This window comes from Lissotriton helveticus, chromosome 7, assembly GCF_964261635.1.
Source record: "Lissotriton helveticus chromosome 7, aLisHel1.1, whole genome shotgun sequence".
Taxonomy (NCBI): Eukaryota; Metazoa; Chordata; class Amphibia; order Caudata; family Salamandridae; genus Lissotriton; species Lissotriton helveticus.
In genome coordinates, this window is record NC_136068.1 from 1,088,055,078 (window position 1) to 1,088,631,793 (window position 576,716).

Consider the following 576,716-nt stretch of genomic DNA (forward strand, 5'->3'; position numbering starts at 1 on the left):
CTGCCCCGAAATCCGGGTGTAGATTACATAAAACCCCGCACAGCATCGGTCTGACATACCTTAAGGGAACCGGACGGCCTCCCTGTCATCAAGTGTGGGTACAGCTTCCTGGTGTGTGAAGAGCCCCGTTCTATCTGCTTTTTAAGCTCACGCCGTGATCTGTCCTATATATTGACCAACTAATTTGGCACCACTTTACGCCCCAATATCAGAAAATATAGAATTGATGATATACAAAGGAAAAAGCTGAATCGCATCAAGACTGGTTTAATATATGGTTTATTTATACTTTTTAGAAGCTAAATAGAAGAAGCATCGAGGTTTTCATTAAATTTTCATCACATAGACATTGTTGACAATATTTTACTGGTAATTTCGTTGAACAGTAGTGACAATATATCAAATCAAAATCTTGTTCACATATTTCCACCATATACTTTATTTGCACACACCCAGCCCAGTCGGTTAAATCATTAAAAGAATGCTAACAACATCCTGGACTTATTAAGAATAGGCTATCGAACCCACATGAATGTATCCTGCAGACATATTACATATTAATGTGGCTAATAATGCTTTAGGTAGTGATGTCAATTGGATAAATAAAACAACAACATTTGTTTGATAAAACATATTTTTACTACAATGGTTTGAAAGTGAGTCATGTTCATTGTTTAATTCCATGGCATGTCTACATATATTGTGAATTAAAGAGCTCTGTTTTGTTTTGATCATTTTGGGAATAAATACCCTTAGTTTTAACGCATTCCATAGCTCTTCCACCTCACACGATCAATAAACTAGGTTCAAATATCCAACATATCAACTCCATAAAAATAGTATGCAGGCAGTTTATGTGTAATAATCTGTTTGTTTGTCTATTGTCCTTTATTATGTCCTTAATCAAATGCCCCTATCATTCTCTCATAATGATAGCCACAAATAATAATGGGGCTTGTTTTATGGCATTTTCTTGGAATCAAATAGTTAGACTTTGGCGAAAAAGTGTATATTTCTGCACTTTGCAGAACTCCTAAAATTCTCTAAGAAATTTGGGGGCTCATTAGGATGCTGGGCAGACCTGAGTCCGCCTGCCATGCCCACAGTGTTTTGACCGGCCGCCAGACATGCAAAATATTGGGAGGTACCGTAGGTACCCCCCAAGTGCACCCCACTTCCCCCAGACACAAGAGGGGCCCGCAACGGACCCCTAGACACAATCCCCGCCTGCCTTTCCATGGTGGCAATGCCACCATGGAAAGGCCTTTCATTCCCACATCCTAATATGGCGGATGGTGCCTGCTAGACACCGCCACCATATTAGTCGCCCTGCTCTGCCAGCCAAGCAATTGTTACGATTGTCACCGGTGGTAAAGCGGCGGACGGACTTTGGGTCTGCCGCGATACCCACCGCCATCCTAATTTGGCAGGGCGTAAATCTCATTCCGACGGCAGAACGATCACCACCGCCGGACCGACGGTGGCGATCGTTCCGCTATCATAATGAGCCCCTTACTTCCCATTGTTTGTAGCTTCACTATAATGAGTGACCTCACATGAGAGCCAGATTTTGGAAAATACCTTTCCTCCTGGCAACAGATTACTTCAGTATAATCTTGTAGTGCTGGCAGAGTGGAACATTGTACCATTTTTTGGTGACATCTCAACCGCTATTCTGTCAACGTGGTTCTCCCATGCTACGGAATACCTAAGTTGTAAGTTTTTATTTTTACCAGGGGAGGTCATCTTTTTTTGCTTCTTATATCTGGACCCAAAAAATTAATATTTATGATTTTGTGGTATCATTTTGATAAATCATGGGCTGCTCTACATTCTACCAAACGTTGCAGACCGAGAAAGGTGCTGGACATTAGAAGAGTTGTTTGAATGTAGTGAATCACTTTTATATGTATGTCCATAGCTGAGGAATTTTCATACTGAACACAAACATGAATCATCCCTCTACTGGTTGCAAATAATTCAGTTATCTCCTGTCTTGGGCCTTTTCTCTTAAGGCACTGATATTAATTTGCAGTTGCAGTTGTTTGATTACATCTAACAGGTTTTTTCGCAATGCTGGGCAAAAAAAGGTAAACATTAAGTCTGGGCGGTGAACTCTGTTCCGCTCCGCTCGTGGAACTTGAGGAGATTTCTGTACTTCGCGTTACGCAAGTTGGCAAGCGCAAGCGTGGAAAATCAACCTCCCGGCGAGATTTCTCAACACAGGCAGTCAGATTTCCCTTTGCAAGTGGTCGCTTATGTTCGCGACCGCTTGCGCTGATAAACTGTTCGAGTTGAGAAAGCTGCCACTCGAGTCAAAATCTACTTGAGCGGCAGAAAGGAAGCAGCTCCTGCCTGCGCTGTGCATGGTGCCGTTTGCGATGATTGCACGGTGCAGACAAGCACCTGGCACTGAAAATCACTGCAATCAATGCAAACAGCATTTATCCAATGCATTCTGCCGCTTGCGGAGCTCCGCGTAGCGAGGCAGAGGTTTTTTTTGCACTTTGCGGAGTTCCACGTAGCAGTAAACATACCTAGGGTGCTATAAAGAAGCCTTCAGATTGCCAAAGAATCTTAGAAGCAAACTTATTGTAAAGAGAATATTACACATGCATATGTTGCTACTCTTGAGGAAGATTTTGTTAGGGAAAAGTATTATTAATACATAGTTTCTTTTACTTTGTGCTTTCTAAAAAGCTCCATTCCCAGCACAGGTCAATATTCATTTGAGCCACTGCTTACAATGGAATAACATCCCTGCTTGTGTTACCAAATGTTGGTATCTGTCCACAACTCGGTATAAAACACAAGACGGCTACAGGAAATAAGCAGAAAATAAAAAAGGCTTAAGATGTTTTTGACTTGGGTACCCATCTTAAATTATGTTGCCTGACCTTTAGCAAACATTTATAACGATAGTGATCTGCTGCAAACAGTGAATGAATGCCATCTCGTCTACAACGAGCTACTCTTACTTCAGGGTGACAGTAACAACGCATCCCTAACTGGACCCTCATGATTATTTATGTACACTTTGAAAGAATGGCTCACAGCAGAGGCGCAACTAGAGCCAAATTTCGGGGGGGGGGCTAAGAAAAAATTTCGGGGGGGGGGGCTGAACCTTTAATCTGTAGGCGGAGTGGAGCTGCAGGGGCTCTTAGAAGGGGTGAAACAAGTGCAAGGCCTAATTAACATTCAAATGGTCCTTTAAGGAACTGTGAAACGTTCGGGTGCGGCTCTGTGTGTGCCCGGGATCTGTCTCATCCCGGGCTGCCACACACAAGGGGGGGGGGGGGGGCTGAAGCCCGGTGAGTTCAATGGGTGTTGCGCGCCTGGCTCACAGGCATTAAAAAGATAATACTCTCCTAAGGTAGAAGCACTGTATAAGAGGAGCGATGAAAAGAGCGTGGAAGACACATTGGATTGGCCTGCTGTCGAGGTTGATTCATCAAAAGCCACCAGGAGCTTGTCCCGTTCACCGCTCAGCGTTGTCCAATGCGTTGCACGGAGACTAAGCTGTGCGTAAGGAATTACAACCAGAGAAAGTGGACATGGTTGTTTGAGCTAATGGATACGAAAGTATGCTTTTCTTTATGAAATTGTGTGAAAATGGCATGCAGTTTTGCAAAATTAATACAACATAACGCAAAGTGACTGTTTCAAGGCAAAATGTCGTCTGCAGGACATTTCTGCTGTAACCAGTCTCCGACAGAATACAATATGCAACATTTCACAAATTTAAAAAGCAAAAATGTGCCACTTTTGTGGTCATAGTAAAGAAATTGCATGGACCTCTTAGAGCTCTATTTACTTTCTATTCCTGCTGCTGCCTTCATGACAGCGGGGACAAGGGGTAGCAAGGACAGTGCCGGGGGTACCAAATTGAAAGCTTGAGGTAGAGGCTGGTACCCCTGGCTACGCCTACTTTAGTCAATGGACGGCGCTGACAGGGTCAGTTGCAGATTGTAGGAGATGTATGCGAAAAGCATCTGCAAACATACTACGACATTAATGCAAGGTAAATGATGTGCAGAAAAATAGGACAAGGCATGATGCGGAGAAACTGGGAAGAGGAAAAGTGGAAGCCTGGTCTACCGCATCCAAAAGAGACTGCTTTATTTGTCAGTCCTAACTGCTGACTCGCTTCCGCATACTGGACACTCACGTGACCTTGTGCGAGATGATGCAATGCCACAATTTGCATGAACTTATTGACCTTTGACAGAGCAGCAGTACGCAACTCTTTCCGAGATCAGCTATACACCTGAGCTATCAGTAGTTAACCAATAGTAGTGAAACGATAAACCAGAACTCCCAAAGTTTGGCCCAACGAACCCCGCACTGCCACCAGTCAGTCAGAGGGCATGTCTGCAACCACTTCACACACAACAAAACAATAGTAGAGCAACTGCACATAGGACCTCAAAATCGACAGAAGCCAACATATTGACTATTGCACACAATAAGTCCTCCAAACAATTATTGTGAAACTCTCCAGGTCACTAATTGCATGGTATCAGTAAACCAAACCTCTCGTAAGCACTTACAGTCAGCGAGTTGCCTCCTCACAGGATAATCATGCACAGTTCCTACCGCCAGGGATCTATGCAGCACTCAACATCGAACCACTGCCTAGCAGGAAAAAAAGTGTGTAGCGCAACCACATCCAACTTCTAATAAGCAGGTGATATTTGCAGAGATGAACACACGTGCATGCTTAGATACACCACCAACTCATTTTAGGGCATTTTCATTCCATGCCCACACCTAGTTAACATCTAGTGTTAGAGGCCACACCTAGTCAACATCTAGTGTTACCTGCTCACCACACTCATTTAAACGCTAGTAATTGGGAGGGCACATGTACTTTACAAAAGATCTGACTATTGCTCAGCAGAAGGCAGTTGCACTTGTTGTCTGCAACTACTTCACAGGTAGGTGGTTTGCTACCAGAAAGGTGATTTGTTCTTTATTAAAACATCCTTAATATATCCTCTTGTTGGTATGCTGTGTTGCTGAGCACCATGTCCTCCTTTGCTGAATTCCTTCATTTGAATACCAGGGATCGGGATGGGAGCTGGTGTCTGGCCCACAGTACCTGGGATTCTTGGTTTACCAGTTTTTCATAGTTGTTCTCATGACCTGCTGTACAGTTTTATGATCCCTTGTTTGTGCAACACCTGCCACAACTGCTTTTCTATCTCGTAGTCGTGATTCAAATAGAAATACACCTCTTTCTTCGTCTTGTCGTAATAATGATTGGAATAATTCTGATAGTCAGGCGTGAGGAATCCATAGGCACTGACCTAAGGGGAAACAGGGATGTAGAAAAATAAAGCAAAAAGCGTTACTCAGAATTCTTACTTTTTTTTGTAGCTTTATCAATTACTAGGGAATTAGTTCTGATCATTCCCGATGCGTTTTCTGAATCAGATTTCCTAGGAACAGATCTGTCATAGGCGTTATCTCTAGAATGGCCTAAGGAAACTGGAACATCTTTGCCAGTAGCATTATGTCCAAAAAAGCCTGTCAGGGCAGACACTTACATGTCATGTTGTGCCTGTGTCTATTATGCAACCAGTCAAGGTCCTGACCTGCCCGCCTTCCAGATGAGGTAGCCTGTTGAGGAAAAGTTTCAGCTACCAGTCCATTTTGCCCCTCATTCAGTTAGCTGCCATGGTAAATGTATAGAGATGGCGAAATAATAGCATATGTTACTGACTTGCACGCCAAGGCAAGCAAGTGAGAGATACACAGAGCAGAGCTACTTCAGATATCTGTGGTTTAAGAAATGTATCAGTTCATATATACCTGAAGGCCTGCCTGGGAGAGTGGTTGTAAGAAGCATGCTAGTGCCAGGAGAAGGGGAAGTGGATGGAAAAGGGCAGCCTTGAGCTCTTCCCTGAAGGTCAAGTGAAGGGCCATGGACATGCAAACATCCACCTACCGAGTGTTGGCGAACGAACAATCTACAATGGCATCTGATTCGTGCTGCGGTGGTGTTGTTCAGGCAGCAAAGGCTAGTTTCTCAGTTATGAAGTTAAACTAGGCGGTGAGAGTGTCCTTGCAAATGAGGCAGAGTGGTTGTCATCTGATGTGTGTCATACGTGCACCGGCTACAGGACAGGTGGTTAGCAGCAAGAGTTCTAAAGAGGGGGATTGTGGGGTCTGGAAGGACAGTTAACAGGACGTTACCTTAAGCAAGATGGGTCAAGACCAGAGCTTGGACGGTGGAGTAGAATGTATGAGCTGGGAGGAATGCCTTGATCCTGTAAAGGAGGCTGGTTTGGTGCCAACATGCTTGGGACATTTTAGGCAAATTATTGAAGGAGTTACACCGGCCAATGTAGAAGCAAAGAGATATGGCATGGGTGGTGAGGGTGTGGTAAAAGAAAACAGGGGATTATGGAGTTGAGCCATCTTTCATCTATTGTTGATGCTTTCCCTTTTAAATAAGCTCAGCCTTAGTAGGAGTTAACTTGATACAGACTGCGGACATCCAGCCTTTGGTGGTGTCCAAGCTGTGTTTCAGGTGCAGAATATCTGTTGTCATGACACCCGTTTGTTGTGTGACATTCCCATACTGGTGTGGAGTGGCACGTTGCTAAACAGTCTGACCCCTAAAGGCACCAGGCAGAAATTAAAATGAAACGCAGTTGAGTCAACTGTGCAGCAGTAGGACTCTCTATGCTTTGACAGATGGAAAGAGGCATTTGGAAACCTAAAAATGATGGGAACTAGTTGAGAACTCTTTCAGAGATGCTCATGTAGGTGGAGAGATTGTCAACTACAAGCTAGTGATCAACGATGTTGAAGACCTTCAAAAAATCAAGGAGGAGAAAGGACGGAAGGTGACCTTTACCTGTGATTTGAGGGCATCAGCAAAGATTTTTAGGTTTATTGCTTCAGTGGTTATGTGAGGTAAGAATCTGCGTAGATACAAGTTGAGAGCTATGGCAGATGGAGAGAGCATACAAGAAAAGAGGATAGGATTTGACTTTGGGAGATTGGCTAATGCTAGCCAAGCAGTCACTGGTGAGGAGTTGGAGAGAGTACCAGGGTATGTTGTGGCATTTGGTGTTTATTTTGTTCATAACAAGTGGTAAAAGTTGGATGATTTTGCAACGGAATGGAGGGTGATGGGTAGTGGATTAACATGGTCTTTACCTGCCTTGGTTGCTAGTGTTGTTGGCTTACTGGATGATTTTAGTGCAGCAGTCAAATTTTGCTTTGCATTAGGAACATCTGCATGCAGGCCAAGCATCTTTTAGGGTTATTGAGGGGTGCCTGCTGGAGCTGGAGAGCACCAGGTTTTCTCACTGCAGTTATTAAGGACTTGCGAGTTACAAGGGGCCTAACAGACATTTTATTATATACAAAATACTTTTATTAAAATATAATGTGCAGAATTTACATTTAAATATGAAGTAGGTGTAATGCCAACATTGTAGTATACAACCATACTTAGGACCTATAGGCCTTTAAACTAGTAATAAGGCCTTGATTTTAAATTAAGTTGACATATGTACTCACACCATCTATTAATTTGATTGCTCATTCATGTTTTTCACTTTAACCCACAAATGTGCACATTATTTTTCTTCTTTTGCGGAAGACGTTGCACATTTTAAAGCTACTGTTTATTAGTTAATGACTAGAAAGTTGTTGTATTAAACAACTGATAGTGAGGTTCACACTACAGAGCATGTGGCTGACAGGAAATATGATTCATGGGAAGACGATATTACAGCAACACAAAAAGATGATGGACGGAATGCTAAACATTGTCTAAAGTTCAGCCCCCGAACAGAGATCTGGGCCTAAATCCATTGTTTTGTTGCTAGTCATTCCAGTTTGGACCCAGTCAAATGCAAATCAGTCTTGACCCTGTCCCCATGGGAACAGATCAGCCTGAACTGCCAGGCCGGGTCCTCCCTGGACCGGTAGCAAGCATCCTGGGACCGCTTTCGGACTATCACCCCTTATGAGCTAGACTAGCTTGAATCCAAAAGTATAGTGAGCATGGGACTCACTTCTGGGCATATCCTTCCTATTTGGGGTGACTATACCAACACAAACAAAAGATTGATGAAATGGTGAACCTTGGCAAACACTCACCCCCTGTACAGAGATATGGGCAAAATCTATTGTTATTTTGCTCACCGTGCATTCCAGTTTGAACTCAGCCAAAAAACGATGGATTTAACCCAGATCCGTGACTGGGAGATGAATGTTTGACAATGTTCAGCATTTCCTCCCACATTTTTTTGTGTTGCTAAGATGATATTACAAACAAGAAAATATATGGTCCCAACATTCAAGGACACATGGTTGAAAGACGATTGTACTCAGGTGAGAAGATGGGGAGTGGACCTGTGAGCAGGAGAGTGCTGGAATCTCATTGGTCAATGTGACGGAAAAATAACATTTGTTTTGCAATAGTGAACACATGTTTTATATTAGTGCATGTTCCTAGTTAGTGAAGAGAGAAGCAGATGAGATTCTTCCACCCTTTGATGCAGAGTAGACGGATTTCCTTTTCCCTGACTCTCGGAGAGAAGACTGTAATGAATTTCTTGGACATCTCTTTATGAGAAGTCTTAGTCATTCCTTGATAAGGAGTTATTTGAGCTGAGAATCCATTACACCCTATTCTGCTAAAGATTTATGCCTATGCTCCATTCTCTCAAAAGAACTTTTCATGAGTTACTGTACTGACCCCTTTATCCCTTTTTGAAAACAATTTTGACTTAGCTTAGCATAGGGACAACCTTGTTACCTTTTTTGTATTAATGTTAAAATTTGATTCACTAACTTGATTCGTTATCAAATATTGATTTGTTGATTGTTAATCTGTATAGAAAACATTTAGAGAATAATACTCTAACTAAAAGAATGAATAACAAAAATCTTTCAAATAAAACCCTTTAACTGAAATCAACTCTATTTATTGACTGAACTAAAGTAATGATAATTGATATTGGTTTATGCTGAGATTTAACTTTCACGTCTCAGCTGACAACAAATACCCATCAACCTGAGATTGTACGTGGGGTTCTTGTGCACGAGTAAGTGATTAACTGAATGAAACCTGTGCTCCAACAGGGGCATGGGTTTTGCTTTGACTTTCGTAGTGTAGGGGTGGCTGGGCATCCGTGAGGGTTTTGTGGGTGTAGTTAAGAGGCAAGTAGGAGTGACACATGTTGGACATAAGTGAAAAGCAGTTAGGTCCTAAAAGTATTGGGAGATGATGGGCAACAGTTTGTGTGGTACAATGTTAATTTATTAAGGTTAGTTTATACATAAGCTTATGAAGATTAAAAGGTCTTACAAATCAACAAGGTATTTAACAAATATATACAATATTTGTCTTATAAGTCACATTTACAGAATCCGTGAAAGTACATGTATTTCGCTTTGCAAATATTCTATGTTCAATAAATATTATTGCATTACATCAAATAGGTAATACATGCATCAGTTCTTGTATAGGACTTCTACATGACGAGATTTAGTTTTGTTCTATCAAGAGCAAGGGAGTCCCCACAGAGGGAGGATTTTTGCTTTAAAATTGATGTACAGTCTGGAATTTGCAGCCAAATAAAATTGCTTTAAACCAAGGACTGCACAAACTGCCATTGAAGGTCTAACAATAATGCAGCTGTAATAATCATACTCAACAGAATGTGCCCTTACATCATTTTTCACCATAATTTCAACAGAGATCCATCACCTTTCTGAATTGCATCCAGTGATTCTATATTTAATATAACTAATTCAAATGTCTCCATTCTGCTACATAAACATTGTTTACATGTATCATAGCTATCTTTTGTCAGTGTACTACCTCCAAAACTGGAAACACAATCAGTTCATTAGTACCTCATCGCAGGAGTGGACAGCAGCCAGCAGCATGGTTGCCCCAGTGGATGGGCGGTAGACGTCTCGCATTGTTGTTCCTAAGGTGCTTGACAGAAGAAACCTAAAATGGAAGACAATGCAATTATTTTCTCTTCTCCAGTTATTTCTATCCCTCTTCTACCATGGAACCTTTAACTGCTGTGCCCTTTCACTGCGATTTTAAAACTGAGTAATAAAACAGACCCATAAAACACATGCTGTGTGAACAGCTGTGGCGTACACATATAAAACACTAAAGTGGCATCTCTGAAGCGCCATCCAATCAGAGTACAAATGTAGTAGGTGATAGGCAAAAAGAGGAATCCCTATTCATTGATATACCAAAAACGGGAATGGCCTTTATATTTTCTGCTCTCTTTATAGAAAGCTACTGATGCCAAGTCTTGACTAAGGTCAGGCAGGAATCTAAAGTTCAGTAAAGAAAGCTCCTGTCTGGTTAGCAGAGCAAATATTCAATCATATATGTGTCCCTCTATCAGATTCAATATTGAGAAGACCAAAGCATACAGGGTTACTTCAAACTATTGTACATTGCATCATATAGATGAACTAAGATGCATACAGGATCAGGGTAGCTCTGCCACTCTGATCCTGCTGGATCTATCGGGGGCATTCAGTATGGTAGACCTCACCAACCTTCCGACCGACTTAGAGAAGCAATTTGTTCTGGTTCAGTTAGAGTATGGTTTGCCTCAATCTTAGAAGATCGGATGCAAGTAGTTGCTTTGCCGCACTGTGTTCTATAACTATGCCACAGACTTCTTATTTTTCACTCATGCTTTTCAACCTTTCCATGTGCCCGCTATCCCAATTAATCAGATTATAACTATGCTTCGCAATTTCCTATGCCAATGATAGACGGCTGATTGTCCGGCTGCACTAAGTAGCTCCTGTGCCAGAGACTAATCTCACAGATTGTCGAGTGGGGGTTAAGGCGTGGATGTCAAAAGCTTTTCTCAAGATGAATTCTTCTGACCATCCTCTCTGGGAGAGGTACCTTCACCTGTCAAAAAAGAAAACTCTCTTATTGTTAGTCTTGACAATGTGCTCCCAGGTCAGTGCAGAGTCGACATTATGTCTTACACCTTAAATTACTGGAATACATTCTACCCTTCTTGCCACAGGAAAACAATGATCAGGTAGTATCAGCATTTGCCATGTCGTAATTTCACTCCCTTAATATCCTTTATCCAGACTCACCCAAAGTCGTGTTAACCAAACTACAAATAATTCAGAATTAGATTGACTGGGAAGTAGCCTGGTTGAGAAGATTTGATCATGTTTCGTTAGCACTTGATCACTGGCACTTGCTGCCCATTAAACAAAGATGACATTTTAAGACACTAATGGCCTCAATTAGAGTTGTGGGGGCAGCCAGTTGTCCACCCGAGGAGTGGGGGGCGATAAACGCCACTCTGGTGGCAGACTACTATGCAGTATCTGCTTGTGGTGGGAGTGCTGCGGGACGGGGAAGGAGCAGGATAGGGGGTAGTAAACTACGGCATACGGACGAACAGAGGTAAGTTAACAAATAAATAAATAAAACAAATTTCATTGCGTTCGCTGCATTGCCAAATGGGATGTACCACGCGCAACGAAATTCGTTTTATTTATTTATTTGTTTACTTACCTCTGTTCGGCAGTATTCCGTAGTTTACTACCCCCACCCTGCTCCTCCCCGTCCCGCCCCACTGCCCGCCGTACTCCCACCAGGAGCCGCTACTGCTACTATCTGCCATATTTAGGGATCTTGTGGAGACCTGTGTCTGAAAGCACTAAAAGTTTGCGGAGCAGCCGCTGTGTTTGATGTGGCTGCAAAGCAATCTTTTTATTTTAGAAAAACAAGTATTAAATGTGGGAGTTTGTTTTGTGAAACAAAATACTGAAGATGTCCTTGGAGTTTTCTTTCAGGGTGGGGTTTTCAATTTTGTTTTTTACTGCTCTGAATCGATTGCCTGATTGTCAAAAATGGAAAAAAGTAGACCGTCTGCCTTAAATAGGATAGATGCTCTACTGTACCTACACCAACAGCTCCAAGTTAGTCACTGTAAGTACAGTTAAATGTTCACCAGTGGAACCAGCGTAGACTTTGCTGGTAGAAACATGATACTTTGCTGACTCTAAATAGAGTGGGCGGGCCATCAGTTTGGCCGACAGGATACTCCTCCTCGTGCCCTTTCCACCAAAATGTTAGTAATACCCTGTGCCTTACGCATAGAACTTTCTACTTGATGTGGCAAATCTGGCCTGCAAGAAAAGCCCTTTTATTATACCTTTTGCCAAAATTCTTTTTGCAATTCATGGCTTCTGAATAATCTCTAAATATCATATACGTCCAATCATAATGAAGTGTATGGAAAGCTTTTAAAACCTATATTTGTTAAAGCTATCAGAGTTTTTTTGTCTTTCAGAGGTTTAAAGTTTCTAGAATTTCTTCCTGTCCTAGCATTCTTTTAGTATCCTTCTGGTTCTGCTCTTTTTAAGATTAAATATAAACAGAAATAGAAATGTTCTTGCCTCGAAGTAGGTTGCAGAACAGATGGCAAGTTAGGAGTAACTTGATAATTATAAGCCAAGTCCTAATATTAACTAATTAACTTATTTAAAAATGTCAAAATGGTATATAATATTAAAAACATTATCATACATAAAGAAACACAAAGAACTTCTAGACAAGTGCAGACACACACCAATCCACTAGACATTTAGTACAATTGCATTAACAGTGCAGTTCAGTGTGGTTCATTTTCAAGGACTTCATCAGGCACTCTGTGAGTAAGTGAACATTTCAGTTTGCATATGATGGGGAACATGATGAGACCATTTTAAGGTAAGAGTCTTTCCACTCCCCTTTTTTTGCAGCTAACTTGTATTCTGCACAAATACTTCAGAGAAATCAACCCCATCTGTATCTCACTCATCGTAAGGATATGTGAGTTGTTTGTATCAACATCATAGGCATACCCACTTACCACAGTTAACTTTGGAGGGTGTGTGAGCTTTTACATTTTCCCAACAGTTAAGGATTAAGGGGCTGATTACGATGACGGTTGGACTGGCTTCCGCAGTCCTTTCGGAGGCTTTCGGACCATCAAAGGTCTCTTCGAAAGCGGTTGGTCTGACGACCGGATTACGATGCATCGTGTACTTCGACTGACCATTGAAAGACCGCCGACTTCGGCATCTTTGCTTTGACCGCTGAGATAGTGGTCAGAGACATACTCCATCTATGGAGTGGTAGAAGGATCTCCGACTGCAGTCTGATAATAATGTGGGTTTCAGACGATCCAACCATTGAGGTATGACAGGCTGCCTCGAGTCGTCAGAAATTAAGGATTTGGCGTGCATACTCACCCCAATCTGCTTCTCTCCAGCAGTGTCCACTATGGATCGTTTCCTCCAGGTCCCCCCTACACCTCAGAAGCTGAATGCCGATGACAATGATCCTGTGGACGCCGGAATCCAGGTAAGTCCTTCTGCGGTATGAATTCCCATAGACTGGGCTGTGCACATTACGCCACACTCCAGCAATGGGATACGGAGTGCACAAGGCATAGCCCCACATATATTATGCATGTGTGTACATATCACGTTTTCTGTGAGTTTTGTACACATTTGCAGCAACATATTTGGGGATATGTGCTCTGCTGTATCTGGGACCGCAGTGGTAGCAGGGGTTGCATCTTAATTCGGTGGGGAGAAGCTTCCCGGCCTCATCGGTCGGAAAGGGCTCACAAAGACGATAGTCAGACGGTCAGTCTGAAGGCATCATAATGAGGCCCTAAGTGTGTTGATTCTTTCGCTGAGTTATCTAAACATGCTAATGGAACCCACCTTACTCTACCAACTTTCATCCCATTGATTAGTCTTCCGTTGATTACTCTTCCTCCACCATACATGTATGAAGTGGCAGTTTCCACCCATTGGAGGCCTTGTGCAAAGTAATATTACAATACCTTGATTATCTGATAGTGAGCTTTCCACTTTTGTTTAATTAATACAACAATCACAAAGAGTGTCTGTTTAAGACATTTGTTTGCATCATAGACTTCTTTTGTACAGTGTTTGACTTGCAATACCTAACGGCACTTAATGAAAAAGCTGTTGGATACATTTCTTGTTTAGAATTTTTTCTAAATTTTGACAAATATATCAAACTTAACAAGCTCTAGACAGGTAAAAGGCCATTCTGAAGAAGTCAGAGTCCCACTCTGCGTTAATGGACTATCACTTGAGGAATCAGTAACTACTGATCTGCCGGTGAGCACTCTGTTTTTTCCTAGTACTGTGGTTGCATACTAGGGTTTTTTATTTTCAAAAGTAAATTATCACTGTCTGAACTGCAACCTCATTGTCTGCAGCCTTCCTGGGGTGCAATGACAAAGATGGATATTGTCACTCAGCAGTATCCTAAGGTTGCTGCAAACTGTAAGGAAGAGCAATGCATGATGCCATATTACAGGAGTCCACTTGGGCTGTTATCACTCAATGCTGCCTTATGCAGTGAAAAATCAGTCTTTCTCAGCACATGCTCAGTCTATAGGAGCATCCTAAGGGCAGCACTAAGTAAGCAATGCTCCCTATGCCTTTCTTGTTGGGCGTTAACAAGCTCAGTAGACAGTCACAGGGCTAGTCTGTGATGGTATTTGGAGTCCTTTAAATCTGTTCAGGTATTCCGTTCCTAGTAAATTACATGGTTTAATACGAGCTGAGGTGCAGTCTTGTGAGACGATGTGGTCTGGCGAGGAACTGCTGTGTAGGGAGGAGATGCCATCTAGTAAAAGAGAAATGTGTGTTCCGAGTGGGTATGGTGAAGGAGGGAGAAGGTTGGTATAGACCTATATCTTTATCTGAATTGTTGCAATGTCATCCACCCTATTATTGTTTAACCCTGCGCCTCTAAACTAGCCCTGACAAAAGACATATTTTGTAGAGAAGAGTAAGAGACAAACATCTTGTAGACAAATTTTTCAAATTAGGAGAGATGATAAATTTTCGGTACAACCCATCCCCTCCCATCCTAACCCAACCCAACCTCATCTAATCCAATCCAATCCAATCATAATTCTAAAGTACCCAGCCACATTTCCGAGTGATCTAGCACCAGTGGCATAGTCCGACCTTTGTCTGGCCATGGCGGCCCCTGAGTTTGCCATACCGTGATGGCCGCAGGTTAGAGCAGGGAGGGAGGTTGGCGATGCCCTGCATGACAGCCACAGTTAGGAGTGGGGGTGTTGGCGATCCCCCCGTTTGCTGTGACTGCCACAGGTAAGAGTGGGGAGGAGAGGAGGCTGGTGCCCACAAAACTCAACTTGTGCCGCTCGGGCAGGTCTGTTTCACCATCCTCTTGCTACGCCACTGTCTAGCACTACTGAAACAAACACCATTCATAAAAAGTGGATTTGTATAAATATTCTGTATCTCAAATATTCATCCACTTTCTAAGTGTCAGGTGATTTCAACAATGTATTGGACATTTTATTAAAAAAGGGTTATGTGGCTGTAGAAAAAAAATCTTTACATTTTTAAAATGCACAACAGCTATGAGAATACCAATGTCTTGATATGGAGTGGGTGGTATACTGGGTAAATGAAAAACGTATATGTAGGTTAAGTTAAAGTAGTGTTGAAAACATCTTTGAAGCGCACTATGCCCTTGCATTTCTAGATTCTGGTCAAACACCACCTTATCCAGAATCCATAGAAAATGAGGACTAGGCAAACAACAAGTTATTAATAATTGATTTGAATGTGCTCTTAGAAGGCTGTAAACTTCACTCTGCCTGTAAAAAGTTCCAGCACTTTGTGCCGTGGCTTAAGAGCCTGTTTCCTCCTCATAGAATTGATGCAAAAGGGAACTTGGGCCCAGATTTTCGAAATGTTCCGGCAATGCTGAGCAACAACTAAAGGTGCAGCACTGTGTTCCGTGAAAAAAAGACGAAGAGTGCAAACTCTATTAGGAAACGGCGCTGTTTTCCTCTTTCCCTGCTCTGGAGCACTTTAAGCTGCCATGTGCCAACACATTGCGCCATAGTGTGTGAATTCTGTAAGGAATAATTAGTGTACTGGAAGGGGACCATTCCAGTACAAAAAATATTCTTTCACTTTTCCTGCATTGTATGTATGCTGTACAATGCAAGACACATTCAAAGTAGAAAAAGAAAATCCACTCGCCTCGGGGAATTTGTAAGATTTTTACACAAGTCCCTGTCTACGAATGTTCGTAGATATGGATTTACATCAAAACACTTGGGTGATGGCATGAGAATGCCCATGTGCCATCCATGGAACTCCTCCGTGGCGTAAAGTAATGCAAAGCAACAAATACTGCAACATTGCATTACGTTGGGAAACTATCCCAAGCTAATCCTGATTTGTGTTCAATAGTAAATCCCAGAATAACAATTTGTTTTGGGTTTGCATTACAAAAGTAATTCAAACACGGCACAAAGCAATTGTAAATTTGGGCCTTAGAGTAGAACCCCAACACTTATAATCTCAGGAATTTTAACGACAGAGGCATTACAACATTTTCCTTACAAATAACATGGCAGATCCCAGTAGGTAACGGTGAAGAGAACTGATATATTGGAAATGTATTCTGTCCTTCAACATGAGCCAGTACAATTGAATCCCTGAAAGCACATAAACTCTCTGTTCAGTCCACTACACTTTATGCAATTTGTAGTTTTCTTGTGGGAGGCAACAGGGACGAATATACTACTTATAATTAATCTGTCGCTTCAGGATGAGAGTTGAGTCAGGATAACTGTGCTATGGTCGCGCCTCAGTATTTTTGTGGTGGTGCAAGTTGGAAATGGGTTCACATGAGTGAAAGTGGAGTGGTTGCCATGGGGAAATGGTTTAAAGGAGTTGTAGAAGTTGGAGGTTGTGCCTAGCTGCTGCTTCTGTAAACAATAAAGTACCTACAGCAGTGACAAGGAGCAGCAGAGCCACTGCCCTAGGCCTCACATGCAGTGAACTTGTGTATTGCAAAACTGTGTCATACCTCCAATGCATGGCGGATGTTTCTGCCACAAGATGTGTTTTTTTTACTTCAGTCACTTTTTACACTTTCCCAGTGTCTATACTTTACGACCACAATACCTATCATTGCAATGTTTACAGTAACTGTGAGGATGTGTTGCAGTCCAGCCGGTGTCAACTCCTATCATGCGCATCAAAGGAGTTTATAAGGGTACGTCCTCCTCACTAAGCATCAGGTCGGCAGTGATGCACTCAACTGCACATGCTTACATGACACCCTCTGTACTGTCAGATGCCTTCAGCTGGTCCATCAGATCCTTCAGTGGACACACTGTACAATGTGCAGACCTTTTAGAGAATACAGTCTATAATGGAAATAGGAGCATGGTGTGTGAATGGTAATGCACTCATCTGGAACCAAAACATACAGGGTCACCAGCACCATCATTACTCTACTGCAGTGTGCAAAGAGGTAACCTTTGAAGCAGTATACCTAACAAGTCAGTCATATCGTGTTATTTCTAAATTACACTGTGAATGCGTAAGAAGACTATTATGGATAGTTCCTTTCATGGTGACTATGAAATGATGTAACCATATTGATGTGCACAGCCTATTGCATCATGTGACTTTTTGTACTTAGTGAATTTAATTTATTGTGATGATTTTCAGTCAGTAATTACTCCTAGTTTTCTGAAGTTCACATAGTGGAGAAGGTCACTGCAAGTTATGCCATTTCCTATCTGGATGATGTGTTCTGTAGAGATGGGTTGCCAAAACAATAATTTCTGACAATGGTCTGCAATTCGCCGTTCCAAGTGTTTTTGAAAAAATATGCCAACATACATTAGAGTTGAAAAAACAAGGAGTCAGGTCCTGGGACATGTAGTCGGTTGGACCATGGGTAACTATTATAGAATGAAAATTACCAACTACACACTTCTCTAGATCCTCAAATTTAATGAGAACAAACCAGTAATAGTCCTAGGTTTGATGGATATATTTTATTCTTACCCTTTTATTCTATTGTTTTCATCTTTTTCAGTATTTCATGTGTGAAAAGAATACTAGACATTTTGACAGTTTACACATAACTACAATACATTTCTACAACATATATAATATACAAAATGTTACCATTATATACATAAAACAATTCGTATTTGTACAGTGTATTTACTACTCACACTCCCTTCAAGACAAAGTCACGTTTGACTAAAGGTTTATATAAACAACAACTAAATATGAGAAAAGTTTTTCAATAGACTATAAATCAATTCCTTGGTCTATTAAACAATAGATGTCTATTCCCTTTATGTGCCGACGTGTTTCGAACCCGATATTATCACTTCTCAGGTTCTCCTCAGGGCTCTGTCTTTTGAGTTTGTCTAAAAATGTATATAAAGCAAATGGGGACATATTGTCATTCTCTGTGACTCATGACAGTCAGGCAGCATCTAAGCGCAAGCTACACCTAGACATACCTGGGTGTGTCTCTTTCTCTGTCCTGACACTCTTCCCTTTTCCTTATTTTTTATTTTTTGGCACTCGTCCTTGCATGTTGTTTGTGTTCACGACCTGAAAGTGATAAAACACTCCTGTAATTCTCAGGTGTATTGGCCTCTAACTCTGTTCCTAACGTTCACCATACGGAAGGCATACCTGTTTAATTCTGATTCTCCCTCGTGTGCTGCAAAAACTGTGCGTTTCTGTCCTCGAGCGGCTGTGTATGCTTCAAGCCGTCTTTGAGTTTTCCTGTATATGTAGGATCGTTTTTAGTTTAAAGGTTTTTAAGATTAAACATGGTAATCTTTTTACTTCCCACTTCCCACTTGTGCCGCATCATACCTGCTTCTGCGGCGATCCGGTGACTGCTGCATCAATCTATGGATGCCTCAGCCATCTTGTGATGTGTTTTTAAACATCGCCGTGCATAGCCCTCACAAGCGCGATTGATGGCGGCCATCTTTTAGTTGGTAAAAATGCGGCAGCTGTGCGGCATGTGGAAATACAATGGAAGGAAATTAATTTCAACACAGAACTTTGAGGTGGAAACATTTGTGTTTTTCAAATTGTAAAACACGCAATGTCGTGTACGTCATTGTTTGTCCATGCTCCAAAATGTATATTGGCAAAACAACTCAGCAAGCCAATATACGCATAACTCAACATAAATCACGGATAAAGAACAAAGTTATAACTGCCCCTATGGTAGAACACTTTGTTGAAAACCACCATAACGAAAATGACTTTAAGTGGTCTATTTTATTCAGTCTGCAACAATCAAAAACTAGGATGGACCCTGACAAGACCCTGCTACAGAAAGAGGCGTACTTGATATTAAAATTTAACAGTGCGCTTACTGGTCTAAATACGCTATCTGAAATATCAAGGCTGTAAAACTACACTAACTGAGAATCTACACACATAAACTCAGAGGGGTAGCAATTACATAAGTCACCAGGAACACACTAAAAGATGGCCACCACAGCCCCAGAATGATCGATCACACACACAACAGTTTGAGAATTAATTTGTGTATAACCGGTGGTTCATCACATGAACTCAAAATAAAAAGAGAATTACGAGTATAACATTGTTAAATCCTGAAATTTTTTTTAATAGAATACAGGACGAAACCCTTTGTGGTGTCCCTCAATGGGTTTCATCCCCCACTGTGACAATAAATCACTTTTAGGCTTTGGTAATGCTATGTCCGCCCGCACAAGTTGTTGGCCTATGCTTCTATTTTTCTTGTACGCAAAAAGCGGACGAGGAAATGGACAGTTCAGATTTTCTAATAGGTGCCAGTTTTTTAGGACCGCCTGCCTGATCTTGTTAGTGTCTGGCCCAAATATGGTCACACATACTTGTCTGTCTAATTCAGGTTTTGTTTTAGTCTGCAGAAGGCATTCCCGAGGTGTAAATCGTGCCCTCTTGTATGAGTGTTTTAACAGTTTACGGGGATACCCTCTATCTTTCATTTCTTCACAGAATGCTTCAGCATGTTGCTCGTAGTCAGACACCTCCTTACAATTTCTTCTTATACGGAGCAGTTGGCCATATGGTAAATTGACCTTGAGGTTTCTTGGGTGGGCACTTTGATGGTGCAACATCGTATTCTTATCAGTATTTTTCCTATAGAGGGAAGATTTTAGCCGCCCCTCTATACATTTAATTTCCACATCTTGGAACGTCATTTTAGTATCACTAGATTCCATGGAAAATTTGATATCTTGATGTTTTGCATTGAGCCATAAATGAAACTCCATCAACTCAGTGTGGCTCCCCTGCCACAGGAGCCACACGTCGTCGATGTAGCGTAGCCACTGTTTTATGTGCTCACTGTATGGGTTGTTGCTATCAATAAACCTTCTTTCATACTCGGCCATGTACAGTATGGCCATCTCTGGGGCATAGGGACATCCCATAGCCGTACCTTTTGTTTGCATAAAGAATTGCTCGTTGAAACTGAAATAATTCTTCTTCAGGGCAACTTCTGCTAGCTTTAAAATGAATATTGTGGTAACTCGGTGTGGTCTCTCCCGAGCTTCCAGATACAGTTCTATTACCTCCAGTGCCTCGTCCTGGGGGATCTGGGTATATAAGGACGTAACGTCCATTGTCACTAGTAATTGCAAGGTTGGATTGAATTCAGTTCCCTCTACTTTTACCAGAAAATCCATAGTGTCTTTCAAGTAAGATTTCACTGTGCTCACAAATCGTTTTAGAAAAAAATCTACGTATTTGGCCAGCGGTTCCAAGCAGGAATCACACCCAGAAACGATGGGCCGTCCTGGGGGTTCATTCAGATTTTTATGAATTTTTGGGAGGAAATATAGGATCGGGGTCCTTGGGAATTTTTTGATTAAATATTCGCCTTCTTTTGGGCCCACAAAGCCCTAGTTTGACAATATCTGCTATTGTTCCTTGTATGCTTTTTACAGGATCTTCGTGAAGTATTCTATACCAAACTTGATTGTCGACCTGTGACTATGCTTCAGCTAAATATTTGTCTCTTGGCCAGAGGACAACCGCACCGCTTTTATCGGCCTGCTTGATGGCTATTGAGTGATCTTCTTTCAGGTTTTTTAACGCGGTTCTTTGCCCTTTACTTATGTTTTGTTGGATGTATTTTTTGTTCTTTTCCATTTTGTCTATTGATGACAGCATAATCTGCTCAAAGGCATAGATCTGCTTTGGAATCTTCTGGGTCGGTACGAAATTTGATTTGTTTCGTAACCCAGTGGTCTCTTTTTCAACTGTGGGTGGTTGGTTTGCGAAAAAAGCCCTGAGTCTGATCTTTCGACAAAACTCAATCGTTTCAAGTTTGATTTGAGTGAAGTCCATTTGTTGAGGTGGGACGAATTTTAGTCCCAAATTTAATACAGACTCTTCATCCTTCGTTAATATTTTAGGGGATAGGTTAACTACAGTGGTGGTTCCTCCTACGATTTGTAGAAATTTCTCCTTGTCCGCATCTCCCATGGCACCTTGAATCTTGCTTTTGATTGCTGATCCTTCTCTAAAAAAGACACCTGCTTTTTATTAGTGTTCCCACGTGTATCTGAGCCTGATGAATCGGAAGAAGAAGTCTCAGAAAAAGTTTTAAATCTATTGCGAGATCTGAAATATCAAGGCTGTAAAACTACACTAACTGAGAATCTACACACATAAACTCAGAGGGGTAGCAATTACATAAGGCACCAGGAACACACTAAAAGATGGCCACCACAGCCCCAGAATGATCGATCACACACACAACAGTTTGAGAATTCATTTGTGTATAACCGGTGGTTCATCACATGAACTCAAAATAAAAAGAGAATTACGAGTATAACATTGTTAAATCCCGAAAAAATGTTTAATAGAATACAGGACGAAACCCTTTTTATCCACTAAAAGATGGCCGCCATCGATCGGGCTTGTGAGGGCTATGCGCGGCGATGTTTAAAAACACATCACAAGATGGCTGAGGCATCCATAGATTGATGCAGCAGTCACCGGATCACCGCAGAAGCCGGTATGATGCGGCACAAGTGGGAAGTGGGAAGTAAAAAGATTACCATGTTTAATCTTAAAAACCTTTAAACTAAAAACGATCTTCCATATACAGGAAAACTCAAAGACGGCTTGAAGCATACACAGCCGCTCGAGGACAGAAATGCACAGTTTTTGCAGCACACGAGGGAGAATCAGAATTAAACAGGTATGCCTTCCGTATGGTAAACGTTAGGAACAGAGTTAGAGGCCAATACACCTGAGAATTACAGGAGTGTTTTATCACTTTCAGGTCGTGAACACAAACAACATGCAAGGACGAGTGCCAAAAAATAAAAAATAAGGAAAAGGGAAGAGTGTCAGGACAGAGAAAGAGACACACCCAGGAATGTCCAGGTGTAGCTTGCGCTTAGATGCGCTTAGATGCTGCCTGACTGTCATGAGTCACAGAGAATGACAATATGTCCCATTTTGGTTATAGGAACAAAGACCAAGATAATTAGTTGAGTGAAAAATAAACCTGCAGACCGGCGACAGCTGGAAAACAGGTAAAAATAGCGACAACATGATTTAATGGAGGAGATCGAATGAAGTATAGTCAAGTATAGTCAACTAAAACAAAAATTCTTTTTGCTTTATATAAATTTTTAGACAAACTCAAAAGACAGAGCCCTGAGGAGAACCTGAGAAGTGATATCATCGGGTTCGAAACGCGTCGGCACATAAAGGGAATAGACATCTATTGTTTAATAGACCAGGGAATTGATTTATGATCTCTTGAAAAACTTTTCTCATATTTAGTTTATTTAACCTTTAGTCCAAACGTGACTTTGTCTTGAAGGGAGTGTGAGTAGTATATACACTGTACAAATACGAAATGTTTTATGTATTTAATGGTAAAATTTTGTATATTATATATGTTGTAGAAATGTATTGTAGTTATGTGGAAACTGTCCATATGTCTAGTATTCTTTTCACACATGAAATACTGAAAAAGATGAAAACAATAGAATAAAAGGGTACGAATAAAATATACCCAACAAACCTGGGAGTATTACTGGTTTGTTCTCCTTAAATTTGAGGATCTAGAGAAGTGTGTAGTTGGTAATTTTCATTCTATAATATCAAACATTAGAGAGCAGCTTTGTTCCACCCTTCTACCAATGGACAAGGCGAAACTTTCAGCAACATTGTTAAGGAGTAAAATACAATAGAGAAACAAAAGTGGATTGAACTGGAGAAAAGCGCTTCAAGATACCGTTTTGACCTACTGGGTCACTCCTAATAAAATCTTTCTGTAAACCTTAGTTTGAGTTGTCAAGAATTCGGGTCTATGGCCTAAACATGTTTACTTGATAGCTGAGGAATATTGTGAAGAAGAACGATTTGGAAGTTGATCATACAGACATTTAGCTGAAGGGTTGAGAAGTCTAAGAGTAGGATTAAATTAAAAAAGGTGTCATACCATGGTAAAGTTACGCAATTTGTCAGTGTCAAGAAATTCAAGGATTCTGGTGAGGGGTCTGATCCTATTAAGATCACCGCCGTTTGCTGAATTTCTGTGAGAGTCGAAGGGGGGAACTCAAATTTGTGCTACATGTCTGTTTATGGGGGTGAATGCAATGGTGGGTGAGAAGATAGAGAGATTTATCAGGATAGTGCTGATGGTGACTTTTCCAAAATCATGTGTTGGGGACGTAGATGAGAAGAAGGCAGCAACCCCTTCTTTGATGTTCAGGTTGATGAGTTCAGTAGTGAGAGGGTTCAATGAAGAGATATTCGAAATGCTCCTCAGTGAAATGGGCTACTTTCCAAAAAAGGAAAGAGGGTTATCTTCACAAGGTTGTTCAGAAGGTAGCATTCTTGTAAGCAGTGTTTCTGTGAACAATAGCTTTGGAGTGGTGGTGATTTAAGTGTGGATCCTACTGCAGGTGTATTTTTACTGTTCCACAAAGTCATAGTCAAAGGGAAATGGTTTTGCTGGTTGTTATATGATTTTATTGTATAGGGTCTTTAATACCTTGCATGCTCATGACGAGCTCTGCTCGTCATGAGGCAAGGTGCTCCTGATGTGGAATGCTCACACGCGGGGATAATTCCCCTGCTGTGCTGAACATGCCACGAAAACGGGTGCGGCTGTGACGAGCTCAGCTCGTCAGGAGCACTGTGCCTCATGACGGGCTGAGCTTGTCATGAGCATGGGGGCGCTGTGCGCGCCACCCCGCCCCCCAGCACAGCGGGGGAATTACCCCCGCAGCGAAGGGGTCATAATGAGTGTGTAGTTTCCTGGTTCTTGTGTTCACTTTTAGCGTTACTTCCTTGTTCTGTGTAAGTTGCAATTTTCTAGCAGTTCTCCATAAAGGTGATTCCTTTTCTTAATGTTTCTGAAGGGAACGACTCCCATCTATCTAGAGCTATCCCAACAATGCAAGGCTTAAAGCAGGGTCGGTTGATGGCGGGACTCCCATTGACTCTGAACATCAACTGCACTGAAATGGGACAGTCTGAAGCCCTCAAACCTACTCTATGCAGAAGATTTAGTACTAGTCAGCAGGACTAAGGTGAGGCTGAAATGGCTCTTAGATGCCACATTGGGCCACTCAAACACCAACAGCTTGACTATTAATATGAGGAAGACCAAACCACTAACAATTCAAGGAAAAGGACTGAAGAAACACATGTGGTCCTAGGTAGGGACAGGATAGAGACTGTAAATGGCCAATAGAAGGTTCACTGACCATTTAGACGAGATTAAAGCAAAGGAAATGCATTGCAGATGGCCTAGGGCAACTATACAGGAAGTTGAAGGGTCCAACACTAAATCCTGTACTATAATTGGCTCAAGCCAAGGTAATCCCTACATTGACCTACAGGAGTGAAGCCCTGAGGGGCAGAGACAGCACAACCCTGGACAAAACAATACTGAAATCTAGAAGTCAATTTTTCAACTGCCACCATACACATCACCTGCTCAAATTAGACTGGAGCTTGGCCTAGCAAAGCAAGTCTTGGCACGGCAATCTGCATATGTGAACTGCTGCTATGGACTAAAACTCACTCCGGAGGGCTCCCAGGGGCATAACCTCTGGATGGAAATACAAGGCAGGGCGCGAGCTCCTGGAAAAGCCTACATACACCTGGCCCTATCCACCCTTGATCTTTCTTCTGTTTAGGCCTTACCTCTAAGTCATTACGAACCTAAAAAAATGACCTACTGTAACACTCAAGCATTGTCAATTTTTAGAGGTCAAAGTTAACCTGGCAATGCACAGCCATGGCTGGATGACTCTCTGTACTTACACCAAGTTCAAACCTCAAAGTTGTTTAGGAGAACTCTACAGCAACTAGACCAAGGAAAGGTTCCTGGAATACAGGCTGGGGGTACTGCCTGTCCTAAACCACTATCCTCCTTGGAAATGAATTGAAGGAAATGGAACCTACAGACATCGTGGCCAACAATCTCAAGACATCCTATTTGCTTTATGCCTGTGCAAATCTGCTGTGGATGATCGCTGGGTATTCCTGCGCAGGAAACTAAATTAGTGGGACAATCATATTTTGTATCTAATTTTAGAATGATGTTTGTTGCATGATCCTCATTTGTATTTCACATTTTCTCATCAATGTGAGTATCTTTTGATGAGGTCATTTGATAAAAAGTTTTTTTCTGTGATGCAGTATGTGAAGTGTGTTTTTATTCCAATAAACATTGGCACAATTGAAACTCTTAAGAACCCTTCAAAAAAGGATAGGTTGCTTGGTACCCAGATAATTAACTTTCGATGATGTGGTGGTGAACACTGCATAAGTACAAATCATGCACTGGTCTAACAAAAACATATAGGATTAAACAACTAAATAAGACTATGTCCACCATTACGAGTGCCCTTTAAAACCCCCATAACCCGCAGACTCCCAGAGTTACCATTTTTTGGAGTCTTGATAAGTACAGAGGAGGCAAACTCTCAGTGGCGGCCCATGTAGGTAAGAGCAGTGGGGAGGGAGGGGGGGTGAAAGGGATAAACGGCGAGATAGGGAAAGTAAAATAAATAAATAAAAGCATTTACATTGCACTCGTCAAAAGCGGCAAGAGCAAGGTAAGTGGTTTTATTTATTTATTGAATTTACTTTCCCTTTCCATCATTTGTTACTTTCACCCCTCCCCACCATCTCAACGTGCTTACCTGCACAGGCCGCCACTGCAAACTATTGCGATTATACATGTGGGAATGAGACCTACTGTGCTACCTCCTGCGTTTGTCTCGACATTTTTTTCAGAGACTTCTCCTGTTGGTTCAGATGTATTCTTCAGATCAAATAACACTCACCGGTGGTGTTCCAGCTGAACTTATCATTCTGATGATGCTCTCTTTACCCGACCCCTAAGAATTAACGGACCACATGGAATTTGTGGATCATCTGCCTTTGCCTAGAGAATTGAGAATAGCCTAATGTTGCCCTTTTATGGATATATCTGACAGTCGTGATTTGGGAAATGCATCCCTTTTAGTAGATTGTAGCAATCAATTTCAAGATTGAACTTGCACTAATTCAAGGTTGGGCGAGTAAGGTTTGAGTGACAGATCTTAATCAGTCTTAGGCAAGAAGTTTCAGATGTTCCGCCTGCTTTTTCCGATGAAGTTGTTCAACAATATTAGAGAGTTTATGTGGATATCAATGGTCACCCACAGACCATTCACATTTTTGGTTTTGTGAATCTCCTGACTGAGATGGATGCGTTATGTGCAGATATTATTGAATCTATGGAAAATGAAGAATGTATCATGGTGAGGAATTTCATTTTCAAGATTTTAGGGCAAAATATGTTATTCAATCAAAAAATGTGTCACGTTTGAGGAAGACAGTTAACAACGTCAAAAGTCGAGATGGACCTTCAACAGCCCTAAGAGAATGGAGAGTCCCAAACGGTAGCACTGTGAATAAGCTTACAATGTGACAATCACTTGCCTGTTTATTATATCGAACTTTGTGTTTGTTCCCTCATACCATTAAAATAACCTATAGTTTATTTGACTATGGATATGTTTACGATTTAATAAACTTGGCACTCAAGTGGTTAAAGAGAGACTTCCTGAAAAGGTTACATTTTACCAAACACAAAGAATGATTTTAGCATGTATTTGATTGATACTAGTACATTTTAATTTTTTTAAAGGTCTGTCATGCCTTTTGATTTTGTCTGTTCTATCCCACTCATAGAAATTTGTTTCCAATATGCTTGCTTTGCCCAGATGTAATAGGGTTAAGTACTCACCCTAGCTCACTGTGTTATCATTTATCTAATTTTTCATTGAGTTTAATATTTTGGCTAACATAGATTTCATATAAATCTTTGTCTAATGGCTAGTGTACAACTGTATGTGGAGGCTTCATCCGAAAGAGCAAACAAAATCCCTGATGGGTTAAATCTTGATTTTGACCTGAGAGAGAGAAGATGACTACCTAAGGAAGTAGAAGGAGCTAAGAAACATTTCATGATGGCTGAATGATTCATTTAGTGTAAGAAATTGAGTATTTGTTGAAGGAAGTCAGAACCCACTCCAAGAAATGATCACAATCCTTGCCACAGGTAATTCCAAATGTCAAATAATAAACCTGTGCTTAACCCATTGGTGGCTTGGCACAAAGCAGTGAGGCTCAACATAGACACAATGTATAAAGTATTTTTGCAACACTCAAACAGACATAAATTAAGCCTGGATGTTAAACTCCACTCTGTTCGCGGAGTTGGTGGAGTGGAGCGGAGTTTTTTTCCTCACTCACCAACATTAATGTGGCGAGCGGGGAAAATCCAGTGCTTTACCACTTTACTGCAAGATTTCTCAACGTGAGCGGATGGTCGCTAACGCTTGCTTTTAGAAACCTTCCGTACACATTGAGGAAGCTATCACTCAAGTAGGACTTCTACTCGAGCAACAGAAAGAAGCAGCATCCTCTTGCACTGTGCAAGATGCTGTTCGCACTGAATTTCACAGTGCGGGACAAACACCTGCAACTGAAAATCATTGCAAGTGGCACGAAGTTACCCACTCCACCGCTCGCGGAATTCCTCGTAGCTTGACAGAGTTTTTTGTCACTTCACTCACGCGGAACTCCACCCAGGCCTAACATAAAGTAAAAAGACAACAAAGGAAAATCCCAAACCACTTTGGAATGATAGGGAATATTTTAATAAATAAACTGACAACAATTCTATAATTTGAACCAAAGTTATGAATTTCAAAGTTTGAATTAAAAATAGTGCAAAAAAGGTGCAAAGTATGTGACACAAGCAGTTATCTGGTCACACTATACCTGGTCAAAAGTTATGGCCGCCCGCGATGGAGCGTGAGTTTGAGACAGGTACCAGGTGCATCCTAGTGGATAGTTTATCTTCGCACTTAAAAACTTTTTTTGAGAAAAGTTCTCGCTGGCAGAGTCGGCGGTAGGTTGGGCTGCAGGCTGGATCTGAAGAGGGGCTCGATGACAGCGGCCGGATTGAACAGCAAGACTTCAGTGGGAGACTCAGCTTTGATGGGAAGGTAAAGGCTCTCAACATTGACAGTGGGAAAGCTTCAAGCAAGTGAAGTGCGAAGTCAGGGCCCAAAAAGGCATCATCGTAGCCACTCGGCGATGGTCTCAGTGAATTGGTTGGACTTAAAAACCTTTCTGAAAGTTGAGAGCCCTTCAGTGTTGCAAATCAAAAAGTTAAATCCGACCGGCAATTCGTTGTCGGCATCAGCGGCTCAGCAGCTGTCCCGCAGAAGCCTCTTGGTTCTTTTGGAGAAAAGTGTCCATTTTGCAGTTTTTAGACAGAAAGAGTACACACTAACATCAACCAAGGGTCCAGAACTGGGGGGCACCTCTTGGGGGTTAAGACTCACTCCAGCAAAGGCCAGTAGCAGGGTCCAGGGCAATTCCAGTTGTTACTGGTCAGCAGGAAAAGCAGGAAAGTTGCAGAAGATGACATCTGAAAGCCTGTGGTGTCCCTGTAGCTTACACAGGGGGTCTTCCAACTGAATCTTGGGGTCACTTCTAGGGAGCTGAGTTCAGTGCAAGCAAGTCCATTCTTCCTTTACATTTCAGACCACAGGCAGTCCTTCTTCTGAGTCTTCACAGGTCCAGCAGTGTTCTGATTTCAGGTTCTGGGGTTGTCACTTTTATATCCAGTCCAGCCTGTGGGTGTGGGATAATGCTTTGCCTATCCCCAAAACCAATCCTGGTAAGTTCTTCCCTCTTCCCTGGGGTTGGCTCCAGCTTGGCTAGGGAAACAGAAGGCAGGAGCAGGTCTTGGGTCAGGTCTATTTGTGTGTACTGGGGCAGGTCCCTTTGAAGTGAAATCAAGGCCTTTCCTCGCCAGCCAACCTGCCAGGACAACTCACTCCTTTCTACTCCCTTTGTCTACTGTCTGACTCCAATACACATGTATCAACAGTCCAAGGCATCTGGCCACTCACAGAAAGGCCACAGAAACTTTAGGAAGGGAAAAGCCAACTTCTTAACAGTGGAGGATGACTCAATTATTGCTGCAACCCACTAGTAGCACTTAATTTACAAGCTCTTCGTAAGGGTGGTACCATAAGTAAATTAATGGTGCCAATAACATATTTGCCAATGTTATCATGTTTAAATGGAAGACTTTTCACACTTGGCCATTGGTTAGCAGGGGTAAAGTGCCCAGAGTCAGAACGAAAACAAAAATGAGTTCTGCTGCAGAAGGCAAAGATCTGTAGAACCACCAAACAAAAATATGGTCAAATGTAGCACTTAGAAGGATAGAGTCAAGATATCTAAGTGAAGTGTCAGATGTGTTATTGATGGAGTGAAAGCATTAGAGCAGAGGTTAATGGTCCACAGCTTCAAAAGCTGATAGATTCAGAAGTTCAAATATACTCCAGTCATGATGGTCTTCCAAAGGAAGGTGATCAGGCATGACAAAGGTTATTACATTCACCATACCTTGTCTAAAGAATACTTTGGAAGATTTGTTAAGTTTTGTGTTTATTTATTCATGCTTGTCTCCTGGCAGAATCTACCGGACTGGTTGGAAAATAAATTCTCATTAAAATCATGTTGTTTTGTTACATTATGTGTAATTCCTACAAATAATTCCCCGGAACATCTTAGCCACTCAGGGCTGCCTCGGGACACGTGTCCAGCAGCAGAAAAACTCATGTTTCACTCAGCTAGTGACAGAAGAAAATTATTACGTGGGGACACTCTGCTGCATGTATCCAGTCATCAGGCAATTTACTCCTCTGTTCCAGCTCTTAAGTGTGATGGTCTCGAATGCGAGACTAGCCTTAAGACAAATGAGGATATTTCCAGAAAGTGATTTCTCCTGAAAGGCTCGAAGGCATGTCTTGATTATGACTGATTCTTTCCCCTTCTCGAGTATTGATCAGTTGGGAAAAGTTTCAGTTTCCTTGTAGGCCACCCCATCCTGAATGCAATTAATGCCCTTAAACTCCATCCCCCGGGTGATAACGCTTTACTTTAATCTATGTTAGAAGGCCCAGTCATTTATGTTTTCCCACTCACTTGAGGATATTGTGATACTTGTAATCTATTCTTAGCATGTGTTTTCAATTTGACCTGCAGCAAAACCCATAGCTAGTACCAATCCAGGCCCTGAATATAAAATCTGATTTCTTGATATGTGCAATAAAGTAATTGATTCTTGTCACTAAGAAGCAGATCAGTTTTTCTTGAAGGTAACAGATGTTTGGATATCAATCCTTTATAGATGAGCAGACAAAATGGGACTCTTCAGGGTGGAATTTAAAATGTCCTTACCTGTTCCTCAGGTATCGCATGAAATCTGGATGCATTATCTTGAATTGCTCAGTTGTGTAGTTTTCACCAAACAATGTTGAAGGCCTGGACATGAAGATTGAGAAATGTATGAATATTACTAGAAAATCTTAGCGAAATTGTCCTGTATAAATACTGGAAAAGTAAATAGTTAACTGCACAAATAAGGATAAGTAATGAGTTCTAAATATCAAGGCTGTACCGTCCAGAAGACAGCAGATATGGCAAATGCTTTTACTATTCCTCTCGAAGGAATGGGTGAGGGAAATGTAGACTAGGATCTGGCTTTGTCCTCAGAAACTCTTAGCTATTCCAGCAGATTTGTTTGGATGAAGGTGCTCTGTGGCAGTTACCCTGTTCAGGATTTCCTTAACAAGAGGAACAGTTTAGTAATTTCACTATATGTGCAAATGAGGAAAGACATAAGAAATAACAGTTGAACACTTTTTTCCTTTAATTGTAAACTACTAATGATCTATGTGGAGGGTAAGCCATTCAGAGCAATTAATTTATTGTACTTCTTATGGGGCCATTAAATGACATTAATGACTGGGGACATTACTGCTTATTACTAGCTGGAGAAATTTATGGCCACTGCTATCTAGGGACATTGGTGTTCATTCCTGTGAGGGTCAATTACTGTTCAGTACTCGAAGGAGTCATTGATTTTCATTAATGCCATTAACGCTGTTGCTGACTGCTTAGGGACTTGGAAGGTTATTACCGCCTGGGCCCACTTTTGTCCATTACTGCGTGGAGCCATTAATGCCCATTAATGTTTGAGACAATTTGACTTTTGTTGATGCCCAAATCTTGTAAGCTTTATTGGTGTGTGGGAACTTTAATAATCATTACTGTGTGAGACCTATAATGGTACTCCTCAATGGCTAAGTAAATCTATCCCAATTATTGACTAGCACAATTGAGACTCACTACTGCTTTGGGACATTGAAGCACATTGCAGCTTGGGCCCATTTATGCTAAATAATACAGTGGACATTAAAGCTAATTACAGGCTTGAGTAATTAATGCTTAGTAATTACAGGTGTAACTCAGGTTCTTTACTGGTGGGGCCATTGATACTCATTGCAAGAACCCTTTAGTGCTTGGGGCCAACAATGCTAATCAATATGTAGCTCCATTAAGGTTAATTTCTACTGGGCCATCATTAAAATCTGGGTCAGTGACAGTATTCGATGTATTCTGAAACACAAAAAATCAGTGAAAGTCTAGTTAAGGATGAGCTGAGTATCAGCGACTCTTTTCACTGTATCTATCTTGCATTTGCAACCCAACAGAATCGAGAGATCCAGACAACAATACTCCTGCGCCTCCCATCTTTGGGTATGCAGTCGAATGTGTAACTTCACCCAAATTAGGCCTTTCTCTGCACCAACACAGAGCATGACCTGAAACTAAGTCTAGAAAAGATCAGTACAAAATGGTCCTTCTGAGCAGATCCGTTTGGAAAGAAATGAGTATAGTGCCCAGAAAGAAAATATAATTTAATTAGTGCTAGAGCACATGACCTAGCACATACATTTATGCACCCAACCATGCACCCACTTCTATTCATGTCTTCGCTCTCCAGCTGTGTGAATCGATCCTCTACGGGTGACATTCACGTCGAGATTTTGGTTTTCATGGTCAATGTCTTGATTAATATTTTGGATCACCTAATAACCATGGGAGGGGGGGCATCATAGTCAGTCTTTTTCCAGGACACGACTCTCACTTTGCACCTCAGTACAGGGGCTGCTTGACTAATGTACAGGATGCAGGAAATGATTTCAGTAATGAACACATGGTGTACATAGCTCAGCATGAGCTCCTCCTCTCCTATTTCTGTTTCCCATATCCGTCCCATAGGACCTCACACTTTCCAGCCCGACAACAAACATACATGATCATCAGAGATCTTAGAATTAATGAAGCAGTGTGCTTCAAATTCCATAACATCTCATAGCACTCCTGGTCTTGTGAGTAAAAGCACAGTACCATGTATGTATGAGATGTAGGATGCTAAGCCACGCTCCCACTCCAACCTTGTAATCTTTGACTGGACTTCTCCACCTCATGAAATATCTATTCAAAGAGTATCATAGCTTTCAAGAAGTATTGTTACAGTAATACCACTGTAGTTATTAAAGCTTCTACTAAATGATGCAAAGCTTCACCTTTGAAAAGTAGTGAAACTCCTATTTATTAATATCCCACACTATTTTCAAGAATAGCTTTATAATGAAACTGAGTTGTGTTTGTGCACAAGCTTCATATGTGTTTACATATGCCTTAACTGCCCAACTCGTAGCATGCTTGCAGAACATCTTTGAAGTAAATGAGTAGGCATCTGGTCCCAGGGTGCTTCGCATCAAGTCATCATGTTCTCACTTCAAAATATGACTGCATTTCCTGAACTTGAGGCTTGGGATATGGATAAGGAGGTACAACGGGCCCATCGATTTCCCTTGATGCTACCCAAATATTCTCAGAAGTCACCGCAATATCCGAGGGTTATGTTAATTAATTTCGGAAATTTTCTCCTCAGAGAAGCTATATATGATATCGCAAGACCAACCAACCAGCGGGAACATAAAGGATTTAAATTTTTTGTAAGACCGGATTTTGCACATCCGACGGTTGAAAGAAGATGGAGAATGCGTCAACTGTTTAAACCATTTGAAAACCATTTGAAAACCTTGGAGCTACTGTTTATCTCCAGAACCCAGAACCCAGCGAGACTGAAAATTATATATAAAGGACAAACGCGAAGCTTTACTAGTGAGGTTCTAGCCCAAGATTACCTGAGAGAAATAACAGAAGCTGGGGCAAGGAAGCCTGGGAAAAACTAGCTGCAGCACAAATATGGACTGATAACGTACATCGAGTATTGTGAACTCTGTGACTCTAACATAAGCACACTTTGGGGAGAAACAGCGTATGGGGGATGATAAATGCAATAACTGTCGAATTTGTTAACTACATAACCACTTAAAGTTTATCTAGCACACCTTAGAAACACAGGGTTAGGACGGGGATAGGGTGCTAACATGGGCGGATCACATGGACACTCACACCCGGGTACCAATGCACCTGGGGTGCCTCATTGGATGGAAAGGGGGGTGGGGGTTTTTTTGGGTGGGAAGGGGAGGGTGAGTGTGCAGGGACAACCAGGTAGGGGGGGCAGAACAGGTTGGGGGAAAGGAAGGGAGGGAGGAGAACTAAAGGCAAACGGAAAACAAAAAAAAACAAAAAAAAATTTACCCTTATGATATACATGGAGTATATTAACCTTAGCACTTTGGAAAGAACTAACAAAGTAGGAGGTTTATCTATCAGAGTTTATAAAGAAAAACTTTAATGGCTAGGATCAGTATATTATCACTGAATATATGCGGCCTCAATGATATTAAAAAAAGACAAAAAAACGCAGAAGGCCTAAGAACTTCCGGGCCGAATATCGTTTGTCTCCAAGAGACACATATCGAAGGGTCGCAACAATATTTACTAAAATCTTTAGGATACCGACTTATTGCAGCTACATCACAGGGGAGACGTACCAGGGGGGTCGCAATTTTAGCCAAGGGTGGGGGGCTACAATTTCCCCGCACAAAAGCGGATACTTTAGGTAGATATGCAATTACCGAATGCAATTTCAATAACGGGGCAAGCAAATTCACGATATGTACAATTTATGTGGATATCACTGATAACCCGGAGGTACTGATTAAGGTGTCTAACGAGCTATTTCACTGGCCCCTTCCCTTGATTCTCTGTGGAGATTTTAATATTCATTTACCCTGTAATTGGTCCACAGATCCTGGGTTTACTTATCAAGGCAGGAAACCAAAAGTTTTTATTGCTCTTAAAGATCTATGCTTACAACACGGCCTTTTAGATGGCTGGGCCATGGATCATCCGGGCGACCCTGGCTATACCTATTATTCTTTTCCACACTCAAAACATGTAAGACTAGACTATCTGTTTCTCTCAAATAGCTTGCGCTCTACATGTCAAATCAACAAAATGCCCAGAATTCTGTCAGACCACAACCCGCTTAAGATTAATCTAATGAAGGGCCCTGAAAAATCTAACATAAATACATGGACTTTCGAAAGAGCTTTACTATTTAATAATGCATATAAGTCACACATGAGAACTTGGATCCCCGCTTTCATATCAGATAATATCGGGTCGACCGCCATCGACATTGTGTGGGACGCTCTGAAGGCCGGGGTTCGGGGCGAAACCATGAAATTCTCCTTTCACCACAATAAAATCGAAAAAATAAAAATAATATCAATACAAGAAGATCTATGTAAAGCAGAAGAAGGACTTATTAAATCGATTCAGGAAGGTAGTCCAATTGCTAATGCGGAGCGCAAAGTCGCTATTGTTAAAAATAAAATCTTGTCAATTTTAATTGATAGAGCAGCTATTAAAGCTAATATCAACAAGGGTAAAATCTACGAGCTGGGGGAAAAAATGGGCCACCAACTAGCTGTCAGAACTCGCGAAGAAACATCTTTTGCTCTAATTAAAGAAATTAGTGACCCGGATTTAGGCCTAAGATCAGATCCATCTGAAATAAGAACATCGTTTCAAAAGTTCTATAAGAACCTCTATCATGAGGATAACATCGAATGTGGTGATCCCATTATGTATTTGGAATCATTTACCCCACCACACCTGGAAACGATTGAGCAGGAGATGTTAGATGGCCCAATCACCTATGATGAAATACTCTTGGCAATTAAGGGCCTGGCTACCGGAAAGGCAGCAGGCATGGATGGAATTCCAACTGATTTTTATCTTACATTCGCCCCTCAACTTGAGAATATTGTAACTCCCCTCTTTCAAAATATCTTTTCCGGGGGGAACCCGCCCAGGTCATGGTCCATTGCCAAGATTATAGTATTTCCTAAAAAAAACAAAGATGTGAAAGAATTGGGCTCATATCGACCAATTACACTGATTAATGGGGATTCTAAAATCTATTCAAAAATACTAGCAGATCGATTGGCACCCGTAATTCACAATATTGTATCGGAAAAACAACATGGCTTTGTTCCAGGCAGGTCCACGACTGATCATATTCAAAGGGTTATTTCCCTTTTTGATTATACGGGTGTCACAGGAGACCCTATGGCCCTCATACTGCTCGACGCGGAGAAAGCATTTGATAGGGTCTCCTGGAAATTCCTGTGGGCGGCCCTATCCAACTGTGGGATTGGCGGACATTATCTAACAGCAATTCAACAGCTCCATGTAAACCCCAGTGCGCATGTTTTAATTAATGGGGCTTTATCTGAAAGCTTCGCCATAACGCGGGGTACAAGACAGGGCTGCCCTTGCTCGCCCCTTCTCTTTGCTATTTATATTGATGTGTTTATTAACAATTTGGAAAATAACAACTCAATTCCCTCAATTCAAGTCCATAATGTAAAAACTAAATGTCTAGCATATGCTGACGATATAGCTATTACTACAGGTGACCCTATTAACGCCATTATGTGGATAGAACGAGAAGCCCATGCCTTTGGTAAAGTTTCAGGCTATAAATTAAACAGTAGTAAAACCCAGATCATTATTAAAAACAAAATCACAATGCAAGACCCAAGAATAATTAATAAAGCAATCTACTTAGGTGTGAGTATTGATGCTAATATCACAAACATAGTCGACGATAATATTAACCCTCTCATAAGTCGCTCTAAGAAAGAACTACAGCGCCTTCATAATCTACAGCTTACTATTGGGGGGAGAGTTAATGTCGTTAAAATGCTATTCTTCCCGAAGTTTCTCTATTATTTTCGTTCAATTAACCTTGAATTCTCCGAAGCAGTTTTTAAAAATATACATAATTTGTTTTCACGATTTATATGGGGATATCACAATCCGCGAAGAGCACTTAGGTGGCTTACTTTACCTAGAGATCGAGGGGGATTGACACTTCCAAAATTTATATTGTATTATTGGGAAACAGTGCTGCGATACAGCGCATACCTTATAAAAGGAGACATAGACGTCCATAACATTCCCACCCCGCAAGAACTGATTCTGGGTGACGGTTGTGCAGGTTGCTTATGGCGGCACCTAAACGATGATTACTTTAAAAAGGTGAAATTCAAGACTATCTCTAGCACCATTAAAGTATGGCGGAATGTAAACAAATTAGCGGGGTTAGGCCGGTATTCTTTTTATACACCTATAACGCAGAATTTAGATCTACCGGAAATATTTCAAGATTTAGTTTTGAATAGATGGGCCGTATTGGGGATAACACAACTCGGGTGCTTTTTCTCGGTGAATGGTATAAAGTCGTTCGAGGAACTAAAAACCGAATTTAAATTATCTAACAGAGATTTCTTTAAATATCTCCAAGTGTGGGATTTTATTTTAAAGAAAGGGGGCGGACGCATTAAATTCCAACCATGGCAAATTATGGATAAATTGCTATCTATAAAAACCCCTAAAATTGGTGAGATTTATGAAGGGCTTAATCTACTGTTGCCGGACGATTTGGAGAAACATACGGCGGCATGGCAGAGTAGACTTGGCATCTCTCCTCAAACCGCTCTGGAGGCCTTAGAGATGTCAATATCAACCCTAATGTCCATGAATCTCCAAGCACAATTTTATAAAACATTTTTTTCACTTTATTATACCCCAGGCAAATTAGCAAAATGGGGGGACGGGTCTAAGACACACTGTCCGAGGTGCTCCCTTCCATCAGCAGATTCAATTCACATGTTTGCTACTTGTCCTTTACTAGTGAATATCATATCGACAATCTCTGACTTTCTTTCCCTCCTCGCACATTGCCGTATTAATATTTCAACTGAAGAAATTCTATTAGGTACATCAAACACACATCGACCCCATTCAATGCACAGGCTTATCTTCATTGTTATGGCTGTTTTCAGATTGTGCATTGCGTCAGCCTGGATAGATCCTTTAGCACCATCGTTTGTAGAATGGAGAACTGTTTGCAACTTGCAACATAGAAGTAGCGATCTATAGAAACAAAGGGAGGATAAAGCGGAATAAGGGTTTGTTGATTTGGGCTCCTTTGCTAGATTGGATGCATGAGGAGTGAAATGGTTCAACCGCGCTGGTTTTATATCTAATGTCTCCCTCTCTTCCTGTTTATACTTTGTTCTCAGTTTGTTAGCGTAAATGTTCATTGTACAAATTTATTTACTTTTCTCCATGTCTGCTAAAAATTAACAGTAAGCTAGATTGTGCTACCTGTCCCGTTGGGGTGGGGGGGTGGGGTGTAACGATGGTATATAAAATTTAAATGCAAATAAAAATTGTTAAAAAAAAATATATATATGATTCAAGCAGCACCTTCCAATGGAGTTAAAGACAACAACTCAGCTCTACTCTTTTGGATCAGAACTGCTATCACCAAATAAGATTGATTAGATTAATCAACCCACATCCCTCCAAGCCTTCTGAATATATAATGAAAGCGATCTTCCACCCCTTGAATATCTCCTGCTAAACTTATACCATGCTCAAAGCTTCCAACCTATTGGGCGCTATCTGTCCCCTTAAGCTCTCAAATCATTCATTCATTCATTTGAAACTTTATTTCGGTTTGTTTATGAACCATAAAAGTACAACAGAAGAAAAATACATTTAAAACAGTAGGCTAATGCAAAAGTTACATCTCATTTCATATATACAATCAATAGGTTAACATATGGTTTATGGAGTAACAATTAAAATATTAAGACAATAATTTATGTATGCACAGATTTAAAAAAAAAAAAAAAAAATGTAGAACAGAATGGAAGCCCAAGTTTTCCTGAGACGAGTTGTCTAACTACAATCAGGGTACCTTGTTGCTACCGAATCATTCGCCGTCTGGTTAACCACATGGAAAACAAAAATTTAGCAATAGCTGTAACTATTAATGCATTAGTGTCTGATTTTAAAATTCTAAAAAACTCTAAGTAGTTCCTAACTCCTAAATTCACACATAGCTGTATAATCCATTTCTTTCTGCTAGTGGAATAAGCAGGACAGAACAAAATCACGTGCATTAGAGACTCATTTGGATCCTCACAACCTGGGCAAGGGCGGACTGGACCCATTTTCCATTTATCTGTGTGAGAGTGCAGGGGTAATGTACCGTATCTGAACTGTAAATACAGTTTCTTTGCTAAAACCGGTTCTATAGTGTCTAGTTCCTTCTCAAAGCTATAGACACTCTTGAAGTCTAGGAAGCTATCAGTGAGACTAGAGGGCCTGGCTAATCGTAGAGCTTCTTGTAAGTTATGATGTTTTATGGTCTCTGCCAGGGTTCGCCTCGAAATGACTTGGCACGCAGCCTCCGGATTGGACCAGAGATTCTCCATGCCAATCCTGGACGCCTGCCCCCTTATAAATGATAGCCACTTTATCCTCCCTACACCTGGACATGCCATCACAATCTTCAGTTCTTCTCTGTAGCACTCAAGCTCCGGGACACTCCACAATCTTCGCCAGTAGAGAAGCGGGCGTGAGGCAATTGCTTCTGCAATTGGCCTCAGGTTTAAGTCCAGCCTTAGTGGAATTAGTGGAGTATTTTTTGGTAAAGAGAGCAACTGTCTAATGAAGTTGTTCTCAGTAATGCTAATCTCACTCGCTGGTTGGTGCCCCCAGAGTTCCGCCCCGTAGAGAGTGGAAGATCTGGCTTGAACCTTGTATATTTCCAGCGGTGCGCTCACTATTTTATGCACACAGGATTTCTGCACTTTAAGAATCCCCCCAGCGGACTGAGAAAGCCCTAGATTAGCCTTGGACATTTGGGTATCCCAACACATTTTATCATTTAATGTCAGACCTAGGTAGGTGAAATTATTTACCCTTTCCAGGGCTCGTCCATCCATTTTCGGGCGAGGGCAATTAATTGTGCTGGCATTAAACACCATGTACTTTGTTTTGTCTATATTAATCACCAAATTCCTTTTCTTACAGAATTCGGTGAATTGGTCTAACACCCGCTGCATCCCCATTGATGTTTCTGAAAGCAGCAGGGTGTCGTCCGCAAACATAAGCGCAGGAAATTTACCGCCAGCTAAATTGGGTGCGTCAATATTATTTACACTAGTCAGGTCATCAACAAGGCCATTTAGGAAAAGGGAAAATAGAGTAGGGGCAAGTACGCATCCCTGCCTGACTCCCTTCTCAATTGGAAAAGCTCTTGTCAACTGGCCAAATTTGCCATATCGAACCTTCGCATAGGTTCCTTCGTGGAGTCTTTTAAATTGGTGACACAAGTAGGGAGGATTCCCCATTGTAGTTAGTAAGCTCCACAGTTGGTTCCTGTCCACCATATCAAAGGCGGATTTGAGGTCCACAAATGTAAGGTAGAGGCTGCCCCCTTCCAAGACCACATGCTTCCAGTAAAGTACCTGGAGCCGTAGTAATTGGTCGATGGTTGATGTTTTAGCTCTAAACCCTGCTTGCAGGTGGGAGAGGATCTTATTCTCAATAATTCAATCTTGCAAGCGTTGTAAAAGCAGTCTGGCATAGATTTTTTGAGTAACGTCAATAAGGCTAATTGGCCTATAGTTTGACGGGGCCAAAGGAGAGCCCTTTTTGTAGATCGGGATGATTTCAGCCCCCAGCCAGGTACTTGGAACTTGTTGGCCGTCAAGAATAGCATTAAATAGAACGGTCAAGTAGGGGACCCAGATCTTCGGCTCATCTCTAAAAAGATCACCAGGGATCTTATCCAGCCCTGGAGCCTTATTACATTTCAATGCTTGTACTGCTAGTGTAACTTCCAGCAGGGTAAATGAGGGAGGGTGACAACCGGGGACCAATCTCAAGGACGAGCTTGATAAGACTTTATTTTGGGAAGCAGGACTAGAATAAAGATCACTGAAGTAGGCACACCAGGCTTCCTCAGCAATGTTAGGATCGATCTTTGCCTTGCCCTCTGGCTTCCCAGTGTGAACCAAATTCCAAAAGGTTCTGGCATCTTTCGCAGTTAATGCCTGTTTAATAGCATACCATCTCTCTGTTTCCCATTCAGATTTTGCATGGGAAAGGAGATTCTTGTAGGCATTCCTTGCAATCATAATGGGGGTTCTATTGCCTAGCTTAAGAGCGGAAACTAAAGTGGTTTTCGCCCTCCTACAAGACTGATTATACCAGGGGTTGGTGTCCCGTATCTGTCGTTGGGACTGATTTGATTGTTTGTAAAAGCTATCCGCCAGGGCCTTTATTAATTCTTTATGAATGACTAAGGTTTTAGCGCCTTTGTCATGATTTTGGACGCTCTCGTGCAGTGCTATCAGCCGCTCAAGCTGAGGAGTGACACTTTTATACAATAAGGCCAGATTGTCTGGCGAAGACTTAATAGAGGCCCATCGGATTCTTTTACCACCCTGTATGATCCTGATGTTACTAGAGACCATATCATCCCCTTGATACGGCCCATCGGGAAGTGGCAAATCCAAGTCTGCTACCAAGGGGTTGTGGTCACTTTCCGAATGGTCATGTACGTGGAATTGTCGGATCAATGGCCATAGGGACAAGCTAGCCATGAGATAGTCTATTATTGATGAGTGGCCCATTCCATAATAAGTACTCCTTCCTGGGCTATCCCCCGGGAAGCGACCATTACAGGCTCTGAGCGAGAATGTGTACGTCAATGAGGTGAGCTGCATGACCATAGGTGTCCAAGATTTGGTTTGGTAGACATTGGGGGGTGGGATCCGACAAGCGTCATCCTCATCTGTTGTTATCTGAGAAACCCCCCCAAGTGGCTCATAATGGCAGTTGAAGTCTCCCCCATTAACACCTTGGTCTCGCTTGAGAAGCTGTTCAATAAAACGATTAAGGACTCTAGAGTCTGTGAAGCCCCTCCCCCCTGAACAGGGCGTAGGTAGATGTTGATAATTGCTATTTTGGGTGTGTTTGGGCGAGTTAAGAGGATACATAATATGTCACGGTTATTGGTGTTTATCCTTTTAACCGAAAACCCAAGGTGGACACCCACCCATATGGTCAGACCACCAGATGGTCTACCTCTAGGTCCCTTATTTGCAAGCTCAGCATAAGTAGCAAAACCCGTTCTGTGATGTGTAGTCATGGCCCGTGTTTCTTGAAATATACAGATGCCATGGTTATCCACAAAGTCACACCAATCGGTGCTGTCTAGTTTTGCAGCCAAGCCCGCCACATTCCATGATAGGAGTACTAAATTTCTGTTTTTGCAAGTCAGTTGGTCAGTTGGCTGATTGGAGAGTGTGGCAGATTCTACAGTTGGGTCACCCACTTCAGGGCTCGTCTGTCCATTGAAGGTATCATGGCTAGATACGGGGCGGTTGGCCTTATGTATGCTAGAGGGGGAAGTGCCAAATAGGGAGGGTGTGGGTGAGAACCTTGTCCCACTCAGAATGTCCTCCCTTGCTAGCTCCCCTCCACCCGCACTTGGGCCAGATGTAGGAGGGATAGCAAGAGCGGGAAGTCAGTCGCAACCATCAAAGCAAGAAAGGACGCCATATCTGTTGGAAGCTTCCAGTGGAGTAAAAGGGATCAAATGCTCCATGTTCCTACTCCCATGCAAGTAGTCCAGCCCCCCAGGAGGCATACTACGGCCACTAGTAGGGACTGTGTTCCACCCCAAGGTATTCCTGGTAGACAGGGGCCTGGGGAAGTGGCTCATATAGCTATTGTGTGAGGGCATGTGCACATTCCTGATACATTGGGGTCGGCTAACCCCCCAGGGAAGAGGGCAGGAGTCGCATACGATCTTGGATAAAAATAGGTTAGATCGTATGGGGCTATAGCAGTATTCAGGTTCCCAAAGGACCCTGTTAGTATACATCTAACAGCGTCTGGGTTCCTAAAATTAATAACAACAATGTCTCCCTCTATGTTTTTTTCCCTGCTGCCCAGCCAGGGCAAGCGCCTGACATGGACTATCTCCCCATCAATGTAATATGGGAGTGGTCTGTTTTGTCCTAGCCAATGCAGAATCTTATTTTTGAGTTGGGGATGGCCCTCCTTTTTGCCTGCTTCTAGGGGGGGGACACCTGTGAGTACAACTACAAAAGGTAGGGCCTCGGGGGGTAATTCAACATTATGACCCTGTGGTTTGTCATTAATGGGCAAGCTCAACCTCCCCCTTCCCAGTTGCTGGCTCTTAGTACTGGGATTTGCACCACCCTTCTGGGATTCTCTTACAACCTGGGCTATAGATTTTACCGCTGTTACCACAGGTGCCTGGGCCGATTGGGGAACCAAGTTTTTCTGCTGGATGTTGCTAGGGGGCTTGCTAGTTACAGTATTAGCCTTAGCGGAGCTCTTAGGAGGATCTACAGATCTCGATATATTGCTGTCAGAGGGTTTAGTAGCTCCGTTATTGCCACTATTAGAGCCGTTTGGAGCAGCCAGGATAGGAGCAGGGACGATTGGAATCTGTGGTAGAGTTGTCGACAAGATAGTAGACCTTATAGTGGTCATAGGAAGGCTTGTCCTATCTTTGTCAGCAAACAATGCCTCCAGATTACCTAGTCGGTGCTCCACCCTCTTTAAAATATCCAGTATGGGAAGCATAAAGGACCTAAGCAGCTGCTCAACAGTGTTCTGCTCAATATCAGTAGAGGGAGAAATTTCTTGGCATGGAACGGAAGCAACCCCAATTCCGCTCCCTTTATTATTATCAGGCAGTGTAACATATGGGTCTAGGGTTGGTACTGCAATAGACACTAAATCAGTTGGTACTGGGGCCTTAATTACAGTTGCGCCAGTAGTCTTAATTTTTTATGACTTGCCAAACTCGGAATGGCTAAGCTTGCCCCTTTGGGGAGCACCTAACCCCCTCCTCTTTTTAGTTGGAGGCGGTCCGAGAGCTTTGGACGCATTAGTTAGCCTGCCCAGCCTTTTAGGCAACTCCCTAGAAGGAAGACAAGATGCATTATCTACATTTGGACCTGGACTGGGAACACATGAAGGCAAAACATTGGATGGAGAAACAATAAATAGAAGGCCAGTGGGCGGTGGAGTACTTCTAAGGAGTAGGGGGAATTTGTCCAGGGACAATGGATCTTCATTCAGGGTGTCAGTGGTAGTGTCCGACAGGATAGGTGTAGATGCCAGATCAATCAGTGGTCTATTTTTCAAGGACTCAATAGAGCGGCGACGTTCAATCCTACGCTCAAATAGTGAGTCATCTTTGTCCAAGTCCACGGTGGCCCTAGTGAAGTAATTGTCTAGTGTTCTTTTGCTGGTCCCCACAATACTAGAATTATCACAGATTGATGCCATAGTGTTGGAATCCTACCTTCGAGCCTCAGTTGTAAGTGTTAAGGGGGTGGCCCGTCCCGTCCTCGGGCGTCCCCGGACGGCCACAGACGGTCCCGCCCTTGTCCCGGGCTTCTCCCGGCGTGCTCCCGCTCGCTCCCGGGAAGCGGTAGCACTGGTCACCTATAAGCAAGGATACAACAGTCTCATATGCTGATAGGCGGGGGGCGTGGCCAGCGGGGAGAGCAGCCCAGGTGTGGCAAATTGGGCGCGCAGGGACTCCTGGACACTGAAGTCCCTGCCTGTGCTCGCAGCCCCGCCGACGCTCTTACCTACCCCGCACTCCTCTCCGTGGAGCTCCCAACTGCAAGCAGCTTCTGCTGGTGATAGGCGCTGCGGGACCCGCGAAGCGGGTCCGGCGAGGCGCTGGCGATCTCCTCACTGGGCAGGCACCAGGGCGGTTTCAAGGAGCCAAGTAGCAGGTAGGTGCTGGGTCAAAACGCCAAAGAGAGTCCCAAAAGGCAGCTGGCAGGGTCCGTTTTTCAGTTCGATTGGCGGGGGCGCGGCCAGCGGGGAGAGCAGCCCAGGTGTGGCAAATTGGGCGCGCAGGGACTCCTGGACACTGGAGTCCCTGCCTGTGCTCGCAGCCCCGCCGACGCTCTTACCTACCCCGCACTCCTCTCCGAGGAGCTCCCAACTGCAAGCAGCTACTGCTGGTGATAGGCGCTGTGGGACCCGCGAAGCGGGTCCGGCGAGGCGCTGGCGATCTCCTCACTGGGCAGGCACGCAGGGCGGTTTCAAGGAGCCAAGTAGCAGGTAGGTGCTGGGTCAAAACGCCAAAGAGAGTCCCAAAAGGCAGCTGGCAGGGTCCGTTTTTCAGTTCGATTGGCGGGGGGCGTGGCCAGCGGGGAGAGCAGCCCAGGTGTGGCAAATTGGGCGCGCAGGGACTCCTGGACACTGGAGTCCCTGCCTGTGCTCGCAGCCCCGCCGACGCTCTTCCCTACCCCGCACTCCTCTCCGAGGAGCTCCCAACTGCAAGCAGCTTCTGCTGGTGATAGGCGCTGTGGGACCCGCGAAGCGGGTCCGGTGAGGCGCTGGCGATCTCCTCACTGGGCAGGCACGCAGGGCGGTTTCAAGGAGCCAAGTAGCAGGTAGGTGCTGGGTCAAAACGCCAAAGAGAGTCATTATATCCATGGCTCTAGTCTGGTCTGCCACAACATCTCAGTTTAATCACTCTTTAGTTATATCCCTATTAACAAAGTGCCATTGCAGACCCTTCAGCCACTGCTAACTACTATTCTATCTTTCTACTCCCATTTGTCTTCAAAATTCTGGAAAAACTGGTGTTTAATCTACTCAGTACCCTCCTCACTACTTATAAACTGCTTGACCCTCTTGATCCTGGTTTCCGTATGATGCATCTCACATACACTTTCCATTCCTATGGGTCCATCTCCAGGACCTCTGCCCATACCCGCTAGTTTGTTCTCATACTTCTTGATCTCTCTGTGCGTTTCATCCTGTCGAAGACCAAACTCCGCAACCTGCCCTATACAATCTTGATATTACAGACTTGTCATTCAACTGGTCTTCATCCCATCTCTGATCATTCTGGCTTGGTCTCTTGGTGCGCATCCTCATCTCTTTCGGTACGTACCCCACAAGAGTTGCCTCCTCTTTTCTCTATGTACCGGGTAGTCATATCATCTTATTAGATGATACTTCATCCTTTCTCTCCTTCCTTGTATTCACTCTCCACCTACAGGCACAGGTGTCCAACTACCTCCCACCTATTCATCCCTGGCTGGTTATCAGATAACTTATGCTTAACTGTCCCAAAAATTTACACAATCTAGTCACCTGTCGCTTCCATACCTTCTTCTCCCTACCACCTTATCTACTTCCCTAGATATCATAACTTCAGCACCCGCAACCACAAACGTGAGAGGAACTTCAATCTTTATAGGAGTATTAAAACATTCCTACAGGAGCTAGATTTCAATGATTTAATATTTGAAAAATCTGCCTTTACTTTTTATTCATCACAGTCAAGACAACGGTATCCTCACCTATACTTAGCAGACTCCACTACTTTCATAGTCTTCTGGTTGGTCGCACTCCATACTTCTTTGCTACTTTAGAAAAAGTTCTAAACTTTGCACTAGGAGTTTCTGAAATCCTCCCAAATGCACTCCAACCTAAGCACTGTCAGCAAGCCAGTCGGCTATCACCTAAGACTAGAGCTCTTTACAACCTATTGATCCCAATTTTCATAGCTATAAACAGGTCCAATCTTGAGCCATAGTGTCCCATATTGAAACTTAGGCTCAGTTAACCGAAATCTTCTTGTCACACAAACATCCAGCATTAGAAGAGAGTGAGCCACCAAGAAAGAACTCCTTTAAAAAATGTGCCAAACAATGCATTTCACAGCACAATATTTCAAAATCTGTCGAAAAGCCATTTGCTTTGCAGACAGTTCTTATGAAAAACTCATGAAATATTACAATACTGCAGGTGTCAGGATCAGTACGAACGAACAATATTTATTTGCAGCGACATCATGCAGGCACCTATAACACGTTTATGTTTGCTTCCTGCTCAACTTGCAAAGCACGAGAGCAGCCGGGTGTTCTCTGGCTTTCATGGGGGTTTTCAATAAGCGCATTGCGTTGTTTTCTTCTTTCTAAATACCTTGTTGCTGGATAACGTGGCTGGCAGCAGGGTCGGATTGGGATCACAATTCGGCCCGGGCACTGACGAAAAAAGTGGCCCACATTCAAGAGGCGTGGCCCATATTTAAGGGGCGTGGCCCACATTCAAGGGGCATGCCCTTTCATGAAGCACCATTTGCACAGACAAGGAATGAAAGTGGGAGGATACTGTTCTTGCAAAGGACACAGGGCCAAGGTGACAATGGCCTACATGCTGAGCAACTAAAAAAAATAGCAAGGACCCTTTCTGTCACAAAATTCTTCCAGCCCTCCAGCACAGGAGCACCTGAAAAGCAGCAAAGCCCCTGCATTACTAACCTACTTACCCCTCCCCAGACCTTCAGCTCAGGAGCACATGAACAGAGGTAAGGCCACTGCAATTAGTAAATTAATCAGCCCTCCAGGCCTCAGGAAAATGTCCTGGCAGGGGAGCACAAAACAGCTTTCTGGGTCATCCAAGGTAGCCAGGGGGAGGCTGAGGTGAAGCTGGAGCATGGGAAGTGCCTTCCCAGTGTGTTCTGGCAGTTTAAGTGTTTACCATTTACTGTAGTATTACCCTTGTACCTGTGTATGGTACCCTTTTGTAAATTGCACACGTCACTTTTCTCTGGTATCACACGGTATGCTACCTCTCACTTTTGTTTGCTTTTGATACTTGCACAAGTGCCACCATTGCCTACGTAACGTTTGTTCTTGTGTTTGAGTGTCCTCTATTTATTGGAGTATTATACATCTACCTGTACTTTGTACGCTTTTGTAACTTGCACACATATCACTTTTTCCTCCTGTAATGTACCAATTGCTACCTCATGTATTTTGGTTGCTCACTATTGTCACGTTTGATTCATGTAACTTAACGTTTGCTTTTTTAATTTGTCCACTTGTAATTTTTCTCCTCATGTATTATTGCTGTTCCTAGTGTGAAGTGCTCTGACACCTTCGGGTAAAATCCGCGCTATATAAAATTGCATAAATAAATAAATAACATTAAAAAATTCCATACATCACCTGGCCCCCACAGCAAGACCCATTCTTCCTCACCCACTATGCCCTGAATGTGAAGGGCTGTGGGCGAGATGTTAAGACTAACACCGTTTCTGGGCTGCATGGGCCCCAGGGGGGCCGAGGTGCAAATGGCTCAAAGGCCTGAGAAGCACCTGGCCCCCAGGGAGGCCGATTCTTGCAAACAATCACCCCTCCCCAGCCCAGCCTCAACTTGATTGCTTGGCAGGGCAGGGGTGAAGGAGAGGCCACAGCTGACAATCGCTGTCGGCCGCACAGCCAGGCTGCTTTCATTTCTCTGTCTGTCTCCGTGCCCTCTGTGGGCCGTTTTTTTTTCTCCCCTTTCCTAGTCTACTCTCTGTGGACTGGGACAGGGGAGAAAAAAACGGCCCACAGAGGGCACTGAGACACCGGCCCTTCGGCCCATGCCCGAATGCCCGCCTTGCCAATCCGCCCCTGGCTGGCAGAAGGCTTCAGTTTTGCTAAAGTTATCAGCTTCGCTGTGTGCGACACATCAACGACTACGCTGGCTCACGCAATTAAAATACATATTTTTTCAGAATGGACACCACTGAAAAATAAGGCACATCCTTCAGGAGCCAGGCATACTCACAGTGTACCGTTCTCATCACCGCGATCCACAGGCCTGCGAGTAAGAGCTGCCCTCGCCATGTAATAATCCCGGCTGTTGTCTGGTATGAAGACGTAGCTTACTTTCTATTAGGAACAAAGGAGAGGGTAAGGAAGGAGAAAACATACATTCAGATTGGCGGTGAAGGTTACAGGAACTGACAGTATGGAGAGCAGGAAGGAAAGAATACGTTGTCATGTAGTCACATCACCCAACAGCCACAGTGTCGATGCAAGCTGGTATGGCCCAAAAGTTAACACCAAGGCATGTGAAATGCAAAAAGGATGAGAATCCTGTAAAAGGAAAGGGGAAGGTGTATACTCAATCCCTCAAAATGCTCAGAAATGTATAGGAGCCAGGAGAAATACGGGAAATATTGTTTAGACTCGGGTAACTAGGGATTTCGGGGACAGGGTTAGCTTGGTTTCACTCCTTCCTTGAGGGACGAGTCCAAAGAATAAGGCTGCAACCGTATGTCTCATCACCCTGCCCTCTGATCGGCGGAGTCCCCCAGGGTTCGGCTCTCAGCCCCACCCTTTTTAACATTTACCTTGCCCCCCTGGCCCCACTTATTGAGCAATACGACGTCAGTGTCATTTCATATGCTGATGACATACAGCTGATGTTCTCTTTTAAAGACCATTAAGAGGCAGCTTTCACCAAATTTCAGCATTGTCTGACAAATATCTCTGACTACCAACTGCTTGCGGCTTAATGCCGATAAAACTAAAGTATTGTTTTTTAATCAACCTTCACCCCCTTGAACTGACCTTTGGTGGCCTTCAGTGCTCAATCCACCCCCTTGCCCTGTCTCATCAGCCAGGAATCTGGGATTTAAAATCGACAATACATTGTCCTGCAAAACCCAGATAGGACATGTTTCCTCTACATCTTTCTAGAAACTAAAGGCACTGGGTAAATCCCTCCACCGTCTACCTATGGAGTGCAGAAAACCTATTGTTCACGCACTAGTGATATCCCAACTAGACTATGCTAATAGTCTATATTTGGGCCTACCAGTCTATCTGTTCAGAAAGCTGAAAACAATACAGAACGCAGCTGCAAGGCTTATAAGAAATATCCCCCTACGACATCACATCTCACCTCCTCTGTGCAGCCTTCATTGGTTACCAGTAGGAAAACAAACAGAATTCAAGGCACTCACCCTTGCTTACAGAGCAATAAATGGCATTGGCCTCCATTACCTAAGGAATAGAATTCAAAAATCACACCAAACAAGAAATCTAAGTTCAAATCATCAAAAACTTCTTGTCACCCCTCGTTTTGCTAAGGCCAGACTGGGCGGACACTCATTCTCAGTCAAAGTAGCCATCCTCTGGAATTCCCTTCCCCTACAAATCAGGAAGGCCTCATCGGAGCCTTGCTTTCGCAAGTTACTGAAAACATGGCTCTTCAGTCTCCCTTAGACTCTTGCGGGCCCCTCGCTGCTGATTCACTTTCTCCATCTTTTTCCGCGTAGCGCCGGGACACTCCGGTGGGGGTAGCTGTGCACTCTATAAGATACATATTATTATTAGTTTTGACGCAGAAGATCTCGGTCGACTTTCCAACCAGGGCTTCAGATCGGTGTCTTACTCAATTAAATCAGGCGGCTATTTCCAACATAAAAATACAGACTAAAAATGTTACTAATCAAAGGAAAAGCCCACCACCTGCTTTCGACCAGCCTTCTCTGTTGACCAGAAAAACTGGCAGTTAAGGAAGCCACAATGGAGTGCTCTAGAAGAGCTCCGCAAATGCTATTGCTCGAGGCGAGTCACGCAAGGTTACAAAACACCCTATCTTTACCAATAATTACCTAGCTACCATATATATGAATTATCAAAAAAGAGCTAGAAAGGGTAACTTCTTCATTATTAGCTAGAGCTATCCTAGCCATTAGCGCAAAGTCCTAAGAAGTCCTAAGAAATATTGTCTACTCTTGATTGGTAGAAATTTACAAAATACATTGAAAAGCCCATTTTAGGGTAAAACAGTAGCTTATTCTGATTCAAGCACACCTACGAACAGCACCTAACCAGCTAAATTACTGGAAAAAGTCATAACACTGCACCCAGATGCTGCAACATTTGGTGTTGCACTCTAGATGTAAGCCTGGGTAGCAGCACCCATCGCAGGTGTCCAGGCTTACTTCTAGAAATGGTTAGTGAATTCCTTTTTCTCAGGCAGCAATATACACTTAGCTGCTAAGTTTTCAGATTGCTTATGTGTGACATTTCTATGGTTTCTGTGTGGGAATCAGGGCCGGACTGGCCATAGCGGGCACCAGGCGTTTCCCTGGTGGGCTGCCAGGGTGGGGGCCGCTTTTCGGCCCCTAGGGGGCTGTTTTTGTTACCGGGGGCCGGTAATATCGGACCCCTGTAACAAAATCAGCCGAAACCATCCCTAGCTAACAGCTCAGCCGCACTCCCTGCCCCCTGGAGGGCGGGCCGGCTGAGCAGTTTGCCAGGGCCGATTTCGGTTCTCAATCCAGCCCTTGTGGGAATGAGCGACATTCTACTGTTAAATGTGTAATAGTTTAAGTCACACTTTATCACTTGTAAATGCCCAGTATTTGGGTGCATATTGGTAAGTTCTCGTTTGTTGTATCCAGAAGTATCAGACAACAGTAAACATACACCAATTGGCATTGTCAATGCTTGTTAGCCGTATCTGATAAATTAGTAAAACAATGATTGTGTTGTTCTGAATAATTACGATTGAGAATGTTTCAATTCTGAAAATAGTAGATCGTGAATTAAATATTACTAAGGTCGGTGGAAGGTGTATAGCTCTTCAGAGGGCCTTAATCACTCACATTCGTTCTTTTTAATAACTTTCCTTTGCTGTCTGTCATGGTTAGCCCCTTATGCTCTTTTTCTCGCTACATTTTTCTGAAATCTCTCATCTGCATATCTCATTCAACTTCATCAATGTTTTTTCAATCAGTCCTATGTTTACGTTCTTACGCTGCCAACCCCCTTTACTGCACACTCATCCATTCTCTCTCTCTCCACCTGTAAGCACAGCACGTTTCTTTTCCTTTGGCACTGTCAATATTTTACAGTTGTGAACCTCCTTCACACACTTTTTCATAAAATGATAATTACAACTGACACATATGTGACTCACTGCAGCTAGGCCAAGGTTTTGATGAGTGTAGAACATAATCTTCAGCCAGAACCCATCTCTGAGGGAATCCACCTGGTGGCTGACAGAGCTAGGACCAACACCAGGAACCTTGATATCGACTACAAACTCAGCATGATCCTCCAAGTCAACACTGTCATTGCCTTATGCTGCCACACCCTGAAGATACTGAAAAAGGTCTTTAAATGGCTACAAATAAACACCTGGAAAACCGTTATTCATGCCCTTGTCACAAGTAAGCTGGACTACGAAACACCCTCTACGTGATGATCTGTAAGCAACTCATAAGGACACCATTTAGAACTCAGCGGCCAGAGTCACTCTCAACCTCTCACATCACAAACACATCACACCTCTCCTCATAAAGCTATAATGATTATCCATACACAAATAAGCACACTTCAAAGTCTTCACCCATACTTTCAAGGCAGTACACAACTGTCCCAGCATATCTCAATAATCGCATCTGCTTTCACAAACCTTTGAGATACCCCTGCTCGGCTAGACTCCTACTCCCACACATCCCATGCATACTGAGAACTGATATTGTGTTCAAGCCTTCTCCTACATAGCTCCTTCGATGTGGAATGATCTGCTGCTACACATCTGAGCTCCCTCCTCACTTCTTGAATTGTGCAAGTAGCTGAAGACCTGTCTTTTCCAGTGGTAGCTCTTGGCTCTACATTGGGTAGAAACATTTAATGAAACAACCACTAAAAGTTTACATTTTTTTCTACTTCTTTTCCTTACTTTTTACATTTTATGAAACAAGAAAAGAAAAACACCACAACACGCAGCACATTGGGTCCCCGCTAACAAATCATTTATATGAGTGAGAAATTTGAAGTAGATCAACACACAGGAAGACACATAAGTACGGCAAGATGGCGGTCTGTCCTTAGACCGTGTAAGCAGCACCGTGTCTGAGCTCCGCTTCACTCCGCTTGTAAACCGGCATTCTGAAGGATTCATGGATTCATGGATTGATTAATGGACTCTCTGGACTGAAGCTATTCGTTCTGCTTAATACGGGCTAGCTTTTCTAAATCATCGGTTGCTGAAGTGTCTGGTTTTGTGGGGAAAGAAAAAACCTTATGCTCACGTTTGAAGTTTACGTTCACCCTGAGCGGCTCTTGTCTCCCTCAGTGCCGGAGGCTTCACTCGGCTCTGCTGCAGCACCGCGACCGCTCTCGCTGACTCTCCCTGTCACAGCTGTAGTGTGTTCTTCGAGCGCGGAGCAGCAGGATGGGGTTCCGGTTCAGGGATCAAGTTTGAGCTCCGCGCAGCAACATTGTTTCAGATACCGCGGCAACATTGTAGCATCAGGTCCCTCTGCTCACGGTAACAGCGGAACGGAAAAAGCTGAATCTGGAAGGCTTTTTTTAGTACAATTCGTCGAAGCACAGAGTGAGAAGGAAACACCCGTTTTTGACCCACGTTCATCTAAAAAAATGCCAGCAAAGTCTTCTGCGTCAGCTGCAGCAACCAGAGCGAGGGTCGCCAAGGCTGCTAGGATTTTACGCAAAGAGGCCGAGCGGCAACAGCATGAACAGCACGAACAACTAGAGGAACCTGACAGAAGTGAAAGAACACGTTTACTGTCTAACATGGATAAAACTAAGACCCGAAGTCAACAGGCTCTATTGGATTCTACAGCAAGGCAGGAGCTTCACGCGGCACGCAGGAAACTAAACTCAACTGGGGGCACAGTTCTTGATTTATTTCTCAAGAAAGGACTTCTCAGTGGCTCCAACAAACAAATCTCAGTGAATGAGATCCCCGCTTTGTCTCCCACTACCACTAATAACACTGATGTAGAATCAGGACAGTTAACTACAGAAACTACAGAAACTTGTCCTGCTCCTGAGCTACAACATTCTACATCAAACATCGAAACTGTAAGTAATGTCAATGAATCTATTCAGACCCCTGTCCTACATATTTCTGAGGTCCCGACTAGCGCAAGCCATGTTTCGGAGCCTGTACGACAAACTATGTCTTTTTCTGGAGTAGGGGGAAACATTTTGGGGGTGCAACTAGACTCAACTTCACCAGGGATGGCTCAATCTAGTCAATTGACCCCTAGCAGACTCTCAACCACTCTTACTGAGTTTTCAAATATAGCTACACCCCCTATACAACAAACAGTTGTCTCTGCAGATTCAGATTTGTTAGAGGGGGGCCACGCACCAACTCAAATAATTGCAGGGGGAGGCATATTAAAAAATCAGGCTCTTGAGGAGAAGGAGAAGGAGAAGGAGAAAGAATCTAGTGAGTTTTATTCATTCTCTGATGAAAATGGCTTAAATGTACTGGCGGAGTGGTCAGACGAAACTGACTCGCTGGAGGGTCTTGAAGATTCTGAACTGCAGTTCAGCTCATATGACGAAAGTACAGATGAGCAAGATTCTAACATTAACACGATTAGAGCCAGATCTAAAACCACTACCAGAATACAGGAAAAGGGCGCTAAGGATATACAGACAACTCCTAACCCGCCTCCGCAGCTAGCAACAACATCAAATACCCAAGCAATCTCAGGGCTTTCTCATTCAGCCGTAGAGACTATCCTACAAGCTATAGCGGCTCACAGAGAAGAGACTGCACAAGATAGTAAAAAATCCAGAGCTGCACTTCAAAAAATGCAAGGAGTAGTCAGAAAACTCTCCAAATCCTGTAACCTGATAGGTGAAAGAGTCACCGAGATGGAGGCTAGAGTTATGTCCAATGAAAAAGAAACTACGTTGAATGCCGAGCGCATCAAACTTCAAGATGCTGAATTAGTAGATATCAAATGGAAGCTAGAGGAATTTGAAAACCGGCAACGTCGGAACAATCTTCGTATTTTAGGTGTCCCGGAGAAACTTGAAGGGGCTGATACCCAAGCATTCGTGGTTAAACTATTAGAAGATTTTATCCCTGCACTTAAAGACTGGAACCTGAATGTAGAGGTCCAACGGGCCCACCTGATGCCATTTAATATTCCAACAAAACCTGGCATATATCCTAGAGCCATTTTGGTTTATTTTGGAAACTTCTTAGTAAGACAGACTGTAGCCGAGAAAGCTAGGCCAGATCATAAAGTGCAATATAATGACTTTGCATATTTCTCAAGACCAGATTTCTGCCATGTAACGGTGGAAAGACGTTGGCAGCTTCGTTCTCTGATCAAATCTTTTCAAGACAACAGTGCACAAGCATATCTTAATAACCCCGCAAAGCTAAAAGTTGTACATGGCGGCCTTACTAAATTTTTTCTTTCAGAGATCAAAGCAAAGGCGTACTTAGATCAGATTCCTTAATTTGTTTATTAGGATGTGAATTAAATTGAAAAACTACTTTGTTTAATTAATGCCTTATACACTCCTATACATGTTTAGATGATGCGTCATCTCTGTTAAATATTTGTATCATTATGGGGGTATCTCACGTCATATATTGCACTGTTACTGATTAATTGTCCCTGTTTATTTTTGATTCTCCTCTTATTAATCTTTTTCTTACCCATTTCCTTCTTATCTAATGTTTTTTTGAAGCGGCTGCTCCAACACAATGTTGTGATCACATCACTCAGACTCTGGTTGAGTCTGATTGCCCACTGAATGGGGCGGGGGGCTCAAGGGGAAGGGGGGTTGGTTTGCCGGGGGGGGCACGGGTGGGTCACCTAGGGAGGTGAAAACTAAAAAAGGAAAAAATGAACCAGTTTTCTTATCAGAGGAAATACATAAAAAGAGATTAAACAGTACAGTGACAGAATTAGAACATTATTTTATAATAAAGATGTATTTGCTTGAGGCACTGCTACAATCATTTTCTATTAATAATGGGTAGGTTAAATGTTCAGACTTGGAATGTTGGTGGTTTATTAACAGGAGACAAACGAAGACGAATGGCTGAATTGCTCAAATTAACTCCAGTAGATATACTTTGTCTCCAAGAAACCCATCTGCCATGGGATAAAAAAGCTTGGTTAAATATTAACGGGTACAACATATTGGCTGTCTCTACGCATACCTCGAATATAAGGGGGGTTGCAATACTCGGGAAAAAAAACCTGGGACTAAGTGTACGACATCTATCAGATCCCCATGGCAGATGGGCCATTTCAAAACTTGCCTGTGGTATTAACATCTGTACAGTTTATGGCTCAAATCTAGACGATTCCACAATTTTTGAAGAACTAGAGATCGAGCTGCCTACATGGCAGGGCCCGTTAATCCTATGTGGAGATTTTAATATTTCATCAATACCACCTGTATCTAATATTCCCTCTAAAATAAAATACAAAGGACGTAAACCCAGAGTTTACAAAACCCTTAGTAGACTTATCAATAATCTTGGATTAATAGATATGTGGCTACACAACAACCCACACGATCAAGGTTTTACCTACTTCTCTCATACGCATCAAAAGCAGGTTCGAATTGATTACATATTTGCAACCGCAGAACTCGTCCCACTCTCAACTATTAAAAAAATTCCAAGAATAATCTCAGACCACAACGCATTAATCTATGCAATTACATTTATTCCTCTTTCTACTCAACAGAGGTCTTGGTCATTTGACCGGAAACTACTTTCTAATACTTAATTTATAATTTTACATATTAAAAATTGGACTGAGGAGTTTTTCAATATAAATCGCTTTAGTGCGTTCAGAAATATAGTCTGGGATTCATATAAATCTGCTTTAAGAGGAGAGATTTCTAGTTTTCAATATGCAGCACGAATCCAAGCTAGAAAATGTTATGAAATAAAGTTAATGGATCTAACGAAAGCTGAATTAGAGCACACCTGTTTGATAGAACAGAACAAAGATTCTAATAATCAATGGCTTCGGGTTGCGGTTTTAAAAGCCGAGCTTAATACTGAGCTAAGTCAAAAAGCTGCTCAAACTTATAGAGCTTATAGAAAGAAGGTCTACGAGACAGGGGAAAAAATAGGTAAACAACTGGCTTTGCGTACGCGTAAAAAAAATGTTTATAATAACATTACTTCTATTGTAGATGGCGGACGCACATACGTTCAGCCTATAGATATTATTACCCAATTTCAACAGTACTATCAAAATTTATACTCCGAGGAAGGGAATAATTCTGAAAAAGACATCGATATGTTTTTGTCTCGCTTTCTTAACAATACGGCAGCCATTAACCTGCTAGATGATGGGATGAGAGAAGTACTTGAGGCGGAGATTAAACTTGGTGAAGTTGTAGAAGCTCTCTTACTTTTATCTTCGGGCAAAGCAGCAGGCCCGGATAAATTGCCAATTGAAATCTACAAAATTCTTAGCTCCCTACTAAGCCCCTTATTATTGGATCTATTTCTCGGTGTACAGTACAATGGCATTCCCCCACCTTCTTAGGATGAGGCTAGCATTATAGTATTTCCTAAAAAGGGAAAATCACCCGAACAGTTGACCTCTTATCGACCTATCTCATTGATAAATTCGGACTCCAATTTATACGCCAAAGTGATGGCTCTCAGACTCAGCAGGGTCATTGGACATCTGGTCTCTCCGTGGCAACATGGCTTTGTTCCGGGTAAGGGGACAACTGATCATATTCGCCGTACTATCGCTTTATTCGATGCCATGTCGGTCACGGGATATCAGATGTCTATGATCCTGCTTGATGCTGAGAAAGCCTTTGACCGTGTCTCGTGGAGCTTTTTATGGGTCGCTATGGCGCGTCTTAATTTCGGCCCCAAATTTCTTAAATCTATAAAATCTATGTATCATCAACCCAAAGCAAAAGTCTCAATATTAGGCTTGGAATCAGGTTTCATTAATATAACAAGAGGCACAAGACAAGGCTGTCCTTGCTCTCCTTTACTTTTCGCCCTTTATATTAATCCCCTTATCTTAAAATTAATAGAAAATAATAATATAAGGCCGATCTTATGTAACCAGTATGAAACCAAAGTTCTGGCATATGCTGATGACATCGCGGTATTAACATCCCACCCGATCGAAGCGCTACATGAAATCGAACTGCACTCTCTCCAATATGGTAAATATTCGGGTTATTCTCTGAATAGGGGAAAGACCATTGTACTGTGCACCGACAACACTATATGCTTAGATACGAGAAGAGCAAAAACTGCGTCATATCTCGGTGTGATTCTTTCCGCTGATATAAAGACTTTAGCTAAAAACAATTTTGACCCTCTTGTACACAAAATTAAAATAGACCTGGATAGGGTAAACGGATTACATCTTTCCATTATAGGCAGAGTGAACTATCTAAAGATGAATATATTACCAAAATGTCTGTACCTCTTTCGCTCTATCCCTTTAATTATAGACTCTAAGATAATTAATTCAATTAATAAACTCACTTCTAAATTTGTGTGGCAACATGGGAAGATTAGACGATCTCTACCTTATCTATCCATTCCGCTCAACAGAGGGGGGCTTACAGCACCGAATATTATTTTGTACCATTGGGCAGCCTTTTTAAAACACCTAAAACCAATGATTCTAGAAATACCCTCTGCCACCGATACTATTAACACTACCATTCCTACAATTTATGAACTAATGCTTGGGTAGGAAGCTTACGGTATGCTATTAAGAAAAACTGAAAATGCCCATTATAAGCAAATCAAGGGTGAGATTATTAAAAGCGTTTGGCTAATCTGGAATCAGATACTTAAACATATACAGATCGGTAAAATTAACCGATATACGCCCCTATTTCAATCGACCATTACCTCTGATCTTGATTTTGAACATACAGCCAAGAAATGGTATAGCCTGGGCATAAGAACTATTAATGAGGTTTGGATAAATGGCCCACAGACTACATTTCAAGATGTAAAAATAAAATTTGGTCTCCCGGAAGGGGATTTCCTCAAATTTGCTCAATTGCATGCAAAATTAAAAGCTAAAAAAGATCTAATCAATCTTCAGAAGAACGACCTAATAGAAGCATGCTACCTTGCAAAAACTAGGATAGGAACATTATACAATATTCTATTAATAAATGTCAATGATGATATCGAGAAAACAGAAACCAAATGGGCGGTAAAGTTAAATAATCCCGATATTGATATAGATAAAACACTAGAAATGAGCAATAATTTATTTATGGCTAGTAATTTAAGGGCACAATTGTACAAAACCATTTATGATTTATATTTTACCCCTGCCAAACTTTTTGCATGGGGCAAGAGGGAAAACGACTTATGCCCACGCTGTTCACAAGGTCCAGCAACGTTAAATCACCTGTTCAGCAGCTGCCCCGTGTTACTTCTATTAAAAAATATGATTGCCTCATTTTGGGAGAAAGTCTTTCATCATAAACTTCCAGAGTCTGATACCTTATATGTTTTGGGATATGACAGCTCGCTAAAGCTAAGTAAATCGGAACAAAGATTATTATTTATAGGTACAGCTGTACTGAGATTAATTTTGTCTGCGCGTTGGAAGGATAGTTTGCCCCCTAGCTTCCAAATGTGGCTAGCTCGCCTTCTCGCTGTCTTTAATTTTGAATCTGCAATATATGCGACTAGGGGAATCAAAACAAAACTTCGTGGCAAGGAACTGTGGCGCCCTATGTCTACCTGGAAAGAAGGTTTATGTCCTAGTGGAATCGGTTAAATTAAATTGGAATCCCTATTTTGTATTCTCTGTTAACGTTTTTTTTTTTTTTTTTTTTTTTTGGCCTTCCTTTTTTTTTCTTTTTCTTTATGATCGCTACGGCATGTATTGCATTACGTTTTACTGAATTTAAATGTAAACACTGAATGTATTGTACTTTACGGAATATGTATTATCCTTTGTTATTGCTGGTTCTAATAAAAAAAAAAAAAAAGGAAGACACATAAGTACATCATTCAGAAGTCCACTCCAGATGGAGCTATCAGCCCTATGGATCAATTGGTAGATAAGATGAACTGAAAATAATCCAACTACTTACTCCATGCTTTTGTTTATTTTCCAGGGCAAACCTGCTTTTTGTAAATTGACCCTTCTGCTAACATACACAAGTCAATACTCCTGCCCCATTCAGAGAGAGCACTTTGGAACATGTTGAACGCTCTGGTATGTAGTGATGTCCCTTTTAGCCACATGTATTCCATTTTCAACAGCAATTTGTCCCCCCAAAACCATTCCAATGAGGATGAATGCCCACTATAGTATTGTTAGGGCTTAGTATAAAGGAATACCAATCACTCTCTGGAAAGTGTGGAAAATTTGAGTCTACCATGCCTTGATGACTGGGTAATCCTAGATTATGTGCAGAAACATTCCTGCTGTCATGTTGCATCTTAAACCTATGGGGGTAATGCCCCACCCCTTCTTACACAGTATTATGGGCCTGTAATAAACCCGATGGAAATGTTTAAACTGGATAAGCCACATCTTAGCCGAAATTGCAGTCACACATGCAGCCATTTCGGCTATCAGTCATTCTTCACCCTCAATCCCACCCAAGTCCCTATCCCACATGTCTCTGAGGGCCGCAAGAAGGCGATATATTTTCTATGATAGTAGAGATAAACCGTAATATCCTCTTTTGAATAGCTTCCAACATGAGCTTGGACTCCAAAAGGTTAAAATCTGGTATGTGGTTCAGTACATCTTTGTAACCATCTAATGCATGCCTGAGATGTAGGAATCGAAAAAATTTGGACATGTGTAGATCGAATTCCTTACTAAGGTCTTCATGGCATCCTAGAACCCTTGCAAATTTGTAACAATGGGGATGAAATTAACGGCCCGCAACAGTGTTTCCTTAGTTAGTGTTCTATCCCAAGCAATCTATTTTAAAGCTCTTTTCTGCCACTCCAAGAGTGTTTTAGTGATGGCTGGCAGGAATTCTTCAGGCCTCTAACCATATAGCTGTGATAACAAACCACATTCCTTAAGATATCTTAACTCCCGGTGGATGGCCGGGCCAATTCTTGTACAGTACAGCCAGTCGTTAATGGGGATCATTTAGCTTGCCCAGTAATGTTTAAGATCCGCTAAACCAGGCTCACTGTTGTAACACATTTGTTGGATGCGACCAAAGGTGCACTTGCTGGAGAAATGGCCAGGAGATCAAATCAAATGCCTTTTCAAGGTCAACTAAAGCCAAAGAAATTGACATTTCAACCTTTCTGAGGTTAGACAGGTTAGACAGGTTAGACAGGATCTCTTACATCCACTTAATAATGTACCTGGTCACTCTCTGTGGTTTGAAGCCATTTTGGTCGCGGTTGAATGGTGATCTTATAACTTCTGTAAGTATGGTAGCATAGGACTGTTGCCATGATCTTCATCTCTGTATTAATTAATGGTATAGGCCTATATGAGGAATAGTAGGGTGGAGGCTTAGCAGACTTAGAAATTACGACAATGGTAGCTCCACAGAGGTCATATGACCAAGTGCTAGTCTCTAAAGATTCCTGAAACATGTCCCTCAGGAGTTCTACCACATTAGTGGCAATAAACAGTTTAGGGGAAGCTGTTAGAACCAGTGTTTTTTCCTGAGGGCATCTGAGCGATTGCTTTCAAAATGTCTTCTTCCAATATTGGATGGTCTAAATCCACCCTGTGAGAACACTGGGGTTTTAGTACTGGGAAGTGGGTATTAATTGGGTTCTCAGTTTCTGCCATAGGAGTGGGTGACTTACGGATCAGTTTTCTATTGTATGCAGCAAAGGCTTCTACAATGTCAACAGATAGCGTAGCCACACCAAGATCAGGGTTGTGAATTTGAGCAATAAATCTAGACTCCATGTTGTGGTTGGCCAACCAAAACAATAATTTTCCTGTTTTGGCCCCCATGTCGTAGAGTCAGTACTGTGAAGAAGCCTTTTTTGCCATGTTATGTAGTCTTTCCTTAAAGAATGTTTGTGCAGCTTCAAGTTTTCTCTGGTTTTCTGCATGAAGACTCAGGGCGAATTCAGCCTCTAATGATTAAATTGAGAATTTCAGAAATTTTTTCTCCCTATTCCTGTTTCTTTTTTTTGTTTTTTTTTAATATTCGTAATTTTTATTGAAATGAAAAATATATGCAAAGAAATACACACAAGAAATAGCAGATACATGAAAGAGAGAATAAATGAAGAAGTGAAGAAAGCAAACAATATAATACAAAACAATATATTACAGTATAATACAAAGTAATACAAAGTAATACAAAATAAAATAAAGGGTCCGACTAAAAGACATACAAATTGACTGATATACAAATTTCCATGCGCAAGCACCTATTGGTAGCACTCAGTTTCAACATTAAAAACAGCCAATGCGGGTATGGCAGTGTATGGACCCATGTATTGCCAATTATCACAAATTATTACAAATTATTGTAAGCGACCTGTACACAAATAGTGCAGTTAAAGTCAGGATAGTGGGGTCCCCATGGCAATACAGACAGTACTATAAGAGTAGGAGGTCACGGGGGATCAAACGAGAGTGACGAGGCATCTAGGGATTTCCAGAGTTTTGTATGGGATATACGCCATAGAGAGAAATGTAACGCCGGATTGTCAGCTCCTCTTAGGAAAGCCAGCCACTCTTGCCAAATTTTAAAGGACACCTCTTTAGCATTCTTCCATTTATATAGTATGACTTTGCAAGCTAGGTTGAGCAAGAGATCCAGCAGCTGGCGGTCATTATCGTTAACTAGATTCGGATCAAGTACGCCCAAGATGAAGTTATGAAAATTCCCTAGGGGGTTTGAAATTAAAAATGTGTTCTATACATTCATAAACTTTTCCCCAATATAACTGTAAGGATGGGCAAGTAAAGAGCATGTGGGCCAGATCTCCGGTGGCTGATTTACAATTCCAGCATGTTGGGTTATCTCTTAAGCGCTGTTTAAAAAGCCTTTCTTGGGTCCAGTATGTTCTATTGAGTAACATATATTAGGTTTGAGACAGGATAGGGGACATTTTATTTGAGAAGGCTGTACTATAAATTCTTTCCCAGTCGAACGAGAGGTTGGTAGAGTTGGTTTCCACTTCCCATTTATGTTCATTTAGTGTGTGCGATTTCCTAGGGAGAGGTAGAAGGAGTTTATATACTTTTGAGACAAAATGGCCTGCTTCCATAATACGTGGTACTTGAAGCGTGAGCCACGGGTCATAGGACTTAATAATGTGCGCCGAAAGGAGAGCTTTCAATTTCAGGAAATCATAGAAATCCATAGGAGTTAAATTGTGTAGGATCTGAAGTGTCGAGAAAGGCAATGGATGGGATCATTCATAGAGGTCTCTTACTAGGTTTATGCCTTTTCTAGACCAGGGTTCCCAGTGGAGCAATTTTCCTTCCAGTTTAAGCAAGGGATTCCCCCACAGGGAGACTATATTAGACCTATTGATTCTTAGGTTAGATTTGTGTGTCTGTTCTAGTCTCAGTAGGGCACGCCTAGTGTTAAGGAGAATGTATCTAGAGTGAGGCAGATGGGAGAGATCCATAGTGAGCAGAGCAGGTAAAGGCACTCTGTCGATGAGTGTTTTCTCTATTTCTAACCATATCGGAGTGTAATCCGGATTCACAGTCAGCCAGTTTGCTCCTTGTTTGCACAAAAACGCTGTCTGGTAATTCCTGAAGTTGGGGAGACCCGGACCGCCTTTCACTTTAGATAGCTGCAGCTTAGTCAGAGATATTCTGGGCTTCTTCCCCTGCCAAAGGAAGTTATTAAAAAGCTTATCCATCTTACTCAAGAAATCAGAGGAGAAAGTCATCGGCAACATGCTTGCAAGATAATTCACTAATGGAGTCACCATCATTTTCAATGTTTCAACCCTACCCCACCATGAGGTGGGTTGGAGATTTTTTTGAAGGTCAGATTTTCGTTAATGTGCAGGGTAGAGATTAAGTCTTTGTCAAAATCCAGCCCCAGATATTTAAAGCATTTAGGCTGCCAAGTCAGGCCCGAATCACCCAACACCTCTTTATTGCCCAGGTTGTTTAGAAGTTTTACTTCAGTTTTATCTTTGTTCAATTTGTACCCTGAAACACAGGAGAAGTTTTCAATAGTGGACATGAGAGCAGGGATGGCCTCTTCAGCCTTTTCCGAGACGACCAAAACGTCGTCCGCAAAGGCAGTGATTTTTACTGTATAATCATTAAAGTGGACACCTGAGATACGATCATTATTCCTTATGTGGAATAAGAACGGTTCAATTGCCAGTAAAAATAATGAGGGAGAGAGGGGACACCCCTGCCTGGTTCCTTGTTGTAACTGAAAGGATGAGGAGAACGAGCCTCCCACTCAGACCTTAGCTGAAGGGCTGAAATATAGGGACATTTCCATCTTTGTATAGTTTCTTTCTAGCCCAAACCTATTCAACACCGCTTCCAGGTACGCCCAGTCAACTTTATCAAAGGCCTTCTCTGCATCAAGCGTTATCGCTACCTTGGGAGTTCTGGTCCCCTATCCCTGTTTCTAAGTGAGATTATCTTGCCTCTGATTGTAGTTTTTAGCCACTATGAAGCTGATATGGTTGGAGGGATTTCAATCCAAGTAATTCACTATACCATCCCTGACACAGTGCGACAAATGCCCATCTGGCAGCCACAGAGAATTGAGGCACCATTGGTAATCTGCCAACTCAGGGGATCTTCAAAATATTATTTCAACCATGGAGTGGTCTCATAGGCACCTGGGCAGGGCAGTATAGTAGCCCCAGTGACTCTTGTTAGCTCCAGTGCTGAAAGAAAAACATGGTATGGACTAGTTTGGGACCTATGAGATGCAGAGTTGAAAGTAAACTTGTATTGATACGCAGCAGTCAATCTAGGAAGCGTAGTCTGCTGTATAGCATCGCCAGCTCTCTAGTGTTATCCTGGGAGTCCATTATTGAACTGAAATCTGCTCCCATTAGCAACATTCCAGGGCTGCCAATGCAAGTTCAGTAAGGAGCTGTAATGTACACTGAATAAGGCTAGGTGGGACATACACGTAAATAATGGTCCAAGGAAAGCCCTCCATCTGGCTGAGACTACCATATATCTACCCATAGCATCATTATGCACCTCTGTTCTCACCATTATGAATGTCGTGTGTAGTGATACAGTATAGTGTAGTATAGTAGTTAGTCTCTCTAGTGAATGCGGAATGACACACCCCACTATAACGAAACAGCCACGGTATTGGCATTGGGTGCCTGCCTAATGAGCGTTTTTCTGCCAGAGGACCACTCCCAGTGTTTGTATTTTATAACTAGGGCTCCTGGTTTTACGGTATTTATTTGTTTGACATTTCTGTCTATAATTATCCGTATTTATTTTTAGCTGATGTTGTCTGTATGTATCCCTATTTATTTTAGAAACAGTGAAAAAATGAAGCACAAATTAGTATATTTCCACACTTATTCACCGAAGTAATGTACACTCATACGTGGTCACCTGGCCGATTTCAATGACACAACTACACCTAAATGATAAATGAGTATACAGGTATGAAAACATGTATACATATACAGCTGTTTAAGTCTCAGTAAGAAACTTTCTTTCTTTTTTTGACTACCTTACTTGTCAATCTGCACAGCTGTTGTCCTTGCAGTCATGACTGACATCATTTAGAATTACTCAAAAACCAACCAAATTTCTGTTTTTATCCATATTTAAAATATACACAGACAAGAAAATAGTTAGTTTCCTGTTTATCTGTAAAAATCAGCAAAAATGGAAAACTGGAAACCTTATTTATAACATATTGTAGCACAGCACTTCTCTTAACCTTATTGTTTAGGCTGTTGAGAACCCTAAGCTCAGAGTATGTGTGTGCCTGATTGTAAAATGGTCCATTATGTAGCATCCCACCCTGACCTTTAGAAAACTCCTCTGCTTCAGCTTAACTGTAGTCAACCATCCCCAACACCCAGATCCCCTACCCCATACTTCCCAACACGAAGGACCTGTCACACTTAACATGCATACTTCAATATACATTGCAGGCCCTTCTAGCCTCACTGTGAAGTACATCTGCTATGTACTCCAATGTATTATTTCCGTGCCACTAACAGCTACGCCTGTGTCCAGGCACATGGTTGTCTATTTTGCTGTACACATATAAGTAATAACTGCCAATTCTGCACTGCCCTGGGCGCCTTGCCACTGAATGGTTCCCTGCTCTCCAACATCGCTGGAACCAGTGCAAGAGAAAGAGCCAGCGCCCTCTTTTAAAACGTTTCAAGTCCACACAGTGTCTTCTTCTCCTCTGCTGTCTAACCTTTTTATGTTGCACAAGCAAACCAGCCTCAGCAAAACCTATCTCCCCAGTCCCAATGCCATCTGGTCACACAAAAACATCTACCCCTCCTCCACCCACTCCCAGGCACTTCCTGGTATCTCAAATAAATACAATCCCCCTTGATGTAGAACCTTGAGATTTGCTGGATATAACAGAATGTATTGCACTTGCATCATTCTTAGTTTTTAGTTTTACTTAAAAAGATTTACGTTTTTGCTGCAACTTTGCCATATAGTGCGAGAAGATTAGTACCTCGGAGGACTTCCAACATACATCCTTATGTTATGTTATCTTGTGAGTTGAAGTATAGTGTCACTGGGATCAGTGCTTGGTGTGTTGTTTCACTAGCATTTCAGTAGCTCTGTAATGGATGTGAGAGCTGTCATTTAGCTTTTTAAGCAGCAACTCGATCGCTCCCTGGCATACAACACTACTCAAATAGCAGCAAATCAGCGTTATTGGTGAAATGAACATATTCGGGCAGTAGTTGGCAGTATGGGAACCTTTTAAATGATTATATCATTAACTCAGCAGTTAATGAATAGTGCAGGAAACAGGCTAGCAAAACAGCTGCAATCTGCTCTGAGCAGACCTCTGCTGCCCGTCGACTGTCACACAACTGACAAACTTGCAACTGCCTGGGTCCCAGCGTTTGTGCGTGATGCAGATGAAAATTATGATATACTTTACTTTATAATCTTTATTCATGTTGACCGACTTCAATATGACTGCCGCCTAGGGATGCCTACGTCTAACCTCGGCCTTGCCTGACCCTAAAATGGCCGCTGGTGTGTAAAGTGAAAGTTCCTAACACTCCTGTTTCACTACCTACTATCACTTTACCAGCAAGTCACCACTAAGAGACTAGTGCCATATAATATCTTCCCTGCGGCAAACTACCTACAGGCCACAGCGAGTACAGATTACCAGCTCCTCTACAAGATCCGTGTAAGGAAAGAAAGATTACTTCCTGCGACCTACTGCCTGCAAAGTTTAGAGCCTGCAGCCTGTAGCCTACAAACTACATAAGTAATATGACCATCACATACTTGCAACATGGGAGAAAAAGAAGCTAAAAACATCAAGAGACTCAAGGCCGACCCACCGAACCCTGACTCACCTACTAAAGGCAAGCGGGACATTAACGTGACAATGGACACAATATTGAACAAGCTGGAAGAGGTTCATGATTTGGCAAAATCAACAAAGGAGGAAATCTCTGCAATCAGACAAGACATCCGAGATACCAATATCAGGCTATCCGAAAGGGAGAACAGAATAAGCCATTTGGAAGACACAGAGACTAAAGTCTGTAAATCCCTCAAACATCTGTCTACCACAACGGACTCTCTGACAAAAAGACTGGCTGAACTTGAAGATAGAAATCGAAGAGGGAACCTGTGTATTTTTGGAATTCCAGAGGGATCAGAGGATCCCGATGGTTCATGCATCTCCTTCCTGGAATCCTGGTTCACACAAGCAACTAACCTGTCCTTCAGCAATCCTTTGGAGTTTGTTCGGGCCCACAGGGTCCCATCAAGAATTACACCAAACCAAAAAGGTCCAAGACCAATTGTATGCAAACCTCTCCGCTACCAACATGTTGAGCAGATCCTGGCCTTCATGCACAAGAACAATCATATTCTTTGGAAAACCAACAAAATCTTTATCTCACAGGACTACAGTAAAGAGACGGTGGATGTTAGGAAAGGTTTCCTTGCTCTCAGGCATAGGCTACGCTCCTTGAACTACCAATTTGGAGTTGCAGGCCCAGCAAGATTCCGGGTGATGATTCAAGGGGTCCCGCAAGTCTTCACGGACCCTCTGCAATTGAAAAGATTTCTCGACGGCCCAGACGATCCCTCAATGGACACCGCAATGCCAGGTTCATCCAGAACAGTCACCTAAATGCCTTTCCAAGCGCCTCTCTTAGTTAATCTAAGTACTTGTCTACTGGTCTAATGTTTTGTAAAAGGTTCATATCACTGTTCATTCGCAGCAGTTTCCTAATGCACGATGCAGCTCGTTAATGGTTCAAATAGGATATTTATCCGCAAATGTACCTGTTCAGTTTAACCATATGCCGCATCTGTTATCTAATTCACAGTATACATGTTCAACTCGTCAGCGGGCCAATACTAACTTCTGACTACCTGCTCACTAATGGCTTATGGCCCTTTACTAGCTCACTTCTAGATTAGTTCTAGCTCGTCAGCTTTTAGTCTAATATCTTAGTAAACGTTTAAATGTCTTATATTGTGTAAATGTTCATATTAACGCTCAAATGGGACAGCCTTAGAAGTTAGCGTAATAGTGACTGTACAATAGGAGTACCCTGAACCGCTCATGAGACAAATTCAGCTCTTATCAAGCACTTAAATTTAGCTCTAGTTATGTAGTTAGAGTTCGCTGTTCTCGGAATAAGAATTGGTTCCATATGTTTAACAAGACTTCGTTAGCTGCCATGGGAGGGGAGCTATTTTCCCCTTGTCACCATGTCTACTGAGTACTTTCAGGGTGGGGTGGGAGGCAGTGGGGAGGGGGTGGGTCAGTAGGGATGGGGTTTTGATCGTGACTTCTCGTTCTTTTTTTCTTTTTATGGCTTGTTGCTTGATTTTTCCCATGTGTTATTGTTTTCCATGCTCTAGTGCCAGACTTCAATTCTTGACTGTACTTTTGTGCATTGAATCAAAAGTATTTACCAACACACATGATATTTTCACGGTTGTCAAGAGAATACATATAGTACTAACGTTGCTACATGTGGTTTTATACATTCATCACGTGAGACTGCTTAATAGCAAATCACTCAGTGCCTTTTTGCGGCGAGGCCCACACTCCGAAATTCTACTAACTATACTCTGGTATACAGTACTCCACTCATGGCTCACTACGAGGTCGGTATCACATACTACATGTACACAACGATCTCCTGTCAATGCTACCCTCACCTGGTGCCTTGGCACACAAAAACAATTGTCTAAAAGTTGTTTCACTGAATGTAAAAGGCATAAACCATCCAGTCAAATGGAGGAAGATGCTTGATTACCTCCAAAAACAAAAAGGAGACATTATTTTACTCCAGGAGACGAAAATCGACTCAACACAATTCAATTCACTTAGAAACAGATCATACAGCGACGTTGTGGGCTCTGAGGCCTTAGGGAAAACGAACGGGGTTCTGGCCTTAATAGCAAAGAAATCTAATTTTGAGACACTAAATAGTACTTCCAACACTAAAAGGAGATGGATCTCCACAAAGTTATCAAAGGTCAATAAAGAATTATATGTCACTAACACATATGCCCCTAACAAGGACGACCCAGACTTTTGGAATGAGTTGTGTGAACACATCTGCACGATCCCTGATAATGCAATACACATAATGGCCGGCAATTTCAACTTACCTTTGGACCCGTCATTAGACAGGGATTCCCACTGTCCTTTCCACCCAAACAACTCTCACAAAACCCTTCTCAATCTTTGTTCACGTTTTAAGTTGATAGACTTATGGAGACTACAAAACCCCACAGGGAGAGACTACACTTTCTTCTCGACACCGCACAATTCCTACTCACGCATTGATTATATACTCATCTCTGGGAACGCTTCCACTAGCATCGAGGTAACATCGATTGAACCAAGAGTGATGTCGGATCATTCATGTATCACATTATCATTAGCCTTGGTGGATAATGTCAAGAGAACAAATCTTTGGAGACTTAATAATGCAGTGTTAGAAAAAGACACCAATAAGCAAGCCATTGAAAATGCAATACAGGATTACCTTGTGTCCAATAAAGTGGGCGAAACATCTGACCTTACACGTTGGGAAGCTCTTAAATGTACCATCAGAGGCGAGGTCATAAAAATAAGGGTGGCAATGAACAGAGACGCAAACAGCAACCTTACACGTTTGGAACAAGAAATTGCTACACTAGAGAAGAACATACACATAAATGAAGTCAGCAAGAGATTATGAAAGGAAAGGAAAAATACATTATTCTAACAATTCATGACCAGCAACTATTCCACAGTAATACAAAAATGACAAATACCAAAATGAAAATATATATATCCTAAGAGTTTTAACACAATTTCTCCGGAATAGAAGAGAAAGTCGACGTTTCGGTGTTGTGGCTTCCGTCCTTCAGACCATCATCAGGACAATAGTCTTTGCTAGATCAAAACTCTTGTGTATAAACATAAGATGCAGCCTTGAGCCAAAGGGTAAGTCAATGGTCTAAGCGCCAAACTAAATAATGTCTGGCGTCTATGGTACGCATAGGTACTCAAGAAATCTTCTGAATCATGCGTTGTAGGCAGGAGAGCAATCTTCCATATTTAATATCCTTTTTAACAATTACGATACATAAATACTTTTTTAGTCTTGGTTCTCCCGTGTTTTTTACTTTTTTACTATTTGTGCTAAACAGTTACATTGAATGAAGTTGTCTTTTGACACATTGAGGTTTGTTCCAGATGAACTAATCCGACAAATAATCTAATATTTAATTGAGTCACTAGCAAACAAATTCCCTTGTTGGCACCCCTTACTTTTCTATTTTATTGCCCAAGCCTCCAAGGGTTTATTGGGTTTCCCATTCTATTGATCACACTAGGGAAGAGACATCACTAGAGATACCCTTGTCCTGAATGAAATTATGAATAAAAAGTATGAATAGAATAAGATAGTCAGTGAAAGAGCGGGGATATGGCTGAAAACTCAAAGAAATACCAAGTTATGTGAATCCAATAAAACAGGCAAGAGCCTTGCCTCTTACCTGAAGTTTAAACTGCAGAAATCCATGATAAAGAGCTTAACAGACCATTCTGGGGTGTCTCACTCTGACCCCGTCAAAATCTCAGACGTTTTTAAGGATTTTTATAACACTTTGTACAGCAAAAACAAAGATCTTGACAGCTCTAAAACACATGATTATCTGAACAATTGCTCGCTTCCCTCGTTATCGGCCCAAGATCAATTAGAACTTAATAATCCGATCACTGCCCCAGAAATGGAAATCGTGATATAAGCACTTAAATCTGGAAAAGCCCCCGCCCAGATGGGTTTAAAGCAAAGTTCTGCAAATGCTTCACTCCGTTACTCACTCAGCTTCTACTCAGTCTATATAATGAATTCGCACATACCGGTCAAGTTAGCGGTTCTACAGCTGAAGCCATCATAGTAGTGATTCCCAAAGAAGGGAAAGACCCGTCACTCCCGAAAAATTACAGGCCATTATCGCTAATAAATTTAGATTGTAAAATCTATGCTATGATTCCCGCGAAACGTATCCAGAAATTCTTACCCAAACTCATCCACCCGTGACAAGGGGGCTTCTTAAAAAACAGGCTTTCTAGCGACAATACGCGCATCTTAGCTCATACACTAGAAAAGGCTAAATTCACCAACTCCCCAATGGTTGCAATCACCCTAGACGCCGAAAAGGCCTTTGATAAAGTGGACTGGTCCTACCTGAAAGCAGAGCTAGATAAATTCAAATTAGGGGGTAATTTCATTCGTATGGTGATGGCACTCTACTCCAATCCCTCAGCCAGAGTTAGAGCGGGTGGCTGCCTCTCATCCTCCTTTAAGCTAGAACAAGGCACTAGGCAAGGCTGTCCCCTTTCCCCCTCTCTATTCCTGCTTGCTATTGAACCCTTCCTTTACCATTTTAGGAATAATGATTGGATTAAAGAGATATGTTTTGACGATTGCACGGTCAAAATAACGGCCTACGCCGACGATGTCTTAGTGATATCTGAAAATGCCGAGACCGCAATACCAGCTCTAATGTCCTCAATAGTGGACTTTGCCATAGTTTCTGGTTACAAATTAAATAAAGATAAGACGGAAGTGAAACTCCTGAACAACATTGGTGACAAAGACATTATTGGTGACTCAGACTTACTTTGGCAACCTAAGTGCTTAAAGTACCTGGGCCGGGACTTCGAGAAAGACCTAATCACCACCTTAAAAACTAATGAGAATTCCCTACACAAAAAGATATCTAATCTGTTGGATGGGTGGTCCCCGAAAATCTTATCATGGTGGGATAGGGCGGAGACATTGAAAATGATGATAACCCCTCTAATTAATTACCTTGCCAGCATGCTCCCAATGTTACTATCGAATGACTTCCTGAAGAAGGTTTATAAACTCTTTAATACGTTTCTGTGGCAGGGCAAGAAACCCAGAATCTCACTGAGTAAACTTCAACTGCCCAAGGAAAAAGGAGGTATAGGTCTCCCGAACTTTAGAAACTATCAGACTGCATATTTATGTAAACAGGGATCTAACTGGCTACTCCCACAAACAGACTATACCCCTGTATGGTTGGATATAGAAAGATCGATCATTAATAACATGCCTCTCTCCCCTCTTCTAACAGCTGATGTTTCTGCTTTTCCTCACTCAAAATATATTCTGCTCAATACTAAGAGAGCCCTGCCGAGATTAGAATGGGTATCCAAAGCCAAAATCAAAATTAATAAATCCAACTTAGCCTCCTTATGGTACAACCTGATTTTAAAGATAGATGGAAGATCACTTTACTGGGATCACTGGTCTAAAAACGGAGTAAATCTAGTCAAAAATCTCTTTACAGGTTCATTACCTCTTCCCTTCTCCGACCTACAGAACCGACATGGGCTTAAACCTTTAGACTTCTATAAATTCCTAAAACTCAAATCGCTCCTTTCATTATGCTCCATTACACCCTCTGACCCTTCGATAGCTGGCAAGCTAGCACAACTCATGAAATCTGGGCACACCGTCTCCAAGATATATAAACTCCTTTCTCCTAACTCACGAAAATCACATAGGAAATGTGAGACGACATGGGAAAATGAGGTAAACTCCACCAAGATCCCATTTGATTGGGAAAAGATTCACCTGACCCCATTTTCTAACACAATTATGCCTATACTCTCACAAACCAAGATAATGTTAATAAATAGATCGTACTGGACACCAGAGAAAAATGTTAAGCTTAAACTCAGTGATAGCCCCACATGCTGGAACTGTAAATCTCACACAGGTAACTTTTCCCACCTGCTCTTTATTGCTCTTCCTTACAATCCGACTGGGACAAGATCCATAATTATTTACACAAAACCTTTCACTACTTACCTCCAAGATATTTCTCCTACATTTTATTGGGGGCTCCATATCCTCACCTTGTAAACATAGAGGACCGGCATTTGATGGACCTCATGCGCACTCTAGCATGCAAAGTCATTCTAAAAAAATGGAAAAGTGCCGGTGAAGTCTCCTTTGGAATGTGGCAAGACTGGCTATTCTCTTTGAGAGGTGCTAATAATGAATCTCTCCATTCTTCTCCATGGTGTAAATCGCACAGAAAACTGTGGGGTTCCCTTGACTCTTATTACTCATGTTATGACCCTCCATAAGCTTGCATTCACTGTTATGCCTAGAAGACCTCATACTCCTCATGAATTGGAGTACTACTTTGCTTTTGCCCACTGTGTGAATTGGCGGTCCTGACCACTTAGATGCTATGCATGCGCTCGGCGAAGAAGTCTTATTTGGCACTAGAGCACAGTCATTATTGTTATTATTATTATTATTGTCAATGTTATTATTGTTATTATTATTATTATTATCATTATAATTTTATTTTTACTGTCATCATTTAGGAATCATTTTATTGTCATTATTGTCATGTATTGCGTTACTGTGATTATCACTATGTTTATTACTGTCACCACTTTACGGATGCTAAATTGGCCATGAAATTTCCCAGGCACATAGGTGGCCATAAACGTGCAGCCAAGTCGACAGCAGGTGTCCTCTCAGATGCCGAACTCAGTGACAATGTCTGAATTGCAGTGCCTTACACTGCCAGGTATTGTTGAGAACATTCTACCTGAAAGCGTGGGCTGCCCTTTGTTTTTAAGTATCAGCAGCTCCATGAGGCAATTATAATGATCATGTGGTTATAGGCTGAAACTGTATCTAAAGCACCATTTATGTTGTATGTGTAAGCTCTCATACACTCGGGCTGCCACCCCACCGCAAGGCAGGGCTGTACGCGGGTGTAGTCCTGCCCCTAGGGAGAACTCCCACCAGTTGTCCCAAAACTGAAGCCTGGGATACAACACTGAGTTTGTTTGATGGGGAGGGATTCTGTGCTCAACCTGATTGGGGATTGGTGTGGGTGGGGTGAGGGATGGGATTGTTAACTTAGATGTTATGTTATGTTATGTTATGTTAATTTTGATTTCTATAGCGCACGGCTACTCCATTGGAGTGTTCCGGTGCTTTTATTGGCGGCTCATAAGAGAAAAACATAACACAGAAAAAATAAGAGCATCGACAGACAGCGAAGGAAGCATATTAAAGGGTAAAAAGCCAAGTTTTAAGGCCCCTCCTAAAGGACAGCAGGTTAGAGGTACAACGTAAGGCCAATGGCAGAGCGTTCCAGAGCTGTGGTGCCCTTAGCCTGAAGGAACGCCCCCCAATACGGGCCTTCTTTATTCGGGGGACCATCGCAAGAAACAAAGATTCAGATCGCAAAGCACGGACCGGGCGATAAAAGCCAAGCCTGCGTTGAAGGTATTTTGCTCCTGAACCGAAGAGCGCCTTATGAGCCAGAGTCAACGTCTTAAAAACTATCCGCTTCCGGATAGGCAGCCAATGGAGCGACTGCAGAAGGCCGGACACTCTGGCTCGCCTGTGAAGGCCAAAGATGGCACGTGCAGCGGAATTCTGCACCACCTGAAGCCGCTGTACAAGATATTCTGGAAGACCCAGATAAAGGACGTTGGAGTAGTCCAATCTGGCGCCAATTAAGGCTTGCACCGTAATTCTCCTATGCTCTTCCGAGAGCAGAGGGAGAAACTTCCGGAGCATCTTGAGGATGCCGAAACATGTGCCCGTAAGACCGAGAATCTGAGATCTCATTGTCAGACCATTATCGATCTTAATTCCCAGATTTTTTGCCAGCTGGGACGCATGAGCTGGGGGGAACATATTGGTCGGCCACCATGTCTGCCAGTCAGGGTCTGAGGCACAGCCAAAAAACAGTACCTCCGACTTGTCTGAGTTACATTTGAGGCTGTTCAGATGGAACCACCTGAAGACAGCCCCAAGACACTCCCGAATACTCTCTCCGTCAAACTCCTCTCCTTTCCCGCTCGTAAAGAGGAGCTGGGTATCATCGGCGTAGGAAACGATCTGGGCCCCAAAGGACTCAACCAGTGCCACCAAGGGAGTCATAAAGATGTTAAAAAGAGTCGGGCTCAACACAGAACCCTGCGGGACTCCGACTCCCAGCGGCGGCATCTCAGCAGAGCTAGAAGAGGCCCATACCGTTTGTCGACGGCCCACTAAGAAAGATGTAAACCAGCTGAGCACCGTCCCCCTCAGACCGATGTCATGAAGTCTGGCGAGGGGCCCCTCGTGGGGGACGGTGTCAAAGGCCGCCGACAGATCTAGCATGACAAGCATGACTTTGCCGCCTGAATCCAGAGCCTCCTTAATGGCTTCTGACACCTCCAAAAGCGCTGTCTCAGTTAGACAGGACAGCAAAATACGTTATCAATTGATAGCAGGAAGCAACGTGTTTAGACCACCTAAGTGCCTTACTGAGAACCTACTCTCACAGTACACTGACAGCACATACAAGTACGTATCTATCCCTTAGCAGCCCAGTGAAACAAAGCTGGCTATCGAAGCATTTACACATTAAAATCACGCAACATGACATCCTACAATCTCTTTAAATGGAACATTAGGGGGCTGAACAATCACAGAAAGACCAGACTCATACATTCCAATTTAGCAAGACACAATATCGACATATGTTTCATACAGGAAACACACTTAAATAGCACCTCACAAATGAAGGTAAATAATAAATGCTGGGGCTCCATTCATTCTAACTTTGCCAGAGGGGTGTCCATACTAATCAGACGTGGGGTGGCCTGGTGAGCAACCATGACACATGTCGATCCGGAAGGGAGGTTTGTTATACTAGGCGACCATGCCTGATTTCTTTCACACAGTATGGGCTAAAATAAGCACAGTGGGGAACAACACTATTATTTGGGTTGGCGACTTCAACGTGCTGGTTGACAACATCATGGACAGGAACGGAGGGTCCCGAAATCTCCACCCAAGATGTAACACAGCACTCAACGCCATCATAGCAGAGGGCAAATTGATGCATATTTGGCAGAAATGCCATCCTGACACGACTGAGGGCACTTGCATCACAGCTCACCATAATGTCTGGTCAAGGTTAGATTACTGACTAGTGTCCCCAGATATAGCAGCCTGGACAACAGATATCAAACACCAAGCCAGGACTCTGTGGTCATGCTCCTGTCCGACTACAGCTGAAAATACCTGAGGAGCAACCAAGAGTAATTAGCTGGAGGCTTCGCTTACCTCACATGCACTCACAGATACGGCCTTTCAGGAAGAAATCAGAAACGATATAGGAGAATATTTTGCTACCAACACAGGCACGGTGCAAACGCAGGCTACTCTATAGGAAGCCTTTAAGGCTATAATCCGAGGGAAATGCATATCCAGACAGAAAGGGGTACTGAAATCTATTAGGCAATCCCTCTGAAAATTGGAAACCAACATCAGAAACCAGGAACTACAATATTATAGTACTGAAGATACAAAACTACTGGGAGCAATAAGGGACATTATCTTAGAATATGAGGGGGAGTCACTGAGGGAGGTGGCATTTCTGGGAAAATATGTCCAAGCTAGACAGTATAGAGAAGGGGACAGGCCGAGCAGAACCCTAGCTCACACGCAACACACACCTAATAATGCCACGTTCATTTCAGAGATCCTAGATGATAATCGTGAAGCAGTCAGGGGATCCCAGGAAATACTGGACCAATTCACAAAATTCTCTACCACATTGTATGCTTCCTCTTCTTGTACAATTTCTGAAGACTTGCTGGCCTATCCATTGAGCTGAGGTGGCTGAGCAGTGGGCACAGGGCCTATTTAGATGAATCCTACACTGTAGAAGATATCACACAACTAATAAACGGCCTCCCCTCTGACAAAGCCCCGGGCTCTGACGGCCTTACTGCTGCCTTTTACAAAAGTTATGCAGACCTGATAGTGCCCCAACTCCTGGCACTGTATGGGGAAGCACAGGATTCTGGGATCTTTCCCCCAACAATGCGGGAAGCAATCATATTGTCATTCCTCAAGCGAGGGAAACCACCCAAGAGGGACTCATATCATCCCCTCTCTTTTATAAATACTGATACAAGAACTTAGACTAAGTTACTAGCAAACAGAATGCAGCCCCTACTCCCCCTGATCACAAGGCATGACCAGTCTGGCTTTATTTCAGGCAGATCTACGGAACACAACCTATGCACCTTCTTTGCGGTGTTACATTATTTAGACACCCGACTCACATGCCCAGGCGGTGCTCCTAGATGCCACTAAGGCCTTTGATTAATTGGAGTGGCAATATCTGTTCACTATGGGGTCGATTATGATGGCGGTGAATCCGCATCCTCCGGGACAGTGGGTCCCTGACAACACCACCCGCCAGATTAGGATGGCGGTGGGATCAGCGGCGGACGGCAGGTCCGTCCGCCGCTGATCTGCGGGGTGTAGACCGCTATTTGGTGGCAGTGTCTGCAAGACACCACCAGCCAAATTAGGAAGCATGTGTAAACATGCTTTTCCTCTGCGGTTTTTCTGCCGTGGAAAAGCATGTGGACCTTTGCTTCTGGGGGGCCCTTGTGGGCCCCCAGGGTGAAGGGGGGGTGGGAGTGCACATGGGGGGTACCTATGGTACTCCCCTGCATGTGCATGCACAACGGCAGGCACCACGCAGTGCCTGTCGCTTTGTACATGCAAATGCACTGCATGCATTTTTAACATTGCGGCGCGTGCTGCTTGACGCAGCACCCGCCGCAATGTTATGGATACAGGATGTGACCGCCAGGGTAGTGTTCACATCCTAATTGGCATGGAGGGAACGCCGCTGCCCTTGCGGACGGTCCCTCCACCTCGGGGGTGGCGGACGGACGCAAGTCCGTCCGCCATCCTAATCAACACATATATTAGCAAGACTGGGATTCAGCCCGACTTACATAAACAAGATAAAATTGCTGTACAGATGTCCCACTGCCAGACTTAGATTAAATGGATTGGTCTCCCCGCAGCTACCAATTACTCGTGGCACAAGGCAGGGATGTCCCCTATCCCCCCTGATTTTTTCTATCGCTATGGCAGGGTGATGACATGGTTGGAGGGCAAGGTAGAGACTTGGTCTAGGTTACCGCTGTCCCTGGCAGTACGAATTGCTATAGGTAAAATAATTATTGTGCCTAAATTTCTATATTTGTTCATCAATCTCCCACTCTCACTCACACAGGCCTTCTTTAAAACAATGCGCTCCTTGTTGGTATCTTTGAGGTGGACATGGAAACAAGCACGCGTATCATGGGAACTCATGACACTTCCCTTGTCGCAAGGAGGACTGGGCGCGCCGGATATCCCACTATATACATATTGCACACAAGCCCAGTTCCTACATTATTGGATTTACACTGTCCAGTTCCAGCCACATGTTGCGGTGGAGACAGACAGGGCTGTGACCCCACTCCGAGTTGCACTATATCAGCCATATAAACCCCCCCAAATGAAGTTGATACAGTAGAGACATTTTGATGGGGATGGGAAGGCCTGAGGAATAGAACCAAGCTAGAGGTCCTACATGCCCCTTCCATGCCATAAGCAATCAACCCTCACATACCTCCACTGTAAGATACAGGGAATGTAACTTTAGTGCGAGGGCTAGGCATGAATACATTTATTGATTTATATCCCGAGAACAACTTTTGCCCGCCTCCAATAGAGCCAGCAGGGGCAACGCCTTCTTACTCAGAATTGTTCTTATATTAACGTGTCCAAGCGTCATGTCAACAGGTGAACACTACATTCCCTAGCCCCCAGCCCACACTGAACGCCTTGAACATATAGTGTCAGGTCCGTTGCCGCGCAGGTTCATCACACGCCTATACAATACCATGCGGAATACATTTCCGGTGACAATACCTAAAGCACTACATGATTGGAACACTGAAATTAACCCCCCACTCTTGGAGGAGCAATTGAAGTTCTGCTGCGGCCAATTGCGGATACCGTCTCCTAATTACAAGCTAAGACTAATCCATTTCAAATTCCTGCACAGATTTTACAGAACCCCCCCACCCCCCCAGCTAAACCATATGGGACTAAGGCCCAATGCTAGCTGCTGAAGATACGGGGCAACACCAGCAACAGTCTTACACCTAGCTTGGAATTGTCCTTCCACAGTGAAATACTGGGTAGACATATTCAACACGATTGGGGGGGTTCTGGGGACATCAGCTGAACCCACACCGTTGATAGGAATATTAGGCTATGCGAAGGAGACCCCAGCGTACACAAGGAAACTACATGCCATGCTATTTCTACTGGCAAAGCAATGGGTGGTTATGCATTGGGGGAAACCCAATGCCCTGTCGGTTAAGATCTGGTTACAGGATGTCATTTACTGTGAGACCCAGCTCTCAACATTTTGGGAACTAATGCCCACCGCCTCCAGGCCAAAAGACATCTGGGGTTCAATACTAGAATGGATAGGCACAAACCAATCTGAGGATAACAAAGCACCCAGCCCCGGTACAACCGTAGTATCCACCCAGCCTCACATGCAGTCCATATGTGTTCTGAGCAATGAGTGGTACAAATAGATCAGAGATGGGAGAGTTAAAGGGGTAGAACATAACAGCACTATTATAAGGGAAGAATACACTGTTAAGATAATTATGTGTAGATGCTTCTAAGTAATCATTTCTGCGATGCTGTCCTATGTTTTGATCATTAAGTTTGTTGTAAAGGTTTAACTACAATGCATGCTGTGCACTGGCACCAAGCAAATTATATAATTTGATATAATGCGTGAAAAAATGCCAATAAACAAAAAGAAAAAAAAAAGTGGGAATTTGCTGTTCTTGGTACAGTCATTACACACTCCTGCAGGCTATACTACAAATATGGAGCTCAGCTTGCTCACTCGTCATGCCTCTGTGCACTTTCCATTGGTTCAGGCGATGCAGTGGTATGGGACCCAGAACCGCAAGGGGCCCATTGAACCCTGTAAATTACTGTATACTAGCAGTCCAACAACAGTCAAATTGTTTTTTTTCTTTGCTTGCACCTGTGCTCATGGTATCCTTATTATGCTACTGGCTTTTACCACTATGCACTCTCCATCCTGATTTTTCCAAAAATATGCATAAACCATAGCTAGGTGTTACTGCTAGCACTGATGGTGGTACGTTTTGGAAAGAGAGTCGATTTGCTCAGGACCATGCACGGATCAAATAATAAGAGTCACTGCAACTTCAATACCTGAGCAGAAGCGAACCCTTCGTCTACCTCTTCTTGGTTCATGCAGAATTTCATTGTCACTAAAATAGGTTTTCCATGTGTTTTATTTAACAACACAGTTTGCTTCCTAAATGTAACAGTAACATTAGATTTTAGTGTGTTGAACAGTACATACGATTATAACTGCAAGCGTTTTGGAAATACAAAACAGACACACACACAAATGAACCTTTTTTAAATGCCCACGCTCTGTATCCAGTAAATTCTAATATAGGGGGCAGATTATAAATGTCATTAAGAAGGGCTCCGGATGGGATTCGGTATTGCAAAATCTGATTCTGAACCCTTGTTTCCTACTGAATCGTACAGTTTTCCCAACAACCGATGTCTGGAAACTGTACGAGCTGTCCGAATCGGTTTTGAAAGGCATTGGGTCGGTCCGAGTCTTTCGGAGCCGAATCGTTCAGCTCAATGGGCACTGTCTCTGATCGAGCAATGAAGTTGACTGATTCGGACAGCTGTTCCGACTCCGTTTGCCTGAGATGAAATGGCTTTCAGAATCCGTCTTTGGGGGCCTGTTGCAGGGCTCCCTTCACCCAGAGGTGACCAAATGTGGCCTGTGGGGGTACCCAAGGGACTCATCTTCCCAACCATGCACAATGTGACAGACATCATGAGGTGCTCGCTAAAGGGTGCAAGGGTTTCCCCAAACACACCTTTTTCCAATGGTAGTCTGTGTTCTCAGTCAGAACACAGGCTTGTATTGGAATCAATGTGAGTCCGACCGAACGATGTTCAGAAGCATCGTAATTGGTCATCCGGACTAGCGGGGCCCGATTCGGTAGGAAACGAGTCTGAAACCGATTCGTACAGGACAGTTTCCTAACGGAATCGTAATCGGGCCCTAAGTGTTGTTTAGGATTCTCAAGCATAGGAAGAGGATGCCTTTACAAAAAGAAGGGTCAAGGATGTTTTGCATTTTAAAAGGCATACAAACAGTAGCAATCTTTAAGCCTGTGATCTGCATGCTGCAGATGTCTGCAATGGATGTGTTAGCCATCAGTGCTATCGCACATATTTACTAAGACACAAGAATAATGGTGTATGTGTGTTAACTCAAAATGAGGATCATCAAACGTTTGATTTAGAGGATCACCTAAACCTTTTGGTTTAGTAGCTAAAAGCACTTTTTTTCTTTAGCACATTGTACTGTGCATTTTGTGTTCATTGTGTTGTAGCTCACCATAGGAAAAGCTGTGATTCATTCACTGCCCATGGCTCCTGTCACTCCAACCAGTCCACTTAAAACAAAACACACTGAGGTACATGAATACTTCACATAATATTTCATCCTGAATTTTATAAAAGGATTTGTTTTTCCAAATGTTTTGTAGTAGTTTTGTGTTTTGTATACAACATATGACACTTGTGCAGTGCATACCACAAACTGAACTGCACCCAGGTGTGTTACTGAGTAGAAATTTTGTATGTGTGATTATGATGGGATGTGATTGTTAGCTTTGGATTTGAGGCAGAATGCAGGGTCAGTTTCGCACAGGGCCTATCAGTGGGTCCTACAGGTGTTCAGACTACATGCACCTCCATTCTTTGACCTCTCAACAGGCCACAGTGAGTGATGGTCCCATGTGCAAATTGTAACTGTGGGAAAGTGTTTGGAAGAGTTACACAACAGTGTCAAAGGTAACAAATGTTTAGAATGATAATGGCCACTGATTTATGTAGCTGGGCTCGCATGCATGGTCAGTTTCTTTGCGCACATACCCTTGGCTGCAGTGCACAGAGATCTTGCACTGCCGCACATAGAGGAAACAAATTAGAGTGAACATTGGTCATAACTCCAAACATTTAAACATGGTCCTTCTATTGGTTCAGAGTACATTAATCTTCATTGTCATATACCTAGTTTTGTTCTATCATCTCCGGACCACATTAGCTTAAAGGTGGCTGATTAATTATTCATGTGGTAAGTGGCATAAAAAGACATTAGGTCTCCCGCAGCCTCCAGATCCAGTCAGCAGCTCTCAGGCCAGGGGCCCAACAACTGTGCCCTGTGCCAGAGGGGCCCCCCTGGAGCTAAAGCCACTGCGCACTGCAGGGACTGCGGGGGCTTTTGTTACGCCACTTCAGGTAATCAGCTAGTGCTTAGATGTTAAGAAAATATGACATTTATTTTTCATGTGCTCTAATTTGCTGACAAAATATTAGATTTGCTCACAACACCATGAGTCTGCAGATTCTGTGAATTCATGTGGGAAAATAATGTATAAAAATCCTCGCCTCGATTTGTGGGGGGGTGCCAGAGAACACGTTCCTATTCTGCTAGGAATGCTGTCTGTTACTTTCTGGATTTTGCTACCCATATGGGACTTGAAATAATTTCAAATTTTTGCATTCTCCGTATAGCCTTACACTAACATCCTTTATGGGATTGGCGCTGCTTTATTTTTTAATTCTGTAATAGAAAGGTTTAATTGTTTCTATTCATCTAGAACTCAATTATTGAGTAAGCCCATTTATTTAATGAAATTGTATTTTCTGATTTTTTATGCTTTTGGAGGTGCCTTAAATCAGGCACACATTACCTCATGAAATTGAGCTTTATCGCCATCTCCAATCCAGAAAATGTGGGAACTCTAATTCAGGTAAATTTTTGGGTATCCAATATTTCGGAGTACCCCTTAACTATGTGTGGGGACGGATGTGTGTGATGTAAATTTGGAGTAAGGTCGAGTAAGTGGCCATTATTTTTTTGTGAACACATTTTGCGGGGAAACATTTTGATTTGACAAATATATTTCATTGATTTTCAGGGTTATTATTTTGACTGCAGTTTCGCAGGGTAAAGAAAATATCTAGAAAACTAAACTGTGGAGGGTGTGACATTCAACTTCCCGGAAAGACGACTCATTCCCATAATCTTAAAAATGTTTGCAGATGGAGTTTTTCACAATATTGAGAAGAATTTCACGAGGGTAATATTTTAAACCCTTATTCCAATGTTATTTATTATTGTAACCTCTGAAACGAAATTGTGATTGTAAGTGTATTGGCTCTTTATACCTGAGCATATTTCTTTCCTAAATGAATCGCATGACCCTATATGATCTAGTTTGTGTATGAGTGGTTTAGTCTAAAACTCTTGATATAATACTGGAATGAAATGAAAAGCATTGAATACAACGAAAAATAGAACTTAGCTGATGACAAACACTGAATAACCATTATATTTCAGTAGGTCTTCTGTTTTAGTATTCAGCAGCAGCTCACACAGAGAAATTCTGATCTCTTTGCACAACTTTAATGCAACGAAAAAACAAAACAGGTGTGCTGCCCCATCACGTTCCCATGGGGCTCATTTCTACTAACAATTTTGAAATCATCCACTTCAGCACTGTCCCTGGCAGTCATCTGTGGTCTTCAGCTGACATCTGCAGCCCACCTTAAAAAAGTCATAGACTTACACACCAGAATCTTCAAAATCAAAACAGCAACCTCAAAACTGCTGCCCAGCCTCTGTCCTGTCACAACGTGACTAGTGGTAGAGTTATTGACCTATCAGCACTTCAGTTGTTCAAAACTCAGCAGTGAGAAAAGAGCCTTAATTCCACAGTGTCGAAGCACCACTTGCTTACAGTTCAATTCAAGTCAATAACATCTTTATTCGGTCTCTTTAAACAGATCATAAAAGCACAATTTTAATTAAAGACCCCATAAAATAAACTAGTACACAAGATAATTAAGATCATTTAAAATCACATAAAATTTCAATTAAATACCCCATAAAATAAACTAGTACAAAAGATAATTAAGATAATTTAAAATCATTTAAAATTAAGATGGGCTTTGAGTACCTCATGAACCGGGATCACTTAATAAAAGTACTTATAGTTCTTGCTTACAAAATGTATACCATCAAACAGCTTTGCACCTTTCTCCTACTCATACAGGCCCACAAGAAGATAGCAACCGAAAAACAGAACAAAAGGGTCAGGAAGAGATTAAAAAAATACAGTTCACAGGTCAAATTAAAACACTTATTAATGTATTGTATTACCTTAGATTGTGGGATACGGCGAAAACCATCAATTTCATAGTTGTATAAGGAATTCATCATGGTGTTCACTGAGAAGAAGTAGAACGAGGTGCGGTTGCCAACATCTTCAACATAGTCGTCCAGAATGGCCCCATTAACTCTTCAAAAGAAAAAAGGCAGAACTCATAGCTCAGAAATCTGTTTAAGGTGTATACTAGTGTGGAAAAGTTAAGTAAATAAAGATATGAAATAAAAAACAAACATTTAAGCAGGAACGGAACGAGAAAAACAAAAAAACACAGTATAGATAAACGGAAAAATTGTACAATATTCATGTTAGTAATTTACACAGTCTTGTATATCCCAGGCCATTGAGATGACAAGTATAATGGCCTGTCATCTAATTTTAATGTAGTAAAGTTCATATCACATTTAGAAACAAAATAAGCATTTAATTAGTGGCTCTTGCCATGCTCTAGCCTCACCCCCTTCCTTGCCTCGATCTTGCACGTCTGTACTTAAGCCCATCTTTCTCTAAGTAAAGGGCAGAATATACTGTTTATTTGTGTATGTGTTTATGTATGCATCTGTCCCAGTAATTCTTGCTCGCTAATAAAACAAGGAAGATTTTTTCAAACAAGACCTTCCACAAGAGTCCTTGAAATTTACAGCACAACTGAAATCATGCTAAAAACCTGAGGATGTTTATTTCAAAAACATTTAATCCTGCCTAAACACTCTGAAGGGGACATCCCTTATAAGGGTACTAAATTATTTTGAGGTTAGACTGTGACTACTGGGTCTATCATGGGCTTCACTTCTAGTCCAGCATCATTCTGCCAGACTACACTGAAAAGCACTTATTTCTACCCCTCATTAATATTCATTGGCTCCCACTAAACGATTTAGTTTTGGATCTGATGAATCTTTGAGAACAGTTAACCTTGATCAACCACAAAAGAAGAACATTTTAGTTGATAGAAATCTGTAAAGTAAAAAAAATCTAAAGCGCTAGGACTAGACAATCACTCAGTAAATTCCAACACTCAGGAATTCTGATTGATTTACTGAGACACTACGCACCTTTCCCTGCCAACTTCGCCTTTTCAGAGAAATATGATAACTTAGATCATCAAGACATGCCTCATACTGGAATAACTTGATCATTCTGCCTTTTTTCCGCTATTGCAATCTGGTACTTTATCTTTTTGTTATCCTTTTGTTCTTGTTCCTACACTATTTCCCCTGGTTCTATTGTAATTTTTTCAGTCACTGTCTTCAGGCCAGGATCGTATTCATAAATAAAGCATATCCCATCCGATCTCCTTTGCTGTCCTTTTGGTTCCCTGCACCCCTCATATCACGTGTTCCTTGTCACCTGTGGTACAAGTTGAAGAAATGATCATCACATGGTGTTGAGCTGAACAGAATGCATCATCCCTTCCCCGGAACAGGGAAGGGCTTACTTGGATCTTTTGAATAGATTTTCCACTACTGCAGGAGATTTCCTTGAAGTGAGTAAGGTTAATGTTACAACAAAACCCTCCAAGTGAGGAATTGTGCAAAGCTAGGGCTTGCACATTTTTCCTTCTCTCAGGTGCCTTTGCGTTCCACCTCACTATCATAATTAGATCAAATTTATTTGACCACACAAAGCTATCCAATAATAAATAACTTCTCCATTTCGCTTGTTCCAGACCATAAGCGGTTCTGGCAATACTCACCGCCACAGACGACATCCGCACCCTCCTCGACCAAGGCCACACCATGGCCCTGATCCTACTTGACCTCTCTGCAGCGTTTAACACCGTCTTCCACTGCACACTCACCACCTGACTCCACGGCACCAGCATACAGGGAACCGCCCTCGACTGGATTCGCTCCTTCTTCACTGGCAGAACCCAAAGAATCAGACTCCCGCCCTTCGTCTCCGAACTCACTGAAATCAACCACGGAGTACAACGAGGATCATCGCTCAGCCCCACGCTCTTCAACATCGACATGGCTCCCCTCGCCACCATCGTCAGACAGCACGGAATCAGCATAGTATCCTACACCAATGACACACAGTTCATTCTCTCCCTCACCAAGGACCCCGTCACCACCAAACTCAACTTCCAGGAATTAATGAAGGATGTTGCATCCTGCCTGAAGCTCAACTCGGAGAAGACAGTGGTCCTTGTCCTAGGACCCTCCCCTTGTGCATGGGACAACAACTAGTGGCCGACCTCCCTCAGCAGCCCTCCCATCACCATGGACCACGCCCAAAACCTCGGCATCTTACTCGACTCCTCCCTCCCCATGCACTAACAGGTCAACGCCTCGCCTCCAGCTGCTTCAACACCCTCCGCATCCTCAAAAGACCTTTAAATGGATCCCCCCGAATCAAGGAAGACAGTCACTCACGCACTCATAACATGCAGACTGGACTAAGGAAACACCCTCTATGCCGGGATCAACAAGTCTCTGCTCCGCAAACTCCAGACCATTCAGAACACCACAGCCAGACTCGTCCTCAGCATCCCTCGACACAAACACATCACCCAACACCTGCGGAACATCCACTGGCTCCCCTTTGAGAAGAAAGTAACCTTCAAGATACTCACCCACACCTACAAATGCCTCGACAACACCGGACTCTAATACCTCAACAAGAGACTCTCCTTATACATACCTAAAAGAAACCTCCGATCCGCCGACCTCGCCCTCACCAAAACACCGCGCATCCGCAGAGCCAAAATAGGTAGAAGAGCCTTCTCCTACATTGCGGCCATGACCTGGAACGAGCTCCCGATCGATATCAGATGGGCCCCCTCCCTGAACATCTTCAGGAATACGCTCAAAGACCTAGCTCTTCGACTGAACGGAGCTGCTTACCCCCTGCCCCCCCCTGCACCTTGAGACCCTCACGGGTGAGTTGCACGCTTTATAACACTCTGATTGATTGATTGATTGATATTAGGATTTAATTTCCGGTGTCAATAATATTTTACATTCATATGCATTTAATGACTGTTTTGACTTGATTGATTAACCAATGCCTCTCTGCTTTCTTTGAGGACTTCTAGCTTTTAAAATAAGGCTTCATGATTTGTACTTTGAACCTTGTCTTGTGTAGATTTTCCTGTGTGGATTGTTTGTTAGAACTGACATCCTTGGCGTGGTATTCCCCCAGACATTTTGCCATCACATTTTTTAGCTGAACTAGTTTTAGTTGGCATTGTGACTGTGCATTTTCCCCCTGCTAAACAGTGGCAAAGTGTTGTCTTTAAACTTGATCAAATTGGCATGCACCCAACTGGCACATTTAATTTATTTATAAGTCCCTAGTAAATGGTACTACCTGTACCCAGGGCATATAAGTTAAATGCTACGAGTGGCCTGCAGCACATATTGTGCCACCCACTAAAGTAGCACTGTAAAACATGCCTCAGGCTTCCCACAGCAGCCTGTAATGCAATTTTAAACTGCCATTTCGACATGGCAAGATAAACCCTGACGTTGTGTGGGGTCCCTAAAGTTAAGAGAGAAAAACAAAGAAGAGGAGAAAAAGGATGAAAGGAACAAGAAAAGAAAGGTGTATGAGGAACTAAGGATTGCCAACATGGCACATTTCGCAGTGCGTTTGGTTGGGGCGTATGACGCCCCACTTTACAGAAAGATAAACCTTTTGCCAGGCCTGAACCTTCCTTTTCAATACATATAAGTCACCCCTAATGTAGGCCTTAGAGCCTCATAGGGCGAGCTGCATGGTATTTAAAATGTAGGACATTGTTCACTGATAGAATATCGATGACAAAAACATCCATGTTAAAAATATCAGAAAAAAATATAGAACACAAATATATTTACTACCATACCTACACAAGTAGGTACAACAATATAGATATAAACATATAGATGTAAAAAATATCGATTTAATAGATATATAAAATAAAATAATATATATTAATTTTAACAATATTAATTACATTTAATAATCATTATTGCAAAATATTGTAAATAAAATAAACACACAAACATTAATTTATACATATATATATATTTACTTTAAAATAGTTAATATACTAAAATCTTTAATATATTTTACAACTTTAGAATTATATAAAAATAAAATATATATATATAAATAATTTAAAATAAAAAAACATTCTATAAAAAATGAAAACATTAAACTATGAAAACATATTTAAACTTAAATTGCCCAATACAATCAGTGCAACAGTAGGAAACATTTTGGATAGAAAAATAATAAAATGTACTATTCCAACTCCAGTGTGTGCAACAGTAGGGGAAGTGTTGGATAGCGGAGGAGTAAAAATTACAATTTCCACTCCAAGCAGTGCCACAGTAGGTAAAGTGTTGGATAGCGGAGGGGTAAAATTTACTATTCCCACTCCGGTCGGTGTAACAGTAAGGAAAGTATTGGATAGCTGAAGGGTAAAAATTACTATTCCCACTCCAGTGAGACCAATAGTAGGGAAAGTGTTGGATAGCGGAGAGGCAAAAATTACTATTTCCACTCCACTGAGTGCAACAGTAGGATAAGTGTTGAATAGCGGAGAGGTAGAAAATGTATTCCTACTCCAATGAGTGAAACAGTAGGGAAAGTGTTGGATAGCGGAGGGGTAAAAATTACTATTCCCACTCCAGAGAGTGAAACAGTAGGGAAAGTGTTGGATAGCGGAGAGGTAACAATTACTATTCCAACTCAAGTGAGTCCAACAGTAAGGAAAGTGCAGAATAGCAGAGAGATAAAAATTATTATTCCCACTCCGGTCAGTGCAACAGTAGGGAAAGTGCTGTATAGTGGAGGGGTAAAAATTGCTATTCCAACTCCAGCGAGTGCAGGAGTAGAGAAAGTGCTGGATAGCAGAGGGGTAAAAATTACTATTCCATTCGGATTGAGTGCAAGAGTAGGGAAAGTGCTGGATAGCGGAGGGGTAAAAATTACTATACTGACTCCAGTGAGTGCAACGGGGGAAAGTGCTGGATAGCGGAGGGGTAAAAATTACTATTCCCATTCCAGTAAATGCAACAGTAAGGAAAGTGTTGGATACCGGAGGAAAAAAAATACTATTCACACTCAAACACTTAAAAAATATATATATATTTAATAAAAAGGAAAGAAATAATAAACAATATTTAAAATTATATATATATTAAACATAGAAAAAGAACATTTATTATATTAATGACATATAACAAAAACATACAAATATTATGTAAAATAAAATAATAAATACATGTACAATAAAATTATTCTTTTAAACTAAAAAATATTTACAAACAAAAAAATAACTAAAGCAAACATAAATGTAATTATTTTATTTCCTACCCTATAACACCACACCAATAACAAAACACTTCAACATTTTTATTTAAATGTTTTAAATAATTAATATAAATAATAATCAATTAAGCAAATATTATTAATAACAAACTAATAAACATTAATTGACTACACACACTTTGACACTAAAATTATCCACAACACACACCTAAATTAAACTAGGAAATAATAAAACACAATTAAAACTTATTTTAACATTAAAAAATATTACTATTAACAACTAATAATTAAATATTTAAAATGTCTTTAATACCCACTCTTCCCCCTTTAAAAGTAAAAACAACACATAAAAAGATAAACAATAACCCAAAATAAATTTCAAATAATTAACATTAATTAACAACTATATATTAATTATTTAACAACAAATTACTTCCCACCCTTCACTACTATAAACACAACATTCACCTAAAATAATTACACAATTACCATAATTAATTACCAAATAATTAAGATTAGTTAACAATCACTTATTAATTCATCAATTAAAAATAAATTACTCCCCACCCTTTACACCTATAAAAACCACAACACACACCTAAAATTAATTACACAATTACCCACATTATTTACAAATAATTAAGTACATTTAATTAACAACCAATTATGAATTCATACATTAAAAATAAAATACTTTCCACCATTTACACCCATAAACACCACAACACACACTTAACATTAATAAGAAAATTACCAAAATTAATAACCAATTAATAATTAAAATTAACAACCAATTACTAATTCATGAATCAAAAATACATTACTTCCCACCCTTTACCACTATAAACACCATAAAACACATCTAACATTTATTTCACAATTACCATAATTAATTACCAATTAATTATTTAGAATTAATTGACCACTTATTAATTAATAAAAAACTACTTTACACATTTAACACTGTAACATCTCAATTAAACAAATATTAATAAATATAAATTATTCAATAAATGTAATATAATTAAATTACTTCTCACCCAATTCCCCTATAAACATACAACCTGCTATGGAACTAAAAATGCAAAATTTAAATAATAAATATTTAAAAAATATGATAATTAAATTACTTCCCACCCTATGCCCCTATAAACCCACAACCTGCTACTGAACTAAATTCTAATAAAAAAATGTGTAACTACTAAATATCTGCAGCGTAGGACATGTGTGTTTAACTTTTGGATGTCCTGGCGGGGAAAAAGTCCCAAAATTGTTTTTCACTACTGTATGGCTATCTCTCCGTAAGTTAATACTGAGTTTTTTTATCACACTTAATAAGTGCTAACTTCAGTTTGGGACAAGATAGAGCAATGCTGTTTCCACTGGAATTAATTGTAAATTAAAATCTCCTTTAGTGGTAAAGTCTCATTTAAAGCTACACTTCTAAAAGTGCCACTTTTACAAAGTTGCCTCTCCCGAAGATTAGACAGAGGGAGTAGTGAGTTGTCGTTATTGTATTGGTTACAGCTAGATAGCTTTTGTGACACAGTGCACCAGCCATCCAATTTAAAATTCTTGTGAAGTTTCTCTTTCGGTTCTCTACAAGACAGGTATTTTCACAAGCTCAAGTCCTGAGGAGAACTCTTAGGGTGAGAGGTTGAAATACATTGAAGGTAGCAGGATCAAGGAACTTGGACTTTAAACTTTCCTAAAGAATTTTTGGAAGGGACATATGATTGATTATTAAGGCCCAAGCATAACTTGTTGTCCACACCTTGCCCACTTTCACATCTAAAATGGGAATCTAATTATTGTGAGGGATTCATTGTCTTATGAGTATAATAGTTTGGACTGGTGATTTACTTCAATGCTGTTTGTTACCAAAAAACATTGAAAGGTTTTTTAATGTATTTGCTTCATCTTGCAACAATATGCTATCATAAATATTTGGAGAGATGCACGTATGGTTATTCACTTTGGTGAGAGCATGTCATTTAAAAGCTCGAAGGGGCACAGGCTCCATGCAATGTTATTCACCGTTTACAAGATTACAGTAATGTTGAATTCATAGGTGCTGCTCCCTGATTCTTATACGTAAGATAATAGATTTTTTGAATATTTCATGTAATTTATATTTACACGGATTTGTGTCCTCCCAGGTTTTGGCTCCTTGGCTGTCACCTGAGGGCACTCCAACTAAAGAAAAGTTGAAGATACATAAGTTTTGGGCTCCTTGTGGCTGCAAAGTGACATATTTTTGCAGACAATTGACCGCCCGCAATGACTGTCACCGTGAAGCCCCACTGTGACCTGCTATTTGCACCGACAGTGAAAGCCTGTGTTGAAAGCCGAGGCCAGACTGGCCGTACCAGGGATCGGGTGTTTCCTCAGGAGGCTGGAAGGGTGGGCCCAGTTTTGTTACGGGGGGCCATTTGAAGCAATGCAGCAGGTTTAAAAACACCTGCTTCAGAGTTCATTGTATATAATGCAGTTTCCAGGCAACAATGAAAGTCTCAAGTTAGCCCTGTGGTTAATGTACCTGGTGGAAAGAGATCAGCGTTTTGTCTGGTGGCAGTTTTGACTGATCTAAGGTAGCACAGAGGGTTAATATGCCTGCTGCAAAGAACATGTACCATGCAAATCACAGAACAGTATTTTATGTGCATTGCTTAGTGGGTTACTGCTTTTGTCACAGAGATCCTTTTGTCACTGTGATGTTAATAACTTACAATTGTAATCTAGCACAGTGAACTATGAACTGCCATCAAAGAGCTGTATCCAAACTGCTTGGTTCAGGATAGAAAGTTTGTTTTAGTACCCAGTCTTTCATTATCCTAATGTTGTCAAAAATGGTTTGTTTGAGTAGAAATACATTTTTATTAGTAAAGTCAATCCCAACCACTGTGTTACATTCTGAATTCTGAATTTGTGCTTCTCCACACCAAGCACACTTAAAAGATATAGATGAAATGTGAATCCTACACATTGTCTTATGGAACATTTTCTATAAACTGATTTACACACATATGATTTATTGTCTCTGTATCTGTGTGATGTGAAGCACTCCAACACCACAGACTGGTATGAGCCTCTATAAAACACATGAAATACATGTGAAAGAGGGGCTCTGATGAGATGAGAGGCTATGTTGGAAAGTGATAGTAAGGGTATCACTGAAGAGCCCCAACAAAGAATGTTAAATCCTGGTGCAATGTAGGGTCATCCTTTACTAATACAATTGAATATATAATGAAGAATGTGTTGGAGAATGCACCATTATTGCCATTTTTCTCCACATTTTCTTGGGGGAGAACCCACCCAAAAGCACCTTGTAGAGGTTGTACTTGCTCGCTCTCTATGCACCGTATGGGGTCTGACAAAATTTGACAGGACTGCTTTGGGTTTCCAGTCTGGCCCTTCAGACCACCAACGCGAATCTCCAGCGACGACCATCTTCTCATGCTACAACAGTGACCATCCTCGTTCCAGACCTGCTCCTAGAATGACAACCTGCAGGTGGCCTAGCCATGGAAATGGCATCTCTTTGAGCGGATCTGAGAAGATAACACTTCAGCGGGATGGACCTAGTCCTTGTATCCGACCCAAGAATCATTGGGGCCGGCCTGAAGCTGTGACTTTTCCCTGTCCAGTGCGCCCAGATACCTTTGTGCTTCTTGGTGTTGTTTTCACCTAATACTTAAAAAACGTATATCTCCAGTTCTACTGAACTGGGCTTTTGTCTTTTTTGGTGCCATTTTATTTGTTTAAATTTACTCTATTTTTTTTAATTGGTATGGAATTTTTTTTGAGCTGTGTTTTAACTTTATTAATGTTTGAATGCTACATAAATACTTTACATATTGCCTCTAAGTAAGCCTGAATGCTTTTGTGCGAAGCTACCAGAGGAATAGGCACAGGTTCATTTCGAGACTTATTTGTTCACCTTGACAAGGATTGTGTTCATTATTTGAATGGGGCTTGCACCCCTCTCAACAAATAACCAAATTACTTGCACTCTTCCTATGTGATTTCTCTGGATTTACATGATTTATGTTTAGGGCTCTCGTTTTTAAAGACTCACACATAACCCTGATCCAGCAATGAGCTGTTTTGAGGTAAAAAGTACTGAAACTAGCCTGAAGGAGTCATGAGGCAGCTGCTGGAACAAAATGAACACTGAGCTCTCATTCCGCTCTCATTCCACTTCTCACCTGCTGATTAATGCATTAGCACAAATAGAAAGCTGTACATGGGATATATATTAGACAAGGAGTCAACCCTATCATCCCATCTGTATTTCGGGGCTCTCACCAGCTCCCAAGAGAAAGAAGTCTCCAGCTCCCCAGGACCATGATAGTGGAATTGTTTTTCTTTTGTGGCCTGGGCCAGGAGTTTCACATAGCTTTCCTAGGTGCATTGTTCGATCAGGATATTCACTCTATGAGAAATCCTGGTTGGTCTGCGGGGGCCTCCCTAAGGTTGGGCTGTGTAGGCCATGCCATGCGCATACACCACGAAATAACCGTTGAAAGAAATGTGAGGTCTGCTTGCTCATTCTCTCAGGGAACAGTCAGGCTAATGAGGATGTGGAAAGAGGCAGATCAATCGTGCTACAACCAAAAAGATTGCATGTCCGCATTATGGAGGAGAGGATTAAAGAATTGAGAGTGGTAAGATTTATTGGCTCACCTGTGCAGCAGTGCTAAGTGGCACACATCTGTGTGGCAATCTCCAATCTTTGCCCATACTTAGGGCCATTATCAAAGTGTGTAATTCTAATATGAGATGCATGGCACTTGGTAGGCCTGGATCAACATCCAGCACATCACCTTTCATGATCTATGCTAATACGCTTTTGTGGACAGTACTTGTTTTGTATTCTATGGTGGAGGTGTTCATGAGGATACTCTTTGGTTGCTGGGAATGATTGTTGGTGACTTGGGACAGCCTGGAGCCTTGATTGTTTCAAGATTTTGTGAGAACTCATAAGAGGATGCCTCATAAGCCGCTGTTGCTTTACAACACCACTTGTACAATACACTAAGGGGTCCATTAGGATGTCGGGCGGATTGCCCCCGCCAGAGTGGCGGTGGCTACCGCCAGCCTGGCGGGGGCAATCCGCCCGACATCCTTCCCTGAATTCCCCCCCCGCCATATTAAAATGGCAGGGGGACCGCAGTGGACCAAAACACCGCCCGCCACTTTTCCGCCCCGGTCGCCTTGCGGCCGGGTCGGAAAATTTTTAATATGGTGGCGGTGTCTATTAGACACCGCCAGCCATATTACAATGGGCATTGTGAGATGCCTTTCCGCGGCGGCGCTGCCGCCACGGAAAGGCATGCGTTCTTCACTCTGGGGGCCCCCTGCGGGCCCCCTGAGTGAAGTACAGGTGGGGGGTTGCACATGGGGGGTACCTGTGATACCCCCCTTCATTGTCATTTGCAAAGAGGCAGGCACCGCGTGGTGCCTGCCGCTTTGCAAATGAAAATGTGAAAGTGCATTTTCAGCATTGTGGTGGGTGGTGCAGAGAGCACCGCCCGCCACAATGCTGAAAATACAGGATGTGCCCGCCACTGTGGCGGGGACATCCTAATGGCACCCCCGGGACCCCCGCCCTTATGTCGGGCGGTCCCGATTTACGATAGGATGACGGGCGGGCAAAGTCCGCCCGTCATCCTAATGGACCCCTAAGCCTTGGCAGAGTTCTGCTATGCGGAACTTCGCGAAGTGACAAGAAATATGTGTCTCGAGCAGCATAGTTCCTCGGGTCATGCTGTTCTCGGTGATTTTGAGCGCCAGGTGTTTGGCCTGCGCTGTAAAATTGTGTATGGCACCATGCGCAGCACAAAAGGGCGCACTTTCTTTTCTGCTGCTTGAGTAGGTTTTCCACTCGAGCTGCAGCTTTCTCAACGCGAACGGAAGGTTTCTCAATGCGAATGGTCACGACCTGCCACGATCACGCTTAGTGAGAAATCCTACCACTGGCGTTCAGAAATCTCGCCAGGAGGTTGATTTTCCCCGCTCATGCTCGGCAACTACTAGACCTTGGCGAGCGTGAGCAAGGAATGATCTTGCTGGGAGGTGGATTTTCCTCTCTCGTGCTTGCCAACTTGACGTTGGCGAGTTCAAACAAGGAAAAAACTCTGTTCTGCTTTGCGTACCGAAGTTTTTGGGAACTCCGTGTGCTTCGCGGACCGTGGAGTGCGGACAACTCTGCAAACTCTGTGAACGGAACGGAGCTTGATGGACAGTCAAAATATCGATTTTTAAATATCGAAGCAGTTATCTCGAGTTTTAAATATCCTAGGGACAAAATATCAAAGTCAAGAATATCTACAACCAGAATATCGAAGTTAAGGTAAGAAATATCGATGTTGCAAATATTGATGTTAGTAATATCAATAGTTAAATTATCGATGTTAATAATATCGATATTTATATGAGTGTTATGTATGTAGTATGTATTTAATATTTATGTGTTCTATATTTTTTGTTAAGTGTTGTAATATTTTTTTTAATATATGTATAAATTGTTTAGAAATTAGTAATTTTAAAAAAAGTAAATTTTACATTTTAGTACCGTAGTGGGTTTATAGGGGAATAGGGTGGGAAGTAATTTAATTATAGTAAATTAAATAATAATTTTTAGGAATTATTAATTTATTTCAATTACATTTTGTGTTTTATTTCTGTAGCAGGTTGTAGGTTTATAGGGGAATAGGGTGGGAAGTAATTTCATTTTAATTAAGTAATTATTAATTTGTAATTATTGTTATTAATAATTACTTTATTGTTAATTCATTAATAATTGGTAATTGATTATTATTAACTGATAATTATTTTGTTTGTATTCATTTATTATTGGAGTGGGTTGTGTGTTTTTAGGGGAATAGGGTGGTAAGTAAATTATTTGTAATAAAGTAATTAATTTAGAAAGATTGAGTATTGAGAATCATGTTTTCTGTTAATTAATTGTTAATTCGTTATGAATTTTTAATAAATATTATTGATTGGTATTGATTTTTTGATAATTAATTGTTAATTTGTTATACATTTTCATTATGTATTGTTTATTGGTATTGATAATTACACTTTTTGTTAATTAATTATTAATTGGTTATTACTTTTTATTACGTTATTTATTGTTATTGATAATTTTTTTTAAATGTAATTATTAATTGTAAAATATTTTTATTAATTGATTAATTGAAAATTATTAGTATTTTTTATTATTTTTTTATTAGAATTAAAGCACAGAGTCATCAGTACAGTATCACATTACAGTTCAATTTACGTGCCCCATAGTACCTTGTTATACATAAATTAAAATTATTTGAAGATTTGGAGGGTTACTGTTTCAATTTTCTCTCATTGCCATATCTTCTGATAGAAAGATTTAGATCTCCCCTTGAATGCTGTTCAATATACATAGACGACAAATATTTAAAAATTGGGCAGATCAGTGTTTCTATTGCTCTTCATCGCCATATCTTCTGTTGGAGAGGTACAGATCTCCCCCGGTATGCATTCCACTCACCCCATTTCCTATCCCACTTCTTGGGGCAGCCCAATGCTTGTAAACCTCCTTCTCTGCAATCATGCAGAGATCCATCTCTGCCACCCATCCCACTGTTAATGGCCGTGTGTTGGAACCTCAGCATTGCTATAACTTGCTTCACCAGCAAGTATCCCAGTGCCACCCATTGTTGCTCTAAGTCTGTCATGTCGGTGGCTTCCAATATGTCCAGAAGCCCCATTCGTGGTGACAGCTGAAGGGGCTTACCCAGTGTGTCTCTCATTTTGTTAGTGGTGCTGTCCCACAGAGGACGTATGATGGGACATTCCCAAAGGACGTGGTAAAAGGTGCTGTCTTGGCCACATCCTGTAAGGCATAACGCATCTGTTCAGCTTCCTATTTTGGCCAGGAGTACCCCGGAGAGATAAGACCTGTGAAGTATTTTTATTTGTAAGAGGTGAGAACGATGGTTTATTACAGTCTCCCTTGGGGACATTAATGCAGTTTGCCAATCTTGGCCGTCTAATGGCCCTATGTCTGTTTGCCAGCATTCTCGAAGAGCCTGAAAAGAGTCAGACAATTTATTACTGAGTTTACGGTATGTACACGAGACAGCCCCCTTCAAGAGTGGTTCCGAGAGCAGGCGGTCCTCCAAGGGGGAGGAATCCGGCAAAGAGGACAATTCTGGAACGCAAGTGAGAAGGGCTTGCCTGATCTGCAAGTATCGGAAAACCTCACCTGGTGCTAGGTCATATTTTGTCTGTAAGTCCTTAAATGTGAGGAGCTTTCCCCTACCGATCAAGTATCCTATGTTGGTTATGCCGTTGGTGTCCCATTTATCGAACCCCGCATGGTTACAAAGTGATCCTAACCTCTGAGAGGACCAAACCGGTGTAGCTTTCGTGAATTTATCCGCCCATCCCAGGCGCTTAGTAGCCTTATGCCAGATGGCCACTGTTTGTGACATGGGTCCCAGAGATCTGCCTCTTCGAACCTTACTGTAAAGAGCACCCAGATATCCCTCCCGCCCTGTGTGGTCTTGTTCTAGGTGGAATGCCGGGTTCGGCGGAGAACCATAAATCCAATGGTTGACAGCTACTATTTGCGAGGCCCAATAGTAGAGTCGTAGGTGTGGGAGGGCAATACCACTGTTGTGCCACCCCTTTTTTAGCTTCCGGAGGGCGATGCAAGGTGCTTTCCCGTCCCATGATAATGTACGGAGTTCTCCTTCAATGGTGGTAAAATAAACATCAGCGAGTGGGAATGGGAAGTTTTGGAGTATGTATGCCCTCCCCATGAGAGATAAGGGTAGCGGCCTCCAGTGTTTGACAACTTCTTGTAATCGCTTGAGGGTGCCCTGCAGGTTGTGATAAGAAAACCTTTTAGGGTTTGGTGTGATATAAACGCCCAAGTACTTAAAACCATTGGTGGCCAATTCTATCGTATAGCCGCGAGGTAGTCGGGGCGGGGGGCCGTGTAAAACAGATAATACAGATTTGGACCAATTGATGGTATATCCTGCATAGTTAACATTAAATAAGCTATTAACAGAAGCTCGAGGGGATGCCAAATATATTAAGATATCATCAGCGTCTAACAATATTTTGTCCTCTTTATCTTCGCTCCATCTCAGTCCCCGTATTGAGACATCCCGACGTATCCAGTGTGCTAAAGGTTCCAGGGTCAGTGCAAACAGAAGGGGGGACAGGGACATCTCTGCCCAGTTCCCCTCTGTAAAGCAAATATACGTCACGTGTGATTGTTAACTCTAACTTGACCCAACAGTTCGGTATAGAGCAATGCCACCCATTGTCGGAATCACGTACCAAAATCGAATCTTGTCAATGCTTCGAAAAGGTAAGGCCACTCTATTGAATCAAACGCCATTGTGACGTCTAACGATAATGTAACTGAGTCTTCTTGCAAGTATGGCTGTCTGCCGAGGACGTTGTGGACACGGCGAATATTTAAGGCTGTATTCCGGCCAGGTACAAACCCTGATAGGTCTTCGTGGACCAGGGATGGGAGAACTGCAATAAGACGAGATGCGAAAAGTTTAGCTTTTACCTTGGCTTCTGAACCGAATAAGGAGATGGGCCTATATGAGTTACAGTGAGATGCTGGTTTACCTGGTTTCCGTATGACAACTATAGAGGCCAGCCTTTGATCTAAAGGAAGAACTCCCCGCTTCAGACTTTCGTCATACATGTTTTGAGGTGAGAAGCAACTTTAAAGGCCACTTTAGAGGCCCTTGAGGAATTCAATTGGAATACCGTCGGGCCCCATTGCCTTCCCGAAATAATGGCAAAGATGGCCTTGCAGATCTCTTCTGCTGTTAGGTCTGCGTCTAGGGCATCCCTATCGCTTTCTGAAAGTGTAGGTAAGTTCATTTCTTCCAATAGTTGACGTGAGTCGTCAGAGGAGGTGGTGGTCTTGGAGGTATAGACAGCCTCAAGGTGATCTGCAAATGCTTTTGCTCCTGCCCGGGGGACTGCTACTTGCCTTCCATCTTCAAGCAAGATCTCGGGGACCCATCGTATCTCCTGATCTCGCCGTTCCAGCCATGCTAACATCTTGCCCGCTCTTTCACCGAGTTCGGAGACTCGATGGCCTGTATGAAGAAGTTTCACCTGGGGTTTTTCGCCCGCTAGGGCCTTGTATTCTAGCTGCTTGTTTTGGAGTTTGTGGGCTGTGGTCTCAGTGGGAGAGGTATTGTGCTCTGTCTCTAAGAGGAGCAAGTCGCTTTCCAGTTGGGTCAATTGTTCATTTTGTTTGCGGATATATCAGATCCTAAGTGCCAGAGCTCACCCCTTAATTACTGCCTTGTAGGCTTCCCAAATAGTGTTTGTTGAATCAACAGATCCAACATTTTCAGTGAAGTAATGATCTGTATGCTCAGCAATGTCCTCTTTGATGTATGGGATAGTAAGAATCCAGGGATTGATGATTATGTAAATGTACATGTATTTATATAGCGCAAATCACCGACCCGGTATCTAAGCGCTTGCTTAGGGAACCCGTCCTGGTATTCCCCTGTGAGGTACCCCGGCAGGGTATCCACAAGGTGAAAGCCAGGCATCCCGCCGCTAGGGGCCGTAGTGGAGATTAAGCAAGCTATTGCCCAGAGTCGCAGAGTGTGACCCCATGAGTTGAGTAGGCACCGGAGCGAGAATTGTCGAGTCCGTGGAATTTTTGAGCCCGAGACCCGCCGAGGCGGGGAATCGAACCCTGGTCCACGGCCGATCTCAGCTTCCGGGTCTGCCGACTCTAACCACTGAGCCACGCTTCCCCACAATTATGGGGCCTCGAGTATTTGGCTGGTGAAAGGTAAGGTCAGCCTTGAGGGGAGAGTGGTCAGAGATGCTTCTTGGGAGCCCCTGGGGATGTTGGAAATGGCCTATGTCTGTGAGGGACGTGGAGAAACAGTCAATACAGGACTGACTTTTATGTGCGTTGGAATAGTGTGTGAAGTGAGCCTTATCAGGATTCAGTACCCGCCAGATGTCCACAATTCCCAATAGCCTGGGAGAAGTCAGCCAGGTATGTACTATGCCGGGGGACGGTTTTGGGGGTTGTCTGTTGATTATTTAGTCCATTATCATATTGAATTCTCCTCCCAGTATGAGAGTGCCAGGGGGGAGATCTATCAATATTTTGCACAGGTCTTGCAGTGCAGTTTTTCCCAGTGTAGTGTAGTTCCTATCTTCCCAATAGGCTCTGCGCATTGGAATAATACCTACAGCAGTAAAGGCCTAGGCCAGACGTTAACTAGGTCTACTACTGTCGATACTAGACTTAAGTTTTGGGTTTGCCAGCGTAGCTCAGAGTTCGCTAGAAACTTTCTCGAATGTTCAGGAAAGAATTAACTCCCCTGATTAGACAAGAAGGGATTTAGTTTCTGACAACCATAGAACATGACAACTTTGCTCTCCCCTAATCAAGAGTGTATCTCCAGAGTCGTGTGAGCACAAGGCAATTATTTTACTCAGTCAGTACGTGCATTCTTAGTCTCATCAGATTGTAGAGAAAAGGAAGAGACGGGCGTGTTCAATAAAAAGGTGTTATTTATTGATCAGTCTCTTTTCTCGTACAAGAGAAATGGATCGATATTATTGCAATACTTATAGTTAAGTAAAGTGCATACATTAAAAGCAATAGTATAAAATAATACTGTAAAAACATTGATATGGTTTCTGAGCCATATGATGTTTAAAATGATTAAAATATATTTACATACACATATACATTTGACTAAACGTACTCAACTGGTGTTTCTAAATACGCCTACCCCGTGTACCTGACCTAAGTCTAATGCGTGGGCGGGAATAGAAAGTTACAGTTTAAGTTAAGTTTGTCTTTGCCAAGTGAATAACTAAAGAATTCTCTGTGAGGGGTTATTCAGTTCTGTACCTGGAAGTTAGGATGAATGAGGAATGGTATCTCTTTCTCTGGTCTCGATATTCCAGGCTGCCTGCGAGGGCTGCCCGAAAGCGCCGGTGCTGGGTCTCTCGGTAGGAGATAGCAGCGCGTCTCTCAGCGCGTCAGGAAGATGGGGCTGCTGCCAGCGGGGTCTGCTCTGCTTCTGGGCTTCGGCAAGTATGGCTGCTCCGTCTCGTCACCACGCGTGTGTTTGCATAGGGCAAGATCGGCAATATTTATACCTTAAAGGTGCCGAGATTGACGTAAGGATGGACATAGATACGTCAATAAAGATGTCATACGACTTGCTCGTTAGCACATTCTTTTACTGAAGTTCTCTGTGAAATCAAAACAATGGCCGCACGGATTTTCCAGGTTGTCATAGGTTTGATTTGTTATGAGAACGTCGTATGCCTTATCAGGGGCTGGAGGAATGTCGCTTGTCTAATTAGATCTCAAGCGTTATGACCTAATCAGATAACACGTTCCTGTGCCGTAGTGTGACTGCGTCAGATAACGGTATCTGCATCATGGGGGCTTTTCTTGCCTCATGGGCTGACTGTTAGTTAACTTGATAGTTAGTTTAACCAGAATAGGGTCAGGAATAGGGGGATCGATTCAGAACCTATAGGAATACATGACACCCACTCCACGCTAACTATGGTCATATTTACTAATCTATGCATAGTATAACATAGTACAACATACTATAGAGTATAGTGTATACCTCACCACCCCAAAATACATAAATGCATTTTGAAATTTTCAAATATACTGAAAAATTGCAGTCATATATATTGTATGCACTTAAGCTATGAATTAAACGCTAAAGTAAACACGCATTTGTAGACATTATTGCTCATTTGGTATATGAGAAATACACATGAAATGGCTCTTAACATGGCTATACAGAAAGAAAGTTCGAGACCATTTCATCACATAATAAAATATTTGTGAACATACCATCGGGCAACTAAAGTTTATAAAGTATCTAAAAATAGAAATCTTAGTTCTCTAGGAATAGTTTCTTACTTTAAGCAGAAGATAAGTGTCCCGAAAATTTTGTAAAAAATAATTTGGGGCTGCTAAAAAATTGTTGTCCGTGAACTGGTGGGAAAAATTGTTCATGTGACTTTATTTTTAAAGTTGAAGGCCGAATTCAGGGAACGCCGTGTGCGAGCTTGCTCAAAAGTCTCTATTTCTGTTCTGGAGAGAACATCATATCATTAAGGCTTTCGAAAAAACTGTCAACAGCTTCATGGGAAAGTTCCACTAAGTCGGAAATAGGTGTAACCATGCATTCGTGCGCATGATTCGCATTGCTGACAGAAGGTCGTACCTGATTAATGCTGCTTTCATCTTGAACTTCACTACTCTTCAATCGCAGTGGTGAAGACTCCACGAATGCCGTCATCAGGATTGGCAGCCTTTGAGGGCAGCACAAAGCGTGAACCTTGGTAGGAACCAACAATGTATCTGCATCCACTGGCGCATCCGATTGTAGCGTCAGACAGGTGTCTAACACGCATTCTTCTCCGCATAGCAGACATCTCAATACAGGTAAAACACATCTTTGCCACATTGGTCGAAATGATAGAAACCAAGTCATGTTCAGGTCTCTAAGCCGGGAGAGTCCCAGGATTTTTGATATCCGGTCCCGGTATCCAATGGCTAGGATTGTATCTTCCATTGTCGCGAGAGTTTGATCTGTGACATGGGTTGCCATAACGAAAAATAAGGACTAAGAATAGGATTCCTGCAATTAGTCCCAGTATCAGGGGAAGTCCGCCAAAAATCGAATGGACGAAATCTGGAAAAATACCCAGTATGGCTTTGAATGGTGTTAATGCCATCGAAAATACTGTCTTAAATACCTTTGAGACCCCAGTGGTATCAGAAATATTTAAGATTTCGCTCAGGATTTCCGCAAAATGTACGGGTGAATTAATTGATAATAATGTATGTATCTCTGCAGTCGTCCTTGCGACTTGTAGATCATACGTTTCTTTTGATGACGTGAGCCTTGTAGGCGTCTGAAGAAGCACTGTTTTCATTCTGCTTAAAGTATCTATTCGAATAGAAGTAATTTTCAAATTGGGCCATGCCCTTGCCTCCCTGTCTGGAAAGGAGCTGGGGAACAAAGAACGTCCACAGCACTTGACCTTCGCAGTCGTAGTGACTAGATAAGGAGTCCCGGGCATAAGACTACAACATTTGCGGTCTACAATAAGAATGTAACTCCCATTATAGAGTCTTTGAAAGAATGGTTCTATTTCGGTTGCAGGTGCGCCTTGCTGGTGACATGAAAGGTTGTATGAATTCCCTTCACAGGCTCCATGCAAACTAATTCCGTTACACAGAAGCGTGCCGCTTAGTGACATAGCACAATTGTTGCCACTAAGAAACACTTTCTGTCCTTTATTACTGACACATGCATGCGAATAGGGCAGGTTCCAAGTTGTTTTAAGGTACCCCTTTCCCAATTTCTCGTACATGCCAGCCTGTATATATTTTTGGCAGTATTGAAACCTGAAGGTTGAGATTGGAATATTTATGATTCCGTGGATTATCCATTCACTGACAGGTCGTTCTGACATTGTCATTGGTAATCTTTCTAGTTTTTCAATGCTCAAGATTGTATAATCAGCACCCTTTTGCGCCATACCGATTTGTCTATCAGTAAGGTTAAAGATTTGGAACAGTGACGTTGTGTTGATTAAACGCCAAGGCACATAGCCTGAACGCAGATTTTGTAACGTCCAGCCAAGCTGTACAATAGAACGCAATTGTGACTGACCATGTTGTAATAATAGTAAGTCTTGCGATAATATATCGATTGCTGACGACACAATGCTGTCCAAAGAAAAAATTCTGGAGGACAGAGTCATTAACCCATTGTCCACTACAGAAAGTGATTTTTCCAAATTAATACGGTCAATTTCCCTTATTCTCTCTGCTGTTTCAATTTGATTAACCTTCCAGGCCTCATTGTATGCTGTATATACAGAGGCTGCTATGAAACGCTTTTGACGCTGTTTGCGTGGTCCCATTATGAAATCACGCAAGTCAGCACCATCAGTAAGTAAAGTTAGGTGTTGCTTAATTTCAGGCAGTGTGAAAGTTTGTAGCCATTGAAGGCATAATTTGCCCACACTGTAGGTTGTTATTATCCCTGGGTGATGTCTTTGGGGATATCTAGGGTCTGGCCTGGTCATTTTGAACCCCTGTGTTTTATTCAGGAATCTGTCTTGACAGTTATTTGTATCTGTGGGCCAGATTAACCATTGTTTCCAATCAGGATGTGTTCTGTTTTGGTTTAATATATGGTTTACGTCTATCTCTTCATCTGTATCAGAGTTATTGCTAAACATTGTTGGCTTTGGAATAGACGGTTTATTTAAATCTTTGATTTTGGCTAGGCCAAGACAGGTGGTTTGTTGAACAGTGTCATTTAAAAATATCATTTGTTCTGGGATCATGCAAGCTCTAAACAAAGCTTCTAAACCCTGTACTTGCCATTCTTTTGTACCCCAAACACTTTTCAAATCAACATTTTTGTCCCAATAATTAAATACTAAAGTATTCATTTCTTCGAAGAATGAATCTGAATATATCAACTTTGTGTTGGTTATCATGGTTTTCATCCCTGTCTTGTTTGACAATTTATAATAAAATGTTTCAGCATTACTTGTGTTAAAACCTGAAAAATATGAATATTTGTCGTAAACAGTTCTTGAGCTCCCTTTTGGAGGTGTTGCACAATGTTCCCATTGATTATAATTTAACACATTTCTAGGTTGTGCAGATCTATGTAAAAAGTGATTACCATAGTGGTTATAGCAATACATACTGTCATAATTTGTAGAACCCTGCAAATAATCATGTTTGGTAAATTTAGCAGACATTACTAAATCAGACATCATGTTATTAATGCTTTCGAAGTCCCAATCATCAGCAAATGAGTTTGGTTTTACAAAGTCACTCAAGGAGATCTTAATTTGGTGTGGATATTTCAGGATTTCGACCGGACCATAAATTTCATAGTCAGTGTTGTCCCAGGCTACCCCACCAGGTATCGGATTGGCTGTGAAGTTGGCTGAAGAAAGTTCTCTTTTCTCGACGTGTGAAGATGTGTGTGGTTTGAGGATCAAGTTGATGTTCTGACTTGCTGTGTCCATTTTAGCATATTTTCCCTCAATGAAGCGTCCCAAAGTTAATACCATGATGAGCCAAAGTATGAGGATAAATGCACCAAAACCCACCCAAAATACAATCCATGGAGAAATCAGATATGTTTCTTTCAGTTGGTTCAAAAGTTCATTAGCTTTTTCTTTAAAGGTTTTTGATGATGGCTGTGTCTTTGATTCACTGAGGCTTTCAGAGGAATCATCGAAGTTTATGAAGTAGCCGGATGCAGTTCTGTCAATTGTTCCAATTGCTTCAGGATTTTTGTTTCTTGCATTTTCACTTGGTACTTCATTATAGATTGGTGTGTCTCTGCTAAATGTTCTTATTTGGGTTTTCAGAGGTCTGAGTTCTATTGCATCGTTGCATAGTCCTTGTTGTTCTTCTGTAGGCGTTTCGAATGTGATGAGCCTCTTTGTTAGGACCTCTGTACTGGTAGCAAACCTTGGTGTTCTGCTACTTATTGGGAGTCCACTTGGCCTACTGTTTGTTATCGGCCACATGTTGTGGTTTTACCAGGTCGATGGATACAACTTGGTTCTCCTTTTTACCAGCAAGTGGCGGTAGTACAACTGATCTTGTCCCGTTGACAGACAAGACAGGAACTGCTTTTCTGTAAGAAGGCCCAAATTCCTTCTTTACCGCGATCTTCTCCCTGACTAGATCCCCGACTTTTGGAATCCAGACAGGTCTTGCTGGGACAGGTGGTGATTCTTCAGTGGTTGTTGGCTGTTGTTTCAACTGTATGTTGCTCAGGTCTTTTCTTGTTTTGTTTAAGTCCTGCAAAATAGCCAAATGGTCTTTGACATCAAAGCTTTTTTCTTTAACCACTGAAGTCTGACTGTCGAGGTCAGAGATAATCATTCTAGTTCCAAATAATAATTCGTACGGACTGAATCCCTTCAGAGAATTTCTTGGCAAGTTATTTAGACTACGTTGGACACTTATTAGATGTTTGACCCACCCAGCTCCCGAACCTAATATCCTTTCAATTATAGATTGCTTTCTGCCTTGGTTTTTTCTTTACACCATCCCGTACCCTCAGGAAGGAAGTGAGAAGATTCCCGCTGGGCTGTGCTCATTTGGCCATGTTTCCCCCCGGCCGGAGGGCTTGAGTGAAAACAATGGTCGAACGTAGCATGCTCTTAGCGTATATGCCATTTAGACTCGCAAATCTTTGTATAACAGTCCGGACGTCAGCCGAGTGCTGAGGATCGACATTATAAGTGGAAACTAGCCTGTATATGTTAATCGCAAGCCCTGCTTTTTATTGGTCATATTATCTGCCTTGATACGACGAGGTATTAAACTGTTTCTCTCCCCACTGCGATCTCTGTTGCAGTTTGGGCAGTTTTTTACAAACATGGTGTAATGCAGGCTCATGCCTGGCCATCAGTACCGTGATTGTAATTCTTCCAGAGAATCTTTTAATTTAAGGTGTCTGAGACCCTCGCCCATGTGTGCGTCTGCGATTAACAAGTTTCTCCTGTCCATGTTTGGAATCACTCTATCCCCCACTCCAGGGATTCGAGCAAAAGGGACGGAGTTTGCATCGATTATGTATGTATAATTGAGTGGATAGTTGATCGGTAACACTGAGCAGTCGCCTTTTGATGACGTTTTCACCGCCAGCATTGTTTCACCGTCAATGTATTTTAATGTACGCTTTTTTCGATCTACGGGAGCCGGTTTAGTGGCTGCCGCTGCGGCTGTTTCAGCCAATGAATTCCCTACAACGTGAACGCCATCACGTTGATGACTCAGTGAGTGTGTCACGTGAGTCTTTGGTAGTTCTTTTTGTAAAAGAGCTATTTGTTCCCAGAGCAATTTCTGCTTTATTGGTGCATCTGTGTCATCTTTGTAACCGTTCTGAATCCATTTCTGCAAATCCTTGTTATATGCTTTGACGCAGTAATATGAATCTGACACTATAAGTGTCGGGAATTCGCGATCCGCATTATCTAGCGCCATTTTTAATGCTATTATTTCAGTTTGTAGTTCTGAATTAGTTTCAACTGAGTGTGTTTTTGTTAATAGAGGTCTTAGTTTACCTCCGCGCCACACTTCTTTTGTAATCTCACATGTGGGGTTGTATGCATATTCTCCCCAAACGGAGGGTTGAGCATGTCCGTCTGTATAGATTACACAGGCGTAATGTCGTAGAGGCAGAATGTCGATTGGCAGAGGATACGTCTTTTCATATTTTAGATTTTTTAATTCTTCGAGTTCTGGATCAAAGTAGTAGTATACTTTGTCCGTTGTGATTGAATTCACCCATTGTATCCATTCCGGATTCAATGTTGTTGTTGGTAAATTACACGGTGTTGTTAGTGCCTCAAAGGCTGATTCTGCTGTTCTGACTGTGATATGTCTACCGTCAGCTATATCTTTTTCTCCAGCTATTGCGGTTTGAACTGCACGAATGATTTTTTCTGTATTACTGAATTTCTGTTCAGCTTCTGTATACAAGTGTGATTTGAATGCAATTGGTACCTTTTCTCCCTCATTAGAGGTCAGGTATGTGAATCCGCATCTCCCTGGGATGACTCGAATCACAAGATTGCGTGTGTTATCACGTGTTTCTAATTTTGTTTTATTTAGCATGTCTGTTTGTAAGGATCTCAAAATTTCTGTGTGTGTTTGAGTCCAATTGGATCTTTTAAAGTCTGGTTTAATTAGATCATAAAGGGGTTTGACCCTTTCTGCGTAATTTGCAATGTATGTTCTTCCGAAATTTAGGAAGCCTAGAATTGACTGTCGGTTTTTTAGTGTTTTAGGAGCTTGGATTACGGCACATTTCTCTAGGAAATTGTCTGCCAAGCTTTTACCTTCACTTGATAACTCATATCCTAAGAACAGGACTGTCAGATGGGCAATTCTGGACTTTTTAAAGTTGAATTTGTAACCCTCTGCTGCGAACCCAAGTATTATGGTGTTCACTCTTTTCAAGTGAGTATCCAAGTCATCATCTGTTAAGTAAATGTCATCGACATAAGATAATGCTTCATCATCATATAGATGTAGTAATTCTGTTACTCTCGCTGAGAATACCCCCGGGCTGTTCTTGTACCCCTGGGCTAACCGACAGAATTGCTTTTGAGTGCCATTTGCTGAGAATGCAGTTAAATATCTGCTCTCTGGTGCTATGTTTTGACAAAAGAATCCATTGGAGATGTCCAAGGTTGTTTTGTATTTTTTGCGCACTATGTTATTCATTAGTGCAGCACTGTGTGAGTTTTGCACTGCAAAGGTTTTGCAACATGTGTTAAGGTGTCGGTAATCCAAAACTAGACGATATGAATTGTCTGGTTTGGAGACCGGAAACAAAGGATTGTTCATTTGTGAGGTGCAAGTTTCAATCACCCCCTGGTATTCTAGCTGATCTAGTATTTCATTTACCTGGTTTTTAGCTTCTTGCTTAATTGGGTACTGCCTTTGTGCAGTAGGTTGTGATTTTAACTGGATTTTGTGAGGAGGAGAATCCTCATCCCATCCTACATGATTTTTATATAAAGCAGGTGCTAAGGCCACTGCCCACTTTCTAGCAAGTGTGTATTTTTTATGAATCGGGATTTGATTCGAGAAGGCAGGCATAATTACTTCTTCGCCATGAGGGCACTCCCTGACAAACTCTGGTGGCCAGTCTTTTTCAGCTAGAAGGATATCATAGCCCTTGGAGAGATTATCCCAAAATAGTCCCCTTATTTTCCTAGTCTTATCTCCCTCTATACGTAATGTTATCTCGTATATCTTGTGGGGTTTGCTAACTCTGGTGTCTGCAGTTTCCACTTGAAGATATTCATTCGTGTCCACTGTCTCCAGATGATTCATAAGGACTTTGCGAGCTATGCTCACTTCTGCTGCGCTGTCTAGCATTGTCTGAGCCCACTCTCCGTTTTTCAGTTGTGTCCTCAGTATTCTCGGCATTGTTAACTACCTTGATACTGGCTACCTTCTTTTTTGGAAATTGTAATTTCTTTTTTTGTTGAGCAGGTTCCTTGTCTTTGGACTTGGCGTGCTCTTCTCTTTGTTCTGATCGTCCTCTTCTTTCCGATTTCTGCGAGGAAGTCTGAAAAGATTGAGAGGGACGTGTATCAATGTCTTGATATCTATCAGGTTTTTTAATATTATCCCTATTTCTAAGGTTATATCTTTTCCCAGAGGGGTCACTCTGGGGTGACCTGTGTCTCTGGTTCGGCGATTTCTCCCTTCGCCTAGGAGACCTTCCTCGGGACTGGAATTTCTTTTCTTTTGGATTGGATTGTTTGTTTCCATCCCAGTTCTTTTTTGGTGAATTATTATTAAAAAATATTTTTTCTGGACTTTCAGTCAGTTGCGGTTTTACTGGTATTCCACCTAAACTATCTCTACCTAGTTCTTCATAAGATTTTTCTATGATTCTGGCAATTTCAGCTGGTTGGTCTGCTATATCTGTCTCTTTTAACCTCTGGCGGATCGCCACGTTTGCTGCTTCACCTTTTATATTGGCTAATAATATAGCCGAGACCTGCTTGAAGTCTTTCAGTAATTTCATACCAAGAGTTAAAGCTGGTTCTGGACCGTATTCATCTTGAATTTGTTTTAGCACATCTGGTATTACCGAAATGGATGGAACACTGTGCGTTTTTGTGTAGATTGAAGCAAAGACTGTACCCCAAGTGTCACAGTCCTCTATGTGTGGTGCGATTCCCATTGGGAGACATATAGTCAGAATCCTGTGTTTTTCTAGCGGGGTGGTGTCAGGAAACACCGCCTCTATTTGGGTGATTTTCTGTGCCAACCAGAATGGTATCTGTTCCCGTTTAGCCGGAACTTTACCTAGGCAGGATTGGATGTTCTGTGGTGTGATTTTATTTGTGTTCCCCTGGTGAGGGGTCAGCTGTGGAAGTTTAATCGCTGGCTGAATTGTTGAAGTCCGCATTACATACTGGACTAATTGTCTATGAATTTTTAGTAATTGTTTTAGCTGTATTAACAGCTCTCCTGTAGACATTCCTTCGATGTCTGGGTGTGGTGTGTATCCGGCTAAGACCGGCCACGTTGCTCCTGGTCTACCTAAAGGACCGAGCCTGGTGATGTGATTATTATGTATTAGGGCGCCATCAAATAAGAGCAAATGCTCTTGGAATTTGAGTGGTACTTCCGCCTCCTCGAAAGGAGTGTAAATGTCGGGTGGAACCTCTATTTTGTAATAGTGGAAGTACTTTGTTACAGCATTTGCTGCTGGAAAATGTATCCATGTATAGTATACCTCTGTCTGCCGATATTCGTGTGCCTCAATTACGAATATGACTGTGCCACCTCTAGGTGTCAGTCCATTTTCTATAAGTTTTAAGGTTATAGATTTCCTTTTGCTGACCGGAATGAGTATTATATCCGCGTCTGCATCCTTTAGTGCAGTATCTGCTGCTGCTATTTCAGCTGCTAATCTAACTGCCTCTCTTTCATCATCACTGTCTGACATTTTACCGACAGGATGGTTATTTTGTTTGTTTGCAGATCAGGTTTCTTATGGAACAAAGATTAGATGCACAATATTTTGGAACAGTGTATCCTTCAACGTTGACTAAACCAAGAACCTTACATAGGAGTTCCCTCCTGCGAGGTTTTGGAGGATATTACCTTTCACCCACTCCAGACGTCTTTGGAGAATTTGGGAAAAGGGGTCTGAGTGAGAAAGCACGACTGAGTTACTCTAAATGTCTTACGTTAGTTTTATCGCCCTTTCCAAACACGTTGGGCGCCATGTAGTGTAGTTCCTATCTTCCCAATAGGCTCTGCACATTGGAATAATACCTACAGCAGTAAAGGCCTAGGCCAGACGTTAACTAGGTCTACTACTGTCGATACTAGACTTAAGTTTTGGGTATGCCAGCGTAGCTCAGAGTTCGCTAGAAACTTTCTCGAATGTTCAGGAAAGAATTAACTCCCCTGATTAGACAAGAAGGGATTTAGTTTCTGACAACCATAGAACATGACAACTTTGCTCTCCCCTAATCAAGAGTGTATCTCCAGAGTCGTGTGAGCACAAGGCAATTATTTTACTCAGTCAGTACGTGCATTCTTAGTCTCATCAGATTGTAGAGAAAAGGAAGAGACGGGCGTGTTCAATAAAAAGGTGTTATTTATTGATCAGTCTCTTTTCTCGTACAAGAGAAATGGATCGATATTATTGCAATACTTATAGTTAAGTAAAGTGCATACATTAAAAGCAATAGTATAAAATAATACTGTAAAAACATTGATATGGTTTCTGAGCCATATGATGTTTAAAATGATTAAAATATATTTACATACACATATACATTTGACTAAACTTACTCAACTGGTGTTTCTAAATACGCCTACCCCGTGTACCTGACCTAAGTCTAATGCGTGGGCGGGAATAGAAAGTTACAGTTTAAGTTAAGTTTGTTTTTGCCAAGTGAATAACTAAAGAATTCTCTGTGAGGGGTTATTCAGTTCTGTACCTGGAAGTTAGGATGAATGAGGAATGGTATCTCTTTCTCTGGTCTCGATATTCCAGGCTGCCTGCGAGGGCTGCCCGAAAGCGCCGGTGCTGGGTCTCTCGGTAGGAGATAGCAGCGCGTCTCTCAGCGCGTCAGGAAGGCGGGGCTGCTGCCAGCGGGGTCTGCTCTGCTTCTGGGCTTCGGCATGTATGGCTGCTCCGTCTCGTCACCACGCGTGTGTTTGCATAGGGCAAGATCGGCAATATTTATACCTTAAAGGTGCCGAGATTGACGTAAGGATGGACATAGATACGTCAATAAAGATGTCATACGACTTGTTCGTTAGCACATTCTTTTACTGAAGTTCTCTGTGAAATCAAAACAATGGCCGCACGGATTTTCCAGGTTGTCATAGGTTTGATTTGTTATGAGAACGTCGTATGCCTTATCAGGGGCTGGAGGAATGTCGCTTGTCTAATTAGATATCAAGCGTTATGACCTAATCAGATAACACGTTCCTGTGCCGTAGTGTGACTGCGTCAGATAACGGTATCTGCATCATGGGGGCTTTTCTTGCCTCATGGGCTGACTGTTAGTTAACTTGATAGTTAGTTTAACCAGAATAGGGTCAGGAATAGGGGGATCGATTCAGAACCTATAGGAATACATGACACCAGAGCCAGTGGAAGATAGGCCGATAATATATTCAATGATATACCCTCATAAAGTGCCTCCAATACCGCAAATCTACCCTGTGGGTCAGTCCATATACGGGTAGGTGTAAGGGCTAAGCTTTTACTAATGAGAATGCCTGTGCCCCAGGACCTTGATGTATACCCTGCATGGGCCACAAGCTTTTATGCTCATCTGTGGAGAGCTTACACAACTGTTACCCACCAAGTGGGTTTCTTGTAGGAGTATTAAATCTGGTGATTGTCTCTTGAGGTATTTCAGAACCACTCCCCTCTTTATTTTACTGCCCAGGCCGTTAACATTCCATGTCAATATTGATAACCTCACGTCTTTTAAGTCTTCCATTCCCTGATAGTTGAAAAGAGCAAAAAGAAGGGGAATCGCTGTACCACTATTGCTAGCATATATGACCAACCTCTATTCGAGAAATGACAGTAATGGCGGAACCTCCACAGTTCCACCTCCCCAGATACATCAATGATAGCAGCAGTCTAGTCTTTAGGTGTGGCAGAGGCAAGTTCACTGGAATGCTCTTTGCAAAAAAACAAATAACGATGAAAACCTCAACTACCCCACATCCCCCCCTCTGAACTCCCCCTCCCTGCCCCCTGCCGGTGGAATTCAAACTTTCCACTTCTCAACAAGGCAGAGTGCCTGTCTCCCCCCCTTCCCTGTGTGAGGTGACTGGCTAACCACCTCCACCCCCCTCCTTACCAGCTTGACATGTTCATGGTATATTTAGAGGCAATTAATTCTAGTCCCATCCTCATGTTAACTTCTGGTCGGTTTTAAGACTGTGAGGCGTATGCCTGATACGAACAGTTCCGCCTTGAAGATAGTGTCGATATTTACCAAAAGTGTTGTAGTACTTAGGTTGCTTAGTCTCTGGACAGAAAGGGAGCATATATGACTAAAGAAAACCAGCAAGAGTTGCGAAATCACGCAGCTCGAGTCAGTATGCCCCGTCTGAGTCTCCCTCCGGAAGCCGCTCTCTGGGTGCAGAAGGGGCATGTTGACTATTGCTGGGGTTTCGGTTGTTGCGACCAGCTGATGGCCTCCCTATTTGTCGCCATCCGTCCAGCCACTCCCAAGCCTCCTCCGGGGATAGGAAAAACCAAGTCTTACCTTCAGATTCTATCCGAAGTTTTGCCAGGAACAGCATGGGATATTTGATGGTTTTATCTCGAAGTGCTTTTTTAACTGCTGTAAAGCTGTGTCTTTGTGCCTGGACTTTGACTGTGATTTCCAGGAAAAAGGTGATGTTTGCATTGTTGATTTTTAGTGAAGGCCTGGCTCGTGCAGTCTGCAAGATGACATCCCTGTCGTGGAAATTGAAGACTCTTGCAATTAGGGGGTGTAGAGGAGACCCCGGCTTTGGACGTCCTCTGGGAACCCTGTGGGCCTGTTCGATGGAAAAATAGCTGGTGAGCCGTTTAGGTTGGAGTTTATTGAGCGCTAGGTCTTCCACAAAGAGGTCTCGGCCGGTCCCTCCATCCATTCAGGGACTCCAAGGATACGGATGTTGTTGAGTCTTGCCCTCCCTTCATAGTCGTCCAGGAGCTCTTCCATCTGTTTCTGTTGATCCTGGAGTTTAGTAACTTGCCGCTGCAGCGTAGAGGTGTCGGAAACGAGAGCCGTTGCTGTGGATTCAACATCGTTGACCCTAGAGTCCATTTTATTAAGGTCCGCCCGCAGGAGGGTTACTTCAATATCTATTGAGTCAATTCACGTCCCTAAAAATGTCTGTACTCCCGCTATTGCCTCCATGACGTCCTCAAGGGTAAGATTCTTAGCTGGTGGGCGAGGCTGTGTGGTTTTGGGATCACCCTCAGGTGTCGCAGCGATGTCCTCACCTTGCCTGGTTCAGGCACATTTTGCCAGTTACTTTTGTGTTTGGGATTTTAGTCCTTTTGTGCTAGCCATGTTGAATGTGTAGGAGATAGAAGAGACGTAACTATACGAAGAAACACACCTGTTGTTGCCTCCGCCTACCCGGAGGAAAGGACTACCCTCCGTCGGCCTGTTGGTGTTTCAGGTGGGTCCACAAAGTAAACAGGAAGTCAAATCGTCTCCAGCTCGCAGCAGAGTCACTATTTGGCCAAGATGTCTGCCTCTGACTACTCAGTGATGTCCAAGGTAGCCATTGCAGGGAGCAACAAATTGACACACAACCATGCAGTCTCAATAGATGGGACCCCCACTTCCTTCGCTCCTTGGACCCTCGGGAAATCAGGCAGTCCTGGGTCTGTATCGTTTCTCCTACTGCGGCGGCCCTTAGAGGGAGTCCATAGGAGGCCGGAGGACAGCGGGACTAGACGTCAAATAATACCCCCTGGCACAGTCGTGAATATAGATCAGGGAGGTGAGCTCCGCTGAAGTCTTTTGGGCTGCAGTTTCTTTAGCCAGCTGAGACTTCGGGTGGGTAATGCCGCTCAATCACCACCTGGTTATACCATCCCACACCTCTGTCGGGGCTCAAGAGAATGATGCGGGCCTGGTGTCTGCTAGTGCCGCAAAGCGGTGCCCACGTTCCAATTGCGGATCTGGAATCAGAGGGAGCCACAGTCTCTCTGCGGGGTAGGTGTTTCAGTTGCGTGTTCCCCCTTCTGATGCTCCCAGCCAGCCCCTTCTCACCTCACCTTCCTGGTTATCTCTGAGGACTCTGTGATGCACTGGGTGCTCCGGCGGCCCCGCGGGCAGGCCCTAAAGCCGGGGCCTAAATTTAGTTGACTCTCGGCCTATGTTCAGTTTACGCAGGCCACAGGTGCACCCTACTCCTGTTTTCTGCAGCAGTGTTGTTCGGCTGCTCCTGCACCTGTGCCGCTTACCAGCAACCCCCAAGGGTGGTGGGGTCCACCCACTTCTAGTAGCGCGGATCGCGAAGTGCAGGTATGTGCCGCAGGGTTTAGTCTGAGCTAGCGCAATTATTTTCCGGCCGCCATCTTGACTCCCTCGGAGCGTTGCAAGTCGGCTGCCTCTCCCAGCTCAAAACTCGGGCGGAACTCTTCTCCAGGCAACACCTTCAAGCTGGATAAGGTCTTGCTAAGATTCCCGGTGTGATCGAGAAATCTACAGTTGGTTAGTCGAAGAAATGCTCGGATAGTTCGGCAAGATGCTGCGGAGCTGCTTTAGAGAGCCACCATTACCGTCGGCTGCTAGCCACGCCGAAAATTAATTTAATTGTGTGAGATTTTATGTGGAGTGTGTTGAGTGTTTATTGGGGAATAGGGTGGGAAGTATTTAATATAATTAAAGTAATTATTATTTTTGATATATTTGTAGTTTTTGTCTTTTCTTAATTTATTAATAAATCATTATTTAATTACAAAATTTATTTTGTTTATAACTATGTTATTTTTAACATCTACCTTGTCAAACGCTTTCCCTACTGTGGCACTCTCTGGAGTGGAAATAGTAATTTTTACCCCTCCGCTATCCAACGCTTTCCCTAATGTTGCACTCTCTGGAGTGGGAATAGTAATTCTAACCCCTACGCAATCCAACGCTTTCCCTACTGTTGCACTCACTGGAGTGGGAATAGTCATTTTTACGCCAACGCTTTCCAGCGCTTACTCTACTGTTGTGCTCTCTGGAGTGGGAATAGTCATTTTTACCCCTACGGTATCCAATGCTTTCCCTACTGTTGGACTCACTGGAGTGGGAATAGTCATTTTTACCCCTACGCTATCCAGCGCTTTCCCTACTGTTGCACTCTCTCGAGTGGGAATAGTACTTTTTTACCCCTACGCTATCAAACGCTTTCCCTACTGTTGGACTCACTGGAGTGGTAATAGTCATTTTTACCCCTACGCTATCCAGCGCTTTCCCTATTGTTGCACTGTGTGGAGCAAGTATATATATTAATTTATCTGGAGTGGGAATAATAATTTTTACCCCTTTGCTATCCAGCGCTTTCCAATCTGTTGCACTCTCTGGAGTGGTAATAGTAACTTTTACCCCTACGCTATCCAGCGATTTCCCTACTGTTGCACTCACTGGAGTGGGAATAGTAATTTTTACCCCTACGCTATCCAGCGCTTTTCCCACTGTTGCACTCTCTGGAGTGGGAATAGTAATTTTTACTCCTACGCTATCCAATGCTTTCCCTATTGTTGTACTCACTGGAGTGGGAATAGTAATTTTTACCCCTACTCTATCCAGCGCTTTCCCTACTGTTGCACTATGTGGAGTAAGTATATATATATATATATTAATTTATATGTATACGTTTAATTTATTTTAACATTTAATGTATTAGTTGTTATTTTAAAATATATTTTAATATTTTTAACTATATTTCTTTTTTTTTTTTCACAACAGATTTTTATTGATTGAATTAGGCAGAGCAATAAATGTGGCACCCCACAGTCAGGAGAAACCACCAGGCATCTTGATACAATTTACAACACAGGGCCAGAGTCCAATCAAGAATTATAGTTAAACACGAACAATAGGAACTTCCCCCCCCTCACCCCTACCCCCCGAACTCCCACCACCCATTTTCCTGTTCCCTCCCCATTATCCCTCCCTAACCCTGTGCACGTGTGTAGAAGGAGCAACATCGTTCGGTCATGGTGTGGCAAATATGACGCATTTCACAGGCCCATTTGAAGGTGCATGCCTAGGGATCCTCCTCAGGTTCCACTGGGGGATCTAGTGTCAATTCCCTATAGTCAGCCCACCTCTTCCATATCTTGAAGTGCTTGCGGGGGCACCCTCGTGCTTCGAATATTGGCCGTTCCAGACCCATACAAAAGTCCAATCCGGCTCTCCATGCACACAAGGGAGGGGCCCTCTCGTCCTTCCAAGCACGTGCCAAATCCCTTTTGGCCAGTACCAGCCCCAATAGTAATAAGTGGCGTTTATATACGTTCCCACCAACCCCTTCAAGGATGTGCAGTAGCCCCAGGCGATGAGTGCGTGGGAGTTCCCAATCCAGTACTTTAGACAGGCAATTCCACACACCCCTCCAGAAACCAGCTATTCTCGGGCACAACCATACAGTATGGAGCAGCGTACCCACCTCCGCCCCACAGCGCAAACATTCCGGCGATTCAATCAGTCCTGCCTTCCACAGCCGCTCACAGGTATAGTAAGCCCTGTGGAGAATTTTGAATTGGATTAACCTGAGCCGTATTGCGATGGCAGTCCCTCGCGGGGACTCCAGGGCCTCCCGCCAATCATCCTCATCCATGGGGCCAATGTCAGCCTCCCAGGCCATCCGCAGGGGAAGAAGGGTAGAGGAGCAGTGAGTGACCATCGTTTGGTATATACGGGATACCTTTTTATCCCCGAGGTCGCCCATGAACACCTTCGCCTCCAGTGGGCTAAATTCAGGAAGTGAGTCTAGATTGGCAATGCTGGGCGCCAGTGCATGTCTAAGCTGCAGATAGCGAAAGAACTGGGTCCGGGGCATGTGGAACTCTGCGCTGAGCTCCTGGAACGATTTGAGTGTAACTCCGGACATCACATGTCCCAGCAACGAGATCCCAATTGTGTCCAAGCCGTCAAATCCTGGCAGTGAGGCAAGTTCGGGGAGTCGTCCATTATGCCACAACGGTGTTTCTCCAGTTAGTCTACCCCACCAGCCCATGCGACGTAACGCCTGTCGCCATACAACGAAGACAGTTTTCGTAACTCTAGGCAATGTCCGCCGCAGCCGGGCTGAGTAGAGGAGTGTGTGGAGCGTATTATCGCCCATCAATGCGCGCTCTAGAGCGTAAGCCGGATCACTACTGTCGCTGTACCACCAGTCATTTAGGATGAGCAGGTGGGAAGCTTGATAATAGGACAGAAGGTCCGAGGTGGCAAGCCCTCCGCAATATGTAGATAAGAAGCACGTACGCAGCGCCACCCTGGCAGCCCCCCCAGCCCACAGGAAGCGTCCCAGGACAGAGTTAACCTGCCGAAACCACTGGGGTGTGATGGGGTGGGGATAATTCTGTAGATGATATAGGAGGCGTGGAAGCGCAACCATCTTGAAAATCGCAGACCGACCAAAGATATTGAGGGGCATCCGAGACCACGTTTTCACATCTGCTTGAACCCGCTCCCAAACAGGCAGTACGGTGCGTTCCCATGTAAGGCTCACCGATTCCGACAGGAACACCCCCAGATACTTCAAACCTCCAGCTGCTACCTGCAGTTCCGATGTCCAGGGGTCCGTCACAGCACCACCCCCAAGGACCCACAGGGTAGATTTGCGCAGGTTCAGGTAAAGGCCGAGACCTCCCCAAATACCCGCATTATTTCCAACACCCGCGGCACTGAGCGTCGCAGGTCAGTAAGAAAGAATAGGACATTGTCCGCGTACAACGCGATTCTATCAGAGAGGTCCCCGGTCCACACAAAGCCTCGCATCTGTGCATCTATGCGCACCCAAGCGGCCAGAGGCTCCATTGCAAGGGCGAACAAGTAAGGGGATAGAGGACACCCCTGTCGGGTTCCTCGTCCAATGCGAAAGGTCTCTGACACCGCCCCCGCGACTCGCACCGCAGCCGTGATATCAGTATAGAGCAGCTTGACATATGATAGAAATATCGGGCCGAGATTGAGGCGGAGCAGGAGCGCAAAAAGGTATGTCCAGCTCACCGAGTCAAAGGCTTTATTTATGTCAGCTAGCAACAAAGCCGCCTGCTCACCCGTGGCCCCCATAGCATCCACCGCGGCCCATGCGCGCCGGATATTATGACGCGTTGCCCTGCGAGGCATGAAGCCAGCCTGATCCGGGTGGACTAGGTCTGTTATATAAGGGAGCAACCGATTCGCCAGGGCCTTTGCCAGTATCTTAGCCTCTACATTAAGTAAGGAAATTGGCCGGTAGGAGTCATGTTTATCCGGGGGCCTACCCGGTTTCTGAAAGACCACTACTTCGGCATGGCGCCAATCCGGGGGCAGCTTGCCCCGTTCACGTGCCGTTTCAAGTGCACAACGGTAGTGGGATCCTAGTTGTACATGAAATTTCTTGTAAAACTCACATGGGTAGCCGCTCGGCCCGGGGGCCTTACCTACATTGAGCTGTCCCAGGGCCTCCCCCAGTTCCTCCGCCGTAAGGGGAGCATCCAGGGTCCTCCTGGTCTCATCTGACACCGCTTTAGGCGGCAAATCGTCTATGAATTTAGCTATTCGTCAACAGATAAACGGTCACACGGGGCATATTGTGTCGTGAAGTAGCTAGCAAAGCTCGCCGCCAATTCGTTCGGGTCAGTAATAACCACCCCGTCGTCAGCAGTAAGGCCCGGCAGCGTGATGGGTTGAAGGCTGCGTTGACAAAGTCTATGGAGTAGTGTGCACGATTTATCTCCCCACTGGTATATTCTACTCCGCGTGGCCAGCCACGCCTGTTTGGCCTCATCCATTAAGACCGACGCATAGGATTGCTGTGCTTGGAGAAGCAGCCGTATTCCGACTTCATCTCTTCCTCCCCGACTCTGCTGCTCTAAAGTTTCTACCAGCGCGGCCGCCGCCGTGATTGTCTCTCGACGCCCACGACGGGCCGCAGTACACCACGCAATGTCCACCCCCGTATAGTGGGTTTCAAGGCCTCCCATACCACTACTGCGTCAACGTCATTCACCAGGTTTTCTCGCCAATAGTGGTCTATAGCCTCCCGAAGATGTTTGATATAGCCAGGCTGCTGGAGATGCCACGAGGACATCCTCCACCTGAAGGGTTGACGTTTTCTAAGGAGTTCCACCCTAATCGACACTGGGGAATGATCAGACAGTCCCCTTGGTAAGATCTCTGCCGCTCGCACCCTGCACATGCATACTCTGGGCACAAACACATAATCCAATCGTGAGAAGGAGCCATGCACAGCAGATACAAATGTGTACTCGCGCGCTGTAGGGTGTATGTGTCGCCATGCATCCACCCAGCCCATTTCTTCACTCATAGCATGCAGCCTAGTAGGGGGGGGAGGGGCTGGCCCAAGCATCTCCTGACGCCTCTGACGGTCCATACATACATCCATTACCTCATTCCAGTCCCCCCCGACCACCGCCAGGGACTCCGGGATGTCCTCCCACACTGTGAACAGCCTCTCAGCCAGGGCCCACTGCAGAGGGGGGGGGGCATAGACACTCCCAAAGACCACGGGCTCTGTGCCCACCAATCCCTTGACAAAGAGATAGCGACCCTGCGGGTCCACCCACTGCTTCTCATGGACATAGGCCACCCTGCGATGAATTAAAATAGCCACCCCTCTGGACCCCCTGGAAAATCCAGCGTGGAAAACCTGATGATAGCCAAACCTCTGCAGACTGAGCACCTTTGATCCCATCATGTGAGTTTCTTGGAGCAAGAGCACATCAGCGACCTCTCTCTTTCCCCAGCGCAAGACTGCCCCACGTTTAACCTTGTCCAGCATCCCCCTAACATTCCATGTAATTACTCGCAGGGACTCCTCAGGGAGTCTATGTAACGCATTAGCCATAATCAAGGGGGACCCACCAAGGAGGCCCTCTGCGCCAACACCACCCATCGCGCACCAACATCAGCATTATTGTAAATAACACGTGCAATCCCCCCCACCTACCCCAGAACCCAAATACAACTAGAAAGGCAACATCCGCTTTCTCCCATACCCCCCAAACCCCCCCTCCTCAACCTTTCCTTTCCCCGCTACCCCCACCCCACCTCTCCCCCCCTATACCTCATGGAACTATGAAGTACCTGTCGCGGCATGGGCAACCCCGAGCCCAAAACGGAGGGCCCAAGACCAACCATGCCAATGGATCCCAACTCCCCGAAACCCAGCAGTCACATCCCCCCCTCCCCTAACAACTCCCACCTTAGTAGGAGAGTGGCAGCCCCTGATAGGTCGTCCCCGAGCCACACTTCACCACCCCACTCATGTTCAATAACTCAGTCTCGAGTTGACGCTGAGGCATCAACAATGCATCCAGTTCGCCGGGCCCCAACCGCACCGTCTCCAGCCAACGGGAACTACACCACCAAACCGGGAGCTTAGAGTACCTGAGACCTTCAGTGATCTTTCCCAGATTGGTCTGAGTCCTCAGTTCTGCCGCTATCTTGTGTACCGGTAACGGAGACTGACCGCTTCCGTGATCTGGACCTCCGGTTTCTCCTACTCTTGGCCGTTCGGTCTCCTCATTCCTGCGATGACCCCCTCGAAGAGCCCGGGTTCAGTCCCGGCTGGGCATGCGGCCTGAGCGCCACCGTTTCGTCAGTCCATTTAAAAAGTTCCTCCGGAGAATCAAAAAACAGCGTTTTGGACTGGAAAATCACCCTCAGACGAGCCGGGTACAGCAGAGAGTATTGGAGATTCAAACCTCGCAGCTTCGCCTTTCCGTTCATGAAGGATTGGCGCCGTTGCTGTACGAGCTTAGTATAGTCCGGAAAAATCATGATCTTTCGGTTCTCGTATAGGATAGCATCTCTGGTTCTTGCTTCCTTCAAAATGACATCCCGATCGTGATAATTCAACAGTCTTGCTATCACTGCCCTGGGCCGTTCACCTTCCGGCGGCCTCTGTGTCAGGGAACGATGTGCGCTCTCAACAACGAAAAAGTTGGACAGAGCCCCAGGGGGCAGCCAGCTCATCAGCCACTGAGTAAGAAACTGTTCCATGTTCCCCTTCTCACAGCGTTCCGGAAAACCGATGAAACGGAGGTTGTTACGACGTGCGCGTCCCTCCGCATCTTCCGCCCTGAGTGCTAGGCCCTTTTGCGCAGATTCCATCGCCGCCATCCTCTTCTTTAGGGAGCCCACGTCGTCCTCCACCACCAAAATTCTGGATTCCGCTTCCGTAATCCGCGCCACTGCATTCCGCAAGTCTTGGCGTAGCAAGGTGACATCTGCACCCACCGCGCCTATCTTGGCGTCCAGCATATCCCTGGATTGGGTGATGGCTGCCATAAGTGCTGCGTTGTCCGCCCCCCCCTGCTGCTGTCCTCCTCCCGAGGGTCCGGGGCCCCCACCGGGTCCTGTAAATTTATCGATGGTCGGCTGTTTGGTGGGGCCACCACCCCCCCTCTGGTCATGGTTGCAGACTACCAGTGGGCCACCGATAGTAAACGCAGTCGCGGCAGTACAGGGTCCTTTATTCCGACTGCCCAGCCTAATGGAGCCCACACAGCAGTTCTCCCCCCGCCGCGGGTTCGGACACCCGTACCTCTGATCCAGTGCTGTTGCTCGGGCAGGCCAAGGCAGGCCCCGGGATCCACTCCCTAGTCGTCAGCGGCCTGCACGTCCCTCACTCCACTGGTTGGACCATGCCTCACCTCCTTGTGCTGCAGGCCCGGTGGCGCCGGTCACTCGCCACCAGCCCTGGCCACCACTCCTGCAAATGTCCGGGACCCAGGCGGGGGTACTCACAGTTCGCCGTCCGTCACGGGGCAACGCCAGAACCGGGTCGGCCCACAGGCTGCCGTCCTGCCACACTCCGGTCTGCCACCTAGAAAGGATCAGCAGGGAAGACTCCCCCCAATCGCAGCTTTGAGGTACCGTCAAGGCCCAGCTGTGTCAACGGCCCGCGGCGAGCCCCGGGCGGGGGCCACGAAACTCGAGGCCCCGGCTGCGCTGGGTCTACAAGGCCGCCGTGTCCCGCCAGATGGGCCCACGGCCTCTAGGCTCTCCAAGCCCCCAGCCGGGTTCTTGGAGGATAGCGCTGGTTGTCTCTTGTCCCTCAGTGCAGTCCAGGTGCCGGACAATCGACGGGTCGGCCGAGCCAAGCGGACACCCCCCGGCCGGGAGGCGCCAAAATCGAGGCCCCCGCTTCCTCACCGCGTGCTAGGCCGCGCTCTCTTCTCCGCTGCCCAGCCGCATCCGATGAATCGGGAGCTCCGCGGACCACACCGGAGGATCCCAGGCACCCTCAGCAACAATCGCCTCAGTCGGGCTGCGGTGTGTAGGCTCGGGGCCAGGATAATCTGCCGGATGATTCACGGGCCGGCGGGAGCTCTAGGAAGCTGCGACCGCCATCACCGCTTGCGAAGCCACGCCCCCAACTATATTTCTTTTAATTATGTGTATTATTTACTTAATTTTACATTATTATTAAAACATTTAAAAAAGAAACATATTTTTAACTTTGATATTTTTGACAATATATTTTTTCAATATTTTTTTACTTATCTTTATGTAGATTGGACTTCGATATTTTTTACTTCTATTTTTCTGTGTTGATATTTTTGTAGGTCAATTTTCTGTCCGTCAATATTCTGTCACACATTCCGGAGATCACCTGCCATGCTTACAATAAACCACTATGAACAATTGCGAGTCTCCATCACAAACTGCTGTGCTAGGACCAGCCACAATTCATGCATACGGTTCTCTGACACTTAGGGCCTGATTACGAGTTTTTTGCCTGAGCAGTGGCGCGGTGGTGCAAAACGCTGTGCCACCGTTCTGCCAAAGCTCGCGCCGCTCGCCCACAAGATTAGGACTTTTTAGGGGCAGCATGGCGGTCCATAGAGGTGACTCTTTTAAAGGCAGCACTGCCATTAAAAAAGGCACCACAATGGGACCGCTCTAGAAGGTTCCTGCATGGCATGGAGGTACCTATGTGCATGCACACGGGGGGGCACAAGCTATGCCCCCCTGTTTGCATCCATATAGGTTTTCATGACAGTGGAACCGGCATAAAAAGCCTGGCTGAAAGGAAACTCATAACATGCTTGGCGGGGCCGTGGTGGTCCCACCACACATATTGCGGCCTCTGACCACTGCTCCTCTGCCAGGGGACAGCAGTTCCCTGGCAAAGCTGTTGGTCCCAGGAAGGTCCGACTGCTCGAGGCATAATTGGGTGGTAGGACCACTGGTGTGGCGGTGGCGGATCGGCATCACCATCACAAGTCTTGTGGTCCTCAGACCGAAAGACTCTTAAAAGGATCCTAAGGGGGTCATTAGAATGGCGGGCGGACTTAGTCCACCCGCCATCCTATCAGTTATTGGGACCACCCGCCATAAGGGCGGGGGTCCCGTGAGGGATATTAGGATGCGCCCGCAACTGTGGCGGGCGCATCCTGCATTTTTAACATTGTGGCGGGCAGTGCTCTCAACACCGCCTGCCACAATGCTAAAAATGCACGTATGCATTTGCATAAACAAAGCGGCAGGTACCGCGCGGTGCCTGCCGCTTTGTTTATGCAAATGCAGGGGGGTACCACAGGTACCCCCCTGTGTGCACCCCCACATCTCCTTCACTCTGAGGGCCCGCAGGGGGCTCCCAAAGTGAAGACCGCAAGCCCCGCCACGGAAAGGCATCTAAACAAGCCCATGCTAATATGGCTGGTGGTGTCTATTAGACACCGCCACCATATTAAACATTTTCCACCCCGGTCGCAAGGCGATCGGGGTGGAAAATCAGCGGACGGTCTTTCCGTCCGCCGCGGTCCCCCGCCATAGTAATATGGCGGGCGGTCATATAGGTGAGGATGGCGGCGGATTGCCCCCGCCAGTCCGGCGGTTGTTACCGCTAGCCTGGCGAGGGCAATCCACCCGCCATCCTAATGGGCTCCTAAGTGTGCATGTCACTACCAGCATGGTGACACAGGAGATCTCCCAATGCAGACACATCTGAGCCTCTTTAGTGACAAATTTGTAATACCCACTGTGGGCACACAACAAGTGTGTGTGGTTTGGTCAAGCAACCAGTGCCAGGGATCTTGGGCCGCTCCAGCACTAAGTTTTACAGTAGAGAGTGAGACTATGGATTATTACATATCAGTTTGAGAATGCTCCAGACTCATAACTTTGGTGAACTACGGATTGGAGTAGTAATGAACCAGTTGACATTTCACTAGTGCTTTAAGTGGAAATATAGAAGTATGGGTGCTCACTATTTATAGTATCTGCTTGCTTCTGAGAAGTACCAGTATTCTCCCATTACATGTAGTGCAACAGCACTGAGGTACACTTGAAAGAAGTGCAGGTACTCAGTACAGGACAGAACCTGCCCATTTAAAGCACTGCATACCACACTAACAAAAACAAGGTTCAAATAGTGATTACAGGTGATAGGGGGTCCTACATAACTCATGCAATCACCTGAGCAAAGGCTACAGAGCAGGCATTGGTTTGGCTAAGGTTTATATCCTAGGATAAAGCTGTCACACATCTTCACTCCTGCATCACACCCATCATCAACAGAGGCTACTTGGCTCCCTCCACCCACCAGGGTCCCATTCACATGAGATCCCCCTCCCTCAGTTATCAGGCTTTTGGTACACAATCTGTATTGTCTCCTCATCATGTTGCATGGTGCTCTAATTCTACACATACCAATGGGTAGATACAGACATGCGTAAAGGGATAGAGTGAGAAAGAGGTATAAAAGAGATAGAGACAGCATCTTAGTCACCTGAAAACATAGTCATGTTCGTCTATTTCTTTTCCTTTCTTCGATCCATTCAGGATACCACCATTGCCTACTACTGCACAGCGGATACAGGGCGACCCAGCTTTGGGCTTCCAGTTCCAATCACTGAACATGTAGCCATTGGCCGAGGTATTGAGCAGAGACAGTGTTTGCTTCAAATCTGAAAACAAGAAGACAGATGGGGTAGGTTTATAGAAGTGTACTGATAGAGCCTGCTACCATTACTCCTGCTCCAGTATGAATATAATAGTCCATATTTTTCTTTCACCTGATCAGGATCGCTTCCGTGCTTCTCCTGTTCATACTGAGAAACTTGGAGACAGGATGGCACCTTCCCTTAAAACGACACTAGTAGTTCCCAGTACAAAGTGATTACCAGATCATCGGACTGGGACATCCAGCCTTTAAAGTTAGAATCCAACACATTCAAAGAATGTCCTACAATCCTGTTTTACCCCACCAGGAACCCTGTTTCCCCTTCATCTATAATCGTAAATGGATTCTAGTGCTCTGCCTTGAACTTTAAAGGATGCACTGAAATTTCCCTGCTCTTATCCTGGGCAGGAGAGAGGAGAAAGGTGGGGTGTTTTGAGTGAGAGAGTGCACAGGTGTGTGTACGTATCTGTATGTGTTTGTGTTGGAAATTCGGTTATTAGTCGTGGTAAATATGTATCTACCATTAGCAATAAGACCACTGACACAGTCTAGGGCTCACTGCAGGTCTCACCAAATTATTCCCATGCTCAAACCTGGGTAGCTTGACTGCGAGCAGGCAGGCTTAACTTAGGAGCCAGAAATGTAAAGTAATTAAAAACAGCAATTCAGTAAATAATTAAGACACAACACACAATATAAACCCCACACCAAAATCCAGTGTAGGGAATTGGAGTTATGAATTTGTAAAGATTTAGCACATTATAGAATTTAGAAACCTATAGCGCCACTCTGGGACATTTGGTCGCGATTGACCGGGACAAAGTCAAAGTTTCATGCCGATTGTGATGGAGCCCTGCTCAGATACCCCTTGCTGTAGGCCCGGGTCGAGATTTTACCTTCTGACCTGGAAACGTTTCTGGAGGTTTTTCTGCTGTGATGCTCCTCACCAGTCCGGATTCGGTGAGGGTTCATTGGCTTGCTTTGCAGGGAGCTCCTGGTCAAACTCAGGAAGTTGGACCTCCGAAGCTTTTCAGTGGGATGAACCAGTAGGGCAGGCCAGCTCGCGGCTGTAGCTGGCCGGCTTGGCTCTCGCGGTTGAGTCAGTCCCCTTATTGAGATTTTTTCCAAATTTGCTCCAAACTTCTCCAAACATCTGGAACTTCTTAGTGAAGTTGCTCTCGGTGGTCCAAAGTGTCCAAAGCACAATCCAAGGGTCTGGAATATCCAAGATGGTCCTTGGAAGTTTAGGACCACAATTCCCACATTGCAGCTGGACAAAACCCTTACAAATCCACTGGACGCACACCAGGCAGGGTATTCGTGGTGGTGATGGTCAAAGTGATCCTAATTCTTGGGCTGGAACCGACGACTGGAGGTTGTTCGGTACCAGTTCCAGAACGAGTTCTTCTCCCAAGAACACGTTAGAATTTTAACAAGGTTTCCCTTTAATTCACGAGCATATACAGTAATTTAAGGACAGAATATACACAATATCATTTGATTCTCTTTTTTCATGCTTTATTCTGTTGATTTCAGCCACAGCCAACACGTGTTTCGTCGTAATCAGGGCGTGATCCCACAACTTCCTCAAGGCTGTACAAACATAAACATACAGAAATCCACTGTATTTATTACTGCATCATCAGCTAATTTCAACATAACTAATCTTACACAAGTATTGGCCAATCATGTTCAAGACAATGTGAAGCCCAGCATTCTTAATTTCTTTTAAAGAAAAGTGCAGGTGCCCAAGTATGGAGAAAACATATCAAGATAAAGTAAACGATGGAGAGAGCGGAGAACCATTCAAATAACCAGACGCCACTGAACGTGCCACCTTATTGCCCAAGTATATTCAAGAAAATAGCCATGAGAGAGTGAACGTGAACAACAACCACCAGTGGAAATGCTAGTGGTTAGGTTAGCATAGCCAATACGTTAAGTCTCAAAATCCGGTCAGTACATCACACATACCGGTGTTCACCAATTCCATTATTACCCTGTGCTCAGATCGTGTCATGAACCATTGAGTAAATACCTATACTTTCCAAGTTTTGAGATCTGTATTTCAAAATAAATAAAGAGGGGCGCGAATGAGTCAATATCTGGCTAGTCAGCTAAGATGGTCTTTTAAGCACCAATCACGTTGATATTTCAATTAAATTTCACAAAATTAACCTACTTTCCATGTGGTGATAATTCCAACCCACAAGGGGGTTCTAAGGAGTATCGCAATCGTCCAGAGTATGGTTCCTTTCAATATCCACTGAAAGTTGTCACCGTAAATCTCGTTGTCTGAAACCCATTATACAAAACCATCAGGGCTAAGTCCTATAATTTATTCAAACATAACTAATCGTACTGACACGTAAAAAAATCCCTTTATTCTAATAATATATTCAAACTGTCCCGAGTCACGCACTAATCAAATCAATAGTGTCCACTGACTCAAAGCGTTCTGTAAAGCATGACTCCAAACATTTATAAATCAGCAATTCTCTTACCCCACTATGTTCAATAAAGTGTTTGTGCGAAGTAAATCCTTAGTCCCATTCGGAAAATGCACATGTAAGAACCAATATCTTAACCTTAACTCAAGACACTCGCACTCAGTCAGTCAGAGTATCTTTATTCGACTCAATTACAAGTCATACAAAGAATTTAAAAATATTTCATACAGGAAGTTAAAAACATTTCATACATATTAACATATGACCATAAAAACCATTCACATACCATTAAATCTAGGCATGCACATTTTTTTTAAAAAGGAGTGACAGAGGATCTAATGGGAATATTTTTTCATCCTAGCTGCTGCTACCAAGAAATTAGCTATACAAAAAGTAGTGTGTATGTTGGTCAATGCTTGTAAAAAAAGCAGAGCCGGTCTCACTTGTGTAATACCAGCCTCCTTCAGAACTGGTACCAAATATTTTTTCCTTGGCTCAACGTAAAAACGACAAAACATAACAAAATGCATAGTATCTTGGGGTGAAAGGTAATCACAGCTGCATGGTAAAGCTAATTCCGGATTTTCCCGTGTTTTAAAAGTGCCTAAATAAAAATGTAACAAGTTAAACCTAAATTTGGTTAGAAGAAACCTATGAAACGGGATTGTAACAAAACCAAGATACGGTGCTAAGGAAAATGAATTGACAAGTAAATAATGACCCATCACTGACGGTTTCATTAATTCCCTTTCCTCACGGGATGCTCTTGCCCTCCCCATAAAGTTCTTTTTTACAAGATCGATGTCTTGGACCTTGATATCTTGAGGGGAAGTAAAGAGCTCAGGTCGTCCCAATTCTGAGAATGCCTTAAACAGATAGGCAAGCCAAGGAATCTTTTTATAATGATCTAGGGACAGAACGTCGGACATGATCTTATGGTTTAGTGGGAGGTCTTCATTAAGCCACGTCTTTAACCAAAAGATCAGGGGAGCCATGTTCAACCCATCATTGAGGTAATCTAAGCCCACCTCCATGTGTATGGAGTAAGTTGGAGTGGACTGCGGCACAGAGAGGAGTGTCCTTATGAATCTGTTCTCCGCTCTCTGGATTGGTTCCATGTTTACATAGCCCCAGAGTGGTGACCCATATGACGCGTGAGCAACAGATTTACTCCTATGAATTTTTAACAATGCTTTCATGGGCCTAGCGCCTAACCTACCCGCAAAGCCCATGAGGGCGGACGATGATCTAGTGACCGCAAACTTCTTCGCCCTCACCTGAGGACCCCAAGTTCCTCTTTGATCAAAAAGGACCCCCAGGTAGGGAAAAGTGGAGACTCTAGATACCGTGTCCCCTCTACTCATGAAGGTTTTTGTTCTCCTTTTATAGCTTTCTCGGCCCACCACCATGGTATGCGACTTACTGGCATTTATTTTTAAATCAAGATGTTCCATGAATATGCCGAAGGCATTTAAGAGGCGTTGAAGGCCGACACCCGTGCGCGCGATTAGCACAGCGTCATCCGCGTACAGGAGCGCTGGGATCTTAACTGCTCCTGCACGTGGAATGTCGACTTCCTTCTCCTCCAAATGTGCACCCAGACCGTTAATGTAAATGGTGAAGAGCAGTGGGGCCAATATACAGCCCTGCCTAACCCCCTTCAGGGATTTGAAAAGAGACGTACACCTACCCTCATTTGTGACCCGTACGGCCGCAAAAAGCTCCTGGTGTAGGGAGGCCATGAATCTCACTAATGCCTCATCTATTCCCATCTCCAACAAAGTCTTCCATAACTTGGCCCTGTTAACCAAATCGAAGGCCGAGGAGAGGTCCATGAATGCTAAAAACAAGGACCCCTCCTTGGCCACCGTGTATTTTGATATGAGCAGGTGTAGGTTAGAGCATTGTTCAATTGTACCTTTCCTTTCTCTAAACCCATACTGGATCTCTGACAACCCTCCGCAGCTCTCAACATTATCCCTCAATCTGGACAGAAGGACTCTGCCTAAGATCTTCACCGACGAGTCCAAAAGGGATATGGGCCTATAACACCCGGGATCATCCCTTTGGCCCTTTTTAAAAATGGGGACGATGGTAGAAATGTCCCAGGAGGATGGTGTAGGGTTGCTATTAACGGCGGTAAATACATTAGCCAGTACCTCTGCCCACAGCTTTGGGGAGTGTATGAAAAAATCGACTGGCACCCCATCGGGGCCCGGGGCCTTGTGCTTAGTTGTAGCCACAATAGCTTTCTCCACTTCTGCGCTATAGAACTGTATTGGGGTAGCGTCTAAGCTGGCCAACGACATGCCTTTGGTTGCTCCAACATTATCCCCATACACATTTTTAAAGTGAGTCAACCACTTGTCATCTGGGATGACACAGTCCATGGCCTCGTTATTTTGGTCGGAGAAGAATGGTTGTTTGATTATTTCCCAGAATTTGTGGCTGTCCTTCAAGACGGCCACGGAAAGGAGATTTTCCCAAGCTTCCCGTTTAATGCTATCTTGACTTGACTTATAGATTTTCCTCAATCTAACAATCTCGCCCCTTACCCTAGGTGTTTGTTTCAGAGCTACCAACAGAGACCTGTGAGCATTTGAACATGCGGTGTCAAACCAGCGCCTCTTGTTTGGTGCCCCTTTCTTTGGTTTAACCAGGAGATCCTGCGATACCTGCCCACATATTGACTCGAAAGCCCCTATAATTTCATACCCTGGGACACTGGAGTTCTGACAAACCTCGACCTGTTCCTTAATTTTCGGGAAGACCTCTGCATAAACGTTTTCTGGGGCCACCTTGGCCCACTTGACTCTCCTACCCTGATCAGAGGTACGCAAGGTATGGTGCGGCCTCTCTTTCCCCGGGTTTGGTCCCATGTGGTTTCCCCATGCCACTTCTAGTAAAACAGGATTGTGGTCACTGTGATGGGATGGCACAGTGCAGTAGGAAATCACCCGGTTTAAAATACCCTGTGTAATGAAAATATAATCAATTATGGTTCCGGGATTAGTGCCAGTGAAGGTAACTATTCTTAGGCCTCCCTCTGGTTCGTACAGGTTAAAATGTACCAATAGGTCTTCTAGCTCCTCTCCTTCTGTGGAATGTTCAAAATGCGGTACCTAGGGACCTTCGCCCCAATCCTGGTTAGTTAGACTGCATACTAACATGCAGGGATGGATATTAAAATCACCTAATAATATATACTCTGTATCAAACTGAGTGTTCTGACTGCTTAACCTTAATATAGCGTCTAAGGTAGCTATATTGCTGCCACTAACATCCCTGTTCTGAGAATTATAAAAATTAATGTACAAGGACCTCTTAGTGGGGTTAATAACTCTCTCTATAATAAGGATGTTATGCGAGTCAGTGCTAATCTGTTTTAGAGAGCCCTTCAGTTCCAAGGAAAACAACATCAACAAACCTCCCTTGGCTCTGCCAGAGCGGCTAGGAATAGCCGCCTTGGCAAAGCTAGTAAACCCATCACACCAAAAACTAACAGTTGTATCCCAAGTTTCCTGGAGGGCAATGATATTATGACCCACAACAAAGCTTAACCACTCCTTATCATCCCGTTTGGAGTTGAGTCCTGCTACATTCCAACTTAATATTTTGCAGGTTCCAATGGTTCTCTTCTCCACAAAATCGGTCAAGGGGGCCCCATTTTCTGCTCGCAGATGGGGGGTTCCATTACCCGATGGGTTACCCACTAGCTCTACTACATTTAACTGTTCCCGAAAAATATCGTTTCCGTTAACATTCTCATTAAAAGAGCCGCCGACATTCTCAGCCAGAGTTTGGTCAGGAGGAGTTTCCCTTTCTATGGCAACCTGCGTTTTGTGGTCTTCCAAACTGATTGTCTCGTGCCTATTTGTGCCTATTGTAAATCCTCTACCCCTATCCCTGGGGTTAGTTATTATACCTGAGAACTTGATCCATTTTGTGAGGTATTTGGTCCCCCCGTACGTCATTTAGATTGGCCAAAACCCCATACCTATTTGCTGTGCCAAACCCCCACTCCTGTGGTGTAGCCCCCAGTCCCCATCCATTTGTTGCTACATTCCACCTGGGTAATGGTGTATTAGGATGCATCGAGAACTGCTCATCACCGAACCAGGCTCCAAACTCATTTCCACAACTCCCCTGGTCAGTCACCGGGCCACCCACCCCCCACCAATTCGTTGTATACCGATTTGGTCTAGGGGTTTTGGAGAACAACGCATTCTGTTGATAATCGCATGACCCTATACCAAATCTATCTACTGCGCCAATGCCATGTTCATTGTATATAGGTCTACGACCCCCCCATCTGTTACTACTTGTAGCCCACCCTGATCTTGGCATATTTGAGTGGTTCGCATGTTGCTGCTCACTGTAGAAAAATGTTAGTGTAAGGGGGATTATGGATCCACTTCTTCGTTGGGACGGGAATATGTTGGACAGGACATTTGGGAGCACTGCCGCGTTTGCAAAATCTAACACTATGCAGTCCCCCTTAAACTTTTTTTGCCTGTTCCCTATCCTTGACATCCTCCTTGCCGTTACAATTTCCCCAGCCAACTGCTCTACAGGTACATTTGCTAGGACCAGTACCACTGGTGAGGCTTCCACTATAAATTGTGGTGAGTCGTCATCTAAAGATGGCAATGTTGGTACAGTGGGTGGAAGTATAGGGGCCTCCCTCACCGCTTCTTGGCTAGGTGCATCTAATGGTGCCTGTCCAGGCGGGATAGTCTCTAATAGGCCTTCATCTGCTACTATATCTCCCCCATTGATGTTATTATTTTCCTTCACAATATCTATTGGTCTGGAGACGATGGTTACTACGTTCTCAATTTCTTCTACAACTTTACGTTGCAGACCGCCCATCCTTTTCACCTCTACAGTAAGCTTATCAATTTTTCCAATCAGTGGCTTGATAATGGTCTTTATTTTTAGATCTATCATATCCGCTATCCTGTTGAAAAGGTCATCATCTATAATTTGTCTAAGGGTATCCTCCTCATACTCCGATTTATTTCCCTTAAGCTTTGGTGGGGAAGTGACCCTTTTCCTCCCTGCCCGTGACCCCCCTCGTTTTGGCTGGATTCTTCTGCAGGTTCTCACCGCCCTAGTCACGGGCGCAGAGGATGATGATTCATCTGCTACGAGTTCCACATGGGGCTCGGGGTCAAATTCTGCATTTGTCTCTAGGTCGACCAGCAGGTCTGCACTTTGGTCAAGGCTTCCAATGTCAGGGAGGTTAGTGTCAGAAATGTTCATGCTGGGATCTTGCAATGGAACATCAATCATTTGCACACTGGCGGGAGGACTCCCTAGGTGAAGAACAGGGGATTGGCTCAATCCTAGCGATTGCCTTCTTTCGCTGTTTATTTTATTTACCACTTGAACTAGATAATTATCTAGGGTATTAAGTGTATCTGGTACACCCGGGACAATTTTCTTAGGCATATTAACAGATGGTAATAAACACTGTGATAGAACACAAACGAGTGTCAATCAGACCAGGTGCGCGCTGAAAACAAGCCCAAGGACACAGCTTTTCTACAATAGATGTTATAGTCTTACTGTAGTCAACTAACTTAGATGGTTATATGAACAGGGTGAATTCCGGGACGCTCGACCAAAGGATCTGGCCCAGTCCAGTCTCCTCAGGCCTCTGAGGGCCTAAGAGGGCCGCCCTTAGCCCGGGCTTTGCCCAGGGCTACGACCCGCGCGCGTCCCGCGGTGCGCGTTAACAGTCCTGCTTAGGATGGACAAGGAGGCGTGGCACTGGGAGGGGGCCCGGCTCGGCCGGGAAGATTCCGTTTAACCACTCCATACCATTTCCGGTTTTCGCCAGTATATAACGATCGTTTCTTACCTTATCTCAGTCTGCAGAGTACAGCAAACAGATCCAGGGCATTACGCATCCACCATGTACGGTAGGCCAGCTCCCGACTGCCGGAGCCGGTGTCATTTAAAACAATCCTTCACAGAAACTTCCTTCCTTATTCTGACTGCTTCCGGTTTCAAAGTGGTAAGCACAAACGACGGACTATCGCGGATTAAGCACAACGGCTGACATTTTGGAGCAGTACTCAAGGTTTATAACTAGAGAAAAGTTAGCTTGATTCCTTGTTAGGCCAAGTGTTGATCGATAGTGTCCAAATAAATAAATAAAATAAAACACGGTTTGAGTAGTGATCGTGATAACTAAAAGTGCTAATATTTTGCTCCTGAACCATATGGAAATGCTTATAGAAATGGTGGAACTTATCTTGGATAACAATATATTTTTATTCCAAGACAAGTGGTTCAGACAAAAACAAGGAATCGTTATGGGCTCCAGGTTCTCTCCCTCGTACGCTAATCTCTTTATGGGATGGCTAGAGGAGAGGAGAATCTGGGGTCCAGAAGGCAAACAATGGAATAACTCTATTTTGTACTACGACCCCCCCATCTGTTACTACTTGTAGCCCACCCTGATCTTGGCATATTTGAGTGGTTCGCATGTTGCTGCTCACTGTAGAAAAATTTTAGTGTAAGGGGGATTATGGATCCACTTCTTCGTTGGGGCGGGAATATGTTGGACAGGACATTTGGGAGCACTGCCGCGTTTGCAAAATCTAACACTATGCAGTCCCCCTTAAACTTTTTTTGCCTGTTCCCTATCCTTGACATCCTCCTTGCCGTTACAATTTCCCCAGCCAACTGCTCTACAGGTACATTTGCTAGGACCAGTACCACTGGTGAGGCTTCCACTATAAATTGTGGTGAGTCGTCATCTAAAGATGGCAATGTTGGTACAGTGGGTGGAAGTATAGGGGCCTCCCTCACCGCTTCTTGGCTAGGTGCATCTAATGGTGCCTGTCCAGGCGGGATAGTCTCTAATAGGCCTTCATCTGCTACTATATCTCCCCCATTGATGTTATTATTTTCCTTCACAATATCTATTGGTCTGGAGACGATGGTTACTACGTTCTCAATTTCTTCTACAACTTTACGTTGCAGACCGCCCATCCTTTTCACCTCTACAGTAAGCTTATCAATTTTTCCAATCTGTGGCTTGATAATGGTCTTTATTTTTAGATCTATCATATCCGCTATCCTGTTGAAAAGGTCATCATCTATAATTTGTCTAAGGGTATCCTCCTCATACTCCGATTTATTTCCCTTAAGCTTTGGTGGGGAAGTGACCCTTTTCCTCCCTGCCCGTGACCCCCCTCGTTTTGGCTGGATTCTTCTGCAGGTTCTCACCGCCCTAGTCACGGGCGCAGAGGATGATGATTCATCTGCTACGAGTTCCACATGGGGCTCGGGGTCAAATTCTGCATTTGTCTCTAGGTCGACCAGCAGGTCTGCACTTTGGTCAAGGCTTCCAATGTCAGGGAGGTTAGTGTCAGAAATGTTCATGCTGGGATCTTGCAATGGAACATCAATCATTTGCACACTGGCGGGAGGACTCCCTAGGTGAAGAACAGGGGATTGGCTCAATCCTAGCGATTGCCTTCTTTCGCTGTTTATTTTATTTACCACTTGAACTAGATAATTATCTAGGGTATTAAGTGTATCTGGTACACCCGGGACAATTTTCTTAGGCATATTAACAGATGGTAATAAACACTGTGATAGAACACAAACGAGTGTCAATCAGACCAGGTGCGCGCTGAAAACAAGCCCAAGGACACAGCTTTTCTACAATAGATGTTATAGTCTTACTGTAGTCAACTAACTTAGATGGTTATATGAACAGGGTGAATTCCGGGACGCTCGACCAAAGGATCTGGCCCAGTCCAGTCTCCTCAGGCCTCTGAGGGCCTAAGAGGGCCGCCCTTAGCCCGGGCTTTGCCCAGGGCTACGACCCGCGCGCGTCCCGCGGTGCGCGTTAACAGTCCTGCTTAGGATGGACAAGGAGGCGTGGCACTGGGAGGGGGCCCGGCTCGGCCGGGAAGATTCCGTTTAACCACTCCATACCATTTCCGGTTTTCGCCAGTATATAACGATCGTTTCTTACCTTATCTCAGTCTGCAGAGTACAGCAAACAGATCCAGGGCATTACGCATCCACCATGTACGGTAGGCCAGCTCCCGACTGCCGGAGCCGGTGTCATTTAAAACAATCCTTCACAGAAACTTCCTTCCTTATTCTGACTGCTTCCGGTTTCAAAGTGGTAAGCACAAACGACGGACTATCGCGGATTAAGCACAACGGCTGACATTTTGGAGCAGTACTCAAGGTTTATAACTAGAGAAAAGTAAGCTTGATTCCTTTTAAGGCCAAGTGTTGATCGATAGTGTCCAAATAAATAAAATATAACGCGGATTGAGTAGTGATCGTGATAACTAAAAGTGCTAATATTTTGCTCCTGAATAATGTGATATATGTGAAGTTGTGTTCAAATTTAGAGCATGAGATTGTGGTATGGTACATTTAGAAATCCAAAACCGTCTCTCCATCACTTCATTTAACAGGAAAATTAAATCAAATACTGTACATTTAAAAAAAAAACATTCTCATGATATCCACTAGACATGTGTATTCAGTGGAAATCATGCGGAGTTAAAATCGCTACGTTGCAGATATGCATAGTATTCAAATCGCCAATCCAATTACATAATATAAAAATTAAGTGGTCATAGATTATAAGAATCTTATTACATTTAACAATCTATGTCCATTGTCTATTAATACATAATGTTGGGTGTCTGGGTGTACAATCAATGCCATAGAACTCAAAACGTCTATTTGTCGCCTGTAACGGGCATATAGACATGTGCGCTGCTAGGGGATATCTCATATCACCCTGTTTTACCGCACGTATGTGCTCACCAATCCTTTCTCTTAAAGGTCTAATAGTGCTGCCTATGTAAACTTTTTTGCACTTACATTCTATCGCGTAGACAACATATTTGGACATGCAGTTAATGTTGGTTCTAATTTCATATCTTTTGCCATTAGGACCATTGAAATATGTCTTCTTAGGTGTTGCCCATTTGCATGCCATGCATTGTTTACAGCCATGAAACCCTTTAGCATGTTGTGTTAGCCAATTCTCATTGCGTGGGGATGTGGGGTAACTGGGGCTCAACATATTCCTCAACGTGAGGCCTCTTCTATTTGTAATAGCTGTTTTTTTTATGTACTTCTCTAAAAGTTTGTCTGCGTGTAACAGGTGCAAATGTTTTGACATGCTGCGCCTCAAAACCTCTGACCAATTGGTATATCCAGTAATCAACTGGATTGTGTTAGTCTCCTTATCAGTTTTTCTCAAGTCCCTCAGCATGTCCTTACGTTTTATCTTGTCAATTCTAGATTCTGCCTTTTTCAGAGTAATTCCATCATAGCCTCTTTTGGGAAATCTATTCAAAGACCCTTTTTTCAGTTCCTCAAATTCCGTGTCTACACTACAATTGCGTCTTACTCTCATTAATTCACCATACGGGATGGCATGTATTCGGTGAAGTGGATGCGCACTGGAGGCATGCAATAGTGAGTTACACGTGGTTCTTTTCCGAAAAATCCTACTCTCAATTTTTCCTTCTTTTACAAAGAATTCAACATCCAAGAAGGAAATGTTGGATTTGCTAAGTTCTGAGGTGAAGTGAATGTTGCAGTCATTGTCGTTCATATAGTCAATGAAGCCTGCCAGCTTGATCTGTGTGCCTTTCCATATCATTATGCAGTCATCTATGTATCGTCCCCAGTACAAAATAGAGTTATTCCATTGTTTGCCTTCTGGACCCCAGATTCTCCTCTCCTCTAGCCATCCCATAAAGAGATTAGCGTACGAGGGAGAGAACCTGGAGCCCATAACGATTCCTTGTTTTTGTCTGAACCACTTGTCTTGGAATAAAAATATATTGTTATCCAAGATAAGTTCCACCATTTCTATAAGCATTTCCATATGGTTCAGGAGCAAAATATTAGCACTTTTAGTTATCACGATCACTACTCAAACCGTGTTTTATTTTATTTATTTATTTGGACACTATCGATCAACACTTGGCCTAACAAGGAATCAAGCTAACTTTTCTCTAGTTATAAACCTTGAGTACTGCTCCAAAATGTCAGCCAGTGTGCTTAATCCACGATAGTCCGTCGTTTATACTTACCACTTTGAAACCGGAAGCAGTCAGAATAAGGAAGGAGGTTTCTGTGGAGGGTTGTTTTAAATGACACCGGCTCCAGCAGTCGGGAGCTGGCCTATCATACATGGTAGATGCGTAATGCCCTGGATCTGTTTGCTGTACTCAGCAGCCTGAGATAAGGTAAGAAACGATCATTATATACTGGCGATAACCGGAAATGGTATGTAGTGGTTAAACGGAATCATGCTGAGTGCGAGTGTCTTGAGTTAAGGTTAAGATATTGGTTCTTACATGTCCATTTTCCGAATAGGACTAAGGATTTACTTCAGACGAACACTTTATTGAACATAGCGGGGTAAGAGAATTGCTGATTTATAAATGTTTGGAGTCATGTTTTACAGAACGCTTTGAGTCAGTGGACACTATTGATTTGATTAGTGCGTGACTCGGGACAGTTTGAATATATTAGTAGAATAAGGGGATTTTTTTACGTTTCAGTACGATTAGTTATGTTTGAATAAATTATAGGACTTAGCCCTGATGGTTTTGTATATTGGGTTTCAGACAACGAGATTTACGGTGAAAACTTTGAGTGGATATTGAAAGTGACCATACTCTGGACGATTGCGATACTCCTTAGAACCCCATTGTGGGTTGGAATTATCACCACATGGAAAGTAGGTTAATTTTGTGAAATTTAATTGAAATATGAACGTGATTTGTGCTTAAAAGACCATCTTAGCTGACTAGCCAGATATTGACTCATTTGTGCCCCTTTTTATTTATTTTGAAATACAGATCGCAAAACTTGGAAAGTATAGGTATTTACTCAATGGTTCATGACACGATCTGAGCACGGGGTAATAATGGAATTGGTGAACACCGGTATGTGTGATGTACTGACCGGATTTTAAGACTTAACATATTGGCTACGTTAACCTAACCACTCGTATTTCCACTGGTGGTTGTTGTTCACGTTCTCTCTCTCATGGCTATTTTCTTGAATATACTTGGGCAATAAGGTGGCACGTTCAGTGGCGTCTGGTTATTTGAATGGTTCTCCTCTCTCTCCATTGTTTACTTTATCTTGATATGTTTTCTCCATACTGGGGCACCTGCACTTTTCTTTAAAAGAAATTAAGAATGCTGGACTTCACATTGTCTTAAACATGATTGGCCAATACTTGTGTAAGATTAGCTATGTTGAAATTAGCTGATGATGCAGTAATAAAGACAGGGGATTTCTGTATGTTTATGTTTGTACAGCCTTGAGGAAGTTGTGGGATCACGCCCCGATTACGACGAAACACGTGTTGGCTATGGCTTAAATCAACAGAAGAAAGCATGAAAAAAAGAGAATCAAATGATATTGTGTATATTCTGTTCTTAAATTACTGTATATGCTCGTGAATAACAGGGAAACCTCGTTAAATATCTAACGTGTGCTTGGGAGAAGAATTTGTGTTTTGAGAGCTTTGCTTTCGCTTAGTGGAGGTTAGTGGTTTCCCACACCTTTGAGCACCGTTAATTTAAATTGCTTACACTCCGTATAACTAGTGCAAATCAACCGTGAGGTGCCAAAATCCCTATACAAATTGCCACGTTCTTTGGGTTTCAGTTCAAGAACGATGCCGGGCTAACTAGTGTCCGTCCGGCATCGTAATCAGCCCCTTAGTTTACACTAATGCAAATGAGTGTTTTCACTGGCTGTTTTCAACATAGCACTGGCCCTTGGGCCTGCCCAGGGCACTCTCAGAGTCAGACAACTAGCAACCAGGGGTCTCAAATGGGGCAAAAAGTGAGGGGACATTGCAATCAGGTCCTGATTTCCAACAGTGTGTGTGTGTGAGTGTATATTTATATATATATATATATATATGTGTCATGAGTCATGTTATATGTGAGGTCATAAGCAGTGCATTTCAGGGGTGTAGGTTATAGTTAGTTCAGGTAACTATAACTGCTGAAATTCATTGGAAATCTGAGCCTAACTCTAACATCCCAGTAACCTTTGTTTTTTTCAGTGGATATATATTTATATATGTGTATGTATGTACATATGTATATATATAACCACAAGTTGCCTCCAAATGATGAGGCCACATCCCAGCGTTTTGGATCCATTTTATTTTAAGGATTGTCTCAACCAAGTAGCAAAACACAAATATTGCCAAACGCGTTTCAGGCATATGGACGCCCTTGATCACTGGCTAAAGATATTTCCTTACCTTATTTAGACTTACCTGCGTGGCAAAGGCATAAGAATGGTAAATGCATGTGTTGTAAAACATACATGAGAAAGGCATGCATGGTAAAAGCATCCGTGTAATGTTGTGCAACCCACTCATGTGCACAGTTGTACAGACCATTCAGAAGTATCAGGTTTACTTATAAAGATAGGGTTAGCCTTGTCATCAAATATGAGTGAAAGTGGTTACTCACAGTCCCAACTGATTACATCCCATCCAAAGCAGCCGTTGTACTTTCGGAGTCTCGTGTACTCCTCTGGTGTGGCATGCGATCCCCATTGCAGGAGAGGAAGCTTCTCCAAATAGATACGTTGAAAATCTGAACCAACCATTTTTTTCATTAAACTGCTGGGACAGTCCTGAAGAGGGGTGAACATGTGAAAGAAAGTAAGGAAATGTAAGTTAAAATTGCAATGCAACATTCTTGCCCGGTCAGCACATTATTATATAATAAATATAATAATAAGAGCAGCAATATTGCAATTTCTCCTCTAAAATTCAATCTCGCTGAATGAAGAGTTCTCTATCATAAGATAATAACTTTTACAAATTGTTCGTTTCATTTGGTTTTGCTACTTGTACAAATTTTACAAACTAATGGGACATCATTCCCGCAATATAGTATATTTTGTAGTTATGGTCGATGGTACTGTATTACACTTTCTTTTTAAATAAACATACTCAATTTATACTTTTGCAGAAACAATTCATGAATATGCGTGTTTAACCAAATATATTTTGCATGTTCACATTAAAGAAATGTCTTGGCAGTTAACATTATGTTTTGTTATTTTATAGTAGCTTTCATGCCCCTACAGGTATGTTATGTTTTTGTACAGTGTAGAATTGTATTAGATCATTTGTATAGCTCTTAATATACTGTAGCTTATGTTTGCTGAATCAAATTAAGTTAATTCTTATTATGAGCTACTAAACAAATATTAATTCGGACATTTAATCAACTTGTTACAGAAACGTTAGATGCATTAGTGCACTTTATTTGGTGTGAATTGCTTTAATTTGTCAAATTTGCATTTTGCTGGTGAAGTTTAAGAACACATTGTGAATTTGGAGCACATTTGGACAACCCTACTTCCCAAATCTGTTGCAGTAAATGTTATGGGTGTAGAATAATGAGCTGATTTCTTACTGTTGGTGTTCAAAACACTGAGAATGACTCCTATTCTCCCTCATCATAGTCCTCGCTACTGAGAGTGGCAGCTCACCTTATATGGAAAGACAGGAAACATTCTTTACTTAATAGAAAATGCAGTCCCTAGTTTCCCTAATCTAACATTCAGTAGCTCCATGGACCCCCTCTTTGTCCAAGCCCTTGCGTCTCAGTTGGAATTCACCCCAGAAATAGGGAACTCTCCTACAATCACACAATCATCTTCGATTTATTTTCTTTAATCCTTCAGCAGAAGAGTTATTCAGTCAGCTTGATGTAAGAAATGAAACTGATCTTCATGGGATTCATGTACACAATATAGTGATAAACAATATTGCTACGAAAAATATTGACTAAAAAATATTGTTCAACACAATATCATGCTCCTCTTTATACAGGTAAGTACCAAAATATTGGACTAAAATTATTGTTGACACCAATATTGCCAAAATATATACAAAAATAATTTTTATGATAGAGTTTAAAGTAGCAAATGTTAAATATTGTAATATATAAATGTTTATTAAATAAATTCCACTAATATGTAATACTATATATATATATATATATATATATATATATATATAAAATATATAGTTATATAAACACACAAACACATTTGTAAATGTAAATATACGTTTATGTTTATTTAAATATATATATAAAAAGTGCAAAATAATGAATGAACAATATTTATTTGACATTGTATTCATTTTTATTCAACATTTATTACTATGCATATATTTATAGTTTCATAGAAATAATGTTAAAATGCTAAACATTTCTATAATGTAAAATAAATATTTTTTTAAATTATGTTACAATATATATATATAAATATATATATATACATACTTATATAATACGTACACAATAAAACAATACAAAAATGAACAATTCAATAAGAATAAATATATTAATTAATGTAGACAATATATAAACTATTAAACTGTAAAACCAGTAAAAAACCTTTACTGAAAATACTAGAAACATTCAAATAAATGTATAACTACAAACAAAAAATATAAAATAAACAACCAATTAATGCTATATAATCTATTTAACCAATTATATGAAAACTATTGGTGTCTAACAATAAGAAGCCTAAGAAAGTTTTCAACTTAGATTTAATGTTCCTTCTCCACTCACCGCAATAGTGAGGAAAGTGTTGGACTTTGGAGGACTTAAATTTACTATCCATGCTCCCGTCAATGCAACAGTAGGAAAAGTTTTGGACTTCAGAGGGGTTAAGTTTACTAGTCCCACTCCAGTCTAAACAACGGTGGGGAAAACGTGGGACTTCTGAAAGGATTCAGATTTAATATTCCCACTCCAAACAGTGCAACAGTAGGGGAACTATTGGACTTCGGATGGGTTACATTTATCCTTCCCACTCCAAACACTGCAACAGTAGGGAAAGTGTTGGACTTCCAAGGGGGAATTTACTATTCACACTTCAGTTCTGTGCGACAGTAGGGGAAGCTTTGGATTTCAGAGCGTTGAAATTTACTATTCCTAATGCAAACTGTGTAACATTAGGGAAAGCGTTTGGACTTTGGAGGGGTTAATTTTACTATACCTTCTGCTGTCTAAAGAGAGTAGGCAAAGTACTTCTATTCAAGCACATTACATATATGAGTAATGCCATGAGTGTAGAAATAAAATAAACTCTTAATAGAGAAATTATTAACATGAAATATACATATATACACACACACACATATATATATATATATGTATTAAAAATAAGTTCTATTAATCAATTTACACAATTACTATCACAAAAGTATCAATTAATAAACATTTGTTATTTAAAATCATATAATTAATTAGCAATTATGAATTTACCTGATGAACTTCGCACCCTAGACCCCTTCAAACCTAGCAGGTCTACCTAAAATATCATTAAAATTGATAAGCTTTCCATAATTTGCACGTTTAAAATTCAATTAAATAATTCATTTAGAAATAATACCTAATAGCCAATTAGTCATTACTTAACTAACTTCCCACCCTCCTACAACCCTAGCATCCTGCAACTAAAGTATAAGTAATATAAATCAGTATTCCATATTATACATAATTAAAAATGTAAATTTAAATAATTACTTAACAATTAATAATAGATTGTTAATGAATTAATACTTATTTAAATCCCCACCTTTGACCCCTACAAATCTAGCAGCCCTCAAATAAAATAGAATAAAAAAATATATATTTAATAAATGACTTAATTAAAAAGCAATTAAATAATTAATTAAGATTTATTAAATAATTCATGATTAATTTTTGCCTAGTTAACTTTCCAGACTTTCCCTACAAACCCAACAACCTGCTAAGACACTATGAATTACTTACTATTAAAAGTTCAATAAAATCACTTAAAATGATGTGCTCTATTTTTAATATAATAATACCATTTATATATTCTTTAGTAACACATAAAATTATCATAGCAGCTAAAACACATTAAAATAATTATATACAATATTTCTAACCACTGTATTACAGAAAACAATATTAAAAACATCAATATTTATTATTTAAAATTATATTACTTACCTTAAAAAACGATATTCTTGTCAACGATATTCTTGCTTCACAACATGTATGTATCACGATATTTTATTTCGGATATTTCTGCCTCCTGATATTTACAATTCAATATTTTTTCCAAACGTCCTTCGTGAAGGTGCTCATGTCACTTTTGGTAATTCCTATCGAGATTGTAAGGCATTTATGGTTTCCCAGACTTGATAAATTAATTTATTTACTATCTATCTTATCTTACCTTTTGGACAAAGCATTGGCCAGTGCTACATGGGAGATGGAAATCTCCGTGTTGAGATCTGTTGAGATCTCCGTGTTGAGTCTTTTGGAGCACATCTTTCTATTGCTGCAGGATGGGTTGTACCCTTGTCTTTGTACAGCATTGCTAATTTCATACAAATGAGCCCCGGACCTCCAGGTTTTTGATCAATGTACTAGAAGCTGCTCCAATGTGAATTCAGAATTGAGGTTGTGCAGCAGTGTTTCCTTTGTTGTAATTTTCTGTGTTCATCCTAAGCTTTGCCATGCTATGATGTGTCTCAAATCTTAATAAAGAGTTGATTAAAATCATTGACGAAGTAAATCCAGGATTACTTTTTGGAATTTCCAAATATTCGTAGTGTTATACTTCGTTGCTGCAGTTCTTACACCTGACCTGCGTTCCAGATGATTAGAGCTTCAGTTATCTAGACAATGTCTGCTAAATGACAGCTGAATTATTGGATGCCTTATACTTTAGTTAAAATCCCCTAGAAGTGCACACAAACATCAACTTAGAAATTACTTGCAGCAGACTTTTCTGTCCATGGATCGGTTTACTTTTCATAAATAAGGACTGTGACAATGAAGAATAGCTCTAGGAAGTAAGGAGGTTACCAGCAATCAATCTAGGCTTCTTGTTCTGATGCCCAATTTTTATTGGGCATGTTGAAGAACGCAGTACCCTGTGGAAGGCCATGTAGGAATGCTAGGATTTTACAGGGAAAAGAAGGACATTGAGTGAACATTACCAGTAAGTCATTATATCATTATCTTTTCATCCTGGACCAAATCACTGTTGAAGACCTGCAACTACAGAAAAACACTTGGACAACATGTAAATCTCCAGTGTCCCAATAAAAGGTAAGTAGCAAGAGTCCTCCAGTGGAGTTTCAACCATGAGTATTTTTTTTTATTAATAAACAAACGTGTGCAGAGAATACCAGGTAGAAGCATCACGTGTTCACTGATGATTTTGAGAAGTTTACATCCAGAAATCACACTTCTGTTCACAAATCTATTTGTAATGTCTAATATTTGACTATTCAACATCGATCCATGAACTAGAGATAGCCATTGCCACATTAAAAACAGAACCAAGGGTCATCAACACAATGCTGCAAGTCATGACTACTATCGAAAAATCAAGATATATCCAAGGGGTCCTCAATGTATGTATTTACAGTTCTACAGAAAATGAAGGACTGGTGTAGAATCATGTCATTGGTTACAGTGAAATGGAGATACTGCGTTAGGAATGAAGGATGAACTAGAACGCACAACAATTTTGCATGTAGGAATTTCAGGAATGGTGCATTAATTTGTGGCAAATTGTACAAATCTTTGTGACCAAAGAAATGACAACTAATAACAAAGCGCTAAGGTACAATTCTCTCCCTGATAAAAGATAAAGATATAGTGGCAAAAAGAAAACATGCATGGCCAATCATAAATGGATTCATGAAAAAAAAGTCCAAGAATATCTCGAAACACCATGGTCGCAGAAAAATAAACATATCTTTATGAAAGCACGATTTGGCCTACTGCCGGGATTAGGTCATTTACCTCCCTGGAGAAAATCAGAAGAGAATCCCCAATGTAGGTTATGCAAATCCGGGCAAGATAACATTATACATTTATTGTGTCTTTGTCCTGAAATAGAAAATGAAAGGAAAATTATTCTTAGGAGTCTATTTAATGATCGAGGAGTATGGACATGTTGGCAAGCACTGATAGAATATCTAAACCCAGAAGATATATTTCTGAATTCTGCATTTGTAAAGTGTTTGTGTATCATTGGAAAAAAATTGGAGGAATATACTTTGAATTGCTAATTGATTGTATTAATATATATTGCATATTTTAAATTATGATAACAATTTTATATTTTTTTATTTCATTTAAAACTTTTATATTTGATGTTTTTTAGTAACTTTTGTAAGATTTAAATTATTCAAACAAAATAAAATAAACTTGATACTTGAAACTAAGGTACAATTCTTCAATCAATCAATTAATCAATCAATCAGGGTTTTATTTAGCGGGCTACTCACCCGTGAGGGTCTCAAGGCATGGGTGGGGGGGCAGCTAGGAATCAGTTGAAGAGCCAGGTCTTGAGGTCCTTCCTGAACATGTGCAGGGTCTGGGAGCATCTGATGATCATAGGGAGCTAGTTCCAGGTCTTGGCTGCGATGTGGGAGAATGCTCTCCCACCTGTTCTGTTTCTCCGGATGCGGGGGACCTCTGCCAAGGCAAGGTCGGCAGATAGGAGGCTCCTCTTGGGTGCGTGAAAGGATAATCTTGCGTTGAGGTATTTGGGTCCGATGTTGTTGAGTGATTTGTAGGCATGGTTGTGGAGTTTGAAGGTGATCCTCTTCTCGATGGGGAGCCAGTGGAGGTCTCGTAGGTGTTGGGTCTTGTGTTTGTGACGTGGTGTCCCGAAGATGAGTCTGGCTGCAGTGTTCTGGATGGTTTGGAGTTTGTGTAGAAGGGTTCTGTTGATACCGGCGTATAGGGTGTTTCCAACGTCAAGTCTGCTGGTTATGAGTGCGTGGTTGATGGTTCTCCTGCAGTCGGGGGGGGATCTATTCGAAACTCTTGCAGAGGATACTTAGGCAGTTGAAACTGGTGGAGGCTATGGCGTTGATCTGGCGGTTCATGGAGAGGGAGGAGTCGAGGATGATGCTGAGGTTTCGTGCGTGGTCGGTGGAGGTCAGCGGGCTACCGAGTGCGACGGGCCACCAGGTGTTGTCCCAGCGGAGGTGAAAGGTCCGAGGATGAGGACCTCGGTCTTCTCCGAGTTGAGCTTCAAGCAACTGTCCTTCATTCAGGCTGGCATGTTCTTCATTCCTTCCTGGACACAGAGTCTGGTGTCTTTGGGCTCCTTCGTGAGTGAGAGGATAAGCTGCGTATCGTTGGCTTAGGATACAATGCTGAGCCCATGCTGTCTGACGATGGCAGCGAGGGGGGCCATGTAGATGTTAAAGAGCGTGGGGCTGAGCGATGATCCTTGGGGAACTCCGCAGTTGGTATGGGTGGGTTCGGAGAGGAAGGGAGGGAGTCTGATCCTTTGGGTTCGGCCGGAGAGGAAAGATTGTATCCAGTCGAGGGCGGTTCCTTGTATCCCCGCATCGTGAAGTCTGGCTGTGAGTGTACGATGTGAAACTGTGTTGAAGGCTGCGGAGAGGTCAAGAGGATGAGAGCCGCGGTGTGCCCCTGGTTGAGTAGCATGCCGATGTCGTCAGTGGCGGAGAGGAGGGTGTGGTTACTGCGGAATCCGGACTAGGAGGCATCCAGGAAGGAGTTTTCTTTGATGAAGGCGGTCAGTTGGGTGTTTACTATTCTCTCTGTGACTTTGGCAGTGAAGGGGAGGAGAGAGAAGGCCAGTAGTTTTTCAGGTCCGTTGAGTCAGCCGATGGTTTCTTGAGGAGGGGTTTGATCTCTGCCTGCTTCCAGTCATCTGGGAAGATGCCGGATCTGAAGGAAGCGTTAATGGTCAGTCCTAGTTCGGGTGCGATGGCAGCAGTGGCAATGTGGAATATGTACGGTGGGCAGGGGTCCGATGGGGCTCCTGAGTGGGTTTTCTTCATGGTCGCGGTGATGTGTTCTATGGTGGTGGGATTCCAGGTCGTGATGGATGGCTTATTGGTGGTGAGGGGGGGAGGCGTGGTATCCGGCATCTGTTTGTTGAAGTTGTCGTGGAGAACCTTAATCTTCAGATGGAAGTAGTAGCTGAGCTTGTCGCAGATTTCATGGTAGGGTATGATGTTGGTGGCTTCGCTGGGTGGTTTTGTGGACTGCTGAATGATGTTGAACAGTTCCTTGGTGTTGGCTGCGTTCCTGTGGACTTTGTCTCTTATGAAGGTTCATTTGGTGTTTCTTATGCGCTGGTGGTATTCCTTCATGGCGCTCCTGTGATTGTTCCATGCTTCCGTGCTTTTCAGGTTTCACCAGGTTCTCTCTAGGCGTCTGCAGGAGCCACTGGCTTTTTGGAGTTCTGTGTTGAACCAGGAGGCCTTCAGGGGGCGTTGTCAGGCGGGGTGGCAGAGGGGTGCAATTTGTCGGTGCAGCAGGAGATCCATCGCTGAAATTCCTTGGCTGCGGAGTTGGGCGTGGTGGTGGGGGGTTCTTGGAGGAGGGTGCTGTTGAGGTGCTCCTCTGTGACCTTGCTCCAGGTTCCTTCACGGCTAGCGCAGGCTTAGGTGCCATGGTGGTGTTGAAGATGAAATGGACACAGTGGTGGTCCGTCCAGAGGGGCTGGGTGGTGTGGCTGAAGTGGATGTTGGTCCCCCCTGCAAAGATAAGGTCGAGAGTGTGTCCAGCCTTGTGCATGGGCGTGTTGACCAGCTGCTTCAGTCCGAGGTTGGCAAGGTTGTCGAGGAGAGTGGTGGAGTCTGGGTCGTCGAGGTGGAAATTCAGGTACCCGAGCAGGATGTAGTCCAAGGAGGTGATGGTGGTGGGTGCCGCGAGTTTGGTCTGGATCTGGAAGTGGAGGTTTCTGTGTTAGAGTGGGGGTCACTCGTGCTGGATGTGGCGCGTCAAAGGAGGGTCTTGTGTGCGATGGTGAGTCCTCCTCCTGGCCAGTGGGGCCGGTCCTTTCTCTCGATTTTGTAGCCATCGGGGATGGCAGTGGTGATGTCGGGCTGGAGGAGGCGTTGGTCCAAGTTTCCATGAAGAAAGTGACCGTGCAGAAGCCGCCATTATGTAGGGGAGGGGGGCGGGACGTGAAGCTGGGAGGCGGGAGAGGGGCAGACAGGGGGAGGGGTCACAGGAGAAAGCGGTGGCGGGAATGGGGGAAAATAGCAGGAAAACGAGTAGAAAATGGGGGAAAAACGAGCACAACAGTGAGGTACATTATCACAGATTAAACACCAGTCAGGCACAAAACATATGGAGAATGGGGAGGAAAATGAGCACAACAATGAGGCACAGTACCAAGTTTAACAGCAGTCAGGCAACAGAATGTATGGAGAAAGGGGAAGAAAACAGGCAGCAACAGTGAGGCACAAAACCAAGATTAAACAGCAGTCAGGCAACTAAGAGGCACAGAGCGGAAAGAAGACAAGACCAGAATCAGGGTAGATCCGAACCCTGCAACGGTGGGGCTGGCAGGTGACGCAGAGCACAGCAGAGCTGCAGGGGAGAGTGCGAGCCAGGGACCGAAGTCAGAGGTCTCATTCTTGAGGCATTTTGTTAAGGAGGAACTGCAAATCCTCTAATTCAAAGGCAATATGTTGTGGTAGCAAAGTAAATGTTAGTTGGGCAGTAAAAAAAGTAATTAGTACAGAAGTTGCATCACGTAAGGTCAGTTTCAGAATAATTCATCCATTTGTGTGCCCTTACAAGTGTTCATCTGCACTCTGCAGACAGCCCAAATATAAACTATCTCATAAGAAGCCAATTTTTAAAAGAGGTCACCCAATTCCAAACCAAGGAAGAAAACCAGCACAAAACCTAATATTAGTGGTTAGAACAGACTGTCAACATTGACTGTCTGTGGGCATCCTGTATGATACTTATCAGCTCAATTGAACAACCTATTTTGTGTAGCCTTATCCTCTTAACTTTCGATAGGGAAAGACGGCGGACCAAGATAGTGGAGGAAGAGATGTTTGACAACAGAAAAAGTGGGATGATCCTTTTGTGTTGGCTGTGCCAAAAACCACCAATGCATTACTAGAAGCTTTTAGATAAGGTTAGATTAATAGTTTCAGTAGTGACGTCCTTTTCTATGCTTATTGCCATTTTAAATTGTCTATCTGAAATTTTAGCTTCTCCTCGGACTACAGTCGTGGTTGCTGTACCATCCTATGTTGATTGTTGAGAACTGATCATTGAGAAATGTCATATATATTCTGTGGTGTTGTTCAGATGTGAACTGATGCAAGGTGAAAGGAACAATGATTTAGAGGTATTTGAGGCGATAAGTATTTCGTCATCCTGGACGCTCTTTTTTTCAATTCGTGTCGATTAGGTCTTTCCAATAAATATAGTTGACTGCCACGTCTTTAGGAGAGAAGAATGGACCACAACACAATACATTCCTCCCTGTTTTTTGTGTAAAATGTTACCACTGCATTGTTGATAAGAATGAGGATCATTCACCCTATTGTTTCAGTTATATTTATATACATCTTCACTTTTTTATAAAAACTTTTTTTTGGCAACTTTTTCTACAGGTTCAGAAGACACTGTATGAGTTTAGTGTTATTAAATTGTTTTGTTTTATTTTGTTTGTTATAATCAACTGATAAAACAAGTCTATTAAATAACTGTGACTGTTGTATTATTGAATTTGTCCCTAATAAATAAATGAATACAAAAATAACACACAAATAAATTAGAAAACAGCTGAAACTGAAACTACTTGATTCAAATTCACCATGAAACAATGAAGATCAGATACCTCTACTGATGGTGAAGCATTCACAACACCTTGAGAACTAGAGAAAAGCCAATCATCAGCTCTACTGGTTAGGGCATGATGAAAATATCAGTCGCTCATATAGTAAAGTGCCCAATTGCAATGGTGTGAGAGAAGAGGTTTAGCGCCTGATGCAAAAAACTCCACTGTAGGGCAGGGATGGGGCATACTAAAGCCCAGAATGACTAAGCTGTTTTAGCCCTGTTTGTGTTAGCTGAGCGCGCTGCGCTGGTGAATCTGCATAGCTTGCCTAATTGTAGGCTTTTAATATTTCCGTTTTTGATATTTGTGTTTTACTTTCTTTTGCCTTTGACCCCTTTTAATTTTAGTAATTTGCACTGCCCACTTACCTGCAGCATAATAGTTCAAAGCACCGCTGTTTGGCGGGTCCCGTTCCCGGCACTCCCGAGTTAGTTGCTTTTGGCGGCCATATTGGGGGGTAAAGGTACGCCCGGCGGCGCCTTTCAGACGCGGTGACGGTCTAGTGGTCACCAGGCCGCTAGGCGTGTACTTAAGCAGGTCACATTGACGCGCAGCGGAATCGCGCAGCGGGGTCACCGGATTTTTGCTGGAGTTATGCCAGAGTTCTGCCCGTCTGCGCCCGTCCGCGCTGAGGACGCGCTGCTGGACGAGCCTCGCGGGGAGGATGATGTCTCTTCGGCAGCCGGTCAGGTAGTCCGTTTTTATTCCCCTGATGATCTGACAGCTCTGAAACCCTCTCCCCTACCCTCTCACCATAAATCTACTCATGAGAACCTGGTTAGCTCTTCCATCTGCCGTATTTGTTATAGTGACCCTCCACCTATCTCTTCTTTCGGAAGTTTATAAGCCCCCTCCATTGATGGGGTCCCCCTCTACTCGGAAAGGGGCTTTTTAATTAATGCTCGATCACTCATCAAAAATAATATCGCTTTCCATGACTTTGTCTCGGCTAGGAACCCTTCCTGGGTTTTTATAACGGAAACCTGGGGTTCGGATTCGTCATGTCCGGATCTTTTGAATGCTATCCCGGAAGGTTATGCGCTACATAGATCTGATAGAGTAAAATGTAGAGGGAGGACTGGCGATTCTTTAGAAAACCTCTCTTGTATGTCGCATTAAAGTCCTCTCTGAGCCCTCTGACCCCTTCCAGGCCCTGTATTTTTGCATATCTTCCTCGCCTTCGATATCCTTTACGGGTCTTCTAATCTATAGACCCCCGGGTCCTAGATCTAATTTCTGTCATGATTTGTTTAGAATTTTGGAACCTTACTTCGGTAAACCTCACTTTACCATTTTAGGGGATTTAAATTTCCATCTTGATGACCTGAATTCTAAAGACACTCTCTCTTTGACGGACCCTCTTACGGCATGTGGTCTTCTTCAGCTTGTGACCAGCCCCACCCACCTGACAGGGCATATCCTGGACGGGGTGTTTTCCAACGACCCCAGGCTTTCCTCCGGCCCCCCGTACCACTGGTTTGGTCTGATCATCTGGCCGTGCCCTTAGAGTTGATTTTCTCTCCAGGACCTCTGACTTCCCAGGCTTCCGCTAACAGAATCCCCAAGAGATGCCTTAGGAATATTACCAATGAGGCATTTGCCCCCTTACTAGGATCTGTAGCCGATCTGGCTTCCAGAGTCGCCGGTGCTGCTGCACAGGAGCTCGACAATTCCATCTTGAGAGCAGTTGATGTTTTAGCCCCAGCATCCCTTTGCTTCTCAGCAAGGGCTAAACCCTCTGCCCCCTGGTTCACAGAGTCCTTGAGACTCCTGAGGCAGAAGTGTAGGAGGCAGGAGAGGAAATGGCGGAAATCCTGGTAGCCGGCTGAAAGAGATTGCCACAAGCGGTTACTGGGAGAGTATAAGGCCATGATCATCAAGAAAAAACAGGACTTCTTCTCAAAACGCACGATGTCCCTTACCTCACCTAGGGAGCTCTTTAAGATTGTCGATTCCCTGTGCTCCTTACAGGAACCAGACCCAGTCGTAGGCTCGCAAGATCTCTGCGACAGGATCTCTGAATTCTTCCACTCTAAAATTGTGGATATTTACATCATGTTAGAAGCACAGAGAAAGACTCTTGATGGTAACTCCAGTTCTACCCAAGATAGTATAGAGCCCTGGTCCAGAGACTCGGCTAGGACCCTTATGGCCTTTCCCCTCCTTACCATCGAAGACCTTGATTCCTTGTTGAACAAAACGAAGTCGGGCTCTCCTCTGGACCCCTGCCCTTTAAATGTTCTGAGGGACTGTAAGGATACCTTGTTACCACCATTACTGGAGGTGATGAACGGCGCTATCCTTCAGGGTACCTTCCCGGCAGCTTGGAAAAAGGCGATTGTTAAGCCCCTGCTTAAAAAGCCCTACCCTGGACCCAGAAAACCTCAAAAATTTTAGGCCCATCTCCCTGCTCCCTGCCCCTGCTAAGATGCTGGAATCTCACCTTAATTCCCATCTCACCGCTTTTCTTGATTCCTCTGGCTACCTGGACCAGTCCCAACATGGGTTCAGGAAATCACACAGTACGTAATCAGCACTTACTGTGGTGATGAACAATATCCGAACTAAGGTTGATCAAGGACAGTCCACCCTGCTAGTCCTTTTAGATCTGACGGCAGCGTTTGATACCCTATCTCCCTCGACTCTAACAACTCGTCTGAGGGAGGTAGAGTTGCGGGTCCCAGCGCTTAGCCTGTTGTCTTCCTTTTTAGAACTCAGGGAGCAGAGGGTTAAGCTTGGAGAGTTCCTCTCCCCTGCTAAACCGTTGCAATGTGGGGTTCTTCAAGGGTCGGCGTTAAGTCCGACCCTGTTTAATATCTATGTGGCCCCACTTGCTAGGTTAGTTAAATCGCAGGGAATGGAGGTTGTATCATACGCAGATGATACACAAATTATGGTGTCCTTGGCCCACTCGGTCAGCACCACTGAATCCAGCTTCAGGAACTGCATGCAAGTAGTTGCAGAATGGATGATTCGAAATTCCCTGAAGTTGAATGGCGACAAAACTGAGGTGCTGATCTTTGGTAAGGACCAGGACGTTTGGTCCAGTGAGTGGTGGCCCTCATCATTGGGAGCTTGTCCTACACCATCGCTTTCTGCCAGGAATCTTGGTGTCATCTTTGACACCTCGTTGACCATGAACCTTCAGGTAAATCGAACTGTGGCCACCTGTTGGGGACTCATCAGGATTCTGAGGAGAATCGTCCACTATCTCTCCCCTCAGGCACGTAAACAGACCGAAGTCGCGTTGGTGTCTTCCCGACTAGATTACTGCAACTCTCTGTATGCAGATATCAATAAGGGCCTTAGTCAACGCCTTCAGCGCGTGCAGAACGCTGCGGCGAGATTTGTGCTGGATGTCCCTAAGTCTTTCTCTGCTACCCTAGCCAGGAAGAGTCTCCATTGGCTCCCGATCCAGCACAGAATTGTGTTTAAAATTCTGTGCCTGGTTTTTGGAGCGCTTCAGGCAGGACCTTCAGATGCCTTAGGCTCCCTCCTAACTTCCTATTCTCCTAGTAGGAGCCTTCGTTCCTCCCATATGAATCTTCTATGCATCCCGCGTAGTAAGAAAGTCAGATGGGGAGGCAGGGCCTTTGCCACCGTGGCCCCCGTCTGTGGAATGCCCTCCCCTCGGACATTAAGGTGCAACCCTTGTTGTCTCTTTTCACAAAGACATTAAAAACGTGGTGCTTTATTAAGGCTTACCAATAAGCTTGCTCTGTGGATATTTTTGGACTAGGCGCCTTGACGCCCTTTGGCTAAGAAGCGCAATATAAGTCGGATTTCATTCATTCATTCATTCAGGTGTGCATAATATTTAAGAAAGCGTGAAATGTCCAACTGAAATGAGCTGCCCAAAAATTCACCTTCCTTGGGACACAACACGTCAAAGATGCAGATAGATGCAACTCTGCCCGCAAACAAATTGTCTTTGCTCATTCTGCCAAGGACTAATATGTCATAACTACCTGTCTGCTTATGTAAGTTTTTCCTAACAGTTTTTTTGGAAAAGACGAGGACACATTAATCATTTATAGGAACAGCGCAAACCTGGAGATCTTTGTGGATTTCTGTCAATTCACCCCAGAAGGCTTTGCCTAGAGAAATGCTCAAAGGTCCTGGGCCACCAATAATTCCTGAGGCACAGTTAAATCAAAATCTGGTGTTCATGTACCTCACCAATGTAATGAGCTCCACGGCTACGCTGCTTTGTCTTGCAGCCAAACTGCATGACCTCCATCTGTAGAGAAGAGGACACTAAAAAAGGTAAGTTGTTAACATGGACTCAAGTGGGATCTCTTGGCGTAGACTATGATAGCATCCTACAGACCAGCACAAGTAATTAGGCTGTTTGCATCTGCGAAGAAACATATTGGAGGAAGTCAACAAAGTATGGATGTATGTGTAATAACCCCAGCAAAGAGGGAAAAATATTTGTGAACATTAGTGGGGCTTATGTTAATCCAAGAGAAAGAATCTTGATTTGGAATTGATTTATCATAAAAGAGACATTTTCTGCAGCTGCTCAGCATTAGGACTACGTAGATAGGAAATGTGTAGGCCCAATAAGGAGATGTGGAATAGATTTAATTATTTGCCAACAATTACCAATTTTGAAGAGGCATTTGATGATAAGTCTGTTTAACTTCAACAAATCAATCACTGGCCAAACAACCAGCCACAGGTTTGAGTAGAACCCTTTACCCTTTGACTTGCTGGGAATTTCCAAACTGCTCTTATGCCAGATGATCTGAATTACTTCTTTTAGTGTCTTTAGAATTACAGCTTTAGAGAGAACTGGTAACACAAAGAGACTAACGCGTTCAGCTAACTAAACAAATGATAGGATGTACCCTTTTGTCAATGTTTACGAACAAAGCTTTTATTATTTACTTCTAGCAAACTGACAAAGATTGAGATAGACGAACATCCAAATGAGAAACTATGACTGTATATGGAGCATGATAGTTATATTTTAGAATTTATGAAATCCGAGAATATGATGACTGTTTGCTTTAAAAAGGCAACAGCAGCATGTCATGATGGGTTTCCCCCAAAAGGGCCTTAGGATGATGAAAATGCTTATTTAGTAGTTATAGGTGATGTTGCCCTAAAATAAGTCCCTGTCACTTTCCTTGCTATGGGGGTGATTATGATGACGGACAGACTGAAGTCCATCCACCATCGCCACGGGGTTTGGAACCGCCCGCCTATATGGCGGCGGTCCCGCACAACAAATTACAATGCGGCCGCCACTACGGCAGCCGCAAAAGGCATTATTAACATTGAGGCGGGTGCTGCTGGCTGCAGCACCCGCCGCAATTTTAATAATGCTTGTTGTGCATTTCCCTGCACTATGTGGCAGGCACCATGCAGTGCCTGCCACCTGGTGCAGGGAAGTGTAAGGGGGCCCACAGGTGGCCCCCAAGTGAAGTGCAAAATGCACATGCCACTGCACAAGGTGGTCCCGCAGCGGGCCCCCAAAGTACATCCCCGCCAGCCTTTCAATGGCAGTTGAACCGCCAATGACAAGTTGGCAGGGATGCAGCATCCAAATCTGGCTGACAGTGCCTGCTAGTTACCATTTTTTGGATGCGGGGTAGGTCCGCCAGGCAATCATAACGACTGCCTCTGTTGGACCGGTGGCAGACGGACTATCCGTCCGCCAGGCACACCGCCCGCCATCCTGATATGGCAGGTGGAAAAAGGCCTTACGATGGCGGTGAACCACTATAATAATCTCCCCATATGTCATCTAGTTAGGATCCAAACCACCTGTAGTTCAGTAATAGAAAATGCAGTAGAACGGGTTCCTGAGCCATTTCTGACTTTACATCTTCAGTGACATAGTGAGCCCCCAAAAGATGAGACAACTGATTCCGGAGTGTTGAAGGTGATATCAGTGATGGACTACAATTGCTTTTCCATCATTGCAAAGATGTAGGAGCAGTTAACATTCTCAACCATTGCTGCAAATAATCTCTGTAAATCCATATTCAATGATTGGTCTACATAAACTGAATAAATTCCTGTTTTTCTTGCTTACTGATTCTTTTGTCCATCCACGTTAAGGAACTAACTTCATCACCAAAACCTGTTGAAAAAAGCTTTACAGTATCAAATACACTTGCACAAATGCCAGAAATTACACCTCAAATCCCCATGCTTTGTCAGCTTGTGTGATGGGAGACTTTGTCCATCTTCTGATCCTAAATGATAACATTTCTGATGCTCAGGTAAAAAAGCATACTGTAAAAAGAGGTTGAAGATGCTTAAGGAGAAATCCAAATCCACTTGCATATGGATGAATACTTCCCAAATGTATTGTTGCAGATACACAAAACTATGCACAGGATTATGGGACCTCAGTGTATAGGGGCTAAGCCTTCCTAAGCCTTCCTACCACCTTAGTACCCACAAGCCCAGGACCAACTAGCTATAGTGTCTCACTCGTTCTCCTACTCACAAATGGAGAAACCAATGATAAGACACCCCAGAACACAACACTCCCGGATTTCTCAGGAATTGCGGTAACAAGACTCACCTTTCGCTCACATTCTCGTACTTGTCCACAATAGGATAACACAGAGACACGAAAATTGTTTAAAATATTTATTTGAACTAACGTGTTATAAAATGCAGTATAAAAGCCCCCGCCAGCAGCAAAATGCATAATATCAATACAGGTAGCATTGCAGCAGGGCAATATAACATAAAGGGAGATATCATTTTATAAAGACAGTGGATAAAAAGGACTATAAGGACTTAGTACCTCTATCGGTACGCCGCCGCCCACAGCACCAACAACATTCACACAATAATATACAGACACAGTGTTATTTGGAAAAGGGAGCTGCAGGTTTATTTGATATACAAATAAAAGGTGGGTTATCTTACAGGCGATCCCATCCGCCCCGCAACCCCTCGTTGCAGGGCACCTGAAGTTTAGCCAAAGAAACACCAGCGGCCATAGCCCGGTATTGTACCTGGGAGGATCACTCCTCCCACCGGTGAACCTATCGTCCACCAACTCCGCCCTCTGAACAAGGGAGAGTGACTCACACCTTACCCAGCCGGGCGGAGCGCTATATGGCAAGCCCCCGGTTGCTCAGGTTTACAACTGCCCTAAGGACTAACGGGGCGCCGTCGTACTCCAAGTTCCCAAAAAGGACCCCTTGGAGCATGTATGACTTATGCACGGTGCGCTCTGCACTGGAGGCTTCAGGTCCTGTTCCTGCGCCTTTCCCGTTTTTGGGATCGCCCTGTAACTCCTCCTGCAACAAGAGACAAACATTAATAGCGGTCCCCCCCACCCCACTTCCCACCCTTCCATCGGGTGAGCGGTACGGATGGGAATTGGTAAGGTGTTGGATCTAAGGGTCCTGGAAGGGGAGGGGGACTACCTACGGCCAGAGCGGCTGCGGAGGCCTGGGAGCAACCTGGGACACGACCTGGCTGGAGAGGGGCAGCAGCAAAGAGAGTGCGTGGGAGGAGGGGCCACCCCTATATACCCACAGCCCCGCCCCTCCCCAGCAGCTCACTCGCGCCGCCCCCAAGGATGTGCTGCCTGGCTGCCCTCAGCGATACTACGGGGCCTGCCCTCCTATGGGGTCCCTTGCAGGGACCACGGCCATCCTGCATAGTACCTCTATCGGTACGCCGCCGCCCACAGCACCCCACAACATTCACACAATAATATACAGACACAGTGTTATTTGGAAAAAGGAGCTGCAGGTTTATTTGATATACAAATAAAAGGTGGGTTATCTTACAGGCGATCCTGTCCGCCCCGCAACCCCTCGTTGCAGGGCACCTGAAGTTTAGCCAAAGAAACACCAGCGGCCATAGCCCGGTATTGTACCTGGGAGGATCACTCCTCCCACTGGAGAACCTATCGTCCACCAACTCCGTCCTCTGAACAAGGGAGAGTGACTCGCACCTTACCCAGCCGGGCGGAGCGCTATATGGCAAGCCCCCGGTTGCTCAGGTTTACAACCCCCCTAAGGACTAACGGGGTGCCGTCGTACTCCAAGTTCCCAAGAAGGACCCCTTGGAGCATGTATGACTTATGCACGGTGCGCTCTGCACTGGAGGCTTCAGGTCCTGTACCTGCGCCTTTTCTGTTTTGGGGATCGCTCTGTAACTCCTCCACATCCCTGGGTGTGGCCTCCGCTGCACCCAGAGCCCCCACCACTTAGCTCCCCGATTCTCATCTATTTGCAATCCGCTGCCTCTAGAGCTTCCCCCAGGTCTAGCGAGAATATCGCCATGCCTACCTTGGACCAGTGCACCCTGTCTGTTTCCCAGTATTCAACGGATTTCGCATGCAGCAGGCCGTGCCTTATGAATCCCTACCCCCGCATCTGCATGAATTTCGCATGGCTGTGTTTACGCGCTTGTGGGCTACATCCCACGCTTCCTGGGATCTAGCCCCGTGCCATGTGGGTCTAGGTGTCATCTCTGACCACCAGAGGCCACACGATCCCAGCTCTCTGCTCCATGTACTTAGGTCCCCCCTCATTGCTTCCAGCAGTCGCCTCTTGCCCTCTGGGCCCCTATGAAATCCAAACCCCCCCCCCGGGGGCTCCAGCGAGGGGATGCTTGGCCCAGACTCCCCCGACTGAGGTTCTAACCTTTCTCTCCTCTACCTGCTCCAGATGGTGAGAATGGCTATCCCTGTCCTGGCGAAGCCAAGATTGGCCATTCCTGAGTACCGGTGTTGCCAAACACTCCTACATCCATCATTGAGGCCAAGGAAAGCTCTGACCCCATGCTCCCCTCAGAGTCTAGCCCCCTAAATGTCTGGCAGCTAGCTACTGCCCGTGTCTTGGATAGGGACTGGAGTGTTTGTCTGTCCTGGATAGTCCTACTTCTAGTGCATGCCTGCAACCTGTCCTGGAGGTCTCGAGGATCCTACCCTCGCTAGTGCGAGCAGACTAGTCTGACTCCCTCGGCACCCCGTCCCTTTACACCAGGATTACTACTTTTTAGTCCTGCTGGTAAGTGTCCTCCTTAAGCGAAAAGGCTGGTATGAGCCCGCATAGCCAGCAACCGTTTGACTACCCTGCCGTAACTTTACCTATTATGTCTCACACGTCCCCCCGTTGGGGCGCTCATTGGACCTAGGTGGCTGAAGCAATTGCCCTAACCAAGAGCCTATACCATGTTGGGCAGCTGTGGGACACTATTAATTTTTTGCCTACGTCCTTCCCTACCTAAAATTATTGTCTAAGCTCTCCTTCTCGAGACAGACTAACCCCCACTTAAATACTGCCTCAGGTCAACCATTGTGGACCAGAAATTAATATAAATAAATATATTTATTTTGAAAACTACACTTCTTCTGTACCGCTTCCAGCTGATGTTATAATTTCCGATAAGCTGGTGCGAGGTATTGTTATGGACTAGGATGTTAATACACTAGATACGCCAGGTGGAGACGTGTTTTGAAATACTTCAAATGGTTGGCAAAGTACTTGAAAAGTTTAATGAATTTATTTTATACCACTCAAGTTTGTTTTGCACCATATAATTTTCCCATGTGCATTTTAGTCCTGATGAATATTAAAAGGAGGGACATGCTGTACCAGATTTAATAATGTATCTATTAACTATGTGTTGCTTGTTTAGGGTTAGGAACGTGCTCGGTGTTCATAAATAGGTTTTATAATGTATGAGTGTTATAATTGAAAGGACTACTGGTGGTTGAGAAGAAAGCCAGCAGAAGAGACAGCACTATCATCCTAGCTGTTATTCCTCCGAGTGGGCTTTTATTCTCTGTAAATAAAAGAAGAAAGCCCTTGTACTGGCCTCGTATTATGTTTTGAGCTGTACTCCCTTTTTTTTCACTGCCCTTTTTAGTACATTTGTTGGTTTATTCAATTCTTTACTTGCAGCAAAATCCTGTTCACAAATTCCCGCCAGATTTTGTGACAAGTGATTCAAACATCTGGCCCTTCATTTACAGAGAAGGTTCAGCAGTGACACTTTGTTGATCCAGATAACAGGACCGAGCGTCCAAAGGCATGAACTGTGAGGGTTTTGCACCAAAAGATATTACTTTAGAAGAAACATGTTCACTGTATGAGATCCCAAATTATCTCCCTCAGTTAACCATGAAGGACAAAAATTAACAAGCACTATTCACCAGGGTAGACCTACGCAGTGAACTAAAGACAAACTCTTGAAATTGCTATGCAAAAATTATTCTTTAAAAATTGGCAAACCTAAAAGACGCTGCAGGGTGGCCCACCTGGAAATTGGAAACTTCCTCACAGCCCGGAGCAGCCAGTCACATTTTCTCTGAAAGCTAGATAGAAGAGGCATTATTCGGGTGAGATGATAGCTATGCAAAAATTATTCTTTAAAAATTGGCAAACCTAAAAGACGCTGCAGGGTGGACCGCCTGGAAATTGGAAACTTCCTCACAGCCCGGAGCAGCCCGTCACATTTTCTCTGAAAGCTACATAGAAGAGGAATTATTTGGGTGAGATGATAGCTATGCAAAAATTATTCTTTAAAAATTGGCAAACCTAAAAGACGCTGCAGGGTGGCCCGCCTGGAAATTGGAAACTTCCTCACAGCCCGGAGCAGCCAGTCACATTTTCTCTGAAAGCTACATAGAAGAGGCATTATTCGGGTGAGATGATAGCTCTTTTGAGTGGCACGAGGGCCAGTGAACTAAAGACAAACTCTTCAAATTGCTATGCAAAATTATTCTTTTAAAATTGGTAAACCTAAAGACACTGCAGGGAGGCCCGCCTGGATGGCAGTGTTAGTTTTTTCCCACATGCCAGTGTGAACATTGTTTTAATTTTTCTTATGCTCCTAATGTGCAAAATCAGGAGTGCTGGCAAAATTGAAATTGTACTGTCTTTCAATTTAAAATGACGTCGCGATACCACATAATTGTTGTTGCCCTTGCTCTAATAATTGAAAGCTTCCCGTGGAAAGATTGAAGGTTTCCTAGTCTTTGTAACTAAGCTGCCCCTATAAAAGACAACCTATCAGTCCCAGACCGCTCAGTAAACAGTCCTACGATCACGTCACCTGGATACATTCTGAGGACCCCTAAATCCAATGTATTGGTCTTATGAGAAACCGCTCAGTAAACAGTACTACGATCACGTCACCTGGATTCATTCTGAGGACCCCTAAATCCAATGTATTGGTCTTATGAGAAAATCCTTGAATATATTTTAAAGTAAAATGTTTCTTGTCGCCTGTTGATCATTGATGCATAGCCTGCGAACTATGTACTTGTGTAGTAATGTGTGAAATCCTTAGTCTGAAGTCCTATAAAAGGACAGTTTTTTTTTCACCTTGACGGAACCCTCTTTCTCACTTTTATCAGGCAGTTCTATGCTGGATTTGCTATTGAACTTTACTGAGTTCTTTGTACTTATGATCAGGATGCATTGAGGCTAACTTTACTTATGATATATGTTATGTATTTCGCCTTACTAATTCTTTAAATACGCCCTTAAAACTGTGGCAAGTGTCTATCCTTCTTACTGCTAATGTTACAATGTAATATAATTACTAGAACTTCCAAAAGATAGAGACGGTGACCAAGGTACGAGCCTCAGGGTCGCGGCCACCTCCTGTGATTCTGGGCAAGACACTCAATCTCCCCGTGCCTACAACAAATATAATGGGTCCTTGTGTAACGCAACTAGTGTTCATGTGGGCGCTCCAAAACTTTTGGGTCATGTTTGCTATATAAATCTGCAAAATATAGTAATAAATAAAGTGTTATTTTAAATGCATATAGATGCATGATATGGTTACCTGATGACGCCAAGGCAAAGTGTTCAGTCTTGGCTTTCCTATGGCAACCTGTTTGTAGGATTGTTGTTTAAATTGGGTTAACTGAAGTAAATCAATACTACAACACCTCTAATGCATGTTTTTTCCATTCCTTCTGCTTTCCTCCGGTCATTCCTCCGTAGAAGCGAGGAAAACACTTCCTGCAAGTACACACATGTTAGGCTCATAACATACATTTTGAACGTTGTCTGCGGTGTCTCCCCCTTGCATATTACCCCTGAACGCCCCAAATAGGTGAGACCCTCAATGGCCTGGGCAAATCTCAGTGCTGGTGCTAATATCCTTCTGACGTCCCGCACCGCCCGCCCCAGTGGAATTGATCCCGGACCGGGGGGAAGGGAACCCGCACCCAGCCTGGTCGGTCTCTAAACCGCTTTGGGGAAAGCGGAGAGTCTGCGAGCTTCTGCAAAACTGCTAGTTTTGTCATTGCCTTGACCTTCTGCCCATGTTTCCCCAGTGCCTTTTTAGAACTCTCACTTCCAATAACTCCTTCTAACTGCCGAGATCTAATCTGATGCACTAGGTGGACGCTTAAGCGTGTTAAAGCATTATACTTTTTTGATTTTTGAAGACACTTTATTACATTAGAGCATGAACTTTGTTGCATGATTTGCATGTCAAATATTTTCGAGACTTGCCTTTCCCCGCTAGGTAGAGAGGATGTTCTATAGCTGTTTGATTCATTAACAACATGGAAGAGGCAAAGGGGGTGGGGGTGGTTCCCTGCCTTCCTAATGGCAAATGGTATTCAGCCACCTTCTCTCCTTGCTGGCCAGCCCCCTAGTCCGATTCAGACAAGAAGTAGAATCTTTGTCTGATACACCCCGAGCGGTGTAACATGTGCTTGTTAGGTCTTTATTTGGGATGGAAAACTGGGTGGTCTCTAAAAGTGGTGCGGCCCCTGTGAGTAAGGGTGTGGCCTACACTGATATTTTGCTGCCTATGTCACTGCATCCAGATATATAATACAACAAGTAGCATTACACCTACAACTAGTCAGGGCTATTGGCCTTATTGTGGTTGTTAGCTGCATAATACAAATAGGCAACAACTATGGCGAAGTTGGTATAATATTTCGAATGCTTCAGGTCTTAAGTGGTAAGACTGTGAACGAACTTTAACGGGTCTCGTTGACTGAAATCAGAGGCAGAGAAGGGGTCAGGGGCAGAGGAGGGAGGCACTGTGGCAGAGTTAAGATACCCCGATCGTGAGGACAAAATTATAGAGCCAGATAGGTACCCGTCTCAGCCCTGCTTCCAACCCGGCCCACTTAAATCCCCGACTTTATATCTTAATTTTTTGTTTAATAAATAATAAGTGTTGCGGTCTCATACTAGCCGGGTTCTGCGACAAGCTTGCTATCGATGTATTTGACACTAACACGTGTATTTGTTGCTTTTTCCAACATGAAAAATTGGGCGTTGTGTTGATAGGGCATCTATGATACATTTGACCGCACTGGCACGCTGTGTTTCTTTATGCGTGCGTGCATCCGCTAAATGCATGTACTGCGTCTGCCTTAAAGTCTGCTTTGTCAATTGGTTGCACTAATCCAGTAAACGTAAACACAGCTTTGAAATTATAACATTATTAGGGGGTTAACGCAGGCCCATTCTCACACCTGTTCTGTTTATTACTTTGTTCAATGGTTAGACAAAGAGAAATACACCCCAAGGTCTCAAGGATGAAATCGCGTAAAGCCCGGTCGAAGCTTTAATTTCAAAACACCAACTTGCATTAATTGTATCACCTTTCTATTTGCGGTTTATGAGCTTTCAATTACAGGTGTAATTGCAGGATCTCCTTTTCAGGTCAAGGGAGCGTAGCTTAAATATAATTAATTTGATATGGAATTTGATTGGTGAAAGATTTTGTTGAGCCCTCAAGTATTAGCTGCGTCCAAGCTACGCCTCCGCAGAGCCCGTTATCACAATGGGACACCCACCCCCGAGAGTTTAGCTCATCCTCGGTGAGAAAGCGGGATAACATCAGTTCAAGTTATAATCCATCTAATGATGGAAGGAGCTTTTGTTACCAAACACTTAAGGGAAACGATGTCACCGGAACAGTCCTTTCCATGCTAAAAGTGCCTTTTCAAAGATGTACTTGGTTATAGATTAAGGGTAATGAGCGTTTGCGTGTGTACCCCTGCTGCCCCAATAACTGTGTCATGGGGGGCCGGCCTGGTGATGCCCGGGCGCTAGTGCAGTCGCCGTAGGCCCTGCACGGGTGCGATCCGTAAATAAGTACCGCCATTGCCTGCCCCTACCCCTATCTTTGCTAGCGATAAATAGATACAGCCCGGCATGCCCTTACCCTTGACCCTATCATATTAACGCGCTGAGAGGGAGGGGGGGGGGGTTGTACTTGGGGACTTCTGTTCTGGGGCCTCCCCTGAATCCTCAGGACCTCGTCTACCTCTTACTCTGCAGCCAGCTAGCCGCTCTGGACAGCGGTCAACCCGGCCCAAGATTATTTTTTCCCGAATTGCCTGGAGGTTGATGGTGCTGTTGTGGGGGAGGGGGAGGCCACATGGCTGGCGGTGGTGGGTAAAATTGGTTTTCTCCCTACAGCTTTCGCTTCCTGAATCCCTTCTTGTAAACCCTTGGGGAGTAAGATACCCATTGTTGCAAAGCTGTCAGGGAGCGACAATTCAGGCGCACCCACCTAAAAGGACGATTGGGAGCGAGGCAGGCTTTCTGCCAGACGAGTGAGGCCTTACTGCTTGGACTGGCGCTTGGGGCGCTGCCACGGAGGCAAGTTGAAATAAGTTGTGGCATATGCATTCACGTCGACTACCTTTTCCTTTCATAAATCCGAGAGGCGCTGTGGGGGAGCGGGGACGTCGGACAGAAGTCCAGGTCGCCAGGGTGCGCGACTGCCACCATTGAGGCCCAGTAGCCACGCTCTACCGCGGGCCCTGCACGTATGGATCATGGAGCAATTGCGGCTAAACTCACACACTGCGGCCCACCACAACAACCCTCCATCTGGCAGCCCGACCGCGTGGCGGCCATCGCGTGGCCCTCTCAATGAAAAAGGAAACAGGACCATACAGCACTCACAAAAGTTTTTTACGTTAGATCTATTCATATAGAGTGTCTTGAGCTAATATCGTAGATCTATCAATCAAAGATCATATATTTTGAGTTGTTTCTCACTTATTGATATGTAATATTAAATTTTTTGCAACAGACTCCAAATTATGGATCCAGACCAAATGTTAGACTTCCAATTCTTTATTTTCATAAGCATAAAAAACTTTCCAGTTCACACCGCCGACACGTGTTTCGTCTCAAGGAGACTTTTTCAAGGCAAGACTATTGAATTTGAAGACGTGGTATTGGGTATCTTGGTCAAATGACTCGTGCCGCTCAAAGGAAAGTAAAATGATACTATTGGTCACATCAACCACCTGGGTACATTCCCCCAATTATCTGAAGAAAACAGAGTTGTATCCGGCTACCACTAGTCACCTACTGGATATCAACTTGACGTTAGGTAATAGATTTCAATATTCTCAGTTTTTAATAAATTAATCACTATTTCTGCGTGGAGGTTGTTCTTCTGTGTTACGAAGACAATCAGAAGACCCTGATAAGTCTCTCTTCATAAGCCGACCGTCTACGGACCTCCACTGCCTGCGACCCTGTGGCCTAAGCGCACCCCCCCCCCGCATTGCGGCAACCCTTTGCTGCTCCCAGCCGGTCGATCCGTAACAGTCTGTCGTGGCTTTGCCGACCACCCAACCGGGGTGTCGATCAACCTTCGGGTACCCTAATGCCAGCACAGCTTCGGCATGCCCCGCGCCCGATATTCCAAAGCTCCCAGCCACTTGCTATATTACAGGCCCCCACACGACCCCCACTGCCTCCTCTGTATTCTCACCCCTTCACGGGCGCCTCCACCTCCCCGTGGTATCTGACCACGGAGCCCCTGTGCAACTTGGGTTTAGCCCAAGGACGGGACCCGGGGGGAGGCGAGAGAGCGTCACCCTTACCTTGCGCACGACGTTCGGACGATATCCCAGAATTGGTAAGGTGTTGGATCTAAGGGTCCTGGAAGGGGAGGGGGACTACCTACGGCCGGAGCGGCTGCGGAGGCCTGGGAGCAACCTGGGACGTGACCTGGCTGGAGAGGGGCAGCAGCAAAGAGAGCGCGTGGTAGGAGGGGCCACCCCTCCTAGTGTGGCTCACTGGTTAGAGGCGGCAGGCCTGAGAGCAGAAGTCAGCCTGGGACCAGGGTTCAATTCCTGACACGGCAGGGTCGTGGACCTTGGTCAGCGGACTCGATAATTCTCGCTTCGGTGCTTACTCTAATCAGGGGTTCCACTCGGCAACTCTGGGCATTAGCTTGCCTAATCTCCACAACGGCCCCACCAATTCCGGGGATGCCTGGCTCCACCTTGGGGACTCCCAGCAAGGGACCATCCCACAGGGAAAGCCAGGACGGGTTTCCCAGAGTTATACAGCGCCGGGACGCCCCGTTGCTGGGGCAGCTGTGCGCTGTACAAGTATACTACATATACCCGCATCCCCGCCCCCTCCCCAGCAGCTCGCTCGCGCCACCCCAAAGGATGTGCTGCCTGGCTGCCCTCAGCGATACTACAGGGCCTGCCCTCCTATGGGGTCCCTTGCAGGGACCACGGGCATCCTGCAAACCACCTTCCCCTTGGTAAGCAGAAGTACATGCAGTGTCATGCACAAAAGCAGCATCATGGCTACCGGGCTCATGCTATCTTAAAGACAATAAGTCTAGCATTTCCTATTGAAGTTTCTTTCCCTTTGCATCTGCATTCCAGAATCCTGCTCCTCACCTGGTCTATTTATCTGGACAATTTCTTGCCCTTGCCTTTCGTATGGAAATCGACACACTCATTGTAAGAAATTAGGTTATTAGTTGAGAGAGGTGGAACCTTCACTCAATTAATTGGCCCGGTTTTAAAGTAGGGCAAGATGGCGTCCGCCGGGTTGAACGTATAACCAGCAGCTCCAGGCTCCCCCTCTCCTCCTCCATAAGCGAATACGGCTCTGAGTGCGTTTTATACAATACCGGGCTCCCGTGTTCTATGGCCATGCGGCTTAGGAGGCTTCTGTGATGGCTGGTGGCTATCCCCGTTTGTCTCCAGTTTGTGATATTGGGAGATTTGGTTTGACTGGTGTGGTCTCTCCTTCACGGCTCTGGTGGCTGTTGCCGGACTCTGGTGGGTGGGGTCACTACATTCCCGGACACGCCCTTTCTCACAATGTCACCCAAATCGACAGGAGGAGGAACATCGTGTGCAGCCTCAAATGCTGCTTGATCAGGCAGAGGTAGCTCCGGTTTCGGAGTACACCGCAAAGGTGCAGGCTTGCTAGATGGAGCACGCAAAAAAGCTGTCAAACCGGATGAACTGCTTGGAGGTGAGCAGGGGGGGAGGGAAAAAAAAACTGTGTTGTTTATGCCTGCCAATAATAGGAAATCGGTGCTTTCTCGGGAATGAAGACAAGCAGATTGGAAACAGCCTGAGGTATTCTCACAAGCTCAGAGCAGTGATTGTTCTTTGACAAAAATATTGTCGGCTGACAGTTGTGCTCAGGAGGATCTGAGACCATTGGAGAAGTCCAGCCAAAGCGAACTTAACTGGAACTCTAAGAAAGAGGGGAGGACTGGCAATATGTCGGGACTGGTGGAAAATCAAAGCATATCCTCCCCGTACCCTTGAAGCATTAATGACATCTCCAAGAGGCACACTGACCCCTGGGAACCAATAATCGATGTACAATCGGGAACTCCTCTGGGTTTACGTGCAGGGGGAGGAACACCAAAGGCTACCGGGGGAGGGGCAAGCTCTTCTGATAATCCTCGGGATATCAGGGAAGAAAGTGACTCTGGGGAAAACAATTCACTGTATGACCCCTCTGATTCGTCAGATGATGATGTTGATGTGGACTCTAGAACACACTCAGGAGGTGAATCACTAGGCAGTGGCGGCAGCGACCTGAGTAGTATGCAGCTTGAGGAGGATGTCAGTGGCAATTCAGATACCGGTCCGATGACTGCATGTAAAAAACAGGCAACCACAGAAATGATGGGAGAAACAGAGGATACAACCACTTTGTTATGGGATCACTCTCTTTTGTTAGGGTCGGCGTTGGATTACTGGCGCTGGCTACCGGGAAAGTTCCATTGGAAAAACGTGATGAACAGATTTCCCTGGCGGTGATCTATCATGGAACGATGGATCACAGAGCCGAGACTCGTATGGAAAGCCAGAAGACACAGGGAGCCTGTCGGAAATTGCAGAACATGATTATGGATATCTCCCCTTTTTGAAGTTAATAACAATAAGTACTATGCTTGCTTGGAGGCTTAGTTATAGATATACAGTACCCCTTGGCCCCGAATTTCAAGTAGTGAAATCAACAATAGAAATGGAGTTAGTGAGTCCAGTACTCTAAATGTTCTAATTGTATTAGACTTATTTTCACTGTCGGTTCACTTGAACAAAACTACGAACAAAGCTACTATTTCCAAAACTAGTGACCTCATTCCGTAGTTACGAGCTTTTTAGAGTCGTAAACGGTGAGCAGTTTTTTTGCCACGTAGTGATATTGCCCCCAATTTTAATTAAATTGACCTGAGATTCAGTTATGAATTTTACATTGACGTGAGTTCATAATGTTTACTGAAATGGAACTGCTACTTCCGGGTCCTTTGATGTGATGTCATGTCATTCTGTAGTTCATTTCCCCTGTGGGTCTTGCGCCATCTGTCCTCAAACGAGACAATCTAAATACATAGACATTGGTACCACCAGACCATGGATTCAAAAAAGGTTCACTAATTGCAATAGTGAAAATCTAATATATTTAATCACATGCCCATGCAAGTCCCAATATGTGGGAATGATGACTCGAAAAGTAAAATTACAAATGTTGGAGCACAAATGCACATTCAGGTGCAAGAAAACAACGACAAAGCTAACAAGACATTTTGTGGACCTAGCCCATAATGCAGAAGATTTTGTGTGGACGGAACTTGAAAAACCACATATTCCTCCACATATTAGTGATGTGTCCAACTTTCTCTATTTACGAGAACAAAAATGGGTGTACAAACTGTCGAGTGATACATCAGGCCTGAATGATGCAATACCTTGGGTCTCTCTTCATTCATAAACAATGATATCCAGATGAAATGATGACGAGAACAGATAATAGAGAACTAGATCTGGTTTTCGAGTGACTATGAACTCATCATGAGAGGGCTGTAGCTACATATATTTACACACTGCACTAGCATTTCAATTGCAAGTAGGTTTACATATAAAAACATTATGTTACAATCCTCACAGACCTCTAAAGATTGTGTAACAGAAGAATAGTCACATATATATTTGATACATCATGAATATACGAGTCCATTTTTCTGGAATAATATCAATTATCAATAAGGTCATGTTTAAGTTGTCCTTACTGTCGAATAGACTTTTAAAGTGTAACTTCAGATACTAACAAAGGTCTATTGACAGATGTTTAAAAGCCTAGATAAGTTGGAAGAAAGGCGTAAAGAGAACGATGGTACTTAAGTAATACAACTTAAACTCCACTTGACATTTATCAAAAGTATAGATATCTCCCCTTTTTGAAGTTCATAACGATAAGTACTATGCTGGCTTGGAAGTTTAGTTATAGATATACAGTACCCCTTGGCCCGCCTTTCACGTAATGAAATGAACGATAGAAATGGAGTTAGTGAGTCCAGTACACTAAATGTTCTAATTGTATTAGACTTATTTTCAATGTCAGTTCACTTGAACAAAACTACGAACAAAACTACTATTTCCAGTACTAGTGACGTCATTTTGTAGCTAAAAGCTTTTTAGAGTCGTAAACGGTGAGCAATTTTTTTGCCACGTAGTGATATTGCCGCCAATTTAAATTAAATTGACCTGAGATTCAGTTATGAATTTTACAATGACACGAGTTCATAAGTGTTAGTCACATACATACATGGCTGTTTACTGGGTGCACAGTCAAAATATCGAGTCAACAATGTCGATTTGCACTAATATCGAGTCAGAAAAATCGAAGGTAAGAAATATCGATGTTCTAAATATCGTTGTCTAAAAAATCGATTTGAATGTATATTCATTAATATCGAGATAAGTAATGTCGATGATAGAAATATCGACATATATAATGTCGAAATGTCAAAATATCGACATTTTTAAATATATGTTTCTAATATATTAATAATAAAAAATGTTATATAAATGTGCTATAATATTTAATTATAATATAAATTATTTATATAAAGTATTATAAATTTTAGGAGCGGGATGTTGGGTTTATAGGGGATAAGGGTGGGGAGTGTATTAAAAATATAAATATTAAAAATATAAATGTTAAAAAATATGTTAGAGAAATTAGAATGCGAAATTAAATATTAGAAATTCGAAATATGAAAATAGAAATTATATAAATTTTTTAGCAGCGGGATTTTGGGTTTATAGGGGATAAGGGTGGGGAGTGTATGAAAAATATAAATAAAAATAAATAATTTATCAAATACATTTTTTTAAAATAGATGTCCAAATTTAAAATTTGAAATCAGAAAATTAAATTTTTAAATCTGAAATTTGAAATTAGAAAATTATTTAAAAATTCTGCAGCGGGATGTTGGGTTTATAGGGGATAAGGGTGGGGAGTGTATGAAAAATATAAAATAAAATATTTATTTTAGGAAATAAATTTATATAAAATAGATTTCGAAATTTTAATTTTGAAATATGAAATTTTAAATTTTAAATCTGAAATTTGAAATTAGAAAATTTTAAAATATTTTTGCAGCGGGATGTTGGGTTTTTAGGGGATAAGGGTGGGGAGTGTATGAAAATTATAAAATAAAAAAAATTTTAGGAAATAAATTTATATAAAATAGATTTCGAAATTTGAAATTTTAAATATGAAATTTTACATTTTAAATATGAAATGTTAAATTAAAAAATTGAAATAAAAGTCAGACATTTATTTAATTTGGGTTTTGGGGTACAGGAGTATTTTTAGGTTTCAGGGCTAGGTTTGAGTTTTGGGGTAGAGGGGTATTTTTAGTTTTCAGGGCTAGGTTTGGGTTTTGGGGTAGAGGGGTATTTTTAGGTTTCAGGGCTAGGTTTGGGTTTTGGGGTAGAGGGGTATTGTTAGTTTTCAGGGCTAGGTTTGGGTTTTGGGGTAGAGGGGTATTGTTAGTTTTCAGGGCTAGGTTTGGGTTTTGGGGTAGAGGGGTATCTTTAGGTTTCTGGGCTAGGTTTGGGTTTTAGGGTACAGGGGTATTTTTAGGTTTCAGGGCTAGGTTTGAGTTTTGGGGTAGAGGGGTATTTTTAGTTTTCAGGGCTAGGTTTGGGTTTTGGGGTAGAGGGGTATTTTTAGGTTTCAGGGCTATGTTTTAGTTTTGGGGTAGAGGGGTATTTTTAGGTTTCAGGGCTAGGTTTGGGTTTTGGGCTAGAGGGGTATTTTTAGTTTTCAGGCGTAGGTTTGGGTTTTGGGGTAGAGGGGTATTTTTAGGTTTCAGGGCTAGGTTTGGGTTTTGGTGTAGAGGGGTATTGTTAGTTTTCAGGGCTAGGTTTGGGTTTTGGGGTAGAGGGGTATTTTTAGGTTTCAGGGCTATGTTTGGGTTTTGGGGTAGAGGGGTATTTTTAAGTTTCAGGGCTAGGTTTGGGTTTTGGGGTAGAGGGGTATTTTTAGGTTTCAGGGCTAGGTTTGGGTTTTGGGGTACAGGGGTATTTTTAGTTTTCAGGCGTAGGTTTGGGTTTTGGGGTAGAGGGGTATTTTTAGGTTTCAGGGCTAGGTTTGGGTTTTGGGGTAGAGGGGTATTGTTAGTTTTCAGGGCTAGGTTTGGGTTTTGGGGTAGAGGGGTTTCTTTAGGTTTCAGGGCTAGGTTTGGGTTTTGGGGTACAGGGGTATTTTTAGGTGTTAGACATAGGTTGAGTGTCCAGCATATATCCTAATTAAATGTAGATAGCAGTTGGCATAGTAAATTAAATAGGTTCTGTGTACAGCAAATACCCTAATTAAATGTATATTTGAGTTACAAGTGTTAATTTGATAGTTTAAGTGTTTATTATTAATAATAAAAAAATTTATTTTGGATTTGGAAAAGTAAATGTTTAATGTTAAGTGTCCAGTATCGATTTTAATAAATTGTATATTTATGTGTGAATAGTAAATTGATAGTAATAGTTTATTATATATGTAAAATAATTATAAAAATAATTATATATTGTAAACATTTTTACAAATTTATATATTGTGATTAATTATTTAATAATGGGTAGTAGATAAAAATGACACAGTTTTCAACACATTTTTTCTTTATTTGTTCATATAGTAATTAAAGCAAATAATACATGTATAAAAAATTATTTTATACAATTTAAACACAATAATATATCTAATTTTGCACCAATTTCTTTTTTATTTCGATATCTTTGCAGTAATTTACATTTGTGGTATATGTAAATTATATAGTAAAACATAAAACATTGAACATTATACTATATAGAGTATATACATTTTAAGAGAAATTACAATACATCACAATTGTTAATAAATGATATAGTAATATTTTTGTTACATATACATGTGAACTTCAATATATGTTATATATGTAGATATATTTGGAATTAATAACATTGATAATATTTATAGTTCATATCATACAATGTATATTTTACAAACATGTTAAATTATAATATCTGTTATATATTTTTAATGTATTAATATTAATTTTATAATATTAATATTAATATATTAAACATATTAGTCACAATTTGTATATAAGTAATGAAAAATAACACTTTTTATTTTCTATAATTTTAAGTAAATATTGTTTGTTTTATTATAAAATTAAATATTAATATATTTTAATAATTAATGTAATAATAAAAACATTAAATAAAATTAACATTTTTGTAGAAAAATGAATAATACATGGGATAAATACAGCCGAAATAATTATACAGTTTTAACAAATTTCTATTACTAAAACAAATTAAGTTGACATTTATTTAACTGTTATTTGGATAATAGTATCATTTGGGAGTTTCATTTTGTAACCGCTCTTAGTCTTTTTGGGTCATTTTGGAAGATTCAAGCTCGCGGTTGGAAGCTACTTCACGTCTGAGAAGGTAAGAGTGCTATTTGTTATATTTTAACTAATTTAAGGTAATTTTGAAGGTAGTACTTTGTTATTTGTTGTTTGTGGAATACTATGTTAGGGTTAAGTTCTTATGTAGTTCGTTATTAATGTTTTTACATTTTCTTAGCGTATTCTCAGTAACGGCCTTGGAGTTATTGTGTTTGTGGCTTTTTATGATTTTTTCGTTACATATATGTATGTTCTAGTTATTAATAATGTGTTATTCTAAGTTTTATGTAGGTGGGTATTATTTTTTTTCGCTTGTACGTTTTTGGAAACACCCATTTCCGTTTCCGAGTTGTTACGTTTTTAAAAAAAAATAAGTGCATTTCAGTTGTTGTAACTGCTATGTGTTTTAGACTTCGTTGATTTATTTGTGTTTCTGGAGCGTTTCATACATTCTAGAGCCTTTTTCGGGAATCAGAGTTATCTAATAATTGGGATTTCAGATGTATTTCGAACAGTAGTATTTTAGCATTGTATTGGGCCCCTTTTTTTTATATGCTGTGGATTTATTATAGCATGGATTGTAATGGATCATTGGATTTGCTAATTACGTTGTTGTCAAAAGGTAAATGCATTTATGTTATTAAATGTTGTGTGTTGGGAAATGTTCAATTTAAAAAAAAAAAGGTTGAGTTACATATTTTATTTGTCTAAAAATTATTATATATTTATAATTTTTAGAAAATAATAATATCTTATAATTTGTGAATAAGATGGTTTCATTACATTTAAGGCTTTTTTAAATGTTCAGATTTTTTGTGACTCATTATTTTTAGATGAGTGTTTTGGCTATCATTTTTAAGTATTCTAGTCCTCTTGTTGTGGGGTAAAGTTGTACTTGTTGTTGTAAATATTGGTACATTTGGGCTGTTTGTCTTGATAGTTTGGGTTTTAATTGTAGAACGGATTGCTCCATTCTTAACTCTTGGAAACTTTGTTCTTTTTGTATTGCTGTTAGTAGCTTGTGTAGTGTAGGAGTTGTTCGCCCAGTTGAAGATAGAAAGGCATTATGCCAACCCTCCACTGCGTTGTTTGTTTTGGCCTCTTGATTTAGGGTTGGTAGATATACATTCCACCAAGGAATTAGGAATTTAGGCTGTCGTCTGTGGCCTGACCGATGTAGTCTCCCCACCCAGGTATCCTCAAAATAATCCAAAAGTGGAGACAATTTTTGTTCATTTTGTGTATAGAAAGGACTTTCTATTAAAAGATTATAGTGTTCAGCCACATCGGTTATTGGCACGTATGCTAGGGCAATGAGGTGTTTTATTTGGTATGCAAAGGTAATATTGGTTGCATATTCAACACTCAGGGCAACCTTAGGATAGCGGGCGGAAAACCACCCCGCCCGCCATGGAGGCGGAAAACATCCGCCCGCCATGGAGGCGGTGCAACCGGCAGACAAATTAGGATCGACCGCCACTAAAGACCGACCGCGGCGGTAGCGGTGAAAATGAAACCGCCCGACGTGTGCGGTGATGACAAAACTCCGACCGCGGCGGTCGGAAAAGCTGCGGAAAATACAAAACCGCCCACAGGGAAAGCGGAGACACCGCACAGGAAATTACGATATCCCCGAGGGTGGCGCGTGCGGAACCGCAGGCACCGTCCGCCGCGGTCGAAGGCAGGATTGCATGGGATAAATGGCGGACAAGCACCAGCAAAGTCACCGCAGCGGACGAACATGAAATCCATGGCGGTCGATGTCAAAGCACCGCAGTAATGCCAAATACTGCATAAACAAAGTAGCCCAGCCTCAAATACATACAACACACACACACAGATACAGAAATGGCAAAAAAAATACAATACTACATAACCACACCCACAACACACCTGACAACCACTATCCAATTGGACACACCCACACAGCTGAGTACAAAGCCACCCCCTCCACTCACCATAATCCTTTACATCTTTCCAGAACAGAAGGCCACACACCACATCTGAGAGGAGAGGCAAAATCGCACACCACACCCACCCACCCACCACCACCATCAACACCACCATCACAATCAAACCCCCAGCACATAACACACCTCATCACCACACCCCTGCACCCACACACCCCTGTACCCACAAACACCTCAACACCCCCACACCATGACATCACAAAAAATGCCAAAATTCACAGAGAGTGAGTTGACAGTCATGGTCAACGAGATTGTGAGAGTAGAACCACAACTATTTGAGAACCTAGTCCAACAGACACCATTAGCCACCAGGACACAAATGGGGGAAAGGATTGTCCAAAGGGTGAATGCAGTTGGGGCCACCCCAAGATCCAAGAAGGAGATCATGAAGCGGTGGCATGATCTCAAGAGGGTTGTCAAGGAGAAGAGGAGCAAGAACTGGACGCTGGCTGAGAAGACTGGCAGTGGCCCTCCCATCCCACTGAAGACATTCACACCATGGGAGGAGAAGGTGCTTGCTATCCTGCTACCTGAGAGTTACACAGGAGTAGCCGGGGGAGCGGAGGCTGGTAAGTACAGACAAATGTTTAACACCACATTGACTTTTACCTCCTTGCAATACCCAACCACCAATACACTGTCCATCCCTAAGCAAGATGTAGCCAGCCATTCTGCTGAGGAGGCCTGTATGGGGCCGGAATGTCAGTACAACAACTCCCACCATAGCCCCTGTCCCACAGCCCAGCAGCATGGAGGCCTCCCCCACCCAGGAGCAAGTGTCAGCCATTGCACTGTTTAACAAACAAACTTACAGGTTGGTAGCCATCTTCACTTGGAGCCTGTTTGTGGGTGTGAGGGAGGGAGGCCAGTCTCACTACTCCCAGCATGCCCCCCTGTCTCACAGCCCAGCAGCATGGAGGCCTGCCCCACCCAGGAGCAAGTGTCAGCCATTGCACTATTTAACAAACAAACTTACAGGTTGGTAGCCATCTTCACTTGGAGCCTGTTTGTGGGTGTGAGGGAGGGAGGCCAGTCTCACTACTCCCAGCATGCCCCCCTGTCCCACAGCCCAGCAGCATGGAGGCCTCCCCCACCCAGGAGCAAGTGTCAGCCATTGCACTGTTTAACAAACAAACTTACAGGTTGGTAGCCATCTTCACTTGGAGCCTGTTTGTGGGTGTGAGGGAGGGAGGCCAGTCTCACTACTCCCAGCATGCCCCCCTGTCCCACAGCCCAGCAGCATGGAGGCCTCCCCGCCCACCCAGGAGCAAGTGTCAGCCATTGCACTGTTTAACAAACAAACTTACAGGTTGGTAGCCATCTTCACTTGGAGCCTGTTTGTGGGTGTGAGGGAGGGAGGCCTGTCTCACTACTCCCAGCATGCCCCCCTGTCCCACAGCCCAGCAGCATGGAGGCCTCCCCCATCCAGGAGCAAGTGTCAGCCATTGCACTGTTTAACAAACAAACTTACAGGTTGGTAGCCATCTTCACTTGGAGCCTGTTTGTGGGTGTGAGGGAGGGAGGCCTGTCTCACTACTCCCAGCATGCCCCCCTGTCCCACAGCCCAGCAGCATGGAGGCCTCCCCCACCCAGGAGCAAGTGTCAGCCATTGTACCCTGCACGCTCACCTTACAGGTATGTAACTACCGTATATCTTCATGAAGTGTGTGTGTGTATTAATCTATTTACTATTGTACTAAATGCATAGACAATCAACCTTTAGGACACCATGATGTAACTCTCCACTATGTAATGTAACACGGTGTTGCCATGATTTGTACAACTGATGACAGCAAAATGCACTAGTGTACAGACAGCTGATGATACACAGATGACACAAACACTGACCACTCCCCATCTACTCCACAGGTGATGAAGAACTCACTGCTGGGGACAACACCAACGACCAGCAGAGCCAGTCTCCACCTCCGGCACATGGACTCACAGATGCAGACTCCCAGGACAGTTTGGACGATGAGCTCCAGGCCGGCCCATCCGGTGTTCCACAGACCCAGAGGTCCCAGGCCCCCATCCTCCCCACCACCACCTCTGCTGCAACAACAATGCAGCAGACCCCTGCTGTCACGGCCTGTGCCTCCACCTCAACCACCACCGCAGCCACTGCCACCAACACCACCACTACCACCAGTACCACCTGCAGCACCCTCCCTGTCCCTAGGGATGACCAGCCCACACCAACAACTGTGGAGGGCAGGGAGCCAGTGCGTGGCGCACCAGTGGCGAGGGAAGAGGTCCGTGGCAGCAGAGCAGGTGGGAGGGCCAGGGCCAACACCAGACCTCGGGAGGAGTGGACACCATCCCTGGACCACTTCACCAGAGTTGTGGACGCCTACCAAGAGGTCCAGGGACAAAGTGGCCGGTCGGATGAATTTTTAAGGGAGCTCATCCTGCTGATGAGGTCCATCGATAACCGCCTGGGACAGATGGTGGACCTCATGGGCCAGCAAGTGGCGTTGCAGAGGGACAGGCCTGTGTCCCAACCATCACCGTCGTCCCCTCCTGTTGTGCAGCAGGATGACAGTCCACCATCCTCCCCTGCGCCAACAGAGAGGGGCGAGTCCTCTGACGCCGCTGGCCATTCAGCAGGCCCCCCACCGCCAAAAAGATCTAGGGGGCGTCCGAAGAAGAGCCTGGGACTCTCTGGAAGCCAAGCACCTGCCACACGCCAGTCACGGAGCCAGCCTTGAAGACAACCCTCTCCCCAACTGCATTGACTTTTTGGACTATCTTTCCCCACATTGCCTTGGCAATGGCACCTGTCTGTTGGACTGGGTCACCACATTCATGTGGTGTCTACTCTTGCATCTTAGCGACCATGACTGTCAACTCACTGCTCATTCCCCAACTTCATGTAAATATTCACGCACAATTCACATGTCCACCCCGTAAATAAAATACCTTACAATCCAGATTTTGTGTATTGAATTCTTTAGTGCATTATTTACAATGATGATAATGTCCATGATATGTACACATGATGTACAGTATGCAGGGCAGGAACACTCTGGAGCACCTAGGGAGACACAACAGAACTACAGTCACTGGTCTCATCGTGGCAACACACACAGATCACTGATCCACAAATATCCTAACTATCACAGGTACCCTACACAGTGTCTATCTGATATGCACAAATACCGTCCATAATACATCTCCGGACGTAACGTCCATTCCAACAATACCATACATAGGTGACAGAACATGTGGCTATTGGGAACATCTGCGCATATCCATTCACAACATCAGCTAACACACTAGACTATGTAGACGTTGTACCTCGTCACACACCTTCAAGTGAAGTAGCGTTGGATTAGCTGCTGCCGTTGGTCAACTCCTTCCTCCTCTCCACTCTCCTCATCACTGGATTCAGGTCCCTGAGCAGGTTGTGGCCTTGGTTCCTCACCATCGTCCAGGAGCAGGAGGACCCCCTTGTGGATGGCCAGGTTGTGTAGCATACAGCATGCCACAACGATCTTGCACACCTTCCCAGGCGAGTATGCGAGTGCGCCTCCAGTCCTGTCAAGGCACCGGAACCTTGACTTCAGCAGCCCAAAAGTACGTTCAATTACCCGTCATGTCCTGCCATGGGCCTCATTGTATCGGATCTCTGCTGGTGTCTGGGGATTACGGAGTGGGCTCAACAGCCATGGCCTACTGGGATAAGCAGAGTCCCCTGTGAATAAAAAACACACATTGCAATGTTGTACGGCCACAGTAAAGCCAGTGACACACAGCACGTGATAGCAGTAGTGTAACTCACCCACAATCCAGGCACGTTCGGGATGCAGATTCTCCATCATCCGTGGCCCCATGCTGTTCCTCATAATGAAAGAGTCATGTGCCGAACCGGGATACTTAGCACACACATGTGAAATTGTCATGTCTGCAAGGCACACCACCTGCACATTCATGGAGTGGTAGTGTTTCCGGTTCCGATAAATGTGCTCCGTCGCCTGCGGTGCCACCAGAGCCACATGGGTGCAATCGATCGCACCGACTACATGTGGGATGTGCCCAAGTGGATAGAAGTCCCCCTTAACGGCAGCCAATTCACGTCCCCGGGGAAAATGGATGTAGCGATTGCGATAGATCATCATGGCCTCGAGTACATCCCTCAGCACCATGCTGAACACGGGCTGCGACATTCCCCCAGCGTTAGCCACGGTCTCCTGGAAGGAACCAGTCGCAAAGAAGTGTAGTGCTGCCATTACCTTGTAGGTGGGTGTGAATGCCGTAGGATAGTGACGGCGAGGCTGCAGGTGGGGCTCCAATAGATCACACACGATCTTCAATGTCGGTCTGTCCAGCCTGAATTTCCTGATGATAGCCTCATTCTCCATGTCCTCAAGCACAATCAACTGACGTAGGAGATTTGGCCTCCTCCTAGTTTAGGATTAAAAACAATAGGTCAATGACAAGCATCATGAGATGGCCATAGAACAAAGCATCAATGATGTAATGGGAAAACAACAAGCGCCAGAGAGATGCATGGTACCTCTGGTTACATGGCTGGCCAATAGCTACACACAGAGGGGCAGGCCTCTCCAGTGACAATACCCAAGTGACATTAATGTGGATACAATGATGGAACTTGTGACATGCGCAGACATGGAGCTACAAGAGCCACAAAGCTAATGTGACTTAACATGTCTGTCATACCCATCTGCCGTACCTGCCAGACCTCAATGCATCATGTACATTGTGGAAGCATTCATCAACACAATGATCATAATAGCAGGGACACTTCTGGTTGTGTGCATGATCAGTTCTGAATGCACAAGTCAGGTACGATACAATGCAGTGCCACCAGCCCGGTCAAGGTCTGCACTGACCAACAACACATTAAACCTCACGACATCTATGTGGAGCACCTGACGTCTGTCAATCATCACCCATCAAAACCCTTACTAAAATGGCACAAACACATGCTAAAGTGGCTCAGACTGAACGTGCGTCCTCCTGTGGATGCAATGGCTCTGTGGCATAGTGTGTACAATGATGCGCCCTACACCATGTAGCTGCATGGTACTGATACATTGTCCATGATTGACATACACAGCAATGTGTACGAAAATGCCAGAACCTACCGCCGGTCCCCAGCGGTGTGACCCCAGCACCACCATCTACCCAGCCAAGGTAGCCATTGGCACATGGACTTGTGTACATGCCGCTGGCTAGGCTCCGCCGCATCAGTCGCGGTACCTACCGCCGGTCCCCAGCGGTGTGACCCCAGCACCACCATCTACCCAGCCAAGGTAGCCATTGGGACATGGACTTGTGTACATGCCGCTGGCTAGGCTCCGCCGCATCAGTCGCGGTACCTACCGCCGGTCCCCAGCGGTGTGACCCCAGCACCACCATCTACCCAGCCAAGGTAGCCATTGGCACATGGACTTGTGTACATGCCGCTGGCTAGGCTCCGCCGCATCAGTCGCGGTACCTACCGCCGGTCCCCAGCGGAGCGTCACCGCCGTGGAGCATTGCATACAGCCAATGGCATGGGTGTTGTATGTGGCATGATGCAGATTTGAAAAATGCGGAAGCGGTGCGCCGCCGCCGCGGAGGCGGTCATTGGATGCTTTTGAATGATGCACCATCGCGGTAGCGCACCCCGGACACCCGCGGTGCGTCACCGCCATGGTGCATTGCATACAGCCAATGGCATGGGTGTTGTATGTGGCATGATGCAGATTTGAAAAATGCGGAAGCGGTGCGCCGCCGCCGCGGAGGCGGTCATTGGATGCTTTTGAATAAGGCTGACCCAGACAACCAATTGTAGCACCTTATCAGCTTCCTAACGACCCCATGGGCCTATAAATCTGTGGGAGTGAGCCACACATTCCCACTGCTCACAGAGCCTGCTGCCTGGGACCCTCTACTGCTGCTGCCTGAGACCCTCTCCTGCTGCTCACAGAGCCTGCTGCCTGGGACCCTCTCCTGCTGCTGCCTGAGACCCTCTCCTGCTGCTCACAGAGCTTGCTGCCTGAGACCCTCTCCTGCTGCTCACAGAGCCTGCTGCCTGAGACCCTCTCCTGCTGCTCACAGAGCCTGCTGCCTGAGACCCTCTCCTGCTGCTCACAGAGCCTGCTGCCTGGGACCCTCTCCTGCTGCTGCCTGAGACCCTCTCCTGCTGCTCACAGAGCCTGCTGCCTGGGACCCTCTCCTGCTGCTGCCTGAGACCCTCTCCTGCTGCTCACAGAGCCTGCTGCCTGAGACCCTCTCCTGCTGCTCACAGAGCCTGCTGCCTGGGACCCTCTCCTGCTGCTGCCTGAGACCCTCTCCTGCTGCTCACAGAGCCTGCTGCCTGAGACCCTCTCCTGCTGCTCACAGAGCCTGCTGCCTGGGACCCTCTCCTGCTGCTGCCTGAGACCCTCTCCTGCTGCTCACAGAGCCTGCTGCCTGGGACACCTCAGAACTCACTTCCGCCACAGGTCTGCCATATCCACAGGGATGTCAAGAACAGATAAGATCCGTGCCAGTCCATTCACGAGTGAGGAGCTGGATGTCCTTGTGAACGAGGTGCTGGCACAGTACCCACGGCTGTTTGGCGGCCCCAATGTCGTGGTAAGTCACCATGTAGGGAGCAGTAGGGCAGGGTGGTGTCAGACGTGTATTCATGATGCTGCAGTATGTTATTTTGGATGTGGGGTGCAGACAAACACTGACAGACAAGATGTTTCCAGGTGGTGGGAGTGTGTGTTTTGCATTGTGACTCTGTCCTAGGCCTATACTTGTATGTGTGAGTGGGATGTGCTACTTTTTGGGGCAGACATGACCAACGGTTGTTTGCCTTGAAGCTGGTTGGACAGTGTTCGCTTGTGATGTAATTTCAGGGTGCCCCTGTAGTCATAGTCAGTGTGCCCCACAGAGTAGGTTCAGTGGCTGCCCTGCCAAAGTTTGTCCATCAGCCAACTTACATGCTACAGTTGCTGCACACTGATTAGTGGATATGCCACATCAATGCCCTGTACAATTTCTGATTTACACAGTGCTGTCGATGCATTTGTGTTGAATCATCATTCTTCTGTGTGATAATCATGGAGACTACGAAGCTCAATGTGTGCATGCATTCACTAATGTTTATGCCATGCAGAGTGGCCTTGTGAGGGTACCCCCAGTTCTGGAGGGAGGTCGGTCACTGTGCGTCCAGAATCAGTGTCTGGCTGCTGTACTGATAGATACTGACATATGACAATGTGTAAATGTTCATTTGTCCTTCTTTACTCTCATACCTGCAGCTCAAAGTACACCAACGTAAGGCTGTCTGGAGGGCCATAGCAGCAAAGGTGCGAGCCCTGGGGGTATCAAACAGACGACACACACACTGTCACAAGAGGTGGGACGACATCAGCCGGCTGGCTAAGCAAGTGGCAGAGATGAACTTGGGGATGGTACCACGCACAGGGCGTGTGGCACGGCGCAGCATGACTCCGCTGATGGCACGCATACTGGCAGTGACCTATCCAGACCTGGATGCACGTCTGAAGGGGCTTCAGCAGCAAGACAGAGATGGTGAGTATCCGGGGAGGGAGAGTTTGTCTGGGAGTGGATGCATGTGTAGAGTGCCTGTGTCTGCGGTGACACATGTGATGTGCGTGTGCTGCCATGCTGTGATATGTGATGTGAGTGGCAACTGTGATGTGTGTCTGTATGAGGCATTGGCCCACCATGGCCTTACTCTGCAGCTCCTGGCTGCAGTTTTCAGTCCTTGACATATATTTTGTTGTCCACATGGTCACTCTTCTTTGTGATGGTGGGTGTAGTCCCTATTATGCTGTACAGCTGTGTCCACTTAATGAGTGTTACACCATGTCAGTCTACTTTGCATGCACCTGCATGGTAGTGGCCCACACATCTGACAACAATGTGAACCCACATTGGCACATGGTGATTGTAATGGCCTATTTGACAATGTGGCATGTGTAGACAAAACAGGTGTGTGTATTCCCCTCTGGATCCCTTTAGGGTCTGTAAGTGGTGATGTTAGTTGTGGCTACATCATGTCCATGGGGCAGGTCAATGTGGGCTGGGGGAACACCATCCATGGGCAGGGTGTAGTGCTGTGTGTCATCGACATTGGTCCACTCCTGGCTGTTTGTCCGCATGACAGCCACAGTTGTGGTCTAAATGGTGTGTAGCTGCACAATGATTTGAGGGTGTGGTGGTTACCATGTAGCTCTAGGCCTCTCATGTGCTGCATTGCTCTGATATCGTGTGACCAGACAATGACACTTATACAACCATGTTTCTGTCGCTAATGCAGATTCGCAAGACACCACGGCGGAACATGATCCTGAAAGTGGTGGCGAGACCAGCACGACAGCGGCAGCAGAGCAGGGTGAGACGGAGGAAAGTGACACTGACCACACCAGCGCTGATGAGGGTGACAGGAGTATGCATGAGGAATCTGTGGCTGAGACACAGAGTACCACTTCATCTGATGGCAGGGGGGATGAGTCCCTGTTAGCAGCCACAGGGGATGGGGACTCTGCTGCTGCATCTGACTACCAACGGACAATGCCCACCCTCCCATCCACTTCCTCTGGGGCTGGCCGTATTCGTGTCACTAAAAGGGGACGTGTGACATTCACACATGGTACCGCAGCACCTGCACCTCTCCCCCCTGCTGCCCTCAGTGCAGAGTGCGTAGAGCTCCTGCGGCAACTTTGCGTGGGCCAGACCGCCCTGCTGAATGCCTTCAGTGCACACGATAACAAATTAGGCCAGGTTCTGGCATTCATGGAGGGCATACACTCTGACGTGGGTGGCCTACATCGTACACTCCTGTCATTGTCAGGTACAGTGACGTCAGCCCTCCAACAAGCACATGCCCCCTTTGCAGCTCAGGTGCCTGTGACGTCCACCCAGTCAGTGGCCACATCAGATGACAGTGAGCACTTGGGACATACATCAAGTAAACGTTACAACACTAGGAGCACAGGTCAGACCCAAAGCAAACAATCCCGTCCACAGACTCCATCCCCAAAGAAGAGCAGGGACCCCCCAATATGCACAGACAAGGTGAAGTCACAGAAGAGCAAGGCCAGAAGAGCATTGTGTCAGACATCAGGCTCACATGCTGCTGAGCCATCACCAGAAATTGACTCTGCTATGCCCACAGAGGATGTGTGGGATGTCATGACTACACCTGGGGAGAACACAGGGACACACCCACCTACCACATCAACCCCAGAACAATGTACATCGAGGCAGGTGGAGGGAAGCCCTGTCGTGACCAGCCCAGTCATTGTGGCAGTGGAGACCCCTGTCGTGACCAACCCAGTCATTATGGCAAAGAAGGGCAGTGTAGTGGCCATCCCTGGCAAGAAGGGACAGGAGGGCAGTGTAGACACCACCCCTGGGGTAAGTGGGAAGGTGGTCAGTGTGGGGGGTACACCTTCCAGAGAGGGTAAAGTGGTCCGGAGGCGTAGCCAGCCCAAGCGTACTGCAGGATCAAGCACTTCTCCAGAGGGAGTGGCAGTGTCTGCCCCTGATGTGGGACAGTTGGGGGGTGTGCAGGTGGTGTCAATGCCACTTCCCATCAACCCCATGACAGGGAAGCAAATTCATATTCCAAAGAAGTGGAAGGGCACCCCTCCTACCTCTCCCACCCACACTGTGTCAAGGGCGTGCATGACTCCACCTCCACGTGCCACGGTGCCACCTGGTCCGCACAGCCCTCCACCTTGCAGGCCCTCTGTTATAGCCACATCACATGTCCCTCTGTCATACCAGTCAAGTGGACCTGCTGTCCCTGACACACAGCCAGGTCCCACTCCACATGACAGCCAGGAGTGAGTTGTCAACACCCTCAGACGCCTGTGCCACACATAGGTGTGCTACAGTAGACCATTGTTAGCGATGTGGGTGTGTTCCTGGGCCTGTTGCTCTGATGTGCTGTACCCTGCCAAGGACTCTGGGCCTGTTGCTCTGATGTGCTCTCCCCTGCCCTGCCAAGGACTCTGGGCCTGTTGCTCTGATGTGTTCTCCCCTGCCAAGGACTCTGGGCCTGTTGCTCTGATGTGCTCTCCCCTGCCAAGGACTCTGGGCCTGTTTCTATGATGTGCTGTACCCTGCCAAGGACTCTGGCCCTGTTGCTCTGATGTGCTGTACCCTGCCAAGGACTCTGGGCCTGTTGCTCTGATGTGCTCTCCCCTCCCCTGCCAAGGACTCTGGGCCTGTTGCTCTGATGTGCTGTACCCTGCCAAGGACTCTGGGCCTGTTGCTCTGATGTGCTCTCCCCTGCCCTGCCAAGGACTCTGGGCCTGTTGCTCTGATGTGCTGTACCCTGCCAAGGACTCTGGGCCTGTTGCTCTGATGTGCTCTCCCCTGCCAAGGACTCTGGGCCTGTTGCTCTGATGTGCTCTCCCCTGCCAAGGACTCTGGGCCTGTTGCTCTGATGTGCTCTCCCCTGCCCTGCCAAGGACTCTGGGCATGTTGCTCTGACGTGCTCTCCCCTGCCAAGGACTCTGGGCCTGTTGCTCTGATGTGCTGTACCCTGCCAAGGACTCTGGGCCTGTTGCTCTGATGTGCTGTACCCTGCCAAGGACTCTGGGCCTGTTGCTCTGATGTGCTCTCCCCTGCCCTGCCAAGGACTCTGGGCCTGTTGCTCTGATGTGCTTTACCCTGCCAAGGACTCTGGGCCTGTTGCTCTGATGTGCTCTCCCCTGCCCTGCCAAGGACTCTGGGCCTGTTGCTCTGATGTGCTGTACCCTGCCAAGGACTCTGGGCCTGTTGCTCTGATGTGCTCTCCCCTGCCAAGGACTCTGGGCCTGTTGCTCTGATGTGCTCTCCCCTGCCCTGCCAAGGACTCTGGGCCTGTTGCTCTGATGTGCTGTACCCTGCCAAGGACTCTGGGCCTGTTGCTCTGATGTGCTCTCCCCTGCCAAGGACTCTGGGCCTGTTGCTCTGATGTGCTCTCCCCTGCCCTGCCAAGGACTCTGGGCCTGTTGCTCTGATGTGCTCTCCCCTGCCAAGGACTCTGGGCCTGTTGCTCTGATGTGCTCTGCCCTGCCAAGGACTCTGGGCCTGTTGCTCTGATGTGCTGTACCCTGCTAAGGACTCTGGGCCTGTTGCTCTGATGTGCTCTCCCCTGCCCTGCCAAGGACTCTGGGCCTGTTGCTCTGATGTACCCTGCCCTGCCAAGGACTCTGGGCCTGTTGCTCTGATGTGCTCTCCCCTGCCAAGGACTCTGGGCCTGTTGCTCTGATGTGCTCTCCCCTGCCCTGCCAAGGACTTTGCACTTCCCGATTGTGATTCACCAGTGCATAGTCTATGGCATTTGTACATGATTTTGAGACTTGCTGGTGTCTACTTATGTTGTGTAGCTACATCTGTGCAATATGTGAATAAATACAGTACATTATGGTGTGTTTTCTCTGTCTCCTTACTGATTAAAGTCATTTTCTTGTTTGACTGAGTTCCATGGTCTATTTTGTACATCACCATTGCAAGGTTCTATGTGGCCATATGAATTTTAGACAGGGGGACAGGGTCTTCAGTCCATTGTGGCCCTGCTGATGTTGTACTCTGTGATGGTTATTTGGCAGGCCATGCAGTTTTCGTGTGGGTGAATTGCTATTGCTGCATTCACTGTTCACAGGTCACCTTGGGGGACACTGGCAGCACAGGGTGTGCAGCTGTGCTGTGGTGTAGTCGATGTTTATGATGTGATGAGGTGTGTGTTTTCCTTTCTGTGTGCCCAGGCGTGTATGTGTATGGTCGTCTTGTGTTGGCCCTTGGTCCTGGTGGCATGGCTTAGATGGCATGTGTGGTGTTGGGTGTGGCAGAGGTGTGCAGTGTGAAGGGCGTTAGTTTGTAGTGTATGTATGTGTGCCCCTGAATGGTGTGAGACACACATGTGTCAGGCAGGAGTTGTATGCCTGTTGTATGTTTTGTCTTGCCCTGTGTGGATGTTTGTATACAATTGTGTGGGCTGTGGGGAGTGCACTGGTGTTGTGTGTCCATTGTCAGGCAATCCTGCTGTGCCTTTGTCCCTGGTTGTGTGTCGCAGTGTGTGTGTATTGTGCTTGTTGTTACAGTGCTTGTTGATGTGCATGGGGGTGCACGGGATAGGCACCTGGCCTGTGACTACTTCGGGTGGTGTGCAGTGTTGGTCGGGGTGGTGTGTCGCTGTGATGTTTGGAAACTGTCCATGCCTTGGTGTTGCCCTGCCTTCTGCATAGTGCGCATGTGTTGACCGCGGCGGTGACGTGTCCGTGACGTTGCTGCAGGTTGGCCGATGTTGTGTGTTCCGGATGCCGTGGGGTGCCTTGTTGTGAGGTGGGTGATGTGTGGGTGCCCATGTGGATGTGTTGTGCCCCCCAGCAGGATGCCAGTGTGGTGCTTGGGCCCTGTGTCGGCATGTGAGATGTGTGGTGCATATGTGTAGTGGCGTACCTGCGGCGGCGTCCGCGGCGGCCCATCTGGCGATAGTGTTGCAGCAGGTACATGACCGGATGCATGTGGAGGGCTGGGTCCATGGGGTTCATGTCGGGTCTCGGCGTGCGTGCTCCGCTGTCGACTTTCCGCCTGCTAGAGCTGTGCGGTGTCTCCGCTGCGGTGCGTCTGCTTGTTTGGCCCATCCTAATTTGTCGAGCGGGGCGGACGTCATCGGCCGCGGCGGAGGGTCTCGATTGGCTGCAGCCGCCGCGGTGGCGGGCGCACCTTGATGGCGGAGCGCGGCGCTCCTCGGCGGACGGGAAATGACCTGTGTTTACATATTCTAATGTGGCGGACGTGAATTCCACTGCTCGCGGGCGGTAAAAGCTGTTTTTCCGCCCCGCCATCGTTGCGGTGGTGCCACCGCCCGACATCCTAATGGACCCTTAAGTGTTAATTTTTGCAAATTTTTCCATATACATTGGTTAAAATGGAAGTAACATCCTTGTATGGATGTGTGTGGATATATTTTAAGGATGGAATTTATCATAGCTTGTTCAAAGTCAATTATAATTTTTAGGGGAAAGAAGTCTCTTGTTTCTTCTTTGATTTTGTTTAATATTTCAGTGTATGTAGAAGTTTGTTTGTTTGGTAACAAACAATAAATGAATGGTATGCAGGTATTGTGGAATTGGCCATGTATAGTATATAATTGATAGAATGGTTTAGGGCATATGCTAAAAGTGCCATCCATCATCCATGTTTGACTATCAGTTAATTTTTTGAGGTTGGTGTTTGTTGCAAACATTATTATCCTTTTATCTTTGTTGTTGTTGTCGTAGAAGATAAAAGGTTCATCATTATGAGTTATGCTAAGCTCAGGTGGCATTATGACCTCTTCAAAAGTTTTTGGTGTTGCTATTGTTGGTCTACTAGATTTTTTGGTTCTAGCAATAGTTCTTTTTATAGCAGCTATCGTTGGTAACTGACCTCTTGCCTCTCTAGGTACTCTAGGTATTAATTCCTTAAGTATTACACTAGTCGGTAAGTCAGAGGTTTTGCTTAATTCCTTAATATTGTCTAGGGTAGATCTAACCTCTATTTCTGAGATATTAGGTGGATGGTTATGTTCAGTAGTATTAATCACACTTGTTTCTCTAGTTGTTGCACGACCATAACATTTGTTGGAATAATACTTAGTACATTTCCAGTTAACTTTAAGGTGTTTTTGTTTTTCCTAAGTATAAGTATACCCCATATAGCATAACAAATATTTCCCTTTCTGAGATGAGATAAATCTTGCATCTTCTGTCATTGTTGGTTTCTTAAATCTAGAAAAGGTGTATTAAATATTATTAGAAATAGTCATTTTATTAGAAGAGGGAAAAAAATACATATGTAACATTTGTGGGTAATTACCTATTCTAAAGTAGTATATTTTCAAAGGAGATCTTTTTGTTGATTGATGCTTTAATAGATTGTAGTGGTCTGTTGAAAGAAAATGAAGAATATTTTAGTGAATGTTTATATGTGTATTTTTATAACACATTTGCTAAGGTACAATGTTTTATTATCAAAATGTTAGCAACATTTATTCAGATGTATATATCATTTAAAGAAAAAACTGTTTTAAATATACAAACAGTTAAATCTAAACATTGTGAGTGTTTAAAATACAAATATTAGTACTTGGGCATGTTTTCGATGCTTACCTATTTTTTATTTTTAGTTGTTGATGGTAGAATGTTTGTTGTTATGTTGCAGCTTTAATTAGTAAAGGTATCTGTGGAAAAAAGTAATAGTATGATGAAATTTTAGTTTCGCTTTTATAATATAAGTAACAATTTTTTAAACAAGCATTTCACATTGTAAGTCTTTGAAAACTGTGTTTAATAAAAAACAAAAATTAGACATTTAAGTAGGAATGTATGAGTTAGTTATAACATGTTTTACTATTGATTTGGCATTTATTTAGTGTTTAAAAAGGTCATTTAATAAACTTACTTATCAAATTAGTTGTTGTACTTTTCTTGAAAATGTTCATCTGTTTGTTAACCTTGAATCTGTTTGGGATATATGTAGAGATAGATAGAAAAGCAGTTTTAGATATTTAGAATGAACGGCAGGTTGCAAATAATGTAACTTTTTATACTGAAACATAAAATTACTTACTTTTTGTTGATTTGTAGTATATTTGTTTGAGAGCAATATTTAGAGTAGTAGAAATAAGTGCATTTCTCCTTGAAGCTGAATAATTTCTGCTGGTTTTTGAGTCTTAATTGTAGCTGTTTTTATAGGGTATGTTTAATTAGTGTTAGTTTGTGATTGGTTAGAAGCATAGAAAACAGTTCCTATTGGTTAGTTTGAATTTCTTTTATTTTTAATAGTTTAATTTGTTGAATTCGAAATGTTTGTTTAGAGAGTTTGTGTATTAGTAAGTATTTTAAATATAATATAATTAAATAGTATAGCTTTAAAACATTTATAATATAAAATAAATATGTGTATATATAAGAAATGTAATATGTGATTGTTACCATAGATTTCGTAATTTAATAATATTTTTTTAGAGATATATAGTTATTTAATAGTATAATTTTAATATATTTAATGTGTATAATGTTTATATAAACTGTAAGAATGATTTTGAAAAGTCGATATTTAGGTAATGTCGATATTATTGGTCTATATTTTGGTAATCGATGTTTTTGTATAGTGGTATGTATATTAATGATTGTCGATATTTTGTATTTCGATATAAGTGTAATCGAAATTAGTGTACTCGAGATTTTTGTATATCGATATAGTGAGATCGATGTTTTAGTAAATTTATAAATAAATATAGGATGTCGATGTAATTGTAATCTATATTTAAGACACAATATTTGTGTAGGTCGATTTTAGTGAAATCGAAATTTTGTCAGAGATTCTGTTTACTGAAATGGAGGTACTACTTCCGTGTCCTGTGATGTCATTCTGAAGTTCCGGACCTTAGTAGTTGTAAACGGCTAGCTTTTTTCCTGTTCTCCAACTAAGTATAGCTCAATATGAGAAAGAAATATAAACGAGAGTTTATTAACACAAAGAACGAGTATACAGATGAGAATGGTCAGTACTGTAAGAATATTGACATATGAGAATATTTAGTATCGTTTTTTAGAGTTTTTCTCCTAAATACAATCAACACTTGTATTTACAGAAAGAAACTTAAACCGATTTGCCAAGCTTAAAGTGTAAAGCTCAAAATAATTTGAATCAGGATATCAAAACTACATTTCCCATCGACCTAGACGCAAACTGGCAGCTCGGCGTAACGTGATCATTTTGCGATGCAGTAACTTTAACACATTTCAGCTGCAAGAGGGACAACATATAAAAAGAGGTTTACTTCCCTGGTCTGTTGCCTTCTTCCCAGCTTAGTCCAAGCGTGAGATAACGACGGACAGGCAAGGCAAAACTTGTCAGTACTATGATGATTTCTAAAACGAACGAGAAATCCTCTTTACATCGAGGTTAATCGTAACTAGAAATGAAGAGTAAAGCAGTTATGTTTAAGAATCCTAATGTTTGCCTACTTAAGCTTTTTTGGCGACGTACTATGTGTAACAAAGAACTTCGAATACACGGGTAGAGTGCTTGGTTAATTTACATCTTGCCCGTAGTATGTCAAGATACGAGCTCAACTTACTAGCGCGTATCCACATTCGCGTGGATATGTGCAAGACATGAAGGTTTTAGTTATGTCTACACAACAGTGCAAGACAAATAGAGTGAGGTATATATAAGACATTATTAGGATTGTTTTTTCAGTCCGGGTGTCTCTCTCCACTCCCACTTGTTCTTCGGTCTTGGTCAATACGTTCTGGACTAAGTGGGTTAGTTTAACAACAAACGAGGAAAGCTGACAACATTTGGTACAGACTTCGAAGTAGGTTATGAACTAGCAACTTCAGAAGAGACAAGTTAATTATGTAACTCAGTATTTACTGACAGAAGGGTCTCTTTTGATACAAGCCCACTATAATACTACTGTGATTGACTGTAAGCCATCTAGATGCCAGTCCCAAAAATGTGAATCAAAGAGTGGTCCTGCACACCATATGTTAAACTAATATATCCAAACTGTGTGACATAATGTATGCAATTTATAACACTATGATGCGTGCATTCACGTGTAGAAGGGATTTAGCCATTTGTCCCTGTGTAATATAAGAAGAGAGGAGGCCGTGGTAAACCACTGCCTACGTGCGGCACAGCTGTAGACAATAAATGTCTCTAAAAATGTCAACAGACTCCAGTATTGATAAACATAACATTTATAAATTCTTGTCAGTAATAAGTGTGTTTTTTGAATAAAGAAACAAAAAGATTATGCATGACAAAGTGCAGAATTATTGTCATTCTTAATAATTCAAGCTATATCCGAAACGATTTAGAACATCATTAGTTATAGTTTTTGTAAATGAACATGAATCAATGTACTGCCTATGTTACAGAAAAAGTAAAACTTCAATCCCAATGCATTTCGGGTTCTACTGAACCCTTCTTCAGAGGATATACAATAAGCAAATGATAAACATTTATCCATAATTCGGTGTACTCCTCCTGGGTCTACAACACAATGTTAAAAAAGGCCAGTCAGAAAAACAGGTGAACATCTTTTAAATACATATGAAATACATGTAAAAGTACTGATAGGATTTGCACTCAGAACAAGACAAAGATAAAGAGAAGGAAAAGAACGTGAAGCCTGACCCATGTTTCATATTGAGACACCTAAAAAAACGGAATCTATGCTAAAATCAGCATGTGAAAACAAGGAAAGAAACTGTCATCCTGACACGTGCTGCCTACTCAAGAACACAAAGAAAGAACTCCAAGCAGTGGAAAATGCAACGTATACAGTGGTAATATGTGTGATGTGGAATGCCCAAGTGAACACCACAGCCTCAAACTTCCCTGTGCAGGTGAAAGTCTAATGCCTGCAAAAGCAGCTTACCCCAACCGAATGTCAAAAGTGAGCAAAATTGTCCGAAGCGAAATGGGACTGAAAGTAACAAGTACGCAAGTGGTTGAGAATCTAAACCTTCAGTCCACTTAGGATACATTACTCTTGTCGCCCAGTAAACAGGCGTCTTACCTGTGTCGAACTTGCGCCATGATACAATATAGGTTTTAATTGGAATTGGTATGATACACTTTTGTCGACATAGCACTAATGAATAAGCAATCCATTTGATATTTTGAAACATAGAAATACATAAAGCATGTTTTAAATGAAATCTCATGTACATTTTATTTTTGGGTGCTTGATGGATGCTTGATAGAGCAGGGCCTCATTGACTGGAGTTAGTGCTGTGTGAGATGAGGTCTAGTCCTCATACTCTACGGGTGAGCATTTGAGTTTTTAATCAATTATAATGAATTCTCTTGAAGTAAAGCTGCTGTGTTGGCGTAATAATATTTGGATGTATTATCATTAAAGTTGCAACTTTTTTACAGATGTCCTATACATCTTGTAGAGACAGAGGATCAGCATAAGAAAACTAGGGTATAGTGAAACCCAATTTGTATGTATATTTACAATTATTTTTCATGTTAAAATAATGCCGTAGCAAATAAATTTATGATAAGGTCTTGAAGAAACCCACGGACAGTTGTCTAATTGGCTGAAACATGTCGACCGTTAAGAAGCAGTGAAAACTCTTTGAACTGCTATTTTTGTTTGCACTGATTTTACTTAGGAAGGCAATTGAAGTGATTGACGAGATACATTTCTTTTTCTCTTGCAAATCTTATTTTAATTATGCACTTTTTCTTTTTTGCACTGCACTTTCTGATTGGAAGTATCCCCAGGGGTTGATACAAGCTCTAAACTGACTCTACGCTCCCCTCTTGTCTTCTCTGAAAGGACCCAGTAGAGGATACAATTCACCCAATATTCCTCTATGAACAGTGAGGATAAATGGGAGGTTGGTTGGAACCCAAATGATGACAATGGTCACGTTAGTGAAATGATGGGATTCCAATAATCCTGAATAGGTTCTTTCTTTTCACAATTCTTTTCACAATTTTTCCTCTTGTTTTCTGTACTCCTTTTTGATTTTGCTTGGTTGTACTTAGTTTGAAAGAATATTTCTGTGCACTTTGTCCCAGAAATGTATACACCCATTAAAGCAGCTCATTTTACAGGTCACGGATTATATGTAGTCTTTGTGTTTGGGGGTAGTCATTGGTGCGTCTATGTCTACCTGCTACCTTGTTGTTTTTTACGCCTTATTACTGTTTTCTTCTCTTCTGTATTCATTATTGGATAGGATGGGTCATTTCTATTTGTGTATATTTACCCATTGCTTCCTCTTCGTTTTCTTCCATCAATCCCTTCGCTCTTTCCTATTTGTTCAGTTGTTTTACATTTATTCTGCTGCATCCGTGTTCCTCTCATTTATTCCTTATTTGGGTTCTTATTGTTATATCTTATTTTAGGTACAGGACCTATGCTTCTGTTGTATAAGAAAGGGGGATATGTAGTATCCTGCTCATGTTATTGTTCTGCCATTTTCACCCCTGCTCAGCCAGTGTGAATGTGCTGCGTTCTGCATGTTGGGTGCCTTTGAGGTGAAGCCTGACAGTTGAGAATGGGCTGAGCAGCAGGCAGGCTGCTCCTGGTGGGGCTGCTTTACAGAACTTAACTACATGCTTCACAGGAACTTATCTACATGTAACTATCTTCAATAAAACTTCATAAACTACATCCTACCTGGTTGGACTTCATTACTACATATATACTGAGAGCAATCTCAATGGTCGAAAGGGGGAGGGGCTGTTATAAAGTCTAAATACTGCAGTGCTAGGTCTGGAAGAATAGAAAATATTGAATTCCCCCATCACGGTGGAGTAGCTAGAAGAGAAAATTCATGTGTTAGCCAGTGGAAATGCTGCAGGCCCAGATAAGCTTCCTCTAGAAGTTTACAAAACCTTTTTGCAGGAGTTAAAATCTGATATGTTGGCTACCCTACAAGAGGCACAGTGTGGAAATGCTCCACCCTCTTGGAATGACGCAAATATTATTGTTTTTATAAAAAAAGAGATAAGCTCCCAGCTTTACCGAGCTATAGACCGATATCCCTACTAAATTGTGATGGGAAAATCTATGCCAAAATTCTGGCAACAAGATTGGCATGGGTTATTACTCCTTTGGTTTCTATTTACCAGTATGGCTTAATCCCAGGCAGGTTCACAGTCAATCATATCAATAGGATAGTTACCCCGCTGGATCTTGCAAAGGTGCATCATACTACTATGGGCCTGGTATTGTTAGATGCTGAAAAGGCATTTGACTGTGTCTCCTGGGGATTTTTTGGGCGGTATTAGGCAGGTTGGGGTTTGGGCCAGGTTTTATTAAGACAATTCAAATCATGTACTCCTACTTCCAGGATATGTATAATGGGTAAGGAGTCCAAACCTGTCTGGATAACGAGGGGGACAAGGCAGGGTTGTCCGTGCTCCCCGCTCCTCTTCGCCTTGTATATCAATCCTTTTATAACCATGTTGGAAAGTAGAAACAAGATCAGCTCTGAAATTTGCAGGCAGCACCAGTTCCGGGTGTTGGCTTATGAGGAAGACTTGGTGGTGGTGACCTCAGATCCAGGTGTAGCCACCACTGAGATAGAATGGCTTGATAATAATTTTGGAACTGTATCAGGGTATAAACTCAGTTGGACTAAAACACACATCATCTGTACCAGCAATGACTATCAAGGCGACCCAAGAGTAACTGATGAGATTACATACTTGGGGGTTAAAATGAGGGTGTGTCTGAAGAAAGTGGTTAAGACCAATTGAGCCTCTATACTTGCTGGAATTAAGCAAGAATTAGAAAGCGTGGAATGTCTGCATCTGTCATTGGTGCGGAGGTGTAACGTCCTAAAAATGAACATTCTACCTAAAGTCTTGTATTTCTTTAGTCCAGTTCCGCTTGAGGTAACACGGGTACAGTTGCAAAGTTTACACTCTATTGGTGCCAAGTTTATTTGGGGGCAGAGCAAATCCCACATAGCACTCAAATACATGACACTACCTCGCAGGAGGGGGGTCGGCAGTCCTTAATTTTACATTTTATTATTTCACATGTATTTTACAAAATATGCTCATTTTGTTAACAGGGGAGGAGGTGGGCAACGAAGCTGAAGCACCATCAATATATCAGATTCTATTCGGTCACCACCTAAGAACTATTTATTCGGGTTTTTGGAACAAAGGTACTATTGAAAAAAACTGGTTTAACGTCCTGATAACAGCATTTAAGGTTTGGAAGGCTGTTTGGAGTAGCTTTCATATCAAGAGGATATGTTTTTATATACCTACGGATGCTTCAGCTTTATTACCAGCTGTCTTTTGGGACCTGATAACGGATAGATGGAGATCCAAGGGAATAAAGTGAATCAGTGACTTTTGGGATAATGGAGGTCTCGCCTCTTTTTCTTCTCTGACTGAAAAATATGCATTGATAAGAACTGATTTTTTGAAATATTTACAGGTCAGGGACTTTCTATATAGAAGTCAGAAGCTGAAAGGGGTAGAAACTGATCTCTTGGTTGAGGCTATAAGGGGTTTAGCCAAGATAGGTGTACTATACAATTGCTTGTTAGATACTCAGCAGAATGATTAAATGGCTCAATATTTTAAATGGAGCAATCGGTTGGGGCGGCATGGTGTATGTATGGAGCCTGCTATTGACGTGGCCGAAAGAATCTTGGTATCTGCCAAGCAAAGAGCACAACATTATAAGAAGATATTCAGTCTGCATTATACCCCAGGGAAAATGTTAAAATGGGGTGGCACGATTGATGGGAAATGCTTTTGATATGGGATGGAGGAGGCTGACATAGAACATATATTTTATGCGTGCCCCCACCTAGCATAATTGCTGTTACACATTGAAGGGTTTATGACTGAGATAATGGGGATTGGTATCAATATCTTATCTGAAGAAATGCTTTTAGGGGTTGGGGACACCTTCTTACAGGGGCAAGGGGTCCATAAATTTCAGTATTGAATTTTTATGGCCACAGCAGTGGCAAGGTTATGTATTGCTTCAGCTTGGTTACAGAAAGATGCCTCTACGCTTGAACTACATTTTATGCAGTGTATAATTTGGAGTATAGCTTCTATTCTTTAAAGGGTGTACAAAGACGGAAACTAGGTTTCCAGATATGGTGCCCCATGATTGAGCATATGAATTTGTAATATCAAAAGTATTTTTATAGTTTTTATTTTTGTTCTAATGGGCATTATTGTTTATTTAACTCCTGGTTATTATCAGTACTGTATATTTTGTGTTCCTTATTTGCCTCAAGTATTGATGAGCATGGTATGATGATTCATGTTATGGATTGAAATAAAAAATAAAAATAAAAAACAATTAATAGGCTCAATCCTTGTCAGAGTGATCATCAAAAGTCACTAAATATATCTGTGCTTAACCCTATGGTAGCGTGGCACTAAAGCCGTCAGGATTAACTTAGAGTCAATATGTAAAGTATTTATGCAGCATTCAAACAGTGATTTAGTGAAAACACAACAAAAATCTCAAATCAATTTGGAAAAATAGAATAAATTCACACCAAAATAACAAAAAAACACTAATCAGTAGAACCAATGAGCTGAGTTTGTAAAGCTTTAGGGAAAAATGGTGCCAAAAAATCACAAAGTGCCACTCACAGTTATCTGTTGCGATAGACCGGGGGAAATCACAAGTTCAGGCCGCCCACAATGGAGTGTAGGCCAGATACAAGGACCAGGCTAGTCCCACTTGAGAGTTATCTTCTAAAATCTGTGCGAGGATGTGCTGTTTCGCGTTAGAAGGGGCTGCCAAGAGGTAGTTGTCAGCACAAGGAGCGGTTTGGGCGTCGTGGATGGTCACTGTTATGGCATGAAGAGCCAGTTATTGCTGGAGCTCTTTGTTAGTGACCAAAGTGCGCTATTACTGTCAGCACGAAGTGCAGGTCTTGTTGGAGCCTTTCATTGTCATACGCCATAGATGGGTGCTGTCGGCAATAAGAGAAGGTCCTTCCTGAGCTTTGGATTGGAGGTCGTCGCAGGCAGTGGATTTTTGTGCCAATATGTCACTTTGCAGTCACAAGAATCCCAAAACCTCTGTATATTCACCTTTACTTCAGATGTACACACAGATGACAGCCAAGGGTCCAGAACCTGGGGGCACCTCATGGAGACCTTGCCTCACTCTAGCATCTCCAGTTGGTGCTTGACTGCTGGACAAATGCAGGGAAGCCTCTGGAAGCTTGATTTGTTCCTGTAGCTCAAACAGGAAATCCATCTGACCCTTGGAGCCACTTCTGGGGAGGCTGAGTTCAAGGAGAGTAAGTCAATCTTCCTTTTTGAGACAGCAGGGCAGTATTGCTTTCGAATCTTCCACAGGCCCAGGAGTATTCTGAGAGGTTCTGAAGTGCCACTTGTTTACTTGGTTCCAGACTTTGTGTGCGGTAATTCCCTAACCTACAACCAAAACTGGTTCTGGTTAGGTCTTCCTCTTCCCCAGGTTCTGGCTCCAAACTGCCTAGGTTGACAAAGGCAAGGGGAGGCCTGTTGTCAGGTTTCTTTGTGTATGCTCCTTCATGTAATGTTAATATAGCCAGTTTTATTGCTTTGTAGAATTGAAAAGATTGGTTTAATTTTGGAATTCAGATTGGTGCAGCTTAGTCAGAGGTGGGCCATCTGCCTAGGGGAGAATATGTAATCAGTAGAATAGGCCGCAGTTTGGTGTATAAAAGTTCAACCTTTGAGACTGAAAGAAGAGTAGATTTTTTTAAAGGATCTTGTTGACAAGACACATGGGCATATGTTCATCCTTCTATAGGCAACCATTACAAGGCAGCCAAGGACAGACATACATAGGGGCTTATTATGATTTTGACGGAGTAGCTGCGAGCTGCCATGCCAGTGCCCCGCTGCCACACCTCCTAAGCCATAATGATACCGCCCGCCAGATTCCGACTGGAATCCAGGTTGGGCGGTCCTGCAGGGGCTGGCCCATGGCGGTGCAGTGCTAAGGCAGATACATAAGCCTCAGCAAGGTACCACAACAGGAACACCATTTCACGTTCCTGCAGGGAATGGACTGTTAAGTCCATGCCCTGCAGGGACAGGTGGTGCATGCATACAGGGGGGCACAACATGTGCTCCCCTGCATGCATCCACTGGCACAGAGGCAACAGGGGGGCCTGTAGGGACCCCTTTGTTTCCTCACCGCCACACTTTTCACAGGGGCTCCCCATCATGAAAACTGTGATAGTGAGGAAACTCCTAATATACTTGGCAGTGCCGCAGGGGCACCGCCAGTTTATAAGGGGCCTCAGACCACTGCAAGACTACCAGGGATCATGGATCCCTGGTGCCAGCAGTAGTCCCATAGCAGTCCAACCACCCTACTTGAAATAGGGCGGTCGGACAACCAACGCCGCACCGCCACCGTATGTTTGACGGTCCAAAATGCATAATAAGGCCCATAATCTCTGTGACCAGGTTTTAGTAGGATATGGGCTGCTGCATTTGGTATCAATTGCAAGTGGCTTCCATGAGTCTCGCTGACCCTGGTAATGTGCATTTCCATAATCCAGGAAGGAAGAGACATATATTTTAATAATATGTATCATTTGCTAAATAATTTGGTAGCTGAAGTGTTTTTTGTTGCCTTTGTCTTACTCCAGAGAGCTGACTTACTTTATAACAGTGTTTCCTAAACTGTCAGTCGTGACTCACTAGTAGGTCGCAAGCCGATTTTTGGTGGTTCGTGAAAGTCCAAGCAATAAATATTATTGCTTTTAAGTTATGTATTTATCTTGTCACATTTGCTTCACTTAAAAGACAGAGGTCAATGTCATGCTATGGGGCTTATTACGATCTCAATCGTAAAGACTCTGACCTTAGGTCGTGGCTTTACGACGAGATCGTCGGTTTCCATTCCGACCAGCTGATTACAATGCAGCCAGTCGGAAATGAAACAGGCCGGTCATTCAGGTATGCCTCCAACTGGCTCAAGGAGTCCGTTGGTCACTCGGAACCAGCCCGTAATCCATATGGACGGCGTTTTACGCAGTCTGGATTATGATGCAAGGTTTCCTGAAGACTTTCCACACCAGGATTTCTGATATGGCAAGCCTGTCGGAAAGCATGTTTGGGGCCCCTGGCAGGGACCCCTTCTGTTTTTGGCCTCTGGCTGGGGCCCGGGGGCACCATGCCCCTTGTTGATCCTGACACCTTGTGCCAGGCACCTTGAGTTGCCTACCACAGGGTGCAGGGATTAACACATCCTCCCATTTCTCTATGGGAGCTTGTGCTATGGCTGGTTTACGGCCGTAACACATGCTCCCATAGGGAAATGTGAGAATGTGATCGCAACATGTGCTGTCACATCATAATTAGGCGATGGGACCGCTGACTAGAGGTGGGTCAGTCCTGTTTACGCTACGGTGTCGGTTAGAGGAAAGTCTGATCGACATAGTAATAAGCCCTTATGTCTTCTGCTGCTTATTTTTGTGTCATGAGGGCCTATGTTTACTCATTTCTCTCACCTTGCAGGCAGAGAAAGAAAATAAAATCCAATCTTACTGCAGTACAGGGAGTGTGAAAGGGAAGGTTGTAATTTTTTCATAACACACAACAAAATGTAAGTACCTTTAAATCATCTGTACTCATTCTGTAGTTAGAAAAGCAAACATGAAGCACATTTGTTTGTAGTTCTGAAGTGTGATGGAAACAAAGATTTTAACAGAATCAGAACAAATCAAGACACTTTGGGGGTCATTAGGATGGCGGGCGGACTTAGTCCGCCCACCATCCTATCGGTAATTGGGACCACCCGCCATCACCCGCCATAAGGGCAGGGATCCCGTGGGGGGTGTTAGGATGCACCCGTGCAAATGCTAAAAATGCACGTATGCATTTGCATAAACAAAGCGTCAGGCACCGCACGGTGCCTGCCGCTTTGTTTATGTAAATGCAGGGGGGTACCACAGGTACCCCCCTGTGGGAGGTACCAGCCTGGCGGGAGCAATCCGCCCGCCATCCTAATGGGCCCCTTTGCGTGGTGATGCTAAAATAATTAATATTGACTGAAACCTAATTTCCACACATTATCATTGCCTGGGCACATTTAGCAGCCATTTTAATGGAAAATATGCTGTCTGTAAATGACAGTGCGCCACCACACAATGCTTAAGACACATAAAATTGCCTATGTCATGTCCATTAAAGCTAGGTGAGTCACAAAGCTTGTAGTAGTAAAAAGTGGGTCGTGGTTCCAAAAGGTTTGGGAAGCATTGCTTAAAAAGAATGGAAGCAGTTACTTCAAGACTCAAAGTGGGAAAAGTAGTCCTGCACGATGGTCTTAATCTGAAGTATTATAGGTAGGCTTGAGTTACACTAACTCCCAGTTTGTTTGTCACATAGACTATGGTGGTTGGTTCACTACAGTGTTTGAGCATGTTGAGGTTTCATAGTAAGGTAGCATCCTCACTGCCATTTAGTTAAAACGTTTACTGCGGCGGAATGTCTGCCGCGGTGCGAGCGATCAACTGAGTGGGCGGGGTTGCGTCGGCCAACGGTTGTTCACAGCACCCGCGAGGTAGTGCTCGTGTTGGCCTCTAGCCGACGCGAGCACGGAAGGGGTTAAGGAGTTTATACAAATCTATATATCGACAGAAAGATAGCAAGCCTGAAAATTAACAGTGCTGGATCCAAGAGGTGCCACGGCCTTTAAGCCAAAGAATTAAATCCAGACTCTCAAACGATAAACCTAGATATTAAAATAAGATGGGGATAGGGCAGAGCCTTGAGGAACTCCCACAGAAGTAGTAGTTTGAATATGTTTTATGGTGGAATATCTACCGTTTGAGAATAATCTGCTAAAAATGCCTCCATCCAAATAACTGCATTATCATGAATTTCCACTGATAGCGAAAAAGGACCAGCATAGTCACACCACCTTCCCACAGATGTAATCCAGTTAATTCAGTATAGTTTTTACCAACTATGACCCCATCCTATGCAAGAAGCCGACTGAGAGATTAAAGTGTTTTCCAGGCAAACGTGGTATAAATAATAACAAGGCTCTCCAAATAAGTGTGCAAACCTGTGGACTACTCATTTATGCTTTGAAATTCAGTCTCCACTTTAAAGATTTCCATAGTATATATAGCTGAATTTTAGATGACTGAAATACTGCCTCTGTGTAAATAGATGTGCTTAGCGTTTGTATTTATGGGATTATGTAAATCAGTTTGGCTTAGAAGACCAAAGTGAACCCTTTGTTGATCACTGTCGTGGAATTTATAATGACTTTGTTTGTAGGAGCTATTCTATCAGAAGCGGCTAAAAAAACAAGAATTTCGGACATGTAGGATTAAATTAGGATCTGAATCAATAGTCAGGAGAAGAAAGTTAAAAAGTGCTCAAATAATTTGGGGTGATATTCTTCTAGCACGAAGATCAATTCAATAACCTCGATAATAGGAGTGCCTGACTGTCTCAGGACACTAGACAGTAAAGGGCATAAATAAACTATCCGACAAAAGCAGTACTATTGATCTAATCTAGGAATACTATTATTAGTATTAGTATTTACTAGTATTAGTAAATACTATGGGGCTCATTTACAAGCCCCTTGTGCCACCCGTAGGTCACTTTTCCCATGTTAAAATTGACGCAAAAGTGCCGCAAGAGGTTTGTAAATAAGCCCCTTTGTTGGGATGACCTTTCTCCTGAGTGTAGACAACCACAAGCTGTGCCGTTCCAATCACAAATGATGTCTCTCTCACATGCACAGTCAGCAAAAGGTAAGAGTTGAACCGCATATTAGTCATCCAAATCATCTAAAATGCAGCTGCCCGCTGTAACAGAAGAGATGGTATCCATCAAAATATTAGTAGTGGAGCCAACAAATAGATAAGTCTATTAATCTTTTGGAGAACTGTGCAACTTTAACAATTTTAACTTAATGGACTGATAGTATCTCAAGTAGTCTGGATGGGATACAACTCTTGAGTTTTAACGCCTGCTCACCATCCTTCTTGCATGCTATCTTTGGTAGATTTGCAGGATAATGGACTGGTAGACTGCTAGGATTAGATCTGATAATCTCGGATCACAGACTGGGGCAAACCAAGCTTTCATGATACCTACTACAAGTTACTGGCAGGCGAGCTGTAAAAGAAATGAGAAAATGTAATTTTTAACATTAAAGTTCTGAATAGAAATTTGTGAAAAGGCAAGTAGTGTAGTATGATATAGGTTTTCTCCTTTTATAAAGTATAACTACTGTAAAAGCAGGGAGGTAGTTACAGGACAAAAGAGTGTCAGGATTCAGGTGAAAGGCTTAACTTCAGGCACAAGATATTCAGGCAGTGGTGGCAGGTGACTATTAAACATGGTGAGGCATAATTAGGGCTCCCGGTTTTATGGTATTTATTTTGCCATTTCGGTCTTTATTTATTCGTTTTTATTTTTTGCTAATTTTATCTGTATTTATCCATATTTATTTTGGGTTTTGCGGAAAAATGAAGCTGAAATTAGCATATTTCCACATTTATTTAACCAATAAATATGCACTCATGCTTGAATATCTGCCAGGTTTCTGTGTTGTGAACACCTGCAGAAGTTAAATCAGTGCACCTATATGAAATATGCACATTTCAGTATCAACCTGGTGCATATCCACTGCTGTTAAAGCCTCTTTACTAAAATTAATTTCTTTTTTAACCCCCTTTTCTATCAATCCACACATCTATTGGCTTGGCCGTCATGACAGGCAGTATTTAGAATTACTCAAAAAGCAACCCAATTTCTGTTTTTATCCACATTTAAAAATAAATACAGACAAGAAAATGAATGTTTTCTGACTATTTATATGTAATAATCTGTAAAAATCAGTAAAAACGGAAAACAGAGAGCCTTAGGCATAATACTTGTCTGAATTCCAGTGAGCAAGACTGACTTACTTACTTTGAGGGCTTCGGGGGTTCCCTCGCACTTGCATGCACTCTGCCTTAATCTCTCACTCATTCTCATTCCCGTATTCTCATTCACACTTAATCACTTTCTCTGACTCAGCATCATTCATTCTCACTCTGGCCCACTGAGTCTCCTTAATTATAAGTTACTTTCACTCAGTACCATTCATTCTCATTCCTTCTGTTTCACTCAATGCCACTCTGACTCACTCAGCCTCACTTAGTCTCATTCATTTTCACCCAGTGTTACTCTGACTCACTTATTCCTGCTCTGCCTTACTCATTCTTACCTTGTTTCCCCGAGTCTCCCTACAACTCTCTTGTTCTCCATGATTCACTCAGTCCCACTCATTCCAATTCACTCAATTTCACTGTAACTCACTCATCCTCAATCAGTACCATTCATTCAAACGCAGTCCACCCCATCTCACTCATTCTGACTCACTCAATATCACTTTCACTCAGTCTCACTCATTCACATTCAGCGTCAGTCATTCCCACTCAATCACACTCATTCTCAGTGATTCGCTCAGTCATACTCAATCTGATTCACTCAACATCACAATGACTCACTCAGACTCACTCATTCACACTCGTCCTTACTCAATCTAATTTTGACTCACTCAGACTCAATCATTCTCACTTAGTGTGACTCAGTCTCACTGATTCTCTCACACACAGTAACACTCAGTTACACTCACTGTCATTCTCCCTTGCTAATTCTCACTCTTCCTACAACTCGTTGTCACTCATTTTTACTCACTCCTTCATTGGCACTCACTTTTACTTACACATACACACATGGTCACTCAGACATGCTCACATATACATCCACTGTCTCACGAACACACATTCTTACACATACATACACAGCATTTGAAAGCATTTATTGCTTACTTAGCTGCCTGTTAAGGTTCTGTTTGGAGCCCTGCTGCTTGTTTCTAAATTAGGCACTAGAAACTAAAACCTCAAACATGTGCAGTCACAGATTCAAGGTTTTAGTCTTTGCTCATTCATCCCACCCTTTCCCAACTCTGTGATGAGTTGGTAAAGGGTGGGATGACTTGCTGATTGACGTGTAGCCACAGGCATTGTAGGGCATAATCCGGCAGCACCTATGGCTACCTTTAGCTGAGATGCTTTGCCATGTCACATATGGGGAGGCACAGAGGTTTGCCAGGTGCCTGAGTCCAGGACTGAGGGTTTTACTAGCCGTCAATTATTTCTGATGATGGATGCAGGCACCGTCTTACACCTGCAGAAGACAACAGACATTCTCACTATCATTCTCACTATTTGCTGCTGGATGGCATTTTCTTTATTATACCAACAGTAAATAAAAGATTTGTTTTCTTGGTGTAACAAGGGGGATGTAGCCACTGGGCCCTACTGGGAAAACCGCCACGATATTCAGGGTTGGAGAATGGTGAAAGACAGGGCATTGCAAACTACAAATATTTAGCACACTAGACCAGAAAGTGTAGTATAGTGCAGTGGGGGCTCCTCCGCTAAGGCAGAGTAGCATCGCCCCACTACTTTTAAGCAGTGTAACTAAAGGAAAAATAAAATCATGGTAACTCAATGTTATTATCATTTTATTAATTCCTTCTACATTGTGGCCGGGGCAGGCGAGGCTGCGCTGCTCTGAGAGTAGGACAGGGAAGGAGTGGTATACCCACTCCACGTGTGCATGAATGTTTGGCCGGCCCTCATGGACCGGCAAAACAGTCTTGCACACTTTGCATGTTCTCCCCACAGGCTGCATTACAGCCTGGGTGTAGAACATGCCCAGGCCCCCAGTCCCCATCTAGGCGACAAACCACTGCGCTCAGATGGATCACAACGCGGCATTCCTGGGTACTTCCTGTAGCCCGTGTCCGACGCGGAGGAGAGATGACGCGATACAGCAGAGCGTGGTTCCTCTTGGGTACGTGGAAGTAGACTCTCTCGTTAAGGTATTTGGGTCCGATGTTGTGGAGTGATTTGTAGGTGTGGGTGGTTGAAGGTAACCCTCTTCTCGACGGGGGAGCCAGTGGAGGTCTCATAGGTGTTGGGTCATGTGTTTGTGACACGGAGTCCCGAGGACGAGTCTGGCTGCGGTATTCTGGATGGTTTGGAGTTTGTGTAGGAGAGTTCTGTTGATTCCGGCATAGAGGGCGCTGCTGTAGTCCAGTCTGCTGGTTATGAGCACGTGGGTGATGGTCCTCCAGCATTGAGGAGGGATCTATTTGAAGGTCTTGCGGAGGGTGCGGAGGGTGCGAAGGCAGTTGAAACTGGGGGAAGCGACAGCGTTGATCTGGCAGGTCATGGAGAGGGAGGAGTTGAGGATGATGCCGAAGTTTGGTGCCTGGTCTGTAGGGGTAGGTGGACTCCTGAGGACAGAGGGCCACCAGGTGTTGTCCCAGGTGGAGGAGGAGGGTCCGAGGATGAAGACCTTAAGGAGGAGGGTCTGCGGATGAGGTCCCTTTTTTTAAAAAAATGTTTACGTTCCGTTGCCCCCAGCCTCGCCACCCCTAATCTGTGCTGGCCGTCACTGGTATAATGTATTACTCACTACTGGGTTGTGGTGATTTCTGGATCAATTTCCAAAAAGCCTTATTTAAGATTTCCTCTGCCCCATAAACCAGCCAGGCAGCAGTCATTTGTTGCATTGGCTTTTCACATTTGAATTAGTTTGCACTGTTATACGTCCACCCCACGTTTGATGTTTTTTTTCCCTCTCGGTTCCCTTGTTTTTCCATTAAGCCTTTTCTTTCTCTTCCTTGCACTGTATTTTAGTGCTCCTTGAACTACTTGCCTCCTAGACTCTGACTGATGTGTTGCCAGCAGTGTCTTGAGGCTGTCAGTTAGATTTCAATTAGACTTATGCTGGTCAAAGCAACAACTGTTGCCGAAATCAGTAAGATTTTCAAATATACTTCTTCAGAGAATACCAAATGGCTGTTAAATCCTGTTTACCCACTGTCATACATATCTCTCAAGATGGTTCAGTCACAACTAACTATAGAGCTTCATGACAGTGTGGTATTGTCCCTTGATGGAGATGTTGTAGGGTCGGAGATAGAGCTCCTGTCTGGTGTTTTCTTCTCCCGCTCACTTTCTTTAGCTGTTTTCCCCAAGTTCCTGTTGCTGGTAGCAAGGATTGCTTCTGCATAGGTATTCAGTGGTAGCAGGGGCTTTCAGCAGATCAACCAGCTCAGAAGCTGACACTGTCCTCAGTATATGTTGATGATAAAATGATGTGCACTAAAAAAGTTGATGTTGTTGACGATCATAGTGGCCAGTTTGTGTGTAAATATTGCATTTTATTTGAGTTGTCAATATTTTATTGTGCAACTCAAATAATGAACTCTGTCAATGTCAAAAAACCATCTACTGTCAGAAAGCAGATGCTGGCAATTCGAATCAACCTTAAAATATTCGCCCTTTGGTTTGTTTAATTGAAAGGTAGTGCTTTTTCATAAGTGCTGTAACTAGTTGCTATCAAATGCGGGTTAACAACCTCCAAATGATTTGGTGATGGTCAAGGGATGAATGGTGAGATTATTATGCAAAGAGAACAATACTTATTGTAAAAAATATAAATGGTAAATATACATATTGAATAGATGCAGCCTTCAGAAGTATGTAATTTATATTAAAATCTTGTTTCAATCATGAGGATTTTAAACTACATTTGAACACTATTCAGAGAGAGTTCGTCCTGATAGGGTTTGGGGAGGGCACCAGTGCTTAATTTGTGCCGGTGCTTTCCGGTGCTAAGCACCAGCACCTATTTCTCAGAGCCGGATATATTCAATTTTTCTCCCATGCACAGCCAGCACTGTGCACAGGCCATTAAAAGGACCCAACCTCAGAGCGAGGCTTGTGCAGCCGCACGTTCAGATGTGGTGCATGCGGCTAGTGTGCTTGTTTGGTGGGCACCAGTGCTGTTCTTCAGGGTGGGGGAAGGGCAGGTGTGTTGTGTCATGCACAGTATAAACTGCACGCACGATGAACTAAGAGCATAATTTCAGCTGCGCCAGCCAGCGGTCTGCACTTTCCAGTGTAGCTGAAGCTGCAAGATTAGGTGAGTTGTGCATGATTTATTTTACACACAACTGTTATCGTACAGGTAACAGAATGATAGACTAGTGCTTGGCCGTGGGACACCATCAACAAATTCCAGCACAGCAGCACCTGCAGCAAAATGCCCAGTAACTGCCTGCCTCAGTAGCACAGACAAGGCCTTGCAGCGTAACAAAATACGGAAAGGTGCTGAGGGTGGTCCGAAAGTGAAAACTTTTCTTCCTGCCAATCAATGTATTAGTACCTAGATTATACCCAATTGATGAAATTTCAATAAGCATTAGAGTGAAACTTAATTTCGGCTGAGATTTGTCTGATACTGAGAAAGCTTTATTTTAAATAAATCATAATAGACCGGAAGTTCGCGAACAATACACTGCATGTTACTGAGTGATTAATAAAGCATTCTGTCGAGAGGGGCAGTGTAATGAGGCAGGCGCAGGCATAGGATTTGCTGACGCTGGCAGGGTGCATGCTGCAATGACATAGAATGTACTGGCTTTTCAGGAAAGTGTTTGTATACTCATACTCGCTCCTACCTGTCCCAATACAGTTTCGTCCCTATCACACCCATCCTCTCCCTTCTGCAATGAACAATGCTGCAGCCACTATCGCCTTGAAGAACACCTCCCATCCCTGCCACTGTGGCTGTGCCGCACCGCTACCTCCGACAGTGCCCCTCTCTCCACAGTGGCCTTCTCCCGCTATCACAGCGCCCCTCTCTCCACAGTGCCTATCTCACCTGTATCTCAGTGCCCCTCTGCTTACAGTCCCCTGTCCCCTTCCCCTCCGTATCACTATGCTCCTCCCTGACACAGCACTCGCTCACTTGTGCCCCTTGACTCCCACCCTCGCTCTCACAGTACCCCTCCCCACCACCGCTTTGTATTAATACCTCCCTAGGCCCTGAGTATCCATACTTTAAAAGTTTGCGCGTGAGACCGCTCAGCCCCTCTCAGTCTTGGACGCTCGAACCAGGAGGCTTTCCCGATTCCCCCCAACCAGAGAGAGGATACATGGGGAATTTCTCAGCTTCGACCTGGAGAAAAATTGCATTGATTGGGTTTATTGAATTTTTCTCCCATGCACAGTCAGTGCACTGACCACCAACACTGTGTACAGGCCATTAAAACGCCCCAGCCTCAGAGTGAGGCTTGAGCAGCCGCACATTCAGGTTTGGTGCATGCTGCTAGTGGGCTTGCTTTGGCGCGTGCCGTGCCAGTGCCTGGTCTTTAGGGTGGGGGAAGGGCAGGTGTGTTGTGTCATGCCCAGTATGAACTGCACGCACAATGAACTGGGAGCCAGTGTAGCCGAAGCTTCAAGGTTAGGTGAGTAGAGCTTACTTTATTTTACACACAGCTTTTATCCTTCCAGGTAACAGAGTGACAGAATAGTGCTTGGCCGTGGTACACCATTGATAGATTCCTGCACTGCCTGCCTGAGGAGCTCAGACAAGGTCTTGCAGCGTAATAACAAAATATGGGACGCAGCTGAGGGTGGGACGAAAGTGAAAACATGCCTTCCTGCCTGTCAGTGTATTAGTAACTCGGTCCTACCTGTCCCAGTACCGTCTTGTCCCTATCACACCCGTCTTCTCCCTTCTGTAGTGGGCACCATTACAGCTACAAGGGCCTTAAGCACCTCCCATTGCCACTGTGACTGTGCCCCACTGTTACCTCCGACAGTGCACATCTCTCCACAGTGGCCTTCTTCCTCTATCACAGTGCCCATCTCTCCACAGTACCTTTTTCACCTGTATCTCAGTGCCCCTCTGCTTACAGTCCCTTTCCCTCCGTATCACAATCCCTCTCCCAGCCGCAGCACTCGCTCACTCCTGTTATAGTGCCCCTTGGCTCCTGCCCTCGCATCACCCCTCCTCACCATCGCTTTGTATTAAAGCCTGCACTGGGCCCTGAGTATCCATACTTTAAAAGTTTGGCGTGAGACCGCTAAGCCCCTCTCAGTCTTGGCCACTCAAACCAGGAGGCTTTCCCAATTCCCCCCTAACCAGAGAGAGGATACACTGGTAATTTCTGAGCTTCGACCTGGAGAAAAATAGCACTGATTCAAAACGTGGTATCAGAGGGGCTAGGCTGTGTTAGGCGTTCTGTACCTCTCCCCCACCCCCATGAGCCTGCTCAGATCTATTGCCCCACACCGTCTCTTCACCTCCAAAGAACCATGTCCCATAAACCACATAAACCACAGCTGCAGACTTACAGCCTTATGTCCCTGTTGGAGAGAGATCAGAGTTTTTTCTAGTTGTAGTTATGACTGTAGCGCAGAGGGGTAATGTAGAAGATGCACCATGCAGATGACAGAACTGTATTTATGTGGATAGCTCAGTGAGTTTCTGTTTTTTATCACAGACATCCTTTTGTTACTCGCTGATCATAAATTACAATCCTAATATAGCACAGGCAGCAGACTCAGTTGAATTTTGTTCTTTATTAGTTAAAAAATGTATGTGGAAGCCTCATTGAATGGAGTTGAATGTTATACTTCATTTGAAAATAGGTGGCAGTAGGATTTCGCGACTTATAACCTGATACTGTAATAGAACTATTTGTTTAAAGCATGAGAGCGTGGTTCTCCATCAAAGTGTGATCCCAATGGTATAACTGACACTTTATTAGGTTTTATCAGGAATACCTATTGTGATGGCACAAAACATCTTTTGACGGCATAAAACTTAACACAGTTAAAGAATCGCTATTGTTTGTTTTGGACAACACTGCTATGCATTGATGAGACAGGCCAAGAATGATACACTCCTGTCCCCCCTCAACTTTACCTAATTAATTACTGTACATTTAATAAAGCAGAGGTGTACTTTTCTCTTGCTCTCCCTCAGTATCTGCTTTTCTTCCTCCCCTTCAGACCTCACTCCTTCTCTTCTCTCCGATCTTCCTTCACTTTCTGCACTACATCCGTGTTTTCTCTTAATCGCCACCTCCCCTCATTAAATGCTTTTCATTGTTCACCTTTCCATCTTTCCCTTCCACTCTTTCACACCCTTTCTGCAGTCCACTCGTCTTCCTTTGCCTTTCTCCTCTTTTCACTTTTTCTTCTCATCACGTTCCACTCCAATCTTGCAATTCCAATCTCTTCTTTCCACATTTCTCTTTACATTCTTTGTCTACCGTATCTATCTTTGGACCTCCCTCTCTCCCCTTTAATTTTTTCCTTCTTGCACATATGTTTATATTCACTTCAGGAATCTGTGTTCTGTGTCAGGGTCATAAATTGAAATCTTGGTGTGGCCACTCATCTTTAGATAAAATTAGTCCAATTGAACTCAATAACAACATTTATTATTTGGTGTCAAGGCCCCCCTCTAGTGAAAATGTGCTTTACAAACTTACATGGTGCGTTTCTCCCTCCATCCATTAATTTCTTCCTTCACATTCTTTTCCTATTTACTCCTTCTTTCATCCATTACTTATTTATTTCCTTACTCCAGTGCTCCTTTTCCTGCCTGCATTTGTTGCCGCCTTCTTTAGTGTATTCCTTCCTTCATCCTTTCCTTTCTTTTGAACCGCACAGTACAAGCATATTTCCTTTCGTTGCAAAGCTGCCTCAAGTCTTCAAATGACCTTTTCTAAAGCTGCATTTTGAGATTTACATACTTTCTCTAATTTGAGTTCACTTTTAAGTTGTTGTCATAGGCTTCCTATATGTTATATTATGTTATTTTATAATGATTTGTATAACACACTAATCACCCAGGAGGGTGTCCAGGGGCTTGGGCAGGTGTGTGGGAGTGAGATGCCTGAGGTGCTTTTGTGAAGAGCCAGGCCTTCAGCTTCTCACAGAACTCAAGAAGTGAGGAAGTGGCTTTGATGGGTTGAGGCTTGTGGATGTGGGTGGAGCCAATAAAGGAAGTGGGTGGGGCCACTGGAGGAAGTGGGCAGGCCTGTGGATGTGGGTGTGGCCTCTTTAAAAACTGTGAAAACCTGCACTTTATATTTTACAAATTAAGCACTAGAGGGCACTGTATGGTAGGAACACAAGCAGCACATGAGATGCGGGAGCAAGAGGAGACAATGTGCTCATTAGCCAATTGAAGAGGGGCTTTTTTACAGCTTCATAGATTAGATTGAGTGTTTTCTAATGCACAATTTGCTTGGCTGAACAATAGCCTCTTGGGCCTTCATAAAAAGCAGCCTCGTTAATTGTGATATGTATGGTAACTGCTGGTTCTGGAAATTTTGCAATTACAAATTTTGTGATAAATATCGGTAGTTCAAACCTTCCAAAGTTTATAGGGGGCAATATGCTTGTTATTCTATTTGGTACATTAACCCCTTCCATGCTGATGACGAGCTCAGCTCGTCATCAGCGTTACCAGTCGTGTGCTGATGACGAGCTCAGCTCGTCATGAATCGCGGTAATTTTAAAAATGCCGCATACAGCGGGAAAAACGGCTGCACGCATGTGGTTAAGCACTAAACTTTGCATGTTATTCCCAATGAACTCATAATTGTGTAGTATTTATCCGATTCCACAAGGGGGGACAATGGTCGAAAAACAGTCCAGCATACACGCCCCCAAGCAGGTTATGTAAGTCAAAGGAGTATGCAGTGCCTAACAGGAGAGGAAGAGGTTGGGAAAAGCCTGAAGTATCAGATCGGGGAATCTGATTCCTCAGGAGCAAGAGCCCTCACATACACAAATGAGCGTCATGCTTCATCATCGGACAGCTAGTCATTGTGCCAGCTCTGCAATGCCTAACAGGCCCCGCGAGGGGGATCTGTGCTTGAGTTCTTTCCATTGCTTCCATTTCTAGGCATCTAGGCCCAGATGTAGGTCGCCATTTACCGGTATTTTGGATTTGGCATGTAGGGGGCATCTTATTTACAGAATCGGTATATTTACCGATTCGGTAAATATACAGAATCGGTAAATTACCGAATCGGTAAATTTACCGATTCTGTAAATCAAGATGTAGGTGGCACTTCAAAGAGTGCCACAGGCCCTTTAGGAGTAGGTATTTACCACCCAATCCTATTGGGTGGTTAAATACCGATTTCCAGTGTACATGCACATCTGTGCATGTACACCTATGCCATGTGACACACAGACATGCCCTTAGGGCATGTATGTGTGCCACATGGCACACAAGCCTGCAATTGGGGTGCTACAGGGTGTCAAAGTGACACCCCGTTCCCCCTGCCAGGATTCGGTATTTACCGATTCGGTAAATGCCGAATCGGTATTTCCCATTGATTCCTATGGGCTACAAAGCCCATAGGAATCAATGGGAAATACCGATTTGGTATTTACCGAATCAGTAAATACCGAATCTTACAGATTCGGTAATTGTTATTTAAAAATTACCTACATCTGCCTCCTTCTAATTTACCGATTCATAAATACCGAATCGGTAAAATTCGGTATTTATGAGTCGGTAAATTAGATTTACCTACATTATTTATTTATTATTTATTTATTTAGTGTATTTATTGAGCGCAGACCTGTCACCCAGAGGGCATCCTGGCGCTTGAACTAGAGCAGTGGCACTAATCACTTACACAGCAGCTTTGGGGAACAAGTGCGTTTTTAGCGCTTTCCTGAACGGGAAATAGTCACTATGGCTTCTCAAGGAGAGTGGCAGAGAATTCCAACATTTGGCCGCTGCCACACTGAACGAGCGGCCACCCATCCGGACTCTCTGAAACCGCGGGACCACCAGCAAGTGCGCAGAAGAAGAACGTAGAAGTCGCGGGGCAGCGTACCAAGTGAACATGTTCTGCAGGGGTATCGGGCCCAACTGATGTACTGCTCTGAACACCAAGCAAACTGCTTTGTAGATCACTCTCAGATGTACCGGGAGCCAATGTAGCTCTCTCAAAGCCAGGGTCGATGAACTGGACCTACATCGGGGCCTTATTCTTTTTAACGATAACAAAGGGTCCCATATACTAAATTAATTATGGTATTCCCTAATTATGTTAACCTCACACTACACCAGTCCATTCACATTATCACACCTAACACTGCACCTCATCCTTCTTATTGAAAAAAAACAAAAGAACTCCTGTGAAGAGCCCCCTCGCGAGGTCTGTTGGGCATTGCAGCGACAGTGACAGATTTGTCTGCATCAAACGTGAAATTTTGGACGTTTGGAATTGAGCGGCTGCAATAGCAGAAGTGATTCATGACTGTGAAGAGAGAGGGGGTGAAACTGGGGGCTGGAAGGAGTGGGTATAGACAGCTACTGGTCAGAGGAGAGGTGAAATGAGAGAACTTTTGTTTTCGAACAGTTGCAGAGAGGCCGATTGTTATCCAACACCTCGAGCCGAGAGATAGTTGAAGATTTTAAAAAGGAAGTGATGCTTGAAAGTAGGTAAAGTGAGTGTTTTTTCCTGTTTAGTTACTGTCCCAACCCTAGCCCCTCTTTCTAGCCAAAGTCCACATCCCCAAAAAATACCAGTACCCCTTCGAAATGCATACATATTTTGTTGATGAAGGACTGTTTTTAGGGATATTGAGTGGCCTTCCACTGCACCGCCACATAACAGGGTCAGCCTGCAGAGGCAGTGAAATGATAAGAAGAACAAGGGCATTTGGAGAAGGGAGACAGGTAGGTCTCTAAGGGGGTTCTGAAAGGCGAGTGACCTGGGCAAATAATAATTAGCAATTAATGGGAAATCTAGACTATGGGGTAAAACAAAAAGATGTAAAAAAACATTCTTGAATTTTAGAATTGATCAGAATTGCATCTACCTCCATCAGCATTACTCTACTTAAATGTTCTTATTTTAGTGTCTGCATTGTTCTAACGCAGAGATTTTTCATAGATTTCCAAATACATTGCTGTTTATTCATAGAAGATAATATATTGAGTTATGTGGTTTGGCACAACCTTCATCACACAACACTATGGGGCATATTTACTAATAGTTCAAGCAACGCAGAACTGCAAGGCAAGTTGTGGCACTGCGCTGCATGGAAGAGAAGGAGCTCAACAGCGCCGTATTCACCAAAATATGGGGCTGGTCAGTTCCCGCTCTGCAATGGTGCACTTGTGGCTGCCTAGCTCTAACAAAGGCCCCCTGGCGCCAAGGTGCAAAGGTTCATACGTTATGGTCAAGATTGCCTTTGTGTAGGCAGGGAAACTTTCCTGCACAAAACAAAATTCAAAACAAATTCTTACAGGAAATGCAGTACACATGAAAAGAGGAGGTCAGAAGGAGAAATTGATATATTTATCCTTGTTACGCCTCTATCGGTTAGATGCACCGTTTTGAAACAAATGCCGGCTTATAAGTCTTTGTACATCTGGGTTTACTTCAAAATACATGGGTGGATGTACGGGGACACCCATGCTCCACTCATGTAACGCACAATCATTGCAAAGTAACGAAAGGCAGCGCGATGCACTGCCTTCCTTTCGTTACTTCGTATTTACTAAGCAACATAAAGCCACAAAAATTGACTGTACTTGGTTACTTAGTAGAACCCACATTTTTTTTACACTATAATAGCGATGCAGACCTGATGCAAAATCTTAGTTACTCTGGGCCTGGGCACTGCCTACCAGAAAAGTGACTTTAAGAGTGCTTTGAAGCCCTTACACTGTGCCCTACCAGGCTGGGCATCGTGGAAAGAAGAAGCAGAAGAAATATCAGGCCTATTGATTAGTAAATCATATAACATCTCTCTCTTTAGTTTTGAACAACCAATTATTTTTATGGGATACCTCGAAACATGGCAACACAATACAAGGGATTATAATTACATAACAGTTATTTTTCCTTTTATTAACCCCATTTTATCCTTGCCAACTGGGAGCAGGAACAAAACTTTGGCTCACTAGTTAGGTATATTTTTAAATATCACTTACACCACTCCCCCTACACTGCACTACACACATCCTCACAAAATTAGTGCTCCTACGTAACTCCGCAAGTCACAGCACGCCCCAAGCATTAGATGCTGGGGATGGCCCCAATGATGAAGCATGTCACCTAGGGGCAACCCTGGATGAGTGAGGGGACTCAAGAAAATAAATGCTTCTTTTCGGCTAACAGTGATTGGTTTCCACCCAATTGGTGAACCACCCGTATGTCCTTGGCTAGGGTCTTTTGATCTGTTATCCACGGATCCGTTTATCATCGACAAACACAAACACAAGCACTCACCTTGGTATGCAAAAGCTTATCCTCCTGAAAGTAGGTGTCTCCTATGTAAGTACTGTTCATATCAGGTGGTATAATGGTCATCGCAGGTGTACTCGTTCTCATCGTACTGGATGGAACATTTCGCGTTGATGTTGGGACCCCCTCCTTTTTTGCTGGGACCTTCTCCTTTGTTGTTAGTGATTTCTCTTTTTTTCCTTGAGGTTCATCATTTTTTGCTGCAACTTCATCCTTGTTTTTTGCGAGTTCATTACCTGCTGTGTCTTCTTTTTTTGCTGGCACTCCATTTGCCTCTTGCGATATATTGTCTTTTTTTGATGGTGCCTCTTCCTTTTTTGCTCTGGCTTCCTCCACTTTGCCTTGGACTTGTTTTGATGATGCTGCTTCTTTTTTTGCTGGGGCTTCCTCCACTTTGCCTTCGACTTGTTTTGATGGTGCCTCTTCCTTTTTTGCTGGGGCTTCCTCCACTTTGCCTTGGACTTGTTTTGAGGGTCCCTCTTCCTTTTTTGCGGGGGCTTCCTCCACTTTGCCTTGGACTTGTTTTGATGGTGCCTCTTCCTTTTTTGCTGGGGCTTCCTCCACTTTGCCTTGGACTTGTTGTGATGGTGCCTCTTCATTTTTTGCTGGGGCTTCCTCCACTTTGCCTTGGTCTTGTTTTGATGGTGCCTCTTCCTTTTTTGCTGGGGCTTCCTCCACTTTGCCTTGGACTTGTTTTGATGGTGCCTCTTCCTTTTTTGCTGGGGCTTCCTCCACTTTGCCTTGGACTTGTTTTGATGGTGCCTCTTCCTTTTTTGCTGGGGCTTCCTTCACTTTGCCTTGGTCTTGTTTTGATGGTGCCTCTTCCTTTTTTGCTGGGGCTTCCTCCACTTTGCCTTGGACTTGTTTTGATGGTGCTGCTTCTTTTTTTGCTGGTACCTCATTCTTTTCATCTGAAGCCTCCATCTGTATTGGAAGAGGCTCCTCCTGCTTTGATAGCATGTCTTTATTTTGTGCAGATGCCTCCTTCTGTATTGAAGCAGTCTCTTCTTTTCTTGCTGGTATTTCTTTCTTTTTTGCTATGGTTTCCTCTTTCATTGGGAGTTCCTCCTTTACTTCTTCCTTAACTGTCTCTTCTTTTATTGCTGCACCCTCATCTGTCAGAAATACTACCTCCGCTTTCATTTCTGAGGCCTCTTCCTTCTCAGGCACTTGGGCATTTTCCTTTGAATTTGCAGACTTTTCATTCAGTTTCCAAATATCCATCTTTGCCATTGAGTGTTCCTGTATCCTGATCAAGGTGTATAACAAGAATAAATGTCAGACATTCTTTCAAAGTTAGATACAACATGCTTTTTCAAGTGCAGTCTTCAAACCAGGGTGTTTAAACTAATTATTCTGTATGAATGTGATAATTTGCTCTTGTCTACCAAATCATTTAAGAACAAAATATAACTTTTTAAAAGAAATGCATCAGAGGGGTACGGATGTCCCGGAACAATAATTACAGGTCAATACAAAACTTTAACTCACTCCAATCAAATTAAGCCATGGGTAGATTTCTAACCTTTCTTGCTACACCTCTAAATATTACGAATCATCTCCCTAAATGCACAGAACATATGCACGACTGAGCAGCAAGGTGTGAACGGACTCGTCAATGCAATTAAATCAAACAAAACAACCATCAAAGCTTTGTGCTGCACAGTTGGCCAAAAAGGACGATCCTAGCCCACATACTTTGGTGTTTCAACTGGCAGCACCGGCCTCTCCTGTGGGCCAGCTGACATGCATCACCACAGTGAGGTCCAACGTCTTGACATGCCTTGCGGTAAAGCTTTGTCCAGAGTCTCGTTCATTTTAGGGGGCAGCCCTTCTGTAATATCCTTGTATATCACACTGCAGCACCACACACCACGAGAGCTGCTTCTTTGCCCCTAAGAAATGGCCCTATATAATATCCGCAAATATAAGCGCCAGGACACCTATATAAGGTCGTAAGTGAGCTCTACACATGTTGTAACATATCATTACGTCACATCATATCACATAAACAGAACATAACATAAGTATTTAACAGAAAATGTCTTAATGACAAAACAGAGGATGGCTTGAATATTTCGGTAACAGTGAAACTGAGCCCTCCAGACTTAATATACTGAAGCCAAAACTGAATAATGACTTGGAGCCTTTTTGCAGTGGGGGTAAATTGTTTGCCATTTGATCAAGGTACCACGGGTTTTATATACTGTCCCACTCATGTACCTAAGTACTAAGTCGAGTAATATCACGCAAATTTCAAATAATGCCGTTCTCATGTTTGCCAATTCGTAGTTCATTTGAATGCTTGTCAGGAGGAGTACTTGGAAACGAGGGGAGCTTGAAGTGAACAGAACAACAGTGCTTTCAATGTTAATGGTAAGTGTTTGGATTTTTACACTTTTCCGAGGAGGGTTAGGGGGGCAGCCGAGCACCGCGAGGTCTGCCCCAGGGCAGATTGGGAGGGGGTGGGGCGCCAGATGGGTGCAGCCATTTTGTGTCTTTTGGGCTACTTTGGGGCTCGCCCAAATGTAGCCCAATTTCAAAAGAGAGCCCAAGGCTACTTAGGGACTGTTGGCGCCTGCCCAGCCACCATTTTAGGTACTGGTGACCTGGTGGCTGTAAGCGCTGTAGGTGTAGGTGGTTTTTGTCAGGAGTTGTTGGTTCGAGGTCAGTTTCTTTCCATTGTTCGTTGCTGTCTGATAATGTCTGATGAAGACTACAGGGTGGTCGAAGCCATTCTCCTGCTTAGCGATGCAGGACGAATGGATTTGCTTGTAAGCCCTCAGGGAGGGGAGCGCCCTGTGAGGCGGTGTGGTGGCGGACGTTTTTGCCTGCTCACCGCCACGCAAGGCTGCAAAGCTGCAGGTGAGGGACGGCGGTTTGAGTGCTGGCAGGGTGGGGGCAAGGGCCGCGACCGCAAGGAAATGTAGGCGGGGGAGCAGTGGAGGCGTCTACCCTCCGCCCTCGCAAAGCTATTCTGACCGCCCCAGGTGCTTCGGGGGAGAACACGGCGATGAGGGAGGAGCAGGCGGGGCCTGGTGTGTTGGCGGTGGCAGCACGGGCACCTGCGGGGAGTGCGGGGGGCCTGGGGGAGAGAGCCTGAATCAGGGGGCACGGGGAGCACCTTCCCCCAAGAGAGCCCGGCATGTATGAACGCTCCAGGGGCAGGGGAGCTTATGAGGAGGGGCGGGCAGGGCCGGATAGCACGGGCTGGGAGGCATGGGCGCTTGAGCATGGCAGGAGGGGAGAAGTGGGCATGAGTAGGTGCACGGGGTGGGCAGAGAGCCCCTCCCCAGAGTGGGCCCCGTCAGGCGGTTCAGGCAAAGGGGGTTGGGGGGTGTTGCCGGGGGGCATATCGCAGGGGCACAGGTGGATGTGGGGGCCTTGGATGAGCCTCCCTTGGAGGTGAAGGTGGGGGGGTTGGCACAGGGAGAGCGGAGGGTGGACGGAGTAGTGGAGGGGCCTGGGGAAGTGGGGGTTGGCAGGCAGAGGTGGGGGAATATGTCACCGCTGCTGTAGGAATCGGACGGCAGCGAGAGGGACTGGGAGGGGTTGGACGTCTTTGACTCCTGGGCAGAGGGGTTCAGGGAGGCGCAGGGGTCGGGCGGGAGTACGGCGCAGTGGGAGGGTGGGGTGTCAGGGTCCTCGGAGCGGGCGGGACGGTGAGGGAGGAAGGGGGGAGAGCAGGGGGCCACGTGTAGAGAAGATTGGGGTGAAGGAGGGGTCTCCTCGGATGAAGGGGGGGTGGGTGTTGGGGGCTTGGCGTGGAGCGAGGACAAGGAGGATGGGGGAGGGTAAGTGGCCCTTAGGACCATCAGTAGGGCGTGGGCTGCATGTGCGCGGGGGGCAGGGAGGTGATATGGGGGTATGGGTGAGGTGCAGGCTGAGGGACCCAACACATCTATCCTGTCTTTTGTTTTTCAGGAGGAGGTGCGCCGCAGGGTTCCAGACTTAGCAGGGCTAGGGACGGCCCAATGGCGTTAAGCTCAAAGGGAGGGCTGACCCTCCCACGGCGTGCCCGGTACCGGCAGGGGATCCCGTCACGTCCGGCACAAGAAGGCCCTCTGCGGGATCGCCGACCCCTACACCAACAGGGCCGCTACGGCTTGGGGAGCAACACCGGAGGAGGAGCGATGCGCATGTTGTTTTTACTGTTGCTAGAATGGTGCAGTCGGCGCCGCCGGCCGGAAGAGCTGGCGCCTCTAGGGATGTGCAGATAATTGATGATGATGATAGTCTGGAGGAAGGGGAGTTGAGAGATGGTGAGGGTGGAGGGGGGCCGAGTAATCGTGTTGATAGTGTGTTGAAGGGCTCACAGCACCAGTTGGAGAGTACAGGCCGGGCATCGCGCTGGGAGGTGAGAGCGGCTTCCCTGGACTGGAGAGGTTGTGAATGACTTGCGGCCTCCTTGGCTCCAGGTAAACGGGCAGTGCTGGCATCATGCATGGTCTCAGTGGGGGTCGGGGGGAAGGGATAGGGGGACAGGTTACAGAAAGGGAAGTATGTGACTGACAAAGGGGTGGGCCCAGATGCATAGATGTCAGGGCCAGTAGGTCCGGCGCCGGTGGACAAAAAGGACTCGGGTGTGGGCCCTCGGAGCCGGGGGTTGACGGGCCCAAGGGTAGTGGGGCAGCCAGGGCTGCGGGCGGGGCTGGCGCAGTGGGTGCTGGCACGACTGGGGAGGACGAGGTGAAAGTGGAGGATAAGGAATTGAAGGTCAAACGGTTGCCATGGGGGTCACGAAGCCGTTAGGGGCTCATTTGATGTTGACTACCAAGGAGCGTATCTGGAAGGGGGAGTATGTGGAGATATTAAAACTCCTGCACCAGGAAGTGAGGGCAAAGGAAGGCTCGAAGGAGGAGTACGAACTCCAGAAGAGGCCGAAAGTGCCCCTTACGATCGAGAATTGGACGGCGGCCTTCCTAATTTTCGCCAGCGTGTATTGCAAGAAGATTACCGAGCGGTTGGTGTCCATGTTTAAATATATGGACGTCATCAGGAAGGCTCAGCTCATGGGGGAGGCTATGCGTGGGCACAGTACGACAAGGAGTTCAGGGCCCACATGGCATGGGACTCCGAGGCAAAATGGGGTGAGCCGGACACTGATTTGTGGCAGCACATGATGGGTCTGGCTCGGTCGGGTAAGACCATATTTACAGCAAGCGGGCTGCCTATTGTCTATCAGTCCTTTCAGGGCAGCCCCACCCGAGGTGGGGTAGAGGCAGGGGCCAAGGGCCAAGGGCCAGGCAGGTTTCCCGGCCACATGTTGGGATTACAATAAAGGGGCATGCACTAGGGAGTATTGCCGGTTCCGACATGAATGTTCGGGCTGTGGGAAGAGTGGGCATGCCCTTGTCAAATGCTGGGGAACTAAGGGTCAGCAGCAGGGGGGACAGCAAGGGCAGGCAGGGGGGTTTCAATCAGCGACACAGCAGCAGTCTGTGGTAGGTAAAGGGGCCAAGGGGCCTGGGCCGAAAGGCTCTTACTCCAGTTAGAGTTGACCGCTTGATAGCAGCTCTACAGGATTATCCGGACAATGGGGCTGCAGAATGCTTGCGGACGGGGTTTTTGGAGGGGTTTAGACTGGGCTACGAGGGACCAAGGGTTCAGAGGTGGGCTGACAATTTGAAGTTGGCTAAAGAGAACTTTGAGGTGGTGTAGGACAAGCTGGAGAAGGAGGTGAGAGATGGCCGCATGGTAGACCTTTTGAGGTTTGGTGGATTTGATTGTGTCCCCCAATGGGGTAGTGCCAAAGTAGGGGAAGGGGCAGTTTCGCCTCATTCAACATTTGTCGTGGCCCAAAGGTGGCTCTGTAAATGACTTTATTGATGAGCGGGAGACCTCGGTGTCTTATTCCTCTGTTGACGCAGCCATGTCGTTGGTGGTGACCGCGGGCGCAAAAGCGAGGATGGCAAAGGGTGACATCAAGTTGGCTTTCCGGCTGCTTCCAGTTCACCCAGACGATTGGGGCCTACTGGGGATCCAGTTTAATGACCGCTGGTACGTGAACAAAGCACTGCCAATGGGCTGCTCGATGTCTTGCGTACTGTTTAAATGCTTCAGTACGTTCCTACAATGGTGGTTCACGGAACGGACGGGTCACCAAGGAGTAACGCACGACCTGGATGACTTTTTCTTGGTTGGCACCCCAGGCTCCACGGACTGCCAGGAGGCGCTGGACAGGTTTCAGGAGATCATGGGGGAGTTCGGCGTGCCATTGGCACCGGAGAAGACAGTGGGGCCGTTCACGACACTGTCATTCTTGGGAATTGAGCTGGATTCAGGGGCAACAGAGGCCCGGTTACCAGCGGAGAAACAGCAGCAAATGTTGGAACTGCTGGAGGTTATGTTGGTACGACACAAAGTCACGGTATTGGACATACAGGTGCTGTTGGGTCACCTCAATTTCGCTTGCAGGGTGGTGCGAGTGGGGTGGACTCTCTGTAGGAGACTGGGCAAGGCTTTGGCCGGGCGGAGGCCGCCGCATCATCACATGCGGCTGTCCGTGGGTATTCGGGAGGATCTGAGAATGTGGCACTTCTTTTTGAAGAACTTCAACGGGATCCCCATGCAGAGAGGGGATGACCTGGTCTGGGACGTACAAATCTTTTCTGATGCGGCGGGGAGTGAGGGTTTTGGGCTGTACTGGAGGGGAAAGTGGTGTGCGGAGAAATGGCCCCCGGAGTGGGCGGGGGTGGACGGAGCATTGCCTTTTTGGAACTCTTCCCTTTGGTGGTGGCGATTTCGCCTCGGGGGAATTGTTGGCCCATAGACGAGTGACATTCTATGTAGATAACATGGCTGTGGTGGAGGTGGTGAACAGGCAGTCGGCTAGAGATGCGCAGGCACTGAAGTTGCTGCGAGTGTTTGTGCTGGGCTGCTTGCGGCATGATATTGCCTTTCGCGCGGTGCATGTGCCTGGGGTTGACAATGACATACCCGATGCTTTGTCTCGTTCGCAGTGGGGGAGATTCCGTGGGTTAGCCAAGGATGCAGCTGTGGTACGTAGGCAACACAAGATGTTGCAGCTGGTTTTAGGGTCCCTGGTGCGCTCGACTAAGGTAACGTACTTGACACCATGGGAGGAGTTTGTGGCTTCTGGGGCGAGACGACGGTCTTTGGAGGTGGGGTGGCAGGAGGATGTTCTCCAGTTTATCCTGTCCTTAATTGAGAAGGTATAAATCAAAATAGACTAACCCTTATGTACCAAGGGAACAGGGTAAATTGTACCAACAAACGCACAAGTTCCCTTGAGTTTCTATACCCTTGATTTTATGGAGTTTTAATGTTAGTTAAAGATCTCCAGACAAGTTCAATGAAAGTCACACTATAATTTAAATGACACAATTTTTCATGCACTCCGCACTCCCCGTCTCAGATGGAACCGAAAAAAGCACTTACAATCTAAAACTATATATACCACGTAGCCAAGGTGTATGTATTGTTTAGAGATTTTATTTGTATAAAAACAATTCAAAATTGCATAAAAGAAATTATTCATTAAAAACAGGTGTATATGTCTCTTTTAGTGGATGTTCATATGTATATATATACACTGTTCTTCGACCATATACATGCCTATTATTCAAACACTCACAAAACATATAAATTTGTACAATACATTATAAATACAATCAAGTAAATCCAAGTCTTAATTGAGAAGGGCCTCACACGGGTCACGATAGCGGGGAAGCTGGCAGGGATTGCCTTCATGGGGAAGCTCCTGTGGGGTTCTGCGCCCGCAGCGGGGGAGCTCGGCTCTCGGATGCTCAAAGGGTGTGCTCGGGAGTGAGGGAGGGTGTACAGGGTTAGGCAACCCTTGTCATGGAACTTGTTGGGCAGGTGGTGGGAGCTTTGCCACAGGTTTGCAGGAACGACGGGGACATCTGCCTGTTTTCTCCATTGATGTCGTGGATGTTTGCGGGGGCCTTCAGGGTGTCTGAGTTGTTGGGGTCCAAAGGTAGTGTCTGGGTTTTGTGGTCCGAGGTTTCCTTTAGGGGAACCGAGGTATGGCTTTGGCTCTGGAAGTCAAAGACGGACCAGAGAGGCGCGGGCCAGTGGGTATACTTGCAGACAGCAGATTCGGATTTACTATGTCCTGTATGGTGGGGGTTGAGATGGAGGGCCTGAGCGCCGGGGGCGGAAGGGGCGGTCGTTCAGCACACGGATGGGCGGGTGGTTACAGGCTTGCAGCTCTTGGCTATTTTAAGGAAGGCCTTACCACTTTTGAGAGTGGAGGGCAAAAGCTATGACACGCATTCCATTCGGATCGGCGCAGCATCGGAGGCGCACGAGCGGGGATGGGGGCGAGGGGACATTATGAGTCTGGGCAGGTGGTTGTCTGACTGCTTTTAGCGTTATGTGCGCAGCGCGCCTAGCCAGCGTTAGCGCGGTTGTGCATGTGGCTCATTTACTCACTCCTGTTTTTTGTTTCAGGTTCGGTGTCACCAGGGATATGTCAATCTGGATAGTGGGCCACTTATTTGTCAAATGGGCCCAGGTTCAGGCCAGCGCCAGTTATTTTGGGGAGAACCTCCGATTTAACCCTGATCTGTTTAATGTTCGTTGGAAAGGAAAGGGGAGTATGCTCTGGAGGGAACTGTTAGAAGTACTAAACAGGATGTTGTTGGCTGGTAGGTGCCCTGATGTCTTGGTCCTCCACTTGGGGGGAAAATGACATGGTCAGAGAGACGGGGCTGGTGTTGATCAGGGCCATGAGAATAGATTTGGAGGAGATTAAGAGGCAGTGGTCAGGGTGCACAGTGCTCTGGACAGAGTGTGTCCTGCGACAGGTTTGGAGGGGCGCAGTCAACCCCGGTGCGGTTGATAAGGCCAGGAGGAAGGTGAACGTTGAGATGGTAAGGTTTTGTCGGCATTTGGGTTTTTCTAGGATCTGGCATGCTGACATTCGGTATGACGCGCCAGAATTGTTTAGGGGTGACAGAAAGCACCTGTCATGAATGGGTATGGATCTCTATTTGTTGGAGTTACGTGAAGTGCTGTCCAGAATGCTGGGAGAGCGCAGGGAGTGAGCAGGGCACAGGCTGGGGTTTCTGGGTAGGTTAGGTAGGAGGCCTGGGGGGGGCTGAGAGTAGGGCTAGAGGGCAGGGGGGCAGAAAAAGGTGGAGGTGGAGTATCCGCCTACCCTCCCGTCTTTTCCTGGGTGGCGGGGTTGTTTTGGAAGTTGGCTAAGTTTGCCTGGAGTTTGGTAGTTTATGGTTGGGGACTTTGTGAACAGGAGCGGGGAAAGGTTAAGTAGGTTGGAAGATTACATTAGAGGTTCGTTAGTTACAGTTGCAGGAAGGCAGGTAGGACTGTAGGTCATGGGAGGGTAGGAGTTTTAAATGATATGTTATAAGATTGTGTAATATTAATTGTTATTGAAAGTTATGCATTGTATATTGCAGGTTGAGGGTTTTATGATGTGGGGATCATAGGGGTAGGGGGAGGAAACACAAGGGGTCAGATAAATTCATGTTTAGAGAGGTTTTAGTTTTGTTAGGCGAAGTGCCAGTTTAATAAAGTTGTGATATGCACCGTGTTTCGATAAAGCAGCCTTTTACACACACAAATGGTTGTCGTGTGGCTTGCCCCGTTCCTCCCTCCCAATTCCATGTTCGTAGGCCATTTCTGTAGCTCGCTGCTTTCCACGGATGGACTGTGCTTTTAATAAGAAGGTATTTTATGTTTGGTGGTAATCCAACTCTCCAGACACTTCTGCCCAGGGGGATGCCATCCCTTTTAAAGCACTGCTTGCTCGCGGCTAGATTAAACCCTTATTGTGATAGAAAAATTGTGCTTGAATCATGGCCGGCTCCTCCATGGTTGCTCCATGGAGCAAACAGCCTCCGCATAGATGCCTGTGGGGTCAGCGTCCCAGCCAATCACAACGCTGCCATTGCAGTGTTGATTGGCTTATGGGTGGAGAGGTAGGCTGCCTGCTTCCTGCTTCCTGACAGAAGCAGATAGAAGGAGACGCGACGCGGCACCGGATGCGAAGGTAAGTTTTAAGTTGAAAAATGTTTTAATGTAAATTACACCCCCCAACCTCCCGCCGAACCCCTGCACCCCCTCACCCACGAGTCATGCCGGCTGCGACTGATGTCTGTCACTGCTGGAGAGTCACCATAAGTTAGGGTGACCAGGCGTCCCGGATTTGCCAGGACGGTCCCCGTTTTTCACCAGCTGTCTGGACAGATTTAGAGAAATTTAGCTCATGTCCCGGTTTTTGGAGAGGGTCGACTTAAAACGGGGGGAGGAGTTTTTTATGTTGTACAAAGCGGGGATAGTTAACAGTTGTTCCAGGAAAGCAATTTAATTCACAGGCTAGCTACTGGGTATAAAAATAGCATCTTATGTATGTTCTTACTGCCTGTTTTGTAATTCTCTGCTGAGGAGCGCTGTCATTTTGTGCGCTCGCTTGAAATAACATGATAGTCCTTCTTCTATTTTTGTGAAATGTCCCTGTTTTTTGCTCTAAAATTCAGGTCACCTTACCATAAGCAAGCAAGCATTGCCAAGGCCAATAGGTCTTGTCTTTGTCACGTATTGGATTTGCCAATGCTTTTGCAGATGCTGTATAACATCAGAAAAAAGTTAAATTGTTGATGTATGGCATAGAAAATAAAAAGGTGAGTTCCGTAGCAGTTTGCATGTGTGATGACGTATGTTTGGGTGCATGCATCACCACATGTGTGCACCTACAGAACGATGTGAGCGCCATTATCATGTGTTTTTATTATTTACAAATCCAAGATGAGTGATTCTACTTAGATTGGTAAATCAAAAAAAACTATATTTGCACGAAAGAGCATTTTGACATTCAGAACAGCAAATGGCAGTTGCCAGGCCCTTCGAAAAATGTCAATTAGAGAAAAATTAAAGAACTTTGGGGAGTGGGTGAAGAGCAGGTTTGGAAAACAGGGAGTGGGTAGGGATGCAAGGGAGTAACTAATTTGAGTCTGGAGAGAAAAAAATGAAAAAAACATAAATAAGAAAAGCCAAGGAGGGGCACGGAAGGTTATAGACGAGCTTGAGGTAATGAAGAAGCAAGATGAAGCGTTCACATGGGAGCTCATATTTAAAGGTAGGTAGCAGCACTCAAGAGAGAAGACTAGAAAAAGTGCACTTGCATGGAGCGTTGAAAGAAAAAGGAAAAACACTGGCAAAGACAATAGGTTTCACCTATGACAGATCTATTGTTTTTGTCGATATTTTTTAAACATGTTGCATAGCAGTGTGGGCTGCTTTGCCATGGCTTAAAGTAAAGAAAAATAAAAACAATATGACAAGGTCAGTGTTGATCGGTACTTAGTGCTTTGTTTTTCTTTACTTTCCGCCATGTTGTACGGCAGCTCACGCTGCTATACTACATTTTTAACAAGAACAACCATTCTCTGAAACCACAGACTCAACATTGTCTCATACCCTGATGACACCCAGCTTATTCTCTCCCTCGCTAAGGAACCCAGCATCACCAGGCACAACTTCCAAGAGGGAATGAATGCTGTCACAACCGGGATGAAGAAGAGCTGCCTGAAACTCAACTCGGAGAAAACAGAAATCTGAATACTTGGCTCCACTCCCTGAGCATGGGACGACACCTGGTGGCCCCCACCCTCGGAAACCCCCCGCCCTGACAGACCATGCACGAAACCTCAGCATCATACTGGACGCTCCGCTCACTATGTACCGCCGGATCAACGCTCTATCCTCGGCCTGCTTAAACACCCACCGCAAACTCGGAAAAATGTTCAAATGGAAACCTTACAAATACAGAAAAACTGTCACGTACGCCCTCATCACTAGCAGTCTGGACTACGGCAACGCCCTCTATGCCGGAATCAACTAAAAAACTCCTCCGCAAGCTCCAGACCTTTCAGAATGCAGCAGCTAGACTAATCCTAGACATCCTCCTGACAACCACATCACCCAACAGCTCTGCATTCTCCACTGGCTCCCCATCGAAAGAAGAGTAGCCTTCAAGCTCCTCATGCATGCATACAAGGCCCTCTTCAACATTGGACTAGCATACCTAAACAACTGCTTCTCCTTCCACGACCCCAAGAGAAACCTCCATTCAGCCGACCTCCTCTGGCCATCATCCCACGCATCTACAAGACCAGAATGGGTGGAAAGTCCTTTTCCTATCTCGCAGCCAAGACCTGGAACGGCCACTTCCTCCAACTCCAGCAAAGCCCTACACTGCTCCAGTTCAGGAGGGACATCAAGAACTGACTCTTCTGATGATCCCAGCCCCCAACTGAGCACCCCCCACAAGGGCTTTGAGACCCTCACAGGTGAGTAGCTGTGCTTTACAAACCCATGTTTGATTGATTGATTGTAGTCGGGGATGTGAACTACTAGGGTCATGTAAAACAATGTTATCCATCCCTCAAACTTGCCCATTTTTCAAAGTAAATACATTTCTACCAACATGGTTAATTTTCATTGGTGAAGAGAATCTGCTCTTACCTACCCTTCTCTGTTTGGGTAAGTACACCCAAACCCAATCTCCTCTCCAGAATTTAGGTTCTTTCACACATCTCAACATATCATATCTGTTTTTATATTTATTCTGGTGGGGATGTTATTTCTGCTATTTTAGATCTATCTTCTTCAATTGTCCCAGTTCTGTTAATCCACGAAGCTGGGATTTTAGTATGAAGATTTCTACCTTGCAGGGACCCAAAGGAGACACTAATGTAATGCTACTAGGCATAGTACTGTACATCCAGATGTTAGGCTTTTAAGGCTTTATTGACTGACACACACATCATTTCACCTCTGTGAAAACAGTTTTTTACTATGTGGTTCATTCTCTCAACTAATCATTTTACATGTGGACAATATGGAGCCGTTTTTTAGTGCAAAATGGATCACTCTTCCAGGAACCCCCTCATGAGATCCGAGGTAAAATGTACCCTATCACCTCTGACTAAAATTTCAGACAAACCTTAGTCATAGAAGGTGTCTTTAAGGAAAGTAGTACGAGTGGTAGTATTTATCTGATGAACACATTTCAGTGTGACCTGTGACCTAACACAATGCTAAAACGTTCATGTAACATTCCTACATCCCAGCAGCCTCTAGAAACCCTCAGTAAGAAGGAGGGGGCCCTGCTAAACTCAGGCCTAACCTGGGCTTTAAGTGGACCGGTTCTCACTGGTGCTGAGCACCGGCAGTTTTTTAAAGGGGGCCTCTATACAGGTCTCTATCGGGTTCTGTTTTGTACCCTGGCACAGGCGGTCCGTTACAGCAGGCATATCAATGTACGCTGCTCACACTGTTCACTTTTCACTAGTGGAGAAGTTACGGCATGACGTCATGCCAGGTGAGCGTTGTAGTGTAAGGGAAATCCTTTTGAGAGAGTCATTTTCTCTCTGGATTTCCTTTCTCTTTCTGAAACTCAGGATCAGCAACATTGTTGTGGTGCACCAGGGCTTTAAGTGGAAGTTTTTTCAATTTTATATACAAGCCATAGTTGCTGCTAATTCATCATATGCAACTAACAACCATTGACAACGCCAGTGGTCCTGACTTGTTGTAGGTATGATGCTACTTATGGTGTCATATATCTGGATGCAACGACAGAGGGAGCAAAATACCAGTCGGGGGGCGCACTGTGCTTAGCACAGATGTTTAGCTTAGGTGTTTTAAAGCCTCACCCTTAATTACATTGGCCACGCCCCTTTGAGAGACCCCCCCAGTTTTTTCATCCCACTTAAAGCCCTGGGCCTAACATCGTTTCCTGAGTCCCGTGGCATGGGAGCTAATCTTGTTGCACTTTGTGTCCTGCTGTTGGGGTTGGACTATATCCTGCAGCAGCCTTTAGAAGCCCGTAGCAAGGAGGAAGGGGGCCCAGCTGATATCACACTTAGAAGTGCTTTGTGATTCCCGGAGCACGGAAGCTATCTGATCTTGCTGCACTTTGTGTTCTGCTGCTGGGGTGGGTCTACATCCCCCAGCAGCCTCTATAAGCCCACAGCAAAGAGGAGGAGGCCCGCTGAACTTGCGCTCACTTATAAGCGTATTCGGGAGTCCTGACGCGCAAGACGCCTCTGAAAGCAGGCTCGGGCAAACACCATCCAAAGAGCTGGCCCATTTGAGCCTGTCAGTGGCAGGAAGAGACAGGGCAATGCCACCAACGTTGGTCCTGCGCCCGGACAATGGTGAGCACTGGTGAGACTATTCTAGTTTTTTTCCCTTGCTTGTACCAGAGAGCTCCCTTTTGTTGTTTTTTTTTGCACCCGATCATCCTCCGGGTGCTGGGAAGCAACCCAAATCCACCCGGAGACATACGGCTGAAAATTGCACCTTACAGGACATGGCGGTGGAGGATATCCTCAATAAAAGGAGAACTTCGCCAGTGGCACAGGCACCAGAAGGCATCAAAATCGAAGCTAACAAAATTTTATAAAGGGAACTCAAGTGACATCTGCCCAGGTGCTATAAACTCCCCCTCAACAAATTCACAAGTAGCTGCTGAGGCAGGGGCGTTGTCTCCTTCACTCCGCATGATGCACAGCCAACCCCCATGAATGGGGTGTCACATTTGGAATCCTCAATGACTGCTCAATCTACTAATTTAACTGCAGTAGTTTCTTCTAATTGTCTTGGCCCATTAACTGGTTTGGATGGAGAAATGGAACAGAAATCAATGTCTGTTTTGGTACTTAATATCCCATGTTTGGCAGATATTAAAGCAATTGTGGATAGTGTGAGGAATAAATTTAATGTTCTAAAGGGTGCTATTTCTGCCTTGAATATGAAGTTGGTGATTATCTAGAACTCAATAATGGCTTAATTGAGAAATCCCATATATATCAGACTTGCATTTTCCCAATTATGGGGTAACTGTGTCACAGGGAACTGTCATGTGATTACTGCTCCCGCCCGCCCTTCACCCAGAGATATAATTGTCCATAATGGCTTGGGCTCTGGGGGTGCTGGTGCAGTGAAGAATGAAACACCTGTTAACATACAGACTATAAGAAAGCATGATGCACTCCTCCCATGCCACTTTGCCCCGGGCTCGCCAGGGCATACACCTGCTCTACATACGTTAAGCAAATATCATTCAGTGCCTTATTAAGGGTGTCAACTGATTCATATTTGCCCAATGGTCAAACCTGATTACAGTCCCTATGTGGTTCTTTTGGTAAACGCACACCCACTTAAATTAAACCCCAGCAAAAATTATCAACAGCTAAAAATCAAGGTGACACACTGGTTGACAACAAGGGTAGGGGTTGAAGTGAGAATTTTTGCCCAACTCAACATGGTACGCAGAGTAGGGTGGGTGGGGCATAGCCTTAAAATGTCCATGGTGATTTAATGGTGATCAATTTCAGCAATAGTTGGGTTGTGGGTAGAAACCTTGCCTCCTTCGAGTGTAAGGAAGATACAACTGTCAGAATCAGGGTGCTGCCTTGGGGTCTTTTTACAGAATGGGTAATGTGCAAATTATGATTATCTCTAGCCATATTCCATCATTTCTGAGTCAGTGGACAGTATAGGATGTACCTTAAGCTTACTAAGGCAACTCCCCCCTCACCCTCTCGGACAGATTTGATGCTCTTGATACACTTGAGTTGGTAGATTGACTACCCCCTATTCATTGCAATATTGCAAATGTCTTGCAGGGGAGGGAATTGGTTCACATCTTGTAGTGACTGATGCAGTTTATCATCTTAGTTTTTTGTCATGGAATGTTGCTGGGCTTAAGGACAAGGTCAGTGATCAGAAGTGGCAAGATTTTATCTGGCAATATAACATATTAGCACTTCAAGAAAGATGGAAAATTAGAGACACAGCCTTTCTAGATGACTTTGTTAACTTTGTTGACCCTGCTATTCCATTTTCCTCTGTGCAGGCTAAGAATAAAGGTGTTTTTTAATCTCACTGAATGTGAACTGTCTAATGGAAAAGTTAGAGACAAACTCCTCTAATTTATGAATGTTTTTCCTTACTTTTCCTGATAAAAAATTATTTTGGTTTTAAAAATCTATTATCCACATGGTCAATCTGCCCACTCTGATGTTATTCCTTTTTATTGGTATGGGGCTTGAGTAATCTCAGACATGTCCCCCAGAGTTCAGTGCAGGTTCCCACTTTTGTACCCAAACAGTGGTCATGGGTAGGGGTGGGTGGAAGCTCCATTCCTCAAGCAGAGTTTTACCCACTCTGCACTCTACTTGGAGTGCGGAGTTTGGCAAAAACTCCACCAACCAATGCATGGTGAAGTCTTAGTCATGGGTGGTGCGAGTGAGAAAAACGAGCGCTATACCGTCTCCTGGTTGCTCCTGCTCGTGTTGAGAAATTTGCCACTTGCGTTGCTAAAGCTGCCGATTGAGTAGAAAATCTACACGAGCTGCAAATAGAAGCAGCATCATCTGACATGCCGTGTGGTGCCATCTGCACTGATTTCACAGCATGGGGCAGGCTTCTAGGTCTACAAATCAGTGCAAGCAGTGCAAAAGGTTTGTATTCCACCACTCACAGAACACGGTGGAATCTCACTGAGTTTTTAGGCAACTCCACAGAATTCCACAGAGTAAAACTCCACAAGTTCTGCCCACCCTGAATAATCCTTGTCCAAAAGTCTGCCAAATTTTTCAGGATAGGATTTCCCCCCAGGGGATAACCCTACACGTGTTCATTTCGTGCACACAGCTCAATTGTAAAAGGCAAACCTTTTAGTTTAATCCCAGAATGTTGTCCTACCACACTCGTTGGGGAATCCCACCTGTGTTGGCAGGTGGTGTGAAACCATAGTGATTTATATTTTAATTTCTTCAACTTTATTATATATCTTTTGGTTGATTGTAGGGTCTCATGGTTTGGTTGGAGTGAATCCTCTGGTTTTTCTGTTAAAGCATTCATGTAAGAACTTGTCTTTTCCGGCCCCTGCCACCAAACAATTTGTTCCTACGGATCGGGGGGATGGAGGGGGGGGGGAGACCTGAAATGGACAAAACTGATACTGGAGTAATTTTGTGGAACATGTTTTGTAAAACGAGTAGTGAGATTGAATGCTGCCTAAACCTTGATTCTGAGCCCAAAGCTGTCATGAATGCTTTCTCTGCTCTTTGTGAAAGCATGCGGGATGCCCTTACTATTACCAGTAGAGGCCATACTGCTACTGGGTGGAAATGTTGACCTGATCAGGCCCATCATGAAAGAGCGCCTCAAGGATGATGTCTGAGAACAGTAATTGCGTGCATGTGATATCCGTGATAGCACCACTTTTTGAAGGGACCTCAAAAGTACAATTCTAATGCTGAGAATGTGTCAATTTTGACTTCTATGATAGAGGAAAATAGATGCTTCGACCATTTCTGTCATATATACTCCTTTGAATCAGGGAAAGAGCCCCAACCTCAAAATATTACGGTGGTTCAGTCGGTAAATGGTAACCTGTCATTTGCTATCTCAGGAGTCACAGGCACCATTACAAGACCAGCAGGAAATAAGGCACACTGGCCTGTTGGAGTCCCGGCAGATCTTTTCAAGAGTGATCCTCTGGGTCCCTTTGCTATACAAAGTACTAAATGCTCAATCCATAATTGCCCCCATTTTAAAAAAGGGTGATCGAGCCAATCCAAGATGCTACAGACTCATCTTCTTGATTGATACAACTGTCAAGGTCTTGGGCCAGGAGATCTTGGAAAGGCTATCCCTGTGGGCCAAGGAGAATATAATCATATCCGACACGCAATATGGGTACAGGCGTTGGTTGAGTACCATCGACCAGTGCATGAACCTATATTTAGTCATCCAGCAGTATATTATGGCTAAAAAAGCACCCTCTTTCTGAGTTTCATGGACCTTACTTGAGCATTAAACCAGGTAAATCACAAAATGCTTTGGGTCATGCTGTAGTCAATGGGGGTAGACCCTATATTGGTGTCCCTCTTGGGGGACATACATATGGATATGCCAGTGAGATTCTGGCGGGATGATTGGTGTACAGGATCTTTCACTATAACATTTGCCATTAGTCAGGGATGTATCTTTGCCCCATTTCTGTTAACCATCTACACGAATCGCTTAGAGGCTGTGTTAATAGACAAGAAATGTGATGCTCCTTGTGTGGGCTCCCGCCCATTACCAGTTCTGCATTATGCAGACGGTGCCGTACTCATGTTGAGGACAGCCGCGGGGAAGCATTCACTCCTCAAAACATTTGCAGATTTAATGGACCATATAAATATTTTCATAAACCATATGAAATCATATGTAATGGTTGTTGGGGTTATACCCACTAAGTCTAAAGCTCTCTTTTGCAATAAAATTAACATTTCCCAACTGCATACTATTTGATAACAGAAATACTTGGGTTCCCATGTTTACATCTAAGATTTCAATGCTTGCTTATTCATGGGGGACGGTCATGGACTTTGGTGCTAGGCTCTGCAGGAAACCAATCAAGCCCCTTCCTCAGGTTTAATATGATCAATGGGTGTCCGCCACAGCTTATGGTAGTGACATCAGGGGTTTTAAAGATTGCAGTATCATTCAGGTTGAGGACAATAGATTTGCCAGATGCTGATTGGCTGTCCTGCAAAGTACTTCAACTTTTGCTGGGTCACAAATTTATTTCAGATAATATTAATTTAAAACCATTGCTAAGGTGGATATCGTTATGGTATAAGAGCGAGCCAACCCTAAGTAGATTGATCATCAGGGACTCTCTCCCCCTGGATAAAGTAAGAGCAATTTCTTGGCTCAGTTATTTTAAAGCTGAATTTACTATTCTGAGATGTCCAGACTTGTGTTCATGCCCTGATAAGATCACCAAAGGAGATTACAAGTGGGTTAAACATAACTTTACCATGTGTGCTACTGCCTCAATGATTTACAGAAACCTGCTGCCAATACTTTTTGTTTAATAAAAACTGTGCCTTCACCTGAATTATAACTGATCAGTTTCCCAAGGGGTAGTTTGTTCAGGGCTCTTTGGGACCCTGTGAGTGTGATCATTTATCCACCCACACTATTGTACATTTTACATTGTTTGCCCGTTTTTTTTACTTGACCTAGAAAACGATTTCTAATATTTTTTTTTTAAAAGACTTAAAATTTAAACAAGTGAGGCCAGCGATTATATAACTCCGGATGCTCAAGGATGTTTATACTTGTGTGTGCCTAGGTTACTTTATGAGCAGTGTAATTAAGCTCCTGGAGGCATGGACTTATTTTTATTGTAGGCTCGAGACAATGTTGTAATGGTCTACTCTAAATGTAGGCAGGACCTTACATTATATGTCCAATTAAGTCCCTTTCTATTGCGGTTGCTATGTATGTTCCCATATTCTCATGGATGTTTAATCTATCTTAATTCTTTTCCTATGTACTGTATCTAACGTCATGGTTCAAGTATAGTTATCTGCAGTCCACGTTGCATTCAATGCTTTTTGTAAATTTGTATTTTTGTATTAGAAACTAGAAAGAGTGCTTTGCTGCCAATCATGAACTTGGTAAATACATGTTATACGTCCAGACCTTATCCACAGTTTGAATATGTGTTTTTTTAACTGTATTTTAATATTTTTTGGCAGAAAGCATCAAAACGAGAACACTTACATTCTTAAGCAACAAGCGCCAAGCATTGCTTATATACATCAATGTTGTACAGGAGCAATTGTTTAGTGCACCAAACAGCACACCAGACATCAAACTATACATTGCCGCACAAATGAAGAGCTCTCCAGTTCAATCCTAATCTACCTGGGCCTCATCACCTTCGTGAGTCATGGGTTAAGTCGCGCTCACTTTGTGCACGTGTGAGATTATATCAGGTTATATTGAGTGTTCAATCGAAATGAGAAAAGTGCCTGGGCCAGGTTGTCTTTGATTAAGCTGTAAGCTACACACTTTAGAACTATTGCACTTTCCTGTAGGAGTGCTTATCATAGAGAGATTCTATGTTTCCTATATACATTCTATTAAATTTTGTTTTATTTAATAACTAGGTATTTTTATGTAATATTTTAAATGTACTCTTTGTGATTTTAATGCCAACAAGTGACATGGGCCGGGCAGTTACTGATTAATTTGTAATCAACATACTTTTGCACTATTGCACCTTTTTGTATGAAAGTGTTTATGATAGATAGATGCTGTGTTTTTTTTATTGTTCTTTTTTACTTTCTTGTGTGTTTTTTAAGGGATATTTTATTGTATTTTCCATGACTTTTATGACCAATTATGGGCTAAATAAACTATTTGATATGATGATGAATAGTATTCTGTGAAGTTCATTGTGAGCTTTGGCCCACTCTTCTAGTATTTGTTTGATAAGCAATTACAACGGGTGCTAACAATTGTGAACTTTCTATAGGCTCCATGACACCGAATTTAAGTAACCTGTCTAATTCTTCTTTCAAGGAATTTGAAGGAGATGAGGGATGTGTCTCACTTTTTTTGTGTTACTAATTTGACTTCAGATTTCAATTTTATTTGCAACTGGTTGATTCTTCAATAACACTAGCTTGTCAGTAAATATGTCTGGGAAGTAACCACACATCTCATTGCCACATAAAGCTGGATCTATTAAAAGAACAGGATCTAAACGATTTGGATCACATTTAATTCCCAACTCCTTCTGATGCTGCCACCCCAGTAGGTCCGACCCTTTTGTTATATATACATTACCAACTGTACTCCTACCCTTGAAATCAATTCTCGTTTTCATCATTCCATCCAAGGTAATGGAATACCCATTCTACCCTCCTGGTTTAATGTCCAGTTTTTTTTAAAAAAAAACGCCTTGTTTCTCAGGGAACAGTTTTAGAAATACATCACTATCTAACAAGGTGTAAGGGGAACACGAGCGAGTCCACAAATATTGTAACCATTTTACTGTCAAGGGCAATATCAAAAGTAGGAAAGTTCAATTTTTTGCTGTTATCTTGTAGTTGGAATACCAATTTACTTTCTTCTTGTGCCACAGGTACAAGCATTTGAAATTATTTGGATTTTATGTTCCTACATGCTCTGGAAAAATGCCCCCTCTTTCTACATCTGTGATAATTGTCAGCTCTAGCTTGACCATTAACATTACTACCCATGTGTGCTACACTTCCACATCTGTAACATTTTAATCTCTCTATATGGCCCATTTATTTGATAGAATCCCTACTTTCGCTAGAGTCATGTTCGTTTATAACATTTACTTCTGGGAGAGTTTCTGTGCTTATTTTCATCTCTTTAATGCAATCTGCTGTGTGTTCCATTCTCACTGCAATGTGTATAGCTTGCTTGAGATCTGGATTTTTAGCTAGTAGCTTGTCTTGTACCTGTGTATTACTGTACACCTCACTAACTGATCACATATGAGGAAATATGTTAGTGAAACCGACTGACAGGTAATTGAGAGACCCCTTAAAGCAGCAATGTAGGTATTGACTTTTTCAATTTTACATTGCACTCTTTCAAAGAATTTATGTCTTTCTAGAGCAACTTTTTGTTTGTTTTACAAAGTGTTCCTGTAATCTCTTAAATGTAATCTGGTATACATCCACATGAGCTTAAAGTTAACTTTCTTCTTCTTCTAATGTTTCTGATATGCTCTCAAATGTTTTCTGAGCTTCTACCTCAAAATGATTAATTAAAATGTGTTGTTTATGTAAAGGTGTACACTGCTCACCTCCTTTAGCTATAGGATAAGGAATAAAACATTTTGACCATTGTTTCAATGGAAGAATGGGTTCTCCTAGCTCGTTAAGAACTGGGGGGTATTACACCATGCTTGCTGCAGAAATAGTGAGTATGACCATGTGTAAACTGAGTAAATGAAAAATTATAGTTATGTTTAACACACTGCAGTGAGGAAATAGAGCTAATTGCAGTCCAATATGTATAATGCTGAAATATCTCAGGAATGAAGTGCTGAAAATAATTCAACCCTTGTAAAAACTAATAGAAGGAATAAGTCTAGTTCTTTTATCCTTAATGGAAATTAACTGTGTGTGAAGTCGAAGGTGATAAGCGTGGTATAAGAAACCAATGGCTTTTTTAATGAGCATGATGAACTCAACATGTACTAAAACATGAGAAAAGATAAGGTTTTCACATGCAGCAGCTGCACTAAAGAGCTGGAGAATCCGTCCTGAAAGAAACAGCCACGATTCAGTCTCTGAGACAGTGGGTGTGGAGGAGTGAGAGACCCCGCCTGCTAAGGGCATGAAGGTAGCGCAAGTATTCCTTTGGGAGAGTATCTATAGAGAAGGAAGCAGCAGTCAAGTTGTTGAGAAGCGTTGGCCCCGCCTGAAGAGCGTGTGAGTAATGCTCATAAATCCTTGTTTTCACAACAAAGCACCGTGGCTCCTGCTGTGCCGTGACTGAAGATGATGAAGGTGTGAATGAAACCCAGGAATCCTCCACAGAGAGAACAGTGACCCAAAACAAAAACCGCTGCACCCACTCTGCTGTGCTGGCTAGAGCGGCCAACTTTGAAGCTGGGAAACCAGGTTCGAGTCTGGCGAGAGGCTCAAGCATCCTGTGATTCTGGGCAAATCACGTAATCTACACTTGCATTAAAAAACCAGCATTTGCAATGCAATCGGTTTCGAATTTGCGAGAGTTAGAGCTATTGGCATTGTAATTGACTATGTCTTTTACCCCTTTTTTCTTGGTCTGGATTGGAGTGGATGTATGTGCTTTGGACGGGAATTATGTGGGTTGAATTTGAATTGTTAGTTGTGGTTGTGCAATTGTGTGAGGTGGAATTGTATGGCGTGTAGTGGAATTATGTGGGATATGGAAAAGATAGGGGTGAGAACTGCACAGAAAAGATAGGAACGAAGATAGAGAGGGCTAGGCAATTTGTGCATGAAGTGTGAATGAACTCCAGACAGAATAGCAGAAATAGTGTGCGAGAAAGAGAGAAAACTAGCATCGGCATAGCCAATAGGTCTCACCTTTGGGACATTATAAGTGTTTAGCCATTCAGCAGTTGATGTTGCACCAAGGATATTGTGCTGCATAATTAAATACTTGTAAGGGCCCAAAGACGAGACCTATTTGTTATGCCAATGCTTGTTTTGCATTTTACACCTAATGGAAGGGTTTGCCCCTTTAAAGGCTTCACAATAAGCATAATGGTAGATTTGCTTTCTACAGCCTCATGGTAAGAGACATAGAAAACAGACAAATAGTCCAAAACTTCGATGGGAGACTTCATCGCACAGCAGCCATTTTATGCTGAATCAGTTTTGTTTTGGATTTCTTGTATCTGTAGTTATCCCCGACTGACCCTGATTAAACCCAAGTAACAGGCAGCAAGCTGGTCCATTGCAACTAAATCGCCTTGTGCCTCCTTCGAAATTTTTTAATGCTGATAAATATCACAATTTTAGGTCAGCAAAGCTATTTGAGGCAGAAACAGATTTACTGAGGGAACACTTACCTAAATGCATTCCTGGGACTGCGGTACAGTGTACAAGGGGGGCCGCAGGTAACAGTGAAAGGGGACGACAGAGGCGGAACACAGGGTGAAGCAAATGTATATGGCAGCAGATTAGAAGAAATGGGAGTGTAAAACACGAAGAGGGAAGTAGCGAAGAGTTGAAGCTGAAAGAAAAAGTGTCCGACACGGAGAAAATAAGAGGCACTGACAGAGTGAGGCGAAAACTGCTAAAAAGAGTAGGAAGGAGAGGGAATAGGCAAGACAGGTGAAGATCGGAGAATGAAACCCTGAAGCAAGCAGATACAGAATACCGGCTGCGGTCTGTGGAGGGCATGACAGTTCTGTTGAGATTAGGTGGGCAGTACAGGGAGGAGGAGCTTTCAGGGGAGACGGTGAGCGTGAGATTGGGCATAGCAGCATTAGGAAGAAGAGGGCGGAGTTCTATGCGAGCAATCCAGAGGGGCCGTACTTTGAGTGAGGATTGCTGGCAGGCTGAGGCGGACCAGACGGCATCTGTCTGGGAGAGAAAAAGAAAGATCGAGAAGATAAGAGATAGGGACAGGTGAAAAATAGAGTAGGGGGTAGTAGGAGAAGAGAGCAACGGGGAGGCCAAAGAGGAAGAAAGGATGAGCAGAAAGAAGGGACGAGAGAAAACATGAGCGAGACATAGACAAAGAGGGAAGAGCTAGGGTAGGATGGGGAAAACATATCAAGAGAAAGAGCTAGAAAGAAAGGCGCGACAAAGGAAAGGGTAATAGGCCCAGGAGAGGTGCTTGTGTGTGTGCGCAGTCTGCTCATTTTCAAGCACTGCACTCGTGCTTGTGGCGTGCCCCTGCTCGCTCCCGCAAGGTGTATGCCGCCATAAGCACGAGTGTGTGCTTCCAAAAAGCGCAGAGCGACGGCTAAAAGTTCTCCTATGCATCGCATGCGTGCTGCGTAGGAGAGACCTAAAAAGGGAGAGCAGGCCAATGACACATTTGTGTGGTGTGGAACTGTGTGGCATTTGGTTAAATTATGCTTATTGGAATAATGTGTCATGGTGTGTAGTACATTTATGTACATTGCTGGTATGTGGTATAGAGTGTATTTATGAGGGGTGTTTTTCTGATGTATTGAGTAGAGTGTAATTATGTGGAGTGTAATTATGGCACTGAGTGGTATTATGTGGAGTGAAATTATGTTGTGTGGTTAGAACTGCGTGGCATTGAATTGTGTGTTTGGTTGTGAAATTATGAGTTATGGTTTGGAGTGTTGTTATGTGACATGGTGTGGAGTAGTATTATAAGGTGTAGAATTATGTGGCATGTTGCAAATTTGAAATATTTTGTGGAGTGTAAGTGTGTGTTTTAAGAATTTAGTGGTGATATTCTGAAGGACCGTAACATGTTCATGTAAGGTGAATTCTTGTGACTACGGTTTGAACTTGGCTTTTAGTTGCCTTCCTAAGTCACCTCCATAGCTATTTTTAGGCTACAGCTTTACAGATAGTGAACAGCAGTCTATGGTGCATTAGGGGCGTAGCTTGGTCAGTGAAATTCGGGGCCCCTAGATCATTGACTTTGCAGAAGTATATAAAAGCGAGCGGAAGAGCCCTCAACTTTCCTGTGTGTTTTCTATTGACCACAGGAACACGAAAGGCTAAATCATAATGAGTTTTGAAATATAGAAAACTATTATCTCTGAGTGAAATAAATCACAAACCGCAGCACCAGGAAAGTAGAGGCTATGTGACAGAGACAGATGTAAGAATGCACATGGACAGACATGGCGATAGAAGAAAGCGTGCACAGAGACTGCGACTGAAGCAAGTGTGCACACCAACACAGACAGAGCGACAGCTGCAAGCATGCAACCACGCAGTTTGGCTGTAAGATCTATAAATGAGCTTCCTCCGCAGCGTGTCTTCAAGAACTTAGGAATCCTCATTAGGCGGCGGTGGTTAGACCTTAATACTCTCTCAAGGGTATATGGGGGGCAATGTTCTTCAAATAGTGCAGGGCAAGTGCAGGACTTGTACACCCTGTCTGTGATGAGATGGAGCGAGGTGTTCATCCTCTGGTACTTTCTGCGGAAATCTAGACACACCGGCTGCACTAGGTCATAGGTTGGACAGTATGAAGACATGATGCCCTAAAAATATGATTTAGTAAAGACAGGGATGTAAAGATCACTACACGGACTGCCAGGTTTCCATCCTCCTGTGCCTCATATATATATATACCCATCATGTTAGCTTACTGGAATGGGGTAGCCATGGACTTCCTTGCCCTCAGAGGAGAGGAGTGTGTGCCCACAGCCTCAAGAAGCTTTCACACCCTCAAAATTCAAGGATGCCATCTAATGTGAACTTCCATCTTGGAATCTCCTTTGCCTCGGTAATTATCTGAAAAGCAGAATTACTTGGGAAAGAACAGTTTTAATCTACGTTGCTGGCATTGTACCGTGCTCTGTGGGCCACCTCCCAAAGCTTTTGTAAGAAGGAGATTTCCTGTTTATTGCGGGCACAGAAGCCACATTTCCTGTCCCTCTACACCTGCTTAATTCTGTGTTTTTTGCATGTGGCTTGTACTGTGCTGCAACCAGGTAGTGATTCACAAAGAACCAGCTTTAGTACATATGCAAGTGTCAGCAATGATGTAAAATGTGAATTGATGCAGATAAAAACTGACTAATTTCCTAATTTACCTAGTGGTTTGTGTATTGCATTGGACGCAGATGCATCGACACAGAAATAATCATCAGCATGCTACCTTACCTGTGATGGTTATAAAGCACCTGGTTCCCGTTTCTCTTCACAATCATGGGGTCTCATCACCCTTAGTAAATTGTGAAGTTGCTAACCTCATCAGTAACATGTCCACAAAATATATGTATTTGCTAATCAAGAGCATTTTAATAATTATACCAGAGTTTTAGTAAATGAGTGGATAAGGAAAGGCTTGCACTTGAATCCCTCTAATTTTAGAACAGGGTAAGTTGTGTCTACTAAACAAATGATAGAAAACTGAGGGGCATATTACCAACAACGAGTGATATTTATCGCTAAATGGGCTTAGCGAGTATTTTTTTAACGCCAAGCATCGCCGGATATTAGCGCAGAGATAACGTGCTATTAGCAACGTTTATCTCTAAAGCGATAAAATATCCGGTGGTAGCGGCGAAATGCGTGAATATCGCTGGTAATCCAGCAATATTCACGGATTATCGCTAATGAGGACTTAGCCATAATATCCAACTCCCATTGGATATAATGGCTAAGAACTGGTCTGAGCAGGCGTTAGTTATATTTCCATTGCTACGCCTGCTTTGCTAATAGGCGATAGCGACGCAGGTTGGGCACGCCTGATGAAGCAAAGCTTCGCATAGTTTGCGGCTTGCCGAAGTCAAGAACCTCGTTTATGTATAACAAGGTAATCAATGTACGTCTTACTAACATTTATATTAAGTTTGCGTAAAGTTTGTGACGCTTGCCTATGTGTATTCCTAACTATTTTAATCCGTGTTTATAAAATGGCCGCTGCTTGTATTTAGTTACTGCGCATGCGTCAGCCACACTCACGTGTCCTGACGCGTCTGCAGAAGTGGAGGGAAAGTTATGCGCATGCGTAATTCATAGCTGTGCTTATCATGTGGTACTGCTCGTGCCACTGCTCTTGTGACTGTATCAATGTGGCTAACATTTAAACGCAATAGTTTTATTTCTTGATGATGAGTTAAAAGTACAAATCCTGTGACGTGTTTTCATAATGACATTACTATGTATTAATTTGTTTTTCGCTTACTTTTTATGTACCGCGGGGAATGGGGTTTGTCTGTACCGAGAACCATTTTGGAGGTCCTTCTGCGCCTGCGCGACTTGCCGAGGCATAGCAGACCTTGACTGATGGAACACAGCCAGTTGGCAGTGATGAGCAAGATGCTCCTGAGAAACGACCCGAAAACTCGGCTGAACCAATCATATGTTCTCACAGAGCAACATTGTTAAAGTTGCCATTGTATTTCTGCACCAGTTCTCATGAGAACCCCAATCTAGTTAGGCGGTACCCTATTATGCAAATGTAGGCTTGAAACTCTATGTCGTGATTGGTGTGTTACCCAAATCCTACCTTAGGACCAATCGAAATTGAGGGATTCTGACACTTTGCAACATTGGGGGGTGGTACACTGTCCCCAAACTGTATATTTACCCTGGGTTCACCTAGTGAACCGTCCGACTTGTCTGGTTTAGCTGACCTGTCACTGACCCAACGCACTCAATAGGTGACTGAAGATACAGAGAGCTGCGGAGCACTCTGTCCGAATTTGACCATAGACTAAGGTTCTACTGAACCTTAGAGTGCTGGCGAAGCATTTTACTGGGAGTTCACTGACCCAATCGGGGTCTTGATCGATAACTGCAGAGCGGGTGGAGCGCAGGCGTTGCTTCCAAACTGTGGGTTCCGGTCCTGTCCTGAGCGGTCCTGTCTTGAGGGTTTGCTGTCCTGTCCTGAGGGTCCTGTCCTGATTCCTATTACGAGGGTATCCTGTCCTGTCCTGGGTGTCCATTCTGCACCTGATGTCCTTTGAGGGGTATCCTTCCTTGAGGGTTTCCTGTCCTTAACTGACCCGTGGCCAGGGTTTGGTTTTCCACACCATTCTAGGTAAATATTGCTCTGAAACTCTTAAAATCTTGCACCTTCTGAATTTCTAACTTTTGCTTTATTAAAGTTCATCATTTGCACATGTTATATTTTTCCATGCCTTTCCGCAACTATTGAAAGTCAATTACATATTTTCATAAGTTTGTTCCTATGTCTTCTCACTGGTTAGAAATTATATTTTGCATTGCAGTTTGTCATTTTCTGATATAGTCTAGAACTTCATTGCCTAGATTGTTCAAAGGCCCATTCACCTTAAGTGAAGCGTGTTACTCTTTATAGGCCCTCCTATAGTTATTCATGCATAAAAACTGTCCATGCTTAAATATTATTGAATAGCATAGTATCTTCTCATTACATTTTATCAGTACTTCAATGATTACTCTGTCATTATTTCTTTATAGCTATATAATTTACGTTATCTTGGTTATTGATTGCCTTATTTTACTGTACCTCATGCAAGAAAATAATGAACTTTAGATAAACATTTTAAAACTTCCAGTTGTCCGTGGTCATTTCAACAGTATTTTGAATGTTATTGGTTTGGGTTTGTATTTTGCTGCCTTTCTTTACAGCTAGCTCCCTGATTCATTGTGGTCATTAGGTACCCGCATCGGGGGATGGTAAGTCGGGTGCACTGAAAATAATAGTAGGGAACACACACACACAACTTGGTAGAGCTCGTGAAGTCACCTGATCGAGGTATATGGTGATTTTGAAAAGTATATGGGCCCTGAAGCCGGAAACGGCGAAAACTATTGGTCGGGTGGCCTCGCGCGCTCTATCAGTTTTCTGGTAAGCAGAGGTATGGTTAGGGACTAGCTAAAGGTTAGGCAGGATTAGTTAGACTAGTTGAGTTGGAAGCTGCTAGTACATTAATGCTGCTAAAAGAGCGGCTGTTCTAAGAGACCTGATCATTCTCTTGTGAATACGCTGCTGAAACTCATGAATTTTTGCATTGTTATTATTCTTGTTCTTATATTGTTATATGTACTAATCCATGCATTTGTAAACCGTATCGTTTCATGTTGTCCGAACTCCCCGGGGAATTGAAAGGGCAAGTGGTGAATAGAATCCATTGTCCTGAGGTCACAGGCTCGAGGAAAGTTAGGTGCAGGTTAGGATAACCGGGAAGCACTAACTAGGGTTTTTCTGAATACATGTGTGAATAAATGACAGTAACGGGGTTCATTGGCAAAATTCCCATAGTGGCGTAACCTAGTAAGGGTCACATCGGAAGAGTAGCAGGTTCCTCGGAGCTAGCGTGAAAGCAGAGGGGTCCGCTGAGAAACCTTAAACTCGGAATATATCCCGGAAAGAAGTGGATGAGTTTAGGGGAATAACAGGTTCACCGATGCTAGAGTGAAGGGTAGGCGGAAGAGATCTGCCCGCAGCGAGTGAAAAGTAAATGGAAGTAGTTTACTTGCAGTAAAACAATTCTTTCTCTGTCTAGACACTTGAGCACTGTGGCGAATGTGTATTTGTTGTAAAATAACCAAGCACTGAGCACTTTAAAAAAAAAAAAGAAAGTTTCCGTTACCTTGTGAAGGGAGGGGGTCAGCCGCGAAGCGTCTCTGACGTCACTCTGTGCCGCGCTGGGATTGGTAGAAGCAGCGGGCGGGTAGCGGAGCTGAGTTTGTAAAGGAGGGGTGAGCGCCGGAGCGTGGGAACTGTCTCACGAAGGGGCCGCGCACCCATTGGCGGAGCTTATTTAGTGTCGCGCACCCATTGGTTGCACGAATTTCTGAAGCGCGTTCTGATTGGAGGTAGTTTGTAAACAAAGTTTAGCGTAGAAGTCGTATGTGGCACTCGCAGACTACAGGAACTCGACCTGATCCAAGGCACCTAGGGTTTGAAAGGGATCAGTGGAAGACTAATAGATACGATATTATGTACGGAACAAAGAGAAAAATGTCCCTTGTAAGTAAGGTGAAAAATTATTTTAAAACGGACAAACCGATTAAATCTAGAGAAGGTGTTCTTGTCCCACCACCCAATACTCCCGCCTCATTCATGATGTTTGACCGAGGGTACAATACCTGTGTGTGGTTGGAGAATTGGGTGAAGTACACAAAAGATGACGGAGTATTGGCTTTTCCGTTAGATGGTACTTTCAATGGTAGGATCTTATTTAATTTAAGAACCCGAATGAATGAACTGCATCCCAGGCCAAGACTAACGCAGTATGAGGCATTAGAGGAATGGGAGATTGAGGCTTTTGAAAGAGAAAGACCCCGAATGGACAAGGGTTTGACCAAGTGGTACCCCAGGCAGAAACAGGAGTCCAGGGATAAAAGGATGAAACAGTGGAGGCAGAGCATGATTGTTGAGGGTCTGTTCCCCATGATGCCGGCATGTCATAACCCTGCAGCAGGTGAGAAAAGTACTGAAAAATGTAAGCATTGGGGGGCCCCGGGGGAATCAGATGATGAATTGATAGATGACATTTGTACCAGAAGTCCGCCACCTTATAATGAGGGAACCCGACCTTCCAGTGTAGGAGATGCTCCCCGACGCCACTTCCTCAAGGAAGAAGACAGGTCCCTAGGACTGGGAGGGGGTGGTCAAGGGTTACCCTATTTTGAGAAACCAGAACCGACGGAAACAAGGGATATATATCCCAAAGTGCCCGTAAGTCAGGAAGAAAAATACTCACGTACAAAAATGTTCCTTCCCAGACCCCTGTATGAAAAAGAAGAAAAACCATTGAATTCAGGATTGCCTTTTGTTCAGCCTCCATATGAGGAAGAACGCAGGTCCTTTAACACTGGAACTTTATTCCCGAAACCAAATTATGGTGGAGGACCAAGTGAAACGCATCCTACTGCCCCGAGTTTTACTCCTCCGTTGACCCCACAGATATTACATGACACAACTTTAAGAAGGATACTAGTGGAAAAGGAGCAAGAGGCTCTAACTAGACAAAGGACAAAAATAATTCAGAAAATCTCCCAGTTAAATACCAGTCCTGAGGCATTGACTATTCCAGTAACTATTGGACCGGTGGTCCCGTTATACGGAAATGGTCAGGGAAATCCGATTACTCCAGTTATGACCCCAGTCATGGCACCCCCGAGACAGGAACCGATAATCATAGATGATCAGTCCAGTGAGTGCGAGTCTGAAGTTGCGTTCTTGGACTTGCCAAACAAACCGACCGGAAAGGGAATGCAGCAGAGGCATAACCCTTTTAATGCGAAAGAGATTAAATTAGAATCAGCAACAGGTACTAGGAATGTCTCTCTGGTAACTCCGGATGAAATTGAGAGTTGGAGTCGTGAATTAGAGAAACAGACTCCGCAAACGAAACCTTTAGACCTCTACAAGCTGAGGGTAGAAATAGAAGAGTTAATGGCAGGAAATGTGGGGTTGGATCGATTGAACACTTACTCTGAAGAAGAATTGTCGTTCATATGTAAAAGCTTTACAAGGAACACCAGAGTGCTCCACGAAAAACTGACCGAAACAGCAGTTAGTATGGGGGTAGATATCTCAAAATCCAAGCCCTTACAAAAACCGTACAGAGCAGACTTCTCAGACAAAGATATAGAGCACCTGAATGTGGCAGGAAAAAAGTTGCAGATTAAAGAATTAATGGGGGTACTGCAGAAATGGGGAGATGTGGAAAGATGGAGAAGCAGGTGGGCGAAAAAGAGGGAAGAGGCTCGCTCCCGACAAGTGACTCCTGAATTTGCTTTAAGGGAGGTAGAAAAACCTGAGCAGTTATGCCCCATGCGCGAAGTTCCAGGAGGGAAATATGTGCATGTCCCCTGGTCTAGACAGGATATTGTGTCCTTCACGAACGATTTTCCAAAATTACGAGAGAAACCAGTTGACTGGTACAGACAGGTGGAGAGGTTCGTGAAGGTACAGAAATGTCTGTGGAAAGACCTGGATGGGTTTTTCGACATTGTGGTTCCAGTAGATTTATGGACCCAGTGTAAAATAGCCATAGACTGGCCTAGTGAGGAGTACCCAAGAAATAAGGAAACAGGGGAGCCATCAAAGGATGTCATGCGAAAATATGAGCAGGTAATTCAGCATTTGAAGGAAAAGGTGCCCGCAAAGGAAACTGATTGGACAAAAATAGATAGAACAACACAGGAAAGGGACGAGACAGTGCACTCCTTCTATGAGAGGTTATTGCAGGTATTTAAAACATACAGTGGTATTGATAACATCGATTTGAAGGACATGACACACTTTATTTACAGGTTTGTAAATGGGTTAAGACCTGAAATTTGTCAGTGGATAAAAGATAATAAAATCTGTTGGCATACAAAGAAGATGGATGAGGTCCTGCGGTACGCTAAGTACTGCGAGGACGAGATGGCAGAAAAGAAAAAGGCTCTTAAGGAAAAAGTAATGTGGGCTCAGGTGAAGCTCGCAGAACAGCAGGAAAAACAATTGAGTAACATGGTTAAAAATGCTGAGAACAAAAGTCCTGGGGGAGGGGGTGGAGGAAAGCCCCGGCCCAAATTTAGCAGGGAAGAGGCTATGAAGAAATTTCCCTGCCATCAGTGCGGCGAAATTGGACACTGGCGAAACGAGTGTCCCCAATTATTAGATGATAATGCAAAAACTCCTGATTTAACTCCACAGACGCAGAAAGAAAGACCAAGAAAGACTCAACCCCAGGTAAAAACAGTCCAGGTACCTCGAGCACCCAAGCAGGTATACAGGGGAAGACAGGCAGAGGGTGAGGAGATAGAAGTTTGGGAAAGTGGGGAGAACAGAAATACAGCAACTTCGCAGTATCTGCTAAATGATACCTTCCTTTGTAATGATCAGGACTGACGGGGCCTGAGAGGGGAGGACGAGGAGTGCGTACTTGGCGCTTCCTTGCCGGTAGACCAGACTGGACCATACATTGAAGGAAAGGTTGACGGAAATGATGTCACCTTTCTGTTGGACACTGGTGCTACCCGTTCTACTGTAAGAACAGTGGACGTTCCAAACCTACCCCTCTCGGGAGAAAATATCCAAGTAGTGGGTGTGTCTAATCAATTGATTAGTACTCCTGTTACCGAACCAATGGAGATTTCAATTGGAAATTTTAAACAGATGCATAGATTTGTCGTCTGTGACACCAGTCCAGTGAATCTACTGGGTCGTGATTTGCTGTGCAAAATGAACTGTACCATCTTTTGCACACCAAAGGGTGTTGAAATACAGACCCCAGATGAAGATGGCATTTATAAACTATTGTTACTTAGACCTGACTCAGAAATTAAAAGATTGACCCTGCAGGACTTGCCCCAAGAACTCCAGGAAGCAGTAAAGCCAGAGGTGTGGGATTTCACTGGAAAAGATGTGGGGTTGATGAAAGATGTGGACCCCATACAGATAGCCATCAAGGACAATGCAGTATATCCTAACACTAGGCCCTACCGAATGAATGCTGAAGTGAAAGCAGGTGTCACTCTGGAAATTCAAAAATTATTAGAAGGAGACATCATACAGGAAGTAATGAGCAGCCCATGCAACTCACCGATTATGGGCATCAAGAAGCCTAGCGGCAAGTATAGGGTAGTGCAGGACCTAAGAAAGGTAAACAAAATTGTAGTTCCTTGCTGCCCTATTGTCCCGAACCCAGCAGTGATATTGTACCAGATTCCTTGGGATGCCGAGTGGTTCACTGTGATTGATTTATGTCATGCATTCTTTTCGATACCCCTGCACCCCGACAGCAAATTTCTTTTCTCATTTGCCTTCGAAGGTCACGTGTATTGCTGGAACAGGGTCCCTCAAGGGTATACAGAGAGCCCCTCTATCTTTAATCAGATCTTGAAAAAATGTCTAGAGACTTTGATCTTACCTGGGAATTCGGTCTTAGTGCAGTACATAGACGACCTTCTACTGGCGTCTAAAAGTCATAGGGACTGTGTAGTTGACACCATTGCCCTCCTAAATCATCTGTGTGAGAAAGGGCATAAAGTGGCCCCTGACAAACTACAGTTCTGTGCGAAATCAGTGAAATATCTAGGACACCAGATAGAAAAGGGTGTCAGAAAAGTCACATCAGAAAGAGTGAGAATAATTCAAAAAATGCAGTTGCCCCGTACTCAAAAAGATGTCAGAATGTTCCTGGGTGTACTAGGCTACTGTAGGCAGTGGATTCTGGGATTTGCAGCCTTAGCCAGGCCTTTGATAAAAATGACCACGAGAGGAATGCCAGATATTGTAGAGTGGGACGATGAAAGCCTAATGGCTTTCACAAGACTGAAAAACTGTCTGTGTACAGCCCCTGCGCTGGGAATGCCAGATTATTCCAAAGAATTTGCCTTATTCTGTGACACTCGCGATAATTGCGCATTGTCAGTCCTGACTCAAGAACATGGCACGACCAGAAGGCCTGTGGCCTATTTCTCTGCCACTTTGGACCCAGTAGCTGCTGGGTTGCCAGGCTGTCTGAAAGCAGTAGCTGCTACCTGTGCAAGTTTGGAACAAAGTGAGTCCATAGTCATGGGACATCCTGTGACTGTGTATGTTTCACATGGAGTGGTAATTCTATTGACCAGAACTAAAACACAGTATCTCACCCCTAGTCGGCTGACTAAATACGAGAGGATTCTTGTGGGTGCAGCAAATGTAAGCATTGTTAGGTGCGGTATTCTGAACCCTGCCACTTTACTCCCCGACTCACTGGAAATGGAAGGGGGGGATGATGATGAACATGATTGCATTGACCTAACGGAGTTCAATACTAAACCACGCCCAGACATAAAGGAAACGCCATTGCCTGTGCATGACAAGGAATTATTTGTGGATGGTTCCTGTCTAAGACATGAACTAGGAGGCCTGAGTGCTGCCTATGCTGTAGTCTCCTTAACCAAAATTGAAGAAGCAGGTTACCTATATAACATCAAGTCTGCACAAGTAGCCGAATTAATTGCTATGATAAAAGCTTGCAAAATTGGGAAGAACTTACGCATAACAGTGTATACTGACAGTCAGTACTGTTATGGAGTTGTGCATGACTTTGGCCAATTGTGGCTACAGAGGGAATTCATGACTTCCTCAGGTACACCCATTCGGAATGCAAAGGTTGTTCATGACCTTTTAGAGGCCATCCAGTTGCCCAAAGAACTGGCAGTGGTAAAATGTGCTGCTCATAAAAAGAGCATGGACAAAGTATCACTGGGAAACGATTATGCTGATCGAGTGGCCCAATGGTGCGCCAAAGATCGGTATATTGTAAATCCAAAACGAGGGGGGCCAGGAACCAGCTGCCAGCTTCAGGTGTTTGAAGAAGTGCCTACATGGGATGAAGTGAGAGAATGGCAGGAATCGGCTCCTTGGCAAGAAAGAGAGAAATGGAAGGAGGATGGGTGTAGACCGAGACGTGTGGATGGTGTGATTTTGGGCCCAACTGGTATGCCTGTGTTACCCCGACACTTGCTTGGCACAATGGCAAGATTAATACACGAAGGATCACACATTGGTAGGGATGCCATGATTCTGGTATTTCAACAGACTTGGTACAGTAAAAAGTTCAGGAAGGTAGCAGAGTCCCTCTGCCAGAGGTGCCTGTCATGTCAACAGATGAACCCAGGCAAGAGGACAATGGTTGAACTGAGCAAGATTGGGAGATCAGGGGGTCCCTTTGTAAGGATACAGATTGATTTCATCACCATGCCCCGTTGTGAAGGGAAGCGATATGTCCTTGTCATTGTTTGCGTATTTTCAAAATGGGTAGAAGCTTACCCTACTCCCCAAAGTGACGCATTGACAGTAGCGAAGTGTTTACTAAAAGAACTGATACCTAGATTCGGGATACCATACATTATTGAATCAGATAAGGGTGGACATTTCCAGAATGAAATACTGGCTGAACTCTGTAAGGCCTTTGGAATAAGGCAGAAACTGCATTGTGCATACCACCCAGAGGCTTCTGGAATAGTGGAACAAGTAAATGGAACTATCAAAAACAGACTAGCAAAACTGACAAATGCTACTGGCATGACCTGGGTGAAGGCCCTGCCTCTGGTCCTGATGGGACTGAGAAGTGTTCCTGACCGCAAGACAGGCCTAAGTCCCCATGAAATCATTATGGGAAGAGTGATGAGACAAGCATGGGTGCCAGGAAGCAAACTGTTGAGTATTACTGATGATTTGGTGCTTGAATACTGCAGAAGATTGGGTGACCAAGTGCGTTCTATCTCTCGCCAGATTGGAGACGACGGCATCCTCAATCCAACGACTCCTCTCCACAGCTTGGTTCCAGGAGACTGGGTCAAAATAAAGAAGCACACTCGATCAAATTGTCTGGCACCAAGGTGGGGAAAGAAACGCCAAGTAATCCTGGTAACAACCACTGCAGTGAAGGTCGCAGGTGTTCCCCAGTGGATCCACGCTGGACACACCCAGAAGGTATTACCAGACAAAGAATTTGCAGAAGAAGGGCAACCAGCAGAGGACCCTGCAGGAGCCAGTCCAGAAGCAGCTGACAACGAGCAGCCCAGCACCAGTCAGGTTGCAGGAACAGCAGACGTTGGCCCAGGAGTAGTTGACTACGAACTGCCAAGAATCCAGCCTGCTGAAGAGGTCCAGGAAACTGAGCCAGGAGTAGCTGAAGACGAGCTGCCAAGCATATGGCCAGAAGAATGGATACCGATGATTGATCTGACCGAAGATCCCATCAGAACAAGAGAACGACTTTGTGAAGGTAGAGAGTGGATTAGCCAGGAAAAGCAAGGCACAGGCGAAGAACCTCAGCCGCTTGAGATTCACATCAAAACTGAGGAAGGAGAAGGTCAGACAGGGACAGAACAGGTGTTCGATACACCACCGCTAACACCTGATGCAGATAAGGGAGAGACTAGAAATAGAGTGATAGTTCGAGCAGAAGAAAATCAAGAGATCGAAGTGCTTGAACAGGATCAGAGAGGGTTAGAAGAACGGGTTCAGGAAATAGAAACAGAAACAGAGACAATCGAAAGCCAAAAACAAAATATTCCTGAACAAGGCCAGATTAGCAACCAGGCAGAAGACTTTGATGCTAGCCCGGGAACTAGCCAGATAGGGGAAGTAGAAGAAGAAAGTGGAGAAGAATTGCCACAAGATAAAGAGAACAAGAGAATAAGAGAAGAAAGTGAAGTCCAAGTACCGACTAAGAGGCTAAAGAAAAGAAACAACCTTGAGCCTAGGTTTGTAAAAAGATTGAGGCTAAGGATAAAGACAGTGGAAGAAAAACGTGCAGAAGCAAGAAGAAGTGCTCGGATAGCAGAGCAAGAAGAAAACTCTTCCAAAAGAAGGAGTGAACGAATAAAAAGACAAAACAAAAAGTACAAGTCTCCTGAATGGACACTGGTTTTGGAAGAACTTGAAGATCTTGATATAACTGACGTGAGCGACGGAGAGCCCGTCCCTGAGTACTCAGCTGAAGAAGAAGACGAACCACCGTGAATTTGCACAAAGTAAGCTAGTTGTGTAAAGCCAAAAAGAGGGGTCGAGAAACTCCTTCTGAGCCAAAATGTCTGATTCAACAGTGAATGGTAGACCTAGTTGCAGCCGTTTTAAGACGTGTTGCAAGGTGTGTATATGTAGTGTAGTAGTACTGATAGTCATCTGGATAGGACTAACAATTTTCATTCCCTTTGCTGTAAGTAAAGATACTAACATTGTCCCTACTGAAACTGTAAATACTGACAGTGAGGAGTTGACAACACAGAGTGTAGCAAGACATGAGAGAGCACTGAGACAAACAAAACGAGACTTAGAAGCATCAGATGAGGGAGGACTACATTATCATGGAGTTAAGAATAAAACACATTTAAATGTTTTCGCAAACTTGTTAATACACTATGTAGAGACTATGGAAATTGAAGATTGCTATGTCTGCATGAAGCTACCTACTTCTGTGGCTGAAGGCGTGACATACCATCACCTGCCATTGACATATGGAATCTCCTGTAGCATTTTAGCTAGTTTATTTTACAAAAGAGGACCATTACAGTACTATTACTCTAATAATGACGTGATCTTTTCTGAACTTCCGATACGTGGGAACTTGAATCCTGTACATACCAAAAGTGACACCATAAGATATATGGGCGACTACTTTCTGACTATAGGTAACATTGACATAGCAGACGCACACAGAGATAACTTGACTTGTTCTTTGCGTGAGCAGGAAAAGATGTTCCTGAACATGGCAGAGAAAAGAAGAATTAAAATTCAAAAGAAGGCTAATGACGAAAGTCAGAAAAAGCCAAAGTGGGCAGAGAACATGGAAGGCACCTCATCTGGTGGAGCGGGTCCTGCTCTGTTGCTGGATTTTGAAAAGAAAGGCAAGCTATGTCTTCACCGCGAGAAGACTAGCTATTATAATAATGTTTTCATTGGTTCCAGTGAATGCGAACATAATTACAAGGTAATTGGAGGTTGGGGTTTCAAAAATGGGTCAGAGCCTGTGTTTCCTGGAATTTATTATATTTGTGGGGACAAGGCTTATTTCAAATTGCCGGATCACTGGTATGGAAGCTGCTATTTTGGCATTGTCTTCCCGTAAATATACCATGTGAATGGAAAAGCTGGAAGCAATGAAGATACTAATGGCTTAGTGCGTAGTAAAAGAGAAAGTATAGGTGAAATTATGGGTAGTATTTTTAGTGCACTGATACCTGGAGTGGGAGTGGTTCTGAACACTCACAGAATTTGCAAATTGTCTACTATAGTGGATGTGCTGTCTACTGAAACAGCTCATGGATTTCTGCTGGTCAATACTGAAATGGTTGCGATCAGATCAATGGTTTTGCAGAATCGACTTGCTCTTGACACCTTATTAGCGAAAGAGGGCGGAGTCTGCCGGATGTTGAAGGCGCAACATTGTTGCACTTATATTCCGGATAAAAGTGTACAGATCAAAAGATATGTGAAAAAACATTACTAATTTGACAAAGGAACTCAAACCACTCGAGGTTGATAGTGCCTGGAAGAGACTGGTAGATGGTCTCTCAAATGTAGGTCATTGGCTTGCTAGCATAGGTAAAAGCTTATTGTTCAAAATACTGATGCCAATTGGTATTATAGGTCTTATTATACTTTTCATTTTCTTGTGCTGTAAATACCGCAAGTGCACCAAAAAGCACGAGGTAAATGCAAGAGGAGTGAAACGAAGTGTGGATGAGATTGAATTAGAGGAAGTGAATGACCAGATATACAAAAAGGTGAAGACTTCTCACCCTACTAGAACTGAAAGAGAAAAGTTAGAACGATTGCTGGAAGAAATAGAACTTTATAAAGTGTGAAAGAAAGTTGGCATCTGGTTCCATTATATTTTGTGATGATAGTAAATATCATCAAAGAGGGGATTGATGAAGCAAAGCTTCGCATAGTTTGCGGCTTGCCGAAGTCAAGAACCTCGTTTATGTATAACAAGGTAATCAATGTACGTCTTACTAACATTTATATTAAGTTTGCGTAAAGTTTGTGACGCTTGCCTATGTGTATTCCTAACTATTTTAATCCGTGTTTATAAAATGGCCGCTGCTTGTATTTAGTTACTGCGCATGCGTCAGCCACACTCACGTGTCCTGACGCGTCTGCAGAAGTGGAGGGAAAGTTATGCGCATGCGTAATTCATAGCTGTGCTTATCATGTGGTACTGCTCGTGCCACTGCTCTTGTGACTGTATCAATGTGGCTAACATTTAAACGCAATAGTTTTATTTCTTGATGATGAGTTAAAAGTACAAATCCTGTGACGTGTTTTCATAATGACATTACTATGTATTAATTTGTTTTTCGCTTACTTTTTATGTACCGCGGGGAATGGGGTTTGTCTGTACCGAGAACCATTTTGGAGGTCCTTCTGCGCCTGCGCGACTTGCCGAGGCATAGCAGACCTTGACTGATGGAACACAGCCAGTTGGCAGTGATGAGCAAGATGCTCCTGAGAAACGACCCGAAAACTCGGCTGAACCAATCATATGTTCTCACAGAGCAACATTGTTAAAGTTGCCATTGTATTTCTGCACCAGTTCTCATGAGAACCCCAATCTAGTTAGGCGGTACCCTATTATGCAAATGTAGGCTTGAAACTCTATGTCGTGATTGGTGTGTTACCCAAATCCTACCTTAGGACCAATCGAAATTGAGGGATTCTGACACTTTGCAACATTGGGGGGTGGTACACTGTCCCCAAACTGTATATTTACCCTGGGTTCACCTAGTGAACCGTCCGACTTGTCTGGTTTAGCTGACCTGTCACTGACCCAACGCACTCAATAGGTGACTGAAGATACAGAGAGCTGCGGAGCACTCTGTCCGAATTTGACCATAGACTAAGGTTCTACTGAACCTTAGAGTGCTGGCGAAGCATTTTACTGGGAGTTCACTGACCCAATCGGGGTCTTGATCGATAACTGCAGAGCGGGTGGAGCGCAGGCGTTGCTTCCAAACTGTGGGTTCCGGTCCTGTCCTGAGCGGTCCTGTCTTGGGGGTTTGCTGTCCTGTCCTGAGGGTCCTGTCCTGATTCCTATTACGAGGGTATCCTGTCCTGTCCTGGGTGTCCATTCTGCACCTGATGTCCTTTGAGGGGTATCCTTCCTTGAGGGTTTCCTGTCCTTAACTGACCCGTGGCCAGGGTTTGGTTTTCCACACCATTCTAGGTAAATATTGCTCTGAAACTCTTAAAATCTTGCACCTTCTGAATTTCTAACTTTTGCTTTAATAAAGTTCATCATTTGCACATGTTATATTTTTCCATGCCTTTCCGCAACTATTGAAAGTCAATTACATATTTTCATAAGTTTGTTCCTATGTCTTCTCACTGGTTAGAAATTATATTTTGCATTGCAGTTTGTCATTTTCTGATATAGTCTAGAACTTCATTGCCTAGATTGTTCAAAGGCCCATTCACCTTAAGTGAAGCGTGTTACTCTTTATAGGCCCTCCTATAGTTATTCATGCATAAAAACTGTCCATGCTTAAATATTATTGAATAGCATAGTATCTTCTCATTACATTTTATCAGTACTTCAATGATTACTCTGTCATTATTTCTTTATAGCTATATAATTTACGTTATCTTGGTTATTGATTGCCTTATTTTACTGTACCTCATGCAAGAAAATAATGAACTTTAGATAAACATTTTAAAACTTCCAGTTGTCCGTGGTCATTTCAACAGTATTTTGAATGTTATTGGTTTGGGTTTGTATTTTGCTGCCTTTCTTTACAGCTAGCTCCCTGATTCATTGTGGTCATTAGGTACCCGCATCGGGGGATGGTAAGTCGGGTGCACTGAAAATAATAGTAGGGAACACACACACACAACTTGGTAGAGCTCGTGAAGTCACCTGATCGAGGTATATGGTGATTTTGAAAAGTATATGGGCCCTGAAGCCGGAAACGGCGAAAACTATTGGTCGGGTGGCCTCGCGCGCTCTATCACGCCCACTTTGCATGTCATTAGCGATAAATATCGCTGACATGCAAAGCGGGCCCCAAACCGCTCGCTATCGCCTACAAGCTGTCACAAACTGCTGTTAGCGACAGCTTGCTAATGGGGCGATAATCACATATCGCCCGCCTTGGTAATATGCCCCTGATTGTTTTACCCAGGTTCTCCTGAGTAGCCAAGACTGCCTCCTATTTAGTGTAGGAATGAGTAAAGAGACACTCTCTTTCAGGTGCTTTAAGAGTCAGATTAGAGCAGAATTTCCTGTTTAGCCTGAAAACCCCCGCAGGTGCATAGCTAATAGGTTTCTGAAACTAGCTAGCTGAAATCCTTTCACACAGACACTCCCACCTAAATGTCAATGGTTTTGTCTCTGGAACCTGCAGAAACTGCACAGAAAAGGTTCCATTGTTGCCAAGTCCTTGCAGTTAACCCCCATTCCGGTAAACATTGTAATTGCCAGAATTTGGTGTAGGGATACCAGGCAGGTTTGGAGATTTCAGTCCTCCCGGTATTCCTGCTGTACGTCCGGCACTCTCATAAGGATGGCCTAAGTTTGATATGTTACACATTTAGAAACCCATTTTTTTATTAGACTAAGTATTAACAACGTCACATGCCATTTGTTTATATATGCAAGCTCTCCACTGAATTAGCACTGCTTGTTCTAGCTATACCTTGAGACACGCTGATACCACTTTCGGTTTGAAATACACTTTCCCAACTCTCCAGGATGCTCAGGGTTGTTTTGAGTTTTATCAAGGTATAAAATGAGAGTACTAGTCCCATGGGACTGCATTCAAGTCAACTGAGCCATGTTCTTAAAGGACAGTCGTTTAAATGTTGTGTTACTGCCAGGTACTGAGTACTAGCACGTCTTTAATATGAAAGGGAGTGTACCAGCACTTCTCAGGAGGGATGGAGCAGTTTAGTGGAAGAGGACCAACGCCACTCGCTAGCATACAGGTATTCTGAGACGGTGAGTCCTGCACTTTAAAATGTTCATGTCAAGCATTGGAATGGGAGCTGTCTATGGATGATTTTCAGCTGAGAAAATAAAATGCAAAATAACTATACCATATAAACAAATTAACATGTCCTTTCGCATATAACATGCATCTTATTTATTTGCAGTAATATAGCTATGGTCTATCAGTAGTGGTCAGTTAGGATAACTGCATAGTAACACATATTGCCTAAGAAACTACTGAAAGACGTCACTTTTCATGTAAAATGATTAGTGCCTGCAGGAAGCAGTCCGTTGTATATTTCACTCTATCTGACAGCCCATGAAGGCACGCACTTTTAGTGTTATCTGGAGCTAATGGCAAGCACATTTGCTGACAGCGCAGGTTTCGTTGTGTACGTGTGCTTGTACCTCCGCTCTGGGGCCTAAAGTTTCTCTTGTATTACCCCCCCTAACTAAGCATTTGAGTAACTTCTTCACCTGCGCTTCAGAAATCCCCGTCCTCTCTCTGCAGTCACATGATAGACGCTTTGAAGGACACAGATTCGATATCCGTGTGATTTATGAAAGCTGTGATCTTTACAAGCAATTTATTCTCAATAAAACTCCCGCTGAGCGCCACGTCAGATCACTCCTGTCTGCAGCTCGTTTGCTTCGGCTACAGCAACCCGAATCTAATGCACACTCATCTTTTTAGGAGGAAATAGAGGCTTGTCTAAACTTCAGTTTCGTTTACTCCAAACTTGCTTGCTAACGCGTCCCATTCCTATGTTTTATCTAAATTTGAACTTTCTTGATATTTTGGCATGCAGATTTTTAACTAGGTGAAAGAAAGCAAAACTGAGGTGCATATTATCAAGAACGGCGTTAAAAATTATTGTCTGTTTAGCGGCAGAAAACTGCTGCTAAAGCGGCGATAATGGGCTTGATAAAAAGCCCATGAGAATTCCAATAGAAGTCCTTGTTCTGGTGTGAACATGGGCTTCTATTGGAATTCTCCAGGGCATATTATCAGGCCCGTTCTCGCCGCTTTAGCTGCAGTTTTCTGCCGCTAAACAGGCGATCATTTTTAACGCCGTTCTTGATAATATGCACCTCAGTTCTGCTTTCTTTCACTTACCTCGCTGGACTCCCCCGGGTGAAAGTTTGCAGAAATGTGTGGGTTTGATAGGTTTCCCAAGATGGCCACCGAGCCCCCGGCCAAAAACTCATGGGACCCCCCCTTGCAAAACCAGGTTGGTTTGTGAGGGGTAATTTTGATGTCGCCTCAATAGGTTTTGTGTCTTTGCATGTCACGGGTCCTTGACCCACCCAGGTAAGTGAGGTATCATTTTTATCGGGAGACCTGGGGGAACACTGGATAGGAGGAAATTTGTGTATCCAAGCAGATTCCAGAACTTTCCACCACAGAAATGTTGGGAAAATGTGTTTTTTTTTACAATGTTTTAGGTTTGCAAGGGATTCTGGGTAACAGAACCTGGTGGGAGGCAATCAAGTCACCCCATCCTGGATTTCCCTGGGTGCCTAGTTTTCAAAAATATATAGGTTTGCTATGTTTCCCTAGGTGCCTGCCGAGCTACAGTTAAAAAATTACAGCTAGGCACTGTGCCAAAAAAGGGTCATTTTTCACTGCGAAATTGAGGTGTGACCACGTTGCGTTTTGCGTTTTGCATTTCCTGTCGCGGGCACTAGCCCGACCGTCACAAGTGAGGTACTATTTTTCGGAAGACTTTGGGGAATGTGGGGTGTGTGGAAATTTGTGGATCCATGCAGATTCCAGAACTTTCCACCACAGAAATGTGGGGAAAATGTGATTTCTTTGACAATTTTAAGGTTTGCAAGGGATTCTGGGTAACAGAACGTGGTGGGAGGCAGTAAAGTCACCACATCCTGGATTTCCCTGGGTGTCTAGTTTTCCAAAAATTTATAGGTTTGCTAGGTTTCTCTAGGTGCCGGCAGAGCTATGGTTCAAAGACTATAGCTAGGCACTTTGCCAAAAAAGGGTAATTTTTCACAGCGAAATTGAGGTGTGTCCATGTTGCGTTTAGCGCCGTATCCTGTCGCGGGCACTAGGCCGACCGAGACAAGTGAGGTACCATTTTTGTCGGAAGTCTTTGGGGATCGCGGGGTGGGTGGACATTTGTGGGTCCACGCAGATTCCAGAACTTTCCACCACAGAAATATGGGGAAGATTCGTTTTTTTGACAAATTTTTAGGTTTGCAAGGGATTCTGGGTAACAGAACCTGGTGGGAGGCAGTCAAGTCACCCCATCCCGGATTTCCCTGAGTGTCTAGTTTTCAAAAATGTATACGTTGGCTAGGTTTCGCTGGGTGCCGGCAGAGCTGGGGTTCAAAAACTACAGCTAGGCACTTTGCCAAAAAAGGGTCATTTTTCACTGCGAAATTGAGGTGTGACCACGTTGCGTTTTGCGTCGTTCCCTGTCGCAGGCACTCTGCCGACCCACACAAGTGGGGTACCATTTTTCTTGGAAGACTTTGGGAAACGCGGGGTGAAGAGAAATTTGTGGATACACACAGATTCCAGGACTTTCCACCACAGAAATGTGGAGAAAATGTGTTTTTTTTTTAACAATTTCTTAGGTTTGCAAGGGTTTATGGGTAACAGAACCTGGTGGTAGGCAGTCAAGCCACCCCATCCTGGATTCCTCTGTGTGTCTAGTTTTCACAAATGTAGAGGTTTACTAGGTTTCCCTAGTTGCCGGCAGAGCTAGGGTTCAAAAACAACTGCTAGGCACTTTGCAAAAAAGGGTCATTTTTCACTGCGAAATTGAGGTGCGGCCACATTGTGTTTTGCACTGTTTCCTGTTGCAGGCACTAGGCCGACCCACACAAGTGAGGTACCATTTTTCTCAGAAGACTTTGGGAAACGCGGGGTGGGTGGAAATTTGTGGATCCACACATATTTCAGAACTTTCCACCACAGAAATGTGGAGAAAATGTGTTTTTATTTTACAATTTCTTAGGTATGCAAGGGTTTATGGGTAACAGAACCGGGTGGGAGGTAGTTAAGTCACCGCATCCTTGATTCCCCTGAGTGTCTAGTTTTCAAAAATGTATAGGTTTGCTAGGTTACCCTAGGTGCCGGCAGAGCTAGTGTTAAAATACTACAGCTATACACTTTGCCAAAAAAGGGTCATTTTTCACTTCAAAATTGAGGTGTGACCACGTTGCGTTTTGCGCCGTTTCCTGACGCGGGCTCTAGATCAACCCACACAAGTGAGGTACCTTTTTTCTCGTAAGACTTTGGGGAACGCGGGGTGGGTAGAAATATGTGGATCCACACAGATTCCAAAACTTTCCACCACAGAAATTTGGGGAAAATGTGGCTTTCTTGACATTTTTTTAGGTTTGCAAGGGATTCTGGGTAACAGAACATGGTGACAGGCAGTCAAATCACCCCATCCTAGTTTCTCCTGGGTGTCTAGTTTTCAAAAATGTATGGGTTTGCTAGGTTTCACTAGGTGCCGGCAAGCTAGGGTTAAAAAACGACAGCTACACACTTCGCAAAAAAAGGGTAAGTGTTCATTGTGAAAATGTGGTGTGTTCACATTGGGTTTTGAGCCCTTTCCGGTCGTGGACACTATGCCTACCTACACAAGCGAGGTACCATTTTTATCGGGAGACTTAGGGTAATTCAGATTTGTAAAGCAACTGTTATTACCTATTGAGTTTTGATGCCTTTCTGCCTTCCAAATGAAAGACATTGTGTAAAAAAGAAGTCATTTTGAAAAATGACCAATAATTCTCATGCTAGTATGAGTATTCCTAATTTTGAAAATGTGCAAATATGTACTGTTTCTAAACTCTATAATTTGTACTCTTTCAGAAATACATAGGTGTCTTTCATACCGATTTTTCTTTGTATACATTTTCGCACAATAATTGCTATATACCCGGTACATAGTAAAAAGCCATTGCAAATTGCTACTCAGTTTTTAACTCTGGGTTCGTCTGCTTCTTCGTGCACCTACAAGTCCTATATATCCCCACAACTAGGAAGGTCCAGCAGATGTAACGGTATATTGCTTACAAAGAGCTGTCATAATTACAAGAAGTTACAGGTGAAAACGTTGACATAAAAGGCTGTTTTATTTTAACTAATTATTAATGTTTCCAATATTTAACTGTTAGTTTCTATAAAGAAACCTTGATGGATCTACACAAATGACCCCTTTCTGAATTCAGAATTTTGTCTACTTTTCTAAAAATGTATAGCTTTCCAGGATCCATTATTGCTTTCATACTCATTTTTACTATTAACTGGAAGGAGGTTGAAAGCACTAAAAATAGCAAAATTAGCTATGTCCCAGAAAAATGCCAAAACTGTGTAAAAAATGTTGGTTCTCTGACAAAAGACTGTCATTCCCTCAAAGCTGGGAAAATGGTGATTTCAGCCCCGCAAACATTTTTTTGAAAACATTTGCAGGGAAAAAGTCAGAGGCTTTCATTTGTTGCCCGTTTTTCCCAATTTTCTGAAAAAAACAACATTTTTACTGTATTTTGGCTATATTCTGGGACCCATCCAAGGGAATCCACAAACCCTGGGTACCTTTAGAATCCCCATGATGTTGGGAGAAAAGAAGGCAAAATTGGCATGGATACCTTATGTGGTCAAAATGTTACAGGGGCCTAAGCGCACACTACCCCAAATAGCCAAAAAAAGGCTTAGCACAGGATGGGAAAAGGCCTAGCAGCGAAGGGGTTAAAGGACACTGAAACATACCAATGAAAAGCAGTAAGCCCACAAAGAAGTATATACTAAAGTATATTCAAGACGTCTCGAAAGCTCGACCTAAAAATGTATGTGTCCATCTGTAATGCAACTGGTGCTCACGGAGAGCACTCTGATACCTTCGGGCTGAGTTCCCGCTATAGAATACTCTGTAAACCATCTCCACAGAGAGGGCAGAGGCAGTCCATCAAGAAATTGCAGTGCCCCTTGTGCCATGAAGGAAATTTGAAGATTGCACGCTGAAAGTCCTCCCAACTGCCACAGTGGAACGTACAGTAGTAATATCAAATTAGCATGCATATGTATACACACACACACCTATATATATATATATATATATATATATATATATATATATATATATATATATATATATATATATATATGAAACGAAGGATCCCAACTGCTTCTTGTAGCGGTTTAAGCAGGCGCAGACCTCCTCTCCAGAGAACAGAATTCAGATGTTTAAATCATCAGACAAGCCATCACACTAATCAAAGTGCCAGCAGTGCATTTTATTTTGAAAAAGAGTGTCAGAGCAAGTGCCCTCCCTTGTATATATACACACACACACACACACACAGGTATATATATATATATATATATATATATATATATATATATATATATATATATATATATATATATATATATATATATATATATATATATGTGTTGTATACATTTCCAAAACAAATATGGGGCACTCACGGGGTCTTATTAGACATTTATATCGATAAGCAGATGCATTTCAGCTAACCCTGGGCGTATGACTACGCAATGCTCGTGGAGCGTACATAATTTGCGCTACTACGCGCTACGCGACTTGCACATAGCACTGTGCAAAAAACGCGTAGCGGGCATTTTTTTGCTTGCTTGCAGCCCTCATAGTCAAGTTGGCACCGCGAGCGAACAAAATCAACATGCCAGCGAGACTTTTTCATCAAGTTGCCGATCGCCAGTGTGGAAAATATACCTCCCGGGGAGATTATCAACGCAGGGTGGTCCGGTTTCTGATTGTGAGTGACGCTTATGCTCGCGACCGCTCGCGATGAGAAGCTACCAGTTCGCGTTGAGAAAGCTGCCGCTCGAGTACAAATCTACTCGAGCGGAAGAAAACTACCGCTTGCACAGTGCAAGATGCCATTTGCAATGATTGCACAGTGTGGGCAAGCATCCGGCACTGTGCAATCAGTGCGAAAAGCATTTTCCCTACCGCACTATGCAGTTCACGTAGCTTGCGTAGTGCGAAGTGCACTTCACGTAACGCTACTATGCAAACTCGTCCAGGGTTAGTTTCAGCGAGTTGCCTCCCTCAATGCTCGTCAAGTTGACACTGAAAAGTTAATGACATTTGAACTGATTCTATTGGAAGATATCGTCATGACAAACAAGGAAGGACTACTGCCATTACAGTTCACATACTGTTATTATGGCGGGCATTCTGAAATATTGTTGCACTCATATCATCCAAATGGCTGTACTTCGTTCTTTATATGCCTCATTTATACAGTCCCAAATGAACTAATACAATATTTTTGTCTTGCATAGACAAAAGACGATAGTACTGTGTATCTCATTCAAGGATGGCCCTAATTATTTCAGTCCTCCTCAGAATTCCACCCTGAATTGGATGCCCTTCAATCTCCTCGGTGCCATATCTTATCTCTTATTAAAAAAAAAAGGCTTTGCCCCTAGCAAACTTGTGTTGGGAAGTAATTGGTGTACTGCCTTAACCGCCGTCTGAAACACAAATCACCGTCGACCAAAGTCGCCAGTGCAATGACTGAAATAATTAGGGCCATCCTTGAATGAGATACACAGTACTATCGTCTTGGAGGGAAGGCATAAGTGGCCCCACACAGCGGCAAAACATCATCGCCAACATTATACAGAAAATACCCAAATCTTCTTTGTGCTTGGTATAGCAGGAATTGTATTCTTGGCCAACACAATCCAGTCAGAATTGTGAATCCAAAACACGAGGCACTTTAAGATATGCAAAACTGACAACCGAACTGTGAACTGACCTCACGCAGAATGGTCACTTTGAGAGTGACTGAAAATGGACAGTCAATGGGGAGGTGACTCTCTTTTATGAGATCCCGTTTGAAAAACAGAACGATGCTGGAATTTTCAAATTATCCACACATATCCAGGGATTGAGTGTTGCTATGTAATGAATTCACCTAGTCACATAGAATGTAACTTCACACACAACTTGGGAAAAGGCATCAGGATAGATCAGAGATTTGTTGGGCCATTTCTGCAAAAATAAATCTGTGACAAAAGGTATCTCAATTGGTATTTCCCTTGTTAAAGTGACATTAGTGATCCCAATTGCGAAGGTGTTGCAGTTCCATATAGTACTTGAATACCATATTCACATGGGGAGAAAATCTACAAGTAGACAGCATTCCTGGTAATATTTTTTCTTAATTAGGCCCTTAGTTTTCATAAATACCATCAGCTTTTTTTTGGCATGTTGACATGGAACACATAGATGGGTCCTAAAAGCCATTTTGCGCTACATGTTTTTAACGTGTTGGGAGGCCAATGTAAAAACGAATAAGCTACCTACCACTATACAGTTTTAACAGTCTAGCACTGTCATGTAGAAAAACACTGCCATCACTCATCAAACCAGGCTTACAACTTGTGTCGTGTCTAAACACAGCATAGGCACCCACAGGAGCCTACAGTGGCCACAGGCAGCCACACGTAGGAGCTGACTCAATGATGAAGCATGCCACAAGCATGGGTAATAGCCCAGCATGTTTTTAAGAGGTGCCATATAAAGGTTGCACACTCGTGTATGTCTTAACCTACAACTAGACAATAACTGAATACAATGTTTTTCAGAGGTCTCACTACCATTCTGGTCATTGTCAGCATTTCTAGGAGTATTTAACCTAATTTCACTCAACATTGCTTTCAGCACCTTATGGTAGGTTTTTACATTTTTTACAATATGGTGGCACTTTAACCCATTTTTTCTCTGACTTATGGTAGTTATGGAAACTTAGGAGAGGAGGAATTCCTATAAAAGGAAATGATGGCACCAGACATGCCAGCCTCTCTTTAGAGTTTGAAAAGACCCAATGTGGTTTATGGTAAATAGAAATAGAGCCATATTTATGGCCAAGTAACGCAGTGCAGCACAGCAAGTCACTTGCTTGCTGCACTGCATGATCAGGAAAGTGCAGGTATGTACAATTTGTAATGCAATAGGGCGCATTCCTGCCTTTTCCCCTGGGCTGGCGTCCTTTTGGCTGCCTAGTGCCAACGCAGATACTCTTGCACCAGGGTGCAAGTGTGCCTGCATTTAAAGAGGATTGTTTTGGGTAGGAAGGAGCCACTTTCTGCATAAAAACAATCTCCTGAGGATTTTTCCTCTTTCTATGTGCGCTGCACAACGCAGCACACATAGAAAGACGAAAAACGAGGAGAAATAAAAGATATTTCTCCTCGTCGCGGCTCACCTGGGGAGACGTACGTTTTTGGTGCATTTCTAGGTCTACCATTTATGGAAAATCTGTCAATGCAGCAAAGTCCATGGAAGTTGCATGTGAACTCCCAAGCAACACTCATGGAAATGCCTCCCTGGCGCAGAGTAATGCAACAATGTGATTTGCTTTGCATTGAATTACTCACAATTTATGAACCTGCTCAGGGCTACTACATGTGGCCTTTCGCTGCTTCTTAAATCTCATTTAAACGTTGCGTCGCTCCTGCACGATGTAGCCTGGTGATGAACGATGCAAAGGGACCTCCCACCGTTTTGCTCAAGTTGGGGCTGCTCACTCCTTTCCTGAGTGACTGAGGAACAAGTCTTGAGCATGGATAGTTTCCTGTGTTTTTCTTCTTTCCAGGTGAATGCTGTCCTTTTTATTAGTTGTTTTCTACTGTACTATTATGCTCTAATTTCATACTTGATCACAATAGGGAGTCATAAAACTTTGGTATTTGGTTTATTGTGATAATGTGATTTGATGACGTGATGAGTAATGCTGTCGCACGTCAAACGTATCTCACCTTTTTTTCCAATTGTTTTTCCTGTTCGCCCTTGTTGACTTTTTCTTTAGCTCATGATAATGTTCTTGTTAGTCGGTGAGTTCTAGAGAATGGACGGCTTTTGAGAGGCCTCTGGGGTACGAATTATGCTGGCGGTGTGGGATGCGGTGTGGTGCAGAGGCCAGGCTGGCTAACTCCAGAAGACAGGAACTCACGGTTCGATACCTGGCCCGGTGGCAGGTTAGACCAGCACCTTGTGGGCAATAGCTTGTTTAATCTTCCTGACGGCCCCAGCGCCTTGACACCTCTCCGGAGGTAGCTGCGCGCTGGTATTTTTAGCTCCGCTTCATTGGCTCGCCTGCTTTGACTTGTACTTACGTTTCTGGTGAGCGCATTGCCCGAGGTTCTGTGGCACCTGACCTCTGTTTACAAAAAGTGAAAATCTGCAATTTCACATCAATTTAAAGTTTAGTAATTTTACGAAGATTATCTCTGTCACATATTTTCACACTCAGAAGTTATTAAAACCTGTTTAATACAATAAAATAACCAAAGCATTTATACAGGTTCTGAGTCACCCGCCTCAGGTAAGCACAAAACAGGTCAGGCTGGTCCGGGACATGTTCTTTCACCAGATTCCACTTTCATCCGTTTTACACCTCAGAGGTGACAGCATGATTTTTTCTTCTTAAATTAGGATCAGCAAAGTAGACTTAGAAACAGAAGGCCTTGCGCCGCCGGTGCGTCATTTTTAACATGGGAAAAAGTGACGCACCGGCGGCGCAAGGCCTTCATAAATCTGCCCCGCATCAGTATTTTCCGTCTGTGCCACCTCCAGACAAAATAGTTCAAATGTTCAGCTTTTGCCTCAAAACTTGTTCCCTAAATCCCATGTGAAGTCGTTCGTTAGCTGATGTATAGCCACAGGTGTGGTCCCCATTCTTAGAATACCACTGCGTCACACTCTTGCACCTGCGAAGTGCTTAATCAGAACATGATGACAAGAGCAAATACTTTAGATTAGCCCTAAATAATGTGTGTCAGTGTTCATTCTCAGTTACATACTGGAAATACAAAACATATCTGAGGTGTGGTTTGGTATTCAATGCACGACATATTACAAATAGAGAACATCACGTTCTCTTGTATTTTAGGAATTGTATTGCACTTTTCTACCTTTTAACACTATTTCAAAGTGCTTACCGCATGATCAGGTAAGTAGCTATGCTGTTTGCTGTGCATGGTTGGAAGGCAGTGTTTAATAATGTGGTCTCTGAGGGAAACAATTTGTTGACATACATAAATCCTGGGGATGTGTGCCAAACCACATGTGCAACGTGTGAGCATGTCATGAAGCAAAAAGAACCGGAGTCACTGTTGCCTATGCTTAACATACTTATTGTCATTATTTCCAAGGCTGTCTTCGAGGGGAGCCACCCTTGAATTGTGCTACGTGAGTAAGATGGGGATTGTAGCCTAGTCTCTGACCCAGGAAATCAACACATTTCAACCTCTTAATGCGAAGATCTATTAGAAAATCTTACATGGGTTTACGGGGCCCATCAAGGAGCAGGGACGATATGATGCAAGACAGATCAAGAGACAAGCTAGACCAACAGACAACATTAATGCATGGGTCTATGGGGTGCACCCAATGAGAGGATATGATTGGTCAGAAACGAGCCCTGTTTTAGCATAGGTCTTTGGGGCTACATGGCTATGACACGGTCACCCTCCAGTGAAATGCGTTTGGTATAGAACACTGCTCTGATATGGAGAATTTCAATTCCCCAAACAATGTACTCTGAACATATAACTTGGCTTTGGTAGGGCAACCTCATAAAGGCCATATGCTATGAAAAACTGGCAACACACAACATGGGGTGACACGTAGTATGCACACATATACTAAAACCACCTTGCCCTACTGGTATTTGCTACGAAAAAGTCCCACACAGTCACATTAGCAATCAGGATGGATAATCACAAAGAGATGTCGTTGGTGCTTAAATACGCTATCCCCAAAACCCACTAGAGAGGGCCAGGCTCATCTGCTATAGCTGTGCGTTGGTGTATACACATCTCAAAGGACTGCCTTTAGTGTCAGCTGCAGTCGACATGAAGCAACACAGCCAGCCCCTGCATTCACTGATTTTCCGGGCACCACACAATGGGGAAACTCGTTATAGATCCTCCAAATTATCACCCAATTATGACTGTGAATGTCAAAGTCTTGCAGTATACTTAGGTTCATGCAGCGTGCACCAGCTTTCTGGAATGTTGCATTAGCATTCACCTTGGAAAGACAGGCCCTGTTCCTAGAAATCCAGGCAAAACTTACACCCTAAACGCGTCTCAGCTCTCCGTCTGGATCCTGGAGGTTTACTGAAGCTCTTACTCTAAACTGACAGAGTCCCCTCAGAGTGTGTTATTTACATTGCGGGTCTGAGATATAAAACAGTGCTGCACCACAACTCAAAACCTTGGTATTGCTGAGAACAAGGTGCATTTACTGCCTCCTCCTCAAAACACATGGGAATGTTCTGTGGGAACGAGGAGCGATCGTGCCCACCAGTATCGGATGATGTTCAAGTGTGAACACCACGGATTTATTATTGATTAAATACGGGAATTCCAACATACAGATCCCTGACAAGCCAGGATTAATAAACATTGTGGATTCTTATGAACGTTAACATGGCTCCAGCACCATGACTATGCGGTTAACTTCAATACCTTTATACACCTCCCTCAACTCGCCTCAAGTGTCTCCCACTGTGCGCTGGCCCTGTCTCCACATACAGGTCCCCAGACCAAGACGCCGCAATTGATCCAACCTGGAATAAGGCTATCCGTCCCTCCAGGTTAAGAAGCACGTTGTCAATATATCGCTGAGAATTCCCTGCTCCATGGACACGTTGACTCATAACGCTGTTCCAATTCGTGGGGCTCATTATCTGCGCTTAATTAGGCTTGTAAATAAGGCAATGTTATATGTAGTCCTGATGATGATCCCTTAATATGTGTAGGATCGAAACGCCGTCGACTGTCTATGTAGCAACACACTAGCTTTCCAATGTGTTACACAACTGTGTTTACTGCATGAGTTTAGCTAGGTTAATGTATTATTTTTCACTAGTAGCTCTATATGTAATTGCCTGTTAACCCCTTCCCCTTGTTATATGTACTGGATACAGGATTGTATCCCACTGTATAATTGTCTGTCTTTAATTCTTATCATCCTTTTGCATTCAATTAAATCAGTGTCCGGCTGGACACCTTTCTTATTATAGAACAGATTCTTGTCTATAATTCATTTATTGTCGTTTAATTTGCTTAATCAAGGACCCTTGTTACTTGATAAAATGATTCACAAATAAACCACCGAGCACTCTTAGATCAATTCAGTCCACAAATAGTATTTTCCTTTTTCTTCAGTCTTTGTCTTTATTGCATCTTCAATAAATTCCAACAACAGCCAGCCTACACGTGTTTCGTCTTTAGTCCGTCTTGGACAAGAGACTTCTTCAGGGCTGTAGGGTTACAATATTTACATCTTAGAAATAGTCATTTCCATATACAGGGTACGTTATTCTCATTTAAAGAGAAAACCACCAAGTAAAAGTGAAGTATAGGAAAGACATCTCATATAGACCCTAATGCCAAGCATAAAACAGAAATCACCCAGTGCAGAATGAACATAATCAGTAATAACCAAAGTAAACCAGAAAATGATCTATTATCATAGTCAAACGTACCAGTTCCAATATCAGTTATCTTAATGAAATCTATCCACCAGTTCAGTCTAGCTTTGACACTGTAAACATACAAACAACAATTTTCATGTCACGAGCCACCTCCTATGTTTATTGTATTATCAAATTTACACCACATTCTCCAAAGCTCACCTTATCAGGTTCACTTCGACTTCAATAGTAATTTATTGAAGATGCAATAAAGACAAAGACTGAAGAAAAAGGAAAATACTATTTGTGGACTGAATTGATCTAAGAGTGCTCGGTGGTTTATTTGTGAATTGTCGGATCAATTGATCTTGTTGGAGCCAAGGCAACAGGCTCACATCTACCTGGAGCACCGAACTTACTTTGCTGGTTTAAACTGTCCTCAATTTGCTGTGCGCTCCAAGAAGTTGTTGTCATTTGGGTGTTTTGTTTAAAACTTAGGAGCAGCCGCAGAGGAAGATGAATAGAGATAAGGAAGCAGAGCAACTCTTTGAGAATCTAGTCTCAGGCAGATCTATAGGTAATGCCGTGAGACCATCCAATCAGACTAGTAAAGCAGGCCTTAGAGCTAAGTTTGTAAAATTAGAGTCACTTAAACGAACTGAACTCAATAAATGGTGGGATGCCGCTACTCTTAAACAGTACCTAAAACTAAATAGAATCCCTCGAGGACTGAGATCGCAAGTGATACCGACATACGAAGATCTAGAACCTGACCTTTATATAGCTTGGGAGAAAGAACTTAATTCTAATGCAAGAAACTTGATTGCGATTCTGGTTGAGAATGCGGAGAGAAAAATTACAAAGTTGCTTGTTGAGATCTCTAAAATAGAAGAGGAGATCAAAGAGTTAAACCTCCCAGAAGCAACCATTAAAAACTACACTATCCAAGATGAGAAATTGAGTGAGTTGCAGAATGATATTAAACAGAGGAAAGCTAGAAAGCTCAAACGCGACGAGAAAGATTATACATCTGGTCGCATTTACACGTTTGCCAAAAGGTTTGATTACCTAGTGAAGAGTGCATCCACTACTAAACGAAGGGACGGCACCCCATCATCTAGTGAGACAGAACCAGAGTCCAGTAATGTGTCAAGTAGCGAGAATGAGGACAATGTAGAGGCAGCTACCCCCTCTACACCAGAGACAACTTTTTTAGACGAGGTTCAGAGATTAAGACGAGGAAACAGGGACTTGGAGAGGAACAGGGATACAAATGTAAGAAAACCAGGAGAGGTGGGAGGGGCGGTAGGAGATCAGGCAGAAAGAGTAGGGATGAGGACAAGATCTTGGAAACCATGATTCAAACTGATGTTAAAGAAATTGGAGATATTGAGATTGTTAATCTGTCGTCAATGGAGCTGTCTGCTGATATGATTTGTTTACTTAGCAAAGGTATGAGTTTCTGTCCTATGGCTAATTCTGATTGGTATATGACAAAAATAGACCTGTTCAGATTTGTAAGAAAATTAAAACTTAAGAAGTATTTTGCTTATGTACAAGAAAAACCTAAAGATGTAAGAATAAAACCTTTGAGCAATATTACAATTCAAGAACTAAAAGAGACTCAGTTACTACTCTCCATCACTGAGAAAGAGGATGATCCTGTCACCATGATTAAATTGCTAGAAGACTTAGATGTAGATAGGTTTCTAAGTGAGAAGAGTGGACTGAAAGAAAAATCGAAGTGGACACCATCTATTACATCTGGGAGCACTATAGAGGCTTTCTATAGAGCGGTTAACTTAGATATTGATAAAGAGATTGTACGTAAACGTCAGGCAAAATACAAGGATAACTTGACAAAAGGGGAAAGGTCTGCACTTAAGGAACTATCATGTAACCCGGAGATAACCATACGTAGAGCCGACAAGGGAGGAAACGTAGTCATACTTAATACTGTTGATTACAAGAGGGGAATAATGTCACAATTAAATGATGTGAAATACTATGAAAAGATACCTAGCAATCCCCTAGTACCTTTGACTAATGCAATCAATGATCAGCTTAAAATGTGGTACGATCTAACACTTCTTGATCATGATGAGTATACATACCTGAGGGTCACTGCACCTAGGGCCCCGTGTATGTATACTCTACCGAAAATCCACAAATGCAGAGATAACCCCCCGGGAAGGCCTATTATTTCAGGGATTGGGGGGCCTACAGAGCGATTATCCCAATATGTGGATACATTTTTACAAATGTATGTCCGCAACTTGCCATCCTTTATTGAGGATACGAAGTATGTACTGAACCTACTACAAGATCTAGTATGGGATGAAAGAATGATTTTAGTTACATTAGACGTGGTGTCTTTATACTCGAACATTGACCATGCTCAGGGATTAAAAGCATTAGAACATTTCTTGAGTAGACGACCAGCGGAACTATATGATCATACACAGATGGTCCTGAAAATGACAGAGATTGTATTGCATAATAATGTCTTTTTATTTAATGGACAATGGTTCAGACAGCGTCTTGGTACTGCAATGGGTTCCAGGCTCGCTCCTTCCTTTGCGAACCTCTTCATGGGGAGGTTCGAGGCGGAGAGAATCTGGGGCCCATCAGGTGAAGAATGGATACAGTATATCCATTACTGGGGGAGGTATATAGACGACTGTCTGTTAATATGGACAGGCTCTGAAAACAAGCTAAAAGAATTCTTTATGTATATTAATGACAACAGTTTGAATCTAGAATTTACAACTACGTATAGTGCTACTAACATTACATTTCTAGATATTGAACTATTTACTAGTGATGGTAAACTGTGTAGTCGTATGTACAGGAAGCCTACGAGCTGTAATGCCGTACTGCATGCGAAAAGTTGCCACCCCAACAGTCAAAAGAATGCCATCCCCTACGGGGAGATGGTAAGAGCAAGACGCAATTGCACAAATGAAACTGATTTTGAAGACAATTTGGTTGATCTCTCGAATAGATTTTTGAAACGTGGTTATCAGGATAAGGTTATAACAAAATCTATTGAGAGAGCAAGGACACTGACAAGGAATAAAACACTAGGTGTAAAACCTAGTACTGAAATATCGAAACATACTAAAATAAGAATGATTACCAACTACAGCTCTGAGAGTGCACAACTGTTCAGTATATTGAAGAGACACTGGCACTTATTGAGCATGGATAAAGACCTTATACATCATGTGGGAGAGACATCAGGAATTACATTCAGAAAAGGACGTACAATTTCTAATTATGTCAGCCCGAGCTATCCTATTAGTACTACAGAACCTGATTGGCTGACCACCAGCAGAAATGGATTTCACAAATGTGGGAAATGTAGTTCCTGTAGATGGGCTGTTAAGAAAATCAAGTCATTTAATTATAATGATACTGGCGAATACACCATTGATCACTTTATCAATTGCGACACAACATTTGTTGTGTATGTAATTGTGTGCACCTGCAAAATGATCTATGTAGGTAGCACAATTAGAAGACTGAAAGATAGAATGGTTGAGCACTTCAGGGCACTAAAAACAGGAGATACACGCTACCCAGTAGCGTCGCATATGGTTAGAAATCATGGTGATAAAGAGAAACACACATTTAGTTACCATGGTATTGATCATGTAAAAAGAGATCCCAGAGGTGGCAATAGAACGATTCAGTTGCGACGAAGAGAAGTTATGTGGCTTATGAAACTTAAAGCGGTAGAACTAGGTTTAAATGTAGACAATGAATTTGAATATTATCTAGGTCAGGACTGAAGTCCCTACATATAAACTGCCTGAACCTAACTCCCTGCCCACAGGTGAACTATGATGGATATTTATACTAAACTGTTATTTTGACTATACTTGAATCTATCTACAATTTACTGTGAATCTAGATAATTTACATGTAAAACGCATGATCATGTCACGCGCTGCAATCCTATGATTACAGAGGTATATAAGATTTATTTGATAACGTAAATATAACCGCTAATTAGGCTCTCTTATATCCCTTTATTCAAATTTAATATTAAGTACTTTAATTCCTGTAATTAGAACTGCGGAGAATATAGACTAGGCAAAGATGGCGCCAGAAGTTGGCATAAAAAGTATACTATTTTGTAGGGATTTACAACCCTAATTTTCATATTACGTCGAATTAATAACTCTGAATTTACCATGGTAAAGTGAATACGGTACAATTTAGGGTACTATGTGCCCAAGTTGTATGTGATACAAAACGGACTAGACAAAGATGGCGCCCATATCTCACTCGTATTCGCAGTGATATAGACCGTTCTAAGATGGCGCCCAAGTTTTACGCGATGGAAATCGGAACTGATAATTCAAATTATGGTGAGTATTACAGTTAGCATACCGATGTCCGTAAATTGGGAATGATAACAAATATAAAAAATAAAGACGTTATGAGGGATTTGACTAAGCCAAGATGGCGCCCACACTTGGTTGGCACTTTGTCTATTTAAAGCCACTACAAGATGGCGCCCGCGTAGTACGCGAGTAAAGACGGAGATGGAAGCAGCAGAAATGGTGAGTGCGATGGGCAAATTTAGAATATCTTTTGAAAAGACTAACAGGGGTATTGAGTTCCTTACCAAGGATGAATACTATTTATACTGGGTTAAAGAATTCCTTGAATGGGGATGGAGGTTCGAATATTTTACCGGTACAAGCAAGCGGACCTTACATGTATGGACATTATGTAGCAGTTATTAATTGGAAGCTACTAAGCACTGCAATTATAATAAGTACGATAAATAGTCACCCCTTTACCACTATTGAACTGAATCTTAGAAATGGGTAATTACCTGTTTAATATCTGTTTACTTTAGAAGAATAACAGAATTAAAATAGAGATACTGACGACTCGCATTATTACTATAGCAGATTGGATACTGAGAGAAACTCACGTGCTACAAGAATACCATTCCTGATACGAAGAGAAGTAATAGAGGTGAGCAATCGACCTAAGTATGAAGTGGGGGCTTTGATGACTCTGATAATGAGCAACCATATACTGTGCAACTATTACAACCACTAATATTATTACTATTGTAGCGGACGAATTAAGAAGATAAAGAGGGAAAAGGGCAACCTACATATAATAATGAGTACTGAATAATGATACCGAGTTACAACTATTGAAGTCGAAGTGAACCTGATAAGGTGAGCTTTGGAGAATGTGGTGTAAATTTGATAATTACAATAAACATAGGAGGTGGCTCGTGACATGAAAATTGTTGTTTGTATGTTTACAGTGTCAAAGCTAGACTGAACTGGTGGATAGATTTCATTAAGATAACTGATATTGGAACTGGTACGTTTGACTATGATAATAGATCATTTTCTGGTTTACTTTGGTTATTACTGATTATGTTCATTCTGCACTGGGTGATTTCTGTTTTATGCTTGGCATTAGGGTCTATATGAGATGTCTTTCCTATACTTCACTTTTACTTGGTGGTTTTCTCTTTAAATGAGAATAACGTACCCTGTATATGGAAATGACTATTTCTAAGATGTAAATATTGTAACCCTACAGTCCTGAAGAAGTCTCTTGTCCAAGACGGACTAAAGACGAAACACGTGTAGGCTGGCTGTTGTTGGAATTTATTGAAGATGCAATAAAGACAAAGACTGAAGAAAAAGGAAAATACTATTTGTGGACTGAATTGATCTAAGAGTGCTCGGTGGTTTATTTGTGAATTGTCGGATCAATTGATCTTGTTGGAGCCAAGGCAACAGGCTCACATCTACCTGGAGCACCGAACTTACTTTGCTGGTTTAAACTGTCCTCAATTTGCTGTGCGCTCCAAGAAGTTGTTGTCATTTGGGTGTTTTGATAAAATGATTACCCTTGGTCCTTGACTACCTGTAGGGTTCCCTTGTTCTTTTGGAATTGCAGTAATGTGTGGCAGGTTTCAGTGCTGTGCACACCTGCAGAAGATAAATCAGTGCACTTGTAAGACCTGACTTTTTGGCTAAAGTTTCCTAAACTTTTTGCTTTCCCCTAGACCATTTTCCTGACATAAGGGTATATTCACAAGAAAGTGTGCTAAACATCACCAGAAAATGCTAACGCTCCTTTACACATCGCAGCCCATCGCGGGAAAATAACCCTGTGTTAAAGTGGAATTCACAACACCGCGGTACCATGTGATAGTCCCCCGAAACCGCAGCCAATGTCCGTGTAAAACCACCTCGACCGAGATAAAAACACAAAACTCAACTTGAAAAAACATGCGATGGACCAAAGCGCGATAAGGAAATCAGCGATAAGCTGTGCCAGGCCTGCAATACATACATGGCACGTCGGAAAAATCACTATAAAAGTAGAAAAAACACACAAACACAAACTGACCAACACCCAAGCACCATGCAGGCAGCCGGAGCATGCGCAGTGGACGAACACAACCCCACCAGCTCCCCGGACGACCAGCCTGGGACCTTAGGAAAAGGGAAGGGCAAGGACAAGAAGAGGGAGATGAAGTTCAGTCCGCTGGAAAACAGGATCCTGATCACGGAGGTGATGGAATACCATCAACAATTGTTCGCCACCTCCAACGTGTCATTGGCCACCAAAAATGGGATATGGCAGGACATCATGGACACGGTGAATGCTGTCGGGGAGCACAATAGGTCAATGGATAAGGCCAAGAGGCGATGGATTGACATCAAGCGGAAGACCAAGGAGAAACTCGCAGCCAACCAGAAGGCAGAAAGCAAGACTGGAGGTGGGAGGCCAGTGCCACAGCTCGTGCTGGATGAGATGGAGGAACTGGTCATCAGTGTGCAGACTGTGGCCAGAGTCGGGGGAACAGACACTGCAAGACCGGACACAACACAACCGCAACAAGGTGAGTGACCACCAGGTACTGGGGGGATGGGTGGAGAGGCCCACAATGGCACACATGCACAATCAAGCAGAGCAAAGTGCACACCCACAATGACTTGGGTCATGGCCCTGATCTACACACTGTCACAATGTACATTGCCATGCTGTCTGTATGTCAACATGTTCCATGCTGCCACATGCATGTGGACAGATTGTAATACACCTTCTCCCCTTCACATTGCAGGGGCACCGTCAACACCCCCTGCACAGCAGTCCCAGCCACTCTTCACTAATGACGAGGAGGACAACCCCAGCATCGACACCTAAGCCCTCCAAAACATCATGGATATGATCCGCGACTCACCTCCAGGATCAGGGCAGCACAGCTGCATCGAGGAGACCCCATCCACTACCCAAAGCACCCAACAGGAGGCACCCACAGTGCGGCAGTCTACAAGACCCCCAGGAACAAACCATGGCCTTCCAACACCGTGCACTGGTGGGCCAGGTGGAGACGGCTGAGCAGGTGTGGGTGGGGTTCGGCCTCATGGCTACCAAACTGGATGCCATCCATGGGTGTTCCTAGGTTTCATGAAGGACCAGCTCCAGTCCCTAACAGACACCCATGACCCGCTCCATGGCTCCAACGAGCCCTGACTGACATCGCTGGAGTCATGACATAGAGAGAAGAACACTTGTCCGCTCAGACTGGCTCCAGTGATTTCAGCCGGTAGCTGGCACACATGTGGAGGCTCATGGAGGACATGGTGGGGATGGAGGCGGAAAGGATGGCAGCCACTGCTGCACATCAACGAGATGTAGCTGGGATCTACCATGCCCTGCAGATCCTCATCATCGCATTGCTGCCACAAGGCGTGGCGCTGATGAATGCTGCTGCCCCCACACCATCCACATCTCCGCCCCCCCCCCCGGTGTGTCACCGTCACACAGTGCGGCCGACAATCCTCCGCCGTCCCCTGATGTGTCAGTGGCTCACAGTGCCACAGCCGGTACTGCAACAACCACAGGTGGGGCAGAGCACTCATCCGAGGATCAGGACGTGGCTGGGATTGTTGTCAGGGGGCACTAGAATTCATTTCCGCCACCTGGCCTTTTCTGCTTGGTGCCGCACATGGCCCCATGACCTTCCACTGGCCCCCAATACACTCCGCTGTGCTCACCTTGGACCACGACATGGACTGCCATATCCTGTTTGATGACCAATGACACGGTGACCAGACTGCAGACTGTACCCTTCCACTTCCACAGTGCTTGTCATCCCCGGAAGAACTCTGGCTGGCCCTCCACAGACCCATAATGTGTAGTGTGCTTGGCATTGCCCTGCACCTCTTCAGCTACAGAACTCCACTGGATGTGCAATAAACATCCAGTAACGCAATGCTGTGTCATGTCTTTCATCATCCATGTATGTATGAGTGGATGAATGTAGGGACCATGATTCCTCTCACATCAATGATGCCCATCTAGTGGTGCCAGTCACAGTTTGCTACATTGGCTTTTTTTAACCATGTGCTGTGGACACTGCAACAGGGACAAACGCATTAGTCCCTTACTGGTCCGGACATGGACTGAACCACGCCCAGAGCCCCGAGTAATATTTGCAAGCCCCTGCACTGGCATGACATACGCCAGGCCAGACCACTCTGCTTACGCTCCGAGGGGGGTCCACATAGCTACCTGTCGCAGGCGTTCACACTGGTCTTGTGCAGGTCACTGGTCTAGTTGTCAGCATGTCACAGCCATGCCCTGAAGGCAGGTTTGCACACACACCACACCTATCCGTCACAGGTGTCACAGGCAGTGTGAGCACGCAAACATAAGTGGCCGACAACATCACATTCCCCTCTGCCGGTGGCGACTGGATGACGGACGCTCCACGGTGCTCAATCATAAAGTGCCCATGAGATGTTCCGCACAGGGTTATTGGCACCCGAGGCCTTGTGGCCATCACGGGCCTGCCACCACGTGGCACTGACTAGGGTTGCACAGGGTTAGTGGCACCGGGCTAGCTGAGCAGGTGTGCAGCCTGCGATGATGACGGGTGCGCCAATGTGGTCTACGCCATGGATGACTCAGGACTCAGTGTCATATGGGGGACCTGCTGGGCCACGGGGCGGGCCCGCATGATGTGGACTATGCCATGGTGGTGGGAGCTGGGCCTTGAGCTTGCACTGGCACGTGGTGTGCCTACTGGTGGACACACCGGCAAAAGCAGGTGTGCAGTGGGGCCTGTGTGCACAGGGATGGCGGTGTCTCTCTCTCTCCCTTCCTCTCCTTCCCCCTCTCTCACTCTCTCTCCCTTACCTCTCTCTCTCTCTCTCTCTCTCCCTTCCTTTCCTTCCCTCTCTTTCTCTCTCTGGCTCACTTTCCTTCTCTGTTTCTCTGTGTCTTGCTCCTTTGATGGGCATATGGCACACGTCCTGAATTTGTGCTTTGTTTTACTTGCTGTGATTTGGAGGTTGTCCCTGATAGACCCAACAGCAGTGTTACGCATTGTCGTTTTGTGTTGTCTCTTAATGAAGTTTTTGGTTGTCAGTGCTGTGTGACTGTTTCTCGTTGTTCTGGCCACACATATGTGTATTTATTTTGGCAATGTGCGTCATCATGCGCTTTTTGTGGCTCTTGTGTCATGCACGGATTGTGTATGTCCAGGGGAGGAGTCCTGGAGGGCTCTAGGGGTGGTGGCAGGGGATGTTGTGGCCCTCATGGGTATTGGTGCTGCATGGTCGTTGTCTCCATGGCATCTGTGGGTCTTCAGGTGCGGCTCTTGGCTGGGCCCCCTTTCATGCTGTGGGTAGTCGTCCTGCTTCACACCAGCAAGGGGCAGGTGTTAATTCCCTGCTGCTACCACCGCTTGTTGCCTGTTTTTGGTTTGCATCGCAGATCTGGCATTTCGTTGTGAAAGTGGTGTTTTGTTTTTTTCATGTGTTTTTGCACGGGAACACCTACTCTGCATTTCATTAGGGTTAGTTGGTGGTGTCCACCGTGGAGGTAAATTTTGGGGCAGTTATCGCGGGAATACTGGTGATGTCCATGGTTTACACCAGCTTGTGAATGGGGTGTTAAATCTATCTCCACTTTTGGTGTGGTAAGGTGGGGATACATTGGAGTTACGTCCTTGTGAATATCCCCCATGGTGTTGCCAATTTAGATGCTTTGGGTAAGTACAAGTATTCCCTATGTAAAGTGTAATGATAATTGGTTGGACATGATTGGTATGTTTGCCTTACTAGTAAAGTCCCTAGTGATGTGCACTGTGAGTGCCAGGGCTAGTAATGCAAAGATGCACGGAGAAGGGAACTCAGGCCTGCAGTGTAGGGTCTGTGCGCAGTTTGCTAAATTAGCATGTTGTCCTGACATGTGCAACCACTTGTCAGGCCTTACTTTCCCCTTTGCATTCACAATGGACACCCCTGTGGTAGTTCCAGGGTAACCCCTGGGCAGGGTGTAGTTTAAGTCAGAGGTAGGACATATACTGAGGTGTGTGCTATGTCCTGACAGTGAAAAACACTCCATTTCATTTTTCACTGGTGAAAGGCCATCCTGCCCATAGGACAGAATGGGGAAGGCTGGGTATTGTTTGTTAGCCTAGTTTCCCATAAGTTTAAAATGGAGAGGTGAAGTTTAGTATGTTTGAACTCACAGTGTCATAACACTTCTTTCTATGAAAGTGGTTTTGTCACTGTTTGTTCAGAAACCACTCTTTTAGAAAGTGGCTGAGTTTTGTGCTTTAAGCATTTTGGTGTGTCTCTCTGCTTAATGTGGATTGACTGTCTGGATCTGAGAGGTGAGAGGAGCTGGGGGAGGTCTTGACCCAGGGAGGGGTAAACTTTGCTCAGTTTGCGAAATTTTCTTCACTCCGCACTTCCGCGGAGCTCGCTGAGTGCAGAAAACGACGCATCGCAATGTGTAGCGGAGTTTTTTCCCCGCTCGCGATTCGCAAATTGTACGTTTGCGATCGCGAATGGTAAGTTTGCGATGGCGAACAGTAAGTTTGCAAGCGCCAGCTACCGCTCGGGTAGAATTTCTACCCGAGCTGCAGCAATACCAGCACAAACTGCAGTTTGCACTGCACCCTGCCACTTGCGGAACTTCGCAGAGTTGTTTTTGTAACTTCGTGAAGTTCAGCGTAGCAAAACTTCGTGAACTACGCCCAGGGTTAGTTGACATGGCACCAGGCTGACCTGCATGTAGAGAGTAGGGGGAGGAGAAGCCTGGGAGGTGAAGAGGCCTGGGTTGCTGCTATAAAACAATTGACCCGTCTCCTGCTGAGTGATTAAGGATCCAGACCCCCTGTATCAAAGGGAGAAAGGTGACGCTGGGAGGAAGACACCCAGAACTGATTTAGGCAGGAGTCAGGGACCCCTGAGCACAACAAACTTCAAAGACACGTAGGAGTATAACTATGAGAGCTGAGACCCCTGAACGTTGGAATAGAAATGGATTTAGACTGAAAAGGCTTGGACCCATTTCGTGGTCAAGGGGAACCTCTGCTAAGGAAGGAACAACTGAAGAGACTGCTGGGAAGGACCGACCCTTGCTTTGTGATCAGGGGCTGGTCTGGAGTTTGCTGTTTTAACCTAGGAAGAGGCTATTGGGACTGTGCTTTGTGCACTGGATCCCCCTGCTTGGAGAAGACTGTGCTTTGTCCTGTGTCTTGTTACCCCAAGGGCCCGAGGTGAACTGACTCCCTGTTTGGAAATACAGGAACATAAAAGTTTCCGGAGAAGTTTCAAATGACGCGGTGGGCATGTGTTGTGGCAGCTTGAGATGCTCAGAAGGTGTGCCCTGTGATTTTGGACACACGGAGGAGAAGTTAGACTCGGACGCATTGGGTACATGTCGTGGTGCACAGGAGGCGCTGGTGAAAAGTGCCTAGTCAAGGTGTGCATCGAAGGTAAAGTGAGTCTCAGATGCGCAGGGTGCGTTTTGTGGTGCAACGCAGATGTTGGTGAGGAGCGCCTGGTCAGTGAGTACATCAGAGGTGAAGTGAGACTCGGACGCGCACAGTGTATGTCGTGGTGAACTGCAAGCGCTGGTGTAGAGCACCTGGTCAGCGTCTGTATCGGAGGTGAAGGGAGGATTTGACATGCAGGGTGCGTATCATGGTGCACTGGAGGCGCTGGTGAGGAGCGCCTAGTCAACGTGTGCATCAGAAGTGGAGTGAGTCTCAGACGTGCAGGGTGTGTGTCGGGGTGCACCGGAGGTGCTGCTGAAGAGCGCCTAGTCATCGAATGCACCGGAGAAGTGAGGCTTGGACATGGTGAGCTTGTCATGGTGCGGCTAAAGGTGTTGGTGAAGAGCACCTGGATATCGGAGCACCGGAGTTGGAGTAAGTCTCAGTGAAGCAGTGTGCATGCTTTGGTGCAACCTGGGAGTACTGCACACATGTCCGGGAATCTTCAAACATAAACTGAGGCACATCTTTAAGACAGTGTGTGAAGACAGAGCCGGAGATTGGGCAGAGTCTACCTTACTGTAGAAGGCAGGGACATGGGAGAAGATGAGCCTGCGGGTCTCGTTTCTCATGGTCTTCGTTGTTTAGCTATAAAAAAAAGCTGACTTCACTCTGTCCAAACAGGGAGGGACCTTCTGATCCTCGCCAGCCCTGTCGGAAATAAATCAAAGGATCCAGGGCCTAAAGTATGAAGCAGATTTCATTAATCGGTGAAAACATATTTATTAATATTTATAAGGGACGTCGGTGGAGATGTAAGATTTATTTGTATGCAGATTTATATAGTGCCTTACATGAGCACCAGTTACGTTACACAAGGACACATTCATCTTTTTTTGGTAGGCACTGGAAGATTAAGTGATTTTCCCAGACTCCCAGGATGTGGAGTCCACCCCGAGGCTCGAACCTTGGTTCCCCAGCTCCAAAGTCGGCTGTCTAGCCGTAAGACCACATCCTCTCCCATAGCTTCAAATAAAAGAAGTGATTTTGCTATGGGTGCCAAATAAGTCACCTTTGCTACTTGCGAATTGTAGCGTTGGCCAGCGGTATACAGCGCCAGGACGCCACGTAACGAGGTAACAGTGCGCTTTACAAATATACATACATTACATTACAATGTGCTGAATTCCATCACATGTTACGTTTTCAACAAGAAATGGGCACACAGTGATCAGAATCGGCTCGTGACGATTTGGGTTAAATGCTCCTGACTGTGGTAAACTGAAGAAATTCGATGCATGCGTCTCAACGGAAATTAGCTTGCAATAAATAAAAAAATATTAAGCGCTGGGGTCCAACGTATTTCTGAGGAGCCCACCACAAGCGCTGCTGAATACCAAGGCTGCAAAGTCTTGCCTCCATCTCATGGGTCTGACGCCCTGTGCATGTTCCTTTTCATCCAAGCTTTTCCGCGTGTCACTGTTTTCCTATCTTATGCTTCCTTGGTTTCTCCCTTTTCAGCCTTTCTCTCTTTGCTGCTTTGGATCAAAGTCTGATGTTAAAAAAAAACCTGGCTCTCAAAATAAGCGATGGTGCCACGCCTGTAACCGCCGGTACAAATTAAGGACCGGTTATCAGGAAATGCACAATCTCTTTCTGATAAATCACTGGTGTGACAGGCCTCCATTGTTTTTTATTCTCTTGACGTCACACCGCTAGAGGCCAACATAATGACCTCCTCCTGTGTCTATGCTGGCTTTTCTTGGGTCTGGCCGGGTTGAGGAAAAGGAGGCTTATACAAATAAGGTAATATCCTGGGGTTACACCATTTGGTCAAGCAGGAAATCCAGAAGCGATCCCAGGTTTTCTGGTTGTGAAATGGAGTGACTAGTTGGTCATCGTTTTCTACCGTTTTACATCACTAAATCAAAACATTATGCTAGGTGAAACACGTATTCCATAATAAATCAAAGAGAAACAAGATTTTCAAGAAAATGGTAACTAAGGCAAGTAGTGGAGGAACAGAAACCACATAAAAAGTCTGGATTGAGATTCAAAGAGGCCCTCAAGCTGACAAAAATCCAGATCTCTGTCTTGAGGCTTGAGAGGCCCATTTCCTTTCACAGTTGTCTTTAAAGTGCACAGCACATTGCTCCTACTTCTCAGTGCTTCATACAAGGGGATGCAGAAGACAAGACCCGGGGGTGCAGGAAGTATAATAGAGTTTGGATGGGAAGGGAGCAACCCAATGATCAAGGCAAATAAGAAACACTAACAATCGAGAGGCTGGTACCATGGCAAGTAAACCTGCACTTGCAGCGGTGGCACTTAAAGCAGTTTTCACCGCTGCATTTACAGTACTTGTGTCAGCCTACCACCTGTTGCATCAGGTGCTTCCTATGGCGCGTGGGCACCTGCAGCTACCCTCTTACACTCTGTAGAGCCCCCCCTCACCCAACAAAACCCTTCAGGGGTCCTACATATGCACCATGGGAGCGTGCAAGCTGGATAAACTTGTAAAACAACACATGTGGTGCGCGCAGAGTGAAACAATCCCAAAATAACACAGTTACTCTGTAACTTTCGCACTGGGATAAAGCGCGCAAATAGAGCGGTTTAAACATGAGAAGCGATGATTAGCGTCCGATTTAGCTGATGAGGATCCTTTATGTTCGCAGAATAACCTGCATGGCCAGACACACATAATCACTCATAATGATCACGTCTTCCGAGGATTGTGTAAACAAACCCCCGTGCACACTTTTTGACTTGCACTCACACACAAGACACTCTTTGTGTTTAAGTAGCAATATTTATATATATTTTTTTAACATCTCTGTAAGAGGGCGACATTTCAAATGTCATGCACATTCTGTCGGGTGGGGGCACAGTTCATTTGTACGGCTATAAAGACCCCGTAAAAAAGCCCCCCCCCCCGCACCCTTCTCGTGGCCCTCCGTGACTTCCATGTGAGATGCAGATCACTGATAACTAATTGGTGGAAGGGGGTGGCCGGGCTGCTTGGGGGGGCCTTCATTGTGCTTTGCCGGGGGGCCTTCTCAAGTTTCATTACGCCATTGACTTGGTATAGAGGACTGTGCACAGCAAACATATTGGTTACAGAATATAGAGCTAAATGCTGGAGTCTAATCAAGGATGAACGATCTGAGAGTTTCACTAGGCAGAATATAGAAAATCGAAAGAGTATCTTTTGGAACTTATAGAGCAATGGTGTGTTTAGGTTCCTGTTGTATCAAGAGAGGAATTTACTCATTAGAACGGTCTTAGCTTCCTTTTTAATACTGAGGAAGTCGAGATTCATCTGATACTCGGGGGAAGCGAGTTCCATATTCTTGGTGCAGCTCCAGAGAATGCTCTATCATATGTTTTTTTTAACGGAAGAAAGAGGGTTTCAGAAAAGATCTCCAGAACTCAGAGAGAGTCTCCTTCCTCCAGATATCGTAATGTTCTGGGCTAAGTACATTAATGTTTTGTAGTATATTGCTTTGTGTGTGATACAAGCCATCTTTAGTTGGCTTCTTCCTTCATATGGCAGCCAATTGTGTGCTTTCAGATGTGGAATGATGTGGTCAAATTTTCTAGATCCTGTTATGAGTCTTGCGGTTACATTAAGGCAAGCTTTTAACTGGGCTGTTGAGGTCCTGGGTAGTCCTGATAAAGTTGTACATTCGTATTCAATCTTCGAGATGACTAATGCCTGACTTGCAGTTATGAGGTCTCATGTTTCAGTGAATAGTTTCTGTTTTCTAAGATAATTTAGGTGAAAGAGGGCATTTTTTGCCATGCTGTTGATGTGGGTTTGCATGTTTAGGTTCTTATCCAGCGTAATTTCTAGTGACTTGGTAGAGTCCACTAGGATCGGAGTACAATTTAGTACAGTGATCATCTTGGTCCAATCGTTTATCACTGTAGAGTTTTTGGGAGGGGTAAATTAGAAGGAATTCTGTTTTTAGTGAGTTTAGCTTAAGGTGATTGTTTTTAGCCATTGAACGGTTTTCTTTATTGCTTGGTTCATCGTCTTGATCTCTTCCAGCGACATAATCTTAATATACATCTGTGTGTCATGCGAATACATGTGAAAGGAGATGCTTGCCTGTTGTAATACTTCGGTTAATGGTTCAGCATTGAGATTAAATAGTGATGGGCAACGTGCTGAGCCTTGTGGTACTTCAAATAGATTAGAGGAGAGTGAAGATAGTTTTAGATTCACCAGAAATCTTTGTGATCCGTTCTCTAAGAAGGATTTAAATCATTCTAGGACTGTCTAGATGATCCCATCAAGTATTTTGCCATGGTTAATGGTGTGAAATGCAGAATAGAGGCCAAGCAGGACTTGCAGACAAGTTTAATTGCGGTCTGGTGTGAGTAGGCGATCATCCACTATATGCAGAATTGCTGTTTCGGCATTGTGCCCAGGTCTGAATCCTGATTGGCAGTCCTCAAATAGCTTGACTTCTGTAATGTTTTGGTTCAGTGTTTTTGTTTTTAAAGATTTGAACATTGTTGATTTTTGAGAGATAACTTTCTGAGAGGTGTAAGATATTCTTAATTTCTAAAATAGCGTTTTTATGTTCATATATATCCTGTCCGTTTGGGTTCTGAGTGTTTCTATCTCTATCCGTGATGAGGGAGACGGCTGAGGTTGTAGTAGAGTGTAAGGTAGTCTGGGGATTGGTTTGCTAGATGGTTTGACATCCGTGTGATTGGGGCTGCAAATAGTTCCACCTGTCATTTTTAGTCCATTCAGAGGGGTTAACCTGGGATTTTTAGAGAAATTATGTTTGAACCTTCGGTTGTCCTGGACAATGGTTGCTGGATCTGAAGGATAAGAGATTTGTGTGATTGTAGTATTAGTGGTCAGTGACATGTGTGGTTTAGCTGTGTGGCTAACTTATTTGTTGGTTTGCTTCTAGGGGCTTGTTAATATGTGATCCATGTGATTCAATAATGGATTAAGAGGAGAGTAGCAGGATCTTGAAATGGGGCTTGGATCCATGATGCTATTGGAGATGGGTAGCAGTTTGACTTCTAAGTGTGACGGGTTGCAGTCCTGTGTTTTGGTGATTCTAGCCGTAGGCTTGGCTGCTGCAACTCCTGAGAAATTATTGATTCTATATTATCATATTGACTCTTAGGTTGTGTATCAATTTGTGAGATATTGCATTGATGGTGTGTAGAATAGGAGTTACTGTAAACAAGATCCTTTAACGTGGCAAAATATTAGTCAAATTGTTCTAGATCCTTATTGGCTGCTTGGATAAGTACTGTGCTATTTTTATAGGATGTTAAATTCAGATTTGCTCTTAGGTGCTATCAGTATCTTGGTGCCATACAAAATGTTTTTTCTTTCCTGGATGTTTAGCAACTTAGTCAAGGCTGTGCGCCATATTGCCATTTTCTAGTGAAAAATATTAGGTCATTAATAATGACGCCTTTTTTTATGTTGAAGGAGGGGACTGAAATTAGTGTACCTGGGTTTCGTCTAAGCAGGTTGTGTGTGAAGGTGTTTGTTGCATTTCTAGAGACATTGGAGGGGTATAGTATAGTGTAGGAATTGCTTCCTGTCGGTTTCAGATTGGCTCCTGCCATATTTGTTGTAAAGAGTTTAATCAGTATCTACTCGTTCCTTTACTACCATAGCGGTCATGTCATCATGGAGTGGAGGAGTGTGGCTCAATGATTAGAGCAGCAGACCTGATGCAGAGTCCTGGCCGGGGACCAGGGTTCGATTCCCGCCTCGGCGGGGCCTCGGTCTCAATTTCTTCGGACCTGTTAATTCTCGCCTCGGTGCCTATTCTAATCACGGGCCCCACGCTGCAACTCTGGGCAATAGCTTACTTAGCCTCCACACCCGCCCCAACAGCACTAATGAGGCCTGGCTTCACCCTGGGGGTGCCCAGGAGTGGACACTTCACAGGGAAAGCCAGGAGGGGTTCCACAGTGGTATGAGTATCAGCGCCAGGAAGCCGAATAGGTGACACCACAAGGTGACCGTCTGGTGACAGTGCGCTCTATAAGTACCATGACATTTACATTTACATCAAGAAGAAGAGCAATTAAATGGCAGTCATTCCCACATGGCTGCTTCTTTGTGGGTAGATTACAGTGGTGGTCAGGGAAACAGATAGCTTTATTAAAGAGACCTTTGTGAGATGCTTAAAATGATCTATTGGGTCAGTCACATCAATTTTCTTTAAGTAAAAAGGGCATAGTAGCTCGAATGTGTTGAAACATGCAGAAAGATTCTAACTCTTCTATATTTACCTAAGGAGTGCAAAAATAAACAGGTGGCTCTAAACATTTCCCTTCTGCTTATCACCACATAGCTAGAAAAACAGAGCAAAAAAAGAAAATAAATGTTTCATTTTGGTTCTTTAAACAACTGGTTTAAATATACTCCATGGCCTGACCTGCTTTTTTCCCTGGCTACTGGATCTGGCAGTAGGCATTGTGACGTACCAACTCAATTGTCACAAGTTATTAGAGTTGAGCGGCTCTGCCATTTTGTTATATTAGGTTACTGGGTAAATCACAAGCCACCGCTGATAAAGAAATCAGAAACAGGTTTTTAATAAAGGGATTTCAAAATTCTATTGTATATATATATATATATATATATATATATATATATATATATATATATATATATATATATATATATATATATATATATATATATATATGCACAAGTACCAATCAGGTGCGTAGAACCACCAAACAGAGAGACGGACTCTTAGAGTAGTTCGAGCCACTGCCGGCTGCAGTAAACTTTTTATTGATCCATAAAGTGTTGACAATTAGTCAAACGAATGATGCGTTTCGGCCATCGAGGTGGCCTTACTCACATAACAGCGTCGCTTAGTTGTTAGGTTTAAATACACAAGTGAAATGATCATGTGACTTAGAAACTACCAACTGAATGAACAGTAAAAAAATACTACATGAGTAAAAAACTACTGGTGAAAGACTCACTATTATCACGTGCACCTCCAATAATGAATGCACGATACTTACATAAACAGGGTCCTGATTACACAAAATTAGCAGAATTAATTGTAAAAATTGATAGTAAATACTAATGAATCACCATTCAAATAAATAGCACATAAAAGGGGAAAGCGAAGACTTTACATCTTGCATCCAAATATCAGTAACATGGTCCGTCATCGGTTTCAAAATAAATCATACAATAAAAAGATATATGGTGTAAATATATGGTGTGAATATATACATATGTACAATATATACAGATATTCAAGACAACTTCATTCGTCTCTGCATTGAATAATGTCACTGTGTCTCGTATTAACGAAACTACATGTTCGCGCTTGTCGCAAACATCACAGTTACAGAGTCCCTTAGAATGGGGGAAAAGCTGTACTATGCAATGGTGTGAAAACACCTATGCAGATCCATTCTACAATATATATATATATATATAATCTACTGGAGGTTGCCAGTAGATATTTATAGTTAGGACCTAGTTTCCATAGGAAAAGCATTTTTTCTTTTCCCAATAACTTTGGCGTTGGTTGACGAATCTTCATGAAATTTTCAAAACTTGTGGCCAGCTCCGGTCAGAACCTATCTTGAAAGTATTGGGGTGATTCACTAAGCGGGCGCCGAGAAAAAACAGGGGTCCCCAAATGTGTTTTCTCCATGGTATTTTCCATAGGAAACTTTAGACACGGCTACAGCCCGAACTGCTGAACGGAATTACACTAAATTTGGCAAAAAGGTAGCCCTTGTTTCAGAAAGAGACCTTTTTTTAAATGGCGTAAATCCGTTCAGTAGTTCCTGAGAAATAAAAAAAAAGGTCGAAAAATGAATTTCCCATAGGAAACTTTAGACACCGCTACAGCTCGAACTGCTGAACGGAATTACACCAAATTTGGCAAAAAGGTAGTGCTTGGTTCCGAAAGCGCCCTTTTTTTTTAAATGGTGTAAATCCGTTCAATAGTTGCTGAGAAAATAAAAAAATAGAATTTTCGATATTTAGAGGCACGAAGGATCTGCGGACCCTCCCAACCATGAGCCTTAATCTAATTGGCTGTCAACACTCCAAATCAGGAAGTATTGGCAGCCATCTTGTGCCTCAGTAACCGAGGCACAAGAAAACAGAAAAACAAATGCAAAAACAAGAAAAGGGGGCAGGTTAGAAATACCTTGACCCCCTAGGCCTGCTCAGGGGGTCCCACAAGGACCCCCAGGGCTCAAAAAAGCATTTTTTTTTTAAAAACAGCGTATTTGCGCTGGGTGCGCGAATCAAGCCAAGCCAAGAAAAAAATAAATAAATAAGCGCGGACTCCCACGCTTCGTTGTATTGAATCCCCTGGGTGGGCCGGTCCCCGAGGCAGTGAAAAAAAGTGTGGGGGGGCCCCAATACCCCCATTTCACCGGGGACCACCACCTCCCGGGGCAATATTAATGAGTTGTGGGGGGCACACAGCGCCCCCGCAGCCCCGGGGACTGCCATCACCTGGGGCTTCTTTTCTAATTTGTGGGGGGCCTTGGAGGCCCCCCAAGCCCCGGGGACCACCACCCCGGTGCTTTTATTATTATATAGCGGGGGCACACGGCCCCCCGCTGCCCTGGGGACCACCACCCCCGGGGTTTTTCTAAAAAAAATAATACACCTATGTGGGGGGGGGGGGCTCGAACCTCCCCACAAGCCCCGGGGACCACCACCTCCCCGGGGCACTAATATTTAAATGCAGGAGTCCGTAACGGACCACCACCTCCCCGGGGCTGTGCAGATGTTGGGAGGGGGGGACGTGTGGCCCTCTCCTGGAGCCAGTGATGGCCCTGGGGACCGCCACCCCACAGGACCGGCTCCTGCAGTGTCCCGGGGTGCTCACACCTGGGACACTGCTCTTTGCTATGGCAGGGCGGGAGCGGTGCGGCTCCCAGCCTGTCATAGTAAACTGTGGTTTGGGTTTTTGAAAGCGAGAGCAGGGAAACCTGCTCCCGTTTGCAAAAATCTAACCAGATTACTTTTCCACACGGGGAGCTGCATGTCAGCAGCTCCCCATGTGGAAAAGCAATGCAGGCTCCCGCAGGAGGCGGGGAGCCGGCAGGGACCATAGGGGCATTGGGGCTCCCCCCACGGTCCCCAACAAAGTGGCCAGGCCCCGGGGGATAGAGTCCCCGGGGTCAGAAGAGGCAAGGGATGGGCGCCACACGGCCCCCCTCCCAAAAAGAAAAAAAGGAAAAAAGCCGGCCCTGTGGGATGGGGTCCCCGGGGCCAATACAGGCCTCAGGAGGAGGGGCCACGCAGCCCCCCTCCATTAAAAAAATTCATTCATTTGGCCATGCCCTGGGGGATGGGGTCCCCGGGGCCAGATTGGCCACGGGAGGGAGGCCCACATGGCCCCCTTCCCGTTCTGATTCTTTTTTTTTCTTTGAAGGGGTCAGGCCCTGGGGATAGGATCCCCAGGGCCCAAAAAAAGCAAAAAGAAGGGGGGCCACACAGCCCCTTTTTACACCTCGCTGCAATGGAGCTTGGTGGCGCTTACTGGAGGTACCTGGTGGGCTAGTTGGACCCCAGGGACCCTCAGGATTCAAGGGAACTTAAACCCGCAACTTAAAACGCGCCACAGGGCGTGTTTGCACAGTGGTGAAGGGAGGGGGTGGGGCCTGAGGTGACATGTGTGCAAACACGCCATGTGGCGCATTTTAAGTTGGGAAATTAATTCCCCTTCAATCCTGATGGGTCCCTGGGGCCAACTAGCCCACCAGGTACCTCCACTAAGCGCCACAGGGCTGCGTTGCAGAGAGGTGGTCCAGGCCACGCCCCTTTTTACACCTCGCTGCAATGCAGCTCTGTGGCCCTTACTGGAGGTAGCTGGTGGGCTAGTTCAGTGGTTCCCAAACTTTTTCAACCCACGGCTCCCTTGACCTATTAGCCGTCGGCCGCAGCTCCCCATTATGTTAAAAAAAAAATTGGGTGGGGGATGTAAGCCCTCCCTCAGGAGTACTTCCATTTTAATCCCTGAAAATAATTGGAATGATGCCAATGAAGGTATTATAATCATATGACTAGACCATCACAATTTAATTTAGCTGTAACCGTGAGTAAGAGTCAAAGAATTTCCCTTGCACAGAGGATACTGGTCCCCTTGCCCACACCCAACTTGGTCAGTGTTTGTACGATGCAGTCTAGCGTTTTAGAAATCCTAGAAAAGCATGGAGAGGGTAAAGGCTATGGTTAATTTTCCTCCAAACGAGAGCCTTCTGAATGTGCCATGATGCAAATATGGTAGAATAGGCACTACCACCTCCCCCAAATATACAAGGGACAATATGGGGATTAGTACATGAAGTGCAATGGGAGGTTTAGAAACCAGAAATAAAAAACAGAGAGCACGCTCCTTAGGCAAGCTGTTTAGTGTAAAGAGATTATCCAGCTCACCTCAGCAGAATGGGATGTCGTTGGCTTAACAGCCACGTTCTCAGTGTGCACGAGTTACATTTCCATGTTTTTTGCTCACCCATGAGTGACATTTACATTTCTCATGTGTGACACCTTTCTTAACACTATCACGAGCACTGGATTAAGAAACGTTTACAAAATTAAAATCTTGTCTCATGAAATGTAGTGTAGTACCTGGATTAACTAAACCATCCTTACCTGAAATCGGATATCCCTTGATTTCTGAAGTTGCCCTGTGTCTTGTACCAGTGTACCTTCCCCTAATATTTTAAGTTGCAGTAAATAAATGCAGATGGCAATCTTTACCAAATAGCAGCTGTCTTATCTCATATAGCCTTTCATCTGTGAATTAGATATACATTTTGATTAAAAAAAATTTAATGCTAGTTTGGGAATCCAAAGTACTTCAATTGATACCTGTTGGTATTATCCCAAATTAATGACCCATAATTTTCCGATCTTGAAAGGATGGAAGACAACTTTAGTCTTTTGGGGAATGTACTCTTGAGCTTCATTTAACAAGAGGCTTCTGCTTTGAGTGTGAAACAAAGTGAGATGCTCCCACTACACTTATGGTTGATCACGACTAACATAGTTCTCTTCACCACCATAGAAAGCTGTGTCCGACTGACTAGCACTACCAGTGCCTTTGAAATGCTGCAGTTACTGCCAATCCAGCTGCCACCAGCCTGCACGATGCACACTCATCCCAACTCACTTTTGAATTGTTGCAGGCTGGCTGACTGCCACACTAGGCTGGGTGCCTTCCAGGTTCGGTTGTGCAGCCAGGTTTCTTTTTTCTGGGAGGGAGCCTGTCTGACACCTTGGGACTGGAGATGTTAACAGCACTGGTTACAACTGTGCTAAAACACCTGGGCACTCTGCTAACTGTCAGAGCCCGGTATTAGTGATGAGACAATACTGTGCCTCTGGTTCCCTGAAGCACACACAACCGGAGGGCAGGAGCTGTAAAGTTGGCTTTCTTTGTCAACAATGTCTTGGCAAACTGTGTCCGGACTGGCGTGGGGACTTAGAAGGGCATGGGCCAAGCAGGCTGCAAAACAACGACATCCTGCACCACACCAGAAATACTTGAGCCTTGAGTTGCACAGTGCAAAGGGAACCGCTGTTGCCAGATTGACTCCATACTCAAGAAAACCAGCAGGGAAAGGACAAGAACTGTAAGAGGCCTCTCTGCCTCAGAATACTCACCCTGTACTGCATCGAGCCCGGCGTGCCTCTAACATGTAAAAAACTGCAGTTTGGAATGAATGTTAGCTTGTTCGAAATGCTTGCAGTCCTAGAAATAAAAAGAAGACCGCACAAACACGGTCCTCGAAGGAAATGCATGTCTTTCACTGCTCAGTGGTTCCGAAACTGTGTGCTTGGTGCGAGGCGCCCCTCGCTGGTTATGACGGCACACCGGGGTGCCGCGGCGCACAGTTTGGGAACCACTGGGCTAGTTGGACCCCAGGGACCCTCAGGATTCACAGGGACTTAATCCCCCAACATACAATGTGCCAGGGGGCGCGTTTGCAGAGTGGTGGAGAAAGGGGGCATGGCCTTTGTCTACCTCTCACCAATTCCACTGCATGGGGCGTACTGGAGGTAAAAGGTAGGCTAGTTGGCCACTAAAGGACCCCCAGCAATGAAAGGGACTTCAATCCCCATCCAAGAGCGCACCTGGGAGAGCATTAGAGTGGTGGGCAAAGTGGGCGTGGCCTGGTACGAGTACTTACCAGTGCTGCTGTGTGGGACTGACTGGAGGTAATAGTTTGGGGAGTTGGCCCCCAAGGATGTCCTTACTGGCCAACTACCCCTCTTGTTACCTCCAGAAAGTCTGGAAACGTGCCTCGTGCAGACTACGGGATGGGGGATGAAGTCCAATTTATTCCTGAGGGAGTTTGGGGGTCAAGAATCCCTCCTGTAAGTCCTTGGCAGCGGAATTCCTGAGCGTTGATTGGACGCCCAACACCATTTCTCCACCATTCTGCAAACGCGAATACTAGTTAAAGTAGCATATTCTGCTCCTCTGACTTGGAGGTAGTTTTAATCCCCCTGCCCTATTAAGTACTAGGGCCTTACAGAGGAGGTCATGCTAATCACACGGCTATCCCAACGCATAGTATTCCCTAGTGTATGTAGGTGTTTTCACTGTATTCTAATTGTCTTTTAGCATAGCACTGTCTCTAGGCCTGTTTAGTCAGAGTCAGTTACCACCAGTACCCATCTGAAAAATTTGTGAGCACTCGATGATTTTGCAACAAGGCCTCTTTCTGCTCCTCTGTTGGTTCTTTCTGCACATGTCTTGCTTCTTCCTGTACTTTTCTTCATCTTTGTGGACTTCTGTTGCTTCTTTCTGCATTTCTTTTGCTTCTTTCTGTGTGTTTTTTCTTCTTTCTTCACGTCCTACCTCTGTAGGCATAGTTAGAAACTAGCATTTAAAAAACCTTGGAATTCATTTAAAAAACCATAGGTTTCAGGCATGTAATAGTTAGAAATTAGCATTTAAAAAACCTGTGAAATTCAGTGAAAAAAACATAGGTTTCAGGCACGTTATAGTTGGAAATGAGCATTTATAAAACCTTAGACATTCACTGAAAAAAAAACATAGGTTTTAGGGAAAGGTATAGTTAGTTGGACATTTCACTCGTACAAAACCAGAGAAATTCCCCCGTTATAGTTAGTTCATCAGTGATGCCATCAGTGATGTCACTGACCATGTCATGAGTGATGTAATATGTGACGTCATCAGCAGTGCATTGCGGGGGCGCGAGTTATAGTTAGCTGAACTAACTATAACAGTGGAATTTCTCTAGTTTTGTACGAGTGAAATGTCCAACTAACTAAACTTTCCCTGAAGCCTCTATTTTTTCAGTGAATATATATATACACACACACACTCAAGATATATTCATTTTTAACACACAAAAAAGCAAAGGTTATAGGGATGTTATAGCTAGGAAATATAATTTTTAAAAAACCCTAGAGATTGATCAGTAATGTCATTTGAAATGTCATGAGTGATGTCATCAGTAATGTCACTGACCATGTCATGAGTGATATAATATGTATGGTCATAAGCGGTGCATTGTGGGGGCTTAAGTTTTTAGTTACCTCAAGTTACTCTAACTGCTGAATTTCACTGCTTTTGTATATAACGTTCCTGTAACCATTGCTTTTTTCATTGAATTTCTAAGTTTTAAAAAATTCTTTTTCCTAACTACAATGTCCCTGTATTCTTTGGTGTTTTCAGTGGATTTCTATGTTTTTTAATGTTATTTCCGAACTACAACATCCCAGTAACCTTTGTTTTTTTGTGTGAACTTCTATGGTTTCTTAATAATATTTCCTCAATACAGCGTCACTGAAACCTTTGCTTTTTTGTGAATTTCGAAAATTTTAAATACATTCTTAACTGTAACCTTTAACCTTTGTTAATGGGTGTGTGCTTGCCTGTATGGGTCTCTGAGTGGGTGTGTGATTGGCTTCATAGCTGTGTGAGTGGGTGTGTGAGCGGTTTTGTGGGTGTGTGAGTGGCTATATGGGCTGGTGAGCGGGTGTGTGAGTGGCAGTATGGGTCTGTGAGTGCGTGTGTGAATGGCTATATGGATCCATGGGTGGGTGTGTGAGTGTCTAAATCGCTCTGTGAATGGATGTTTGAGTGTCTGAGCCGGTGTGCGAATGGCTGAGTTGGGCTATGAGGGAATACATGAGTTTGAATGGGTGTGTGAGTAGGTGCATGAGTCTCTGAGTGGGTCTGCGAATCAGCATTAGAGTCTCTAAATGAGTGGGTGGATGGGTGCATGAGCTTTGGAGTAGTTCTGTGAGTAGATGCATGAGTCTCTGAGTGGGTCTGTGAGTGTATGCATCAGCGTATGAATTGGTCTATGATTGGCATACAGTCACAGACCAATTGTCTCAGTGTGTCTCTGAGTAGGGGCATGGGTCTCCGAGTAGGTCTGTGACAGGGTGTGTGACTCTCTGAGTGGGTCTGTGAGTGGGCACATGAGACTCTGAGTGAGTGTGTGAGTGGATGCAAAAGTCTCTAAGTGGGTCTTTGAAAGAGGTGCATGAGTCTCTGAGTCAGTCTGTTAGTGCATGTATCAGGCTGCTGACTGGCTCTGTGACTGTGTGCATGAGTTTCTCACTGGGTCTCTGAGTGGGTGCATTGGGTCTCTGAGTGGGTGTGTGAGTGGGTGCATGAGTCACTGAATGGGTCTGTGAGTCAGCATATGAGTCTCTGAGTGAGTGTGTGAATGGGTGCATGAGCCTCTGAGTGGGTACATAAGTCTCTGAGTGGCATTGTGAGTGGGTGTATGAGTTTCTAAGTGGGTCTGTGAATATGTGCATGCAACTTTGTGTGGGTATGTGAGTGTATGCATCAGTGTCTGAGTGGATCTGGGTCTGTGAGTGTGTGTGAGTGAGTGTCTCAGTGTGCCTCTGCGTAGGGGCCTGGGTCTCTGAGTAGGTCTGTGACAGGCTGAGTGACTCTCTAGGTGGATCTGTGTGTGGGTAAATGAGCCTCTGAGTGGGTGTGTGAGTGGATGCATGAGTTTCTGAGTGGGTCTGTGCGTGGTCATGTGAGTCTCTGAGTGGGTTTGTAACTGGGCATGTGGGTCTGAGTGAGACTATGAGTGGGTGTGTTGTTCTCCGAGTGGGTCTTTGAGTGGGTGCATGAGTGTCTAAGTGGGTTTGTGAGTGGGTGTGTGAGTCTGAGTGGGTGCATGAGTCTTTGAGTGGGTCTGTGAGTGGGTGCATATATCTTTGAGTGGGTCTATGAGTGGGCCCATGAGTGTCTGAGTAGGTCTGTGAGTGGATGGGTAAGTCTCTAAGTGGGTATGTTACTGGGAGTGGGAGTCAGTCTCTGCATGGGTGCATGAGCCTGAGTAGGTCTGTGAATAGGTGTATACGTCTCTCAGTAGGTGTGTGAGTGGATATGTAAGCCTCTAAATGGGTCTGTAAGTCAGTGCATGAGTCTTTTAATTGGATGTGAGTAGGTGCATATGTCTCTGAGTGGGTCTATAAGTGGGCTCATGAGTGTCTGAGTAGGGGTTTGAGTGGATGAGTAAGTATCTAAGTGGGTCTGTGAGTCTCTGTGTGAGTGTGTCTGTGCATGGATGCATGAGTCTCTGAGTAGGTCTGTGAGTGGGTGCATAAGTCTCTAGTCGGTGTGTGAGCAGATGCATAAGTCTCTAAGTGAATTTGTGAGTGGGTGCATGCATCTCTGAGTAGGTGTGTGAGTGAGTGCGTGAGTCTCTGAGTGGGTCTGTGAGTGGGTGCTTGTGTAGGTCTGCGAGTGACTGCATGAGCCTCTGTGTGGGTCTGTGAGTGGGTGTAAGAGGGCATGAGTATGTTTGTGAGTGAATACATTAATGTCCAAATGAGTCAGTGAATGTATTTTTCATTGCAGCGATATTGGCTAATTCGTCGTGCTATTTTTCGATGTGTTTTACACATAAGGGGTCCCTCAAACACACCTATATTCTGGCCATGGGGTCAGGGTACTTCCACCCTGACCCCTTCTATTAATGTGAATAAATATTTAGTGTCATCAGCACCGTGTCCCATTACAAAAAAACAGTCAACGCAACTTTCTGCTATGGTTGTGGCCAGTCAAGCACATCATTCCTGTTGGTGCATGCCTTCTGGATTCCTTCAGAAATAGATATACAAATGTGTTTTTCTTTAATTGGCTAAAATTACTGAACTCCTTATTGAAGATGACTTTGAGTAAGTGCATGAATGTCTGAGGATGTCTGTGAGTGGGTGCATGAGTCTGAGTGGTCTGTGAGTGCATGTATGAGTCTCTGAGAGGGTCTGTGTGCGTGTGTTTCTGAGTGAGTTTGTGACTGAGTGTGTGAGTCCGTGAGTGGGACTGAGAGTGGGTATGTGGGTCTATGAATGGATGTATGAGATGGTGCATGAGTCACTAAGTCTGTGAGTGGGTGTGTCAGTCTCCCAGGGGATGCATGAGTCTCTGAGTGGGTGCATAAGTATCTGAGTGGGTCTGTGAGTGGGTGCATGAGTGTCTGAGTGGGTCTCTGTGTAGGTGTGTAAGTCTCTGAGTGGATCTGTGAGTGTGTGCCTGAGTCTTTGAGTGAGTCTGTGAGTGGGTTATAAAGTAACATTCCACTCACCATAAAGTGCTTCAATGCTGCATCAGGGATAGTAAGCATTATACATATATATTGTAATCGTATTTATATAATGCTTACTACCCCTGACGCAGCATTGAAGTGCTTTAGGGTATGTGGAATGCTACTCTGCAACCCAAAGTTCTTTATGGCGAGTAGCAAGCTACTTTGGAACCCAAAGGTATTGGTTAATATAGTGGGTATTGTTGGTTTTTATGGTTAGTCATGAAATGGTAAGAGAAAACTGCATGCATTTGCTCCAGTTACTTAGTAATATATTAACACCAGGTAGTTGTGATCAGTAGCGGGGGCTATGTGGTTTCTTGTGAATGGTTGGTGAGATTGAAAGGCTGGTGGGTATTAGGCAATGTTAGATTACAGGGATAGGGTAAAATCTGTGAAATGCGGTATCAGCTAATTACAAAATTACAATATGAAGGATTAAGGCAGGCATGAGAAGGAGATGTTGCTATACTTAGAAATAGAAAACATGCAGAGGATAGAAGGTAAGAAGAGGGTCACTCTGGAGAAACAAAGTACGTCAGAGTCAGATTTCATGCAGGGTGTTAGGATTGTAGTGGCAGAAGGCTTCTTTAGATAGCAAGCACTTGGAGAATTTAGGCTGTAGAAAGAACTAAAATAATACATAGTGCTCAATATCTGAAGCAGACACCTTAAATCCGTGATTCCAAGTGTACACATCATTTAAACAGTAAGAGACCAAGCCTGTTGTGTCCCAAGCCAAGGCTGGTCTTTTAAATATAATCTGGAGTATTCCACCCTGGCACAGATTCTTTAAGCAGGACATTTTATGACTGCAAGATGTAAAGAATGGCACACAGTTGAAATCACTAATCTTAACATCCATGAGCATGCAAGGTAACTCAAGGCCTGTATGAACTTGGTAACCACTCAGTTAAAAACAAGCATTGGCATAGCCAATAGGTCTCGCTTTTGGGACCTTATAAGTATTTAGTTATGTAGCATAATTTCCTTGGTGCAACAACATGAACTGTTGCGTGGCTAAACACTTATAAGGTCCCAAAGGCGAGACCTGTTGGCTATGCCAATGTTTGTTGTGTTTCTGTGCATTTTGGGAGGTTTGACCACGCGTCCCGGATTTGCAGGGACAGTACCAGGGTTTCACCTGCTGTCCTGACAGATTTCCGGAAATCAAATGTCCCGGTTTTTAGAGAGAGTTGACTGAAAACGGTGGCAGGTGTCTTTTTATGTTTTACAAAGCAGGGATAGTTGCCAGCTGTTAGAAGAAAATGGTTTAATTAACAGGCATGATACTGGCTTTAAAAATTGTATTTTAATTATGTTCTTATCGCCTCTTCTGTAATTCTACAATGATGAGCGATATCAGTCTGTGCGCTCAGTTATAATAAAATTGTAGCCCTTCTATTTTAGTGAAATGTCCCGGTTTTTGGCTTGAAAATTCTGGTCATCCTAGTTTTGGGGTACACAAGAAGCGTCTCGTGCCAGAGGAATGACACTTCTTGAATACTCAACTACAGCGGGCTTCGAGCTCCTTCCAGGTTAGTAAGGGCTGCAGTTGGCGTTCGCACAGCTTCAGGGAGCAGCACTTTTAATCACTATCTCCTTGTGCAAAGTTTAAGGGACACTTCGCACGCTTTGGTGAACAGGAACCCTTTAATCCGGATTGTTTCGGGAGTATTTCCCTTTTGTTGTTAACGGTTCATAGGATACAATAGAAGCAAAAAAGCTGTATAGAAATGACACGGTCTGGCTACACGTTTACCTCTGTGTGTCTCTTCACGCAGCGCCTTGACTCTCTTCGGAGCCTTTACTGCGCTACAAAAATCCGCAAAATAATATGAGAGGTCTTGAAAGTTAACAACCAACACAGGCCTGAGGCTGATAACACACATATCTAAATAAAACTGCCCCCTTCGCCTGGCCTACGTAATATCCCACCCACTCGAAAAACATGGAAGAGAAGCGAAAGGAACTGTTTCCTTGCAGGCACAGCTACCACAGAAAGCACCTTGTTGTCTCTGAATATATAACAACTGCGTCACACGGAGAAGGGTGTCACTTGATTTGCAACCGTGAGGCGCGGAGGCAGTAACACGAGCGCGCTGGAGATAGTGTTTAACGTCAGTAGAGTCGACTATAAATTTAAGAGCACACATTGTCGCCTCCCAGAAGCGGAGCGCCGGGATTACGCAGGCATATTCAAGCCCTCTGTGTCACATGACTTGTCGGTTGTCGCACCAACGAGCCATGACGTAGACAGACTGCAAGGACACACATCTGTCGGATTTCACGGAGTACTCCCAGGAAATGAAACGCCTGCGGACATTTACAGAAAAGAGAATTAATTGTCATAAACGCGTCCAAAACCCTGTCAGTGTCTTGAAAGACGGCTTCTGTCCTGGGCGAGCAGCACAGCCATACCCCGCCCTTCACTGGCTCCTCAGGCGATGCAGAATTTGGTGTAACAAACACGAGCTGCACGAAAACATTGACCAGATTATCTTAAAGTTCAATTTCTTAATTTAATATTGTCGGAGTAGGCCCAGACCCATTGTTCTTGCTCCCTAAAAGCATAATTAAGGTCTCATTTCCAATGTAAAGTACTATACTACACAGCGGTAAAAGTACATTAAACAAGGAGGGTCCACTGCAATGCCTCCTTCCAGCAAAGAGAACGAGGCAACAATGACGAAAACCGCACGCACAAAAAAAAAGGGGGCGGGAACAGCTACTGAATCCCTCCCCTCCAGGCCTCCGTGACCGGCCTCGTGGTTGCCATAGCAATGTTTCTGGAAATCGGCTTGCGATACCAGAAGTCAGGTCACGGAGTCCTGAAAAGGAGGGATCACAGCCGGACAAATCATCCAAACAGGGGCATTGTCCAATGGCAGGCCTCAGTTTCGCGAGGCCGGCCAAAGGCAGAAGGGGCGTGGTTTCATGCCCCTTCTTGTTTACAAGAACTCTCGCCTGCAGCAGCGCATGCGCTGCAACGCAGGCTTCGACCTAAAAACGACTGCACCAATTTGGAACTTCTACCAAAAAGCACCTTTTACACCACATAGGCTATATTCCTGCAAAATTCTGCTAAATGCATTCAACATGACATGCCACTCCACTTCACTGTACGACACACCACTCCTCTCTTTAGTATGTCACCCAAGTATACGATGAGCCACTCCACTGTATGACAGTCCACCTAACTCTATGACACTCGAGTCAACACCACTCTACGCTCTTACACCCTATGCCACTCCATCCTACGCTGTTACACTCTATGCTACTTTGCTCTGCCCAGCTCCACTCCTTGCCACTCCACTCTATGCCACTCCAATTCACTCTACGCCACTGCACTCTACCTCATTCCACTCTATGCCATTCCTCTTTATGCCACTCTACTCTACCACACTCCACTCTACACTACACATTAAGTCACAACACTCTGCGCCATGACGCTGTACACCAGTTCCCTATACACCACGTCACTCTCTACCACTCCACTCTACGCTATTTCACTATATGTCACTCCACTGTACACTACTCTACTTTACACCACTCCAGTCTATGCCACTCTACACCACTGCACTCATTGACAGTAAACTCTATGTCACTCTACGCCACTCCACTCTATGCTACGCCACTTTACTCTACATCACTCTACTCTATGCCATTCCACTCAACTTCACACTATGCAACTCTGCTGTGTGCCACTTCACACAACACCACTCCACTCCACTCTGCGCCACTCCACTCTATGCCCTTCTACACTACACTAGTCCACTCTGGCCCACTCCACTTTACACCACTTCTCTCAATGATACTCCACTCTATGCCACTCCACTCTACACCAATCCACACTAAGCCATTGCATTCTACTCCACTCCACTCTAGACTATTCCACTAGACTCGACTCAACTCTACCAGACTACACTCTACCCCACTCCATTCTATGGCACTCCACTCTGGCACTCCATGCTACAGTGCTCCACTCTGTGGTACTCTAGTCTGCGCCAAGCCACTCCACTCTACGTCACACCCCTCTACGGCACTCCACTCTACACAACTGCACTCTAAGCCACACCAGTCTACCCTACTCTCCACTCTACATCACGCCACTCTAGGCCACTCCACTCTACCCCATTCCACTCTACTCCACTTTATGCCACTCTACTCTACACCAATCCACTCAACACTATGTCACTCTAGGGCACTGTCCTCCATGCACTCCACTATACACCATTCTACTCTATGCCTTTCTACTCTACGTCATCACTCCACTCTACAACACTCGACTCTATGCTATTTCAATCTACGTTACTCCACTCTATGCCATTCCACTGTACGCCAGTCAACTCTGCAAAACTCCACTCTACATCACTCCACTCTAAGCTAATTGATTCTATGCCACTCCACTATCCACCACTCTACTATATGCCACTCCACTCTACACCACTTCACTCCACCCCATTATACTTCATACCACTCTGCTCTCTATACGCCACTCTACTCTACGCCACTCTACTGTATACTACAAAAAAACTGCATTTTCGGTGTTTAGCTTAGACTCTTCATTGGTAGTCAGTGGAGAGACAAGGCTGAAAAAGTGGTGTAAAACCTTCTCCTTTGGGTAAAAATAAGGGGTGGGCATCAAAGTTTTCACTCTTTACATATCACCAATTTAATTGTAGGTGGCTTTATGCAACTTCAACTAAATTAGACACTGCAAGATTCAGCTATAACAAGACTGAGGTGGCTAAGACAATAAAGCATGCTTTTGAGCACAATATTTACTTGAGGGATGAAAGAATGGTCTGAATCAAAGATGTGGAGAAGCGTGGCTCAATGGTTAGAGCGGCAGACCCTGATGCAGAGATCTGGCCCGGGACCAGGGTTCAATCCCGCCTTGGCGGCTCTTGGACTCAATCTCTCCGGACCTGATAATTCTCGCCTCAGTGCCAAGTCTAATCATGGGTCCCACTCTGTGACTCTGGGCAATAGCTTGTTTAATCTCCACAACGACCCCAGCAGCGCTTGGATGCCTGGCTACACCTTGGGGGTGCCCAGGAGTGGACATTTCACAGGAAAGCCAGGAAGGGTTCCACAGCGGTATGAATACAGCGCTACGAGACCTCTGGGTAGAAGTGTGCTATATACAAACACATTTACATTCATGGGATTGAGAAGCACGCCTAATGTTTATTTTTTAATTTTATTTCTAGAGCCATTGAGTATTTCATCTCCAATGTTTACTCCTACATATTATATTGGCCCTGATCCAAAACGCCATTCGTGCATATAAGTTATACATATGTACATACACACTGCTTGGTTTATCAGTGTTTTGTGTTTACAGATTGTTGAAATGACTCACACATATTGCATGAATCTGGTTTAATGTAAATTGTGAGAAACTATGCTCATGGGGGTGAAACGTGGATTAGCCAAAGCAGGAAGCCTTGAAAAGTAGATGAAAATCCCCAAATAAGCGAGTTTGTGGGCATTCAAAAACTTTTGAGAGGCACATCACCACCTTAGATACAGTTAGACATTTACCCCTATCAAGGGTAGGAGTAAATCTGTAACAATGGTGGGAACATTAAAGGAAACCCCCAAATTTACTGGGGATGTAAAGGTAGGAGCTTTTCAATTCTAAAAATGATTTTTCCTTTGGAGATAAAAGAAACAGTTTTAAAGTGCAGTTGCACTAATGCGAGATGTTAAAATGTGCATAAATTACACAAGAAAAACTTGTAATTCTCAAAATAATTTTAAAAATACTCCTAATAGTGGTTGTGTCTGCCTATATGTGGCCATGACCTGCAATGTTACATTTGGTAAAAACATATATGTATGTACATTTATACTTGTTCAAAAACATCATCATTCCATCATTACAAGGAGGTCCTGTCAGATATGATAATTATTGCATCCTAGAAAACTCCAACACTGAGATGTTTGAGATTTGTCAGATGAGATCATTTTTGCAAAATCTGGGTTTTTGAGGAATAGTATGTGGGTTCGGGTACGTCCTGGTAAAGACTGTTCCTTTTTCCCCCTGTTTGAATCATACAAGTCTGACCTACTGAAATATAACAAACGATGAGATCTTTATTGAACCTAGTAATTCTCAGGTGCTATAAACATCGCATTACTTATGATCATGATTACTGAGCAGGCAGGTGTTTGCACAGGGATCAGTTTAACAGACCACTTTTAAAAAGGCCCTATGTTTGTATGGTGGAGCTGGAAACATGAGGTCAGTGGCGGGGAGGGGATCATAATATCCTTTTTAAAACACTTACCTCCTCATGGCTGCCGCCTTCTCTCCTTTGCCATTGCTTCACTGACGAGTCCCGGAAGCACACAGACTCTCCCAAGCCAATCACAACGTTGCAGCATTGTGATTGGTCTGAGTACTGTGGGGTGTCGCTCAGACATGAAGTGGGACCCTGGGCATTTTCCCCACCCAGGCTGTGTATTACAGCCCGGTGGAAGACATGGTAAGTGCGCATGACTGTTTGGCCGGCTCAAGACGGCCAGCCAAACTGTCATGCGCACTTAAGTGCATGAGCGATTCCTCCTCCTGTGACATCAGCCCTGCCATGCCCTAACTCAACCCCATAACTCTGAAAAATAAAATTAAAATAACGATTTTATCATCATTTTATTTTTCCTTTTTCCTGTTCTGAGAGCAGTGGGGCAATGCTCCTCCGCCTTAGTGGAGGAGCCGCCCCTGCATGAGGTGACTGTGTGTTCAAAACAAAGGGCTTACACAGTACCTAACATCTGTCCAAGCAATCTGTCATCAATTATGAATATGGCTCTGTTATGTTATGTTAATCTTGTTTGTAAAGCGCGCAGATACTCAATAGAGTGTCCCGGCGCTCAGTCAGTGGCCAACCGGCCAGGCCACCTAGACTGACTGTTTAAAGAGCCAGGTCTTTAGTTTCCTCTTAAGATGTCCAGGTTGTGTGCTAAACGAAGGTAGGTTTGAAGCTTGTTACAGTTAAATGGACCCAAATAGGAAAAGGATCTCCCTCCTATTCTAAGGCGGTTGATGCACGGCATTCTTGCAAGGCGCGCAGAGGAAGAGGGCAGGGTGCGTGCTCGGATGTATTTGCTGATCCTCTCTCTGAGATAGACCATGCCCGTACCCTGCATGGGTTTATGCATTAGGACCATAGCCGTAAAGATAACCCTCTTTTTTTTTATAGGAAGCCAGTGCATGAACCTCAAATGAGGGGCCAGATGAAACCTAGGTGGGAGTCTGAGTAGCAGTCTCAACGCCGAATTCTGCACCACCTGCAGTCTGTTGAGAATATAGTTAGGGAAACCGAGGTAAAGAGCATTCCCATATTTGTGTCTCATCGTGATCAGGGCCTGCACCACCTTCTACCAGCAGACTCAGATAGGAGAGGTAAAAACATTTTTAGCATGCTTAAACAAGAGCCAGCAAGGGCTTGAATCTGCGGTTGGAGGGAGAGGGAGCTGTCAATTTTAATCCCTAAGTTCTTCACACAGTTTTCGGGGGAGCCGGGGGGCAGCATATCAAATGGTCAGGAGGCTTCCACTAAATTGTGAGGGACATCTCCCAAAGTCACAATCTCGGTTTTATCCGGATTGCAACTCATTTGGTGTACGTTCAGCCAATGAAACACCTTGGCGAGACACCGAGAGATATGCTTCCCATCTAGGTCACCTTCCTTCTCACAAGCAAAAGGAAGCTGCATGTTATCCGTGTAAGAGATGACTTTTGCACCCGGGGACTTAGCAAGAGTAGCCAAGGGCATTGGATATACATTAAACAGGGTGGGACTGGGAGCCGAGCCCAAAGGTATGCCTAATCTCAGGGTTCTGGCTTGTGAGGTGTGAGGAGGCAGCCATACTTCCTGAGTACGCTTATCCAGAAATTATGAGAGCCAATTTAAGGCCGAGTGTCTGATCCATATCTCATGAAGATGCTCAAGCAGGTTAAAGTGGGGCACAGTATTGAAAGCTGTGTTCGACCACTTCAAGAAGCATGGTCTCCCTGCTGAAAGGAGGGCAAAACTTGTATTGGCTGTAATGAAGTATTTTATTATCATCCAAGTAGTGGTAAAGTTCAATTCGATCTCGCTAAGATATTCAAGAATCTTTCTATCTAGAACTTCGGTCATGCAGCAGTTTTCTTCCTTGTATAGCTTAGCATAAAACTCCTGGAACTCATGTCGGATGCAGCTAGGATCGGAGACCTCGGTGCCTGAAGACAATCTAATTTTGTGTATCTCATTAGAGGTAATTTGTTGTCTCGTCTTAACAGCTAAGTGATGTCCGATACTGTCACTACACTCATATGTCTTCTCTGTGAACTATTAGACCTCACCCCCACATGGGAAGAAATCCTGGATGCCCTCAAAAGTCTTCCTGACGGAAAAGCTTCTGGCCCTGACGGCATTCCTGTCGAGTTTTTTTAAATCTTTGCCAGCCAAATCAAGGTTATATTCTTAGAAGTAATTACCTCCATCTTCAGTGGCACTTTACCTCCAAGCTCTTGGTCTAGTGCCAGAATATCTATCTTTCCAAAAAAGGACAAATCTCCACTAGATATGGGCTCCTACAGACCAATAACCCTCATCAACTGCGACTCTAAAATTTTCTCCAAGGTATTAGCCTCTAGAATATCTAGAGTAGTGGAACCCCTTGTTTCAAAATGGCAACATGGTTTTATACCCAAGAAAGGGACCACTGAACATGTCCGGAGAGTTATTACTCTGTTTGATGCTGCTCAAGTCGCTGGAGATCCGATGTCATTAATACTACTCGACGCCGAAAAGGCCTTTGACCGGGTCTCCTGGCAATTTCTTTGGAGAGTAATGGACAGCATGGGATTCGGGGGTAGGTTCATGCAGGCGGCGCAGGCACTTTATCACAATCCAACCGCTAGCGTCGTTATAAATGGACATCTGACGCATCCCTTTAAAATCTCTCGAGGTACTAGGCAGGGCTGCCCCTGCTCCCCGTTACTGTTTGCGCTCTACCTAGACCCTCTTATTAAACAAATAGAGAAGAATTACAACATTTCTCCAGTAACATATTTTCAAAACAGCTGTAAAATCCTGGCCTATGCTGACGATCTCGCCATCACTACTCCAGACCCTGCCAATTCTATACAGGCCCTAGAAAGGGAGGCCCACAAATTTGGTATATTATCTGGGTACGCCCTAAACAAAAGCAAAACACAGATATTAGCAAATAATAAAATCATTTGGGCCGATGCTAGAGTGGTACTAAAGGCCAAATACCTGGGCTCCCTAGACTGGAGGAAATAGTTGCAACTAATTTGGCTCCCCTTGCTGTACAGACTAAAAAGGCACTAAAACAAATAGATAATTTACACCTAACGCTGGTTGGCAGGTGCAATGTCATTAAAATGACCTACTTTCCTAAATTGCTTTATTTTTATCGCTGTATCCCTCTTGAGTTCAGCAAAAAAGATCTACTTAAATTTCAGCAAATTTTTACCCAGTTCATTTGGTCATACGCTCAACCTAGACGTGCATTAAAACATCTTACGTTACCGAAAGACAGAGGGGGATGGGCTTTTTCCAACATCATCCTATATTACTGGGCGGCAGTCCTTCAATACAGCTCAGTTTTGTTAAGAGAATCCTCCTGTGGAGTTGATCCGTCTTTGCCTTCACCCTTCCGGTCCTTGTTAGGGGAACAACAATGGGGCTGTCTAGTCCGAGAAACAGCCTATGGATATTACAACCGCGTTAAATTTAAGACGCTAATGAATTCTTATAAAGTTTTTCGCCATGTCCGGAAAACGTTTGGAATGGGTAGACATAACTATTATTCCCCTATAATTAATAACAACAATCTACCTGCTATATTTAGTTCATCTTATCTATCCGAATGGCATAGAGCAGGGGTTACAAAATTAGGGGACCTTATAACAACTAGGGGAATTGAGACCTTCTCAACTTTGCAGACTAGATTCAAATTAAAAAGTCAAGACCTATTTAAATATATGGCTATTTACGATTACCTTGCCAGGAAAGTGGGAGGAGCCCACGGATTTGCCGAGGTCGAGCTTATGAACACTCTTCGGAATAACACCTCTATTCGCATTGGAAGTATATACCAATTAATAAACAAGGAAACCCCTGATGATCTAGAAACTATTGCTTCCAAATGGCACACTAAACTTGATTCCCCTCAAAGCATATTTTTCAACTCCCTGTGTTTATCACAGCAAATCCTTATCTCGGCCAAACTACAAGCACAACACTTTAAAACTATATTTTTTTTGTATATGACACCTAGCAAAATCATGAAATGGGGATCTGGGAGAGGAACACTATGCTCGCGCTGCTCTGAGATAGGGGCCGACTCTATACATATATTTGCAACATGCCCAGTCATTAGCTCCACCCTACTCAGAATACAGAACTTACTGAGTAAAATAACAAATCAATCAATTCTTCTGAACCCTACTACTATTCTTTTGGGAACACAATCGGACTCCTTGAGAGTAAAAGAAGAAGGGCTGATATTTGTCGCAATGGCAGTATGGAGGATATGCATTTCTTCTGGATGGTTAGACTCAGAGTCCCCCTCCTATGCACAATGGTTGGCTAGACTAGTTGCCACATACCATCTTGAAAAATCTGTATATGCTAAGAAAGGACGAAGAAAAAGGAAGATGGGTATTGAAGTTTGGGGGGCATTCTCCAAATGGATTGATCAACAAGGACAGGTGGATACAGAGACATAGAACGGCCACCAGAAATCCACAAAACCTTGTCTCCTTTTACCTCTCTCTCTCTTCTTTCCTTCTTCTTTCTGGTTTTCTTTCTTTTTTCAGACATATTCTCTTGTCACATTTTTCCCGGCTTTATCTTATTTTTTTCCTCATCTTTGTTTATAAGTATCTGTGCCATTGGTTTGTAATGAAGATGGAAGGTGGGAGGCGGGTGGGGGGGGGTCTTGAATTATCTTTCTTTAGTAACTTTGTTAAGATTCCGACTTTGTGAAAACCAATAAAATAAAAAATAAAATAAAAAATAAAAAAATAAAAAACATTTTCGGAATAGCATCCATAAATGCTTATATGAAAAACATACAAAGTATTCTGTAATAAAACACAAACTGTAAAAAAAAAAAAAAAAAAAAAAAAAAAAGTAGTGGTAAAGTTGGTGATTAACTTCCTTTTCCATAAACTTCAAAAGGGCAGGGAGAAGGGAGATGGGCCTATAATTTACCACTTGCTTGGGATCAGCTGCCGGTTTTTCCAGCAGCAAGAGCACTTTTGCGTTTTTCCAGGCCAGCAGAACCACACCTGAATTTCAGGCTCTTTAATGCTGAGAGTGACTGATCAAGAGAGAGGGGAGTGAATTTGTCTAGGGAGGGGGACGTGAGGAGGAAAACAGATTCCTTACGCATCGGACCTGTATTTGGAAAATGTGAGCACTATTCTGGAAGGTGTTCTGAATGGTCTTGAATTTTCATAGAAAAAAAGTATCAATTTCTTCTGTGTGACAGATAAAAATTGCTGCCCCAGCCCGTGCCCACAGTAACACAGCACTGGGACATCAATTTAAAACTTTTGTTCACACTGGATACTATTGCACGAAAGAGAACAATTGTTTTCAGAAGACATGATCTAACACAGCAGGATACGCCACATATATCACTCAGTACTTCTGTGATCCATTGGTAGACTTCCTCGTACTCTTGTTTAAGGTTTTGGTAGCATCTGGGCCAATAATAGAGGCTTGGCGAATCTAAGTGAATTGCTGTTTAACCACTGCTTGTGAGTGTTGTTATTGTTTTAACAAGTAGAGCATGTCAGAAACACTGACAGTAAAGCTTGTGGATGAATTCAGTTTGATTTTACTATAATATGTGTCTGCGTTCTCCATTTGATTAGCAGTAATACATATAAATAGTACAAATAAACAAACATGGATGCTTAGTGAGTGATGGTACAGTAAACCAATGCATGAGACAAACATCAGAACCTAGGATCTGCCTTTCGGTTTTGAAGCAGCACAAGCAAAACTTGTGTCAAATTCCTGTAGAAATATCAGGAGCAGATGCATCCTATTTCAACATCACAGAAATTTACCATTAAAATGAAAAATAATGAGAAATATTAATGTTTTTCTTCTAATGTATAAGAAGGTTCAGATATCCACTATTAGCATAGTAAGAAAACTCTGTTTATGTCCAAATTCCGTATTATGTGGAATATTCTGAATTTAATTCCGAGGTTTTGTGGTAAACATCCCACCATCACAATTTTCCCCAGACAAATTTTGGCAGATGAAACCGCAAAAAATATTGAGGGAAGAGGGCCTGAGAAATGCAAAACACGCAGAATTCAGTACATTATCACGGATTCTACATATTGAACCTCACTGGCCCTCGAGAAACTTGGAATAGGAGGTATATACTATACATTATATAACTGTATTTTGTGGTGTGTAAACACCACACGTTTTCCTGACCCACTCAGAATCACACCGTAAACGTTTATCACCCTAAAATAACAGGAGACGTATTGAACATGAACGGTATACAAATAAACGTTAAACAATGATAAGGTCAGCAGAGAGAGAATAGCACAGCGACATACACATATTAAAATAGCAAATATTGAAAAGGCCAGTAGGTTTGACACATTGACATAAGTGAAATAAACATGGAAATATGTAGACAGATCAACATATGGGCAGACATCCATGCACACACAGTTCATCACACTTTGATTCACCCATGCACATAAACCAACAAACAACAAGCAAACAAATCCCCCCCGGCCCTCACTTACCTAACGCTGGAACAGCACACCGCAAGTCGGCCTCGAGCGCGCCTCAGAAGAGACGCGGGAGGACAGGAGCGTGATGCGCGTGAATGTGCACGTTGACGTTCCCGCGCGTTCACGGACCTGAGTCGGCTCGTGCCCAGGTTTGGAGCTGCTCGTTCACAGCTCTGACTCCCTTGGCAGGGAGGAAGGTGACTATAGTCTCGCTGGCGGGAGCGTTTCGCGCTCCAACGCCAGCTCGACCTAACAAGCAATTCACGTTGGTATCATCGGGAGGTATCACCAGGCAGTGACAAAGGGGTACCCTATTTTGGACATAAAGGCTCCACTTACAAGTAAAAGCAACACTTCAATCAGAGGTAAGGGGACAAAAGCACTGTTTAAGCTAGATAATTACAGGCAGCCAGTGGCAAATATTGTGTACTGGCGACAGAATCCAACGTGAGAAATATTATTTTAGACCAAACCCGCTTTGATTAATCACCAAGAAAACTGAACGCATGTGACTGTGAAATTCAAGTCTATATTTTTTTTTAAAGGGTATACAGTAGGAACAGATAATATTATCACAGTGCTACCAATGAGAAAAAAATTAATCACTTGTCAGAAATATATCTGTTAAAAAAATAATTAATTATTAGTAGCCAAGACAAACTGAATACCTTGTACTTTCAGTACTGATCCCTGGCAATGCTTACATATATAAATACTTAAAAATCTATACACAAAGACAAATGAATAACAATACATTCATATATTAACATAAACAATTATTTTCATTGTGTGTTTTCAAACTGGCAATAAACCATTGATCTTCAGTCTTCCATTTAATTGGACATTGTGTGGCTGTATTCAAAAGAATCAGGCTACAAACCACACTTAGGAAGTAGTCTATTTTAGCTCAACATTTGTTGAGGACCACAAAATCCCAGTATTCTTTAATGTTGGCACAAATGCATTTTATAGATATTTTTCAATTTCCAGAAGACTCCTCCACTGGAGGTGTTGATGCATTTTGGCCCTTGCACCATGAGCCTCATCAGGACAATGGAAAGGTTAGAAGTGCAACAACTCAGGATGAACCCGAAATGCATTGGGATTTTGGGATATTTTTTGTGAATCTCGTGAAGATATAATAATGTCACCAAAGACAATTTGTTGATTTGCTGAATGATTTATATTTAATTTCTTTTGATGTTTCTTATAAATACAACAATCTTTTGATGAGAAATTGTAGCGCATAGAATGCACTGTTTATTGTTTCCTTTTTCAAATGTTTAAAAATCAAGAGAATAAAAATCTTGTAAATATCAACATAGAGATATGACGAACTTTTTGATTACAGTTGAAAGGCCCATGGCCCAAGAGTTGTGCCTCCAGTAGCTCGTGGTTTTCCCCGAGCTCATATTTAACTAGTTGATACAGTTAGGGCGCAGGGCACGCACCCTTATAACTAGAGAGCACGCTAAAACTTCTAAATTTGAAGAATTACTCGATCCTTTATACTCAGACTTAAATTTAGGTGTGCAGATCCACCCTTCAGATTAATTTTCTTACCTTGAGTGCCCACTTGTGGATCAGCACCCACTTAACAATCATGTCTTGGCAGGACATTTCCAATTTGACAACTAAACAAGCAGATACAAAAGCGTACTCATCTGAGGATGCCGAATCAATTTATGCACTAATAAAAGAAGTAAGAGAATTTGGCACATCATCAGGCACTACAACACAGCAACTAAGGCAACTTGAGTACCTCATGAGAAAAGAAATCAATCAGAGATTACATGCCACAACATTAATCGAATACCACAAAGTAAAATGCATACCTCGTGGCTTGAGGATTGCTCTTCGCCCAATGCTTTTTAAATTTAATAAATCTTTTATGGCACGCTGGTATGCCATTCTGAACAAGAGTTCGCTGGATCTTATTTTACTTATTATTGAAGAGATTTCATGCATCCACACACAGGCCAAAGTATAAAACTCAGACATAATGCAGATTGCACCACTGAAGGAGTAGTGTATGCCATCAAGTCCCCGTGTGGACTAGTATTCGTGGGTAGAACCAGTAGAAAGATTAAAACGCGTATAGTGGAGCATAAAAGTCGCATCAGAAACAAGAATATAAATTCACCATCAGCCAGACATTGGGTAGAAGCCAAACACACTATTCCCCAAGTAAGATACATGGGTTTGGAATGCATCAAACAAGCACCAGGAATAGATTTCAACACACGTCTAGCTAGGAGGGAAACACATTGGATAAAGACCTTAGGTACAGTAAGTCCAGGGGGTCTTAATGACCATTACGAATTATTGTGTTTTTTATAAATGGCTGATACTATTCATTAGATTGTACGGGAGAACGCTGGGATTTCCTTTTCTTGTTTCTGTTCTACTTCTCTGTTTCGTCGTTTGAGCATGATTTAGTCCATCTGAATATTCCTCACTCTTTGGCTTTTCGCTTTCCGTCTTTTGTTGTTTCTCCTTGCTAGGTTTTTTCTATTTATTAACATTATCCTACCTTGTCATTTTCACCTAGATCTTTTACCTTTTGCTGGACGTTTTACATAGGTTACAGCTATCTTATGTCATAGCGAGTTACTCTTTATTATTTTTGTTATGGCACTTTCATCACAGAACCGTCTCTTTATTATATAGACATGTATATGTTTTCACATACATAATTTTAGTAGTTTTCCCAGTTTTGATTGGTTTAGAATACGAACATGATGAACACATTGGACATAGGTTTGGAACTAGAGCACATTCTCCCTTTTAGGTGAGGTTACTGTTTTGTTGGTAGCCCGTCTTCTATTTTGTTCACTCCTTCTACTTAAACCCACGAGTTCCGCACCACGTGACCTGTTGGGCGGACTCACGCTTGGCAACTCAGTATGCATGGCGGCGGATGAAGTGATAGGTAAGTCTCGGAGGTCTAGTATGCTTCAGTGGACGTTATATTGTGGTAGGGAGTTGTCAGTAAGGAATTTGTGATTCTCTTTCAGACATTTGGATCTGAGAGACTTGAGCTTACGTGTCTCCTTCATTTGTACTGGTAAGCTGTACACCGGGTCACCGGGTTTGTTCACAACACTAGGTTGAGTCCAGGGGATTGATCGTTCCCTGTTATTTTTTACGGTTATCTGGACATGAGGAACCTGGTCGTTATATAGTTTACCTGTGGCTTATAGACACATGCCCGTATTGGACTGTCGTCCGGTAAGCTTACTTAAATAGCTAGATCTTTCACGTAGTTGTTTCCTCATTGACTTTAACGTTCATTTTTTTGGCATGCTTGTTTTAACACATGAGGGCTTACGAGTTCTACTTTCCTCTCACTGGCACCTCACGTGTTATTTTCGCAAAGACCTGCATGAGAGTTTCCCACCTTGAGTTTTCTGGTAGGCGCACGGCACTTTGGTATTTACATTGGATCTGCACTTTTTTCCACACTAGAACTCTCTCTCAGCAGCACTCCCCAGTCTTTTTTATGTGGTTTCTGAAATATTTAATTACTGATTAAATGATATACAGATACCTCTGTTGCTGTCTTGTAGATCCTGAATAGACATCACTACATGACGTCGTCAACTCAAGATTTGACAATTTACTCATTTAGTACATCCCCTGACGAAGGGTTCAGGATGAACCCGAAATGCATTGGGATTTTGGGATATTTTTTGTGAATCTCGTGAAGATATAATAATATCACCAAAGACAATTTGTTGATTTGCTGAATGATTTATATGTAATTTCGTTTGATGTTTCTTATAAATACAACAATCTTTTGATGAGAAATTGTAGCGCATAGAATGCACTGTTTATTGTTTCCTTTTTCAAATGTTTAAAAATCAAGAGAATAAAAATCTTGTAAATATCAACATAGAGATATGATGTACTTTTTGATTACAGTTGAAAGGCCCATGGCCCAAGAGTTGTGCCTCCAGTAGCTCGTGGTTTTCCTCGAGCTCATATTTAACAACTTTGGGGATGACATAGTGTAGCTCCAATACGTTTTCTCCATTGTACTATCACGATCAGTCGGGGTATTCGCCGTAAACACAAACGGGACAGTAAGGACTACACATCTGCTCAAGTCCTGACTCGATAGTCTGTGCGCAATACGCCCAAATGGTTCGAGGCTGCAGCGCATGAAAAATGTGTTCAAGAGAAAAGTCTGGTCAGGAGGGCGCAAACTAAGTCGCTCTGTTGGCGTTCACTCGGCAATGATTATGTCATCCAGGGCTGGATGACATAATTGTTGCCGAGTGAACGCCGACAGAGTGGTGACGTTCACGTACTCCAAAACGGACTTTTCTCCTGAACAAATTTGTCACGCACAGCAAACCCTCAACATTTGGGCATAACGTGCGTAGACTATTGAGTTTGGACTTGAGCAGATGAGTAGTCCTTACTGTCCCGTTTGTGTTTATGGCGAATACCGTAATTAATCTTTATAGTGCAATGGGGGAAAACGTATTTGAGCCACACTATGTCCTCCCAAAAGTTGTTGCACTTCTAGCTTTTTCATTGTCCTGATTAGGCCCAATGGTGAAAGGCCCGAAACGTGTCGACACCTCCAGTGGAGTAGTCTTCTGGAAATTGAAAAATATCTATAAAATACGTTTGTGCCAATATTAACCCGTTGACTGCGGCACGAATTCCGCCGCATTGCAGGCATTTTAATCAGTGGACGGGGTTTGGACGGCACTCAGACGTCCCTCGCACACTCCCACCGTCACGTGGGATGGCCGGGACGAGTTCAAGAATACAGGGACTCTCTGGTCCTCAACTAATGTTGACCTAAAAAAGACTACCTCCTTAGCGTGAATTGTAGCCTGATTCTTTCGAACACCACCACACAATGTCCAATTAAATGGAAGACTGAAGTCCAATGGTTTATTGCATTTTTACAAACATACAATGAAAAGAATGGTATACAGCCTTTACAACGAAACTTTTACAACGAACTACCATTACAACGCAACTTTTACAACGCAAACCATTACAACGCATAGTGCTGGGGGGGCGCTCTAGGATAGGGAATAGGTTTAATGTACTATCCAACACCTTCCCTACTATCCACGGGGACTGGAGTTGGAATAGTAAATTAAACTATTCACTATCCAGCGCCCAAAAGCATTATGCGTTGTAATGGTATGCGTTGTAAAACTTGCGATGTAAAGGTAGGCGTTGTAAAAGTATGCGTTGTAACGTCATACATCCGAAAAGAATTGTTGGTGTTATTATATAAATGTATTGTTATTCATGTGCCACTGTGTATAGCTGTGTCTGTGTTTATATATGTAAGCATTGTCAGGTATGAGTACTGAAAGTACCATGTATTCAGTTTGTCTTGGCTCGTAATAATACATTGATTTTGTAACAGATACATTTCTGACCAGTGATTAATTAGTTTTTCTCATTTGGTAGAACTGTGGTTCTATTATCTGTTCCTACTCTATACCCTATTTTTCTTTGAAATATTAGTTAATTTGCCCAGGCACAGTAGAGTCATTTGGGTACACCCTCTGGCTTTTGGCTATGAAATTCAAATCAGCAGGCCCTGTTCTAGGTGTCTAGCCCAGCTCCAGCAGAAAAAGCTCCTAACCAACGTGTCTTCTTAGAGTAAGAGCTGTTTCAAGCACAAAAATGTCTGTTACTAATAGCACTTTCCACTTCCTGACTTGAAGAACATCCCCCTTATTCCGTTTTTAAGGAAATCGGGCCGGAAATTGTGTCGTTGTGCACACCTGGGTCTGCAACATTCTTACTGTAAAGGACTGAACAGGATAACTAACGGATGCAAAACAACACTTACCAAAGGCTATAGCAACCTTTTACATGTCCACAAGAGTGGCATGTTACACCGACAATACAAGCACTTGGAATTTGCCACAAACTGTTCAACATCTTTACTTCTATTTCTCAGCGTAATGGAATCAATATTTACAATCTCCCACCAGTGCCATGTTTGCACTCTACAAGCCTGTAATTATTTAAGGCCTGTGGAAAACACATTAGCTTTCCAGTCTCTGTGTAACCAAAAAACTTGACATTCATTGCATTGTAACTCGTGTGGGGTGTGCTTTTACAACCTTTGGTTTGTTTGAGCTAAACGATTTTTTTTTTGCTAAAATCAGCAAATTATGCAGATGATGAAGGATTGTATGACAAGTGTGGTAAATTCATAAATATGCAGAGAATACTCCACCTGCAGATTCACAAAATTCCAGTTTGCTTGTGTATTCTTTAAGTCTATGCATTAAGGATGCCAAGAACTTTGTTTACCCTTCTTCCAGCTAGCACACGAGCACCCTGAGTCCTCTCCCCAACATATATTTATATATACACACTCACACATATATATAGCGTCAAATTAATTTAATGAGATATGTGTATTTGTTGAAAACAGTGTAATGGCGGAGCTCGTGAAAGCACTGAACAAAGGGTACAGTCACCTCTTGCTAAATAGGAGACTGAAGGAGTTATCCATCTAGGAACTGATTTGCACAACCTTTAACCAGGAATCTGCTTTAAACACCGGCTTCGTCACTTGACTAATTGTGTTGTTTTAGGCAAATGACATTACTTCAGTCCTTTTATTTCACCAATACATTTAAGAGTCGTGTAATTTTTCCACATCGAAATTATGTTGTCCTTATATATTGCGTTCTGTTTTCTGAGCATTAGCTTCACAATGGCAGTCAGTAATTGGTGATCACTGCTGACTCACTCACCTCCTCCCTCTGACGCCTTTCATTAAGCATCTCCAGATGTTGCTTATGATCAGGTGATCAGTCAGTTTTCTGGCTCTAGGATTGGGTAAACACCAAGTTAGTTTGTGAATATCATGGTGGGGGAAGAGAGTCCCTCCTATGATCAGATCGTTTGAGGCACGACAGTGCAAAACTCTTTCTCTATTGTCATTTGAGCCATAACCATTGATTCGCATGGCTCTGTCATGGTTTGTGTGGTCATTTTCCACTTCAGCATTCAAGCCCCCAATCACAATCTTCAGGTTGTGGTGCAGCACAGCTTTAAGATCACCTGGCATCTCTTGGTAGAATATATCTATGACTGTATCGTCTATGTTGATTGTTGGAACAAAGCACCAGCTTAGGTCGTTGTTGATGTCTCTCCCTTTTAACCTGGCTGTCATGAGAATGCTGTTGACTGGCTTCCACACAGTTGGGCCATTGCTCGTCCCCTTGCTCAGGACAATGGATGCTCCCTGGTGATGTTGGTCATTGTCTCTTCCGCAGTAAAGTACCATCTCTCTCCTGTGGTGGTTTCCATTCTGTCGGATCCAGTTCACTTGCTTTCACTGACCCCTGACTGTGTAGTTTGTAGTGCCGCAAGTCAGATGTTACATGAGTCAGCTTTCCTGTGAAATACATAGAATGTAAGAATGCCTGACATGTAGCAGTGACCTTTTAGTGCAGTGCATATCCTCAACTGAATTACTTCAAATGTAATAGTTCTTTGAAGTAATTCAGTTCAGTAAGTGCACTACGCAAAAATGTCTCTCCACAGGTTATGTATTCACGAGCAATAAAGTTGCCTCACAAATAATGAAATTGTTTTTATAAACAGTGCACATGACAAAGTGCTGTCTTTCGTGGTCACACGTGGAAACGTCCTCACAACAGAGGTTTTCTTGGCTATCACTAAGTCCATGTTTAGAAGTTACTACTTTTAATAAGCGTCAGTGGTAGGTTATTCGTGATACATTTTTAATTTAAAACACTCGTTGTTGAACTATCTTTTTTAACATGCCAGAGTATTTTTCATATGTTTACACTATGTTGTATCCGCGATGTACGTGCCTTTCTTTCGATAGCTTAAACAGTGACCCCGGCTCAGCTCCTATGATTTAGCCCGTCTCAATTTCTGGCGGTTTCCCCTGTTCTTTGTGTTAGTGACGTTTGCATACCGCTGTTTCTGATTTGCGGTGCCTCGTTTATGCCCACGGGTGATGCCAGCACACCTGCAGCCTGCCCCGTTCTTGTTCTAATGGTCAGCAGAACTTACACTGATACGTTCATACACAAAAGCAAATGTGCGTTTTTCAGTTACTTACCTCTGGAAATGCCCAGTGTAGTCGCCGTAGTGCTGCCGTAGCCACACCAGTAGCCATAGCGCAAAAGAAGTGCCCAGGACCAACCTCGCGCACCTGCGGTATCTCGACCGGCCACAGAGGAACATATCGGTCTTGTAAGGTAGAAGCGGCGGCGACCTTCGGCTGCTCTCTAGCCGTAGCAGCTCCGACAGTGACTGCCCGGTGTGAGACTCTGCTCCCGCGCGTACTGAGAAGTCCTGAACTTCTCCCTGGTCAGGAAGGTGTGCTCACTCACAGCCGCATGCATTGCTACTGGCTACGGAGCACCCACAAAGCGGAATGCTGCCTGTCGACTCCCAGAATGTTACCTTTCTTCTTGTCACGATCTTAGACTGTCTGCTTGGTGTTTTGGTTGTGAAAAGCAAGAATGAGTGTCCTGCATCACAGCTTTTCAAACGTATCTTCAAACAAACATGCGCACCTCACCCAGTAAGATCAACAGAAACAATACAAGAGAAAATAGGAACAATACGTGTGAAGTTGCCTTCCAGGCACAGAACATACATTTGTTACATTTCCGTCCAAATCTACGGTAATCACAGAAGTCCGGGACTGCGTGATTTTTTAAAGGGCTAGAAAGTTACGTCAGACATAGTCCTCAGGAGTACATTTCTAACTTATGACCAGGAACGTTTTTTCTTTTTAATTAGACCCATTGAGAGTGCCTCGGTGTTTATCTTTGGAGTAAGCACTAAATAAATGTTTATATTTGTGCTTTGTAAGGTACCACATGCTAGCTGATTTGTCTTCAGATTGTCACCTTTGTGTTAGTTTTTCTTTGGGTTTGTGTCTGTTATGTAGGGTTGTCAGATGATACCATGTTACTAGGACCCTATGCCGTCAGTGAGGCATCTGAATTATGAACCGAAAGAACTCAGGTTGATTTCGTCTTGCTACACTTCAGTTGAACTAACATACTAGATTACACGAGTTTTAATTCACAACTTAAAGGGGAACACTCACTTGTGTTAAGGCTGAGTTCCTTCCTACCAATTTACTGTGGAACTCTTGGCCGATGGACCTTTGTTAGATAAGTGTAGGGGGAAGAAATAACTCGTTAAAGCAAACTAACAATCTTGATAACCATGACTGAAGAATCACAGACTTCCAATTCCAAGTTAGTGGGTTTATTACAAAGCCAAAAACAACTGTATGTGCAAACACCTCATAACGAGGTTGTAGAAGTACATGGGAACTAATACAAATCCAAACCTGCGAGCTAGTTTTATGCAATGAATCATGAACAGAATAACAATTTCCAGAAGCAGAATGCAGGCAATGATTTACCCCACTTCAAGATCAGACTTCATCTGTGGCTCATGAATAGAAAGCATTAGTCTGTCCCTACACTACCACTACTGTGACATAACTACTTAGAATTCCCCAGGCAAGATCCGGAAACGGTGTCAGTGCGTGAAGACTTCCTAAGAAGTATACTCACATTGTATAGGACAAGTAGCCAAAGCTACGGAGCTCGTTCTAAGATGCTCCTTCTCGGAGCGCGCAACGCGGCAGCCAAGATGGCCGCACTCTGAGGAGCTCCGCGCAGACAAGCAACGCTCGTTTTTGAAGGGTCCGTTTCGCGGTAGCGTTTCGGCAGTCAAACGGCGGATTTCGATGTCGGAAGCGCCCCCCACTGCATGGGTATGCTTTTAGCTTCCAACAAGAAGCTTTTATGCTAATTTTGGGCCGAAATGTTCTTTCTTCGGTCACGGCCGCCATTTTGTTCCTTTATTCTGCCTGTTCTTTGCAGCGTTTTTTTTCTTCCTTTCTGCTGCTACATCACTTCTTGCCTGCCTTTTTGAGTGACTTTTCCATGGATTACATGCCCCAGCTTGCTGGTTATGTTGCTTCACTCGAGGAGCCTTTTTTTTAACTTCCTTATTTACTTCATGCTTTAACCTGCGCCATGGCTTTTCAACTCTGCTGATATTCTTTCCAGTTGCCGTTGCATGCTTCCAGGACTTCAATAAGGGTATTTACCACTTTTTCCTGCTGGGCTTCACTCCTTGCTTCGCTCTTAGTGATTCCTTCACTCAATGGTCGCTGCCTAATTGCTACGCTTGTTTTCAGTTTGCATATTGGTAGCCTCCTCACGATTCTCTGTTGCACTTATCTTTTGGTCTGACTGGAGTCTCACGCCTTTGTACCACAATGGAACCTCCGCATACTTCTAAGGCTCACGGTAACGCCTCTGCTATACGCAAGGATGCTGCCGCCACTGCTAAACGCCTCAAAAAAGATCCTTCATCTCCCTCTAAGTCCCCACTTCCTGTTACGTTGGAGGACATTATGGAGGAATTGCGTCTCATACGCTCCTTTATGACTGATACTACTACAACTCTCCAGAGGCTTGATGATAAATGGTCCAGTTTGGATTAGAGACTAACTGATGTAGAGCAAAAGGTCAGTGACGCTCAGGATGTCTTATGCAAGGTTGCCAGTCTTACCAAGGAAGTCGACCTGCTTAAACGGACCTCCGAGGATTTGAAAAATCGCAATCGGCGTAATAATTTGCGCCTTTATGGCATTCCGGAAGGCTCAGAGGGGTCTGACATTATCCAGTTCTTGAAGACTCAGGTCCTTCCCATCACTGGCCATCCTAAGCACCTGGATGTCAATATTCAAAGGGTGCATCGTCTTGGACCGAAGAATTCCTCTTCTACTTTAAAGCCCAGGGGCATCATTGCTTATTTCCTTCTTTATTCAGACCTCATGGCCATCCTTCCTTCTGCCAAACAGCATAGGCAGATGCTTTGGTCTGGACATAAAGTTTTTATCACACAGGATGTCTCTAAATGAACGGTGGCAAGACGTAAGGAGTTTCTGGATCTGCGACCTGCTCTTCGATCGATGAATGCCCGATATGGCCTCATTCACCCCTGTTTGAACAACTCATTTTTGTGCTGCTCCGGTATCTGTACCGTTCCTTCTGTTTCGCTGCCCCCCTTCCCAATTGTTTGGTAAGTTCCCTTCATTTGTCTTAATTGGTTACTCGTGACTTTTATGACCTTTCTGTTTTTCTTCTTTTATTATTGTTTTATGTAACCATATATTTCTTCTTCTCTTCTGCTCGTGCAGTTGTCTTGTTTTTGCTGCTCCCCCTCCCACTTTATTGTCCTTCATTTCGTTGTCTTTTATGGCTAAGGTCCTCTGGCTTTTTGTCATCTTCTCGCTCTTATTCCATCTCTCGGGAGTTAATTTCTCCCATTCCTTTCCTTCTTTTCCTTTCCAGTATCCTCTCCTCCTCCTTTTTTCTTCGTCTTTTTTCTTCATTGATTCTCTCACTCTCTGTTTTTCTCTTTCTACTTTCCTCCATTTCTCTCTCCCAGGCATTAATTCATCCTTTTTTCTTTTCTGCTTTTTCCTGATACTCTCTATTGTGGTAAAGCATTGTTTCTCCGTTGTTTCTTTGATATCATATTGGTGGTGGCTCCTTCCCATTTTCATTCATCTCATCAAGCTACAATGTACTCTTTTCTTCTTCACTATCTATTTCATCCTTTTCTTTTTCACTTCTTTCTTTCTTAACTTTTATATGCTTTCTCTCTTCTCTTCTCTTCTCTTCTTTTCCTATCATGAATGGTCTTCGAATTATTTCCTGGAATGTTAAGGGTCTCCGTAACCCTATTAAAAAGCAACGTATTTTATCTCATCTTGCTCGTTTGAAATGTCAAATTACTTTATTGCAGGAAACACATCTTTCTTTACATGATGTATCCTCATTGCGTAAACAATGGGTTGGAGAAGCATATTGTTCTCCGGCTGTTAATAACAAAAATGGTGTTATCATTTTATTTCATAAATCGTTGTCCGTTCAAATACAAAATGAATTTTCTGATTCTAATGGTAGATGGTTATTTTTAGATAGTGTTGTTAATGATGTTCATCTTTCCTTTTGCCCCAATGGTGTTGACTTATCCTTCTGGAATGAGTTTTCTTCCCTTCTTTCTTCCAATGTGAGTGATGATCTGATTGTTGGGGGGGATTGTAACTAATTAATGGATCCTTTTTTGGACCGCAAATCTCAAGTATGGTATGTCCCTAATAAAATGCAAAAGTCATTCCACAAGTCCATCTCCTCTAGAGGCCTAATTGATTCGTGGAGAATATCCCATCCTGATTTGTTGGAATTTTCTTTTTTTTCTCCAGTGCATGCTTCACATTCCCGAATTGATTACATTTTTCTTTCACACCTTGCCTTTCAATTTATGACTAATTCTGAAATAGGCTCTATTCTCATCTCAGACCACGCACCCGTTATTTTAGATATGGATTATCCTTCCCCTCTCCCCGCATCTCGCAGTTGGCGTTTCAATAACTCACTACTGCTTGATCCCCATTTCACTGACCATTTTACACGATTCATGGATGATTTTTTTCATGATAATTTAGCCACAACTTCCGATTTCCACTTTATCTGGGATGCATTCAAGGCTGCTGCCCGCGGTTGTGTTATGGACTTTGTATCCCGAAAGAAGAAAAAGGCCCTCGCTCAAACATCTCATTTTCTCAAACAAATTAAAGACCTTGAACATCTTTATTTCACTACTAATTCTTCTGATTCTCTATCCTCCCTTATCAAAGCCAAGATGCACTTTAACAGGCATTCTTGGGATTCTGCTTCTAACCAGCTTCTCAAATTTAATGCTAAAATGTATGGTGGAGGTAATAAGGCTGGTAAATCGCTAGCGAATTACCTTAAAATCAAAAAACAGAGATCTAAGATTGTTATTATTAAGGATTCCCAAGGTTCCCTCCAATCCTCGGATGCTAAAATCCTAGAATGCTTCATTCAATATTACTCTTCCCTTTACACTCCTGAATCCAATCCTTCTCCTGAGCAAATAGATTCTTTTTTTCATTCTATCCCTAAATCCTCTGATACCTTGGTTGATCTTTCTTCCGTCGACGTCCCTATCTCAGAAAAAGACATTCTTGCTGCACTTTCTCTTCTACCTAAGGACAAAACCCCTGGCCCGGATGGATTTACAGTGCGATTTTTCCTTCATTTTAAGACAGTTTTAGTGCCCCATTTGCTCCATTCAATTAACCACTTTCTTGCTACGGGCGAATCCAAAGGTTCTTTTACACAGGCAATGCTCTGTCTTCTTCCCCAAAAAGATAAAGATCCCTCCCTGTGTAAAAGTTATAGACCTATTTCCCTTATAAATACCGACTGCAAAATTTATGCAAAAATCTTGGCTATTCGTCTCAATGCTGTTATTCCCGATCTGGTTAATATCTATCAATCTGGGTTTGTTAAAGGTAGGTCCATAACTGATCATTCAAGAACCCTTCTCAATATCATTCATCTAGCCACCAAAATGGATTCCCCTATCGCCGTGATTACTTTAGATGCTGAGAAAGCCTTTGATCGAGTTAATTGGGACTTTATGTTTGGAGCGCTTCGCTGGCATGGTTTCAGTCCCACTGTTCTTAGATATATTCAAATACTTTATTCTGATCCTAAAACCTCTCTTTGGGTTTATGGTACTCAATCTGATTACTTCTCTCTTCATAGAGGAACCAGACAGGGATGCCCTCTTTCCCCTCTCCTTTTCATTTTGGCTCTAGAACCCTTTTTGGAAAAAATTAGACAGTCTCCCTCTTATTCTGGCTTTATCTACAAAGACGTTGATATCAAATTTACTGCCTACGCCGATGATATTTTACTTTATATCTCAAATCCCACCGTTGCACTCCCTGCTTTCTTTTCCTTACTTAACGATTATTCTTTGATCTCTGGCTACAAACTAAATATTGATAAATCAGAGGTTCTTCCCCTTAATAAGTTTTGCCTTCCCCATATGTTTGAGGGTTCCGGATTTCAATGGACTTCTGGATCTATCAAATGTTTGGGTGTCTTGTATGCTAATACCATTAGAGAGAAATTAATCATTCTGATATTCTTAAGAAAATTTCTTCTCTCATAGATCGCTGGTCCCCTCTTTTCCTTTCCTGGTGGGGCCGTTTATCAACCATTAAAATGATGTTACTTCCTATTGTTAATTTTTATCTGTCCATGCTTCCTGTCACTCTTCCCCACTATTTTTTTTAATCCATTAATCGCCTTCTTGCGAAATTCTTATGGAATAATCGTAAAGCTAGGGTCTCGCTTTTCCGTCTTCAACAACCTAAGAACCTAGGTGGTGTCAATTTCCTTAATATTTCAGGTTTCCACTCTGCTTTTACTCTTAAACATATCTGGCCTTTTCTTTCTGATTCGTCCTCCCCTCCTTTAACGGCTTGGAGCTCTTTAGAGTTAGCTCAACTTACACCCTTCTCTTTCCTTACAGCAACCCGATTATCTCACCCCCTACAAGATTTCTATCCCCCATTTTTAAGCACTCCAAAGCTCTAACACTTCTGCTTTCTCATTCTTTTTCTTCTCCTTCTACTGTCCACTTGTGTACTCCGATTTGGTACAACAAATTCCTTAAGATCAACAACAGAGCACTTTTCTGGAAGGAGTGGATTGATAAAGGCATTATTACGTATGAACGCTTACTTACTGGTGACTCCTTAAGAACCTTCCAGGACCTATGCGATTCCTTTGGTATATCTAACAAACACTTTTTACACTTCCAACTGCTTACTCCTACCCTGTCTTCCACTATTTTACAGGACATTCCATCTTCCTCTGATACCTCCTCCCTTTCTTCCCCACCAGATTTTACTACTCCCTTTAGAGCATCAGCTATTTACAAACTATTATCACCTTCACCTATCGATAGGCTCAAGTCCAAATTGGAACTCGTGTGAGAGTTGGATCTAGGCCAAATCTTTTCTCCGCAAACCTGGGACTTTGGTCTAAAATACATACAGTCTCTCGCTCCGCTAGCACCACAAAGTCTTTTTATTTTTTTTACAATAGGCTTTATTTTACCCACTCTGATTTGTGTAAATTTAAGTTATTAGATTCTAAAAAGTGTTGGTCATGTTCATGCGATAATAGCGATTTGTTACATACGTTTTTTCATTGTCCTAATGTTAAATCACTTTGGTCTCGTATTTGGTCTAAACTTAACGATATTTCATCTACTGATGTTCCCTTTGAAATTGTTCATATTTTTCTAGGTGGGTTGGCTCCCATATGGAATGTTCCATGTCACGTTCGTAAATTTATTGATCTTTTCATAGCAATTTCATTTCAAATAATTACTAGAAATTGGAAGGATACCACAAAAATTGCTTATAATGCTTAGTGGAATTTGTTATGTCATCACCACAGATTGGATTGTTCTACTGCTACATCGGTACCTTTACTAATCAAAAGAGATTTATTATGGTCTCCTTTAACTGATTATCTATCTATCTAGACATGTTCCTTGAATATTCTGTTGTCCCTACCTCCTCTTTAGTGATTGTAAGTTACCTTTAAATTAGATGTTATTGTAATATTTTTTGCCTTTTTCCCTCCCTCTTTCCCCTCTTTTCCCCCTCTTCCCTCTCTTTTTCCCCTCTATGAAAATCCCAAAAAAAAGCATTGTTCATTGGTATAAGGTTTTCCCCTTTATTGGGGTATGTTTTACATTTGCTCTCTTTTATTGGATGTCCTTTTTTTTTTCTTTTTTGATATTATTCGCAGTCGTAATGATGTTTTACGTTGCTTATTTTCACTCAATAAAGCTTTTTAAACAGCAAAAAGATGCTCCTTCTCTCTCCTTCGATCTCCTCACCTCCTCGCCTGACTCCACCCTGGGGCACTGTCCCTAATACAAAACACAAAACCGTAGAACATGCCCACAGATCACCTAATTTCGCAGAACACTTCTCATAGGGGATTTTCCATTCGAGTTGACTTCCAGCTTCTGGCTCAATGACCTTGATTCCCAGGCCTCCCTTAGTGAGAAAGAACACTGTATCCTAATTATGAGTGTTCCTTACACATTGTTTTATCTCCTCCCCAAGCCTAACTCCTAAAACAAACGGTGTTATTCTAACTAACAAAGACGACTTTCTCCATGTGCAACAGAATTGTGAGAACAGATCAAATTCAACATGCGCATGAATTTCACTAGCATTCCCTGCCTGAGAGCTTCCAGGGAAAATACATTTCAGGCCTACACAAATCGGCCAACATAAGAATGAAACACATAGGCCCTTCAAATATACGCATAAGTGAACATTTCATTTGGGCCTTGCTACACCACTGTACTTAAGCACGTCAAATGCATTTCAATTGCAAGCAACTTATGACATCCTACACATTAAGCACAAATAGTCTTCTACATACAACTTTAATATGGTGCACGTTTAAATCAAATGCATTATTATATGTAAGCAACTTCGTTAAGAAATGACATCAAATACTGTGGATTGCAATATTAAAACATGAATGCCACGTTGTTTCTTCGCATGGCACGATACTTTTCTTTACATACACTTTCATATGTTATTATTGAATATGATCTAATATTAAAATGTTATTACAACAAATGACTATATAGGTGGATGCTGACTATCCATGATTATAATGCACCCCTACAAACGAAAGAGAACCATCGCGCTCCATCAGTCCGTCCCCCTCTGATGACAAGTGTCGCCATAATAAATGACAACTTGACAACTCCGTGGAGAAAGAACCGACCTAAAAGAATTTGTAGCCAGTCTTCCCTGTCGGAACGTCTCTAGGCTCTTGAGTTTCTCATAGTGACTGTCCTGCAGTCTCTCTATTCTCCTCTCACGTTCTCCAAGAGATCTCTCAGCCTGACCTGCCTTATGCCGCTTGAAGGCTTTTACCAGTCCCAATAAGATGATCACACAAACCACAACTATGATGATGGGCTTCAAGATGTAACCAAGAATTCATTTTCCAAGGTTGGCAAACCATCCTCCAAGCTTTTTAAAGCCTTTTCCAACCTTGCTCCAAACACCCTCTGTTGTCAAATCATGCACTTCATGATGAATCTCAGTGATGTTTCTTATATATTTCTTCAGATCCCTGCTATTATCAGGCATATAAGTACAGCACTGTTGTACCCTCAACATTTTACAGACTCCGCTCTCTTTTGCTTGCAAGACTTCCAAAGCAAGGCACTTCTGCATCACCATAGCTCTTATAGACACCATCTCTCCATCTACAAGTAACAAAGACTGAACTGTATTCGCTGACAACTTATCCACAATAGTTTACAACCCCCTAATCCTAATGTCATTCAGAACTACTCCCAGACTTGGTATCATTGCTCCAAATACATCTACAACTACCTCACCTGCACTTGTACTTCATCTCTCTCTATGATGAACTCCCCCTTCCAAAGGTCCTAAATCCTCAACGTGATAAATCTTGGGAAACACAACAGCCACATAACATGTACCATACCAATTCAGTGGCAATCACACATAGGCTTTTTCCCCACACAAAAAATACACACTTGGCACCAGTTGTACCGTATCCTGCAAGAAAGTATTCGCAGTGTCTTTGATCGTAAAGATATGATCACATACACTTTGCCCCACAAAAACATTATCATAGTATGTCTGTTCCTGTCTGATGCAAAGCTTTCATCTCTGTTCAAATTCAAATTCAAAAGTCTTTATTTCGATATTTTTCAATCATAAAAGACAATACATAAAACAATTTGAGAAATTTTACAATTCTAAAAGAAGAAGTAGGGAAAATACATCATTTATGACTAGAAGAATCCACAATTCATCCCTGTACAATTAGCAGTGGCCATCTAAGGATCATAAAATCCATACAGTACAATCAATAAATAAGTTACAGTAGAAAATATAAAAATCATTAGTTATATAAAAATTTTCAAATATAAAAGAAAATTCATCACCAGGAACATTGATCACTAAGTTCGTTTAACAATTTCATATTTTGTTTTAAACTAATTTACTGTAGGCTCCTTTTACGGGCCCGAATTATCCACATCCAATGGAGAAATTTTGCTATGGCTATCACTACGGCTTGGGAATTGTCAGAACATAAAATCCTGACTGCCTCAGTACCCGTTTTGAGTCCTAGCTGGAGACAAATAGGTTTTAACCAGGATCTCCTGGGAACCTTGTACTCAGGACAGGCAAAGAGGACATGCCCAATACCTTCCCGTTGATCCGGGCAAAAGGAACAGGCAAATCCCTGGCCTCCTCGCCATTTGGCAGTAAAGGCATTTAAAGGCAATGTCCCCACCCTAAACTGATGGTACTTCTTCCTATCCCCTGGAATAGTAATCCAATCCCAATATGCCTCAAAGACCGGGGAATGCTTGAGAACTAGAAAATCAGCCGTAAGTGACGGTTCAATGCAACAGCCGAATCTCTATGCTTCAAGCATACTCCAGTACAGATCTTGAAAAGTCTTTTTTGGTGGGAAAGGATTGCCTACAGGGTCATCCCACAGTGGCGATAACCCCATGGCCTTGTAGGTAGCCTTAACCTCCCTTAACCATATTATTTTCCGAGCTTTATCAAGGTCTCTTACCTCGATGAAGGCCTGCGCATACTGGGAGAGTTCTGGTGTGACCCATAATCTCCTCCAGTAGGCAACCGATCTATATCTGGCCATATCATCGAGGCTATGAGACCCTAAATCATAATGGAGAGGGATTAGTGGAGTGGAAGGCGGTAGGCATGTGATATTATGAATACATTTATTTTTCGCCCCGCCAATTTTCTCAAATTGCTAAATCCCCAAAGTTCTGCCCCGTAGAGAACTGACGCTCCTACTTTGGCATCGTATATCTTAAGAACCGGGGTAATTGGTCTAGTGTGGGATAAATAAAATTCCTTGGTGAGAGCTCCTGTCAATTGTGCATGTTTTGTGAGAAGCTGGTTGGTATGCTGTTTCCAGTCTAGTTTAGATGATAGGGTTATGCCCAGGTAATTAAATACCTGGGTCTGCTCCAATTGGACCCCATCCATAGCCATCTTCCCTCTGACGATTTTGCTTTTGTGTAGGATCATAAACTTAGTCTTAGATGTATTGATGACAAGGCCATGATCCCTACAAAAAACCTCGAACACACCAACAGCTTTTTGGAGTCCCTGCTGTGTTCTTGAAATCAGTAGCGTATCGTCAGCAAACATCAACAGGGGGATCAGCTTACCATTCAGTTTGGGAGCATCAGTTGGTTGCCGCTCAAAATAGCTGATCACCCTGTTGATGTATAACGAGAACAGGGTAGGTGCAAGTACGCACCCTTGGCGTACCCCCCTATCAATTGGGAATTTATCTGTAACACTTCCCTGCTGGTTCCAGCGTACCCGGGCATAGTTATTTTCATGCAGTCTAATTAAGAGTGACAAAATATCAGGTGGGATTCCCTGCTCTTGGAGGGCTGCCCACAACTTGGTGCGAGGCACCAAGTCAAACGCTGATTTAAGATCAACGAAGACTGCAAAAAGCATGCCACCCCCAAATAACACTACACGCCAATATATTAAAACAAATCTAAAAACTTGGTCAATGGTACTTGTATGGCTATGAAAGCCAGTCTGTAGAGGCGACAGAATGTTCATTTCCTCTATCCAGCCCTGAATACGCTGCAGTAAAAGTCTTGCGACTACCTTTTGTATACAGGCAATCAAACTGATTGGCCTGTAGTTTCCTGGGTCCGAGCATTCCCCCTTTTTAAAGATGGGAATGATCAGGAGTCGGGTATTGGCGAACCCATCGCAATGCCATTAGCAACCAAATAAATATAAGTAGCCCAGAGATCCTTGTCATGCATAAAAAGATCTGCTGGGACGGAGTCCATGCCTGGTGCTCTAGCTTTGGGGATTATATCCAAAATGTTGATAGTATCTGCTTTGGTAAAGGATAGGTGGTTGATACCCTCTTTTACTTTTAAAGGAGCCTCACTCACTGCTCCCGATGTGTCAAGAGCGGTAAACTGGGACGCGAAATATGCGACCCAAGCGTTTGGTGATACATAGTTAATATGATCGCCCCTTTTTGCCCCCCTACCCCATTTTACCATAACCCAAAAGGAGCACATAGATCTTTCTTTACTGGCACTCAGGAGCTCCTTCCAATATTCATTGTCCCAATCACTTTTAGCCTTAAGTTGTACTTTTTTATACAAGACACGGGCTATCTTAATCTTGGCTATCTCTTTGGTCTTTACTGCATCTGATAGGGCCTTATATGCAACCCTACAGGATTTTCCATACCATTGGTCCTCCTTCCTAGCTGGTCTACTCTGTTTTTTTGACATCTTTTTTACAAAAAAAGATCCTAGTTTAGTAAAGAGAGAATCATGAATCCGACTAGTATTTAACACCATCGCCTCATCAGTGGAGTTATTCCTTAAATCTGTTATGGCCTGAACCGTTAAATCCCTTATGGCAGCTAAACCCTCTTCGTTTGTAACACAGTTTGCCCATCTAATCCGTCTCAGGTTATTTGAGAGGGCTATTTCCACACAATCACCAGGGCCCTCTGATTTTAATAAGTTAAATAACCTGAATGTGAGGACTAATGGGTTATGATCGCTCTCTACCCGTTCTTGTATCCGCATATCAACCATAGTAGTCCAATTTTCCTTATTCGTCAGGATATAATCGATACGACTATGTGATATACCATTATTAAAGGTAGAGACACCCTGCTTATCGGAACCCATTCTTCCATTCGTGGCACGGAGCCCATGCTCCCCGTTGAGGACTTTAAGCTGTAATGCTGCCTCTGACCATTTCTTAATAGGTGATATTGCCAGCTGAGGGATGTTCCAGATGAAATCCTCTTCCACTGTGAGATCCACATCATGGTTATCTAGTGGTTCAAAACAGCAGTTGAAATCTCCTGCGATGATGATATTATGGTCTGTTGAACAATATTGCTCAAGGAGAATATCTAACTGATCAACTGCTTCTGTTGGTTTACCACCAGGAAGTCCCCTTGAATAAACATTAAAAATAAGTAGATCCTTATACTTTAAACATTTAAGTTTGACTAACAATATGTCTGGGCTGTTTGTGTTCAACTGAGTGACAGAATATCTGCTGTCCTGCTTAACCCATGTCAACAAACCACCCTTCGATCTTCCCCTTAAACTGGGGATGGCAGGGGTGTAGAAATGTAGGTACCCTTGCTTATATTCCGGATTAACCTGCCATGTTTCTTGGAGGAGTATTATATCTTTATTGTCCCAGAAGGCTTGCCAATCCAAAGATGTTACCTTACTCCTCAGCCCAGCCACATTCCATGACACCAATGTAGATAATGCTGGTAAACCCATACTGTCAGTTCTGGAGTTAGGGGCATTACCACCCCTACCTTGATAGGGTAATGCTAGACCCCCATCTAAACTGGTGACCAATGCCTCCTGTGTATGAACGTTATTATTATGGGCGGTATTTATTATCATACAATCATTTGGTGGGTTTAAACCCTTAGTCCCTTCAGAGTCCTCTACGATATTACATATGCCCTGTATGATGGTCCGGGGCACACAAGTGTCACTGGTGTGAGTGGGGCTAGGAGCTAAAGAATCTTTATTTGCACTGGCCTGAGACAATTTGGTACATGCAGTGATGGGATCCCCCTTAAGTCAGTCACAGTCATTTAGGCCTGACAAAATACCAAACCTATTTCCTAAACTAATCCCCCAGTCATTAGTCTGGGCACCTGCTCCCCACCTGTTCCACGGGGTATCCCACCTTAACCCTGGAGTCTTGGGGTATGTTACATTCTGCCGCTCACCGTAGAAAAATTTTAGAGTAAGGGGAACAATAGTGCCATTCCTACGTTGGGGGGGGAAGAATATTTGGCAAGACATTGGGGAGGACTGCCGAATGGGAAAAGTTCACCACCACACAATCCCCTTTAAACTTTTTTTGGTTTACTCCCTATCCAGGCTGTTCTTCTGGCCGACGTAATCTCCTCTGCCAGTTGCTGTTTTCCTCCTGGGGCCAAGTGCATATTGCCTGACAGCCAGTGCAACGCCTTACTAGAAAGGGATGTAGGAGATTCTAAGGGATGTAGGAGATTTTAACTGCCCAGGTGCCAGAGGTGGAACGTTTGCCAGCACCAATACCAAAGGGGAAGCTTCTACCATAAATTGAGGACAATCAGTTTCATGGCTAGTAGCAGGTAGAACAGTGGATGATGGCAGCGCCTCTTCTCTAACTAATGTGTGAATGTCTGCATTTGGTGGTACCTGACCGGGTAGAATGGTTTCTGTCAAACTTCTCTCTACCTCCACCATAGTAGAACCATTCACCCCCGGTAAAGCTGTTAGATTTGAGACCAAAGTCGCTATATTGCCAACCTCCCCATGGACATTATTCTGAATCCCACCAAGTTTTTTTTACCTCTGCCGTAAGTTTGTCAATTTTTGCCACCATTGGTTTTATAATGGCTTTTATTTTGGTCTCTATCATATCTACTATCCTAAGTAAAAGCTCATCGTCAATATTATGCTTAGCAGTAACCTCCACAGAATCCATATTCTTATCCTTAATTTTTCGCGGAGGTGAAACCCTTTTCTTCCTTATCCCTGAGCGTAACCCACCCCGCTTTGGTAGAGACTTTTTGCATTTTCTGTCTACCCTAGAATCCTGCTCTACAGAGGAAACATCTCCTTCCGGTGCCTGGACATGTACCTCTGTATCGAGGTCATCATCGCTTTCCAAGTTAACCTCTATATCATTTTCTAGATCGACCACTGGGGGTGTACCTTGATCATGTATCCCACTGGCGTGAAAGTCAGCGTCGGGGACGTCACTACCAGTGGCCTCTAGGGATGTATCAAGCACAGTGAGTTGCTGGGACGGACTTATAGGGAGGAGAATTGGTGATTGACTTAGTCCTAAGGACTGGCGTCTTTCGTTATTTATTTTAGATACTACTTGGACCATATAATTATCAATCGTGTTTGACGCAATTGGAGCTAGTTTTTTCGGCATGTTAAACAGTTACTAGTTCGCGCCACACCATAGGATATAAAAAGTATTATATCCCCGGGTTGGGGACAAAAAAATAGGAGGACTAATAAAAGTCTTACGCCAGGAAGGTGATGTCTCAAAAGTGATAGCAGCAAAGCAAGCGGCCCAGTCAAGTATCTTTCTGTCTCGGACTGTCTTAGACTGTCCGCCCTTTGTCTGGGCTTCGTCCGGCGTCCCACTCGCGTCCCGCTAAGCGTTGGGGGCGGGGCTAAATAGGAGGAGCAGGGGGCGGGAAGAGACACCAGGTGCGCTGCGTTTGGCCGTGCGCGGAACCCTGGGTCTCGCAGTCCCGGCCCCTGTGTGGCGAACAGCAGTTAATCCAGGTAGGCGTCCAGTTCCTCCACAAGGCTAGCTCCCAAACAGCACAGGTTACATGAACAAGTTCACAGGACAAAAAGAACCGGAACCAGAGTCACGAGTCAGCTACAGCTACAAGCGGCACCCGTGAAGCTGGGGCCGCGAGCTGTTTAAAGGCAGTAATGCAGGGAGGAGCAGGGGGCGGGAAGAGACACCAGGTGCGCTGCGTTTGGCCGTGCGCGGAACCCTGGGTCTCGCAGTCCCGGCCCCTGTGTGGCGAACAGCAGTTAATCCAGGTAGGCGTCCAGTTCCTCCACAAGGCTAGCTCCCAAACAGCACAGGTTACATGAACAAGTTCACGGGACAAAAAGAACCGGAACCAGAGTCACGAGTCAGCTACAGCTACAAGCGGCACAGGGTAATGCATATTGTGGTGATATATAATGCAGACTATTACCAAGGGGTACTGTACTGACTGACACAGGGTCGCCGGGTTCACTTGGTCATGGCCTCTTCTCCACACCGCACTGCACCTCTCCTTTCCTGGGCGTATCACCCTTGCGGTTGCACGCCGGCTCACAGCCTTCCCCCTCAAATAGTGTTTCACCCCTCGCGGCTCCTCGCAATTCCTTGCAACTCCTCCGCGTCACTCTCCTCATGGCTCGCTGCTGGACTGTGTTTGGACTGTGGTTGAACTGCCCCCCGGCACACACCAGCTCTTCACCTCTCCTCTGTTCAAAATTTAAAGTAACTGGACCAGCGCTCCTTCTCGCCTTGGGTGCCAATTCCTCCTTGGTCCAGGTAATTTTCGCCTCTCTACTATTAGATGTCACTAATAACTGTCTATGTCTATCTTCTACTTGATCTACAAATTTCTTTTCTATGTCAGTTAACATACATGTTAAAGTGTGACGATGTGCATAAGCTGTATCTAATGTGACGGTAGGTATGAAATACTTTACCACACTATATTCCTGCTTGTAATATTCATTCTTATTCAGGTGCTTATAAGCTGGAACTTCTGAAAGCACCAATTCATATTTGGAAAAGTAATATTCATAATGACCCTTACTGTAAAACATACTAAGTAGCAAGCTCCATGTAATACCATATGTCAAAGGAAGATGGTGATAACAAATACCTTCCTCCACAGACGCAGGCAGCTGCATACACAACTAGCAATCTCTCACATTCATTGTGTTAACATACTCATATAGCAGCTTGGCGTAAGCATTAAGCGTGTAATCACTTTAGACAAATCAATGTGTAACATACAACTAGTCAGATCTAGCATAGCCTTTTCAGCTCCTACGATACCCTCTTTTGTGCTAGAAGTAACAGGTGTGGTTATCCCCTTCAATTCCACCCCTTCAACTTCTGCTTCATGTGAAAATTTTACAGACACAATAATAACTACCGCAATTATTATTTTCACTCCTACTATAAGTGTACCTATCACACACTTAGATCTATGATTAGAATTTCCAGACTCCATCTTCAATTGTCGGTTTAGCACAGCAAGAGGATTAACACAAAGTCTCTTTCTCTTTCTTTCTTCTTTGTCTGTTTAGCACAGCAGGAGGATTAACACAAAGGAGTATATTCGCAAGAACGTGCGCTAAACATCACCCAAAAATGCTCACGCACCTTTATACAGCGCCGCAATCGCGAGAAAATAACCCCAGTTCAACGTGGAAGTCACAACACCGCGGTACCATGCGATAGTTCACCAAAAAAGCTGCCAATGTCTGCGATAAGGCCTGGGTGTCAAATTCCGGTCCGCTCGCGGAATTTGGGTAATTTTGCGTTCCGCGGAAAATGCAAAATTGCCCAAAATTCTGTGGTCCGCGACTTCGAGAAATTTTTTGCTTGTTCGCGTTCTCAAATGCGTGTTTGCGACATATTTCCCCCCAGGCACGCAAACAGCAATTGCGAACAGTAAAAAAGCATCGCGAACAAGCAATTCCGCGCGTTCGCAGAATTTCGCCGTGTTCGCGGAGATTTCTTACCGTTTCGCGGAGATTTGCGTAACGAGATTACGCAAATTCCGCCCACCCCTTTCCGTGATACAACCATCAAGACGGAGAAAAAAACACAAACCGCAACACGAAAAAACATGCGATGGGCCAAAGTGTGATGATGAAATCAGCGATAAGCAGCGCCTGGTCTTCAACACACACATGGCAGGTAGGAAAAATCATTATAAAAGTAGAAAAAACACACAAACACAAACTGACCAACACCCAAGCACCATGGAGGCAGCTGGAGCAGGCACAGAGGACGAGCGCAACCCCACAAGCATCACTGACGACCAGCCTGGGACCTCAGGGACAGGGAAGGGCAAGGACAAGAAGAAGAGGAACACGAAGTTCAGTCCTCAGGAAAACAGGATCCTGATAACGGAGGTGATGGAACACCATCAACAACTGTTTGTCACCTCCAACGTGTCATTGGGCACCAAAAATGGAATATGGCAGGACATCGTGGACAAGGTGAATGCCGACGGGGAGCACAAGAGGTCAATGGACGAGGCCAAGAGGTGATGGATTGACATCAAGTCGAAGACCAAAGAGAAACTTGCAGCCAAACAGAAGGCAGCAATGCAGACTGGAGGTGGGAGCCCAGCACCGCAGCTCGTGCTGGATGACATGGAGGAGCTGGTTGTGAGAAGTTGGCCTGGTATATGATGCTCACTAGTTCTAGTGATCACCTTGTACCATGCCAACTTCTCACATTGGTGGCAGCGGTGGGATAGCTCGTGACCGACTCCTGGACGTCCTTGACCTCTTCGTGTCCACGTGGCTGCAGAGACAATCTTCACGACATCGCCTGTTTGCACCCGACATCGCCTGGTTCCTTCCTGGTTCCACGGTAGTCACTGGCTAGTGACTTTGAACATTGTCCCCTCTGCTTTCAGGTCTTCACCTCTTCAGATCCACCCTTGGATCCACCGGAACTCTTCACATCGAGCCGCCTGCAGCATCTTCAGCTCCAAGCACCATCGACCTGCGTGACGAAACCCGACACTACTTCGACCCGATGCACCCGCTTCCTGTGGGTGAGGTAACTCAGCAACGCCGGTGTTCCTACACTGGTACACACCTCTAGTGTCTGTGTCTAAAGTTTCATCCTTCTAGGTCACTCGGAAGGTTCCTTAATAACTAACTTTGTAACTTTTACGCACCATTGACATTGCATTGGTGCATGCGTGCACTTTCCGCACTGCACCCGAGTCCCGCGGGCCTTTCCCGACTTCATCACTGCTTGTCTCGAACAGCTCCAGCGATTCCCCAGGCCCTAGGCCTCTTCACTTTCCCCATAGTGGTTCTTATACCACTATTTTAGTATATGGTTTAGGTGGCCCCTAGGGCTCATCCATATTCGTGCAACTTTTGTATATTTAAACTGTGTTTTGTTTTAACGCATTTGCTTCTGTGCTCATAAAGAGTATAGGGGATAATTGTAGAAATAAATCTATATATATTTTCAATATATATCTGTGTGGTGTCCTTTCATTTGGTATTCAAGGGATTGTGTATGGTAAAACAGCTTGCTTCACATGCCTTTACAGAGTTTAGCCTAAGACTGCTTAGTCCATGCTACCCCTAGGATAGCTTGTCTATAAGGTTGACTTCACAACCTGCACCATAAGGGTTGCTTGGCATGGTACAAGGTGATCACTAGAACTAGTGAGCATCATATACCAGGCCAACTTCTCGCATTGGTGAGCAGCGAATTGGGATTTGAGCTTGCTGTTGTTTTACCATTACAATCTTTGAGAGTATCATTTGAAAGATCATACAGGTACCTGATAGGTACACTAAAACAAGACTAGTATACTTAAGTTCTACTGAACTTAGTTGTTGTAGAGGATAGGGAGTAGCACACCCTGACTACAACTACTAGATAGGTTTTGTAGGAAAACACAAGTGTAGGTAGATTGCAACACATCCACCACACTAGAGCAATGTCTGGAGCAGAGGGATCCGCTGGACCTATCTCTGTTGAGAGTGACCCTCCAAGGGCACCATCCAAATTTGCTATCTTTCCTTTTAAGGAACTGAGGCAGCTGTGTTCCATGAGAGGAATCAAAACAGGTCCTACTCCTACAGCAGGACACCTCAGAGAGCTTTTAGACCAGTCTGAAGCTCTAAAGAACTCCAAACCAGGCCCCTCAGGGACTGGTGATGGAGGTTCTCCTTCTGAAGAAGAAAACACTGATGCCCCTGCCCCTGTTATCCACATAGATGAGGAAGGCCAGGTCACTGGAGATACTCAGCCAGAGGATGAGGAAGAAGAGGAGGAGGAGGAGGAAAGTGGGTCTAATGATGAGAGAAATAGCCAGGTGTTAGTCAGCAGGCTTAACCAGGCTAACTTAAGCTTATTTGGGACTGAAGGTGGGTCCAACCCATTCAGACCCCCAAATGGACTTAACCAGGAGCATAGGAGGAGGAGGAATCACTCAGGTGAATCCAATACTTCCCATGTTTCTAGAGGTTCTCATGGCAACTCCAGAAGGGAGTTGACTAGCCCTCAGAGAAGGGAACATGAGGCCAAAATGAGAGAGGCTGAACTTAGGATCCAGAAGCAAGAATTAGAAGTTGCCCTGGCCAAAGAGAAACTTGCTAGAGCAAGGCAGCCTAGAGAGAGTGGATTAGGATCCACTAGTGGCAGCACTATCCCTAAGGATAAAGACAGGTCCTATGACAATAGAAACCTGAGTAAGATTGTGCCCCCCTACAAGGTTGGGGATGATATCCACAAATGGATGACTGCACTTGAGAGAGCCTGCAAAGTACAGCAGGTCCCTCAGGATCAGTGGGCAGCAATCTTGTGGCTCTCCTTTGAAGGTAGAGGCCGAGACAGACTCCTCACAGTTAGTGATGGGGATTCTAGAAACTACCTGGTCCTGAAGAGTGCTCTGATTGATGGGTTAGGCTTAACCACTGAACAGTACAGGTTAATGTTCAGAGATACCCAGAAGAGACAGACTCAGGACTGGTCTGAATTTGTTGAATGTGCCACTAAGGCTCTGGAGGGCTGGTTGCTGGGAAGTAAGGTTACAGACTATGAAGGATTGTACAATTTGCTTATGAGAGAACAGATTTTAAATAACTGTCAGAACCAGCAGTTGCATCAACATTTGGTTGACTCAGATCTAACCTCTCCCCAAGAATTGGGAAAGAGGGCAGACAAATGGGTTAGAAGCAGAGTTAAGCAAAAGAACCAGAACCAGAACCAGGGTGGTGACCAAAAGAAAACAGACCAGAAGGGTGGGGAGCAGAAAGCTAAAGACCAGAAGTCTTCAACAGGGCCCCAAACTAATACTGAGGGTGGGTCCCAAACTTCCAGGAAGAAGAAGAAAGAAGGTCAAAGAAAACCCTGGTGTAGCTTTTGCAAAAACACCACTCACTTGACAAGTGACTGTAAAAAGGGTGGAGCCCCCAACACTGCAGCCCCTAAGGCACCTGCACCCACTAGTACAGTTGGCAGTGTTGGTCCACAGACTAAGGGGGTAGTGGGTATCACCTTGGAAACTGATGGAGATTCTGGCCTAGTCAGAACTCCTACACAGGCTGTTCTGATCTGTGATGGGGAAATTGATTTCTCCCCTACTGTCAGTCCCAATAATTTGGGCAAGTACAGACAGACACCTTTGATTAACGAAAAAGTGGCTCAAGCATACAGGGACACATGTGCCAGTGTCACTATGGTGACGCCTAGCTTTGTGGACCCTGGACAGTACATACCAGGTGGTAATTACCTGGTGACCAATGCCAGCAATGTCACTACTACACATAGTGTGGCAATTGTTAACTTTTCCTGGGGAGGGGTAACTGGCCTAAAAAGAGTTGTGGTTAGTGCTGATCTCCCAGTAGAATGTTTGTTGGGCAATGACCTGGAGACCTCTCTATGGTCAGAAGTTGAGTACAGGACTCATGCAGAGATGTTAGGGATATCATCACATGTCCTTGCTGTGACCAGGTCACAGGCCAAAAAGTGCCTCTCTGAACCTCAGGCCTTGGATCCTGGAACAATGGACCAAGTACCTTCCAAGACAAGGAACAGGAGGGTAAAGGCTGTGCCATCCCAAATGCCTACAAGTGAGGATCAGCCTTCACAGGAAGATGATCTTGAGACCCCTGAAGGAACTGTCCCTATAGAGCTTGAACCTGATCAGGTTGAGTTTCTGGGGACAGGGGGACCTTCTAGGGCAGACTTGGGGCAGGCTCAGTTATCCTGTCCTTCTCTTGAACCCCTCAGACAGCAGGCTGCTGCTGAGGCTGCTGGGAATGCTCAAGGTACCCATAATGTCTATTGGGATGATGGGCTCCTTTATTCAGAGAGTAGAGACCCCAAGCCTGGTACAACCAGGAGGTTGGTCATACCTCTGCAATTTAGGGGCTTCCTTCTTACCTTGGCACACAATATTCCCTTAGCAGGACACCTAGGCCAGAAAAAAACATAGGACAGACTTGTCTGTCACTTTCACTGGCCTCACATGTCAGAAGATACAAAGGAGTTTTGTCGCTCCTGTGTAACCTGCCAAGCAAGTGGCAAAGCAGGTGGTACCACAAAGGCCCCCCTGATACCACTACCTGTGGTGGGGGTGCCCTTTGAAAGGGTAGGGATTGACATTGTTGGACCAATGGATCCCCCTACAGCATCTGGGCACAGATTCATACTGGTGGTGGTGGACCATGCCACCAGGTACCCAGAGGCAATTTCACTTAGGACCACAACAGCTCCTGTTGTGGCCAGGGCCTTACTTGGAGTTTTCTCCAGAGTGGGGTTTCCTAAGGAGGTAGTATCTGATAGAGGTGCAAACTTCATGTCAGGATACTTGACAGCTATGTGGAAGGAATGTGGTGTCAACTACACGTTCACCACTCCCTATCATCCACAATGCAATGGGCTTGTTGAAAGATTTAACAAGACCCTGAAGGGCATGATCAAAAGATTACCTGAAAAGCTCAGGCGAAGATGGGATATCCTTCTGCCCTGCCTTCTGTTTGCTTACAGAGAGGTCCCACAAAAGGGGGTTGGCTTCAGCCCCTTTGAATTGTTGTTTGGGCACCCTGTAAGAGGACCCCTATGTCTGGTGAGGGAAGGATGGGAGTTACCTCTCAAAAAGCCCAAACAAGACATAGTGGACTATGTACTTGGTCTCCGCTCCAGGATGGCTGAGTATATGGAGAAGGCATCCAAAAACCTTGAGGCTAGCCAGGAATTACAGAAAGCCTGGCATGACCAAAAGGCTGTCTTGACTGAGTACCAGCCTGGACAGAAAGTATGGGTGTTGAAGCCAGGGGCCCCAGCAGCACTCCAAGACAAATGGTCTGGACCCCATACAATCATTGAAAAGAAGGGAGAGGTTACCTACTTGGTGGACCTACGAACTCCCAGGAGCCCCCACAGGGTGCTCCATGTTAACAGGCTGAAAGCATATGTTGACAGGAGAGACATGGGCTTGCTCATGGCTACAGATGAGGGGCAGGAGGAAGAGAGTGACCCTCTCCCAGACCTGCTGACTCAGAATCCTGAGGATGGCTCAGTTGATGGTGTGGCCTTAGATGGCAGCCTCACTAAACATCAGCAATATGACTGTTGACAGGTTTTGCAGTCATACGGACATATGTTCTCCCTGACACCCAGTCAGACTAACTGGTGTACCCATGTGGTAGACACTGGTGATAGTCTTCCTGTAAAGAACAAAATTTACAGGCAGCCTGACCATGTCAGAGACTGTATCAAGGCTGAGGTGCAAACGATGCTGGAATTAGGTGTCATTGAGCCTTCAGAGAGCCCCTGGGCTAGCCCAGTGGTTCTGGTCCCCAAACCTCACACCAAAGATGGAAAGAGAGAGATGAGGTTCTGTGTGGATTACAGAGGACTCAATGCTGTCACCAGGACAGATGCACACCCTATTCCAAGGGCAGATGAGCTCATAGACAAATTGGCTTCTGCCAAGTATTTGAGCACATTTGACTTGACAGCTGGCTACTGGCAAATCAGGTTAGCTGAGGAGTCTAAAGCCAAGACAGCATTTTCTACCCCCAGTGGGCATTATCAGTTTGTGGTGATGCCATTTGGTTTGAAAAATGCACCTACCACCTTCCAAAGGTTGGTGAATCAAGTCCTTACTGGGTTGGATGACTTTTGTGCAGCATATCTGGACGATATTGCTGTCTTTAGCTCCACCTGGGAGGATCACCTGGTCTACCTGAAGGAAGTGCTAGAGGCTCTGCAAAAGGCAGGCCTCACTATCAAGGGAACCAAGTGCCAGATAGGGCAGAGTAAGGTTGTGTACTTGGCCCACCTTGTGGTTGGAGGCCAAGTTCAACCACTGGAGAGTAAGATTCAGACCATACAGGACTGGACTCCTCCAACTACCCAGACTCAGGTCAGAGCTTTCTTGGGCTTGACTGGGTACTACAGGAAGTTTGTTAAGAACTATGGGTCCATTGTGACTCCTCTTAATGATCTGACATCTAAGAAGATGCCCAAAAAGGTTCAGTGGACAGTAAGCTGTCAAAAGGCATTTGATGACCTGAAGAAGGCCATGTGCTCTGCACCTATCCTGAAGAGTCCTGACTACTCAAGAGAGTTTATTGTCCAAACAGATGCTTCTGAGTTGGGAGTGGGAGCTGTGCTTTCACAACTTAATGTAGATGGTCAAGACCAGCCCATTGCTTTCATTAGCAGAAGGCTGACCCCCAGAGAGAAACGTTGGTCAGCCATTGAGAGGGAGGCCTTTGCTGTGGTGTGGGCCCTGAAGAAGTTGAGACCATACTTGTTTGGCACTCACTTCAAGATTTAGACCGACCATAAGCCCCTCTTATGGCTTAATTAGATGAAGGGTGAAAACCCCAAACTGCTCAGGTGGTCCATTTCCCTACAGGGGATGGACTTTACAGTGGAGCACCGCCCAGGGACTGACCATGGTAATGCAGAGGATCTCTCCAGGTACTGCCACTTAGAACATGAAGACACAACTGGTCAAGGTTAGTCTAATGTCCCTGCGTTGGGGGGGGGGTTGTCTAGGAGAGTAGGGTCTGCTATCCTATGGTCACCCCAAATTTTTGCTTTTTTGCTTCACTGGTTTATGACTTAACGTGGCTGTGGGCATGCTAATCAGACCCACAGCCTGCTGTTCTCTCTCTAAATTGTTACCCATGTACTTTAGGTGCATAACGAAATTGGAACTGGTTCACCTTATTGGCCCCTGTAACAGTGTACCCAGGTACCCAGGGCATAAGTGCTTCCAAGGCCTACCAGGGGCTGCAGCACGTATTGTGCCACCCCTGGCCTGGCCTCCATATTTGACACAACTGGCTGATCACTCAGCTGGGGTAAGTCGGTGTAACCAACCCTTACTTACGTGTAGTATGCCTATACCTAACCTAAAATGGACACATATGTTCCTATCAGCCACTCCTATGGAAGGCCTCATCAATCCTGGAGGCAGAGTGCTTGGAAATATGTGAGGTGGTGCTCTGGCATGAGCTGAGCCTGTCTGCAGCTTTCGGAACCATGTCCTTTAGCTGTTTCATGATACTGCCATACCATATACTCTTAAGTGCATTATAATCCTCGCGGTTAAATGCTATCTTGGGTTTGGCTTTATCGAAACATGTCGAGTAAGGTGTCATACGAATTGGAATACTACCCCCTCGCCAGTTCTGGCGACGGGGGTAGCATTCCACCCTTCTAGAGGGACACGACTTGTACCTAACCTGAACCCCGGTTAAAGTTAAACAGAGCCTCAGCATCACAAAATGGATGCTGCCACCACAGACACAAGTCTGACCTCCTGTTGCTGGGAGTCCTTCCAGCGAGGGCAGCTTGGACAAAGGGTTTCCTGCCTTGGGAGGTGCTAGCACCACCCCAGACAGGATTTTGTGTATTGGGTAGGACAGGGCTGAATAGAATCAGACATGCCTGGGGCACACAAGGTGTCCCTGTGCATAGGACAGTTCAAACCGGTGCTGGGGCCTTCCAGCCCCAGTCCTGGCGTGAACTGGACAAAGGAAAGGGGGTGTAACCACTCCCCTTCCTGGTCCCACCCGGAGGAGGGACCTAGTAGGTGATCCGGCCCCCAGAATTGGAATAAGAGTGGGAGCTGTGTCCTGAGACTTCAGATCATCCTGAATCAACTTGAAACTAAGAAGACGACTGGACTTCGACATTCTGCTGCACAGAAGACTGAAGAGCATCTCCCTTGTGGCCTAGGAGTGGCCACCCTCTGAACACAGGCACCATCCAGCAACTCGACGTCTGCTTTGCCGCCGCCTCCCGCCGGAGCCCGAGCCCAGAGCCTGACAAGACCCAGACTCCCAGACATCTCACAGCCCGATCCACAGTCCCTGCAAAGAAGAGACCCGTGGAGGCATCGAGAGACGTGGAACCGGACCTCTTGAAAGACCCCCGAGAAGCTGACTGCACAGCATCCGAGGCACCCTCGATGCTGTGCTTTGGGGTTTGAGAAGCCCCAACCTCGAGCAGCCCTTGCACCGAAGATCAGCCCCCCAGCATCTCCACGATCTGCGTGGGGCCATTTTGCACTGTGCCACTCGACGCGCCATCCCGGCCACTTGCCACGCGACTAGCGGACATCTTGGTGACGAAATCGATGAACTACACCGCTGGTCTGGTTGCTCCAGACTGGCTCTTGCTCCCCTAAAAAGGAGCACCCGCACTGACCTTGCTGGTCCGAGTAAGAAGCTTGAATCACTTCCTGCGTGGCTTGCTTTAGCCAAGGCCTGTTTGCTCCAATCAAGTTGCCGACACCGCCATCAGCGAGAGCCTGTGTGGGACAGCTCGTGACCGACTCCTGGACGTCCTTGACCTCTTCGTGTCCACGTGGCTGCAGAGACAATCTTCACGACATCGCCTGTTTGCACCCGACATCGCCTGGTTCCTTCCTGGTTCCACGGTAGTCACTGGCTAGTGACTTTGAACATTGTCCCCTCTGCTTTCAGGTCTTCACCTCTTCAGATCCACCCTTGTATCCACCGGAACTCTTCACATCGAGCCGCCTGCAGCATCTTCAGCTCCAAGCACCATCGACCCGCGGGACGAAACCCGACACTACTTCGACCCTATGCACCCGCTTCCTGTGGGTGAGGTAACTCAGCAACGCCGGTGTTCCTACACTGGTACACACCTCTAGTGTCTGTGTCTAAAGGTTCATCCTTCTAGGTCACTCGGAAGGTTCCTTAATAACTATCTTTGTAACTTTTACGCACCATTGACATTGCATTGGTGCATGCGTGCACTTTCCGCACTGCACCCGAGTCCCGCGGGCCTTTCCCGACTTCATCACTGCTAGTCTCGAACAGCTCCAGCGATTCCCCAGGCCCTAGGCCTCTTCACTTTCCCCATAGTGGTTCTTATACCACTATTTTAGTATATGGTTTAGGTGGCCCCCAGGGCTCATCCATATTCGTGCAACTTTTGTATATTTAAACTGTGTTTTTTGTTTTAACGCATTTGCTTCTGTGCTCATAAAGAGTATAGGGGATAATTGTAGAAATAAATCTATATATATTTTCAATATATATCTGTGTGGTGTCCTTTCATTTGGTATTCAAGGGATTGTGTATGGTAAAACAGCTTGCTTCACATGCCTTTACAGAGTTTAGCCTAAGACTGCTTAGATAATGCTACTCCTAGGATAGCTTGTCTATAAAGTTGACTTCACAACCTGCACCATAAGGGTTGCTTGGCATGGTACAAGGTGATCACTAGAAATAGAACTAGTGAGCATCATATACCAGGCCAACTTCTCACACTGGAGTCGACAGTCATCAGTGTGGAGAGTGTGTCCAGAGTCGGGGGACCGGACACTGCTCGACAGGACACAACACAACCGCAACAGGGTGAGTGACTACCAGGTACTGAGGGGATGGGTAGAGAGGCCCACAATGGCACACGTGCACAATCAAGCAGAGCACAGTGCACACCCACAATGATTCTGGGTCATGGCCCTGATCTACATACTGTCACAATGTACAATGCCATGCTGTCTGTATGTCAACATGTTCCATGCGGCCAGATACATGTGGACATATTGTAATACACCATCGCCCCGTCACATTGCAGAGGCACCGTCAACACCCCCTCCACAGCAGTCCCAGCCACTCTTCACTGATGACGAGGAGGACAACCCCAGCATCGACACCAAGCCCTCCAAAACATCATGGACATGATCCGCGACTCACCTCCAAGATCAGAACAGCCCAGCTGCATTGAGGAGACCCCGCCCACTACCCAAACCACCCAGCAGGAGGCACCCACAGCCACAACAGTCTCCCAAGACCACCGGAAACAAACCGTTGCCTTGCAACACCTTGCACTGGAGGGCCAGAGGGAAGCGGCTGAGTAGGTACGGGTGGGGTTCGGCCTCATGGATACCAAACTGGACACCATCCATGTGTGTCTAGGTCCCATGAGGTACCAGCTCCAGTTCCTAACGGACACCCACGGCCCACTCCATGGTCTCCAATGAGCCCTGACTGACATCGCTGGAGTCAAGATGCGGAGAGAAGACCACCTGTCCGCTCAGACTGGCTCCAGCGATTCCAGCCATGAGCTGGCACACATGCAGAGGCTCATGGAGGACATGGTGCGGATGGAGGTGGAAAGGATGGCAGCCACCACTGCACATCAGTGAAATATAGCTGGGATCTACCATGCCCTACAGACCCTCATCATGGCATTGCTGCCACAAGGCATGGCGCTGATGAATGCTGCTGCCCTCACGCCGTCCACATCTCTGCCCCCACATCTCTGCCCCCTGGTGTGTCAGTGCCTCTTAGTGCAGCAGGCGTATCCACTCCGGCACCTGGTGTGTCAGTGCCACACAGTGCGGCCGACAATCCTCCTCCCGCCCCTGATGTGTCAGTGCCACACAGTGCTGCAACATGCACAGGTGGGGCAGAGCACTCATCCGAGGACGAGGACATGACTGGGATTGTTGTCAGAAGGAGGCATTGGCATTCATTTCCGCCACCTAGCCTGTTTCTGCTTGGTGCTGCACATGGCCCCATGACCTTCCAGTGGCCCCCGATACACTCCGCTGCACACACCTTGGACCACGACATGGACTGTCATATCATGTTTGATGACAATGACATGGCGACCAGACTGCAGACTCTACCCTTCCTCTTCCGCAGTGCTTGACATCCCTGGAAGGACTCTAGCTGGACCTCCATGGGCCCATATTGTGTAGTGTGCTTGGCATGGCCCTGCACCTCTGCAGCTGCAACACTACACTGGATGTGCAATGAACATCCAGTACCGCACTGCTGTGTCATGTCTTTCATCATCCATGTATGAATGTGTGGATGAATGTAGGAACAGTGATTCCCCTTATGTCAATGATGCCCATTTAGTGGGATGCCAGTCACAGTGTGCTATATTGCCTATTTTGTTCCGTGTACCGTGGACATTGCAACAGGGAGACACGCATTAGTCACTTCCTTATCCGGACATGGACTGAACCAACGCCCAGAGATCCCAAGTCATTGTTGCAAGCCCTGTGCTGGTACGGCGTACATCAGGCCAGACCACTCTGCCTATTCTCCGAGGGGGGGGCCACATAGCTACCTATCGCAGGCATACACGCTGGTGGTGTGCAGGTCACTGGTCTAGTTGTCAGCATGTCATGGCCACTCCCTGAGGGCAGGTCTGCACACACACCATGACCATGCAGATGTAAGGGGCCGACATCACATTCCCCTCTGCCGGTGGTGACTGGATGACGGACGCTCCAAGGGGCTCAATCATAAAGGGCCCATGAGATGTTGCGCACAGGGTTAGTGGCACCCGAAGCCTTGCGACTGTCACGGACCTTCCACCACGTGGCGCTGACTTGTGTTGCACAGGGTTGGTGGCACCCAAAGCCTTGCGGCCGTCACGGGCCTACCACCATGTGGCGCTGACTTGTGTTGCACAGGGTTAGTAGCACCGAGCTAGCTGAGCGGGTGTGTAGCCTGCGATGATGAAATGTGCACTGATGAGGTCTCCGCCATTGATGACTCAGTACTCAGCGTCATGTGTGGGACCTGCTGGTCTGCGGGGCAGACACGAATGATGTGGACTATGCAGTGGTGGTGGGACCGAGGCCTGGAGCTTGCATGAGCATGTGGTGTGCCTACTGGAGGACACACCGGCGGAAGCAGTTGAGCAGTGGGGCCTCTGTGCGCAGGGGTGGCAGTGTCTCTCTCTCTCTCTCTCTCTCCCTTCCTTTCCTTTCCTCTCTCTCTCTATCTCACTCCCTTCCTTTCCTTCCCTCTCTTTCTCTCTCTGGCTCTTTCCTTCTCTGTTTCTCCTTGTCTCGCTCCTTTGATGTGCGCATGACACACGTCCTGATTTTGTGCTTTGTTTTCCAGGCTGTGACTTTGAGGTTGTCCCTGATGGATCCGACAGGAGCATTACGCATTGTTGTTTTGTGCAGTATTTCAATAAAGCTTTTGGTTGTGACTTCAGTGCTGTGTGACTGTTTTTCGTTCTTCTGGCCACACATGTGTGTATTTATTTTGACAATGTGTGTCATCATGCGTTTTATGTGTCTCTTGTGTCTTGCACAGTATGTGTATCTCTGGGGGGTTTAGGGGCAGGGGGAAGCTGGGGGTGGTCGCTGCAAATGTTGTGGCCCTCATGGGTATCGGTGCTGCATGGTCATTGTCTCCATGGCATCTGTGGGTCTTCAGGTGTGACTCTTAACTGGGCTCCCATCATGCTGTGGGTAGTCGTCCTGCTTAGCACCAGCAGAAGGCAGGTGTTAATTCCCTGCTGCTACAGCAGCTTATTGCCTGTTTTTGTGGTGCTTCGCAGATCTGGCATTTCATTGTGAAAGTGGTGTTGTGGTTTTTTCATGTGTTTTTGCATTGGAACGCCTACTCTGCATCTCATTAGGGTTAGTTGTTGGTGTCCACAGTGGAGATACATTTTGGGGCAGTTATTGCGGAAATACTGGCGATGTCCGCAGTTTGCACCAGCTTGTGAATGGGGTGTTAAATCTATCTCCACTTTTGATGCGGCAAGGTGGGGATAAATAGGAGATGTGTCCTTTGAATACCCTCCAAAGTCTCTTTCTCTGTCTCGGTTTTGCTGTTAACCAGTTCAAATACAGTTTGTTGAAGTTCTGGAAATCAATTCACAGTTCGTTCTTCTTTTATTTACACAGTTCAAAAAGACTTCCTTAGCCCTCTTTCATCTTTTACGGAAAGATCCTTAAATTTATTTTTCTTTCACTCGGGCCTAGGTTATCTTCTTTAAAGCAAGATTATTTACAGTTCACAGTTCAATCAACAGTCTCCTTTAAGCTCAGAACCAACTATGACCCATTGCAAAATCTCAAGAATAACAGCTGTAATTTCCCGAGCTGGTGGCTGACAAGTTGGAAAGGACAAATCTCACAGAATCAAAACTCACACTCTGCTCAAGATTCGAGGTCTTGGTACTGTTACTGTTAACACCCTCTCTGTTTCTAGGCCAGGGACTATCAGATCAATATCAATTTTCAGACCTCAGCCTCCTGGTCCCCCCTGTGACCAGATAAGTCCACTGTGGAGCAGCGTATCTCTGACAAGGCACTCTCGATCTTCTCGGGCTCCCTTGCTCTTGGTCTTCATCACTAAGCTCCAATTCAGACATCTCAGACACAGGAGCAAGATTTCTTTCAGGGGACAATCTCAGATCTAACCTCCTTTGTCTCCCAGGCCAGGATTCGACTGCAAGTTCTGCTCTTCTCCTCTGCACCTGACCCCCTTGCGCACCAGTTCTTTCAGCTGAGTCTGACTCTACACCACACGCAACGTTAGTCACCCTCATAGTCAAAACCTGGGCCTTGCATAGCGTGACCCCCCTCAGCTTGCTCTGGTGGGCCACCAGCTTTGGCAGCAAGCCTCACAGCTTGGCTTGTCCCGTCCGGTGGCCTCGGAACCACAGCTGGATTTTCTTCTGGGACAGTAGCTATTTCTTCCAAGGGTCCTGAAACTCTGTGGGTGTGGGAGGTGTGTATCCAGTTTGGCAAGCCTCTGCACTTCACATCTGTATTTTTCACCAATATCACTTAAATGGACCTTTCCAACGGGTGTCAAAGCAACACTTCCTCACACGCTTGCAAATGAGCACCGAGTCACCCGGGCACAAGTCATGGCACAGGCCCTTCAAGGTCGGGGTAGTCGCAGCTTCAACCTGGTGAGACACAGAATGGATCACGTCAGCCAGTCCTTTACAATAATCAAGGATCAAATCATCTGTGATGTTTATCAAGGCTGTAGACGGCACTGCAGGCAAATGCATCACCCTCCCCATCAAGATCTCATGAGGCGAGAGACCTGCCCTCCTGTCAGGGATACTATGGATACTCATCAACAGAGGGGAGTCTGCTGTAGCCTTACTTACCACAGCACGTCAGGTCTTACAGCCAATTAGGGGCTGTTAGGGCCGATATTTTCCTGTGGCCGCCATCTTGGGGGTAGGACGCCGGTTGCGCTCTAGCAGCCTGGCTCCCCTGACCTCTCTGCTATAAAAGGCTGCCTTAGTTGCGCGTTCTCTGCTGTAATAGTGACTAAAACTTCCTGAGGCGGTAGCCGGGAAGCGCAAAGGCATTTTTACTAATATTGGAACGTAACATTTTAAATATTGCTGCTTGTCAAATGTGAAATCGCATTTGTAATTTTATTTGTGTCATTGCCGAGGGGACTCTGCTGTAGCCTTACTTACCACAGCACGTCAGGTCTTACAGCCGATTAGGGGCTGTTAGGGCCGATATTTTCCTGTGGCCGCCATCTTGGGGGTAGAACGCCGGTTGCGCTCTAGCAGCCTGGCTCCTCCTGACCTTTTCCGGTATAAATGACTACACTTGTCCGTCCGCGCAGTGGGCGCGCCGGCGGCGCGCCAAAGGCGCGCCAAAGGCAAGCCCGTCTGCGCCCGTCCGCGCCAGGATGGGGCCCGGGGCCAGTCCTCCTGCCCAAAACCATTCCATCAACAAATTGTGCTACCATAGTGCAACGCTGCTATCCCTTCGCCCGCAGGTCAGTTGCCAGTGCACTCAATTCTCATTCTATGATGCTCCTAATCCCTGTATCAAGACATGTACTCACTTTTCTTTTACAATAGATACTACTTTTAGTACTAATGAAATTCATCTTCCATCAGGACAGAAAAACAAATACTACATTAAGGCGGCACTTATTAATGCCAGATTAATGTATAAACACAAAGAAGAAATAGCTGAATTAATTAGTACCAACAATTTGGATCTGCTGTTTATTACGGAAACTTGGGCTAACCCTTCATCAGATCCAGACTTGGTAATAGCAGAACCAGAAGGTTATAATATCCTGAGACAGGACAGGGCTCTTAAAATAGGTGGAGGAATAGCTATAATACATCGTCAAAATTTGGTAGCCATCATAAGTCAAGTCCCTACCTCTACCTGTGAGGCCATGCTCTTTTCAATTGCCTTGGGACCATCACAACGCTTTAAAGGCATTCTGTTATATCGGCCACCGGGTGCTAAAGCCCAATTTTTAGCTTTTATTTCCGATATTATGGAATCCCTAGCGACAGATAATACCACCAGTATATTGGGTGATTTTAATTTTCCTCTTGAGGACCTGGCCGATAGAGACACAATCACTCTTCTTTCAGATCTTCGATCCCTGGGTCTTACACAACGGGTTCTTAAAAGTACCCACGATGCAGGTCATACGTTGGACGGACTGTTTACAAATGAGGGAAATGTTAAAATCCAAAATGTACTACCCCTGACTTGGTCAGACCACCACGTAATCATATTTGAAATTCCCATAGATTGTCCACCCCCTGTTCAAAGGGTGATACATACTAATAACATGATCAAATCATGGAAGGAGATTGATAACCAACAGTTTACCAATCTCCTAATTACATCAAACCACGATAGGCTAGATGACCCCAATTTAGCTGCAGAAGCATATACCCATTGGTTAACAAATGCTATCAATGAGACCGTTCCTACTAAATCATTGTCGAATAATCGAAGGACTCCATCTGCCTCATGGTTTACTAGTGCCCTTAGAGAGCAAAGACAGATATGTAGGAACCGGGAAAGGCAGTGGAGGAAAGCATATTTGCCAGAAAGGAAGGCAATATATAAAAAAGAACTTGTGATATACAAACAGATGATTATTAAAGAAAAGAGTGCCTATTATTCAGCTCAAATAGAAAAAGTTAAAAATTCTAATAGGCAACTTTTTCAAGTTGTTAACAAGTTGTCTAAATTACCTTTGCAAACAACCCCGCCACTTACCCAAGATTTCTGCAATCATTTGGCCGATCACTTCTATGGGAAAGTTAATGATATATATACCAACTTCTCATCCCATACTAATAAATGTTCCTTGGTCCCTCTCACCAATGAACCCAAGTCTACATTTAAGACCTTTCAAAAGGTTGAAATGTCTCTAGTCAAGGAAATCATGGCTCTAGTAAAATCTGGATCAGTTAGGGACCCATGTCCACCAGCCAATCTTGCTCCTGTGGCAGATATTATAGCTGCTTCTCTTACTGAAATATTTAATTCAATGTTCCTTACTGGTATTTATCCTGCCATCTGGAAAAACACCTTATTGAAACCTCTCCTAAAAAAATCTGACTTAGACCCGGAGGATGTCAAAAATTATAGACCAATCGCTAGCTTGCCTTTTGCAGGTAAGGTGGTAGAAAAACTGATCAATACTTAAATTTCCCAGTACATTGAACATCATTCTTTACTGGACGACACCCAATTTGGCTTTCGCCAAGGGCACAGTACAGAGACAGCTTTGATCAAGGCCACAGACGAAATAAGAACAATTCTGGATCAGGGCGGGTCAGCTGTGTTGATCTTGCTGGACCTATCAGCGGCCTTTGACACGGTCGATCATAACATCCTGATCGACCGTGTCAATGCCATGGGCATTCAGGATAAAGCGGGCGATTTGCTGCTTTCCTTTCTCTCCGATCTCTCACAAACGGTAACGTTGGGCAATTATCACTCTGCCCAAATGACCTTACCATGTGGTGTCCCGCAAGGCTCATCCCTGAGTCCATTGCTATTCAATATCTATGTGATGGACCTAGCAAGGATCATCAAGCTACATGGGATGAGCCTAACATCCTATGCTGATGATACCCAATTGGTGTTAGCGATAAAAAACAATGGAGAGAGAGTAGCAGCCATTTTCCAACTAGGTATGCTTGCCATCAGCAAATGGATGGCAGAAAACTGCCTTAAGCTTAACTCCGATAAAACGGAGGTTATGACTTTTGGCAAACTCCATCCGATCTGGTCCAGCTCCTGGTGGCCTGCTGATATAGGTTCCCCTCCTAATCCAGTTGCTAAGGTGAAAAATCTTGGAGTTATTCTGGATGAAAAGCTTACGCTTGCTGCTCATGCAAATACCATTGCATCTGCTTCCTTCTATAAAATTAAAATCATTAAAAAGATCTTGCCTTGCTTACCTCCCTGTTCAGGCAGAACATTGATCACTGCCTTTGTAATGTCCTCACTGGACTATTGTAATGGGCTGTTTATGAACACCCAACAGAAAGTGATTCGGAAGTTGTAATCGGTGCAGAATGCAGCTGCCAGAATGCTCTCAGCCACACCTAAGTTTATGCCTATCGCCCATGTAATAAAAAGCTACCACTGGCTTACTGTGAAGAACAGAATAAAGTTTAAGGCTTTGTGCATTGCTTATAAAGCAACCCGCAACCAAGGACCTCGCATTCTTCTAAATGCCCTGTCACTTCATGTCCCCAATAGACCGCTTCGGTCCGCTAATGCCTTCCTGATGTCCGTGCCTAGAACCAGAACGGTTTCTTGGGGTGACAGACGTTTTGTGGTGTCTACTGCAAAACTATGGAACTCATTGGACTTGGAGATACGATCGTCCCAATCTTTGATGATTTTTCGTAGAAAAAATCAAAACATGGCTATTTAAACAATGGCTCCCCGTCGCATCTCCTCTAGAGTCTTAGCTTACTGTTACTAGCGCCGAGACGCCTTCGGGCATTTGTGCGCTTTACAAGTTTCATAAATAAATAAACACTAAGGGCAATGCATCAGGCCATTTCAAAGACGTGGAGGAACACACTTTTGCCATTCTCAACTTGAGAGTTCCATTGATTTGCTCCACATTTCCAGGTGCCTCTGGCCTGTAGCTACAATGCAGTCTCTGATCAACTTGTAAGGCAGCGCAAAGCATCCTCATAATCACACTATGGAAATGTGTTCCTCTATCCGACTCCAATTAGGTTGGAAATCTGAACCGCAGTATTATTACCTAAGCAATAACTTTGCTACTATGAGACTATCATACCTCCTTGTTGGATAAGCTTCCACCCATCGTGAGAAAACACACACCACAACCAAGATGTACCTCAATCCATTGCATCTTGGCATTTCAATGAAATCAAGCTGCATTCTAATGAAGGGGTCCCCTGATCTTCCAATGTGACTCAATGCAACCACAGTCTTTTTCCCAGCATTCATTTGTTGACACGTAAAACACACCTGTGACACCCTGCTTCAGCAAAGGCACAAAAACGTGTATTAAACCACGTCTGCCTGAACACCCACAGCATGGCATCCCTTCCAATGTGAACTGCACCATGAATCTTCCTTGCCATAGGGCTCAGTAAGTTATCTGGCAACACTGCTCGACCATCAGTTGAAACCCAAATTCCACCATCTCTTTTCTCGCAACCTGATTTGATCCAACCAGCTTCCTCCTGTCCTGACACTTCTCCCTGCAGGCACTTGAGCTCGTCCCAAGTGTATGCTATGGCTAACATTATGCTTAGCTCTGTTCTTTCTGTGCTCTCTCCATTATATTCTCCTGTGAAAATGCACCCTTGTTCAGCACAGAAACTTGCAACTTCGTCTGCATACCTATACACAAGCGTGACAAAGTCCCCCCCTTCCAACCTCCCGTGGGCGGCACATTTAACCACTGCAATTTCTTTTGGACGTTGCAAAGCTTCTAACAACTGTCTCACATACTCACCATTTCTGATCAGGGATCCTGATGACGTTAAAAATCCCCTCTGCGACCATAACTGTCTGAAGTCATGAACTACACCAATCTGTACTGGCTATCGGTGTAGATGGTGACTGATTTGATCTGCTACCCAGCAGGCACATGTAAGAACAATATTTCAGCCACTTGTGTGGAGCATACTCCCAGTGAACAAGCAGCTTCCACAACTCCAGAAATGGTGCATACAGCAAATGCTGTTCTCCGATGACCCCATTGTCCCTTAAACATGAACCATCTGCAAAGAATATCTCATCAGATTGGGGAAGAGGTTCATCGACAATGTCAGTTCTTGGTTTGGTGCAAAGTTCAGTCACATCGAGACAGTCATCGTCCTCACAATCTTCATCATCAACATTTGGTAAAGGCATCAAAGTAGGGGGATTCAATACAGAAAATCTTTTTAGAGTCACATTCTCTGAGGCAAGTATGACCTGCTTATAGCGTTAGTCTGCTATTTGTCAAATGGTGTGTCATCAGAAGCTCAACGAGTGTGGAGCATAAACAGCAATGACCCATCACAATGCTTTCACACCTTTCAATGCTGACACCTGTTGCAGCAACAGATTTGAGACATCCAGGCAATGCTGAAGCTACCAGATCTAGGGTAGGCAACTGGTCTACGGATACCTCCATGAGTCGCTGTGAGTACTGATAGTGCGCAACCCTCTCTCTCACAGCAAAACAGTGAGAAGGACTTGTTGTAATCAGGCATTCCTAAAGCCGGAGTACGACAAAGGCTTTCTCTCAGCTCCAAGAAGGCAACCAAACAGTCATTATCCCATGGTACTGGATCACTCACATCCTTGTGCGTCAACCTCTGTAAAGGCTTCACCTTCAATGAAAGGTTGGGGATCCACTGATGACAATACCCAACCATTCCCAGAAACATCCTGACTTCTTTTTGTGTTGTAGGTGCAGTCATGTTCATGATCACCTCAATTCTGTCTAGTGACACCTTCCTCTTGCCTTTTTCAATATGATGACCCAAATACTGAACCTCAGTCTGACAGTACAGTAGCTTGCTCGGGGGCACCTTGTGTCCGTTCTCTGTTAGATGATTTAACAAGGCAACAGTATCAATTCTGCAAGCATCTTCTGTTTAGACGCAATCAAGAGGGCATCAATATACTGCACAAGAATCGAATTCTGTACCAGTACGAGACTCCCAAGATTCTTCTTCAAAATCTGATTGAAAATCGATGGACTCTCTGTATACCCTTGGGGGATACGATACCATGTAACACACGGAAAGCAAATGCAAATTGTCTTTCCTCGTGCAAGGGTATAGAAAAGAATTCCTGGCATAGGTCAATCACTGTGAACCACTCTGCTTCACACAGCATCTGAAATAAGATCACTGATGGATTCGGTACCACAGGACAACATGGAATTACAATCGTGCCGACCCTTCGCAGGTCCTGCACAATTCTAAACTTCCTACTTGGCTTCTGCAATCCCAATATAGGGGAATTACATGGGCTCCCCATTATCTCTCTCAATATTCCCTGCTCGATCATTGACTCAATTACAAGCTTAATTCCTGCCACCGTTTTCGGCGTCAGATTGTACTGGGGCATTCTTAGGAATTCAGAGTTTGGCTTGACCTGAATCTTAACTGTCTCAACCCCTTTTATCAACCCTATCTCTTCCTCTGTGAAATCCCATACTACCAAGGAGATTGAATCCCTCAAATGGAGTGGCAAGTCCTCGACTGTCAACACAGGGAACATCTCTATGCAGAGATTCTGGTTCGCCAATTTGAATGCAATGTCATCATCATTAGTCTGTAACTCCACTCCTTTGGGCGGGCAATAGATGCTGCAGTTCAATTTACACAAGAGATTATGACCCAATAAGCAGACTGGAATCAAATCCCATACCACAAATTGGTGTCTATCATGAAAGGTTCCCATTCTTACAGGTAGCTCATCCGTCAATGAATTGATCATGCTCATATTTGCAACTCCTACAACTTGGATTGATTGTCCCGAGAGGGTTAGGTTTGGGACTACTGCAGATCTTACAGTAGAATGGGTAGCACCAGTATCAATCAAAAAGGTGATGGGGTGACCGTCAACATCTTCCTCTACATACGGTCCTCTTGCCAAGAGTACAGTCTTCCTCCCACCCAGGCTCCGTCATTGTAATGGGTCTGAAACAAACTCATCGAATGACTCGATGAGTGGCATCTGCTGATACATTTGGTTTGCTATTATTCTCTCTCCCTTCATCCCTTCACTCTGTGACTCCCCTTCACTCACTCTCAGTCATCTTCCATTCCTCCTTCTTGTAAATGCATCCTCAATCAGACTCCTTTCCCTCTTAGTCATTCCCTTTTTACTTACTCCTCTTTCCTGATTTAGTTTTGCTAACTCACATTCTTTTAGTATCTTTCTTACCTTCAGTTTATTTCTCTCTTCTTCTCTTCCTCTCTGTCACTGAATGTATCTGCCTTACTCTTAGTAATTTGCTCTCCTTCTATTTCTTTTTCTCTCTTTTTGTCCTTCTACATTACTTTATTTCCCTTTCTGTGTCCTTCACTCTTACTTTATTTCTTAGTACACTTTTATGATTTTTTTTTTGTAAATTTTTTATTTTGATTTAAACAGTGTAAAAACATGACACGGGCCCCCGAGGTGCCACACATTCCCTCGCACAGGAGGACAGTTTATCTTAGCATCATTGGCGTAAGGTCCGTGCAGTAACACAAGTACATAATCAAGGTCAAAGTTCTTAGGTCAGTAGACCACGTAGCTCTGCAATGATGACAAAAAGGTTAAGACCACTGAGTGGCTTGTAAGTAGAGTACCCTGTACAGAAATGCATGGAGTAGTGTGCCCTGCATTATGCATCCCAGAGGCCCAAGAACAAAGTAACAGAAACCGCCCCCCCCTCCCCATCCACCCCCTCCCTCCCCATGGTGGTGATTCATTCGCTCCAACTGCCATTCCATCATTCACTCTAGAGTTGAAAGAGGTGTAGTGATCGTAAGGAGGCGGGACACACAGCTGATGGTAACCCTTTAGAAAGAAAGGTAACCAGCGGGCCCCACTGAAATTGAAAGTTCTTGAAGTTACCCAGGAAGATGTCCGCCAGTCTTTCCATACTCAAAAGCCTCCAGAGCCGTGCGTGCCACAAGGAGATTGCTGGTGCCCCCTTTTGTTTCCAAGCGGCAGCTAACGTGAGCTTGGCAGCTCCTAGGCAGAGCCACAAGATCTTCTTGTCCGCTCGAGTCTGGTATTCCAGGCCAGGTTACCGCAGGCCCAGCAAGACAGAGGCGATGGAATTCTCGATGGGATAGCGAAGAATGTCCTTGATATGGGAGAGAATTTCCTCCCAATAAGGCCGAATCACTGGGCAGTCCCACCATATGTGGCGGAAGTCTCCAAGGAGCCCACAACCCCTCCAGCATTAGTCGGACGTGGCCGGGTATATGTGATGGAGCCGAGCCGGGCAGAGATACCAAAGCATAAGTGTCTTAAGATGCGCTTCCCTTAGATGTAGGGAATGATTAAACGCAGTCAGATCCCGCCACAGTGCAGACCATTCGGTATCAGAGATATCTCTCCCCACCATTCCCTCCCACTGTTCCATGTAACGAGGCCGGGGCGCCACAGCGGATCGAAGCAAGAGCTGGTACAGGAAGGAGATAGTGCCCTTCATGGCAGATGTCCGCAGCAAGAAGGCCTCAAATGATGATAGTGGTCTGGTAGCCGCCTCCCGTATTCCAGGCGACGTAGCCCAGTGGAGCAATTGTACGTGGTGATATCGTTCAGTCTGGGGGATCCCATAGTCCAGTGTACAATTAGCAAAGGAGAGAGGATCCTGCCCATGAAACAGATGGGTCAGTGCTCTACAGCCCCCCTCCCTCCAAGCATCAAAGGGGCCCTCTCGGAGCGCTGGTGGGAAAGCCGGATTGAAATGTATGGGTGTGAAAGGTGAGGGAAATGTAGTCCATCTCTCGTCCGAAGCTAGCGAGTCCCAGACCTTCAACGTCGTCCCCGTCGGGGTGCTAATATAAGCGTTAAGAGGGCGGTCTTTTTTTGGTTTCCACGCCAAGTCCCAGACTGACCTACCCGATACGCTCCGGTCCATGTGAAGCCAGTGCTTCTCTGACGTTTGCTGCGACCACTCCACTAGCACCCTCAGTTGTGCCGCTTTATAATAAAGCTGCAGGTCCGGAAGTCCAACTCCTCCCTCAGATTTTGGTCTACGCAAGACCGTAAAGGGGAGACGACCCCGCCCCTCTTGCCATACAAAGCGCAATATCTGAGTCTTGAGGCGTCGAAAGAAATCGCTATCCAGTGGGATGGGTAGCGCCTGGAATAAATATAGATATTTGGGAAGGAGAACCATCTTTACAGAATGAACCCTGCCCAACCAGGACAGAAATTAAGGTTTCCACTTGTCCATTTCAGTTCGTGTTGTCGCTAATAGAGGGGGGAAGTTGGCCGAGAACAGCCCACCCACCGTCGAAGTCAAGTGGACCCCCAAGTAAACAATCGAACTGGCGGCCCATGCTAAGGGCGTCAAAGGACGCAACCGCTCCACCTCCGTCTGCGACAGGGTGAGATTCAGGACATATGACTTACTATAGTTGACCTTGAAACCGGCCACCGCCTCAAATTGCAGTAAGGCCTCCCTGATGCATGGCAACGAGTGTTCCGGGTCCGCCACCGATAGTAGAACGTCGTCTGCGAAGAGCGTGATTTTATGTTGTTCTCCCGCGAAAGGGATGCCCCGGATCCCCTCGTTCTCACGTACCGCCAATGCTAAAGGTTCAATGCTCAGCGCGAACAGGAGGGGTGAAAGAGGGCAACCCTGCCGGGTACCCCTGGAGTGTGGAAAGAACACCGAGAAGTGTCCATTCACTGTCACCCGTGACCTGGGATTGCAAAAATTGGCCCTCACCATAGTAATAAATTTATCCGAAAAGCCATATGCCGACATTGTGTTAAATAGGAAGCCCCAGTCCACACGGTCGAAGGCCTTCTCGGCATCTAATCCAACCAGGACCGCTGGGATGCGAAACCTATCTGCCTTTTCAATGAGGTGTACCACCCTCCGCGTATTATCGTGAGTCTGGCGCCCCTTGATAAACCCGGACTGGTCAGGATGAATGATTGCCGGCATCAAGTCTTGCAACCTGCGTGCCAGGACTGAGGAGTACAGCTTAGCGTCTATATTAAGGAGCGCTATTGGGCAAAAGGAGGCGCACTGGGTAGGATCCATCCCCGGCTTCGGTAGGATCGTAATGACCGCCTCCGCCAATGTTCCGGCCGCGGAACCAGAGGTGGCCATATCATTAAAGAGGGACACGAGGAAGTCGCAAAGTTCAGTAGCGTATGTCTTGTAGAAGACGGCTGTATAGCCATCTGGCCCAGGTGCTTTGTGTAATTTCAGATTGTGGATGACCTCAAGCACCTCTTCCCTGGTGATCGGGGCCTCCAACAGATCATTCCATTCCTTTGATATCTGGGGGAGTGGTAGGCGCCGCAAATACTCCCTTTGTGCTTCTGCATCTAGTTCATCCCCTGCGTAGAGATTCACGTAAAAGCGGCCAAAAATGCTCGCCTTCAATTCGTCCCTATGCTGTATCACGCCCGCGTCATCCTCAATCCCGCCGACATATTCGCGCTCCCTCCTGTCACGCAGTTGACGCGCTAGGTGTCTACCCACCTTATTCCCAGAGGAATAAGATTGTCGCCCCAGCCTCAACATCGTGAGTTCAGCCCTGTTATTGTAGTGAGCTCTCAGTTTCCCTCGGACCGCCGTAAGCGGACGTAGGGTCGCCCTCGACGGACGGGTTTTGTGCTCTTGTTCGAGGATGGCCAACTCGGCCTCCAGGACTTCCCGCTCTTTCCGCCTCAACCTGTTAAGAGCGGCGTTAAGGCCTATACACGTTCCCCTGACTGACGCCTTAAAAGCATCCCAAGTATTAGCTACCGATGTATCCGTTGTGGGGTTGAGAGTAAAGAACTCCCTAATAGCCTCACGCAGTGCCCTATTCGACGCGTCATCCCTGACCACCGAGGCCGGGAAGTACCATTTACGCTGTCCGTTACCGGACAATGTCCAGCGGAGGGTGAGCACCAGCAAACTGTGGTCGGAAACTGACATCGGGAGGATGGTGGAATCCAGGACATCTCCCCTAAGGGCCTGACTGAGAAAAATATAATCCAATCGGGAGTAGGAATGGTGGACATGGGAAAAGAAAGTGTAATCTCGGGAAGCAGGGTGATAAAATCGCCATCCATCAGTCAGCCCCAGTTCACCCACCATCTGCTGTGTCGCATCCGAAAACACTCCTGTATCAGCCCTGTGAGACCTAGAGCTATCCACAACCTCATCCCACACCAAATTAAAACCCCCCATGAGGAACAGGTGCCCATCAGTGAAATCCCCCACCTTCTGCAGCAATTCCTGCAGGAACTTATTTTGGCCAGCATTAGGAAGATAAACCACCACAAAGGTACACATTCGCCCCTGAACAACCCCTTTCACCATCAACCAACGGCCATCCTTGTCATTGCGCACCTCTACAGGTTGGAAATGCAGCGCGGCGCGGAAGAGGATGGCCACCCCTCTGTGTTTCGTAGTAGCAGAAGACCTGTAAATAAGAGGGTAAGCCTTATGTCTGAGGCGCAGCTCGTCTTTGCGCGCTAGATGAGTTTCCTGGAGACCCAGCACATCCAGCTGATGGTCAGTCACATATTTCCATACTTTCTGTCGTTTCTGCGGCAAGTTAAGCCCTTTAACATTCCAGGTCCCTACACTAACAGGCATCACAGAACCTCACCCCGACCCCCGCCAATGCCAGCCCAAGAGCCTCCCCTCCCAGAGGAGCCAGACATCCGGAACCGGGGGTAAGCCCTCTCTGCCCCAATCCTCCGCATTCCAAACTTGCACCTCTGCCATACACACCCCCTAGCACCGTTGTCACCACCACGGACCCTCCCCGACCCCCTCCCCTCATACCCCCCACCCCCCAACAATCCCACAACAAAAGGAACAAAAGGAAGAAGAAAAAACTCAAGTCACTGAGACCCCCTTGGGGGCGTGAATGGGGATCCAACATCGGAACTCCCAAGGCCAAAGGGTGGGGTGTCTTCTCGAAAAGTACATACATAACCCCGGTACCTGAATGTGCGTGCCCCTCCGGCACCAAGGCAAGCAGCCCGAAGATCAGGCCGCCCCAGAGCTCTGCTGCGTCGACGTCAGCGTGGCAGAAGCCACTGACGCCACTGCACTTCCACGCTCCTGCAGGCTAGTCGCGTGGTCAGGCCTCCTGCGGCTCGCCTCCGGTCCCACCCTGTGCCAAGACGAAGAGCGGTGTCGTCTCCGTGGTGAAGGACTGCGACGGGCCTGCGCCGGCGTCTCCTTCTCAATCCCCAGGAGTGCCTTTGCTTCCCGGAGAGATCGAATCTGCGCCAGTCTGTTCTGCCAACGGAAGACTATGCGGAAGGGATGGCCCCACGAGTAGGAGATGTTGTGCTCTCTCAAATAAGCAGTAACCGGTCGAAACTCGCGCCTCTTCTGGAGCGTGGAGGCAGCCAGATCTTGATACAGCTGAGGTCGATGGTCCCGGAATTGCAGGGTGGGAATGTCCCGCGCCTTCCTGAGGATTCGCTCCTTGAGTTGGAAATCGTGCACACACACCAGTATGTCAGGGGGAGGTCCCCCATTCCGCCTGGGCAGCCCCACTCTATGGACTCTGTCCATTCTGATGTCCTGCACCTCCTCCTCATCCAAAATCTGAAGAAAGAGCGCCTGCACATATTCCCTGAGATCTCCTGCTTCGCCTTCCCAAGGGACAGCTGGAATGCGGATGTTATTTCGGCGGGAACGATTCTCCAGATCCTCAGCGTGGGCCTGCAAATCTATGTTCTGTTCCATGAGCCGGAGCACGTCCTGTTGTAGCAGGTGGACATCATTGGCCACACTGAGGTCATGGTCTTCCAGAGTGGCCACTCATTCCCCAAGGCAGTCGACATCCCTCCAAACTTCGCGGAGATCCGAAGTAAGCTGGGTTCTGAGTTCGGCAATATCGTCTTTGATGGAGGCGAAGAGGTCCTTCATGAAGGCCTTAGTAGCCGGGGCCTCATCATCAGACCGCCCCAGAGATGCGCTAGGACCTGGGGAGGCCGGGGCCTGGGAGCCCCTAGCCGAACCGTCCTTACCAGGCTTCCCCTTGCGTAGGGAGGCGGCCATCGCTGTTGCAGTCCACCAGGCAGGCCACAAGAGCGGCGTACAGGAGGCAGAGACCACCAAAGCCTGCCGTAATAACCAGGCGGAAGCACCGCCCAACACTCTCCAGCTGTCCCCTGTGCCCCAATGTCAAAGGTAGACCGGTGTCTCTAGCCTGTAGATCTCAGAGCCCCAGCGCACAGAAAGCACACCCCGGGCAAGCAGGCGCGCAGCGACGTGCTAGCAGCAGGCCAGCCAAAGGTCTCAGGTCCAGTCAGGCCTCCCGGGTGTTCGAGGCAATCGAAGCGCTCCCCCCACAGGACGCAGGGCCGCCGCTAGGTCCGGGCGAGGGAAGGCCGCCGCCTGGGGTACAATCACCTCCCGGAGTCCTTCAGAGGCCCCCAAACCTTCATCAGCCGGGCACAGTGGTGCTACACCGGATTCCGAGTCAATTGGCGTACCTGTAGTCTATGTCGTCGCTGTCCGGTAGCAGGGGTCTTCCGCCGCGGGGACGAGCGCTCACACGGCCCGTGTCCCCTTACAGCCGCCGGCAGCCGTGCCAAGCCGATCATGCACCCTCAATGCCAAGCTGGGGCCTCCAAATGTGCCACCTCGTGACTGCCTCCACTCTTCACTGAAGGGTCCAGTCGCCCCAATTGCCGTGTGCCGCCCAGGCTGTAGCACGAGGGGACGACCCCCAGGCGTAGCACAGGCCGATGCGCGGACCAGGCCCCAGTCCCCGGCCTCAATTAGTCCGCCTGGCTCGCCGCAGGGCCCGCCGTCCGCGGATAATAGGCTCCGCCCCCTCCGGTGTTCGAGGCCTCAGCTCCAAACAGGTCCGTTTCGCTGCCGCCCGGCCCCCCGGGGCGCTCTGCTGTTAGAATGAGGCAGCGCCGACCACCACCGGCTGCCGAGTGCCCCTAGACGGTCCCGCAGCTCCGCCCGGCACTCCAGCCCTCTGCGTCGCACAGGGCGCGAAGATCGCCGGCAGCTCCCAACTCACGCCCGCGGGCACTAAGAGCGTCGGGACTCGCTCCACTGCCAGCCACCGCTCACAGCGGGCTTCGGAGCGATTGTAAGCCCAGAGGAGCTCCCGGGGTCAAGCTGGACAAGGCTATTGTAGGCCCGGCGCCGGAGGGGACAAAAAGCACGTCCTACTCCGTCGCCATCTTGGCCACGCCCCCACTTTTATGATTTTTAACCTCTTGACTTGTCTCTTCTATTTTAAAATATATATTTTACTAATTATAACTTATTTTTTCTTCTCTCTTTCACAGATACAAAGTGTAGTAAAAACATGTAATTAAATTTACATTAATTATATGGTAAGTGTGACTAAAAAAATTTCATTTGTCATCACCCTTTGCTTTAACCTCACTACTATTCTCTCACCGTACCTCACTCCTGTTTCCTTACTCTGCTTCCCGCACTTATTCTTATCCTCCATGTTTACTCCTCTTTCTCTTACTCTCCTACCACATTCAACTTCTTTCAGTCCCCCTGCTTTACTTCCCTTACCCTCTGTTCCCTTCCTTCGCTCCCTCACTCATTCCCTTTCCCTTACTCACTTACTCCACTCCTCTCACTCTTTCTCTCAGTCCCTCTGTCCTCACAGTTCCTCACTCCCGTTCCCTCACTCTGTCTCTCTTACCCTCATTGTCTCTGTCCGCTCACTCTGTCACTACTCTTTCGTCATGCTCACGCCCTATAACTCACCCACACTCCCTCACTTACCTTTCTTTGCTGCTTCACTCAGTCCCTTTCAGTCACTCCTTCCTTTACTCTCTCTGTCCTTTCTCTCTGTCACTCCCCATGTCTTACCCTTATTCACTTTTATCCACCCTCTTTCACCCCTCTTTACTTACACTCACTGCTCTTTTCTCACCCTCCCTCACCGCTGTTCCTTTACTCCGGTTCCGTCACTACCCCTCATTCCCCATCCTTTACTGTCCTTCCCTTTACTTTCAACACCCACTCACATTCTCCCAGTACCTCTGCTTTAGTCTTCTTCCTCTCTCTTCCCTTCTTTCGCTCCCTTATTCATTTTCCTTTTCTCACTTACACCCTATTACACCTTCTCTCTGTCTTACTATCTAATACACAGTCCCTCTTTCTCTTAACATCACTCTCTCTGTGTCCTTCCCTCATGCTCACTCCTTTATTTTTATTTTTTTTTTGGGGCAGGGGGCGCGCCCCGGTGCGCGTACCGGTAAGCGTACCCTGGAGAAAAAAGAATGACAGAGTTTTTTAAAAATGTAGCATTTTTTTATAAATTGGAGGTAGTTCTAAAAACAACAGTTTTTTTATTCTTTTTGTTGTTTTATATTTTTTTATTGTTTTTTTGAACATTTTTTTACTTTTTTTGGCTTTTATGAACAATTTTATATTTTTTTTGTAATTTTTATGGGGACAAACAAAAAACAGGGAATTGTAAACGGCTCAACTGGAGCAAAAAAAATCAGAAGAAAATGAAGGTTTCTTTCTGCAGTTGTGGTTGTCTCCAGCACGGTTGATGAGTTTGATGCTTTGCTCACCATAGGAGATTGTAGTCCCACAAATATATACAAACTATTTTGCAATCTCCAAACTGGCGTTGGATGTTTGGGACCATCTCCCTTGTCTCTGGACCTGATGGAGTGGGTTTTGGAGGTGCTCGGAGAAGATTGGGGAGGGTTTCTGGTCAGTTCTCTGACCTCTGCCGCAGCATAGTTGTTAGGGTGCCTGCGTTGCATGTGGCGAAGCATTGTATGGTTCCCAAATGAATATTTTTTTGCAGGGTTCCCCCTGGAAAGTACAGTGCCACAGATCAGACATGTCACTTTTGACGCATTGACTTTCTTTTGGTCCCTTGGGATTTTAAAAAACTCCCACACAAAGTGCTCCTTAGGTTTATATGGGGGATTATCTTCAGGCAGGAAGTGCCTCTCCTCCTCCTCCTCCTCCTCCTCTTCTTCTTCTTCACCACCACTGTGGTGTTGTGGTGGTTCTTGTGGTGGTGGTGGTGGTGGTGGTGGTGCAGATGCTCCTGCTGCTGCTGCTACTGTAGCCATTTCTCATTGAATAGAAACAGGTCTTCCTCACTCAAAGAACAACGTTAGAATGAGGAAAAAAGGTGGGGGCTTTCATCATTTGGAAAACAAAACTGTTCTGAACCAATGAAAAGTGTTATTTTCAGGTCACATGACCCGGGCTTTCATCATTTGGAAAACAAAACTGTTCTGAACCAATGAAAAGTGTTATTTTCAGGTCACATGACCCGGGCTTTCATCATTTGGAAAACAAAACTGTTCTGAACCAATGAAAAGTGTTACTTTCAGGTCACATGACCCGACGCGCTTACGCTACGCGCTTACGTTGCGCGATCGTATGCGCTCGGGCTTCCGGGTGCGCTTACGGCGTGTGTCATAAGACGCATCACGCGGCTACGCGATACGTCACGATGATGTTTTCGTTCGAGGCAATAGCGCTAACGGGACGCTCACCGGTACACGCACCGGGGCGCGCCGCAACACTGCGCTTACCGGTGCGCTCACCAGTACGCGCACCGGGAGCTCTCCATGGCAAAAATAAATAAATAAATAAACATGAACAATATACATTAAAAAAATAGTATTACATAAATATACAATATAGGATTCATTATACAAAATATTATATTTCATAGCTATAAAAATTTTCTATTAAAAAACCTATGAAATTCTCTGAAAAAACCATAGGTTTCACACCAGTTATAGTTAGGAATTGGCATTTAAAAAAACCTATTAAATTCACTGAAAACACCATAGGTTTGACACCAGTTATAGTTAGCTGGAAATTTTACTGACATAAAACCATTGAAATTCCCACGTTATAGTTAGTTGGACTCACTATAACTTACGCGCCCACAATGCACTGCTGATGATGTCACATATTACATCATTCATGACATGGTTAGTGACATCACTGATGACATCACTGATGACATCTCAAATGACATCACTGATGACATCTCAAATGACATCACTGATGACATCACTGAGGCCATCATCCATGTGATAATACAATACACCTCCTCACGCTCTAATCTAACACATGATACACCTAGTGTTAAATACAAACTACCATTCCTGAAACCATTGACACTGTAAAACCACTTACCACATACGCACTCACTGATTTCTAGGTCTACACACACATCCACTCATTCACCCATACAATCTTTCATACATACAGTCACTCATCAATACAAGACCAACATATGCACTCATACACCTATACAGAGACTCACACACTGCCACTCATCCATGGAATTACTCATACACCTAGTCAGTCATGTAAAGAATCAATCACACTCCCATTTCCACAACTATGCAGTTATACACACAAAACCTTGCTTATTTAAACATAGACTAACACATACTTACTGTCTTTTACAATCACTGATACAAGTACATATTGATAGATACAGTCACGTATGCAATCACAGGCTGTTATATATAGTCATTTATATATGACAACTCTCACATGCAGCAGCTTACACAACAACAAACATAATGATGTACACATTCAGACAGTTTAGTCACTAACCTATGCATTCACTAAGACACATTTAATCACTCACTCATACAGTCAGTCACGCACCTACTAAATCCTTCATCCAGACACTCATACATACACTCACTCTTCAATATGTAAAACATATTTTAACTTTACAGAAACACACAGACACTGGATGATGTCATCAGTGATGTCATTTCTTTGCACATATATTTCACATCAAAACAGAAATACTAATTAGCATCCACCATAAAAGGTAATAGCTGAGAAAAAACAAACTAAGTGAACCCTAGCCAATACAATTAATCATAAAGTACACTATCCAATAAAAAATAATTAATTACCAAAACAATATAAAGGAACGTTCTATATTTCTCACACAAAAAATACTAAACCTGCAAGAGAACAACACTCTCTCAGGTTCCCAGCAGAACGTCAGAGAAGGAAACTTGAAAAAATACCTTCACAGTTATAAAATTTAAATTAACATAATGCAAACAAACTTAATTTAAAAATGCTAAACTATAAATCAGTAGCCAAACTTTTTATTGCTATGTATCCACCAATCTTTAGGTTCTAAACAACAAGCAAAATAAACAACCTACAGAACCACCAATTAAATTCCACATTCGAACGCAAGGACAAACTCACATTAAAAGTAAGTTAATTCAAAAGGCCAATAATTGCTCTCGCACATGACATACACTTTCAACCCGGAAAGTAAGCCTGGGCAGTGAACTCCACTCTGTTCACAGAGTTTTCTGAGTTTTTCACTCTCCGCGCAGCTTGTGGAGTTGCAAAACAACTCAACTCTACTTAGTGGAGAGGAGTTTTTTCCTCGTTTGAACACGCCAACTCTAAGTTGGTGAGTGCAAGCAAGGAAAATCCAATGCTAGACCATTTGCCTGTAAGATTTCTCAATGGAGGTGGTTGAGAATAGTCGCTGCCGCTCACGTTGACAAACCTTCCGTTCGCATTGAGGAAGCTGTTGCTCAAGTAGAACTTCTACCTGAGTGGCAGAAAGAAGCAGTGCTCTCATACACTGTGCAATATATCATTTGCGATGATTTTACAGCCAGAGACAAACATCCTGCGCTAAAAATCAGTGTGAACTTTGCGAGGTAACCTACTCCACTTCTCACAGAACTCTGTGTAGCTTGGCAGAGTTTTTTTGTCACTTTGTCCGCCCAGGCATTCCAGAAAGCAAGAGTACAGAGAATGTAAATTGAAGTAAAGCATGGACTTCAAGATTTAAAAGAGGCAAGCACTAGTTCCCAAGAGCCCAGCACTGAAATACAAAAAGATATACTCCCTAAAGTGTCTGAACACATCACAGGTCAGCTACCAGCAATACCCATTTTATAACACCTTATATCATGGACTAAGAAAGCTACCAGAGATACCCCTGCTTCCCCTAAAAGATGCCAAAACATTGAAATTTCTGAGCACTTAACCTCTACACATAATGATGAACTCCTACACAACAACCTTAATAGTGAAAAATGAATAATTATATTTGCTATTGCACATATTTTATTAAGACTAAGCCAATGTGCAACATGGCTGATGGATGTAATATTCAAACTCTGTCCTAGACTATTCACACATATATACATTATACATGGGGAATATTAAGGAACAAATGCATCCATCATATATGCATTGGTACCTACCAAACAAAGCAGCACACGTCCCTGTAACAGAGATAGCTAAGCATTACAACATACTTATAGAAAGTCCAATCTGCCACAAAATGAACAAAAATGAAGTCCCCTAGTGAAGTAATTTGAAGACACTTAGGTTGGAAAACAGCACCGCTCAGGACACAGACACTAACCCAAATTCCAAATATGATGGAATGTCTACAACAACACAATGGCTCAACAAGCCAAAAAGAACCACTCAGCCAAAGGATTCCACAATGCCTTCTAAGCCAAACTAGGTAGAACCCAATCTACACTCATAGAAGCCCTCCATAAAGGAGAAAGCCGCCAACTGGTAAGGATCGAGCAATCAGTAAGCCAAATGAAACCTAAAATAAGCAAACAAACCACAAAAATGTACGGCATGCTACAATGTAAAGTTATAATCTTTATTAAAAAGAAGTAGACTACTTAGAAGCAATTGCAAAATCCCTACTATAAAACACCTACACACTAACCAGCAAACCATAACAAAAGAAAACACCACCATAAATTAACGTTTTTAAAATAAGTATTAAATAATTCATTTTTATAAATCAGTCAAAAAATAATTATTACATAGAAAAAAAATCTGATGAATATAAACATGTTTTGTTGCTGAACTAAAACATCTCCACAATATCAGCCAGAAAGCACAATATTCGGAATAAACACAACACGAAACCAATTAAATCATCACATAGAAAACAAAAATATTATATTGCAATTAGAACCAATATGCATGCATATTAAAATATAACATTTCCCATCAAAAAACAAATAGATACATCTTAATTACAGTTCTATAGCTGCAGATCTTCATTCACGTCAATGTTCACAAACACGAATCCACAAAAACAGTATAAAAAAATCCAAAATAACAAAAAAAGGCAAAATTGAAAAAGCCCATAGTAAATCCGGCAAAGTAACCCAAAATCATTACGAACTATAAAAAAATGTAAAACTCTGAAAATTGAAGGAGATTAAAAACTTAATTTTGGTTTATGCCATACCAAAATATTTTCCTTAAAAAATGCATTAAACACGGATCCATGGGATAACTTCCGATCGTAACAAACATAACATACCCACCCTCATAAAACACAGTTTCCCTTTAGAACATAAACATTACATTAGAATTATAAAAAACACAAGAAATAATACTATAATATGTAAAATCACACAAGACTTCTATCAAACTATAACTAGGCCTAATGCACAACAATCAGTTAATCCAGTGGTTCCCAAACTATGCACCGTGGCTCCCTGGGGAGCCGTCTAACTTACCCAGGGGAGCCGCGCACCAAGCATTTATAATGCATTTAATGTTGATGGGGTTGTTGGCTTCAGTTAAACCTAAACTCTTGATGTCAATGATTTGTAAGTGACATTCCTAAAGCTGTAATGTCTATTAAACACACTAAGTATTATTAAATATTGACATTTGTACTTGAATCATAGCTACTTCCAGTACACATTTCTTTCAGTACACATACATTTCCAGACAGGTCTGCTCTCTCCTTGAGCACAGGGAAATAAAACACAATATACAGCATAATGCCGAAATTTAGAACATAGCAAGGAGGGATGTTTAAAAAAAGTCAGAGGAATTTGTTTTACTTGCATTGATATGAAGGCAATTTTAGGGAGGAGACAGCAAAAATAAAGCTGTATGTGGTTTACAAAATCGTGAGTCACCCTGCTAAGACAGGTGTGTCGGCACGTATGACATGGGTAGAAATGGAAGTGCATGCAAATATTCTACAACCGCAGAAACACTTTGGCAATGGGGCCGACATGCATAGGGGTGCTATCTAGCACTGTATGTGGGATATAAAAGTTTGGGAGGGTACTATAAAAAAGTTTAACTAGGAATATTTTATCAGCGGCACCGCCTTAGTAATACAAAACACCCTGCGTATAGGATTATAATACCTTCATCCGCTTCATCCCAATTATTTTCAGGAAGCAAAATGAAAGAACTCCGGAGGCTGGGCTTACATCCCCCTACCCCCAAAAAAAGTAACAGTGGGGATCCACGGGCAATGGCCAATGGGTCAAGGGAGCCACGGGTCAAAAAACTTTGTGAACCACTGAGATAATAAATCTGGATTCTTATAGAGCACAACTAATCACCTGTTCGGTCTCAAGCCACTGGGGGGTGGATGCTGCAGGGCAGTGGAAGAGTCAGGTCTTGAGGTCCTTCCTGAACTAGGCAGTGAGGGTGATTGCCTGAGATGTAGAAGAAGAGAGTTCCAGGTCTTTGCAGTGAGGCAGGAGAAAGATCTTCCTTCGTCCATGGTCTTGCGAATACGTGGGATAGTGGCCAGGGCCAGGCTGAGGGCGTGGAGGATCTGGTGGGATTGTAGAAGGAGAATTTTTGCATCTGTATTAATTAATGAGAGCGGCCTATAGGACTTGCAGCGGTCTGCGGGTTTGCCAGGTTTTAGTATTGACGTGATGAGTGCCTCCCTCGTGGTGCTAGGTAGGGTTAGTGTCTCATGAGCCTCAAGGAACACCGCTTTAATCACTAGGAGCAACTGATCCATGTACATTTTGTAAATTTCAAAAGGCAGCCCAACCGAGCCGGGCGCCTTCCCTGATGTCATTTGCATTATGGCCTCCCGAAATTCATCATCCTCGAATGGGGCTGCCAGAAACTCGCGCTGGGTATCCCCCAGCCACCCAAGGGTTATGTCATCGAAATAAGGAGAGAAATCAGGGGGGTCGTACGCTACGAGCTATAGAGCTCCAAGTAGTAGGTAGTGAATATCTTTAGAATGTCTACACTGTCTCTATAATGCACACCGCTATCATCCACATCATACAGTATGTAGTTTGAGAAGCGGGGCATCTTGATAGTGTGCGCGGGTGCACGACCAGTTCTCTCACCCTCGCCGTAGTGTCGGGCGGGGTAATATTTCCCTCTGAATCTCGCTTCACGAGGCGCAATGTCAGTGTACTCCTTGAGCAGCTCGCGAAGTGCATCACGTTTGTCTCCAGAGTTAGTCACCCACATGTCTGTTTCCAGCTGTTTGATTTCGCGCTTGAGACTAATCAAATCCCTCCCAATGCCTCGGAGCACCCCAAAACTTTTAGACATACAAACACCCCTAATTGTAACCTTGAAGGCTTCCCAGAGCAAGCCGACACTGTCAACTTGTTGTGGATTAGTGCAGAAGACGTATTTGCCTTTGTGTGTGATTCGAAATTTCCGGCATGCCTCTTGGACCGCAAGCGTGAAATCGGGGTAGATCGTGAAAGCGTTCCCCTCAAATTGTAGTGGCTTCAGCTCTCGTGCTTTTTGGAGTGCAACATCACGGTCACGGTAGTTTAGCAGGTGCGCATTTATGGTCCGTGGGGTTTCTCCAGGGGGCAGTCTTGGGCCCAGAGAGCAATGCGTGCGTTCCACCACCAAGTGTGATGAGAAAGAGTCCGCGCCAGAGGAGCCTTTAAGGAGACGTTCAACATAGTCCTGTGTTGGTACTCTCCGGAATGCTTAAAATGCGAACATTATTGCGGCGGCTTCTGGCTTCGATGTCCTCATTTTTAGCCACAATTACCCTCGTCAACTTGTCCATTTGTGCCACCTGCCCTTGCATTTGAGAAGTAATGTCCTCATTGTCGGATATACGCCTTTCGGCCTACTTTAACTGTCCGTCGTGTTTGTCTACTTTTTGTACAAGAAAATCCAAGCGGGTATTCATAGTGTCCATTTTGCCAGATAGGTCAGTTAAGCTGTGTTGTACAGCAAGTAGTATGAACTTAACGTCGTCGTCAGAGACCTGTGATGAGGATTGCGATTGTTCCATATTAGTTCTATATTCCATATTAGCAGGAGCAGGGTCAGCAGAATTCGATCTCGTCGCTGCCTTTTTTTGGGTATCAAATGTTAGGCACGGTTGACGACCGTCAAGCTTCCCCATCGCACCACGCAGCAAGATATAGACAGGCCTCTTTGCACAGTGGGAAGGAAAGAGTGCGCAGTGGTGCAACAGGGGGGGTAAGTGCACAGTGATGGCAGTGTGGCAGAGCACGTAGCAAAAGAAGGCCAAAGTCCCAGAACAGGTCAACACAGGATTGCAGAGAGGTCTGTAACCGGCTTTCACTGCACACAAGCAGGTCAAACTGAACTCATCCGTGATGATAAACGGATCATGAGAAGGGTAGGAGCAGCATGAAGCAACAAAAACGCATGGTGGCAAGTAGGTCAGCAGACTGAACATGACAGGCCCGCAGTAAAATCGAAGAACAGTAGGGTCACTCCATATGTAAAAAAGAGGTGGCTTATCCCCAGCAATTAGAGTAGAATTAATGCAGTGATGAGATAGCAAGCAGGCGCAAGATGGTATGGTACTCATGCCACCAGGAAGGCTGTAAAAAGGGCTGCAATCCGGGGGGGGGGACTCCCACCCTGATACTTTCGCTGCAGTGTCCCAGTATCCCCAAAAAATGCCTGCAGGCTCCGTAGCTGATGGGACGTCCAGGGGCACGCACAAAGGCCGCAGGTCCGTGAGGGTGCGAGGATTATGGCAGGGGATACATAAGTTCAGGCTAAATGGCTTTTTATTTATCTGGTTTTTTGGGGGGGGGGGTTTAAGCACAGGGCCGCATTGCAGATCTACAATCTAACTCGAGGCCGGCCCCTGCATCACAGGACGTCCTTCTCCAACTCCGGCGGGCGATGATGGTAGGTTCGGGGCTGAATGTGCATGACAGGGCCACGAGGGTCCAAGAAGGGTGCCGGGGCTCACCACACGTCGCAAATTCTGGACCGCACCACAAAACCCACAACCGCTCCCGCAGCCGAATCCCACGCCGCAGAGCGCCGTCCCCTGACCCCAGCAAGGGACAATCAGCGAGGGTCTGGTGGTGCGCGGCAAGGTCGCAGGACCGCGAGGGCACAAAGGAAGGCGGCATAGGCTCACCTCAGTGCGGGCCCGGATCGGGGCATCTGCAGGCACTGGACCGCACCGCAATGGGGCAGACTGTAATTTCACCAGCGGCCAGATCCTACATTGCAATAAGTTATTTTCGCAGGTCTGGGGCACACATAATCGGGAGGCAAGTAGACAGCAGTAGTGCAGAATCACCAATCAGGGCCCAGCAGGGGCCTAAAGCCATGTGTGAGGCCGCAGGCTCAAGTAGTCATGGCCACCGGACAGCCCCCCAACTGGAGCAATCAGGACAGTACCCACAGCAGTAAGCTTCCCCTGGCTGGGACTGCAAGAGGAGAGGAGTGCCGGCCTTTTTTCCATCAGAAGCAGAGGCTGCAGCAAGTAACCAGAAGGCACCAAATCACATCTAGCTAGAGTAGAAGGCAGGATAAATGTCAGATGTTTGTGCCAAGCTTCCAGAGCCACACAGGTGTGCGGCCATCTTGGACGTACTCAACTAGCGCCCCCGTCAGCTCGTGAAGACTTCCTAAGAAGTACATTCACAGAGTAAATCAGGTAGTTCAAGCTACAGAGCTCGTTCTAAGATGCTCTCTTCCAGATTGATCTCCAAACCCCTTCTCCTAACTCATCCTGTCTCCTTCTTCCTCTCCTTCTGTCTCTCCTCCCTTTGGGCACTTCCCCTAATACAAAATGCAAAGATGTAAAACACGCCCACAGATCACCTCATGCTAACCGATCCCTCTCCTAGGTAGTTTTCCACTGTCTTCTCCAAGTGTAGTCTGATTACCTTGGTTCCCTAGCCTCCTTGACGAGAAAGAACACCGGCTCCCAATTATCAACCTTCTGTTTACATTGTATCATATCTCCTCCATGCCTAACTCCTAAAACAAAAGGCATTAGTTCTAACTAACAAAAGCATCTTCTCCACCTGCAACTGAAAACGTAAGAACAGAATATCCTTGCATGCACATGAAATTCGTTGACTACTTCTAAATATGAGACCTTACCAGGTAAATTCCATTTTCAGACCTACACAATTCGGCCGACATAAGAATAAACGAATAGGCCTTTCATATACACAAAATGAACATTTTATTTAGGACTTTACACATCAAATTATACACTCATGTTAATAATGCTCCATGTTACAAACATCTACAATTATTACATGTTAAGCATAACTCATCATTTTTTCATGCAATCTTCATCATGGTGCATATTTAAATCAAAATGCATTTCATTACACATACGTTTTTGTTAGGCAACTGCAATATACTAAAGGTTACGGTTTCAAATATAAATGTCATTTTATTTCTCTTTTGCATGGCACGAAATACTTTTCTATAATACTTTTCTATACATTGACTTACACATTTTTGTATTACAATACAGTTCTACTGATCAAAATAATACAACACAAGAATATATGTGGATGCTGACTATCCATGATTATAATGCACCCCTCCAATTTTAGAGCACCATCGTACTCCATCATTAACGGCCAGCTTACCACCTATGCTAATTATTGTCTTTTTTTGATTGAATATTTCCACATGAATGGAGAGGCTCGTGAACACAATTAGAATGACTGGGCGCTTTATTTGAGGAAAGCATCTAATTTCGTGCCAGAAAATAGCAAGGCGAGCTTTGATATTGGGCTAATGAAAGTAACAATTACCATGTTGTTTACAAACAGGATTGCGTCCATACTTGTCTTGGTGATCTGATCACATGGCAGCATTTGTGGATTTTTTTCACCGCCAGCCTTCACGATTTTCTTTTAAATCATAATAGCGAGGAGTGCCACGCACACAGCGTAGGATGTGCACAGTGGGGCTTGCGCATGCTCTGTCTCTGCATGAAAACAGTCTAGGGTGTCATTGCGTTGATCTGAACAACCCAACACTTTCACCGACATTTTGAAAACATGCTGTCGCCATTGTGCAAAGTTAGCCGTTTGTGTTGATTTGCATCGCGCTTTCACTTTACAATAGCTGCCGCTCCACACAGCACTCGCGAGGTGGGGCGGCAGCTATTGTTAAAGTGAAAGCTCAATGCAAAAAATAAACACATGGCCGCCTTTGTCAAAGCCGACTGAAAAAAAATAGTACTTGCCAACTAATGAAGGAGACCGCGTAACGCCGCAAGTAAAAGATCCAGTGGTTATGGGCGGTCACAAAATGAAACCGGGTGGTAACTAGGAGGGACTAAGAAGCCTCATTATCAATTGGAAGCCAGCATTTACCATGGAAAATAATAATAATAATAATCCACATTTGTAAAGCGCACAATCACCCGTTAGGGTCTCTAGGCGCTGGGGGCCGTCGGGAAGATTAAGCAAGCTATTGCCCAGAGTCACATGGTGCTGGGCTAATCTGCCGCCGGTGCCAGGGATCGAACCGTGATCCCCAGCTTCCGGAGTCAGTCGCCCTGGCCGCGGCGCCACAATCACACCAGCCAATGAAAAATATGGGCGGGGCTTCCACGGCACTTCCCAAACATACCCTACTACAGCATGCCTCACAGAGCGAGCAGCTTATGCGCTGCATCGCTAGGCTCGACCTAAAAATGGCTTTATTAGCACAAGTCAATTACATTATCGGCATGCTAAATTCGACGCTGCACATTTTACTTTTTTCACCATATATATTAGGCAGCAAAGCTTATTTTTGTGTAGCACTGCGGGAATCAGCTGGGCCTCAGTACTTATGAAAGTATGTGCTAACATTATACTATTCCAACAAACATTGCAGAACAAAACATGCAACTTTGTTGCAGGTATTTTTCTATTTCTACATATCAATGTAAATTTAGAGCAGATAATATCTCTGCAACACGTCTTCAAAGAGAAAAGCACCAGCATAGAGCAGAAGCGCGTCGAATTAAGCCGAGGTACCAGCTTCATGAGTTCTAGAAGCATAGACTGACACAATACCGGAATACACTTCTAAGTCGGAGCCTGCTTGAAATCCACAAGTGTTTTCATAAATAAAAACTGTGCGTGAACTTAATGAGACAACAGACGCCATATTGTTTCAACCCTGTTATCAGTGTATCAGAAACCAATTCGAATAATCCCCATGCCTACAATAAATCCGTAGTAAAGCACTGGACAAGGGGGGAGGAAGATTTACCAAGACTTTCTTCCGCAGTCAAGTTATCCAAAGTGGTGCAATGTTTGGTAGGGTTTTTATTTTCCAGCTCAAACCATTGCATCAATGGGGCATTCAGTGAGTGGTACTTGAGCTTTCCATTACAATCATCAACATTTTTTTTAATTGAAAAGCCTGATTAACTAAAATTGTTATTCCGGACTTTGCATTAAAAAATAATGCTTTGTTAAGGGAGGAACAAATTTGAGGAAAACTTTTGATTTCTCGTTCCGTTTTACCCACAGCATGTCTTCTACAACGTATAGCACAATACTATGTGTGAAATATTTTAAAGGTTGTCTAGGAATATGATTTTGTACTGGAAGGGTATTCTTGCAGCACAAAACGTACGCTAGACATCAACCTGTGTACTACAGTGCACAGGTGTGTGCGTGATGCGTGGCTGCCTGTTTGTGCACCAGCAAAAGACAGCATCAGGTCATTTTTAGTGAATGAGAATCTGCGGTGCTCTCCTTCTCTGGCGCAATATAGTGTGGCAACTTTGAGATGATGGATGTGGAGAGGATGAAAGTTGCAAAGGACATAGAATTAAGTGCGACATACATGATTAAAAAAATGTCTACAACAATTCAAAACGGCCTATCACCTTGTAAACCTCAAGCGAGGTGACCTCAGCTGTGAGCTTCATGCTTGAGCAGCCATTCAGGCAAGAACGTGCTTCTCCTTTTAGGACTCCAGAGGAAGATTGTGACCCTCATTCATTAACCAACACAAGACCAATGATATCAATCGCCACAACCACTTTTTTTGCCTAAAGAAGTATTTATAAATGCCAGGAAGGTAAGGTCTACAGGTGAAATACTATGTCTCATCTATTGGTTTAGTGCCACCAAATTATGTCCTGCCAACAGTCTCTTACGTAATTGCTAAAACCCAACCTAGTCAATGGGAGAGGGCCAGCAACTTCTGCTCAATTTTGCAGCTGTTCCAATAAGATATTTTTGGTGAAGCGTGGTTGTATCGCAAGTAAGCAATAACTCTCCTGGTCTTTTTTGTAACCATTCTAAACATTTGGAGTTGAGGAATGCCCCCATCTAATAAATCGAATAGCAAACAGATCATATAGCTGCAATGGCTTCGAAGATATGGAATAACATGCTTAACAGTTAAGATTTGTCCTATAATCAACATGGACCACGCATGAGGCTCAAATTAAGGGGTCCATTAGGATGGCGGGTGGATTGCCCCCGCCGGCCTGGCGGGGGTAATCCGCCCGCCATCCTTCCCTGTATTCCCCCCCGCCATATTAGAATGGCGGGGGGACCATGGCGGAGCAAAACACCGCCCGCCACTTCTCCGCCCCGGTCGCATTGCGGCCGGGCCGGAAAATGATTCATATGGTGGCGGTGTCAAGCAGACACCTCCAGACATATTACGATGGGCTGAGGAAAGGCATGCAGTCTTCACTCTGGGGGCCCCCTACGGGCCCCCAGCGTGAAGGGGGGGGTATTGCACATTAACAAAGCAGCAGGCACCGCGCGGTGCCTGCCGCTTTGTTAATGCAAATGCAGAAATGCATTTCTAGCATTGTGGCGGGCGGTGCTGAGAGCACCGCCCGCCACAATGCTACAAATGCAGGATGTGCCTACCACTGTGGCGGGCACATCCTAATGCTGGCGTCGGGACCCCCGCCCATAAGGCAGGTGGTCCCGTTTACCGATAGGGTGGCAGGCGGGCAAAGCCCGCCCGCCATCCTAATGGACCTCTAACTTCGCAATTTAAAATACAAGATCACCAAAACAACCTTCTAATAATCAACATTTTGCAATAGTTGTTCACCCACCATTCTCAAACTAAGTAGCAGTTCGAAAAGGGATTCATAACGGTGCTTCAAGATATGGACTACACGTTCCTCCCCTGGGATGCCACATTCCATTTTGCCGCCACTTTGAGTCACACATTCTCAAATTGCCTGTCATCACGTGCCCCATGGACCAGAAGCATTTGGCCAAAATAAATTGACCACAGCTAATGTGTTATGTACTAAATCAGATTTTTAAAGGCCCATTTTTAGGTCTCGCCTACGCATCACGCAAGCGTTGCTTTGGAGAGACTTCTTGGAATCACTCCAGGCTTTTGTGGAAACTCGTGCATGTTCTGCACTGTTTCCAATTAGCCCTCGTGCATGTACGGCATTTACCTTGTGAGAGCGAGCAGCAGCGCCATCTGTTAGCAATTGTCGCGCATGCTTCTGCTCGCTCCCATAAGGTAAACACTGTAGATGGACTTTAACTTTCGCGGCCGCGGGGCAGCGTTTGTCTTTTAGCGCTTGTCCTGCTTTGTTTGCCACAACATGCTGTACTCCAACCCGAATGAAAGCTCTGTGTTGTATTTAATTGCCTCTAAGTATATGTACAAAAAAATAGAACAACGCAGAAGAATAAAACTTTGATTAGGAAAAAGAAGTGCGCACCGCGAAGTATCTCTCCTCCACTCATGTATTAACCCCCTCACCATAAATCTATCACCCTGGAAGAAATCTGCCTTCTTCGGAAAACCTTCTCAGGGCGCATTATTTTAATCAGTTTGGGGTTTTAATACATTATTGATTGTAAGGGGAAGGAGAACGCAACGGCATCGGGTCCAGGTTGCGTATTCTTCCCTTATATGACATTTAGGTACTTGTGAAATCAGTCATTTACTGCTTCAAACTGCAATCAGTTGTCAGACTAGAGAGCAGCCGTTGCGGAATGTTATTAGCCGGGCTCAGCACGCAGAAAAGTGCTGAGAGGAGAAACTTTAACCAAAGGGCAATTGCATGAAAATTACTTAGAAATGGCTATTTATCACCCTAGGATTTCCAACTGGTCACATCCAGCGCAAACACTTTATGGAAAGAAACAGTTGTCTACCCGATATAACTTGGCCATTCAAAGGGTTTTTTCCACCTCGCTGACAGTAATTTTAACAGCTTAAAGAAGCATTATCCCATTTGATGTGCAATTTGAGCTTCACGCAAAAGCTACTCAAGGAAGCCCACATGATAGGATACCTGTAAAGTTGTTATGACATATGGTTCATCGCTGCTTTTTACATATGTAAAGAGCGATTTCCGGAGGGAGCCGGCTGGCGTGCTCTGCGTGGGGTGCGGGATTACAGGCCCTTAAAGCACGAGACAATAGAACAGGCCACAAGGTTGTTGATACAAACCATACGTGAACACTGCTTGGCTCAAGCGTTCACACTATAGATAAACTAATATCATTACATCTAAGATTATTGAGGCTTGACTCACCAGCTTGATGGACAGAGTCTTCCGGGGTCAGGTTCCTGTGCCAGCTATTCCAATAAGCACACCCCTGTGAAAGATGGTTGACTCTTTGGCAGCCTAGCTGCTGGCCTTTCGTATTTCACCAGCCCTGTGAGTGTGTCCTGAAAACCGTTTGTTTTATTTCCTTTGCAGCATGATAGCAGCACTGGCTGAGGCGGGTTCAAGGGCAGGCAGCCCTTGGTCTCCGGAGTGACTGAGAGACCCACAGGTATGAAGAGGAGCCTCTGACCAGCCTTGTCGGGGGCTTGGGGGGGATGAGATACAGCAGGGCATGATGAGAGGCACTGGCGGCGGTGCGAGCAGTGGGGGTCTCAAAAAGAAAACAAAAGTTACACACATAACTTCCGCCCGCTCGCACCCCCTATTTAATGCCTTAATTTCCTGTCTCGTTCGGGAAATGTACAATGTTGCAAACGCTGCCGTGGTGAGAGCTCAGCTGAGCCAGGCTGGCAGGCCGGCACGAATGGAACCGCATCCTGGAAGATGACAAGATATACATTTTAATTAAACAGCTGAGCAGTGCAGTAGCTGCACTGCACTGAGTGACAAGTTACAAATTAATCACTCTTGTCATCTCCGCTCACCGCTGGTCTCTCTAGCAATCTGAACGCAGCACCGGGGGTTTTATTGGGGCACTGCGCTCCGCAGACAGTTTGGTCAGCAGCGTGGGCTGGCAAGTGGCATACATGCGTGACAATGCATTTCAGTGCGGTGTGGCGGAACACCACACTGAAATGCGTGAGCGTCACACCTGTTGCGTGACACTTGGCAGGCATGTTTACCTGGCGGAAGGAGATTGACTCCGGGCCACCCCGGTTCGAAGAGTGTCTCGTGGTGCAAGGGTCCCACGTGTTCAGTTTAAACATTCTATCGTATTACTCCAATATTTTGAAAATTATAATTACATTAATAATGGTGCGCTACCAGAGTTAGCGCGCCGATACTTTACCCAGGAACCAAGATGTATAGTTTTGCACCAACCCCTCTTGGCTACATACAAAATTTGCAGCAGCCGATTTTGCACCGAAGTAAGCTGATTGAACTCAGTGCAAACTGCAATATAATCATCAGTCCACAAGTAAATATGCTGCAGCGCACAATGGATCGAGATGGTCCAAACGTTGGTACAAAATTGAAACTGTGCAATTAACGTGATTTCAAAATGACAAGGCCAATGTAAACACGAGGCAGTCCGTGTAATCTAAAAATGTCTGAGAAAATGTACATCAGCAGCAGTGCAATGCATGTTGTCTGGAAATGGCAGTGCAAATTTGCACAAGCAGCAGCCAGCAGTGATCTGGAAATCTGCACCAGCAACAGTGCAATCAATATAATCGGTGAATGCTGATACAAATGAGCAAAACCAGGTGCCCAGTACTTATCTGCAAAGCTAAGTCCAAATTTGCAGCAGTGTAGTCTATATAGAGTGCTTAATTTTTACTGGTGTTTGCCTGCGCTCGGCACCAGCACTTAACTGTTAACATCTCCACTTACCACACAGTGGCGCTGTTTTTGTATTTAAAAGTTAGCACATCAGGTAAACTATTAAAACCCATTTAAACATAATTGTAGGTTTCGGTGGCCTGGAGATGTTCCAACACCCACATTTATAGGAGTATGATGTTTAGTATAGAGTGTATGCGCCAGTGATGGCAGCGGCCTACGGAGTAATACCTTGGTCCCTGGCACGTGTGTATTTATAAATTAAGCACTAGCAGAATGTCAGTGCAGATTTGCGCCAGAACTGCTGCACAATGGATAATAAAGGATCGGGCTTTGATATATTCTGCTATCTCTGATATCTGAGTATTTGTGCATAGAAACTCTCACTGTGACCACCATGTTGCACTCACGTTGCATGAGCAGAACTTGCAACACAAACTTTTGATTGTTCAAAGTGCTCCACGAGTTCATTACATGCTCCAGGCTTTTTTCGGAAGGTAGTTGATGATTATCAGATCGCTTTCATTTATTTGTTTTAGGTTTTGTTACATATTGGGTGGTCTGGTAATGTGCTGATTTGCTAAACACTTATAAGGTCCCAAAGGCGAGACCTATTGGCTATGCCAAAGCTTGTTTTAAAGTGCAGTGCCGCTTAATCAACTCACCTTTTATGTCTGCTGTCTTCTAATTGGTTGAATGCCAGAATATCTAGGTTATCAATGCTGACCATCAAAAATAGCCTCTCTGAAAATGTTACAGTCACAATATTGTAAAGTTAATATATAGATTTACTGTTCATATTCTGTAAAATCTAAGGGGCAGATTTATGAAGGCCTTGCGCCGCCGGTGCGTCACTTTTAACATGGGAAAAAGTGACGCACCGGCGGCGCAGGGCCTTCATAAATCTGCCCCTAAATCTTGTTTTCAGAAAGCTCACAAGACACTCTACATACCCAGACAATATGGAAATGCGAGCCCTTCTCAGCAGTCAATGAGATGCAACCACCTGGACTGAAGGCGTCATCAAAACAGCTGCTGGACTCTAGCCTCAATTCTCTAAACATGTTTTGCCCCATAAGTGCCATTACAAAGGATTGCCGCCTTCAATCGTCTGTGAACTTCACACCCAGCTCATCTACCGATACCATCTGGAACTTCCATCTCTGAGCACCCTGTGCCTCCAATAACATTTTAAAAGTATAGGAAATTAGACTCTCCCTGTTTCAACGTGGGATGCTGTAGTGTTGCAATCAGCATACAGACGACACTATGTAGTTGTTCAGTTGGAGCTTTATTGTTACAGCGTCCTCACTCATACATTCCCCTGCTTCGTTCTGCCTCTGACTTCCCCCGTTCCGTTTTTCACTTCCCTCCCACTTTGAGATCCCTGGTGCCGGTCCTAGTGCCCGGCCCAGCTACAATATTACATCTCCCACTTCTTAAATAACTTGAAACATTTCAGAGGTGTCCGTGCATGTGATATTAAACAATAAAGGAAAACAACATAGTTACAGTTCTTCAATGAGGCGAACGGGTCTTCGATGAGTTCGCTGCGGCCGGTGGGTTACATCGTAAGTCACCTGCTCATCTTCACCAGGAGAAGTGGAAGTCCGATGATCGCTTGCTAACTCAGGTGCATTCTCGTTCAAAGCATTGTCAGGCACGGTCAGTGCTTCTTGGACAGTGGGCATGCATTTCTGGAAGTGCGCTACATTCCTAGTGTTCCTTTTGTTTTCCGACGCGGCCGTGATCATGGTCCCTTTTTGTTTTGTTACTAACAGCGGGCAAGGATGATATCGGCAGTCTGCTTTTCGCTGTTCTTGCCTCACCAGCACCCAATTCCCTTCCTGGATGGATGACTGCGCAGCTTTTCTCCGATTGTCGGCGTATTCTTTCATTTTCTCCTTTTTCAGTCTGTCTCGTGCTACTAATTCTTTGTGATCAGAATACCACTAGCGAGGTCTTGCCATGCCGGTATTTTCATGCGCACTGTGAGACCCAACATTAAGTTGCTGGACATCTACCTGTATTGGTATGAGGTGGGGTTCGATAGGCTCATAACCACTCATTTAAAGCCACTTGAACGTCACACTTTGAAAGTTCTGCTTGCTGAATGGTTTTCTTGAGAGTGGCCATAAATCTTTCTACCATTCCATTGGCATGTGGCCATAGGGGGTGATCTTTCTGTGTCTGAAATTCAGGTGGTTGGCAAAAGCAGCAAAGTCTTGCCCACTGAACGGTGGACCGTTGTCTGTTTTCACTACCTTTGGTATACCCCAGGCTGCGAAAACCTCATCCAACACAGGTATCGTGGTGGCAGCTTTGGTGGATGCTAAGAGGTGTGCAATTGGGAAACGTGAGTACTCGTCCATTAAGACCAGGATATAGTTGCCAGATTACAACAGGCCAAAGAAATCTACTGCAACATGTTGCCAGATGCCGGCCCGCAATTCTGACATTTGTAGAGGCGCAGGTGGATCCTCTTGACTTACTAGCTGACAGTGTGGGCAGTCTTTCAGGGTGAGTTCAACCATCTGATCGAGTGTAGGGAACCAGACTTGCTCCCGCAGTGCTCTCTTCGTGGCTACGATACCTCTGTGCCCTTCATGTGCTAAGTTGATGACTCCTTGGCGCAGTTGTTTCGGAATGATGATCCGTTCATCTCGTAATAGAGGACCATTGGAAGTGATGGACAGTTCATCCTTCACGTGTCTAAAGGAGGACAGTTCCTGACTGTCAACCGGTTCATTTTGTACGGGTTCTTGTAGGTGTCTCCAGCTATTTGTCTGGATGCACTGTTTCACATTTTGTAGTGTGACATCCTCATTGGTGGAGTCCAGAATGGCCTCCAGAGGGACTGCAGGTGGTTAGGCTTGGGCCACTACAAAATGAATGTACTCTTCCGCTAGTGATGGATTTCATTTGTTCGTTGCTTTAGGATGCCTCAACATATAGTCGGCTGGATTTGCAGCTTTTCCGGGTTTGCGGACGATAGTATACATATATTCTTGAAGGCGGATGCCCCACCGCTCTATTCGGTGTGGCATTTTGGCTCTGGGATTTCCAAAAATGGTTAACAGGGCCTGGTAATTCGTGATAACCGTGAAGTGTTTTCCATAAATGAAGATGTGAAAATGTTCACAGGCCCAGACTACCGCCAAGCTTTCCTTTTTGGGCTGAGAGTACGCTCTCTCTGTGTCCATGAGACTCTGACTTGAATAGGCTACGATGTATCGTTGATCACCCTCCCTGTCATATTGAGCTAAGATGGCTCCAAGTCCCACAGGACTCGCATCCACAGTGATTTCTGTTTTTCACCGATGATTGAAATAAGCAAGGTTGTTGACTGACTCCACTGAAACTTTGATCGCATGGAAAGCTTGATCACATCTTGTGGTCCATTGGAATGGATGGCCCTGTTTGGTCAGCTTTCTCAGCGGATAACTGATGGTGGCGTAATCTTTGATATAACATGCACAGTAGCTCGCCATGCCTAGAAAAGAGAGCACATTTCCAGCGTTTCTCGGTCTGGGAGTATCATTTAAGGCTGCAATCTTTTCCAGATCTGGTCTCATGCCTGCACCTGAAAAAATGTGTCCAAAGAATTTTAGTGTAGATTTGTGAAATCCGCACTTGTCTTTATTTAATGTGAGGTTAGCCTCCAATAGAGCATTACAAACGCGCTCTAGCGCCTTGTCGTGTTCTTGCATTGTTGCTCCATATGCGAGAATGTCATCACTGTAGTTTAGAGCGTTGGGAATATGATGGATTACTGTCCTGATGGCCTCTTGAAAGATCTCAGCGGCAGATGAGACCCCAAAACAGTGTCTTTTGTATCTAAACAGGCCTTGGTGAGTCGAGAATGTGGTGCTATATCTCTTTTTTTCATGAAGTTCCAGCATGGTGATAGCCCTTGTTGAGGTCTTATTTGGGGAATATTTTCGCCCCATTGAGTGACGCAATCATGTCGCTGATGTGAGGTCCCTGTCTGTCTCACTGTCTCTCTCAATGGCGATGTTGGGAGCTCTCATATCCACACAGAGGCGCACTTTGTCCAGTGAACCCTTTTTCGGTACTACGACCACTAGAGAAACCCAGGGACTGGGTCCTGATGTTCTCTCAATGATGTCAGCCCTGAGACGATCCAGCAGTTCCTCTTCCACGGACTGTTGAAGGTGAAATGGAATTTTCCTGTGATGTTGTGCTATGGGTGTCACTCGTTCATTTATATGCAGTTGAACTTGACAATGAGCCATTTTTCCGAGTCCATTAAATAGTTTTGGAAATTTGTTAACTATATCAGGTTCATCATCAACTCAATATAGTTTTTTTACTAGTCGCAATCGTTTCTCCGTAGGCAAACTGAGAAGACAATCTGCTTCAGGACCGTCAATGACATGAATGCGGGCGGGAATAGTCCTGTTCTTGTATGTGAGATTAGTCTGAAATTGTCCTAAACACGGAAGAGGTTCCTTTGACAACCATGTACATACCAGCACAGCAGCTTTATGCAGGCGTGGCTTTGGATCCATTTGATTGTATGCTGCAACGGAAATATAGTTGAGAGATGCCCCACTATCCAATATGAACTTGGCCATGTGAGTGTCCATTTGGATATATAGTCGCGGGTATTTTTTCAGTCCATCAGGATCCGCAACCATGAAGACATATTCATGACTCACTTGCGATACTGGAGACAGCGACCTCGACTCATGAGATTTGGACCGACATGAGTTATATGTGCCATGAGACTAGCGGCTGGATCTTGAAGAGCAAGTAGACAAATCTCTGCGATCTCTCACAGCCTTGACATGATGGCGAACAGTGGATTGTCTGTACGTATCTCTGTGATTGAAAACGTCTGCAGAGCACCTCGCAAAGACAAAGTGATTGTCCTGGCCACACTTCCTACATCTTTGGCCTACTGCAAGGCACAGCTATGTGTGAGGGAAGTCATATCCACAGCGATAGCATTTAAGTTGGCGCTCCGGTTGTCTGTCAGTCCGACTGTGACTACAACGACGACGGCTTGTATGATGAGACTCCACTTTGGGTCTCGATGATCGTTGTTTTGCAGGGGAGGACCTATCATTGTTGCGAGATTGGAGCCTAAAGGCCTGTTCTCGTTTTTTGCCTCTTCCCGCTTCCATTTGCTTCATTTCTTCAATCTCGTCAAAGGAGTAGCTTTTCTTCAATAGACGTCTACGTAGCGACTCAGACTGGCATCCTTCTATGATTCGCAGGCGAAGGGCATCTTCCGTTGTGAAAGAGTCAAAGTCACAGTGACAAGCCAAACGTCGGAGGCGCGTGATGAATGTCCTCATGAGTTCATCTTTCTCTTGGGATGCTAGCTTGAATATGTATCTTTCATAGTCAATATTAATTTTGTGAAGAAATGTAACTCACATTTGCGTAGGACGAAGCAGCATCAGCTTGAAGTTTTTTTATGATCTGACCAACATCTTTCCCAATTAGATTTCACAGTGCAATCAGTTGCTGATCCTCCTCAGTCACATGAGACCCTTTCATGAAATCTCGAAATCCTCTAACGATTTCTGCCAGTGAAGGCCCATTCCTCCCCAGATATGAGGGCTAGGGGTTCTGGCAGACGTAGAAACGGGACTCAAAGCATGCCAAGCCGTTGGCCTCCAGTCTGTGATGTAAGTTATTTAGCCTGTTACTGGCGCCAGCGGAGGTGTGACGCTGTCTGGATGTTGGGGACCCAGACATGATGACTGAATGTAGGCAGTATAATTCAGCTGAGGATTTGGCAGACTTTGTCTACGCACAGTGAATCATGCAGCGCCTGTCACGTGGCACAGTTGCATTAATGTGAACAGAGTCAGCCCTTGAAGGATGATGCTCAATACGCAAGAAGTAACTCAGAAAAGCGTTAGTTACTGGGTTGTTGTTGGGGTAGGGGGCGTGCTCCCAAATTTAAGGACTGGCTTTCAGATTTAATATTATGGCAAACTCAGCTCAACACATATGCAGAACTTCTCCCCTGATCCTCTCGCCCCCGGGATATTTGGGGCCCACTGCAGACATATTTACATGAATATCCCACTGTAGATGGCGCTACACCCTAAAGGCTGCCTGTGCCAGCTCTTACATCCACGATACTTACTGGCCAGACTTCTGTTTCCTGAACCATCATTGTGGTCCACTGTATTAAAGAAATCCCTGACATTGCTTATCCTTATGTTCTCTCTTAGTGCGAACAGCAAAACACACAAGATGATGGACGGAATGTTGCACAATGGCAAAACATTCACCCCCAGTCACAGATCTGTGTTTAATCCATCGTTATTTTGCTCACCAAGCCACCCCAGTTCAGACATGGCCATATGCAATTCAGTCTTGACCCTGTGCCTCATGGGAACAGTCCAGCCCGAACTGCCAAGCCATGTCTTTCCTAGACCGGAATCAAGCATCCTAGGACCGGTTTCTGGCTATCAGCCGTCTTCAGCCAAGATAGCTTGACTCCAGCGGCCTAGTGAGCACGGGACCCACGTCTGGGTATACCCTTCCCACATAGAGTGAACAGCAAAACACACAAGATGATGGACGGAATGTTGCACAATGGCAAAACATTCACCCCCAGTCACAGATCTGGGTTTAATCCATCGTTATTTTGCTCACCAAGCCTCCCCAGTTCAGACATGGCCATATGCAAATCAGTCTTGAACCCCTGTGCCTCATGGGAACAGTCCAGCCCGAACTGCCAAGCCATGTCTTTCCTGGACTGGAATCAAGCATCCTAGGACCGGTTTCTGGCTATCAGCCGTCTTCAGCCAGGATAGCTTGACTCCAGTGGACTAGTGAGCACGCGACCCACGTCTGGGCGTGCCCTTCCCACATAGGGTGAACAGCAAAACACACAAGATGATAGACGGAATGTTGCACAATGGCAAAACATTCACCCCCAGTCACAGATCTGGGTTTAATCCATCATTATCTCGCTCACCAAGCCACCCCAGTTCAGACATGGCCATATGCAAATCAGTCTTGACCCTGTGCCTCATGGGAACAGTCCAGCCCGAACTGCCAAGCCATGTCTTTCCTGGACTGGAATCAAGCATCCTAGGACCAGTTTCTGGCTATCAGCCGTCTTCAGCCAGGATAGCTTGACTCCAGTGGCCTAGTGAGCACGGGACCCACGTCTGGGCATACCCTTCCCACATAGGGTGAACAGCAAAACACACAAGATGATGGACGGAATGTTGCACAATGGCAAAACATTCACCCCCAGTCACAGATCTGGGTTTAATCCATCGTTATTTTGCTCACCAAGCCACCCCAGTTCAAACATAGCCATATGCAAATCAGTCTTGACCCTGTGCCTCATGGGAACAGTCCAGCCCGAACTGCCAAGCCATGTCTTTCCTGGACTGGAATCAAGCATCCTGGGACCAGTTTCTGGCTATCAGCCGTCTTCAGCCAGGATAGCTTGACTCCAGTGGCCTAGTGAGCACGGGACCCACGTCTGGGCATACCCTTCCCACATAGGGTGAACAGCAAAACACACAAGATGATGGACGGAATGTTGCACAATGGCAAAACATTCACCCCCAGTCACAGATCTGGGTTTAATCCATCGTTATTTTGCTCACCAAGCCACCCCAGTTCAAACATGGCCATATGCAAATCAGTCTTGACCCTGTCCCTCATGGGAATAGTCCAGCCCGAACTGCCAAGCCATGTCTTTCCTGGACCGGAATCAAGCATCCTAGGATGCTCTCTTAGTGCAGCATATAAAGGCAATTGTTTGATACCCTTTTCTGCTTCCTTGCCTCTTGTATGATGGCAGTGGTGTATAATGACATGTAACACTTTATTATGTGCATTACCAGCAATTTTTGTGTATCAAGATGTCATTGCTATGTTTTCTGATTATTTAAGCTATGTCTCCCCTATGGCTGTTGCAACCGATTTTTTGTATCTCTACTGAAAATTCAATAAATAAAGAAGAAAAAAAAAGTACTCACGAGCTGACACCTTTTAACGGACTTTGCCTGGGAGATGCTAAGTAGGGATGTCACCTTAGTAATAGAGTAGGGACAGTCTAATGCTTTCTACTTTTCAGCCACAGATGAAGTCGTATTTAAATATTGGAGCAATTTTTGCTTGTGTTCTGTACTTAGAACTTTTTATTCTCTTCATGATTCATCAGATTAGACTCATTCGTAGATTTGAATTTGTATTAGTTCCCATGTATTTTTCCAACATCGTCTTGAGGTGCTTGTACATTCAGTTGTTTTTGCCCTTGTAATAAACCCTTAACCCCTTCAGTGCTAATGACAAGGGTAACTCGTCATGGAGTTTCCATTGATTTCAATGGAAAGTCAATGGGAAGAGGGGGATGTACCTTAGCAGCCAACTAAATTTCGGAGTTTGTTATTTTTTGAGCCATAGTCATTATCGACTGTTTAATTGACTGGAATGAATTGTCTCAACCCTTTACACTTTTCAGCAGGTAAATAACGATCTGTCGACCCAGGATTCCCAGTAAAATTCTGATAGTGGAATCCAGCCTTGTCAGTTGGTAGCAGAGGACGGTTACTTCTGTAGTAAGGGGAGTAGCTAGGGAAAGGTTAGTTAAACCCCATAGAGCTCAATTGATAGTTGTCCAGAGGATAGAGAGAGGAGGACGATGGCATTTGGTGGAGACCGACGGAGAGTGACGGTGCGGCGGAAGCAGCAGTTCGTGGAGGAGTGAGTATGAATAGGGATGTTGTTAGGGTGCAGTGATGATTTGATTGTGTAACGTCTTGTGGAGTTGGAATGAGAGTTGAGTGATTGTGGTTTCGGACAGTGAGCATGCGCGGTCCATGTGTTTTTTTTGTCAGGCTTGACGAGGAACCTAAGATCCCGGGATAGATATATTGCAGCGTAGAAGTCACCCGGAGCCGTAATTGTCAGCCATTGATTGTGGGAGTCGTGAGACGTCATCGACAAACCCACCCAAGATAGGGAAGGAGAGAGCGAGTGTTTGAGTGTCGTGGGTTACTAGGGGCCCGATTCACAGAACTAACTTAAGACAAAATCCTAAACTTACTACTTTTGGTATTCACAGAAGTTAGGATTTTGTCTTAAGTTTGTCTTAAGACAGACTTAAGACAGACTTAAGTTAGGATTTTGTCTTAAGTCTATCTTAAGTCTGTCTTAAGACAAACTTAAGACAAAATCCTAACTTCTGTGAATACCAAAAGTAGTAAGTTTAGGATTTTGTCTTAAGTTAGTTCTGTGAATCGGGCCCTGTGTGTGTAAAATCGAGTGATTGGATCCTATAAATTATTTATGTGACTGTCCGACCGTTCGTGGGCAGATGGTTGAGGACAGTTGTTCCGGTTGTTTTGCGGGCAGACAATTGTCAGATTGAGGTAGACAATTATGAGCGACTGTCCGGTCGTTTGGTGGACAGACAGTTGACTAAGTGACTGTCCTGTCGTATGGTGGACAGACAGTTACTTGCTGTATGAGTGAGATGTGCGAGAGTGTTCGGGATGAATTGTGGAGGAGGGAACTGCTGAGTGAGGGGGAAGAGTGACATCGGAGCATACAGCAATGTAAAAGGTCGGTTGGTGTAAAGACGACATCAGGAAGTAGAGCGAAGACATTGTGGGTAAAAGAGTTGATTTCATCATGAAATGTTTTAAGGTATTGCGAGATCTTTGTAGGGGAGATAGAGGAGAGGTAACTCAAGTCGGGAAAGAAGCACCGCCCGTGGATACCCCAGCTCATTACACAGCTACAAACATAGGGGTCCATACTATAATTTGGCTTCAGAATTGGCAAAAGATTACTGAAAAGGAAGGAGATTTGGCTTTCGCATGTTATGGCTCATTCAGATTTGATGTGTTGTACCACTTGAAATCAGTGATGACTGCATTGCGACTTCTACCCAGACCAACCCAGTTTGAGGCACTAGATGCATGGATAAGAGCAGCACATGCAAGAAAAAGAGATCGAAGTCAGGAAAGGATGAAGAAGTCGATCAGGGCATTTCAAGATGTGGATTGGGACGCATTAGCAAAAAGATGGAGGGTAGACACCATTGAGGACGATCGATAGTTCCCCTTGCTAGTAAACGTGGGAGATGTCCAAAAGAGAAGAGAAGAGAAGAGGAAGATGATAGCAACACAGATGACAGTCTTTTGGAAAGGTTACTGGCAGAGCGTTCACCTCCATATAACCCAGATTCAGAAGAGGGAATGAGAGCTCTTACATAGGAAATTGGGGAATCACAGACAAACTCTAGTGTAGGAGTAAGAGGAAGGATTTCAGCAGGAACAGAGAGCATGGGAGCACAGCCCCCGAAGAGTGCAGAGACAGGTGGAGTTAATCCAATTGTCAGACTACCAGAAGCTCTTACAGTGCCGGTCACCATTGGTCCCATACTGTCAGTGTATGATCCAGATCAGGTAGGAAATGGGAGTCTGGTACGATCAGTAATGGGAGAAAGTACTGATTCTGGAGGGAATAGGACAGTGCGTAGAAGTGGTCACCCTTCGAGGCCTATAGAATCAAGTACGCCTTTGCCAGCCACAGCAGACTCTTCTAGAGGACAGGTGGAGCAGAGGGCAGTGAGGACAGAGTCATTAGCTGACTCAAGTTCTGACTTCAGGATGTGGGAATTCCCACTGAGAGGTTCTAGTGGAAGGATGTTGGGAGGTGACAATGATCAGGGAGTTTCGGGGAGTCAAGCTGTCTCACGAAACATAATGGAAGGGAATCAACGTGGAGATCAGTGTAGTGGAGAGTCAAGTAGTGCGTCAAGTTGAGTAACAATTAAAGCTGCTATGAGGGCTAAAGTGTTGGATGTGGTGAGATTAAAGGCAGAAGTGGAGGAAATAATCAGTGGAAATTTGCCTTTAGAAAGGATAGAACTCTATAAGCCAGATGCATTGCTGTTTGTAGCGAAGGATGCAACTCGCAAGGCGAGGAAAGCACATGAGAAATTGACAGAGTTGTCACCGAGGTATGATGTTGATGTGTCCAAAACGAAGATGTTGCAGGGAAATCATAGGTTAAATTACAGTGTTCAGGAACTGGAAGAGAAAAGAGTCATAGGTTTGAAAAGGCACATTCGAGAATTGATCGCAGGGATATGTGTGTGGAGCATGCTTGACAAATGGGAGGAAAGGTGGTCAAAGAAGAAGAGTGCTAGAAAGAACATAGGAGAAACACCACCCTTAGGAGGAGGAACAGTGGGAATAGAGGCTTTTCCGTTGCGAGAGGTACAGAGTGGAGGATACGTGTATGTGCCTTGGAGTAGAGGTGATTTGGACGCATTTACCAATGATTTCCCTCAGCTGAGGTAAAGACCTATTGAGTGGTACATACAAGTTGATTGATTTGTCAAAATTTCAAAGGTGTTGTGAATTGATCTGAATACATTGTTTGATATTGTGGTACCCAGTGATTTGTGGTCAGCTTGTAAAATTGCTGTTGATTGGCCGTTTTCGGAGCCTGAGCGAGATTATGTTACACATGGTCCTTCACCTGTGGTTATGAAAAAGTATGAGCAAGTAATCACATGGTTGTAAACCATGGTTTCACCCCAAGATTTTGACTGGGTTAAGACAGACAGAACTGTTCAGGAGCCACAAGAGACTGAACATGCCTATATGAGAGGCTCTTGCAAGCCTTCAAGCAGTACAGCGGGTTGGATACTCTTGACCCAAAGGATATGGGGCAGTTTGTCTCCAAATTTGTGTTAGGATTGAGACCAGAAGCTAGCCTCATGATCCAGCAGCATTTGATTTGTTGGCAGAATAAATCCATGGATGAGATTCTACGGAATGCTAGGTACTGTAGTGACGAAGTGGACTCGAAGCATAAGAAGCTTAAGGATAAGCTGATGCTGGTCCAAATGCAGAATGCAGAAAAGGAAGATCAGATACAGTCAAGTGGAGGAAAACTGGGAAGAAGACAAGGTAACAATCAAGGAGGGACTCAAAATGCATCAGGTCAGGGAAGGGGGAATACCATAGATCCTAATACAGGAGTAGATGTTGCCACACTAAGAAAACCACTGCATGTCATAATTGTCACAAGATCGGGCATTGGAAGTGCGAGTGTAGATCGAATCCAGCTAATCAGATTCAAGAGGAGGAAGTGGTGCAGACACCTGAGGTCAATACAGTGACGATACCCAGATCTGTACAAGGGGGACAACAGGTCCGCAGGTGTAAGTCCCCAGCCACCAAGAATCCCACAGGGAAACCGCACCTACCAACAGATGCCCTTTATCAAGACCTTCAATGAATTTGATTCAGACCGATTGCAACAACGGTGTCTGGGCGGGGGGAGGAAGACTGTACTCTTGGAGCAGTCTTGGAGGTAGACCAGAGAGGACCGTATGCCGAAGTGGGTGTTGACGGTTATCCAACTACCTTTTTGGTTGATACTGGTGCTACCCATTCTACTGTGAGATCTGCAGTAGTTCCCAACTTACCCCTTTCGGGACAGTCGATTCAAGTCGTAGGAGTGGCGAATAAGAAAATGACTAATCCTTTGACTGAGGCAATAACTGTGAAAATAGGAACCTTTCACAATCAACACCAATTTATGGTGTGTGATTCAAGTCTGGTCTGTTGGGTAGTGATCTTTTGTGCAAATTGAACTGCACCATCTATTGCACGCCCTAGGGAGTGGAACTACAGACTAACGATGGTGATGCTGCATTTAAAGTGGTAAATCAGAGTCTGTGTACAGAGGTATATCCTATGCTAACAGTTAAGGAACTCCCACCTGACCTGAGGGATTCTGTTTCTTTGGATGTATGGGATTTCACAGGGGAAGAGATATGACTGATTAAGGGAGTTGAGCCAGTTAAGGTCCAAGTTAAACCAAATGCAGAGTTTGCGAAAATATCTCAGTATAATCTGTCACCAGAAACAGTAGCAGGAATCACACTTTGATTGAGTCTATGATCAAACAGGTAATCCTGAAGGAAATAATGAGAAGTCCATGTAACTCATCAATCATGGGACTGCAGAAATCAAGTGGGAAGTGTAGGATTGTGCAGGATCTGCACAAGGTCAATATGATTGTGGTTCCATGTTGTCCCATGGTACCGAATCCATCCGTGATACTGTTCCAAAACCCATGTGAAGCCGAGTGGTTTACAGTGTTTGATCTGTGTCAGGCATTCTTTTCGATACCATTGGATGAGGAGAGCCAATTTTTATTTGCTTTCCAGTTGAAAGATCATGTGTTGAGTGGACATGGTGCCGTATTCCTCAAGGGTATACAGAGAGTCCATTGATCTACAATCAGCTATTGAAAAAGAATCTTGAAAGCCTTGTACTGCCACAGAATTCATTTCTTGTGCAGTACATTGATAATCTTCTGATTGCGTCTGAAATGGAGGATGCTTGCAGGATTGATACTTTTCCTTTGTTGAACCATCTAGCAGAGAATGGACACAAAGTATCCCCAAACTAGTTACAGTATTATTTGACTGAAGTTCACTATTTGGCTCATCGGATAGAGAAAGGCAAAAGGAAGGTGTAACCAGATCGAATTGAGGCAATTATGAAAATGACTTTTCTTTGACGGTGAAACCTTCACAGTGGCTGCTGCACAAGGATGTGAGTGATCCAGTACCGTGGGATTATGAATGGTTGCATTTTTGGAGTTGAGAGAAGACCTGTGTCGTGCTCCAGCTTTGGGGATGCCAGACTATAACAAGTCCTTTTCATTGTTCTGTTATGAGCGAGAAGGTTGTGCTTTGTCAGTCCTAACTCAAAGTCCTGGGGGAGTCCGTAGATCAGTTGCCTACTTTTCAGCTACTTTAGATCCAGTAGCTTCAGCGTTGCCCGGATGTCTTAAGTCCATTGCTGCAACCGGTGTCAGCATTGATAGATGTGAGAGTATTGTCATGGGTCATCCACTTACTGTTTTTGTTCCACATTCAGTCGAGCTCCTGATGACCAGAACTAAGACACAACATATGACAAATAATAGACTCACACAGTATGAGCAGGTTATACTTGCTTCAGAGAATGTGACTTTGAAACTTTGTTCTGAATCCTGCTACATTGATGCCTCTACCAAATGTAAGTGATGAAGATTGTGAGGACCATGACTGTCTTGATGTGACTGAACTTTGCACCAAACCGAGACCTGATATTGTGGATGAACCTTTACCTAAATCTGATGAAATCTTTTTTGTAGATGGTTCATGCTTAAGAGACAATGTGGGTCACCTGAGAGCAGCAATTGCTGTATGCACCATTTCTGGAGTCGTGGAAGCTGCTTGTTTACAAGGAGTATACTCCACACAGGTAGCTGAAATCATTGCTTTAACTCATGCCTGTTTGGTTGCTGATCAAATTCGAGTCACTGTCCACACCGTCAGCCAGTACGGTTTCCTAACGTCATCAGGATCTTCAATTAGAACTAGGAAATATGTGAGACAATTGCTAGAAGCTTTGCAGTGTCCAAAAGAAATCGCTCTGGTAAAATGTTCAGCCCATGGGAGGGGAAATGACTTTGTCTCTCTAGGAAATAGATATGCTGATGAAGTTGCATGTTTTTGCGCTGAACAAGGATACCTATTTACTGGAGATTATACAGGAGAGAGCCCAGAAGTGGAAAAAGCGGTGTAGGTCAGAGCAGGGTGTGAGAAAGGAGATGAAGCGATTTGGGTTTCATGTGATGGTCGAGCGGTATTACCAGATGATTTATTAAGTCCTATGGCAAGACAAATTCATGGAGCAGTATACTTTGGAAGGGATGATATGGTGCGAGTGTTCAGACAGACGTGGTACAATCCACAGTTCTGTGCGTTTGCTGAAGCAGTGTGTCACAGGTGTGTTCCGTGTCAGCAAATGAATGCTGGAAAGAAAATTGTGGTTGCATTGAGTCATATTTGAAGATCTGGACGAACTTTCAACAGGATACAGCTCAATTTTATTGAAAGGCCTATGTGCAATGGTTTGAGGTACGTTCTGGTTGTGGTTTGTGTTTTCTCACGATGGGTGGAAGCGTACCCGACGAGAAGGTGTGATAGGCTCACAGTAGCAAAGTTGTTGCTTAGGGAGCTATTCCTCAGTTTGGTTTTCTATCTCCATTGGAGTCAGATAGAGGAATACACTTCCACAGTGAAATCATGAAGTTACTTTGTGCTGCCTTAAATGTTGATCAAAGACTGCATTGTAGCTATCGACCAAAGGCTTCTGGTATCGTGGAACAGATTGATGGGACTTTAAAGATGAGGATGGCAAAAGTGTGTTTGTCTACGTCTTAGAATGGCTGGATGCATTGCCACTGGTGTTGATGAGTGTTCATAGTACCCCTGATAGAAGAACCAGCCTTTCACCACACGAGATCCTGATGGGGAGGGCTATGCGGTTACCAGCAGTGCCATCCACATCCTTGATAAACATCACAGATGATTTGATCCTTGACTATTGCAAAGGACTGGCTGATGTGGTCCGTTCTGTGTCTCACCAGGTGGAAGCTGCAACTGCCCCAACCTCGAGAGACCTCCGTCATGACCTGTGTCCGGGTGATTGGGTGCTAGTTTGAAAGCATGTGAGGAAAAGTTGCCTTGATGCCCTTTTGAGAGGTCCTTACCAGGTGATCTTGGTGATGAATACAGCAGTTAGGTAAGGAGGTTTGCCGAATTGGATACATGCTTCCCATACCTGCAGAGTTTCAGAACCCCTGGAAGAAAAAGCTCCACTTGTAGAAGAAAATCCAGCTGTGGTAGCAAGGCTACTTGAGAGGACAATCCAAGCTAGCTGTGGGGGTTGCTGATGTAGCTGGTCTGCCAGAACAAGCTGAGATGGGTTACACTACACAAGACCCAGGTATTGACTGAGGCAGAAGGTAACGTTGCGAATGGTATAGAGTCAGACTCAGCTGGAGTAACTGGTGTGCAAGGTGGTCGGGCCAGAGGTGAAAAGCTGATACTACAGAGGACTCGTGGCCTGGGAAACAAAGAGGGCTAAACTTGAGACTATCTCCTGAGAGGGACCTTGCTCCTATGTCAGGGACATCTGAATCAGAACTGAGTGAAATAGAGCAAGTCCAAGAAGGCCCTAGATGGTCAAGGAGAGTAAGAGTGCCTTGCCAGAAATATGCTGCTTCCGAGTTTACTTATATGGTCACTGATGCCAGGAGTAGTGGGAATGGGGCGACTGAGGTCATCACAAGTGGTAGCACCAGAACGTCAGATCTGAAAATCGATGTGGGATTGATAGTTCCTGGAAATAGAGTGAGTGCTGACAAGAACCGTTCCGAGACCTCCAGTATTGAGCAGAGTGCGGATTCTGATTCTTCAGGAATTGTCCTTTCCAACTTTTGGGTATCAGCCACCAGCTCAGGAGATCACAGCTGTTCGTCTTGAGATTTTGCAGCGTGTGTTAATTAAAATTGGTTCTGAGCTTATAAGAGACTGAATAAACTGTGAACTGTAAATAATTGTTCCAAGGAAGATAACCTAGCTCCGAGTGGAAGAAGTATACATTTAGGGTTTTCCGTAGAAGAAGAAAGAGGGCTAGGGAAATCTTTTTGGACTGTGTAAATAAAATCAGAGGAACTGAACTGTTAAAGAATTTCCAATACTTCAATGAACTGTGTTTGAACTGTTTGAGTAGCAATCTGAGGGGGAGGAAAAAAGACTTTTGTGTATCCTCTTGCTGAACTAAACCGACAAGCTAAAGATGGAGTCTGGAAATTGGAACCGTAGGTCTAAGTGTGTAATAGGTATAATCATTGTAGGGGTGATAGCTGTTATAGCAGTAGTTATTATTGTATCTGTAATCATTTCACATGAAGCAGAAGTTGAAGCAGAAGTTGGGGAGGTAAGAGTACAAGGGATGTCCACACCTACTACTTCTAGCACAAAAGAGGGTATTGTTGGAGATGAAAAGGCTATGCTAGACCAAAGTAGTCGTATGGTGCACGAAGATTTATCGAGGGACGATTACACTCTTAATGCATATGCAAAGCTGCTATATGAGTACATAAACACAATGGATGTGAGAGATTATCATGTGTGTATGCAATTGCCTGCGTCTGAGGAGGAAGGTATTCGTTATCATCATCTCCCTTTGACCTATGGTATTACCTGTAGTTTATTGCTGAGTATGTTTTATGATAAAGGTCATTATGAATATTATTTTTCCAATTATGATGTAGTGCTTTCAGAGGTTCCAGCGTACAATCATTTGAACAAGTATGATTATTACAAACAGGAAGATAGAGTAGGAAACCATTTCAAAACTACTGTAGCTTTAGCCACAGCTTATGCACATCGTCATAATCTAACCTGTTCATTAACAGATGTAGAGAAGAAGGTATAGATCAGGTAGAAGATAGACAGACAATTAACAATTGTTAAGACAAGGAAGGGAAAGTTGAATGGACCAAGGAAGAGTTAGTGCATAAAGCAAAAGAGAGTAGTGGTCCAATTGCATTGGATTTCGAGTAGAGAGGCAAGTTGTGCGTGAGACAAGTTCAAACATATTATGAAAAAGTCTTTGTGGGAGAGAGTGTATGTGATCATACTTTCACCATTGAGGCTACAGCAAAGAAATGCAGTAGAAGTGGTGCCAAATGTCGATTTCGTATGTGGGAAAAATGCATATGTGCGGAGGCATTCAATTGGTATGGTACGTGCTATATAGCATTAGTGTTTCCCAAGATTTATCATGTGGAGGATTTGGACCACTTAGAAGGTGGATTGCATCCTAGAAGAAAGCGAGTTGCAAGTGCAGGAGAGATTCTAGGGGATATTTTTGGGGCATTGATACTGAATGTGGAAGTAGTCCTGAATGATATCAAGATTAGAAAGATGTCAACCATTGTGGACAAGTTGTCAGCGAGCACAGCGCAATCGTTGTTGCTTGTAGATGGAGAAATGGTTTCAGTAAGATCTATGGTGATACATTACCATCTTGCTTTTGATGTTTACTGGCAAAAGAAGGTGGAGTCTGGAAAATGTTGAAAGTACAACAGTGCAGTACTTATATACCTGACCACAGTAAAGATTGGTAGAAGTATATAGGTAACATCACTGAGATTCATCATGAGGTGCAGAATTAGCCACAGAAGGAGTTTGGGACAAGGTGGGAAAAGGTTTTGGTAAAGTAGGAAGTTGGTTAGCTTCCCTTGGAAAGGGAATTCTTGGTTACATCTTGAAGCCTATTATCATAGAGATGCTTTGCGTGATTATATTGTGGGGATTAGTTAGAGTTTACAAGTGGCATAAAGCAAACAGAATTGAGAGATCACTTAGAGAGCAACAGCGAAGAATGGAAAAACTGCAGGACAGTCATTATGAGAATAATAAAAGCCTGGAGGAGTTCAGACAGGGAAGAGGGGCTTCAAGTTCCGTTTAGATCAGTTATTTCTCCAGGGAGTGTGATTTGTTGTGAGGACACTTGTCATCAGAGGGGGGAATTGATGGAGCCTGATGGTGCTCTAAAATTGTAGGGGTGCATTATAATCATGGATAGTCAGCATCCACATATATTCTTGTGTTGTATTAATTTTGATCAGTAGAACTGTATTGTAATAGCAAAAAATGTGCAAGTGAATGTATAGAAAAGTATTTCGTGCCACGCAAAAGAGAAATTAAATTACATTTATATTCGAAACTGTAAACTGTAACCTTTAGTAACCTTTAGTATATTGCAGTTGCCTAACAGAAGCGAAGATTGCATGAAGAAATAATGAGTTATGCTGAACATGTAATAATTGTAGCATGGAGCATTATTAACATGAGTGTATAATTTGATGTGTAAAGACCTAAATGAAATGTTCACGTTGTGTATATGAAAGGCCTATTTGTTTATTCTTATGTTGGCCGAATTGTGAAGGCCTGAAAATGTAATTTCCCTGGTATGCTCTCATATTTAGAAGTGATCAGCGAATTTCATGTGTATGCAAGGATGTTCTGTTCTCATGTTTTTAGTTGCAGGTGGAGAAGCTGCCTTTGTTAGTTAGAACTAACACCTTTTGTTTTAGGAGTTAGGCATGGAGGAGAAGTGATACAATGTAAACAGTAGGTTGATAATTGGGAGCAAGTGTTCTTTCTCATCATTGAGTCTTGGGAACCGAGGTCATCAGACTACACTTGGAGAAGACGGTGGAAAACTACCTAGGAGAGGTGTCTGTTAGCATGAGGTGATCTGTGGGCATGTTTTACATCTTTGCATTTTGTATTAGGGAAAGTGACCTGAGGGAGGAGAGCCAGAAGGAGAGGGAGAAGGAGACAGGATGAGTTAGGAGAATGGGTTAGGAGATCTGTCTGGAAGAGAGCATATTAGAACGCGCTCTGTAGCTTTGGCTACCTGATTTACTCCGTGAATGTACTTCTTAGGAAGTCTTCACAAGATGACACCTTTTAACTGACTTTTCCTGGGAGATGCTAAGTAGGGATGTCACCTTAGTGATAGAGTAGGGACAGTCTAATGCTTTCTACTTTTCAGCCACAGATGAAGTCTGACTTAAATATTGGAGCAATTCTTGCTTGCGGTCTGTTCTTAGAACTTTTTATTCTCTTCATGATTCATCGGATTAGACTCATTCGTAGATTTGAATTTGTATTCGTTCCCATGTATTTTTACAACCTCGTCTTGAGGTGCTTGTACATTCAGTTGTTTTTGACCTTTTAATAAACCCCTAAACTGAACTTCGGAGTTTGTGATCTTTTCAGCCATAGTCATTATCAACTGTTAAATTGACTGGAATGAATTGTCTCTCCCCTTTACACTTTTCAGCAGCTAAATAACAATCTGTCGACCCAGGATTCCCAGTAAAATTCTGCTAGTGGAATCCGGCCTTGACATTAACATGCCGGCACCTAATTAAGTAATGTGATTGGAAGAGCAATCTCGTTAAAGTGCATATAATCTGTGGAGGGGGCTTCTCACGGAACAGGCTGCAGGTACAGATGAACACACAGCAGGGGGTCCTCCCCATGTGAACCATGAGTCTTTTAAGTCACTGCATGACCTTTGTAATTGGTGAAGGGAAGTCGTAATTTTCCATGATACCATTGGCCGCACTTTCCTGCATAATCTTGTGATAATGAGCCCATTCAACAGCAACCGAAAAAGTTCAAACGGCTAGACTTTATGACAGGAAAGGTATTAAAAACTGATAGACACCCTCTCTGTACATTGCCTTTATAAATCTATACATAATGGTGCGATATGACTGATGTACATCCGCCCTGTATGTAGAAAGCTCTACAGGTTATATGACAAAGGCCTGTTAGTTACGTTACATATATTCGTTTATCATTGAAAGTTTAGAGTGCATTTTTCTATGCCATCAGGAAGAACTATGTGAGTCGTACAGGAAAGTTCCAATATGTAAATGCCAACATTTATTGTGTAGCTGTTAATGATTTTATTAGGCCTATTTCAGTGCACCTCTGTTGTTGCAAGACCTCTGACCCTTGGTCTGAGGCCTGCTCTCTCCGCAACAGCTCCGCTGTGCTCTGCTCTGCCACTTGTCTAATCGCCTGTCCTACGTTATTATTATTTTGTGCCTAACATTGTGCCCTGTGCCATTCACTATAATTTGTTTGTATTGCTTGTGCCTTGTTCTCTGTCATTCTCTGTCATTCGTTTTTTTATTGCTTTTGCCTTACTCTCATTTGTTTTTTATTTTATTTTTGCCCTGCCGTTCTTGCTTCATTGCCTTTCTTTCCCCCCTGTTTGCTGCCACCGCCTCTGCCCCTGTTGACCCCGCCCAGCTCTGCCTCCCAGCAGCATATCCCTCCCCCTCCCCTACTTAATGGCGGCCGCTAGGGGGAAGCGGAGCAAGACCTCTGATGCTGTGCGTGCACATCTGGCAATTCCCTTGCGGGAGCGCGTGGCGCCATATGGTGGCGCCATATGGTGGCGCCATATGGTGGCAATCATCGCATGCTCCTGCAAGGGAATCGCGCAGGCCCCCTACCCCTGATGCCCCGTGAGGCGCACGCTTGTGCTGGTTACATCTGTACTGGCTGTGTTCTTCAATGTCGCTTTGCCTTATACTGCGCACTGGAGAGGTACTGCAGCTGCTCTTTGAAGTAGCTAGACATGCGATAATTACTGCCTACAATGTCCCCATTTGCGGGGTAATTACTAAACTACCCGGATAATGCCCCGTTGTCAACATGCTGTTTTTGATCAGCTTTTAACTATGTATTCTTTATAAATAACTGCCCCTGGAGTTCTAGGAGAGACCACTTGTCCCTCCGTTTGGGCGACCCCATTCAAGAATGGTGCCGCCCCCTAAGGACCTTAAATTACTGCTCACCAATCATGTCCTTACCGCCTGACCAAGGAATAGCAATAAATACGACGATTGATGACCTGTAAACGTGATAAAGTTCTAAGGAACAGAAACGTAATAAGGAACAGAAACGTAATAATCAGATACACTTGTCATCAATAAATATTTTTAGCAAAACTACGAAATTATTCATAACACGCAATACCAATCATCTGCTTCAGGGGATGGTGGGTGGGGAAAAAGATCAACAGCCTCCTAAAGGCTGGAGGGGTAGGCCGTGGCACGCAGAGTCAAAGAGGCAGACTCCCGTGCTCCACTGCCTTTTAACCCCTCTTTGGCCAGGCCGGATCTAACCGGCCTGGCCTTTGTTCCATATTGACCCGGAAGTGATTCAATCACTTCCAGGTCACTCCGGGACCCGGGATCCAATCTCCGTTGTGGCGCGCCCGCCGCGTCATTGTGACGCGATGGGGCGCCCCGCACAGCCACTGCGGGTAGCAGTTGGGGGTCAGTGCACCCCACCATACCTTCGGCGGGCCCGATGACGGCCCCGCCTTTCCTTTCAGCTGGGAAAGGTATGAACAGTGGCAGTGCCTGTAGTGTTATCTGCCACGACCTTTATGTGCCATGGGCGACCAGGCAATAGATGCTGGGAGCTCACACACTTTGTGTTTGATTCATCAGCGCGAAGCGTCATTCTGCAACCATTGTTCAGGCGTGGTTTTCTCAGTGTGACCAGCAAATCACCTGCCCCTAAGACTGGGGTGGAGTGTAGCCATAACAGACTTTGATGCCACAATAGAATTGCTTTCCTTTGATTCAATGTCGTGCTTGCAGTTTAGGCAGTTCGTACTGTTTAGCTAACAGCACTTTGGGATTCTAGGACTTGAAGTTTCACTTTCTCCTTTATGATGAAAGTCGTACTAACCCCACCAGGCAAAGTTGTTACACAAACCCACGTTGGCAATAGGAAGATGTCTTGCTGTATGTAGGTTGTGCAGTCACAAAGGAGCCCTAGATCAAAAAAGGGCTAAACAAGTATGTGTATTCCACCAAGTTAACGAAGGCCACCCCCATCACACAGAGTGAATCTGCAAGATGCAAGTCGGCTTTTGGGAAAAACTATAACATTCAAAGGCTAACATTCCAAAACATATCACAAAGTAAAACGTTTGTAGAATTCAGTAAACCAAGTGGCCTGCATATCACGTCCAACATATGTTAATCCCCCATAACAAAAGAAATGAAAATGTATTAACTACATATGAAACCAACTAATCAATGCATTATATATTTATTATGCTTTTTTGTTAGTCTGACAAGTATTTTACACCCTCTTTTCTAGAAGTTTCCTCAGTACTACACTATTCAGCATATTCGTTAATATCATACAGTTGGAGAGACACACAATGGATTCTTTTTATCAACAGTATGGTCTCCATCAATTATTTTATCCTTGTTACTCGCGTCTTAACCTGTTTCCATTACCAGAACCATAGTCATCACTACACTGTACAGCCTCACAATTTTGGCGCATACTCTCAACATCACTGTCCAAAATGATAAATCTGTACACATTTCTGAAGACCAATCGTAGCAAGAAGACATATCTTTGGATCATATGATAGTCACTTGTTCCTACAATAAAATAACACTTCCTTTATACTATTATCCTATTCTATGGTATTGCTTAACGAAAATGTCATTCTGGTTTACTAGCATGTCCACTTAATACTGTAGTGAAGATGCCAAAGAAGGTGATCCAAGTAAGTGCTTTATTTTCCTGAACAGTCACAATGAAAGGAACCTCACCTTCCCACCACCTTACAACCACTGCGACAAAAAAAAAACTTTCCAAAGAACACTTTACACCAAACAGAACTATAAATATTGAATGTTCTATAAACAAAACAGAAAATACTACTTGTTGTAGTAACTTCAATCTTTTCAGCATCTTCCCCGTCAGAATTTTCTTTGCTGGAATTACTCTCATCTGCAAACCACTGATAGTTGTCAGCCTTAGATGCAGGTCATGCACCCAGCAGCCAAAATGGCAAGTAGTCCGTCAGAGTTTTAACAAAATGCATTCAAATGGTATAAAAATGGATGGAGGGAAATGAAAGAAAAACTGGATTGTCTGCTTTGAAATCGATAGTAGCCAGGATACCCATACCAGAGATTTTAAGTAAAGTGGGCATCCAATGCAGTGGAACCTCCACAAACTAGAACTAGCATTGGCATAGCCAATAGATCTCCCCTTTGGGACCTTATAAGTGTTTAGCCATGCAACAGTTGATGTTGTTGCACCAAGGATATTGTGCATAACTAAATACTTATAAGGTCCCAAAGGTGAGACCTATTGGCTCTGCCAATGCTTGTTTTTGTGAACAGCTGTGAATGTTGGTTCTTGCTTAGCCCACTGAACAATACCATCAAAACATGGAGAAGGAAGGAAGAAAGAAAGAAAGGATATTTGTATAGCGCTTAGCTACCCGGAGGCCTCGTAGCACTTGTGGAGAGAAGAACGGAGTGAGGCCTACCCACAGAACTAGACAGGCATTCCAAACAAGTGAGTTTTTAGATGTTTACGGAAGACCAGATGATTGTTGTTACCCCGGAAGGCCTGGGGGAGAGAATTCCACAGCTTGGCAGCGGAGAATGAGAAGGAGCGGCAGCCCCATCTCTCCTTCCTTATTTTCTTAGTGGTTGCCAGGTGTGAGGAACCAGAACGTAGAGTTCTATGCGGAAGGTAGGGAGTTATTAATGGGTGCATGATCGGTGGACCAGTTTTCCATATGGCTTTATGTGCCAGACACATAGCTTTGAACTGTACCCTGGCTGAGATTGGGAGCCAATGTAGCTGTTTCAGTGCTGGTCTTGCCGATTGCCAGCGTGGGGTCTGAAGAAGCATTCGTGCAGCACAGTTCTGGGTCACCTGTAGTTTATTTATTGTAGCCTGGGGGGCTCCGAGGTACAGAACATTACCGTAATCCAAGTGGGATAATATGAGTGCTTGGACCGTTATCCTTCTTGCCTGGAAGGGAAGGAGGGGGATAATTTTGCGGAGCATTCTCATCAGTCCATAACAAACTGCAGAGAGTGCAGTTGCCTGGTATGCGAAGTTGAGGGAGCCATCAAGCCACACGTCAAGGCTCTTTATCTGTGGCTTCGGGGAAGGCGTGGGACCCAGACATTGCGGCCATACGGGAAGAGAGGCTGTGGGAGATGGATTGCCCAACAGCATGATCTCGGTGTTATGTCCGTTAAGTTTAAGGTAGGAACGCTCCATCCATCCTGCCACTGCCTCTAGGCAGGGGGCAAGGGAGCTCGGGGATCCCTCAGGGCAATGTAAAGAAACCATTAATTGGGTATTATCAGCGTAGCTGACAATCTTGAGGCCATAAGGATGGATGACCCCTGCCAGCGGCCTCATATAGATATTAAAGAGCGTCGGGCTCAGGGCAGAGCCCTGCGGGACCCCACAGCTCAAAGGTAGTCTGGAGGACGTCACATCCCCCTTGAAGACCTGAAAGCAGCGGTTGCTGAGGAAGGATGAGAACCACCCCAGTGCAGCGCCCGGCACTCCGACACTCTTGAGTCGGTGGGTCAAGATGGTGTGATTGACCGTGTCGAACGCGGCGCTGAGGTACAGGAGGATGATGGGCGCAACTCCTCCCTCATCCACCAGCTTCCTTGCCTCTTCTGTCACCATTAGCAGGGCCGTTTCGGTCCCGTGTTGCGGGCGAAAGCCTGTTTGTGAGATGTCCAGCAAATTGTTGGATTCTAGATGATTAACCAGAATGTTGTTAATATGTTTTTTCATCAATTTGCTCAGCCAAGGGAGAAGAGAGATTGGGCGATAGTTGGAAAGGTTCGATTGATCCAAACTTGGCTTCTTTTGGAGGGCCTTGACCATCGCACATTTCCACGAAGGTGGGACCCAGCAGGATGTGATTGATCAGTTCAAGACCTCAAGAACAGATGGACGGATGGATTCCATGATCGCAATAAGATGTTGCGGTGGCGCTGGGTCCAATGGAGTTCCTGAGGTCACCCTGGAGGCTATCCGATCTAATGTATCTACATCTAGAGGATGCAGTTGTTCCAGCACAGGGGCCGCGTCTCCTGTCTCAGTTTCTGCTGGATACGATGAAGTAGGAGGGAAAGCCGCGTAAATAGTTTGAATTTTTTGTTGAAAGAAAACCGCTAGGTTATTGCAGCGGGAGAGATTTTTGAGGAGGGGCGATAAGAGACTTTGCTATACGAAAGATCTTTTGAGGAGTTTGCAGCTGTGCTGATCTTAACTTCATAGAAGTGAGCTTGTGCTGTTTTAATCTCAGCTTTGTACAGCCTAATAGCTTTCCTGTAATTGTCCTTCCTAGGTTGAGAGGAGTCCTGCCTCCAGCTTCTTTCTAATCTTCGGCAAGATTGCTTTAGTGCCTGTAGTTTGGGAGTGAACCAAGGGGCAATGTTCTTCCTATTTTTTGTTGAGATGAAAGTCTTAGGGAGGATTACATCAAGAGAGTCCTGAATCAAGCTGTTAAAGTTGTTATTTGCTTCATCAACAGTAGTGCTTCCCTTTGGGGGTTTTAAGGTCTCAAGAGCTGTCTTCCATTCCACCAAAGGGAGTGTGGGCCACTTCCTGCCCCAAGACCCAGTTTGTTTCTGGACTGGGAGAGCGGCAGTCATAGCCCAAAGTAGTGGGATTAGATAATGGTCCATCCAGGGGAGTGGAATGGGGTCCCTGTACATAGGTTATCTAAGTTACTAAAGACTGGGTCCAGGAGGTGTCCTTTATCATGTGTGGGGAGGGAGCCTTAAAGGTTGAGGTAAATTGCCTGAAGAGTCCACTAGCTATAGGTTTGAGTGGATCATCTAGATGTATATTGAAATCTCCCAACACTGTAAAGTTCGCCGAGGCTAGAGCAGAGTTAGCGCATAGATAAATGAGCTTGGGGATAAATTGTTTTAAGGCTTCTGGTGGGCGGTAAATCAGCAGGCCAGAGAAGGTGCTGGTTGGCGGAAATCCATCGCAAAAGTCATGTTTTCACAGTCATCAAGCATAGGCGGTAAAAGTCTGCATTTACAGATGTCCTTATAGATAATTGCTAGACCTCCACCTCTGCCAGATGTACGGTCAATTCTACATATTTCATACCCGGAGGGGAGGGCCTGTTAGGGTTTGTGCGATACAAAGAGCTTGCCCTCACTCCCTACATTAATCCGGCCTGATGTATCTTATAAATATGACTGGTGTACCAAAAGGAATAATATGCCTTAGTTTTGTGATATCATTATGAGTAATGTTTTTGCCAAGGTTTGTTTGTTCCTCAGGATTCTGTTCGATCGCTAGTACTGTTCTGAAAAAAGCCGCATACATAATGAAGCGCTGCATATATAATGAACGTGTTTCAACGAACATTCCTCCAATGTGCAGCACGTCTGAGCCCCACCTGCCTCCCTCTATAAAAGCATCCCCGGAACATTCACAGGCGCTTGTGCTCGTCGGAAGAAATCCCGCTTACCTGTTCATCCTGCTCCTGCTCCAGCATTCTCCACGTCCTCTTCCTTCTTCAATCAGCTGCAAGACACCTTCCTGCCTTTGGCTCCCGGTCCAGCGTCGAACTCGGTCCCCCTCATTTCCGGCGCTCCAGTTTCTGGTTCCCCGCAGCACAACTCAACCTGCAAAAGAAAAGAACAAACAGTAAGGTTAGCGCGCTAACGCTTCACAGCATCGATACAAGTAAGTGTCAAGACAGAGTTTAAATACGCTCTCAGGATTTTTACAGATTTAAAGGCAAAGACTATTATTTTGGAACCCAGAGTGCATACAAACTGTTGATGCAAAGACTGCTTCTGGGAACATAGGAACTTTGTGTGATTATGGTAATTTCTTCGTTGTGCATTTTTAAGGACTCATTATACAGGCTGAGAACAAGCTTGTAAGGATTGACATAATACAAGTTGTGAATTAAACAGCTACAGTGCTTGAAACTAAAGAGCAACAAACTAAACATGTTATGGAAGTGAGTGTGAATACAAATCCCTCTGATTATCTATATGTTGGGAATCTAGTTTTGGGGTCACATTCTAAGCGCACTCATTTTGTTTTTAGGCAGAAATACGCTTTTATCACAAGATGCTTTAGTCTGGTGAACAAAGAACCAGAATAAGAGAGGTATTGATGAATGATGTTATGTTGTGAAACCTCTTAGTTTAAGAGAGTAACAGAGACAGAATAGGAGAGAATAGTAAACTTTTGTTTGTATTCATGTTTTATTAGGAACTGCAACCAGTTTGCAGCGCATCTCCATTGACGCAAGCTAAGGAGCTGTGTTTCTTTCTCTCTTTTGTTATTTTGTCCACTTCCCCCTTCCCTTGAGCTTCTCTTCTTTGCGCACTGTATCTCAGCTCAGTGTAGCAGGAATAGAAGTTGGAGGTGGGGAAAACGGAGCGGCGGCTCGGGGGCTCAGAGGTAAAGGTGAAAAACCGGCAAAACTGGCAAGCACAGTGCTCTGAATTCCCCCTCCACGGCCATGGTGGATTGTGGTGGATTGTTGAGTGGATTTTGTGAGTTGCAGCGGGAGTGATGCGCAAGGCGCACAGCTAAGGCACAAGCCGCAGGTAAAGTTCACTTTCGGTCCACAAGGACGCGTAGGAGAGTGAGTACGGCTGCTACGAGAGAAGTGAGCCGCCCGGACCTGAGCTGAGTGTGCATGGTTGGAGGAGGAGTGAAGCCCGAGTGAAGCCCAAGTGCAGCAGGACTTGCCGGAGTTGCCGTGGTTGTTGTGGCAGCCGTGGCTCAGAGCAAGGGGCCTTTGAGAGTTCTAAGTGTGCCCCAAGTGTGGTAGGTGTCTGAGGAGCACGTGGAGCTACTCGAGACACAGGCATTACTGACCACACAGGCACGGGAGCAGGTGAATCCTACTGAAAAGCATAGGCGTAGAAGGATCCAACAAGAACAAAAACGCGGTGGGAATGGTTGGACTCTGAAGGCGGTAGGAGCTGCTGAAGGCTAGGTGTGGCAGGCCTGTTTGTTATATCTCTATTCTCCTATCTCCTATCCTCCATTCCCCACCCCTTAATAACCAAAAAGCATCAAGAGCAAGCTGTCCCGACGTCTCTTATGCAATGGTAATGCCAGTTAGGGTACTACGTTCACAGTCAAAAGGGAATCCAGCGGTGAATCAGGGAGACAGTAAGTTGAGAGATAAAAGCTCCCTGAAGCCACAGAAAATCATTCGCCGTTGGAGAAACGGTGAGCATCTTACACTTATTAAATCCTAACCATCGGTGCTGACAATGTTCTCAAAAGGGTTAAGAAGTTCTAAGCGTGGAAAAGGTTCAATAGACGAGGAGAATAGGGAGAAGTCAGGTGAAGAATTAATGGACACCCATGCAGTATCCGGGAATAGAGTAGAGTGCCGATCTATAAAACCAGAGGTGCTTTACCCTGCCGTAATCATATGTCAGAACAATGGGGGTGAATCTGGAGTGGTACTTCCTCCAAGAGAAATGGATCTATGCCAAGCAGAAAAGGAGGGTAATACCTCGGAAATGGAAACCGAAACAGTTTTGTTGAGGGTGGAGGAAGATGGTAACCCTCGGGAGATGATCACCGAAAAAAAGGAAGTCACTTCACTCTCCCCACTAGCAGATTTGGTAACCCTTATGGATAATTTAAAAATGACTCAGAGATCGGCACCGGAAACTGATCCTTTGCCTAGGATGGACTGGCGGTTAGAATCCAGCCTTAATTCCGGGCAGGTGAAACCGGAGGATCTTACATTACCGGATATTGCCATTCAAATAGAAAAGAATACAGAACGAATGAAGCACTTGGAAAAGCCTGGTACTTCGGAGATGGACTTAGAATTGTCTCCGCATATTCAAGTGCTCCCGCCACTAATAGGCGCTCAAACGCATATGCCAGCCATGTACAGTAGTACACCCACTAACTTATCTTTGTCTGGTGATTTGTTAGATCTTTCAGTTGAAAAGATATCGGGAGTTTCGGTGGCTGAGGACAAATGTGTAATGAACTCTTTGAACTCTCTGAATATAAGTGAGAATGTTTGGTCAGGGGGGATTTTGGAGTTCTTTTTGAGGTTGGAAAAAATCATGTCCGCAATCTTGTCTCTATTGGAGAAAAGCACTTTAAATTCGGATCATATATTGGAAGTCCTTTCACCTATACTGATAGGGGCTCAAGATCTTAAACAGTTTAAACAAGTTCCATCAGTACCCAGTCAAGTTGATCAATTATATAGTGTGATACAAAATATCGGTACAAATTCAGTGGTGGGGGGTCTAAAAGAGCCTATTGATAGCTCCGAAAGAGCTTCCCCAGAAAGGATCCCAAGTTTAGATTTACCTTTTTCTAATCCTAAGGAATGTGACAAGGTTCCTATTTCTGGGGAAAAGATAAAGATAGGTTTCCTCAGCTTTAAAACCAGTACGTCTTTTTCCAATTTTTAATAAAACAATTTCAAAAGATCTAAGTCCACAGCCATCTGGCGATTTATGCAATTCCTCAGTTAGTTCACCTGTGGGGGAGGCCTCTCTCGCGAGTAAAGGAAATACTAAAAGTGGCCGTAGGGGGAAGAAGAAGAAGATGAAGAACCGTTGGATACCGAAACGTAAACAGAAAAAACTGCGGTTCCATCCTGAAAATTAAATAGGAATTAGTCACACATCCCCCTCCATCGGAAAATATACAAAGTCCGTGGTGCAACCCATATTGGAAGAGAGACAAAGTTATGGGCAGGAAAATGAGCTTCAATATAATAGTTCAATCAAAGAACTGAATTCCCCTTTGTCTCAAGAGAAAAACACAAAAGTGCCTAACCACCTACATTTATACCCAACGTTCAAGAAGGTCGAAAACACTGTTTGTCTAGATCGACCAGGTATATTTATTTATTTTTATAATTTTTCAAAAAGACATTTACTTAGCAAAAAAGACACATATATATCCACATTTACACAAAATTACACTAATATACAATGAAATTTACACACAATATGGGCCAAAGACAACATGCAGCAATAAGAACACTTAAGGCAGATACTTCCATAGTGATCAAGCAGGCCGACAAAGGCGGCGCTGTAGTTGTCTGGTTACGTGAGAAATATTTAATTGAAGGGGCCAAACAGGTCACCAATGAAATCTGGTATAGACGCCTACCTGAAGACCCTGTTAGAGACATCCAAGGGCTCATTTCTGAAACATTGCAACGAGGCAGAGACGAAGGGTTTCTGGGAGCTAAAGAATATGATTATCTTTCTAAGAAATGCCCCAGAACCCCCGTTCTCTACCTCTTGCCAAAGATCCATAAGAATCTCCAAGACCCCCCAGGGCGCCCAATTGTTTCGGGCTGCGATTCTTGCTTGGAGCCCATTTCTCAATACGTGGACTTCTTTTTGAAACCCTTTCTGGCCCAAGTGAGGTCTTATTTAAGAGACACAACAGACTTTCTGTTGAAAGTCGAGGGCACACAATTTGACCCAGAATTACAACTAATGGTCACAATGGATGTCACCTCCCTCTATACGCAGATCCCACAGGAGGAAGCGTTAAAGGTGATGGAGTTATATCTCGACAAGAGAGAAAGACCCCATAGAGTGCCCACCTCATTTATTTTAAGACTGGCTGAAATTGCTCTTAAGAAGAACTATTTCTCCTTCAATGGTGAATACTTTATGCAGGTTAAGGGCACCGCGATTGGGTGTCCTTATGCCCCAGAGATGGCCGTGCTGTTCATGGCACAATACGAGGAGAGATTTGTCATTAACAATAATCCATTCAGTCACCATATCGCCCAGTGGTATCGGTATATAGATGATGTTTGGCTCCTGTGGCAGGGGAGTCAGGCTCATCTGTTGGCGTTCCACGAATGCCTCAACACGAGGCATGGAGATATCAAATTCTCCATAGTACATAGTAACACCAGTATGACCTTCCTCGATGTTGAAATAACGTGCATTGCAGGCGAATTAAAATAATCCCTCTATAAGAAACCACAGATAGGATTACCATTCTGCACCATAAAAGTGCCCATCGGAGGAATCAGAAATCAAACCTTCCCTATGGGCAATTATTGCGCATAAGGAGAAATTACTCAGACGTGAATGATTTTGAGACACATGCTCATAACTTCTGTGACGAGATAAAGCAAAGAGAGTATCCGAAGAAGCTATTAAAACAATCATTTAAAAGAGCTCGCTTCACTCCCCGTGAATGCCTGCTCCAAGTGCGAAAGAAGCCTGAACTGGAAAGACTAGTGTGTGTCGCCACGTTTGGTCCAGATACTCATAAGCTCAGGAAAGCTGTCTTCAACAATTGGCATCTATTGGAAAACCTTGAATGCTCTTTTCCACGACCTTTGTTTGCCTATAAGAAAAATCAGAACCTTGGCCAACAGATTATGAGAGCTGATGTCTCATTGCCAAAAAAGAAAAATGATCTGCTGGCACAGTTGCATCTCAAACCAATCACAGGGCACCACAAATGTGGTGTGTTGCTTGCCCTAGTACCATGGAAGGCAGCGAGTTCAACCATGCAGGAACCAAATGGAAACACCTTGAATTCTCTAATTGCAAGACCAAGAACGTGGTTTATGTGATCCAATGCCCATGTGAAAGGATATATATTGGGAAAACATGCCAGCAAGTCAATTTACGCATTAGCCAGCATAGATCTAGGATTAAAAACAAAATCCTGACGGCACCAATGGTTGAACACTATGTAGCGGCAAAACATGATGAAAATGACCTTAAATGGTCAGTTCTGTATACCCTGAAACCAACGCATCGTACTGTAAATGTGGAGAAAATGCTCCTACAAAAAGAAGCATATTTGATCCTCAAGTTTAATAGTACGCAAACAGGGCTAAACAGCCTGTCTGAGATAGCAAGGCTATAGAGTAACGGCCGCTTTCTGTGAATAGGGCATCTAGCAAGTGCTTTGATAGTCCTGACCAACCTCTGTACCTCCGCTCTCTGTGAACAGGACATCCAGGTAGTGCGCAGACTGTCCTCACTAACCTCTGAACTTTTCCCTTAATTCTTAAACACATTTTTGGCTACACCATATTGCAGAGATGCCACTCGCTATAATGGCTACCCCTGATGAATGTAAGATATTACGTCCCATCCCCCTACCCAAATAAGCAAATTAAACAGTTTTACGTAAACAAAAGATTGTTATGTAAATAGAGCTACGCTTGTGTCCTTACCTCCATTCTTGAATAATCGAAAAATTCTACCTTTTAGATAACTTGTAATCCCACATAGACTTTACACCTAGCGACCATATGTAGTCTTTTTAAAAAAGACTATATCTCCCATAATGCAATGGCCCGGGTTTATACACTTAACAAGCCGTACTTGCCCCGACGCCATTTTGAGACGATCGCAGAGTGAGCAAGCAACTAGTGAGGAGCGAGGTAGGTGCCGCTTGCTCAAGGAGCAATCTTAAAATTCAGATTTGGGGATAGACAGAAGACGATAACCTCTTCTGTTATTCCCACAGCCTACTCAACAGCGCCATTGAAAAATTCTTGAAATATACCACGCAAATCACTCCACATTTGAGGTATGTTACTAACGGGGTCTGTTTGATAGACGTATACGATGCAATAAATGTCAGTCAGTAATATTACTGTCATCAATTTTTCTAGCTCCAATTCTGTTGGAAGATAACATTTGGGTACCCTAGAACACGAAGCCGGGGATCTCCACGCACAACTAGCGAGTCGAGACTTATATAATAAATTAAGGTATGTTCCTCAATAATTTGCTATAGAGAATACCCAATGGAGTAGCAAAGTCATACGAGTGACATCATTAATTTATTTTAACAGGTTGGTCCCTTTATTTGCAACCCAATATGGAGGCAATCATGGAATAGAGAAGGAAGACTTCTAAGGTACTTCTACGTGACGATTTCCGTGGAAGCTCTCAAATGATTTTTCAGCTCCCACTCTCTGAAATGCTTTGGTAGGTCCTTATTAGGGTCATACATTCTGAGTCTCATTTGAAAGTATACTAGTCTGGAATATTGCGAATAAAACTTAATTGTTTTCTTTGCATCTTCCATAGATACATTGACAGCGCCCTGAAGAGATCCCAGGAACTTTGTCCTGGAATCGAAACGCGTTGGCATGTATTAAGGAGGACTTTTGGTTATTTTCCCCATACCAGCAAATGCTGGTCCAAGTAGTCGTCATAGATTGACTTAACTCCTTCTGATTTTGAACTGATTTAAGTGCCATTTTTCAAGGCACATGATTATATGATGTACAGTTTTGTCTAATAGTTTTGTGTTGTATGTAGGATGTACAGGATGTGGACACTTTATTCATTCAAAGTTATTCTGTAAATGTCATTTATTTGTGTGTAAATTTCATTGTATATTAGTGTAATTTTGTGTAAATATATGTGTCTTTTTTGCTAAGTAAATGTCTTTTTGAAAAATTATAAAAATAAATATAAATAAGTGGTATAAATAAAAATACCTGGTCGATCTAGACAAACAGTGTTTTCGACCTTCTTGAACGTTGGGTATTAATGTAGGTGGTTAGGCACTTTTGTGTTTTTCTCATTTGAATATGGTCCAGCCTATCCACCTGTCCTCAAGGGCCTAACTCCTTAGGTTTTCCAATCCTTTGTCTCAAGAGGGCAAGGAAGCTAGTGAACAAATTATCGGCTTAAACCGTGACCTTGGTTCAGGAAGAAAATCGGCCAAATTAAACAGCCCCGTAATAGACCCTAATGGAGCCTCAGGAGGTGTATCCCAACACCCCTGTGGGCCTGTTTTGCCCTCATCGAGTGCAGTATCTGGTCAGGGTATGGGTGTGCGTCTCAGAATAACGTTGATTGATAATAATAGTGGGGGTAAGCCAAAATGAAATTCACCGACGGATCAATCAGGCATGAACAAAACTAGGAACACTGACATAGGTGCCAGGCAAGTGAACAAGGTTTTAATCTTTAGCTCTCTTTTCGACGCTGAACCAATGATACTGAATAGAAGTGCCCTCCTTAGACTTATTCCTGAAATAGAGGATCTGGGGTTAATCACCACTAAAGATATTGAACTGGTATACTTAAATTGGAGGAGCTCCCACCCTAGTACTATAGCCACTTTTTCCTCAGGTATAGTGTCAGCACTTGTTTTAGCAAATATTGATAGCTTCAGGAAAAGAGGAATAGACATCTTACCAAGTGTTGTCCCGCATAACACTCCGATCAAAAATTCTGGAGCATGTTATCAGGTGCAAGGGAGGAGCTGCACTGAGTATAAGGATGTAAATGCACACATAAAGTTTGAAGACATGGAAATAACGGTAGGAAGTAAAACGGGAGTAAGAGAAATTAAGTTCCCTATATCCGAGGTTCAGGAGGCCCCCAGAGTGGATGGGGATGATGAGGTGACAAAATGGAGTTGGGTTGCTGGTACCTTGAATGGGGTAAAAACATCAAGTACAAAGCCCGTGGAGCGGGGGTAGCCAACTGGGGAAAATCATATCATGGAACATGGCGGGGTTTGGAAAATCTTGTCATAAGCTCAAATTATTGGCTGATATAAACCCCATGATCATCTGTCTTCAAGAGACATGGGCTACGGAAGAGTTCCAGCTAAAGAATTATTATGTGTTTTGCAGTATAGCAAAAAAATCCACAAAAGGGCACGCAAGCTATTTAACTTAGTTGCAACATAACATGGGACCCCGTGATATACAAACACCCCTCAAATTGCTGTATTTGTGCGAAACTGAAATTAGGAAATGATATCTTAGGGCATGTAAAGTTTCTGATTTTGGTAAATGTGTACATCCCCCCGGGGAGGGCATCTAACCCATTGGTTGACTCCATCTGTAGTTTCGCGCAAAGTTTGTGTAACTTGGAAGAAAATGCACGCATATTGATGGTAGGGGATTTTAACGCTAAATTAAATAATAGTGCTGCTATGTTCTACTCTAATACGGATTTGGAGGAGGTGTGGGCTATTCCAGAGCCTGTATTTCCGGCCCAGTTAAAATCTGATAAACAAGGCCTTTCCCTCCTGCAAAACCTTAGGAATCTTGATTTAATATTTTTGAATGGTAGATTTCCTGAGGATTCACCTGCATCTTATACCTTTAATGGAACTTACGGTCAGACCCTTATTGATTACATGGCAGTTTCCATTCAATTGTTCAGTGCGTGTACACAGTTTAAGGTGCTCCCCTCTAAGATGAGTGACCATAATATTTTAGTGGTACAGATGGTCTTAAATACAGAGAAGCCCGAACTCTGGAATCGGAGGAAGGAAAATGTCACCTATTCTCAAAATAATGGCCGTACTTATTGGTCCAACAAGGCACTTCTGAATTTCCAGAGGGTATTTAAGAACATCGCATTTAGGCCAAGTCCGGAGACTCCGATTGTGAGGTATGAGAGAGTTTTGGCAGCAATCAGAAAATTGGGAAGAAATAAACAAGATATGAGAACCTCCCCTATAGTATTAATTTCATGGGAAATCAAAAAACTGAATAAGGAGATTAACAAGTTGATCAGACTCCAATTTAGAGCCCCTAGTTTAAAAAATCAGAGAGAGATTTATAGACTAAAACAGGTACGGAATAGAAAAAAGGTATCAGATCGGAGGAAAGCTGAAGATGAAAAATGGGTAACCCTTCGTGAAGTGTCCTTATCCGGGGATACAAGAAAATACTGGGCATTGATAGCTAAGTTTTGTGATGGTAGAGAAAAATCACAACCCATTTTAATCTCCGAATCTGAATGGTCCACTTATATCTCCTAACTGTATGTCCTAACCAATTAGCAGGTCAGTTTGAGGGGGTTCTTAAGAACTCAGAATTGGGGGTTGACGTAGGAGAACCAACAGAATTGGAAATTGTAGATTATATTAAGGGGTCAAGATACTCTGGGGCAATGGGACCTGATGATGTTCCAGTAGCCATAATAAAACAGGATTGTGAAGATTGGGCAAAATTTTTATATCCGTTATTTGCTCATTGTTATGACACTGGGAACATCCCGTATTCCTGGAAGGGAAGTATATTGGTTCCGTTATATAAGAAGGGCCCAAGAAATTCCCCGGCCAGTTTCAGACAAATCTCCCTTTTAGACGCAACGGGGAAACTGTTTGCGAAGAGTATTCTTGGCCACTTGCAAGAGTGGGCATTTGGAAACAATCACATACCTCTGGAACAAACAGGATTCCGCAAGAATAGTGGAACTCTGGATAACATTTCTGTCCTACAAACGTTAATTGAAAAATATCCTGTGGGCCGTGGGGTCCCGTTGTATACTGCTTTTATAGATTTCTCCACAGCGTTCGATAGGGTAGATAGGGGGACGCTGTGGAGGAAATTGGTTACAATGGGGATCCCAGGGAACCTTTTAAGACTAATAATTGCACTTCATTCCTTTACGTGGACACAAGTTTTGTTGGGGGGATCTCAAGGCCTATCAAGGAAAATATGTACACACAATGGGCTGAAGCAGGGGTGCCTTTTGGCACCTTTACTCTTTTCTATCTATATCAATGATCTGCCGAGTAGTATGGGACGGAGTAAAGGTGACCCTCCCCAATTAGGTCTTCTTAAATTAAGTTGTTTGTTGTATGCAATAATGATGGATTTAACACCAATTGGGCTGCAAAGAAGATTGAGAGAGCTGGTCAGATACACAGAGGAGCACTTTTTAAAAATAAACATTTTAAAGAGCAAAGTTATGATTTTTAGTTATCAAGGGTGTAAGGTTAGAAAAAATCTGAGTTGGTTTTTGGAAAGGGAAAAACTGGAAGTTGAGAAATTATATCCATATTTAGGAAAAATATTTTCAAACAGGTGCTCTGCTAGCAGACATATGGACCATTGTAAAGGGAAAGCAATTTCACAAGCATCGGCAATTAATCGCCTGTATACGCAATGCGGGAAAAGACATTTTTCCCACATCATTTCGGTGTATAAAATAAAAATCCCGCCGACTTTGAATTATGCTAGTGAAACAGTAGATGAGTGTGAATGGGCCAAATTTGAGAAAGTGGAAGGAAAGATCTGGCGCCAAATATGTAATTTGAATTATGCTGCGCCAATCGCGGCACTTAGGCTCGAATTTGGTCTTCTTTCGACATACGTGTTATCAATGGCTGCCTGTTTAAGATGGTGTAATGCTTTGATAAATGGCCCCGATAATTTATTGAGGGCAGCACTGCACAGGGAAATATTCGTAAACATGATGGGGAAAAGCGCTATTTTTAGAAATTATATAAAGGCTTTAAGTATGTTCGGTCTAGATAAGGAAGGGGCAGCAGCTTTATGTAAAACCTTGTTAAAGCATATAATTAAGAAGTCAATATATGTGGTCTTTCGCAAAAGAGATCTGATACTATGTTCATTGAATGGAAGGATGGACTGCATTGTCGGGAGCTCTATTGTCAAAAACCCCCAGCCATATGTTCTGTGGAATCTGGAACATGGTGTTCGTAGGGTTATTCTGTTGTTAAGATTGAATTTATTACCCCTAAGAATCGTAACAGGTGCCTGGGAGGGTATTCCCAAAAATGAAAGATACTGTCATCTGTGTAATTGCGGTATACAAGATCTGAATCATGTTTTGATTGTGTGTCCTCCACTCCACTCAATACGACGAAGATATTTAAGGATTGCCTTTTTAAAGTATAATATCTCAACAGCTGAACAGGCCCGTAATTGTCTTCTGTCCCCTCCGTCTGAACTGATGTGTTTTAAAAAATTTCGGTTCTACAAAGAATTTTTAAATGTTTATTAGGATTGAAATATTTTTAAGTGAGTTGAGAGCTTAAAATATCTCAATGGTAAACTATCTATACTGCTGCTATATCTGTTAAATGAAATTGCACTAACCACTTGCACTTTTTGTATGATAATGTAAATAGTCGTTTTAAAAACTTTGAAGTTAAACATTTTGTATAGCTGCTAGGGGAGTGATGGTAATTACTCCTCCAAAGTGTGCACAGAGCACTTGCACTTTTGTATGTTAATGTAGTGCTTTTTCCCCTTTCCCTAAAGACCGATTACATCTGGTATTATTTCTTCTGTGTACCTCTTTTTAAATCAGTTTTTTCTGACAGTCCATAGTGTGTTTTAATTGAAAGTTGTTCACTTAAGTGACTCGAGAATTTATAATATCTCGATGTTAAATCAACTATACTGCTGCTAGGGGAGGGAGGGAAGCATTTGCCCTAAAAGATTGCATAACGCACTTGTACTTTTTGTAGGGGAGCTTTTGGTAGGCACTCCTGCGGAAATTGCACAGAGCACTTGCACTTTTGTATGATGGGGTAGTGCTTCTCCCTTTTCCCTACATCCTTATTATAACTGTGATTAACTCTTCTGTGTACCTCTTTTTAAAATAGGTTTTCCTGACAGCCCATATTGTGTTTTAACTGAAAGTAGACTTATTGCATTGATATGACGTTGCCCAGTGTATAGTTTAGTCTACTGAAGGAAAAGGTCCTCTTTTTTAATTGCTGGTATCTTAGTATAAAATTGTACTTGTATTCTTACTTCGCATTCTTGTATGTAAAGAATGATGTTTTATTTATGTATTTTTTGTGGAATTCTTCGGAATTCTAAATCATAATAAATACTAATTGAATTGAATTGGAATAGGGGTTTGAGGGTGGGTCGAACTGTCTTCAGCTTCCCAACAGAGCCAACAGGATAATCAGGTGAGTCGGATCTTGACAGAAGCACAAGCCACCCACCCAGGTTCTGTTGGAAAGATGAATACAGGGGACGAAATGGATGCAATAGATACTACAGATTTAGCACAGGCTTTACATGAGGATTTATCTGAAAACAAATCAGTGTCCACACTTTTACAGCAAATGCAAATAGAATTGGAGAAATTGAAGTTAGAAAATGCTGCTTTAAAACAGGATCTAGTACGGTACAAACCTGAGAAAACCTGTGGGGAACCACCTTTACACCATTGTATAAGGATTCATTTGAAACTGGTGCAAGGTCCAGAACCACTACTACTAATCCCTACCCTGTGCAGTTAACTGTCAATGTCCCAAACGCTGTGCCTTTAGCTGCCCCCCAACGGTTCCATGGAGATAGCAACAAATTCCATGTTTTCTTAAATCAGTGCCAATTACATTTTGTTTGTAAGCCACAACAATTCCCCTCAGATGCTACTACAGTGGCTTTTGTACTTTCTTATCTAGGGGGGACAGCGGCAAATTGGTCTATCCCTTATGTGGATAGAGGTGATCCTATGTTGCATAACTGGAATCTCTTTAAAAGAACCATGACACGTTTATTTGCTAAACATACTTATATGTAGGCAAGTGATAACGAATTATTGAACCTCAAACAAGGGAACAAGGACCTGTTAACTTACCTTAATAATTTCAATCGTCTTCTAACTGAAACACAGTGGCCAGAAGAGAAACGTGTTTCTCTCTTTTATAAAGGATTGAGAGATGACTTAAAGGACGCCCTAGCACATATAGTGGATTTACCAGAGGAATACTCTGAGTTTGTGGATTTGGTGGTAAAGTTAGATCACCGTTTGGGAGAACAGAAAGGTGATAAAGCCAGGTTAGAAACTAGGTTAACTTTTGTGAGACAGGAAAAGAAAGACTTAGACACGAAAGTGCCTGAACCAGAACCTATGCAAATAGGGACACTCAAGGGCCCCTTAACTACTGAAGAAAAAGAAAGAAGAAGAAAGCTGCAATTATGTTTGTACTGTGGTAAGGCAGGTCATTTCGCCAAGTAATGTCCCATTAAGCCTAAGACCCCAAAGAAGGTAACTGTTGTGGCTACACACTCTTTAGAGTCGGGAAACGAGTAAACTCGACGAGGGCAGAGGTCTCTTGTTCGAGAAAAGTTTTCCTTCAGACCTCACACGCAGCAGCATATACTGTACCACAGATTCCTAAGCATTTTTTGATTCATGTCATTTTAATTGTTAGCGCACAAATACGATATACTCTACCAGTGCTTCTGGATTCAGGAGCAACAGGCAATTTTATAGATAATACTCTGGCCACAAAATTAGGTTTACCCATCATTCAAAAAACTCATCCAACTTTGCTTCCTCCTGTAAACCCTCTCGTAATGTTGAGCTTTACTGGTTACCCCTTACCTTGTATTTAGATCAATCTGCTAGAAGAGATTATACTCCACTTTCTTCTGCCAATTTTAAACCCCCTTTAACATCTGTACTCCTGCCTGCAGTTTCATTCCATAGATTTCACAGTTTTGGTTCTTTCACTCATGTTATATATGATATTTCCTTCTTACGGTTATTGTGCACTTGATTTGTTCTAATTGCCTACAATTGTTTATGCCTATATATATATATATATATATATATATATATATAAGGCAGATATTAACATGGTTTTTACTTCCCCCTGTTCCTCCCCTCCTCCCTTTCCCCCCTTAAAAACTAGAAAATGCTTGGATTTTTCTTAGTGTCACCAGTAGTTTTAGCATTTATCTTTTTTCCATATTTTTCTCATTCATTTTGTTCTGCTGATGTCACCTTGCTGTTTTATAACCTTTGAATCAATAAAGCTTTCAAACATTAAAAAAACTCATCCAGAGGCAGTATGTACTGTGGATGGTTCAGAGTTGACCTCTGGTCTCATCACAAGACAAACAGGACCCATCACTATGGTGTGTCAAAATGGACATAACGAGGACCTTAGTTTTGATTTAATGGACACCCCAAACTTTGGTTTGATTTTGGGAGTGCCCTGGCTCTCTACTCATAACCCACAGATTGATTGGGTTTCTCGCACTGTAACTCTGGATTCTTCCTATTGTAGGTCTCGTTGTTACCTGGAGGCAGGACATGATCATTTCTCGGAAATACATTGTGCTAACATATTAAAAGAAGATTGTACTATCCCACCTGAATATTTAGATTTCAAAGATGTCTTTGACCCAGTAAAAGCAAGTGTTCTACCCCCACATCGTACATATGACTGTCGCATAGATTTAATCCCTGGGGCTCCTTTGCCAAACAGCAGAGTGTATGCTCTCACAGAAGAAGAAACTAAATACCTAAGAACCTATTTGGATGATCTACTACAATCTGGTTTCAGTCGACACTCTACATCTCTTGTGTCATCTCCAATTTTTTTTATACCAAAACCGGATGGGTCCCTGCGCGCTTGCATTGATTATAGGGGGCTCAATAAAGCAACTATAAAAAATAAATATCCACTCCCTTTAATACCCGTTCTCCTAGACCAATTGCGTCATTCAACCATCTACACGAAATTGGACCTACGGGGTGCATATTATCTCGTGAGAGTAAAAGAACATGACGAGTGGAAAACTGCCTTTAATACTAAGGGGGCCCATTACGATCGCGGACGGACTTGCGTCCGTCCGCGATCCCTGTGTAGGAGGGAACGTTCGCATGTGCTGCGGCGTTCCCTCCTGTGCAATTAGGATGTGACCGCCACCCTGGCGGTCACATCCTCTATATTTAACATTGCGGCGGGTGCGGCTTCAAGCTGCACCCGCCGCAATGTTAAAAACACATGCAGTGCATTTACATGCATGTAAATGCAGGGGGGTACCATAGGTACCCCCCATGTGCACCCCCCCACCTCTCTTCACCCAGGGGGCCTGCAACGGGCCCCCAGAGTGAAGATCCATATGCTTTTCCACGGCGGTGAACCCGTCGCGGAAAAGCATCTCTTCTACGCCATCCTAATATGTATGGCGGTGTCTGAGAGACACCGCCACCATATTAGAGCTTTTCCGCCGCGGTTGTAAGCCAACCGCGGCGGAAAAGCAGCGGACTGAAACCAGAACTCACCAGCCATCCTAATGTGGCGGTGGGTCTTTGGTGGGTCTGCAGAGGATTTTCCGTATCCGCCGGGCCAGCGGTGGCTTCCGCCGGCCCGGAGGATGCGGAAAATCCCCCATCATAATGTGCCCCTTAATTTGGATTATTCGAATACACTGTGATGCCCTTTGGCTTGTGTAATGCCCCCGCGGCTTTCCAATTCTTTATAAATGAGGTGTTACACGAATTCTTAGATGTTTGCGTCATAGTGTATATCGATGACATTCTCATTTATTCAAGAGACACAGAAGAACATACACAGCATGTTAGAGCAGTCTTAGCCAAGTTGCAAGAACATCATTTATTTGCTAAGCTAGAAAAGTGAAATTTTTAATGCCACTTCTGTAGACTTTTTAGGATACTGCTTATCACCTCAAGGTATCACCATGGACTCAAAAATGGTTAGTGCTATCAATGATTGGCCAGAACCTACTTCCGTAAAGGAAGTACAAAAATTCTTAGGATTTGCTAATTTTTATAGGAGGTTAATTTCCCATTTTGCTGACATAGCGACTCCTATTACCAAACTCTTTCAAAAAAATCAACGCTTTATGTGGGATCAATATGCTTCCCAAGCCTTTCAACTCTTAAAGCGAATGTTCACTTCAGCTCCCGTGTTGCAACATCCAGACCCAATTCTCCCATTCTATGTGGAAGCTGATGCTTCACAGGTAGCCCTTGGAGGAGTCCTTTCACAGAGAAACCCAGTGGATGGTCAGTTACATCCCATAGCGTATTATTCTAAGAAATTACTTCACGCAGAACGGAATTACACTGTAGCTGAGAGGGAATTACTGGCCATTTATGGTAGCCTTTTCGTAATGGCGTCATCATTTAATGGGGGCTAAGTTCCCTGTCACCATTTTCAGTGATCACAAAAACCTGCAGTTCTTTAGTTCCATTAAAGCCTTGACACCATGTCAAATGAGGTGGTTACATTTCTTTAGCACCTTTGATTTTGTCATAACATATAGGCCAGGTACACAACAAATTCCATCAGATATCTTGTCTAGGTATGGGCACACTGAAGACTCAAAGAAGAAAAGAAAGGACAACCAATCATAGCACCACAGAACATTCTAGCACCTATACAACAGAAGGATTTCATGAAGGAAATGTATGCAGCTCACTTACAGATCACTCCACAGGATTGGTTAAAAGACTCAGCAAACACTATCCACCAAGGGTTGTTATATCACAATTCCCTGCTATATGTACCAACTATAGACTTTCAAACACAACTTTTAGCATGGCATCACGCTTCACCTTTAGCAGGGCATCCAGGTTGGTTAAAGACGTTAGAAAATGTCTGAAAACATTTTTGGTGGTCTACTATGAGCACTGATGTAAAACATTATGTTGAAACCTGTCCCATATGTGCCTGCCAGAAAACATCACACCAGGCACCTGCTGGATTACTGGTCTCCATGCCAACTCCTAGTAATCCATGGCACACTATAAGTGTGGATTTTTTAGTAAATTTACCATCATCACAGAAATATACCACAGTCCTTGTGATAGTAGACTATTTGTCTAAAATGGCACATTTTGTACCTTTAATAAAACTACCCACAGCAGGAGAATTTGCAACAATATTCTTGAAAGAAGTGGTACATCTACATGGATTGCCAAGCAAGGTTATTTCAGACCGAGGTAGTCAGTTCAACTCCCGCTTTTGGAAAACACTTTGTCAGAAGTTAAAGGTAGAAGTAGCGTTGTCCTCTGCTTTCCACCCGGAAACAGATGGACAAACCGAACGCTTAAATCGAACATTGCTTCAAACATTAAGATGCCTCTTAGCAGAATATACTTGTGATTGGGTAGAGGCTTTCCCAATCGCAGAATTTGTATATATAACAATTCGGAACATTCAGTAACTCACTGTACCCCCTTTTATTTTATGCAGGGATATCATCCAAAAGCTTTGCCTATTGCTCTGGATGACTCCCTTCTCCCTACAGTGACTGAAAGGTTAACTCATTTGCTTGAAATTCAAGAAAAGGCGACAAAACATCTAATCATGTATAAAGAGCGAATTAAAAAACAAGCAGATAAACATAGAACTGAAGCACCACTTTATCATGTTGGGGATAAGGATTTGGCTTTCTAGTAAGAACCTAAACATTGAAGGGCCCAGAAAGTTACAACCACGGTACATCGGTCCCTTTAGTATTTCAGCAATAATTAACCCAGTAACTGTAAAATTAGACCTCCCAGATGAGTATCCAGTAAATCCCACATTTCATGTCTCCCTGCTTAAACCCTATTTATTTATTTATTTATTCAAAGTTTTATATAGCGCGAACATGATCCTTACAGATATCAGAGCGCTTCACAAAGACAGGGAAGGGGCAATAGGAGTAAACAGAGATAATGGGAACAGTATAATAGTCAATAACATGGTAATAACATGGATAATAAAAACATACATAAAACCAATCCATATACGATCAGGTAAGGAAGTAATATAGAACAGCACAAGTCATTGATCCCACTACAACGGTGTACAGGTGGATCAGTAAACCAACGTGTATCATATCTTGGTCGGTAGTAAGAGAGTAGCGTAGTAGTGCCCCCAACAAGTCAAGTATAGTGCCAGGGGGTAGGCTGAGCAGTGGTACAAAGCAATGCAGAGTCTCTTAACCAACATCAGTAGCGATCAGGAGATCTTGGCCAGAAGGATTGTTTTCACCTCTTTCTTGAAGAGTGCAGTGGAGGAGATTAGCCTTGTTTCAGGAGGGAGCGCATTCCAGATCCTGGGTGCCATTCCTGAGAAGGAGCGTTTGTAAGTTTTCACTTTCCGGAATCTACGAGGTTTCAGGAGTAGATTTTTTGTACTCCTATTGGATCTCGAACCTCCTGATATAGACAGCTTTTGAGCGAGGTAGTTGGGTGCCTTGTGGTGCACGGCCGCGTGTGTCATAGTTGCAATTTTTAGCTGTATTCTGGCTTCAAAAGGCAGCCATTTTAGAGACTTTAAGTCTGGGGATATGTGCGAATGCTTTCTAGAGCCAGTAATGAGTCTCGTGGCAGCGTTCAGGGAGGCTCTTAAGGGTGCTGTTGTGGATAGTGGGAGACCGCTGAGGGTCGCAATTCCGTAGTCTATTCGAGGGATGACTAAAGCTTGTACAGCAGTTTGGAAGTCTTTGGCCGGGAGGAAGGGTTTAATTTTCCTCAGCGTGTTAATTTGGAAATTAGCTGCTTTTGTGGCTTTGCTGACGTGCTGCTGCATGTCGAGCTTGGCGTCGAGTGTGATGCCTAGGGATTTCGCCGAGTCCACGATGGTAGGTTGGACATTGAGTGCTGTTAGGTTGTTGAGCCAGGTTTGGGTGGTGGAGATTTTCGCCGGGGGTGAGATGAGTAGGAACTCAGTTTTCAGAGCATTTAGTTTGAGGTGATTATCGGCCAGCCAAGATTGGGTGTTAATAAGCGTGGAATTCAGCTGTTTGATATCTTCCGGGGATTGTAACTTTAGGTAGAGTTGTGTGTCATCAGCGTACATATGGAATTGAACATTGGATGCTTGAAGCAAGGTGGCGAGGGGTTCCATAACGAGGTTGAACAGTGTAGGGGAGAGGGTGGATCCTTGTGGAACCCCTAGATCTGCAGGCACAGGTGTAGATAGTACATTGTCGATCTTGAACCTCTGAGACCGGTTGTGAAGGAAAGACGAAAACCATTTGAGAACAGTTCCCGATAGCCCCATTCTAGTACTTAGCAGCTCCAGCAAGTTCTCATGTTTGACCGTGTCAAATGCTGACGAGAGATCAAGAAGGATGAGGAGGCAGGACTCATTGCGATCCAGAATTTGGAGGGCGTCATCAATTATGTGTGTCATAGCTGTTTCCGTGCTATGTTTCGCTCTGAAGCCTGATTGATGAGGGTTGAGGAGGTCAAATTGATCAATGTGTTTTGTTAGTTGGAGTTGGACACATTTCTCCAGCAATTTGGCCAGAGTAGGGATATTGGTGATGGGCCGATAATTGTTTAGGTCAGACGGATCAGCTGTAGGTTTCTTGAGTATAGGCGTGACTTGCCCCACCTTAAGGGAATCTGGAATGTGTCCTTGTTGCAAAGAGCTGTTGATGATCTTGGTCCAGAGAGGGAGGAGCAAGGGGATAAAGTCTTTTACAGCATTAGCAGGTAGAGGGTCTGTGAGGTGAATAGAGGGCTTCAAGGTGCAGAGCAGTTTGTGTATAGCTTCTTCCGAATAGGTATCGAAGTACTGCCAGGATGCCTTGTTTTTAGGTTGAGTGTCTGCCATTCTGGTGTAGTTGGAGTATCGATTTACATCCATGATGAGGTCATTTCTTATGTTGTCAGTCTTATGTTTAAAGAAAGCAGAGAAGGCTTCACAGTGTGGGGTGTCATTTGTTGTGCTATTTGATTGTGTGGGTTGTGCCTTTGTTTGGGTCTTGATTAGCTCGAACAGCTTTCTTGGCCTATTCTTCGCTTGGTCCAACTGGCGGCTGAAGAAGTCCGACTTTGTGCGCTTTATTTTCCTAAAGTAGGCATTTCTCTTGTTCTTAAGCTTTTTGAGATGCAGTGCTGAAGGGTCCGATCTCCAGATGCGCTCTGCCAGTCGCATATTACGCCTTTCGTCATTGAGTCTGTCATCATACCAGGGGTTAGAAGTTTTGGTGGAGACTCTCTTCAGTTGCAGAGGGGCGACTTCATTGACTATTGTATTCATAGAGTCAAGGTAGTGGTCAGTCAGTGATTGAACATCTGAGGCACCTGAAGGGGGAAGGAGGAGGTTGCCGATGTGGGGAGGTAAGGTGGAGGGGTTAAGATTCTTCAAATCCCTTTTCCATGTTTTGGATTTGATTGGTTGAGTAGGGTTAGGTTTAACTTTTTCGTTGATAAAGAAGGTGATAATGTGGTGATCTGACCAATCGCAGGGTAGAATCGCCTCCAGTTGAATAGCGTTCTCTTTGGCAATGATGAGATCGAGTATCGCGCCTTTGTCGTGTGTTGGTTTATCGCACAATTGGTTGAGGTCAAGCGCATTGAGGAAAGTTTTGAGACTATTCACCACGGTGTCTTTCTGATCGTTCCAGTGGAGATTGAAGTCACCCAGGTAGACTTGAGTGGTCTGCCGACCGGCATTGGAAGTGATCAGGTCCATGACTTGTTGGGTGAATATGAGATTGTCACCAGGCGGGTGATAGATGAGATGTAAAGTACAGACTTGTTTGCCCTCACTGGTGATGTCTAGGCAGAGGAGTTCACAGGAGGAAAGGGAGGGGGAGGTGCCTTGAGTAACGGAGAGGTTGCTCTTAAAAATGCATGCAATTCCCCCGCCCGTCTTGCCAGGAGACCTGTCCAGCCTAATGATGTGATAATTGGGGGGGACTAGTATGTCCATAATCGGGGTAGAGGCTTCAGTGAGCCACGTTTCCGTTAGAATGGCTAGGTCTAGCTCCCTATTTGAGACAAGATCCGCGATGTCGGAGGAATGTCTCTGGGCCGATCTGCAGTTTAGTAGGATGCATTTGAGTTTGGGAGAGAGAAGGGTGGTCGAGCTTTCTAGTGTGAGGGGAACTTTCCTGAGGTTGTTAGGGACGGAGCCTCTGTTGTTGAGTGTTGGGAGCCTCAGAGGGTTTGTGGGAATTGTGGGTATGGGGATGTGTGAATTGGAAAAGTCTTTTACCGGACCTGGGCCATAAGAGCGTAGGAGAGAGCAAAGGTCGAGGTCCGACCAGGGGCTGAGAACACGACGGGGGCGGTGGGAGTTATTGCGAATGGGGATAGTAGACCATTGCTGGTGTCGTCGGGGGCGAGTGTATGTAGGAAGGGTGCGTCGTTTGTAGGGTAGTGGGATGGTGGGAGGCAGACTGGGCTGTGAGGAGAGAAGGTCTTTGATTGTGTGGACGTCTTTTTTGATTTGTAAAATTTCCTCTTTGACTTGTTGGAGTGTGGATAAAGTCAGGTCAGGAGGGTTGCTGAGGTGTTCCGCGGTGCTAATGAGTGGGATGGTATTCAAGGTGTGGACGTGTTTGTGGGCGAGGGGTGTGAGTGGTGAAGGTGAGGCAGGCGGTGGGTGGGAAGCATAGGTAGTGACTTCAGTGGGAGACGGTACAGGTGAGAAGAAGAGTGAGTGAAGGTTGAAGACAGTGGGGGAGACAGGAGGGTAGTGAGGGCTAAGAATAGGAGGTGGGAGAGAGGGGGGTGCTAGGGTAAGGGAGGAGGTATGTTCTGTATCTTGTGTTGGGAGGGGGATGGCGTTGTGAGTGGGAGTGGGGAGGGAGCAGGGAAGGGAGAGGTGTCTGCCGTGGGGGGGATGGGGTGGATGGGTGGATAAACTCCGAGTGATGGTGTGTGCAGATGTAGGCGTGTTGTGGGTGGGAGTTGTTGTGTCGGGTGTGAGAGACACGTGGGTGGGAGTGGAGAGGGAGATGGGGAGGGAGAGGTGTCTGTCGAGGGGGGGTATGGGAGGGGGGGGTGGATAAACTTTGGGCGGTGGCTTGTTCAAATGGTGGAGTGTTGTGGGTGGGGGATGTTCTGTCCGGGGGGAGAGGGATGGAGGGGGTGTGGGTGGGGATAAGAAGGGTCATGTTAGAGGGGCTGCTAGTATGTGCGGTGGAGATATTTGTGACTGTCCTTGGGGAGTGGCGGGCGTTAACAGCAGGTGGGCCATTTACTGGGGTGCTGGGGGTAGAGGTGTAGTAGGTGGTGGCTGCGAGGTCAGGGGGGATAGTGCTGGCGGAGTTCTGGGTGTGGGTCCGCAGCTTGGAGAGGTGCTCTTTGAACTTGGGGAACAGGTTGTCTAGTAGTTCCAGGTTCTTGTCCGTGGCTTGGATCAGGACAATCCCGTTATTGTAGATTGTAATGGTAGACCTGCCAGGGAAGAGGTGGGAAGGTGTGATGGTGAGAATTAAGCCATGGGTTGTTTTCTTGGTGGTGGAGACTGTGAGTAGAGATAGGAAAGTTTTTCTCCATTGGGCTCTGCGTGAGGTGTGGAAGATGATATCAGTATTCAGGGCTCCATTGCCCGATGAGAAGTAGGTGTCAGCAAAGGGTGTTTCCGGGTGCGACCTCAAGAAGTTGTGTTTAAAACGTTTAGTGGCATTTTTGGAGAGAGGGGTGGAGGGGTAGTTAATTCTAAAAGTGTGCTTGCCGTTGAGCTCCATTTTAGAGAGGCTGTGGTGTTAGGTGTATGAACTAGGGCGATAGTACAAGCTGTCAGCCGCTAGTTACAGGGCCAAGGAAGACACTAGTGAGTGAGCACAGATATAAGAGGTAGAAGTCAGTGTGATCCCCGAACAGCCAGTGCGTGGGAGCATCTTACCAAATGTATCCTATATACAAGGTAGCAGTCAGCTTACACCGTGTGACCAACTATGCGAGGTAAGGCCTATTAGGTGGAAGCTAAGTTACATATCAGAATGTACAAGGTAGCAGCAGTGTAGTCTAGGCTTAGAAAGTGGCTGGGCGCAGTTTGCCTGACAGAGCGAATTGAATGAGGTAGTAATAATCAGTGCAATATCGTGACGTAGCTTACAATGAAAAACCAATAAGAAAATAAATAAATGCGGTAACGGACAGTGAATGATGGGGATAAAGGTGAGATATGTGCAGTTTTCTGCATATAAAATACAGGCTAGAATAGGGCTAAACTACTAATGAGTTACTAAATCCCATAAATGTGCATACTTATTGCAGCAATAACAATATAACACTAGAATATACGATAGCAATGTGATAGCAATGCATACAGTGTAGTAAGCCAGTAATAAAACAATAAGATAAAATAAAATTAGAGCCTGCAGTAAAAGGCAATGACTAGTCCATGATGGCCGCTGAGTAGAGAGAGAGGTCAGTCTAAAATGGCCGCCATGTAGGGGGTCTGGAGACGCTAGTCCTTTTTTGTTGTTATTGCTTGTGAGCAGGGTGGAGAGGTTCCAGGTTCCGTTTGAAGCAAGCCCAGTTCCAAGCTAGATATGAGGTAGCGTTCGTTGTGTCACAGGTGAAGGAAAGGAAGTTACGGAGAAAGTGCCAAATACGATTAGAAATAGCCTGAGGAGTCCAGTTCTTAGTACATATGGTGCAAAAGAATGATTAGCCAAGATGGTGGTCCGAGGGGGAGACTGTATCAAAATGGCCACCACATATGGGGAGAAGAGACATTAGTCCTCTATTTATTTCCATGCTTTGTGAGCAGTGAGATCAGACATTTAGTCCTCTTTTTATTTCCATGCTTGTGAGCAGTGAGATCAGTTTCGTTTCTCACGCTGTGGGGGAGACTCATCCCGATGGACTCTCGTGGGCACAGTAGGTGATTTATAGCCTTAGGTTCTTGTTTTTCCGACCCCCGCCATTTTGTACAAGTACAAGTACAATACAGTTCAGAACCAGGAAAATGTACATAAATACCTTCTCTTGTAGTCAAAGACTGTGTCCGCTGCACGCTAATGTGCTCCACCAGTGTCTGCAGCCTATTTCCATGCCGGCGTCCTCTGCTCCTCTCAGCCCTCCAGTCCGTTGGTGTTCCTTTACTGTGGGGCGGGTGGGAGAGGGGAGGGGGGTGATGTCCTCATCCCGGTGTGCGATCGGCGGCTACTGGGTGGGGGGGGGTCCGTTGCTTCAACTCGTGAGTGGAGGCGGGGTCCGGTGTTCGTCCCGCGGTGCTCCCCTGCTGCGTGTGTTGTCCGTTGTTCCCCTGTAGCGGCCAGCATCTGCCAATTTCGAGAGGGGGGGATGAGTCCGGTGCTCGGTCCACCTTGGTCCCGGTGCTGCTGGGCTGGTCTGTTGCTTCCGCTACTCCGCGCGGAGAGTGTCTGATGAAAACCTCAGCCGTGGTGTTTCTGGATTCCTCTGTTGTGGCGGTGCTAGCTCGGCACCATCCGCCGAGCCGACTCAGCGGCTCCTCGGGGCTTCAGCTGCGCCGCGATGTGGTGTTTCTGAAGGCACGGGTCTAGTGGCCAGTTGCGATAGCTCCGCAGTCCGAGTGCCGGCTCAGCAGGTCTTGCCTCCTTCAGGTCAGACTCTGTCTCAGTGGGTGTTGTCCGTTGTTGAAGCGAGGGCTTGAATCCAGAGGCTCAGCCCGTTCACGCAGTTTCAGGCTCCGACCTCCAAGAGAGGACCCCTCGAGCAATCCAGTTACTTCCCAATCCTGTTACATGCTCCAGTTACTTTTCTGCTACAAGATCCGGCGAGCTGGTATGTGCTAAACAGGGATAAAGCCCAGAAGGAATCCCCAGCACCAGGAGCTCTTCACGGGAGCTCCTGCCAGGCGGCCATCTTGGTGTAATTCTATAACCCTCACACTCGATTCGAACCCCCACCTCCACCCATCCCCATCAATAGACATCTTGAATATGAAGTTCGTAGCATTCTAGATGCAAAAAGGATTCATGGCCGTTTGTTTTATTTAGTAGCCTGGAAGGGGTATGATAACACAGAAAATTCATGGGAGCCAGCATCTTTTGTACATGCCCCACGATTACTCAGATCGTTCTACCTAAAGAATCCACAAAAACCGTGCCCTGTAAGGGGGCCTTTGGGAGGGGCAACTGTAGGGATTGTGCGATACAAAGAACTTGCCCTCACTCCCTACATTAATCCGGCCTGATGTATCTTATAAATATGACTGGTGTACCAAAAGGAATAATATGCCTTAGTTTTGTGATGTCATTATGAGTAATGTTTTTGCCAAGGTTTGTTTGTTCCTCAGGATTCTGTTTGATCCCTAGTACTGTTCTGAAAAAAGCTGCATACATAATGAAGCACTGCATACATAATGAAGCGCTGCACGTGTTTCAACGAACATTCCTCCAACGTGCAGCGCGTCTGAGCCCCACCTGCCTCCCTCTATAAAAGCGTCCCCGGAAGGGAGACTCGCGAGCGCGTCAACCAAGATGGCCGCCGCCACCGGAGCTCCGTGATCACTACGGCCCGAATTTCCTTTTAACGACGAATTTTCTGTCAGGAAGTCGGCAAAAATAGCGGCGCATGCCTGTACTTGCTATTTCCTACCTGTGGGGTGAATTTTGGACGATTTACTACGGCGGAAGTATTCTTCGTGGCTCCATGGTTCCTGCTCCCAGCCTAGCCTGCAGGTACTACCGGCTTTGAGTGCTTGGGGGCGGAGTAATATTCATGACAGAGCCTGGCTTGGGCCTAGCCACGCCTACAGTCTAATTTAGCTGCTGCACCAGTAGTTTTGAGGAGAGTTTTGGAGTTTTCTTCACTAATTACATCATTTTTCTCACATTTTGAGGCTGTTTTCTTGAATTTATTATTCTTCACGCATAGTTGTGAATTTTTTCACCTCAGAATGGATTCCAAGAATTCAACTACTAATAAAAGGAAGCAGCAGGTTTCTCCTCCTCCAACCAAATCTAAAATGGTTGAATCCTCAGAACCTTCCCTTGCACTGATTTTGGAGGAAATTAAAGCATTGCGTCTAAATACTGATACTATTGCCTCAGAAGTCAAAAATGTCCGTAAAGATATGGCCTCTATGTCTATGAAGGTTTTTGACAATTCCATCAAAATTCAAGATAATAAAAATTAAATTGACGCTTTTACACCTTTATTGGCCAAAATAGTTCCAATGCAGACTCAACTGTTGGACATGGAAAATCGTAATAGGCAATACAACCTTCGTATTTTTAATCTGCCTGAAGATGTTGAGGGATCAAACTGTCGTTTATATCTAGAATCTCTGCTACCTGGTCTTTTGAATATTAAATTCACAGAAAAATTTGAGATTGATAAAGCCCATAGAGTCCCCTCACATCAGAACCCTCCACATACTAAACCCCGGCAAATGATATTCAAGGTCCTGCGTCATCATCATCTGGTTCTCATTCGGAAGGCTGCGAGGGAAATTCCATCATTATTGGTGAATGGAACCAAAATCTTTATTCATCAGGACTTTGCTAAAGAAACTGTTGCTATTCGTAAAGAGTTTTCTACCTTTCGTCCGCAGCTGAGAAGCCTTGGATTTAAATATGGACTTTTTGATCCTTCTACGATGCGTGTGTGGAAAGACAATGTTTCCAAATCTTTTCAACGACCTGAAGATCTTCGGCTGTTTCTTGATCAGCAAGCTCCTCCATCTATGGACAATCATGATCCTAACACTTGAGTTTGCCTAGTCTGACTTCATTTGACACATCTTTGCATATTTTTATATTCGCGGGCTTCAACGGTTCCTGGCCATACTTGTGGAACGGGTGTGCGTTTCCTTGTCTTTATTTATGTTTCTTGTTTGTTCCTTCTTCTTTCTTTTCTGTTCTTCCTTTTCATATTTTATATGTAGAGTTACTCCTTTACCTTGGCTACTTCTTCCTTCTTCTTGTTCTGACTCATTTTTCTCCTTCCTTCTAAATCTTAATGGCTAATATTCATAATATTAAAATTGTTTCTCTTAATGTAAAGGGTTTGAGACATCCAATTAAACGTACAAGAATTCTAGATTATCTGGGTAGTTGCAAAGCCGATATTTGTTTTGTTCAGGAAACACATGTTGAAGATAAGATCCTACAGTACATGAATAAAAAATGGGTTGATACTATTGTTTCCTCACCTGCTAAAGGTAAGAAAAATGGAGTCGCTATTTTCTTTGCAAAAAGATTACATTGCCAAATTCTCAGTAAGATTTCAGATTCCGAAGGCAGATATATTAGAGTCAAAATCAAAATTCATGACTCTATTTTCTTTTTGTGTAATATTTATTGCCCTACAGCAGATGATCCCGTATTTTGGTCTACTACTGTTAGTACTGAAGTTTTAAAGTTGGGAAAAGTTCCATTGATCGTTGGAGGAGATTTTAATGTTATTGCTGACCCATTGTTAGATAGGTTATCTACCACTAGATTCCGACCTTCCAAGGTTTTCCATGCTTTTAAAGCTTTTATTTACACCACCAAATTAGCTGACATTTGGAGGCTACACTTTCCCAATGATAAATATTTTTCTTTTTTCTCCAACCCTCATAATTCCCATTCCAGGATTGATTATTTTTTGCTTTCTCCTTCTCTTATTCAATTTGCAACTAATCCTGTCATTGATACCATTGATATTTTAGACCATGCCTTGATATCTTTTGTTTTGAATGTTTCGTCCACTTTCGCTTAGCAAACTAGATGGCGTATGAATGCTAGCATTGTCCTTAATGACACTCATAAACCTAAATTATTACAGGCTATTCAGGATTACTTTCTGTTTAATCCTGAGGACTCTACGTCTATAGTAAATAGATGGGATGCGTTTAAAGCTTACATTAGAGGCTCTGCAATTTTTATTATGGCTCATGAGAACAAACAATTTAACTCTAATATCAATCTTCTAGAGAAGCAAATAGCTAAATTTGAGCGTTTATTTATTACTTCCAATGATCCTCAATATAAACTTCAACTACAAAAACTTAGATATGAATTTAATGCTATCCTTAGTACTAGGGCTGGGGTTCAACTCTCTAAATCCAATGCTAGATTCCGCTTTAACTCCAATAGGTCTGGGAAACTCCTCGCAAACTATTTGCGTATTAAAAGGGATAAAACACAAATTACATCCATTCGTGGCCCTCAAGGAAAAGTTGCACTCTCCCATAATGATATTGTTCAGGAATTTTTACACTTTTATTCCAACTTGTGTAACAAACCAGATCTTTGCGATAATTCCTTAATTGATACTTTTTAAGCACATGTCATTTACCGCACATTTCTCCTTCAGATAGACTTGGGTTAGATTTACCAATTACTAATGATGAAATCCTGAATGCCATCAAATCACTTCCAAAGAATAAATCTCCAGGTCCTGATGGCATCCCTGCTGAATTCTATAAAGAATTCCAACCTCATCTTTTACCTTATTTATTCCAACTTTTTTCACATTTTGGTTCCTCGGGAGCCATTTCAGGCTCTTTTTCAGAAGCCTTAATTATTGTGCTCCCTAAGCCTGATAAAGATCCTACCCTTGTCTCTAATTACCGTCCCATATCTTTAATAAACCAAGATTGTAAACTTTATGCTAAAATCCTTGCCTCTAGATTAGCTCCTATCCTCCATTCTATTATTCATCCAGATCAATCTGGTTTTATGAAGAATAGATACTCTGCTAACAACACTAGAACATTATTACATGTCATTGAACAGAGTTATGGCTTTGAATGCAGAAAAAGCTTTTGATACAATTCATTGGCAGTTTTTATTTAAAACTTTATTGTCATTCAATTTTGGTACCTCTTTTATTCATATGGTTTCGGCTTTATATTATGCTCCCACTGCCCGATTGTTTATTAATGGTCAAATTTCTACTCAATTTTCCCTTTTTAGGAGGCCCACGACAGGGATGTCCCCTCTCCCCTCTCTTATTTTTATTAGGAATAGAGCCTTTTCTTAATTACATACGTAGGTGTGAGGATATTCAGGGTATCACCATCAAAGATGTTACTGTTAAAACTTTAGCTTAGGCGGATGATGTTTTATTGTTTATTAGCAATCCTATTTCTTCTGTTCCGTTTTTACTCGACATTATTGCCAAATATTCAGCTGTTTCAGGGTATAAATTAAATGTTAGTAAAACTGAATTTTTCCCTTTGAATATGCTTTGTACTTCCGATATGTTACCTTCACCTGATATTATTTGGCAAAAAAGCAAGTTGAAATACCTTGGCATTTTATTTGTATCCTCATTGCATGCAACGTTGAAATTAAACTGTAATTTGTTATCTGAGTATGTCAAACAGAAAACTTCTAAATGGTCTTCCCTTCATCTTTCCTGGTGGGGGGAGACTGGAATCTATAAAAATGAATATTGCTCCAAAAATATTTTACTCCCTTGCTATGATCCCCACTCAATTTCCGCTCAAATTTTATAAAGATATTGATAAACTATTGTCCAAATTTCTTTGGAATAATAAACCTCCTCGTATTGCTTATAAAAAATTGAAAATCCCTTAATGCCAAGCTGGTTTTGCCCTCCCTGACTTTTATCTGTACCATAAGGCCTTCATATTAAAACAGAGTTCGTTGTGGTTTGATACTGCACCTGTTATTAAGCCTCCTATCTGGTTTCATATCAAAAAATCACTTGTAGACCCTTTCCCATTACCCTCCTTATTAACCATGTCTCATACCTCTAAGGTTGTACATTACTCAACCATAATCAAATCATCCAGATTAATTTTTAATGATTTGGATTCTAATTTTGCCTCTCCTCTACTTTCTACGGCACATTTGTCTCTATGGCACAGTGCTCTAATAAAATTGAACAGAAATGTCACTTTTGGTCCTCATGGATTACCAAGGGCATTTTCTATCTTAAAGATGTCTTTTCTGATGGTGCATTTATTCCCTTTGCTCAGCTCCAATTACACTTCAACTTGCCAGAGTCCGATTTGCTGAAATACCGATTTTTGTATAACTCCATTTTAGATTCCTTTCAGAATGGTATTCCATCTACGTTATCAGCTGATTTTATAATTTACCTTAATACTGTTTCTGCATCTTCTAAAGCAGTTTCTGTCTTTTATAAAAAACTCACCACTTCAATGGGCACCAACATTGATGCAATTTCAACTTTTTGGAAAGCTGAGCTTTCAATTTCTCTATCTGTTGACTCTTGGTCATTAATTTGGACCAATAGTATTTCTGGATGGTTACCAGTGTCACTCTATCAAACTAATGCATACATTTTGTTTACTTCCTTATGGACCCCATTACGATTGTTTCGTGCTAACTTACTACCATCAGATGTCTGTTGGCACTGTAAATTGACTCCTGGATCTTTACGTCACATGTTATTTGAATATCCTGTTATTATGAAATTTTGGTCCAAAGTTTGGGATGTAATATTGAAAATTTTGACTATTTCTGATGTGCTTTCTTATAAATTATTAATTTGCAAATCAGTAGTTTTATCGCACCCTCTTGAAGATGCTGAGGCAAAGTTATTTAATTTTTTTATTTCAGCTGCGTTAAAATCAATCACTTTTTGTTGGAAGGATGCTACTTCTCTTTCAGTTCATGCTTGGTGGTCTTGGATTATCTTTACAAGAAGAGGTGCTCAATTGTCACTACAAGGTGTTCATCATATTTCAGTTTATTATCAATCTTTTTGGTCTCCTATTGATTCATATTTAATGTTATGACTCATGTTATACATTGTTAATTGTTTTATTTATTTATTGCTATACTCATTTTTAGTATATTATTGGTAACTCTATTTATTAACTTTATTGTGATATGACTTGTTCTATTCCCCTCCCTTCTTCCCTTCCCCTCCTTCCTTCTTCCCTTGACTTTAGTTTTTCCTTTGATTGACTATTGCGGATTGTATTGCATTCTTTTATGACTGTTATTTGTAATTTTTCTTGATCAATTATTTGTAATTTACTGATATGGCATATATTTTTCTGTTTTGTCTATTTGTGTCACTCTCTTTGAAAAATTCAATAACATTATTTTGAACAAAAAAAAAAGCGTCCCCGGAACATTCACAGGCGCTTGTGCTCGTCGGAAGAAATCCCGCTTACCTGTTCATCCTGCTACCGCTCCAGCATTCTCCGCGTCCTCTTCCTTCTTCAATCGGCTGCAAGACACCCTCCTGCCTTCGGCTCCCGGTCCAGCGCCGAACTCGGTCCCCCTCATTTCCGGCGCTCCAGTTTCTTGTTCCCCGCAGCACAACTCAACCTGCAAAAGAAAAGAACAAACAGTAAGGTTAGCGCGCTAACGCTTCACAGCATCGATACAAGTAAGTGTCAAGACAGAGTTTAAATACGCTCCCAGGATTTTTACAGATTTAAAGGCAAAGACTATTATTTTGGAACCCAGAGTGCATACAAACTGTTGATACAAAGACTGCTTTTGGGAACATAGGAACTTTGTGTGATTATGGTCATTTCTTCGTTGTGCATTATTAAGGACTCATTATACAGGCTGAGAACAAGCTTGTAAGGATTGACATAATACAAGTTGTGAATTAAACAGCTACAGTGCTTGAAACCAAAGAGCAACAAACTAAACATGTTATGGAAGTGAGTGTGAATACAAATCCCTCTGATTATCTATATGTTGGGAATCTAGTTTTGGTGACACATTCTAAGCGCACTCATTTTGTTTTTAGGCAGAAATACGCTTTCATGACAAGATGCCTTAATCTGGTGAACAAAGAACCAGAATAAGAGAGGTATTGATGAATGATGTTATGTTGTGAAACTTCTTAGTTTAAGAGAGTAACAGAGACAGAATAGGAGAGAATAGTAACCTTTTGTTTGTATTCATGTTTTATTAGGAACTGCAACCAGTTCGCTGCGCATCTCCATTGACGCAAGCTAAGGAGCTGTGTTTCTCTCTCTCTTTTAATATTTTGTCCACTTCCCCCTTCCCTTGAGCTTCTCTTCTTTGCGCACTATATCTCAGCTCAGTGTAGCAGGAATAGGGGTTTAAGGGTGGGTCGAACTGTCTTCAGCTTCCCAACAGAGCCTACAGGATATTCAGGTGAGTCGAATCTTGACAGGGCCTGAACAACATTAGGGTAATTTCCAGACTGCAAATATGTCTCCGTTAGAAATAGAATGTCTTATTTACATTCTTCTATCAGTAGCGCTATTTCAGTGCAGTTTTTGGAAGTGACCTTCAATTTAAGAGAAACATGTTTCGAGACGTAGAGCCCAAGGGTTACCGGTCTATAAGAGCAGCCGGCCTATACTGATAGTGACAATGACTGCAGTAAAAAGGGAGTATAGCGGGATTTAGAGTATGGAGATGCTCCAATTCACCTTCTGGTCTCAACTCATGCAGGCAGGATGAGCTGTAGGTTAATGAGTCTCCGGAGATAGGACCAGGGTTTCTGGCCCCTGGACCCGATCGGGCGCGGACCGGAGCGGACGGGCGCAGATGGGCTTCCTTTGGCGCGCCCGCTCCACGCGTCCGCTGCGTGTTAGCGTCATTCGCCAGGATATAGATTAGGTCACCTGGGGAGCTGGAGCGTCACCCTGCCAAGATGGCCGCCCGCAATAGCCCAACCAGGAAATGCCGGGCTCTACAGTCTCCCTCCACTCAACCAGCAAAGCAGCTGTAGTGGACCGGGGAGTCAGTGAGTGAAAGCCACAATGTGAGAGCAGTGTTGGGGAGGAAGGTGCCTTCTTGGAGCATTGGTTATATCACTGCTGTCCCATCCTAATAGCGCACTACTAGTCGATTCTCACGTAAATATGCAGGGTTTGCTTCCCACCATGGAAGCATTACTGCAAGATTCTGGCAGAGAGCGGATATGTAATCACTCTACTGAGCTACCATAAACTCTTGGGGGCAGATTTACAAGCCCCTCGCGCCTCTTTTACGCCGCCGGTGTGTCACTTTTGTGACGCAGCAGCGGCGCAAAAGATGTGCCATGGTGCGGGGTATTTACAACGTGACGCACCTGGGAGATGTGTTAGGTTGTAAAGCCCTGCGCCAGAAAGAGGCGTTCGTGCGCAGGGCGGGTCGTTCCGGCGCAGGGACGCCTCCTAAAAGTGGCTGAGTGAAATCTACAAGATTTCACTCAGTCACTTTTGTGCGTCAAATCCCTGCTCCTGCTTGAAGCAGGCGTATGGATTGACGTAGCATTGGACAGATAGGGCCCCCCAGAGCATTGCTGGAGCTGTGTCGCGCTTGCGACACAACTTCAGCGATGCGCCGCATTTACGGCACAGATGCGTGACGCATCTGTGCCGTTTAGCCGTTTTTGCCCTATGGTGTGCTGCATTGTAAATGCGACGCACCAATGGTGGCGGAGCTGCGGCGCACAATAACTGGCGCATCCCTGCTGATATGCAGGGATGCGTCACTTATTGTAAATCTGCCCCTTGACATGCAGGAGAATCAATGGGACTGCACTGGGGTCGGCAAAGTAACCCTTCCCACATCGGATCAACCGTTTGAATATTATGGCAAGCATTAGCAAACCTCGAGCCTTAGTGTCTGGGCACCAGGTACCAACTAGTTTTCCATTGAAATCTCTCTTTACATTGTTCTGAATTGAGATACCTGACTATGGGGTGAATTCTTCAGTACTTTTTAAGTGTGGGTTTACTTGGCCTGCACAACTGCTTCAGAACACTCACAAGATTCCATCCCTCATTGCCGTACCAATCCTGATTATTGGTACTGTTACACATTCAGCACAGCTGGATCAAGCTCATCTCTAGCTCCTGCTGTAGGCCGCCAGACAAAGCCCCTGAACAGCCTCCACAAATGCGTCCTGAACTGGCAGAGCAAGATGTAGATTTGCCGGTGCACTTGCCATGGTGTGGCCAACACAGAAGGACAAGACTTGTGAAAAACCACATGACTGAAGTGCAGTGCTACAAATCCAATCCATATCAGAAACTCTCATGGTCCAGGTTACTTCAAAGGAGGATACCCTAAGGAATGGAAGGCCTGATGCTAAGAAAAGCATGATCAATGGACTATGAGTGCCAGGGTGCGCTGGGGCAGCCTACTGAATAAGTATCAAGTAATTGTAGTAAGTGTGACATGTTTATCTAGAGGCAGAAGGGTGCCTGAGACGTATTTTGACTGATATGCTATTGTTAGAAACATGTTTTGAACTGTCCCAAGTACATTTTTGATACCTCAAACAGGTTCATTGTTTATATAGGATTTGTTTCTTCTTTTGAAAGATAAGGCACTTGTTTAGCATTTGATTACTACGTCATAACTGTGTGTGCCGAGTTCTGAGTCTCTGACCCCAAATCACCTCCCTGAGGGTGGTTTTGACTTTGAACTGCTCCGCTACCATGAGTGTCAAGTGTTGAAAGGGGTTACTTGTTGATCAGTTAATTGTAAATTAGAACGTCAGACCACAGGACAGCAGTGACAAATTACTCTAATTGGAGCCCCACCTGCCCCGTGGCCCTGAAAAAAGATTATGAAAATAACCCTCGTGTTTCCCTATCTCGCCTTCAAAAAATATGATTTGAAATGGTGCTATAGTTATCACATTTCAGATGTACTTTACAGACTAGAGAAAGTTAATAACGTCTAATGCACCAGCTTTTAGTTATTTATGCCATGGTGCCTGATCAAGTAACTGAAGAGAAAGAAGGAAACGTAATAAGAACCTCGCTTTAGGAGGAGGAGCTACGCAACGATCCAAGATGGCCGCGTAAGCTCCCGGCTCCGTCGACCTCCGCCGGCGGCTCGTATATCCTGCTACTTATCCTGTACCACCACCGGGCGCCTGAATGCGTGAAGTCTGCCTGACACCGTTGGTGCACTCCCGGTTTTCCTAACTGCTTGGGTGACAGAGTTCTGTCGAGTTTTGTTTTGGGCCTACTCCAGGGCTGCTGCCGGGACCTCGATTTCCTGCCCGCCCGGGTTGCAATCGAACAACAGCGGCTGTGAGTCCGGGGTCTAGTCCGGTCCCCCAACTTCGGATTTTGAGACTTTGCATCGCACTTCAGTCCTTAATTGGTGACGAGGATACGTTATCGTGACGGACGGCGATCATCCTGAACCGTGGTCCGGGGACGCTGCCCGGAGACCTTGCTGGGGAGATGGGGTCGAAGGGCTGTCCCCCGCGGCCGAAGACGGTGTAGTGTTTGCCAGTGGTGAGAGCGCCCGCAGTTTGCATCTGCTCCGTGTGTGCCTAGAGCCTCGGAAGTGAGTCCGGGGCTCGAGTCCTGCTTCGTCCCTGTGGCCCGGGGGATGGAGGGGACGGATGGCGCACCATTGTTGGGGTCCATCATGGCCGCCATAGGGGCGCTCCGTACCCAGCTTACCGTCACGTACGACCGACTCGCGGAGAAGCTGGAGAACATTTGCCTGCGACCGGACGACGACCCTGTGACATGTGTCCGACATCCTTTGATACCGGTGGAGGATTTGACCCATCGTTCTGAGGTTCCCGAGCGGCGGCCTGCCTTGGCTCACTTGGATTCTTTTGGCCGATTCATGCTGCACCCGCAAATACCAATGGTTTTTCCAACGTGCTCCCTGCCTGGCGGACCTTCGCTGCCTATGGTCCTGGTTGCAGTAGAACATCCTTCCGAGACTATTGGAGCAATCGGCATTACTTTTCCATCTTGCCCTGCTGGTTCTGTGGACGCCGCCATTTTGTGCCTGGTCTTTGTTCGGATTTCGCTGCCCCACACCTCCGTGGACATCTTGACTGTCTCCTGCCTATCGTGCTTCGGAGGACATGGGGCTATTCGTGGAGTCGCACTGGCCAGGGCTGACTTTATCTGGTATCCTGCTTTGACACGTCACCACTGCCTCGAACGGACTGCTGTCTTTTTCCCTCGTAATTGTTGTCACTTGGCGACAGGTGTCTTAATGCGGATTTGAACTTGCCTGTGCTCTCAACGGGAGGTGGGTGGTCTTGATTGATGTCCTCCCCAGCTGGACGCTTGATTCTTGCATCTAATGGTTGGTTGATATGCTTGGGGGAGGTAGCCAATGGCGGAGGGTAAGGATGTCCGGGAGTGTGTTTGTCGCTCTCCTCCTCCACTTTATATTTTCCCTTCTGTGGGGCAGTTCCTGGGCGACAGGCACGCTGTTAGTGGGGTTGGCCGTAGCCATTACAGGTGTGCAGGGTGGGGGGTGTGGGGAGGGTTTGTTGTTTTAGTTTGTTTTGTTCTATGGTCCTTTTCTCTTTTCTGTCTGTTCTTGGAGGGTACTCTATCTCTCCAGTAGGGTTGGCGGTTTCTTTTAACTCTTCTCCTTTTTCTATCGGGCGTCTCCACTTGCCTAAGCCTTTCTGTCATTAGAGGGTGGGTTTTTAAGATGGTGCTCTGCTACATTGCTTGCTGCCGTATCGCCTGTTGCTTTGTGACTGCCTCGGCGACCATATTGTTCGCATTGCTGTGTGGGTTCTCACCTGATTTTGATTGCTTTGCGGGGTACGTCCCCCCTCATCTCTTCTTTTTACACCGAATGGTGTGACGTCTTTGAGATAGCCGCCTCCACTTCTTCATTATACTTAAAAAACGAAAACCTAATGTATCCTCTTGCCCTGGGGTGCCCATAGCCACGTGTGGTGGTAGTGCTGTTTTTCCTTTTTCATTGATTTTTTGTCCGACTCATGGTTTCTTTGATTTGATTGCGGCCGGCCCTTGTGGTTGTGGGCCTGCGCATGTACCAACTTGCATGTTTCAATAAAGGTTTTAAAAAAAAAAAAAAAGAACCTCGCTTTACATTTTATTCTGCAGTTAAAAGAAGTATGAGTAGGTAGTCTTTGAAAATAGCATCACACCACAAACTTGCACCCTCTCATGTCTGGTGGGCATGGGAGATATTCCACAAAGACATCATGTTTAGATAGAACACCATATCATCCAACAAAAGGCATGAACCATGAACAGGGTGCGCAAGTTAAGACAAGCATTTGCAATGCAATAGGTCTCACATTCACAATGTTTTGAGCTATTGGCATTGTAAATTACGATGCCTTTTAATTATGTGATCTGAAAGAAGCAGTTGGTTATAGATTCCTCACCTTAGAATTTCCCCCAGGCGTCAGACTGGATCCGGAAAGATTTTCGTCAGCAGTACTGCGCGTCGGAAGGTGGCGTCAGTCGACTCTGCGTTCGTCGTAGGCATCATGGTCACTGGGATGAAGTCACGGTAGCAACATAGACGCCGCCCTCGCAGGCTTATGTCAGTTCTATCTTTTTCAGCGCCAGCAAGCGCAGATCCGGAGAGAGCGGTCCCACAGCAGTCCCACAGTCATTTTTTGACTGAGCTTTTTTTCAAATTTTGTCGACTTCAGTGTTTCTTGAGTGTATACGACTCCTGGTGCACGAGGGATGCCCGGGTATAACCCCTTGCATGCGCGGTGAATTTTCTGCGCCAGCAAGCGCAAATCCGGAGAGAGCGGTCCCACAGTCATTTTCGCGCTGTGCGGCCGTTTTAAAGAGTGGGCGGGATCATGACGGCCCCCAGCTGTCATCAGCACACGCCCACCGTGATGCATGACGGACGGGGGCCGTCATCAGCATGGAAGGGGTTAAGGCGTGCGGTTCCTGTAACCGACTGATGTCAGTGACGGATCCGCACAGCGTGTGCCTCTACTGCCTGAAGCGTAACCATGACCCCAAGTAGTGCTCCAACTTCTGGACCATGGCCTGAAGTCTTTGCGGGAGTGGTCCCAAAAGCTACTCGAGGTTCCGCAGTCAGATCTGCGATGTTCGAGGATCCGGTCACGGAGGAGGTTGAGGGACCGGTTGCTGAGCCAACACCATTCTTCCTCTAACTTTTCGCACTTGGAGTCAGGTAAGTCGAAGCACAAAAAAAAGTTGAAGAAGCATTGTTGCTCTGAGACTTCTCCCTGTCCGTCGGCCGATGCGACGAGGGAAGCAGGTGGTGCCCCTCCTGCGGCTCCGCGTGTGGAGCCCGTAGGGTCGGCTCTGGGTTTTCCCCCTTTCCTGGGACCGGGAGCGACCCCTGCCCAGCTATGTCAGTTCTACGGAGCGATGCACACCATCTTTGGGAAGCCCGACTCTGCTGGCGCGCCTTCAGACCCTGTGGACTCTGATGGGGGCCCAGGGCCTTCGGCGTAGGCGGCTTCGACCTCAGTGAAGCAGGGTCCCCTTGGATCCAGGCCTGGATTCGGATCAGCACTGGTTGACCTTGTTACGCCTGCCCTGGCGCCGATTCCCCCGGCATAATGTCCGCCACTGGTGTCAGCTGTGTCGACCCTGGCCTCCACCTCGAGGTAGACACGGAGACAGACTGGCGGATCCGATGCCGGCGGTTACTTTTGTGCCCCTGTTCTACCCTGGCTCTTTGAGACCAGATTGGCAGCCAGAGGAGGGTGAGGAGGGGTCTGGGGACCCTTTAACAGACCAGTTGGTGTACAAAAAGGACTGGCGAGAGGAACTGGGGGAAGCAAGTGTTCTGGATACCTCACCAGACCATGGCATGTTGTCTCCTCCTACCGTGGCTATGGAGGAGGGAGCGTCAAACGCAGTGATATTGCGTAGGTCCGCCGAGGTTCTCCACCTCGAGCTACCTATGATGGCAGTCAGGACTAACCTCCTGACAGAGGTCCTTCAACTGGCAGCGATCTCTTTGGAGCCCCTGCTGCTGTTTAATGAAGCCCTCACTGACATCCTTTTGGACATGTGGTCCAGGCCCAACACAGGGGCACCTGTGGACAGGATGATTGCCCGACGCCACCGCCTGGCTCCAGGCAACCCCACTTTACTCCCCCCAACACCCCACCCTTGAGAACTTGGTGGTTCAAGCCTCCACTTCTAAAGGCGCCTTCCCTACCACACCACTAGATAGGGAATCCAAAAAGCTGGACCACCTTGGGAAGAAAATGTTTTCTTCCGCCAGCTCGGGACTGCGGTTGATAAACACTGCATGTCGGTTGGGCCGTTACCCACACTCTGTGTGGGTTACGGTGGCGCAGGTGCAGCCTCAGTGCCCGGAGGAGGCCCAGGCTGTACTCATGCAGTTGCCGGGGGGAAGAGATACAGCAAAGTTTACTATCTGTTGTGGGCTGGATACCACTGACGCACTTGGCAGGACGATTTCCACGTCAGTAGCCCATCGACGCTATGCCTGGTTGGGTTCAGCTGTTTTTTTCGGGGATGTCCAATCCACCCTTATGGGCATGCCCTTTGATGGCCGTCGCCTGGAGCACTTTAAGGACTCTCGGGCTACGGCCAGGTCCTTCGGCCACTCCACCCCCCACCCTGCGCAGTCTGCCTTTCGACCCTTTCGTGGCTATGGAAAGGGTGTCCCACTACGTCCCGCCTAGAGCCACAGGCCGGTGCAAACTGTTCAGCCCAAGCACAGCCGGGGACGTGGGAACCACCAGCATGCTTCTGGGGGTCAGCAAACGGGCCAGTCCACCACAGCCCTCTCTGCAGCAGCCTCCAAACCCTCCTAGTCTGACCTTTCAGGGCCACCAAATGCAGGACCTGCCATCACCTCCCCCACTGGCACGCCATCATGTTGGACAGGTGGGTTTTGCAAATAGTTTGAAGGGGCTACTCCCTCCCCTTCAAGACTATCCCTCCATCCATGCCACCATTGTATTTAGGAGGATTACCTGGCCCTTCTCCAACAAGAAGTTTAGACACTCTTGGCCCAGGGTGTCATCAAGCCCGTTTGTGCCCCAGAAGTAGCTCATGGTTGCTATTCCCACTGTCCTACTGGTACCCAAGTAGGACAAAGGCCTGTGTCCTAACTTCTCGGGAACGTCAACCGCTTGTTCTGGAAGGAGAAGTTCAAGATATTAACGCTCGCTCAGGTATTGTCTGCCCTCAACCCTGGAGATGGGATGGTAGCGTTGGACTTGCAGGATGCTTCCTTTCACATCCCCCTCCTGCCAGCCCACCAGCATTACCTGCGGTTTACGGTAGGTCACAAGCACTTTCAGTTTACTGTGCTCACCTTTGGCCTTACTAGGGCCCCTCGGGTGTTCACGGAAGTGATGGCAGTGGTCGCAGCTCATCTGCGCAGATCAGGGGTTCTAGTCTTCCCCTACCTCGACGACTGACAGTTGAAGGCGGGTTCGTCCCAGGCTGTTGTCTCCCACTTCCAGACTACGGCCAACCTCCTGCATTTGCTGGGGTTCTCCGTCAATGTGTCAAAGTCATACCTGACCCCCTTTCAGAAGCTCCTCTTCATAGAAATCTCGGAAGCGTTAATGCCCCCAGAGAGATTTTTAAAATCTTTCAATCTCTGGTTGCTACTCCCAGGGTTACTAGTCCTGCTCCGGACCCTCAGAAACACTGTGAGGACCTAGCTGTTTTCTTCGCGTCCAAGGTGTCTAACATCTACTCCAGCTTTGCTCCAACTCCATATATTCCAGACAAAATGGAGAGTGGTAATGAGAGGCCTGAGGGGGGAGCCCCTAACTTATTTGGAGATCTTAAAGCCTTTCCACTGCTAGACCTCGTTATTGCGGAAAGTCTCCTAAACAATCTAAAATCGGGCTCTCCTCAGGATGTTGCTTCTCCGGCGGTTCTTAAGCAGGTATAGGAAACAGTATGCCCGGTGATAATGCAGGTCATTAACGCGTCGCTGGCCTCAGGAGTAGTACCCCCCAATTGGAAGAAGGCAAAGGTCCGGGCCCTGTTAAAAAAAACTAATCTGGACCCGGAAGATCTGGCTAATTATAGGCCGATTTCGCTGCTCCCGAGTCTCAGCAAAATAGCTGAAAAACACATTAACCAGGCCCTTTCTTCATTTATTGAGTCTACGGGCTCATTACATTCAACCAAGACTGGGTTCAGAGCCAAGCAAGGAACAAAGACAGCTCTGGTGGTGGTGGTGGAGGCAGCTAGGGGTATTGTGGATTCGGGAGGCTGCGCTGCGGTGGTCCTATTGGACCTCAGCGCAGCCTTCGACACTGTAAACCACTCTCTCCTGCTGCACCGGCTACGTCTCGCAGGGGTTTCTGGTTTGGCCCTTAGATGGCTTCACTCCTTTCTATCGAACAGATGTTTCTCCGTTTTTGAGGAAGAAGTGTCATCGAGCCAGCTGCAATTGAGTTACGGCGTTCCCCAGGGATCATCACTCAGCCCCACGTTGTTTAACATTTACATGAGACCTTTGGCTGAGGTGGTGCTTCCCTGGGGAATTCAGCTTGTCACCTACGCCGATGACACGCAGCTGGTCATTTCTTTGGTGAGGGACGATGCCTGAGATCAGGGGATCAACAATCTGACCCCGTGTCTCACCAAAGTCCTTGAATGGATGACCTCGTCTTTTTTAAAGCTAAATGGGGCCAAAACGGACATTATGCTGTTGAGCTACAAAGCCCCAATCAACTTGGACCCCTGGTGGCCGCATTGTCTGGTACCTCCTCCGGTGCCTAAGACCAAAATAAAAAGCTTGGGGGTCTGGTTGGACTCTTCCATGAGCTTCCAATTCCAGGCCAAGAAGGTGGCCGCGACCTGCTATGGATTGATGCGAGCTCTTCAAAAAGTCCTAGATCTTCTTCCATTTGAGGCCAGACACGTATTGGTCCAGTCGTTGATTCTTTCGCGACTGGACTATGCAAATGTCGTCTATATGGGGGCACCAGCAGCTACCATAAAAATTCTGCAATCTGTGCAGAACTGTGCAGCTCGCTTGCTTATGAAAGTCCCCAAACGATGTTTGGCGAAGGCCTCAATTCGGCTGCTTCATTGGCTACCAATTCAGGAAAGGATTGTGTTCAAGACCATGTGTTTGGCACATAAGTCCATCCATAATGCTGGCCCGTCCATTCTTGATTCCCTGTTTCATCGCCATCAATCGGTGAGATCTCTTAGATCCAACCAACGAAATCTGCTGGTAGTACCCAGGGAGAAGTTGGCCCGGATGGGCGGCCGCCTGCTTTCTGTCCAAGCAGCCAAAGGATGGAATAAACTCCCAGACAACATCAGGCATGAATTTAATCATCTGGCTTTCAGGAAGCGACTAAAGACATTTTTGTTTCAATAATGTCCTTTTAACGTCCTCTGGTCTTACAGCGCTGGGATGCTCTAGGGTAGCCATGCACTATACAAGAAAGTATTCATTCATTCATTCATAGGAGCAGTTCTGGACACGACGCAGTTTTAGGTTTATCCTCCCGAACAGCGAGTCTGGCATATTCGGGCTATGATTCTGATCTTTCAGCCCCTATCCCAGGTTTCAGTCAGGATGACCCTAAGGCTTCTGGGCCTCATGGCCTCCTGCATCCTGTTGGTCAATCATATCAGGTGGCATATGCGGGCTCTGCAGTGGGACCTGAAGTTCCAGTGGGAGCAGCATCAGGGAATCTGTCTGATTGTATCCAGATCTCGGAAGGCACTGCACAACAATTGCAGTGGTGGCTCACGAACTAGGATTGGCTCAACAGCAAATCCCTCTCCCTTCCCCAACCAGAACACACAGTGCTGAAAGACGCATCCCTTCTGGGATGGGGGCCACATGGGAGAAGCAGAGATCAGAGGCCTCTGGTCTCCAGAGAGTCCGGGCTCCACATCAGTCTTCTGGAGCTTCGGCTGATCCGTCTTGCACTCGAAGCATTCCTTCCCTCTGTCTGGGAAAGAGTAATACAGGTGTTCATGGACAACACCACCGCCATGTGGTACTGCAACAAACAAGGTGGGTAGGGTTGTGGACCCTCTGTCAAGAGGCCCTCCGCTTCTGGACATGGCTGGAACATCAGGGCATATCCCTTGTGGTTCAACACCTGGCAGGTTCACTGAATGCCAGGGCGGACAAACTCAGCTGCAGGTGCATGATGGATCACGAATGGCATCTTCACTCCGAGGTGGTGCAAGGTCTCTTTCAGCAGTGGGGAGAGCCTTGGTTATATCTATTCGTCATCAAAGAGAACGCGCAATGTCAGCAATTCTACACGTTGGAATTTCCAAGACGGCACTGGCTAGGCAATGCTTTTTTGACACGGGTGGATTTGCAGTCTTCTATACGCCTTTCCTCCAATACCACTTCTGCCCAGAGTGCTGAAGAAGATCAAGCGCGACCGTGCCCAAGTCATTCTTGTGGCTCCGGATTGGGCATGAAGAGTCTGCTATCCCGAGAAGCTCAACATGGCCATCGATCCTCCGATCCGACTGCCTCTTCGGGAGTATCTTCTGTCGCAACAGCAGGGGATGGTCCTCCACCTGAACCTGTCCAGCCTCCACCTCCTTGCGTGGAGATTAAGCGGCAGCAGTTGTCGGCATTTGACCTGCCTCCCAAAGTCTGTGAGGTATTCTTGGCAGCCAGGCGTCCCTCCACTAAGACGGTATACACCTACAGACGGAATAAATTTGTGGCATGGTGCACAGCAAACTTTGTAGATACCCTTTCTGCCCCTCTTTCTGAGGTTCTCTTGTTCCTTCTTTCTTTGGCCCAGCAGGGCTCTGCTCTGAGCACTCTTAAGGGCTTCCTCTCGGCCATTTCAGCCTTCCTCAGGCTCCCTGATCAGCCTTCTCTTTTCAAGTCCTCTGTTGTAAATAGATTTCCAAAGGGCATTACTCATCTTTTTCCTCCTTTTCCCTTCGTAATGCCCCATTGGGACTTTAACTTGGTTCTGGCATATCTTATGTGCGCTCCCTTTGAGCCACTGCATAACTGTCCTCTCAGACTTCCCACTTTGAAAACGGATTTTCTGGTGGCCATCACCTCTGCACGCAGGGTGATTGAGCTGCAAGCTCTGTCTTCCAAGTCTCCCTTTCGGGCTGTGGATCCGGATAAGGACGTCCTTAGAACTAGACCTTCCTTTCTTCCCAAGGTGGTTACTACTTTCCACATTGGCCAAACCATCACATTGCCCACCTTCTTTCCGCCTCTGCATCCTTCGAAAGAGGAAGAGAGGCTCCACCGTCTGGATTTAAAACGTGCGCTCTCTTTTCACTTTGGATCGCACCAAACGATTCCAGGTGGATCACCAGCTCTTTGTTGGTTACATAGGCGCTAAGAAAGGTCGGGCCGTGCACAAACAGACCATTTCCAGGACGGTCATTCTGTGCATCAAAGCCTGCCATTCTTTGGCTAAGAAGGAGCCTCCAGTGGGGCTGCGCACCCATTAAACCAGGACAACGGCAGCTACTACTGCTTTGGGACGAGGAGTCCCCCTAAATGACATCTGTCAGGCAGCTACGTGGGCATCGCTGCACACATTTACAAAACACTACTGCCTGGACAGCAAAGTCCGGAGAGATTGCTTTTTTGGCTGTTCTGTTCTCCAGGACTTTCTGGTGTGAACTTGGTTCGCAGACCCGCCTCCGGGTTGGTATTGCTGGGGTATCTATTCTAAGGTAAGGAATCTATAACTAACTGTTTCTTTCAGATCAACAAGTTACTTACCTTCGGTAACGATATATCTGTAAGAAACATAGGCTAGTTATAAATTCCTTACTGCCCCACCCATCCTCCCCATTCTGCGAACTGACTTCTAGGGTTAAGGACATCCTTTCAGGGCCCTAGTTTTGTGCACCATTGGTCATTGTCTTGCATAGCTCTGCACTTCTGGCATGGAAAGTCGTGTACAGAAATGACATCAGCACGTGAGGGCGGCTTCTATGTAGCTACTGCAACGTCATCCCAGCGCCCACGATTCTTATGACGACCGTGGAGTCAACCGACGCCACCCTCCGACGCGCTGGGGTATTGCTGATGAAAAACTTTCCGGATCTAGGTTGATGACTGGGGGTAATTCTGAGGTAAGGAATCTATAACTAACCTATGTTTCTTACAGATATATTGTTAACGAAGGTAAGTAACTTGTTCTTTGAAACATACAAGCGGTACGCAAACACGCACTTTTTACTTCTGGTCATTGCTTATGAGAAGCAAAGCTGGTAATAACTGCACCTCTTTTACTGCCAGCCTTGCTTCTTGTAAGGAACGACTAGAAGTACAAATTACGTGTTTATGCACTGGGAGACATCCTTTACAACGCAACTTTTACCACGCAGTGCTATTACAACGCAGGTTTTACAACGAAAACCATTACAACGCATTGCGCTGGGGGGCGCTCTAGGATAGGGAATAGATTTAATTTACTATCCAACACCTTCCCTAGTGTCCATGGGGACTGGAGTTGGAATAGTAAATTAAACTATTCACTATCCAGCACCCCAAAGCGCTATGCGTTGTAATGGTATGCGTAGTAAAACCTGCGTTGTAACAGCATGCGTGGTAAAAGCATGCGTTGTAACGTCATACATCCTTATGCACTGCTTGCAGGTTTTCAAAACATATTAATAAAAGGCATTGGTATTTACAATGCCAATAGCTCAAACTCTAGCAAATGCGATACAATTACATACCTTAGTAATGAAGCATTCCCTCAACCCCTTTGTTGTGCCTGGTCTCCTTAAGCATAAGAATATGAAGCAAAACCAGGGAATGTCATTTCTGTTAATTAGACTTTGCAAGGAGTGTCTCATTCCAATCTCATTTTCACTTTCCACAAGCAATGGCGGGCTTTGGGTTAAGGTTTAGACTAGGTGAAGATGGTACCTTAACTTCAGATTGTCATGTCTAAAGTTTTTGTTTTACACACCTATTGTCACTATATCAGATTAAACTGAACTCTCTTTTAACTGTTGAATTTCTATGGAATTTAATTTTTTAGATGTTTCTTTAGTCATATGATTGTGGGTGTGTTGCTGTGTGATGGGTGTGTGTTGACCAGTATGTTGGTGTATGATGATGGGCTTGTGTTCAGCTGATGTGAGTGTGTGGACATGTAAAGGCATCTGTGCGGACAGACGACGGTGTGTGGTCATATATATTGGTAGGTGTGTGGCTATATGATGAAGTGTGCATTGGTGTGTGATGCTGGTGTCGACAAATGATGGTAGGTGTGTAGCCTATGATCATGGGTGCGTGGGCATATCATTGTGGGTGTATGATGGTGGCTATAGAGGCATATCATGGTTGTGTGGGCATATAACTAGCTTTGTGGTTGTATGTTGGTGGGAGTGTGACCATATGAGAATGAGTGTGTTGGTGTATGATGGGTGTGTTGGTATATGATGGTGTCTATGTTGCTGTATGATGGTGGCTGTGTGGGAGTTTAATTGATGAGTGTGTGTACATATGATGGTCAGTTGTTATACATGTTGGTGGGTGTATTGGGCTAAGATTCGAGGTGTGTGGGTGAATGATATCAGCTGTGTGGCAGTATGATGGTAGGTGTGTGGCGTATGATGGTGGGGGTGGCAGTGTATGATGGTGATTGTGTGGCCATCTGATGGTTGTTGGTAGGTGTTGAATGTCTGGTGGAGGATGTGTGGACATTTAATGATCGATGTATAGTTGGATGTATAGTTGGATGAGGATGGGTATCCTATTGTAACCATTCCGCTCTTCCATCCTTACGTCTTTGTCCCTCTCTCAGATCCCTTATCCTTGTCCTTCGCTCTATGCCCTATTTGCCACACTCTCCCTGTGCCTCTTTACTGTCCCTATTATTCTCCATTCTCTGTTTAGTCCCTTCGTCCCTTCGTCCCTGTCCCTCTTTACCTGTCTCTTAGTGTCTGCCCACTTTCTGTGCCTGACTTTATAAGCATATCTCTATCTCTGTTGCAATGTTTCTGCCTGCTCCTTTGTCTCTGCCCTTATCACTCTGTCTGTCCTTCAGTACCCATCCATCTTCCTCTCTCTTTGTCCCTCTGTCTCTATCCCTTCATCCCTGATGCTCCCTGTATGCTTCCCTGTCCCAGTGATGCTGTCCTTCTGTTTCTGATCCAATCTCTATTCCTATCTCTCTGTCAGCTCCTTTCTTTGTCACGCTGGACCAGTACTTTTGTCCCACTTTCTTTGTCCCTGTGTCTGTCCCTGTTTGTGCCCTGTATATCTGTTCTTCTCTCTATTTATCTTCGCTCTTATACCTCTGTCCCTTGTTGTAGTTCCTGTACCTCTTTCCCTGTTCCTCTATCACTGCTTGTCTCTGTGCCTTTCCCTCGACCTTGCCGAAATGCTGGGTGGAAGTGCTCCCCACCTTCTGTTTCCCTGCCTTCCACAGGGTAGGGGTCATTAGAGGTTGTAAGCTCCCTGCTTTGCCCAAGGCTTGGAGGGGAACAGTACTGAGGAAAAACCACTCCCTTGTATGAGGGTAAAGGGTTTAAAATGTATCCTACAAATGGGGGTGGGGTCGCACACTACTCACACACCGGCGGTATCGCCCCTAAGGGCTCTGGTTAATGTAGTTACGTGTTCCGCGATGCATCTTCTTTCGATTCTCTGCTATCTTCGCTGTCTTCGCCATCCCTGGACACGTGTTTCGGGGTATCACCCCTCGTCAGCAGGGATAGGCCGTGTTCTGGGGTTGCCGGTGGCTGCCAAATATCTGCCAGGTTTAGTACCACTCAGGCGCGCAGGTGCGGGGTCCCAGGCTCGTCAGCCAACTGCTCAAGGGAGCTTTAACATTACAAATGTGGGTGGGGTCGCACACTACTTAAACACCGGCGGTATCGCCCCTAAGGACTCTGGTTAATGTAGTTACGTGTTCCGCGAGGCCAGAATGACCGCTTTTGATATCGACACCTTTGGCCCAGTATCAGTGAGCGATGTCACCAAAACCCTATTGGCGATTAAAAGTGGCTCCCCCATGGACCCGGTCCCCATGAAGTTCCTCAAACAGGTAACGGCGTCCATTGCAGCTCCCGTGACAGACCTAATGAATGCCTCTTTTATCCAGGGTGTGGTGCCACCCACTTGGAAAATGGCGGTTGTTAGGGCTCTTTTAAAAAAATCCAATTTGGACCCCACTGACCTGTCGAACTTTAGGCCCATTTCGTTGCTGCCGGGCCTCGGCAAAATTGCTGAGCGGTTAGTCAACAAGCAGCTGTCGGCTTTTTTGGAGTCGAATGGACTCCTTCGGCCATCACAAACTGGATTTCGCCCAGGTCAGGGCACAGACACGGCCCTCTTGGCGGTCGTTGATGAAGCGAGACGTATTCTGGACTCAGGAGGGTCAGTGGCAGTGATCCTCCTGGACCTCAGCGCGGCGTTTGACACCGTGAGCCATCAGGTGTTGATTCAACGGCTGGCTGAGGTAGGGGTGTCTGGGGTGGCCCTGCAGTGGCTGAGATCTTTTCTCTCGAATCGAACGTTCCAGGTTTGGGATGGCCCTGAGAGGTCCAAACCTATTCCCCTCCAGTGTGGAGTGCCACAGGGCTCTTCGCTGAGCCCTACTTTATTTAATGTTTATATGGCCCCCCTGGAGGACGTAGTATCCCCATACGACATCAAAATCGTCAGCTACGCTGACGACACGCAGCTAGTGGTTTCCCTATCCCACCTGGCCGACAATCCGGATACCCTGAACTTCTGCTTGGCAGATGTTCACACCTGGATGGGAGAATCCTCCCTTAAGTTAAACGGCTCAAAGACGGAAATACTGCTGCTGGGAAGTAAAACCACCCTTCTCCCGTCGCTTAGCTGGCCGGGATGTATGGGTGATCCCCCGGCCCCCAAAGAAGCGATCAAGAGCCTTGGAGTCTGGCTAGAACCAGACTTGTCATTTCGCACTCAAGCTAAGAAAACAGCAGGAGTGTGTTATGCCCTGCTTAGGTCGGCACGTAAAATCTTTCCTCTCTTACCGTCAACATCGAGGAAGCTGCTGATTCAGGGTCTTATAACATCTAGACTCGATTATAGCAATGCCATTTTTTTGGGCGCCCCTGAATCGACCTTCAAGACTCTTCAACAGGTCCAAAATGCAGCGGCAAGGCTGCTTATGGACATTCCAAGGACGCATTCAGCGAAACCGGCACTGAAGGCGCTGCATTGGCACCCTGTGCGGGAGAGAGTGACTTTTAAGGCGCTTTGTACTGCCCATAAAATCCTCGCAGGTAAAGGCCCCCTCATTCTAAAAAACTTAGTTACCCCATACAAAGCAAGCAGAACGCTGCGATCAGAAGGGAAACATCTTTTACAAGTTCCTAGAGTCAAAAAGGCCCGTACGGGCGGGAGAAGATTCTCTTTTAATACGGCAAAGCTCTGGAACTCGCTCCCTCTAAAACTACGCGCTGAGCCCTGCACACTGAGTTTCCGTAAAGGTCTTAAAACCTTCCTGTTTCCTGCATAATGTGTCAACTTTGTCCCCATTACCATCGGATGTTGTCTGGAAAGCGCCGGGATGCCCAAGGGTAGCTGCGCGCTATATAAGATTTTAAATAAATAAAAAATAAAATCTTCTTTCAATACTCTGCTATCTACGCTGTCTTCGCCATCCCTGGACACGTGTTTCGGGGTATCACCCCTCGTCAGCAGGGATAGGCCATGTTCTGGGGTTGCCGGTGGCTGCCAAATATCTGCCAGGTTTAGTACCACTCAGGCGCGCTGGTGCGGGGTCCCAGGCTCGTCAGCCAACTGCTCAAGGGAGCTTTAACATTACAAATGGGGGTGGGGTCGCACACTACTCACACACCGACGGTATCGCCCCTAAGGACTCTGGTTAATGTAGTTACGTGTTCCGCGATGCATCTTCTTTCGATTCTCTGCTATCTTCGCTGTCTTCGCCATCCCTGGACACGTGTTTCGGGGTATCACCCCTCGTCAGCAGGGATAGGCCGTGTTCTGGGGTTGCCGGTGGCTGCCAAATATTTGCCAGGTTTAGTACCACTCAGGCGCGCAGGTGCGGGGTCCCAGGCTCGCCAGCTAACTGCTCAAGGGAGCTTTAACATTACAAATAGGGGTGGGGTCGCACACTACTCACACACCGGCGGTATCGCCCCTAAGGACTCTGGTTAATGTAGTTACGTGTTCCGTGATACATCTTCTTTCGATTCTCTGCTATCTTCGCTGTCTTCGCCATCCCTGGACACGTGTTTCGGGGTATCACCCCTCGTCAGCAGGGATAGGCCGTGTTCTGGGGTTGCCGGTGGCTGCCAAATATCGTCCAGGTTTAGTACCACTCAGGCGCGCAGGTGCGGGGTCCCAGGCTCGTCAGCCAACTGCTCAAGGGAGCTTTAACATTACAAATGGGGGTGGGGTCGCACACTACTCACACACCGGCGGTATCGCCCCAAAGGACTCTGGTTAATGTAGTTACGTGTTGCGCGATGCATCTTCTTTCGATTCTCAGCTATCTTCACTGTCTTCGCCATCCCTGGACACGTGTTTTGGGGTATCACCCCTCGTCAGCAGGGATAGGCCGTGTTCTGGGGTTGCTGGTGGCTGCCAAATATCTGCCAGGTTTAGTACCACTCAGGCGCGCAGGTGCGGGGTCCCAGGCTCATCAGCCAACTGCTCAAGGGAGCTTTAACATTACAAATGGGGGTGGGGTCGCACACTACTCACACACCGGCGGTATCGCCCCTTAGGACTCTGGTTAATGTAGTTACGTGTTCCGCGATGCATCTTCTTTCGATTTTCTGCTATCTTCGCTGTCTTCGCCATCCCTGGACACGTGTTTCGGGGTATCACCCCTCGTCAGCAGGGATAGGCCATGTTCTGGGGATGCCGGTGGCTGTCAAATATCTGCCAGGTTTAGTACCACTCAGGCGCGCAGTTGCGGGGTCCCAGGCTTGTCAGGCAACTGCTCAAGGGAGCTTTAACATTACAAATGGGGGTGGGGTCGCACACTACTCACACACCGGCGGTATCGCCCCTAAGGACTCTGGTTAATGTAGTTATGTGTTCCGCGATGCATCTTCTTTCGATTCTCTGCTATCTTCGCTGTCTTCGCCATCCATGGACACGTGTTTCGGGGTATCACCCCTCGTCAGCAGGGATAGGCCGTGTTCTGGGGTTTCCGGTGGCTGCCAAATATCTGCCAGGTTTAGTACCACTCAGGCGCGCAGGTGCGGGGTCCCAGGCTCGTCAGCCAACTGCTCAAGGGAGCTTTAACATTACAAATGGGGGTGGGGTCGCACACTACTCACACACCAGCGGTATTGCCCCTAAGGACTCTGGTTAATGTAGTTACGTGTTCCGCGATGCATCTTCTTTCGATTCTCTGCTATCTTCGCTGTCTTCGCCATCCCTGGACACGTGTTTTGGGGTATCACCCCTCGTCAGCAGGGATAGGCCGTGTTCTGGGGTTGCTGGTGGCTGCCAAATATCTGCCAGGTTTAGTACCACTCAGGCGCGCAGGTGCGGGGTCCCAGGCTCATCAGCCAACTGCTCAAGGGAGCTTTAATATTACAAATGGGGGTGGGGTCGCACACTACTCACACACCGGCGGTATCGCCCCTTAGGACTCCGGTTAATGTAGTTACGTGTTCCGCGATGCATCTTCTTTCGATTTTCTGCTACCTTCGCTGTCTTCGCCATCCCTGGACACGTGTTTTGAGGTATCACCCCTCGTCAGCAGGGATAGGCCGTGTTCTAGGGTTGCTGGTGGCTGCCAAATATCTGCCAGGTTTAGTACCACTCAGGTGCGCAGGTGCGGGGTCCCAGGCTCATCAGCCAACTGCTCAAGGGAGCTTTAATATTACAAATGGGGGTGGAGTCGCACACTACTCACACACCGGCGGTATCGCCCCTTAGGACTCTGGTTAATGTAGTTACGTGTTCCGCGATGCATCTTCTTTCGATTTTCTGCTATCTTCGCTGTCTTCGCCATCCCTGGACACGTGTTTCGGGGTATCACCCCTCGTCAGCAGGGATAGGCCATGTTCTGGGGATGCCGGTGGCTGTCAAATATCTGCCAGGTTTAGTACCACTCAGGCGCGCAGTTGCGGGGTCCCAGGCTTGTCAGGCAACTGCTCAAGGGAGCTTTAACATTACAAATGGGGGTGGGGTCGCACACTACTCACACACCGGCGGTATCGCCCCTAAGGACTCTGGTTAATGTAGTTATGTGTTCCGCGATGCATCTTCTTTCGATTCTCTGCTATCTTCGCTGTCTTCGCCATCCATGGACACGTGTTTCGGGGTATCACCCCTCGTCAGCAGGGATAGGCCGTGTTCTGGGGTTTCCGGTGGCTGCCAAATATCTGCCAGGTTTAGTACCACTCAGGCGCGCAGGTGCGGGGTCCCAGGCTCGTCAGCCAACTGCTCAAGGGAGCTTTAACATTACAAATGGGGGTGGGGTCGCACACTACTCACACACCAGCGGTATTGCCCCTAAGGACTCTGGTTAATGTAGTTACGTGTTCCGAGATGCATCTTCTTTCGATTCTCTGCTATCTTTGCTGTCTTCGCCATCCCTGGACACGTGTTTCGGGGTATCACCCCTCGTCAGCAGGGATAGGCCATGTTCTGGGGATGCCGGTGGCTGCCAAATATCTGCCAGGTTTAGTACCACTCAGGCGCGCAGTTGCGGGGTCCCAGGCTCGTCAGGCAACTGCTCAAGGGAGCTTTAACATTACAAATGGGGGTGGGGTCGCACACTACTCACACACCGGCGGTATCGCCCCTAAGGACTCTGGTTAATGTAGTTACGTGTTCCGCGATGCATATTCTTTCGATTCTCTGCTATCTTCACTGTCTTCGCCATCCCTGGACACGTGTTTCGGGGTATCACCCTCGCCAGCTGGGATAGGCCGTGTTCTGTGGTTGCCGGTGGCTGCCAAATATCTGCCAGGTTTAGTACCACTCAGGCGCGCAGGTGTGGGGTCCCAGGCTCGTCAGCCAACTGGTCAAGGGAGCTTTAACATTACAAATGGGGGTGGGGTCGCACACTACTCACAAACCGGCGATATCGCCCCTAAGGACTCTGGTTAATGTAGTTACGTGTTCCGCGATGCATCTTCTTTCGATTCTCTGCTATCTTCGGTGTCTTCGCCATCCCTGGACACGTGTTTCGGGGTATCACCCCTCGTCAGCAGGGATAGGCCATGTTCTGGGGTTGCCGGTGGCTGCCAAATATCTGCCAGGTTAAGTACCACTCAGGCGCGCAGGTGCGGGGTCCCAGGCTCGTCAGCCCAATCCAATCCCCCTCCTCCTCCAAGGGTGTGAGGGCCCAAAGCTCAGGAATCGGGTAGTTCAAGGCTTCCCCACGGTCCAGGGTGAACATTTGCAGCAGACCTGCCTGCTGCACCACTGTGATATATCACAGACCTGCCTCTCGGTCACAGTTTTAGTGCCCATAGAGGCAACCCTCCTCACCTTTGCAGAACATAACATGCACTTTGAATAAATAATCATGCAACACAATTTTGTTGGGAAAGGTTTGCTGCAGGTTTATTCCATACAAAATAATGCTAAGCTGGCGAGTTAACTTACGGGCGATCCAAGGACAGGCAGTGATGACTGACCTATGCTGCCCTGCCTGCCTGAACAGCCAAATGGCCCCGTGGCCAACCCAATCTGTGCTACCAGTTATGAGGGGATTCCCCCCTTGAATACTATGAACCACCGGTCCACCACTTTAATCACTCCCTTTTAAGGGTGGAGCATTGCAAGGCAAGCCCCTGGTAGCTCTGGCTTACAACTGCCCGAAGGACTAGCGGGCCCGGACAATTTTTCCTTAGGGTCCTGCCGTAAAGACTCCTGGGTTTGGGACAGCACCCTTCTTGTGCTCCTGAAGAGGTACCCTTCCGTACCCTTCCATCTTTAGATCGCCCTGTAACTCCGCCTGCAACACAAATGAAAATATTAAACAGTCCTACCTAGCCATGCTCACCAGCCGACATGCCGTGTATGGGGTAGGGCGAGTGACAGCGTGTCCCGAGCCAAAGAGGGTACCAGATGGGTGGGGGCAGGTATAAACACCTCGCCCCTACCCTCTGTGCACCAGCAGTGACACAGCCGGTGCGCCGGGCTGGGGGACTCTTTCCCGGGGGCCCCTCAACTAGAGGGGTGGTGGTGTGCCTAATGTGGCACCAAGGTGGCTGCCCTTTTGAGGTGGCCCACTGCATGCGCCACGGGCAGCATCATAGTGCCTATATAGGCAACCCTCCCCACCTTTGCAGAACACAACATGCACTTGGAATAAATAATCACACAACACAATTTTGTTGGGAAAAGTTTGCTGCAGGTTTATTCCATACAAAAGTATGCCAACATGGTGGTTTAACCTATGGGCAATCCATGGGCAGGCAGCGATGACTGACCTATGCTGCCTGTCTGCCTGAACAGCCAAATTGCACCGTTGCCAACACAAACGGTGCTACCAGTTAGGAGGGAATTTCCCCCTTAAATACCAAGAACCACTGGTCCACCACTCGACTCACGCCTTTTAAGGGTGGAGCATTGAAAGGCAAGCCCCCGGTTGCTCAGGCTTACAACCACCCAAAGGACTAGCGGGGTGCCAGCGATTTTTCTCCAGGGTCCTGCTGTAAAGACATCTGGGGTTTGGCACACCATCCCTCTTGTGGTCCTGAAGAGGTAACCTTCCATACTCTTCCACCTTTGGATATCCCTGTAACTCTGCCAATGCCCAAGATGTGGCCACCATCATATCTGAGGCCCCGTCCATGGCATACTCCTTAACCACCTGCAACCTGCCATTATCCCTTCTAGCTCTACCATTTCCTTATCTATTTCTGACAGGTGTACCCTGTCCCTATCAATACTATGTGGTGTTACACGAAGAGGCCACACCTAAATTACCCAGCCCTTCCTATTTTAACTTGAATTTGAGTTGAGCCATGCCCTCCAGCATGTTGGGCTTGTCCCTGGCTTTTTTTTCCTTTGCGTGGAATGTGATGGCCTTCCTGGAAGGAAGCTCACTGTTCACTTCTTGAACCACAGCTATATTACCCTTCAAGCTGATGCAGGCTCCAACCTCCTGCCACCTGTAGTTACCAATCTTTCTAGCAGGGAAATCACCCTATCTACCTCTGAAAGGTGTGCCCGTCCCTATCGGGGTACCCAGTGGTGTTTGCACAGAAGAGGCCACGCCTCTTTACCAAGCCCTTCTAATTGGTTTGCATTTGAGTTGAACTAAGCTCTCCTGCTTGGTGGGCATGTCCCCAGCTTTATTTACCCTTCTTTAACTGTTTGATGACCTCACCAGAAGTTGGGAACTCCTGTTCCCCTCATTCACCACAGCCACAATACCCTTAAAGTTGTTGCTTGCGGCCAACCAATCCCTATCTCTACCCACTAACCTCCATTAGTATGTGAGTGCGGTGCCAACAGGAGAAGGACCCCAAAAGCAATAAAACTAATCCCTTATTTACCCCCCTACTTTGCGGGTCCTCCATTAGTATGTGAGTGCGGTGCCAACAGGAGAAGGACCCCAAAAGCAATAAAACTAAGCCCTTATTTACCCCCCTACTTTGCGGGTCCCCAATTTAGGGGTTTGAACCAAGACAAAGGTAGATCTACCCACAGGAGATGAGGCCTGAGGTCCTGTAAGGGTACCCCTAATATTCTGCTACATTTCATGTCCTTATTGCCTGCAAATCCATATCACTGTGATCTACAGATGCTGTGTCGCCATGCAGGGGTCCCCACCCCAGCGTATGTAGTGAGGGATAAAACTCTGATTTCCCCTATGTTAGTGGTATGGGTTGTATATGTATATTGTGTTAGCATGATGTATCTATATATTCTTAGTATACAGGTATGCACAGAATGTAATCTATAACTTATTTCACTGAGTTAGTAAGGATATATGTGTGTATGTTCTGTTTTCCTTGAGTAGGCCGAAAACTATATAGACGCCATCTTTTCTTGTCTGCGTTAGGCATGAGCAGTGATCACGTGCTATCTTCCAATGGCTGTCAGGCCCTAGCTTAGTTGATTTGCTGGAGACAACTGAATACACGCTATTCTTTCCCTGTCCTGGGACTCAAGGTTGCATCTGGCTTTGGGTGCGATGAAGGCGCCGTGCCTGCACTAAGACGAATGGGAGTCACCTCTCTTGACCTCCCCAATAATAACTAAAGCAGAGCTTTGTACTAATCATGTGTGCCATATATGGTCCTTCCTCGAGTGCCAAGAGCCAAGTAGTGTTTTTCATTCTACGGTGTTTCATGCGCTATGTCGAAAGTATATATGTGTCGTTTTGAATGTAAGCCAGCAGTCTTCTCCACGCACCTTGATGAGTGAGGATGGGAGAGGCTCCTCTATAGAGTATTCTGTATAATAAACGATTGAACTTTCTTCACTGCCAACTGACTGGTTATTGGGTACTTGGGGCTATTGGAAAGTATAGCTCCTTATATTATTTTCTATGGTACGTCAGTTGGCGACTCTGGTGGGATCCGCGTTGGGGTTGTCCTCCCGTAAACGGATAGAGAAGGACAAAGAAAAGGGGAGCTCTGGTCGAGTGGGTGGACTGACAAGAGATTCTGACTTACTCCGCTCTCGCAATCAGGGAACCCCAGCTGCTAGTTACCCTTTGCCGGAGTCCTACGGGCGTAACCTAGGAGCTTACAGTGTTGGTCTTCAGGAGTTGGCAGTGGAAAATACGCAATTGTACCTGCGTGCACCAGGTGAGTGAATTGTGATTGGTGTCCTTTGGAAATACGCTGTTGAGCAGCGCTTTGCAGCAGTTAACTGTATTTGATTTGGTGGTCGGTGTACCATGGAGATCTTTGGGTGTCTGACGGGCAGCATTGTGGCTGCACGGGTAGATGCTCCACGGACTTGTTTGGTGAATAATAGAGATACAGATCGGATGCCTTGGTGTGACACGTGTGGTGTGCGCCCGGCCGGACTGCTCTTGGAAAAGCCTGTAGTTGCACCTGGGTAGCCATCGGGACATATCTGGAGTGATGCTAAGGCAGCGGGCTTAGTCAGAATAGTCCCGAGGGTGAACCAGGAAGATTGCGGGACAGTCTGTAGGTCGGTCTGTGGGTAAACCCTGTCTGACGGTCTCTTGGTAGTCTCGGACGGCCTGATTTTGGTATCTGTTGGTCCGAAATCTGCGTTTGATTGGTTCTCCATGAACGGGAGTTGACCGGCTCCGTTCTTTTACATTGAAGACGACATGTCGCTTTGAATTATTTCCCTTTGAACATGTTTCTGTTTGTATTGTTTTTGTTTGAAGTTTGATTGATGAGTAAGATGCGAGAATGTATGAAAATGGCCATGTTCGAAAGATCGTTTTCTGAATGAACTCAGATTGTTAGTAAATAAGGATGTTGTGTTTTAGTGAATTGTGTTTTGGATGCTGTTGTCACCGAAAATGCGCACTATTGGATCAAAGTCAACCTGCCCCGCCAGAGGGTAGTCTGAGTTATGATACGTATGTTAAATATGGTCTTTCGCCTATTTTGTTTAATACATTATGGCACAAGTATACCAAAGATAATGTGGAACTGCAATGGCCTTTAACCGGGTCTTTTGATGAGAAACAAATTAATTATCTGCAGGATCGATTATTTTCTAAACGTAGTCGACAATCAATGTTTGATTCTTTGAATATGTGGCAGCAGGAGGAAAAGCACAGGCGCATTAGGGAGGAGAAGTTATGCAAATTGAAAGGGAGTCAGACGATCACACGTAAGGACATAGCGTATGATAAAAATCAGACTGAGACGAATATTGACTGCGCAAATAGACAACACAGGTTGCAGGTGGATAAAAGTTATGTGACTAGGACTGGACCGGAGGATGAGAAAGAGGATTTGTTAGATACGCGTCCACCTCCCCCTTATGCCCCAAAATGCATATATCCTGCCGTCCCTTTGACTCCAACTTTGGCCCCAGTGGCCTAGGCTCCTGTTGTGGCCCCTGTCTCTGCCCCTTTGGGAACTCTTTCCGTTTCATCTCCCTCAGTATTAGGATCGGCTACTCTAATACATTGTCCCCTCCATCCGTAGCTACGGTTGTTCTGGCTTCCCCTTCTCCAATTTGGGCTTCCCAGTCTTCAAGCACGACCCCGCTTTAGCCGATCAAACTCCCTCTCATGGTCCGGGGGGTCTTGATGCATGGCGATTGTACACTCGATCAACGGTAGGGTTAGAAGAGAAACGGATGGTCTTGAATCAGGCGTCCCAGTGGATTGGAACCCTGTGTATACTATTACCGATATATGGAGTACTCTCAGAGATTATGAGCCTGTTATGCAACAACACGCCCTGGACCATATGGCTACTTGTCTTATTTTCTTGTGGGAACAATTCTTTCCGGATGGAAGAGCCCCACAAGTAATGTATGATATTTTGAAACCGGGCTCATACATTTGAATTAGGCCTGGAAGGTGTGTATAGGAATATAGAGACTCTAGTGAAATATAGAGGGCAACTGCACCTGATATGTCCTAATTTGGATTACCAGTATCCTATGCGGGAAGTCCATCCCATTTATCATCTTGAGATACCGGAGTTGAGAGATAATCAGAATCAGGTAACTAGAGCTCGTGTGGAGGCACGGTTTCACGAGCAATGGGTCTACACCCTTTGGAAAAGAAGTGAGGTCCTTTCCCTGAAGGCGCAACTCCCCGACCCTCGTAAAAATCCTACTGCCTACTATAAGGAACTCACAGAGGCAGCCTCTTCAGCTGTCATAACCTTAGCTGACATTGAATTATTTTTTGGCTTACTAGTTCCCGTTGATGTATGGCGTCAGGTGCATGATCAGGATCATGTTGCAGAGTTGGGAGGGACTTGGGACCGGATTAAGGACTGGGACAAGGAACGAAAGCCTGGTGATAAACCTAGACTTGAAGTATTGGCTTTGCCAGGTCCGATTATTACTTACATGCACTCCTTGATTCCGCCTTGTAAGGTAGACTGGGATAAATTGACAGCGTGTAAACAGAAAAAGGACGAGAGTGTGTCGGATTTCTTTACTAGATTTGAAGGGGTATTTATTGACTTTAGTGGACAGGATTTGTCTGTGGAAGACGGAGTACAATTATTTGTTAATCGTTTTGTGACTAATTTGTTACCCGAGATATCTGCACTGCTACAGGCCGCTGAGAGTACTTGGACCACTTCCACACCCTCGATTATACTAAGCATGGCTCAGTATTATGAGCATAGGGAAAATGAGAGTAAGGATAAGTCAGAAAAGAAAGCAAAGGACATTAAGACACGAGTATTGCTACAAAAAGTTATAAGAGGACGAGGCGGAGATCGAGGCAGGAGAGGATTTGTCCCGAGGGGGGCGGGAACTGGACGAGGAGGAGTTCCGGCTGTTGCTCTGGGAATAAACTAGTGCTCTTACTGTAAACAGGAAGGGCATTGGCGAGCTCAGTGTCCATTGTTGCTGGCTCGGAACGGGGCAGTGAGGAGTAGAGGAAGAGGCTGAGGTGGCGTAGATCGAGGTGATATGCGAAGAGATGAGGCATCGCATGTTGAGTCAGGAAAGAATTACTTTGATAATCCAAGAGGAAGGCAATATTACAACGAGGATTGTATGTTTGAGGGAGCTCATGGGTATGGTTATGCATAGGACAGCCATGGACAGAGTTGGTGCCAGGTGTCAGTACCCGTTGATCAGCAAGGGCCCTATGTGAAAGGGTGATTGATGGGGACTTATGAAAACTTTTTCGTTGATACGGGTGCAATGAATTGTTCGATTGCCTGTTCACTGGTCCCGGGGGCTGCTCTGTCTGGGCGAAATAACATTTCGGTGGGATTTTCTGGAATCCCGGTAGTGAGCCCCATCTCTAAACCTGTTCCGTTCATGATTGGTCCGGTCACGGTGGACTCTCCGTTTTTGTTGACTTCACATTGCGGGGAAAATCTGTTAGGATTGGATTTGCTGAAGAAATTGCATGCTAAAATTCATTGTTCTCCTGATGGTGTTTATTTGACTATACAACCACCTGGTGAACATACCCGACAATGTTTCACCAAGAATGAACCCCTCCCTCCGGAGCTCGCTGTTATTCCATCGACTCTTTGGGCGACGGGGGATACGGATGTCGATGTATTAAAAATTACGCCTGTCTCTATCACATTGAAGCCAAACGCTTGTTTGCCCCCCATACCTCAGTACAAGATTTCACCGGCTGGTGAAAAGGCTTTGCTTGCTATCATTCAGGATTTGATTGATAAAGGTGTAGTGGAAGAAACAGCTGCCAATGTATGCAATAGCCCTATATTACCGATTTTAAAGAAGGCCCCTGTTGGAAATGAGTTGGATCATGTCGATACTTATCATTTTATAATTGACCTACGAGAAATTAACAAAACAGTGATGCCGCAGTATCCAGTGGTTTCAGACATCACTACTATTCTTACCATGATTCGTCCCACTGCAAAGTATTTCTCGGTTATCGATCTGAAGAATGCTTTCTTTAGCAATCCGATCCATCCTGATAGCCGTCATATTTTCGGCTTCTCCTTATCTGGGCGCAGCTTTCGATTTTGCCGTGCACCCCAGGGGTACACAGAGAGTCCCAGCATTTATAGTCATGCTTTGAAAGCAGTATTAGATGACTTGACCCTGGCAACGTGCTCCTCCAATATGTTGATGACCTGTTGGTGGCTTCCGATACTGAGGAAGGCTGCAAGGAAGCCACGGTTAAATTATTATCTCATTTGGCAGCCAACGGTAACAAGGTATCCCTCTCCAAATTCCAATATTGTGGACAGGAGGTGACTTATCTTGGTCATCTACTGTCGAAAGAGGGGAGGGGACTAACTCCTGAACGTGTGACTACTATTTTTAACATGTCTGTACCTCGTACTCAGCATGATGTTAGTGCATTCCTTGGCATAACCTCTTACTGTCGGCAATGGATTCCTAATTTCTCTCTTCTTACTAAACCTCTCCTGTACTTAACCACTAAAGATGTGCATGAGCCTCTACCCTGGAATGATGAATATCAGAAAGCTTTCGACTCTTTGAAATCTGCGCTTTGCTCTGCACCCGTCTTGGGTACTCCTGACTACCGAAAACCTTTTGTGCTCTATGTACATGAGGTGGACGGTTGTTCGCTTTCAGTGTAAACACAAGGATTTGGTGGTAAGCAAAGACCTTGTGCGTATTTCTCGGCGGTGTTGGATAACATCTCTAGAGTGCTTCCTACTGCTGCTGTTGCGGTGGCCATTCAACAGTCGGAAGGGCTCATTCTGAATACTGACCTCACAGTGATGGTACGGCACGCTGTGGGCACATTATTGAACAAAACAAAGACTCAGCACCTTACGAGTGCTCGTCTTACTGGTTATGAATTGACTTTGTTTGCTCCCCATATTACAATTAAACGGTGTGCCACTCTGAATCCTGCCACGTTGCTACCCCTAACTTCGGATGAAAAAACAAATGACATACATGATTGTATATTTAGGACCGAAGAAGAAACAAAGGGACGGGTAGACCTCACAGACATTCCTCTATCTGACCCCAAGGGGAATTGATGGCTCTTGTTTCAAGTTACCAGATGGCACAACAACAGCTGTGTATGCAATTACGACCCTCCGCACTGTAGTTGAGGCTTCTCGAGTACCCTATCAGTCAGCACAAGCAGCTGAGTTAGTGGCATTACTTTGAGCTTGCGAGTTGAGTGAAGGATTGACAGTAAACATTTATACAGATAGCCAATACGCCTTCGGGGTGGCTCACAGTTTCGGCCGCCTATTGTCAAAGAACACAACATGGTCCTTTGATTTTATGATTACTGACAGCTTTAACGTTACCAGAAAAGGTGGCTGTAGTTAAATGCAGTGCACATAAAGTAGTAGTGGATGAAGTGGGTGAAGGAAATGCTTTTGCTGATCAGATAGCGAAGGAAATTGCAAAATCCAAAATGTCATCTATGTTTTTGACCACCTCTGCTAGGTGGGTTGCAGAAACGGAAAAGTTTGATAATACTATGGAAAGTGTCCAAAAAATACAGAAAGAAGCTACCCCAGCTGAATTGGCTCGTTGGGAAAAGGAAGAGGGAAGATTAGATAAAAATGATTGCTGGGTTGATTTGACTGAAAAACAGAGGTGGTTGCTACCTAACGCATTGGTTAACGCTGTAGTGACCATGGCCCATGGCCCAGCACACATAGGGGCAAAGGGCATCTGCGCTCTTTTGTACCCCGTGTAGAACAATCCTAATATTTCTAAGATTGCCGCCCATTTGGTCCAGTATTGTATGGTTTGTTTGTGATAGAATCCGGGGGGGAAGGGAACCAGTTCTCAGCGGGAACTTTGCGCCACCATCTTTGCCTTTTGAAGTGCTCCAAATGGATTACATCCAATTGGACCGTGTGAATAATCCGAAATATGTCTTGGTCGTGGTATGTGCCTTTAGTAAATGCATGGAGGCCTACCCGACCAAGGAAAACACTGCTCTAGCAACAGCAAAAGCTTTGATAAAGGAGTTTTTCCCGCTATGGATTACCACGGGTGATCTGGATAGATAACGGGGGACACTTTAATGCAGAGCTTATCAGTCATGTTTGTAATCGATTGCAAATTAAGCACAAGTTTCAAGCAGCCCGACACCCCCAGTCTGCGGGATTGGTTGAGAAATACAATGGAATTTCGAAATTAAAAATGGCCAAAATTCGAAAGGGTACTAGGCTGAAATGGCCCGATGCCCTACCATTAGCTTTGATGTCTTTACGAATTACCCCACATTCCCGGTCTGGTCTGACATCTTATTAGGTCATCTTTGGATGACCAGCCAATGTTTGGGGTGTCCCGAGACCCAGAACTTTTCGAGATATTGATTACCCTGTAATGACAGATTATTTGTATGCTTTGACTAAAGATCTCCGTTCCATTCATCAACAGGAGTCAGCAGTGTTGTAGCCCCTGCCGGAGGGTCCCGGACATCGCTTGGCACCAGGGCAGTGGGTCCTAGTCCGAAACTATCAGCGGAAATCCAGTTTGGACCCTCGCTGGTCAAAGCCCCATCAAATTCTCCTGGCTACGCGGACAGCGGTGAAAGTGGATGGCAAGCGGCATTGGATTCACATATCACATGTGAAGAGAGTGCCCCTCCCGCTTCCATATGATCAGCAAAATGAGGAAGGAATTTTGACCCAGGAGAGCGAACGAACCCATCGTTTTGCTCCTTTTTCTGACGCCTTGGAAATCAGAGAAGGGCAAGGAGAAGGAGTACCAGGCTAGGAAGAGATTTTGCCATCTGAATCAGCAATTGCCCCGGATTCTGTTGCTCCTGTTGATGAACAAGTCCATGATATTCCTGTTGCAGAGAATGCACCTTCCTCTGTTTTATTCCCTGATCAGGAAACACCTGGTCATGCTCGATACAACCTGCGGCCCAGAAGACAACGCGGTACCCCAGATGAAGACGGCAGGAGATAGGGAAAGACTTGAGTAATAGGGTTTGTTAGAAACCTTTCTGGGGTACTGAGCGGGACACTGGACTGAACACGTTGAGAGCCTGGAACATTTTGTTCGCTCTGTTCAGAAAGAAAGACTCAACTTCCTGTAAAAGGGCACAGGCTGTGTACTCTTCCAGAGTTGTGTGAAGACATAACTCCAATGCGAGGATTTGTTTTTTGGTCTTCTTTGATGAACGACAGGAGCCTGCCTGTGAGGCTCTAGACGGACACAGGAAAGAAGAACCCTCTGGCAGGTTGGACTGCATTGCCCAACTTTAGTTATTGGACTTTTAGTTAGCATGTATCCCTTTGCCCATTTTGTCCCTGAGGAGGAACGACCTTTTGCACCCCGTTATTACCCTACATACGTACCCATCTTTTCCAGTGGACCATGCGCGTAAAGATAGCCTTTGTGGTTACTATTACGATTTTGTTGATGATATTAATGAGGTTTTTGTATATTTGGAGTTTCGCCATCCTATGCCTACTATTCTGGGAACAATGACCCCATCTCCAGAGCATCTATTCTATACCTTGGCCCCACACAAAGAAAGACACCTTCAAACCTATACTAAAAATGTGTTTGTAGAAATGCTTCATCAGACGCACAGTGCAACGAATGCTACCAATTGTTGGGTTTGTGGCCTTTTGCCGTCTGTGATGCATAGACATGATTTATTTATTTCTTTGCCCTTATCATATTTAGGAAGTTGTGAAGCTTGGTTTAAACTGTTGTCCATGATGTATATGCATTTTACTGTAGATATTGCTCATTATTCTGAGAGAGATTATGAGATGATTTTGGCATACATAGAATTGCACCAGGGTTTTGATCCCGAGGGAAATAATGGAGAAGGGTCATTAGATCCAAGGGGCATATTACCAACGATTAGCGATATTTATCGCTAACGAGGCTTAGCAACGAATGTTTTAACGCTAAGCATCGCCGGAAATTATCTCTGAGATAACTTGCTATTAGCAAGGTTTATCTCAGAAGTGATCAAAATCCTCGCGCTAACTGCCAAATGAGAGATTATCGCTGGAAAACCAACGATAATCTCTCGAAGTTTGGAGTTAGCTTAATGATAGGGGCTCACAAACTTAGCCATGATATCCACCTTCCATAGGATATCATGGCTAAGTCAGGAAAATACCAGGTGTAAAAAAAGCAGTGCTAACCGCGGTTAGCGCTGCTTTTTTTATCACTAACAGGGTTAGCGAAATCCTTGATAATAGGAGAAATGTCGCTTAACAACATTTCTCCTATTAATTAAATCTGGAACGCCCCCTTTGCATCTCATTAGAGATGCAAGGGGAAGCGTAGAGAAAAAGGGTGCTAACATGCGAATTTGCGTGTTAGCACCCTGTTGCTGATAGGGAGATCATTTTATCTCCGCTTTCTTGGCTTTTAAAGCCAAAAAAGCGAATATAAATCCCTTGATAATATGCCCCCAAATGCCTGTATGAAAATGTACACGGAGTATGAAAATGTTATTTGGCTCAAGAATGAGATCTTGGATTTTGCAGAGTTTAATTTCACCCAGTATTTCCAACAATATAAAGTGAGAAATGCCACAAATGACAAGGCAATCTCAGTACCTATACTAAACAGTACTTCAGCATTCTGTATTCACGGGGCAGGACAAATATCAGTAGGAGAGAGCCAGTGTAATTATACTTATCGACTGCGCACTTTCAGTAGCCCTCCATTATTGACCCCTCCGAATGTATATTTTGTATATGGAGAAAATGCATATACATGGCTCCCTCCTAGTTGGGCGGGTTGTTGTTATCTGTCCTTCCTGTACCCTCCAGTATATATAGCTCCTGCTAATTATCATAAGGACCATCGATTAGCGAAACGAGGCCTACCTCTCATTAGAAATGTGAGGGAGATAGACACCACTGACATTGATCAAACAGATACTGCAGAACAACATTTCGGTGATATAATGAAGGGAGTATTTTCTATTTGGGGACCCATTATCACCAGTAAGGAAGTGAGGCGTTTGTCTAGGGTAGTTGAAAGAGTAATCAATATCACTGCAGGTATATTAACAAATTTAACTGTAGAACTTCAGGCTACGAGACTCGTCTCGCTTCAGAACAGAATGGTTCTAGACGTTATCTTGGCTGATCGAGGAGGAGCATGCCGGGTGATCGGCAGTTCCTGCTGTGTAAATATCCCTGACTATGCCCCTTCTGTTCATTTGGCTATCCAGAAGCTACATCGCTTGCCGTCCGAAGTACATGCAGATACAGGGACCTGGTCTTTGTCTGGTTGGTTCTGGGGTCTGTTGACCTCCTGGGGATGGACTATTTTAATGATACTAGCAGGCATAGCGGGTGTTATATTTACCTGTTGCCTATGTATACATTGTGGGCCAGCTTGTTGTTCTTACTGTGATACTAAACTTGCCTCCTAAATAACCACTCCTTCCCCAGGGGCCGTAAAGGCTCAATTAGTTCAGCAAGAAATAAAAGACCTGATGCAGATTGATGAAGGAATTTTTGAAGACTGACTTCTTTTTAGTTAGCTACATTATGCTAAAAGGGTGGTTCTGAGGGATAAAACTCTGATTTCCCCTGTGTTAGTGGTATGGGTTGTATATGTATATTGTGTTAGCATGATGTATCTATATATTCCTAGTATACAGGTATGCACAGAATGTAATCTATAACTTCTTTCACTGAGTTAGTAAGGATATATGTGTGTATGTTCTGTTTTCCTTGAGTAGGCCGAAAACTATATAGACACCATCTTTTGTCTGCGTTAGGCTTGAACAGTGATCACGTGCTACCTTCCAATGGCTGTCAGGCCCTAGCTTAGTTGATTGGCTGGAGACAGCTGAATACACGCTATTCTTTCCCTGTCCAGGGACTCAAGGTTGCATCTGGCTTTGGGTGCAATAAGCGCATTCCTGAAGGCGCTGTGCCTGCACTCCCGGGCACTGAGACGAACGGGAGTCATCCCTCCTGACCTCACCAATAATAACTAAAGCAGAGTTTTGTACTAATCATGTGTGCCATATATGGTCCTTCCTCGAGGGCCAAGAGCCAAGTAGTGTTTTTCCATCTACGGTGTTTCATGCACTATGTCTAAAGTATATATGTGTCGTTTTGAATGTAAGCCAGCAGTCTTCTCCACGCACCTTGATGGGTGAGGATGGGAGGGACTCCTCCATAGAGTATTCTGTATAATAAACGATTGAACTTTCTTCACTGCCAACTGACTGGTTATTGGGTAATTAGTAATTGGGGCTATTGGGAAGTATAGCTCCTTATGTCATTTTCTATGGTACGTCAGTAGCCCATATTCAGCTTTTGCTAGAGGTAAACCAGAGTGCCAAAAAGGATGCAATGCTTTTGGCTTTGAGGACATTGTGTAAAACATATGAACATATTTACCTGCCCCTTCTTAAAGTAGACTGCAAAATGTGTTCTGATAATTGTCAGCATTTATGCTCCAAACCCATAGTTTCATACTATTGGAGTAACAGCCCACTTTTCGGAATGACAAACGAAGGCAACTGACCTGGCTGACTGGCTGCTTAGAGTATTAAGCCCCTAACCCGAATTTTGCTAAAGGTATACCAGGGTGCTGTACAGATGACAAAGCTTTTGGATATTGAGAACCTGGATTAAAACATACAACACATTTGCCTGCACCTTCTTATTTAAGACTGCAAATGTGTTCTTGTAATTGTCAGCATTAGAGCTCCAAACCCATATTTCTCAACATGAACCATCTACCCACACTTATCTTGACAGTATTCTGCTTCATTTCATGTCCCACACCTGTGAGAACCCTGTCTCCTTTACCGGTCAACACTCCTACCGACCTGGCTGGGCCAGCTATAGGGCAGGTAGTCTCAGACTTTAAGTGAAGCGTCCTGTAGTGCCCTGGTTTTGCTGAGAGCACATTTCCGTTAGTTGGCTAGTAGGTTTGCACATCACCCGAATTATTGTTACCTCTTTTGAACCAATGTTGTATCACAATCCAGTACCTGTGTGTACTTGCCTTTCGTGCATCCCCATGTCAGTCCCTTCCTTAGTTCAACCGTATTAAAACCTTCGGTATCTACACACTTCCTTTTCCTTCTCCATCTGTCCCATGCACGGAGTTTGCAGTCATAGTCCCAATGTTAAAATTAAATGGAATTTGACAGGGTAGTTGTCTGGTCATGTACTCCCCAGACCTCTACAGTGCCTGACTAGATCGGCTAGCTGCGGTACCTAAATTGCTCCCCTCATTGGTAATTTGTGGTAAAAAGCCTGTGTTGCCAACGGCGAGGGACTTGCTGCCTGAAAATTAAAACCCCTGTGCCCATCTCAGACGGCAACGAAAAGCTCAGGGGAGTCGTACTGCTGTGCTGTGAAAGCTCATCACTCCTGAACCCCTGTACCTTGCAAAAGACTCACGGGACCAAATATCCCAGGGGCGGGGAAGGGAGGCAGGTAGCAGGGCAAGATGCGGCATGCGTGCTCGGAAAGGCAGGGGGAAGATCAGGAGGAGTGGACCTCCTCCCAGCACCTTAAAAGCCATGCAGAGAACTCAACCAGGCATCAGCACTGATGAGACTGGCTCAAGCGACAAACAACGCTTCATCGGGAGGCAAGGGAAGGGAGGAGAGAGCATCAGAGAAATGACGAGAGCCATGTCTGATGTCCGGCTGGGTAGGTGAAGGCCATGGCGGTGTACCGGAGCCAATCTCCCCTATAGCCATTGATGCAGCTCCACAGGGCATCGGCCATGTTGCTCTGGCTCCGCCGGCTCGAGCAATGATCCTGATTCCATCTGACGCTTTGGAGACCAAAAACGGGAGGAAAGGAGTGACGTAGACCGCAGTCCAAGAATGATAATCAGGTGAGCAAAAGGGTCCAAGAGAAAGTGGAAACTAGGGGATTGTGGCCAAAAAATGGTGATCCCTGCTGGAGCTCCTCACATGGCAAACATCTTGGGGTAAAAAAAACTTGTCTCCTTGACTGTGTGGGCAGGTCCCCCCAAAGTCCAGCAGCGACGACCGCAATGACGCAGGCGGCAGATGTCGGGTTACGCAAGACTGAGGATTCTTGGTTGCATTAGGCCACTATTGGATGGTTCCGTTGCAGCAGTAGGAATAGAGCTCCCACCTCAGCTTCAATGTATGTAGGTGACTCCTGTGCCTCTCCGGAGCCTGAAAAGCAGTCTGCTCATGAAGGCTGATGATCTCGTGCTGAGATCTGATTGGCTGCCAACACTTCAAACCAGGAAGTGTTTTTCAGCCATCTTGGGACTTGGCTTGAGTCAAGTCCCACAAAAAAATGTAAACAAAAAGTGTAGGGGCAGGGTAGGAATATCCTGACCTCCTTGGCCTGTTGGGGCAATTCCCACTGGAACCCCGCAGGGCCAAAAAAGCATTCCTTTGCATACTTTTTGGTGGGAGCCACATTGGATACCTGGCTCCCACCAACATAAAAAATAAAAAAAATCAGATCCTGTGCTTCTTTACTAATCAGTCCCCAGGTGGGCCAGGTCTTCGGGGCATTTTCAAAATAAAGCAGGGGGTGCCCAGGCCTACCCATCTGGGGCTTATAAATGTACATGCCCTGGGATCACCACCTCCCCAGAGCTATGCACTGTTATGGGGGGAATTTTGGAACACTCTAGGCTTAGGGTAGCACCACCTCCCTGGGCCATATTCAATTTGTAATGAGGGGACTAAGGGAACCACGTGGGGACCACCACCACCACCCCGGGTTCAACTTTTTTTTTTAAATGGGAGGGGGATCATGAGGACCCCTTACTGGGCTATTTTCAGGACATCTACCTCCCCATGACAGGCCGTACACACAACAAAGCAGGGGGTGCTACACGATCACCTTCCTGGAGCCATAGATGGCCCTTGGGACTGCCATCCCCAAGGCCTGCTCCTGCTATGTCCCGGAGTGCCCATCACTGGGACATAATTGTTTGCTGTGGCATTTCCCGGAACTTTACTGCTCCCTCCAAGTCACAGCAAAGACTTCGCTTCCAGCAAGCAAGAGCTAACAAAATGCTCTTGCTTGCTGGAAGCTGTGCAGAATTGCATTCAGACAAGGGGAGCTGCAACTTTAGCAGCTCCCTGTACCTAAAAGCAATGCGGACTCCCACAGGAGGGGGAGAGCCCGCAGGGACTGCGGGAATATTCAGATTCCCCCACTGCCCCAGTGGAGACTGGGTACCCTGGGGGCACCCAGGAGACATGGGCAGGACCCAGGGAGTGGGGTCCCCTGGGCCAAAATCAGCCCTGTGGCCTCTTCCCCAATAAATAATATATAAAATAAAAAGCAAGACCCTGGGGGATGGGGTCCCCAGGGCAGAAATAGGCCTGGGGGGGGGAGGTGCCCAGGGCCTCTCTCTGATTTGAAAATAAAAATAACAAATCAAAAGGCTGGGACTTGTGGGACGGGGTCTGCAGGGCCAGAATAGGATTGGGGGCTGCCCCCCTTCAGTATTTAAAAATAAAAAGGCTGGAGCCCGGGGATGGGATCCCCGGGCCCGTATCATCCCTAAGAGGGGGGCCAAGCCACCTCCCCTATTTGATGAAACAAAAAAAAAGCTGAGCCCCAGGGGATGGAGTCCCCAGGGCCACAATCGGCCTCCGGGAAGGAGGACTACGTGTTCCCCTTTCCCTAATAAAATATATATTTTTTTAAAGCCTGGCCAAGAAGAAGTCACAGGAGGCCTGCCCCCTTTCTCAACCTCTCTGCAAAGGGGCCTTCTGGCTCACAACTTGTTGAAGGATGAAGTCACTTTGGATGCTGAGGGTCCTTGGGGTCAACAACCCCTTCTGTTACCTTCAGTAAGTCCCACACAGCGGGATTCCTGAGAGCCTTTGGCAGCCACGTCCCATTTGTTCTCCACCCTGCAAATGTGCCTCGTGGCATACTGCTGGTTGGGGGATGAAGTCTCCTTGGATGCTGAGGGTTCTTGGGCAGCAAGAACCCCTCCTGTTATCTCCAGTAAGTCCCACACAGCAGAACTGCTGAGAGCTGGTCAGAGCCCCCACAACCTTTCTCCACCCCTCTGCAAATGCACCTCCTGGTGCACTACTGGTTGGAGTGCTTCCCTGGTAACTTGTGCCAGTGATTTCTCCGTTCCCCTCGCTCCCCTTTTGCATTCTGTATTCTGTTGATTACTGTCTTGCCCTCTGTATTCTGTTGATTATTGTTTTGCCTTCTATATTTTGTAGATTTGTTTTGCCTCCGTTCCCCCTTTGCCTTCTGTGCCCTCCCGCCTCGCCCTTTGCTTCCTGCCGCCGCTCTCCGCGGCCCAGCCCCCCCGCCGATCCCATTCGCCACCCCGCTCCCGCCTCCCAGCCGCTCCTCCCTCCCTCAACCCCTCATATGGAGGCCGCACAGTGGTAAAGGGAGTGACCCTTGACCCTGTCACCAGGTAGGTTGCCCCCCTAGCCACTGCGTGGTCCTCCCTGTGCCGTGTGCTGCGCCCAGACCGCTCTTGCTTCGTATCGTTTCCCGCTTCCCTGGTAACTTGTGCCTGTGATTTCTTCGTTCCCCTTTTGCCTTTTGTATTCTGTTGATTACTGTCTTGCCCTCTGTATTCTGTTGATTATGGTTTTGCCTTCTGTATTTTGTAGATTTGTTTTGCCCCCGTTCCCCCTTTGCCTTCTGTGCCCTCGCCCTTTGCTTCCCGCTGCTGCTCCCTGCGGCCCTGCCCCCCCCACCGATCCCATTCGCCACCCCGCTCCCGCCTCCCAGCTGCTCCTCCCTCCCTCAGCCCCTCATATGGAGGTCGCACGGCGAACGTGCAGCGGACACGTGCAGCGGGCGCGCCGATTGTGCGCCGAAGGCGCGCCAAAGGCAAGCCCGTCTGCACGCGTCTGCGCCTGGCCCGCGCCCAGCACCAGGACCCCTGGCCCCCGTAGATGCCAGTCCACCCGACGGACTTACGACGCCGCCACCCTCAACGCACTCAACACCGGACGGAAGCCCGCCTGCTACCGAGCCACCCCGAAACGCACCCACGGACCCTTCACCTGCCAAGCCTGCAAGTTCACCTGCCTCCGGACCTGCACCCCACCCGCCAAGCCGAGCACCAGCAACAACCACCTCAAGTGCATCCTGCTCAACACCCGCTCCGTCCACAGACACGCCGTCGAACTCTGGAACCTGCTCGACACAACATCACCAGACGTTGCCTTCCTCACAGAAACCTGGATGAACGCCTCCTCAGCACCCGACATCGCCATAGCCATCCCGGACGGATACAAGATCACCCGGAGGGACCGCGTCAACCAGACTGGAGGAGGCATCGCCATCGTACACAAGAACACCATCCGCATCTCGACCAACTCCAACGACACCTTCACCGCCGCCGAACACCTCCACTTCCAGATACACACCGACCCCAAGACGACCCTCAGAGGCACCCTCATCTACAGATCGCCGGGACCACGCACACAATTCAGCGAAGACATCGCAGACTTCATCCGCCCACACGCCCTCCCCTCCGCTGACTACATCCTCCTAGGGGACCTCAACTTCCACCTGGAGAACAACAAGGACAGCAACACCACCACCCTGCTGGACAACCTCGCCACCTCGGACTCAAGCAACTGGTGAACACCCCCTCCCACTACGCCGGCCACACGCTTGACCCCGTCTCCTCCTTCAGCAAGGACATCTCCTTCAGCCACTCCACCGGACTCCATTGGACAGACCACAGCTGCGTCCACTTCAGCTTCAGAAGAACCACGACCCACCACCACCCGCAACAGGCTCCTCACCGGAGCTGGAGCAAGATCACCGCCGAGCAGCTCACCACCTCCCTCAGCAAGAACCCTCCCGCCAGCACAACGGACCCCAACGAAGCAGCCAGCAACCTCACACAGTGGCTGACCGCCTGCGCCGACGACCTCGCACCACTAAAGAACCCTCCCAACAGGCCCGGCAGCAAGAAAGCCCCCTGGTTCACCGACGAACTCAAGAACTCCAAGAAGAACTGCCGCACCCTCGAGAAAGCCTGGCGCCACGACCAGACCACAGACAACATGACCGCCCTCAAGCACGCCACCCGCAAGCACCACCAGCTGTTCCGCACCACCAAGAAGACAGCATTCAAAGAACGACTGGACAACAACGCCCACGACAGCAAAGAACTCTTCAGCATCGTCAAAGAGCTCTCCAACCCTAGCGCCGGAAACAACGACATCACTCCTTCGCAAGACCTCTGCGACTCACTCGCCTCGTTCTTCCACCGCAATATCGCCGACATACACAACAGCTTCGGCGCACCAACCACGCGCCGAACCAACGACCCCCACCACCACCCTCTGCAACTGGACCCCGGTCAGCGCCAAAGACACCACCCGCACGATGAACACCATCCACTCCGGATCACCAACCGACCCCTGCCCCCACCATGTCTTCAACAAGGCCGACTCCATCATCGCACCCCGTCTCCGGGACATCATCAAAACCTCCTTCCACACCGCCACCTTCCCGGAAAGCTGGAAGCACGCCGAGCTCAGCGACCTCCTGAAGAAACCAACAGCGGACCCCACCGACCTCAGGAACTTCCGCCCCATCTCGCTCCTCCCCTTTCCTGCCAAAGTCATCGAGAAGACTGTCGACAGCTCGCTGCCTTCTTCGAGACGAATGGATCCCTCGACCCCTCGCAGTCTGGTTTCCGAGCCAACCACAGCACCGAGACCGCCCTGATCGCAGCCACCGATGACATCAGATCCCTGCTCGACAACGGGGAAACAGCGGCCCTCATCATCCTGGACCTCTCCGCAGCTTTCGACACGGTCTGCCACCGCTCCCTAGTACAGCGCCTCAGCAACATCGGAATCCAAGAAAAGGCACTGGAGTGGATCATCTCGTTCCTCGCAAGAAGAACCCAGAGAGTCCGCCTCCCCACGTTCAGATTCGAGGCCACCGAAGTCATCTGCGGCGTACCACAAGGATCATCACTCAGCCCAACCCTCTTCAACGTCTACATGAGCCCCCTCGCAGCCATCGCACGCCAACACAACCTCAACATCATCTCCTACGGTGACGACACTCAGCTGATCCTCTCCCTCACCAACGTCCCTGCCACCGCCAGAACCAGCCTACACGAAGGGATGAAAGACGTCGCCGAGTGGATGAAGAACAGCCGCCTGAAACTGAACTCAGACAAGACGGAAGTCCTCATCCTGGGATCATCGCCCTCCGCCTGGGATGACTCCTGGTGGCCCCCTGCCCTGGGCACCACTCCCAAGCCAACGGACCACGCACGCAACCTGGGCTTCATCCTGGACTCCTCCCTCTCGATGACCAGACAAGTCAACGCCGTCTCCTCATCATGCTTCAACACCCTGCGCATGCTCCGTAAGATCTTCCGATGAATCCCCACCGAGACCAGGAAGACCGTCACCCAGGCATTCGTCACCAGCCGACTGGACTACGGGAACACCCTCTACACCGGAACCACAGCCAAACTGCAGAAAAGACTCCAACGCATCCAGAACGCCTCCGCACGACTCGTCCTGGACATCCCCCGGCACAGCCACATCTCCGGCCACCTGAGAGACCTGCACTGGCTCCCCGTCAGCAAGAGGATCACATTCAGGCTCCTCACCCACACACACAAGGCTCTCCACGACCTGGGCACCAAGTACCTCAACGACCGCCTGACCTTCTACACAACCACCCGCCAGCTACGATCGACCAGCCTCGCCCTCGCCGCCGTACCACGCATCCGCAGAGCCACCGCCGGAGGAAGATCCTTCTCCTACCTGGCAGCCAAGATTTGGAACTCCCTCCCCATCCACCTTCGGCTGACCCAGGATCATCTTGTAGTGTAGTTCCTATTATCCCAATAGGCTCTGCGCATTGGAATAATACCTTCAATAGTATAGGCCTAGACCAGACGTTAACTAGGTCTACTACTGTCGATATTAGACTTAAAGTTTTGGGTTTGCCAGCTAGCTCAGAGTTCACTAGAAACTTTCTCGAATAGGCAAGGAGGAGTTGAACCTCCCTGGATAGACAAGAAGGGATTTAGTCTCTGACAACCATAGAACATGACAACTTTGCTCTCCCCTAATCAAGAGTGTATCTCTAGAGTCGTGTGAAAACAAAAGACGACTTATTTTACTCAGTCAGTACGTGCATTCTTAGTCTCACCAGATTGTAGAGAAAAGGAAGAGACGGGCGTGTTCAATAAAAGATGTTATTTATTGATCAGTCTCTTTTCTCATACAAGAGAAATGGATCGATATTATTGCAATACTTATGGTTAAGTAAAGTGCATACAATAAAAGCAGAAGTATAAAATAATACTGTAAAAACATTGATATGGTTTCTAAGCCATATGATGGTTTAAAATGAATAAAATGAATACATACACATTTACATTTGGCTAATCGTACTCAACTGGTGTTTCTAACTACGCCTACCCCGTGTACCTGACCTAAGCCTAATACGTGGGCGGAAATAGAAAGTTACAGTTTAAGTTAAGTTTGTTTTGCCAAGTGACTGACTAGAGAATTCTCTGCGAGGGGTTATTCAGTTCTGTACCTGGAATCTAGGATGAATGAGGGATGGTATCTCTCGTCTCTGGTCTCGATATCCCAGGCTGCCTGCGAGGGCTACCCGGAAGCGCCGGAGCTGGATTTCTCGGCAGGAGAAAAGACAGCTTCTCGTTCTCAGCGCGTCAGGAAGGCGGGGCTGCGCCAGCGGGGTCTGCTCTGCTCTGGGCTTCGGCAAGTCTGGCTGCTCCGATCTCGTCACCACCGCGTGTGTTTGCATAGGGCAATATCTGTAATATTTATACCTTTAAGGTGCCGAGATTGACGTAAGGATGGACATAGATACGTCAATAAGGATGTCATACGACCTGGTCGTTAGCACATTCTTTTGCTGAAGTTCTCGGTGAAATCAAAACAATGGCCGCAGGGTTTTTCCCAGGTCTGTCATAGGTTTGATTTGTTTTGAGAACTCCGTATGCCTTATCAGGGGCTGGAGGAATATCGCTTGTCTAATTAGATGGCAAGCGTTATGACCTAATCAGATAACACGTTCCTGTGCCGTAGCATGGCTTTATCAGATAACGGTTCCTGCATCATGGGGGTTTTCTGCCTCATGGGATGGCTGCTAGTTAACTTGTTAACCAGAATAGGGTCAGGAATAGGGGGATCGATACAGAACCTATAGGAATACATCACAATCTCTCCTTCAGGAAGCAACTCAAGACCTGGCTGTTCGAGCAGTAATGGACCCCTCTCCCCCAGCGCCTTGAGACCCTTCCAGGTGAGTAGCGTGCTATACAAATGCTATGAATGATTGATTGATTGAGGGTGTAGTCCTTTGGTGTTAAGCACCCCTCCTGTTATCTCCAGTAAGTCCCACTCAGTTGTTTTGCTGAGAGCTGGTAAGAGGCCCGTCCCCTTTCTCCATCACTCTGCAAATGTGACTACTAGTTAAAAGCCATAGAAATGAATTTACAAATCCAAAGTTTACACGAACATTATAGTTGGGAAATAGAATTTAAATAAACCTTAGAAATGCACTTAAAAACCAAGTGTTACAGGGACATAATAGCTAAGAAATAGAATAAAAAAATCTTCGAAATTCTTTAAAACAAACAAATGTTACAGGGATGATATAGTTAGGGTAAAATTTCACAAATACAAAATCATATAAATTCATAAGTCATAGTTACATGAGCTACCTTATGCCCCCAAAATAACCTGCTTATGACCTCACAAATTACATCCCTCATTACATGATAAGTTACATAATTGATGACATCACTGATGACATCACTGATGGCATAATTGACAGACCAATCTCACACACCTACTCACACCCCATATCACATCTCGTACCCGCACTCAGACATCCACACAACCAGTCACACACCCATTCACTGACCCATACAAGTACTCATACATACACATACTCATCCATGAGCCACACACACAACCACTCTCACCCATAAAGCTACTCATACAACGAGTCACTCACCCATACACCTACTTACAGAGCCACACACTCACCCATACAACCTCTCAACACATCTATTCACTCACCTGTACAATTAATCACAAAATTACTCACACAACTAGTTACATACCCATTCACATATCCATCCAAATACTCACATATCCCCTCACTCACCCACACAGCCATTAAGACACATACTCTTTAAAACAGCCACTCACATACCAACTCACTTCACCAAACTCCCACTCAAAGAGCCACTCACTCACTCACCCACCCATACAGCACACTTACATACCCAGTCATTTACTCATATAGCCATTCAGACACCCATTCCCTCACCCATATAGTCACTCGCACACCCACTCACCCACCTATACAGTCACTGACACACCCACCCATGCATTTACTTAATAACCCACGCAGCTACTCACACACCCATATTTTCACTCAGACACCCACTCGCACATGTATACACACAGTCACTCACATGTTATATGTAATGAATAATAGCATTCATTGATAATACATCTAGTTTACTAATTAAACTTTTGTATAGCTTCATAAATATGTTGAACACTCAAATTATTTGACTCACTGGATGATGACATTAGTGATGTCATTTGAGATGTCATCAGTGATGTCATCAGTGATGTGACTGACAATATCATGAGTGATGTAATTTGGAGGTCTTAAGCAGTACATTGCAAGGGTGTAGGTTATAGTTAGGTCAGGTAGCTGCGGAATTTCTATGGTTTTGTACTAGTGAAATCTGAGCCTAACTATAACGTCTATGTAACCTTTGTTTTGTTCTATGAATTTCTATGTTTTTTTTTATTCTGTTTCCTAACTTCAACGTCCCTTTGACCTTAGTTTTTTGTGTGAATTTCTAAGGTTGTTGTTTATTCTATTTCCTCTCAATAACGTCCCTATAATCTTTGTTTTTTTCAGTGTATTTGTAGGGTTTTTCAAATTGCTTTTTTGAAATATAATGTCCTTCAAATGTTTACTGGTTATTGAATTTGAAGGGTTTATTTTTAATACTATTGTATCACAAATTATTTTTTATATTTTATTAAGTGTTTTTTTAATATTGTATGTAAAATCATATATGTACTTAAAGTAAAGTAAAAGAAGTTTTTTTAATGCTATCAAATAGATTTTTTAAATATTTTTCAGGTACCACAGTACCTTCGCGGGTCCAAAAATATAGGCGGCTGCTCCCCGATCACGTGATTGGAACAAATCCGCAAGGCCGAATCCACAGATTCTGCAAAAATTTTCCAAATTACTTCGCATATGTGGACCCAGTCATTGTCATTAATAACAGAGTGAACATATTTACAAGTATATAAAAACCGCCTTATATCTCTTTGTCAAAAAATGAATCCATTCTACCAGTTTTGCAGGTCAATCAATTTTCCACTCAGATTTGTGAATTCACTCAAAAACACACCCAAACCTTGCCTTCTGATTGGATACATTAAGATTCCATCCTTCCACATGGTAAATCACACCCAAAATCAGTTACTTCCCCAGTGAAGTCTCTAGAAGGAGGATTAAGAAGCAGCAGTGCTGTGCTTTTAGATAGTGGTTGAAGCTACATCGTCTGTCCAAGATGAGGATCCACAAACTCTTGAGGATGTAGAAGAAGACACAGCACCACCCAGAATAGAAAGTGACATGTCGAAGCACTTTACTATACCTTCTGGGGAAACGAAGGTAACAGCAAGATATTTCAAGTGCACAATTTGTGGCAAGCAGTTATCCAGAGGCACTGCAAAGAAGTATTTGCATGGGACAAGTTCTATGTGAAAGCACCTAAAAACCATTAATGAGAGGGTCTACAACCAGCTAAAGTGAGAAAAAGCAGGTGCAACAGGACAGCGACCTCTCCAGCCACCTTGGGAGAACCAGCTTGAGCTGCACTCCTTACAATACCAACTGCCTGTGATGAATTGAGTGTCATAATTATTCACTACGCAAAATGCCACTTGCTAGTCACTGTAAAAATGTCTTTTGGGGGGGTGTATTCTTGGATACAATGAAGAAGCTCATTTTTGTTCATCCAAAGACTACATAATGTTTGTTCAGGAGTAAAGTCGGTCGATTATTTGCATTTCCTCTTTCTTACCCTTTGTATTAACGTGTTCACTTTTTGTTTAAAAAAAAAACAAGATTTATTTTTAAAAACTGTAAAGAAAACTACTAAAAAAAGCGGTTCTTGTTAGACCCACCACCAACGCAAACAAAGAGCTAACTCTGAGTTTTTAATGTGTCAGTGACTGTATCGGGGTGAGAATGGGTGTATAAGTATGTACCTGAGTGTATGCCTAGGTGTGTCAGTGTATGCATTAGTGAGTGCCTGGGTGTGTTAGTGTAGTCATCAGTATGTGCCTCTGTGTGTTATTGTATGCATTGCTGTTTGGCTGGGTGTGTCAGTGTTTGTACTGCTGTGTGCCTGGGTGTGTCAATGTCCACATTGGTATGTCTCTGGGTGTGTCTGTGTGTGTATCAGAGTTTGCTTGGGTGTGTTATTGGATACATTACTGTTTGGTTGGGTGTATCTGTGTCTGCTTTGTTGTATGCTTGGGTTTGTTAGTGTCTGCATTGGTATGTCCCTGGGTGTGTCAGTGCATGCATCAGTGTATACCATGGTGCATTATTGGCTGGATGTGACAGTGTTTGCATTGCTGTATGTCTGGGTGTGTCAATGTCTGTATTGGTAAGTCTTTGGGTTTGTAAGTATGTGTGAGTGTATGCCTGGGTGTGTCATTGGATACATTTGTGTTTGGTTGGCTGTGTTAGTGTCTGCATTGCTGAATGCCTGGGTGTGTGAGTGTCTGCATTGGTAAGTCCCTGTATGTGTCAGTGTATGTCTGGGTGTGTTATTGGAGGCATTAGTGTTTGGCTGGCTGCGTCAGTGGCTGTATCAGTGTTATGCATGGGTTGAGTTCGCGGAGTTCCGCTATGCAGAAGTTTGTGAAGTGACAGAAAAACTCTGAAGTTCTGCAAGCGGTGGAGTGTGGCGTGAACTGCCACTCACACTGTTCTTCCTGCCGCTCAGGTAGAAATTCTACCAGAGAGGCAGCTCGCTCTCGCCAACTTACCATTGGCGAGCGCAAGCATGGAAAAAACTCCACAAACTGAGCAGAGTTCCCTGCCCAGGCCTAATCAGTGTATGTAGTTTGGTGTGTAAGTGACTGTATTGCTGTGTCTTTAAGTTTGTCAGTGGCTCCATCAATGTGAGCGTGTGTCTATTAGTACCCATGTCTGTGTGTAACTGGGTGTGTGAGTATTGTATTGTATTGTATATTGGATTTGTATAGCGCCCTATCACCCAGGGGTCTCTAAGCGCTTTGCAGAGGATGAGCACAGTAATTAATGGGGATAGAGTTAGATATTATCCCCATGCCTCCTGAAACAGCACAGTTTTTAGCTTTTTCCTGAAAGGTAGTAGTCTTGTTTCCTTGCGCAGGCTCTCTGGCAATTTATTCCATGCACTGGGAATTGTATAAGAGAAAGTGCGCCCTCCTAAAGAGGATAGTTTGAAACGCGGGCAGACCAACAGTGCAGCATCTGTAGTTGCTGTACTGATGTGTGCCTAGGTATGTTACTAACTGTCCTTGGGTTTGCATCCTCAAAATCGAAAGTTATGGAACATGGTTTCAAACCCTGAGTTGTACAGAATATCCAAGGGATCTCTTACATTACTGTCTCGGAGAAGCAAACTATATCATTAAATGTATCATCCATCATCCACAGAGCTTCTGAAAGGGCTTACATGTTCAGTTGTATATTTCCCTTTAGATGTGAAATTCTGAAGAATAAAGCTGTGATCCTAATATACATCTCTGGACTACGTATCATGCATTTAATTGTAACAAAATACTATATTGAAATTGTGCGTGTCAAGACAGATTGGCAAGAACCACGTGTTATTCTAGTGAATAATGTGCCCATGAAAAACAACAAAATCTGGCAGGAACTAGTGGATGTCAATAAGGTGAAGAAAGCTACATTATATCTTAACCCCTTCGATGCTCATGACGGAATGGTTCCGTCATGAGCATCGGTGCTCCGGTGCTCATGACGGAACCATTCCATCATGAGGACATGGGCACCAAATCCCTCTGCTGCAGGCAGCAGAGGGATTTCTTTTTCTCCTCAAAGCCTCGGGAGCTGGGAAAGACCTTCCCCAGCTCCCGAGGCCCCCCAGCCGTTTCTGTGAACTGGCGATTAGCGTGCACATTGCGCTGACGTCATTTCACAGAAACCAAAACTGAAATTAGCCTTTATGCTCATTTCAGTTTCACTTTCTACGTGCTCAGGGGGCTATCGCAGCCCCCTGAGCACGTAGAAAGACGGGAGAGGTATCATTGGAAAGGGGAGCATCTCCCCAGTGGATCCCTGCTTGGGGATTTCCCCAGGAGGGCAGTCCCCAAGCAGGGAACCACCCCCTAGACACCAGGGAGGGGGAGGGGGAGCGGCCCCTTGGGCAAGGGCCTTTGATCCCTCCAGCTAAAATTGGGCATATTCAGTCTTTCTGCCCGCCCGTAATCTGCCCACCCGGAGGGGCAGAAAGCCCACTTGACACCAGGGATTTTTTCATTGGCACATATCATTAGGGTGGGGGCTGCCCAAAATGGGCACGTCAAGGCCCCCACCCCCCTGCCACCATTACAGCCTTTCTACCCTTCCGGGAGGGCAGAAAGCCAACTTGACACCAGGGATTTTTTTGTTTCCTTATGCTATTATGGTGGAAGCTGCCCAATATGGGCATGCCAATGATCCCACCCCTCTCCCCACAAAATTCCAGTCCTTATGCCCCCCCATGGGGGCATATGGAAGCAGTAGCCCCCAATCTGTCCCCGGGGGACAGAAAGCCCACTAGAAACCAAGGATTCATTTTATTATGTAAATTAGGGGTGGGAGCTGCCCATTATGGGCAAGCTAAAGCGCCCAACCCCCACTGCACAATAACAGTCTTTCTGTCCACCAGGGGGACAGAAAGCCCACTAGACACCAGGGATTTTTTCATTGGCACATATCATTAGGGTGAGGGCTGCCCAAAATGGGCACGTCAAGGCCCCCACCCCCCTGCCACCATTACAGCCTTTCTACCCCCCCCCCCCCCCGGGAGGGCAGAAAGCCAACTTGACACCAGGGATTTTTTGTTTCCTTATGCTATTATGGTGGGGGCTGCCCAATATGGGCATGCCAATGATCCCACCCCTCCCCCCACAACATTCCAGTCCTTCTGCCCCCCCCCCCCATGGGGGCATATGGAAGCAGTAGCCCCCAATCTGTCCCCGGGGGGCAGAAAGCCCACTAGAAACCAAGGATTCATTTTATTATGTAAATTAGGGGTGGGAGCTGCCCATTATGGGCAAGCTAAAGCCCCCAACCCCCACTGCACAATAACAGTCTTTCTGCCCACCAGGGGGGATAGAAAGCCCACTAGACACCAGGGTTTTTTTTTACAATGAATTTAGGGGTGGGGGCTGCCAAAGTTGGGCATGCCAATGCCCCCACCCCTCCCCCACAAAATGTTAGTCTTTCAGCCCCCCTGGGGGGAAGTAGCCCCAACCTGCTCCCCGTGGGTGCAGAAAGCACCCTAGACACCAGGGATTGTTTTTTTTTTTTGTGATATTGCGCTTAGTAATTAAAAACAGAACTATTCAAGTTGTCTTTTTAGAAAAGGTGCCACCTTCATGTAGTATTTGGCACTATGTTTCGCAATTCTGTTACCTTAATAGCTTCTATAAAGTCTAGTTGAAATAATACACTACTGGCTACGGCCAGCCATGGGACACGTCCGCTGCAGGTAATACTTTGTTACCCTTAATAGCTCGATAAAGTTTTGTTGAAACATCCACATCAATGACCACCGTTAATCACGTGACACACCCGTTGTAGGTTAAAACGCCATAACTTGTGCACGCCAGGTTCAGTTCCTAAGCACCACCCCTTTTGTACAACTAGGTTCAGTTCCTAGGCATACCTGCAGACAAGAGGAACCCCATATCCAGAGGCACCGATTTGACTAATGAATAAGTACACATTGCTACATCTCTGACTAAGTTTGTTTAGTCTTTGCCAACTACTTAAACTGATCGGCACATTTACCTGCGAGAACTTTGTTCCGGTTCACATAGCCTTTGTTAGCTCAGAGTTATCTCGTGTGAACATTATATATCATAACTGAATAATTGTGACCATTTAGATAACTAATGGTTTTATTATTCTCTTGTGCCACATTAGCCCTCGCGACCATACTTTGTAGGAAGCAGTGAAACATTATTGAGAAGAACCGTTCTTCAGAGATTCCCTCATCAGGATAAACTATCTGACAGCGTAGATAATTCTGAAAGTTAAAAGTCTGCTCTCCAGATAATCTAAAGCTTCATGGTATTAGTGTAGTTAAATCTGAAAGTTAAGCCTCTGCTTTGCAGATATCTTAAAGCCTGAAGGTTGAGACAAATGGAAATATCTGTATTTTTCGCTTCATTGTCATCTTGTTCACATTGCAGTTATCCGTGAGACCAACAATGAAAATTTGAATTTAGCCCTTCCATCTACATCACAAAGAATCTAACCCTGAAAAATAGAAAACGACATCTGGTCATCTACAGACATCACTGAACTTCCTTGCCTGTCCAGGCGATGCATTATTTTCTACTATTGTCCATCAGACATACATGTACTAATAGAAAACAAATTAATGTACCTGCAATCTAGCAAAATAAGTTCTTGTTCATTTATACATGTTTCATATTTTTCAAAATGTTTTTGTATATCTTTATTGGAATCACAAGAGGACATTGCTTTCTACGTTCCACTGTGTATTACCAGCGTTCCATCGTCATGTGCATTGGAGGTAACAATTAGTTTGAGCTCTTCATTTCAGGAATAAAGTATAGTAGGTAGCGTATATTGATAATCACCTATACGTGTGATTTTATTTCATCCTTTCAGATCACTTTTGATATATCGCACTGCCCTCATTGACTGTTCATCATTATATGTTTCCTATCCATACTAAAAGTAGGTACCCCCTCTGACATCATAAACTTAGCATGTGACTTTGACAAGTCCTAGGGTCACCTTTGCTGTGCATTCTCCAATTCACTGGGTGTTGGGGTTCTTTGCTCCTTTACTCCTCTCCTGTGGCTTAATACATATGATTTTTTATATTCCTATTTCAACTCTTTAAACTGGCATTCCATTAATGTCATAAAGATTTTTAGCCATCTTTCATTTTTGCATCTCTAGTTCTATGTATTTTCCTTCATTTGTTCAATGCAAATGTTATGTTTGTATCATTATTGTATTCACGAAAGAACCATTTTATTCATAACGACAACTTTCATTCCACAGATTCATCAATTGTCTTTACTGTGGCCCTCTTCCTGACGAGTGCACCTGGAGTGTGCCGAAACGCGTGTAGAATTCCACCAGTCATTTGAATTTGAGCCACTCTATTCTCAATTGACAGTGTTCTTTATATATTGTGCTAACTTACCACTCATTGACAATGTGTTACCATTTCAACAATGCTTTTAATTCATTTTTAGTATGGCTGTGAGTCCGTTTGAAAGATATGAAAGTGAATGAATGATTTTCAATCTTTTCCATTGTCTACAAATTTAATAAATGCTAGTTTTTGTATTTTTGATAAATTTATTGTTGTCCTTTTGTTCTTTCTGAGAATTATTATATATGTAAGAGGATTAACAGCTCGTCATGAGGCACAGTGGCACGGAGCTCGTCATGAACGCCGCGGAACGCCCACTCGGGGATAATTTCCCTGCTGTGCTGAGCCTTCCATGGAAACGGGCGTGGACAGCTCGTCATGAGCACAGCGCCACCCTGCTGCGTGACGAGCCGAGCTTGTCACGAGGACCGCAGGCCACGCGCGGCCCCCCCCCTCCCAGCACCGCAGGGGAATTAGCCCCACGGTGAAGGGGTTAATTATGGTCTACATTTTTGTTGCCTTAAATCTGACCATTTATAAAATATGATCACTACAGTATCCATCTACAACATTCAAAGAGATTATGAGGATGCCATTGAACTTTATCAGATAAACAAGTGTGTAAATAAAAGGTTACTCAAGTGCCTCTTCTCAGTCGTCTTTGGGAAAATAAAGTATAAAACAGTTAGAAACTCCTTCCTAAAGACAACACTACTTTAAACGACCCCACAAAATCCTCCTAGTAGTAGTCAAACAGTTTCTGACTAACACTGAATTTCAACCTGCGCTCCTCAATTCATACTTACTGACAAGAACCTCCTTTATGGTGAGATACCTCAAGCTCTTTAGAGCCAGCATTTTGTCAGTCCCATCACCACAACTATTACTTCTAAGGCAACTCTACGATCTAACTAAGAAATCCTCTGTACCACGACAGCTACGTCTTATGCCAGAAATAACCTGTCTATATCAAAGCCCTCCTTAATGTCAGGCACCAAGTCTTTGAATATATGAACTCTTTCTTATGCACTGGACACAGTAGTAGTTCTCACACCTTTTCAGCTGGGCTCTAACAGCTATTTGGCCTTCAAGTGCACCTCCTTAACACTGCAGCCAGCACAACCCTTTTCTACTCCAAGGTTCTCTTAACCTCAACTTTTCTCTCCCCATGCACCCAGCTGGGCTAGCTTCAGCCTCCACTCCCACTCAGCCTGTCTGCTCTTGAGGTTTTTAGGTGACTGGTTTTGGGAGGTGGCAGTACTTCCTGCACTGTATCGATTAGAGAAGTCACTCTCTGGGGGATACTCTCTCTCCTCTTGAGACTTTACCCATTCATTTTTCCACTCCTGTCCCTCCTTCTGAACCCACTACCCTTTGGGACTTTGATTCTGAGCTCAACTACAATCAGGGTTCTGCCTTTTAAAGAGAGCTGGGGTAGTTCTCCTCAAACACATCTTGTGGTGCAGATTGCATTCTGTGCATGTCCTCTCAGGCTCATAGGGTGAACTAGTACTCAAACTTAGACGAATAGGTGAATGAATGGGTGTATGACTGTTTTTATGAGTGTGTGACTGAGTGCTGCAGTCACTGTCTGGCTATATGAGTGGGGAGTACGTAAGTGCATTTGTGAAGGGTGTAACTGGATATGTAAGTGCCTGCCTGACTGTGTGTGTGTGCATTTTACATCCTAATCCAATACATACTATAAGCAAGCACTCAAAACTAATATACAAATTTCTCTTTCTCTTTCCTAATCACTGTATTTTTAGTTAATGTTTGGTCTAAGCTTCCTTCAATGTTCCCAATCCTTTTAAATTGTCTGGAAGGTACACATTTTATTTCAGCTTAAATACACTCACAATCTTTTATCGAAATATACTTTTATATACTACAACCTAATTAATATACCAGTAAAACCTCTTTGCTGTTCTCCTAGTTACATTGCTATGTCTGGCAATTCCATATGTCCAGTCAGAACTCCTGCAAACACCTCTCTCGGGGAAAAAAGCAGGTAAAATGGCTACCCCTCACCAAGTGCTCTTACTTATGCTGCTCTAGTTTACATATCACAGTCTTCCTTTCATCTTTCTTTTTCGTTACATAACTTCGAAATAGCCAGTATTACTTAAACCCTTTCCATTCTTTCTGTGAAGAAGGCCCCCTGTGTAACTTTGTGGCACAATTCGTGGATTTACACGGGCCACACTGAGCCCTACGATGGCTCCATCTATTTTGCTAGTGCCCAAAAAAACGGTTTCGTGCATGTTGCTGCCCATTAAACATACCTTCACCTCATTTTTAAGACACCCATATAATCAGGGCATCTCTACCCTGTTTTACATGCTTCTTTAGAGCCCAGGGGACCATTTTCACACACATAAAATGGTAGCTGCAACTTTTCTCTCAGCTTGCAGCTAGCCAATCAGGTCCCTAATGGGGCCTATGTAGCTGTGAATCCACCGTGAGTACCTACAAGGAAGATCTGCATTCCTAGCTATATAAATTTAGATTTTGGTTAATATCTCAAAAACTACTTGTCTGATTTACACCAAATAACAAGATGTACTCTTTCTGGACCAAGAGCTATCTTTCTACCAAATTTAGTGTAATTTTATCCTGCGGTTTGGGATCTAGTCATATTCAAAATCATTTTGGAAATTAACATGGGGAAAATGCGATTTGGGACCCCCCCCCCCCTTCTTCTCGGCTCTCACGACAGAGCACCCCAAAATTTTCAAGACAGTAGCTGAAGTGATTAGCTAATTAGTTTTGAACGTTTTGCAAAAAGAGCCGGACTGGCTACCGGGCATTTTGGTGTGCTGCCAAGCTGGGGGCTGATTTTGTTGATGGGGACCTGCATGTGCTTAAAACCATTTGTTTTGCTCTGTTTATTTAGGAGCACACACAGGTCCCCATCAACAAAATCAGCCCACACCACAGTGAAATCAGCCCCCAGCTTGGCAGCACACCAAAATGCCTGGTAGTCAGTCCGGCTCTGTTTGTGAAGATTCAAGAAACAATACCAAAGTTACTGGAAAAAACAAAAATGCTTTTCCTATGGAAACTAGGTCCTAACTACAACTAAGTATAACCATACTTACCTTAAATACACTTACTTTGCATTGTATGGGCAAGCATGGTAAAGGTATATGTGTGGTAAATGCATGTGTGGTTAAGGCCGTGCAATGTACAAGCAGTGATGGTAAATGATGCCTGGGAAATGTATTGCATGGTTATGCCTGCGTTGTAAAGGCTGTTTCCCATGTAAAATGATTAAAGTGATTTGTCAACAATAAGTACATTGTGTATGTTTTGCAAAGTTGTCTGTAAAACCAAAGAGCATATTTACAAGATAAAGACGCAGCGTGGCACTGCAAGCCATCTTGCTGAGCCAAGATGCGTCATTAGGAAAGTGCAGGATGCACCGTATTTACAACAATACGATGCATCACTGTGTTTTCCTCTGTGTTGCCACACAATAGGCTGTCAAATGCCAATGCAAGCACGCTTGCGCCATGGTCCAAGGGTGCCTGTGTTGCAGGGGTGATTGTTTTTGTGCAGGAAGAGACACTTTCCTGCACAAAAACAATCATTGATGACATTTTCCTCCTTTTATGTGTGTGGCAGAATGCAGCACACAGAGAAAGAGGAAGAAATTGGGAGAAATAAAGGTATTTCTCCCCGTTGCTCCACTTTTACGCCTCCCCTGGGAAGGCGTTAGAATCTGTCGCATTCCCAGGTTTACGAAACCTTGTAAATCTGGGAATGCATCAGAATGCATGGGTGTTGTGTGGCAACACCTACAGCAATACCCATGGAACACCCCTTTCACACAGAGTATTGCTTGAAAGGGGGCCATATTAGCAAGGCAATGAGAAGCCACACAGGGTGGCTTTGAGTGGCCTTGTATATATAGGCCAGCACACTGTGCCCGCCAGTGCGTCAAAAAAAGGGATGCTCCGGTGGAGCAAGAGGATTGTAAATATGCCCCTTGGCTTTCTACAAAGAAACCAGATGTGAATAGTAGGTAAGGTAACTTGTAATTTAATCTGACAAGAGGATCCATCCAGCACAAAGCTGATATCCTCTGTCTTAACTGACAGAAATCAAGTCCAAACGTTCTGGCACAACAATGTTGTAGTATCACAACCATCATACATCAATCCTAGCACGGTTGGAGCTGGAAGCAGGACGAGGATACCACAGTGTGGCAGTAGGTTCCCCATATTTACACTGGTTAACAAATCCGGAGGTAAGAAACAAAACCTGTTTACTCTATTTCATATTACTTGCTGATTATTTGTGATGCACAGCTGTTCTTAACACGCATAAACAACACAGTAATCTACACTTTTTCCCACCCCATCCTCATTCATCGCCTCCACAAAGTTGTCATTTGAGGACCAGCTCTCCACTGGATTTGCTCCTGCCTCATCGGATGCACCCAGTCGACCAGCCTAGCCTCTTACACCTCAGCCAGCTGCAGACTTACCTACAGAGTACCCCCAGGTTCTTCTCTCAGTCCCACCCTGTTCAGCGCATACATGGCTCTCACCATACTCATCTGATCCCATGCGGCACCTGGAAACTCTCCCGGGTCAGACGTACGCGCTACAAAAAAATCATTGCGTAATATATATAAAATTTGCTATTGAAAATCCAACTTTTACTGCAGATGAACCACTGGATAAATTCAGACAAGTTCCATAATGTTAGATTGTATAACTATTGGCGCAATAAAGGGGTTGCTGAACTGTTCCTATAGACAGACTAGGGGGATTTGACTGGCGTGACCAAGGTGTAAAAAGAGACACCCTAGGGCATCCATTTTGTTGGATTTAGTTGCCTCACACACCCAGAAGGGTGTCATGCTTCATCATCGGCGTTTGCTCCTCGTCGGGGAGGCGGTGCAATCCCCGACGGGCTCACCTCAAAGAGGGGCTCTTTGGCGGAGATCTTTTTATCCAACAGCCTTATGGTGAAGTGGGGGTGTGTGGGCAGGATGTAATGTTGTGTAGCGAAAATATTAAAATGTAGCAAGGGGTACCGGAATTAACTTTATTCTGAGGGTCCCCTGGCTCACTTCTAGCCTTCTCTAGGGTCACTCGACCTAACTGGCTGATACCTAGCGAGCTAGTTTCACCTTTTAATAGCAGCCAGGGGACCCTCAGAATAAAGTTAATTCCGGTACCCCTTGCTGCAAACGCCGATGATGAAGCATGACACCCTTCTGGGTGTGTGAGGCAACTAAATCCAACAAAATGGATGCCCTAGGGTGTCTCTTTTTACACCTTGGTCACGCCAGTCAAATCCCCCTAGTCTGTCTATAGGAACAGTTCAGCAACCCCTTTATTGCGCCAGTTGTACCTGAAACGGACACTTGCTGATACTGGACCTTCCACCCCTCAGAGTGGTAATCTGTGTCCGTTGATCAATTGATCTATTCCCCTCCCTCCTTTGATAAATATTGTATAACTATTGCAATATAGTTTACACCTGGCTCCAAAAGGGATCATAAACAGAGACCATGTTTTACGGAACCAAGCAATTAAACATGCCTAAAGCTTCGCAAAAATGTCTTAAAGCAAGTAATTTTCAAACTATTGTGTTTCATTTATTTCACTACCTGCAAAATGTGGCCAATATCCAACAATGGCCCTTCAGACAACAGAACATGAAAACAGATAACTGAGCATCATGGGTTCCTGAGACCTTGAACTCCAGCTTGAGAGCTGAACGCAACCACCTCCAAACCAGAAAACTCACGGAGAAGGAGCTCTTTCGGTTGTCCTATATACTACTTGTGAAGGCAGCAGCATTGAACGAGAAACATATGATATGAACTCTGGCTTACATCCTGTTTGAGTACCAGCCATCGAGCCCGGTACCGAACAGCACACTGCTGCTGTCGAAGGACCTTGCCATCGCGCACCCCTAAGGATCCCGTCATTGCGCTCTTGAAGCGTGCATACTGATTTAATCCGGTACAGCTCTCAACTAAACACCGGCATCTTGACAACCCGTGCCACACCAGGAGAAAGGCGGACGCCTTCTCCCCCCTACCCGGGCGGTGGCCCTGAATCCGACGTGTAGAAGTATAGCGGAATTGAGCTGCTTCACGCCGCCTCCATTTCCCTTTGATTAGAACTCCTGTTACTCTCATTGAGTGGCACTAACGTTCTAAACCAGGCAAATGTAATATTGTAGTCCTGATGAGGATCCTGTTTTCATTTATGAGCAGGTATCGAAACGTCGACATTTCTAAATAGAGCCACAACTTTCCATTGTGTCTAATTACTGTGGTCGCTATTTTGGTTAAACTTGCTGTTATTTACCTCTGAATGCAAGTTACCTCAGCTCAAAATCTTTGCCTGAATTCAATGTTTGATTGTCTGTATTGTTACCCCATTCCCCCACGTCCTCCCCTATGTACCAGGGTACAGGCTTGTGCCCTACTAACCTTTTTGCCTAAACATTATTTTTACTTTATTTTCCCTATTGTATGAATAAAATTCCATGTCCGGCTGGACATTGGCTATATATAGTATCCCATTGTGGGCTATATTTCATTACTTTGTCACTTTTTCCAAATTGCTCAGGACCTTTGTTTTCTGAAATAGGAATTACATCCTGTTTGAATCATACTACCCTTTGGCCCTCTTATTACCTTGTGTAGTTCAATTTCTGCCTGTAGGACTATCTAGATGCCACCAGGCAAAATTGTGATACTTTACAAAACTGCAAAAAAATATATATATATATGCAAGCAGCAAAACTAGTAATTGTTTTCTTGCATTAATGTGATGTTTACGTAGACCTCTATTTTCTCTCATAGGTGTGTTCAATTAGTTTGCCTTTCTCATAAAACACTAAATATAACACCGTGGGGTCGCTTAAGAACACTTACGGCTTCAAATATATGTTGGTGGTTGGCCCTCCTCACTAGGCCTCACTCTGTTACCATGGCAGAGGCCCAGACTACCAAATCTATAAATGTCCGTCTGGCCAGCGGACATTTAATGTATTGACAGGAACCGCCGTCAAGGCACTTCCTGTTAATGCATTGTAGCTTTGCCGTACTGCTCTGGCAAACATGACAGCCATATGACAAAATTACATTTTTTATATTTTCAAAAATGAAACTGCAAAGCAAGATTTTGTTTGTGAAAATAGCAAAAACCATTCCACCTTCGCCATAGGAGTTATCTCCCATGGTGAGCTGAGCATTTTGCAGTTTTTCCTGCCCCTTACTGCCAGGATTTCCTAGCAGTGATGGTCAATGAAAAATGATCTATATGTCCGCCCATCTAAACTAGGAGGGCAGACAACAGCCGCCGCGGGAAGTGGGAGTACCTGCAGGGCGGTGACATGGGGAGGGGGAGGGGCAGGGTGGGGGGTAGTAATGTATGGATTACGGAGTTGTACAGGTAAGTAAACATTTAAATAAATAAAACGAATTTCGTTGCACGCACTGCATCCCATTTTGGGATGCAGTGCACTCAACGAAATTAGTTTTATTTATTTAAATGTTTACTTACCTAGAAAGCTCTGTAATCCATACATTACTACCCCCCACCCTGCCCCTCCCCCTCCCCATGTCACCGCCCTGCAGGTACTCCCACTGCCGGCCGTGGCTGACAGACATACAGGTCAACCTCCGACGGCCCTTACACCGTCGGAGAGGTCTAAACATGGCAGCGATGGAGTAGACTTTTCAATGGTTTCACCAAAGATCTGCACACTTTTCAATCTAGTAGGCAGACCATTATGTTGGCTGGAAGGGTACTCCATTGTTGTTGCTACATGTGGAATCCAGGCCTGGCTGGATTCGCGCTGCACTGAGGCTAGGCCTCTTTCGTATGCCGCAGCAGTAACCTACACAATTTACATGTACGAGCAAAGACCAAGTGCAGTCTTGCGCTCCTTTATTTATGCCTTTGTGCGAGCCCGGCCCCCGGGTGCGTGCAGCAATGTTACAATGTTGCTCCCTCACTACATCCCTCCAATCTTTTAGATACTATGTTATTATAATAGTCATGATTTAGTCCTAAGATATTGCAGCACACAAAGTCTTTTGCGGGGTAGGATTCGGCCAAAGACCATGGGCCCGATGTAGGTCGGTCGGTAACGGCCGAAAATCGGTATTTTCGGCCGTTACCGACCGGTATTTGAGCTTTGGTATGTAGGGACACATATTTTACAGAATCGGTAAATTTACCGATCGGTAAATTTACCGATTCTGTAAAATACCGAATCGGTAGTTATACCTATTCGATATTTTTGACATGTAGGTGGGACTCTTCTGAGTCCCACAACCCATATGACAGGTGTGCCTGTAATATGGCACACCTGTGCCATATGACAGGCAGACCTGCCCTTAGGGCAGGTATGCCTGCCACATGGCCCCCGAACCTTTTTTGGGGGTGCTAGAGGGTGTCAAAGTGACACCCCCTGCACCCTTGGCAATATCTGTATTTACCGATTCGGTAAATACCGACCGGTAATGCCCCATTCATTCCTATGGGCTGCAAAGCCCATAGGAATGAATGGAGCATTACCGGTCGGTATTTACCGAATCGGTAAATACAGATATTTACCGATTTGGTAAATGGAACATCTGGATGTTCCTACATACCCCCCTTCTTATTTACCGATTCTTAATTACCGAATCGGTATGATTCGGTAATTAAAAATCGGTAAATGATTCCTACCTACATCTGGCCCCATATCTCTGGCTCCAGTAGTTGTTCTCAACCCTGTCCTTGCAGAGTAATCTCCCAATGACGGTGTGCTCGCACTGGGGTTTATCTGTTCAACACCAGCCGGTGTTCCACCTTCTGGAAGTGTTGGCGCCTTCGCAGGATTGTTCCTTGGGGTACTCTGTGGCACATCTTCTGCTGGGTGCCTTGTCTCCATCTTCTTGAACCCCGAGACATTCCTCATGACCACCCGAGTCCCATGTTTGGCCAACACCATGGTTCCCTGCATGTTGGTGACTTCCCACACCTCTGGCTTGTATGGGTGCGATACTTCCAGCCAGGGTACCGGTCTTTGACGAGGACCCGATCTCCTACTTGAATGTCCACCGCTTGGGCCCGGTGCGCTAGGCTTGCATTGTTGTTGGTGGCCCGTCGCCTGGCTTGTGCAGTGGCTGGGTCCAGATCTGGTGGACTCAAGGATGGATCCACAGGAATGCTGTATCGAGGTACCTGCCCGAATAACAGGTGCGCCGGGGCACACTGGGTCGTACAGTGGGGTGTCTGGTGGTACGCACTCTCATCTTGTGGTGTCAAATAGCAAGGGACGTCAGATACTCCTGGAATTCTCTCTTGAATTCTTCTGGAGTCCCATCCTACCGAAGACGCGGTCAAGCATGGCTTTGACCTGGGGAAAAACCGTCGACGACACCACCTTTACTACAGGGAATTTGGAGTGGAAGTCAATGAGGACCAGAGTGCTTTGTCCATCAGGGAACGATCCGAAATCAATGCTGACTTGTGTCCAAGGCTCAGGACATGGCGCTTCTGTAATACCCGGAGGTGGCGCCGGGTCATAGCTGGTGATGTTACACAAGTGACATGTGCGGATGGCTTCCTCGACCATTGTGTCCATGCCAGGAAACCATACTTTGTTTCTGAGATGGGCCTTAGTTTTAGCGATCCTTTGGTGTGCCAGACTGACCACTCTCTCTTGAAGGCTCCTGGGGATCACCAGGGTTGTGCCGTGCAAGACAACCCCGTGCAGTCCTTCGCTTAGCACACTGTGGGCCCTCCTCAGTTGTCGACTGCACATTCTTTCCTCTTCTTTTAGTGCACGCGCTCCATCAAGAAAGTGTTGCCAGCTCCGCTCCGCCAATGTTGCCTTTACCTTGGCCAGACCATCGTCGGTCTCGGTGGCTCTTCCAATGTCTTCAAGCATGAGCGCATTTGAGCAGGCCTCCTGAGATATCATCCGGACAAACTCCTCCGTATTGTCCTCATAGGCAAGCCGTTACATTGAGGCAGTCTTGGCAGGGTGACGTGATAGAAATTCAGCCGGGTTGTTGACCCCATGCCGAAAGACACCTTCAAAGCGATAGGCTTGCTGTTGTACTGCCCATCTCTCAATTCTTGGAGGAGCCAATTTAGAAGTGCCCATAAAGAGGCGAATTAGAGGCTTGTGGTCTGTGGCGACACGAAACTCCTGAACAATAGAGGTGAAAGCGTTGGCAAGCGCACTTGATGGCCAGAGCTTCACGCTCTATCTGGGCGTACCACATCTCCGTTCCCGTTAGGGTTCTGCTGGCATAAGCTACTGGTGCCCATCCCTTTGCTGTTGTTTCTTGCATGGCTCCTGGGCCCACGGGACTAACATCTACCACCACCTTGGTGCGTCTGTTGGGTTGGAAGTACGCCATGACCTTTTTGTCGATGAGTGACTCCTTCGCAACATGGAATACAGTGTCTTCTTTCGCGGTCCACGCCCAATGTTGCCCTGATTTTGTGAGGTTCCGGAGAGGCTCTGAGAGAGACGTCAGATTCGGAATGAATCGGCCACAATATGTGGCCATGGCTAGGAAGCTGTGGACTTCTGTGGGTGATGTGGGTCTTGGGGCAGTGCGTATGGCAGCAGCCTTCTTCGGGTCAACCTGGAGGCCATCTTGAGAGAATTTGTAACCAAAGAACTGCACCGACTCTTGGTAGAACAAGCACTTGAGTCGGTGGAGGGTAAGTCCGCTTTCCGCAAGTTGTTGAAGGATGTCTCTGAGATGCACATGGAAACCTCTTTAGGGGTGGGCAGAATTTGAGTAGTCGTGCATATAGTTCCAGTCCTCCGTAACGCATAAGGAGCGACCGTTTCACCCTACCATCTGTCTCTCTCATGCCCACAAAATAATGATCCAGGCAACCAATCAAGATTTCCAACGTGCTGCCGCCGTGGCCCGAACTGCCAGTTCACTGAACGGGTACAGGTAGGCTACTGTGGCATGGCCTCATTGCGGTGGCACGTGCAGAGGTGCCTGTAGTGGGACCTGTTGTTGTGGCGCAGGAGTACCAGCTCCATCTGGGTTGGGTACGCTCATGGCTGCTCAAGCGGAATGTCTCTTGTTGAGAGCAGCACCTGCCCTGCTCGCTGGGGTGTAGCCATGGGCAGGGCGGGGCTGACACCCTCCTGTTGTCCACCTCAGTGCTTTTGCACTGGCCAGTGCTTGATGGCTGGGCTTATCTGGTTGGCCTGTGTGCTGTGGGCGCAGAGCAGGTAAAGACTTGCAAAGTTTTAGTTTCTCTTGCTGCTACCAGTACTTGCTTGATTTTCAGGCCATGTGACTGTCCTGCTGCCAGGCAGACATCAGAGGCGCATTAGGGTGCAGACGGGCTCTCTCCCACTGGGGCCGTAGGTTCAACCACGTGACAGTGGGAGCAAAGTTCTCGGCCGGATCAGACCCTTTCACACTGGGGTTGCAGGATCAACCGCGTTGGCAATGGAAGCGATGTTCCCGGCCGGAGCGGGTGTGCACGCACGTGACTGGCTTGGCCTCACCTGCGACATGCGGCACCGATCACCTCCTGCTCAGCTTCCTTCACCTCCTGCTGGGCCATTGCGGCCGATCAGGGCCTCCGGTGCCTCTCAGTGCGGGGCGGGCACCCGCCAGGACAGCACATGCCGGGCTCTCCCCGTCAAGGCTTCGTCGCCGCTCTGGATACCGCGGCCGTGCACTGTGTCCCTCGTCAACAGGAGAGGCTGCCGAACCAGGTGAGGTGCGACCGAGGCGTGGGTAGGACCCGCCTCATCGGCAATGTGGAATCCAGGTCTGGCTGGATTCGCGCTGCGCTGAGGCTAGGCCTCTTTCGTATGCCACAGCAGTAAAGGGGACACGTACACAATTTACATGTACGAGCCAAGACCACGAGCGGTCTTGCGCTCCTATATTTATGCCTTCGGGCGGCCCACTCTCCGGGTGCGTGCAGCATTGTTACAATGTATAGTGCGGGCCGGGTGGCACTGTCACTACTCTACGGAGAGCTCTTTTCTCCAACATATATATCGGGCACTTACAGCCTGATTCATGTACGGGCCGTTTTGCGTGTCCCTAATAGCGATTTATAGCGACTCGCTATTGAGGAAACGCAAAACGGCATTCATGTACTTTTCGGGGAAAAAATAGCGACTCGCACGCGGGCGCTAAAGCCGTTAGCGACCAACTAAAAACGCAGAAAAATCACTATTCCCGGCTACCTGCGACCGGGAATGCGACTCGCAATCCCGTGCGACCGGGAATGCGACTCGCAATCCCGTGCGACCGGGAATGCGACTCGCAATCCCGTGCGACCGGGAATGCGACTCGCATTCTCGCGCGATCGGGAAAACGGGAAGACGCATTCCGAGCACCGTGATGACATCACAACCAGGAAGCAGGCAGTTCCCACCCCCAAACACCACAGTGACGCTAACCTACGAGTGAGCACGTCGGAAAGCAGACGCCAAACCACCGATAGCGACTCCAGAAACGCCAGAAATAGCGACCGCCATGTCTGAGGAACCTGTCCCTGGCCCCAGCAACAGCGCCGGACGAAAGCGCAAGCTCAAGTTCTCTGAGCAGGAGCTCGAGAACCTAATTGAAGGGGTGGTGGCCAACCATGACAGGCTGTTCGGCCTGAACTCCAGGAAGGTCCCAGAGCAGGACAAGCGGAGGATCTGGCTGGGGATAGCCTCCAGCGTTAACTCGGTGGGTGTGGCCGACAGGTCATTGGAGGAGTTAAAGAAGCGCTGGTACGACCTCCGAGGTCGTGCCAAGGAGAGGGTGGCGGAGCGGCTTGGTGAGGCTTCGGGCACTGGAGGTGGCGGACCGACAGTCCCACCCAACACACCCCTGGAGGACCAGGTTGAGAACACCTTGGAGAGGGAGGCGTGCGTTGGCGTGACCCCTCTGGACTCCTCCCGCCCCACCCAAGACACCCAAGGTAAGTGGCATGCGACTGCGACCCTGTCCCCTATGAGCGTCCCTGACCAAATAGGCTCACTCATTGGCCCTTAGTCATGCCTATGTTGTGCATCAGGAAATGCCCTGAAGCATTGTGGGAGATGTAGTATGTCCACAATGTAGTAGTACCACAATGCAGCCAGAAAGGTTCCAAAGTACGCAAATCCACAGCCATCCAGGGAATGTCACCCAGCATGCATGTAACATCTGCACGTCTGACAGTCACATGCAACTAATGAGTATCCACTTACCCTCACAGGTGGCGCAGATAGCAGTGACAGCGAGAGGCTGCAGATTGATGAGGAGGCCCAGGAGGAGGAATCACTACCCGAAACCCAGGCACCAGCCCCTGCCGCTGCACCAACACCAGCAGCCAGGCCCCCCACCGTACCAGCTCCTGCATCTGCCGCTGCACCAACACCAGCAGCCAGGCCCCCCACCGTACGTGCTCCTGCATCTGCTGGCCCACCGGCTGCCAAGGCCAGGCCCCCCACCGTACCTGCTCCTGCATCTGCCGGCCAACCGGCTGCCAGAGCCAGGCACCCCACCAATGTGCCTCCAGTTCCTGCCGCACCAGCAACACCTGCTGCGCCACCACCTGCAGCTCGTGCAACGAGATCTGGGCCTGCGGCAACACAGCGGCCGATCAGCAGGAGGGGCAATGGGCATCTCCATGCCTGTATGAGCGTCGAGCGGCGCATGCTCAGAATCCACCAGCGCCAGTCGCAGCAGCAAGGAGCCATCCAGCTCCAGCTGCATAAAATTGGCCGCAATGTGGCGGGAGTTGGAGACAAGATGGACCGCATGACGGCGGCCATGTGCCGCATGACTGCAGCCATGGAGGATAACACTGCTGCGCTCATCAAACACCGCAGTGTAGCAAGCAGGCGCCACTACCAGCTAATGAGCCGGCTGTCGTCCTATAGTAGGTCGAAATATGTGGCAGCAAATGCCACCACTCAGTTGTCGCGGCGCTCTCTCACCCAGCAGCACCAACTGGTCCAGTGCTGCGAGGACATAACCAGGGTCCTCGAGCACCTAACCACCGCCGTGACGGCACTTCACACACCTGTGCTACCGGCCACTGTAGGGGGAGACGATGCCAGTGAGGGTGCCTCCAGCGTGAGCAGCCAATCTGCCACGCAGGTCCCGCCACCTAGGCGCAGCACCAGGGCAACGCCTGGTACAGCTGCCTAGGATGAGGATGAGCCTCACAGGCGCCTGGGCATTACGCGCCGGAGGCGCCTTTGACACTGTCTGAGGGACACTGCCACAGGCTGACGCTAAGCCTGCCAAGAACCTTCTTCACACTGCAGTATGCAGGAATACTGTAATTTGTAAATAGTTGAAACCATAGCCTTATTCTTGTGAATGAAACAAATACATTTATTTTGCTGCACACATTAGCCTTGTGTAATCATTACATTTTGCATGCAATTGTGATATGTGGGTTGGGGGAAGAGGGTGGGCTAGAAATTGTTCGCTGTGATGTGGTTGCGACGTCTGTGGCCTTCAGCTGGGTTCTCCCCGCGTGCATGGTGCGCATGTGCTGGTGGCCGGTCGTCCCCCTCAGATTCACTGCCTGAGATGTCAACAGGTATCCGGCGCTTGGTTGCAATGTTATGAAGCATTGCACAGACAGCCACAATGCGGCAGCACGCTGCAGGACTGTAATACATCGCCCCACCTGTCTTGTGCAGAATACGGAACCTGCTCTTGAGCAGGCCAAATGTCCTTTCTATACAGTTCCTTGTCCGGATGTGCGCAACATTGTAGCGCCGTTGCTGAGGTGCGGCAGGGTTGAGGTAAGGGGTCAGGAGGTATTCCCGTAGGGCGTAGCCACTGTCACCTGAATGAGAGGAGCAGATGTTGATTGCCTGTGCAGCGCAGTTACTTCATAGCAATGTGACATTGTCGACAAAGTGTACTTACCAAGTAGGTGTCCTTCCCCAAACTCTCCCCTGAGCAGTCGTGTGTGGAGTCCGCTGTGCCTGAAGATAAAGGAGTCATGGGTACTCCCTGGGTACTGGGCCACAATGTCAGTGATGATGGTCTTGGCATAGCAGACCATCTGTATGTTGAGGGAGTGGTAGGACTTCCTGTTGCGGTACATATACTCCGTGGCAGCTGGTGGGCAGATGGCGACGTGGGTACAGTCTATGCAGCCGAGGACATGGGGAAAATGGGCGACATTGTAAAATTGTAGTTTTGTCAGGTCCAATTCCTGTTGGCTCGTGGGAAATGTGATGTGGCGGTGGAGCTGGCTGAGCATGGCGTCAACAAAAGTGTGGAGGCAGCGTGACATGGTGGGCTGGGATATCCCCCCAGCAGCGGCTACTATGCCCTGGAAACTGCCGGAGGCCAGGAGGTGCAGGCTGCACAATACCTGCACATGTGTAGGCACAGAATTGTTTCGCCTTGCTGGGTGCTGCATGATGGGGTCGAGTTCTTGTATCAGCCAGGTGATCATTTCCCCATTCAGCCTGTATTTAGCATAAATCTGTTCTCTGGTTTGGCCCAGCAAGGTGACCCGCTGCCGGTAAATCCTTTCCTGCCTCATGCGTCTCCTCCGTGCTGCTCGCTGTAGCCTTCGCCGCCTCACCACCATGTACATCCCTGGCATTGTGGAACGCCTACTGCTGCTGCTGAATGTCCTTATGTGTGATTGGTCAGGCCTGGACCTGTTGGTGATTGGCCAACAGTTTTTCAAATTTTACTTAATCATGGCTTTTATGGTTACCACCTGCTTTGAGTTGTCCTTAAATTGCGCCGCGCAAACGTGCGAATTTGCGCTTTTTCGCTATTGTATTATTTTCATGAATGCCGATTGAGACAATATTGCGTTTCGCTATTCATTTCGCAGATTCCGTGGTTGGTCGCTATTTCCGTATCGCTAATGCTCGACTACCCGGAGTCTGGCACTATTATAGCGTAATCGCAATTTAAATCGCTATTCTGTGTTTGCGAATTCGCTATTTTGTACTTGAATGCCGATTCCGTGTTTTGCACCCGCAATTGCATTTTCGCAGCCATTGCGGGCGCAATTTCGCTTCATGAATCAGGCTGTTAGTTCCGTTTGCATCTTAGCAAGAGATTAATGAATATGTGTGGACATGGTCTCTGCATACTAGCGTCAGTGATAGGCTATGAATGCTCAGTGTTGAGATTGGAATATTGGGGGTTTGAGGTAGGGCAGGGAGAAGTCATCGGATAGTAGATGGGTGGTCAGTGAAGCAGAACCCAGGCAATGAGTTGAAAGTATTTGTAGATGTGAGGTGGACATGGCCATCTCATTGTGTGTTAGGGTCGTAGGCTTGTAACTTTTTTATGTCAGCTATCCTCCTCTTTTTTCAGTGTGCATCATTCCACACTACTGAAAAACAATCTGGGGCTGCATTTTGCTGGTTCCTGTGGTGTCCCCAGCAGGGACTTCATCATTCATTCGGCATGCAAAGAATTGCAGCTTGTTGTTAAAGAGCTTTTGTTAAGATCAGGTGTCTCAGCTGTGCTCTCATAAACGGTTGGGAGGGTTAATATGCCTGCAGCACTCTACTATGACAGAGAAATATAATCTTTAACAGAAAGCAGTAAAATGCAGAATATCTGAAGTGGCTCTATACACCACATTTAAATATGCTGTACAACGTTTTCGTGAGTATTCATTAGTAGTTTTGCATGACCTTAGGGCTTTGTAAATGCTTTTTGTTGTATGACTTATGTAAACTGTATTTTGTGGCTCACGAAAAATAAACTCTTTGAAATCTTTTATTGCTATCTCCTCGTGTCTTATAATGAATCCAGACAAACTATATGTACATATATGAATTTGTACGTATACGTTACAGATGAACCTCTTTTCAGGGGTGGCTCCTCCGTTATGGCTTCCGTGAGCTGCGCCTCAGGACTGAGGGTGTGTGTGTGGGGGGGGGGGGGGGGGGAGGAGGGACGCCTTTCTGTTTTCTTCTGCTGCCAGTCAGGCAGCAGAAGAAAGAAGTAATAGGCAGGGCACTTAAGTTTAAAGTGTGCATGTCATTTTGGCCCAACGTCTTGCAACGGCCAGCCAGACATGCACCGTTTAAACCTCTCTAGCTGAGCTGTCTTAAGCACAGGGCTCCAAGGGAGCACAAGGAATGCTTGTTGCCTGTATATGTTCCAGGGATAGGATAGCTGCCAAACATCAGCACATGAGGACAATTAAGGACGTCTGTAAGTACTTCCATGCTGGGAGACGTCGGAAGGATAGAACCTGTAGGAAATTCATTCCTCTTACAGGGCAGCCACCAAACGTCAAAGGCTGTGTCCTATGGCAGGGGGCATTATACACTGTCCCTAAAGTGATGTGTTTGGCCCCATTGCCCCATCACCCCCCCTCCGGTCCGAAGTATTTGTATGTTCTCACTTATCACTCTCCCCCGCCGCCACATGATTTTTAGACTCATTAAATGTTTGCAAAAACAGTACCCTTTCACCTACCCGCACAGCCATGTTACGATATTTTAGGTACAGAAACCCATACCGAGAGAACTGTTAAAGCCAGACAGGCAGAGAAGATAAACAGCAGATGAAACAAAAAATTAGACTCGACGATGTTTTGGTGAATGGAAGGTGTTGGTGTAGATTATAAGAGGAGAGAAACTGAGAAAACAAATCCAAAATCATGAAAAAGCAGTGGTAGAAGAAAGGTAAGGTGAATAATGTGAAAGAAGAGGAATATGTGGAAAGTACATGCTATAAAAGCAAAGTGACAGAACACAGATGTGGTGAAAGATGTAGGGACGGTCCAAAATTCAAAAACAGTGGGTGGACAGGCGCACCTCCCCCTCCAATTACATGTGAGGGAAGGAGTCTTGGGGTGGAACTAAAGGAGGAGTGATGGGGGCTCACTATGCATAAAAGCCCAGCAAACTTAGCAGTTTATGTCAGAAGTTATTCCACAATGGAAAGAGTTAAAAAAAATACAATAGAACGTGTTTGTCAGCTTGAATTGCTCAGACTGGTGAAACAAATTTGTAAGGGTTTGCATTAGTGCTGTGCAAATTTTAAATTAGGTCTACTTGGCTGGTCACATGGTTCAATGGAAGGACTCTGATTTGGCTGGATAGGCCTTGAGAAGGAAACATTACTCATGATGGTTTGGCCTACACATGATTTTGAAGCCGACAAGGTAACTTGAAACTTGGCAAACCCTTGCAGGTGGGGCACCACTCTGCCCTGGGTAGCCTAGGTGGCTCTACCTGGTTTCTGGAGCCCAAGCCTGTGGGGACTAGGTCTCTAGGTGAATGCTTTGGCTTTGCCTGCTTCTCACTGATGGATTACTAAAACTATTCAGCCCGGGGGAGGAGCTCCAGACTCTTACCCAGTTAAACGTCATCATGCCCCTTGCAGGGTAGGTGGCTCTGCCCAGTGGCAGTATCACCTGCCTGGAGGAGATGCCTCCCAGGTTAAAGCCCTGGCTTCTACAACCTCTCACTAGGGATTACTGGAACTGGTCTGCTCTTAGGAGTCCACAGACTTTGTCCAAAGTCACATTGTCCTGGGTAGAGAAGGTGGCCTTTGCCTGGAGCCATGACCTGCTGGGACTGGGCATCTCAGGCAAAAGTCAAGGCTCCACCCGCCTCTCACTGGGGATTACTGGAACTGTTCAGCTAGGATGCCACATTGCTCTGGGTGGGAAAGATGGCCCTGCTGAATGCTTGGAGCCCTAGTTTGCCAGGGCTAGACATCCCACACTAAAGCCATTGCTCCTCCCGCTTCTACCTGGGGATTATTGGAACTGTTCAGCTGAGAGAAGCCCAGATTCCTCCCTGGTCTGACGCCTCTCTGCCTGGGCAGGCTAGGTGTCTCTGCTTGGTGACTGGAGCCTAGGTCTTCAGGGACCTGTTCCAGGTAGGCTGCTGCCATCCTAGCCATTTGATCCTGGATTCCCCAGTGTGATGCATACCTACCGGGAACTCATCCCTGGTTACCCAAAGTGGTTTAAGCCCTTCTGCCTTACAACATTTGGGCCTAGCAGGAACGTATTTTAATCAACTATTAAGGCCCCATGAAGTGCAGGCGTATGGAACCAAGGGGGTAGAACAAGCTGCTGATAGCCACATCAGCCGGTCCTCTGCTTATCTGGACCCCCAACCATCGACCACAGGATCTAGGCCGTCAACCAGATCACTCAGGCAGACCGGTGAACAGATGGCTAGGGTGGGCCTGTTGACCAGAGCACACATCTCTAATTAGATGAGGCATGTGGCTATTCTTGTACCCTCACGCTGTGGCTCATTCTGGGACATTATTAGTGCCCAGCAGTATCAAATCGGTCTTGCTTCTAAACACATAAAGTTTGTTCTGGAGTGTAACTGCACTTTAAGTGGCCCTCATAGAAACAATGATCACATATCACATAGATACATTACACATTCCAGTACCTCCCTAAAACTGTAATACTGCCTATTTCTTACCACAGACTTCCAATCACAAATGCCCTGTGCAAGGTAAGGTTTGGTTAGCAAATGATTAGCATACAATATTGTGACCTGTACTTTTTTTTCTGAAATATCTTTTTATTAGTTTTTCAGTTATACAAAATACATATATAACTATGCCTCCAGAAAGAATATCCTTCTAGCCCTAGGCATGCAGTTATACATAAATAACAGGATTACCTTCAGTCAATCTAAATTACTACATTCCAGTAGATATCTTTCAAATCTAATTGTATCTTCGGGGCCCAATAACTATCAAACAATGTACGGGAGTTTGCACGGTGTCATCAGTGCGATATTTCAATGTCTTATAATTAAACATTGTTAACAACAGTTACATATATAGCTCTAGAACAACGAGAGCACTCAGGGGTTTCTTGTGAGCATTTTCAGACATCTACCCCATTTGTCATAATAACTGGTGTTAATTCTCATAGATATGTGTGTCAGTCTATTGCAGGCGGCAGTTCAGTGGGGGGAGCTTGTATGAACCATCCGAGCGCGCGCAGTGCACAGCTGCAGTCCCTAAGGTTTCACGTTTACATCTTGCTTCATACTAATAAAAAAATATTGTTTATATATAGTGTAACAACTTGTTTTGAAACCCTATATTTCTCAACATATATTTTCTCATAGCATCTCAATATGTGGTATTAAACGTTGAAAACATAAATCAATAAGGATAACAAATGTTGAATGCAGTGACCGTGTTCTATATCACACTAATAAAAAAACGTTCAAATGCGACCCAAAGTTCAAAAAGTGACCCAATGCATTTCGGGTTATGTAAAACCCTTCTTCAGGGGTACTTCATAACAACGATGTGAAGATTAAAGGGACGATGAAGCTGCCTCCGTGTGGAACTACAACAGCAAATGGTAACATAATCAACTCTCTGTGTATTAAAAGGGAACAAGACATATTTAGGTCTAGGTAGGATTTGCACACCTCATGCATTACTTAATGGGAAAAAGTGCTCGCATAAGAAAAGCACCACGATGAAAATAGATGAGGGTGAGGGAGTCTAAACGGAGAATAGAGCGTGACTCATGGTAGAACCCAAGTTTACTAGCCTTAGCCGTGATAAGAAAGGGGCCGACAGTGATGCCGTGCCCCACGTCGTGTACGGTCAAATTAGACGCAAACTCGCTACTGTCTTACCGCGTCTAACGTGTGCCAAAAGCACGATCCCGCCTCTATGCTTGGAAAAATGAAGAGACAAAAGGCGAAAGTGTCCTGAAACGCAGAGATGGCGTAAAAGTGCGCGGTATTCTGTGCATAAACTGGCTCGCGCAATAACCACTCCACGCATCAGTTAGCGTAAAAGGCCATTTATTAGGACAGGCATGACATCAGCAATAAACATAACACATTAACTTTTAACAATCCCCCCAACATCCTGCCATTCACCCCATCATCCACTCACGTGCTTCACCAGCCACTCCCCCTTCACACCATGACCTCTTTGCATCTCATTCACTTTCCCCCTTTCACTTTCCAACTCCTCTGTCATCTCCATCCATCGCACTCCCGTCTACCACTCCCCCCATCCTGCACCTGTAACCGCCTCCCTGAAAGGGTGATTCTGCCCGTCATGGACTCCCCACCCCTCCCAGTTCCCGTCAACACCCTGTCTTGCCATCCTGTCCTAAACTGGCACATTGCCTCACTTTGGCAATTACAACAAACGCCCACGACCCCTTTATCAACTGTAGGGTGGGTGGGTGGTAAAACTAACTTCTTTCCCTGAGGCACCGGGGACAGGAAGAGGAAGTCCTTCCCCTTCCTGTCCCCTTAAATAACCTCCCAACCCCTCCCACCCCTGACCTAACCCCCTAAACTACTTCCTGCCGTGTCCTAACATCGCACGAACACCCCGGGGAAAAGACTGGTCTGCCGACCTGCTTTCCCCCGGGGGCCCCATCGCGCAATAACCACTCCACGCATCAGTTAGCGTAAAAGGCCATTTATTAGGACAGGCATGACATCAGCAATAAACATAACACATTAACTTTTAACAATCCCCCCAACATCCTGCCATTCACCCCATCATCCACTCACGTGCTTCACCAGCCACTCCCCCTTCACACCATGACCTCTTTGCATCTCATTCACTTTCCCCCTTTCACTTTCCAACTCCTCTGTCATCTCCATCCATCACACTCCCGTCTACCACTCCCCCCATCCTGCACCTGTAACCCCCTCCCTGAAAGGGTGATTCTGCCCGTCATGGACTCCCCACCCCTCCCAGTTCCCGCCACCCAGGGAACCCCCGGAGGGCGGTTACCTGCGCCACCACACGTGCACCTTTCGAACTCATACTCTCGGACACCAGATAGATTCATTCCACAAATGGCTAATCAGGTCGCGCAACTCCATTAGGTAAAAGGCATTCCCCATGTGAGAAAGGTGCACGCCGTCGTCCCGGAAAAGAAGTGGCTGCTCCAGCTGAAGCCCGACATGAGCCAGCACGTGGATCCCCTTATCTGCACAAAAGAGTCTCATAGCCCTGTTCAGTTTCCTGCGTGCCCGTTCGACTGCCGCAGGCTTAAGCGCACCCCTCCAGATCCGTCGTGGAACAAACTCAGTCCACACAATACAGGCGCCAGCCAGATTGCGTTTCATTGCATCCAAATCCCTCTGCATCAAGTGCAAAAGTGACACCCCGACTGCTTCACTAAGTCATTCTCTCCCAAGTGGATGATGAGCATGTCCGGGCAGCCCAGCTGCGCCACTTTCTTTGTGAGCCATGGTAGCAATTCTCTCCAACGCATTCCGCTCTTACCCCACCATTGCACTTCATGATGGCTGCTCCTCAGGCCCAAGTTACGGCCGTACACCCGCCTGGCAGCGTACTTCTCCCCCCAGTGCACAAAAGAGTGCCCAACGACCCAGGTGACCGTCTTGGCCCCCGGCCCACGAACACAACCTACGAAGAGAAAGAGATTAGTACCTCAGCAGAACAAGAGAAGCAACAACAAAACAGTGCAGCCGGCCAAGCAGCACGCCCCACCCTTTCATTTACGCACATAGCGCTCGCAGCAACGCGACCGCCACCGACCAATCCTCCGGATCTCCTCCCACGACCAACCCAAACCCGCCGCAGCAGTGGCCGCCCCAATCCGAAACGAGGGCGTGCCAAAACGCGCCGGGTCCCTGCCCAACTTCCGCAAAGCCATCCGCAGAACCGCCAACAACTGAGAGGACGTCAATCGCTTTCGCGACGCATGCACAAAAATCTCCCCTTCCAAGCTCCGCACTCGACCACAAAATGCCAGCCACTCACGCACCGGGCACACACCCTCACACCCACTCTCCGACAACCACACCCATTTGCCCCGACCCAACTGGTCTGTCTTGGAACGTCCCAACCATATACCCAAACGAACCCCATCCACACGCACGTCCGCAAACACTCGGCCCGGCGCCCCACGCGTCCCCAGCAACTTCGACACCCGAAATGCACCAAAAAACATCCAAATCATGCATAAACGAAAGAGCGCCACCTCTTCCCCATCATAACAACAAAAATGCAACTCCCTCAAAACCTGCACCAACAAATCAAACGTGACCGCCTCCCGCGGCAGTTCCCCCCCACCCATCTCCGCCCTCACCCGACCCCAACCTTTTAACATTCGGCTCAGCAGATCCGCCCTAGCCGGATCAAAACCCAAATACACCATGCTGTAGAAAGATACGCCCGCCAACTTGCCAGCAATCGTCGTCTGCGACAGCCCTTTATCCATGCAATCCAACACAAAGCGCACCACCCCACGCTCACACTCTTCCTTGGACAATCGTCCCACTCCCATCTCTCCCCCCACCAAGGACCCAAACTCAGCCCACGCCAACCTGTACGCCCGCCTAGTGGACCCCGCTATTGACCTTTCAACCAACCCAACCACTCTCACTCCCCCCAGGCCCAGATACCCTCCGGCACCTTGGTCTTGCAAGCTTCCGCTCCCGGCGCCAGCTCCCTGAAGCGCTGCCACTGCGAACGAGATAACGCATCCGCAATTTCGTTACTCACGTCTGGCACATGTTGCGCGCGGAACAGCACATTGTAACGCAGACAAAGCAGCATGAAACTTCGCAGCAAGCGCAGCACCCGCAGGTCCCTTGCCTTTTGGTTGTTCACCAAGTCCACCACAGTCATATTGTCCACATGAAACAACACCGACCTGTCCCTGAACTCCGGGCCCCACACCAGCAAAGCAACCAACAAGGGGAAGAACTCTAAAAACGCAATGCTCCTGCCCTGCCGCAACCAATGAGCCGGCCACTGCTCTGCACACCAGCGGCCGTCCCAGAAAATTCCGAAACCGGCAGCACCCGCCGCGTCAGAGTAGAGCTGAATCTGCCACACCATCCGGTCACGCGCAAAATCCAAGGACACACCATTGAAGTCCTCCAGGAAAACCAGCCACACTCGCAAGTCCGACCGGACCCCCAGCGTGATCCTGATCCTGTGATGCGGGAGGGCTGCCCCCGACATGGCCATGCCGAGCCGCCTGCAAAACGTCCTTCCTGCCCTCACCACCCTGCACGCAAAGGTCAACAACCCCAACAGGCGCTGCACGGACCTCAACTCCAGCTTCCGAACCTCAATCGCACTTCTCAAAGCTTCCTGCATCTCCTCCACCTTCCGTACCGGTAGCCGCGCCTGCCAAGCCACCGAATCCAACTCAATCCCGAGAAAAGTCAGGCAACAACTAGGCCCTTCAGTCTTCTCCGGTGCCAACGGCACCCCAAAATCCTGTGCCAACAACTGAAACTGCCGCAAAGCCTCGCCGCAAGCGCCAGAGTGACCCGCGCCCACAAACAGAAAGTCATCCAAATAGTGAGACACCAGCCGGTGTCCACTGCGGTCCACAAAGGCCCACTGCAAAAAGGAGCTGAAAGTCTCGAAAAGCGCGCAGGAAATCGCACAACCCATCGGTAGAACCATGTCCACGAAGATGGACCCGTCAACCTGCATGCCCAACAGTGAAAAATCCGTGGGGTGAATGGGGAGGAGGCGAAAGGCCGACTTGATGTCACATTTGGCCAACTCCGGACCCCTCCCACAGGACCTCACCAAGCCTATGGCATCATCCACCGACGCATACAGTACTTTTGAGTCCTCCTCAGCAATGAAATCATTCACCGACCCTCCCTCAGGCCAAGACAAGTGATGGATCAATCGAAACTCTCCAGGTTCTTTCTTGGGCACCACCCCAAGAGGTGATACAATGAGATCCGACATCGGCCAGTCTGCAAAAGGACCCGCAATCCTGCCCTCCGAAACCTCCTTCTCCAATTTACGCGCCACTACCTCCGGCAACTCCTTGGCGGACCGCAAGTTCTCATCCCAACGTCTCTCCCTCGGCCCCTGATAACCAATCCGAAAACCTTCCATGAACCCCCAGTATAATCGCAACGCCGCTTCTTTATCAGGGTACCGTGAGAGCCATGGACACATGGCCTCCAACCTAACCGGAGTATGGGCCCTTCGGCCCAGGCTGACCCCTACCCTTGGCAAGCTTCCACTGACGGCGAAGCCAACGTGAGGCACTGTGTAACTGCATGCCGCCCCCCGCACTTCGAACACTCATGCTTGAACTTACAAGAGGGGCGGTTGCAGAAACCCTTATTGAAACCCCAACAGGCTCCCGAAGACACTGGCTTGTACTGTTGTCCCGCAGCCCCGGACCACACTGCCTGGTTTCCCACACCACCTGTACCTCCTTGGCTACCCGCCCCAGACTGGGCGGGGCGCGACTGAAAAGACCGATAAGTCACCGGAAGACCGCTAGCCGTATGAGTGGAAGCCGCCGCCTGCGTCAAAGACATCCATTGAATCCAAAGCTCCTGGTCCACCTCCCCCCATGGCTTGTCCGGATTGACGCTGATCCTGGCCCTAAACTCCTCGTCGTAGCTCAGCCAAGCAAAACCCCCAAAATGCAGCTGCACCTTCCTAATCACGTCCATATACTTGAACAGAGCAATCGCCCGATCACCATGCTTTTCACAATATATACTCGCGTAAATCAAGAAAGCCGACGTCCAATTCTCCATTGTAACCGGCACCCTCGGCCGCCTGGTCAACTCCCATTCCTCCTCCTTAGACCCTTCCTTCGCCTGAATTTCCCTATGTAGCAGTTTAAACACATCCACATATTCGTGCCTCCAAATTTTCCCTCTCGTTTTCTCCGACAGATGCGAACCCAGGGGCACGGCCAAACCCATATAAGGCAACTTCTTGGGGAGCTTCCCCACTCCATCATCTTTACCCCCCAAATCCTCCACCTTGTCAGTTTGCGCACTGGCCGTCGTGACCTGCTTCCCCCCAGCAGCCGCCACTGGCTCCGGCCCAACATGGGCCCCCGTCCGTACTGACCCATCCCCCACCCCCACCGACCGGCAGGGCTTCTTCCTCCCTCCTTTCCCCCCGTCAGTCCATGCATCCCACCAAGAGCCCTCACCTGACAAGGTTGCAGGAGCGTCCGTCTCCCGTCGCCGTGCGTCCGCCGGCTTCATGGTCCCCTTGGTGGCCCGACTGGCGCCATCTCGTGCCTCATGGGAAACACCCACCGTGGCGGATGCCACCTTAGCCCTGTCCACACACTCCGACTCGCCCAACTCACCCTCTTCCAACTCATCCTCCTCCTCATAGTCCAACCACTCATCCTGAACATCCAGCGGCACCACTTCCGTCACCACTCTCTTGGCACCCTTCCCTTTCACACCAGGCATAAACTCGCATTTCAGCATCGATGGTGCCCGCTCCCTCGATGGAGGGCAGTCTGCCGCGGACCCCCCTGCTTCTTCGTCCCGGTGTTTGGAGGCCGTTTTGCGCCCCGCCGGCCCACCCCGGCCTCTGCCAGCTGACCCCGCTGGCTTGTCCCCCCCCCCCGAGCCGTATGCGCTCGGGGAGGCCCCGGTGCCAACAGGTCTCTGATCCGTCAAGGCAGTCCCTGAACCTTCCACCCAGACCCACTGCCCGCGTGACCCAGGGGCCCCCCTACCTCTACCTCCAGTTGCCCCCCTGCCACGCGCAGGCGCCAGGACCCCATCGCCCTTGAGCGCCCCACCCGCCTTCGTCCCCCTGGTCTCCTTCAAACGCTGCCACTCCCTCTCATACTCGGAAATGACGCGACGCTGGTCACGGGCCCTCTCCTCCTCGGACATGTGCTCCCACCTGTCATAAATGGACGACCGCCTAGGCACCCCCAGGCCCCCCCACCCCGGGCACGGGTGCCGCAGCACCCCCTACCCCAGGCTGCTGCTGCGCCTTCAACGGGCCTTTGCCCTTGGAACCCTGCTGTTTGACAACCCCTTTCCGGCCCCCCGAAAGGTCAACCGGTTGCTCCAGGATGGTGAACTCCTCCTCCCCCCCAGACTCCCCCCCCGACAGGGCGAGCGCAAAATCCTCACCAGCCGCCGCCTCCCACTCACCCAGTTCCTCCCCCCCACTGCCCTCACTGCTCTCATCGTACCCCACCAGTTGGCCCACCCTCCCCGACCCCCCGGCATGCAGTGCCAGCGGAGTCCCGGACGCCCCACCATCCTCACCGTAAAACGCCTCAATGGACTCGATCTTAGCTGGGAGGCTCAGCCGCCTCCCCCCTTTCTTGGGCGCCTCCGGCTGCCTCTTTTTTTTTTTTTTTTTTTTTATCCTCATTTTGCGTATGAATGTATAAGGAGTGCCACAGGGAGCTTTAGGACTTCCACTTTTATTCCTTCACTCTTTTCTTATACTTTTCCGGCCACATAGAGTACCCCTTTGGTGGAACTGTCGTGTTATAGTCCTCCTGTATCCTTTACCATATTCAATAATTCATGTCGGAGAGGAAATAGAGCTAGCCTTTTTGACCACTCGACGGGAAATAATTCCCGTCTGAATTATTGTCACCGCTTTAATCATCGGACATATTGTTGTTATTTCAGGTATCTCTTATTTATTAATTAGTATAATGGTTTTCCCAAATTTCCCAGAAATTAAACTTTTTGGAGAATTTTCCCTTCCTATCTAATTTATTAGTAGTTATAATGGAATTAAGCCAATCTTCATGCAGCGGAGATGTTGGTTTAACCCAATTCAGACAGATCTCTCTTCTAGCAAGAAGTATCAAGACGAATAATAAATCTTCTTGTTTTCTGGTTAACCTCTCGTTACTTACATTTAACTCGGTACATATCCCAAAAATAATTAATGTTGTACTTACTTTTAGGTTTGTTCCCAATATCCGACATAGCGTGTTACCTACTTCCTGCCAGAAGGGTTCCAATTGTGGGCATCTATGGAACATGTGAATATCGTCTGCTTTTTCTAATCCACACTTGGGGCAGGATTTTATGCTTGCTCCTTTAAATTTTGACAGTTTTTTCGGTGTCCAATATGCCCTATGCAGTGTGAATAGGTGATTTCTCTTTAGACGTGCTGGTTTAATAATGGTCCAACATTTTTCACATGATTTCTGCCATAAGTTGTCAAGTTCCGAGTCTATGATGTTTTTACTCCAGATTGATTCCGATATTGAGGCGTTATCATCTCCTGAGGTGATTATGGCCCAGTACCATATTGAAATTTCCTTTTTTATTGGGGAGATTTTCATGATCTCTTTCTCTATTTCTAAGTTTCCAGTTTTTTTCTCCGACAAGGAGCTAGCCCAGCTTGTAAGTTGATAATATTTAAATTTTGAAAGAGTCCCGTTAGTGATTTCTGTAAGTTGTTCCCAAGGCACTATTATGTTCTCTGTCATCAGTTGTCCCCATTTGTTGATTCCTGCCGTTCTTAAAGGGGTTGCTAGGGCATCTTTTAAGCACTCAGGCGTGCCTGGTGAGTCCCATATAGGGGCTGCGTTGCTGTAGTAAGGAATATTTAGTGCGCTTCTTACTTGATACCAGAGTTTTGCCAGATTTTTTAGTACCTTTAGTTTTAATTTTTTAAAGAATTAGGGGTGTCCGAATTTAAACAGGAAGTGGTCAGTTTTATTTGTTAATATTTGGAGGTATTGGGGGTAAAAATCATAGCTGTTCACCAGAGATCTTGCATTCTTGAATTGGAAAGCTCTACAATATTCCATAATATCTGGGCTAGCTATTCCTCCTAGTTGTTTTCTTCTTCTCATTTTCTTCCAGGCAATCCTTGAACCTTTTGAGGCCCATATGAAGGTTGTTATGTCTCCTTGAATTTTTTTCATATGGTCTTTCTTGAACTCCAATGGTATGACGTTAAAAAGGTAGGTAAATTTGGGAAGGATCGACATTTTTACCAGGTTAGATCTTCCTATCATGTTTAAAGGTAGCTTGTCCCATACCTTCAAGAGCTTTTTCGTTTCTAGTGAGATCCTATTCAGATTTATTTGGGGGATTTTTTCAAGTTCTTTTACTATGATTATACCCAAGTATTTTATTTTATCCCTTGTGTATGGATTATTCTGTTGTGTGTTCCAGCTCATTAATTCCGTTTTTGCTTCATTTGTTAAGTATCCGGATACCTTTCCGAACTCTGTGATTGCCTTATTTATTGCTGGGAAGGAGTTTTGATAATTTCCTGTAAAAATCATTAAATCGTCCGCATAGAGTGCCACTTTTTTGACCCAGTCCTGATATTTAAAAGGGATTATTGTTTCATTGTTTCTAATTGTGGCTGCCAGAGGTTCAATGTATAGGTTAAAAAGCAAGGGAGACAGCGGGCACCCTTGTCTTGTTCCTCTTTGTATTATAAAGTTGTTAGTTAGGCCCCCATTAACTAGGATCTTTGCTCTTGGGGTTCTATAAGTCTCAGTTATCAAATGACTAACATTTTGACCAAGGTTATATTTGTTGACAACTCTATTTAGAAAGGACCAGTAAACTCGATCGAACGCTTTGGCTGCGTCAAAAGTTATTATTGTAAGGGGGATTTTTTCACTAATAGCTATATCAACTGCTGCAAAAAGTTTGTGAGTAAGATCAGATATTTGCCTCTCTCTTATGAAACCCTTTTGGTCTAGATGTATCAGTTTTGGCATTACCAGAGCTAATCTACCTGCTATTATTTTTGTGAAGATTTTATAATCGCAATTTAGCAGGGATATGGGTCTATATGACTCACAGACTGTGTTTTTTTTCCTGGTTTTAAGATAAGACTAATAATAGCGTCATGCCAGGTGTCAGGAGTTTTATCTTTTTCCCTGAAAATTTGGTTTAGTAGTCTCGTTAGTGGGGGGGCTATAACTTCCCTTAGCGCTGAATACAGTTCGTTTGGTAGAGCGTCAGGCCCAGCGGCTTCCCCTTTTTTCAAAGATTTCAAGGCTGTTTTTGCTTCTTCCGTTGTTATTTCTGCGTTTAACTCTTCGTTTTCCAGATCTGATAGCCTCGGCAGATTTAGTGAGTCCAGATATTCTCCAAATTGCTCTGAAGAAGAGGAGGAGTCTTCCCTATACAAATCGGAGAAGAAATTTTCGAACTCCTGCTTGATTTCAGACTCATCAGTAGTTGTCCCCGACTGATTGCTTAGTTGTATTTTGTCTATTTTATTTCTGGTCTGTTCTGTTTTAGTTTTCCAGGCCAGTAATTTTCCGCACCCCTCTCCATACTCATGCATGGCTAGTTTACTAGCCTCCCACTTAGTTTTCACTCTGTCTTCAAGATAGTCTGCCAGCTTTCCTCTTAGATCGTTTCTTTCCATTTCCAGTGTGTTTCTTATTTCTGAGTTTGGTTCTGTGTTTATCCGTACATCTAGTTGACTTATCATTTCTTCCTTTTCTTTAATCTCTTGTTTGGTAAGTTTTGCTCTGTATGCCCCCAAGCTCATGAGTTTTCCTCTGATGATTGCTTTGTAGGCGTCCCAGGTTATTTGATCTGAAGTACCTACTCTATTATCCTCAAAGAAATTTGCTGAGGTTATACTCAGATCTTCCCTTATTTTTGGGTCCAAAAAAAGAGTGCGATCTACTGTCCATCTAGATTGAGATTTATTTATTTCCAAGTGTACGGCTAGTTGAACCGCCGAGTGGTCGGACAGGTGTTCAGGCAAATGGTCCAAAGCTTTGATATTTCTATGGAGATTTTTACTAATCAGAAAATAGTCAATTCTAGACTTGTGGCCTAGTTTTTTGTTATGTAGAGTAAATGGGTGCTCCTTGTTCCCTTTCTCTCTCCACATGTCGATCAGTTCTAAATCCCTTTTATAGATGCTTAACCACTCTCTCATTTTTGGTAGATTAGATTGTCTTCCTGGAGGAGATCTATCTAAATTAGGGTCTATCATAATGTTAAAATCACCCCCGAGCAGTATTGGATCAGGTGTGGTTAAAAGCTCTGTATACAATTTTTGTAGATGGTTTGGATCATCAATATTTGGTCCATAATATCCCGCTATCGTTAGGTTGTTATCATATATTTTCACTCTTACTACGGCCCATCTACCTTTGTTGTCTACTGTTTTCTGAATGATTTTCACTTTAAGTGTTTTTTTGAAAAGTATTGCGATTCCCTTTATATTGCAATTTTGGTTAGTACAAACGTAGGAATCTACCCAGTTCAGCGATTTTATTATATGTTCCCATTCTTGGTTTAGAAGATGAGTCTCTTGGAGAATGATCACTTCGCTGTCCGCTAGTTTTAAATATTCAAAGATTCTCCTCCGTCTACTCGATGTTCTGAGCCCATTTACGTTCCATGATAGAATTTTGAAATCTTTCGCTGATTTAGACATGATATTTTCTTTTTGTTAAGTTTTTTAGTTCTTGTTTCCATTTTATTCGTCGTTGTCTTGCACTCTCTGTTGCTTTGCTCTTGAGGATAATTTTTTCAGTTTTTTCCCTAGTTTGCTCCCCACCCATGGTGTCTTTTTTATTTGACTTTATATTTTTTCTGTGTTTGTCTTCGCCCACCCCGAGGAAGCCTCCCTTCTTTCTTTTGGGCGTTATTGTTCGCCCTATTTCGACTCCACAGTTTGTCTTCTTTTACGTTACCTATCCTTAAATTTATGTTGTAGTACGTAACTGAGTCTTAATCTGCTGAATGAGATCTTCCACTTCACTTGGTTCTCTAATATTGTACATTTTGTTCTGCCACATGATTCTCAATGCGGCGGGGAATCTCATTTGGACCGTAGCCCCTAAGGTTTTCAATTCGGCCATGTATTGACCTAATTCCCACTGCCTATCTTGGGTGGCTTTTGACATATCCGAACGTATCCTGAAAGTCCAATTGTCTTTCTTTAGAGAGCTGCTTTTTAGTCCTTCGCTTAGGATTCTCTCCTTTAGGGTGTACGTTTTGAAATTTATTAAAATCTTCCTGGGCGTCTTCCTGTCTCTACTCTTTCTGAAAGGATCTCGGTGCACCCTTTGAATGTCATCACTCAGGTTTATGTCCTTTGTCCAAGGAAAGAATTCTTCGAGCAGGGTGATAGAAAAGTTCTTTATGTCTTGCCCTTCCAGTTTTTCTGGTACATTTAAAATCCTAAGATTATTTTTTCTTGCTTGGTTTTCGAGAGATTCTAGTTTTTCCTTGGTGGCTTTATCTGAGTCTCTTAATTTCCTTATCTCGGCCTGGTTAGAGTCAACTCTCTTGTTGAGAGACACCATCTCTGATTCTGCTGCAGACACTCTATTGCCCAGAGCATTCAACTTCTGTTCTGAAGTCTCGCAGACTTCCTGGATCTTAGCCTGGTTGGACTCGGATACCAAGAACCTTTCTCTCATCTCTCCCAGAACCTTCTCCATGAGGCTTTCCATAAGTTTTCCGGTTTGCTCAACGAAGGTTAGGGGAGAAGGAAAATCAGAGGCACAATTAGATGCACTCGTGCCCGATTCATTTGCGGAAATTGCGGAAAGCTTAGGTATAATCTCAGGAGTTTCTGCATTTTCACTTTGTAGATTTATGTTGCTAGCTGTTTCTGTATTCATTTTTGAGATTTTACCGATCAAACTTTCAGGGGTTTCTTCTACTTGGGTTACCAAAAAGGAGGGGCTTTTTCTGCTATTTGTTGGGGCTGTTGCACTTTAAAAAAGGATCTCAGCGAGGGTGTGATTTTTAGTTTATGCTCAGGATGGGTTCCTGCTTTGTCTGGTTTTGGTTTAGGTTGACGTTCTCTGTTGGTAGAGCCTTTTTTGTTCTTTTTTTGTATAGGCAGGGTTACCTGTTTGCTAGGCTGTGTAAAACTTTGCTTTGGGAATTGCCTATTTCTAAGGCAGTAGCTTGATATCACTCCACCCCCTTCCTCAAGTTCTGATTTTTTTGTCTGATCCTTTCCTACTGCCCTACTTTTTATTTTTGAAAAAAGCTCAAGCACCCCTGTTCCACTGGCCCCTGGGCAGCTATCCTTATTAACCTCTGTTTTTTGATCAGCCCGCTGTTCGCCCTCCTTGCACCCTTCTATTAAATCCAGAGCAATCCTCCCCTGGTTATTTTCGACCCCTCGTACCTGGCTCATGTGGTCGCAGTAGGAGCTAAGATCCGTCTTTCTTTCTTTTCTTTTCTCGCTCTCCCACCTCCGTGGCTCGATCTGCTCTTTCTCGGAATAGAAACGCCAGGTGCCGGTCAGAAACGGGGCTCCTCCTCTCCTGTGAGGCTCCCGGTCCTCTTGTCTACTTGCGCTCCCTCGCTCTCCCCGGAAATCTCCCCTTCTGTGTCTCTGACGAGCCGGCAAGTATTCTTCGACCCTTGGGCAGCCTTCCTTGTTACCGCTGCTACTGCTGCTGCTGCAGCTACCGCTGCCGTCTCTGCCGTCTCTGCCCCGGAAGTGGAAGCTCACTCTCCCCTGCACTCTCCGGCAGTCGCGCTGAGCCCCTGAGGCTGCTGCCCATCTGTGCGGGGCGTCCGTTGTAGCGATTGACCTGGTCACCGATCAGCTCTGGAGCGTTTAAGGGTCGGGACTAGAAACAGGATCGGAACCGCTGATCCCTCCGTGTCGATACTCCGCAACCCCGTCGACACCGTCGGAGCTGAACCGGAGCCGCTAGACACTGCTCATAAGTGCTTTTCTCGTCCCGAGCTATCTTCAGTGCTTTTTGCTCTTACCAGGATGTGTGCGATGATTAGTTACTACAGTTCATATTCATTACTTGTCCGGATAGAATTAAGTCATGCCTTCAGCTCAGTTTTTCAACGACAAATTGTGGAGCTCCCGACCGGACCTCCTAGCCGGCCGCCATCTTCCTCTCACCGGCTGCCTCTTACCCCTGGCCTTTTTAGGCGCGCCCTCCCGAGCCCCAGCGGGCTCATCCATACAGGCTGCGACAGCTGCGGCCACCCCCGCTGACGCCGACCAGGGCGTGCGGGTCATCCCCACCCATGCCTGGTCCAAGACCCCGGGTTGCAGGAGGTCCGTCCTCCCCGCCCGTCCAAGAACCAGTAGTGCAGCCCTCACTGCCTCTGCATCAGGTGCTGCCATGTCACTAAAAGCGTTTTCCTACCTTCCGCGAGATGCGTGAGGTTTGGCAACCTCAAATCCAGTCCGTCCGCGAGATGCGTGGGATTCGGCACCCTCGGCCCGTCCGCGAGATGCGTGAGATACGGCACCCGCGCGCGACGTACCGGAACACCGAGGACTAAAACCTTGGAAAATCGCCTAAATTGAGAGCCCACCTAACTGGACACAGTAAACCCACCTGGCAAAGTCGCTCTGGGCACCAGAACACGACCAAAATACCCCTAACTCACACTCCACCTACAGCTCCTAAAACTAACTTATTTCCCTGAGGCACCGGGGACAGGAAGAGGAAGTCCTCCCCCTTCCTGTCCCCTTAAATAACCTCCTAACCCCTCCCACCCCTGACCTAAACCCCTAAACTACTTCCTGCCATGTCCTAACATCGCGCGAACACCCCGGGGAAAAGACTGGTCTGCCGACCTGCTTTCCCCCGGGGGCCGCATTGCCAGCACGCCAAATTCTAATCCCTGTATCTGGAAAGAAAACCCAATGTCAATGTAACGTCACGCTAAAGTGTCAGACAAAGTCTCTGCAAAGTGAACGAGGTCTAAAGGCTCACCTCCTTATCTAGCGCTAACCTTCAGTCTCAATAGCAATTCCTCGCAGCAGTGCGCGTGCGTGTTGTCGCTATACTTAAAAAGATTGATTCAAAAACAACTTTATTAGTGCACAGTTGCCCTTCCACGGCCCTCGAGGCTACCGTTCCGTGCTTCCTAATTAGAAGTGCATTATCATGAAAATGGAAGGTGAAAGACCGGAAAGAGTTCAAATAATATATTCGGACCTTCGAGAAGGTTGACAAAGTAACCCGTGTGACACTGATACACTTGAAGAGAAAACATGGTTCTGCCACTGTAGCTATTTAAGCAGGATGAGATCGAATGAACACTTGTTCAATATGGCATACCAGCGTGCCATTAAGGTTTTGATGAACTTAAAGAGCATTGGTTTGAGAGCAATCCTCAACCCCCTCGGTATCAGTTTGACAGTGTGGTATTCAATCAATGTAGTGGCATGGAGACGCTGGTTGATCTCATTCCGCATTGTATATTCCAGTTGTCGTAATAGTTGTGTTGTAGTTCCTGTGGTGGTGCTATATGTACGTGCTTCATCAATAAGTGAATAGATGGACTCTGCGTCCTCTGCTGTGTATGCTTTCCTTTCTGCCTGGTTTATTGTTAGATCAGCAATGTCCTTAAGCCCTTCCGTGCTTCCGTCGGTCGTCTGGAGCACTACCTGGCTGGTGCTGCAAATGTCCAACGGCCAACGCGGCCCCACCCACTCCTTAGAACGCCCGCATTGCGCCGAAATAACAGCAGCGGTAAACGGGTTAAAAGACATGTTGGGCTCTCTAGTGTAACTACCTTGTATGTGGATGGACTTGGTGTAAATATATTTTTTTATAAGTATGAGACAAGATATAAACGTGAAACCTTAGGGACTGCAGCTGTGGTCTGCGCAGGCTCGTAAGGTTCTGGGTCTTCGTACAAGCAATTGTCACACAGGGATCAGGGCTACACCCCACAACACGGTAGCACGCAAAAAGATTACAATTCATCCTGATTCTACAAAACAATCTTGCATTTAAGAATTGCTTAACAAGGTGTACAGGTCCATCCACATAAAAGGTAGTTTAGTCGGGGCACCATGTTTCCAGGGTGATCTTTCCTTTCCCCCTAACCAATTTGTGGGTGGGCAAACAAAGTTAGGTGTATTAGTTTGGTAATCTACGAGACGTCGCAGGAGCTGTCCCCTTTGCCTATGCCTCTGCATTCCACTCTCGCAACACCTCCAACCACAGATCTGCTATGGGGCGGCATCTCACATCTCCATTATCTTCCTCAATCAGTGCCCGTTCTTCCACCTGTGCCCAGGCCATGACATCCTTTTTCCAATCCAATATTTTGAGACCTGTGGAGGATGCAATCTCAATGCAATCTGTCTTTTTTTCCAACACCAAGGCTAGATCTATAAATCGATTACCAACTTGTTCGGCGTGGGGTCTTGGCAATAGGCCCAATAAACATGCCTCTACTGTGAGAGGGAGTGTGCGTGTAAGACCCCCTTGCAGTAACCCAGTGACCTGATGCCAGTAGTCAAGCAGAGCCAGGCAATCCCACATCATATGCTTAGAGTCCATGCCAAAGGTCGCACATCTTGGACTTTGCTTGTCGGTGCTGCCTAGCATTTTGTTAAGTCCGTGTGGGGGGAGGTAGGTCATATGCAGAATATTGAATTGGGTGAATTTAAAGTTGGAATTTCTGGCTATCTTCTTGGGAAAGCTTAAAACTCTTTTCCATTCTGTCCCTGAAATATCTCTATTTATAAGGACTGCCCAATTCTGTTGTACGCAAACACGTTTTGGGTACAAATTGTGAGCACTAGCTTGTCAACCATCTCCCTAATCGCCCTATATAACCATTTGACAAGGCATCTCGCTGATCCCAGTGCTACCATTGCTTGCAACAGTGCATGTGTGGTTGGTTCTTGGTTTCCATCTCCCCACAGTTTGTTAAAAACTTTCTGTAACTCATGGTAGTTAAATAATTGCCCTAATGGCAAGTCATATGGAGTGATTAGGTCAGCTAGTGGGATCAATGCACCCTCAAAGTAGCAGTAACTAGTTTTCTGGAGACCTGTGTTAGTCCATTCCCTCAGTTGAGTCTCAGTAAAGAACAAAGAGGTGTCACCACATGGGAGAACCACCAGTGGGAGGTCTGGCGCATATAATGCTGGATACCTTTGTGCCAGCATTTCAATGCTACTGTGAATAAGGTACCCGGGTGTTGAATCCGTATCTTGGGGCACAGAGGTTTAGCTTGTAGTCTCCCCTTCTGGTCTGTGTGTGTTCAAATATCTAAGGTCTCCAATCCTCTCCCTGCTAGCCATTGGGCCAGCCATTGTAGTTGCGCAGCCACATAATACACTTTGAAGTCCGGTGCTCCTAATCCCCCCCCTCTGGGGGTCTCTGCTGGGTAGTCAATGACACTCGGTTTCATCCCCCATCCCTATCAAATCTCGCAATGAGGTTTCTAGTTCCCTGAACCAGCTCCTTGAGATTACTACTGGGATATTTATGAAATAATGTAAGAGCCTTAGCAGTGTTACAATTTTGGATGATGCCACCCTGGACATAGTGGGATGTTTAAGGGAGCACCAGAACATGATGTTTAAGATAAGGGAAGGTAGTGCTTGCCCCCAAAGTTTCCCTGCAGGAGGTCTCTTAGCTCATGGTACACCTGTATCCCCAGATATTTGAAGAAGCAAGGGGCCCAATTGGTGTCTGATGGGAATGTTGGTGGGCAGGGGGTTGTGGGAGTAATTGGGAAGACATGTGTTTTAGATGTGTTTACCCTCAGACTTGTCAGGTTGGTATTATATTTCAATATGATCAGTGCACTCGTGACCCCAAGGTCTCAATTTCGTACGTAAAGCAGGATATCGTCCTCGTATAGGAAATCACAAATTCCCTCCCGCCTAGCATCAGATCCAGTCACCCTCAGCTTGCCTAAACCATTCTGCCAGCGGTTCTATGGCTAGAGCAAACAGGAGGGGGTACAATGGGCAGCCCTGATTGGTTCTTCTAAATAAATTGTACGGATCTGAGATTATTCCTCCTGTTCAGCCCCTGGCCATGTGACAGGTTTAAGGCAACTTTACCCATTTGATGAATCCCTCTCCCAATCCCATTTTTTGCATTACGTGCATCAAGAAATCCCACTGCAGGGAATCAAAGACTTTTTTGAGGACTACAGCCATTGCCACAGCTTCAAGGTGGGCCACGAGGTCAGTTGGAACAGTGCATAGTATAATCGTAAGAGGCTTCCAGATGTTGATCTGGGTCGAATAAACCCATTTTGATCAGAGTGGACTAATGCACTCGTGTGGAAGTATTCTAGTGGCAAATATTTTACTTAAAGATTTTAAAGTCCATGTTTAGCAAAGACAATGGTCAAAATTCTGTGACAAATGGAATTCCCAATTTGGTTTTGGGGAGGGGGACCACCAGAGCTTCTCTGGTCGAGGTTGGTAAATGACCAAATCGTAGTGAGTCGGCATATAGCTTCTCCAAATGAGGAGCCAATAGAGAGCTAAAAGTTGCATAAAACTCCGCCTGGAGCCCATCTGGGCCTGCGTTCTTCCCTTTAGCCATTTTCTTAATTGCTGCTCTAATCTCGAAGGCACTTATTGATTTGTCTAATTCGTTCTGTGCATCCGGGTCCACTTTGTTCAAGTGTAGGGTGTTGAGGCATCTATTTATTTGTTTGTACAAAAGCTCCGCTGAGGGCTCGTATAGTGTAGTGTAATATTCCAATAAAATGGTGTTGATAGATCTGGGTGAATAGATCGTGGTCCTGTCCTTAGCCTGCAATCTAGTAATGGGTGTGCCTCTGCTTTCAGGTCGAATCAGCCACGCCAGCAGTTTCCAGGATCTCCTACCCTCAACCTGTTGTTTTTTCTGTTATGCTTTGAGATCAAATGCACATAATCTGTCCAATGTTTTGTTATATTTGCTCTTGGCTGTAGTTAGCTGCCCCTGGGTGTTGTTTGGTACCCCGAGCCTGATTTCTAAAACGTGGGACTCACCTTCAGATTTCCATAGCTCGCTCTCGATCTCCCTCATTGCCCCTATCATCTGTCCCATGAATTTGACACCAATGACTATTTTTAAAGAACCCCATTTAACCAGGGAGGAACTAGCAGCCCCGTGGTTCTTTTGGAAATATTCTGTAATAGAGGTGCTTAATATGTGCTGGAAGTAGGTGTCTTCCAACATGTCAGCGTCAAGTCACCAGACTGGGATAGCCGCCACTTTGGGAACGGGGCAGAGGGAAAAGAGCAGAGGGCTATGGTCTGTGCGTCCTAGTATTCAGTATCTGTATCTGTCACCAATGGGCACAAGTGCCTCAAGCAGAGGAACATGTCCAGCCAAGTGAGTAGGCGGTATAGTGGGGAGTAGAATGAGGAATCTCGTATATTCGTGTTGCAGCCGCCTTATGTCAACCAATTTCCAATGCCCCATCCAGTCTCGGAGACCTTTCACATTCGTTATTGCTACTGTTACTTGCCTTGGTGGGGTGGACATGTCAATATTTACGTCTGCCACGCAGTTATAGTCGTCCAAATAATACATCAAATGCAGTGACTGCCACGAATGAACCTGATAGCTTCTGGAGGAATTGTGGTTGGTCCTGGTTAGGAGCGTAAATACTACCCACTGTTACCTCTTTGCCCAGAAGCCTACCCTTAGCTATCACGTATCGGCCGTCCAGGTCTACAAGTGTTTGTATCACATCAAAGGGGGTCCCTGGCCATATCCCCACCAACGCCCCTCAAGAGTACACAGAGTACGTTGTCGCAAACAGTTGCCCTCTCCATATTCTGCGGAGGCACTGTCCTTCTTCTCATATTAAGTGAGTTTCTTGGAGCATGATTATTTTTGCCCCTCTACGCTGAATGTAACTATATATGTTGAGGTGTTTTACAGGGATCCCATGCCCCTAACATTCCAAGATAAGACATTTATCCCCTTAAAATGTGAGTTTGGGACTGCCATGTGCTTCTAGTGTCATATCCTACCTCCTTTATACAGGTGGTCCTGTGTCTAGACCCCGAGTGCGCATTTGAGGGTTCTTAACTCCAACTCCCTTACCCAAGGACAACAACGCAACCTCTTGGAGTCAGCCGTTCTCAGAGGATTCCCGATGCCCCCTTTTGTGGAACCAAAATATACGATCACATATGTCACATCTTACCATTTGAAATCTTCGTTTTGGGATTCATTTGTACCCCAGTCCTGATGTAGGCTCGGGTTCAGCAGATTTAAACGATGTCATCCACGGATCTTGGGATGATTTTGGGCGGGGGGGGGGGGCTCACTTTCTTTTTATTTTATTTATTTCTCTGGAAAGTTACAATGGATCCGAAAATAGACAAGGAGCGTAAAGCAGCAGCAAAAGCAACAAAAACAACAAATCATAATTGATCCAAAATCATAATAGCAAGAAATACATATACTTTCTTTTAATCTTAGAGGCATACACTTTCCTTTTATCCTTGCTGCTCCACCAAGGGGCCCCAGATTTGTAGCCCCTTTTTCCTAGCTCTACTTCCCTTACATTTATATAATGCCATCTCTAAGTTGAATACATGGAAGAGTCTGGCGTACCAAGCTTGGTATGTCGGAGGATCTTCATCCTTCCACTTTGAAGCAATCATTATACATAGAGTTGCTGTTACCATAAAACAAAAGTAAACTTGGGACAATTCTAGCTGTAAGGTCTCGTCACAACCAAATAATGTTAAAGTTGAAGTCAGTGGGATTACTTGCCCCATAACCTTATACAGAACATTTTCAACCCCTTGCTTAACTGTGCTTAATTTGCAACATTCGGCGAACATATAGACCATATCAGCAGGACCCTGTCCACATCTTGGGCAGTTATTGGTCACCCTTTCCCCCCATGCCCACAATTTGGCTGGCGTGAAATAAAGTCTAAAAACGGTTTTAAAATGTTGAGTCTTAAGATTGGTAGATAAGAGAACCTTTTTTGACAGTTCTAAGGATCTGTATAGATCCACATCCAGATTTCCCAGTTTAACTGCCCACCTGCTTTCCATTCTAACTATATCATCGGTGTTAGCCTCCACCAGCATTGTGTATATTTCCTTCACTTGAGGCTGTTTATAAACTAGGCAATCTAGAAGCGGGAATCGGGCCAGATTAGCAAATTGAGAGATAGCTGATTTGATTGCCTCACTAATCTGTATGTATTTAAATAGACATCGGGGATCTACCCCAAATTGCTCCTGGATCTCTTTAAATTACATAAGTCCATTTGAGTTAATAATATCGCCAATACAATTAATTCCCGCCTGTTCCCATTGCCTACCAATTATGTTGTACAGTGGAGCTGAAAAGATTGATTCGGTAATGGTGGTTTCCACTTCCTGCACTCAGTCAGCGAGATTGTGGTGTTCAGCCTGCAGAAGGCCCAGACCCATTGAAACTGCCACTATGTACTGCTGTAGGGCAGCCTTGGTGTCGGCAATGGCCGCCAGCACTCTATCTAAGTATGAGTGTAGGGAATCATCTGCTCCAGGGCTCTCTTCTCCCCCCGTCTTCTGCTATGAGGGCGAGTTCTCTATGGTGGCGGGTTGGGTGCCACCTGCTTTTTGTTTAGGCTTAGGCATAGTGTCCTGGTTCTGTGGGCTTCCCTTCAATCCGGGTGCAGTGTATTGACAGGAGAGGAGGAGAGGATGTGACTATTTCCCGTTGCTTGCCCTCATATGTGTACTGCCAATGTGTGTTGGTTGGGCCTAAAGAGGAGTCCAGAAGCCTCAATTATCAGCATTCTTTTTGAGTCTCTATTTTGGAGATACCCAGAGTTAACACCCAAGGTTAATTTGGAGTAGCCAGAGTACCCTCCCCACAGCCGCCTTTGCTCATTCCCTCGATTGATTCTTATGGTGCTGTGTGGGTTGTGTTACTCTGAGCTCAAGCGGTGGGAATGTGTGGCGGGGACAAAGTCCTCTCGGGGCCCGATTGCAGTCTGGCTACTCTGCCCTGTTGGGTCTTCCTAGTGTGCACTGGAGTACATGAGCGTCTATTTGTTATTTAGTGTAGCGAGGGCCTCCTACAGGGTCCTCAATATTACTGAAGTTCCCACTGTCACAGCTCTACTCGAGGGTGGGTCTTGATGTTGCTCTTCACTTTCGACCCGCTCCCAGCCCTCACCTTACAGTGACAAATACACCTTCAGAGTGCTCTGTGATTGAGTTTGGGGCTGGACCAGCCTCTCAGGGGCCTGCCCTGTGTGATCCTGCTCTTCAGGGGCCCCATCAAGCTCTCAGAGCCAGCAGGCCGGGCTCCCAGGCCGTGTTGCATGTGGCATGAACGGGGAGGGGTATCTGGCCCTCCTTGCTCTGGAAATGGCTATCGTCCCGCTATTGAAGCATTACACTGCACCCCACTCTGGGGATTGACTCACCTTCCCAGGCCCGGTTTTCCCCTCATTCTGGGGCTGCACCCTTCTCTGACGAGATTCAGTTGGTGGCCGAGGAGAGGGTTGCGCCCGGCTACTTGAGGCACGCTTCAGTGGAGTCTCGCCTCCGGTTCCTTATTCCCCCCACCCCCGGTGCTGCTTCGGTGTAACACGCCTGTCTGGGAGCAGGGTGTGAAGGTCACTGGTTGTCTCTGGGCCCCCAGTGTCCCATGCACACGCTGCCTCACTAGCCCATGATCAGGGCCTCCCACACTCATCACACTCACCTCGCCATCTGCACAGCACTGCCAGGTATGACGTCACTGCTTTTGCACTACATATACAGCTGCTGTCTGTTTCACTGGTGATGCTCCGGGCCCTCGCCGTCACGAGGTTGGTTCGCCGCTTTGCTGAGCCCCGGGGGAAGCAGAGTCGGAGACTAGTCTTCCCCCGGGGTCTTTCGCGCAGGGGTAGGACCAGGCAGGGTCAAGGGGTGGAATTAGGGGGTATTGGGTATAGGAGCGCAGGGGAGGAAGGCAACTTCCTCTTACTGTGCTCGGCATCATCGGGAGGGTAGTTTTTGCGCACAGCAAGGGACTGCAGTTTCAGATAGGGACGGCCAGGACAGCTTTGAGGCCCGATGGTGCCGGGGCCCACTCAGGTTGGAGTGACCTAGGGGGTTGGGGCCGATCTAAGCCGGCAGATGTCAGCAGAGTTTGGGGTGGCCAGGCGGGGCGCAAGACGGCCCTGGATGCCGGCTTGAAGCAGCAGGGTGGTCCGCGTAAGCCATCCCTCCGGCGCAGTGGCGGGCAAGTGTGTGTGTCAAGTGAACGGGGAGCGAGTGCTGTGAAGAGTAAGGGAGTGAAGAGGGCTGTGAGAGAGGTGTTGTGGGCGCCTGTGGATGTGGAGCCTGAAGTGGAGTTGGACTATGAGGAGGAGAGTGAGGAACTTGAGGAAGAGGAGGTGAGGGATGACGATGACAGGACGGAGAGAGCGAAGGACAACAGTGGACTTGGTGTTTTGCAGGTTCCTAGGCAATCGAAAGGCAAAGAGAAGGTGGAGACGACCAAGGCTTCTACCCCCAGAGGACATCCCGGAGAGATGCACTCATCGCTAGCAGGTGAGGGGTCTTGGTGGAACGCTTGGGACGGTGAGCCAAAAGGGGGTAGGAAGAAGGTGTGTAGGTTGGTGGGCGTGGGGGACGGGTCTGTGCGGGAGTTCGGAGGGTTACCAAAGGACAAGCAGGTGGGGGTAAGTCTGTCTCTACGGTGGGGCTGCAGACTGACAAGGTGGAAGGGAAGGACGAAAAAGGGGACAAGTCAGATGACAAACACCAGAAAAAGCTTCCCTACATGGGGCTAGTAAGTCTGTCTCTACGGTGGGGGTGCAGACTGACAAGGTGGAAGGGAAGGACGAAAAAGGGGACAAGTCAGATGACAAACACCAGAAAAAGCTTCCCTACATGGGGCTGGCCATGCCCCTGGGTTCCCCCTGTCTGTCAAGATTAAGTGTAGAATCTGGAAATGCGAGTATGTGGATGTGTTGAAGTCACTGCACAGGGAGGTGCAGGCGAAGGTGGGTTCCATGGAGGAGGAGTGGGAGTTGACTAGATGGCCCAGGGTTCCCGTGACTAGGGAGAATTGGACTTCGGCGTTTCTCATTTACGCTAGTATTTACTGTGAGAAGCACCTGGATAGGGCCATAGCGCTAATGAAGTATATGGACATCATCAGGAAGGCCCAAAAGCAGTTTGGGGGGTTTGCTTGGCTGAGTTACGATGAGGAGTTCAGGGCCAGCTTTGGGGTGAGGTGGATCAGGAATTGTGGATGCAGTGGATGGCATCCACACACTCGTCAGCATCTACCCACAATGTCAGCGGTTTGCCAGTGGCACATCGGTCCTTTCTGCCGCATCCCGCCCATAGCGAGGTGGGGGGGGACACCGCCAGTGCCAGTAGCACAGGACAGATCACCAAGCCAGGCAGTTATAACACAAGGGCCTGTTGGAGCTACAACTGGGGCTATTGCTCGCGCTACCCTTGTAAGTTCAAACACTAGTGCTCTAAGTGTGGGGGTAAGCATGCCCTTACCCAATGCCTTACAATGGTCACCCCCTCGGAACAGTGGCAAAACGCGAAAGGAAGGGGACAGGCTGGACAGAAGGGCGCCTACACCGGTTAAGGTGGAGGCGATGGCCCCATGGCTCTCGTGTTACCCAGATCAGGAGGCGGCTTTGAGAATTCAGCGGGGTTTCACAGATGGCTTTCGGGTGGGCGATCAGGGTCCCAGGGTGAGGTGATGGGCGGAAAATCTAAAATCAGCGAAGGAGTTGCTGGGAGTGGTAGCTGCCAAATTGCAGAAGGAGGTGGAGGAGGGGAAAATAGCTGGCCCGTTTAGTGACTGCCCGCGGATGACTTAATCATTTCTCCGCTGGGGGTGGTACCCAAGAAGGAGGAGGGTGAGTTTCGGATGATACATCATCTCTCGTGGCCCGAAGGACAGTCCGTGAAAGATTTCATAGCTGAGGAGGACTCGAGGGTGCTTTACGCGTCAGTGGACAATGCAATCCGCTGCGTGAGGGTGTGTGGGCCGGGGGCGAACTGTCAAAATGTGATATCAAGTCAGCTTTCCCCCTTCTGCCTAAACACCCCGCGGATTTCTCGCTGCTAGGGATGCAATTCGGGGGGGCCATCTACGTGGACAAGGTTTTGCCCATGGGATGTGCTATTTCCTGCACGCTTTTCCAACTGTTTAGCACCTTTTTGCAGTGGGCCTTCACACAGATCAGCGGGTGTTAGAACTGGGATTTTCTGGTTGGCTAAGGCTTACGCCAAAGCCAGGCAGAAACCACCATTCTAGTCAGGACAAGGGAGTCACACACCAAGATAACCCCTGCTCACCCCCTTGGTAGCTTGGCACGAGCAAACAGGCTTATCCCTGAGGCAATGTGTAAAGCATTTGTGCATGCACACAGCAGCAACAACATCCTAGGCACACCACAAAACGAACTCCACACAAGGTTATATAAAAATAACTTTTGTATTGTCAAAACACATCAGATAGTAATCACACAATATACATTGTGCCAACTGGCACGGGCAATATTTACAAGGGATTATTTACACCAGGACAGGGCCACATGGGCCAGTGTCAGAATCAGCACTTAGTAGAACTAGCACTTAGAATAACTGTCACACCAAATCACAATTATAGATCACAACCAGTAACCACTGGTAACAGGTAGGTACACACTACGCAATACTAATAACCATAGGCCTAGATCACGCATGGACACATAACCTCTCTAGTATAACATACTAGGCTAAGCAAACTTCTAAGCATGAGCACCTTTAGAAGTATAACACAAGCATAAAGGCAAAGCACATTACGCAGCAATCACATTTAGGCCTAAACAGTATAACTACAGTAGGCAACCGATCACTAGCCTAAACACCTTAGACTCTGCCTCCTAAGAATAAATCACATTTATGGGCGTACCTCACAGTGAAGTAAACTCTCACTGACATAAACCCACATAGGTAAAATAACCTCATAATCATAGTAACATCACATTGCGCAAAAATCACATTAGGCAATTACCATTCTAAACATAGTAAAATCACATTGCGCAGAAATCACCTTAGGGCCTTGCGCCCTTCCCACATGCCAGCCCCCCCCCGGCCAACTGGCCATCTCAAGAAGGGGCTCAAATGCCCTGTGTCCAGAATGTCAGGGCGCGCTGCCAATGCAGCGCCAGTCAGGGGTGCGCCACCAAACCTAAACGTTGCAGCTGCCCACTACTTGCTGGGCAGCTGGGAAAAATCACAAGGGCCTAAACACTGCAGCTGGCACTAAGTGCTGCGCAGCTGGGGAAGCCAAAGTAGGACAAAGGGGTCCGACTCACTCCTAAACTCAAAAGACCATGTTCCCAAAGAATTGCGCCTAAACGGTGCAGCTGCCCACTAATTGCTGGGCAGCTGGGAAACAACAGAACTGCGACAGGGCCCTCACTGGCCCAAGACAAACTGCGCCGCAGGGGTTGGAGCCACACAGGCTCTGAAGAAAATATGCTCAGGCTGGAGCCACACAGGCTCTGAAGCAAATAAGCGCAGACTGGAGACACATAGGGCTCTGTAAAGACATTTGTGCGCAACCGGTGTAGCCTTCCAGGCTCTAAACCCACATGTGCTCTCTGGAGCACTCTGGCTCCTCAACAATCATGCCCCTCATTGCAGCTGACCCCTGCCAACACGGGGGCAGCTGGAAACAAAGAATGCGGGCACTGAAAATGGTGGGGCGGCCCACTGCCACCCGGGGCCGCCCTAAATGTACTCCATGCTGCGCCCATCCCACGCACCCGCAGTAGCCCCTACGGAGCCCGCCCCAGCCTGTCTCACTCACCGGCTGCTCTCTTCTGGCGGGGCTCCTCGCGGGCTCTTCGCCGTGTGGCAGGGCAGCAGCTCCACGCTGCCTCCTCTTCTCTCCGCGCGGGTGCATCGGCCCAGACTACACCGGACACCGTGGGGTTCCCTCAGCACAGGGGAGCCCCGCAACAGGCCACAACACTCCTCCTCTGGTCGCGACGGGGGACAGCCAGCATCTCCGGTCTCCCTCTACCTACGGGAGACCGGCAACCACGGCACGACTTCCCCCAGGCAGGGGGAAGCGGAAGTGAGTCCATCCCAGCCCTGCCCACAGTCAGGCGGGCGCGGGCCAGACTTCCAGTTTTGCCGCAGCGGCTTCTCGTGTTGGGGCTATTAAGAGGGGTAGGCTCCCTCGGCAGAGAAAGCAAACAGCGGGGTGGCACCCGCGGTGACAACCACTAAAATGAGCGGGTTGGCACCCGCACTTCGGCAAAATCTAAATACGGGCAAAACGCAGGGTGGGCACCTGCGAGGGGTACACACAAGGGTAGGAGCGCTTCCCCCCCGACGGAATACAACAGCGCTCTGCCTATAAATGCAGAATCCAGCGCTCCCAGCGCTAGAGGACCAACCAGGTCCAAGTAGAAATAAAGCGCTCCCCAGCACTAGAGACACACCAGCCCAGGACAAAGGTCAGGCCCCCAAAGGTTTCAGGAACCTCCATCAGGCATCCAGGGGCTGGGCAGGGCCCGGGGAGTCAAGCCTTCCCCTGGGCCTAAGCAGCAGCACGCCCCTGGCAGGATTCAAGTAGCAAGACAAGAACATTTTACAAGAGGTCACCGCCTCTTTTTATACACAAAATCCTTTGTCTAGTAGGGTGCAGGCAATGTGAGAACCAGCTACAACTGGTTATGGGGAACTCCTTTCACTGGCCAGGCTAGGGACATCAGGTGGAGCCAGCATTGTGTGGGGAAAGCCCAGCCCTATTCAGGTCACAGGTGTACCCCTCCCTCACATCAGCATGCTAATCTCTCCACTCACCACCGGGGCAGACCCATCCAGACTCTTGGAGCCAGGCTCACCAGCCAGCTCCAGCCAATCACACGCCAGACACAAATTACACAAACATGCCAACTTCTAGAAGTGGCACTTCCACACTAGACACAATCATGCGCATGCATCATCGCGCAGCATTCAATCTCACGAGTTCGCACATACCAAACTCGACCCTGCACTCCCCACACATCAGGAACTACCATGGTCACACATATTCCCCATGCATTCCTATAGGAGGGCAGGTCACTCAACACACACACAGAGAGCGCACGCACTTTACCCTGGACCACAGTGAAAAAGTGCGCAGAGACCTAATATCACCAACACCAGGTTACAGAAGCAGGCTAGGCAAAAGCAAAAAGTTTCGGGGTGAACCTGCCAAAAAGGGCCGGGTCCAACAGCGGGCATCGGAACGTTACTCACTATCTGGACGACTTCCTCTTTCTGGTGAAGGCACACTATGGGGACTGTGGCAGGGCCCTGTCACATTTCCAGGAGATTTTGCGGTGCTTCGGAATCCCCTTGGCCCCTGAAAAGACAACTGGGCCCAGCTGCAGCCTGACATACCAGGGCATTGAGCTGGATTCCATACATTGGATTGCTCGGCTCCCTGCCGCGAAAGTGACAGAGATACTGGTGTTCTTGTTGTGGGCGATCGGAGAGAAGAGGATTGCATTGAGGGCTGTGCAACAACTGCTGGGTTTCTTGAATTTCGCGTGCAGGGTGGTCAGGGCGGGACGGACGTTCTGCAGGCAGCTCGGCATGGTCATGTCGGGGGCAGTTCTTCCGCACCATAGGGTCTGGATCTCCATGGGGGTTCGGGGGGACTTGAGAACATGGCTGACGTTCTTGACGGATATCAACGGGGTGTCCCTGGATTTTGAGGATGAAAGGACGGTTTGGCAATGTCAAATGTACTCCGATGCAGCCAGGGCAGCTGGTTTTTGGATTTTCTGGGATGGCAGGTGGTGCGCAGAGAGCTGGCCGGCTCACTGGGTGTAACAGGGGAGGAGCATTACGTTTCTGGATTTTTTTCCCTTGTTGCTGGCGCTGGAAGTGTGGGGCCCGAAGTTTCAGAACAGATCTGTGCTGTTCCACGTGGAAAACATGAGTGTGGTTGAGCTGGTTAACCATCAGGGGGAAATGGACCTGAGAGTGCTGCGACTGCTGAGAAGTTTCTTGTTGAAATGTTTGCGATTGAATGTGGCTTTTAGAGCCAAGCATGTCCCTGGAGTGAATAATGACATTGCAGATGCTTTATCTCGTTCTCAGTGGCAGCTGATCCGGCGATTGGCACCAGGAGTGGATCAGTGCAAGACCGAGCTGCCGGACGGCATCTGGGCCTTGGGGGAGTGAGGGTGATAGGCCTGGTTGAAAAATCTATTGCTGATACCACAAGATGGACAAACCGACTGGTTTGGGCTGAATTTGGATCCTTTATGGGATGGCGTGACTGGGGATTCTGCTTTGGGAGATCGCTCAGCGGTGGAGCGAGGAGTGTTGCAGTTTATATTGCATTGCATTGACAGGGGGCTGACAGCTACGACTATATCAGGAAAATTGGCAGGAGTGTCATTTTATTGTTGCTTGTTCTTTGGTTTTGATCCTACGAAGGATGTGATTATAAGTAGGGTACTCAGAGGTTGCGGCAGGGAGAGGTGGGGGGTGTTGCGGGAGGCAATCACGTTTGACTTGTTGGTTCTGTAGTGTAGTTCCTATTATCCCAATAGGCTCTGCGCATTGGAATAATACCTTCAATAGTATAGGCCTAGACCAGACGTTAACTAGGTCTACTACTGTCGATATTAGACTTAAAGTTTTGGGTTTGCCAGCTAGCTCAGAGTTCACTAGAAACTTTCTCGAATAGGCAAGGAGGAGTTGAACCTCCCTGGATAGACAAGAAGGGATTTAGTTTCTGACAACCATAGAACATGACAACTTTGCTCTCCCCTAATCAAGAGTGTATCTCGAGAGTCGTGTGAAAACAAAAGGCAAGTTATTTTACTCAGTCAGTACGTGCATTCTTAGTCTCATCAGTTTGTAGAGAAAAGGAAGAGACGGGCGTGTTCAATAAAAGATGTTATTTATTGATCAGTCTCTTTTCTCATACAAGAGAAATGGATCGATATTATTGCAATACTTATGGTTAAGTAAAGTGCATACATTAAAAGCAGAAGTATAAAATAATACTGTAAAAACATTGATATGGTTTCTAAGCCATATGATGGTTTAAAATGAATAAAATGAATACATACACATATACATTTGTCTACTCGTACTCAACTGGTGTTTCTAACTACGCCTACCCCGTGTACCTGACCTAAGTCTAATGCGTGGGCGAGAATAGAAAGTTACGGTTTAAGTTAAGTTTGTTTTGCCATGTGACTGACTAAAGAATTCTCTGTGAGGGGTTATTCAGTTCTGTACCTGGAATCTAGGATGGATGAGGGATGGTATCTCTCGTCTCTGGTCTCGATATTCCAGGCTGCCTGCGAGGGCTACCCGGAAGCGCCGGAGCTGGATTTCTTGGCAGGAGAAATGGGCAGCTGCTCGTTCTCAGCGCGTCAAGAAGGCGGGGCTGCGCCAGCGGGGTCTGCTCTGCTCTGGGCTTCGGCAAGTCTGGCTGCTCCGTCCTCGTCACCACCGCGTGTGTTTGCATAGGGCAATATCGGTAATATTTATACCTTTAAGGTGCCGAGATTGACGTAAGGATGGACATAGATACGTCAATAAGGATGTCATACGACCAGGTCGTTAGCACATTCTTTTGCTGAAGTTCTCGGTGAAATCAAAACAATGGCCGCAGGGTTTTTTCCCAGGTTGTCATAGGTTTGATTTGTTTTGAGAACTCCGTATGCCTTATCAGGGGCTGGAGGAATATCGCTTGTCTAATTAGATGGCAAGCGTTATGACCTAATCAGATAACACGTTCCTGTGCCGTAGTGTGGCTTTATCAGATAACGGTTCCTGCATCACGGGGGTTTTTCTGCCTCATGGGATGGCTGCTAGTTAACTTGTTAGTTTGCTAACCAGAATAGGGTCAGGAATAGGGGGATCGATACAGAACCTATAGGAATACATCACACCCACTCCACGCTAACTATGGACATATTTACTAATCTATGCATAGTAAAACATACTATAGAGTATTGTGTATACCTTACCACCCCAAAATACATAAATGCATTTTGAAATTATCAAATATACGGAAAAAACAGCATTTACATGTATCGTGTGCACTCAAGCTGTAGGAAAATGCTAAAGTAAGCACGCATTTGTATACATTATTGCTATTTTGTATATGAAAATTTACACATGAAATGGCTCTTAATACAGAAAAAAGTTCGAGACCATTCCATCACAGAATAAAATAATTATGAACATACCAGCGGGCAGCTAATGTCTATAAGCTAACTAAAATTAGATATTTTAGTTCTCTAAGAATAGTTCTTACTTTAAGCAGAAGATAGTGTCCCGAAAAATATGCAAAAATATTTTGGGGCTGCTGAAAAAATTGCTGTCCGTGAACTGGAGGGAAAATTGTTCATGTGACTTTAATATTAAAGTTGAAGGCCAAATTCAGGGAACGCCGTGTACGAGCTTGCTCAAAAGTCTCTATTTCTGCTCCGGTGAGAACATCATATCATTTAGACTCTCGAAAAAGTTGTCAACAGCTTCCTGGGAGAGTTCCACTAACTCGGAAATCGGTGTAACCATGCAATCGTGCGCATGATTGTCTCCATTGACATTTTGATTTGGATTGCTGACAGAAGGTCGTACCTGATCGATGCTGCTTTCATCTTGAACTTCACTACCCCTTAATCGTAGTGGTGAAGCTTCCACGAATGCCGTCATCAGGATTGGGAGCCGTTGAGGGCAGCACAAAGCATGAGCCTTTGTAGGACTCAACAATGTTTCTGCATCCATTGGCGCATCCGATTGTAGCGTCAGACAGGTGTCTAACACGCATTCTTCTCCGCATAGCAGGCACCTTAATACAGGTAAAACACATCGTTGCCACATCGGTCGAAATGATAGAAACCAAGTCATGTTCAGGTAGTCCCAGGATTTTTGATATCCGGTCCCGGTATCCAATGGCTAGGATTGTGTCTTCCCTTGTCGCAGGTGTTTTGTCTGTGACATGGTTTGCCATAACGAAATATAAGGACTAGGAATAGGATTCCTGCAATCAGTCCTAAAATGAGGGGAAGTCCGCCAAAAATCGAATGGACGAAATCTGGAAAAATACCCAGTATGGCTTTGAATGGTGTTAATGCCATCGAAAATACTGTCTTAAATACTTTTGAGACTCCACAGGTATCAGAAATATTTAAGATTTCATTCAGGATTTCTGCGAAATGTATGGGGGAATTAGTCGATAACAATGAATGTATCTCTGCAGTCGTCCTTGCGACTAGGAGATCATACGTTTCTTTTGATGACGTGAGCTTTGTCGGCGTCTGAAGAAGCACTGTTTTCATTCTGCTTAAAGTATCTATTCGAATAGAAGTAATTTTCAAGTTGGGCCATGCCCATGCCTCCCTGTCTGGAAAGGAGCTGGGGAACAATAAGCGTCCACAGCACTTGACCTTCGCAGTCGTAGTTACGAGATAAGGAGTCCCGGGCATAAGACTACAGCATCTGCGGTCCACAATTAGAACGTAACTCCCATTATAGAGTCTTTGAAAGAATGGTTCTATCTCTGTTGCAGGTGTGCCTAGCTGGTGACATGAAAGGTTATTTGAGTTCCCTTCACAGGCTCCATGCAAACTAATTCCGTTACACAGAAGTGTACCGCTTAGTGACATTGCACAATTATTGCCACTAAGAAACACTTTCTGTCCTTTATTACTGACACATGCATGTGAATAGGGCAGGTTCCATGTTGTTTTAATGTACCCTTTTCCCAATTTCTCGTACATGCCAGCCTGTATATATTTTTGGCAGTATTGAAACCTGAAGGTTGATATTGGAATATTAATTATCCCATGTATTATCCATTCACTGACAGGTCGTTCTGACATTGTCACTGGTAATCTTTCGAGTTTCTCAATGCTCAGGATTGTATAATCAGCACCCTTCTGGGCCATACTGATTTGTTTATCAGTAAGGTTAAAGATATTGAAAAGAGACGTTGTGTTGATTAAACGCCAAGGCACATAGCCTGAACGCAGATTTTGTAACGTCCAGCCAAGCTGTACAATAGAACGCAATTGGGACTGACCGTGTTGTAATAACAGTAAGTCTTGCGATATTATGTCGATTTCTGAAGACACAATGCTGTCTAGAGAAAAAATTCTGGAGGACAGAGTCATTAACCCATTGTCCACTACAGAAAGTGATTTTTCCAAATTAATACGGTCAATTTCCCGTATTCTTTCTGCTGTTTCAATTTGAGTAACCTTCCAGGCCTCATTGTATGCTGCATATACAGAGGCTGCTATGAAACGTTTCTGACGCTGTTTGCACGGTCCCATAATGAAATCACGCAAGTCAGCACCATCAGTAAGTAAAGTTAGGTGTTGCTTAATTTCTGCCAGTGTGGAAGTCTGTAGCCACTGAAGGCATAATTTGCCCACACTGTAGGTGGTTATTATTCCTGGGTGTTGTCTTTGGGAATATCTAGGGTCTGGCCTGGTCATTTTGAACCCCTGTGTTTTGTTCAGGAATCTGTCTTGACAGTTATTAGTATCTGTGGGCCAGATCAACCACTGTTTCCAATCAGGATGTGTACTGTTTTGGTTTAATACATAATTTACGTCTATCTCTTCATCTGTAGAGCTATTGCTGTTCATTGTTGGTTTTGGAATAGACGGTTTGTTTAAGTCTTTGATTTTGGCTAAGCCAAGACAGGTAGTTTGTTGAACAGTGTCATTTAAAAATATAATTTGTTCTGGGATCATGCAGGCTCTAAACAAAGATTCTATACCCTGTACTTGCCATTCTTTTGTGCCCCAAACACTCTTCAATTCAACATTTTTGTCCCAATAATCAAAACCAAAAGTATTAATTTGTTCAAAGAATGAGTCTGAATATATCAATTTCGTGTTTGTTATCATGGTCTTTGTCCCTGTCTTATTTGACAATTTGAAATAAAATGTTTCAGCATTACTTATGTTAAAACCTGAAAAGTATGAATATTTGTCGTAAATGGTTCTTGAGCTTCCTTTTGGAGGGGTTGCACAATGTTCCCATTGATTATAATTTAAAACATTTCTAGGTTGTGCAGATTTATGTAAAAAATGGTTACCATACTGGTTGTAGCAATACATAGTATCATAATTTGTAGAACCCTGCAAATAATCATGTTTGGTAAATTTAGCAGACATTACTAAGTCAGACATCATGTTATTTATACTTTCGAAGTCCCAATCATCAGCAAATGAGCTTGGTTTTACAAAGTCACTCCATGAGATCTTAATTTGGTGTGGATATTTCAGGATTTCAACCGGACCATAGATTTCGTAGTCAGTGTTGTCCCATGCTACCCCACCCGGTATAGGATTGGCTGTGAAGTTGACTGAAGAAAGTTCTCTTTTCTCGACGTGTGAAGATGTGTGTGGTTTGAGAATCAAGTTGATTTTCTGACTTGCTGTGTCCATTTTAGCATATTTTCCCTCAATGAAGCGTCCCAATGTTAGTATCATGATGAGCCAAAGTATGAGGATAAATGCACCAAAACCCACCCAAAATTCAATCCATGGAGAAATCAGATATGTTTCTTTCAGTTGTTTCAAAAGTACTTTAACTTTATCTTTAAAGGTTTTTGTTGATGGCTGTGTTTTTGATTCAGTGAAGCCTTCAGAGGAATCATCGAAGTTTATGAAGTAGCCGGATGCAGTTCTGTCAATTGTTCCAATAGCTTCAGGATTACTGTTTCTTGCATAGTCGTTTGTTACTTCATTATAGGTTGGTGTGTCTCGGCTAAATGTTTTTATTTGGGTGTTCAGAGGTCTAAGTTCCATTGCATTGTTGCATAGTCCTTGTCGTTCTTCTGTAGGCGTTTCGAATGTGATTAGCCTCTTTGTTAGGACCTCTGTACTGGTAGCAAACCTTGGTGTTCTGCTACTTATGGGGAGTCCACTTGGCCTACTATTTGTTATCGGCCACATGATTGTGGTTTTACCAGGTCGATGGATACAACTCGGTTCTCCTTTTTACCAGCAAGTGGCGGTAGTACAACTGATCTTGTCCCGTTGACAGACAAGACAGGAACTGCTTTTCTGTAAGAAGGCCCAAATTCCTTCTTTACCGCGATCTTTTCTCTGACTAGATCCCCGACTTTTGGAATCCAGACAGGTCTTGCTGGGACAGGTGGTGGTTCTTCAGTGGTTGTTGGCTGTTGTTTCAACTTTATGTTGCTCAGGTCTTTTCTTGTTTCATTCAAGTCCTGCAAAATAGCCAAACGGTCTTTGATATCAAAGCTTTTTTCCTTCACCACTGAAGTTTGACTGTCAAGGTCAGAGATTAACATCCTAGTTGCAAATAATAATTTGTACGGACTGAATCCCTTCAGAGAATTTCTTGGCAAGTTATTTAGACTACGTTGGACACTTATTAGATGTTTGACCCACCCAGCTCCCGAACCTAATATCCTTTCCGTTACAGATTGCTTTATGCCTTGGTTTTTTCTTTACACCATCCCGTATCCCTCAGGAAGGAAGTGAGAAGATTCCCGCTGTGCTATGCTCATTTGGCCATGTTTCCCCTCAGGCTGGAGGGCTAGAGTGAAAACAATGGTCAAACGTAGCATGCTCTTAGCGTATATGCCATTTAGACTCGCAAATCTTTGTATAACAGTCCAGACGTCAGCCGAGTGCTGGTGATCTACATTAAAAGTGGAAACTAGCCTGTATATGTTAATCGCAAGCCTTGCTTTTTACTGTTGATTTTTTCTGGAGTGACACGACACGGTATTACACCGTTTCTCTCACCACTGCGATTCCTGTTGCAGTTTGGGCAGTTTTTTACAAACATGGTATGATGCAGGCTCGGATGTATGACGTTATAACGCATACTTTTACTCCGCAGACCATTACAACGCGACTTTTACTCCGCATACCGTTACAACGCATAGCGCCTTGGGGCGCTGGATAGTGGTAAGTATAATTTACTATTCTAACTCCAGTCCCCGTGGACCCTAGGGAAGGTGTTGGATAGTAAATTATACTTATCCCCTATCCTAGAGCGCCCCCCAGCGCAATGCGTTGTAATGGTATGCGGAGTAATGGTCGCGTTGTAATGGGTCTGCGGAGTAAAAGATCCGTTGTAACGGGTGTATACCTGCAGGCTCATGCCTGGCCACCAGTACCTTGATTGTAATTCTTCCAGAGAATCTTTTAGTTTGAGGTGTCTGAGACCCTCGCCCATATGTGCGTCTGCGATTAACAAGTTTCTCCTGTCCATGTTTGGAATCACTCTATCCCCCACTCCAGGGATTCGAGCAAAAGGGACGGAGTTTGCATCGATTATGTATGTATAATTGAGTGGATAGTTGATCGGTAGCGCTGAGCAGTCACCTTTTGATGACGTTTTCACTGCAAGCACTGTTTCACCGTCAATATACTTCACTGTACGCTTTTTTCGAACTACGGAAGCCGATTTAGTTGCTACCGCTGTGGCTGTCTCAGCCAATTAATTCCCTGCAACGTGAACGCCATCACGCTGATGACTCAGTGAGTGTGTCACGTGAGTCTTTGGTAGTTCTTTTTGTAAAAGAGCTATTTGTTCCCAAAGCAGTTTTTGCTTTATTGTTGCACCTGTGTCATCTTTGTAACCGTTTTGAATCCATGTCTGCAAATCGTTGTTATATGATTTGACGCAGTAATATGAATCGGACACTATAAGTGTCGGGAATTCGTGATCCGCATTATCTAACGCCATTTTTAATGCTATTATTTCAGTTTGTTGTTCTGAATTAGTTTCTACTGAGTGTGTTTTTGTTAATAGAGGTTTTAGTTTACCTCCGCGCCACACTTCTTTTGTAATCTCACATGTGGGGTTGTATGCTTGTTCTCCCCAAACGGAGGGTTGAGCATGTCCGTCTGTATAGATTACACAAGCGTATTGTCGTAAGGGCAGAATGTCGATAGGCAGAGGGAATGTTCTTTCATATTCTAGATTTTTTAATTCCTTTAGTTCTGGATCAAAGTAGTAGTATACTTTGTCCGTTGTAATTGAATTCACCCATTGTATCCATTCCGGATTCAATGTTGTTGTTGGTAAATTACCCGGGGTTGTTAATGCCTCAAAGGCCGATTCTGCTGTTCTGACTGTGATATGTCTACCGTCCGCTTGATCTTTTTCTCTAGCTATTGCGGTTTGAACTGCATGAACAATGTTTTCCTTAATGCTGAACTTCTTTTCAGCTTCTGTGTACAAGTGTGATTTGAATGCAATTGGTACCTTTTCTCCCTCATTAGAGGTCAGGTATGTGAATCCGCATCTCCCTGGGATGACTCGAATCACAAGATTGCGTGTGTTATCACGTGTTTCTAATTTTGTTTTAATTAACATGTCTGTTTGTAAGGATCTCAGAATTTCTGTGTGTATTTGAGTCCAATTGGTTCTTTTAAAATCTGGTTTTATTAGATCATAAAGGGGTTTCACCCTTTCTGCGTAATTTGCAATGTATGTTCTTCCGAAATTTAGGACGCCTAGAATTGACTGTAGGTTTTTTAGTGTTCTAGGTGCTTGGAGTACGGCACATTTCTCTAGAAAATTGTCAGCCAGGCTTTTGCCTTCACTTGATAATTCATATCCTAAGAACAGGACTGTCAGATGGGCAATTCTGGATTTTTTAAAGTTGAATTTGTAACCCTCTGCTGCGAACCCAAGTATTATGGTGTTCACTCTCTTCAAGTGAGTCTCCAAGTCATCATCTGTTAAGTATATGTCGTCGACATACGATAATGCTTCGTCGTCATATGTTTGTAGTAATTCTGTTACTCTTGCTGAGAATACTCCCGGGCTGTTCTTGTACCCCTGGGCTAACCGACAGAATTGTTTTTGAGTGCCATTTATTGAGAATGCAGACAAATATCTGCTCTCTGGTGCTATGTTTTGACAAAAGAATCCATTAGAGATGTCTAATGTTGTTTTGTATTTTTTGCGCACTATGTTATTCATTAGTGCAGCACTGTGCGAGTTTTGCACTGCAAAAGTTTTGCAACATGAGTTAAGGTGTCGGTAATCCAAAACTAGACGATATGAATTGTCTGGTTTGGAGACCGGAAACAAAGGGTTGTTCATTTGTGAGGTGCAAGTTTCAATCACCCCCTGGTATTCTAGCTGATCTAGGATTTCTTTTACCTGTTTTTTAGCTTCTTGCTTAATTGGGTACTGCCTCTGTGCAGTAGGTTGTGATTTTAACTGGATTTTGTGAGGAGGAGAGTCCTCATCCCATCCTACATGATTTTTATATAAAGCATGAATTGGGATATGATTTGAGAAGGCAGGCATAATTATTTCTTCGCCATGAGGGCACTCCCTGACAAACTCTGGTGGCCAGTCTTTTTCAGCTAGAAGGATGTCATAGCCCTTGGAGAGATTATCCCAAAACAGTCCCCTTATTTTTCTAGTCTTATCCCCTTCTATACGTAAAGTTATTTCATATATTTTGTGAGGTTTGCTAACTCTGGTGTCTGCAGTTTCCACTTGAAGATATTCATTCGTGTCCACTGTCTCCAGATGATTCATAAGGACTTTGCGAGCTATGCTCACTTCTGCTGCGCTGTCTAGCATTGTCTGAGCCCATTCTCCGTTTTTCAGTTGTGTCCTCAGTATTCTCGGCATTGTTAACTACCTTGATACTGGCTACCTTCTTTTTTGGAAATTGTAATTTCTTTTTTAGCTGAGCAGGTTCCTTGTCTTTGGACTTGGCGTGCTCTTCTCTTTGTTCTGATCGTCCTCTTCTTTCCGATTTCTGCGAGGAAGTCTGAAAAGATTGAGAGGGACGTGTATCAATGTCTTGATATCTATCAGGCTTCTTTATATTATCCCTATTTCTAAGGTTATATCTTTTCCCAGAGGCGTCACTCTGGGGTGACCTGTGTCTTTGGTTCGGAGATTTTTCTCTTCGCCTAGGAGACCTTCCTCTGGACTGGAATTTCTTTTCTTTAGGATTGGATTGTTTGTTTCCATCCCAGCTCTTTTTCTGTGATGTTGAATTATTATTAAAAAATATTTTTTCAGGACTTTCAATCAGTTGTGGTTTTACTGGTATTCCACCTAAGCTATCTCTACCTAGTTCCTCATAGGATTTTTCTATAATTCTGGCAATTTCAGCTGGTTGGTCTGCTATATCTGTCTCCTTTAACCTCTGGCGGATCGCCACGTTTGCTGCTTCTCCCTTTATGTTGGCTAATAATATAGCCGAGACCTGCTTGAAGTCTTTTAGTAATTTCATACCAAGAGTTAAAGCGGGCTCTGGACCATATTCGTCCTGAATTTGTTTTAGCACCTCTGGTATTACCGAAATAGATGGAACACCGTGCGTTTTTGTGTAGATGGAAGCAAAGACTGTACCCCAAGTGTCACAGTCCTCGATGTGTGGTGCGATTCCCATTGGAAGACAGATAGTCAGAATCCTGTGTTTTTCTAACAGGGTGGGGTCTGGAAACACAGCCTCTATTTGGGTGATTATTTGTGCTAACCAGAATGGTATTTGTTCCCGTTTAGCTGGTACTTTACCTAGGCAGGATTGTATGTTCTGTGGTGTAATTTTATTTGTGTTCCCCTGGTGAGGGGTCAGCTGTGGAATTTTAATTGCTGGTTGAATTGTTGAAGTCCGCATCACATATTGGACTAATTGTCTATGTATTTTTATTAATTGTTTTAGCTGTGTTAACAGCTCTGCTGCAGACATCCCATTGATGTCTGGATGTGGTGTGTATCCGGCTAGGACCGGCAGCGTTGCTCCTGGTCTACCTAAGGGACCGAGCCTGGTGATGTGATTATTATGTTTTAGGGCGCCATTAAATAAGAGCAAATGCTCTTGAAATTTAAGTGGTACTTCCACCTCCTCGAAAGGAGTGTACTCTCCAGGAGGTTCCTCTACTTTGTAATAGTGGAAGTACTTTGTTACAGCATTTGCTGCTGGAAAATGTATCCATGAATAGTATACCTGTGTCTGCCGATATTCGTGTGCCTCAATTACGAATATGACTGTACCACCTCTAGGTGTCAGTCCATTTTCTATAAGTTTTAAAGTTATAGATTTCCTTTTAATGACCGGGATGAGTATTATATCCGGGTCTGCTTCTTGTAGTGCAGTATCAGCTGCTGCTATTTCAGCTGCTAATTTAACTGCCTCTCTTTCTCCTTCACTGTCTGACATTGTACCGACAGAAGGTTATTTTGTTTGTTTGCAGATCAGGTTTCTTATGGAAACAAAGATTAGATGCACAATGTTTTGGAACGGTTTATCCTTCAACGTTGACTAAACCAAGTACCATACATAGGAGTTTCCTCCTGCGAGGTTTGGCGGATATTACCTTTCGCCCACTCCAGACGTCTTTGGAGTATTTATGGGAAAAGGGGTCTGAGTGAGAAAGCACGACTGAGTTACTCTAACTGTCTTACGTTAATTTTATCGCCCTTCCAAACGCGTTGGGCGCCATGTAGTGTAGTTCCTATTATCCCAATAGGCTCTGCGCATTGGAATAATACCTTCAATAGTATAGGCCTAGACCAGACGTTAACTAGGTCTACTACTGTCGATATTAGACTTAAAGTTTTGGGTTTGCCAGCTAGCTCAGAGTTCACTAGAAACTTTCTCGAATAGGCAAGGAGGAGTTGAACCTCCCTGGATAGACAAGAAGGGATTTAGTTTCTGACAACCATAGAACATGACAACTTTGCTCTCCCCTAATGAAGAGTGTATCTCGAGAGTCGTGTGAAAACAAAAGGCAAGTTATTTTACTCAGTCAGTACGTGCATTCTTAGTCTCATCAGTTTGTAGAGAAAAGGAAGAGACGGGCGTGTTCAATAAAAGATGTTATTTATTGATCAGTCTCTTTTCTCATACAAGAGAAATGGATCGATATTATTGCAATACTTATGGTTAAGTAAAGTGCATACATTAAAAGCAGAAGTATAAAATAATACTGTAAAAACATTGATATGGTTTCTAAGCCATATGATGGTTTAAAATGAATAAAATGAATACATACACATATACATTTGACTACTCGTATTCAACTGGTGTTTCTAACTACGCCTACCCCGTGTACCTGACCTAAGTCTAATGCGTGGGCGAGAATAGAAAGTTACGGTTTAAGTTAAGTTTGTTTTGCCAAGTGACTGACTAAAGAATTCTCTGTGAGGGGTTATTCAGTTCTGTACCTGGAATCTAGGATGGATGAGGGATGGTATCTCTCGTCTCTGGTCTCGATATTCCAGGCTGCCTGCGAGGGCTACCCGGAAGCGCCGGAGCTGGATTTCTCGGCAGGAGAAATGGGCAGCTGCTCGTTCTCAGCGCGTCAAGAAGGCGGGGCTGCGCCAGCGGGGTCTGCTCTGGACTTCGGCAAGTCTGGCTGCTCCGTCCTCGTCACCACCGCGTGTGTTTGCATAGGGCAATATCGGTAATATTTATACCTTTAAGGTGCCGAGATTGACGTAAGGATGGACATAGATACGTCAATAAGGATGTCATACGACCAGGTCGTTAGCACATTCTTTTGCTGAAGTTCTCGGTGAAATCAAAACAATGGCCGCAGGGTTTTTTCCCAGGTTGTCATAGGTTTGATTTGTTTTGAGAACTCCGTATGCCTTATCAGGGGCTGGAGGAATATCGTTTGTCTAATTAGATGGCAAGCGTTATGACCTAATCAGATAACACGTTCCTGTGCCGTAGTGTGGCTTTATCAGATAACGGTTCCTGCATCATGGGGGTTTTTCTGCCTCATGGGATGGCTGCTAGTTAACTTGTTAGTTTGCTAACCAGAATAGGGTCAGGAATAGGGGGATCGATACAGAACCTATAGGAATACATCACAGTTCGGCTGGTTGGGGTTTTGCCGCTTTGTTGTTATGATTCCTTTGAAGTGCGTGTTTTCCGTTTGTGCATGATCTGGATGTTCTTTGGGGACTTTCGGGTGTCTGAGTTGTTGGGCACCCAATCGATGTGTGGCAGACGGTATGAGGAGATTAGGTCGGATGGCGGGTGTTTGGGGATTTGGTTGGGTCACTTCAAGACGGATCAGTTGGGTCGGGGCAAGTGGGTTTGGTTGTGCGAGACTGGTGGTAGGGGCGTGTGTCCGGTGACTGAATGGAGGACGTTTTTACTTGCCACGCATAATGCGAGTGGCGAAATTTTTTATCACAGGTCTGGGGCGAAGGTGACATCTGGGCAGTTGCTGGCGGTGTTGCGCATGGCTTTGCGGAGCTTGGGGATCGAGCCGGCTGGTTTCGGGCCTCACTTTTTCCGCATTGGGGCTGCGACAGTGGCGGCCCGGCTGGGGTGGTCTTGGGACAGGATTCGGCAGATTGGGAGGTGAAAGTCTCGGTGCTGTGAGCGGTATGTTCGGAAGTGAGGAGTGTGGGTGCATGGGATAGCATGTTGGGGAATATTGCGCTGGGGTTCTAGGCCTTGTTTCTAACATATTTCTCTTTCGTAGGTTGCGTGGGTGGACCGGGGGCCAAGACGGTCACTTGGATCATGGTGCTTTCCTTCATTCACTGGGCATCCAGGTATGCAGAGCAACAGGAGTACGGCCGTAACCTGGGACTCAAAGGACAACAGTATGAGGTGCATTGGTGGGGGAAAGGGGGATGCAATGGGGGGGCACTATTGCCCTGGCTCGCAAAGATGGTCCTCCAGAAGGGATCCCCTGATTTGCTGATCATACACTTGGGGGAGAACGATTTGGTTTGGCTGTCGGTTTTGGCACTCTTACAGCTGATGCAGAGGGACTTGGAGGTGCTAAAACACAGCCTTGCAGGGACTTGCATTGCCTGGACTGAGTTTGTTCCCAGGAAAGTATGGAGGGGTGCTATTAAACATGGGGCTGTGGAGAAGGCTCGACGGAAGCTCAACAGAGCGATGAGACTTTTCTGTGGGGACAAGGACATTAAGGTCATTACTCATGCTGGACTGCGACTTGAGGAACCGCTACTGTTCAGGGATGATGGAGTGCATCTTTCAAGATTGGGGAATGCATACTATATGATGCAGATGAGAGATGTGGTCAGTAAGCTGTGGAATGAGTCGATCTGGTGTCGCACAACTGTGTGAGTGAGTGTGGTTTAAAGATGCGCTGTATGGGCCCGGGGGGGGGGGGGCAGGTAACCGCCCTAAAGGGGGTTCCCTGGTAGGCGATACTTTGGAGGGGTGAGGGATCAAGAGCGGGCGCACCCATCCCTCAGGGGGGGTGGGGATTGAATGATGTGGGGAGCTGGAGGCATGACTGGAATGCCAGGTGATACTGGGGAGGATGCTACGAGATTTGTGGATATGGATGAGGAACGGAATGGGCATGGAGTGGTTGGAGATATGAGTCAGAGTGGGTGAAGAGAGTGAAGCGCGGAAGAGTTGATGTGGGTGTTTTGTTATTGATGTTGATGTTATTTGTGTTTATTGATTAATGTTGTGCAGCCTGGTCCTAATAAATGGCCTTTTACGCTTAAGACATCTGCATGGTCTGTTTATTGCGCGAGTCTTACCCTCTCTTTACTGCTCCCTCGGGCCTCACGGTCGGACCTAGAAGAACCGGGCTGTCTCTGCACGCAGTTGGCCCAGCGGCCCCACCACTATGGTCTGCCTCTTTGCATTGTCTTTGGGTTTCTCTAAGCCCCACGGGCATGGGGTCAATTTACTTGTGCCCCTAGTGTAGGAGCAGATAGTGCTCCCAGGCATGGTTCGCCCTCCTTACGTCCTGTGAGCCACAGGCCACCCGCAGGCCAATCACCTCCTTCGTGCTAGCAGCCTCGCCTCAGCACTGATTTAGCTATTTGGAGCTACTTGTCTGCAAAAGCGAGCCATCGATGCGCCCTCCGTGGTGCAGTGTGGCGGGGGGTCAGTTTGTGCACCTCTCAGTCGGTGAATGCTGTGGTAGAGACAGGATTTTTTACGGGCCAGGATGCTCGCAAGCTCCAAGCTGACATGTCTGCCATGCTTGACGTCTTGACCAAGCCCCCTATTGTGACCTGTACTTATTATGTGTGTGTCAAGAATGAAACTTTCTAATGCACATTTTTCATGCAGTTAGTGTTTCAATACTGTCTATTCTAACCTCTATTTCAGCCTAATTTGACCCTTAACTATACTAAGAGATCTTCACAACAACATTTAACTAGTTCCTCACACTAAAACGCCACACTCTATATAATATTTTCATACTCTAATAAGTAACTATTAACATTCAATTAAATTGCACACCATATTTAAATGCCAAACTCAATATGTTTAAACAGTTTTAGCATTAACATTTCACTTAAAACATAACATAATCCACTGTTATTTTATGTGAAGCAAGCGAGTTTGTGTGCAATACTTAGGAACTTGCTCCTTTTTCTGCTATTTTTAAATATATTTTGCTTTGAAGAGTTGTTCGCCACTTTTTAACCTACCGCTTTTAGTTTTGTTGTGTTTTTAGGCCTCTTCTGCCTACGGGACCGTCTGCACTGATTGGGTGGTCTTATCAAATCAGATGCAAGGTTGGGAGGAGCCAGTTGTGCCCCCCGCTCATTTGAGGGCAGCCAAAGGTAAGCTCGTCTGCGCCTAGTCGTCGCTAGGCGCCAGGCACTTTGCCCATTTGGACACAGATGGTTTTATTCTGCTAACGAACTTCTCTTATTGAGAACTACCTGGAACCCTTGCATTAAGCAGGTTAGGAGCCCAACGGATTGCCTGCCTCTTTGTAACCACTGCCACTATAGGGTTAACATTAATGGCTATGCCCCGGCAAAGCCCCCTTCCCAGGCTCCTAAAATCTTCAGTCTGAATTGCCGCTCCCTAGTCAAACACTACACTGATGTATTTGATTTGGTCCAATCTGAAAGACCAGACCTCCTATTTCTTACAGAGACCTGGTTTACCCCTATTACGGTGGCAGAGCCAGAGATGGCACTTCCACAGGGGTATGCAATCTAAACACTGAATAGACAGAACGGCAGGGGAGAAGCGATAGCTATCATTTGCAAAACCATCTATGCTTGCAGCCTGACAAAGGAGCTAGTTGTAGTTTTAATTTGACAGGATTTCCTATCTATCACCCCCTGGACCCCCTAAATAGTATAGGGATTCTCTCATTAATTCCGTTTCTATATTGGTGACGAAATCCGCTAATTATAACATTATAGGGGATCTCAATCTTTATCTTGAGGACTGTCTAAACGGGGAGACTGCCAATTTCCTAGCAGATCACGCTGCATGCCCACCACTACAATTTGTCCATAGCTCTACTCATCGGGCTGGGCACCTCCTAGATCTAGTATTTTCTAATATACCATCTGTAAGAGCCCTGCACTCCTTCCCATGGCCTGGACTGACTACTTTCTCATTTCCATAGCCCTTCTTTATGAGAATTCATCACCTTGTACACCACTGAGCCTCTGCTAAAACAGCCTTGACATAAGTTAAATGGCAATCTTTTTGCTAATACTCTTTGCTCCCAAACGCCCTAACTGCCTGATGATGTGGAGGGTGCTAACAGTTGTGTTCATGAGTGGCTCTCACAGGCCCTTGATAAACATATCCCTGCTAAACTTACACTGTGGCACAGAACCTACACGAATCCCTGGTTTTAACGAAAACCTAATCCAGATGAAAAAAGACAGTAAAGTTCTTGAACGGGCCTGGAGATGCAAATATGATCCTGCCCTCAAATTACAATATCGTTCTACCGTCAAGAAATATCATAAGTCTATACGTAGGTCACGTGCCGACTATATTGCGGAAAAAATTAAGAACAGCACCAACCGAGCAGAAAGTATTTTTTCTTTGCTAAACAATATCAAAACTCCTCCTTCAGCAATGGCTTTCACTATTCTTTCCAACTCTCAGTGTGAGAGCTTAGCTACTTTTTTTGTCAAAAAAGTTGAGGACATTTATAAATCTTTTCCACCTTCTGCTAAGAGTGAAGAGTGCTCTGATAGTATCAGTCCTTCAGGTACTTTTTTTTCTTCCTTCCCGGCACTTTCCTTTCAGACGCTAAGGACTCTGTCATAAAAATAAATCAGGAACCCCAGCTCATCCTTTTAAGCTTGATCAGCTTCTACAATTCCTACCTCTACTTTTACTCACTCTCTGCAAATTGATAAATCTGTCCCCGACTTCTGCAGTTGTTCCTACTTTATAGAAGCATGCTAAGGTTGTTCCATTGCAAAAAAAACCTATCTTAGACACTTCTAAACCTGAAAGCTTTCACCCAGTCTCACTCATCCCTTTCATGTCTAAAGTCACAGAGTCCTACATCAACTCTATCCTCACTATACATACGGAGGCCAATAACATTTTTGACCCAGCACAGCACGGTTTCAGACCTGGCAGCACTGAATCTGCTCTTCTGGCAGCTACTGAACAATTGCGGAACACATTAGACGAAGGCCATCCCTCTGCACTGATTCTCCTCAATCTTAGTGCCGCCTTCAACACTGTATCTCATAAAATCCTGCTGCAGCTTTTACATGAGATAGGCTTAAGAGACACTGCTCTTAACTGGTTCAGGTATTTTCTATCCAACAGATCCTTTCAAGTAATTTCCCCACCTTATGGTTCCCAGAATCAATTTGTCCATCATGGGGTTCCCCAGGGTTCGGCTTTGAGCCCTACACTCTTTAATATCTATGTTCAACCCCTGGTTGAAGTTGCTAAAAGCAGGGCCCTTTCTATGGTCTCATACCCTGACGATACTCAGCTGGTTATCTCACTATTCAATACTTCTGATCAACATGTCAACAAGTTTCTTAATGACATGATGGCTGTTGCGGAATGCATGACGGATAACTGTTTGCAGCTGAATGCAAATAAATCTGAGATCCTCCTTGTAGGTAGGGATACACATCGTCGGAGTGACCAGTGGTGGCCCTCTAACCTGGGAGACTCCCCCACCCCTAAGGATACTGTAAAAAACATGGGCGTGTGGCTAGATAGTGCACTTACTTTTCAAGGCACAGACAACATTTGTGGCGGGCTGTTGCTTCGGGCTCTTACGAGGTCTGAAGCCGATACTTGGCTTTTTTTACTTAGAAACATGCCAAGTCATTATACAGTCTACTGTCCTTTCTAGACTGGATTATTTTAACTCTCTGTATCTTGGTGCCAACAAGGCAGGCATCACCAGATTACAGAGGGTGCAAAATGCCTCTGCCCGTACCCTCTTTGCCCTTCCGAGATCCTGCACCATGTCCAAATATATACACAGACTACATTGGCTCCTGGTGCAAAAAAGTATTATGTTCATATCCCTGTGCATCGCTCACAAAATATTTTACACTCAGGCCCCTTCCATCTTGGCCAATCTCCTCATTCCCTATGTTCCGAAATGCGCCCTTTGCTCTTCACACCAACGTTTAGTGTGTATCCCCATGTCAGAAGAGCCCGGCAGGTGGTCGCTCTTTCTGCGCTCTGGCTGCTTCTCTCTGGAACATTCTTCCGAGCATCTTCAGGAACCTACAAGAACACAAAGTTTTTAGGAGGGCAGTCAAAATTTGGCTCTTCCCTTGACTGTTCCTTTGTTACCGTCTCACTCCTTCTTGTCTCTAACTGTGGTTTCAGCGATGGGACGCCCTGTTGCTGGGGCAGCCATGCGCTCCACAAATCTGATAGCATAACATACACAATTCTGTATGTAAATATTGCGTTTTACTAATATATTAATTGTCCACGAATGCTTGGCATATTTTTATGTGTCCATCATAGTAATATGGCACACATTATTTCTGAAGGACAATGACATCCCTAATCCTAGATCAGTTAGAGCAACATTGTTACTTTGTGGCCACCTCTCCAAAACCCCATGATAAAACCATGACATTTCACAGTGGAACAGTTTCGATTCTTGAGATAATTCACTATAATACCTGACTTTATTTCCAAATGCTTGCTCAAGGACATTCTGTGAGAATCCACAATGGATTGAAACATCAATTATCGCTGTAGTACCATCTTTAGTGAGCATCACATAAGGTTTTTTATAATTCACCTTGACTGTTCCTTAAATGAGGTTCTCTATATGTTAGCAATCCACATCTTCTTTCTCCCTTAATGATCATACATCTGACAGAGGAGCAATTGTTGCACACACATCTTTGTAATATCTGCAAAAAGCGAATGATCAATCTATTTCTCTTGAGATTGTTTCTCACATGGTCATTACATTCGCTAACAGCATGAGTGCTGCAATGTACTGATTTTTCTTTGTCTTCATGCACGTCATAATCCTAAAATTTGGAGTTGGATTGTTTTCTACTATGTTTACACTAGCTCCTTGTAACAGGAGATGTTCTAATTTTTAAATCCTTCTTTTATCCAGTCATAAGATGCTAATAATTGCATAGAACAGTTTAGAAATTTGCAGCCTAATAGTTTTTGGTTGTAAGCTTTCGTAAAGTGATGAATACTATAAGTTGTTATATCTCCTGCATAAACGTAAAAGTGAGCAATGTACAGGTTTGCGGTTTCTGCTATGTTATGAGGATTGGTAAAGCGAGCTGTCTATCATTTGGGGACAGTGGGGTGTTCTGGCACTGAGCAGGTGTGAGTCTAGCCAACCTTAGGGCAGGTGAAGAGCTAGGTTTTCAAATTCTTGTGGAACTCATGAATCAAGGTGTCTCTGATGTAGAATAGCAGGTTGTGCCAACACTTTAGGAGCAATGTAGGAAAATGATGCTGTTTTTCAAATGGTCGGATGTTTGTAAGTTGAATTCTGGCTGAGCACAGGTGTCTGGGCTGTGTGTGGAAGGAGATGAGGTTGTTGAGGTATGCTGGATCATTGTTCTGTAGTGCTTTGAAGGTTGGAATGAGAAGTTTGACCTGAGTTTGCTTATGTATGCTGAGCCAGTGGACATCCTTAAGGTGTGGTGTGATGTTTGTGAGTGGCATGGAAGGCTGAGAGTCAGTCAGGGTGCCGAGATCTAAATGGCTTGTAGTCGTCTTGTGAGATATTCACTGATCCCAGCACAGAACATTTTGTTTAGTCACAATTCCCTTTGGCTGGTTAGATCCCATGGGACTGATCACTCTTTTTGACTGTCTGCGACATGAAAGAAAATGTTGCTGCTGCCAATACAGAACACAGGTACTTGGTCCCAGTGTTCTGAAACTTAAAAACAAAGGAAACATTAGAGTGCAGGTTAGGGGTACCCTAACGCACTGGCCCTTATGAGGGTGTCCGAAAGCAACAACCCGGGCTCCAAAAAAAAGAAATTCTATCAGTCCCACTGGACTCTCACAGGAGATTTTGAAAATTCCTGGGTGACCCAACATGAGAGTCCATGTGGTCCTGTGAAACTCTAGTGGGAGCGAACACAGCCCCCTGTGCTCCTATGGAATTCCCATAGCATAGGGGTTGGACTCCCACATTAAGGTTGGGGCAGGACCTAGCTGAAGACCAGGCTGTGCAGCCAACTCCACTTGGCGGGATGTAGGCCATTCAGAAGGGTTTGGACCCTCGTCCAACTCATTGTCACACATGGATGACAGCAGCAGTGGGGTGGATGCAGGCGTATCATAATAAGATATGACTTTATGTTTACAAACATAGAAATTCACTGACAAAAACAAAGGCTAAAGTGGAGTTATATGCAGGTTTTATAAAAACAAAAAAACGTACCATTTGAAAACCAAAAAAGACCCTGAAATTCACTCTTTACACGTAACTGATGTAAGTAGAATTTACACCGCTATGATTCGCTGCTTATAACTGCACATTTTGCATCACGGATGGAATCTCAAATCTACGACAATGAAACTTATACTTCATATACGACTTGTGAATTTCAGTGTTTTTTTAGTTTCAAAACAGGATTTTTATTATAATTTAAGACTTAACCCCTTCGATGCTTGTGACGGAACCGTTCCGTCATCAGTCACGGCTGAGCTGTGCTGATGACGGAACGGTTCCGACACGACCGCACCCTGTTCTGGAATGTCCAGCACAGGGGCGTAATCGGCGCCGAACGGAAGCGGTTAAGTATAACTTCACTTCAATGTTTGTTTTTTCCAGTGACTATATATAATCACCATCAATGAAGATGATGGAGCAGGTTAATAAACAATATTTTGTTCAGCCTTGTGAAGTTAAACTTCCATAATGTTTAATAAAACTAATATGTTTGCTGTATGTTATTAAATCAACCTAGAATAAAAGTTGCACACACCAACATAAGGGATTAACATTATGTGCTTTATGTTGCAGCAAGTACGTTTTAAAAATAATTAACTAACCTTGTTTGTTTGTCTATTGTTTTATTAATTGCGGCTGTTCAATTAATTGCATGTGCTTGTTTTATGTATGCTTTTGTCTACGTGGTGTCATTTTATTCTTTTACAGATGCATGGAGAAACCTGCTGGACTAAGTGAAGAATGGTAGATATAAATGCTGCTTTATTTGTTTGCTTCTGCTAGGTAATATAGACTAATGGGTTAATTAATTAGCAAAGGTGGGTGGGTAACAGAACGAATTTCATTTCTTGCATTAATTTATGTTTTATGTTTGTTTATATAATAGTTTTACAAATGAAGCTTAGAGATGGCTGCAGAAAAATAGTGCACTTTTAAAAAGCGACGCAAGAAAAAGGTGGCGCAGAAAACTGACGCTTTCTGAAAAGAGGCCTGTTGATGAAAATGCCACAAGAAAAAAATAATTCTGAAAAAGATGAGAAGCCTATGAACTTTTATTTTGAAAGGTTTTGGAAAGAACTGCCAAAAGTGACTCTGTGGAGAGATTCGCTAAATGTGCCACGGAAGCTCAGAACGACAAGCTCAAGGTTGAAAGGAAGAGACGTGACAGATTTTGTATTGCTTGAACTTCTTTTGCTACAAAATGTAGCAGCCTGAGGAAGTGCTGCCAAGACTCTGTGCATGAACAATGAACTAGTGAATAAGCCCGGACATGTGGAAAAAGATGTCACAATTTACTGTGGCATGAGGTGGCTCAGCCAGTGGAGAGCTAGAATTCATCTGCTGGAATGTGAAAAATAGTTTGCTTAGCTTAGTTTAGGGTATAAAAATTTGCTCAAACAGCAGACATTTGGCTTGCGCTCGAGATTCCTGAGGGACGTGTTATGCTGATGGACAACATATGTAAGGAAAGCAGTTTTATTAATTACTTTATTTTTAGGTGATGAGGGTAGAGACAGAGATTGTTAGGGTTTGGAAATGCTTATTTTTACTTATTTCTGCTAATGAATAATAATTCTTGTATTATGCTCTCTTTATTAATTCTGAATAAATCTCTCTTTATGACCTTTTTCTAATGCTTGTTAATAAAATTCCAAAACCTGAGTTTTTCTAGATTATGTTTAAATAAACTTTCTAAATGACAAGCTGGTCTTGTTTATTGTGGGTAGTTTAAACAACATATATAGATCTTATCGCCTCATGATTCAGTCGCTCTGTTGTTGATATGGGCCTAGTGTTGTATGGTAAATTTAGTGGTTGTAGGTAGAGTCATTTATGCAAAATTTTGGTGAGAGCGCTGGATCAATTTCCCTGGTAGCAATCGGACGGTTATATGTTGTTTTTGACATACATGTTACATGCATGACACATATATGTTGGTATATTCATAGGATAAATGTTTAACATATGTTGAGTTATTGATTTTGTCAATTGTTTAATGTAGTTGAGAGGGTTTTTTCCAGCAGTGTGAAAAATCCCAGGTTAGCCATGGCAAGGAGTAGTGTAACGCTGTGATCAGGACGCTGTTATCAGGTTAAACAGGTTCATTTCTACTGCTTCAAAAGGTGATATCGTCGCATATCATCGTGTTGTGGACGTACAACACAAGTTTAGGGTTCTAGGTGTGTTAAGTAAAATTGTATGTATGATAGTGAGGATTGTCTATGAAATTGTAACTTTGAATATAGGGACAAAGAGCCCGTTCTAAAATTCACTGAGATAAGAGTAGTAGAATATATTCGAGCTTGAGTGTAGGGTAAAGTAACGTCGTTTATTTTACTGGCGATTCAGGTTATCTGTGGCTGGTTAGAGTCCTGCCAGGATTTCGTGTATGTATGATTAGGGATACTTTCCGTTTGAAAGTGCGTAAATGATTCTGTAATTTCGTTCAAGTCAAACTTTGAATTGCTACTATATGTGCATTCAGAGGGAAACGAGTTCGCTATTACCTGTTTGAAGGGTAGAGTAAAAGTTTACTTTATCGGCGAATATATATTCTGTGAGAATAGCGTCGTCTATTCAACGCAAATAATTTCTTGCATGACTGTAAAACTGTCACTTTTTAGAGAAGCAGGCAAATGGTTTTGTTTTATGTAGTTACTAAATTGTACCAAAAGTAATTTTAAAACGTTTTGGAGCTTTTGAGGTAAAGTCCGCGCTATTTTAAGGCATTCCGCGTTATTTTAAGGCATTATAAAGTGATACGCGCTATTTAAATACATTTAGAAGTATTGTGCATTATTTAAATTGTATTCAGAAGTGTCCCGATCGAAATTGTGAAGGAGGGGCTGTTTTGCGAGTGAGAGCGCAAAGGGAGAGCTTGGAGCTGCAGCGGCCGTGTGCGTCAGAGCCGCCACGCTCCAATTGGTTGAAGTATTGGGGGCGTCACAGCAAAGCCACTCTGTGATTCGCTAATAGCGTTTCATTTAGTTATAAGTGGTAGCACAGAAATTGACTGATGTACGCTACCACTATATGTCAATTTTAATTTGTCCCTGCTTTAAATATACCGATAAATTGTTCTCCGTAGTTTAAAACAGTATGGAAAGCCTTCCGATTGAATTCTGAAGGGAGGGGCCGTTTACCGAGTGAGGAGCGTAAGGGGAGAGCTGCCAGCTGCAGCGGCTGTCTACGTCACAGCCGCCGCGCTCTCATTGGTCAAGGTGCCGCAGCGTCATAGGAGGGCTGCGCCCTGATTGGTTAAAGAGTCGCAGGGTCACAGCAGAGCTGCGCTGTGATTCGCTGACAGCGTTTTAATGTTTAGAAGTGGTTGTCCGTGATATTTATATTTTGCAAGTGTCCCAAAGTTTAGTACATATTAAAGAGCAATAGATCAGCTGACACACTCGATTATAGAAATAAGTCCCCGCTTTGGTTTCCTTCCTCACCGCGCTATTGTTTTAAAGGGAAAGGCGCGTTACAACTAATGCGTGTAAGGAACGTTGCGCATTGTATTACAATCACAAAAATCTTTTAAAGAGAGACTGTTTAGAGCGCGAGGGAAGAAGGAAAGATTGTAGGGCAGTGTACGTCAAGGCAAAGCCGTGATGTGGTTGGAGGAGGCATTTAAAGCCACGCTCTAATTGGTTGAAGCGTTCGGTGCATCACAACAAAGCTGCGGTCTGATTTGCTAAGGCGTCTGGAGTGTCAGAGCAGAGCAGCGCTCTGATTGGCTAAAGTATCGCTAACAGCGCTATGATAGGCTGAGGCGGTTTGCCATTTCGAAAATAGATATTTATATTTTGTGAGTGTTCCCAATCTGATTTCTGTCCTAGTTTCAGTCGCGCAAATTAGTTTAAAAAAAAACAAAACAAAAAAAAGAAAGGAAGTGTGTCACAGCTGATTTGTTGCATGACACAGCTGATTTGTATATAGCCACCGGCGAGTGTTGCATACTGTGTTAGAGCTGATGGGTCATTGTTATGAATCGATGTGCTCCTCATTTCTAGTGTTGTGAGTTTTTTTTTCATAAAAGAGAGACTGCAGTAGCAGGATAAATCATAGCAAAAGCTGCTTTATGATTGGTTAAGCGTTGTGGCAGCCGCGCACCGTGATTAGCCAAAGCATTTATAATGCTGCAATTAGCTGATGCACATTGTTTATTTTGCCGAGTGTTTGGGCTTTGAATTGTTTAACACTGCTGTAATTAGATAAGGCATTTGTCGTTACTATTGTTTGCCAAGTTTGTTTACGTTTGTCCCCAGTTATCTTCCTCGCTATAGCCGCGTTATGTATCACAGCTGATGCGTGTGATAGATATCAGCAAGCGTTGCGCGCTGTGATCCTTCTAGTTCCTGTCTCCCCTCGGTGGTGAAGGGAGCACCTTGACTGTGTTTAAATTCTATGAGAAGGGCCCTGGTGCCCCCTAGTACTCAGAGCATTTCCCATATTGAAGAGTGATTAGGATTTTCTTTGCCGTTTCTGCAGCACTCTTGTCCCTTGCACGGGTGTATCGACTCCTCCATAAAGTAATGAGGTGATAGCTGCAGGCTGTTGTATATGAATGCTCTGTTGTTTGAGTATCTCAAATTGCCAAGGGAATACCTATCACAAACAGGACAGTGAAGCGCCCGCTCCCTGGTGTGTGTCTTTTAGTGTGTAGTTGGATGTGTTGTCATTGGATGAATATCTTAAATTGAATATAATATATTGACAGCAAAGTAAGAGCTATCGATTACTAGAATAGACAAAATGTATTAGGGAGGTTGCCTGTGTTTAAGGTAGTCGCGCACGCAGAAATATTATTTTAAAAATACCCAGTTCTGTCCTTAATTTTGATTTATAAGTTGGATTATTTCCATTGGTGTGTTCAATTGATTTAGTGATACTACCCAAATTAAAGTGAGAACATAGGAAAAAGAGTAAGTAGAATAATCACTTGACTTTGTGGACTAATTAGTGAATTTTGCGTTGTGGTCAATTTTAATAAAGGTAAGTATTTAAAAACATGGATAACAATTATCTAAAGAAAAAGAAAATGATTTCCTGGTATAAGAAAATGAAAAATGTTGTTGCTAAATGTGAGAGCAAATTAATGATTCCCAAAATTAGCGAATTTAAATAATAAACGTGTCAGAGTGAAAAAAATTGATCAGTGTAAAAATGATGTTGTAAATACAGATCAGGACAGAAATTTAAGCAAAACACCAGAACAGATTAATGTAACGCCAAAAGTCTTGGTTCAGATTAATAGAGTTCCAGTTGAGACTTCTTCTCAACGTGACGCAACAGAAAAATATGATGAAACGCCCAAAAATTGTGGAATTAATATTCCTGATTATGTGAATTCTACAAATGGCTTAAAACAGTCAACGAAATACATGGAAGCAGTGACGGTCCCTGTGCTTGGAAAAGATGAAATTAGTTCTACAGTTTTAACGGTCCAATTAAATTCTGAAATTCAAAATTTTGCTGAAAAACTTTATTCTAACGTACCTGAAAATGAGCCAGTAATGATTCCAACTCAGCAAGAAAGAGTGATGACTCCAGTTCTAGCTAGTGAGAAGTCTGATGTTGACCTGATTGCGTTGCCACTGCCAAATTATGTTAATAAGCAGACAGACAATACAGATACAGGATTAAATAAAGAACAGGAAAACAGTCCACAAGGAATAAATGTACTTCCAGTATCTTGGAATGAATCTGATGGTCTTTTTAGTGAAGATATCCAAGTAATAGATGAAATTGATCCACAGATTAAAACAAACTTGCAGGATGTATTAGAATTTCACAAAAAGCCCAGACAGGACATTAAAGATGTTCCTCTGCCAGAGTCAGGTTATGTCTACTTCACTGATGGCTCTTGTCTAAGAACAGAGGAAGGCTTTATGAGAGCAGCATATTGTGTCTGCACAGTTGCTGATGTTGCTGACAGAGAATACGGTTATGGAGTTGTGCATGATTATGAACAGCTCTGGTCCCAAAGAGGTTATTTGACTTCTGCAGGTTCACTTATCAGAAATGCAAATTTAATTAAAGGATTGATTGATGGCATTCAGTTGGCAGTAAGGATTGCTGTCGTGAAATGTGCAGCATACAAAAAGAATGATGAACATGCTTTCAGTTCACTAATACTAACATCTGTAGTTGAAACATGGCAGGGAGTCAAAGATTTACAAGATGAAGCAACTCATGAGGAGAAAAAGACGTGGTTGAGAGCAGAATGTAGACAGCGAGATGAGGATGAAATTTGGACACACAAAGATGGCAGAGTAGTTTTACCAAATAGCATGATTGCTGACATGGACAGAATGTACCATAGTTTCGAACAAATTGGAAGAGATTCAATGGTCAAGCTTTTCAGAGGAATTTGGTTCAATACAAAATTGAAATTAATTGTAGAATTTCTTTATCAGAGGTGTCTGACTTGCCAGCAAGTGAACTCAATTAAGAAAACAATTGTGGGAATGGGAACAGAAGGACAGGAGAGTGGGTCATTCACCAGATTACAAATGGATTTAATTGAGATGGCACTGCATAACAAACTGTGTTATGTTTTTGTGATTATCTGTTTGATTTCAAGATGGGTTGAACCATTTCTTACGCAACATAATGATGCAATATCTGTTGCAAAGTTACTAGATGGTAGAAGACATATTGAAGACAGAGTGTTACAAATGATTTGTAAAGTTTTAAACATTGAACAAAAGCTCCATTGTACATATAGACCAGAAATTTCAGGTGTTGCGGAGCAAGAGAATGGTACTATAAAGAACAGAGATGTAAAAATGTGCCTAGCTACAGGTATAAAGTGGACAGATGCCCTTCCACTTGTTTTGATGTTTCTGAGAAGTACTACTGATAAAAAGACAGGTTTTCGACCACATGATATTCTTATGGGCAGGGTCATGAGTCAGGCATTCATACCAGTGGAAAGAATAATGACTATTAATGATAGCGTCAATTTGGAGTACTGCAGGAATTTATCAGATGTAGTGACTTCTGTGTCTAATCAAGATGGAACTGAAGTGCAAAAAAGAGAAAAAGAGCAAGCACATGATCTGTTACCAGGTGACTGGGTCAGAAAAAAAGTTCATCAAAGAAGAAATTGTCTAGTACCAAGGTGGCAGAAAGCGAGGCCAGTTATTCTTGTTACAACAAATGCAGTGAAGTGCAAAAGACTGAAGAGGTGGTTTGACACTGGCCATACTTTACGTGTACTTACACATGAAAATTATGATGAAGAAAATGTCACCACTGCTGATTCAGATTCTGAAGAAGAGCCTGAAAGAAATCCAGATCTTGAAGAACGACAGGTTGGTCGACATCTGGAGAGTTTGATTGAAAAACAAACTTTGAATGAAGAAGATTTGGAAGTTGTGACTGTAGTTTCAGAAAATGATGAGGATCTGCTAGATAGAGAAGCAGAAGAAGAATCTAATAGAGTTGTGATTCAAGACCAGGAGAGTATTGAAAAGCAGAAAAGAAGCTCTGAAAGCAGGAACAGGAATTCTGAAACTGGGAAGTTGAAGGTAATTGAAGAAAAAGAAGAAGATGAATTGCCAAGTACCAGCTACAAAGATGATGTTCCTAACGGAGTGAAGCTGCCGAGTAAAGAAGTACCTGAGTCCGGAATTGAAATTTCTAAATCTGATACTGATGAGAGTGATGAAGATTCTCAAATAAGAAAATTCAGAAAAAGAGCTTGGAGAACAGAATATAATGTGACCAAGTCAAAGAAGAAATTACCAAGAAGAAGTGGTAATTGGCCAGGAGAAAATGAAGGCCTAAAATTCAAGTTGGTACACAGATCAAAAGAAAAGATTGATGAAATATCAAGTCAAAAAGATTTTGAAAAGAAAAGTGAAGCAGGAAAGAAAATAGAAGTGATACCTGTAGTGGAGGTAAATAGTAGCAGTCAGGAAGAGATTGAAGACAATAGTGACAATGATTGAAGTACTTACCTGTTAAAAATTTAGGTTTTTTGTTTTTGGCATAAGGCTGAAGAAATTGTGTTAGGTGACACAAGATCGAAGAAATTGTGTTAGCTGGAAAAATAACTTGTGACATAAGGTCGAAGAAAAGCTGTTAGAGGGTTGAAGTTGTATAAAAAAAAAAAGAAATTGAAAAAGGGGGGTGTTATAATTTTTGGAAAATGTAGACTTTTTTTGGACATTTTTAAAATTTTTGTTTTTTTCTTTGCAAACTTAGTGAAAATGCTTAGTGAAAATGCCTTACGTTTTTGTAAAAACAATTCAAGATGCTTAATCTTAAAGAGATGTTGTAAGATGTCTCTGATATATGTACTCCTAATAATTCTGCTTTGGTTAGTTTTAGTTGTTATTTCCTTTTATGGAATTAACAAGGAGAAGTTTAAGGTCATTATGACAAGCAAAGCTTTAGCTAATCTAGACTAACATAGTGTAATTACTGGGCTACAATTGTTCCTTAGAAGAGGATGATTTTTCTGAACGTCTGTCTAAAAGATTTCAGGCAATCAAAACATGGTTTCAAGAAGATTGGTGGTTCAATTCTTGGCAAGATACTGATACCTTTATTAGTTGTAGTTTTTGCGATAACACCTTTATTAGATATAGTTTTTGCGACACTTTTGTTGAATATCAGTTGTATGTTACACAAGAGAAAGAAATACTTGAGGAAAAGAAGAGAATTTTTAAAAAAATCAGAAAGGCACAAGAGAAAGAGATAGAACTGGAGGGGTTTCGTAAAACTCAATAGGAGAGTTGCAGACAAACTGATGAGACAAGTCTTTAGAAATACTAACACAAGTGAAATCAAATCATGTTCATCTTAGATAACATTTTTGCTAAATTTTTGGGTATGGTTTGGTGATTTTGAAATCACCAGATGAGGGAGTTGATGGAGCAGGTTAATAAACAATATTTTGTTCAGCCTTGTGAAGTTAAACTTCCATAATGTTTAATAAAACTAATATGTTTGCTGTATGTTATTAAATCAACCTAGAATAAAAGTTGCACACACCAACATAAGTGATTACCATTATCGGGCATATGCATCAACAATCGGTAATACATGTCGGTAATAGCGAAAAATAACGAATCGCTATTAAGGACATGCAAACCGCGATGCATCAAACTATTCGGTAAAAATTACCGATTCGGTAAAAATCGCTATTAAATAGCGAAAGTATGCCAGCGAGAGTAGCAAATACCGAGTCAGCTAATACCGAATCGGTATTAGTGAATCCGGTATTAGCGAATTCGGTAATAGCGAAAACTGTAAATTTACGCGACGCCTCGGAAGCAGGCCGATTACATCACAACCAGGAAGTAGGACAGCCACGCTGCATTCAGTGTTCGGAGTAGCACAGAGGAGGAGGCAGAGCACAGGAGTTGAGGACCCTGACAGAACCAGTAGCAACCAGGACAAGGCAAGCAGGACAAGATGGAGAAGGAGGCCCCCCAGCAGGGAAAGGACACACCCCGAAAGCGAAAACGCAAGTTTTCTGATAAGGAGCTGGAAATTCTAATAGAGTGTGTGACCAGCAACATGACCGACGGTTTGGGAAGTTGTCGCTGAAGGTGCCAGAGGCAGAAAAACGAAAGATGTGGCTGCGCATAAAGGACAAGGTAAATGCCTGCGGAGTCACCCACCGCAGCATCGACGACCTAAAAAAACGCTGGTACGACCTGCGTAAGAGGGCCAAGGAGAAGATAGCGCAGAGGGTCAGGGATGCTGCTGGCACAGGAGGGGGCACATCCAATGTGACGCCTAACACAGCCCTGGAGGATCTAGTGGAGTCCACCATAGAACCGGAAGCTGTTGTGGGGGTCACACGTCTGGACACCTCTGGTGCTGCGGAAGGAGGACAAGGTAAGAAGCATGGCAGCGTAACAATGCAGCGCGTACTAAGTCCCTGCCCAATCCCCCATGCCATACCCAGTGCACATGTAGCATTGCCCTAAACACATACCCTCACCACTGTGTTGCACCATGGGAGTTGTAGTCAATACATGAATGGGTGCATGCCAGAGCCCAGAGATGAATACAGCAGCAAAGGGCCAATGTCAGTCAGAAAAAGTAATTTATTGTGAGATGCCACAGCTATTGTCACATACTATACCATGATAATAACTATGCACTGTTTCACACACAGATGCATCCCCCATCGATTCTGACGACAGTGCCCGCCTCGTCATCTCAGAGACGCCAGTGTTGTCAGATGCGGAGTGCTCACAGGGAGCTGAAGCCATGTCCTCCCCTTCACCACCACGGCGGACAACACCTCCACCATCCCTGCGGTCCAAGACACCACCACCACCACCACCACCATCCTCGCGGTCCAAGACACCACCACCACCACCACCAACCTCGCGGTCCAAGACACCACCACCACCACCACCACCATCCTCGCGGTCCAAGACACCACCACCACCAGTGCGGGCCACTCCGCAGAGCCACAGAGCAGATGTTCCCTCCCTGCCCGTGATGGAGTCGGATCACAGTTAAGCTCACCCAAATGTTCCACGCCAGGCTGTCGTCACTCCAACCAGCCAAACTGCAGCACGACAGCGCATCAGGCAGAGGGTTGTGCCCCCGGGTCGGGCTGCTGCAAGACCAGTCGATCTGTCCGAAGGGTACGGAGTTGTGGAGACCAGGATGCTGCGTGTCCAGCACCTGCAGGGGAGACACATGGGTGCCATGAAACTCTCCATGACCAAACTTTGCAACAAACTAGGCAACATGACTGACGCTGTGCGTGAGCACACCACTGCCATAGCTGCCGGCAACAATGAAATCAAGCTTTGCCTGCAAGAACTGACATGTGCCGTGGTCGCAGGCCAACAGAGTGAGCGCCGGCGTCACAGGCAGATCATGCTGGCAGTGAATACAACTAACAAGGCCATTAATAAGCTGTGCAACAGCACGGCTGTGCTGTCCCGCAGGTCCGTGTCCCTGCAAGTGGACCTAGGTCATTATTGTGGGGATGTGGCAAAGGCCCTTGAGAGGGTGACCACTGCAGTGGAGCAACTGCAGCCTGGGTCAGCCAGTGTCAGCAGTCTGGGAGCGGAAGAGGGGAGTGAGGCAGCCTCCAGTGTCAGCAGTGTCTCCCTGTCGGCGTCCAGCGGGAGGAGGCGCAGTGGCCGCAATGCAACTGCCACTGACTCCCATCGTGTAGAAGCCGAGGAGTCACAGGACAAGAGACTGGGGGTATGCGGCAAACGGAAGTGAACTTGTGGCAAAGTCACACTGTCCTTGGTGACGTAACCATAGCCATAGTTCTGAGAAGGGACAATTTTAGTTTGACTTTAACTGCAGCAGCAGCATTTTTGTGTTACGTATTTCTGCACCAGTCAGGTGCCCATGCCCATTAAACCCTTTCAAAACTGATCCTGTTGTCAAGTCACTCTCTTACCTGTCTCAGAAATGATTCCGTGTGATGTATGTCCGCCTCCTTTGCCCTTCAGCTGTGTTGGGCACATGCACCTGTCGGTGTTGGGGGGGGGTTACTGTGCACGTAGTTCATCCTCTGCGTCCACCTCTATGGGTATCCCCCTGCGTGTGGCGATGTTGTGCAGGATGGCACACACAGCAATGATCTGGCAGCAGGTCACTGGGTCGTACTGCAAGGCACCTCCAGTCTTGTGCAGTATTCGGAAGCGGCTCTTGAGGATGCCAAATGTCCGCTCAACCACATTCCTGGTGCTGATGTGTGATCTGTTGTAGCGCTGCTCTTGCGGTGTAGCTGGGTTGAGATAGGGAGTGAGGAGATATTCACGCAATGCGTATGCGCTGTCACCTGCAGGATGGGGAGAGAATGGTAATCAGCATGAATGAAAATATACATGTGGGGATGGAGTGGTTGGAGAGTACGATGATGCATCTATATGTACCTAGTAGGTGTCCCTCTCCGAATTCACCGTTGATCAGGCGCCTGTGGAGGCCACAGTGACGGAATATGTAGGCGTTGTGTGTGCTCCCGGGGAATTGGGCTACAAGGTCCGTAATTATGTACTTGGCATTGCACACCACCTGCACATTGATAGAATGATATGACTTCCGGTTGCGGAATATGTATTCGGTGGCTGATGGAGGACAGATGGGGACATGCGTGCTGTCAACACACCCGATGACATGGGGGAATTGTGCCACCTGGTAGAATTCCCGTTTGGTGCGGGTCAGCTGCTGGGGGGTTGTAGGGAAGGTGATGTGGCGATTAATTAATGTCAGCATGGCCTCTAGGAACCGGTGGAAGAATCGTGATAAAGCACTTTGCGACACGCCTCCAGTCTCAGCTATTACCCCCTGGAAGCTTCCAGACGCAAGCAAGTGCAGGCAGCATAGGACCTGCACATGGGCTGGTATGGCGTTGGTCCTACGGGTCTCGTGCTGCAGTAATGGTTCCAGGTCTGCTATTTGGCGCATTATCATGGCACAGTTGAGTCTATACTTGTCGTACACCTGTTCCTCGGTCTGCCCCAGCAAAGTGATGCGCACCCTGAAGATCCTGTCCTGTATCATCCTCCTGCGCTGGGCCTGGGCATTGATCCTCCTCTTAGCAAGCACGTAGAGGGCAGCCATTTTGGTTGACATGTGGGGTTTCCCAGGGCATTTATGAAGGGTTACTTATTGTCAGCACCTGCTGATGGGGTTAGAATTTTTTTTTCTGTCCTTCAGTTAACTTTACCTCCTGATTGTGATTCCCCTTATTTTGCTCATGCTAAATAGCGATTTTAGGGATTTTCGGTATTAGCGACTTTTCATGCATACCATTGCGGTTCGTTAATAGCGATTCGGTATTTCCGAAGTCAGTTTTGGGGTTCGGTAATTCCGATTGTCTGTTTAGTGATTCGGTAATTTACCGCGGGGGATTTTAGCGATTCTTTATTTTTTTCCGATTTATTGTTTGATGCATAGCATTTTCTGGTTTTGCGTTCGGTATCGGCCTGTTTTACCGATTCGGTGTTTTACCGGGAGGTATTTTCGTTGATGCATCTGCCAGTATGTGCTTTATGTTGCAGCAAGTACGTTTTAAAAATAATTAACTAACCTTGTTTGTTTGTCTAT

At 44.9% G+C, this 576,716-nt stretch overlaps 1 protein-coding gene across 1 annotated transcript; it reads right to left on the reverse strand.

Annotated features, from left to right (window-relative positions):
• Positions 1-263: 263 nt before the first annotated feature.
• On the reverse strand, positions 264-321,389 carry LOC144769964 (uncharacterized). Its single transcript, XM_078654161.1, has 9 exons — positions 321,082-321,389; positions 216,909-218,172; positions 141,146-141,311; positions 126,007-126,184; positions 84,146-84,284; positions 48,307-48,410; positions 30,709-30,792; positions 9,886-9,985; positions 264-5,309 (listed from the first exon to the last, which is right to left on the reverse strand). The coding sequence occupies exons 1-9, from the start codon at positions 321,204-321,206 to the stop codon at positions 5,139-5,141; spliced, it is 2,331 nt and encodes a 776-aa protein (XP_078510287.1). The 5' UTR covers positions 321,207-321,389; the 3' UTR covers positions 264-5,138.
• Between the last annotated feature and the right edge of the window lie 255,327 nt (positions 321,390-576,716).

What these genes read in the sequence shown, in the direction of transcription:
- LOC144769964 (XM_078654161.1), bottom strand. Translation starts at nt 321,206, where the DNA reads ATGTTCCTCTGTGGCCGGTCGAGATACCGCAGGTGCGCGAGGTTGGTC. An exon ending in TACACTGGGCATTTCCAGAG is followed by an intron (nt 218,173 to 321,081) that starts GTAAGTAACTGA and finishes CACCTTGATCAG; the next exon opens with GATACAGGAACACTCAATGG. An exon ending in GGATGTAATCAGTTGGGACT is followed by an intron (nt 126,185 to 141,145) that starts GTGAGTAACCAC and finishes TCTTGTTTTCAG; the next exon opens with ATTTGAAGCAAACACTGTCT.